Here is a 576,716-nt window from a genome sequence, read left to right as displayed (position 1 = left end):
GAGCTGATCTATAGCCACAACGGTACTGCGGGCCAAATTGTTACTTGCAATAGTGTTTTACTTTAAATAATACTTGTAACTACCAACATTGTTTATATGCCATTCCTATTGACATTTTTTACTACGTATTTCTATGGAAATTTAGAAATTACTGCAAGTACACTCAAGCACGCAAAGCATGGTAATGGAGCTATATTTTATAGAAGTTGTGTGTAGCGAAATTAGTTTTGAAGTTTGAACAAATTAAAGGTAGTTTGTTTAACATTGTGTAGAGTTTAACTTTGTTAGACAGTGGTATTTATTATGGAATTTATTACACTTTGTTGCTGTTTCTTTGATGGTCGTTTTTGGTTATCGATTTTAAAATCCAGCATTATTTCCAGCTCGATTTCCCAAAACTCTTCATTAATTTAATCTATCTCTATAACACTTTCATTACTATAATCTATGCAATATTACAACCAACTTTTCACTTGCTCCATCATACAGTACCACCATACAAGAAAAAACAAAAAAACATCGATAATTTTAAAGATCGAACGCGATACCATCTGGTGTGCGTACATTCCGAAATAATTCTAACTCTTGGCGCGTGCCTTATATCAGCTTTCATCTCTCAGTAATAACTACTCATTGTACTTAATACTCGTAAAAAAATTCGTATCTCCACATTACTGTTTTACCGTAATAGCTGGGAGCTGATTTCGGCGTCTATTTATTAGTTTTCGTTTTTTTTTTCTAACCATAGGTTTGACCATATGGAAAGATCTGCGTAGGAGGTTAATATCGGGCTTTTGTTTTAAGAGTTCTATCCTGTCTATTATGATAAAGAATTGGAGATTGTAGGATAAGGTTCGGTAAATTAATAATTGTACGATTGCCTGAAGATGTTCGATGTTTATGGTGATACATGGTGGTGAAGTGACGTCGTGTTTGTTGATATGTAAATCATTATATTCTTTCGATGTAAAATGAAGTATTGTATTTTTTATTAATATGTTATGTGGTAGAAAGAATACATATATATTTTAGCAATTTCTACTTTAATTTTCAAAAGTCAGCCACTTCGTATCTACTCATAAACAAAATCGTCGTCTAGCACCATCATCAAACCTGCCTTAATTATAATGTTCGAATTTTATATTAAAACTATTAATCATCAATTTTCCGTTACCATAAAACCAGCCACATCTCAATTCCGTCATAATTCAGTAAAGAATGAAGTCTGTAGTGATGTACCTTTGTCTAATTTGTGCCATCAAGCAGCTATACGAACATTTATAAATTACTGCCTCTAGCAAAACTCGGTGACCGGATAACGTACCTTTAATTTCCAATCAAACAAAAATGAACTTTAGATCAGTCAGTCAAGGTACAGATTTGGTTGTGATGTATCGCAGCATTTGCATTCTCAAAATCATTGACCAAAATTAAGGCAGTTTCCGATTAATAAGAGCTATAACAATTTCGCCTGGAGCTTACTGAGTCTTGGTCATTATTAGATACTTCCTCTCCGTATTTTACTATTTTTTTATCGCTACACTAGAACAGTATAATTGCATTAGCTGTTAAATGTTTTGACATCGTTAGACTGTTCAAAATTGCCGCGAATAATTTACTCGTGTGATTAACTGGACTTGTTTTTGCGAGGATTTTATGTATATGGCGTAATTATTGTTTTGGTATTGAATTTGTTGGTGATTATTTAACGCTTCGTTTTGGTTGCTTCATAGTTTTATCCAAATGTTTTATTAACGGTAGCTTTACAATTTTGCAGTTGTATATTTGCTTCTATACCTCCAACGTTGTCAACGTGATCTAAGCCCTTAATACCTTCCTCAAACCAAACCTGTTCTCCAACATTGTAAGAAACACCACCTCACGTACCAAGGCACATATTTCTCAAATTCATCATTACCGTCTCCATCCTCTATCATTGCCACAGCAAACATTTCATTACGATAACAGGCAACAGAAGCCACAGGACGATAATGACAGGATTCTTCGAATTTTTATTGTCAATATCGACTGTATTGCCTCCGATGAGAGCCGAGAGTCATATGGTCCTGAGCTACCTATCTTATAATTTAATGTTCCCGGCAAATTGCATACGATGATGAAATGAACCTCGGTGGCTGTCACGTAACGTCATAATGAATCCCTCCCAATAATTACACTCGGGTAATATCCTGTACAGGGACGAATCTGGTATTATGAATGGAGTTCTTTTACATCCGTATTGTCATAGTTGTTTTGTGGTTCATTCAACTCATTGTATATTTTATTATCCAAAGCTTTCTGCTGTAGTTTTTGAATAAACCCTTTATATTATGTTATTGCCACTAAGACCCTGTCATCTCTGAGTACGAGTGTTCCTAATTATTCTTAAATCACCATCTTTAGAAATTTTGTATCTTAAGATCTTTATAGCTTACAACTATGAGCTTACTTTACTGATAATAATACTTCTGGATCCCAGATTCCTCCCTGGGTACACAACAGAAACCTGTTCACTCATATTGCTACTCTCATTCATATAAGACTGATAACGTTCTCGGTTATTGAATAGATCCTATCTACAGGATCTGTTTGTGAAAGACTTTGTACTACTGTTGGCAATAAATTAATATCTTCTATTCTATATCTGGATCCATGGAAAAAGGGATTATTCATCACTACATTCATATTTTTCAAGCACTATACATAGATTCATTTTTAATACTGTAAAAACCCTCTTAGTTTATTGCAAAATTCCTTACATTATCTCTGGTAACTAATCAACCTCCGGAAGAATTAAATTTTTCCTCTTTCATCGATCAATCATTGTTTCATTAATGATAAACGCAAAGAATTTTATTGCTTCACAAAAGAGTAGCCAACATTTTTTAAAGCCAGCTACCAAGGACTATAAAATCAAAATATCCATACCGTACCAAAAAACAAAATAACATCGTGAGCAGAATTTCTGAAACTATTAACTTAGGCTGTAACATACTCATACATACAAATGGTCATATTATTCATACTATAAAACGAAAATTCGGTTGCATTATGGTAATGACGTAATAATGCGCTGACGATTTACTATACCCTTGTTCAATGGTAAATTGGGCAGGTAACCCATAAATTTGTAACCAAAATGCTTAAGGTTATGAAAAATTATGCTTTGGACGAGTAAGGATCCTCTTTATAGGTGATTGATTTTACTAAGTTAATAATATATTTGAGTGCTGTGTTGAAGCTAAGGATGAGGTCTTTGCACTTGAACATCAAACCAATAATGTGTTAGCAAAGAGTTAGGAACCTTCTGAAGGTAAGTTTAAAATAATAAAAATGGCAAGCAAAAGCATATAAAAATTCCATTGCATGAGAAATCATATCTAGACACACGGCAGTGTGTCCGCCAAGTTCGAGCAAAAAAAGCGACACACCGGCCGTGGGTTATATTACACGAACCATTTCGGGCCAAATTCGACCCCCCTGTAACTCAAAATCTATTTTATTTACGCATATCAAATTTCTAGTATCTGTTGAGACCTCCTCACTTAACTAAAATACAAAATTTCATTAATATACCTATTTTAGGTATTGAGATATTGACGTCAGAAAATCGCTATTTTTACTATACACTCACTGACTGACTGACTCACTCATCAAAAACCTAGACCACTTCCAATGGTCGTATTGACTTGAAATTTGGTATGGAGGTAGGTCTTTATGTCAAGGTAAAGGGAAAAATCTGAAAATGGCCAAGTGTGAGTCGGTTTCAAAATAATGAAGGTGTTTTATACCCGGTGTAAATTTATACCCCTAAGGAACTAAAACGAACTAAATTTATATATATTTATAGAATATATCTTCGAATGGTCGTACCGATCTGAAATTCGTTACAAAGGTTTGTATTTAGTCAAAGTAAAGTAAAAATCTGAAAACGGCCAAGTGTGAATCACTTTCGAAAATAACGAATGTGTAACTTTGATCCACGAACATAATATATGATAACATGTCATGTCAGTCAGTTGGTAAATTTAGTCCATTTAGTTAATCTAGTTCATTTCTTTGTAAGAAACATAGTGCATATTAAAAAATCTGAAAGATAGTATAAATGAGACATTTCTTTAACTAACTTCATCATAAGAAAAAAATAAAATAAACAACCTTACAAAAATAAATGAAATCCCACCCAAAACAAAAATGTGAAAGACTGCCAAGTTCGATAATATGGGAATGCTTCGCCTATAAAAGAAGTGAGATCTGAATAAGTACCAAGTTCCATACACATACCTCAGTTAAAAATAGTTACTTTTTAATGATGTTACTTGGCAAGTTTTAATAGAAAATTAAATACTTGATTCATGCGTTTAGTAGGTTTATAACAAGGTGTGTGAAAACTTGCCAAGTAACATCATAAAAAAGTAACTATTTTTAACTGAGGTATGTGTATGGAACTTGGTACTTATTCAGATCTCACTTCTTTTATAGGCGAAGCATTCCCATATTATCGAACTTGGCAGTCTTTCACATTTTTGTTTTGGGTGGGTTATAACTACTGCGATAAAAGAATGTCTTGAATTTCAGTTTACAATTCATAATGCCTAACTTCTTCGTCCCCGTCACCACTATCAACATAAAACACCAAACGAAAAACAAAACCTCATCTGACTAATTGGCGTTCAAATTAATAATGATTGAGACAAAAAATGTTCCGAGAACTACATTTGAATCCCCAATTAGACCATAAAGGCCTTATCATGGACCCATTAACCGACAACGAACGCGTAGGGAGGTTTATGAGTTTTACTACACAAAATCGTTGCCGACCATTTGAAACAATCCGAGGTGGATTTACAACCAATTAGCTCAGTAAATATAAATGGCCTGATTGTGTGGGCGATATTAGGAACGGGAAATTGACTGGATGTAATTTCTTCAATTGGGGTCCTACGTTATGGGGGTATTGTGCGAAGGACTGCATTATGTTGGTGCTCTGCCCTTGGTTGGGTTATTATTCATCGCGTATGTCTTTTAGTGGTAGGTATAATATAGCAGGAATACGCAATTCTTCGAAACAACTCTTAGAAAGAAGAAAATGGTCCTGGAAAGAATACTCCAGAAGGATCTTGGGCGTGTTGTAATCAGTAAGGAACCTTTCACTGTATCCACAGTGGGGAATCCGTATCCCCACCTATTATCAAAAAAATATAGACGTCTTTTAAAAAAAAAATGCGTTCTGGACAAACTTCCAGGCTTTGGAATTGTTTACTGATTTAGAGGCAGTATCTACAGGGTTCAAAAAGGCAAAGACAAAAGAAAAGTTATCTTTCTCTGTTTGCGTAGGTATACCATACAAGCAGGATTCTGTATCCATAATATTATGGTTCGCTAAATAAAATACTGAATAAATTCTGAGATGTTTGATCTGTTCAGAAAAAAGTTCTTCTAAGAACATTGAACCTTGAACATAATTAAATTAATCAAACAAAGTCATTTCTAAAAGCAAGTTTATTGGAAGCACAATGATTGATGGTTGACATACGGTAGCATTTTGACCCGATCTATTAAAATCGGAAAAAGCTTTTCTGTTTTATGTTCCAATAATTTTAATTACACTTAAGATAATACTGAGATAGACCGGCCTTTTAAGTTGAGCGACAAAGTAAATTTGATTTCTTATTTTATGGGATAAATGAATTTGATAGATGAGCTCATTAGTCACTGGTAACTTGATGCATTTTTGAGGTCCTTGACTCGAAATTATAATGAAAAAGTAATTTAACTTATTTTGGTATCAATATTGAAGAACTGCTCTGTAAAAATAAGATAAAGAAAAACCAATGGAAATATACTAGAGGTATCTACAGATTAAAAACAAACTGTATTAATGGCAATTAATTAGAGTATAATATTGTGTTAATTTAAATGATTTCAAGCTTTATTTAAACTTCTTAAAATATAGTCTAAATGACTCGACTTATTTCAGGAAATTTAGAATACAGCCTGAAAAAAGTAATTGTAATAGTTACACTCTTTCTAGATCAACAATATGACTTGCACATGCTTAACGATTTTAAAATGACCACTGCTTATTAAAAACAGTTACTTTTGACATTAGGCAACACCACACAAATACTTAACTTAGTCATTACCAAAATGTGTTTTAGTCTAAAAATTCATATGAAATTGGAATATGTTTTCCCACCTTTGTGTTACACTAATATCTCTCGCGACAAAGCATTTTGTTTCAAATTAAAAACACGAATAGAGCATTTCTTCCTTAATTATACATATGTATATGGCAATGCTGCGATTTAGTACTTTAGTTATGTAGCGGACACACTCATAAGCGATAGCGATTTTATATTTACGTACTTAAAACTGATGCGGCCATCGTCGCCAACATTGTTCAACTTTGTAATGACATTGTGATTGCTACAACTTGATTTAGGACGTTATGGATGCATTCATTCGTTTGTACTTAACTTCTATAATGGGCATAGGTCCTCCTCATTGATGGAAAAAACTTATTATTCCCTACTTTTTCTTCTCTACTTGAAAAACCCTGGCGTTCGTATTTCAGGAAGATTTTTCAATATTTGTATAGCCATATATTTATTTATTCTTACTGTACAAGCGTTATATTCAGTGCGAACCTATAATTTAATTTAAGATTTTTTAAATGATAAATCGTTTATTGTTAGTAGTATTATAAAATCGCTTATCTAACATCACTATGGTGAATAGTTTTAGTTCATTTCACGAATGATACTAAAACGCGTGCGTGATGCTGATGGTCCAAATAGACCAGATGTTGATGAATGTCGGCGACAATTATTGTTTTGGAAAAAAAACACTATTACTTTGTGCCACTATTTCGTTTGTTATTCGTGGGTTCCGTAAATTGGAAATTGATTTTGAAATTAGTTCAGTCTTTTGAAAAAAAAACCTTCTAGAACAATTCAGTTATAACGTACAGTCTTTTGAGGTCAATTTAAGAGGAACAATGGAGTTCTAAAAAGACCTCCTTCTTCAGAGTTGCACAACCACAGCTTTTTAATAAGTTACTACTAAGCACAACCGTGAAGTGGCAGTCGATTGACTAAATACATAGATAAATAAACGTATATGATTTCCGTGAGTGATATTTTATTTATACAGGACAATCGTTGAATGTCGTGAAATATGCTCAGTATTGCTCAGCCAATAATATTCCGTACAAAATCAGAAATTTACCACACAACTTACTCTAAAGGTACCCTTAAAACCTGTGGCTTGCATTGGTACCAGCTGTGATTACCATAATTTCATCTTTCCACGTGTCTGAGGTCCCCACAAAAACTGGTACTAATCACAGTACGCCGCGGTACAGCCGTACACTAAAGTGTTATTGAGTCTAATAGATTTTAATAATATGCTCCAGTTTTATCTTCGCAATTTGCAGAGTCTATTAATATGTTGTTGTACTAAAAAAGAATTGAGGAAAAGGTGTGGACATTATTATTCTAAATGACGTCAATGTCCGGTAATAGTTACCGAAAGCTTTATTGCTTGTACCAATAAAGTTAGCAAATAATTGATTGGTAGTTTATTGAGTCACTTAAATATGGACTGCCTATTATTACGTCCTTCTGTTGAACGCGTAGGATACATAAATAGGTAACTATTGCTTCATATTAATCGAGATATTACATGACGTTTCGGAATTGTTTTATAAGACAGCGAGACTATATGACTATTTGAAAAAAAGAAGGAAGGAATCATTTCCTGAGTGTCTTTTAATATATTAATGTAACTCATAAGTTAAGTTAATTATAATAATGCCACTTTCCCGTTTCGGTTCCTTTTGTACTTTGAATTGAAAACAAAATCAAACTTTTCTAAAAGATTTTTTTCTTCACTTTTGTCCTCGCCAGTACGTTACTGTAGTATTCTCCTCCTGGGGGCGAACGCGAGGGCTACTGTATGGAATAATAGCTTTTTTACTCCTTTACATTGTCTTCAATCGACTGTCATATTTTGTTACAAAATACACATATCGCCTGAAGATATTTTTCTAATGTTTAGCTCAGTAGTACTAAGTCATCATAATACATCTTTCATTTATAGTCTAATCACTTGTAAATAAGTAAAATATATAACTCTATAAGTAAAATATATAACTCTGTAAATATATTTTTGTTGTAAATAAAGGCGTATCACTTGTGGGTTTCAATTTATAAAATTGTAGGCAAGCCTCCGTGTTTCGGAAGGCATTTTAAATTAGTCAAGTCTGGCTGCGTTGAACAAATCTTTGGCGGTCGTCACTGGTAGTCAGAAGCCAGAAAGTCTGACTAACAGTCTTGCCAAGGGATGTCAGATTGCCCGGGTAACTGGGTTGAGGAGATCCGATAGCCAGTCGTTCCTTGTGCCAGTCGTTCCTACCACTAGCACTCGGCTTCATCTAGTTGAACTATAAGCCTACCCTAACATATATGGGAAAAGGCTAACAAAACAAAATACTTATTTTTACATTGTAAGCCTTATCTTCATTATCATTATCACAGAGAATCTAATCTCACTTTACACACGTCCGTATCATAAGTGTAAGCAATCTCAGGCCTGCTATTAAGTCAATGACTCGACTTAGTATCCACTTACTTACTTTAATACAGTCACATTAAGTCGGTAGTGTGAAAATGACCATGTAATACATGGTTATCAACATCAAAATATTGATTTCTTTACATATTTTTAAATATGCTGGCTAATGCTGGTGCGAAATGATCGCAAAGGTATTTTGTAATTCAAAAATTATTCGATCTTACGGCATATCGAATTACAGCACCTATAAAACAACATTTACTTTGACGTAATCAAATGTAAAAACATTGATATGCTATGCTATTACTATGCTATATATGCTATTGACTATTGCTATTGCCATTGATATGCTAGGAAAGTTCATCAGTTTTTTACTCAAGCCCTTATTCTACTGTTGAAGTTTGAAGTCAAAAATATCTTTAGTCTACGCAGCATATCCTCTACCATATTTCGCAGTCTGTCTTTCATATTTTCACAGTCGTCTCTTCTTTATTTACATCTGACTGAATATTTAATCTCATATTCTAACACCCTCAAAAATGACATTTCAAAATAACTCAAATTGGGTCAAAATTGACCAGTTCATCCTAACAACGTATAGAATGAGGATCCTCGCGTGCGCTGGTACGTCGCTTGCAGCGTCAGATAGCTACCAATAGCGAGTGCGCCCGGGGCGTGACATTAGCGCGCTTCATCCCGCTCCCAGTTATTACAATCACTGTGACAGTGTGACCATACATTGGTTTAATCTATCCCTTGGTTCTATTTTTGACAAATGAGGATGTTTTGTCAGTCCCTAGAGTTGAGCAGTTCGTCCTAACTACGTATAGAGTGAGTAGCCTCGCGTGCGCTGGCACGACGCCTGCAGCGTCAGATAGCTACCGATAGCGAGTGCGCCCGGGGCACGACATTAGCGCGCTTCATCCCGCTCCCAGTTATTACAATCACTGTGACAGTGTGACCAAACTTTGGTGTCATTTGATACTGGGATTGTACTTTGACATCCTTTCTAATTGTATTCTTGAGCCTGAATGGTTCAATTTTTGACAAATAAGAATGATGAGAATATGTTAGTCTTTAATAATTAAATTATTGATTGTTTATATTTTTTTATTTTCCTATTGCAGGTATATAATTATGTACCTGTAATGAATGATTTGAATAAGTTGAGTGTTACTTATGATAACGACGATTATAAATTGATAGAGTACTTGGACTGTCCCATCTCCCACAGAATCCTAGCCACCGCAAGGAGCGTACATTATGATTATACCGGGAACTGGCGATAAAAAAATGAATGTTGTTTCTTTGATTACTTCACAACTCAGGCGCAGGATGATATTGTTAATTCCATTCGATATGTTCGTTAATCGCGATCCCCGTTTTATTTTTAAAAGGTTTTTAAGCGTTATGCAGGTGCGTTTCGAAGAATTATAATTTATAGAATGTGGTTGTTTGTTTTTAGGTTCGAGTAATTTCCCATAGATATTTCTTTAAGTTGTCAGCTGAAAAAATATAAATCTTGAATTAAATGACAAATATAATAAAATAGAGAAGTTCAGTCGCTCCATGTAAAATACTACTCAGCTGCATCCTCTGAAGACTGGAAGCCGACTTCAAAAAAGTTTGGAAAAAATTATGATGAATTAATTATAAATCAGGGAATACCAAGTAAACTTCATTAACTAATGATAGTAATATATGTTTAGCTTCTAGCCGTACGTTATTAGAACTAATTACAAATTGTAGGTCGCACTCTTAATCCAGCTAGCCTGAAAATACTGTCAGTGAAGGCTGATTGCTTGCGATAGAAGGTATGGCAACTTTATGGCTTTTAAAAGAGCGTTGAAACTACATATTTCTTCTTGTAGAACTAAATTGGGATTTAGTCAGTCGTGAACTAACTTGTCCCGTCATAATGCAGTTTGGAAAAAATAAGTTAGCAAAATTGTTGAGTAAAGAACTGTTTTTGTTTTGGTCACCATTTTATAATATGTAATTTCTGGCTAATACTTGCTTAATAATACTCTTTCAGGAGACCTTTTATAATAGGTAATGACTTTCCACTAAAGGATTATGCCACACGGTAATTTCAAGTACCCCCAATACCCATAAATTCTGCTAGTGTGATAGAAATGTAGAATCATTATGTCATTCTTGAAGGTATTACGCAAAAACAGCATGTAACTAGCATATAAATAAATACAAATTATATAATGATACAAGTGATTCTCTATCTACATCCCCTTCTTGAATAGTACTTATTTTATTTACTATCACACACTTATACAGAAAAATTAGTTACTCAGTATCAAAAACGCTTACTTTGTAGGCAAAACAGTAATCTCATTGAGTTGGGTACAAAGTAATCAGGCGTCAGGTCTTTGGAAGTAGCTCCGCGGTTTGATACGAGCATATCTTCAATTATCGTGCCATACTTAAACACACCGCGAGCTTACTGGTTTTGTATAGATTATGTTCGTTGCAGAGGGGGCATTCCTTTATGACGCTATGCCTAGGCAGTAGCTGTTGTAGAATAAACTAAAGACTCTTTGAACCAATTTTTGACATCAGGAACATATTTTTTTTATAATAAATCTTTATGTATAAAGTTAAAAAATACATAGGTATAAAAGTTAATATATACATTCGTCCATTTCGTAAAGCACCGACTTTTTGGATGCAAAATGTAGTGTCCTATATTTGTAGTTAAGACACCACAAAAAAATGCCCCACATTATTAAAAAAACTGACTTTATTTAATTTAAGTAAGTAAGTAAATAGGTACAAAATCCCACCGCAGAACATGACCCATCTTCAAACCCAAACTTAATCTCCACCCAACTTTTTACGTGCACTCAACCGTCAGTGATCAACTGCCTACTAGATGTGATACTCGATTGGTGATCGGCGATCGCTAATCACCGCTACTCTGACGGCCTAAGAAGCCATTTCCTGTGTTACCGTCTAATTTAAAGATCTTTGATTTTATAAGCCGAGAGCTTGTATGGTTCACTTTGACGAATCGTATCTAGCATTTGGTTTTATTGAATCTAATTATTTTATTGTATTGTAAATGTTTGAGTGGCGTGTGTCAATTATTGGCTATAGAATGTTATAGCTGGCAGATTTTTTTCGTAGCATTCAAAGTTATTTTTGACTAAGATCAGGTATTTTACTTATGTTGCCATGTTGCATTGAAATCACACACACCAGAGCCTAAAATGGTCTTTCAAAATTCTTTTCAACTAAAATCTATACTTATTTAATAAAGAGGAACCATTTTTTTTCGGTTGTTTGTTTGTAGTCTAAAGGCTCCGAAAGGCAGGGATAAAAGAAGATGAAATTTAAATTTTAAATTAAATCAATTTCGCTTCTAAAAACTAGAAACGCCACGTGACTGATACCGTTTGAACCACACACATCAATAAATTATACATGTATAATTGCAGTTCCATACTCATATCGACAGGTTCAGCTGAGAGTATCCACACCCTGCAGACTAAACAGTCAACCGACAGTCAACCCGATGGTTTGCATTTTTTTTTAGGAAGAAAATATTGATTCCAATCAAAGTTTTCAGTCGCTCTGACACCGGCTAAATACCTGTTCTTTGTAATGTGCGTATTACCATTCATCTTCATGCTGATTTATGAGCCCAAACAAACTATCGGCCGACTAAAAATTTGCAGTGTGTACTATAAGACTTAGGCATCGTTCAGACCAAACGTATTGTCGGCCGCTGACTGTGAGCGCGCGTTACGCAGTTTATTGCTTTTCCATATATATTGAAATTGTCGTTCACACCGAACCGACTATACGCTGTTACGTCGTCTGTTGTAGCTGACTCTCAGTGGCCGATTATTTTACTACGCGACTATGCACGGCGGACGCGGATTGGCTACGCGGACGCAGTTGCCGAATAGCGCCGCTCCGCCGCGTACGCACCGCCGCGCCTCGGTACAGCACGTCGATAATTAGTGTCCCTTTTATATAAACTTAAACGTATTAAAGATAGTAACTCATCGAATGTTTTACTGTCATACGAAAATATTTCTTGAACTTATTTGGATAAAGTCTATATTCGAAATATAAAGTATGAAATTGACCAAGAAAACATCTCTTCAAATTTAAGGGATGTACCCACAATCTCTTCTTTTTATTATTTTCGTCTTCCTCTAGAGCTTCGCAAATGGCAACTATCTGAATGCGCATCGTTTAATTGAAATATCAGTAAAACGTCTGATTTGAAAAAATAAATTACGCTAGTTTTATCGTTTATAAAATACTAAGTGCAACTTCAAATACTGAGCCCTTTTATGTGTAGAATAGTCAGCCGCTCAGCGTACGCATCTAGTGTGAACCTACAAGAGCCTATTCTTTTGTTCACACATGTAGCGCATCGTACGCTATAGCCTATTGTCGGCTTGGTGAGTACGCGTACTGCAGATTGAGTCGACGTTCACACTGGGGCAGACAGTGAGTATACTCACAGTCAGCGGCGGACAATACGTTTGGTGTGAACAATCCCTTATTAGCAACATGTTGCAACCTGTTTTCTTCAATTAACTCTAACATGTAGTACGGGAAGAGCTTCCTGATACAACCTATATTTTTGTCTCACTTCTAGCGAGGAATGTGAAATATAGGTATGGCTATTGGTCTATTAGTAGTGTGTTTTTATGGAGTGTAGTAGGAAAGTGTTAAGAGAATTCTGCATTCTCTTATTCAGTAGTCAAACTCTTGGACTGTAAATTGATGACACTTGATCAATAAATACATTACGAGTTTATTATAAAACCATGTCATCTGCTTCCAAAAATATTGTTTATTTCCTCAAAGGATTTACTTATTGATACAAGAAGAGATTGGCAATTTTGATTCAAATTATCGTCCTGATAAAAAGACATAACCCAAAGATATAAATAACTAAAATAAAAACATTAGCACCTCGAATGTCGCGTATGAATGACGTAATTAATTCAAAATAAATACTACATTTTCACTCTAATTATACCAGTAAAGTTCATTCAACAAGTCAAATAAATATCACCAGCCACGATTAAAACGGCTCTTTAATAAAGATTAAAGGATCAATATAGAACTACTTAGAAGGATCCGTTAGTCCACTTGATTATGTATAACTTCATACTAATGAAAACCTAAACGATGATTCCTAAGCCACTAGACCACGGAGAACCAAATGACTAGCAGAGGTGCCATAACCGAGGGTTGCGGGATTGTTCGAAAGAATTACCGGGGCCCTGGTAAATAAAAGGCCTCCGAAGTAACATGATGAGTTTTAGTCAGTAAGTCTGACACTCCCTCACGCTGCTAACCCACAGCGGGAGGAGTCATTTGAAGATTGCCCATTAAAAAAGGTGCCATAACGGAAAATCGCTTAAGAAAGAAGAGCGCTAAAATGCGGGTGAGTGGGGGACAAGGAACGCTACTGTTTTCGCCCTTATACGCCTTCTTTGGATCCAACCATGTTTCACACAGTTCACTCCTAATTGATCGTCTTAGTCATGCCTATCATACGTATTTGACCTAGAAGAAAGCGCCTGACCTACCTGTATTATGGCAACTCCGCTCATCTTTCCTTACTGCGTGCACTAGACCCTTTAATAGAGCAATAAAAACAATATTTACTTCAATCGGTTTAACATTAGGAGCATAGAACTTGTTTAAGGAATGCGCCATTCCACCCACTTAATTTTTATCAACTGTATTAATTACAATATTATTTCGCTTAAGATAAAACCAATTGCTCCAATGAAGATAATTATGGAAAACATTGTTGCAAATTATTTTGAAGGAACGATTTTTAAACAATGTTGCTTCTTTTCAGTGTTGTAAATTACACTGATTTATTTATTACATTCCTTTTTAATGAAAATGATGATATAATGATTGTATAAATTGTTTAAATATCTGTAACTGTGTAACCAGAAATAGGCCTAATGCATAATGGTATGTGATATGCATTGAATGGACATGGAAAGACTAAAAGAAAGACAAAGTTTTAAATGAGACCCATTCATATTTTTCATATCAAACATAAACATCAATTTATCGATAGAGTTGCTCGTAACTAAATAAACCATTTTTGATTTTTTGAGTATTGTCCATTATATAGCAATATCACGTCATCCACGCACGTTCCACCTCCCATAAAATAAATATAAGGAGACGAACTGACCAAAGCTACCACTAAAATCATGCCATCAAACTCGATTTTTAATTAATATACAATCGACGCCGCGGGCAACAACTAGCATATAAGTAGACACACAACATTGGTGATCATTTTACATCGTACGAATACAGTGCCCTAATAAAGTCGACTTCTGATAATCACACAGAGACGCATCGGCTGACGCCAATAAAACGCTCAATCAATCAATCGCTGTCTGCGCATGCGATCATTAATGTTGCTAGTACTTCGCCTCTTAGATTAGGCTAGGAAGGCAGCGGTGAAAGTATTTTTTTAAGTAACCTGCTGAGACGAAGTAGGATGTGTCAGTCGAATTTCACTGAAACCAACCATTAGGTGCAATAAATATAGATAGACTTCACACAGGCGTAAACGACTCGTAAATCGTAGGACTAAAAGTCGTCCTTGCTTTTCACCTGAAACAGTTTAAAAAACAAGATACTTTTTTAAACTGCAACTGTTTTAAAATACATATGACCAGAGCTATGTTTTAAGGACTGTTACTATAGGTATCCCAGCTTCTCTAATATGAATGCCTTTACTACAAGTTTTTAAGATAACGCTAAATATACTTATTACCCGCTGCTTTCAAAGCCACATCGATACCAATACCGGCACCTACTCATTGTAATTACTACTCTAGTTACAAAAAGTTTACATATACCATCCGGCACGTTTTATTATAAAAATCTGAGCCTATCTAATGAAATCGATACTAACGCAATATCGAGCAAATGGCTACTCGGATCGTGAAGAAATTACTATAATCATCGGTATGATGCGACTCGATACAGCTACCGTCTACTCGGGAACAATTTTGAGTTTACTGGTCCCTGATTATATGGTTTTGTCACTTTATAATATGGTTTAGGTTGGTATTCGTTTGGGCTAGCTAGCTGTGGATGTTGTTAAAGAATGCTGAAAAGTGGTGTATACTTGTTGCTTTATTAAGTAATTTGATCAGTGTAAAAAATACTTGTCAACTGTACGATAACATAAAGATTTTCGTGGGTATATTAATTGTTTGCTCCTGTGAAGTATGCTTAGTTAATACAGTTACAGCCTTTTCTTTATCGTCCCACTACTGGGCGCAGGCCTCCTCTCACACGAAGAAGGATTGAGCATTAATCACCACGCTTACTCAACGAGACTTAGTGATTTCAGACTTTACAGTTCAGGTTTTCTCAAAATGTTTTCCTTCACTTTTTTATCAGCCATTGGTGTCTAAGATATACTTAGAAAGTACATACAAACTTAGAAAAGTTGCAGTGATGCTTGCCTAACCTGGAATCGAACCCGCGCACTCATACTTGAGAGGTTGGTTCTTTACCCACTAGGCCACCACGGCTTAGTGAATAAGAGTACTAATTTTTGTTTTATATTTTTTTTATTATTCTCTGATGTCCTACAATCTTTGTGAACAACTTTTAGTCGCTGTAGTTTATTTACATAAACAAGACCAGACAATACATATACCAGAAGAGTATTGCTACAACGCTGTAGAATTTTTGATGTAATTGAAGAAGCAATATCGAGACGTAAAAGCAATTTTAGATTTAGATCAAAAATCCATAAACTAGCTTGCGACGAAGTACAGCTCTACTCGTACGATACTTTAGTGATGGGAAACTACTTGGCTCTGTGGAACAGGAGCGATAAAATATCTGGTACTAAAATAAAAGAAGTGTTATTTATATCTGCTTTAAAGAATAGTATGCATAACACACGACTGAAAGTATTGACAGAGTAAACATTGTTAATTATCAAATCATGGATGACCAACGGATATAAGAGAAGGCAGATTATAACCAAAGATGTTACTAAATTAATTGCCGATGTCAGCAACAATTTCACGGTAAGCACATCACTCCATGATTGATATCATGAACCATAATTTACACAATTCTTCGATCACTGCAAATGTAAAGTGGCAAGTTTATCTTAAAATTGATTAGAGGGAAAGGCACTAATACAACTGAACCAACACAACATTTACCAGTATTAAAAATAACAGTGAAAAGTAGCTGTTACCCTGTTCTTTCGTAACACACTCCAAAAGAGATTCAATTACGATACAAGCGTTTTATTTTACTCTCGAAGACGGGAGCCGATCATTACAATAATAATTGTATCACGAACGATTAATTTATTAACGGCCGATCCCAATAATCTATCCGCTGTTTTACATACTAGAGATAGGAATTTGAAATTACATGTATAGGGCTAATGCATGGAGTAAGGAAATATGAGCGGAGATGTCATAATGGAGGTAGGCGCCTTCTTCTAGGTCAAATTCGTACAGTGGGCATGACCAAAACGATCATTTAGGAGTGAACTAACGAGGCGTTCGGTTTCTTTGAGACATCTGTCAACTATTTTTGGTATTTAAAAAAAATCGAGTCCAAAGAAGGCGCGTAAGGGCAAAAACAATAACGTTCCTCGACCCCGCTCACCCGCATTTTGTCATGCTACTTTCTTAGGTGCCGAAGATCTTGCCTCGGCAACGTATGGTCGCTGGACGCTGGATGCCATCGGGCCTGTCCTGAATGGATGGCTCGATCGGCGGCATGGGTGCCTTTCGATGCGTCTGGTACAGGTGCTGTCCGGACATGGCTGCTTCGGATCGTACCTGCATCGGATTGGGAGGGAGGCGACCCCACAGTGTCACCACTGCGAAGCCACGGAGGATACGGCAGAGCACACACTCCAGGTGTGCCCATCGTGGGCTGAACCCCGCCGCGCCCTGATGGCAGTGGTCGGGAACGATCTCTCGCTTCCCAGCATGATTGCTGCCATGCTGGGAGGTGAAGAGACATGGGAAGCGGTAGCCTCCTTCTGTGAAGACATCATGTCCCAGAAGGAAGCTGCGGAGCGCATGCGGGAGAACGATCCTCTCGCGGTGCCGCTCCGTAGACGAAGAAGGGGCAGAAGACGGCGAATACAACCTCCGTCCCCATCCGCCCTGGGGGGTGATCAGCGGGCGACAGGCGCGGGGGCGCCACCGCCTGCATCACAAGGATCAACCCCTGCGCTCCGGTCATTATAAGGATCCATCCCCACTAGGGGGAGGAATGAGGGGCCTGCCGTAAGGCGGGCAATCGCCGGTGGGGGACTGGATGCCATAGATTCCCAGACCCCCTCCACTCAGGCGAGGTCGGAGTGCCGCTGGGCCTTTTTAGTGGGTATACCGGGAACGTTTTTACCGGGGAGTCCCACATACCCCTCTCCCGTCCCCCGACGGGAAGGGGATGCGTAATAGCATTTTTAGCCCAGCGACAACAAAAAAAAAAAAAAAAAAAAAAAGTGATTTTCCGTTATGGCACCTCCGCTAGTCATTTTGTTCTCCATGGGCTAATGTTAAAATTCTATCTCTTGTAAGCAAATTAATCGATGGATAGAATATAGGGATCGGGTAACTTGAGTGTCCAACCCTATTCATACGTCTGATGGGTACTAGATTTATGAGTAGACTATATTGGTTGAGACCAAATTTGGCTCGTTTTAATAAGATTTTAACTACATTTTTGACGTGGATAGTTCGGGGGATTGATGAGCATGTTATGCTTGGTTTTGTTCTTGTAATTAAATTAAATGGAATTGGATTTAACTAGTTTTTACAACTTGTTTTTCCATTTTATACGCATTTTAGCTGCGACAAACAACCTGTGTAGCATAAGTTATGTTTTCATACATAATGCAACCAAATAGTTACATGATTGATAAAATAAACAATAAATTTTCCAAAATTAATATTAAAAAATCTTGGTTCATCAATTCTTTACATCTCATAATACACAGTAGTCATACCAGTCAGGTAGCCAAACATAGCTTACAAACTTACCAAATTACACCTGACTACTCAAATATTTTTTTACATCACAAATCAAGCACATATCACCTTGATAATGACTCGGCGATGCGTGTGCGTCGCTAATATGGCCCAAATATCGAGCCACGATAACTGTAGCGGGTTCTAAGCAAAAAAAAAGATGGCGGCACACGGTCCCACACGCTTGCAATCGAGTTTGAAAAAGAAATGTGTGTGTATGTGTTTTTGAGGAATATTTCATTTGAAAAGGAGACAATTAAAAATTAAAGCTGTTAAAATGACCAATGAGTACAGTTAGGAAAGCTCTTCAACATTCGTAGTACAAAAAAATTCAAAGACTTTATCATAAAAAAGTATGATTCCAGGTATCCATCTGCCTGGTCTCCTACATATTTTTCAGTAACTATAAAAATAACACACATAATTTAAATAAAACATTTACAAATTAAACTATATGAACAACAATGTAACAATAATTTCAATACGAACGCCAAAAAAAGTAAAATTGAAAACAATTCACCTATTCGATTATGCGAACAAAACCGGCTGGCACGGCTAGTTATTGTAAAAAGATTCCAAATTCTTTTGTAGTCTGCCGCCCAGGCAAACAGTAGCTACATTGAATACAATACAACACTTATTTATAGTCAAAACTGTCTTGGCCATAGCGTCGCGTTGAAACCTGTTGGGAGGACTGTACACTGGGTCTGTGGAGCTACTTTAAAGGGAAAGTGATCTTGAATAAATTCAGAAAAAAGTTTTGTAGCCCTTACATAAAATCTTTAGCTCCTACAAAATCAATCGGCTCTTCTATTGCTTAGGTAATGGCATTTATCACCTTTGTCGCTTATTGCAATTGTTAATACTTCTTGAGATTGGCACCGCATGTTTTCTTTTTTCACTCTTATCTATCTAATGTCATCCCACCACAAGTAACAATCTCACTAGCCATATTGAGTTTTACATAATCCAACCATCATTTCTTTCTTGGTCCCTTTCTTATACAGGCTACGAATCCAGGTACAAATATAATATTTGCCAACGCTAAAATCCCGTAAAGTCTAAAGTTAGAGCTAAGTTTAGCAGGCTTAATGATACTGACATAATCAAAATGATCAGTTCTAAAACTGTTATTCAAAGGGGTTTCCCAGAACATTATTCCAAAATCTTTAATACCCTTTACCCCAATGTGTTCGGTCCTCTTAATGTTTATATCATTCGCTCCTTTTGCGTTTAAAAAGATCAGAGAAATAGCTGCGCCCGATGGTTTTGCGGCAAAAAAGGGATCAGTATAACGGTCCTAAAGACCGCAAGGTCAGCTCCTAACGATTTTTGCATTTTTATTTTGAACCTCAGAGGCATCCGACGGTAATATAGCAATAAATAGTTAGCTTTTTTGGATTATTTTTGGGAGTTGCATTGGTGCAAGGTGTTTCTCTTCAGTTGAGACAGTAATTAATTTTGTTGGGCAATAAGAATGTTTACTGTAAAGGAGATGGCCAAATTTTCATAGTAAAAAAACCCAGAATCGACAGCAACGAAATGGGTACCAATGGGTTCATTATGATAGACCTTTGATGGTGCCAAAAAATCCAGTCTGTAATCCATGGGGTATAGGAGCTATATCATATTTTCACAAAAATAGGTTATGTTGAATTTATGTTGATTTTAAAGATTATTTGCATAAAGGACCATAAAAAACACTAACGTTATACATGCGAAGAGCAACATCACCATAGTTACTGAGTTTGCCTGATAATCAAAACGTCTTGAGTTTGAATTTTGACCCCCACCCATTGCACTATTGACATGAACCACTCCAGATACCTACGACTAAGTACCGGCCTTACCTACTTGAAGAGGTTTCCCTGTTATGTGTAAACTTCTGAACTGGCAAAGGTTAAGTAAAAAAAAAAAAAATTAAAGTAAAAAAAAAACGTTTCTTTTTTTAGCTTTTTAACCACTATTCACATTAGTGAAAAGTTCTCGTCAATGCGAATAATATAAGCCCAAACACGAGGTAGTTAATATTTTTTCCCTTGACCTCTCTTCTCCATCATCAGGTCAGCTCTAAACCATCACTCGTGTATAGTGCTATAATAACAGACATACGTACACCTGAGTGTAAAGTTTTTACCCTATGCGCAACTTTTAATGAACTGCAAACAGAAAAGTTAAGCTTTTTTATGTACTAAAATCTTCATCGAAAAAACCTTGTAAAAAGAGAACCCCATGGTTTTTAGATGATATGAAATACTTTTTGTAATCTACACATTATACTGAATCCAACCATACATACGAAGTTTCTGTCGACTCTGGGTTTTTTTTTGGCCATCTCCTTTTTTGTTTAAATTAATTGAGCTGTTTAATTTTGAACGATTTAATAAATTAAATAAATATCTGGAAGTTTATCGTAATTTTTGCTTTTTTCTCATATCTTATCAAGGTGGCCCCTACAGTCGCTATGTGAGTAAAAGGCTACGCTTGGTAAGCTAAAAGGCTACTTTGAAAAAACTTTACTTGTTGGCGTATGCATACAATGTTTGAAAGATAAAAAGAAAGAAAATAATTTTTATTGCACAACAATATTATACAGAAATAATAATAGAAGGGGAAAATATGCGTCTTAATATGCGTCTTAAATATGTGTTTCGTCTAGTTGTTTGGGTTATTGTTATACCAACACAATTTGTTAGAATGTTTATCAGTGACAATTTTAGTTATAATTTTGTGTTTACCTGTTATCAAGTACCATATAAGTACAAAATATACTACCGAAAATTCCATTACCAAATATGAACTTGACAGTACATACTTAAACCAAAGCACCAATCATACTAAACACCTACAAATACCAACGTATTATTATTTACCAATTTACTTTTCACTCCACTTACATCGCAACTGTAAACCACATACAATCACGAGCCTTCCATATAAAGATCAAGTGTTCATTCAATACCTCGTTGGCGCATGCGCGGTGATCTCGTGCGCATCGCCTCACAGCTTACGAAATTACTAGAGCCGTCAATCTAACGCTATCGCCTGTGACGTGTCTATCGCATGTTGATTTGATCTCTTTTTATAACTGGTGCCCTGGTACCGCTTCATTGATTTTGGTAAAGTGATTTCGAATCTTGTTTTTGGTCGATTTCGAAGACAGACATATTTCTTTGAGTTTTTGTCTAAAACTCCTCTTTGTTCCTTCTGCAGCCGACTATTAACCATACCCGCATTAACTCTTTCTTCCACTTTCTCGCTTTCACTCAGCAGGCTTCCGCCCTTAGGGGAGCCCTGTTGAGTTATTGTCTAAACCGCTATGTTCTTTCCACAGCCCTTTTTTAACCAGAGTCGTCGTAACTCATCCGAACAATCTTGCAGCCCCAGCAGCCATATAGGCCATTAGGGGGTATCGCAGAGTTTGCAGTCTGCCTTTGAGGAGCGCCCTTAATAAAACAATGATTAAGGTCTAACATACATGAGCAAGATTATCATTCATAACCTAGATTTTTGTTGACATTGAATATGATAAGTGCCAGGCAGGCAAAAAACCGAATATAAAAAATACACTGCCCTAACTATAACAAGCTTCAACGACAAGATCGTTGTTTTGCCCAAAAACATTATGGCCGAAAAAAGATTAAATCAAGATAAATCATCCATGCATAAAAACCCAGACCGTCCATTGTCAATCGATTATAATATTATTAGGATCAATGACCATATCATACCAGGCCAAAACTCTAGTCCTAGACGTATAATTTGTACCACACTTATACCCAAAAACAGTTAATATGAGCTTATAAAAAACTCGTTACCTTTATTAAGGGTAATAAACAAGGGTATGGTCCGGTACATAATGCCGTGGTCATTAGGGTAATGTCAGGATCACCGACACTGTGTCGCCTCGGATCCTCGTTTTATTAATGATTTGAAAACTGTAATTTTGTACGATATGGCAAAAAATGGTGCCATAAGTGACTTTAATGAGATGATCTATATTTATGAAAATATTGTTGTATTGGCCAATACAGGTACTAAATTTGATCCAGGTAAAGATATAGTGGTAAGGAAAGATACACCAAAATTGGATGTCTGTGGTCTCAAAAGACCAGGCAAAAATGACTGGCAAATAAAATATGTATTTAAAATTATAAAATACATAGGGAAAATGAACATGCACAAAAACTCATGTTTTGATGCAACACAGACCGACAATAAAATCATGAAAAAAAAACTATTATGCACCACGTGCCACCTAAACCCTTTGTGAAGAAACCTCCACGGCCGATTTAAAATCAATAATACACTCAAATAGTTCACTTTGACGAGCACAGTGAGAGATCGATCAGTGATCTATAGATCTTTTGTTGCATGGAATCGATCTCGATTTTTGATTACGTCGCAAATGAAACGGTCACAACTACACTATAGATGTGATTTTTTGTCGTTCTTGGGGTCACTGAGTTCCTGATTGGATTTTTTTGGATTCACAGACTTTTTGGAATTCAGAGATCCATCAAAGGATACCATTATGTTTTTAGGAATTGATTTCAGTATGTGTGAGTCTTTGTCCTGAGCTAATCGCATGAATCCATGGGACTGAATCCAGTTTCACAAACTAACAGTTTAAAATTGGAATTTATTGTCAAGGACCATTTGGTTTATACTTAGTCCAGTGTTGTTCTTCATGGTCTAGTGCAATGGTATCTGTGAAGTTGTTACACTTATAGACAACATTTTTCTTTACAGGTTTTGTAAATGGTCTTTCTAATCTTCTTGTATGACGTATTTTTTAGAATAAATTCATATGTAATATTAAGATATGGCTAGCTTGAGTGTCAATCAGCTCTAGATTCTGCCAACGTTTCAACATTCTCTACCGTCTTTATCGAAAATCTCAGTCACTAATATAGGCGCAAGAATCCGAAGTGATTCATTAAGTCCACGAACGAGATAAAGTTAACAATAATAAATAAGGTCCAACAATTAAAGTTGTCATAGAACATTTGTATGATAACTTACAATGGAGTGAGTAATGATCGACCTTGCAAGCGTGGTTTATCAAGATTTTGTGGTTCATGTCATGTGGTAGGTATCAGGGCTGCGGCTAAGTTAAGAATGTGTTGTATGACAGCATGATCTTTGGCTGATGAAACCACTGCAGCCTACCTTTTTAGAATTGTTTTGACTTTAAATGAAGCTTTTGGTGACTTTTGATACAGAAAAATCGTGTCAACTCCCGAATTATTATGACGTAAAATTACGTATTCTTAACGTAATTAGAATCACAGTACATTATTTAACAATAGCGTATAATATAATAAAGTATAAAAGTACGCCTACTACCTAAGATGTAGCGTCGAAGTAATCATTTAATCGAATGTCAAATAATTTTCAGTACCAAGATAACTTATGTGACAACCCTGCAGGACGATGAATCATGCGCACGCGCATAGATCGATGATAGTAGTGATAGATTATTATTTGTAACGTTGTGGCTATTTTAATTTAGTCTTAAAGCGTTCCCAGTATTGACAATTTCATAACAAATATTGAGTTCATCAAAGTTTTACTCCAATTGAAGGCATGGTATATTTATGGAAATTGGTGTGAGCTATTAGAATATTAAGACCCTGACTAGCCGCTCCAGACAGGAGAACTTTACTTAATACCTGCAAAGCCTACCTTGGAGCAACTTTCGGCCTTTTAAATATTTGCGGTTTTTAGATAGTACAGTTGGTAGGATTATTAATTTGTTTCATTGTCATCGGCTTTAATTGCAACGCTATAAATGGACGTCACAGTTACATTACTACACGTGCTGATATTAGGAGCTAAGACAGGTTGACTGACCAGGATACTCCCCATAACTGTGATTACAAACCGACCAGTTAGAACTTCATCGTAGATCCCTATAGATACGCTACCATCTGCAAATCATCATAGATGATCAAGTTATCGATATTAGATCGAAGTAATCTATAGATTAATATCTCCTTTCCATATGACAGCCTGAGGGGACAAGAGGCTATTGCGTGCTACTTTGTGGGTACCATGTGATCTATATTTAGATGCGGGCTACTACATCTTCATTTGGTAGGAAATGAATTGCATATGGCTGTGCTTGGTGCATGCGTTATGCTGCTACTTTATGTTATTGGTAGTTTTGCAAAGTAATGGTAATAGCTTTTTCTTTAAGTGTGAGGTTTAAGACATGTGTGCTAAAAACAATCCTGTCACTATCAAAGTCTTTATAATATTGAAGAAAATTTTAACATTCCTATCTGTCTGTCCATGAAAGGACTAAAATTTAACGATTGCAATTATTTTGAAACTGTTTAGCTTTCACTGCGAAAGGTGTGTTTTACTTCTTCCTTTCTGTGGATAATATTATACAATAGGCTAATCAAGTACAAGTAGGTAAGTTTTGTAGTTGTAAAGGAAAAGTCCATGTACTTATACAAAAAGAGGCAAATCTATCACGGTCGACCTAAAATTCTTCCATATTAAATTACTCAATACAAATATTTTTATGACCTTCACGCTAGCAAATGTTTCTCTATATGCATCCCTCGCGGCTAGAGGCGACAGATAGGTCCGCATAGCAATGTGTCCTGCCTCGCTCCTTATGATTACTGATCAGTGTGGCTCCGAGCCTCGTATATAGAGCTGATTAATACGTCAGAGTTGCACGGTTCATGGTGTGAGGAACTGTTGATCTTAGTTAGAAATTAAATATATCTCTAGAGCCCGGTCCTATCAGGCTACGAAAGATTAATTTCACTGGAAGGGAGTGACTCTATGGATAGAAAAGTTTTTGGTAGAATGAAACAGTTAACTCACAAACAACCTGCTAAAATTTTAGTTGTAGGTAGGTACAAGAGTCACGATATGAAGCATATTGTTGCTATATTTATAGTTACTTATCTACTAGGAATCTAATCCTTCATAATTTTGCTGTCGAAACTGCTTCAATTATAATAATATCACACACTGCAAAGACATCCCCAACGAAGACGTATTTATATTTTACTACGTCTCGTAGGACCAAAACAACTTCATCCAAAGAACCAATCCACAATACCTGTACCGAGCTATCCCCTTAGGGTGTCCCTACATTTTGTCTCAGATTAATATGTCCTACCTGTGCCGTAGTAACTACTGTGTGGGACTGCCCTATGAATAATGACTTTGCAGCATGGTGGGTATCTGCAATATTCTACATAGATACCTACACGGATACGTAGATATAAACTTTGCAAGTTGGTGGATAGGTAAGTACTTTATTGATGATGCGTTTCTTATCAATGTGTGAGTGTAGTGAGTGATTTGTAGTGAAATTGAAAATTATGATAATTGAACATTGATGCAAATAACAAAACAGTATGTAAGTGTAGTAGATTTTTCGAAATAAACACGAATTTACTACACTTTTTCAGTTTAAGAATTTTTTACTTCTGCATAGGTGTACTGAAAATTGTGCAACAAAAGTGTATTTGAAGAAGAGTAGGAAATATTGGACGGAATTCCTAGCGCCATCTAGTGGAAACCTCTACAGTTAATTGCACGCTCACTGCACGTAAGTTTCGACAAGGAACGATTTTCCAAAAGGTCTTCAAGAAACTTTTCACTTTTCAAAATCTTCAGTGTAAAAATACTACAACTAAACTTTTTGTGATTAAATAAATGTTTCCAGTTTCGATATCTCATTTTATTTTAGTTTTTTGGTACCTATTTCTATAATTATGATTGTAAATAAATAATGGAACATGATGGATACGAGCACACCACATAAAATATGTATATAGATTAACTCTTTTTTATTCCCTAACTAGCTTCTGCCAGCGGTTTCACCCGCATCCCGTGGGAACTACTTCCCGTACCGGGATAAAAAGTAGCCTATAGCCTTCCTCGATACCTAAATGGGCTATCTGACACTGAAAGAAATTTTCAAATCGGACCAGTAGTTCCTGAGATTAGCGCGTTCAAACAAACAAACAAACTCTTCAGCTTTATAATATTAGTATCGATGACTGGTGTACTCTCTCGTTTTGCCTCCTGTATTGAAGTTTTTAAAAGAATTTAGAGTTTTGATTTTGTCGCCATCTACTAGCACTGCCTTAAATTATTATGTTAAGTTATGACATGAACTGGAACTTAGCCAAGAGAGAAGTCAGGTTTCGTAGTACAACTAAATATTCCTAGATGGTGCTGTTATCAAAAGTGAATACGATGTGTTTTCTCCATATTCATACTTCAGTGTATTGAAACTAGATGGCGTTATTTTAAGTTGTACTGATTAAGCTATAAGGCGATTATCACACTGCCCCGCATGATGCAGCGTAGTGCGTGGATGCGTTTTTTTTCGTTGTATGGAAATATCTCCGTTTGTATGGAAAACACGCATAGTCCAACACACTGAAAATGCATCCACGCGCGTTCATGCGGGTCACGTACATACATGCGGAGAAACACGCACCCCCGCGCGTAGGTGCGGGGCGAGACGCAAGGTATGGCACACTGAATCCCGCAATGCCGCGCGTGATTTTGAATGGGCGTGACGTGTATATTTGAAAATGGAACTCGCTGTGCGTGAATTTACAAAACGCACCTACGCGCGTGAGTGCGTGAAAAACCCGCACGATGATGCAGATCTGCACTCCCGCAGGAACGCGCGTAGGTGCGTCGACACGCAAGATGCAGCGTGATGCGGGGCAGTGTGAAGATCACCTAAAAAATGTGAAGCTCGGTGATTCAGAGGCAGTAAGGTGATCTTCACACTGCCCCGCATCACGCTGCATCTTGCGTGTCGACGCACCTACGCGCGTTCCTGCGGGAGTGCAGATCTGCATCATCGTGCGGGTTTTTCACGCACTCACGCGCGTAGGTGCGTTTTGTAAAATCACGCACAGCGAGTTCCATTTTCAAATATACACGTCACGCCCATTCAAAATCACGCGCGGCATTGCGGGATTCAGTGTGCCATACCTTGCGTCTGGCCCCGCACCTACGCGCGGGGGTGCGTGTTTCTCCGCATGTATGTGCGTGATCCGCATGAACGCGCGTGGATGCATTTTCAGTGTGTTGGACTATGCGTGTTTTCCATACAAACGGAGATATTTCCATACAACGGAAAAAAACGCATCCACGCACTACGCTGCATCATGCGGGGCAGTGTGATAATCGCCTTAAGTATCAATGGCCGATTTTATTTTACTTTTATTGGCACTCATGTCCATTGAAATGTTCTTCAAGATATTTGAATAATATTAAAATTCCTTTTTAGTACTTATGTAGGTAGTTAACATTATACTTTGTTATAGGTAGGAAATTACTTAAGTAGGTACCTTATTGTGTTTCAGAGCAAATCATGGAAGTTGTAATAACTTAAGTGCTTTTAATTGTTAGTAATTACATAGGATGATTTGTAACAAATAGCAAGTTAATATTTTATCTTACATGATGTAAGATCATTAGATCTAGATAGTAGTAGGTAATTGATCCATGGCAGCCTTCATTTATCGACGTCTATTATAGCTCACGTGGTTACTATAGAGATTTATGATTTCTAGATTATCTCATGGAAGTAACTAGGTACTTATTGTTGAATAGCTATTCGTGTTTAGCATGTTTTGCGAATATTTGTTCTGATTAAGGTAGGATAATATTTCGATCTTATGCGATAGGTAGGGTAATATCCGATTCTATCGAGTAATTATGTACTTACACCTAATTCTCCCTATGATTCAATGTTTATCTGTTAGTGATATTTTATGTTGAAAACCGTATGAAAATCCGTTCCTTCTTATGTCAGACAACAAAATATGTATTTATTGTTACGGTAAATCGTTTGTGCCAATTTAGATATCGAGACTATTCTATGGAATTCTATGAAAACATACATTTTAGGGCCGATGTTCAGAACGGTAGATAGTAATCCCACCCAAAACAAAAATGTGAAAGGCTGCCAAGTTCGATAATATGGAAATCTTTCGCCTATAAAAGAAGTGAGATCTGAATAAGTACCAAGTTCCATACACATACCTCAGTTAAAAATAGTTACTTTTTAATGATGTTACTTGGCAAGTTTTCACACACCTTCTTATAAACCTACTAAACGCAATGAATCAAGTATTTAATTTTCTATTAAAACTTGCCAAGTAACATTATTAAAAAGTAACTATTTTTAACTGAGGTATGTGTATGGAACTTGGTACTTATTCAGATCTCACTTCTTTTATAGGCGAAAGATTTCCATATTATCGAACTTGGCAGCCTTTCACATTTTTGTTTTGGGTGGGATTTCATTTATTTTTGTAAGGTTGTTTATTTTTTTTTTTTTATGATTAAGTTATAGTTCGGCCATTCAGAGAATGCGTTCCTGACACGTCGCGATTGAACTGACGACGTAACTACATTCATTGATTATTGATATAATAATGTTGTTTTAATGCTCCTCAATTGTTAAAACGGTAAACAACCAGCAAAAATATTTTTATCGTAACTGCAACGCCATTGCAAAGTTACGTCGTCAGTTCAATCGCGACGTGTCAGGAACGCATTCTCTGAATGGCCGAACTATAGTTAAGGAAATGTCTCATTTATACTATCTTTCAGATTTTTGAATATGCACTATGCTTCTTACAAAGAAATGAACTAGATTAACTAAATGGACTAGATTTACCAACTGACTGACATGACATGTTATCATATAATATGTTCGTGGATCAAAGTTACACATTCGTTATTTTCGAAAGTGACTCACACTTGGCCGTTTTCAGATTTTTACTTTGACTAAATACAAACCTTTGTAACGAATTTCAGATCGGTACGACCATTCGAAGATATATTATATCTTCTTCTTTCTCCTGCCCTGTTCCCAAATATTACTTGGGGTCGGCGCAATATGTCATTTTCTTCCATTTTCCCCTGTCACTCGTCATACTGACACTCACTCCCTTCCTATTCATATCATCTTTCAGGCAATCCATCCATCTTTTCTTAGGTCTTCCTCTTCCTCTCCATCCATCTACATTCATACTTAGCACACACTTTGTTGCATGCGTATCATCCCTCCTCATTACATGTCCATACCACGACAATCTTCTACTTCTCATCTTTTCTGTAACTGGCGCTACTTTCAGACTTCCTCTAATGTAATCATTCCTCACTTTATCCATTCTTGTAACACCACACATCCATCTCAGCATTCTCATTTCTGTTACATGCACTCTCTTCTCGTCCGTCTTTTTCAATGCCCAACACTCCGATCCATACAGATATATTATATAAATATAGATAAATTTAGTTCGTTTTAGTTCCTTAGGGGTATAAATTTACACTGGGTATTTTACACCTTCATTATTTTGAAACCGACTCACACTTGGCCATTTACAGATTTTTCCCTTTACCTTGACATAAAGACCTACCTCCATGCCAAATTTCAAGTCAATACGACCATTGGAAGTGGTATAGGTTTTTGATGAGTGAGTCAGTGAATCAGTGAGTCAGTCAGTGAGTGTATAGTAAAAATAGCGATTTTCTGACGTCAATATCTCAAGACCTACAATAGGTATATTAATGAAATTTTGTATTTTAGATAAGTGAGGGGGTCTCAACAGATACTAGAAATTTGAAATGTGTAAATAAAATAGATTTTGAGTTATAGGGGGGTCGAATTTGGCCCGAAATGGTTCGTGTAATATAACCCACGGCCGGTGTGTCGCTTTTTTTGCTCGAACTTGGCGGACACACTGCCGTGTGTCTAGATACTTACGTAAAATGCTGCCTACAGAGATTATTTGCCTCAATCAGAAATCCTCTGATTCAGCATATGCAGCCACAATCGCTCCTGAATATTGAATCCATAATCCTAAGCCCCGCGATCGCAGGATTGGCAGTTAATAGTAATGTCCGTCAATATCTGACGTCTTCGACTAGCTTCGCATATCTCAAAATAGGTCAAAACGGTGAATCATGGAACTGGATTCCAAAATGTGGTAACGGTGCAATTCCGTCTAGTAGACATTGTCTAGGAACATACCTAACTGTAGATTTGTTAGAGAAAATATAAAGAATTTACAAGTTGTTAACGGGTTTGTTTTCAAAGATTTATGGCTTAGCATATAGCTTTTCATTTGTTCCTTAACCTAGAGCAGTTAACAACTTAACAATCAGCCTGATGCATAAGTAAAAAGCAATTATTATAATTAGTTTAACAGCCATAAAATACAACGACGCACAATTACAACATCAGAATGTTAAGTTCATTGCCACGAAGACGAACGCAACTACCTCTTAGATCACTCATAGTACCGTAGGCGACCCACTTCGACAGCCTCTTGCAACAAGCTTACAGTCTCAAACGACAGCTCACCGCGACCGAACGCAACATGTTTCTCGAAAGTTTCCTTTTAAACCTCGCGGTTATGGCGATTCTCATAATCGCCCTAACCCTCGACTACGTGACCAAGTTCTTCAGCTACTGGTACGTCCGCCATATACCCTACAAGTCGTCCATCCCATTCTTCGGAGGCGACTACCACAGAGTACTCGGAATTAGGAGCAGTACCGAAGATGTCAACATACTATACAACAAATACCCTAAAGACAAGTATGTCGGAAGACTCAAAAGCAGGATTCCTGACCTGATAGTGAAAGATCCCGACACACTAAAGAGGATGTTGTCAACAGATTTCGCACATTTCCATAGCCGAGGTCTCTGCTTGGACAAATCTCAGGATGTTTGTTTACGAGACAATTTGTTTTATGCCGACGGAGAAAAGTGGACCCTATTGCGTGAGGGTTACGAATCATTATTGAGTACCATGGACTGTTCGTTGGAGAGTTTGAGTGACTGTTTGCCGGGAACAAATGGTGATGCTAACGTTCAAGAGACGTTGGTAAAGGTATTGGACAAAGTCTTCGAGGATTTACTTCTCGGGAACGCCGGAGGGTCAGTTATAAAGGAGCTGAGATCAGCAATACAAAGGCGTTCATTGACGGAGAGATTTAAGAGTTATTTGAAGGACATTTTTCCTTCCTTGTATGTAATGTTTGGTTTGGTTACAATTTTTGGGGAGCCTTCAAACAAAACCAAGAATGAAATCGAACAATCGAAAGTGTTGTCTCAAATCAAGAATATGGTCAATGCTTTTCAATCTGGAGGTAAGGATAAAAAGAAGAAGCCTCACTCTGACGTGGAATTTGCTTATTCAGTAATAGCATCATTCATAACTGAGGGGTACATACCTTGCTTGACTGCATTAACTGCATTGATTTACGAATTGGCTTTGAATCCTGAAGTTCAAGAGAAATCAAGGAATTCCGTCTCCGTACACAATAGAGATGAGTATTTAGACGTGGCCATAAAAGAGGCATTGAGACTGCACCCTCCATATTCAATTATTGCGAGACAATGTACGAAGATGAATCATCCAGAAGGTGGTTTCCTAATTGATAGGAAGGTGACAATTAATGTTCCTGTAATGGCTTTGCATAGGGATGAAGAGAACTATGTCAATGCCAATGCATTCAATCCTGATAGATTTTTGGAAGACGAAGGAGCGTCTAAGCATTGTTATGCTTATTTGCCTTTTGGAGCTGGACCTAGAAAATGCATAGGTAAGCTGTATGACTTATTTCCTTAATTTTTTCCTAAAGTTTCTAAGTTTTTATGTTTGGATATCATAGCAGTAATGTGCATTGCAATTTGATTCTCACGATCTACGGCCTCTAGCTGCACTATAACGTACAGTTTACAAAAAAAAGCATCAAGAAAACGGTACCCCGTGTCACATTGGTTCAAATAAGCGTGCGTGTCAACTCGTGTAAAATGAAATTATAAGAAAATATTATAATATAATTTATAACTACAACAATAGTACAATTTTTATAACATTTTATATTATATGCTTGAATGCACCTTTTGTTTAAAGAGCATGAAATTACAAATATATTAACCGTATTGTAGAATAAATATTTCAATTCATGTTAACAGATTTATTTGCCAACGGTACCTAACAAAGCAATTAATGCTAGAATTCTCAGGTCTCAGTTTCTTAGAAAATACCTATGTGTTTATTTTAATTTCTAAGATACTTACAATAATACTAAGTGTCTTTTAGTAATTATAAGTTACGTTCTTGAGAATTCTTATATCTAAAACCATTTAGTTATCATTATATTTTCCTTTCGAACAATTTGATATTACAAGGCAACTACAAAATATTACTCAGTAATAAGATACCTGAATTTAATTTAACGAACTTCCGAAAATAATCAATAAACTTAACTTAGGTAGGTTCCATATAATTTGCTAACGATAGGTATAAAATTGATCTATGAAAACCCATCAATTGTACGACCGTGACTATAATAAACTAAAGCTGCTTACTTCACTTTATGACAAAGAAAAGTAAATTCTACTTATTTACAAGAATAACTTAGCAACCATATCTCTCTACAGTACCCGCACACAGCAAAGTTAGTCGGCCGATAGTTTGTTTGGGTTTATAAAACTGTATGAAAATGAATGGTAGTATAAACGCACATTACAAAGTTCGGGTATTTAGCCGACATCAGACCGACTGCAAACTTTGATAGGAATCAAGATTTTCTTTCAAATTAATAGTTTTAAAAAACTAAAAAACACGCTAGTCTTGTATTGGCACCAGAACTCAGAGCGTGTGCAAAATTTCATCCTAAAGACCGGGAAGTGGGTCAAATTAAGATTTTAAGATTCTCTTACGTACATAGTTAGTTACAAGTGAAGCTTCTTAAAAAAAATTGCCGACTATCGGGTCTACTGTCGGTCGTCTGTGTAGTACTTATGTAGTGCACGGGTACTCTTACCTAATTTCATAGCTATGGTATTTCTACGGTGTTATATGGCGTCTCTGTTCTATGAGTTTGAGCGTCGAAGCAATTAGTGTGTGTATTGTATGGTACATATATGAGTAGATATTTATTTAACATAGTAACGGTGAATAGTTTTGTGAAGTTATTCTGTTAATGTTTCTGTAGAATAGACCGGTTGTAAAAATGAAACGGTGAATGTTTGATAGATTGTTGGTAAAGAATTAAATAGCTGAATAGATAGAATATTCTACTTACTTTTTTTTAGACTTTCAGATTTATTTTTTAGGTGTAATCCTCAATATTGATTTGGACAATATACATTGGAATAGCTTGGTTTGATGCGTCTGTACACCGCTAGGACAAACGTTTTAGGAGGTAAAAATATGCGTGACTACAATAAGCGGTCTTATCGCCAAACAGCAATTTCTTACGAGTTTTGAATGAAGTGAATTTGTTTAGAAATAGACTACTACTTATTACCTACTCTAGAAATAGTTGGTACTCAATTTGCATTAAGTTATATTTGAAAGCGCTAATCTCAGTAATTGCTAGTCCGATTTGAAGTAAATAGTACTTTAGTGTGAGACAGCTTATTTATTTAGGAAGACTACTTTTCTGGGTATGGAAAATATTTTCTGTTAAATGTTTTTGCTGTTCCGCTGGCTAAAGTTTATGATGTTGGCAAAGTATGTTAACACACTCTCCAAGTTTAAAACAATGACAAATAAATTCACTTTTTACGGATGTACTTGTACATAAATGATCTTTAAATCAATTCTATGACACTTTAGAAGCAACTTGTAACTTTCCCGAAATCAGGGTTAAAGCTATGATAAACAAACTTTCTAAATTCATTGACAACTTCAAGTGTAGTTGAGAAGTTAGCGACCGCAATATCAACGTGCTATTTATCATAATAACGTATGTGACCTCGATAGGAATATAAACGGAGAAAGCCTACTGCAAAATGTGTTTCTAACTATCTTTTGCTATATCACTATAATCTTTATTCATGTTTGTTCTTTGCAAGACGCCAAGTTGACCTGTGTCAATATCTAAGTTCTGTTTTGTCAACTTCTGTGTTTCGGATGCCCCGGCTGTCATTGAACATCAACAACGACGTCAAAATATTTCTTCACCTACATTTATTAATTTATTATTATTATCACCTACATCAACAATCTCTTTAGCTTCATGATATTAAAAGTTTAAATATGCTAGTGAAAAAAGACGGAAAAGCTGGCCCCAGAATAGAATTTTAATATCGTTAACCTCATGTTTAATTTAACCCTAATATAATACAATTTTACCTTCTTTATCTCAATCTATAAAAATATAGACTTATACAAGCTGTTGATTTGCAGCAGTGCCAAATTCAAGAACGTAATTATGCTTATGATTCTCGACCAAAATCAACACAAACATTCCTAGATAATAATTAATTTTATTATTTACGGAAATGCGTCAGTCATATTTAAACTCGGCCCGTGTGTTATTGGCCTTAAAACTGCGCTGCTCACAAAAACACAAAGCATACGCAACGATCATTCATAAAACTGGGTTAATTCTGAAATACTATTAAATTGCAAGAACAAAAAACGCAGCACACATCAGCTTTACCTCTTCTTTCTATTTCACTCATACTAGATTCTTTCAATTGCTCATTTACGTATTTTACATACCTATGTCAACCTCCTTGAATTTGGCACGAATGTAAATCAACAGCTTGTATTAATTTGTTGATAAGTTTAACAGTAATTCTAATTTTATATTTGGCCTACATTTCTAATTTAGGAGAAATGTTATGAATAAACATGAGATATGTATTTTATCAGCCATTAGTAAAATAACTATATAGTTTAGATACTTTCCATTTTGACAAGCTATTTGTGCTAAGCATCTCAAGTTTTTTTAGGAACATGGAATTTTATACTGACAACTTTTCCCCTTTCAATCAAAACGGGTTCTCAAAAGTCTTTCCAAGTGGTATTCGGATACCCGGGAAAATCCTTGAGGAGGACAGATAGGGAGACTGGAACTTATAGGTACATGGCTGAAGGCATAGCTTACATCTATACTAATATTATAAAGAGGAAAACTTTGTTTGTTTGGTTGTAATGGATAAACTCAAAAACGACTGGACCGATTTAAAATATTCTTTCACCATTAGAAAGCTTTATTATTTGCGAATAACATAGGCTATATTTTATTCCGGTGCGGGCAGTAGCTCCCACGGGACACGGGTGAATCCGCGGGAAAACGGCTAGTATAATATAATACGACACCAAGATCTGCCTAGCCTTTTTCCAACTGTGTGGCTTTCAGTCTATCTCGATGCAGCTGAGTATCAGTGTTTTATATGGAGCGACTGCCTGTCTGACTTCTTCGACCCAGTTACCTAGGCAACTCGATACCTCACTCGACTCATCCAACTCTCTGGCTTTTGTATATTGATACACCACAAACACAACATTCAATATTCATATGAAATTCCATTTAGATTAGCTTAGAATTTTTACTGTTTAAAACACTCTTTTAACCGATTATTTTCTTTATTTCAGGAGAGCAGTTGGCATTGAAAATCATAAGAAATGTGAGCAAGGCGATACTGAATAAGTATGAGATTGAGCCTTGTGCCAAAACGCCATCACAGCTTACCATGGTCGATCTTAACTTCGGCAGAATTGTGGACAGAGATATTTGGCTCAGATTTAAAGTTAGAGCTTAATTTTATTAACTACTTAATTAGTATTTTATAAGGCTTGTATTTTGCGTGAAAACTGCTAAGGTTATAATTTTAAATGTACCGAATATGAGTTTTTTTGTACCTTAGTTCGGAGGTACAACATTAAGATCTACAATCAATTGTAAGATCTTTAGATTGATAATATTCAGTGATAGGAAAAAAGTATACAAATTAGGTTACCTACTATTAAATGTGGTGTTCAGAATAATTAGATTTTTAGTTTTTTATTTTATTTCTATCAAGCTCAACTAAGTTTAAGGTAATAGAGGTAAGATTGACTATTTATTAATAACAATTTATATGTATAGTTGTTTAAATTCTATCTTGAAAATACTTCAATTTGTGTGAGTGTGAAATATAAAATAAATAATTATTTTTTGAGTTTTATTTACCTCATTAGATTACTTTAAAAATGTCACCAACGAATGAAAGGTTACTCTATAGTATATTAGTCCTACTATTTTACAAAAGCCCTAGTTATCTAAAAGAAAATTGCTACACGAGTGAAAAACTATTCTTTTTTTCATTCACATTCTCAAAAATACCAAAAACAAAACACCAGCGCACAAAATATCAAACTGCGTACACATACATATATATGTATTTCTATGCGTGCAGCTTTCACACAACACGATTCAATTTTCATTTTTTTTTTATAATCGTTCAAGAGCGGCTTCTGAAAATCAATACGATTGACAATGACAAAGGGTGGTTCCTAAAAATGGACGGTCCAAAAGGGTGAAAGGGAAATATTTCCCGTAGCCCATCGGCAGCGGCTGATAATGGAGTCTGTCATAGAGAGGTGTGCTGTGACCATGAGTTAAGGACTACTGTAGATATTGTAAGTAGTTTGCCTAAAGGAATGTATATTAAAAATAATAAGTGTTTGCATTATTTTTGTATTTCATGCAAGCACACTTCTATGCTTTTTAAATACATGTAAAATCGTGTGCATTTACAACAAAAAAAAACATGAAAAAACAAGTAAAGTTCATTAATTCACACAAATGTTTTATTTTAAAAAATCCATAGTCTAGCATTTATTTTCGATAGATAGGTACATTAACTAACGGTATGGTTTTGCATCCAAAATAGAATACATATATCATTTATCACACCTCCGTATTTATATTATTTTTGCATTCATAAACAGTAAATTTTTAATACGGACCCACTATAGAAATAGAAACGTGTATTTTTGTCTGCTTTTAACATAAGACAGAGAAATTGATTGCTGGGTGAGACCTTACTTTCTCTTAAAATGAGGTAAGAAAAATGTTGGTCAAAATATTGGGCCTCTAATAAGACTTTGTTTGATAAATAACGGGAAAAGGTTTTTTCGTAATTTTAAACTCTATGCTTTTGTAGGTAAAGTTTTTATTCGGTAATCAAAAAAACTTACTTAGTACGAAGCTGACAAATGGACAGTCACATTTGCATGCCATGGATTAGTTTGTAATAAGGAATTACTAATCTTAAATGATAACATTATTTTTTATAGACCCTCTTAATGTTACAAAATCATTTATTTCATAGCTCTAAGTGTACTTCAAAGTTATCGCTATACAGGAAAACTTGATTAACTTATTCTTAACTTTATGACAATTGACACAATTCGATATGGTTTACAATTATACAATATTCGCTGGTACTACAATCAAAAACTACAATTTTTATCTGTACTACCCCTTATAATATTTTAAGGCCACAAGAGAATTGTATTTAACTTTTCTTTCATAACCTTCACAAACCATAATCATAAACAAAAATTAGAAAACCGGCTCTAAATATCTCATAAAAATCGGGCGTCAGGATTATCCTCAGTAGTCCCCTATTTTATGGGGAACGCATGCAAACACATTCTGATTTATAGCTATCGTATGGTATATGCCCCACTTCCTATAATATACCTTTAGGTAGTGGTATGGATTAATGTGGTGCCGAAATACCTTTCTTAGGATATAATATATGATAAGTGTGTATCGATATCAAAAATGTTTTGTGTGATTTGAAAACAATACGCTAAATGTACTATAGCTTATTTATGCATACAGAATTGTATTAGCAGCAATGTAGTTCTTTTGGTCTAATGCAGTGTTTCCCAAAGTGGGCGATAACGCCCCCTTGTGGGCGCTGCAGGTCTCAAGGGGGGCGGTAAGAGACCCAGAAAGAAAATAGGGGCGTTGTGTAGAGGCCTGGGGGGTGATTTGTGAACACTTGTGAACATCAACTAATATGAATTACAAGATTGCTCAGACTCGGTTCTATATTTCTCTCCACGTAGTTCATATATCTGTCCTATTTTACTGAATATAGAAAAAATAGAAATCATGCCAATGTCAATCGCTCCCTTTCGTAATTAAAGTAGACACAAACAAACAAATAAAAAGGCAACAGACACACTTTCGCATTTTGATAGTTATTAGTACTCGTAGATATCTATCATGTTTTAACAAGTTTTTGTTAAATAACCCGAATTGTGAATTCCTGTATCAGTCGGCTGGTTCAAGTTGTACGACCAGGATGGCACGGGCAGAAGAGACAAGTCACTGAGGGTGCCATTCTAATCTGCAAAACCTAGGTTCACTTCATTATTCAAATTTTAAACAAAACTACAACAGTGCATGCGCAAACAAGGCATGACGTCGAGGCGGCACTGGAGGGGTGCCAGTCCGGCTGTCACACCTCTCTTTCTCGTTTATTTATGTTTTTTCCCGGTTTACTTAAATTAATTCCTCAAAGTTATAAAAAAAAAAACAGTTTTTTCAACATTTCTGGTTTATTCTGCGCCCTTTGAGTCAGTCAAAAAATTTTGCGCTCGCTGCACTCGCGCCTTTTACTTAACAGTGACTATTTTCTAATTTCTTTAGGTATCATTGCGTCCCAAAAATCAAAAAATTTGCGCTCGCGGCTTCTTCTCTTTGCAGTGTTTTTTTTTCCACACTTGTTGAGGTACTTTTGTGCCCCAAAACTAAACAATTTGCGCGGTTTTTTTTAACTTGTTTTGGTACTTTACTCTTCCAAAACTCAAAAATTTCGCGCTCGCTGCGCTCGCGGCTTTCACTTGTGACTGGTTTTTATAAAACATGTTTGGGTTCTATTGTGTCCCAAAACTCAAAAATTACGGGCTCGCTTCGCTAGCGCTTCAAAAGTTTGCAGTGATCTGTCTCCGGTTTCTTTATGTTAAACCAGGCAAAAAGCACCATGAATGACCATATTGCACCATATTTTGTCGTTTTTTTGGGAGGTGCTCAATAGGTAGTCCGCCCCGGGTGCCACCCGAAGCTACGCGGCCACTGTAAGAGTCAACTTGAGACCTAAGCACCGCGGTATGTTACCTACCTGCGCTCAGGTTTCAAGTTGCGGGTTATAGTAAAAGTTTCGTTTAGAACTCTCCGTTAATAAACATAAATAGGGCACAATAATTAATTAATTTAATTTGAAGTTATAGTGGTTTTTAAATAGGTGAAAAAATGGGGGGCGCTAAAAAAATATTTATTCTCAAAGTGGGCAGTAGACAAAATAAGTTTGGGAACCACTGGTCTAATGGTTATAATACCCGCCGCTCAAATGCGAGTATGTGGGTTTTATTCAAGGTCAGTTCGTGTAGTTTTTTTTTTCACTTTTTAAGTGTATGTTTGATACCAATAACTGGTTAATAAGTGAAATGATGAAACCTGGACTTATTCTCTCTCTACTTTGAAGTCGCATTCACCACCAGTTTCACCATAAGACACATAAAAACTATCATTTCTCGACAAGCTGTCTATCTAAGACTGAAAATAATATTCAAATCAGTCTACTAGTTCCTAATCTTAGTAGGCTCAAACTAACAAACAGCTTCATAAATATACTCATAGACTAATATCATCACAGATACCTATAGACTGTAGTATGATGTGAAGAAACTAATAGGTACTACTGTGAATCATATCAGACATACAAAAAATACACAGACAAACCAACACAGACGCCCCTGAAAAATATAACTGAAAGATAAATTTCACTTTCAATCAAGTTTTCTACGACAACACTGAGAAATGATCTTGAAAACGGTCACAGTCTAAAATTGGCAATACAACGTTTTTGTATGCAATTTGTGGGTCGCTGATGTTACTACATCGGGACAAAAGAACACGTGAATAGTTAGACCAATCTTGGCCGCGAAGTTTTCATATTATTTTTGCCAATATTATTGTAAATGTTATTTGTACTATTCTAAATGTAGGCAATGATATAAATATGGTATTTTCAATCCGAATTGAGCAAGCGTGGTGTGTATGTATCAAAAAAATCATCCGCATTGTTGTCATCGTGCGGTGATCGTACTCAAAAGTGTGGCTGCATGGTTAGTGTAACTTTAAATTATATATGAAGCAATTTATTTGTTGTATAGGAAATTTCTTAACAGTAAGAAAAGTCTTCGAAGAAATTAGATGCGGTTTGGTGTGCGATTTTTATTATAGGCCATTCAGAGAATGCGTTCCTGACACGTCGCGATTGAACTGACGACGTAACTTTGCAATGGCGTTGCAGTTACGATAAAAATATTTTTGCTGGTTGTTTACCGTTTTAACAATTGAGGAGCATTAAAACAACATTATTATATCAATAATCAATGAATGTAGTTACGTCGTCAGTTCAATCGCGACGTGTCAGGAACGCATTCTCTGAATGGCCGAACTATATATATTATGAAAACACAAATTACATTTTAATAAAAACATGTTATAGGTGCTCTTAACCGATAAGCTTGCGAAATGCAAAGTATGTCGCAATTTCATCAATAGAATAGATATAAGAACCTTAAAGAAACGTTTCTAAACATTTAATCTATTAGATATAAACGTATTTCCTCAAGATATTTATTTAATTTATTACACTGTTGCGGTAACGGAACTTATGACAGACTGATTGCTTTTCTATCGGTTACTCATTCCTCTTTAGGCACTTGTATTCCAACAGCAGATTTAACACTAGAAAGACCGAAATTTTGAACTACCTACAAAGACCAAGTGGGGTCAAATGACTCATTCATGGGTTGTAATGTTTTATTCGTGTATTATGGTTTTAATTTTTATTGATTAACATCTATTAGAAAATAAAAGAACTTAATAGTAATTAAACATCCATTACGTGATATAAAAATGAAAATTTTAGGCACATTTTTGATGTTTTAGTTCCTTGTTTACATTACAAGAACCACACAAAAGCTTTTTACAACTAATGCAAGATTTGTTGGTTTTGTGTGCATTTTTGCACGTAACAAAGACGTGACACGGTTTTCTCTTTTTGCTACGTTCTTCTTCAGGGTCTGGGGTATGCTATTATCGGGCTGTTAAGTACCTATACGGCGTCATCAGGGAGTGGGTATCTCGGGCGATAAACTCCCTTGCCAAGTCAAGAATGACCTTTTTTCTTTGATTTTTGTACAAAATCCAAGAATTGATTGCTGCAAAATTCATAATATCATGAAACACTTGTAAGGGCCAACGAGCAGAAGGTGCTTTGACACTATATTTCTTGGTCATTTGATCAATAACGTCCAGGTACTCCAAATTTCGTCGCATTGTAAAACTTCACCGTGTTCGGCTTCTTTTTTGCTTCTTCTGGATCAACAAATACATAAGAGTGAGGTGAACTAAGAATCATAACTGATTTTGAAGGTTTTCCTTGATAAACTGTAAGTGCGCAGGTTTCAGAGTTGTGAATATGTTTCATATAAACTGAGGGTTGCATTTTTTTATAGTTGCTAGAATATCTCTTCGTGTTTTGTTTACCGTACCAACTATTGATGAACGTTTTTCAATTAGCTTTTTGATAAACTTACACTGGTAAAAAAAATATCAGTTGTTTTATTTGGACCACTATTCAAGTATGAGTCCATTAGTCGCAATACAACGCACTCACACTAAATATGGGAAACCATTACACAAGCACTTTGAATCAACATCAACGCAAATATTTCAATTTAACTACCCACAATACGAGTATATTCAACGAATTTACAAAGCACGCACGTAGTGGTGTCAAATGACCACTGTGGTCTTTCTAGGTAGATGATAATTTTTAATTCGTATTTATCTTGCTATCGGTATCGACACATCAGAATAATGTAAAGAATGACGAAATATTAAAAGTCATAAAACTACAGTGATTTCAATGCTTTGGTTTTGAAAATATGATTGATCAAAAACTTCATTGGGGTCATTTGACCACTCTGGTCTTTCTAGTGTTAAGGTACCTTTCGAAAATAGCTAACATACGTTAGTAGTAAATCTTTTATTTAGTTTATGGTGCACTAGTTGCTACCCGCAGTTCCGCGCAGGCCCAAGGTTTAAACTTATTACATCCAAAATGGCATCCCATTAAAAAGTAGCCAATGTCCATTCTCAATTTCCAGACTACTAGAATACCACGCATTGTAATCGGTTCAGCAGTTTTTATGTAGAACCGTGACAGACTTTTCATTTATAATAAAAGTAACAGTTTTTTTACCCTTTTAATAATGAATTGGGAGTCTAAAAACCTCTTCTATCTGAAAGCCGAGTCAAAGTTCTACTTACCTACCTATCTTAAACCAAGGGCTGTTATTTTCAAAATCCACGTAACCTTGACAACCAATCTCGTAAGCTTGCTATAAGCCTTTACGCCAAAAACAAGCATGATTAAAGGGTACTTCTCAAAATTAAAATCTTGACAGAACCCGTATACAGCGTCATGTCGCTTAAATTATTTACGTTTTATTTCCTTAAACAAATTATGTACACAAATGAGCAATCGTTGTGAAGAACGCTTGCTACATAGCGTGGTGCAAGTAATGAGCGAATCTTTTGTACCGTTGCAATCTTTATTTAAACTGTCATTGTGTTTTGATTACATTTAACGTGCATTTAACATTAATTTTAGAAATAGAATAGACTTTAATGCGCCCTAAGGGTCTTTTAAGTATGTAGTGTATGCAGGTACATGTGCATCATTGTATAGGTTATGTCATTATTATGACGCCTCGTGCGCATACGTCACTCGGTTATAAATACCGGATCGAGCGGTGGGGAGTCAGTCGTTGTCAGACTGTCGACCTGTGTGGTGGTGCGTTGGCGAGTCGATTAACATAATAAAATGAGCGTACAATACATTGGCGACGAGGATAAAACCGTGAGTGTTTGGACCAACAGTTACCTATTATCTAATTTTTATAATTTTGAACTACCTATTAGTTCTGTGATCCAGAAAAATATTTGATATACAAGGTTATACTAAATAATTTGTCCTATTCATGCCTATACCAAATTAATGTATGCTAAATAAGCTTTGACAACAAGTAACCTCTGACCGATGTTAATATTCAATCATATTAAAAAGAGCAAAAGGAAAGAAGGAAGGGAAGAGAGTAGAATGACAAAGTATACATAACTTTTATGTTCATGTATGTATCACCCGAATTGCAAACAAATTTTAACCTTTTTACGTAATTCTTTGTTTAAGTTTACCTTGTTACAATTCTAATGGAAGTAGCAATATTTATTGCAGGTGTTAATATTTATCAAATGAGTAATTTATAATACGAAATCATTACTTGGTGATCAGTTTACTCATTCTTAAACCTGCATCAAAATTTATTCAATAATAGGCATTTATTGGAAGCAATATAAAGTTGCTGGTTGTTGAATTGTCGTCAAGACGACTTTAGCAGTGGTGGGATTTCCTAGAGGATATAATACAATAACCTATTTGCCTTATAATCAATTGTGTTTAATAATTGTTGTGCTTGCATGCCAACAAGGCGGAATGTACACGGATCTTATTATGTTGTTTACAATCCTATTTTGTAAGTGCCTGCATTCTAAGCAAATAAAGACCTATTCTATTCCAAAAATCTGCTGGTCATTAAATTGACAGCTTGACGGTTAGCAGTAGTGTATATCTACTGGTCATTAGATTGACAGCTTGGCAGTTGGCAGTAGTGTGTATCTACTGGTCATTAAATTGGCAGCCTGATTGTTGGCAGTAGTCTATATCTACTGGTCATTGAATTGACAGCTTGATGGTTGGCAGTAGTGTGTATCTACTGGTCATTAAATTGACAACCTGATTGTTGGCAGTAGTCTATATCTACTGGTCATTGAATTGACAGCTTGATGGTTGGCAGTAGTGTGTATCTACTGGTCATTAAATTGACAGCCTGATTGTTGGCAGTAGTCTATATCTACTGGTCATTGAATTGACAGCTTGATGGTTGGCAGTAGTGTGTATCTACTGGTCATTAAATTGACAACCTGATTGTTGGCAGTAGTCTATATCTACTGGTCATTGAATTGACAGCTTGATGGTTGGCAGTAGTGTATATCTACTGGTCATTAAATTGACAGCCTGATTGTTGGCAGTAGTCTATATCTACTGGTCATTGAATTGACAGCTTGATGGTTGGCAGTAGTGTATATCTACTGGTCATTAAATTGACAGCTTGGCAGTTGGCAGTAGTCTATATCTACTGGTCATTAAATTGACAGCTTGACAGTTGGCAGTAGTCTATATCTACTGGTCATTCAATTGACTGTACACGCATAAATTATCTGGCGATAGTTGTCAACTACTGCAACAACTAAATAGTAAATCTTGATAATTTTTATATTTTCTGTGCCCGGTGATTTGGATCATAAAAAGCTTCCAAACTTAACTTCTCAGAGTCTAGTCAACAACTTATACCTGCTATATTGTTCTGGTACTTAACTAACTTAATTCAAGTGCTTGCAATATAGAGGATATTACAAGAACAAACTGGTGGGTTATATACTCAACGGTTCTACAAATGACAAACATGTGCTAGGTATCTAGTTAAACAAACAGCACATTGAGGGACCGTAGTAGGTTGGCCATGTATGTTGAAGAACTCGCCCAGCTATACTGGTATGTATTCACCTATGCACAACATCCAAGTCCATCAACACCTCTAGTGGGTTGCCTACCCATAATAGTGTTAATTATAACAGTTGCTCAGTCACCCCAGGTATAATTTCAATACTTTTACTTTATTTTGCTGTATTAAAGAGGTTGTTATACAACAGAGATATTCCAGAAGACACAGAACAGTAGAACAGCATACAAGCAGCAATACTAGCTGGAAAATATGGATCAAAATTTTGGTATTCAATAGATAGAATCTTTGGTAAACATGCTAGCTCACAATTGTAATTTCAGTACTTTAGGTTGATATAAAACTCTTAGATCAAAAGAATATGGAACTAAGCATTGGAGCAATCTGTGATTTATTTGACAATGCTACTTTATCTACCCAACTGCCTCGTTGGTCTAGCTGTCGCAAGCGCGGCTGCTGAGCACGAGGTCTCGGGTTCGATTCCCGGGTCGGGCCTGGAAGTTGGTGATTGATACACCCGTGCATCGGAAAGCACGTAAATGTCGGTCCTGCGCCTGATCTCTTTCCGGTCGTGTCGGATTGCCGTCCCATCGGGTTATGAGAGTGAAGGAACAGTGAGTGCACCTGTGTCTGCGCAAATGCTTGTGCACTATAATATGTCCTGTGCAGTTGGCTAATCCCCTTACGTGAGTACAGCCGCCGCCCGTAGCCGATAATCGGCTAGGAGGACATCATCATCATTTACCCAACTGGGCCGTCTCATCTGTGACAAAAAATCTTTTAAGGATGATACCTGGAAGGAGTTCCAATGTAGATACTTACTCTGGGAACTGTCTAATGATGATTAGCTCATGGATGATTGTTGCAATCAAGTTCTCAAAAGTTGATGATTGCGTGTGCTTTTAAAACCTTCAAGATTCAGGCTTGAATGAATTTTAATTGGTATCTTAGCCTCTTTTTTATTGATTTACATTGGTGTTTACAAATAGTTTAACAAAGTGGCCCTCATTATAATATTGTTATTTGCAAATTATGTTTTACAGTATTGCAGTACCAATAAGCAGTATAAGTACATTGAGAGTTGTGGAAGAATATGCTTCCATAGGGGCGAATAACATAACCATATATGAACATATATGAAATAGAATCCATTTATTGATCTCAAGTTAATAAATCATCACATTAATATATTCTTGAAGTGCACACCTACTTGTAATATAAAGTTGTGTAATTTCCTCAACCCATCCCATAAGATAAGATCCATATGGGTGGTGGGATGGATATCTATTAACAAAATAATGTCCTGTGTCCATAGCGTTAGGGTTAATAATAATTGATCTTAGAACACCAATCTTAGGTTACCGTAAGACAATTGGAATCGCACGAGAGGTAAAGAACTTTATCACTATTTACATTTATCGACATTTATTACTCTTTTGTGCTAATTAAACTACACAGTTGCGTCGACATTTGGTTAATAATAACTAAAATATTATTAAGTTCCTAAGTCCTACTGCAAAATATAATCTGAGTAAGTGTTCCTTAAAGTATAGGAAGTAAAATTGCCCTTAGTCACCAAATCGTTTAAAAATTTACTGGGGTGCTGTCCCTATAAAAGATAATAATATTTTTATATTCTGGTTGTCTAACTAAAACAACGTAGATAAAGTCAGCTGCAATAAAGGGTAAGCGCTTTTGAACGAAACAATAAACATACTTATGCAGCCAACTATACTTACATAAAAAAAAAAAAAAAAAAAAATATTACGTTACCTATACGTGGTCATGAAATTGGAAAAGCGTAAAATATTAAAAATGGAAGCAGCACAAAGCTGATCATCAAATTGATGAGGTCAAGTATGACATGAGAGCAGCATAGCTGCTCATGAAATTGAGATATAGAATTAGAATCCCACATTTATCTATGTGTAGACAGATGTTTTAGAAAGGTTAGCGGTTGTTTTGCAAAAGGAAAATTGCATCGACTAGAAAACTGTTTATGAGCTGCTGTCACCTTGTTGAAAGGAAGAAGAGCATGAGTTGAGGGTCAGGGACTCTTCTATTTTATGGTGATGCAGAATGTCACAGCTTCAAAATATATAGTGCAAAGTTAGTGACACCTGTTAAAGTGCGTTCGTTGCATAATATGGTTCTAATTAGTTAAAATCTGATTCGTAATGTTACTTTACACCTTCGTTATAATCAATATGTAACCATGACACTAAAAAGCCCACCATCAAAGCATAATAATTCTTTGACTACTTAAATTTTTGAAAACCACATTAGGAAAAGCAAACAAACATTACAGAACGCAATGTCCGGTGATAATAGTGTTCTTGGATGCCTAACCGAAATATAAGTATCCCTATCGCACTATTATATGCAGTAAGGTATTCATATGTTGGGTGTTGAATGCTAAGAAGCTTACAGTTTCTTGACTAGATATTGGACATACATTGATGTAGGGTATTTAAAGCCTATATCAGAATTTCAGCGAGTGTACTAGCAGAAACGTGCAAAGTACCAGCGCTGATCAATAGGGTTGAAGACCAGATTGTTTGTTACATTGCTGAGATAATGATAGGCTTTGATATTCCACTCTCAAATTAAAAACTACATATTACCAAAATTAGTTGAGTTAGCATTCTCTTGCTTACAAGGCACACAAAGTACTTAACTCGTACATAGAACTACAATTTAAACCATTAAATTGGTGACAAAATATGTGGTCGCCATTAAATTGGAGACAAAGTATGTGGTCACCATTAAATGGGTGACAAAGTATGGAGTCACCATTAAATTGGAGACAAAGTATGTGGTCACCATTAAATGGGTGACAAAGTATGGAGTCACCATTAAATTGGAGACAAAGTATGTGGTCACCATTAAATGGGTGACAAAGTATATGGTCATCATCAAATTGGAAACAGTCCATCTAGGTCACCATTCAATTGGGACGATCTTATGTGATTACTTTCCTCGTACGGCTCGTACGGTTTTGAATGAGTGAAAAGCATTGATGAGGTACCCTAATGCCGATCTTTTACCTTGGAACAATGCATTCTGTATCAGTTTTAAGTGAAGTCGAACCAAGCAAGATGAGTGCTCATTATCTGAAGGTACAGCAATATTTGAGACTTGCTTGATTTCACATGGACTGATTGGCGGGATGTCTGCCAAATGGACGGATCATCTCTAGTGTAGATATAATACAGGGCCGGAACAGCGGCTACAAAACCTGAAGTTAAACTTGCCGGCCTGATATCACTGCTACGAATTTGTCTTGTTGAGCCTGAAGCAGATGCTGGTATGTTACCGTCTGCAAAGGGACGGATTTTTATTTATGTTTATTTCACAAGGGAAGGGATGTAGTGTCCTGCAGTATCACCGATATCTGTCGTCTCCTTAAATGGAAAGGGAAATGAAATGGAAACGGAACAAAGTAAATCAGTTTGATGGCAGTGTGATCGGTGGACTGATCTGATAGCGTGGTTTTGTTGTGCTGCAGGTGTTTGATAGATCTTTAAGAAATTACCAAAATATTTATGAGTTTGATTGTTGGACTTTTTGAAACAAGGTTAAAATCAAAACAACAAGGGAGAGATGTAGTGTATGCAGGTACATGTGCATCATTGTATAGGTTATGTCATTATTATGACGCCTCGTGCGCATACGTCACTCGGTTATAAATACCGGATCGAGCGGTGGGGAGTCAGTCGTTGTCAGACTGTCGACCTGTGTGGTGGTGCGTTGGCGAGTCGATTAACATAATAAAATGAGCGTACAATACAAAGTATACTAAGTATTTCTGTTTTTTTTTCCAATACCAACTTAAACAATAACGTTTTTAATAAAAGGTAAATGAGAACGTGAAGAGAAACTGTGCCCCTTATATGAGCTCGGATGCTCACTGTAGTTTAACCTCGCTAGGTTTCGACTCTCATCTTTGTCCCCATAAGCATCAAGACTTCATACTGGTTCGCTTCATACAGGCTCTTATGTTGGTCTAAATAAAACATACATGCACCAGCTATATCCTTAAACCCAACACCCATCCACCTACAGCCATAAAATGGCGTCGATCATAAAAATATTTGATTAGCTTACTCGCTACACTCGCAATCCTGAGCCTGAAACATTTATCAGCCTCACGCCTGTCTGTTACATTATTTAGTGTAATGCAAACGTAATTTATGAAGTAGGTATGATGAGATGGAAGTAAGTGAAGAGTTTTAGTATGGGATTATTTTTGTGGAATGAAAGGCTTTTAGTTGTAACCTTTCTGCTACAACGTGGTTTACGAAACTCTGACGTAAGTGTATTTCTGGCATTCGGAAATGATCCATATCAATGACTGACTATCCAAAAATGCCCGTTCCAGCCCGTCCCAGCCATGGTGTTTCCGAAATCAAACTCTCTGAAGTTTTGTATGCATTTGAATAAACAATGAATTTGGAGTCTGATTTCAGACAGCCTCAGCCATTTTGCAAGTGATGAATTCATTAAAATAGAAAAATAGCTGCATAAAAATAGACCATTTTTATCCACTACATACAAACTAATCCGCAAAACAAAAACCGCACCAGACATCTACTTACACAACAACAGACGATACCACCCGCATCACAAACATGGCACCAAAAACAAAAGGTGCGAACGCACTGTCGAAATAAAACGAAAAAGTTTAAATAAAGCTTAGCACACAAGGGATGAGCGCCGTTGTGTACACGCGCGATATCCCCAATTCTCTACAGGTGGCACGTATTCTGTAAAGTGCACTTTGTTTCATTGATTACGGGTAAGCACGTATTTGTCAAACTGAAATTGGTATATCCTCATATTTGGGGTTAACTGGCAATGTTGGGAATAAATATTTTGTATTTATTATTGTGCTGTTACCAGGTAAATGCTTTTAACAGTTTTGTTAATACCTATGAGTAGATTTTCTATAGTTTTTTGTTCATTTGTTGGTATCCTAAATGCTCAGAAACTACCATACCGATTTGAAAAATTGTTTCACTGTTGGAAAGCTACACTCTTACCGAGTAACATAGGCTATATTTATTTCGGTACGGGCAGTTGCTGAAGCTTGAATAAAGAGGAAAAATGCAGACCAGTCTTATATTTTAAATCCACAAATAGCAAATCTGATGTTTCTGAGAAAGTAATTTTGCCTTAATGAATAATCACTTTCAATCTGTGTTTCGGATGGCACGTTAAACTGTAGGTCCCGGCTGTCATTGAACATCCTTGGCAGTCGTTACGGGTAGTCAGAAGCCAGTAAGTCTGACACCAGTCTAACCAAGGGGTATCGGGTTGCCCGGGTAACTGGGTTGAGGAGGTCAGATAGGCAGTCGCTTCTTGTAAAGCACTGGTACTCAGCTGAATCCGGTTAGACTGGAAGCCGACCCCAACATGATTGGGAAAAAGGCTCGGAGGATGATGAATAATCACTTTTAATCAGACATGTTACTTACTGCATTACCATGCAACTTATACCCTATTAACAACATCAACTACCAAGACCAAATATACCTTTATCTTCTAAGTTAGTTCCATTAACTTATACAATGCCCTCGAGGGCTAAGTTCGCCAAACTTAGATGGTGCTCTCCGCATACCCCGCGATTTATGATTGCAGCTTGATGGAGCATTTTTGAGACTTACTTCCATATTTTGCTTTGTCATTGTAAGCTAATACTTCCTTGAGAATTGAGATTGGATTGTGTAATCATGCTATCAAGACTTTATACTGGTATATGGCCACCAGATACTATAGCAGAACGTACAGTTTGTAAGACTTTTGTGTTCCAGAACCATCCATGCTTTCTGAGGCATGAAAAGGTTTTGATTAAAGCTAGCCATTCTCGCAGACGCCAATCAACGCAGGCCTAGCTTGTAGCTTCTTTGTTCTGATTGGCTGCAATTGTGGTACATTGGTGGTGCATTGGTGGATATACCATCTATACTCTTTAATATTGCTAAAAAAGTCTCATTTACCTACCCGCCAATTTGTCAAATTGTAACTTAACCTCAATCGTTCATGTAACAAATAATTTCGAACATTAAACTGAAAGTCCTAAATCCAATGACCCATTATATCTAAACGCGACTGTACAAATTATTGTAACAGGGCCATCATTTTGTGGTCGCCTATGACTGACCACGGTAGCCACAAAACAACTGCGCTTATTTTGTGGGAAGCTCTCGTGTTACGTTTATTATGTTATTCGTATTAGATATGAAAGTTCTATTTGGTGCTTTTGAATATTTTAGAGATCGTTAAGTATTTCAAAGGCCTAGGACTACTATGGTAAATAAAATAATTATTTATGTGCTATACTATCTTGCATTAAACAAAGCCAGTAACGAATATAGCGAGGTGAAACCATAAGCTGCAAGTATTAAATTAACGCCTTCGAAATTCTATAGGTGGCGATGTCTGGCTGATATGATGATGATAATGATTTTGACTTAAAAAATTAAGTGACTAACTGATCTATACCTACAGATTTTTATCTCTGGTAAGTTAGTTAAACCATACGTTTTTATTTATGAGGTATAAAAACAGTATACACACAAAATAAAATAAAAAGGCTAAACATATCGAAACGATTACCAAGTCAGTTCATTAAACAGTACATACAATAGAGACTGCGGAATGTGCATAAGACTTACAGTTTTATAACAAAAACGATTTGTATTCTAACTCCCCGGCTTCCTGTAATACAACTGGCTAGAAACGCGGAGAACTACCGTTGACGCCTAGTGTAGTTGATACTAAAAGTGAATATTTTTGGTGGACTCAGGTTTTTATTCATGTTGGTTCTTCATCGATGAATTTAAGGTAATTTTATCATAATCATAGAAATAGATTTGATTTAGAAAACTGAATGAATATTTATATGAAAAAGAAGAAACTTATAACTAACTAGCTGTTGCCCGCAACTTCGTCTGCGTGGGCAATATAGAATCGTCAAAATACTACTTATCCCGTAGGTGCATTCTTTCACGTGACAGTATAATTAGGATTAGCACTTAGCAGTCGCATAGATTCATTGATCAAGGTTGTGTTGTGGATGTGACCATTTATCTAAACAAAAGAAGTAAAGTTTGTGACGTTGTTCAGCCAATTTGGAAAATTATTACGTATATGGTGCGTAAGTAATTTTCACAGGAAACAGCTATAATCAAATAAATATATGTCTACATGCTTTGAGTCTGACAAAGCTGTCATTTGTACATTTTCTACAGCTGCTGCGACTAATCAGAAGCCAGAAAGTCTGTCAGTCTTACCATAGATATCGTCTTGTGTAGTTGACTGGATTAAAATTAGGTAGATAGGTAGTCGCTCCAAGCAAAATATTGGTACTCAAACAGATTCGGTGACTGGAAGCCAACACCAACATAGTTGGGGATTAGCTGGATGGATGATAAAATAAGTCATCATCATCAGCAGGCGCATAGGGTAGGATAGTTTCACTTACTCATGGTAAGGCTGACCACACATTAGGTGTGCGCGATCTTCGGGCGTGTGAGTAGCGTGGACGTCGCGAGCGCGCTGCGTGAACGTCGCGTTTTGCTGCCCTGCGGCATGTGTGAAGAGTGCAAGCGACGCGCTCGCGGCGAGCACGCGGCGCTCGAGTTGCGTTCTTACCCCTTCGCCTGCTATCCCCGCCGCCCGCTAAACGCCTTAGCAGTTAAACGTCAAGGAGAGCGGCGCGTGCGCGCCGCGAGCGCGCTGCAAATGCCGCAGGGCAGCAAAACGCGACGCTCACGCAACGCGCTCGCGACGCACGCGCGGCGCCCGCGCTACTCACACGCCCGAGGATCGCGCACGCCTAATGTGGGGGAGGCCTAAGCCGGGACTCCACCGAAATGTTTGCATTAGTTCACGAATAGGCAAAATGTACGTATCTGTGAGAGTCCACTTCATGTGTTCGTACTTGAAACCTGTAGTTTTGCCAAGATTTTCAGAATGTACGCTCGCAATTTGTCATTTCTTGGTGGAGCCAGCAAATCAAAAGAAACATAAGTGTTGTATACTGTGCGTCACTACCGCACACCGGGAAAATTTCGCTCTAGCGGAGGACGTTTATATACCATATTTTGTGTCACACGTAAACAGGACGACAGTAAGTATCCACCGAAACACTTTCAAAGATCTGATGAACGAACAAATCAGACCTGACTTAGTCACCTGGGGCCAATCAGAGCTCTATGAAGCGATAATACGCTTTGGCTCCTACTGTTGTTGTGGTTTCTGAAAATTTATTCACCTCATTCAACGATGAATGTAATTCTGATGGTACTATTAAGAACACTTGCTTAGCGCAGAAGCTGACGTTGGCAGGTCAACTCTTTTGACTTCTCGAATAGGATACCATTGGTTTTTGTGCAATGCACACCTGCAATGCATTCTGGATTAGGATAGGATATGCTATATGGATAGGATTTGCAACAGAGAACAATTCTGTCTTTGTGATTAAATGACATCAAACGTAGTTTTATATAAAAGGTGTTTTTTAGGGTTTTTAGACTTGGCTCGGGTCTTACTGAGACTGTTCGTAATCGTGAACAGTGTGAAGTTGAAAGTAAGCATGTCTCTGGTATGCGGCGCGTAATTTGTACGTTTTCAGACGCATAAAGCATTTTACGTGTGTATGGTATTAAATAGAGAGAGCTCCCATTTCTTAGGCGATTATCACACTGCCCCGCATGATGCAGCGTAGTGCGTGGATGCGTTTTTTTTCCGTTGTATGGAAATATCTCCGTTTGTATGGAAAACACGCATAGTCCAACACACTGAAAATGCATCCACGCGCGTTCATGCGGATCACGCACATACATGCGGAGAAACACGCACCCCCGCGCGTAGGTGCGGGGCGAGACGCAAGGTATGGCACACTGAATCCCGCAATGCCGCGCGTGATTTTGAATGGGCGTGACGTGTATATTTGAAAATGGAACTCGCTGTGCGTGAATTTACAAAACGCACCTACGCGCGTGAGTGCGTGAAAAACCCGAACGATGATGCAGATCTGCACTCCCGCAGGAACGCGCGTAGGTGCGTCGACACGCAAGATGCAGCGTGATGCGGGGCAGTGTGAAGATCACCTTATCTGCACTTTGTATCTGGGCTTATTTTTAAAGCTGCAGAATCCTACATTACCTTCCTCACGCTTAGCAGCGCTTGCAAGAGATAGATCCTCATTTCTTCTAGGATTAAGTTTACATATTTTGCACCAGAAAAAATAATTAAGGTCTACTTAATACTACTCACTCAAAGTAATTTGTTTTAAGGCCACCACATCAGTGGAAGATAAGCTAAGGCGATTATCACACTGCCCCGCATGATGCAGCGTAGTGCGTGGATGCGTTTTTTTCCGTTGTATGGAAATATCTCCGTTTGTATGGAAAACACGCATAGTCCAACACACTGAAAATGCATCCACGCGCGTTCATGCGGATCACGCACATACATGCGGAGAAACACGCACCCCCGCGCGTAGGTGCGGGGCGAGACGCAAGGTATGGCACACTGAATCCCGCAATGCCGCGCGTGATTTTGAATGGGCGTGACGTGTATATTTGAAAATGGAACTCGCTGTGCGTGAATTTACAAAACGCACCTACGCGCGTGAGTGCGTGAAAAACCCGCACGATGATGCAGATCTGCACTCCCGCAGGAACGCGCGTAGGTGCGTCGACACGCAAGATGCAGCGTGATGCGGGGCAGTGTGAAGATCACCTAAGGCGATTATCACACTGCCCCGCATGATGCAGCGTAGTGCGTGGATGCGTTTTTTTCCGTTGTATGGAAATATCTCCGTTTGTATGGAAAACACGCATAGTCCAACACACTGAAAATGCATCCACGCGCGTTCATGCGGATCACGCACATACATGCGGAGAAACACGCACCCCCGCGCGTAGGTGCGGGGCGAGACGCAAGGTATGGCACACTGAATCCCGCATTGCCGCGCGTGATTTTGAATGGGCGTGACATGTATATTTGAAAATGGAAGCCGCCGTGCGTGAATCTACTAAACGCACCTACGCGCGTGAGTGCGTGAAAAACCCGCACGATGATGCAGATCTGCACTCCCGCAGGAACGCGCGTAGGTGCGTCGACACGCAAGATGCAGCGTGATGCGGGGCAGTGTGAAGATCACCTAAACTATGTTTATGAAAAAATCCTGATATGAACTCCATCTGTAACTTTAAATGATAATTAATTGTTCCACTAAAGTCATCATTTTTGACATAATGTTCAAAAAATAATTTAGATGGCACCGTTTTAAATTTGGCTGAGAACTATTAATTTTCGTTTCATCAAGGTAATAATTATAGTTGGATTTTGATGTGGCACGGCAAACTGACAAACACTATTGAAATGTCTATCGAAAAATTACACTACGTGTTAAAATATGGTGAAATACGGAAAATACACAACTCCATCTGTTGAAATAATAGTCCTCTATAAAGAATGTATGGTAATATTGTCATTTACCACCTCGCTCCTTTGACAAATTTGATGTATTTTATTTACCACAGATTTAGCACAGATGGAGCTACTTTAACCTTGGCTAAACAAAATTTTCATATTTTTTTTTTCTTCCGAAGTTACTTATAAAGGTGTGATTTTCTGTGTAAAGATTAATAATAGGCCGATCAACTAATATAAGAACAACATTCAAATGTACAGTTTTGACAAATAGATTGCGTGTCGTAATATTTTACATCTTGAATTCACAAAATTAATCATATCTTTTGATAGAGTGAATCGATTTCGATGAAACAAAAACTAAGTAATACCCCAAGTTACGTAGAATTTTTGTATATAAGCATTGTCTGCATTTAATTCGTAGATTTTACGTGAATCCCGAACAAACAAACAGATAAACAGACAAACAGACAAACAGACAAACAGACAAAAATGACAAAAATGATGGAAATGGGTTCTGTTAGTTATCCTTTAACATGCTGGCTATTTTTTTTGTCAATTTCTTCAATGTACAAAAATTACTTTTCTACAGATTTATTATATGTATAGATAAATGGTGTTGAAAATTGTTCCTCATCATTGTCATTTGGTAATGTGACAGAAAAGGTAAAAATTTACATTGTGACATAATTACAGGTAAAATACTATGGAAAGTTGACATCACTCGACAATTTTATATTACCTATGTTTAACACAATGTGCTAGTAAGAACAACTCATAAAAAAAGTCAAAACCCACAAAAATTACATATACCTAGAACGAGAATGACTATTTAATTCTAGAGTTGAAGTTCATCTAAATTGACTACCTTAACGAAAATACTCGAAAAGTGTTTCGACAAATACACGTAGAAACAGCAATAGAAACAAATATCGGAAAAGTAGTTAACTAGTGATGCAGTTCTGGCCACTTAACTATATTGGTTTCAGACAACTGCTCTGTAACTTATACCAATTCCATTATAATGGAAACTTTATTATTCCTTGTTCAGATAACTTTTGTATGGCTCCCGAGAGAAAGATTTTGGTAGATAGATGTTTTGTGTAAATTAATTATGGGGTTACTTTTAATTGTCTAAGAAAATGAATCTATGGAAGAAAGGCTCCGAACCTACTGAACTGATTTGAAAAACAATTCTATTTTTGGAAAACTACGCACTTTTCGAGTAATAGGTTACATTTGGTCTCGGCGCCGGCTAGTATTCAACAAAGGCAAAGTTTGGTAAACATCAAACAAACACGATATTAATCAATAACCACATCAGACATACACATACACCATAAATGACGTACGCAGCACGGTAATAGATGCAGCGTTAAAATGACATACCGTTGCACAAAGTGAACTCACTCAAAGGATGCGCTCGAACGGTGCTTCATGTTACTGTGACGCCGTGAGTACTACAGATCAGGATTTGGCCTAAGATGGTACAAGGAGTAAGCTTTAGAGGTTAGTTTATTTTCGTTTTGACACATTTATGTAGGTACAGACCACGCGTATATTGCATTTATTGCTGGAGACCTTTGCTGTATAAATAACTAAAAGAGGGTCGTAATGACCTGCAAAAGCATTACAAACAGTACTATGCATATTTAGTTGTTAAACTAGATGTACTCCGACATGCCTACTACTACGTAGAGTTTTGGCGTCTAGGAATTGAAACTTCGATAATCAGATTATTTATTCACTTTGAAAAAACATTGCGGTCTATCGACTATCACAAGTATAGTTATGAATGAAGCATAATATGCGATTAGGTAAACTGTCGGTCGATATTTTTAGAGCCTTCATTGAGTTATGATACATGACGATTGATTTGATTTTTGCTATCCTTGTTGAGCCTGCTTTTTCAACACCTTATTATATTTTAATTGCCTCATTCTCTCTACCACCTATAACTTGCACAACCTGGCGTATAAATGGTTTCGCGAGCTGAGTGTAACATGACAGTCTTCAGCGTTTCACCGCTATATGTATTTGCGTATGTCACTACAAATTCACTGTTTCCGTGTAATCTAATAAGATTCATATGAATATTAATATGCGTATGCGTATTTTAGGTTTGTCATGTAAATAATGTGAAGACAGTTAGTTCTTCTTGGTGTGAAAAAGAAAGAATAAAACAAATGCTAAACGAAATTGAGTCTTTGAATTCTTTATTCGGATTTTGTGCTAAGATTTCAGTACACCGTAGTTACAACGTAGCTGAAGTTAGTACTACGTCACTAGAGTTAAGGTCTAACATTAACAGTTACTGCCAGTAAATGGCTGAACTTGGCGGCAGACTACGTTGTATTACTTTAAAGGTGTGGTATGAGTTGTAGCGGAACCAAACCAAACTAAAACAAGCCAAAATCCACGACCAGAATATAATATTTTTGGGTTCTTTTTCAAAGTATTTAAGTACAGAGATGGGCTTGATCCAAAGTAAAGTCAAGTTACTGTATAGTGTAAAAAAATATTGTCCCAAAAATGTAACCTTGGGGTTTACCAAAATTAAAAATGACAATTTTAAGTGGCTAAAGAATACTAATTGCTAATTCATAATAAAAGTCCGCATCACACATAGGTATGAGTATTTTAAATTAGGATACCTACAAAAATAAGAAATATTTATTTTGGCCCGCTGTAAATGGCACCTTACTCCAAATAAAGGAGGTCTAGATTAATCTAATATGTATTTAAACGTATTGTATTGTAATCTACGGCCTGTCTCCAATGTTATTCTAGCTTAGGCCGCTTACGGGGCCTCTGTCAATTTCGATCCAATCTATTTTCTTAGGACCTTGATAGCAGACATCAAGTTAGGATAAAGAGCTAATTATTGGATCTTCTTTTAGGGCTATTATATGTTAATTACTTTGAGAATATTGAGAAAAGATCAGAAATTATTGTAAGAAGCAAATGACTCTCGTCTCATTTTTAAAGCGACACACCGATATTTAAAAAATATAATTTCAAATGGACAACATCAATAAATTTCAATAGTAGAATTTTATCACTAATGTAAAGTCTAAATACAGAATCTAAACTTGGCAACAATTCTAATTTGATTATGGCTTTTCAGTATGCAGGATTCATTTCGCATACATAACATTGCCTAACTATACATTTATTCTGTCTCGCCTTTTCCCAACAATATTGGGGTCGGTTTCCAGTCTTACTGGATGCATCCGAATACCAATGTTTTACATGGAGCGACTGCCGATCTGATCTCTTTAACATAATTACTTGGGCCACATTACTTTTCTATATACAATCCTTTTTTCTAACCTGAAAAAGTAAATCTGTAATGTAATTAGGAAATTCTTCAAAACCCAGTTAAGCTTGCAGCCCGAGTTACAAAGTCATCTATTATCCTGGATTTGAAATTAGCCACATACGAATTCCCTTATTAATCCGAAGGGACAGGTGATCTTTTTGGCAAGATTGATTACGGTCAGCATGTTACGAACGACGTTGGGGTACCAGTTTAATTTCTATGCTAATCATCCTTTTATTTACAATTTAAGTCGCGTTAATTTTAAATTAATTTTCTAAGGGTGGTAGGACTGAAAACCTTTTGTTTTAAATTGGATGTTGGATGGGTTTTTTTTCGATGTTTTTTGAAAGGTGTATTCGCAATGCTCGTTTATCAGTAATGGGGTAACCATTACTCATAAACGAATAATATATGAGACATTGAAATTCAATATAATTTGAAAAGAAACAATAAAATACAAATATTATAACAACTTTATTAACACATTTTTGTGACGAAGCTTATACAATAATTTATAAAAAACTAACAAAAACTCGTAACAAAAATACAAAATAATATCACAGTCTATGTTCAGCGCCTTAGTGTTTACCATGGTGGAAGCCCCAGTCTTTGTGGTCTCCATGACCTCCCTTCTTGCCATGGTCGTGGTGATGATGATGATGTTCATCGTGTCCGTGATGGCCATGATGTCCCTTATCGTCATGACCGTGATGGTGCTTGTCATGGTGTCCGTGATGCCCGTGATGATGCTCATGGTGTCCATGTTCGTGGTGACCGCCCTTCTTGTGGTGTCCTCCCTTATCTTCATGGTGTCCATGGTGATGGCCATGCTTATGGTGCTTGCCTTCCTTGTGGTCGCCGTCATAGAAGTGATGGTCCTTGTGGAAGCTGTCCTTATGGTATTTCTTGTGGTAACCATCAACGTGTTCTCCCTTGTCGTGGTGTTCATGATGGCCGTGTTTGCCGCCCTTGTGGTGGTGTCCATGTTCATGGTGGTCGCCATGGTGGTCGTGCTCATCCCAGTGCTTCTTGTGATGACCGCCGTGTTCGTGATGGTGTTCTCCTTTGTGGTGATGTCCATGGTGACCATGATCGCCCTTATGGTGGTGGTGGTGTCCATGGTGTCCTTTGTGTCCCTTGTGTCCATGGTCATGGTGATGCTCGGCATGGTGGTGATGGCCGCCTCCTTCTTCATGGTGACTACTCTTCCCACCCTTCCCACTAGCTGCTGCCACAAGATCCTTCTCCTCACCTAACTCCCAGCAGTAAGCCGAAGCTAGGCACAGGAATGCTACTGCTACTAACAGTTTCATGTTTGTGGGTTGACTGTGCTAATCAACTATTGTGGAAGCTATTTATAGTTAACAATTTGTTTGGAAGATGAGGAAAGCGTTGGGTGAGCGCGCAATATTTCAGGGTCAAGAGTAAGCGGCATCCGCTCCGCGACTGTAATTTGACAATCTTCAGTCTTTCAGGCTTCCGATTCGATGAGTATGTTTCAGTAACTGTTTTTTTTTTTCATTCGGCAAAGCATTTTAGATCGATCGTAAAATAAGTTTTTTTTTTGCGAAACCGTATACTTCTTTTGTGGGTCTTGAAAATAAATGTACCTACTTGTCATCTATTTTCATGAGATTTATGTATAAACATTTGTAGCCAATTTCAAATGGATTAATTTGATACTCTCATGACGTCAGTGCAATATTTTGATTTGAACATCTGGAGAGCTCAATCCAGATGTTGGAAAACTTCCAAAACTAATATATATACTAGATAATGCATTTGTAAACATTGCTATATATCGTGGATTACATGTAGCTATGCCAGAATTTCCAAATTGGCAAAGGATAAGAGTAATTTTGACTGAGCTCGGACTCAAAAATTATCAGGATATTTTTATGGTAATTTTTTTTGAGCTATTTTCAATCTACAAGAAAAATCGTACAACAAAAAAAGAAGCTGCCAATTATAGGTCTAGGTGTCTAGGTACTATTCAGATTAATGAATGTTTTTTTAATGTTTGGTTTTGGAATAGCCTTAAGGAAAAGAACAAGTTTTGATTTAGTTTTTTTGGTAATAAAGTTTAGGTGTCAGTTATAACCTTTATTATTGGGGGAACCCTCATTCTAAGTGTCAATTGGTTAGGGCAACATTAAGAGATTGTTGGTGAAAACGGGCATAAGTAACGTATGAGACAAATAGTTCAGAATTATCCAATACCTGTGACATTGTAACTTTGTTACTCATTCAGGGTAATGAAAGCCAGCCATTTGATAATTCAATCGCAGCTCATAATTGACTTTCTTACAGTAGAAGTCAAGTGTAAAAGACCCTATAGCCTCTGATAACATGTAAATCTGTTACTTTTGCGTAAAATTTGTCTCCAGTAGGTTATTTTCGTTTGCCGTCCTAGTGGTCAATAGGGGACTAGGAATAGATAATCTGTTTACATAAATACTTGTGAATTATAACTGCTCCTGTGCATATGGCTGATTTTCTCAAAAAAACACCTAAGTGTCCAATTTAGAGCTTATGAAAGTTACCTGTTGTACACCATTATTTTTAGGGTTCCGTACCCAAAAGGTAAAAAGGGACCCTATTGTTTTCGCTCCTCTGTCCGTCCATCTGTCACCAAGCTGTATCTCATGAACCGTGATTGTTAGAGAGTTGAAATTTTCACCGATGATGTATTTATGTTGCCGCTATAACAACAAATGCTGAAAACTAGAATTAAATAAATATTTTGGGGGACTCCCATACAACAAATGTGATTTTATTGCTCATTTTTGGTAAATATATATATACATATATGTATATATAATATTAGTTTAGATGGTATGGAACCCTACGTGCGCGAGTCCGACTCGCACTTGGCTGGTTTTTTATAATCGGGCTCGGCGATTGTTCTTGGAGGAATGTATATGGAAAATCGCCTCATTCTTAGTTCCCATTTGTATGCTGAAGTATAATATAATTAATCTGCAACAACACTGCAGAGGCGATAGCATATAGCTCCTGAAATGGGAAATGGACAATGCCTGTTGTTCCCAAAATGATTATATGGAAACCAGCTGTCATGGTGAACACACATTCATGTCATGGTGGACATCTGGTTTGAAGGAATGAAGATCGTCATCCCCATCATCCATCGAGCTTTTTCCCAACTACATGTTGGCGTCGGCTTCCAGTCTAACCGGATTGAACGATGATACGATGAAGGAACGAAGATAATACTATCATAGAGTTTTTGTGCATGATGGCTAAAAAGATGCGAAACGACCATGGAAGCGATGAAAATTATGTTAAAAACACATGTGAACCTATCAGTGCAGTTGTTGATGTATGACACATAAGCATTCATCCCTACTAATATTATAAATGCGAAAGTAACTCTGTCTGTCTGTCTGTCACGCTTTCACGTCTAAACCACTGAACTGATTTTAATAGAATTTGGTACAGAGATAGAGTTGGCCTTGAGAAAGCACATAGGATAATTTTTATCCCGAACTTTTGAAGAATTCTCTTGGAAACGCGATATAACCGAACTTTACGCGGGTGAAGCCGCGGGCGGAAGCTAGTATTATATATTTGTTTAGTATCATTCACACCTTTTCATTCATTTAAACTTTTACATAAATAACCAATTGTTGTGTTGCTATTAAAACCACTATTGACTCCTACTTTCTTAACTTTTCTTTTATACTGTTGCCACTGTTATTCTTATTTTCTGTTATTATCCGTTTTTGTTTGTATTTTAGTTCAAGTTTAAGGTCATTTTGTTGCTACAAAGATGTTTGACAAGAAGGAATTGTGCAAGCAAAAGTTTTGCTTTCGGTTACACATAAGTTTTACGTGTTTAATCAATGTATATAAAGTTCAGTTATATTATGTCATCAAATTAATAAAAATCAGTATCAGTGGGAAAGTGCTTTGAATCGAGTTACTAATATCTCATTATTGTTTTCAAATTAATGAAGAACTTGCAAGGGTCAAAAAAACTAGTCAATAAAGATATAACAGTTTTAATCGCACATTTTTGTAACGAAGCTTATTCAATAATTTATAAAAAACTAACAAAAACCCGTAACAAAAATATAAAATAATATCACAGCATAATAATTTTGGCATCTCAATGTTTTCCATGGTGGAAGCCCCAATCCTTGTGGTCGTGGTGACCTCCCTTCTTGCCATGATCATGATGATGATGATGGTGTTCTTCATGACCGTGATGACCCTTGTGTCCCTTGTGGTCTTCATCGTGATGATGCTTGTCGTGATGCTTATGATGACCGTGATGATGCTCATGGTGTCCATGTTCGTGGTGACCTCCCTTCTTGTGGTGTCCTCCCTTATCTTCATGATGTCCGTGATGGTGACCATGCTTGTGATGCTTGCCTTCCTTGTGGTGGTCATCGTAGAAGTGATGGTCCTTGTGGAACTCGTCCTTGTGGTACTTCTTGTGGTAGCCGTCGGTCTTCTCTCCCTTGTCGTGATGCTTGTGGTGACCGTGTTTGCCGCCCTTGTGGTGGTGTCCATGCTCGTGGTGGTGACCGTGGTGGTCGTGCTCATCCCAGTGCTTCTTGTGGTGACCGCCATGTTCGTGGTGGTGTCCTTCCTTGTGGTGCTTTCCATGGTGTCCATGCTCGCCTTTGTGGTGGTGATGATGTCCTTTATGGCCCTTGTGTCCCTTGTGTCCATGCTCGTGATGGTGATCAGCATGATGTTCGTGACCGCCTCCTTCTTCATGGTGACTGCTCTTCCCACTGGCTGCTGCTACCAAATCCTTGTCCTCTTCAGCTAGCTCGCGGCAGTAAGCCGAAGCTAGGCACAGGAGTGCCACTGCTACTAACAGTTTCATGTTTGCTGGTTGACTGTGCTGTTCCGATGTTATTGTTGCTATTTATAGTTAGTTCTTAGTTTGGATGATGAGGAAAGCGTTGGGCAAGCGTCGCAACACTTCAGGGACAAGATCGAGACAGCCGGTGGAGCGTTACACCGATTGCTGGGACACTACAAATTACATTTCATTGTGATTTGATACAGTTGTGTACACTTTTTGCAATTGTGTTTTTGATTGGCTTTTAATTTACATACATTGGATGTTAAGTATTTTCTATTCATTTACCCTCTGTCTAAACATTTCGAAAACTGCAAGATTTAATACTGTTTACCTAATTTATTTTATTTATTTCGACTCAAGTGTCAGACGTGAGAGAAATCGATGAACCGTAAAGAAGACATTGTTGCTTTGAGTTTTTTTGTTTCGGCTACGCTTAGTTTAACCGTATCTTGTACCATAAGTCGGTATGATGCGCCTATTTAAACTGAATACCGTATCGTTTAGATTGGCTCAGCAACCATCAAGTGTAAGTAACTGTAATAGGCCTACAGTTTTGGAGCAATATCTACATAATATTACATGCATACAACAGTTATAATTTAGTAAGTAATAAGATTGAAGTGTCTAAGTAAAGCCGTTTGATAAGTTTCTAACTACATAGTTTGGTTCATTGTCCTTACTTGGACGAATAATTCAAGTATTAGAAAATAAAATTCCCTGCAAAACTCAGCAATATATAAAATCATATACATACGGCCAAAACAGCAATAAAATGCGAAAGAGCTATTCAATACTGACTGCACCGAATACCCCTATTGTAGTCAAAGGGGTTGTCAATAAAAATATTTCTACTTCGGTCCAGTTCAATTTTTCCGGTGCTGCATAAAAAGAACAATCTGCATTTCTCTGTCAAAATTTAATCAAAACAGCAATACGGATTGTCCGCAGTCGGTACCCGGTCACGGGCGTATTCTGGGAATCTCAACTGTAGGTAGTTGGTCCTTATAGAAATAAGTTAGTGGTTCATTTGGTACGCGTAAGCTTGATGTGTTAAAATTAGATAGGACAGATTGTTACTGATACAGTTATTTGTAAATAAAAAAAATGATTCTCGTTTTAGTAATTACTAGTTTCTGGGTACCAGCGGTTTCACCCGTGTCTTCTGGAAAATACTCCAGAATAAAAAATCTGTCTAATAATTTCTGAGATGAGAACGTTTGAGCAAGCAAACAAACCCTTCAGGTTAAAACATGGAATTGTAGTTGTGTAGAGGTCTTTTTCGTTTTATTTACCAGCATTCCGAATTAAAAAAAAATCATATCATGCTCTATAACATATTACATGAAATTTATAGCTACCGATTGAAAGGCCAGTAACCTCAATATAAAAAACGATAGAGTTAACACTTAGATTCGATTTCTGACGTCATTTGGGCGCAACCACGATAGTTGGTCCATTGACGTATGTTCTTTACAGTTATGATAAAAAAGTTGAAGAAATGTTTCATTGTGAAGGTCATTGACTGATTTATTTGGAGCCTTAGAATCGTGTGAACATTGTGTGAATTATAGTTTCTAACGTATTTAGAGTACCCTGTAGACAGTCAACCGAGAGTGGAGAGTGGACACGGTTGGCAATTTTTTTAATGAAAATATTGATTCCAATCAACGCTTTCGGTCGGTCTGATACCGGCTAAATACCTGGTGGTTGTAATGTGCGTACTACCATTCATCTCCATACTGATTTATGAGCCCAAACAAACTATCTGCCGACTAAAAGTTTGCAGTGTAGTTATGATTTGTTTAGAGTAGGACACTTTTTTAACCTAGAGCTGTGAGATCTGTTTCTTCAAATAGAATAGAATATCAATCGGTCATTTACTTTCTAACCTTGATCTAGTAAACTTAGACAGGTTGTCTTTTTGCTAAAATTCCGTCAGTTAAATTTTAAAGAGTTTCTTCCGCCGGATTTTGTATTTTCAAGGCCGCCTTGTTATTTTATTTGTAGTTTATGTTTGTAAGATCAATAGTGTGCAAAGTTAACTTGTGTCAAAGCATACAAATTATATCCGCTTCGTTGTTATGACATGTTAACGTTGAGCAATTTAGTATGGATAGGTAAAGGAGAAAATAAAACATTACCCAGTATTCATTCGCTTTATTTGAAAATTCAATTCAAAACTTATCACGTACCTATCTAAGTTTACGTATTTTTTTACGTAGTTAAATTTCAACTATCGTTACAGAATAAAATCACCAGGCTAATGTTATATTTACGAAAATAGAATTTGATTTAATATTTATTAAAATACATATTATTCCCTACAAAAACATCTTAACAATAGTTACTATCAGAATAAGGCCGTCGCTCAAAGAGGCTTCGTCCAACGACCCTTTTGGGGGCCGGGGACACAGCGCACCCTACCGGGCAAATATTTTTAGACTCTTAATACACTTTGTATTTCTAACTAGTACTACAGTTAGGTAGAGTGGCCCTTTATTTTCTTTAATGGAATATCCGATTAGTAGGGAAAGGATGAGTTTTGGACGTTCGAGTGTGTTCTCGAAAGGGGAATAGCTATTGTTATCGTGAATTTGTATTGGGTATACTGAATTAGTTCTTGCTAGAAGAGGGGTATTTATTTTGGTACTTGAAATGGATTTTAGTCTATTTAGTTAGTATAGAAGTTAGCAGACAGCTTTGTTAAAATACGGGTGTGTATCCCAATATTGTTATTAAAAAAGTTGATCTTAATCATACTTTTTTATTGAATGCCAAAAATACTACAAGAATGCTAAAAATGAAAAATGATTATTTGATCTAAAATAAAAAAAACTAACACATAGCATTATAATAATGAAAAAAATATTCTTCTGAAAATGCATTTACCAATCACTATTTTAACCGAACGTATGTATTTAAAAGGTGACATGTTGTGCTCAAATACACAACAAAAACTAACAAATACAAACTAAACAAATACTAGTACACTTAGTACATAAACTATTTATGTAGCAATAAGCGAGAGTTATGTTCACGATGTGAAACTATCACAGACTGAATTACTGAATTGATTAGTTTAGTAACCACAGAAATGGCTTTGATTTAATAACTTATCTATTGTCGAATGAAAATTATGTATTCCGTAATTCAGTTATATTTACAAAATAATTAAATAGTGCTTGCTAGTATTATTATCATATTTCATGAAATTCATCATTTAATGTGTTATGGCAATATGCTCTTAAATGTGCAAAGTATGGTTCCATATGAATTGGTGCTACATATAATGTGTAAAAATAAAAATTAAAACACTTTTCTCGGAAAAGAAGGAAAAATATTCTTGTATGCAGCTAGAACCTACTTTTTAAATCTGTCTTGTTGGTATATGGCCATTCGTTTAAGGAATTTGATGGTATGTATAACTCAGAAAACTATATTTTTTAGTTAACTCGCTTTGTAAAATATATTTTATTACGAACTCCTAATACAAAAGTCTCTAGTAAATCAATTTTTAAAACCCGAATCAAAATTCACAATTCGCACCCAACATTTTTATGATTCAAGAAAAAAACTGTAACTCGATATAGTTAAGTTTGATCGGCTATAAAAAGCCCGTAAAACTGTCTGTTTCGATATATTGAAATAATAAAACCGTTAGCTGTACTATAAAGGTATAATTTTGCGATTTTTCCTTAAACCGTTGATAGATTGCCTGATATATTAAATTTTGAATCTGGCAATCACGTTTATTGCTGTTTTTTTATTCAAAAAGATCTTCTTTAGGCCAATATAAATTTAAAACAATGGCTGATGAAGTTGCAGCTATTATAAAAGAAAAAATAAGTGCAGTAAAAACTCTTCAGTATTACTTGTTTATTTGTATGTTTAACATCCTTCGAATGCAGGTGAAACCGAGGGGAAAAACTTCTCTTCAATATTGAAGTACAAGTCTAGGAACACCAAAGCTTAAAATATCAAATTGTGTTACAAAAATGTATGACAGCCACGTACGACGTACAGTATGCCCAGGGATTTTCATTGCAGATATTCTTTAAAAAAATTCAAACATACTGTTGTATTCTGTCCGAACTTATGTGACTCGGTACAGAAATTGATGTACATATATTTGTAGTCACAGCGTAAAGACGTTCACTACTGGACAAAGGTCTTCCCTAAGCTGGAAGGATTTGTTCATAACCACTGCGCTGGCATACCTAAAGAACTATATTAATAAGAAAATGCGTTCAGTGAGTTTCATGGCCATTAAAAATAAAAAAGATTTTTTTTTTTTTTATTATTTATTATTTTTATTAATTTCATAATTAGTAATACCTGCAGAGTCAATCGTATTACACTGCATGATTTGACAGTAGTTTTAGTAGGTAGGCGCGACGAATGACTTTTTTGACACGACCACTTTCGAAAGATTGCTGGTTATCTAGAAAAAATGCTTTAAGTCAAAATTCTTCAATTCTTGTACCCCACATAAGAACTCTCGAGGATAACATTTTGTCGAACCCGTGTCGAGTTTAGAAATAAATTTAAAAGCGTGCAGTAACTTCAAGCCACGTTTGTTTGAACGAAACTCTGCTATGAAGGGGACGTGCCTTTTTTGATAAATTTTCAAAGTTCTATTTTACCTTTTAAAGTATTGGGAGTACTAAGTTTGGAGACAACAAAAGTATGTTAGGTTGCTTTTATTAAATTCTGTTCTTTTGATTTCACTTTTCAATTCATTTTAATCATGTTAATATTAGAAACTAAATGTTACTGAGCAACTAAAAAGTGTTATTAAATTAATTTAGAAGTTTTAATAATCTTAAAGACAATTTCAACAATACTAAATTAATTACAAAAGAACTCCAATTTCACACCATTTGATTTTATGTTTAAAATCGTTCTATTCTTAAACTGGCTGGCACCTCTATTGCAATGTCACCGAGGGTTGCAACACCCTCTATAGAAAAAAACGAGGTACAAAACTTCGTAAAAGTTTTACACCCCGTATAATTGATCTGGCCGGTCGTTCAACCTTCGGAGGGTCCACAAACAAAATGTTCGCGTAAAAAAATATAAGTTGATGCAAAAACTTGGGCTAACATTCTTGATAGAACCCCTTTTCTTCCACACCATAAAACTTTTATATAGGAGGTGTCGTCCCAATCGTGTAGTTTGCACAGCGATGATAAGAAAAGGGGGGTTTTTAAAATAGGCTACGTGTAAATATACGCTTCTTTCGTTCAGTTTGGAAGTTATTTTTTTGGCTATGTTTGCGGAAAATGAATAAAAAACAACATAGGTAAAGGAGATGGCCAAATTTTCATAGTAAAAAAACCCAGAATCGACAGCAACGAAATGGGTACCAATGAGTTCATTATGATAGACCTTTGATGGTGCCAAAAAATCCTGCCTGAAATCCATGGGGTATAGGAGCTATATCATATTGTCACAAAAATAGGTTATGTTGAATTTATGTTGATTATAAAGATTATTTACATAAAGGATCATAAAAAAACAAGATATACTAACATTATACATGCGAATAGTAATATCCCCTTAGTTACAGACAGAGTTTGCCTGGTGATTAAAAGGTCTTGAGTTTGACCCAATTGCACTATTCACATGAACCACTCCAGATACGATTAGGTACTTGAAGGGGTTTCCCTGTTATGTGTAAACTTCTGAACTGGCAAAGGTTAATTTAAAAAAAAAAACTTAAAAAGTAAAAAAAAAAAACTTTTTTTTGGTCTCTATTCGCATACGTGAAAAGTTCTCGTTAATGCGAATAATATGAGCTCAAACTTTTTCTGTACTAAAATCGAAATCTAAAAAAATTATCGAAAAAACCTTGTAAAAAGAGAACCCCATTGTTTTTAGATGATATGTAATACTTTTTGTAATCTACACATTACACTGAATCCAACCATACATACGAAGTTTCTGTCGACTCTGGGTTTTTTTTGGCCATCTCCTTTTATTACAATTAGTCGTTTAAATATTCTTCACCAAATCTCACATGTCTGCAATAACGTCAGAGAGTACATAATCTAATTGTTGACTTCATGTTTTTATAGACCCATTATAGGGCCTCTTCTTATACAAAAAATAGCTTTAGATTAGCGATTTCAGACTCCTTTCAAAATTTCCTTAAGATGTTTAGTTTATTCAGTCATAGGTAAGATAAGTACTTAGAGTACATATTTATTTATTTGGGAAAACAAACAGTAGTATATAAAGTACACCGACAGTAATAGTGTAGACCAAAGCTTAACAAATACACTACCCAGAACATTTTCCACAAATTACTACATAACACATAATTAAAAAAGGTATACACTAATATTTTGGAGAACTAAACTACTGGAATTTTTGTTTTAATTTTGTCTGAATATTCTCTACAAACAAGTGCTAATACATGTCATGAAACTAAAATCTCTATTTATTATTCTGTGACGACTTTGTCGTAAAAACTGTCTGTTCGTCCTCTTGTCAAGTTTACACGTGAATGTAAATTTTATGATCAGACTTTAGAGATATTTTCACTATAGATAAGTACCTACCAGAAGTTTCACTGTATGTGTTATTGACACTAAAAAAATATTATAAGGAAAACAAAATTGACGGCCAACAGCTGATTTAAACACCATTTCTATTAAACACGCACATTTAGATAAATATTTTAATTTTACATGAAGAGGCTATGTATCTGTTTTCCTTAACTTGTAACTGGTCATGATGGCCCGATGTTCTATATTCCAGTTTTTGAGAATATGTGTGAAATCGTATCATCGAGTAAACCAGCAGTGAAACTATACACAAATTAGGAAGAAAGCCAAGGTTTAACCAACCTTTGATTCTTTAGTAATCTTCTCAGATATTTTCGCTTTTCTTTGTAATTTTTATGGGTAATTATTACCTACATTGAGTGAGGTTTCTGCGCTAACCTTTATAATAATCTCGAAATAGCGAGAGCCACGTGTAAATGTATCCTGTTTCTAGTATTATTCTCAAACATTACATTTAAAGAGTTGTAAATATTTTTATTCTGGTATTTTTCAATGGACTTTTGGCAAGCTAACAGGTTGATTTCTTAAACAAAAAACTAGAAAATAAAAAAATAGTTACTTACCTGTCAACCTACGTAGGTGGTCCCGGTCATATTAAACTAAAATAAAAACGTGGGGCCCATTAACTATTGCTGTAGTACTTTCTTCTAGAGGTATAATAGGTGTGGATTGCATCGACTTACTATAATCGTAACTGGAGATTTTGACAATCAATAATCAGCCGTAGCAGCTTCACCGGCGAACGCCGAGCTCATGATCTACCAAAGTATAAAGATATGCTTTGCCATAGGTAGGATTTCACAGGGGCCCCACGTTTTTATTTTAGTTTAATATGACCGGGACCACCTACGTAGGTTGACAGGTAAGTAACTATTTATTTATTTTCTAGTTTTCAGTGCACATAAGATAAAACCGTTTAACTTAAAAGTTTTTTTACCGATTTTTTATTTTTTAGTTTTTAGTATTTAATGAAAATGCGTACCGAATATTCCTCATTCTATCTAATTCATTTAGTGTATCATTATTACACGGTCTCTTACCTGACAATTTATTACAATCTAATTCCTCAATACATAGCCCTTCCAGATACTTTTTTTTTAACAACCCCAAAAATCATCACATGACCTCTCCTGCTGTGGGTCAGCAGCGGTGAGGGAGTGTCAGACTCTTGACTAGAAACCGTTTTGTTCCGTCGTAGGCCTTTTATGTACCAGGGCCGCGATAACTCTTTCGAACAATCTCGCAGCCCAGGCAGGCCTTGGCCCTGTTGGGCCCCGCTGGAGTTACTGACAGTTTTCTACTTGTGAAGCCCTTTCATTTGATACCCGTATTGGTGGGATTGATAAAAAATTGTTATCAGCCATTTGGTAGCGGCGGCCATCTTAGATTTCAATTTTGCATAGTAAATTGTATTTTACTTGTTGAGACCTTTCATTTGATACCCATGTTGATGGGATTGATAAAACCTACGTTATCCGCCATTTTATAGCGGCCGCCATCTTGGATTTAATTTTTTATAGTATATTGTATTCTGTTTGTTGAGCCCTTTCATTTGATACCCATATTGATGGGATTGATAAAACCTACGTTATCCGCCATCTTAGATTTCAATTTTGCATAGTAAATTGTATTCTACTTGTTGAGACCTTTCATTTGATACCCATGTTGATGGGATTTATAAAACTTAAGTTATCCGCCATTTTGTAGAGGCCGCCATCTTGGATTTTAATTTTATATAGTACATTGTATTCTACTGGTTGAGAACTTTCATTTGATACCCATATTGATGGGATAGATAAAACCTACGTTATCCGCCATTTTGTAGCCGCCGCCATCTTGGATTTCATTTTTTATAGTAAATTGTATTCTACTTGTTGAGTCCTTTCATTTGATACCCATGTTGATGGGATTTATAAAACCTAAGTAATCCGCCATTTTGTAGAGGCCGCCATCTTGGATTTTAATTTTATATAGTACATTGTATTCTACTGGTTGAGAACTTTCATTTGATACCCATATTGATGGGATTGATAAAACCTACGTTATCCGCCATTTTGTAGCGGCCGCCATCTTGGATTTCAATTTTTTATAGTATATTGTATTCTGCTTGTTGAGCCCTTTCATTTGATACCCATATTGATGGGATTGATAAAATCTACGTTATCCGCCATTTTGTGCCGGCGGCCATATTGGATTTACAATGTTATTGATATTACTATATTGTATTGTCATCGGAATTAAAGGTGTATACAAAATTTCAGATTAATCGGTTGACAGGAAGAGGGTGAAATTTGAATTACTAAATTTGACCCAAGAATGAATAAATAAAACAAACGGGGTAAGCTAAATAAAACCGTTTAAAAATACAATTTCTTGTATGAATTATATGGTAAAAGACCGTCTTTTACTTGCACACCCATACAAAAAAAACTGTCAAAACAAAAACAAAAAAAAATAACACGAATATTAAATCAAGTTTCCTAAACAACAAAAAAGCTTTTAGCAAATATGTTTTTTTAATGAAAATGGCGCAACTCTTTGTGGTCAGAGAACATCACTTTATTAGGTTAGGTTGCGTAAATGAAAATAAAAGCAACCGGCTCGGGTTTCAGGACATCGTAGGAATAGCCTCTGAGAAACTCGCCAAGGATTTTATTAGTTTAAATAAGCTCAGGTTAGGGTGTGTGCAGATTTGAGGGTTTCAAACGATTGTTTGTAGTCCCAGCCTTATTTTGTTAAGCTTAGCTCTGACTTTATAGTGTGTGATGTTGTATTATATGTTCGCTATACAATTATGTAGTGGCTCCTGTGTTGCAGTGTAAGCATTAATTACAGGCTGGGTTTGTTACAGATAAACAAATCTACGGTTTTAAGTGTTACAGTCGGTTTTAAGTTTTTCTAATTGGTGTTGGTAGAATGTCAAAGAACAAAATATGTGAAAATAGGTTTTTGCCTGCTGACTCTTTTTTAGCAGGCCGAGCTGACGTCAGCGCCCCTATTTTATTATTTTTTTTATTCTGTTTATATTTACAAAACATTTCCTCTTAATAATGTCTCATATAACAAGCCTTAGCTTGACTGCAGTAACAGAACTCCATAGACACCCTTTAGCTGCTACAAAAGTATTAAAACCATTGTACTGTTATAGTTTGAAAACTGTCATTGCAACCAAATGCGTTATACGAGACACTTCTACTTTTAAGAGCCAATTTAAACTAAAATGAAATTAGTTTATAGTAAGAAAAATCTCTAGGGTGCGCTGAGGTAATTTCAGTTTGACAATGCTCTTTAATTTTTTCAGTATTTCAAATTACCAGATCTCTAATTATATGCTATGTTTTTCAAATACATTTACATCACAGTAAACACATCTACCTCTTCTCTACAGTCAATTATTCTTTGGTAAAAACTGCATACTACTAAACTTATAAGCCATTCAAAATATAAGTGCTACCCCATATACTATTACACAATATCAACACTTCAACAGACAACAAAATAAACAAAACAAACAAACGTCATCCAGTCTTATCTGTCAGCCACAAAACAAAGAGGCGAGAAGGGGAGGGGGGTATTTTTATTCGTCAAACATATTCTTCAGTAAACTTGACGTAATGGCCCATTTGCCAGTTAAAGTACCGGTGGATTTGACGTAACGGGGTTGCCGAGTGGCGTTTGTTTTTCACCTGTCGACGTGTTGGCATCCAATGCCAATACGTTTGGAGGTCTGGACTTTAGTGGCAGTTGGGAACAGGGTCGTAGAAGTTTGAAGATATTTTTGGGAGGTAAATATGGTAAGATAGACGTCTTGTATGGTGGGATGTGAAAAATATGAGTTTGGTGACTGATCGTAGTTGAAGATTTCGGTGTTAAGGGATAGCTTAGAAGCCAGAGAATATACCTGTATGGGCGGGCGGCGGGATTGTTAGAAAGAGTTACCGTTTCCCTGGTACATAAAGGGCTTAAGAAGGAACATGATAGGTTTTTGTACCCAGAGAATATTACATACCTACTTGAATTTTTGTTATTATGTAGGTACATAAAGTCGCGTGTCAAAATAATTAGGACCTCCAAACTAACAAATAAATCCTCCAAAATTCCTGAAACCAACAGCCAACTAGACGATACAGTTGTACGGTCGGTCCAAAAAATTCAAATTCCTCTGTCAAATCCATGTAAGTCTCTGCATAATATTTCAAGTGCTCAGGTGTCCAACGCGGGACCCTCGTCAAGACGATTACCTGGTATCTAATGGCTTTGCACTTTTATACACCGCTTTGTCATCTTGCACGTGTCTCTGAGGAAATAGAAACAAGATATTGATTTCAGTTTTTTGAGGGAATTTTGAAGGTGAAGTTTTTATTCTTGAGGAATTAGGAGATTTGTGTGATCATTTGTTGTTTTAATCAGTCTGCAAATGATAGCTAAGAATCCAGGATGAAATTTTAAAATGGCATTATATTGAAAACTTACTATATTCTTGACATTGACGAAGAGGATCAAAGTTAAATTGATTCCCAGTAAGCAGAGCAATCAAGCTTAATCTATCTTAACAAAAAATCTCAAGATAAGTACAGTCGCATCAATATTTTTTTTATAAATTCATTTCTAATTCATATTATGTTTAAGGCACATGATTTGAATTAGACAAAATGTCTTTCGGCTTTATTCATCTGTATAACAAGCATCACAGCGTCTACTAGGAAATTCATATGAAAGGTAAATCGATTAAGTGGTAATTTTGGTATTTTGGAATACACTGAAACACAATGATAAAAATATTTTTATTTAGACTAACTCTCCCAAAAAAAGTCGATGAAAAGTTTTCCACACCTTTCCACACATCTCCCGAAAAAACAGGATAATCTCCCATAACCAATGATTCTCCCCGACTACACGGAACCGTTGGCATGAAATTCGCAGTACACTTAAAACGGAGGCTCAAAGCTTTCGACACTGCAGTGTGTCGACGTACTTGAGTGCGCGCCTTGCTCTAATATAATATGTATCACGTGTCTTGCGTTTAGGCTTTAGAGTTAGCGGAATGGGTTTATGATTTATAAAGGAACTTAAGGCATGTATTTTGACAATAAAGTAGTGGTAGATTCTAAATCCTACTGCCACTGTTACTCGTATAAAACAAAGCAATATGAGGGATAACATTTGTTGATTTCTTAAAAGGAAATTCCATTAATAATTTGTTAATATTAACAGTGTAATGTAAAAAATATAAATACAATTATGATATTTGTGTACGGATCTTGCTAATAGAGCGTCGAATCATTCAATTGAGTAACTCTGTCTCTGTATGTCAAACCAAAACTACTGAACCGATTTAATTGGAATTTGATCAGATAGTCTAAAAACAATAATTCTGTCAAGTACCAGCAGCTAGTGTTAATCCTATTCTTAACGACGACAACTTAATTGTAACACAATACTTTTAAATCGCTGTTTCAGTGGCCCAACCCAAGCGTCTCCTCACCTAAGGTTTCGAGTTTCAGAATAATGTCAAAGTAAATTGCCATGAATTCTTAATAAGCGATACGGAATTAACACAACAAATGCATTAGTCTAGGGGTACCATACCAAACCATTGGTAGGAGAGGGTCATTTCCCAAAATGAAACCTTCGTCAGATTTATATCGATGATTTAGCATGAGGTTTGGTTCATTCATAATGTAGTGATCGATAGTTGGATCTGGGCAGCATTGGTATATCAATTTCTGGGAATGATTCTGTGTGAAATATGAATGAGTTAATTGTTAGTATACAGTAGAATGGAAAGAGAAATAATAAATTTATTTACGAGAACATGAGTGGCATAATAGATTTAGAATTTTGGTGAAGTGTTTAATTGAGGGAAGCCTGTAGTGGAATGCAATAAGCCAAAATGATTATAATGTGTGTAAATAAATGTTACGAAAAATAATAAAATCAGCTCCAAAGTTTCCAGAAAGCCATGTAAATTACCAGGAACTTATTCAAAGTCAGTTCATTGTCTATTTTATTACGATAAAATTAACAAAGCCAGTCCAACTAACAGAGCTATTACCCAATAATCGATAAAATTTAAATTTTATACGTGTTACACGAACACCGCACATACGCAAGCGGAACCTAACTAATTGAAAAGCATCATTTAATTGAATTATTTCTACTTCATTGGCCTCGCATAGTTTGCTTGTATTAAGTAATAAATGTTTTAGTAAATATTTATTAGCTACTACTTCATCAATACGATCCGATGTTTCTACATTATTATTAACGAACAACACTTAATTAGTACTACGGTCTGCATGATATTGTTTCAACGCGATTTCTGTCAAAAATTCATTATATAGCAACGAAATTGTTGGCCTGTGTTGGCGGGTTGGCGGCCATGATTTAGAATGTTGTAGCAATGAGTTGTTGTGTGTAGAGGGTAATTATTGCTATTCTGTATTATGCAGGAGTATTTATTTTATGAGCTGTGTTGTGATGGAGCCTTTGAATGAAATCTTCGGCCTTATTCATAGTAAGTTGTTTCTGCACGTAGCAGCTTTCATGCTCGTCTGCTCGGAGATTAATTTCAAAGAATGACAACTCGCAATGAAAATTGTCTAAGAAGCTCTTGTATAGAAAATATGTAGAATCTTACAAAGTTAGTACATACGCTACCAGCATTTCTGCTTACATCCTTAAGTTTAAACAGTATGAAGCTATAGACAGACGTACTTATCTCGTAAATAACTTGATTTTGACGTAGTTTTCCATTTGAAAGTTTCCTCTTAAGGTTTAAACTTTGTTTTCAGAGTGTTGAGTAGTAAACATAAAAGTGTCGCAAGTTAGAGGGCACTTCTTTGAAATGTTGTAAAAGATTAATGACTAAGATCTCGCAACTAGTTGTGGTACTTTTGAAACCACAAGTTTTGAGTTCGCTACAGTTCGCGTGATTCAATGTAATCTATGAGTCGATAAATATTTAGTTGTACGTTCTCACCTCTGCTTTGAGTATAAAAAAACAACGGAACTTAAGCTTTGGGCACAATTAAATATGCAGACTTGAAAATATTCAAGGAACTAATACATGAGTGTGATGATTAAAATACAATTTTCATTATGAAAGACACACCTTGTAGCTGGCAGATCCAAACTGAATTCCTCAGAAATTTCCTATGACATACGTATTTTAAGTTTGAACAGTGACACACTAAAAGCATACACAGGCACTACCAAAGGTGTAAAACCTACATTTTCACGTAACAGCCTAATTCACTTACACACAAGTATAACGTAACCAACCCTGTTGTTATTGCAAAATTAATTGGCGTATAATTGGCCCCGCCCGGCTGGGTTATGTCTGAAGGCGTCCTGCAATTGACTGCTGGTTAATTAGAGTCGAACGGCGGAACAAACGGTGCACCTAGCCGGAATAAATGGAACTAAGGTACCGAATGATTCTGGATAATCATGGTTGATGATTTTGGTGGTTTAGTGTCCAATTTTTTATATGTAAAGCAGATTATACTAAGCTGATAAAGAAGATAGTTCAGTAAATAATGTTGCTGGACACAACGATCATACTAATGTACTGTGACAATTGACGACCGCTAGAGGGCAAGGATTTGATGCACAGATTGTGTAAACCAAATATGGGGTGATTTTGATAAAAAATATGGAAGACTCGTTCAAGATAGTTGCGCCACAGTCTTAAAATTGATTTGGGCCTAATGTACACCCCTAGGAATTCCCTTGATACTGACCACTTTGACAAATAAATAGGATATTGAAGATGTCTTTATTTTATATTGCATCAATAGGTTGTTATTTGCCTACATAAAACGATTTAATGAATGATTCGAATAGTGCATCGGGGTGCAATACTCAAGGTCGAGATTGTGTCAAATGTCTTTAATAAATTATTCATTTGTCAACAATAAACATGTTTGTTTACAATTACTAATGTTGCATGATTAATTCGATTCATTTTTAATGAGGCGAAACAAGGACTTGGGGGAGTACAAACAGTAAACAAACAAAATACTAGAAACTTTAGTTATGATTTTATATTGTTCGACATCTTGAGAATTATCAGAGCCATCAGAGTTATTTTTGGTGTGTAGTGTTAATATTTTACTTACTTTAAATACTGGTTCGACAACATATATGTACCAACTTATAAAAAAATAATAAGTTACATAATTCAAAGAGCAATAAGAAGATTACCAGTAATTCAAGATAATTACAAATAAAAGGAGTTAAATCGGTATTTCAATAATACACAAGAAGAAATATTTTATGCTTACATTCAAATTATAAAAACTATAAGCGCCATTTTAATCCATAAAAATTTAGACAATATAACCAGTCTAAAATTAATTGAATACCTACCTACATATATTTATAGTCCCTGAATGTAATAGTCAACTAATTACCGTAAAACAATAACCTAATCAGCGTAATAGTTCAATTAGGACATTTCTCAATCATTTATAGCCCAGTGGAGCTGACTGGAGCTACATGGTCGAATGTACTTACATTGGTGCTAATTAAGACAGGCATTAGGCCTACTAGGTTAGGCTGCACTTAAGCTGATTACATTATCGGTGTGTTTAGTCATTTAGTGTTGGGTGACCTGATTTATTTGTAATAGAATTATATTTTTTTGTCCAGTAACGGCTGCTACTGAGTAATTATTCCACAAATTAAATCCATTTTTCTTATATAGGTACTTATTGAAATTTAAACAAATGTCTGAATTGAAAACATTCGCCTTGTCGGAAGTCGGTGAAAAAGTTACTTCTTGTCATAATTAAAACTTATGATATTACGCGCTAACGATTTATAATATTTTATATCACATGTGTGTGATTCATAGAAAATCGAAACCATCAGGCGCTTCACGGTTCAAATACAATAAAACTCATACAATTCCAATTTTCTTCACACAACATGAACCGCTTAGACGCTATACGCAAAACCCAAACGTACCTCGCACCATCCAGTTTAATGCACGAACACTTATTAGCAATCTGCCCACCCATAAAACAGAGCAAGCGTGAAGCTATCAGACATTACCGCGAACCCAATCTCCGAGAAAAAGGGTCTTGTTAGAGATGGTGGTTAACTGCGGAACCGGATCAGGTAAACGTATAGAATTAATCACACGGACGCCCTGTGATAGCGCTGTAGTCAGCGTTTGGCTGAGAAGCCTTGAAATAAGCGGGGAAGGGGAATAGTCAGGCTGAGCGGGCAGCGGAAGTCACCGCTCCCTGTTTGATAGATCCCTCATGTACAGACAGTATTTATTGTCAAATTGTAAAATTACTTTATTGACAGCAACTGGTTTTTATTAAAATAAAATTTCAAGTAATAAACTAAATCTTCCTCCAGACCAACAAATTTTTATTTGGTGTCTGTGCAGCAAGTGCTTTCCTTCCATAGTCATTTAACATTTATTATAAATGCGTAAAGAAACAAACATATTGTTATCTTTAATTTTTTATGATGAATCTGTGCTATGTTATACAATTACACCTTAGTAATTCTCCAGTTATTCAAATGTAGCCTATTGGAAAATAACAGGCAACAAAACCCATTTTGAGGCAAGGTTACCCCTACTTACAATCGCCGTCTTCATAGCCACACTACCACTCACTCGCTTCGGACCTTTTCTCAGTCAGAATAGATTCTCATTCAATTATCTAAATGAAATCCGGATAAAGCTTGTGATCTCGCGACGTTAACACAATTTGCGCCCGTCTAACGTCGGAGGAGAATTAAGAATCAAAGTTTTTGGACTAAGAAATCTAATAAATACAAGGTGTTGATTTGCATTTGTGCCATACTTCTGGAGGAGGACATAAAATACGTAAATAATCGATTGGAATTACAGTAGACGGGAAATATTTAATATGCACTGCTTTTTTTGTCATTGTAATGTCGTAGTATTTCAGAAATAATCCAATTTTATGAATGAAATTAATGAATAATCGTTGCGTATGCTTTGTGTTTGCGTTTGTGTGAGGGAGCAGCACGGTTTTGAGGCCAGTAACATACGCGCCAAGTTTGAAAACGGGTAGGTGACATTGACGAATTTCCGAAAAAAAATTAAAATAAAAAATTTTCGTACCAATTTTTTTGTTGATTTGGGTTGAGAATCATTAGTATAATTACGTCCTTGACTATGGCACGCATGCAAATCAACAGCTTGTATATTTAAGCTTGCCCTGTAGTTTCTTTTTTCTGGAAGTCCGGTAATAGTGTTCAATTGTTTTGGGATATGCATGTCTCTTTTTTTCTCGAATGGGAACCAAATGACCCATCCCGCAACGGGGTTCTGAGATAGGGAGTATCAGATTATTACTGAGTAAAACCTACCTATGTTCCTACTGGAGATCTTTAAAGGCAGCAATAACTATTTTGGTTAAAGCTGCAGCCAGATAGGCCTTCCGGGGTAGTGTTGTCACGACTTGCTGGAAACAGTCTTTGGTAAAATTAAGATTTTTAAGAGCAGCTTAGTAAAACCTAGCTAAAAACAAGCGCAAAAGTAAATCCACTATCCTAAAATTCTTCACCAAAATGAGGCACCAAAAATAAATTCAACCTTTGCTTACGTCACGTCGTGCCTTAGCGCTTTACGTCGCCGGATGTGGAGCACACACCGCCGGAAGTTCCCGGTACATACCGGATATGATGTACAAATTCCTGATATCCGCCACACCAACGGTGCTTATGTTTGTTTACAAGTTTTCCAAGTTAAACTTCAAAATAAGAACGCTTTTAGACTGAAGAATTCAATTATGGCTTTCAGGAATTATGTTTTTTTTTTTTGGTACACGAGTTTCGAATTTTGGGAGTGTAATTTAATTTCCCTAGATCAAAACTTATTTTGTAGATCACTTTACTTGGAAATGAGGTAATGAAAGTGGAAAAGAAAATATTAGACAAAAACATTTTTACTTAAAAAAATATTGTGTTTGTAATTTTCTTGTTGAGGAGGTCAGATAGGCAGTCGCTTCTTGTAAAGCACTGGTACTTAGCTGAATCCGGTTAGACTGGAAGCCGACCCCAACATGATTGGGAAAAAGGCTCGGAGGATGATGTGTTTGTAATTTTCTATCTTCAATGGACAACATTCTGAGAATTTTGGAAGCCTGGATGACTTGTGTATTTTCATTTCATGTTTCATTCTAAATGTGGTAATCATATGGTCAAAGACAACCAACGTTTCTCAACACATAACAACAAATGCACACTGGAGACTAAACAGTCGACCGACAGTTGACCCCGACGGTTGGCAATTTTATTTGTAAAGAAAACTATGATTTAGGTCTGATACCGGTGAAGTACCTAATCTTTGTATTGTGCGTCCTATCATTCATATCATACTGATTTCTGAGCCCAAATAAATTATCGGCCGACTAAAACACCGTACACGTTTCCAGTGTAGGTACGGGTATTTTTTGTAGACCAGTATTTTCCAAAAATATCTACATTTAACTGGGTACCTAAATGTACTAAATTCTCACCGTATTATACGACTTATCGACTGCAAGCAAGCAATACCTCCTATCTGACTCCGGGTGGATTTTAAAGGGGAACAATAAAACTTAATAAAATCCTTATTCCGAGGAAGGCATAATGAGATACTGAAAATCCAAGTTTTCTTTTACTAAGCATAGTATTGATTAATAAAGTTTTTTGTTTTTATTTTGAATCTAAAGGTCAATCTAAAGGTCAAAATCTAAAGGTAAATCTAAAGGTCAAAAATGTCAGATAGGAGGTATTGCTTGCTTGCAGTCGTTATACCGTATAAATAGTAATAAGTCCTTCCTGTTTATATCTACCACCACTTAATTTCACCCCTTCCAGCAAAAGGTAAAATGTTAAAATAGACGGACGAGCAATAATGAAATCCTTTGAGCGTTTCTAAGAGGATATAAATGTGAAAAAAGGAGAATTTAAGTGAACATCGTTAGGAAAGAACGTTAATTACCGGAACTTCCCTAGGATTAGAACATCGATGAGACTGAGAGGTTTCACATTAATAAAGCAATTTTAAAACCTTATACTTAAGGCTCTGTTAAGTGTGCTCAGTTTTAAAGGGTTTTAGGTATTCGGCCAAGGGGGTAATTTTAACCAAAAAAGGAGGAGGTTTCCAATTCCTCGGAATCTTTTATTTTTTTGATCCATTCGGTGTATTTTGAATTATATCAATCTGTTAAATTACCCGCTGACCATGTAATTATGCATATTTTGTGGCTCTCCCATAAAAAACGTGATTTTAGCGACATTTGTAAATTGTTTGCGTGTCCGGCTCATGCTTGACCACTTTTTTTACTCACAGATTTTGTTCTTGTATATCTTCTATGCTGGCATTTTTAATGTGGCAATTTAGTTTATCTTTTCCTTTTCAAAACAATGTTCATTAGTACGAAATAATAAAATTACAGAACATAAAAATATTCTCCGTTCTCTCGACCTCAACTAGGGCATGCAATTATTAAAGCATTTTACCTTTTTATAACAATTATATCTGAAATGAAAAGAAATACAAGAATGAGAAATACAAAAAATATCCAACTTAGCGTAAAATAAGGTTCTTTTAGTACTCTCTAATTCGTAAACCTTATTTGATGCTAAGTTGGATATTTTTAACCGATTTCCAAATGAAATTAGTGTTTTCCATACATCTTTTTTACTTTAAGAGGACTGAAGCGATTTGATCAATTCTTATTTGTTTGAAATACTTACTCTCCATATGCTCTAATTTTCAATTGGTTAGGATTTCGTGATGGTTTTATAAGACAGCTTTCAGACTAGCGGCTGTTTCAAAAGATGACATCTGACACAATAATTGCTGCGTGGAATGTGAAGCGAAACCTGAGCCTAAACGCAAATCCTCTGCCTAAATCCTTCAGTACAAAACCCACATTAAATCACCTACGTTAGTTTATTTCATTCGTAGGTATTGATAAGAATTTCCACTGACAAGCGAGTATTTCACGAGAAATATCTAGCATCACATATCTTGTGCTATAATTTGCATATGACAGATACCTCTGATAGATGGTTCAATACTAAATCACATACAGACACAGATATTTCATAGATCACTTGTAATATATTGCTCAGCTTCCATCTAAGTGTTAGTAAATCATTCAAATCTAGTTTCCATGGAAATTCTTAGTGAGAATTCATGGGAAAATTATGAAGGAGCAGTTTAAGTACTGCATAAAATACAGCTCAGTTTTAGTCACGTATTCTCTAACATCATTTAAAATCTTTTCTAACAATGAAGAAATAATGTAAAATAACCCGAAAGAAAAAATATACGTATGTGATATAATGGGGCTTTTTAATTCAAATAATGTCTTTTATTACCTCGTTAACACATAAAACACTTGCAGCCAGGAAAACAGACCCCATACCAACAAACCGTAAACAGATACACTGCGCGGCCGAAAAACTAACGCCACACAAATCCAACCTTTTCCAGCTAGTTTTTATACCGCACTGACCGCTCCCAGCATCATGAACTAAGCACCAAATACTCGTATAACAAAGTTAACGAACCACGAATGGATGCAGGAGAATAACCCGAAATGTTGGATTGCAACAATCGCGCAAAACGCAGTAAATTTTGTCAAAGTGAGCAAGTTGATGACATAAGCGAGTGGCGATTTTTTGATTGTTGGTTTTTTGTTTTTAGGTCGTTTATTTAGTGATTGTATGGAGAGATAAACTTCAATATATGATCGTTCGCTCCATTAGGAAATATTTTCAGTCAGTCTTATCAGTTGTGTCTGTTGCTTATTCAGTTACAGATATTTCTATTGCATCTGTAGTATATTTTTTCCTATAAATCATAATCTAATATAGTACCTAATAATTACTATTTCATTATTTTCCATGTAAGCGCGTCCTGTCAGTCCTGTAAGGCGTGTGGGTCCCTCAGGAGTTGACGACTGTCCCTTAGGACAAAGTCACTAAGTAGGTATCAGTATTATTTATGACTTTATTCGACGTAAATATAATCTCAAATTAGGTTCACAAAACTTAATTTTGTTCTCGCCTTATGGGAACAAATTGATAAAACTTCCACCCTTATATTACCTGCAACAACAAAACCACGAACAACACAATTACACAAAACTTTTTCAACGGACCTTCTCCTAACCCCTCATTCTTCTGTGTTTTCTCCGGCCATTAAAAGCGGTAAAATTAGTTTCCTGGACTGACTTCCCCAATTAATACTGTCACTTATAACTTGTTCCGTTTGTAATACGGCACCCACCCTGCCATTTGTACAAAGTTGTACGGTAGAACTTCGAACGAATTATTCATTGCTGTAGCGGATAGGACGACCATGGCTGTGCTGCGTTTAGACCACGGAGTAAGGAAAGATCAGTAGAGCTGCGATAACGCAGGTAGGTTAGGCACCTTCTTTTAGGTCAAATTCGTACGGTGAACATGACCAAAACAATCATTTGCGAGAGTTTTTAAGACATTTGTCAACGATTTTTGGTATTACAAAAAGTCGGGTCCAAATCAGGCGTATGAAGACAAAATAGTAACGTTACTCGTCGTCCGCTCACCACATTTTGGCGCGCTACTTTCTTAGGAGCGATTTTCCGTTATGGCACCTCCACTGGTCATTTTGTTCTCCGTGATTTAGACTGCCTTAATGATGAGCCTTTAAATGTTTATTGGTTACTAGTGTTTTAGTCTATAGGTTTTGATGTGTCTATACTATCGTAGTTTAAGGCTGAAAAGTTATTTTGTTTGTTCAGTTTTGGTTGAGGGCCATATGCATTTTTTTTGACTGCGCGTATGAGTGCCACAAGAATGCAGTATTCTCGAGAAATAGCATGTGTACCATATGATACACGACTATTAAAAATATTAACAAAATAACAAATAAATTATTAGGTAAAACTTTTTTTTGTTTAAGCACCTTTTTTTTTTGTCGTTAAAGTATAAAACGACAACATGAACCGCTTCAGATATAAAGAAAAACGGGGGATCCTTTCCATTAATTAGTTGAGCTCTAAAAATGATTTCCCAGAAAAACAAAGCAGTCCTAAGAGGCTTTCTCTTTACTCACTAATACCATTCTTCCAGATAGAATTTATAGTAGAACACAGAAGCTGAGATTCTACGAAATAACTAATGTATTTTAGACCTAATTGGCTCATTATAACAGGATAGGCTTGACATGACAGAGCTGAAAGCTGCCTAAAGCCACATCAAAATAAATCAAAGGGCTTTTGGAGAAACTGCTGTATGTAAACTGGGAGTTTTAGATAACAATATTTTGTAACAAACCATTGGCAGCCAGGAAAAGATATACTAAGGGAGACTGGTACAGAATAGGTACTAGGACTAGGACGAGGTAGCTACTAGGGCTTTTAAACAAGTAAAAGTACTGCTTAAAATTAAAATTCTATTGATATTATAATTATTTGTTTATTTATTTATTTATTTATTTATTTATTTATTTATTTATTTATTTATTTATTTATTTATTTATTTATTTATTTATTTATTTATTTATTTATTTATTTATTTATTTATTTATTTATTTATTTATTTATTTATTTATTTATATATTTATTTATAACTGTGTTTACACTGATTTTAATCAACATTTTAAACTTGCGACGATTTAAACAATGTATGTATTTTTAAACCCAGTTTTCAAAAAGAAAACTCATTAAGATTGCTTATAATATCTGTAGTTAAATTCCTACAAATATAAATATAAATAAATCTGATTCCTAGCCACCGACACAAACAACTACAACCACAGTTTTTGGTCCCTAAACCAGAGCTACCAACTTACCAACGCTTATCACCAATACGCTTAAGTTTCTCCATATCATACGAAATACCGCAGTTACTGTATACCGTACACGTATAATGTTCGAACACCAAGTTAGTCTAAGTACTTGTGTTTGAGCTTGCATGCATTCCTTATTCCTTCCATTTCCCTCTCCTAGTTCCAAAAACTGCCACTCACCAAGCGAGACGTGGCGCCACCGTCAATGCAAAAAACTTTCGCGCGAGTGCCAAAAAATACGACGCCGGCCGCCATAACGCGCCGCAAATTAAAATCAAAAACTGTGTCTAAACTTCTATAAACTTCGTAAACTAATCAAAAGCCCCTGCAGGGAGTTACTGGGCGCCCATCAAACCATAAATTACATGTGTACAAGTGATCTGTGCAGTAGCGTGAGTGGATCAATTTGCAGCAACCGGCGGAACTTTGTAAGTACCTACTGATTCCTATTTCCCATCGGTCCTGTGTGCAGCTTTCCATAAACCTCTCACAGAAAATCTCGTCCAGCCTTACAACCTGGATAGATCTGTAAAAAACCCTAATGGTCTAGGGCTTACGGTCAACGAAGCGCCGTTCAAGTCACACCATTTTTAGTGATCCTTCTGAGCCGCATAATATATCTAATTGTTGAGTGTGCTTGGTTCAAATCGTGTAACCTACGACTCAATTATTACGTTAAAGTATTTAGTTGTCCATTTTAAGTCATTGAATTCTAAACAATACAAAATGGATAGCAAAGAATCAAAACTCAAACTTCTCGTCACTCAACGTGAGTACGTATTTCGTGAGATTCAAATTTTATTCGATTTATCTCGTCAACTAACATCCGATAAGTCCAAGTTAGGCTCATTTAAGAGTAGGTATAGACGTATTGACGACTTGCGTCATGAATACATAAATTTCACGAACGAAATAAACTCGTTAAAACTAGCTTTGAATCCTCAAGACAGTATAAACATGAAAACGGTTGATGCCTTTGACGACATGTACTACGCAGTCAACGAAGTCGCAGAAATCTACCTACAGTGTGATAAAAGTGAAGCCGCATTGCCGTTCCGCGACGCCATCTCATCGGAGGCAAACGGAAACCGGAAACCATTTGCGCAACCACGTTTACCTAAAATCGAACTTATTAAATTTGACGGAAATATAGAATATTGGCAAACATTCTATGACACATTTGCATCTCTCGTGCACAATAACGAAAACATTTCTAATATCGAAAAGTTTCATTATTTACTTTCTTGCCTCACGGGTTCCGCGTTATCAATCGCCAAGGGCATTCCGGTCACATCAGACAATTATCAAATTGTTTTCGATGCGCTAATAGATCGGTATCAAAATAAGCGAATCTTAGCAGTAAATTATTTGGAAAAAATCTGTAGTCATCCTACATTAAAATCTAGTAATCTTAACGATTTACGTAAAATCACTAGTTTATTACAGGAATCCGTAAACGCTTTAAAATCCATTAAAATCGAAAACCTTGGTGAATTTATTTTGTTTTATTTATCTTCTCGCATATTAGACGCTGATACACGAAAGCGATTTGAAAGTCAAAACAAAAGTCAGATACCTACTTTTATCGAATTATTAACATTCCTACAAAGTTATCTAAAAATATTAGAAGCTAGTGAGCCTTATAAATGTAATTCGAGCAATAGTTTGCCACCGATGGCACGTAGAAATAACAATAATTTTACGAAGTCAAAGTTATCATCATTTCCCGCGCATTTTAACGATAACGCGGCATCGATGTCGTTCGATGAGTGCACAGGGCCGTACTCAGATGCAGGGCCGCACTCAGGCGCGAGTTCTAACTTTAATAATACATCAAATGTGAATCTTGAGTCAATTTTAAATCAATGTAATTTGAATACAGGGTCGAACTCTAATACAGGGTCGCATTTTATTGACAACAATTTAATGCAAAATAATAATTTAAATAATCCTGATGTTCATGCATACTCAGTATCAGATAAAAAATTCGGGTGTGTATGCTGTGGATATTTTCACCACACTATTTATAAGTGTCCGGTGTTTAATTCAAAAAATGTAAATGAACGTGAATCTTTAGCCAAATCAAAGCGCTTATGTTTCAATTGCTTAAAGCCCAATCATGCGGCTGATATGTGTCTGTCCAAAGCTTGCTGTACCAAATGCAACGCGCGTCATCACACGCTACTTCATCGCGACCAGGGCCCCACGTCAGCGTGTCCTGTGACTTCTTGTGCTACTCCAGCGGTTCCAGCTTCTTCTGCTGACCCAGTAGTTACTCTTAATTCTATGAATACAAGTTGCAACTTGCAGCAACATCGCTCATTAGTTTTATTAGGAACATGTGTGGTTAGGGCGTATGGTCCTTGTGGTGTTACACATCTTCGAGCACTTATTGATAGCGGTGCACAGAGTTGTTTCTTAACAACTGCCTGCGCACTTCGATTAGGTTTACCCTTACGTAGTTGTGATTATTCTGTTGTTGGAATAGGACAGAATCCAGTGCTTGAAGTCAAAGGTGAAACATCATTTACGATTCAACCATTACACTCAGATCAACCAACTTTTACGGTACGAGCTATTGTCATGGAAGCTCTCACCCATAAAATGCCTTCAGTAGAAATACCTTCTTTTGTCAAAGCTAACCTCAAGCACTTGGTTCTAGCTGACAGTGACTTTGATAAACCCGGTGACATTGATCTTTTGTTAGGCGCAGATATTTTCCATAGCATTTATAATGGTCAACGACTTGAAGTAGGCCCGGGTCTACCGGTAGCCCTACATAGTGTATTCGGCTGGGTTATCACGGGCAGGCTCGACGCTGAGTGTTCGCCTCCAGCTGAAACGTCTACACTTTTGGCTTCCACAGCTGCCTTAGACAATGTGGTCAAGCGATTCTGGGAGGTAGAAGAGCCGCCTAAGCAAACGATTGTCAACCCGGAAAATGAAAAATGTGAACAGATGTACACAGACCTCGTTCGACGCAACGTAGATGGATGATATGTAGTACCTATGCTACTCAAGGAAGAACATGAGCAGTTAGGAGACTCTCATCGCACGGCCTTATCCAGACTTCATAATTTGGAGAAACGGTTCCTTCATCACGAAGACCTGAAACATGATTATGGAGAATTCATGCAAGAGTATCAAGACTTACATCACATGCATCAAGTTGAACCTTCTGATACAGATTTTAGATATTTGATTCCGCATCACTGCGTCATCAGACCTGACAGCACGTCAACGAGACTGCGTGTAGTTTTTGACGCCAGCGCGAAGACATCTAGCGGCATGTCTCTTAACGATATTGTCTACACAGGTCCAAAACTTCAAAACGATATCGTTGATATTATTACAAAATTTCGTTTACACAAAGTAGTCTTCACAGCCGACGTTTCCAAAATGTATAGAAATATTGAACTTCGTCCTGAGGACCGCAAGTATCAACATATCCTGTGGCGTAGCTCAACTTGTGAAGAAGTCCGTGAATATGAACTTAAGACTGTGACCTACGGCGTGAGCAGTTCACCATTTTTAGCCATCCGTACGCTACACCAGCTAGCAAACGATCACGGTGCATCATGGCCGGAAGCTGCTTCCATTCTGCGTCATGACACGTTCATGGATGACGTCACCGCTGGCGCTCCTTCAGTTGAAGCTGCCTTAAATCTGAAAGACGGAATTATTAATTTGCTGAATTGTGGTAAATTCGAACTACGTAAATGGAGCAGTAACTCACCTGAGTTCCTTGCACAACTTCCTTCTGAACATTGTCAAGTTCCAAAATCATTTTGTGACGATCAAAACATACAAACTTTAAAAATATTAGGTCTGCAATGGGACCCGAATCTAGATCTTTTTACTTATTCTCAATCTGAATTCACTCCAAAATTTACAAAGCGTTCCATTCTTTCTAATGTTGCTCGCATTTATGACCCATTGGGTTGGTTAACTCCCATGGTGCTTAAAGCTAAATTGATTCTTCAAGCCTTGTGGAAACTTCAATTAAATTGGGACGATCCTGTGCCAGACAGTATTGCTCATCAATGGACTGAGTTTGTCTCTGAGCTCAGTTACCTCAAACAAGTACAAATTCCTCGTCATATTCTGCCCTCAGACGTAGTAGAATGCCAGCTCGTTGGTTTTTGTGATGGTTCATCCAAAGGTTACGGTTGTTGTATTTATTTAAGATCTGTCTGTAGAGGTAAAATTTCAGTTAAATTATTAATCGCGAAGTCGAGAGTAGCTCCCATAAAACCAGTTACGATTAATCGCCTCGAACTTCTTGGTGCAGTACTTCTAGCTCGGGTCTTGAAACACATGGCTGACTTGTTAAATCCACACCTGAAGCTCTCTCGAGTGATTGCCTTCACTGATAGTAGTACAGTTTTATCTTGGCTTAATACTGAACCTTATAAATTAAAGACCTTTGTTTCGCATCGTGTAGTTAAAATTACCGATCTCGTACAGATTCAAAATTGGTATCACGTATCGACCTCCGATAATCCAGCTGATCATAGCAGTCGTGGGTTGTCATGTTCACAGCTGATCGCTTCTGATACCTGGTGGTCAGGTCCATCTTGGATTTCTCTAGAGACTTCAGAATGGCCAGTTTCACAGGACGTATACGTGCCACCTGGAGGTGTGCCTGAGGTGAAGAGCTTGCCTGTGATAACTCATTCCGCGGACTTAGTGCCTTTATATGAGGGTCCGATTAAAAAATTATTAAGTCATTATTCTTCATTTTCACGTGTCCAAAGAGCATTAGCTTGGTTGTTGCGATTTAGTAAAGTCTTAAGAAAACTTACTTTCAATTGTAAAACTTTGACTGTGGAGGAATTAGAAAATTCATTATCCCTGCTTGTTCAACACGAGCAGACGGAATACTTTGCTAATGAGATAGAGTCAGTAAAATGTGCAAGGACTTGTTCACGTCCTATTCAAAAACTTAATCCCTTTCTCGATCACCGAGGACTCTTGCGAGTGGGGGGGCGTTTAGTAAATTCAAAACTTCCACTCTCTGAAATTTACCCTTTGTTGTTACCAAAAAATTCACGACTGTCTGCACTTATAGTTGACTATTTTCATAAACTTCATCTTCATTGTGGACCTAGAATGTTGCAGTCTATTATAAGTCGTAGATTCTGGATTTTGGGTATTCGCAATTTAATACGATCGCGACTTTCCAAGTGTGTAACGTGCTTCAAAGTAAATCCCACATCAGTTTCACCTATAATGGGAAATCTACCGGCACCCCGAGTACAACCTTCACGATGTTTTTCAAAGATAGGGATAGATTTCGCAGGACCCTTCATCGTGAAAGAGAGTAAAAGGCGTAAGGCGCCTGTTTACAAGGTGTACGTCTGCGTGATGGTATGTCTCGCAGTAAAAGCGATCCATCTTGAGCTAGTTACAGACTTGTCGACAAGTGCATTTATCGCAGCTCTGGACAGATTCGTATCACGCCGTGGTCTTTGTCAACTTATTATCTCTGATTGTGGTACAAATTTTGTCGGGGCCAAGCGCTACTTAAGCGAGGTTCACCAGTTTCTTTCCACTCAGGAGTCAGAACTTAATACTGAGTGTACAAAGCGTAATATCGTGTGGCAACATAATCCACCAACTGCTAGCCACTTTGGCGGTATTTTTGAAAGTGGTGTTAAGTCGATGAAGTACCACCTTAAACGAGTTGTTGGCTTACAAGTGCTAACGTTCGAAGAGATGTTGACTGTGCTGAATAAAGTAGAAGCCGTCCTTAACTCTCGGCCGTTATGCGCTTTGTCTAGCGATCCCACTGAGGTAGATGTCTTGACACCGGGTCATTTCATCACTGGTGGTCCTTTGGTATCATTACCGGAGATACCGCTTACAGATACGTATTTGCCGCCTAAAGAGCGATGGCAATTGTTGCAAAAAATGACACAGAGTTTTTGGAAAATTTGGCAAAGAGATTACCTTCATACACTGCAGCAGAGGTGCAAATGGTTCAAAGACCAAGTCAATGTGCAAGTAGGTGATATAGTTACGATCGTGGAACAAAATCTCCCACCGTTGGAGTGGCGTTTCGGTCGGGTTGTCGAGCTTCATCCAGGCTCTGATGGTGTAGTGCGTGTCGTCACGCTACGTACGGCCAAAGGACGACTTCGACGGCCTGTAGTCAAGATTTGCCCTTTGCCTACTTCTAACTAAACCTTAACCTTTCCATTGTAATTTATTAACCATAATTATTGTTAATGTAGCTTAAAATCAACTTACTCTTAACTTAAAATTATAAACTTAACTTACTAGGTAATTCAGCACGATTTGAACTCAAGCACACATAACACGCATCTTTTAGTCTTTTCGACTCTTATTTTGTGAAATCACTGGACTGATTTCAAGTGGGGGGGAATGTTTGAGCTTGCATGCATTCCTTATTCCTTCCATTTCCCTCTCCTAGTTCCAAAAACTGCCACTCACCAAGCGAGACGTGGCGCCACCGTCAATGCAAAAAACTTTCGCGCGAGTGCCAAAAAATACGACGCCGGCCGCCATAACGCGCCGCAAATTAAAATCAAAAACTGTGTCTAAACTTCTATAAACTTCTTAAACTAATCAAAAGCCCCTGCAGGGAGTTACTGGGCGCCCATCAAACCATAAATTACATGTGTACAAGTGATCTGTGCAGTAGCGTGAGTGGATCAATTTGCAGCAACCGGCGGAACTTTGTAAGTACCTACTGATTCCTATTTCCCATCGGTCCTGTGTGCAGCTTTCCATAAACCTCTCACAGAAAATCTCGTCCAGCCTTACAACCTGGATAGATCTGTAAAAAACCCTAATGGTCTAGGGCTTACGGTCAACGAAGCGCCGTTCAAGTCACACCAACTTGTATACTATGACGTTACTTTGAATTAGTTCGCTAAACTCGAACGTGCCACGTTTTGGTAAATTATCAAAAAAGTATCCATGTGATTGACCTATATTTTTGCAGCACCCATAATTTATGAATATGGTTCATCAAAGTCGTTTGCTCAATTTGAGTTGAAAATTAGAGCTCTTAGTGAAATAACAATCACTCATCTCCTCCTTTATTTTAATGGATTAATCACAGAAAATAATCATATTAAAGCCAAGTTGACCAGAAAAGTAAACGCTCAGAATTGCAATAATGTCTTCACTTTACGACATGAAACTTACAAGTCCACCAATAGAACACCAAATAAACTGCTATCAAACTTGATTCCAGAAAATCAAGGATAACACCAACTTATCACAACACACTACACAACTTTTGACTTACGAAATTCTGTCAGTCAAAACAAAAGAAGTAAATCCCATGTCACTTCAGTTTCTTCGCGAAGTAATATATCAAAAGTTTTTACGCATATTCTAGGATGCCTATTTTTGCTAGCATTATGATATTTACCCAGATGCTTACAAAAAATGGCTTGCTGCCGTCCGATATGATAAAAACGAGCAAGAAAGGAGAGGTTGTGGGGAATTAATAGCGACTAATAATGACTTTATCTGGTGGAGCGGTAAGATGACGCTTTTATTGTAACTATGATGCAGGTAAGTTACTGCAAAAAATAAAGTAGTAAATATAGATATAGGTGTTAAATAAATATGAAGGACTATACTTTTTAACTATTGATCTTACAGTTGCTTTCGTATTGCCAGATGATTCATGCTGATGCATAGAAATAGGTAATCTATAAGATTTTTGATTTCTTTTTCAGTTTAATTATGTGACTACTTAAAGATGAACTACTGCCTACCATTAGAATGTTTTGAAAATGTTTGCACATGGAAAACGTAGACTTGTTTATTTAACATTACTAAATGTGCGTTTTGCTCTCAAAATAACATTTAATCAAAATTTCTTAACTAAAAACCGTAATAATTAAAGCACACAGAAAGCGTCATTTTAGCGCTCCCACAATCAGATAGGTGGGTCACACGACAACGACAAATGTGGCGGTAAGTCACAGAGCCTCCCGAGATTTCTTATACACTGGTTATTACGAACATCGCCGCACCTTCCCCGCAAGGCTTCCTCTTACATTTTTATCTGCGATATTAAAGTAATTACTCAACCTGTACTATGTAGCTGCATAGCTGCTTTTAGCTATAAAATTTTACTGTAACGATTTTTATCGAAGAGATTATATCTCGTGGAAAATTTTAAGTTCCATGTAGTGGTTACGGAGTATTGAATTTTGAATTTGAATTGTGTTTGAAGTTCTGAGTCTCAGAATGCTGTCTTTGTGTCAATAGGTTAACTTTACCCAGCCTTTTTAGTATCTATTTTTTCAAGTAAAGAAATATTAATTATATCTAAAATTTTGAATATATCTATTTCATGCAATTCAAAGAACCACATAGGTACTAATACTTTAAATCGAGACTTTTAGAACTTGAGTTGCATAGCCAGTCGACGTTACATTGATAGTTACATCCACCAATAGAATGACGTCGTTCCATGACTTTAACGGACATTTCTTTCAAACCAACATCTCAAAACCGCACTTTCCATACCTATCGATTCTGGAAATCGATATTTCTAATTGAAAAGCTCGATGTAAGGAATAGCCTGGTCGTTATCTAAGGGCATCTATCTTGTTCGAAACGTTGGGAAGCGATTTTTCCCTATGCCTCCGACATGGAACAAATTATCATTCAATTTATATCAGTCGGTCCTTTATCGGTCCCATTCCAGACGTTAATAAGAAAATTTTCTGGTGAATGTTTGATGGAGCTTCTTGCTTTTATATTTTTGGGGTGAATTAAACAGCTATGCATAGGTATAGTTGTTTTTTTTCTTGCCTATGAAATGTTTTGTTTGAACAATGTGTTGGTGCTTGCATTGAACATGGCATATGGCCAATGCAGTATTTTTGTTACTTCTTCAATTAATGTACTGCACTGCACTGTACATTACCTACAATGTTATTACTTAATTTAATACCTAATAATTATGCACCTACACTGATAGCAATAAGTATTTTATATTTTTTGTTAACAAAATAAAATGCTGGCTAGCTATTGAAACAAAAATTCAATACTCTTAAAAATCATGTTAAGTTCGAACTAAAATAAGATACAAAATTCTCTCCCACTTACCAGACCTACCAACCAAAAAACTGGACTAACCTCGTCTCCACAAGATAATTGCATTAATTTACATTAAAACCTTCCGAAAATACCGAAGAACATTATTAAGTAACCATAATTCGTCACCAGCTGCGTACAAGTGCGGTTATCAAATAAATTCTCATTTGCTGCCAGCAAGATATTGAAAAATTCAGGCATCTGGTAGCGACCCTTAATTTTATGTTATCTGTTTAAGGGGTGGTTTTGTTGTTGCGACTAATTTATTTATCATTTTTGATTATAACAACAAGAATCTGACTGTTATCCACAATAACAAAAAATAATGAAAGGAGATGGCCAAATTTTCATAGTAAAAAAACCCAGAATCGACAGTAACGAAATGGGTACCAATGGGTTCATTATGATAGACCTTTGATGGTGCCAAAAAATCAAGCCTGAAATCCATGGGGTATAGGAGCTATATCATATTTTCACAAAAATAGGTTATGTTGAATTTATGTTGATTTTAAAGATTATTTACATATAGGACCATAAAAACAAGGTATAATAACATTATACATGCGAATAGTAATATCCCTATAGTTACAGAGTTTGCCTGGTAATTAAAAGGTCTTGAGTTTGACCCCCACCCATTGCACTATTCACATGAACCACACCAGATACGATTAAGTACCGACCTTACCTACTTGAAGAGGTTTCCCTGTTATGTGGAAACTTCTGAACTGGCAAAGGTTGATAAAAAAAAAAACTTAAAAGAAAAAAAAGGTTTCACTTTTTTTATTTTTAGTCACTGTATTGTACGCTCATTTTATTATGTTAATCGACTCGCCAACGCACCACCACACAGGTCGACAGTCTGACAACGACTGACTCCCCACCGCTCGATCCGGTATTTATAACCGAGTGACGTATGCGCACGAGGCGTCATAATAATGACATAACCTATACAATGATGCACATGTACCTGCATACACTACATCTCTCCCTTGTTGTTTTGATTTTAACCTTGTTTCAAAAAGTTCAACAATCAAACTCATAAATATTTTGGTAATTTCTTAAAGATCTATCAAACACCTGCAGCACAACAAAACCACGCTATCAGATCAGTCCACCGATCACACTGCCATCAAACTGATTTACTTTGTTCCGTTTCCATTTCATTTCCCTTTCCATTTAAGGAGACGACAGATATCGGTGATACTGCGGGACACTACATCCCTTCCCTTGTGAAATAAACATAAATAAAAATCCGTCCCTTTGCAGACGGTAACATACCAGCATCTGCTTCAGGCTCAACAAGACAAATTCGTAGCAGTGATATCAGGCCGGCAAGTTTAACTTCAGGTTTTGTAGCCGCTGTTCCGGCCCTGTATTATATCTACACTAGAGATGATCCGTCCATTTGGCAGACATCCCGCCAATCAGTCCATGTGAAATCAAGCAAATCTCAAATATTGCTGTACCTTCAGATAATGAGCACTCATCTTGCTTGGTTCGACTTCACTTAAAACTGATACAGAATGCATTGTTCCAAGGTAAAAGATCGGCATTAGGGTACCTCATCAATGCTTTTCACTCATTCAAAACCGTACGAGCCGTACGAGGAAAGTAATCACATAAGATCGTCCCAATTGAATGGTGACCTAGATGGACTGTTTCCAATTTGATGATGACCATATACTTTGTCACCCATTTAATGGTGACCACATACTTTGTCTCCAATTTAATGGTGACTCCATACTTTGTCACCCATTTAATGGTGACCACATACTTTGTCTCCAATTTAATGGTTTAAATTGTAGTTCTATGTACGAGTTAAGTACTTTGTGTGCCTTGTAAGCGAGAGAATGCTAACTCAACTAATTTTGGTAATATGTAGTTTTTAATTTGAGAGTGGAATATCAAAGCATTATCTCAGCAATGTAACAAACAATCTGGTCTTCAACCCTATTGATCAGCGCTGGTACTTTGCACGTTTCTGCTAGTACACTCGCTGAAATTCTGATATAGGCTTTAAATACCCTACATCAATGTATGTCCAATATCTAGTCAAGAAACTGTAAGCTTCTTAGCATTCAACACCCAACATATGAATACCATACTGCATATAATAGTGCGATAGGAATACTTATATTTCGGTTAGGCATCCAAGAACACTATTATCACCGGACATTGCGTTCTGTAATGTTTGTTTGCTTTTCCTAATGTGGTTTTCAAAAATTTAAGTAGTCAAAGAATTATTATGCTTTGATGGTAAGCTTTTTAGTGTCATGGTTACATATTGATTATAACGAAGGTGTAAAGTAACATTACGAATCAGATTTTAACTAATTAGAACCATATTATGCAACGAACGCACTTTAACAGGTGTCACTAACTTTGCACTATATATTTTGAAGCTGTGACATTCTGCATCACCATAAAATAGAAGAGTCCCTGACCCTCAACTCATGCTCTTCTTCCTTTCAACAAGGTGACAGCAGCTCACAAACAGTTTTCTAGTAGATGCAATTTTCCTTTTGCAAAACAACCGCTAACCTTTCTAAAACATTTGTCTACACATAGATAAATGTGGGATTCTAATTCTATATCTCAATTTCATGAGCAGCTATGCTGCTCTCATGTCATACTTGACCTCATCAATTTGATGATCAGCTTTGTGCTGCTTCCATTTTTAATATTTTACGCTTTTCCAATTTCATGACCGCGTATAGGTAACGTAATATTTTTTTTGTTTTTATGTAAGTATAGTTGGCTGCATAAGTATGTTTATAGTTTCGTTCAAAAGCGCTTACCCTTTATTGCAGCTGACTTTATCTACGTTGTTTTAGTTAGACAACCAGAATATAAAAATATTATTATCTTTTATAGGGACAGCACCCCAGTAAATTTTTAAACGATTTGGTGACTAAGGGCAATTTTACTTCCTATACTTTAAGGAACACTTACTCAGATTATATATTGCAGTAGGACTTAGGAACTTAATAATATTTTAGTTATTATTAACCAAATGTCGACGCAACTGTGTAGTTTAATTAGCACAAAAGAGTAATAAATGTCGATAAATGTAAATAGTGATAAAGTTCTTTACCTCTCGTGCGAGTCCAATTGTCTTACGGTAACCTAAGATTGGTGTTCTAAGATCAATTATTATTAACCCTAACGCTATGGACACAAGACATTATTTTGTTAATAGATATCCATCCCACCACCCATATGGATCTTATCTTATGGGATGGGTTGAGGAAATTACACAACTTTATATTACAAGTAGGTGTGCACTTCAAGAATATATTAATGTGATGATTTATTAACTTGAGATCAATAAATGGATTCTATTTCATATACGTTCATATATGGTTATGTTATTCGCCCCTATGGAAGCATATTCTTCCACAACTCTCAATGTACTTATACTGCTTATTGGTACTGCAATACTGTAAAACATAATTTGCAAATAACAATATTATAATGAGGGCCACTTTGTTAAACTATTTGTAAACACCAATGTAAATCAATAAAAAAGAGGCTAAGATACCAATTAAAATTCATTCAAGCCTGAATCTTGAAGGTTTTAAAAGCACACGCAATCATCAACTTTTGAGAACTTGATTGCAACAATCATCCATGAGCTAATCATCATTAGACAGTTCCCAGAGTAAGTATCTACATTGGAACTCCTTCCAGGTATCATCCTTAAAAGATTTTTTGTCACAGATGAGAAGGCCCAGTTGGGTAAATGATGATGATGTCCTCCTAGCCGATTATCGGCTACGGCGGCTGTACTCACGTAAGGGGATTAGCCAACTGCGCAGGACATATTATAGTGCACAAGCATTTGCGCAGACACAGGTGCACTCACTGTTCCTTCACTCTCATAACCCGATGGGACGGCAATCCGACACGACCGGAAAGAGATCAGGCGCAGGACCGACATTTACGTGCTTTCCGATGCACGGGTGTATCAATCACCAACTCATCAGCCGCGCTTGCGACAGCTAGACCAACGAGGCAGTTGGGTAGATAAAGTAGCATAGTCAAATAAATCACAGATTGCTCCAATGCTTAGTTCCATATTCTTTTGATCTAAGAGTTTTATATCAACCTAAAGTACTGAAATTACAATTGTGAGCTAGCATGTTTACCAAAGATTCTATCTATTGAATACCAAAATTTTGATCCACATTTTCCAGCTAGTATTGCTGCTTGTATGCTGTTCTACTGTTCTGTATCTTCTGGAATATCTCTGTTGTATAACAACCTCTTTAATACAGCAAAATAAAGTAAAAGTATTGAAATTATACCTAGGGTGACTGAGCAACTGTTATAATTAACACTATTATGGGTAGGCAACCCACTAGAGGTGTTGATGGACTTGGATGTTGTGCATAGGTGAATACATACCAGTATAGCTGGGCGAGTTCTTCAACATCCATGGCCAACCCACTACGGTCCCTCAATGTGCTGTTTGTTTAACTAGATACCTAGCACATGTTTGTCATTTGTAGAACCGTTGAGTATATAACCCACCAGTTTGTTCTTGTAATATCCTCTATATTGCAAGCACTTGAATTAAGTTAGTTAAGTACCAGAACAATATAGCAGGTATAAGTTGTTGACTAGACTCTGAGAAGTTAAGTTTGGAAGCTTTTTATGATCCAAATCACCGGGCACAGAAAATATAAAAATTATCAAGATTTACTATTTAGTTGTTGCAGTAGTTGACAACTATCGCCAGATAATTTATGCGTGTACAGTCAATTGAATGACCAGTAGACGTTCACTACCGTTAACTGTCAAGCTGTCACTTTAATGACCAGTAGATATAGACTACTGCCAACTGTCAAGCTGTCAATTTAATGACCAGTAGATATAGACTACTGCCAACTGTCAAGCTGTCAATTTAATGACCAGTAGATATAGACTACTGCCAACTGTCAAGCTGTCAATTTAATGACCAGTAGATATAGACTACTGCCAACTGCCAAGCTGTCAATTTAATGACCAGTAGATATACACTACTGCCAACCATCAAGCTGTCAATTTAATGACCAGTAGATATAGACTACTGCCAACTGCCAAGCTGTCAATTTAATGACCAGTAGATATACACTACTGCCAACCATCAAGCTGTCAATTCAATGCCCAGTAGATATAGACTACTGCCAACAATCAGGCTGTCAATTTAATGACCAGTAGATACACACTACTGCCAACCATCAAGCTGTCAATTCAATGACCAGTAGATATAGACTACTGCCAACAATCAGGCTGTCAATTTAATGACCAGTAGAAACACACTACTGCCAACTGCCAAGCTGTCAATCTAATGACCAGTAGATACACGCTACTGCCAACTGCCAAGCTGTCAATCTAATGACCAGTAGATATACACTACTGCTAACCGTCAAGCTGTCAATTTAATGACCAGCAGATTTTTGGAATAGAATAGGTCTTTATTTGCTTAGAATGCAGGCACTTACAAAATAGGATTGTAAACAACATAATAAGATCCGTGTACATTCCGCCTTGTTGGCATGCAAGCACAACAATTATTAAACACAATTGATTATAAGGCAAATAGGTTATTGTATTATATCCTCTAGGAAATCCCACCACTGCTAAAGTCGTCTTGACGACAATTCAACAACCAGCAACTTTATATTGCTTCCAATAAATGCCTATTATTGAATAAACTTTGATGCAGGTTTAAGAATGAGTAAACTGATCACCAAGTAATGATTTTGTATTATTAATTACTCATTTGATAAATATTAACACCTGCAATAAATATTGCTACTTCCATTAGAATTGTAACAAGGTAAACTTAAACAAAGAATTACGTAAAAAGGTTAAAATTTGTTTGCAATTCGGGTGATACATACATGAACATAAAAGTTATGTATACTTTGTCATTCTACTCTCTTCCCTTCCTTCTTTCCTTTTGCTCTTTTTAATATGATTGAATATTAACATCGGTCAGAGGTTACTTGTTGTCAAAGCTTATTTAGCATACATTAATTTGGTATAGGCATGAATAGGACAAATTATTTAGTATAACCTTGTATATCAAATATTTTTCTGGATCACAGAACTAATAGGTAGTTCAAAATTAAAAAAATAGATAATAGGTAACTGTTGGTCCAAACACTCACGGTTTTATCCTCGTCGCCAATGTATTGTACGCTCATTTTATTATGTTAATCGACTCGCCAACGCACCACCACACAGGTCGACAGTCTGACAACGACTGACTCCCCACCGCTCGATCCGGTATTTATAACCGAGTGACGTATGCGCACGAGGCGTCATAATAATGACATAACCTATACAATGATGCACATGTACCTGCATACACTACAGTCACTATTCGCATAAGTCAAAAGTTCTCGTCAATGCGAATAATATAAGCCCAAACACGAGGTAGTTGATATTTACCATTGCCGAGTTCCCTTGACCGTCTCTCTTCTCCATCATCAAGTCAGCTAAACCTTCACTCGTGTGCTAACTGACATACACCTGAGTGTAAAGTTTTTACCCTATGCACAAGTTCTAATGAACAGCAAACAGAAAAGTTAAGTTTTTTTATATACTAAAATCTTAATCGAAAAAACCTTGTAAAAAGAGAACCCCATGGTTTTTAGATGATATGAAATACTTTTTGTAATCTACAAATTATACTGAATCCAACCATACATACGAAGTTTCTGTCGACTCTGGGTTTTTTTTTGGCCATCTCCTTTGTGTTATTCTATGACCGTATCCATTTTTTCATGAATTTTCTTTCATAAATTTTCATATCCCAAGAGATAAAATTATAAAGCTATAACAGGATTTTTTTCTAATGGTAGATAAGTATTTCCGATTTCATTAAATTCTTAATATTGTAAAACAGAAAAAGTAATTATATAACATTCAATATGCATTTTAAAAAATGTCCTCTCTATACGTTGCTGCTTTCATACGAGCAAAATAGCACCTCAACATTTTTATCGAATAATTGTTTGCAGCTAGAGAAGCAGCAGTAGAACCGCACCTTAAAGCTATATCGTGATAAACTTTATTATTTTCATTAAGGGTAGGTGATTCAATTAAATTAGAGCTCAAAACGTTGCGCCACGCGTGCCTTATCATTAAAATTGCTAACTGAGGCACGTATACCTTTGTATTTTCAGTGCTAGGTCACTTTCCTTTAGAATTTAAGATTATCTACATAGTAAATTAACTTCTAATTGGTAATTTTGTGTATTGGGTTTGTTTACGGTTTTTATTTTATCAACGTAGAATTTTAAATAAGAATAGCAAAGTAGGTAACTATCTTTCTATCAGTATGGTATAATAATCTGTGTGACGTCATTTACATAAACGATTATAACTGAATGTACAGATTAATGGATCTCTAACGCCTACAGCAATTTATTATATCGCTACAAAAAAATACAAAAAACATTATGACAATGTTTCTGTTATGTAACAACAAGAAACATCCCAAACAACATTTAAATGTTTCATACATAAAAACATATTACATTCAAACCAAGGGGCACGGTTCTCAAGTAATACTTTTCATACTTTTTGTCCGAGATTTATGTTAAAAAGTTCGTCCATTTCTCATTTTTCCCCATACCCGTCTCTGACTGTGTGAACGATTATCATTCCCTTTTTTCTTAGCCAAAAAAAAAGTTTCTTTTGTCAGTTACATCCTACTGGTCCTTTTCAAAATAGGAACAATGAAAACGTTCTACATTTAGACGTTATGTTTATTTAAATTTGTGTTCTTATTTCAAATGCTTGAAATTTTTTGTAGGTTCTTAATTTGAATTTATTGTCTTTGTAGACAGGTTGTATTGTGGTCCTTACGAGTATCATTTTCTCCCCTCACTTTGGTGACACCGCGAAGGTTGCTGCCTCCGGAGTCTATAGAGAGGTAAAGCCATAGTATTCCTCTTAGGTAAAATAAGTTGACTTTGAAGAAGGCAGGTCAATAAAAGATAAAAACAACAATGATTTCATATTTTATTTCAACATCACTTCAAGTGTTAGTCATATAACGGCTGCCATCACAACCTACCCATACAAATATTTGTTCAAGTGTTCATAATTTTAAATAAATAATTCGACTAGGTTACTTTCGTTGTACGTATTCAAAGACTTGTAGTTACTTCATTATTCCTCAAATCTGGAACGTTAAGTGTAAAATGTCTATTACAGCTACATTCTATGGGACCTCCTAAATTACCTTTGGCAATACAAATATTTGGTGCTCGATATTTTTCATCTGTACTCTTTTTCTTACCTCTAGGTATTGAATGGGTTCCATATATTGATCTGATTCCTCCATAAGTGCTATTTTCTTGGTTCATAATGTCGTTTTTGTTATAAATATTATAGGTCCTTTGATATAGATCGTTTCTGAAGAGTTCATCTTGATATTTTTTGTCCATTTCTTTGTTATACATGATAGTTGAGTAGTTGTTTTGTTCGGAACTAGTATCGTTTTCAGTGCTTAGAGTTTCGTTGATATATCGTTGTGACATCCACACGTATCTCGCCATGGGTTCTTCGGGACCCCATAACCGGGATGGGCGGAATGCTGATGATATTTTCTGAAATAGGATGAAGCAATTTCTTTTTATTTATTGTCTTAAGCATTTACTCTTGAATACAAAGGGCCAGGAATGTCTTGTACTTGATTGTCTATAAGGCATTAACAAACATAAATATGATATGCATTATGCATGATTTTCATACTTTCAATATCATCTGTCTGGTCTTTTTCCAACTATATTGAAGTCGTCTTCCAGTCTTTCCGTACATAGCTAAGTACCAGTATTTTACGTGGAGCGACTGTCTATCTGACCTTCTCAACCCAGTTTACCTATCATAAAATATATTTGCTAAATCATTAACCATACTTACAGTAACTAAATTAAACTGCTCTTCCTTAGCCACAGCCACTGCTGCCAGCATGACCATTATCACCAATATGACTGCAAAGACTGCCAACAAAGGCCATAGGGTCAACCCATTGCCCCAGGACACCCGGAGTAGGGCCCGTAACCACCACCCTGATACTCCTATAAAGAGGACCGGGGTAAGCCACCAGGTGGCGATCCAGAAATATGGGAGTTTTACCCCGGTGAGGAATTCGATGTCCACTGTGAGGTACGACCAACCTGGAATATGTAAAGCATATGTGTTAGTTATTAGTTGCTGGGGAGTTTGTTCCACCACTTCTTCTTCCCAGCAAAAACACAAAGAAAGTGGTGAAGGGCTTGCGTTTTGGGGGCTGTCTTTTGTAAATTTGAACTTCAAAAAGTGCTGATTTTCAGCCTACTTGCCACTTCACGATTTTTAGTGGTGGGGTTTTGTACTATCCTGTATTACGGACGAAACAAATGATTAAAAAGTGGCTATGACAGTTAAAGTTCTGGAGATATCCCTTAGAAGGTAGTTATGTAACTTTTGTTTTTTTTTTTATTTGATTTTTTGATTAATTAATTGTGATACGGCATTGAATGCAGTGGGTTTAAGTAACTTTAGTTTAAAACTTTATTGATAGCTAGACTATTATTTTTAACACTTACCATAAATAAACACAAATCCAACCACCTCAACAGCAGAAGTGAACACCGCTAACATTGGTACTATCAGCTCATCTAGCATGGTGGCTACTTCCAACCCTCGAGCCAGTACAGCAACCGTGAGGGCTGTGCCTACTGCTGATGCTGCACAGGCGAAGATACGCCAGTTGTCTCCTGTCAATCGTTGGAGTCTGTCGTACACTGGGTATAGGAGTATCAGCTGGAATGAAAAATGGTCCTTCATTACGCGGCATTTGATGGTTCCAAAATTATCAAATGTGAACTCAAATTGTTTTGACTTAAGGTTCAAAGTTCATTGATTGGTTGAATTGAGATTTTAACGAGGTTTTTAATCAAACAATTACAAAATTTTGGCATAATTGGTGCAATTAAGTTTCGAAACCGTGTATTTTTTAAGGAATAAACGTTACATTGGTAATAAAAGTTTGTTTACTCTATAGTTTATTTTACTCTAAATATTTAAAACAACACCAACTCTTTTGTCTAGGTCAAAACACGCTTTCGCAATTTTTAATTACATTGTAACCAATTTACGTACTCGAGTAAAAGATAAAAAAAAAAATGAAAATTATAAATTAGAAATAATATTGTAAAGTTAAATATTCTTGTAAAGTACTTGCTTATTATGTAAAAGTTATGACCACGAGTTTGGATACTGTTGATATTAATAACTTAAGTCAAATTATAACTACCGCAGTCTTTGTATTGTGGGGTATATAACTTTTATCTATTCTAAAACATTACTTTTCTTAATACTTTTTAGGAAATCATCCAAGTTATTATTATTATGTTGGTTTTAAAATCATCAAAAACTTGAATTTATGTTTGTCAAGTAAAAAAACAAGCAGCAAAAGTAATATATTTTTTTAGTTTGAAATAAACTTAAATAAGTGTATCAAAGTGAACATAATACTTTCAAGCATTATTTTGAGCTCCAAAATAAATCTTTTAACTTTAATGGTATGAACTGATAGATTGTATCTATCGTCATTACACAAATATTATATCGACATTCTGAGTGTGTGTTTCTATAATTATGTATAATATACTATAATTATAATAGATTATGAATTAATTTGTAGTGTAGCTTATTGTTAATTAAAAGAAATACATACCACACTAATAATACCAGAAAAGAATACTACTCCAAATGCAAGCAAAGGCCACTCCTTATTCCTTCTCTCGGACACAGAAGATTGGTATATTAAGACTAGAATTGATATGAAACTGGTATCTTTTCTGCCATTACCGCCAATGGACTCCCAGAGTAACACCCACAGCCACCCAGAGAATATACTCGTCATTATAACCAGTGCTGAAGTCCTGAAATATATTGCATATCTGTTTTAATAGATTAATAATTTATATACATTTTTATATATTGCACCACCGGTTTCATCCGCATCCCGTATAGTCTTCAACCATAAATAGACCATATCATTATGATGAAATATTTTTCTTAAATTTTACTTAAAGCACATTCGAGTAATTCCTGGTAAAATTTTCGTTAGTATCATGTGTGCTTTTACATATTATGCAATCGCATATGGCTTTAACATATAGCCCCAAGAAAATATATTTAAGTCGTACCATACGTAAATCGGTGCCACGAACACTGAGCCATGGGAACCGTCAAATTGAAGCATTTTTAGTAAGTATAGCAATCATCAGGAAAAACAGTAATCATATCACAACTTACATAACTAACCCACATTCGCACTGCAGTAACAAATTCAAGTAAACAAATCTTACCACCGAACATCAGAATGTCTGTAAACTGATCCGCCTGAGCTAGTCAAGTAACCGCTAACAACTTGAGTGGACATTAACGCTTGTACCAGTGAACTGTGCCAAATATAAGGCTGATACAGTGAGGTCCATTGCACGCAAGACTCGAACATTGAATCAAGAACTGTGGTCTTGCCAAGAAATAAGGACAGGAGTATGGCGATGACTATTATGATTATTGCTATAATGGCCAGTGTTGATTTTAGTGTTTTGTAGAGGCGGTATAATCTGGAAAAGAAAAGTCATGTATTTTTTTAAATTTGAAAAAAAAATCGGATTGAAGGACCAAGAAGTTTAGTTCAATATTTCAACATCTTTGACATTGTTGTATAGTTAAAAAAAATGTATAGTAGTGTATTTTTTCTGTATTATAAATCGACCAGAGAGAAAAAAAATTGAATTCTACCATCCATCAAATACATTTTAGTTTTAGTTTTAAGTTCCAAAACTATTAATGTTTGTTAAAAGCATTTGATATCAAACAATCAATCGACAGGCGGAAAGTGTGTCCTATTTAATGAAAAACACTTTTATTTGACTGAATATTTTAGTTTTTAGATCATAGAGTTTTTACGTAAATATAGTACACGGATAGTGTTAATTGACCACTCACACATTTGTGTTTGTCACTGAAACATACTAACTATGTTTTAGTTTGTCAAGAATTAATTTACTCCAATTTAAAACAGTTTCTAGGCGCTTAAAATAAATATTAAATGAATTGTGTAATAGTGATTTATGAATAGCTTCCGCCCGCAGTTTTATCCACGTCCCGAGATAACTGATTAGCGTAGACGGATGGTGACAAAAATCTTATGATCTTTTCCCGGGTCTAAGCTACCTTCCCTGTAATTTTCAGCGTAAACGGTTCAGCCAATCTTGACTTATAAGAATTGTAACTAGCACGACTTCATATTATTATTATTACTAGCCGATAATGTCACACTGCTGGGTCTACACCCATGTAGGCTCCCCATGTCGCTGCCACACTTTCCGATCCTGTGACCGAGTCCACTAGTCTCGAAGATGGCCGCTGTATGCTTATATAGATACATAATTAATATATCTTTATGACTTTCATTCAGCTAGGTTCGCTGACAAAAATCATTTTTCTTTACAAACTTTTTACTTAAAGCTGAAAGATATTTCTCTAAACGGCCTATAACAGATGAAGAAGAAAATATGACTTGTAATAAGAGTATTATTACTTACAGAATGGGCACGAAGAACCATAGAAGAAATATTAAAATTGCCATTATGCCAAGATATTGAGGATATTCCGTGAAAGGCGCCAAAAATGTTGAACTGAAAGTTTTAATAATATCTGTTAGGATTATATTTAATATGATATTTAATATAATATGTGGTATTTCAGCAAGTTCTAGATCCTGTAATTCGGTAGTAGCTATTTAGGTTCTATGAAAAACTATTTCTAATAGTCCAAGAAAATGGCAAATTAAAACATTTTTTTGGCTTCTTAGGAACACTTTTCTTCCTAAAACTTAGCGATATTATTCTGAACAATTAAACCAGCAGTCAGAAAATTATTTTTCTGCTGAGTATTCAGTTTTTTCCTTGTTCTATAAAATTGTAGTACTTATTTCATTAATTCTACCAGTAGTAATATCCATTTAATTTGAACAGTGATGATTACACAAATTACAAAGCGGTTTTCAACAGCGAAAGTTAGTAGTATTATCAAAATAGTCTTTAAAAGATACTATATACTGGTTCGATTAAAAAAACCGGTTTTAAACTACAAAATTCGAAAATAAAATATATTTTGTAAGACAATGAAGCTCACACTGTTCACTATAAAATTGTAATTAAAGTTGAAAACAAGTACGAATAGGTAAGTTACTAGTTACACTATCTGTAACTTGTTATTTTATATATTACTAGCTGTATTACCGCGGATTCACCTGCGTCTCGTAGGAACGACTTCCCGTACCTGGATAATAAATCATCAATGTTACACGGAATTAGTCTAGCTTCCCAACATTGAAATAATTTTCCAAATCGGTTTTTTAGTTCCAGATTCTTTAGGGAACAAATAAACAAAAATGTTTCCTCTTGAATATATTGATATAGATAAATTGTATATTACTTACTTGAAACACTCGGTTGCATTCATTTTATTTTCATATCCGTACTGAAAGAGAAACAAAAATGAATTTAATAAAATATAAAATTGTATCATAATTGCTTTATCTGTCATGCTGCATTTTTAATCTTATTTTATTTTGCAAAAATATCGTATTTTTTTTCGTCAACATTGTATTGAATAACAAAATAAATTTACATTCATACTTGAAATCTCAATGGACCAATAAGTATTATCAACAAGATGAATATCTCTCAATATTTGAAATGCAATGCCCTTTCAGTAGCAGTCGTGTAAAACATTTGCACAAATGTCTAAATATTTAACTCAACTAACTGTTTACCTCAAAAACCTCTCAAACATAAGCCTATTTCCACATTTAGCTTTCCGCTTATTAAAATAGTCTTTTACAAAACATTTTACAGTACAAAGCGGCTTACCGGCGTTATATGCAGTTTAGTGCAATCTTTCAAAGGAAAAGACCCCTTGCCTATCCAAACGAGATAAGCAGACGACAACGCAACATACATCATGTAGTACACACAGCAAATGTATGACGTCATCACTTTTAAATGGCCGACACCTGGAAAAAACAAAAGGATTTATGAAGAGAATTAATTTTGATTTATTGTACGCGGTAGCTATTTGTTTGAGTTTCGCGTGATTTGTTACTAACATAGTTCAAATGGATAGTGGGCGATAAAAAATGTTTAAAAGGTTTTAAAATAAGATTCAATTTAAAAATCGGAGCTGATAACGTTCTCTTTTTTGGAAAGGCGGTTGAAAAATATTATCATCTGTGGAAAATTAATGAAATATTCGGAATTCAACCTAGGTATATTGGATAATTTCTTAATGATGACCTAAAAGTGCTGTGATAAGGTCCAACAATACACGATAATTATGTAAAATAAATGGTGCAAATCTACTCTTTTTTGGGAAATCTGTGAAAAAAATATAATTCATGGACACTTTATGAAACATTCGGAATATCAACCTATATTTGAAAATTCCACAATGATTACAAAAAGGTACGCTCTAGGGTGCGGACAAAAGGACCAGCAATATGACAAGTGCTAAGTTAATTACATAAAAAATACTGCATTTCATACGTCAACAGTGTAATCGGATTCAGAAGCGAACACAACGCGGTTCTTGTTTATCTATTTGTTGGCATAGCATGATACTTAGGTTTGCATACTTTATGTACTTTAGACTAGGTTGCCTATCTAAATATTCTAGTAGCTCGCGAATACAGAATAATATGATTAGATTATTCTTCTGTATATCACCTTTATCTTGTGATATTTTTGGGTAAGCAATAATGAAAATTGTTTTTTAATTCTAGTTATGATAATTCTAGCTTCTACCATAGGTTTCACCCGCTTCCTAAGGGAACTACATCTCGCATCCAAATAAAAAGCAGCTTTCATGTTATTCTATGTATAAACTATATCACTGTCAAGTTTCATCAAAATCCGTTCATTCATTTACGCGTTAAGAAAAAGCACATACACAGACGCAAAACATACATTTTCGTATCAATGGACCATAAAGTTTATCCACTCGTTTACAAATTATTAGCAAGACATTACCTCTTAAAATAGGCACAGCCCTCCAAACTCCTACAGAATCCTGTTGGCTTAACTGTCCCATAGCCAGCTGCAGCAATGTGGTCGGCAACCCAGCAACCAGCAGCCAGGATGAGTAGACCACCAGGTATGGAACTGCTCCATGTCTAAACGCCTCTTTCGGCAGTCGGACTGAGTTGAACAGCGTCAGAGATATTGCTATGGTGCATAGCTGTGTTTTTATGAAGTCGCATACTGATTTGAGGTTCTGTAAGGAGAAAATGAAGGATTTTTAATTTTGTAGTAAGAATACATTGCGATAATTTGATTTCATTGAGTGGGTTTATTTTGCTGAGATGCTTCTTAGCCTCGAGTTCAGTTTTTTTCAATCAACTGACAATTAGGAATTTTCACATTCAAACAAAGTAAACAGTCATTGTTAAGAAAACTGATGTTTATTTTGTCAGTTGAACTTGGGCTTTAGTAGTTTTAGTTGATCAGCTACGAAGATATTTTTAAGTAGATGAAGAATGCCTTTATTTTATTTAATTGTATATATTTTTCAACATAATAACTAGGTTGACCTGGTAACACTTCGTCGAAACAAATGCTAATAATTCCTTGATAAATAAAAATTATTACTATCTAAAGTTTTAGAACTACATAAAATTATGTATTTCTTATGTGTAAATATAATATTAATGTCAAGTTCTTTACATTGTGATAACAATTGAACTTCCTCAGTAGCGCTTGCTAATTAGAGCAAAACCAATCTCTTTGACATCTCTAGCAGGCATATCTTTCTAATTAGTCAAATGCCATTATAATGGGCGCTCAGGTACGTTGTACTTTTACAGGGTTCTTTTGCTTTTTGCTTCTTTGTGGTTTCAAAGAATATCCGTTTATTTTTTATATCTGTTTAATGTAGGGCAAAAAAAAGTCATGATACTTCAATATGTACGGTAGGGGCTAAGTTCTCTTTTAATTTTGATGTTTTATGCATATATTGATATAATACCTTAACTGTACGGTAAAAAATCCTATATGTTAGAGAAAATACGCATCATAGCGACTTCATTACATACTTTAGTGCAGTTTTTTCCAAATTACTTTGCCTGTCTGAAGTTGGGTATAGGTATATGTTTTGAGAACCTACTCACAGAGACATTAGTGTTTTGTTTATACATTTTACTCAGTATGAAGTCAGTAACCTATTTTGGACAGTGTGTCAACCGAATCGGTCAACATTTTATCAGCCTTCTAATTAACATTACTTAACGTTCTACGATCTGGCGTTTACTATAAAAAAGTGAGAAAACCTCCAGCAAAACAATTGCACAAACCCGGTTCTTCAGTCCACTGGTTCATCTGTCAGTTGGTCAGTAACATTGTAATGAGTCTCTCGTTTCGTCATAGTTCCGATGACAGGTGATCGATTACGTGATCGCATAGGCACGGGTTATGTAAGCGGTTTGGGTGACAAAAGATTACTGAATTTTGAATCGATGTTTGGTCTGGGAGTCTAGAATAAAAGGGTCAGATTTTGATTACTAGGTCGTAGATTGACATCAAAGGTACTAACAATATCTATCTATACTAATATTATAAAGAGGAAAACTAGTTGTAATGGATAAACTCAAAAACTACTGGACCGATTTTAAATATTCTTTCACCATTAGGAAGCTATATTATCTGCGAGTAACATAGGCTATATTTTATCCCGGTGCGGGCAGTAGCTCCCACGGGACGCGGGTGAAACCGCGGGAAAACGGCTAGTTTAATATATAAGGTATATTAGGTAAACCTTAATTGTATCACGTATGTATTGTGTTTAAAAATGGATTAATTTTCTAAACAACAAAATGTTAACAATGCATTTTTGGAGGTAAATGGTGCATTCTAGTAATAATAAACCGACTAAAGTGAAGAAATATTAAAAAAAAAATAAAGCAATTCTGCGCAATTTTATAAAAAACCTACGTTTCATATTTTAAATAAGTGCATAAGAATGTTTCGTGTAACTACATCCTGTCGTTTACCAACGGATTAAAAAAAACATACCTATTACTTTATTCACAATATATTTACATTAATTGAAAATAAAATAAAATAAACTTATATATATATATACAACTTAAAACTAATACAGTGCATCAAAAAATTGCTCCTCATCGCTGTCACTGGGTAATGTACCCAAAAGACTGGCAGCATTGCCACGTTGGATGGCAATGCTCAACCTCTGTCCGAAATAAAAGCCAGCCTTTGGGTCCCGGGAAGTGTCAACCAGGCGCTGGGAAATATCCCTGGCAAGAAGGTGCGCCCTCGGACCCCACGGCCCTAGAGTTTCAACCCCAAACGGCTCAAACATGTAATTGCCTATAAGGTTACTATATTTACTATTACTTATAAAACATTTTAGTTAAGTCGGTATTTTAGGATAGTTTCTGCTTCTTGTTAAAATTACGTAGGTAAATAAGTATCTTTAGTTTTATATCAACACAAATACAAGTAATTGCAGACTGCAGAATATAGAGCCCCATGTTGTTACAATAAAAGTGTTAAAATTTCAAGTAAAACTTCAGAAATCCATTTAATTATTGCCAAAAGTAGAATAAAAGACTGCTCATTTGTTGAAGTCGGGTTAGGCCAACCCATGGCTGAAATTATGTGACATTCATATTTTTTCCCTCTTTCATAAATGTAATCAAACCATGAAGATCAAAACTTATTCATAAAAATATCACAAACAAGTTAGGACTTGATCAAAAAAGTGCACACTGCGTTCGCATTCGCGGTCAAGAGTCATTGAACTTCAAGTCTTATATCATAACTATAAAGTACATAATTGCTCCTTATAATTAACTTTTCCGTTAACCACTGATTTATAGTACTTAGATACGTCGGATACCTTTCTATGTTTGAAAAACGGTGCAAATCGTCGGAACTATAGTAACGTAACAATTTATTTTGTTTTTGTTCGAAGTACTAAGTAGCAGTGATGGTTATTCTTTTGTTTTTCTTTTAATACCAACTTGGAATGTAAGTCTAGTGTTTTATAAGTGATTCGTGGTATGTTCGTGGTAAATTCTACTAGCTAACTAGCTTCTACCAGCAGTTCCATCGGTACCCAGTAAAAATTACTCCGCGTACCCGGATGAAAATTTGCCCAAAATATTCCTTTACTAAATGGGCTATCTAACACAGTTTTTTTTTTTAGGGCCAGTTGAATCAAAGTCAAAGGTTTTTATTTTATACTAGCTTCTGCCCGCGACTTCGTACGCGGATCCTGTCCCTTATGCCAGCGACTACGGGGTCAGCAAAATCAAAGATCTGAATAGTCTGATATTGCATTTTAAGGGCCCGTTGACTTGGAAACAACGGAATACGCATAACCATTAGAAACGCTACATATATTTATTTTTTGTACTTTAACGGCAAAAGCACAGCAGACTAAACAAAACGCTGAGAACTGAACCGCAATAGACGTGACCATAGGGATAAAAGTAGTGATTCTAATTAGTCCGCATTTAAGTTGTGAGTGGCAAAAATATTAGGTACACGTATTATTACGTAAAAAAACATTAAATATATGACAAAGTCGTGGTGACTTAGTGGAAGTCGTGGTGGTTTAGTGGGTAGAGAACCAATCTCTCAAGTATGAGCGTGTGTCTTTGATTCCAGGTCTGACAAGTACCTGCCAATGCAACTTTTCTAAGTTCGTATGTACTTTCTACGTATATTTTGGATACCAATGACCGTTATTTGGAGGGGATGTTAAACTGTAGGTTCCGGCTGTCATTGAACATTCTTGGCAGTCGTTATGGGTAGTCAGAAGCCAGTAAGTATTACCAAGGGGTGTTGGGTTGAGCGGGTAACCGGGTTGTGGAGGTCAGATAGGCAGTCACTCCTTGTAAAACACTGGTACTCAGTTGCATCGTGACTGGAAGTCGACCCTAACATAATTGGGACAAAGGCTCTGGAGATAATAACGACAATAATAATGAGATACAGGCACCGCAGGACATCTGAGGCTGATGACGGAGAGTAGCGACCCCGCGGGGCTATATATACTGAGTTCTCCAGGGAGAGTATACTGTCCCCCATCTCCGGCCGGTCGGAGTGAACCATGACGGGGGTAGGTCTCACGCCTCTGACTTGGCTTGGCCGTCCAGAGTGGAGTCGCTAGAGCAGGATTAGTAGCCCTGCTCGGAGGGTAGGTGCCTCGTGGTAAGCACAGGGAGCGCGTAATCAGCGTTTAAAGTCCACCGAGGTATCCTCACCCTACAGCCGCTCATGTACCTGTTGCCCTCTTGTTGCTATTCAGTGACTGGTTCCCGGGGGCCCAGTAAGTGAGGTGGCAAGTCTCCACCTGCCATTTTTACATGTACCTAATACATTGTCATCCACTAACATCCCATCACAATAGCCCAAGTACTTTTCCTCCATAGTTAGCAATAGTTTAGCACAGAACCGGGGATTGTCTTTTTTTAACGACGTCCACCGGGGATTGTCCTTGGGTTCATTTTTATAGTGTATAAAAGGATAATCGTCGGTTTTGTGTCACCATTTCATTAAAGTTGTCTCAAAAGGGCTTCAGCGTGATGGCTTCGGCCCCACGTTTGCCTCCCAAAAATTCGGAACTCTGTAGTCCCGAGGTCTGGAAGAGACATACAAAATAATAATGAGATATAACGCAACAAAGTCGGAGAGTGGGGGCTCGTGACGCCACGTCTAGGTATGTAAAATTTGTACTAAGCAGTGACTTAACACAAAATTCAAGTGTGTTGTATCTTCGTTATTATTTGTTTGTGAGAGAGAGAAAAGAAAAATACGTGTCCATTATTTTAGGGTTATCTAAAAGACGGACTAATTACTTTTTTTTGATTCGCCATACCTATTTCATAACATTCATTTCTATACATTTCAAGTGTAGTATTGCTCTTGAAGTTCCACATCAGGTGTTCCAGATCTTCGATGTTTATACGTCAATAGAGAGTGCTTATCAGATTGAACCACTTTTGCTAAAACGTCATATCTTCATATACTATAGTCTAGCTGGGCTCCTGGAGTTCCACATCAGGTGTTTTACATCTTCAATTTTTATAAGTCAACAGGGAGTGCTTATCAGATTGAACAATTTTTGCTAAAACGTCATACCTCTATATGCTATAGTCTAGCTGGGCCCCTGGAGTTCCACATCAGGTGTTTTAGATCTTCAATTTGTATAAGTCAATAGAAAGTGCTTATCAAATTGAACAACTTTTGCTAAAACATCATACCTGTATATGGTACAGAGAAGCTGGGCTCTTGGGGTTCCACATCAGGTGTTCCAGATCTTCAAATTTATTATCTCAGCTGAAAATGCTCATCACATGAAACAATTTTTGCCATGGCATCATTTTTGTATCTCTTATAGTTTTGTTGGTCTGTTGGAGTTCTGCATCAGGTCTTCAAGTTTCGAAGATAAATTATAGCCTATATGTTGACCAGGCTTAATACTGATACAACAAAGAAAAAAACATTGAAATCCGTTCAGTAGTTCGGAAGATTAGCGTGTACAAACAAACAGACATACAGACATACAGACATACAGACATACAGACATGCAGACATACAGACATACAGACAGAATTTTTTTTTTGGATTTGTGCTCCATTACTGTTTCTAAACCCCACCCAATTATTATTTTTTTAATATATTCAATGTACAGACACAGTTTTTTTACAGATTTATTATATGTATAGATAATAATAGCTTTCGCCCGCGGTTTCACCCGTTAAAATCTTTTCCCAAATCTAAGTTACCTCCCCTCTAATTTTCAGTCAAATCGGTCAAGCCGTTTTCATGTTATGTCGTGACAACGGAAAGCGGGTTTCATGTTTATATATATAGATATAATAATATAAGTTATAAGCACCTGTAATAGGTCATAGTTGCTTAAGATGGCGGTAAGAAACTCCATAGACACACTTCTTAGAATAGTAGGTTCATTCATGTAAGAATGCTATAAATATGCCATTTATTACAAATATGTAGATTGTTCCATTTGCTTTCAAGCTGACAACCAGCATTATTTATTGTTCTGTAATAACCACTGATTATTAATAATTATTATTGCTTATAGTAATTACAGCATCGTATTTATTTACATTAGAAGATAGACACGCCAACATGTGAGTACACGCTCATATTTCGTGATTTCTTAAATAATAAAAAATATCGGTTTACTTCTTTAATAGTCTATACTTCGAAACTAGTGTAAAAAGGGGGTTTTTTTTTCGTGTTCGTACGTAACCTAAAGGCTCCGAAACTACTGACTCAATTTTGAAAAGTCTTTCACTGATGGAAAGCTACACTGTTCCCGAGTTATATAGGTTATATTTTAACCGACTAAGGATAGAGATTTCACGCGGGTGAAACCGCGAGAAAACAGCTGGTGGAGAATAATGAAATAATAATGGCGTCAGTAAGGAGATCAGCCAGCTGCGCAGGACATATTATAGTGCACGAGCATTTGCGCAGACACAGGTGCACTCCCTATTCCTTCACTCTCATAACCCGATGGGACGGCAATCCGACACGACCGGAAAGAGATCAGGCGCAGGACCGACAATCAACATTTACGTGCTCTCCGATGCACGGGTAAATCAATCACCAAATTCCAGACTACGGGCTGCTTTGTGGAAGTTTTAAGAAAACCCACAAAGCGATTTCGGCCCGACCCGGGAATCGAACCCGAGACCTCGAGCACAGCAGCCGCGCTTGCGACTACTAGACCAACGAGGCAGTCAAGTCGAGGAATAATGAAATATAGTTATCGGCACGGATATTGAGCCCTGACCTTCACCCCACTCTTCCGCCGAGAACTCAATATCCGTGCCAATAACTATACCTATTATAAAGAAAAAAATGCATACAATTTTCATTATCACAATTACATATATGCAGATAACAGTAGACATATAAATGATCATTGTTGAATGTTATTACACTACTTGAGCTATGTGCTAGTACAACTGCTAAGTATGCCATTAAACCAAAACATTATTGTTAATACTAAGTCGTCTACTATAACAATATTTTCATACTGAATTACTATCATGATTATGATGTATACTTTGAGTTTATATGTAGTGTAAGTTAAAACATTAATTCATATGTGACTAATTTATTACTTGCGTATTTTCTTACATCTTTATATCGAGTGTGTCGTACCTAATGACATTAAATTAAATACGTTAATATACTGGTAAATACATGTCAATTAGCACAAAGAATATTAATAGCAGAATTAAATAAAAATATGAATAATTCATAGTAATAGCTACACGAGTCAATCGATCATAAGGTCAAGCAACACTTCGCACAGTCGGAGGATGGGTGATCTTGTCATACCGAGAGCCGTGTTTCAGAAGGTAGGTCTAACGCGTAGTCAGAAGCTAGAAACTGTCAACAAATTTTATCAAGGTATTTTCTAGGGTTTCCCCGATAACTGAGTTGAGGAGATCAGATAGGCAGTCGCCATATACTGGTACTCTTGCATACTGTTAGACTGAAAGCCGACCCCAACGCAGTTTGAAAAAGGATGATGAAAAATTAATCATATTAAATCGAAGGTAGGCAGACCTCCGTAAGTGGAACTTATTTCCTTCAGTAACTTCAGCGTAAATCATTATGCGTTTCCTACACAGAAGTCGTTCACACTTCGCGTTTTCATTGTTGTCATTCACAACTGAAGAATACAACACAAAAGTAAGAGGTATGTAAACAAAAATATCCGTTACTATGCTACTAAACAATACATTCTTTGAATTGACAATGTTTTAAGTTTTCATAATGTTTTCATATTCTCAGATAGTAGGCGCTTTGTATGATTGTCGGGTTTGAGAAGTTAAGTTTAATTATAAGTGTGAAATTGCTAGATTTTGCAGGTATATTGTACTAACCTATAGTGGCAATAATATTTAGACTATTTTTATGATGATGAAATATATTAATACTGTATGCTATTACTTAATACAAATTCTTATGAAACACAAAAATACGTGACTCGACAAAATTTTGGAGAACTTTCAATTTCTTTCTAGATACGTAGTTTAAGTCAAAGCGGATATTTATATTGACGCCAGTACATACATTTGGTATATACTTTGTGCATAGTACAATAAATGCAGTACATCATAGATTCTACATCGTACCTACATAGATTCTACATCCAATGATGATATTAATGAACTGCAGGTGCAGTAATTAGGTATAACATCATAGTTATAAAAATAATTATTACACAAGTTTTGCAATAACTTATCAACACTTGGAATAATGTATTCAAAAGTACCTACCGCGATTAGTAGGTAATACATACATTAACTTCTACTTTGCTATTTTATAGTCCAAGCCACGGAAGAAAAGTCGTGGTGGCCTAGTGGGCAAAGATCCAACCTCTCGATCATGAGGGCGCGGATTCGAATCCAGGTCAGGCAAGTACCAATGCAACTTTTCTAAGTTTGTATGTACTTTCTAAGTATATCTTAGACATCAATGGCTGATAAAAAAGGTGAAGGAAAACATCTTGAGGAAACCTGGACTATATGTAGGTATAGTCTGAAATCACCAACCCGCATTGAGCAAGCGTGTTGATTAATGCTCAATCCTTCTCCGTGTGAGAGGAGGCCTGTGCCCAGCAGTGGGACGATAAAAAAAAGGCTGTAACTGTAACTGTAACACGGAAGAAAAATAACGAGGTCCACATGGACATACTTTGGTCCCCAACATATCGGAAAATGAGAGGTTACCACTACTAACAGTAAACATAGGATACGGGTGAAACCACTGAAAAGAACTAGTAGGTAATAGTACCTACTAGTTCATGACATTACCACTATCGAAGATTCAAGAAAAACATAACTTTACCTTAACATCGACCACTAAGGTAATCAAACAACATATCCCAAGATAAATTATATCTATACATTATATCACATTAACAGTTATTTTCCTAACATTAATTACGTGCATTACTTAGTCATTTGGAATAGTTAGGAAATAAAAAGTAATGCTCTAATGGTTAGAGAGTGAAAAGACTGCGCACGCGATTCATTCGACAATCACTCATTAGTAAGTATAGACCGTCGATGATTTACTGCTTTCTGCTATAATGTTTTCACGCACATTTTCTTATGTAAGTTTATATAGTCGTCGACGTCAAAAATCATCAAATGACCCCTCTCGCTGTGGGCTAGCAGCGGTGAGGGAGTCTCAGACTCTTACTGACTAAAACCGTCGTGTTCCGTGGTAGGCCTTTTACGTACCAGGGCCGCGGTAACCTTTTCGAACAATCCCGCAGCTCCGGCAGGGCTTGGCCCTGCTGGGCCCCACTGGGTATACAGTAGTACTGACGTGACGTCATTGTAGTCCAGTTATTGGTGGTTTTGACCTTTGATTGAAGATAGTAGGCAATGGACACCGTTCGATATTGTTTAGACTTGATCGCGATTGAGTTGCGCTTACCACGATTGGACTGTCAATGGCTGATCGGTCGTGAGTCAGCCATGTCTTGGAAAGAATGTCAGGATGTTAGTTCTGACTGACAGGCGCAGTAACGGCTTATTCCAGGTAATCTGAGATCACTTTTTTATGGAATAAAATCACTACAGTGATCAGAGTGGAATAAAGCCACGGGATGGAAAATTAATCGCAGTTACTTTGCAAGCTAAAACCATATCATCTTTTGGTCTTATATCTACGTTTTCCATAATATTAGAAAGAAGTAATGATTGTGGGGCTTCAGTCGATATTCTTTGAATCCATCTAACCTTGAAATACCTACTGAAATTACTTCCCTTTAAATTCTACTTAAAAATTCTTTTGTGAGAGAAAGAATAATGTTTTATTAGTCTTCAAAATTGAGTGGGGTTTTAGTACCCTATTTTTTAGATTCTTTCCTTAACCTGCTAAAAGAAGTAGGTAGTACCACCGGGACGTGAAACCCCAAGACACAGCCAGTATATGATAAAGACGTAATTCATTATAAGCACGTAGGAAATAATCTCCAGAGCTTGCATTGCAATTGAAAAAACCGGCCAAGTGCGAGTCGGACTCGTGCACGAAGGGTTCCGTAAATTACAGTTAAATCAACCTATCTCAAAAACTATAAGAGATACTTTGATCAAACCAAAAATCGTTGAAAGAGTTAATTAGCATGCATCACCTCTATTTTTTTTAGAATTTTATACCCCGTAGTTATAAAAATAGAGGGGGGGGGACATACTTTTTACGACTTTGAGAGCTGATATCTCAAAAACCGTTCACTTTAAGAAAAATGTTTTTTAGAAAACTTTATATCATTTTAAAAGACCTTTCCATTGATACCCCACACGGGTATGTACATCGAAAAAAAAAATTTCATCCCTCAGTTACATGTATGGGGGGCCCCACGCCCAATTCTTTTTTTTACTATTTAGTGTCATATTTTTGTAGCGGTTCATACAACACATATTCCCATCAAATTTCATCACTGTAGTACTTATAGTTTCCGAGTAAATCGGCTGTGACAGACGGACAGACGGACAGACGGACAGACGGACATGACGAAACTATAAGGGTTCCGTTTTTGCCATTTTGGCTACGGAACCCTAAAAATGTGTATTTTGGAAACACAAAATTACCCTGGAGTGTTGTGTGTTATTTTTCATCCCGGAAATATACGAAACCCATGGGAACTTGAATAAAACATTGATGAAACTTTCTCATCCTACCGTTTACATAGAAAAATAAATTAATGACTTTGTTGAGTTGAAATGAGTTATTTTTATATAATGTATTTTAGAATAGTAAATTAATTAATTTTAATATTATGAAGTAACTGGTTATTATGTTAGGTTAGGTTAGGTTACGTGAATGAAGATCTTATAAATAGAATTATTTTATTTTTATTCTAACTTTCCTATAAAATCTAAGAAATTCCATGCCTTGAGGAGTAAGCAGTGCCTTTATAATAGATATTATACCTACTGCGATATAAATATATAGGATACTAGATTATTCTACTTATCATTGTTCTCATGAACTGTTTTTTTAATGGAACTGTACTTTATTTAATTAAAATACTTACATTATTATAGTTACAGACATATATTTATTTAACTGTAAATAAATGAATTATTTTGATGGAAATGAGTTATATGTAGGTATTGTAGAATTGTAAATGAATTATTTTTAATATTATTTACTAACTGGTTATTAATTAGCGATAAAAATAAAATCATGCGAACATTTACATTGTATGTACAGGTAGATTCGAGATGACCATGACTTTGATAAATTATGAAAGAAGTAAACAATAGGTGTCAATTCACACCGTATGCTGTAATTACTAGCTTAATGTCTGGCATTAAAAAAAAAAAAAAATAGAACTTAAACATCTTCTAGAATTTCGTATGACATAAGAAATAACATAGATTAAATTATCCTAACATGAATCTTATCCTATCCTGAATAAAATCCTACATCCTACTTATATTATAAATGTGAAAGTTTGTGAGAATGTATGGATGTATGTTTGTTATTCAATCACGCAAAAACGGCTGGACCGATTTGATTGAAATTTGGTATATAGATAGGTGATACTCTGGATTAACACATAGGCTACTTTTTATCAACACACCACGCGGGCGAAGCCGCTGGCGGAAGCTAGTATATTATAAATGTGAAAGTTTGTGAGAATGTATGGATGTATGTTTGTTATTCAATCACGCAAAAACGGCTGGACCGATTTGATTGAAATTTGGTATGTAGATAGGTGATACCCTGGATTAACACATAGGCTACTTTTTACCACTTTTGAATAATTTATAACACATCTAATTGAAAATTTAGCAATTTTCCACAAGTTTTTGTACTGAAATCTCATTAACCTAACCGCAAGGTCAAAATTAAGCAAGAAGCTACTTCGTACATCTAAAAAATAACTCATATAATGAATTTTTGATGGAGTTAGAATGAAAATGTAGGTAATCGTCTTAACTCACCTTGGCCGTGGTGGTAAGAAAATACGGACCTTGGGGAATCCGGAATTGCGAGAACAAAAACATGAGACATCCTTTACAAGATGCGTTAAGTATATTATTGTGTTTCTATTGTATTACGAGTTAAGTAAGTTATCTATATTACATACATAAGTGCCTATATACCGCTACAGAGTTCAAACCTCTGAAAAAGTATTTTTTTATTTTTTTTATTGCGTTTCTAGGTAGATTATACCGTAGAGTACATCGTATGCTTATCTTCTTCCTGATAATTTGTCTTTTTCACTAACGAGGTTTTCAGACTGAGGCATCGTGAGTAAGCCTCCATAACACAAGCTAATAATTAGCTTACCATAGGACTAAATGACCATGTATGAAAGATGTCCCTTTATTTATTTATATAGGTATAAATAGATGTTTTATCTCACGTAAGCGAGTGAGCCATACCTATCTACTTGTGTAAGTGCCCATGAACTTGCCTTTGTATGAATCAGTGTACTGAGCTCTTCTGAGTTTACCTACGTTCTATTCAGTTTTTGTCAATGAGCAGAGTTATTCAAAATTAAGGTTTATGTTTTTGCATCAGTTTTTATTGAAATATTTATCAAATGTACCAAAAATACTTACGAAGACGCAATGTAATTGTTTTAAGAAACAATATTTTTATGACAGTTTGTCTTTTGTTAGCAATTATCTCCCTGTACTTATCACAAGCGCCCCGAGAAAATCGCCTGTATTTATGCACAAGAGGTCAACAAGACATGGTATTGTCTAGAAGTGCTATTATAAAAAAAAGCGCATCAATCTTTGTTTTTGAGATTCAACAAAACAGAAAAACATGCAAATAAGGCCAGTTACACACATAGACTTCATTCAGTGAAGAAAAAAAGATCTACTTATATCAATAAAAATGTGTAAATGTGTGTTCAGCAGAATATGCTAACCAACTTATATTAGTTCTTATACTAATATGACTGTGTGAAGGGCATAATTATGTTACCTACTTGAATGAAAATCTTACAAATAGATTTATATTATTTTTATTCTAACTTTCCTATAGAATCTAAGGAATTCCATTCCTTGAGGAATAAGCAGTGCCTTTTTAATAGATATTAAACTACGTCATAGATAGATATGATACTAAATTATTATTTTTTTTCCTGTTCTCATCAACTCTTAAATGAATAGATTGTGGAAGTAGGATCGATATTCGCTTTTTTTTAATTTTTGCAGGTATGTTTCTCTTAATAAAAAGGTGGCCCCAAAAATTTGACAGAACATGCACTACATAAGATGTTACATAAAAAATAACTTTACGCAAATAAATCGCTATTAGGTAACACAAAATAAGTATGTACATTCTTGCAGGTTGCTGCATATCTAGGCAAAATGAGCAAACGGTGATAGATCGTTAAGCATGCTCTTAGTTATGTGTTTTATTGACATATGTACTTTTAAACATACTTCAAATGTTTTCACATTTTCAACTTAGAGGGTCAAAAATTTTCGAAAATTGAGTCACTAGAATTTAATTCAGAAACAGAGACCAATTAACTATGGCAATATTTACGAGGTAACGAGACAGTTAATTTACAATCTGCTATTGTAATATCGTGTCATAGTAGTTTTCAATGAATGGCTAAACGCTATAGACAGTTATAAATACAAAATTAACATCACTATATACAAACAGAATCGTATAATCGGCTTCTCTGCGCTACTACAAAGTCCTTGTCCTAGAAACGGTTTTCAAAGAAAAACGATCTACTCAATAATATTTTACACTTTTTTTGCAAACATTTTTTTTACAACTTCTCGTAAACCTGAGTCTTCAATTACAATTTACAAGTCACTTTGTAAACACCAAACAAGGTCAAATGTAAGTATGAAAAGAGATATTACCCAGCTAGATTTAGAAGTCCGTCCTATGCATGATTTGCCTCTTACACAATGGAAATCACCACACGGTCGGGTCACCACTGCCATATAAAAATTAATTTAATTATTAAATGAATTTAGAACACGATCGCGCGCATGCGCCTTGCACGTAACACTGAACTCAGTCGGAAGGTGCGCTCGAGTGATGCGCAATGGTATCGATAATATTTTTATAGTGACGAGGTGTTTTGTGAGTAACGTTTCCTTTTTATTGAGTTGTTAATTTTAATTTGTCACGGTTTGTTATGATTGTACAATATTAATAGTAAAAATTATTAGTGTTTTCTAAATGTGTACCAATACTTACTGTATTTTTACATAAATAGTATTAGTATTTTATTAATTATTTAAATTAAAAATTGAATGAAATATTTTAGAATAACATGCCTTTTTAAAGCATTTTATAAATTTACGATTTACTAAATGTTGTAGCAACAATAAAATTTTTACAAACTGACATTAAGTATTATTTACTAGAAAAATAAATAGTCCCCTAAACTATCGACAATTCCCATCACTGACCATGTCAGAGCATGCCACGGTACACCGCGCACAACACTACTCAGTTATGGAAATTAACTTCGGACTGGTAAAAATAAAAACACGCCGCAATTACCATCGATATGGTCACTGCACATCACTATATCTTGAAAGGGTCTTATATTGTTAAATTAGCAGTGTAAGAAACTTTCGGTTTACTTCCGTATAAGAAATTATTAAATAAAAATATTGATTAATTTATGCAGCTCGTTCAATATACACAAATTGAGTGAAAAATTAAGAAAACTAATTAATGATTTGAGTAAACTTTCACTAATGTGTAGTCTGTGCTTACTGTATTAATTACTTTACGAACACAGATAAGGTAGCCAGGTAGCCTATAAGCATCCTTCATTAAAGGGATATGTAAAGATATATTAAGTCCAATATTATAACATTTATAAGTTCATTTATTTAAAGAATACAATTTGTGGAATATCATATTTTTCACACACCTCCATTTAGGCACTGAAAATGGCTTTGTTTTGATAATAATAGTAATGCTTTTGACACAACATCAGACCCGCTAATTACTGAAATTAGTTCAGGAGTTCCTGATTAATTTGTGGGCCGCATAATTAGACCACCTAATTAAATCATGCATAAGTTCAATGATCTCAAAAATATCACGTAGAATATACATAAACTTTTTGGTGCTATGTACTTATAGATAATCCATTTTCCCGTGGTTTCACTCTCTTCCATTGGAAACTACTGCTTGCACTTGGATAAAATATAACCTATGTTACTCGGGTACAAACAAACTAACATTCTGTTTTCTTTATTTGTTTTATTTCTCATCTTAAAGTATAGATAAGTACAGATATGGCACTTGCTAGAGGATACCGAGTTCCAAAAGTGTGCGAATTCTAAGTAAACTGATAACGATTTTATATGACTACGTAAACAAAAAGTCGTGATAAAAATGTAAATTACACTACACTACCACAGGATGATGATCATACAAAACCTTTAACACTATCATCTTTAGTCATGCTCCTCTCTAATTATAAGAGTTACCGATGACCTCACGTCTCTGCATACATACAGTTATTTTATAGCAATTAAATATTTTTGAAGTAAAGATTGTAAATTTTTAACAAAGATTTTGTAATACCTAGATACAATACATGGGTATTACAATTTATGGGTGTGTTAAAACAGTTACCTGCAGCATCAAGGATGATAGAATTCTGGTACAATTTATATAAAAATAAACATTTTCGGAATTATTTGTTTCCAAGTTTGTCAATATCAAAATTAGTAGATGTAAAATTAATGTTATTTTAGCTTCTTATGCACGAATTTTGTATTATCCAACATGAACGTTAATTCTCCTGATTATTACGGAAGCATACTCTTAGTTTTTTATTGCCTTAAGAGTACTAATACACTGCCAACTTTCAGTCGGCCGATAGTTGGTTTGAGCTCATAAATCAGTATGAAGATGAATGGTAGTACGCACATTACAAAGATCAAGTATTTAGCCGGCATCAGACCGACTGAAAACTTTGATTGGAATCAAGCACAAATCACAGTTTTCAGTCGAACCAAGATTCGAGATTCAAATTCATAAGTCGCAAATTTTTTTTTTCAACCATAATCGGGTCAACTCAACGGGGACTGTTTAGTCTGCAGTGTGCATTCTTAGTCAAAACATCTTTGCCATTTTACGATAGTAGCCGTAGTTAAGAACATTAAGACGGGGCTATGGCTCAATTTCCTGTTGCATTATGACGGAAAACATAGATTTATTATAGGCATTTTAGCGTCATGGTCATTTGAGCCCGTTACTTAGAACAAGTTCCTATATAAAGCCTTGAAGTATAGATATATCAAAATAGACTTTTGGTATAAGTTTTTATATGACTTTGTTGAAAACAATGGCGGAAAATATAGTAAATTCCTTAATATTTTAAGGCATTTCTTATGATTCCATTACTGTATCATTGAAACAGTCGGTCCGTGGATAGGTGACCATCTTGTCATCACGAGTTCTTCCGTGTTTGAACTATAGAATCCTGTTGTCATTTGAACATCTTTGGCAGTCATTATAAGTTGTCAGAATTGGTTGAAGAGTTCAGGTAGGTAGTCGCTCCTTGTAAAACAGTGTTGTACTCAGATGCATTCGATAATACTGGCATTCGATAATCTGTAAAAAGTTTAAGCAGATGGTGATGACTGTATCATTCAAAATGATTCCTTAAATATAAAAAAGTTTTCATGAATAAACTCTTATGTCAGATATTATTTTTATTTTTGTAAAATAATTTACCTCAGCACATAAAAAAGGTCATTACATAAAATAATATAATAGTGACTAAAATTTTATTCACTGGTTTTTCTCATGTTTTTCGTTTTAAATTTAACTGTGGTTGACGTAGCGTTTTTTAATTTGTGGGAACATTGACCGCCGACAGACTCAAGAAATATTAGTTAATTCTGCGCAATTTAATTGATATAATGTCTGAATTTTAGACTTCATAATATCATCAAGCTGCAGGGAGAGCAGAATTATATTTTAGGTATTTTTTTTTATCACACTTACACCTTTAATTTGTGGATAAACCACATGAAAATCGGTTTAGCCAAACTGGAGATAATTGCGCACAAATGCTATCTTGTTTATAGTAGGTACTGTTCATATCTTGTATTGAAAATCAACTGTTGTCTTCACTATAACAAAGATGAGGCCTATGACCCACGATTACTCATATTATAGGCTCATCACGAACATTACTATTGTCATTATCTAAACTTGTCTTGTTAAAAACACAACTTTCACTGATGGTCTTCCGCAAGGCTTAGGGCGGTTTATGGTGTCTTACATAGTTATGATAGCAGATATCGTTTCCCTATGGGTTACACGTGTATTGCTTGATTGAAAGAGGCAATACATTTCATACTTTAAAACTATGATAGTTAAATGTCATTATTTATTATTTTAAGCTGGAATTTAGGCATCATGAACCATCAGTTCTCCTCTTGATATTTTGTTTTCACCCATACACGATGATACGCTTATACTTTATCATATTTTCAATGAATTTTTATTCATACCTATTTGAAGATGCTGGCAGCTTTTCCGTCAGCATAAGACTATTGTTGAACATAACCCTCGATAAAATAGATTAACACACGGTATAGAGTTTATCTCAAGTCCATACAAACGAAGTCGTAGGCTGAAGCTAATTTGCATTACATAATACTGTAGCTACAAGTGTATAAAGACATTGACATTGTCTAAAGACACTCATTAGTGAAGTAACAACAGGTTCTGTCTTGTCCTAGATTTGCTTGTTAATAATGTATTATTGTTTGAGACACGATATCTCTTAAGGGTTTATAATTAGGTTAGAACTATTAATTATGTTTACTTAGGATTAAATAGTGCTTAAGACGATTTTCTTTCAGTTGAAAATGGTTGTAAGTTTGGTGATCAATTTGATAATCATAGGTACAAACTCAGTAACTAGACTCGTTTTTCTCTCAGGTCAATATGCTAAATAATATGTAAGTACTGTCCTTTACCTGAATATGACATGCCTCTCATATTCTGCTGTATCTTGTTCGAAAAGTCTATACAAGTAAGCTGATAGTGTCATTTCCCAATCTTTATCTTAGATAGGATATACCTACCTCTAATATGTTAAGTCATCTCCTGACGGACCTTGAAAAACCCTTGCCTTCATAATAATTCTAGAGATTAACTAAGTGACAAAATATAGCCAGCACTTATCGATATAATTTACTATCCACACACAATGTTTTACAGTAGAACTAAAACATAATAGATGATTTGCTACTATGTTTTGAGTGTCTCATAATATTGTTGTCATATTATCATCGTTGTGTGATTAGTGGTGACAAGCGTGACTGAGTGAACGGTCACTCATTTACGGTAACTCTGTAGGAATCTTCTTCTGATTATATAAAACTTAGTCAACGTACAAATAACTAGATATAACTTTCGCATCACTTAGGCATTCTTTCATTTCATCATCTTTCATACCTCTTCAACATATATGTGAACGTTCTTTAAAGACAAGACCCTGCCGGTGTACGGCCCTGTGATGTACACAAACGTTTGTTCTGGTCAACTCGCTCTAGCAACAAATTGTCTGACCATTTCTAAAATAAATCAAAATGCAAGATTTTCATAGTAGAGTCATCTACTACGAAAATTTGCGCAAAAAAGTTGCCTATTGACTTACAGTAACGAGTACTCATTTTTATTTTGCTAATAATTTTGGTGGAATTTCACGATAAATATATTATATCTAAGATAATGTATCAATTGTTAATCCTGAATATATCATTATGAGTACTTTTTATTGCCTGTGAAGCACGTAAAGTATTTTTCCGTTTCCTTTAAAGTGGCTATTTGCTTATTGACAAACAATATAATTCCTTACATTATTTCCAAATCATTGTAGACACATTCACATTGTGTACAACATTTGTTCAAAACAAAGAAACAAACGCAATAAATATTTACTGGCAGGATTTTCAGAACGTAAACGCGCGCGTTTGCGTTTGAACATTTTTTTGAAGGCAAAGATAACACAATAGATTCGGCAAACAGTAACCGCGTGAGTCACAAATAAAATATAACGTGGTGTGTAATGCTATGTTAATCATCTGTGCAAATGTTTGCGTCGTAAAGTGTGTACTTACTGAAAAGATTTTGTTCCTACTTGTAACATGATTACTTTGATGTAAGATTGCGTAGTTATGATTTGATTATAAGGTATATCGGTAACATTTTAATTTGTTACCATATACTTTATTTACCTATGAGTATGGTGAAATGTGTAGAGATTTTTTGTAAGTGAGATTTCCACATAGAAAGGCATCTATGACGTATCTACTATTCCCTTTTTTATACTAGACTAATACAACTGTATTCCAAGATACGACATTATATACATAAATAAAGTTGTTATTAAACGGAAACATTTAAACTTAAGTAGACAAATTAACGCCTATTTAAAACAATAACTGAACCCAGACAATTTGTATTCGTAATGATTAATAGTTTTTTCTTACATTCTTTGTAATATTGAAAACAATAGCATTGTAAGCGATGTTTCTAATCGCAAATAAATTGGTGATGACGTGGGTACTTGAAAACGTCTTGTTTCCGCATAGTAGATAAAATAATTCGTTATCATTATCATCATTTATTTACATAGATTTACAAAAAAAAACATCCAACTCGATATCGTCCTCTTTTTTTTGGGAAGACGGTTAAAATGCCTGTTGGAAGCGGCCTGCGTCTTGTACTTTTGCATAATTTGGCAATTACTTATTGCTAATTGCCAAATACACCGTGACTTTTTAGTCGTCTTACAACGGCAGCCCACTTCATGTATCCAATGACTAGTAAACGTTCATATAACAAAAAAAGTAATAATCGTGTCTAGTGGTATTTTATGTCGGATAGATTGAGTGGACCACCTTTGTAAGACGACTAAAAAGTCACAGTGTATACTGAACAGATCAAGAATTGAAATTATTATTTTTATGACTCATTTATCAGTAACAGTAGAACCTTAGATTAAGTGTATTGCAAGGCTTATTACGAAGAATACTATGACATGAGGAACAGTGGAATGTTGAAGCCGTAAACTATCGCATCAGCGAGCTATCTGTATTATTCACTATTCTTATATCTCTGTAGAAATTATGTCAGTTGTAGAGTGAGCATGAATCGTAGGTAGCCAAGAATCAAAAATGATTCTTGGTTAAAAATAAATATCTTAAAGTATCTCATTTAATAACTTACACCTACTTTGTGGATCAGGCACCTATCGAGCTTTATCAGGTGTGCAAAAAATTTGTATATAAAAAAAGCAGCCCACAGTCACTTTTCCATAATACCTAATGTGTGATCCGCCTATGCTAGAAGTAATGCAATCAAATAGATAATGACGCGTGCAAGAATAAGGTTTGCAGCACCAGTTCAGTAGGGTGAGCGATGGACCGTTCAATTGTCTAGGAAGGTGGTGAGACAATTCACGCGTGGAGTATATGTATAATCTGACGAGCCTTTTTCCAACTACGTTGGGGCTGACTTCCAGTCTAGCTGAATGCAGTTGAGTAACAGTAATTTACAAGAAGCAACTGCCCATATAAAATCCTCAACCCAGTTACCCAGGCAACCCAATATCCCTTGGTAGGCCTGGTTGTTAGACTTTCTGGCTTCTGACTACCCGTAACGACTGCCAAAGATGTTCAATGTCAGCCGGGACCTAATGTTAATCGTGCTTTTCAAAACACGGAAGGACTCGTTATGATAAGATGGTCACCCATCCACGGACCGATCGCGTCAAGAGTTGCTTTTGCACGAGCAATCAATGAAACAATGCATTAATGAGGTTTGCATCACCAGTTTACAAGTGAATGGTGCATATCCCACATGTCACTTGTCTAGGAACAACAGAGACAATTCAGCCGTGAAGTATAAATGTGAATAGTTATCAGGGATTGAAGAAAGGTAAGCGGAGATGCCATAATGGAGGTAGGTCAGGTGTCTTCTTCTAGGTCAAATTGGTACGGAGGGAATAACCATAAAAAAGATCAGTTATGGTTGAATTAACGAGGCGTTCGGGTTCTTTGATACACCTGTCAACGACTTTGAGTATTACAAAAAATGGTCGGATCCAAAGAAGGCGTATAAGGGCGAAAACAGTAACGTTCCTCGTCCCCCGCTCACCCGCATTTTGGCGATATTCCTTTGTGGCACCTCCGCTAGTCAATTTGTTCTCCGTGAATAATTATTCATCCGCCTACACTTTTCCTAACGTCAGCTTCTAAGCTAGAAACGGATTAGTGTAAATATTTCATGTAAAGTCAGTCCTACTTTAACAACCTGTTGTTTCTCCAGCAGAAACCCTAAAATGAAACAAAATCACTTCTTTTGGGATAAATCGGATATATTTTGGCAAACTGTCCTAAGTTTCGCGTACAATATACGTGAAGTGTATGTGTGGCAAACAGTTAAATGTGTGTACGCAATACGAAAGTTAATGAAGATTATATCAATAATCAATAACAGTTATTTTGGGATATTAACTAAGAAATTAGGCTTATTAATAACTAGCTTCTGTCAGCAGTTTCTTTCACGATTCGTGTGAGCCTTCCTGAAACAATTAAGAATTTTTAAAATTAGACCAGTGTTATTAAGATCACCGCGTCCAAGCGGAAAAACCAACTCTACAGTTTAATAACTAATACTTATAATATTAATCTAGAGGACATTATCCTATACAGTTAATTATATCATAGGTACCATTTACTCTAAAACATTTAACAAACTCTCAAAGCGTGTCCACAATCAACAATTACAATATAAAATACATAACCTTCAACAAATGTACTTGGATAAGAACAAAAATGGTTCAATCAAGCTCTTTCCCTTGCATGACACTAAGTTATAATGCTAAAAGTCCAGTCTGAGCACTAAGCACAAAGAAATTTAAAGCTTAGTCTAAATTATTATCGAAGAGCGCGCGCACACTACTAACTTTTAGTCGGCCGATAGTAGATTTTTAGGGTTCTGGGTTTGGGTTCTGTACCCAAAGTGTAAAACGGGACCCTAAAACTAGAATAAAATAAATATTTCGGGGGGCCCCCATACAGCAAACGTGATTTTTTTGCTCATTTTCTAAATAATGGTACGGCCAGTTTTGCTCTTAAATCAGTATAAAGATAAATGGAAGTATACACGTAACAACGATTAGGTATTTGATCGGTATCAACCTAGTATAAACTTTACAAGAGCACACTGAAGACTATTTAGTCGGCCCTTGGTAGCAGAATAATATTTTGTTTTGAAATTCGTAATTCAATCAAAGTTTTTAGTCGGTCTGATTCCGAACAAATAACTGATCGCTATAACGTGTGTACTTCCATTGATTTTTTAAAACCCTTTTTTATTCAATTAAATAAATGCCTAATACAAACTTAAAATTACTTTCTTTGTCTTAAAATGTATAACTAGAATTAAAAGAATAAAAAAATCTTCTTCATACTGATTTATGAGCCCAAAGTTATCAGCAGCAGACTAAAAGTTTGGTGTCTGCGCGCGCTCTTAGAGGTAATATACACGCGATACCTATATTACTTTGCTATAATTTGCTGTATTTTAATGCTTTAATGGAATTAACTTCAAGTTGCACTGTAATTGGTGCAGTTTATTTTATTTATATTTTTGTAATTAAGTAAATTAGACTGTTGAGATGGAGAATAAGGGTAGGTAATAGTGATTAAAATTCAGAATACTTATGCTGTCCAGATACAAGGGTGTGTTGTTATGTGTAGAAAGAATTTAGTTCTAAGACAGAAAATAAGTTTTTGAAGATTACCTAGTACGAAAACAAAATACCTACTTTTAAAAGTGTTTACATTACTCAAGAGACAGCTCAAGACTATCAGAAATTTTTTGACTATTTGAAATCTAAATATGCAACTAATAGTTCCAACACGTAGTCATGTTTCCCTCAATCTATTCTCATTCAAGACATAAGAAAACCACCAAAAAAAATCCCACAATACAGGTACACAAATTACAATAATGTCATCAATCCTTGTGACCCCAATGACCCCGGTGACCTCGTCACGGTCGAGCACAAGTCGACCTCGGAATCTCCCGTGATACACCATGACCATTGAACCGACTTCCCCTTAGATATTAGACGTTTTTATAAGGTTATATACCCTTTTTGCTTGTTACTAATCTATTAGTTTGATAATTTGGCATCAAATTATTTTTGAAATTAAGTAGGTAGATTGATAACGGTATAAAAACAAAAACTGTTGGATTTGGCAATTTTACGACGGTTTTTGTGTTTGAAACAGTTTGTTTTTATGACTTATGTTGTAATATGAACTTGTTAATCGTCAATTATTTAGATAAACTAATTTAAAAATACAAGTATTATGATGTATTTCAAGTTAAAGTTCACGCTACAAAATCAAGTCACTTTAAAATTCTTCAGCACCCAAAATGGTAACAATGTGAACAACGACCCAAAACCTGTTTCGAATTTCAAAAAACTTTTACGAGCAATGCACCGCTTCTTAGCACCTCGCTGCAAAGCGTAGAAAGAAACGCTCATTACCAATTCCCGACATAAACCATAAATCCTTCATACGTCGATACACAAGAAACATAGCGAGCAGTTTAAAAAAATCACCCCAACTAACGTCCTGAGAAAGTAAAGCACACACCTGAATACAAATTTTATAACATTGATTCACGACAAGCTTCCAATCCAATCGGAAACTTTCCTTAGGGGGATAACCCTTGGATTTAATCCATTGGTAATACGAAAATTGATGTAAAAGCCTTAGCCGCACCGTTCCTGAACACGAGGTCCCACCATCCATACAAAGTGTACAGCACAGAAAGATTTTCAGATTTTCTTGGAGAATCACTGCTTCGACACGGCTCGTGCCAAAATGTGGCGTGTTACGAACCCAAAAAGGTTTCAATTCAATTGGTTTACGAGATTATTGGGAGCAATTCCGTTCAGAAAGAAGTATGGGACGTGACCGGAATGTTGAGAGTTGGGGCCAAACGTGGACGCTAGAGGGGTTCTATCGACAGTTTATTTACCTTTTTTATAAAAATCTACGGCTAGAGTGGCGTTTAATTATTCATAAAAAGTTTTTAGTTTCGGGGTCTTTAGTAAATTGCGTAAAATAATTATGTTTATTTGGGTACATTTAACGGCTTCTTTGAATGGCGGTAGTTAATCCTTATAAGTGTGGTCTAGAGCCCATGAGGCAATTTTATTTAGAAACCAAAGCAAAAAAACAAAATTAGCAAAATGAAAGTTTACAAGCTTTTCGAATTATATCTGAATACCAGAAACCACTTATTGCGATTCGTCTTTTATTATTGCGTCCTTGCTTTTCCATCTTTAAGTACCTACTAATATGAAAAATTGCACCTTTTGCAGTCTTATTTGATACTAACTTATTTTCGAACCGACTTCTCCATTTCAAGGATTAAAAAAAACAAGCGTCATAACCTTATTAACAACTCACCGCACAGGAAACACTATTTATGTAAAATGAATAAAGCTCTCCGAATTTTAGTTTCGACCGGACATCCGGTTTCCGGTTGTTCGACCAAAATGTCTGTTGCATCTCCGATTTATATTAAAATATCTATATTAAATTATGATGTGTGTAGCAATGTAGACAAGCGGAAACAATTGAAGACTGATATGTATTTAAATTATTTACTGACTTAAAAAAAAAAGGCTGTCAGTTTAATCTGTGTGTACATCTCACGTTACTTACTTATGAGGCCTAAGAGGAGGTTTTACAAAGTTTTTTTTGCATTGTTATTATCTTACAGGACTTTTTTTTCGCAAGTATATAAATAACTAGCTTCCGCCAGCGGCTTCACCCGCGTGGTGTGTTGATTAAAAGTAGCCTATGTGTTAATCCAGGGTATCAGCTATCTACATACCAAATTTCAATCAAATCGGTCTAGCCGTTTTTGCTTGATTGAATAACAAACATACATCCATACATTCTCACAAACTTTCACATTTATAATATAAGTAGGATATAAGTAGGATGATAGTTGCCGTCCATGTTTTTCCTAAAAAACTGATCAATTTTAAATTTAAAAATTAAAGTCATCTTGATATACCCAAATTCTCATACGTGTTACCTACTACGTAAATGAGAAAAATGTATGAAAAAAGCTCCCTATCCAAAAATTTCCCATGAGTGCAATTTTCAACGATTAGGTGGGAAGTAGCAACGTTCAACTTATCTACATAAATATTGTACGTGTGCATACACCCTTAGTTAAACGATAAACGTTATTTGCCTTACTACAAAAACTTTAACCCCTGTTTTACACTTGTCTAATAAAATTTTGGCTGCAAAATGAACCATATGTCAACGTCATAATTTGACATTTTTTTAGACAAGGCATAAACTGACGTTTAAAACTTTTTGTGGTAAGACGGTTAATAGCAGCGTTTTACCTGAAATAAAACGCATATTAAATACTTACCTTATTTGAAGCTTACTAGTTTGAGATAGGCACCTACGTGTTTTCCGCTTTTATCTCCGTCCTTTTCTACCCCATATCTTGCATCTCTCTCGCACACCGACCAGTTTCACTCCCCACCAGGCAGGAGGCGACGAGTGTTCTCGGCGGCCACAGTTCGTCATTGAGTCGAAAACACCAGGCAGAAATTAAAATGTAAGCTTCAAATAAGGTAAGTATTTAATATGCGTTTTATTTCAGGTAAAACGCTGCTATTAAATTCTTGACCGTTATTTGAAGCTTACTAGTTTGAGACGTGTTTGTTATCGCCTGGTGGAAGTGGACGCCAATGTGAGCAAAAGCACAATGAAATTGTGTATGTAAATAGGTACTTAGGTACACGAGTAATCACATGTAAGTATGTGTATTGCGTTCTGGAATACTAATGTAATCAAAGTTAACTGGTACTGGTACTCAGCTACATCCTGTTAGACTGGAAGCCGACCCCAACATAGTTGGGAAATGGGCTCGAAGGATGAGTAATAAAAATTAAAAGAGAGATGCAAGAACAAAAGCAAAATTGATTTCATTTTCTAATAGTAATTAACAAAAACATTGCGATACTTCTTAATAACAATAGTAACAAAAATATAGACATTAATCAGCTGGATTAATTAAATAATCGAGATAACTTGCTACTTCTATTTAGTGGGTATCTTTCCCTTCTGTAAAAATGGGCAAATGTATTGCCTGATCGCCAATTACCCTTTGCTAATATATCGTCCAAAAGTATATTGTCAACACAGATTTTGACGCTACCGCCGAGTGGAAGCTTCCTGGGGTTGTAGTTATTCCTGCCTCTTTTAACAATGTCTTAATCCACCCGCATCATCGTTCGGGTGCCTGCCTTTGGTTGGCCTCTAACGGATATAAATAAATTTAAGGAATTAGCCGATGTCCGTCTATCTTCTAACAAGGCTTTAGTCTTTCTGACCCAATACACTGGACTTAGATTTATATTTTCCTGATTATCCATCAAACAACAACCCGACTGCCTATGACTAGAACTGTCGGTCTTAGAGCCAAAGACTGGCCATAAGATTAAATTATCTTTGTTGTTTTTGAAATGTTCTGGGTCTATTGCAAGCAAGGAAAGATCATGGACTCGCCTTTCCGAAACAAGCTAGCAAAAGAAAGAGCAGCAGTGTGCCTGGAAGTTGCAAATGGATTATTCTCGTCTACGTTTACTGCACTTAAGTAGGTTACCAATTGGTCAATATTCCAGATGGACGGCTTCCCGGGGAACAGGTTTGCTCAGCGCTATTGATTTTAAATTGTGTCCGACTAGAACGTGTGAACCTAGCTCTCCAGTGGTTTCTGCATTGCATAGTGTAGCTATAACTGACTTGTGTAATAAAATAGTATTGTATGTTAGTTTATTTACTATGTGTAAGTCTGCTAAAAATTGGGTAAGTATAGGTCCAAATAGGGATTCAAGGATTCATAGGATCCAATTTCATACTTTTCGCCCCAATTTAACCATCGACTCCAAGCTGATTGATAAGTGTTGCGTGTGGATTGAAGAAGACTTCAGTCGGAGAGACTCCTTGTCCCTCCCCCCCCCCCCCCATTTCCCTGACCTTGGCAGGGGGTATCCCCGTTGCTGTGTCTATCGGTTTCTGCTCGAGGTTCATCAGTGTGTAGGGTACTGCTAATGATCGGGACTTCAAATCTGCTCGCCAAAATACCTGGTGCCACCGAAGGAACTACTATGAGATTAACTCCCGTTCCTGAATTGAGATGACTGAGGACCTACGGTATAAGGTAAGGTGGCGGTAATACCCATGCTAGCGGGTAAGTCAAAACTTGAGAAAAAGGCATCGTGGAACCCCGCTTTCGGGTCCTTCAGATCTAGGGGCACGTAGTACACAACTATGTGTCCCTGGGCTCGCTTCGAGGCAAGTAGGTCCACTGCTGATACAAGATGCCACTCCGGTGGAGGTTTGTGTCGGGAGAGATGGTCTGCCTGACTGTTGAATAGGGCTGGTATATGATTCACGACGTGATAGATTTGATACAGCTCAAGATAACTGAATACTCTGTACGTCAAGTTCGGTAGGCTCCTTGATCGGGTGCCACCTTGATTTCTTAGATATGACACCACAGTCCCATTTTTGCATTGAAAAATGGCTGTTGATCTCTTTAGCAACTTGCCGTGATTTTCCAGTTAATACTGCAAGCATCTCTTTCAGATCGCAGTGAAAGCCTTTTTCTCTCTCGTTCCATGAACCCATTACGGGAGTTCCGTTCAGTTGTGCCCCCATCCTACATCGGAGGCGTCCGTGGTTATAAGGTGACAGGGAAGTGGCGAATGAATATCCAAGGTTTGGTGGCAGCTGACCAGCCACCACTTTAGATCTGCTAAGGCATCTGCTGGTAGGTTCAACATTGCTATACTCCATTCACCGAGCCGTGAGCCCACAATGTAACCAAAGAATGACACTTTTTCAAAATGGTGGGTATAACCCGACCGATGACAAAAACGTCACATTTTTATGTAAAATGTTCTTAGTATCGTGGTCTTCAATTAAGTAGGGTTCTATGTATGACAGTCAAGACTTCTAGGTTCATTTTACATGTAAACGATTTACTACATATTTCATTAAAATTAAGAAAATAATTTACGGCCTTTATTATACATATTTGATTTCAAATAAGTTTGAAAAGATTGCATAAGTTCCACAGACATCGTTCTAAAATATCATTTCTAATGTTGTCAGTATATTACTTTCGTAGTTATTTTTATAAAATATGATCATTACTTCAATCGTGACTTATAAGAACCCTTTTTATGGTTTGTTCACCGTTTGGCTCACGGTTCCATGAATAGGGTAGGTATAGATTGCTGTTCAACACTGCATTGAGGAAAGTGAGGAGAGCCCGGTAATGCAGTCTGCCGTATGGAACAACGAAAACTTGCGAAGTTTAAAAGTCCTATCAAGCTATGCAGGTCTTCTAAGTTTGTCGTGCTGTTTGTCACGTAGTGCGTTTTGTCATTATCTTGTTGATAATGCTTGCGATTTATTCACTTGCCATCCAAAACGTGGTGCAAATGATCCCAAAGTAGGCAAATATATCTTGGTGAGCCACCAGAAAATCGAGATACACAATTATAAGTAACCCTTGAGTTTTCAAAGTTTGAGCCACCCAAATTGGTCACTGTGGCGAAGGTCTTGGGTGCCGTGCTTAAGCCAAATGGTAGGCACGTAATCTGAAGCAGTCTTCTTCTGTAGTCGAAGAACATGTCTGTGACCTCCGGCTACCGGAAGGTAGAAGTAAGCCTGGGCGAGATCCACTTGCACAGCCATTCGTCTTTCTGAAGAAACTCTAGCACCCGAAAAACATTTATTAAACTGAAGGGTTCCGTAATTATGAACTTGTTGAGAACCTTGAGATTGAGTATTGGACGGTTCTTTCCGTCGCCTTTTGGGCACAAGAAACATATTGGAAAGAAAGCTGGCAGAATTTGCAGCTATCAATAGAACTTTTTGTTTTATCATTTGGGATATGACGACATCCATCTCTTTGGACTCTCTGGTCAAATCTGGCATTATCTATCAAAGGTGGCTCTTGGCCAATGGTATGCGATACCCAGTTATTATTTTTGACAAGAAAGGCGGAGCTCCCATTTCTTTCCATTGGTCTTGATATAATGTTAGGCAACCCGCCTGGAAAGTCATAACTTACGTGCCTTGTTGGACGCATCAAAGTCCGCCTGCGGTCCTGGACGCTTTCTGTTTCCTCTGTTGGACATGGTTCCTATTGTAATTTACTCGTGATATCCCAAGGGAGCTTTTAGAGTTTTGCATCACACGCCATTCAGCGTGAGTGTGATTACCATTTCCCTTCGAGGGAAGGTTATAATGGCGACTCTTCGAAAGTCGATCCAAAAAGCCACCCTGCGAGGGTAGATTGCAATGATGGTACGACCCGCAACATGCATGATTGGTACCCTGCGAGGGTCCGTGATAATGAGCCGACCCCTGCGGGGGGTGGCTAGTATACTTACTGGTCCCTGCTTTGTAATCATGCTGCGACTCGCAAAATGCAAGATTGGTACCCTGCGCGGGTCCGTGATAATGAAACGACCCCTGTGGGGGGTGGCTAGTATACTTACTGGTCCCCACTTTGTAATGATGCTGCGTCTCGCAACATGCAAGATTGGTACCCTGCGCGGGTCCGTGAAAATGAGCCAACCCCTGTGGGGGGTGGCTAACATACTTACTGGCAGTCCTAGGCGGAGCGTACCAAGTCTTTCAAGGCCGAAAAGCATCACACGCCGAGATAATGAGCCGACCCCTACGGGGGGTGGCTAACAGACTTACTGGCAGTCCGAGGGGAGCGTACCAAGTCTTTCAAGGCCGAAAAGCATCACACGCCGAGATAATGAGCCGACCCCTACGGGGGGTGGCTAACAGACTTACTGGCAGTCCGAGGGGAGCGTACCAAGTCTTTCAAGGCCGAAAACCATCACACGCCGTGATAATGAGCCGACCCCCATGGGAGGTGGCTAACAGACTTACTGGTAGTCCGAGGGGAGCGTACCAAGTCTTTCAAGGCCGAAAAGCTTTCTTGACACCATCAGCCCTCTTCAAGTGCGGTAGTGATCAGTCCGAACTAAGGAGATGCTGGTTGGACCGCACCTCACACCATTCTTTTTTGTCAAACCGTTGAACGCCTTGCAGGATTGAACTAGGGCCACAGGTGCCTTAGGAACTTCGGGCTTGCTTTCTTTTCCATAGTCACGTGCACGGGCTGTGGTAGCTTTATTATTTACCGCATCTGTATTTGCTTTATAAGTCACTCATTCTGAAAACAAATTACTGAAAAAAAAGTACACGGAAGAAACTCGTGACAAAAAAGGGGTAGATGTACAAAATATTAACACTTGATTTCGCAAAATCGAATATCGAACGGTAAAACCGTTAACAAATTGTATAAAATATTATAAACTCACCTGTGTTCTGCGAGAGCACTGAGTTTATTTTTCAACGAAATACTACAGCGGTTGGTTAGACAACCTTCTCGGGCGGAAAACAAGACGCCAATGACGAACTGTGGCCGCCGAGAACACTCGTCGCCTCCTGCCTGGTGGGGAGTGAAACTGGTCGGTGTGCGAGAGAGATGCAAGATATGGGGTAGAAAAGGACGGAGATAAAAGCGGAAAACACGTAGGTGCCTATCTCAAACTAGTAAGCTTCAAATAACGGTCAAGAATTTAATGTCCCCTTTGTCTTATATTACGTCTTTATGAGGAAAAAGTCAAATCTATTATGATAATACTTTATGAAGCTTTTCAAAAAATAAGCTAGCGTTTTATTGTACCGGGATAAATGACAAGTCACTGAGGCCCAAGTTTACCTACAACAAAAACGTAAGTTTCTTGATCCACTGTTTTATATGAATTGATTATGAATAATTTTAAAGTAAACAATTGCTTAAGGATAAAGGGACTCTACTCGACGTCTATGCTGTCAGTGAAATTTTTTCTTATTTATTATAACTTATTTACTAAGCTAAACACTAGTCTTCATCAACAAACTCGTGCTAATCCCGTTAAACCAAACAGCCAACCTCACGAAAATGAAGTTCAAACCTGCAACCCACCTTCCTCCCAACCAAACCAAGGTAATTCGAAGAACGCCGGAGCAATTCCGATTTGATTTATCATTGTTCTTGGCCGATAAATCAGGGGTACAATAGGGCTCCAGGCGCTTGCTGAACGTGGAAAGTTCTATTAATTCTCCTTAGAACAATCCCGAAGTTACCCCACAATAGAGTTTAGGACAATACGTCTCAAACGTGAGATGCTATCATGTGATAGTACGCAGTTTCGGGATCAATAATTGTTAATAGGTTTGCAGTTGTTTGAATTTATTTATGGGGTCTTAAAAGCTTTTGTTGTATATTGTGGTTAACTTAAACTTGTGTTGATCTTTATTGAAAGTAATTTCAAAGTGCCTCTTGTTATTTCTCAAAAATGATTCTAGGTATGGTCTTTTCTATTACCCAACACTTTTATCCTAAGAGTTAATGTCGCAAAAGAGAACTTGACCCTTATGTTATTTTATTTACTTTGTTGAGTTTCCCAAAAAAATAAAAAATACGCATATACCTTTGTCCTTATTTTGATGTAGTACCACTTGTTTAGGAGCGGTTTGTATGTTATACTCGAACGGTACCCTTATAAACTGCAATATTATCAAACTATTACTAACCCAAAATTCGGTTTAAGAAACAAACTGACAGCAAAAAGGGACTTAACCCTTCAATAATCCTACCCAAACCATGGGGCTTCAACCTGTCATTACAGACTGAAACGTTAAAAAAACAATGCATTCTCACAATAAATCACCAAGACTCGGTCAATACTGAACATTGATTGATGTACTTGGCCATCCAATCTGCTAATAGCTTGAACCTCAATCAAATACAGACAAGGGATATTCTTCTACTCACGTTAACCCTTATAATGGAGTTTCAACTTTTTGAAGTTTGTTTTAGAATATTTTGTTTGGTTTGGGTATTGTTTTGGGTAGTAGTTTAATGGAAATTGGAAGCTACAGTTTAAAAAGAATCAAGTAGGGTTTTTGCTGGTAAACTATAATAATACATTTTCTAACAGCTGAACTGGAGACATTAACCGACAAAAATATCATGTCTGTTTCGCCTCAAAAATGGTGACGATTGACCTGAGCTAATAGAACAATTTGAAAGTAGCCCTATCTGTAAGTTTTTGACACAGCCCAGCCAAAACTTCTAATCTAAATTAATCTAGACCTTTTACAAGGACATAGGTTACTTTTTATCCGACTGCGCGACCTAAGGGTGCGTCCACATCTGGCGAATGTGCCGCGTGCCACAGATTTAGGCCAGTGGTACAGGATTGTGATCCTTCGCCTGTCGTGTCTGTGGTGTCCTTAGGATGCGTCCACATCTGGCGAATGTGCCGCGAATGCGCAGCACGCGAGCCGATTGCGACCTGCCCGCGAGCTGCGCGCGTGCATTTTTGTTCGTGCGCCGCTTCTGCGCCGCCCGCGCGCAGTTCGCGCGCGACCTAAGCGCCGTACGCCATCAGCGCGCAGGCGGCGCGCGACGTCTGACATCTTCGATAGTACTGAGCCAGTATACGGAACTGTAAGGGCGAGAACTGAGTGCGCGCAGATCGCGCGCCGCTCGCGCGCTCTATACGAGCCTTGCATGAGTTCGTTAAAGAGGCACACCAAACTATCGCAGTGACTGCACGCGCGCAGCTCGCAGACAGCTCGCAATCGGCTCGCGTGCTGCGCATTCGCGGCACATTCGCCAGATGTGGACGCATCCTAAGGACACCACAGACACGACAGGCGAAGGATCACAATCCTGTACCACTGGCCTAAATCTGTCATCACTACCACTATGATATATGACGTAACGAATACTTAATACTGATTGATAGCTCTCCACGCGAATGATGACGTAAGCAGTGACGTATGCACACACGCTATTGTCACATTATTATGTCTCACGCATTGTTGTGGCATGGCTTGTTCTAATTAGTTGCTATAATTATATGTACTGTACATTGTCGGTTGTTTCCGTTTACTCCAAACCCATTGTTTTCTGTTAGCATAGTGTTTATACATTTCTTCTACTGAGGTGCACAATTTTGTAGAACAAATTAAATTAATTAAAATGTACCTTCTTCCACATGGCAAAAGATTTTGGGTATCGTCAGCAAAATATTAAAATTACAACTCGATACTACGTCAGTACACCAAAAACAAACTTTGTTTTCGTTCGGAAATAAGTTTGATGATAATCGATGTATCGATGATTACAGCACATACGGTCGTTAAAGTAAGACCAAAAAGTGTAGCTTGTGATAATACGTTTATTTTATTCCTTCACCGTATGATTAAATGTTACTGTTACTCAAAATCTTTTGGGGAAGTATTTTATTATTTTTAAATTAAAGAATTGTTTTTAAAACTCTTGTATTAGCTTCACTTGTAACTATGTATGTAAAAAAAACTATGTGCCTTTGTGGTCTTCGATTAAGATGAAATTTTGCATACGTTCTGAGTTCTGGTGATAATGCTAAGAAACGTCATTACTAATCCAATCAATCAAAAAAAAAATTGTGCGTGCTAAAGGCGTGTACTTTTTTAAACTATCATTTTTTTCCCTTTGGTCCCATTGGGAAGGAATTTGTGGAGCAGGTGGGAACAAGCCCTGTACATTGTGGACAGATTTGCCAGTTATGTGTACTTGTATGTATGCATAATTGCAGGTGTCGGGAGGGTAATTAATTGTGGGATGTCTATTAATTATATATGTACGTATTTGGTTACATACCGTGTCATCGCTTGTGTGGAATTCGTGTCTTCGTTAAGACTGCGCTTAGATTGGTCAGCTGCATTTGGTCGTTAACATAGAATGACGATTTACATAACTATTATTTAAGAACTGCTGCATATTCACAAAGAGAATTCTTCTTCCTTTTATCAACTATTTATTTATTTACAAATTTTTATACACAGACATAATAAAGAAAGAAGACAGGAAAGAAAGAATTTACAAAGGTAATGCTTATTTGCATCTATGTTGGTGTGGGTTCTCTAATCGAATGCAGCTGAGGACCAATGTTTTACATGGAGCGATGGCCTATCTCACCCCCTCAACATACCTGGGCCACCCGATACATCGTGGTAAACCTAGTTGTCATACTTTTTGACCTCTAACTAACCCCTTAATAATTGCCAAAGACATGCATGCAATGCATACACGAAATGCGAAAAGCTAAAAAAACTAACAACATAATCCTATCACCAAAACTAAATTAAAACACGATAATAAAGAAGAATATTCACAACAAATCCTACTCCTTGTAAGTCAAATAAAGCAGGAAACTTAACACGAACTTAAGCCTACGGGCATACACTGTAAACTTAATAGTCGGCCAACTGCTGGCCCGGTGGTTGCAAAAAAAGTCATTCTAGAAAATTGAGAATTGAATCAAAGTTTTTAGTCGGTCTGTCACAGGACAAATACCTGATCGGTGTTACGTGTGTACTTCTAGTCATCTTCGTACTGATTTATGAGCCCAAAACAACTATCGGCCGTTGCAGCATCCATAATCACGGGCAGACTAAAGTGTTGGTCGTCATGATATTATAGTTACAAACAGCTACCCCACATTTTGTTGATAAAACCCGTAAATTATTACATTTAAATGTGTGTTTAAATATATTTTATTTAAATTCTAATATTTGTGTAAGTGTCAGAAATCAACAACTATTGGCCGACTAAAAGTTTGTAGTGTGTGCGTTAGAGCTAACGAATAACCATTATTTAAACATAGATCCGCGCTTTACTAAGCTCACAAGCCGACGATTTAATACAAAGGTTCACATGTTAAGACTGGCATTATGAGACAAAAAGCAGTACTGTATGAGTCTTATCTTAGGCGAACATTCGCACTTAACGTTTTGACACTTTGTACTGGAATAGTCACAAAAAGGTTAATTTCTTTGTTAGTATTTGTGTGGGAACTGGGATTGTGAGTGTTCTCGGGGTTTTTTTTTGTTTTATAAATTGTTTGTGTTATTAATTATTGTTTAGTTAATATTAAAATAGGCAGGTATATCACTGATATTAATTAAATAGAAAAATACACTAAGTAAGTATAATATTAAACTGTAGCATTTTCATATTCAAAATACTTTACTTGTATGTACGTTTAGACTGAAGAGTTTACTTCTTTGTTTGATGTCACTAATCTCAGGAACTACTGGATCTTTAAAAAAAAATGTTAAATAGCTCAGTTATCAAAGTAGGTTTCAAACTTTTTTATCCGGGTACAAAGAGTAACTCCCACGAGACACGTGTAAAACCTCCGGCAAAAGCGAGTAACCCCTAATTACTCGGGACTTATAATTGGTCACATTAAAGACATGGTAACACCTCAATTAGTCCCATAAGGGTATAGTTACCATCAATTATGCATGTCACTTCCATATTCCTTGATCTATGTCATCGTTTTTAGTCGAAGGGGTAAATTCACTAATTAATCTCAGCTTAAATACTCCACTTTATAACGCACGAACTTCTAAGTAGGGTGCCAAAGTTTCTAATTACTCCCTACGTGTAAAAGATAAATATTTCACGACTTGATGTATTAGAAATTTCGAGTTGTGTGTGAGTTTTATTGGTGAAACATGATGGATTTAAAGTTGACTTTGTGTATTCTTTGATAAGTATTTAATATTAAAGATGGCTGTAACACAGCTTATACCTACACAAAATTATATATCATCATCTCCCATCTCCCAAGTCTTTGCCCAACTATGTTGGGATTGGCTTCCAGTCTAACCGGATAGGGCTGAGTTCTAGTGTTTTACAAGGAGCGACTGCCTATCCTCAAACTAGTTACCCAGGCAACCCAATACTTCTTTGTTACACATAACGTTATATACCTATATGCTACTCTTTATCTAGGTATATTTAGCAGTTCTCTCGAGCTACTGATAAAACCGCAAGGATCAGGTTTGTAGCCCATAAATTCATTACTAAGACCTCAGGACATAGATTAGCCCGCAGACAGACGACAGCTTAACTCAAAGGCTTCAGGTGTTAATACGTCACTCAATGGATGCTGATTATGTCATAAGATTACTAATCTACCTTCCTGCTCTCCTGGTGCCGACAGCCAATATCCGATCTAAATCTGAGCTGGATTTAATGTGATACGAATTATTTTATTGACAAAGTATGTAAGTATAATTACGCCATAAATTTTTCATTATTATATATTAAATCCCATGCTCCTAGAGCTCCGGGATTGTCCGGGAAAGTTACCTCGGCCCTGGTGCATAAAAGGCTCCAAGCAATAAAGAACAGTGATAAGTCTGACATTAGGCACAGTAGGAGGGGTCATCTGACTATCTCCACATTGTGGTTTCCATGCAAAATTCATGTTATGAAAACAAAGAAAGATTTAATTTAATTAGCATAATCCTAATGACCAACCATGTTACTTTATCTCAAACGCCTGATAAAAATATCATACCTTGAATTTGCATAACAATATTGTCAAGGAAAAAGTGGTCAAGACTTACAAAATGATTAAATTACGTTCACAATTTTCCAACAAGCTAATCTCCAAACTAACCAGACATTGTAAACATTCACTTAACTAATACTTCGACTTCGATATTCCACCCCATTATTGCAACAAGCCCGATATAAGCCTCTTATTTATTGATTCTAAAACTACCCTCTAAAAAGGGGTGATATATAATGATGAGTAAGGGGAAATCATTGAGGGATTCAAGAGCTCTCGCATTTTCGGTATCCTCTCTAATTAATGGGAATCCTTAGAAATTATTTCGCTTGTTACTCTATTTTGTGCTGTTCGTGTATTATTCATGAATTGTGGAGACATTGTTGAGGCATCATTATGTAAATCAACTTTTGGATTTTTCGGCTTCGAAGCTGCATTACAGAAATTAATGACTGCCTGCTTAGCTAACAGAAAATTTGAGGAAGATCAGATCTAGTTAATGTAGAGGAGCTTTACCTAGTAATAAAGCAATGACGGTTCTCTTAACATACACAGCTTTACTGTTCTTAAGTTAGCTGCTAGTGACTTTCCTTAGTCAAAATGTATGAGAAAAACACTAAAGAAACTAAACACTTGATGCGTCAAATAGGTGACTTCAGAATTCTGGAAAAGTTATTTAGGTTTTATGACATTTTTATAATCACTCTGCATAAGATACACACAGGTAATAAGCGTGCAACGTCCTAATTTTAAGACCTACTCGTACAACCCATACCGCAACATACCTAATACCCCCGCAGACCCAACCAAGTTCGATCACCTCCCGCCCCCATTCAGGCACATTATTGCTAATTATAAATAAGCCCACAAAATTAATAACGTTTGCAAGAAGCACGTTGCCTATAGATAACTAGTATTAATAACCGAGGCGGTGAATTCATATAATTTCCACTCAGTGTTTGTTAGAAACCTTGTTAAGAGAGCACCACAAGGTAGACGGTGTAAATTTCACCAACTACCCTATGTTGTGGGGCCATGAGGCTCTGGAAATTGAAGATGGGATAATTATTTATGAAGATTTTGTTTACTTTTTGGCAAATTTTTTAATACATGTAGATATTAACTTGGATATTTTGGGATGAGAATTCAATAAGTTTTTATGTACTTTTTAACTGTATCTTAGACATCAAAGACTATGTTTCGGAGGGTACGTTTAACTGTAGGTCCCGACTGTTAAAAACATCTTTGGCAGTGATCACGGGTAGACAGAAGCCAGTTATTAAGTCTGACAACAAGTCTTGCCAAAGACAGAGGTTGATTAGGTTCAGGTGGTCAGGTAGGCATTCGCTCCTTGCAAAATACTGGTACTCAGCTGCCTCTGATTAGACTGGTAGGCAACCCTCAACATAGTTAAGAAAAGGCTCAGGAGCTGATGAAGATGATAATTCAATAGTGCAGTATAATATTATATTATTTCCCAAAGAATTAAACATTTTAAAATTTGTTAATATCATTATTTTCTTTATATCCAACCAAACCGCTACCTCTTCCCTCCCCGCTACTTTCATACCCCCAGTGTCCTTAAGCGCTGTCTAATAAATTAGCCTGACGCTATTGTGTGGGCTCACTTACTGGCAGACTTATTTACCTGAATGTTGTGCTAGCCAGAATTCAGACGACATCATTCCACTCGGCATCAGTCCAACAACTAGATAGGCTTCCATGTTCTGAGGAGTAAGACTGCGCTAAATATGTGAAGCTTCAGTAGCGAAATTGGTTGCGAGTGAGTCTGAATGAATGGGTGTTCGAATCATGTGTGTTGTTTAGTATAGTGTTTATGATTGAATAGATTTTTGGGACCTTTCGTTTATTACTGAAGTGGGTAAAATTTGTATTGGATTGCGGGATTATCTAAAGAAATCTGGGAAACTGATCTCATAAAGTGTTGTCTGCCACCGGGTTACTTCACACACTTAGATTATTGATCCACCCTATACATGGAGTATCGGCCACATCTGACACTGAAAAATGTTTCGGTACTGAACTGCCTCGTTGGTCTAGCTGTCGCAAGTGCGGCTGCTGAACCCGAGGTCTCGGGTTCGATTCCCGAGTCGGGCCGAAATCGCTTTGTGGGTTTTAGAAGACTTTCACAAAGCAGCCCGGAGCCTGGAAGGTGGTGATTGATTCACCCGTGCATCGGAGAGCACGTGGATGTCGGTCCTGCGCCTGATCTCTTTCCGGTCGTGTCGGATTGCCGTCCCATCGGGCTATGAGAGTGTAGGAATAGGGAGTGCACCTGTGTCTGCGCAAATGCTCGTGCACTATAATATGTCTTGCGTAGTTGGCTAATCTCCTTACATGAGAACAGCCGCCGTAGCCGATAATCGGCTAGGAGGACATCATCATCATCATCATGTGACTGTAAAAGAAAACAAACATGGGAACAAACTCATGAGTTTTATAGTTATCGTTGTCATCTGCCTAGCCTAATCTCAGGTATGTTGGGGTCTGCTAAAAATACTCGTAATATGTAGTCGCAACACATATGCCAATGAAGATTATGAGTCTACACTACCTGGAAAAATTACAAGCAGAAGCTGTAGGTACCACTGTCTGAATACATAGGTAATCTACTATAACTAATCTAGAAATTATGCCCTCACGTGGCAAACCTTATATAACTTAACCTCTTTTTCGTCAGTGGGTAAGTTTGAACTACACAGAGTTTAGGCATACATGAGTAAACTTTGGCCGCGTTTACAGAAAACTTTTGATATTAGCCCAAGTTTTAGCAGTTGGTGTATTAGCTAAATTTGGTGTTGGCCGTTGCTAAAATCTGGTCTCAGCTGTGTGCTAACTTTGTTTATAGAAACGTCAGCTAGTTTCTAAACTTTTTGCCTTGAAACACAATAATTTGGGATAAATTGATTAGAGTTCTACTTTTTTATTATTATTTACTTATAGCATTTTGCCGTATTTTACAATGGCGTTTTCTATCAGTCTTTGGGTAGTGGAGAAAGAGTTGTGGTAGGCATCATTATAGTTAGGTTAGTAGTAATTTTCTAAATACTGGAAGACCTTTTGTGAAAATTTAAGTCAAAATATGTAGGTACATAGGTATGAGTAATGATTGTTATATTAAGTTCGCTAAATGTGACAATGTACCAACGAAAACTAACTCAAAACTAAACAACGGCTAATACAAAACAATCAGCACATTACACTAACCACGTTAAGTGAGAGCTTTTCATAATTATGTACAAACAAGACGTTGAGAACTTCGTGTCATTTCGGCAAACTTCGGGCGCGCTCGGCAAAAAGCAATTTGGTATTTCCAGTCGCGTTTCGCAGATCTCATTGAACAACTACTTGGCCTTCTGTCATCTAATCGGTAGGTTTCGAACTTGAAATATCTAATTAAAATTTTGATTTCTGACATTGCTGATTTATTTACTTGCTTTGATCTAGAAGTTCTAGGATTTGTGTTGGTTTTCAGTCTGTAACTTTTCTTTTACTTTTGAATTCAGATAAAGTATTTGTCGACTCATCATCATCATCATCATCATCAGCCTATCGCAGTCCACTGCTGGACATAGGCCTCTCCAAGTGCACGCCACTGAGATCGATTTTCGGTTTTTGTCGACTCATAAGATGCTTAAATAATAATTATTTGACAAGTAATAAATACTGGATTTTATATCTTGTTGCAGCACTGAAATTACAATTTTTATTTCGCATTGCAATTAACCAAAGCGTCGCGAACAACTCAATTCATATCATATTCGCCCAAAGGAGAGAAAATTACACCAGAAAAACAAAAATAAACCAGTCAAAAGCCCGTACAGTTGCACAAATATGTAGATTAAGTTCACTCCGACAAAATAAAAACGGCAATTGCGAGAAGAAAATTTGCAGCGAGGGGGGTACGAGGGTACCGCTAGCAAATCCCCCATGTGACCACTCGACGGGATATAACCCGGGGAATATACCCAAAAATATACCAACGAATACTGGCTAGCGATACTCTTTATCCCGGGATTAAATTTTGCAGAGGACCGGGTTCTCGACGGCTAGATGGTCTCAACTGAACAGATAAAAACGGGCTTGGGGTGGCCCGTCGACTTTATTTGGACATTTTTTTCTTATTGAAGATTATGCTTGCAAAATTCGTACTTTGTTTGATTTATTTTGTGTGGCTGTGTAGAGCTGGGGTTTAAAGTATGGCAAAGTTTAAATTAAAGGCGAAAGAATGTCTGTTTTTTTAGAAGAAACTGCTGATTTGTAGGTTTATTTCTGACATTGAGACTTGTGAGAATGTAAGATTACCAACTATGTTGGGCTTAGCTTTCACTTTGAACAGATGCAGTTGAAAGAAAAAAAAGGAAAGCTAACTGCCAATCTGACCTTTTCCATTCAGATCCAGCCAGTTGTCAGACAGTTTGGCTTCTGAATAGAATATTATGTTCTAATCACAGTCGGGACATAACAATAAACGAAACCAACTATAGGACTATTATGTAGTGTAGAAATAACAGTACGCATCATCCTAAAATTGAGATAAAATATCCTAATCATCTCAAAGGACCAAAAACGGACAATATGTGGTCCTTATTTCCATATCAGACTTGTTATTAAAATTTACGCCAGAGAAAAGTTGCAAACAATCTCATTGTAACAAGTTTTGGCTCGGGCCCTGATATTGACATCAAAATATCCCTAAAAGAGGGTTGACAATGATTAGGGCGTGATAACATCTATAACAAAACCCAACCCTACTGGATTTAATAAGGTTTATTATCTAAATTATCTACGAATATGTTACACACGCACCTAGTTAGGATGGGGCGGGATTGACTTTTGCGAAAACGCGGATGAGAAGGTTGATGATATTTCTGTCATATGAAATAAGCTTTATATAGGAAATAGGTATACAAGGTGTTGATTTGCATTTGTGCCATAGTTCAGGAGGAGGATATACAATACGTAAATAATCGATTGGAATTACAGTAGATGGGAAATAAGTAATATGCACTGCTTTTTTTGTCATTGTAATGTCGTGGTATTTCAGAAGTAATCCAATTTTATGAATGAAATTTATGAGTGATCGTTGCGTATGCTTTGTGTTTGCGTTTGTGTGAGGGTTCAGCACGGTTTTAAGGCCAGTAACATACGCGCCAAGTTTAAATAAGGCTAGATGGCATTTACGGAATTCCGAAAAAAAATTAAAGAAAAAAAATTACGTATCATTTTTTTTATTGATTTGGGTCGAGAATCATTAGCATAATTAGCTCCTTGAATATGGCACGGATGCAAATCAACAGCTTGTATGTTGCTTCATGTTACAAAATTAAAAGTATTAACAAAATTAAAATCATATTTCTGACACAAAAATGAAAAATAAAATCAAAAACTACGAAATAACTTTTTCATTTGCTCCATTTTTATTATTGTCGCACATAAAATATAAACCAACTTTTTTGGATACAAACCCCAACAAACATATTTCAATAAATCAAAAAACTTCGCAAAACATTGACAATAAACAGAAATCACGCAAATATCGAACAATATGAAAACAAATATAACTTGACCTTACTGTCCAGTAAATTTAAACTTATTTTCATAGAAAAAGGGGTAGCCCAACATTTATTATGGCGATAAATTTTAAAGAACATTATTTACACAAAGCCCCGTAGACGTTAAAGACCATTTTCGAAGGCGCACCGAGCGAAAACGATTTGTGTTACAATGAATTTATGCTTTAGGTAGACCATAACGACCTCTGAGTTTCAAATGAACAAATGTTTCGATTTTACAAGACATATTGTTTTGTTTAAATTGGCCTGCTGTGTACGGAAGTTTTTGGGTATAATAAGTCGTACATATGTATATTATTTCCTGAACATATTGCATAAAGAGTAAAGTGATGTTTGCTACTATGACCTGAATGCAGATCTGCTCAATAAACTTGACCGGCTTCTCAACAATTGTATTCGATTCGTTTTTAATCTCCGCAAGTACGATCATGTGTCAGCCTATCGAGCGCAACTTAAATGGCTACCGATAAGACAACGACGTGTGATGAGGGCATTAACTACTCTTTTTTCTATACTATATACCCCGTCTTCACCTTCATACTTAACCTCCCACTTTCAGTATGTGTGTTCACAGCACAACAAAAATCTCCGCTCCTCTAATAATCGTCTTCTTCATTGCCCTGCTCACCGTTCAGATATTGTTCATTCTTCCTTCTTTGTGAAATCTTTTCTTCTCTGGAATGAGTTACCTCTTGAGATCAGGATGGTTAACAGTCGTTATACATTCAAAAAGAAATTACGCGACCACATCCACAGGAAATTGGCAGAGTCGCTACCGTAGATTATTATTATTTTTAATTTATTTTGTCTCTCTTGGCAATTGTATTATGTATGTATTAAGTATGTATGTATAGTATGTTTATGTATAATATATATTAGTATTTATTTTTTACCACTGCTATTTCTCCACCACCCAAAGGTAGACTGGTAGAAAACGCCTAAGGCGTTAAGTCCGCCCTTGTACAAAATGTGCAGAAATATTAAATAAATAAAATATTCGGGGAAATTCAAAATAGCAGGCACCTGCTCTGTAATTGTTAATTCAATGGGGAAAAAATACTTCAAATTTTACTGAAAAAAAAATGGTGTCGCATAATTTGTTGGTCTTAAACTAAGCTAGCTCCAAGCCAAACTCTTGATTACACAAAGCTTACCTTTGACCAAGTTAATAACAAAGAAACAAATCACAGTATTATTTCTACGACTTACTAAAAATAAGAGCTTAAGGACCAAAAATACATTCAACAATTTTTAAAATACATTGAAGAATTTTAAGAATACATTCAACAATTTTAAGTAAGTAGGTAAGACGTACTTCAGATGGAATTCCAACGTAAAATGTACTTACAATTGTTTTACGCTAAACATTCAATTCAAGGCATCTGAAGACCGATTATCCTCTAGACTGGGGACTTTATAAAATGACGGCGCACTCACGCCCTCTCGTCGCCACTCAATGGTTATTTACGGCAATTTCCATCTTCAAGGAAAATGTGGAATATTGCTTAACTTATTCCATTGTGAATGGGGTATTATAATTATAGACCGACATTAAGCAGAGTATTGAACAATGTAATTATCTGTCAAATTATGAATAACCGTTCTTTATAAGGGTATTTTTGTACGCTACCAAAGTATAAGGGTTTGCAAAAATATGAGTATCTCGAAGCTGATTTTAACCCCATTGACTGCCAAGAAACCCGTTATAAATATAAGTACTTTCAGCAGGAAATAGAAAAAAAACTTTGCTCACACATTTTCCAAAATTCTTCACATAATATCAGTAAGTTTTATATAAAAATACATAACCCATGCGTTAAGAAACTATACAAGAATAATTTTAGCTCTCTTCTAAGAATTTTATCGCGGTAAAATTTCTAGCTGTTCCTTTGTGATGTGAAACACTAAAATAACTGAGAATTTTGATATTTCTCCGTAATGTTTTTGTTTTAGCTAGAAATGTGTAATATGAAGACGAATATTACGGGAAAATGCATTTTGAAGTGGGTTTAGTAGCTAGATATTTATTTAGTCACAAAGTATACTTAATTCAGAAAATACTCCAGATATTGATAGATATTTTATTACAGAACCGTTTCATGTAAACACTGATACCTAGTTTGGTTAGACTGAAGCCCCTAGTAATAATGTGCTCAGCCAATCAAAATTATGATTTATTTGGCTACATCCAGACTTTGAAATCAAAATCTGGGACAACTAACCTCCAAAATTAGTTAATTCAGGTCGTTCCAAAGCAGATAAAAATCTACCTCATCATCTCTAAGAATCTTGTGATGATAAATCTTTGGCACAAAATGGTTGATTATATTTTTACGATACGAGGCATAAAGTAGTCACGTAGCCAAACTATACATATATAGTATCATAGCCCCATATAAATTAAAACATATTTTTTGTGTAGGTATTGTTAGCAACGGAACAGACAGTAGGCATACTATATGTTTATGAAATAAAAAATCGTTAAAAAAAACTTTTAAGTTAAACGGTTTTACTTTATGTGCACTGAAAACTAGAAAATAAAAAAAAACTGTTAAGTCCTTACCTATAAACCTACGTAGGTGGTCCCGGTCATATTTTTTATGTCCCGCAGGCCTGGGCCCATTACCTAACTATTGTTGTAGTACTTTCTTCTAGAGGTATAATAGGTGTGGATTGCATCGACTTACTATAATCGTAACTGGAGATTTTGACAATCAATAATCAGCCGTAGCGGCTTCACCAGCGCACGCCGAGCTCATGATCTACCAAAGTATAAAGATATGCTTTGCCATAGGTAGGATTTCAGAGGGCCCCACGTTTTTATTTTAGTCTAATATGACCGGGACCACCTACGTAGGTTTATAGTTAAGGACTTAACAGTTTTTTTTATTTTCTAGTTTTCAGTGCACATAAAGTAAAACCGTTTAACTTAAAAGTTTTTTTTACCGATTTTTTATTTTCTAGTTTTTAGTATTTAATGAAAATGGCTACCGAATATTCCTCATTCTATATATGGGTCAGCAGCGGTGAGGGAGTGCCAGTCTCTTACTGACTAAAAACCGTTGTGTTTCGTCGTAGGCCTTTTATGTACCAGGACCACGGTAACTCTTTCGAACAATCCCGCAGGCCTGGGCCCCGCTGGGGTTGCTGACAGTATTCTACTTGTGTAGCCCTTTCATTTGATACCCATATTGAGGGGGTTGTGGAAAAAATATGTAATCCGCCATTTTGTACCGGCGGCCATCTTGGATTTACAATGTTATTGATATTACTATATTGTATTGTCATCGGAATTAAAGGTGTGTACCAAATTTCAGATCAATCTGACAACAGGAAGGTACTTAAATTTGAATTACTAAATTTGACCCAAGAATAATAAATAAATAAAAAAAAAAAACAAACAGGGTGAGCTAAATAAAACCGTTTAATAAAAAGTTCCTAGTACATAGACTCTCAAAACCAGATTAAACTGTGAGCTTTAATTGAGTCTACCTCTAAAAATTCATTTCTAGGAATTTATTCATGCCTAAAAATATATTGGAACATAAAATATAAAATATTGATACTGCACGACTATTTACCTCGTCGAATTTGAACAGAACTATTTCATTTTTGCCAATTTTATTTTCGTTTTGGGTATGAATTTGGATAGAAATAGGTATCGGTCAGTGAACCAAGAAGCGCAAAAGGTGAATGCCTGAATGACATCCATCATGCATTTTTAGATCGATATTTTCAACACTTGTCCTGCATTTTTTCTTCCTGTCTGATTTTTGACAAGCAATTGACGGGAATATTTGGCAACGTTTGGTACATTTGAGAGGATTTATATAAAGTAACACTAGGGAAATCCTTGATGTACCTACCTGTATAAAATGTACTTTTGTCTTTAGTCCAATTTATCTGGAAATTAAGTAGATACCAATACCTGCTCAGCTATTTTAGAGAGTTAGAGTTAAAAAACAAACGCACATTCACATATAGAAATTAGTTTAGTAGGCCAATACTAAATATGCCTTCTACCCATATTTATGAACTCATAACGTGTTTGTGACACCTCTGTCTAATTTTTACGATCCCATATGATAATCATCTAACCGGAGGAGTGTGCCTACGTCACTCATTCGAAATTGAGTGTAATTTGGCCTCCCGCCAAAACGGCCCACTGTTACAAATCAGTAGGTACGTTGACAAAAATGTATCGCACATATATACTAGGCTTAAATCTAGCATCTAGACAGAAATAAAAACGGCGCTTATTATGTTTTTTCAGGTTGAAGAATATTGTCTGCTACTTTTTTTAAAGAGTTAATAAAATATTGTTCGTGAAAGTTTTGGTAGGAAAGCTTTGTGATTTAAATGCAAACCATGCAATATTATGCATGTATCAATATTGTTATCCTGTCGTGTTTCATCTTTCGAAAATCATAATAATCTGTTGCCATACATCAGGTTCAAAACTTACCATTAAGTACTTGAAACGAAATAAGATCCTAATAAGTCACCACTATTTCTTAACGTAAATTGCCAATTTTGGATTTGGCGTTCAGCTGAAACGTTGCAATTAAAATAAGGCACCAGTATATGACTGCAAAAAAATGGTGTAATATTATGATTTGATGATGATGATGTCCTCCTAGCCGATTATCGGCTACGGCGGCTATTCTCATGTAAGGAGATTAGCCAACTACGCAGGACATATTATAATGCACGAGCATTTGCGCAGACACAAGTGCACTCACTATTCCTTAACTCTCATAGTCCGATGGGACGGTAATCCGACACGACCGGAGAGAGATCAGGCGCAGGACCGACATTTACGTGCTCTCCGATGCACGGGTGTATCAATCACCAGCTTCCAGGCTCCGGGCTGCTTTGTGAAAGTCTTCTAAAACCCACAAAGCGATTTCGGCCCGACTCGGGAATCGAACCCGAGACCTCGTGCTCAGCAGCCGCACTTGCGACAGCTAGACCAACGAGGCAGTTCAAAATTATGATTTACCTAGTAAACAACAAACTTTTGGTTATTTTTGTTTTCATTCAAAAATAACGATAATCCCTTCATTTGCAAACACAGACAAATGACCTGTCAATGAACACAAAATGCGCTGTGATAGAAATAATTTCGTTTCCAAGCAAACCTTGCACGTACTTTACAATTCTAACTGAAGTATTTATCAATCGAGATTGCTGGCCATGTGCCAACAGGATGTTGTTTCTCCTGATCGCTGTGTCCCGTCTCCCGATCGTTTTTCAACCACCCTGTGTTTCCTCTAAAATAATGTGTTACGGAAAAAATATTGGAGGGCTTTTTTCTACGGCTTGTGTGTAGGAAGTGATTACTCGACAAATAGTAGGACATGACATTAGGATCAGGATTTTTTTCTGCCAAATATACTTATATGTTTATATTTTTAGGGCTCAATTCATATAAAATACTTCTTTCGCTATAGACGAGGCTGTAAGGAAAGCTTACCAAATGCACTCAAGTTCCATTTGTACTTTGTTTTCAATTCAAGTAGTAGCTTTCCAAACAACCGGCACCTCATGTTTAGTACCAACATTTGTTCAATAGTATGTGAAAATATGAACAGTTAAACAGTAAATCATGTTTAATAGTGTGATAACAAATATTATTGATATCAATGAGATAGAAGTCCAAATGCCAACCTGCTATCGAATCGTTCTAAACGTATCAACATCATCGTTTATTTCAAAAGGTTAGGTTTATAGAGCAGGTATTAAAATATGAAATAACATAAAATATAGCAAAGTTTTCCTGAAATCATAGCTTTTGTAGTGAATTACCCCTAACATGGCACAATTTATTTTCCTACCTACAAAGAAAAGAGTATTTCAAGCGTGACAATACCAAACTTTTCTTCTAAACTGTGACAGCAGACAACTTAAAATCTAAATGCATATATTTGCTGTCTTTTATGAAACCAAACATGAAGCTTAGAGTCATAGGTACAGTCACATGCAAGATCGTAAAATATTCCTAAAGTTATGCAAATGGCAAGTTCACAGATACTTTATGTCATAATTTCCATCTACAACGGGCTTCGTTCTGACGATGAATCAGTGTTTATATGTATGAGCTTACATTGTATGTGTCTATGCAAAGTTTATAGAGACTAGTGTAAATGGTTAATGTTGATTTTTCAATAGTAAGTAAATTATACATGCCACGTTATACAGATTTTGTTAAATACACAAAATAAAGTTACGAAAGTTATGTAATAAACGATTACTTATGAAGAATTGGCTCCTAGAACTAGTACCCTACCAGGCATGGGAGTATAACACCGCAAACTTTCGGATTTCGTGAAAGTTTCCAAAACCCACAGTGATTTTCGTCCGACTCAAGAATCGAACCCGGGACCACAACCAACTAAACACTTATTATATTTATAATTTTTTTTTTATATAAACGTTTAAGATGTACAATCGTTGTTTTATTTCCTTTCTTTACATAATACTGTACTGTGAATTTCCAATATCAAAAAAGCAAATAGAACAGCTTTATTTTCAGTTGATATTGAACGTTTATGCAAATAACTGTCCTATGTCGCAAACATTAAATATTGTCCCATATTACTCGTTTATGAGGACAAAGAATTCTATGTTTCAGTATTGTAATGTTTTAGGTAAATAGTGAAATACAGTGCGACAGGACTTATATTTAATTGATATAAAATACAAATGTATACTATTTTGTATTCATATACACAATGTTTTTGTCACTAACAGATAATTATAAGCTTTGAACTGAATTTGCAGAGGAAATGATAGTAACAGCGCTAGAATTTTAGCTAAAACATCTGATAGATAACTTTTTTTTTTAATTTCCAGGTGCGTGGAACAACATGTTGGTGTGAGGAATAAAAACTGGTGCTGCAGGATTGTTTGTAAGAGTTATCATGGCTCTGGTACACAAAGGGCTCCAAAAGGAACACAGGTGAGTTTCATTAACTCGATCCCGCTGAATAAGGTTAAGGGATAATGGGATAATAACAAACACTAACATTCGAAAAACATGCAACAGCTCCCATTTGCAACGATCATAATCACAGATTAAAATCAAGGTTATATTTTTTATTTCCAGCTCGAGATAGTTTCCGAGATGCCAGTTATAAAGTGACCATGCACCAACACACTCTTGGCAGTTAGCCAGAACTGCAGAACAAAATATTCAAGCAATATAGGCTAAATATGAATGAATTATTTTCAGAGTAATAGCCCGTAACGACATTAGCAAATGACCTAGTTTAAGGTGTATATTTAATTGAACATACGTGTTAATTAGTATGATTACAATGTGGAATCCTTGTTTTTCTAAACTAATAATAAAGAGGAAAACTTTGTATTTTTGTTTGATTGTTGGTAATGGATTTTAGGACTACTGGACTGATTTTTTAAATTCTTTCACTGTGGGAAAGCTTCACTTTTCCCGAGTAAGGTAGGCTATAGGTATTGTTTTATCCCGGTACAAGCAGCAGTTGAAAGCGAGAAGCTGAAAATCGATCTCAGTGGCGTGCACTTGTAGAGGCCTATGTCCAGCAGTGGACTGCGATAGGCTGATGATGATGATGAAGTAGTAGTTCCCGCTAAATGCGGGAAAATGGCTAGTTTTAAAATGTTTACGCTATGAAGAAGAATTTGAATATTATGTTAGAAGGAATCGTATAGCGTTAAATAAAAAAAATGGATCAAAACATCCTTTCCTATCGAATATCTACAATAGCCAAGGTGTTTGTCATCAACTCTATAGATTGCAATATTGGCTATGTTGTCGAATAGACCACAAGCCATTGCGGTGGCTTATAACCACACGTAGGGAGTCTTGATTGTCATTGTTTGCTTCACTAGTTGTGTCTCCTGACTTTACCTGCGTCTTGAGAGTTCTTATCTTGATTCTCTAGGTTTAAGTTTAAGTATATGGTAAATCATCAATATTTGCTGACCCTTTTTCTAAATTATGCTAATGTCGGCTTCCAGTCAAACAAGAAGCTGTGTATTATAACATGGATGGATATTTATGTTATTGATTTAGTTATTTATAAACTATACATCTTCCAGCCCTTGATATCTTAGAAGCAAACAGAAGACAAAATGACAGAGTTACTATTGCATATTATGCCTAAAATTAGGTAAGTATGGTCTCCATACTTACTACCTAGAAGTTCCCACAAAAGCATGTTACTAGGCTAATAAAATTGACTGGCAATAGAAGCATATGAATTTAAAAGCCGACATGCTACTTCGACGAATCCTTTCAATACTTTTTGACCTTTTACTTGTCGGAGCTTTCAACAAACGCTCTGCCGTACGTCGACTCAATCCAGGGAATTTCATATATTGCTGTGAACTTTGTACTACATTTGAAGTTAAAGTTTCTATGTTTTTCTTCTTTGAGTAATAAATGTGACTATACATCACATCATCAATCATCAGACAAATACCAATGCAACTTTTCTAAGTTTGTATGTACTTTCTAAGTATATCTTAGACACCACTGACTGTGTTTCGGATGGCACGTTAAACTGTAGGTCCCGGCTGTCATTGAACATCCTTGGAAGTCGTTACGGGTAGTCAGAAGCCAGTAAGTCTGACACCAGTCTAACCAAGGGGTATCGGGTTGCCCGGGTAACTGGGTTGAGGAGGTCAGATAGGCAGTCACTTCTTGTAAAGCACTGGTACTCAGTTGAATCCGGTTAGACTGGAAGCCGACCCCAACATGATTGGGAAAAAGGCTCGGAGGATGAATAAATGTGACTATAAAATAAAAATACAATCGGGATGCATGACATAATAACATTTTTTTCACGTAATAAGTCAAAAACGTAACATTAACAGAATTAATGCTTGTGATCATGTACAATATAATCCTCACAATGATGGCTTTCAAAACTAAATCACTGACGACGCTACTAGTGTTTTACAAGGAGCGACTACCTATTTGACCTCCTCAACCCTGTTACCCGGGCAACCCAATACCCCCTTGTCAGACTTTCTGCATTCCAACTACATATTTGTAACGACTGATAATTTTTTCTTCAAATAAAATCCACTAACAAACTCAATATTATATTACTACCTAACCATACCACATTCACATCTTCATTTTCTGTGTCATCGCATGCCCTACAAACATGTACGTCTTACTTATCGATGCTCATTGTTAGAAGCCCGTAGAATGCAACTAGCAGCTCTATTTATAGAATTATATCGATACTCGCTCGCACAACCCTTTGTTTCAAACGGACAGTCGTTCGATATTGTGATGTTGGGCTTGCCAACCTTCCGACAGGCAGGGTCCTTAGGTGTTGATGAGGGTAGACGTGTTAATAAAACAACAGAACTACATATTTAGGTATAGTCAAGGCAACCAATACCTACTAAGAAGTGCACCCCTTTATTGAATATACTACGCTATTTATACAAAGGAAAAGCTACGTGCTTATCTTAACTAATTACTATCTTATTAAATATCTTATTCTGTACGAGGCATTCCTATCGTCTACTTATCTTAACATTATCAATACTAACTAATCACTACGTGATCATAGACCACACCACATCACCCTTCCAAAGGAAAAAAAAAAATAAATGCATACTTTTTTTTTTTTTTTACCTTTTACAATATAACTTAGTCCTATTTTTATGCACTACTTTATCTACATTCGACTTATCCTTAATTACAACATTTGGTGATTCGTCCTTGACAACCACAAACGGTCCGTCATATACACAATCTAATTTGGTACCCGTTTCATTTTTAATTAACACCAAATCACCTTCTTTATAAGTTATTGGATTTATATTTCTATCATAACACTCTTTCCTCAATATTTTACTAGCTACTAAATTTTGTTTAGCATCAGCTTGAGCTCTTTGTAATCGATACTTAAATTCTAAAGGGTAATTATCAAAATTATACAATGGTTCAACACTTGCTCCTTGTAGATTACTTGGTAATCTGCATATCTTTCCGAAAACTAATTCATAAGGTGTATACTTGGTTACGGTATTAACTGTTGTATTATATGAAAAACACCAATACGGAATCCAAGAACTCCATGATGTTGTACTGTTATTTGTTTGTATTCTCAAATATGCACCTAAAGTTTTATGAACGTTTTCTAACGATCCTATACTTTCGTGATGATACGCTGTTGATGTTGTTTTCCTGATTCCCAAGATACTACATAATTCTACCATAACTTTTGAAATAAATTCAGAACCCCTATCTGTCGCAATGCCTTCTGGTATTCCATATCTTAAAATAAAATTTTCTGCTAAAACTCTTGCTACCTCATTTGCCGACTTGTTTTTTAATGGATAGGCTTCAACGAACTTAGTAAGTTCACACTGCAACGTCAATATGTACACATTCCCATATTCGTCCCTATCAAAAGGTCCTACTACATCTAAATAAATCTTTTCAAAAGCTGATGATGCTGTGGTTGTTATGGTCATTGGTTCCCTAATATTTTTCTGATACTTTTGTTTCTGACATTTATCACATTTCCGCACATACTCTCCGATATCTTTTTCTATAGATGGCCAATAATAATACTTTTTTATATTGTTCACCATCCTACGTATTCCAGCATGTCCACTCGTGGGTAAAATATGAAAATCATTCATAATGATCTTTCTTTCATCTATATCTTCCACTCTTCGTACACCCGTTACTACACAAACTTTAAAATCTCCACATATCGATTTACTATTCTCTTTAAAATATTTTGCCAGTTTTTCTATCATCTCTTTGTTATAACAATTTTTTAAAATAACTACTTCTTTTATTCCATTTTCCACACAAAATGTGACTATGTCTTTCGACAACTCGTCTCGCGATGATGCCGATAAAGATTCATAGTTTATATAAATACTCGAGTTTTCTGGCATATACATTAAATTACGCGACTTTGCAAATATCGTTTTATAATCATTCTTCTTGTTACGTAACAACTTTTCCCACTTATCTACACCTACCTGAAGTACTTCTATATCATTTCCTTGTCTTTTAAGAACTTCTACGATCCTAGGGTGATCAGTCCTATCAACCGCAGAGTCTGTCTTACGAATATCCGAGTTTTTTAACTGTTTGCACTGTGCTCTGGTCATTACAGATATAGTTTTTTCATGCATGCTCTTTAACTCTTCACTTGAAATAACTATTCTGGATAAAGCATCGGCTAATACATTTTCCTTTCCTTTCACATATTCGACCTCAAAGTCGTATTCTTCTAAACACAATCGAAATTTAGTCAACCTACTGGAAGGATCTGTCATGTTAAACAAATACAAAAGTGGTTTGTGATCAGTTTTTACAACGAACTTTCTCCCATATAAATATGGTCTAAAATACTTAACTGACCAAACTATAGCCAGCAATTCTTTCTCTATTATAGGATAGTTTAACTCACTCTTATTCAAAGATCTACTAGCATATGCAACAGGTTTTCCATTCCCATTGCACAAGACACTACCTATAGCAAAACCTGAACTGTCTGTCTGCAATATAAAAGTATTTTTATCAGAAAAATTTGGATAATCTAATACTGGAGGATTCATCAATGCTTGTTTTAATAATAAAAATGATTCCTCACATTGTTCGGTCCACTGAAACACCATATTCTTTTTACACAACTTAGTCATTGGAATAACTAATCTAGCAAAGTTAGGAATGAATTTCCTATAATAATTTGCAAATGCTACAAAACGCTTAACTTCCTCACTATTTGTTGGACGCGGATAATTTTTAATTACTATGACCTTCTCTGGGTCTGGTGAAATACCTTCTGCTGAAATTACGTGCCCTAAATAAAGTATTTGTTTTTTCAAAAATTCACACTTTGTTGGATTAAGTTTAAGATTTACTTCTCTTAGTCGAGAAAAAACTGACATAAGGTTCCGATTATGCTCTTCTAAATTCCTTCCGAACACTACAAGGTCATCCAAATATACTAGACATTTGTCATAATTCAATCCAGACATGGCTACAGTCATTAACCTGCTAAACGCACTTGGACTTATTTTTAATCCCATAGGTAACCTGCACATTTGATACTGACCTTTATCCGTAGTAAAAGCCGTATACTTCCGACTATCTTCATCTAAACTACACTGATAATACGATTGAGATAAATCACAATGACTAAAGTAAACAGCTCCTGACATCGAATCCAAGATTTCATTTATATTCGGTAATGGAAATTTATCGTCCTGAATTTTTTCATTCAACTGTCTGTAATCTATCACTACACGCCATTTTTTCTCACCACTACGATCCGCTTTTTTAGGAACTATCAATACAGGACTAGACCACTCACTAACTGATTCTTCAATAATACCATTCTCTAGCATCTCCTGTACCTGTCTATCAACTTCCTTTTTCTGCATATACGGTATCCTATACTGTTTCCTATAAACTGGAGTAACATTGTCTTTTAACCGTATCGACTGCTTATATACATTCGTGATAGCTAATTTATCTCCTGGAATATGGAAAATATCTGGATATTTCGCGCATATTTGCTCAACTGACAACCTCTCCTCGGACCTCAAATAGTCAAGTTTAAGTAAAGAAAATATTTTCTTTACACGCTCAACGTCCTTTTCAGGTTTTACAAAATTACAACAATCGAAATTACTTAATGGGAAAACTTCTACATTCGACATGCTACACATAACTTCCTCCGAGGTTGTATTTAAAATTCTAATGGGTATCATCCCATTCCTAGGCCTAGCCATCACACTAGCTAAAAAAACTCCTTTGCGTAATTCTTTCCTAATCACTACACAATCTTCTGCTCTATTAACAGGAAAATACCTTACTACTTCACAACGCGGAGGTATAGTTAATAAGAAATCATAGGTCCTTAGCGGCATCGAAACTAACTGTCTAGCATGATTTTTAAGAGTCAATCTGTTCGTCGAAAAATCTATAATACCTCCATACTTCTGCAAGAAATCCTGTCCCAATATGCCAACTGACTTACAAGGCAAATTATCAAATATATAAAACTTATGCACGAATGAACACTGTCTGTGTTCTAACTTTAAATGTACATAACCTATAGCTCGTAAACTACCTCCTACACCATTAATCACTAACTCATCCTTAACTATCTTACAGTTCAAAGCGTTATCCCTTAAAAAAATATTTTTTACGGCTGATATCGACGCACCCGTATCTATTAACCATTCACTATGTATACTATTTATCACTAAATTAACCCAGTTAATACTATCGTAAGCTAAAATATGCTTAGACTCGAAAAAACTGCGTTTCATTCAACTGTCCACCTTCGCTACTTCGTGACATTGACAATGAATCATTATCGCTCCGCACGTGCGAAAAGTATGCTACACGCCTTCTACCTTGCTGAGTCTGCCGTCCTCGATAAGCATTATTGCTGCGACCGCGCATTCCACCGTTATGCCCCATGTTGACATTTTTGCGCGTACTCTGCGTGTACGATTTTTTTACAGAATGTCTCCTAACACTATCTCCACGACCTCTATTGAATGTAGAAAAACTACTCCTTGAGGGCCAGCGTTGGTACGTCATGACTTGTGACGATGAAGCACAATTCTCGTCCTCTGCTACCCTAATAGCATCTTTTAAGGATGTTAAATTCCGTGCCGTAATGATCGTACCAAGACGTTGATTACGAAGACCGTCTGCAAACTTCCTAATTGCATATTTTTCGTTAAATGGTTGTAATATTTTATAAGCTTCCGAATCTTCTCCCGCCTGAGAAATAGTCAAATCAGTCATCAGCCTTTCTATTTCTGCTCCAAAGTCTGCAATTGATTTATTATCTTGCCTAGTGCGTGTTAACTTAGCTTGTATTGCAACGTCAGATTTTACCGTAAGAAGATGTTTCTTCATATCTGCCAAAAGACTGTCTACCGACGCGTAAGTAGGTGACAACCGAATCCTAGCACCCTGGGTAAGCCGTGTAGTTAGCACAAACTTAATCAAAAGAACACTATCGGTCCCTTCTAACATAGAACTATATAATCCTATAGCATCAATTAAATCTTGAGTAACTTGTTCATCTCCATTCATTTTCGGTAGTAAGCTAACCGCCGTTTTCAACGAAAACTTTTCTGCCGCCATTTTCTGTTCGTTACTGACCTCGCTCTCAAACTTAATAGTATTTTTGTACAAACTTTCTATGTTACTCACTAATTGCACTAATTCCTCTGAACATTTTTCTTTGCTCGTTCCTTCAATTATACATATAAATTTACTATAAAGGGCTTTTGCTTCACTTATCTTTTTATCAAAGTTTTGTCCCTGTCGCCTACTGGGACCTAATTTAACAATAGCTTCTCTTAATAATTTTAACTGTAAAAATAACGTTGTTAACTCTACTTCCATTTGAACAAAAACTTATTGTCTCTAATTCACAATAAACCACAACATTGTCACAACACTTAGTACATATTTAAACACTTACTTCAGATCTTCCTGTCGCTCCGTATGCTCCTTAGGCCGTCTGCACTACTCTTTGCATCTCCCTTTGTCGTATTTTCTCTTCAATCCAGTTCTGGTGACATCTTCTATATAACCAGAATACCACGCCAATGATCATAAGCGCAAAACAAGTGGCTATAAAAAACAGCACCGTGTTGGTCGTTGCTAATTGTTCCTTCGCCACCGTCGCGACATTTGATCCTCCTGCTGCCGTCTGGGCTACTATTACTTCTTCTTTGGACGTCGTGCTTCCCATGGCGTTTCGATATTGTCCAACCGCTCTCGCAGGGTCTCGCAGGGTCTGCTCGAATCACAAGATCCGCTCGAATGGCAGGGTCCGTTCGAATGGCAGGGTCCGTTCGAATGGCAGGGTCCGTTCGAATGGCAGGGTCCGTTCGAATGGCAGGGTCCGTTCGAATGGCAGGGTCGCCATGTGATGTTGGGCTTGCCAACCTTCCGACAGGCAGGGTCCTTAGGTGTTGATGAGGGTAGACGTGTTAATAAAACAACAGAACTACATATTTAGGTATAGTCAAGGCAACCAATACCTACTAAGAAGTGCACCCCTTTATTGAATATACTACGCTATTTATACAAAGGAAAAGCTACGTGCTTATCTTAACTAATTACTATCTTATTAAATATCTTATTCTGTACGAGGCATTCCTATCGTCTACTTATCTTAACATTATCAATACTAACTAATCACTACGTGATCATAGACCACACCACAATATGACCATTGTATTGAAGGTTGCTTTAAATGAAGAAATGGGAACTAATATTCATAATGAGCTTTCGTTTTTAATTTGAATCGGTATTGTTTGTGACAACTAAAGTCTGGATGTTCTCCAATTTGCTCGTTGTTAGAATTAATTGAATTTACACTGTTGTTTGCTGGTGCATTTTTCTTGCAGTGTTCTGATTTTAAATGCAGATTGTTTTTGTGAGAGAGTGCCAATTCGTAGTAATTAAAAAAAAACATCACTACTCGGACTTGCCTCCATTTCTGAGTGTAACAAAATATGTTTGTATTTTACATCCAGGGAACACATTAACTTAGACATGAATAAAATACAAAAAAAATACGGTTCAAAGAGACCCTAATTGCGAGTCCTGCACTTAAGCTCCACCATTTACTTGACAAAGATTTATGATTAATCGACGAAAAAAAACAAGTCTGTCGCACCTAATACCAAATGATTTATAGTAAAACTTTTAACATAGACTGTCATATTAATGATTTTTCCTCCCCTCACGAAACTTACAGCAATTATATCGAAACTAGTCGGGTCGATAAGACATGTAAAAGTAAATTCCGAGCCAACGTCCACTGCCGTATCAATTATTTAAGGCCGTCTATCGATTTGGTCATTTGCTTTTAGCTACCTTTGTAAAGCTAGGGGTACACCGACGGAACATAATTATGTAGAAGAGTTTTGCTTTGTTTGCGGGGGACGAAAAATTGGAGTGTGCACCCGGCTTAAAAATGTCTTCCTCAATTTTTGGCGTGTGTTAAAAGATTATTTTGGGTGTGCAAACGTGGTGTTGTTTTTGTTTTTTGAGATTGTTTTGCTCGACGAGACAGACAGATATGTCATCCATTACGTTGGTGCAAGCTCACCCTCAAAGCCGTATGTGCTTAAGTCCTTTGTAATAGACTAAAGAGGCACAATTCTTTATATGGATCTGGGTGTGATGTAGACTTCACCCATTCCTAGATCGATTACAAGCAATCTTGGATCGATACATAAAAAAATTGGTTTTCGAAATTGGTATAAATTTTGGTATTCTATTTTTTTTTAATGTGTGTTTTGTTTTAGGTATGTCCGTAATTTTCTATCACAATCAGGTACATACAATTTTTCTAAGCATATTTGAAAAATGTAGTATTTTATTGTCATTTAGAAAAAATGAACTGCTTATTGTTAACCCAATATTGAGTAATAATGCCTCTATTGTGTTTTTTATTGTTGTAGAGATAATGTGCTCTTCGCGTGTCTGTATGTCCCTTTATTTTCAAAAGGAGCTTTTGAAATTGACCCTTTTTGATGTATGTCACATTATTTTTTATTGTCCAAGTTTTGTAAATAAAAAAATAATGGTCATGTTAAAAGGTTGTAAAACTATGATTAAATATGTATAAATTGACTTTGGGTATTCGTATATTTTCCTAAAAATATTGTAGATACTCTAAATCTTTTGACTTATAAATTAAAATATTTACATAAAAAGTTTTTTAATAATTGATAGTAATAAAAAACTTTTTCCAAGAATAAATATTTACGTGTAAATAAATAAAACAAAAGGTTTCTAATTTACAAAATAGCATAAAAAACAAACTATATTACAAAATAAAGCCAAACGTTTATTAATCAAAGAATTACTTCACACAAAAAAAACAACAAATCTTAATAACCTAATTCAATAAATCTGATAATATAAAAAAAAAAAACATCAAATCTATTCACACAAACGCCGACATTCGCGTCACAGCCAAACCAAAATAGCATCATCATTTCTAAAATCAAAAATCCGACGCCGTCCATACATTAGTCGCATCGATGCGCTATGAAAATAAATTGTTTATATCTATATGTACAAGAAAATACGGTCAGTCAGTTGTCAGTTACTTGCGGGAAAGAGGGCCGGACGCCCGGTGCTCATAAAATAAAATTGTTTTTCCCGCGTACGCGACGCAACACGTGGTAGGGTTCGGTAACAATTCGGCTGATTAGCAAAAGTTTTCAACGGGTTTCGTACTAATTACGTGGTGTGTTATAGTGCAAATTGTGTTTGTGTGTGTAGGGTATATGTTTATCTGAATCAAGAGGTGAGTGCGGAGTATTATGCTAATTTTTATTATTGTTTTGTGTAGCTTTCACTGTATTATGTAGTTCTATTGACGTTATGTGTAGTTTTTAGAGCGATATTTGTTCTAATTCCTTCATTATTTATGCTTATTGCGTTGTTATATTAAAATGTGAGTAGTAGATTTGTCAGTGATGTAATATAAAAAGTGGATCAACATTTTTGATAGTTCAGAAGTTAGACTCGAGTTCTAGTTAAATAGTTATCTAAGTTAGTAAGTTTTGATAGGGAATCGTGTAAGTTCAGAATGTTTTTATGCGAAAGGTGATATGACTTTGATATGACTTTTTTATGAAATGGTTATGTAGGTATATATGAGTATTTAGATAGTTGGCTGGTCAATTTTACCCGGTTAATTTAACTTTTTATTATTAGTGTTTTTTCATGTCATAAAACATTAATTAATTAATTAATAAGTGACCCTCTATTGACCTTTAAAACTTAAAACAGCGTATCTAATGCATACTTATATAGTTATAAAGGAGGATACACACTACACTCATGAATAATAAATTATAATTATTTTGACCTACTTATAACAACAATAAAATTTAAAGCACTGTCTCATGATATAGTTTTGATTCCGAAATCCATGCTGGAAGATAGTGAATAAGTTTAAGCTGGTTGCCTAAAGAAGCGCCATCTGTGGATGGGTAAAACCAGGGGAAACAGTTAGTAAAACATTGGGTGAAAACAGGTATGACGGTGTTTATATACAATTATCTGTTATTATCATAATAACATCAAAAACAGAATCATGGATGACCTTTCCTGAATATAGGAATAAAATTATGCATAACAACATAACCTTTAATAGAAACAAAATTTGAAGGTTGGTTATCAATATTTCACGAAAATCGACCCAAAATTATCAAGGTTAACTTCCTACCATGGATCTGTTATTTAGTGGTTACAACAGATGTTAAATTTCTGAACTACTTTCAGTATTACATACCCACTTGTCGAGGATTGCTTTAAGTTACTTATTGTCCAGATGCACGAAGTAGCTCTCACGGATCGTAGGTAAACCGCTAATCGTCGTCTTAGAATGAAAACCTCGGAAATGCATTTTTTCTCAATATTTTTTTATTGCATTTCTTGGAAGATAATCGTAAAAAATATCGAATACTAATCCTTATCCTGAAAATTTACCTCTTGCACTAACGAGGTTTTCACTCTTTATTGCATTTCTTGGAAGATAATCGTAAAAAATATCTAATACTAATCCTTATCCTGAAAATTTATCTCTTGCATTTACGAGGTTTTCACTCTAAGGCATCGTAATGGAGCTTCCATTTACGTAGAATCAGGCACCCACAGATCGATAATTTCAGTTTGATTTTAAAGTTACACATCAACCCTTATGATAACAACTTCTTCCATAGATTTCTAATCATATAACTTTACCGTTCTGAAGTCAACTGTTAGATGTCTCGCGCATGCGCAACGGCTTATAGTTTGGCTACAAGGCTGTAACTTGTAGCCTGCTTCAAAACAGTAAAGTTACTTTTCAACCACTCTACTATATCAACAGACCTCATGAAAACTGTTATTAAGCCTCCTTTAAAATATTCATATACCAAAGACAATAAATACATACTTCATAGACACAGTTGCGTCGTCACGTGTATATTTTCCCGCGCAAGCCTGCAAGTGAGTCCAAAGTGGCCCATTATGGCGGCGTTACATTAAAACTATTGACTATTCATAATACTAATTTTCCTTCCAGCCATTTGTTCTCACTTAAATAGTAGTTTATGGGTGGGTAATTATTATGTGGTAGTTGGTTTAAGTCTTCTTCAAGTTGGTCGTGAAAGCATTTGGAAAATGTAAACATAATGGTATATCAAATATCTTCGAAAGAAAATGTAATAACATATTTTCATGGTGACAGTTTGTACCTCAAGTCAGGTAGGTCAGATAGGCCGTCGCTTCTTGTAAAGTACTGGTACTCAGCTGAATCCGGTTAGACTGGAAGCCGACCCCAACATGATTGGGAAAAAGGCTCGGAGGATGATGATGAGTTTGTACCTCAAACTGCAATTCAATAGATTCATATATTTTTTGTATATAAATACATACCATTACCGGAATAAAATTTGTGCTGTAGGGTAAGAGACTATTGTAAGCACTCGACTGGATGCTTCTATGGAGTGTCTTACCGGTTCTTCTTCTCTTCGTATATTTCAGAGTCAGTGTTTTGCATTTAAAATCTGTGAAATAGGGTTGATGATTTTATTATTCTCTACCTATCTAGAAATTCTGGAAGTATTTTTCTTAATTAGTATGCATCGTAAAAAGTAACAAATCTATTTTAATAATTATAACTCACTATATCAATCTTTAGGCCCATGTCTTCTGTTGACTTTGGCAGAAAAGCTCACCTAATCTAATGAATGAAAACTGAGTCATTCATTTAATAAGTCAAATTTAAATAATTAGTCGGTGACTAAACTATTTGTCATAATGATTCGAATATTATTTCGTAAATCTATAATCGATAGAGTCAGTCCGTGGATCATGAAGAGTTCTTCCTTGTTTTGTAAGGCACATTAAACTTATTTGTCTCGGCCCATTCCTGACGCTGGTAAATGTTTAGCAGTCGTTACCAGAAAGTACACCGGGTATCGGTGGTTCAGGGTAGATTCTGAGCTAGGGACTTAGATTCCCATTCTATCTTACTTGTATCAAAAATAATTATGAGTCTGTCTGGTCTGGATGACCGAGATCCACCAGACATAATTATGTGGTGTGCAGGATATAATTATGTGGTACATAAGCATACGCGCAAACGCAGTGCACTCCCTTTTCCCACATGCCGTTGGAACGGCAATCCGATATGACAGGAGAATTTTCCGTCGATTTTGAATCAAGTAGAATCAATAGTTAACAGTATGAATATGCTTATGCAAAAAACCAATATGCAAGCTCCATTAGCAAGTCCAACCGACCTGCAGGTTATCGTCGCCCGTCACATAGGTCAACGCATTTCTGTCGTGGCCGTCTATCTTTATCTTTATTCCTTGATCGCTGGTTATGTTATATCATACGAAACATTTGTTTATAACATATTGATAAGTATGTAAGTGGTGATATTGATGAAGTTGATATTGAGTATGTATTTGTTCTTGTGAGTGTCCGTGCAAACAAAAAAATATGTCTGGTGTTTATTGTCAGTCATAATATTTCAACTACACGTCGAATTAATATGCAGCTGCACTTAACAATTTTTTTTTTGGTTAAATACACATATCATAGAAACTCCCGATTTGAAAAATTCTTAACATTTACTTTTTATTCAGGTGCGCGAAATAGCTTGAGGTAAAGCTAGTTTTGCCTAATTATACGTTGATATAAAAAAATAAAATGTTGTACCAGATATCCAACGCTCGTATTCGTTAGATTAACAGATGTATCGTCACTTCCCCAGACAGTCTTAATGCACCGAGCATAAATTCTACACTAATAAATTAGACGTAGAGCACATTAAAAAAGTGAGTTTGAAAAAGTAGTCAACGAAATAAATGCAGAAATCTCAGATCACAAACATTTTTTTTTTCTTAGAAAATTATTTTAATCTTAAAATAGGTTGCGGTCACATTGAAAACAATGCAATTTGAAAAACACCTGCTTCTATAATTTTCTTTGAAAAATTGTGTTTTTTTCATCATCTCAAGTCTTAAAGAGATAATTTCGTAACAAAAACTGGAATTAGTTGAGATGCATTTTAATTAAAACGATTCAGTAAGTGACCGAATTGTTGGCTGTGTACCAAATTCTTAATCCTGTGGGTTTCAAAACATTGTTGAAGGCATAAATATGAATACTGAATGTATAGTGCGAAGAGACATTTAACTTGTTTAGCAAAAGTTCAATGTATCTTTCACATCATTATTGTTTTTTTGTAATAGCCCTTTAGGTATAAGGTACTTTTGTATGGTCTACATAAAGCCGTTTTTCTAAAAACATGTGATACTTTTTAAAATTTCACTTTTATGCTGTAGGTGAACTTGGGCTTTATTATTGTAAAAACATCATTAGCCTATTCTACTCTAAACTGCGCCTTAACACAGCTTCAGTTAAAAAATCTATTACACACTTTCTTTAAATAAATGAAAGAATGTGCATAAATAATTTACCCTTAAGAATTTTCTCTCAGAAACTTTCAAGGATGAGTAATACTCTCCACGTGGCTAAGGTCATTGAACCTCGGTCTGCTAATTACAATAACTCACTTAATGGCAATGAAATAGTTCAATCCAATCCCAACTTTGTGTCTTCTTGGAATTTTCCACAAATTAAAAGCTGGCCTGAATTCTGTAAGTTTCACGAACTTCAGCTGGTATTCCGCCAAGCAAATCAAGTTTTCTGTGAAGACCGGCGAACAAATTTTTTTTTTGATACATATACATTTAAGACTTTGTGAGTGCCTTCCTTACGATGAGTCCCACAAACTTTTCAAATGCGCAAATTTTGGTGCCGCTGCGTTTTTTAATGCTTGACTCCTGGAATTGTCGATAGGACGTCACTATGACTCTTTGTACATACAAGTTTCATTTTTTGAGATTCGTTTAATAAAGTTAACTAGAAAATGGTGGTCACCTTGTCCGATAAAGATCGTGCTGCGTTTGGAGTGTCCACCATCCTGAAAATGTCGGTATGACGTCACTACGACTCTTCGTACATAAAAGTTTCATTTTTTGAGATTTGTTTAATAAAGTTAACTAGAAAATTGTGGTAAGCTTGTCCGACAAAGATTATGCTGCATATGGAGAGTCCACCGTCCGGAAAATATAGATATATTTTAAGATTTGGTATAAAGTACTGACAATTGGTGGGAAGTATGTTAATAGTAAATGTTGCATTTAGAAAGTCGTTTCGAATGATATATGTATCATTACTACAGGAGGGATTTATTAACTTGAAAACACCTAAGTATCGATAAAATAATCTTATAAAAGCTCTAGCTTCTGAAATACTAACAATTCGCCGAAGTTTTTTTAATGTGAAATGTTGCATTTAAAAACGTCTTTTGAATTATGTATAACTCATTACTAGAGATGGGATTTATTTAATTGAAAACTTCTATCAATAATTATAATTTTAAATAAGCTCTAGCTTCTAAACTACTAACAATTTGTCGGAAGTATGTTAACACGAAATGTTTCATTTGGAAAGGTTTTTCAAATAATATATAATTTGTTACTAAAGTAGTAATGGATTAGCTTGACAGAACCTATCGATAATATAATCTTAGAAAAGCTCTAGCTTTTAAAGTACTAACAATTTGTCGGAGTTATGCTTATACAAGCTTGCGCTTAAAAGGATCTTTTGATTGAAATATGGCTCATAACTTTAAGTGAGATGTTATTCCTTAACACAATGTAAAGTATCAATAATATGCCTTAGGTCAGTTATATTTTCCAAAATACTAAGAATCGGTAAGTGGTATGTTAAGACGGAATATAGCGCTTAAAAAGATCTTTCGATTGTCATACGGTTCATACCTTGAGGTGGGACATTATTCCCTAAAATAGTAAAATCTATCGATAATACGCCTTATTTGGGCTATATCTTCTAAAATACTAAGAATTGATAGGTGAAAAAAAAGTCTTAAATGTATATGTATCAAAAAAAAAATTTGTTCGCCGGCCTGGGGACTAATATTAATTCAAGAAGGTAGGCAATATTCATACCAGCATTTTTTCTCAAAGGAATAGAATGATATTTTTTGAATGTTGCGTCTTAAATATTCATTTCTTTTATTAGTCATTCAGATAACAATCATTACGGGATTTCCTTCTCTTTCAACTGCAGACTTATTTTATCTCACACATGCCAAAATTAATTATGTTTCTTCTGTGTGATACAAGAATAGGACAAAATAAAAATTGACAGCTGCCTGTCAAGGTTATTGACCTCTAGTAATTATGCTTAGTACACCAGAAACATCATCTTACCTTTGCAAAATTAGCTCCGTAGGGTAGGCAGTGTCTTAAGTAAAATTTTTGTTCACTTGCTGGTCAATAAGACATGAATACATACAATTTAGATTTCAGATAATGAAATATAAATGATAAATAATTTATTATACCAATCACATCAATCAACAGCTTCGCGACAGTACACTATTTCAATATACAATTTAATCCAATCTACCCAGAACATTTAAGACCACATTAAATTAAAAGCAAAAAGAGGAAACACAACCGAGACTCCGAAATCCAATGTGTTTACTTCAACAAAGAAAGTCAAAACAATAAAACTGTTTCTTAACTACTACACAATTACACTATATTGCAGATTTACCAAGCAAACGGTGCACAGAAGAAAATAAAATGCGTACGTAGGTAGCGACCTCGAAAGTGTAATTATTTCGGGCGTGCAACGTTCCCGGTGCACGATAGTTCTGTCACCAGCCGTGCGGTTATAAAATCTTATATAAAGAATAACTTATTTTTGATACACGTGGATATATTAGACTTTGTAGTTATTACACATAACCGCAGTATAATACAGTTAACAGCTTTATCGTTTTTTTTAATCATGTATTTTGATTCTTATTTACTACTTCATCTTATTTTATTACCTTACGAGCCCCAGTGGAAAGTTTCTAAAATCCACCTGACAACGCCTGTAACAACAACTACTAGTAACAGTCGAAGACTGTATCTATGCCTGTCCACCTATCGCACGGTAGTGGAACACCACCTTAATTCCATGACTCCAGGCAGCTTGGTCAAAGTTTCTGAAATCAATTGATTGATTGCTGTCTGACGCGGGAATCGAACCCGAGACCCCGTGCACAGCAATCATACTTGCGATCGCTAATCTAACATCATCCTCCGAGCCTTTTTCCCAACTATGTTGGGGTCGGCTTCCAGTCTAACCGGATTTAGCTGAGTACCAGTGCTTTACAAGAAGCGACTGCCTACCTGACCTCCTCAACCCAGTTACCCGGGCAACCCGATCGCTAATCTAACGCAACAGTTTTTTTACTATAAGTCTTCCCCAAAATATCTCAAAGATTTGTAAACCTATTTAGTAGATAAACAACCCCACATTACAGACCCATCCAATTTTCACCCAACCTCGATTACAGAAAACCTTTCCATCTGTGAACACTGCTATCACTAATCCGGTTATCTAGAACTGGTTCATGAGTTTAACGCCTAGTTTAGCTCGACTACAGTAAAGCCTAACGACCCGTTACACAATACGTATATGTATGAGTCACTTGTGTACTAGAGTCGTGTTTTGTTACTGAATTTGTGAGACGAGATGTTTTGGGTTTGTTTTTTGGCGATAAAGATAAATAATTGGCTGACTATTTTTCTTAAATACATAGGCAATTTGTCATTGATTAAGTTAGACGCATCAAGTTATTTAGCCGGTATCAGACTGACTGAAAACATTGATTGAAGGACATGACTATGGTGACTAGCTACCATCGTTCTCCAGGTTACTTGACCCTGTGACAGTTGAACGTCGGTCTGCACATAATTGAGAAACATGGTAAATATTTTTACCTTTATCATCATCTCTATGCTACTGTCATCATCTCCCGAGCCTTTTTCCCCAATTATGTTCCGGTTGGCTTCCAGTCTACCCGGATGCGGCTGAGTACCACTGTTTTACAAGGAGCGACTGCCTATTTAGCCTCCTCAACCGAAAAAGTAGATAAATAACATATACGTTTTTCTTTAGTTTTGGATTTAATTTTGAATATTACGTAAGAAAGTTCCTTATAAAATGAATGAATTAAAGTTTGTTTACAAACAATGTCTAGCATTGTTTTATCAATGCAGGAAGGAGCTCGACTCCATATGATTTGCTGGACATATTAACGACTGATGTTATTTATGTATCAATATTACTTACTATGTAATAAATCGGTTCCGTGGTATCTGGGAATTTAATACACCTACATAAACAGTGTTCCCTGTTGGCAATAGGTCAGTGTAGCTTTTGTTATCTGGTGCCGCACACTTGTGTACTTGTATGTTTAGCTATTTTCGATTCAGCCAAAAACAAAACATATATAATAAAGTAGGTAGGTATAAGGTGCATAATTATGGCATAATGATTATTTATAAAAATAATAATAACAGCTCTTTTACCATTAATTAATTGATTAATAATCTTTAGTATAAATTAAAAATTCCTGAAGACTTCTTCAGCATTTTTTCTTTCGGGAATTTTCTTCTGGAATTTATTAATCAATTAACGTTTCCTTACTTAAAAATAAATTAATCCAATCCCAAAAGATAAGCAATTACTCAAAATATATATTAATAGCATCACCTGAGAGGGATTCGAACCAAGTTTTTGCTTTCCCAAATTTGTTCGCCCTAAGCCCAGTATCTTTCGATCCAAATAAATTAATCCCAAGACAGTGACAACAAGAAACTTCAAAACACAGAATCCTCCATTTACCCTTCCTACGAAAATGGAGGCAGCAAAAACAATGGCACGAAATACAGGTCTGTTTTTGTTTTATCGATCCCAAAATACAGTGGGAGCCCAAAAAACCGACCCAGCTGTTGTTCTAATAAATCGTAATAAATGTAAGAGGTGTGCACATAAATCTTGGAGCCGGTATATAAGTGAAACAATTCACAAATGCACCGTGTTACGAGTGAAATTTTGGTAAGTATATATTTTGGATCGACTCCAAAACAATTAGTGCAGTTTGTGCTGTGCCTCCAGGGTTAGTGAAGTCTCTGATTTAGTTGTTCCGTACAAATTTATGTGGGTGGATGGTGAAAGATTTATTTGTGAGAAATGCAGGTTTCGAGAAACAACAAACACAAGAAAATGTCAAAGTCTTTTTGAAGTTGGGCACGTGGTTTTCAACTTTTCAAAATCCTGATTACTGTTAGATTTGAAGAAAAAGAAATCATTTTGAAACAAGACGTGAAATACGTCATATTTTTGTGTTCTTTTTCTGGCATTAAAAATTGATTAATAAATTACCTATTCTTGTTACAGAATATTTTTACCCATATTTCTTGCACCCAAGTTTAAAAATAAACGAGGCATTAAAAAACAGTTTTAGTACTTGACAGCCCTAAGTACCCGCCAACGGCTTGGCGAATTGAGGGAAACGCCTCCAAATGCATTTAGTGCAGTCTAGTTGAGCATTTTAACACTTGATTTAACTACAGGCTTATAATTGTTTTGGACGGAATAAACATGGTCATGCATATTGAGCAGATGGGAAGGTAACGTGGACGTTTAACACTGGATATGGATGTGTCGGAAAAATATTTAAAAGACAAAAATGTAAAAATAGATAGTTAGATGTCCGTCCGTCATGTTACAAAATTATTATTGTAAAATCAATTCCGAGAAATCAAACTTTATCACCTATTCCTCATTCATGAAACACAGTCTTATTTCTTATTCTTATAAACTCTAATAAAAAAACTAGAAAACGTATGATAAGTAAAATGAGTTTCAAATAAGACTTTATCCCCGAACCACTAAAACTAAATATAAACCAAACAGCACTTCACTTACTATTTTTCCTACCCAATGTGACAACAAGTAGGTGTAAATATCATTTCTATTACCATGTTGTAACCCAAAATGTGCTGCACTAAGAGTGTGTTCACTTAATAGGTCTTTGGAGACATATTGGAGCTCACGGTCTATTGTACACTTACCGACTATTGCCTTCTGAATAAACAAAAACAACCATTACGGGTTGGGTTCCGCAAAATCGAGGAAGAACGAAAAATAATCCAAGATTTTCTGGCTTTGTTAATATTTTTTGTACCTACTAGTCATTTTTTTTCTGCATCATTTAATAAATGCAACCTGATAATTAAACAAAAAGATATGAGATTCGTTTTTAATTATTTTTTTTTGCAACTCATTTTAATTATAAGAGTTCTCGTCAAATACCTTTGCTTCTTCGAAGTTGACTACTATAAGTTCACAATAATCAAAATGTACGAACAAAATACTCCCGTATGTTTTGTGCAAATTGATAGTTGTTAGTGCTACAAAATATAGATTTCATATAATAACAGATACATAAAGATTTCTTACATTCTGTTGTCTACGTTTGCGTCACAGTGAAGTAGATTTTTTGTCTCAATTAAATATAACCCAAGGCATCCAGGAATAATCTAGCGTTCTATTTGTGAAAGCGTTTGTATAAATAGAAAAGCAACATTAGACTTTATTGTTATTGACAAAGAAGTTATTTCACCTTGATTATCTATAAAAAAAATTAAGTAATTATATAAATGTTGTATTGACAGGAGTCATAGGTATTATGTAAAATCTAAATTCTATCTTATATTTTTAATTATAACAAATACGTACAAACTATGTTATGATGACGTCCGTGGTAGGTGTGGCCCTCTGTAAAAATAAACACTACAAAAATATCTAATGATTAATCTTTTGTTCAAATAAAAATATGTCTTCAACAGCATCATTAAACCTGTCATCGAGCACATTATTGTCGTTGATTTCATCTTACATAAGCAAATTTCTATCATAGTGAGCATTCCTCGAATCGCTGCCAACTAAAAATATGTTATAATCTTAAAAAAATATCATTTGGCAGTTTTATGAGCGGTGTACATTCTCATTAGAAGCGTTATGTTAGTTAATGATACAGAATATGACATACATACATACTGATATGAGTATATGAATGGGCCTGCACCCATTTAGTTGGCAACCAGCCGATTCATATTTGGTGTCGAGTATTTCCGATTGTGTATGGTTGAAGAAGTTTTGTTTTTAATTTAATAATAGTAACTCGCGGATTTAAATGGAAATATAGACAGAAAATTTATAAGAAAACAGCAATACTTATTTATTCTTGTTATCGTATGCACTGCAGGTTTGCAAATCTGATGACATATTTTTTTGATCTCCCTGATGATCTAGGCGTCTAGGTTCATTCTTCTTGTCAAGGCTGTTGGTCAAAGTCCTAATATCAGAGAATTTTTTTTACAACAACTTTCAGGCTGTTGATTCATGACAGATTTTTAAAACTCAGAACGACATGTATACAGAAATTGAGACCCCATGCAAAGGCACAGCTGGAGCAATTAAGGCTTCAATACAATATTATAGATTTACTATTTATAAAAATCCTAGAAATATTTACACCTGTAAATAAAATCAATAATGTCATCAAATAATTCAATATGCAACTCTCTGACATCGTATTAGCATCAATTTATTCGCTAAGAGTGTTCGCACACTGCCATTAAACAGTCGGCTGACAATTGGCCCGATGATTGGCATTTTTTTTAAGAAAATCTTGATTCCAATGAAAGATTTCTGTCAGTCTGATACCGCCAATCTGACAGTTATTATGTGAGCACTAAGATCCTGCTATTGCACGTGCAACTGCCTCGTTGGTTGAACTGTCGCAAGCTCGGCGACTGAGCGCGAGGTCGTGTTGGTTTACCGTCCCATCGGGCTATGAGAGTGAAGGAATAGTGAGTACACCTGTTTCTTTCTGCGCATATGCTTGTGCACTATAACATATCCTGCGCTGCTGGCTGATCTACTTATATCAGAACAGCCGCAGTAGCCAGTAAGGACATCACTACCATTTATTTGTGTACTTATGAAGCGTCAGATTAAACTATCGGCCGACTAAAAAGTTTCTAGTGTGCTCGTAATATAAGCATAAATGTTCAAATGCATTGATTTTCAGTGCGTTGACCAGATTATATATATAATATCATTGGCGTTGACCTGATACTATTTCGGCCTGCGATATTAATTACTCTGTTGTATTCATTGTGAATGGTATGTACTTGTAGCAATGTATCATTAAGTTTAGAGTTAATTAGTACGTGTAACTAGATTTTGATGTATCGATTTTGTTGTTTGTTTCTGAGAATTTTGTGTTGGCTATTTTGTAGGCTGTCATAATCGGTGTTAAGTGTACTGGTGTACGTAGTAACTATTATAGTAATCTGTGGTACGGGGTTGAAATGTTTCATTTCTAATATTATTTTGGTGACAGTTTTTGAGTGAATTTGTGAAGTAGTTATGCTTGTGTCAGATTGTTGATACTTGATACATTTTGGCGAAGTTTTTAAGGCCATCTCTTTTGCTGGAAAAAGCCTAAAGACAAGGGGTGATCTTTTGTCAAATTTTAAGCTCCTTAAATTGTCGTATATTTTTTACATTAGGTACCTATTTAACATAAAAAAATTCAAGAGAAATGATCCAGTATTGGCATATATGTAGGCTGTTGAAAATTATCACTCCACATAATTTATCCCCCTTATTTAGGATCGTTGACACCACACAAAACATATTGTTACATAGACTGGTAATGTGTAGTGTAGAACTTTATGTACGCCCATTCATAACTATTCTAAAGCTCTTTGTTCTCAATGATTCATTGACACGTACTTTATATAGTGAATGGGCTCGTCTTATTAAAACATTAATCAGTTGCCTGTTATGTTTTGGCGTGAATAGTGAACGTTGGTAATGCTGTAGTGAGTACTGGTTGTGTTATAATTTTGGTATTGATTTTCATTAAAATAGTAAAGCAGAACTATTTTTTTTTTTCAATAAATGATTTGTTTCAAAATATGAATGATGTTTTTCCTCGTCTCAACTGTTCCACTGCTCTCCAAAATCCTGCCCATTTCGATCCTTTGTGTACAGCAGTAAAATATTTTTGGAGTTTTTAGGGTACAAACCACAGAGAAAGGAAAGACGGTATTGTGCTCTCCATGGTACAAAGAAACGAAAAGTTTTCTCTTGACTATATTAGTACCTAGTACCTACCTATAGAAAGTGTTCTAATTTTAATGATTTATTCTCGTCAGTTATTGCAGTGCATGCTTGGCAGCCAATCATAATGCTGCACAGTAATTCATGTGGCCAGTGACATGCGGCGCTGTGGGACATGTTTAGGATGCGTTTAAACTAGTTAATGCCTATGCTGATCTGATTGGTAAATTCGAAAAAAGAACGAAACTGTTGTATGAAAATGATTTGATAGGATAAAAATTAAATGATGGATCTTGTTTTTTATTTGTTTTGTCTAGACGCAGCTTTAGTTATAAGAATAATTTAAATCTGATACGTTCTGTTTGATTGGTCTCTTCCTTTTTTAATAAATTACGTTTTCTAATGAAAATAATTAGTTAAAGAGACACCGTCTTACCACAAAAACTTTTTAACGTCAGTTTAGACTTGTCTAAAAAAATGTCAAATCATGACGTTGACATATGGTTCATTTTGCAACCACATTTTTTTTAGACAAGTCTTAGTGTAAAACAGGCGTTTAAGTTTTTGTAGTAAGGCCAACAGTGTTTGTTTATTTGTCATGCTTTGGCGGTGAAAGAAATTTAGATAAATAGTACGGAGCAGACTGGTGGATATGTCGTGGTGGCCTAGTGGGTAAAGGACCAACCTCTCAAGTATGAGGGCGCGGATTCGATCCCAGGTCAGGCAAGTACCAATGCAACTTTTCTAAGTTTGTATGTACTTTCTAAGTATATCTTAGACACCATTGACTGTGTTTCGGATGGCACGTTAAACTGTAGGTCCCGGCTGTCATTGAACATCCTTGGCAGTCGTTACGGGTAGTCAGCAGCCAGTAATTCTGACACTAGTCTAACCAAGGGGTATCGGGTTGCCCGGGTAACTGGGTTGAGGAGGTCAGATAGGCAGTCGCTTCTTGTAAAGCACTGGTACTCAGCTGAATCCGGTTAGACTGGAAGCCGACCCCAGCATGATTGGGAAAAAGGTTCGGAGGATGATGAGTACGGAGCAGACTGGACCGGGGAGGGGACTAAATGGTAGGTGCGTTTAGCAGTTTGACGACGGGAAACTGACGCGGTTATAGGTACGGCAAGAATCAAAGGTGTCTTATTTTGTGTTAGCTAAATAATAATGTGTCTTAAACTTGAACTAAACTTTGGTGCGTATTCAACAAAAATCAACAAAATGCCTATCCAATATCCATTTAAAAAATACCTTCTACTATTTACTACTTCTTTCTACATAACAGTAATACATAGAAGCCAATAACAAATTACCATAGGTATCGTAGACAAGTGTGTCGGTCGATACGAACCGGTCAATAGTTGATGAGGTCGACAGTTACTTGGATACGGCGGTACAATACGCGTATTGACCCGGCTATTACTGGAATGACGTTTTTATTGGGTACGATACGATATCGGGTCGGTATCGTGTCGGAGGAGGTACGTTGGCTTCAAATTGTACCATGTATGTGTTGGATATTTCGGTAATTAAACGAAGTTACATTGAAATATAAACGGATATTTTATTTTTATAAATATACACAAGCGTACAATAAAAGATCATAGTGAAAAAAAAGGGACGAGTGACAGCTACCACAGATAAACTAGATACAGATAACAGATAACATTAGGTTGCGTTTACACATCTTCAACACTGGCCCTTAAACGCAAGCTGTTCAACTCTAACCTTTACATAACACAAAAATAAACAAGAAAATATGCATAACATTCCTAACGAATTTAACAGTCAACATAAATAAACACACAAACATTTAGGTTACACTATAAACACTAAACCATTCATGTAATAAAATTAAGTTACACAGTTAACAATAAATTCGTGAATTTACAATGCAAATTTTTATTAAGTGGCTTTGTCAATACATCGGCTAACATATTATTTGTTGACATATACTTAACTTCTACAATACCATCATTAACAATTTCTTTTATAAAATGGTGACGTATGTCAATATATTTTGTCCTAGAATGAAACATAAAATTCTTACAAAGTTTTATTGCAGATTGATTATCATTAAGAACAGTTATTTTAGCCATGACACCAAGCATCTCAAATAAAAACTTTCTAATGAACAGAGCTTCTTTACATGTGTCAGACAAAGCCATGTATTCTGCTTCAGTGCTTGATAAAGCAACAGTACGCTGCTTTTTACTTTCCCAAGAGATGATGGACTTACCCAATAGAAAGACATAGCCTGTATATGATCTACGGTCGATGTTATTAGACGCCCAGTCTGCATCCGCATAAGCTGTAATATCCATCCCACCTTTACAGAAAACAAGAGATAAATTAATTGTACCTTTTAAGTATCTTAAGACTCTCTTCGCAGCTTTCCAGTGAACCTCTCCAAAACAATTATTAAATTGGCTGAGGTAGCTTACCGCATGGCTGATGTCCGGTCTAGTACAGACTGCTATGTACATAAGCGAACCAACCAGTTCCCTGTAGTTGTAAGTATCATCCTTCTGCGTCTCCTGGGGTAACTTCAGGCCGGTCTACATTGGAGTACCTGCAGGCTTGCAATCCTCCATTCGAAATCTCTTCAACAATTTTTGAATATAGTTAGACTGATCAAGAGAGAATCCACTATCTTTTCTTGACAGTTTCATACCTAAAATATGTTGAGCTGGCCCTAAATCTGTAATTTCGAATTCTTGTCTCAAACTTTCTTTAATTTTATCTTTCCCTTGAAAGTTTGGAGAAGTAAATATAATCAGATCGTCGACATAGAGTGCAATGAAAATCATTGATTGGTTTTCTGACTTATGGTAAACACATGGTTCTGAAGTAAGACGAATAAAGTTCAACTTATCACACAAAACCTTATTAATTTTATCATTCCAAGATTTTGAAGCTTGTTTAAGTCCATAAATAGCTTTGTTGAGCTTGTATACCATGTCTTCACACCCCTTAACTTCAAAACCCTGTGGTTGTTCCATGAAAACGGTTTCTTTTAGATCACCATTCAAAAATGCAGTTTTAACATCCATATGTTCAATGGTCATGTTATACTCGGCAGCTAAAGCAATGAGTAATCTAAGTGAGGAGTACCTCACTACAGGTGAAAACGTTTCCTGGTAATCAACACCATATTTTTGAGTGAAACCTCTAGCAACTAAACGAGCTTTATGTCTCAACAACTCACCATTTACTCCATACTTTTTCTTGAAGATCCACTTACACTTCACGGGCTTCTGCTCCTGCTGTCGTTTCACCAGAGTCCAGCATTAATTTTTAATAAATGATTCATACTCAACACTCATAGCCTTACGCCAGCACTCTGACTCTGGACCATTAAGAGCTTCCGCTACAGTCCGAGGCTCGTCAGGATCACTGCAGGCCATAAAAGCTACAAAATTGCTTTGCAAAGGAGATTCTGGAGCATCGTCATAGGAGCAGTCTTCAGAATACTCTGCCTCAGCTAAAGAATCATCTCCTGGAAGGTAAGTTGAATCCAAGGGATCATCTATATCATTATCACTCTCAGAACTATCTATTGTGATTATACTTAAACGCTGTTGATCATTCTGTGATAATACAGTGTCATCAGAATTATCAGCGTTCACAGCAGATGATTCTGATGGTGGAACCCCATTCTGATCTGAACTTAGATCAAGAAACAATAGTTGATCACTACTATCATTATGTGACCTATCTGACACATAAAACTGATCTTCTAAGAAAATTACATCACGAGAATGAATTAAGTTCCCAGGATTATTTGGGTCTATGAGTCTATACCCCTTAGATTCCTCACTATACCCCACAAATATGTATGGTTTACTCTTAGAATCAAGTTTCTTTCTATTTTTAATCATAACATAAGCAATACAACCAAAGATCCTTAAATTGCTAAGATTTACCTTTTGCTCGCTCCATTTTTCTTCCGGCGTAGTGCCAGGAACTGCTTTTGTTGGACTTCGGTTCTTTAAATAGACAGCCGTGTTAGCAGCTTCAGCCCAGTATTTATATCCCAGTCCAGCATCGCGCAGCATGCACCTTACCTTCTCCATGATTGTTCTATTGGAGCGTTCAGCAACACCATTTTGCTGCGGGCAATTAGGCACAGTCTTCTGATGCTTGACACCATGTGCCTTCAAGTAATCCTGAAATTCAGTACTCATGTATTCTCCACCTCTATCACTTCTTAGTATTTTTAACTTCTTTCCAGTCTCATTTTCTACAAGAGCTTTAAATTGTTTAAAATACTTAAAAGTTTCATCTTTAGACTTCAAGAAATAAATGAAATGTTTTCTTGTGTAATCATCTATACAACTCAAGAAATACTTGGCACCACTAAATGATGGAGTCTGTATAGGACCACACAGGTCTGTATGCACTAAACCTAACACCTCAGTAGCTGTAGTATAGGACTTCTTTGGGAACGGCAATCTAGCTTGCTTCCCTTCAATGCAGGGTACACACTGTTTATAATCAGAAACATTATAATTAATACCAGTGGCCATACCTGATTTCAGAAGATGCATACTCCTCGAATTCAGATGTCCTAGACGCCGGTGCCATACCTCCTGGGATGTGCAGTCCGCTACTGCCGCAAGTGACAAGGACTGTTGCTCCATACAGCTATTGTCTGACACAGTGTCGAGTTGATAGACACCATTTACTTGTGTACCAGTGGCTAAAACTTCATCATTATCATAAATTGTACAAGAATGACTATCAAAAGTAACAATATAGCCCTTATTGGTCATAGCACTCACTGATAAGAGATTTGTACTTAAATTAGGTACATAATAGGCATCGCTTATAGTCTTAGTACACCCCTTAAGATTAACTTTCACTTGTCCTACACCTGCAGTCGACAACTTATCCCCATTTGCTATGCTTACGTCCACAGTTGTATTTGGATTAACATCTAACAAAAGCTTATCGTTGTTGCACATATGATTTGTGGCTCCCGAGTCGATATACCAAACATCACTATGAACTTTCACTGAAAGCGCAGCGATCAAAGACTTCTCGTTCGATTTAGCCTTTGACTTGTTTTTGTCTCGACTCTGAGTTTTCTCCTTTTCAGTCGCAGCTTGTTTATCAGGACAATCTCTTGAAAAATGACCCAACCGCTTACACTTGAAACATTTCGGCTGCTTCCGACTGACTAATGCTGTCGCGCTATCCTGCTTGCCTTTCCGTCTACGAGTTTCCTCTAGCAGCTTGCCTGACGTGTGCTCCGTAGTCAACTCAGTACCAGCATTTTCAATTGCCATAATCAACGGGTCAAAGTCTTCAGTAAGACCGCTCAGCATTATCACAGCAACAAATTCGTCGTCCAGGGGGTACTCCATTTCACTCAACTGATGTGAAAATTCCTTAATTTTATTTAGGTAGTTTTCCATTGAGCTGCAATCACTCAACTTAGTGTTGAATAAACTTCTCAGCAGGCCAAGTCTCCTGGACAGTCCACGACCTTCGTACGCCTTCTTCAGATTATTCCATGCTTCGTATGCACTTCTCGCTGATCGAATGTTAGGAATAACATCGGAGTGCACTGAAAGTGCAATTCGTGCCAGCGCCTTTTCTTCCTTCTTTTTGTCGGCACTTTCGGCTTCGGATTTCAATTCTTTTTCGACGAATTCCCAAAGTTCTTCATGTACTAGCAACATCCGCATAGTAAACTTCCACGTAGAATAATTTTCCAACCCTTTGAGTTTTTCTATGGTATTCACGTTTGTGGACGCCATTGCAAAGTACGATAGTTGCAGAACAAAAGCCGGCCGGTTTTCTTCGAAGTCAGCAAATACAGCAATCCAACCGAAATATCAGCGTATATCAACAACATTAACCACGCTCTGCTACCATGTTGGATATTTCGGTAATTAAACGAAGTTACATTGAAATATAAACGGATATTTTATTTTTATAAATATACACAAGCGTACAATAAAAGATCATAGTGAAAAAAAAGGGACGAGTGACAGCTACCACAGATAAACTAGATACAGATAACAGATAACATTAGGTTGCGTTTACACATCTTCAACAGTATGATATCTACAAAATGGGTACCTATAAATATTTGGTCGGTAAATTATTATGACGGCTTGTTGTACCTTTAAACAGATGAACCAATTTTGATGTGTTTTTTTTAGATTGAAAGCTTTTGGTAGTTGTTTTTGATCCCCTCCATGATTCCTGAAGCCTATCGGTACAATACTGAAACATCTGTCACTTTTAAGTGCGCTGCTCAGACATCATTTTGTCACCGTTATACTTACGGAATGGCTGTTAAGGAGTTTTAAGTAAGACTTAAAACGAACGACGATTACGGGTTATTTTTTTGAAAAAAAATAAAAAAGGCTAATGATGATGATAATGACGTTATATACGCTGTTTGGATAAGGCATATAACTTAGTCTTTCATAACACTCGAAATTATCGAATCACTACTAAAATAAACCATTATTGTAATAAAACACTCGAAAATGTAAACAATGAAAATAGCGAAAACCAAAATACAACAACAACAAAATACTTACCATAATATATTTCGTGTGAAAAATCCAAGAATAAAATAATTCCTTTTACAAAAAATATGTAGTAAATGGATAACTGATTGAATTATATTTCAATGTTGATCCTCTCAGCTGATGATTTCTATGAAATTCAATAGAATAGGGATTGGCGTTCCATTTAATGTTTTTCTAAATATAAACTGATAAGTTACCAGAGCACGCACTTTTTAATACATACGATCACGACACGACTACGATCCGATAAGCACATTAGTGTATAGGATTTTCAAAATACTAATTCTTACTAATATTATAAAATGATGTCTATCTGTTCGTCACAATTTCATACCGAAGCTGCAAAACCGACTAAAATTACATTTGGTGTACGGAATACACGGATAGTAACGGTAGACAAATAGAATAGGCTATATTTATTCCTCGTACAAGAATAAGTTCTCCCGGATTGCCGAGACACCGCGGGAAACAGATAGTACCTCTATTAGGAATCATCGCTAATTGAACCAGTGGCACCAAAAAAATTATAATCTCTCTTTTTCTTCTTATTAATATCTAAAAGGAATGGATACTAAAAAAAAATCACAAACCTTTAACTACATAAGAAAATTTCATCCTAAAGACGGTACCTATAAGCCTGTCTATACTGCCTGCACATTAAAATTTGAAGCGGTTGTGAATTATGACAGGCCTGTATGAGTTACACTGGCCTAGCATGTCGATGTCGGCTGCATTACAATCTCTTCAATAATTCACTCAGTAGGCAGCCGAGCCTTGCGACTGGTCTAAAATTAGATGCTTTTTTCAGTTATTTATGTTTATGCCTGGCATTTTAATCCAATTTTTAAAAACTGGAATAGCCACGAGAAATAACATATTTTAAATAATAAAAAAAACGCAGCAAATATTTTTATGACAGAATGATTTCGGAAGGATAGTAAAAAATAATAATAATGCTTCTCAATTCTAGAAAAAAATAGTTAATTATTTTGTTGTTAACATTTTTAATCACTGGAATGCTTTACAAACGCATTACATTTGTTTTGGCAAATCAAATGAAAAATGTATTTGTTCAAAACATAAAGCGAAACCATTTACCACTCTCTTAATTTTAACTCCAATTTAAAATCCCCGTTCCTGGAAATTCATCAACAAACAATATTTAATGGACTAGAAAATCACCAAAGGGATTCGCTAAAAGCCAACGTTTTTTCCTATTTATAAAATGAGTACGTTTAAACGTTTCAAAGTAAAGAAATTACATTACATACACAATCAGTTTTGTTAGAGTGATTGCCCTTAAGTATACTGTCTCGATATTATTTATTCATGAACAATTTGCGATGCAATCAGGTCAGGTAGAAGGGTAGGCGCACTCAAATAGCGAAGCTAAATTACGCTTTTAAACGCTGCTTTATTTTTAAAGAACCGAATCATTATGTAACTGACAGTTTTAAAAATAATTACCTTCTTGAAATGTGATAGATAAATATATATACTAGATTTCAACATACAATGAAAATAACACGGCCAGAGTAAGGTAAATGCGACTCAATGATAAAAGGGTAATAAGGCATAGATATGTTAAGAGATCTCTGTACCAAAATTGGAGTAAAAAAATAGACTAAATAATAAGTATCGCATAGCTCATCTGTTACTGCTAACGGTACCCAAATCTTTCACAATGTCGAAACACGATTTGACTTTGACAAAATACGATTATAAACTTCATGGTTCGTTTTAGCATTTTTATAAAGATGGGTAGGTTCGATTTGCATTCCGTGCGCTGAAAAAATTCGCCTCTTTTTTATTTAGTCCCAATCATAGAGAACAAAATGACTAACAGAGATGTCATAACGCAAAATCTTACCAAAATGTTACCAGTTCCGCCCTTGCACACATTTTATGGAACCCACCCATTATTTTCTAAATAAAATCACCAATCAATTAAGACCAATCTTTGGTAGATTGGTTTTGGTTTGATAAGGAACCCTGAAGTTTCGTTAGTTCTAGTAACTAATCACACCTACATATGTTACTTGACCTACAAGAATTAGGTGCAAGAAAGCACCTGACCTACCTTAATTGTGGCATCTCCATTATCTTTCCTTGCTCCATGGTCACAATATTCGCGTACTGCTGAAAATCTGTTCAGAGGATTAGCTTCAGTATTGAAAACATGAATGTATTTTTTTCTTTTTTGGTTGAATATTTAGTGGTATTTTCTGAGGTTTGCATGCAAAAGAATTTTACAGTTTTGGGGAATAGATATAAGGTTAAAGAATACAGATTTTTGTTATTAGAAAACCTTTCCATCCAAATAATATTTTATTTATAGCAACGGACGTGGATCCAAATAATTTGGGACCAAAATTAATAAAATTGATAACTGTAACAAAATTATAACAGTAGTGTAAATAAAACCAAGTTGTGGTCAAGTTTTGTATCTGAAGTTAGAAAATAAAATACATAGCGACTACGCGACCAAAAAGTTCCAATCTAGATTTCTGAAATTATACAAAACCTTTTTGGATCAAAACGCGTACTGGCCACAAACGATAAAACATCAAAAATCAGTAAAACACTTTGACTTTTTTCTTGTCATTATTTTTTTCTCAGTTGTGAGACAAATGGCCGAGCAATGTGACTAAAATTTTAGTTATTACATATTTTGTGTTGTGTGTTTTTTTTATATATTTTATGTAGTCTTTTTTTGATTTCGATTTTTATCTTTGATTTTGTACGAAATTTTTAGTGTTTGACACGTCGCGTTGTATTCTTATCGAATTTACCGTGACTCACGACCCTATCAAGCGGTCGAATTTGCCATCTTTACAACGAATTTTTGATTTAAGAGGTAAGCAGAAACACTTTTTTTGGACCTTGTAGAATAGATGATTTTTGAGGAGTACTTAGTCGTAGTGACAGCTATTCAGAAATGGTTGCCAGCATGTTGACGTCGCGTACATTTACTGCCCGTTGGTCTAGCAGCCTATGTGACCGGTAGACGTGCCGTGCCCGGGGTCTCCGGTTCGGGTCCCAAAGTGAAAGCGCTACTTATATACCGATACACTGATGAATGTCAAAAATTATTTATTATGAGTTACGTAGTTGTTAGTATTATGAGTAATACAATTTATTAGATAAACATTGCATGACAGTATAAGAGCTCTTGTAAACGGCACGTTTATTTGGCGATACGGCGCTTTTGCCTTGCTTAGATATATTTTCACGGTAAAAACGCGCCATGTCCAAGAGACCTTGTTCTATTATGTCATCATGTTATAGACGGTCCCTTGTTAATATAGTTTACCTATATTTAGCACATAAATCAATCTTAACATAGGTTGAGTTTGAAACTTCCCTTGTCTTTGTGGGTGTCAAACTGATTAAGAGTAGTCTAAAATAACGAAATCAAAGGAATAATTAATGATCAGTGATATCTTAGTAAGGAACTAAGTTCCCTTATGTATTCACAATTTATGTGTTTTATATAAAATAGGTTATCTCAACCTATGCGTGACATACGGACATTTTGTTTGATCAACATCTTATTAAAAAAAAAACTAAGTATAAAAAACTCTGGTTGACTGTGCGACCCATGCATTAAGAAATATTTCGATGCTAGGCGGACGGCTTTTAGCTGTACTTGATGAATTGAAAATTGCGCTGCTGTGAATCTAATTTTCTATCGTACGAATGACACAACTAATTATCCTTTAATTTTTGATCAATCTGTAATATTTCTACTCTCCGAGTCGTAAAAATATTGTTCTATTACAAAAATGTTCGTGTGTCGCACCATATAAGTTTCATTGGGGATTTTAATCGGCTTACCGCTTCGGCGTAGCAGAATTCACTCGAAAAAGCTTCCTATTTGAGTATTATTACTAACTCTCATTTTAAAATATTTTTAAAGGTAAACCCATTAATGAGGTATTTTGGGAAAATCATCATCCTCCGAGCCTTTTTCCCAAACTATGTTGGGGTCGGCTTCCAGTAGTGTTAAAGCTTATTTTGGGAAAATAAGCTTTACTTAATAATTTTAGGTATTTTATTGGTTGAGATCGAAAATATTTTCGTTACTGTCCGATTCCCTGCGGTTTCACTCACGTCCAGTGAGAACTACTGCCAAAGAACTACTGAAAAGAGGTAGTGTAGTTTTTCAATAGTGAAAGAATTTTTCAAATCGGTTCAGTAGTTTCGGAGCTTTTAGAGGACATGCAAAAAAAAAATAAACAAAAAAATGTTTCCTTTTTATTTTTCATATTAGAACGGACTACAAAATATAATTAAATAAGAAATCAAATAATAGTTTCCAAGCAAAATACATAATACGACGACGCTTTGAAATTCATAGTTTTAGTAATTAAAGTTTCAGTTACAGATCTAATTAAAACAAAATTAATATTACTAGTTATTAAAGGCACTTAAATAGTTAGACAATAGGGGACTATTCTAGAAAGTCAGATTAGACTCTGAAACACAATAACAGTTTTAAGCATGAATTTATAACTTTAAAATCTCTTTGTGATGATAATTGTAAAGATTATCTCTCATTATTTCGTTTAATTTATTGTCTCTACGCGTTCATTAAAATTGGAACTTTACTTTTAGAGGTAGCATTAATATTTAAAAGTTTATGTCTACAGTAACGAATTTCCATAATTTGTATAGCAGTACTTTACGTTCTTCTAACATGAATGACTTTGCAATACAATTTTAATGTAGCACACGTAATTTACAATAAATAACAACAATACTTATCTAAATTGTGTGTGTCAAAAGTATGCATAAATTGGTTTGAAATCAACAATGTGTATTTTTAATAATTATTTTCTAATAACACTCAAAAAAGATTTCCATCAAACCACTTAAATCCCAACAACTCAAAAAGCGAACTAAGTTTTCCACATTATTATTTTACTAAGTACGTCACTACACCTCCCACAACTTGCGATGAATCAACAACGCACTTATCATTCAGTCGGTACTCCAGCAACAATTACTAGGATTGTTGCACATACAGACAGACGGGGAAACTAGTCTTTTGAAAATAATATCAAAACTTTTACTTTTTACCAAGAATTAGTCGAATTAGCTAGTCAAATATTCCAGTTACTAAAAACCTATTAAAATAAATATAGTCCTCAAACCAATTCTTTAAGCACCCGTTTTTTTACAAAAGAGTGTCTAAAGAGGTCAACTTTATTATTTATTTGTTTGTCTGAATCGTATAGGCTCCGCAACCACCAATTAAAATGATCTCCATCAAATTACTTACACAAATACTCAAAAAGTGAACTAAAATTTTCCACATTTTTACCTCCCACAACTTGCGACAACTCGCGACGAATCAACAACGCACTTATCATTCTGTCGGTACTCAACGATAATTACTACGATTGTTGCACAGACAGACGGACGGGGAAACTTGTGAGCGTCTGAGGGGATGGATAGACAAAATGATGCTTAAGTATTCGATGTAGGGGGTAGCGTGTTTTATGTTTTTTCTATGTTTTGGCTTTGTTTTGGAGGGGTTTTGATTTATTTTTGACTGTTTAGAAAGTATCTGTAGCTTGTTTAACTTAAAGTCCTGTAGGGAAATAGGCTTATTAAATTTTAACACCTTTTCACGTCAAATTACGTTGGAAAGCAAAAATGGCCCCTTTCAGTAAGATTGTGAGAGATCCAACATATGGGTTAAGAATTTTAAAAGAACAAGACTTTTCAGTCCCCAATAGAGTATAATAAATTGAGAACCTACTTCTATTCTCAAGTAGGTTTAAAACAAGCTCAAATAATACCTAAATTCATTCACAAAACTAGGTTTCTAGTACACAGTCTTTCAAAAGATGAAAGTCACTTACAAACAGCAAAAGCTAAGCTGTGGACACACTGTCAATCACAGACAATAATTTTCGACGTTACGTCGACGCCAGTCAACATTATGTTGACGAAACTGGACATTGACAATACGTAACCCGGCGTTCACTGTCCTGGACACTTGACGCACGTTGATTACGATGTGGGTGACAGATGTGTGTGGTTTCGAGGAAGCTTTGGGTGACAAGCGAATTGTTTGCTCAGAATTTTGCTAAGTTAGGACTTGAATCAGTGGCTATCTGAAATTTTAATAAATCTTAGCCTTTTGAAGTACTTTTAATTATATCAAAAGATGAAAAAGTACAGGACTTCTTATAAGCTTTTCTCAATAAGTCTTTTATACCTTTGATTGGTTGATATTTTAACCTCTACATGGTTTCCATAATTTAATGATAAGCGTAAGGCTTCTTTGATCGGCTTTTGAATGCTTGTTTAATTACCTACACACGACCTTTACTGTTGTTTCAAATGTCAGGCTTTATAGACTCAGATTTTATGCGTCAATAAATTCAAACTAAGCCACTATACCGGTTCATATCAAAACAATAACAAAACAAAGGCGTGTAGGCACATAAACTGTCAGTCTGTACCAAAACTTTCAATACATAAACACCTATTCTTGTTAACATAGCCATAATAAACAATAGGATATCTTACACCCATCAATGGACCACAAATCAGGGGTACAAACACAGTTTAAATATATTCTCTTGTAAACAGTTGCTATGCTATGTACTCTAAATTCGTAACAATGACACTCACACACGCACATGTACTTACTCGATGCACGACACTCTGTAGATGCTCGTCGATGCATCTACGTGTGGGAGTGACTTTTTACCTGTCATTTAACATCCTTGGCAGTCGTTACGGGTAATAATAAGCCAGTAAGTCTGACACCAGTCTAACCAAAGGGTACCGAGTTGCCCGGATAACTGGATTGAGGAGGTCAGATTGGCAGTCACTTCTTGTAAAAGACTGGTACCCAGCTGCGTCTGATTAGACTTAAAGCCGACCACAATATAGTTGGGAAAAGGCTGAGATGATGATGAGTAAGGTACCTTCACAACTGCACATATTTAATCTGTGCTACAATGAACAAAAAGGGGTCCCAAATTGTGAACAATAACTGATCCCGTTGAACATTTCACAATGACGTACGTTGGGCGGCGGTGGTTTTAATTTCACGTCGGCAATTGTGCTCTAACGAGGCAGATGAACTAGAAGCGCTGACAGTCGCGAGCGCCAATTCTGGCAGTGTGACGGATTGGGTGATAAGCGGAGCGGTGTGGAAGCAGCGGGTTGTCAAAAATAATAAAGAGAAACGGGTCTTTCTTTATCGTTCTGGGTAAACGCTATTCTTGCATATTTTCATTCATAACATTTTAAAGTCACCAGATTGTATTGCTTAGGAAGTGTCTAGTTCATAGCGCCGTCTCATTCTGGGTAAAAAAGTGGGGAGAAATAATGTATTGTTCTTAATTCCTTCTAGCCAAAATAATTTTACCTACGCTTTTTAATGCTGAACTTTTTTTAGCAAAAGTTCTAGGTAGGTAATTTTTGATAGCTATTTTGTCTTCAGATAATAACTTTGTACTTTATTACGTAGTTTGCCAAAATATGATTCGTCCAGCATTTACTAAAAAAGGCACCCAGTTCCGCGTCACTAAAAACGCACCCCAAAAAGAGTGAAATGTGCGGTTCGTAGCGTATCAGCCAAACTCAACTTTTCTCGTTAGCACGGGGGTGAAACCGCCTTAGTCTTGCGTTTTATTCATTATTTGATCTCCACTGAGCATCTGTCATCAGTTTTCGTTCTTGCTACAGTATGACGGCTGATGATAATTATAAATGCTTTAAGGGACATAGAGAACAAAATGACTAGTGGAGGTGCTATAACGGAAAATCTCCTAAGAAAGTACCACACCAATATGGGAGTGAACGGGGGACGAGGAACGTTACTGCTTTCGCCCTTATGCGCCTTCTTTGGACCCGATATTTTTTTGTAATACCAAAAATCGTTGACGGATGTCTCAAAGAACCCGAAAACCTCGTTAGTTCACTTGTAGGTAACTGATCGTCTTGGCCATGTCCACCGTACGAATTAGACCGAGAAGAAGGCGCCTGACCTACCTGCATTATGCCATCTCCGTTCGTCTTTCCTTACTCTGTTTTCTAGGGACATGTATTTGACACGACGCTGTGACAAGTGACATGGTGTTAAATTAAAATTTTGTCGCGTCATTATACGTGCGTTGGTTGTAATTAAATGTTTTGGGTGTTATGCATGCTATGCCTAACGGGTGCTTGACAACAATTACGTTTTTGAAGTGATAGATTGTATTTGTGCAATTCCGACTGTAAATTGTTATTTATTTATTTGGGTTGGTGTAGTTAGTTCCTTTGAAGGTAGGAAATCAGTATTGCTAGATTTTTCAATTGTTATATTTTCTTATGTTTCAGGTCTTATAAAGTCGGCAAGCTGGCGCACATAAGTGAGTATAATTTTGCTAAATATTACATAGATCTGAGTTATGTTAATTTCAGATATTATACAAAGAACCATTCAGAAAATATTTTAAGTTAATCGCTTCTTCGCCTCGACTTTGATATTCGCAGTTATTTACATTAACCTCAATTACATACACAAAGTAAACATCAACTTTAAGATATTTTAATTTCTCTCCCTTGTAAAACCTAAGTTATTACAGTAAACACGTAACAAAAACATTTTCGAAAACATTACCATACACTTATAACCTTCGTGCCGATCGAATGCCTCCGGAGAAAGTTTTAATTCATTCGAATAAAAATTTCTAAGTCGAACCGAAAACTTTGTTTTGGGCCACGTCTCGAGGTAATTTATAAAACGTAATACCTACCCGAGATATTAAAGTCGAATAGTATTTTGCATAAAGTTGTGAAAAAGGGGAACCACCTGTGTATAAGTAGCTGTTATGGGCCGCCCAAGGAAATCAAACCTGTGCTTTTAAGTTTGAACCAATGTAGCTCAAAGTTTTGTTTAGAATCTGCAGAATAAAAATAAAAAAATAGTAGGCTGGTAAAATGTAAAATATGTTTCTGGTAATTTTCCATGTATTTTTAAGTGGTCATAATTTATAAACACGTACTACAAGTTGCACAAATAAACTGCAAAAATATTGAAGTACCTACTAGCACTCTAGTGAATAATTCACATAACAATGCCTACGTTCTTGAAAACAGTTTGAGCACCTCAGACTCAACGATACTGTGGCGAATGAAAAAAGTTGAAACGCACCCCCACCAAGAAATTCTCGCGACATTCTATAAAAAAACACGCGGATTTCGTTATTCTAAGCCTCTTATATTCTTAACGCGAACGTGCCGCGGAAATGCCGAAATATACCAACCTTTTTTACTGGCTTGACGAAATGTAATTTTGCCTCTAACTTTTCACTTAGGTGGCAAACTCAGCAGATGGGAATGTAAGTTTAGTTATTTTAAAAACTTTTTTGGAGTACATCCAAATATACCTTCGTGTATAACCAACCAAGATGGTTGTGTAAAACCAGGGTTGAAATCTTAACCCTCTTTTAGTCTGTATGGTATATCATAATAATGCTTACAACCCCAGCTTTCCAGATATTTATGATGGGTTATGCAATATTGCTTTAAAATGTTAATATTTTTTTAATAAAAGCTCGCCTAGCTGTTTATACGTTTTAATAAAGTTTCGTTTTAAAATACTGGCTTCATTGCGCTATGCATTAAGGCGTGTGAGATTTAAAGTGAGAAAGACTTTACTTTTTATGCCTTTATCTAATGACTTGTTCTGTTGAGTTTAGTGTTTAAAAAAGGCTTAAAAATTGCATACTGCATAGATTGCAGTTAAAAAAGCCAGCAAGAAAATTAAATAACCAAATGCTCAAAATAGAATACTACTGAGGAAAAATCAATTAACTATTTCCTTTTGAATACACGGTCGAAACTTAGTTTAAATAATTACTTGAACGCTTGAAATGGTCAAAAAGAAACTATTAAACGATTCCCACGGAACTTGGGCGAACGTTTCAGACGTCGGTTTTCAGGAATTCATAATTAAATTTCAGTAGCAAGTGAAAATTTTGTGATTTCATTACTGGGGACGATGAATTCATTATTCAGCTCTGGGGTCGGTCAAATCTGAGACGGAAAGGGTAATACTAAAACGTACCTACATAGTCATGTAGGTGACAGCTCAAACTTTGTCACAGTAAATAAGCTCGTATTAAATGTTGTCATTCAGCAAAATATCTTAGCATGTACTAGTATGCATGTAGAACTTACATGTGTATGTATGTGGCCCTGCAGTAGAACAATACTTTTGATACATAAGCCCAATTTTGTTCACATCCCAAAACAAACTTTGGTCATATTAAGTACAATAGACAGCATACTCTACCATACACAAAAGTAGAAGAAGTATGTAAACAGCAATCAATAGCTCTGAAGTTTTTGTGTTAGCACGCATACTTAAAAGTTTTCTTGCTCGTATTATTTGTACTACATACGTAACGCAAGAACTGACTAAAAGTTTTCGTAGGCCTTTAACGATTTCAATATCAGATTAACTTCATGTAACATTTTAGCGATAATTTTTGATACCGTTGCTGGTCTCCAACTAAGCATCATGTCATTTCAACTGCCTTTATAATAAATTATAGTTTTTATATAAGTTACTGAGGAAAAAATATTGCCAATCAAATTAAAATTCACCTTGTAGATACAACCAAGGCAGTTTTAAAAGAATCTTTAATCCCCTGAGATCTTCCCTTCTTTTTATAGTACAAAACGTATCGAAATTATAGATTTCCAGTTATTTCCAATTACGTAAATAATCTCTCATCATAAGAAGCTGAAGATTCACGATATGCGCTCAGTTTTTTGCCCACTTCAAGGAATTAACTGAGCAAATTCACGCGTACAGTCAACAAAAAAGTCGTAAAGTACAGCCACGTCTATAAATGCCAGATGAAATTCTGCACCTTTATTTATTTGCGGGAAACATTTGCCAGACTTTACCAGCTTTACCACGAGTGCTCGAGTATTATCCAACAAATTGTATTAAGCTCGATGTTTCGAGGTTTTATTTTATCGCCATTTTTGGTAACTGGCTTAAGACTTTTTGAGCCAACTAATTACTTTTTTTCTAATTTTATTTTGAATTGCTTGAAATAAATAGAAGTTAGTAATGAAAATATTTGATGTTCGCAACGAATGCTGGTGAAATAAAAACAGCGCAGACTAATTAGTTCAACAACAGCAAAAAACTAAAACTTATTTTTTATTTAACAAAAGTCTAATCAAAACTACCGAAGCACAAGCCAAGCTACAAGGAAAGCCAAGCTTGAGATCATCATAGCAAACAAAAAACGATCAGACAACACAAAGTCGATCCGTGTGGTTCTTAGTACGGCAAGCAGAGGTCGCAATAAAATTGCAACTTGCAATCGCAATCTCCAGGGATTGCCGAGAACAATCAATCCCAAGCTGGAACGTAATTTACTTTTGCCGCCTTGTAAATAAGAATCAAACATGGACGGAACATTTGAGCTTAGAGCCCCGGGGCACGAGCGAAATGAGCGACTCTGAAAAAGAACGCGAGTTATTTTACATTTACAATCAAGTGTTGAAAGGATGTTTTTGTTTAATGCTTTAGTGAGATACTTTATGAATAAAAGTAACGTAATAATAGATAATTTTAGCTCTTGTAAATAAGTATCAAACATGGACGGAACATTTGACCTTAGAGCCCCGGGGCGCGAGCGAAATGAGCGACTCCGAAAAAGAACGCGAGTTATTTTGAATTTACAATCAAGTGTTGAAAGGATGTTTTTGTTCAATGTTTTAGAATGATTTTCTACGAAGAAAATTATGTACCTAATAATTAATAGTTTCACTCTTTTGGTTCATTTTATTTAATTGTATTACGTGTTGGTTACGCATATTAGTCCAAAATCTAGATCTATTTTGACAGTACGCTTTTTTAATTTTATTCTATCCTATTTACAAAAACTACGCTCCACTACGCAGCCCTTTAAATTAACTTTTGTTTTGTTATATTCTCAAAATAAATACAACGTTTCCCTCCTTTTGCTTGTTTCGCAAATCCGAAATAAAAAGTAAAAACAGTTGGAAGAGAAAAAAATAACAAATAAAAATAAAATTGTAGTAGTGACGTATTTTTGCCGTGTTAAACAAAACATTGCATTGTTTCTCTCAAAGTTGACTCTGGGGTAAACATAGCGTGTTTGGGTCAAGTTTTCTTTTGCTAGGCTTGGGTGTCTTTTGTTGAACACTGCTTCACGTTTTCAAAAGTTTTGTCGTCCGTTTTAGAAAGTTTATTTCTGTACAACCTACGGAGGATTTGTCACGTTTTTTTTCTGTTTTTTAGATGGGGATACAATATTGTAGGTACTTAATTTTTCTTATTGTGAAATAATTTAGAACATATTTTTGTATATACAATTTTGATTGTGATTGACAAGACCATTTCACAAATAGGCATGATGACAAATTTTTAAATTCCTTTGTATGATGTAGGTATACGTCTATTTTATACGGAAAATCATTAATTTTTAAAAAATGCGAAGTTTTTTTGTCAAATAATTGCATTTTTCTCTGTCCACTTTGAATCCGGCGCGAAAACGCTTGTCAGTGTCATGCCGTCACTTGTGACGTCACGCCTTGGGTTGACAAGATGCAAGTAAACAACGCTCGTTCAATAATTAAGTTTTTTTGTATTATTAAATATGAATTCGAAAGTGTATAAGTGGTGTGGGGTCCCCCAGTGTAAGAACACATCCATAACAACTCATTTTAAGTTATTTGTGTACGTTTCTCTGGTTTCTCACATTAAAAAATACGAAAAAAGTGGCTTAAACTTGCAAGGCGAGATTCAAAACCAATATTGCCCAGTATTTTTTACCCACACCATTATTTTTGTGAAGATCACTTTGATGTAAGTTTTTACATAGTTTTCTAGATTCTAGTATAATATAGGTTTTGTACGAGGTCTAAATGGTAAAAAACCGGCCAAGTGCGACTCGGACTTAACCACGAAGGGTTCCGTACCATAAAAAAAATTACGTTTGTTGTATGGGAGCCACCCAAATTATTTATTTGATTCAAATTTTCAGTATTTGTTAACAACAAATATAACGGCAACAGAAATATATCATCTGTGAAAAATCCAACATGGACGCACGGACGGACGGACGGATGGACCGACGGATGGACGGACGGACAGAGGAGCGAAAACAATAGGGTCCCGTTTTACCTTTTGGGTACGGAACCCTAAAAAGGTGCACAACTGTCTGTTACTTTTAGTTTACACATAGACATAATACATCTTTTTTGCATCCTAAAGATATCTTTATTTGATGCCAAAAACTCTCCTAGCATATATCGATTCTAGGCAAATTAGCGTTGTTTGCCTAATCAATCCTTGCTTCATGATTCGTGTTATTTTATATTCGATTTTAATAACATTTACATTCAAATAGTACTCGTTATAAACAATTAATTAATGAAAACACAGAGATTCGCAGAGGAAGTTTACAATACGAAATGTGACGTTTGTGCGAGTTTTTAATGCGTCGACCAAAAGGTGACGTCACGCGCTCTGATTGGTGTTCAAGATATCATGGCGGATTGCCTTATTTCGTAGTTTTATTTTATAAAAATAAATATTAATCACATTATTAAAAAAGAAAACAATGCGCGTTTTATATTCCAAGCTTCAACTTTAATTTAATAAGTATAATATTTTAATGATTTTTAATTACTGTCATCATGCCTATTACCTCAAATGACTTATTCATTCAATATAGTCTGACGAATTTTTAAACCCAGACTACACAGTAGAAGTCTTCGCGTTTATTTTTCAAAAATAAATTAACCCCGCTGCAGTACTCGACTGTACTATAAACAAGCGGCTGCTTCATTACTTACCTCGAAGCACGGAGTAAGGAAAGGTGAGCGGAGATGCCGTAATGCAGGTAGGTCAGACACCTTCTTCTAGGTCAAATTCCTTCTGTAGGACATGACCAGTGATCAGTTACGAGTGAACTAAATAAGCGTTCGTATTCTTTGAGACATTTTGTCAACGAATTTTGGTATTACAGGGCGTATAAGGGCGAAGAAAGTAACGTTCCTCGTCCCCCGCTCACCCGCATTTTGGCGCGCTACTTTCTCAGGCGATTTTACAATACCACCGCTGGTCATTTGGTTCTCCATGCCTCGAAGCCTTAGGAAGTACAGTCGGGCGCAACGGGGTGAAGCCATACTGGGTAGAGCGCCGTAATGGCTAATAGTCGTTGCGGGTCGGTCAATGCTTTTGCAAAATTGTTTTTATACGTCGGTATTGCGGTGAGTTTTCGTTGCGTTTCTTCTACGTTGTGGATGTTGTTGAGATTGTAAGATGAAGGGGAAGTTGGAGTTAGTTGCTGTGTGAAGGCAAAATTTTGTTTGTGAAATATTACTCCTAGGAGGCCATCCAGCTACAGACACTGCCTAATTTTGGGTATAGACATTTGGGACAGCATTGTGATATTGTAATTCTACGATTTAACTTTTTTCAACCGACTTCTCACAAAGGTTCTAAATTCGGATGTTGTTTTTTCTTAATGAACCGATCAGTTCATTTAAATATTCAGACTAGATCTTTACTAATCCATTATTTACTGAATACAATATCAACCTCAGAGCACATACTTGTATACCTACTAAGTACTTTCCTTTCCAATCACCAATAGCCATCAATATAATGCCATCAAATACTCGCCTTAGCACTAAAGGTTCACTATTAATAGATCCCTCGCTATACGATAATAGTGAACGGCTATTGCTTCAGCCTGTCATTCCATTGCAACTCGGAATTCCTTAGTTATATAGGTACAGGTCAATGGTAAGGGCTGGGATACACAAGAGAAGAGAATCACGAAAAAATATATTTAAGTATAAATTGAATTTTATTTCATGCATTCCTCTGAAATAAAATTTACTAAAGTTCTTTAATTACCTAAATAGTTACAATGTGTTACAATTACCTACCTTTACCTTTAAACTCTATCTACATCATTATCTGAGCACTTGTATAATGCTTCGACTGTTAGCTGGAAATTTTAAAATCCGATACCAGTTAAAGCATTCACCTTCAAGTCCTTTTTACTATTTTTGGAAAGCTTATTTCTTTGCGTGGTAAAATGCATTTTTCACAATTTAATTTTCAATGAAAGGAAAAATATCCATAAGAATATTTTATTGCGGTTTCTGAGAATCATCTGCGTACAATTTTTTGTTAACCAAAAATAAAAAAAATACTGAATATTACAGTTTGCATACGTTACAATCACAAATCGTATGTGCACGGAATAATTTCGCGAATCCGCCGCACGTGTATCCTAAGCCTAACATTTACGGCACCAAAGTACATTTGCAATAATCGTAATAATACTGTAGGTTACCTAGCTATAGATAGTTTGTTTATTTGTGTACTTACCGCTTATTGAGAACAGTCAATTGATAGACAAGCAATTGAATCACAATTCGAGCGAAGTTTGTTGACAATATTATTAAATTATTAGGTACTGGGATAGGAAATTGCTTTCATAAGATGATTAGAATAGAAATGCTGAAATATTGAGTTTTACATACATAATGCTTTAATCGTTGGAAAAAGGATCTATTTACCCAGCGTTTAGAGCTTGAGTTGGTACTGGTCAAGATGATTTCAAATAAGATGCAGTTCAAACTGTGACAAAACATATAATATCCTTTTAAAGAACAAGCACAAATAAATAGGTAAAGTATAGGATTTTTATGCGAATGGACTCACTGGTTCGCTGTCAATTAAACAGTAATCACCAAACAACAAATTAACCCTTTGTATTTCCTTGTTTTATATTCATTTCGAATTTCCCTCCATCAAATAATGACAAAAGGGATATTGCATCGACGGAATAACACCTAATATCTCTGTACAAACAAATGGTGCACCCCAAAGTTCAGAGCACATAACCACCCGGATCCGCCACACAAGGAAATAACTAAACACACACAAAGTAAAAAGAACAGAAACATAATACCCATCAACATTCTGCCTTTTGGACTGCCAATTAATGGTCAGGCGACGACGCAACCTTTCGTATCATTCAATCATTTTCAATCAAATCGTTCCATAAATGCATGCAACAAAATTCACAAACATAAACATAAAGTTGATGGAAACATAAATATGAGTAAGCGTAGTGCTCTCGACTATGGGCGCAGGGGAAGGCCCTATACAGAAAAATATCCGGTTTATTTCTTTCTGTATGCGCTGGCAACAGAAACTGCGTCTCCAGTGGGTTCGCTGATCTAAACCCAAAAATGATGTGGGGAAACTTTTTGGAGCGTTGGCCACCCCAAACGCGACGTCAAAGTGACGGCTCGTATGATTGATTGCGTCATTTTTTGTCTCACTCGAGCAGTTTATTGAAATTGATGGCTTTCTCACCAAGAGCACACCATAGACATTCGATCGGCAATCGTTCCAATTTTGAGTGTTATTGTTTTTTTTTTACTTTTTTTTTGTTTAAACAATTTTTGTAAGTATGTAATTGAGTGTTTTCTTTTATTGTGCATCTTGAAAGTGTGAAGCTGGTTTTCACACTTGAATTTGCTTTTATTGAATTTAGAAATACTTTACTACAATTTGATGGATTCTTATAACAATCTCCTTATATTACCTGTCTTCTGAAGACTCCCAAACTATGTATCAGGATGCAGCTAGAGTTGTTCATAATACAACACTTATTTTTTCCCATTTTTACCAGAAAATTCATTTGGAAATGCGCAGTCATAATGAGCAATAATATATAAAATACGATACAAATTAATAGGTACATGACACATATCTTCCATTAAAATGTAATAAAGAATCTGCAGGCTTCAGTCGGATGCCATTACATATTGGATCCCAATTATTCAGAGTTCGGATCAATACGTACAATTATTTATTGACGACTGTTGCATCTTTGAACGTTAACAAGCAGGGAAATAATCATTGAGTGGGTATAATACATGTAGTATTAAAAAAATAGCAATGTGTGTAAATAATTTATATTTATTTGGAAGCTTATAATGCTATTTTTCATGATACTAAGCTAAATCTTATCACTACATTATTTATCGAGAAATGCAAACTTTTAATAGTCAGATGATGACTTTGAAATCATTGCATTTTTTGTTTGTGAGCTCAACTTTACTGATCAAGTGACGTATTTAAATTTATTAAACGAAAAAACATAATTCTCCTTTGTATTTCAATCGTTACATAAAAATACTATAGCCAAATTATAAACCAAAAAACCATAACTCGACAACCATTTAATTTTCAACCACATCTTTTACAAATTCAACGGACAGCATCGCAATCGTAACATAAACAATTTTTTTTTATTTCTATAATAAAACGGACCTCCAGCTAAGACTAGCTATATAATTAGTCTGATAAATAAACACTAATTAAAACTGTAAATAAAATATCGCCTCTTGTTTATCTTGATACGCTGTTTGCAATGTAATTTTTACTTTGGAAACTGAAAAGGAGGATTTTTAAGGACAGTTTAAATTAAAAGATTAATTAAAAATTTATATCGGGTGTGTCATATCTAATCACATTAAATCCTATTTCTTTGAATTGTAAAAAAAAAATAACCTGATCCAGTAATTGGTTTGGCCACAGGAGTAATTTTTCGTTTTCATAATATACAACAGCATGTGTAAAGCAGTGATAAAGTTAGGAGTATCGAATGTGTTGACCAGTTAACAGCTGTTAGTTTTCAATCGACAGTTTCCGTTGTTTGTAACGACTGACTCTTATATGGTGTTCTAGTTCCCGCATATTTTATTATATTTACTTTGTTTGAATTTTTATTTTTTTATTTCTGCGTATTTTGTTCCTTGTGCTAATCGACATATGACCAGTATATTAACGTATTTAATTTAATGTGAACGACACACTTTGTATACTTCTATTTCTGAGAAAAAAAAACCCTCCCGAAAATCGAATACCATTTTTTTTTGTCATGAATCGTGAAAAATACAAAACAATGTAACATGGGGTCACGCTAGATTTTTGGAACGTAATTCACTTGATACTATTCAATTTGTCGGTATATTTTTGAATCAATTTGCCGGTTGAGTTGCCATGTTTGGTTCATAGAGTGACTTGTTCGTGCGTATAGGTTTTTAGGGTACCGTAGTCGAAGGGTGATAAAGGGACCTTGTTATTAATCGTCTGTCTCTCCGCTTTTGTCTTTTGGCTAGGTATGTTAGTTCACGAGCAGAACCTGGAAAAGGTTTTTTAGAGCGGTTATTAGTAATAGTAATATATTATTAGTAATAGTTCAGTGTTGAGGGAAGCCAATGTAGGTGGCATTGAAGCATACCTCATGAGGAGACAGCTTCGTTGGTGCGGGCTTGTAATGCGCATGCCGGATACTAGAGTAGCCAAGCGCATCCTCTACTCCGAGTTAACGGAGCGCAAACGTGGAAACGTGGCGGACAGCTGCTGCGATACAAGGATGTGCTGAAGCGCCAATTGAACCGTCTCAGTGGGAGAATCTGGCATCCAACCGCAGAGACTGGAGAAGCCGCGTTAAAGCCAAAGTCTTTGACTTTGAAGCACGCCGGCTTTCTGAGTTGGATGCCAAACGAGATGAGTTGAAAGCTCGACCACCTGTAGCTATCAACTACAACGTTGTGGCTGGTACCTTGACATGTCCGCAGTGTGCGCGGACTTTCACGCACAAAATTGGATACTCCAGCCACATGAGAGCACACGCACGCCATTAGGGTCGAAGTGGTCGCCGTTGCCGAAATCGGCGTGGAAGATTATTATTAGTAATGTTGATTATTATAGTTACATTACTAAGCTGGTCGGTCCATCTCTCCATTTAACTAAACTAAATCTGCCTGTGTCTGAAGTGGGTTCACGTCAATAGCGCTTTGGGAGAGGATAGAACTTACGAATTCTCAGCTGTGAGACTGAAATTTTTGCCATTGAGCTATTGCCGCATTCCAATTTGAAATCTGTATACCAGATTCCTAAAAAATTTGAAAGTTCCGAATTGGATTCTTATAGGGGTCCATCGGTTTAAACATTATTATATCTTATGTTAATACGGAACCTTTTGTATTCGAGAGCGACTCTCACTTGACGCGTTTTTTTATATATCAAGTTTAGGGGTCTACGTTGCCTAAAGTCATTTAGATTTGGCCTTTTTAAGTTGAAGAGGGTAGTTTCGCTAATATTTTTGTGGCTTGAAGGGTATTTAATCGAGTGTGCGATCTGGTGCTGAAGGTTTCATAATCGATCGTTTGAAATATTTTTCTTGGAGGTTTTGTCTTGTACTTAAATAGTAGTACTTAGTAGTGTAATATTTTGGTTTATACATGTTATTCTACTACGGCACAGCCTAAAAGTAGTCGAAATAACATATTGGGCAAATCTTTATTTAATTTTCTTATTCAAATATTTTTTTCAAGATTGTAACATTATTCATGTGAATGCAAAGAGAATAATAAGAATAAAAAAAATCTTTAAGTAATTTACTGCACGCCACACGTTTTTACTATCAAAGATTAGATTTCAATATCAATCAAGATTATTTGCTGCAGATAGTAGTTTTCTAGCCAATACCATATTGACTATTGACAAGGCACCCTCGCCCAACCCTCACGTAACATCAGAGGGTTGGTACAAATCAATACGCCTTTGGAAATTTTAAACTGCCGTTACAGAACAGGGACGTTACGCATCGGATCAATACTGGATGGATGAAGTGGCGACAGGTAACTAGCGCTATTTGTGACCCGCGGATGCCCCTCAAACTGAAGGGCAAAATTTACAAATCCGTCATTAGACCTGTCGTCCTGTATGGATCGGAGTGTTGGGCATTGAAAAAGACGGACGAGAAGAGAGTGCATGTAACAGAAATGAGAATGCTGAGATGGATGTGTGGTGTTACAAGAATGGATAAAGTGAGGAATGATTACATTAGAGGAAGTCTGAAAGTAGCGCCAGTTACAGAAAAGATGAGAAGTAGAAGATTGTCGTGGTATGGACATGTAATGAGGAGGGATGATACGCATGCAACAAAGTGTGTGCTAAGTATGAATGTAGATGGATGGAGAGGAAGAGGAAGACCTAATAAAAGATGGATGGATTGCCTGAAAGATGATATGAATAGGAAGGGAGTGAGTGTCAGTATGACGAGTGACAGGGGAAAATGGAAGAAAATGACATATTGCGCCGACCCCAAGTAATATTTGGGAACAGGGCAGGAGAAAGAAGAAGATGGCACAACATAATAGATAGGGTGTACGCGTCGGTATTAACCGGTTCCGAACTGGTTTGAACTGCTTTAAACTTGATTAGTGAAGACATTTTGATGTTACACTCGTTTGTATCGTCAAGATGGCGATAAGATACAAGCTGTTTGCAAAGGGGTGAAAAGATTGAGTGTATGGCTTATCTTTTCGCTATTTCGCTTTAGGGGTTTTTAATAAAATGATAAGCAGAATAAATGGTTTGTCAATGGTGTTTGAAAGTCATTGAAACGGGAAGGGGTGATTTTTCTTTAGGTTGTTATAGTAAGGGTTGCATTATAGAATCCTACCGTAACAAAATACAGAAATTGTCTTCATGTTTAATTTTCTCAAAATAAGGTACATAAGACTACTATTTCTTGTGTATATAAAATTACAAAATTGTATTAAGGAAATTCCATAAAACAAACAAAGCTTATTGAAATCCTTAATCAACAATAATTTTTCACAACCCGAGTAGTTAACAATTAATAATGAGTAATGTATTATGGTGGACAAATTAATAATCATCCTTTGGAGGGTTTCACAATGCTATGGGTCAGATTCTTTTGCTATAAGTAGCGTTAGCATATTCAACGAATCTCACAGATTATGGTTATTGGAATTATTTTTCTATTGATTATAGTTCGGCCATTCAGAGAATGCGTTCCTGACACGTCGCGATTGAACTGACGACGTAACTTTGCAATGGCGTTGCAGTTACGATAAAAATATTTTTGCTGGTTGTTTACCGTTTTAACAATTGAGGAGCATTAAAACAACATTATTATATCAATAATCAATGAATGTAGTTACGTCGTCAGTTCAATCGCGACGTGTCAGGAACGCATTCTCTGAATGGCCGAACTATAATTTAATATTCACAATTAAATAATTTAGACTCTCAATTGTGATCAGTAAATACATTTTAATGTTTTACATAAGATCATTTTTTCAATATTTGGTAAAAAAAAATGATTATTTGTTAAACATGTGTTGATGTGCCATTAGATTGTCTACTAATAAATTTTCATATAACGCTCTATATACAAGGTGTTGATTTGCATTTGTGCCATACTTCAGGAGGAGGATATAATATACGCAAATAATTGATTGGAATTACAGTAGACGGGAAATAGCTAACGTGCACTGCTTTTTTTGTCATTTTAATGTCTTAGTATTTCAGAAGTAACGCAATTTTATGAATGAAAAGTATGAATGATTGTTGCTTATGCTTTGTGTTTGCGTTTGTTTGAGGGCGCAGCAAGGTTTTAAGGCCAGTAACACACGCGCCAAGTTTAAAATACGGCTAGATGAAATTGAATGAATTCCGAAAAAAAAAAAAAAAAATTACGTACCAATTTTTTTGTTGATTTGGGTCGAGAATCAGTAGCATAATTACGTCCTTGAATGTGGCACGGATGCAAAACAACAGCGTGTATAAGACATAATTAAGATTTAATAACATTCTTGATCCTAACAACTTAGACTGAGTATCCAATAAAAAGAGTGGTCAAGTTTGCAACAAATAAAATTTCGGCGACAGTCGTAAAAAGAGACATAATTCGTCGAAATCCGTCTTTACTGCGCGCTACGATGACATAATAAATTTCAAAAGTTCGATAATAATTTCTTGAAATTGCTTATATCAAAAGCCTCTGCGTCTTTTGAAAGGACAATGCTATTCTTTGTATGGAAGTTGGGCTCAAGAGTTGCCCACAGTAACTGCATAGTGTATTATGTTCCCTAGGCTTATAATAGGTCCCAGACCGAAATATTTCGAAATCTATCCCGGGAGTCCTGAGAAAAACTGGTTTGACTCATAATCAATATTACGAAAAACATCCTTACGAACTCTTAACTATTCCACTTTTATTACCTTAATTGAAATGCATTATAATATTAATCGACAAATACGAGGTCGAGGTATTGAACGAGAATTTTTTTTACCGACTTCAAAAAATGGAGGAGTTTCTCAGTTCGTTTGTATTCTTTTTACGTAAGTACGTGCATATTAACTCCGTCGTTTACCAACCGATTTAAACAATCATTTTATTGTTTGAAAGGATTTACTTTCCAAATAGTTCCTTTGTTATTCGGTCCAGGGTCTGGTGATAGAAACCTTAAAACAATAGGGAACTCTCGGAAATTGTAAGCACATATCGAATAAAAACTTGTCATTCGGGTATATGTCTCCGACACCACAAAACTGTGGAGGTTAAGACCTGACCTGCCGATGGAGACGACAGTGAGACGAGGGAACTCCTCAACGGTAACTATTTACTACCTCGTGTTCGAGCTTATTTTATTCGTCCTGATAAGATTTTTCCATTGCCATTACGGATATTAATTGCATGACGCTACACGAACTTAGGACTGATTGTAGTAGATAGAGACTGAAAAGCAAGAGAAACAACAATTACCTTTAAACGTCTATTTCTGTTATTTTATCCTGTTAACAGTGAAACCACTAACTATCTGAATGTTATTTCAAGAAAAGAAGGTTGTTAGGTTTGTGGCTGCTTAAAATGGCTAGCTAACAATGGCTGGCTAACATGAGAACCAGTTTTTCTCGGGACCTCTCTGACCGATTTCAAAAATATTTGGATTCCGTCTTAAGAGTGAAGTAAAGAACCTATTCTAACCATTCCCACTACTGGGCAAATGGCTTGGGCTTTATAAAGTGACTGTTCAAGTTTAACGTTATAACCGGTTTTTCTCGGGACCTCTGGGACCGATTTCCAAAATATTTGGATTTCGTATTAACAGTGCAGTAAAGAACCTATTTCGACCACTTTCACTACTGGGCAAATGGCTCAGGCTTTGTTAAGTGACTATCTATGGAGAACATTTGAACCGGTTTTTCTCGGGACCTCTGGGACCGATTTCAAAAATATTTGGATTCCGTGTTAAGAGTGAAGTAAGGAACCTATTTTAACTATTTCCACTACTGGGCAAACGGCTTGGGCTTTGTAAAGTGACTGTTCAAGTTGAACATTAGAACCGGTTTTTCTCGGGACCTCTTGGACCGATTTCCAAAATATTTAGATTTCGTGTTAACAGTGCAGTAAAGAACCTATTTCGACCACTTTTACTACTGGGCAAATGGCTCACGCTTTGTTAAGTGACTATCTATGGAGAACATTTGAACCGGTTTTTCTCGGGACCTCTGGGACCGATTTCAAAAATATTTGGATTTCATGTTCAGAGTGCACTATGGAACCAGCTGGAACTACTCCCACTGCTGGGCAAACTTTGAGCCCAGACCCTGGCATTGTCCTTTGCATTTTATTTTTTTATAGCAGAACTGTTTTATTGTGGGAACATTCGAGCATAATATAAACTAGAATAATTTTACTTTAAGCCAAATATTTATTTATTTTATTTACAAAAAAGTTTAGTAAAGAAAACTAATTTTAGTTACGTCTAAATATGTATCATTTAGTTAAGTTATTTTGGGATTAAAATTAAAATAAAAAAAATAAAGGACGTCTAAATATATCTTAATTTTATTTGCCAACTGTCCTCACAGTACGGAAACATGAATAGACCATCCCTATAGAACTGAATTCTATACGTTCATACGATATTGGAATTCTATGACAAAGGATTGGTCAACCTTTTTAGGGATACCTATACCCTAATATCTATGACTGAGTATCCATAAAACTATTGTGTAACAAATGATAAGGCCGGAGTGGATTTTGTATGAGTAAAAAATATTGATAGGCCGGTTCATTTCTTTGCGGAATAAAAGGTTTTATTCTTTAAGGCTAACCATGTTTTTCGGGGTATCTACTGTCATATAATTGGGTCAGGAAACTTTCTATACCGGTCTCCTACAATGAGAAAAAGTATTACTTACACTAGTACTTTTATAAGTTGAAAATACAATTTTCACAAAATCATAAAACATAAACCCCCAAAACTTCCCCCATTAAATTGCCAAGACGTACACAAATTCTCACCTCTAGCACGATACGATAATACCTGTCAGCCGGCACGTCAAGCCATTTCATGTAACGTCACCAGGATTGCAGGGCTTACTCACGACACAACCAATTAGAAGATATTTATTAGGGCTTAGAGCTGCCCTCGAATACTAATTACGTCGAGCGATGGTTTTCAATTCGCGTGAATTATTGCCAATTTAACGGGCCAATCGAATTTTCGCTGTTGTGTTGTGTTCTAAAGTTTGTTTTTGAATTGTTTTGTTTGAGAGTGGTAGATTAATTAATTTTGATATTTTCTTTGTTTTGTGATAAATATAGAAGTGGTTTAAATGTCTATTAATATAACCGAGAACACTCTTCTATATCTATTAACCAACTGTGTACCAACAATGAGTAACTTATTATGCAATTCTGCTGAAACGTTGGGTAAATAAAAATATATCGTCCCTATAAAGGTAATATAAAGCGTTCAAGTCCCGATTTTTTATAAATACATGCACAAATTGCGAAGGTTTAAAACGTTATAGTTCGGCCATTCAGAGAATGCGTTCCTGACACGTCGCGATTGAACTGACGACGTAACTACATTCATTGATTATTGATATAATAATGTTGTTTTAATGCTCCTCAATTGTTAAAACGGTAAACAACCAGCAAAAATATTTTTATCGTAACTGCAACGCCATTGCAAAGTTACGTCGTCAGTTCAATCGCGACGTGTCAGGAACGCATTCTCTGAATGGCCGAACTATAGTATCTTATAATTTCCTCAGTTACCTATGATTTAGTACCATATACTAATAAATATGTAAAACAATTTAAAACATATTATACGTATTTAAAGAACGAAAAAAACTTTCTTGATAAAAAATTAACCGTTAATGTTTCGATCACATTTACTTTATACGAACATATATCATTATAACATTAAATTATTTATTGTCATATATAACATTAAATCTCTACTTGACATACGTTATTATATACGCGTAACAGATTCTGCGATCCAATGCAATCCATGGGCTTTATATGGAAACGCTTACAAATTGTTTTCCCATATTCACAATATGAATTATGTTTGTTTCAGACGAAATGTACTTGATGCCAGGAACCCAATTAGGTATTCATTAATGTTTACTTTCTATGTTTTTGTTGTGTAGTGTTAGTGTTTTTATCATTAAAGTGGTGTGATTGATGAAAATTTTCGGAAATTAATTCTAAAGGTGTTTTTATGAAATGCCTTGTAGTTTAATGCCCATTTTCACCAACAATCTCTTAATCTAAGTGCAACTTAGAATAAGGGCTCTCCCAATTTTGACATAAATGACTATGGATAAGGGATAACTAAACTTTGGTGAAAACGAAATTCTTATTAAGTGTTCCGTAAATGCTCTTAGGGGATCCCTTAATTTAGGTATTTGTTGGTGAAAATGGGCATGAGAATTTGGTATCTACTTAAATTAAATTCTTTGGAAGTATTTTTTTTGATTGACGTTGTTTCTTTTATTAGAAAAGTCTAAAGTTGAATGTACCTTTCAATAGTTTTTCTTAAATTGAACTACTTAAGATCATAATATTCGTAAAGTTGTTTGTCATTGGTAGGTACATTGTTCCGTAGTGTGAAGAGAAATATTTTAACTTTTTATAGAATTTATTGTTATTTTTTTGTACTAGTACTTAATCTACCGACTAAATTAATGTGTCTACAAATATTCTAGATTTTCACAAATTTCACGATTGTCGCCATAAACATTTTATGCTTCAACCTTTCAAGCTTCATAAACACGACGATCAAATATTCTGCCATTTTATGAAACCAAATACTAAGAAAATGATTTGGTTCAAAATTTTATGATGTCAATATGAAATCTACTAGCATAAAGGCGAAAGCTGATTCAAAATAGAGTAAAATCATTTTTGTGAAGTTTGTTAAATAACTCGTGTTCCTCACCGTACTAAAGACTAAAAGGTTTCTGTGGACTTTTTTTATCGTTTGTGGACAATATTATGTGATTCCAAGGAGTATTTCTCAGTAATCACTTGCTAAATGTGCTATGAAGTTTATTTTGCTCATGTTAAGGTTCAATACACAGAAAAAAATGCGTTCAACTTCTTAGGACTTCATCATCAACATATTAGCCGATTGCCACCCACTGCTGAACGTAGACCTCCCTCGAGGAACGCCTAAAGACTTACTGAGATATATAATTTCAATCGAATCCACGGCCTTACATAATTTGTAACCAACAAAAAATTGTCTTTTTACCACCAAGTCAAGAATTACCAAATAAATTACAAAAGAAATGACGTACCATCTTAGGCGAGCAGTACATTCCACAGTCAGGTCACGACGCTCCACAGCAATGATTACAGTTCCCGTCGTCTTTATGCTAATGTAACTGTTGGAAATTCACTTTTGCGTTGATTTTTTCTTAGCAGTCGGTCTGTTTTGAGGGTGTGAATTGCGTGGTGGGGAAATATGGATTAAGCTGATGATTCACGATTTTTTAAATATATATTATGTTTTTTTTTCTATATAGTACCTGTTTTTCAATTCTACTCTATGTGAGAGGAGGCCTGTGTCCAGCAGTTGGAATATGAAAAGCCTGATGATGATGACAGTATCTTTATCTACGACTTCTATCAAGTGAGCTGCAGGTTTGATTACCTAATAAGACCTAGTGTGAAAGTTTTGAAAACTCACTAGAGTCACTGACGGTTTTTAATGTGAAATTGTAACAGCACTATTTCTTCACAATAATTGTTGTTAGTTTTCTCCACTTTAACGTGCATTTCTATTTCTTGATACCTGATGATACATGATTTTTTTTACAACAAAGCTTACTCGCCACCGCTTTTTCGAAGGTTCGTGATTGTGGTGGCAGAATTTAAAAATTTGGGGACTCACAGTGGGGTGTGTATTGAATACAGATAGGGAACTTACACTTTCTTTTAGACATTTGAGGGTATAAATGTTCAGTGTTCAGTTTGGGGTAGTAAACTGGGAAAAAGGGAAGTTTAATCTTGTTTATGAGCGAACATTATGCGTTCTAATTTAATTTTTAGTTCTGCAACGCTTTTCAATCTGAAGTTTTTGTTTTGTTTTGGGTTTGTATAAATTAACCTGTAATGCAATTTATGAAGATTGATTTGTACTCATATTTTCACTAGCTATAACCTACGGTTTTACCCGTGTCCTAATTCCCGCAGCTGGATAAAATATGATTATGACATAAATAAAGTGGCTTTGTATTAGTAGAAATTTTTACTTCGGTTCCGTAGATCTAGAGTTTATTTACCCCTAAAAATGTCACAAGCAAAAAAAAAAAAAAACTTTTTTCTAACTTTATAAAATATGGTTCGAAGATATATAAACCAGCAATTATTAGCTAGCTCTTATCAAACGTAGCAGAAGCGAGGTACCATCAAGTTCTCCCCCGAAACACGAATGATTGACACTTCTGTCAGACACATTATTCCGCTCATCAAGTCGAGATGTAGGTATTTACCTGTCGTTATTTTCCGAGACTTTGCTGCATTGTATGTGGGGTTTTCCCTTCTTCTTTTTGCGGCAAAAAATATTTTGTACGAAGAGTAACTTATCTTTTCTGTGTGTACAATGTTTGAAAAAGTTGCTGAAAGTAAATTATTGATAGAAGCACACTTTCCTAATTACCTAGTGACCTGGATGATTAACTTACCAAGACGCTATTGTAGTTTTCGCAAATTCGACGGTCTCTACTTGGAGTTTTAACTACTAGGTACTATCAGATACTGCCTCTGGATAGTATTCGGAAACATCGGCTTCACGTGGTCCTTCAGGCAAAAAAGAAACCTCCGAGTTAGCAAGAATGTCAGCAAAAGGTTACAAATAGGATCAGTTACCCCCCTTCTACTCTTAAACCAAAGACACAACTCTAAATCTCAATCATAACTTTTCACAGCTAAATCTCATCACACACTAACATCAACATATCTTCTCGAAAAATCCACCAAAATTCCAGCTAAGCACCTTAAATAACACAAAGGCTGTACGTAAAATAATGCAGTCGACATAAAAAGATTAACAGCTCTCCCGTATTGTGTTCTAGACAGGGGATCAAGAAATATAGCTGGGATGGAAACCCTTAGGTATAGTGCGGAACTAACCTAGCGTTAGGTAGATATATTTTTGCACTTAAATTATTTGTGGAATTTCGGTGATTGTGGTCGTTTGTGCGAGAGATCGTCTAATCAATAAGAAATTCACACAATTACGTAAATGTGTAATATTAGTGTTTTCATAGACCCTGTTTTGTTATGTCTAATTTTTTCGTCATTAATCGTAATTTATGGAAAACTTTTAAAAACAAAATGTTTTTTTTCTTATACGTTGCCACACAAAAACAAACATTTTCTAAGAGCCGAAAAACTGTCGCACCGTTTACATATTATTATTCCCTATCCAAAACACGCTCATCTTTCACCTTTATTACGATTTATGAATCTATTCCGACACCCCAATAAAAATCATTTTCTCGTAATCTCGGCCCGCCTTCGCTCCCAAACAAATAATCTTCATATGTCCTAATGTCACTATAATACGTTGTAGGGGAACCCATTTGGTCCCATAATAAACATGCTTTAGGCCGCGAACAGACGAGAGTGATGCAAATGGCTTTGTTTTCGTGAATACTCGATAGGTTTGCAAAAATATAGCGCTGTCAATTGGGATGTTTATTTAAAGATTCAGTGGATTTGGTGGCTGTACGTGTCTTAATTTAGGCTAACATTTAAAATGAGAAAGGTGAATTAATTGCTGTCAAAACGTATCTATGCCATAATAAGAAATGATATCATGAAGCTCCCTTATGAAATATAGTGCAAAATAAGTCGTACTTTCAAATCATATACCTATTGGTTTTAGAAAATGTACAAAAATAATTCTAAAATCTTACTTCTTAATACAATAAGCATCAGTTCCTCCCTACCCTATTTATTTTGCATCACCGCTGTCATTGTCTACCCGTGATCTCTAAAACGTTCGCCACGTTGGAGCCTACAAATTATTTTGTTCGCAAATTATCCCCTAAATTGTCAATTGGCAATTTTTCGAGTTGACGCGAACGTCGTTACAAAAGTTATCCGTGCCACGCTGCTTTGCAATTTATAAAAGGGGCACATTTCACTTGAAAGGAAATTTCTTTGGAAGCGGTGTGAAAAAATACAATTTTACCAAGAAAATGTACGAGTATTTGGAAAGTTTTCCATGCCACGGATACAAGGCTGCCGAAATTTTACCAGTACGGAGAGTACGTAGATATATAAGTCGAGTTTGTAAAGTCATTTATGTTAAGAAATAATGTATGATGAGAAAATGACCGATTTATTTGTCAATACAATACAATAAATATGTAATTGATTACTCGTCTTTTTGTAATGTCGAATGAAAAAGCGTAACAACTTCACTCCAAATATAATACATTGATTGAAATGGCTGACTTACGTTTCGATAATAAAAATAAAAGCCTTTGTTAAATATGAAATAGAATGTGCGTCGTGTATACAAGCTGTTGATTTGCATCCGTGCCATAGTCAAGGACGTAAATATGCTAATGATTCTCGACCCAAATCAACGAAAAAATGGGTAGGTAATTTTTTCATGTTTTTTTCTTATTTACGTATATCCGTCAGTGTAACCCAGCCGTACTTTAATTCGGCGCGTGTGTTACTCGCCTTACTACCGCGCTGCGCACTCACACAAACGCAAACGATACATGCACAAAGCATACGCAACGATCGTTCAATAAAAATCGTAGATCATCCAGCCTACCCAAATTCACCCAATCACAGTGCGAGTACTCCCACACACTCGCCTCGCCGCTCCCCGCGTGCCCTTGAAGCCGGAACAAACAAGCGCCGACGGCAAAGCAAGCAGTGTGTTTGATGTCGCCGCCGCTGCTGCGTACGTGCGCTTTGAATTCCGCGACGTGTAGGTACAAAGTGCGAGATGACGGAAAACTACACGAACACGAGTTGGTGGCGATGGTCCGCCTGTATGCCATCAGTGACAACAGTGTACCAACAGCCATCCATCCTCCGAGCCTTTTCCCAATCATGCTGGGGTCGGCTTCCAGTCTAACCGGATTCAGCTGAGTACCAGTGCTTTACAAGAAGCGACTGCCTATCTGACCTCCTCAACCCAGTTCCCCGGGCAACCCGATACCCCTTGGTTAGACTGGTGTCAGACTTACTGGCTTCTGACTACCCGTTACGACTGCCAAGGATGTGCAATGAGAGCCGTACATACCTATGTTCCGGGAAATGTTTACCGACCGGGAACCCTCATCACGGAGGGTCATGCTGGTCATGTGACAGACTTATGTGCTAGGACCGTTAACTTAGTGCTTTCGACACATTAAAAACGAATGTGATAGTGTTATGTTAGCTGAAGGACAACCAGCTACCTACTTCGTCGTGCTCGATTGTGCCAAGAGTGTGAAGGTGACAGCTTTGAACAGTACCTCCGGGTAACTAAACTAGGTAATTTATTTATTTGTACATTTTGTAAATACGTAGTCAGCTTAATCAATTTTATTAGTGTAAATAAGTTGATTTCTTAACCACGCCAATAATACCTACGAGCCGAAAGAATCACCTCGTGCCTACACTTAACTAACACATCTTTCACCAATTTAATCGAAAAGTAAAAACAAAATTACTACGAAATCTTTACGCTGAATGTTAAAGCAAACCGAAAATGTTATCAATCAGCTGTTAACAGGTCAGTGAACTTTCCTTTAGCGCACTAGTATTACGTCATTAATCAGATTTCCGTGTTCCAAGGTCCTAAGACCGTTAAGAAGGAAGCAAAATTTCTAATTATTAACCAATTTAATTCAAAAATAAAAACTAAATCACTGCGAAAACTTTATGCTGAAAGATAAAGCAAAACGAACATTTTATCAATCAGCTGTGAACATGTTAGTGAACTTTCTTTCGCGCACTAGTATTGCTTATTACTGTAGTTAATAAGATATCTGTGTTAAATTTATGCTCAAAAATTAGTACCTAAGTAAAGTAAAACGAAGTTAATGACAATAATGAAGGTGATTTTCGAAACTTTAGGTAAAATGATTGCTATCGCGTATCACTCGGTCTCGCTCGCTCGCGCGCTCGCGCTGTCATGTCGTAGATAAGACACTCACACATCGACACTCACGCACACACGTAGACATTAGTTTTCTCTGTCTACGCACACATAGCTGCCATCACGCACACACTGTGGCCGCGGGGGAATTCTGTTATGATTTGTGTTTAACCGTGGGCTAAATTCTGAAATACCATGAAATTACAACATCAAAAAAAGCAGCGCATATTAGCTTTTTCCCACCTACCGTAATTCAAATCGATTATTTACGTATTTAATTTTAACCTCCTTGACTATGGCACGAATGCAAATCAACAGCTTGTAGAAGTGGCTTTTGTAACATTTTATTATTTGACCGTTTTGGCAGATATGATTTTTGGCGAATAAGTGGCTTTGATAAGTAAGTAGCACTTATCGCATTTGGTATAAAGAACACTAAAGTTATAAGACGCTAGCATCAGCCCGCACGAGGGAACTACTTCCCGCATATAGAAAAAAAAGCTTATATGTAATTCTCAGAAAAAGAGCCACATTACTGTCAAGCTTCTTCAAAATTCAACTAGTAGTTTTTATTGTGTGAAAGAGTTTCCAACACAACTAACCTACACTCTTACTAGCTTTTAAAATTTTAATTTTTTCTTATCCTTTCCCCTTATACTAAATTGTCCAAGATAATGTTATCCAAGAAAACTAAATTAAACTTTAATTTACTAACTCAGTCAAACAAATCGTATCTAATCATCTATTCAAAAAACAAATATTTAACAGTATTTCTTCAAACGCAGCCAAATTAAATAAAGTTTTTCGTAAATAACGTTACATAGTTTATAATCAATTTATTCAGTAAACAAATTAAATCTACAATAGATGATTAAACAAACAAATGAGATCTATAAAACTACCAGAACGATAATGAGTTTTCGACTGTAAACGATTTTGCATAGCTGCTGAATATTGCCCATTAACGGGCTCAGTCGATACCTAAATAGATTGGGAGCTAATATTTTATATTTAAACAAGAAACTAGCAGTAAACTAAAATTCGTTGTGTACTAGTGGGTAAAGAACCAACCTCTCATGTATGAGTGAGTGTTCGATTCCAGTTCAGGCAAGTACCAATGCAACTTTTTTATTTTGGACACCAATGACCGTGTTTCGGAGGGCACGGTAAACTGTAGGTCCCGGCTGTCATTTAACAGCTTGGGCAGTTTTACGGACAGTCAGAAGCCACTAAGTCTGACAACCAGTCTTACCTAGAGGTTGCCCCAGTAACTGGGTTGAGGAGGTCAGATAGGCAGTCGCTCCTTGTAAAACTCTGGTACTCAGCAGCATCCGGTAAGACTGGAAGCTGACTCCAACATATAGTTGGGAAAAGGCAGGTGATGATTTTATATTTAAACAAGAAACTAAGACAAATAGACTAAAAGATTTATTAAAGAAGCCTGTTCTCTTGAACGCTTAAGTAATAACTTCATGTCAGAATGAAGAGAAAATAAATTTCGCGAACGTCATTATTCATCGACAGTGTATATTATGGATGAAATTGATGGGGCCATTAAGTCGAAATTTAAAGGAACGTTTGAATAATTTGCCTGGAAATGCTTAGAATCTTTTGTGTGAGTGACAAATGAATTATTGTTTATTTATAATGTTTAATAGCATTTATGATTGTTTCAAAAGCTGATCATTGATTGAATTTCATATGTAAATCAAACTTTAAATTAGTAAAAAATGTACTGAAATATCAGTGCTTCAAATTTCCAGACCCAAATAAGCTAGAATCTAGGTTTTATCGAAAGTACTTATATTATAGTTATTATCTATTAATAATAGCTTAATCTTCAATAAAATTAAGTGTTCTTTGCCTCGAAGTAAATCCTAGGCTTAATCTCTGAGTCTCGAGGTAAAAAATCCTTTTTATTACCTGAAATGTTATTAGGGTCAATGTCGTATTATCTAGGTCTCACAGGGTATGATAGATTATATCATTTTTATGTAAGGGTGCCGTAACGGATTATTGTATGAAAAATATATCGAAATTGTTATGAATCTAATGTATTTTCATAGTCGTTTGGACGAATATTTCAGTGAGGTATAATAACTCGCAAAATATTCTAATAAGAGCTTTTCTTGTATTTTCCTATAGGTCAACCGTCAACTGCATCTAATGAATTTTGTAACTATCAACCATAGCAATTAAGTTTGGTTTTTATCATCAATTAATTGTAGATTCCATTCTTGAAAATCTAAGTCACTTTTAAGATTATTAGTTCCACCTATACTCCATTTAAAATAACATTAGAAATTTAAGTAAACCTTTTTTACTGTTTGTTCAACCGATTTTGACTTCTATTCCGTAGACAAAAGAACGGAATTGAAAACAAAATAGTGGTTACAATACCAAGTATTTACTGCAGCCGCCATTAATCATACTACAAACGCAATAGAAGTCAAAATCGGTTGAACAAACAGTAAAAAAGGTTTACTTAAATTTCTAATGTTATTTTAAACGGAGTATAATTCTTGATTTTTTTTTTCCATAAAAAGAAGAATACATTAACACATTCAAAATGAAAAGATACCTCCAAAACATGATCCTAAAAAGTTAACTCAAACAATAAACTGCATTACTTTCACGAAATAAAAATGTGCCTTTTTAAAAGCTTTTCTCTCATAAACAGGGCATACATTCGCCCTATAAATAAAACACTTTTTCAGGCAGAAGTTTCAGTAGGCCATTTCCCATGGGTCCCTCGAATGAGAGAAACGTCTGTAGCCACGGAGTGAGGAAAGATGAGTGGAGATGACATAATGCAGGTAGGTCAGGCGCCTTCTTCTAGGTCAAATTCGTACAGTAGGCATGACCAAAGCGATTAGTTACGACGCTTTTGAGTTCTTTGAGACGTCTGTTAACGATTTTTGGTTTTACAAAAAACGGTCGGGTCCAAAGAAGGTGTGTAAGGGCGAAAACAGTAAAGTTCCTTAGTCCCCGCTCACCCACATTTTGGCGCGCTACTTTCTTAGGCGATTTTCCGTTATGGCACCTCCGCTAGTCATTTTGTTCTCCATGGCTGTAGCCCATTTAGCTACGAAAGTATGTTGCGAGTACCTCCTTCCCTAAGGACTGAGTTAGAAGTAACTGTCGCCAGAAATTGGGGATTGTCATAAAATTGGCAGGTCGGTGGTCTGTGGTTTTCTATTTGAGTTAGATTTTTATTTGTTTGTGATTTTTTGGTGAATTGGTTGGTTTACACTGGTTTTTAGATGTTATGTTGAAGATAAGTCTTTAATAATATTAGAAATATGAAAATAGGTGACTCTAGGTATATGTCAGTTCTGCTTTGAAGCCATAATTAACTTGTGAAACGATTTGAATGGATTTTTTTTCAAATTATCTAAAGCCTGAGAAGAAGAACATAGGTAACTTTTTATCCGGGGGCCGAAAGAAGTGCCCCCAGGGCACAGGTGAATCCATAGGGAACAGCTAGAAGTAATTTTTTGTGTCTTGTATGATATTGAAAAACATAATTTTGGAGCACTAGATTTTATCCATACTCGTTAATTTAATAAAAATCTTGAAAGAAAATATAAAATTTTGTTTACACCAAAAAAACATTAAATTATTACCCAATTTCTCAACACCAAACAACAATACCTACGTATCCACGTGCCACGGTTTATATGTCAAGCAGAACCAACAACTTAACGTGTTCTCCTCTACACAGAGGGCACCACTTACCAACTTATAATAACAAAATACCTGTATACTTACTTAGAAGGAACTTTTCCACTAACTTGGTTATTGGCTTAACTTTGTTTACATAAAGTGTAAGTTAAGCTGGCTTTAACAACAACAAGAAAAATCTGTGTCGTTCCTTATTTGTAAAAGTTTTGTAAACAACTAATTATATTGGGACTTTTTTGGCGTTGAGTTTACCTGTTTTTTTATGGATTTTAAGCCTGTGTAACTGGATTTATCTAAGCTTATCCAAACTTGTAATTTTAATGGATAAAAACAATTTTAGTGAAAAATAACAAAAAATATGAACAGCAGTACAGAAGGGTACAGTAATTACGTAAAAATCCAAAATAATTATTATAATCTTTTACAGAATACAGTATATGTAAGGAAATGGTTCTTATCACACTGAAATAAAGTATCGCCCTGTATAAACTCGCCCTCTACTATTGCCAAGTCCAATCGAAACAAAATTACAAAATACCATTACCTTAAAAAATACTCAAACATAAACAAAAGACGCTCTTATATTTTTGCCTGTACCCATCACTTTCACTCTTGTGATCCCACGAGACATTTATCAAAAGCATTTCGCGCCTGCCAGAAATTTCTTAAACACTTCACAATATAACGAAACAGAGTCAAAACGGTCGCTTGTCAACGGGACCATTACTCATAGAAATAAGCAATCATCTGGAGCACCCCTTTTTAATTATGCAAAATCTGTGCCATTCATTAACCCCCCCCCCTGTTTCTTTCCCACCCCCCTCCATTATCTCTGAGGAATGGACAAAATTATTTACTGGGAAATTATGAAAAATATCTAAGACGGATTGCGCAATCTGTTTCAATTTTTGAAGAGTGGTGGCGGTTTGGCATTTGTTGCGGTGGCATTGCGGATTTTTGGCCAGGTGACGGTTGGGGAAAAAATTTTGATGATGTTTTTGGTTTGAAGAAAATTATAATTATGTAGGCTTCGAATATAATTACCTACCTATCTGTCGCATAAACGATAATGCTACACAAATTACTACATCAAGGGCTATTTAATCTGCATATGGGGGAGTGCTGGAAAAAGCACCTTCATAACTTTGGAAAGAGCACAAGAGCTCTAATTAAGGTAGCCTTAAAACTACCGTTTAAATTTCCTACAGACACATTATATGAAAAGTTCCGTGTACTAAGGGTTCGACAGCTATATATACTCATGGCAACTCTTGCCACTCACGCCGTCATCAAAAAACGCGCCGACTACCAGGACTTACCTAGAAAACGGATCTTTAGAATACCTTTACCAAATGCCAACTCTGAATTAGCCAGACGTTGCACCCAATACTCAAATCCTAGCACGTACAACAAGGTCAACAGAATTTGTGACCTTAGAGACTGTACTCACAATATGTGTAAAAAGAAGATAACTGCAGCCCTACTAAAACTGTCTTACATCGAAACCGAAGCTCTGCTATAGTACCTACAAAGCCACCAACACCATCAACATACCTACAAAGTCACCCACACCATCAACACTATCACTCTCACACTGACACTACACACCACACACTCTCTCACCTCACACATACACTCATTCACACGTGCCCTCACATACACACAAAACTAGCATAAAAGCCCGATTAAATCACCTTGTTTTAATATCATTTTCTTTATACTATGTACCTCAATTTAAGTTCCAACATCCTTAGCTCATAATTTCCTTTACTATTTCATCTCCAAAGATTTGGTACCTATGTAACTTTATAATATAAGCAATATTAAAGCACTCAGAGCCACAAGATACAAGCTGTGCTTAGTTTGTGGCTCAACGGTAACTACCACAATGTAAAGTTGCTTTTTTGACAATAAACATTATTTTATTTTATTTATTTATTTTTTTATCTTCTCTACATAAACATAATTTATTAGCAGAACCTAATATAATAACTCCCACTACTTTGGACTATTATGGCTATTGCCTAAGAATGTCTAAAATGAGGTATTTCCCCCAAGTGACTAACAAATCTTCGCGAAAACCAGCTATATTAAATATCTCCAGCGATAACGTAACTGGGTAAAATATACCAGCATAGGAATGGTACCACTTATTTATATTTATTCAAGGAAATAAGTCCTACTGACGAAGTGTTTTCGCTCATGAGTATGTTAACAAAGATTACATGAATAAGAAATTCGGAATCACTTATCGCAGTTTTATGAACTTACGTAACTTACGTAATTTAATCAAAATCATTGATTTGTATTATTCATTTACAGGGCAACCTATGACAACCAAACCCAAAACCTTCTTTAATTTTTCAGATGTTGATAAACTTTTCCATGAGTCACCCCCAAGTCTCGATCTTTGACTTGGCGTATCCAACCTCAGCCGTCAGTCTTTTGTAGAAATCAGAAAGAAATAAATAAAAATCTGTCTATCACAAAAAACCAAACACGAATATGAAATAAGCCTCTAAAAGATCACAAAATTAACTTCACACCAACAAAATAGTCTATCACGACCCGATTATCAATTCAACCCGTTATCTAGTGGGATGTCAATATTCATTTAGTGGTTCGGCCACAGTGTGCGCGTGATTTGTACCTCCCCCCTCCCCGCCGAAGGGAGGGCACGTGGTTCGAATACGGAATCGCGACGAAATTCGACGAGGGCCACCAATTGATGTCGAAAATCGTTTGCGATATTAATAATTCGCTATCCGTCTCCGTAGATTTCCCTTTGATTTATATGGTGATGGGTGTGCGTTTGTTTTGTTGACGAAAAATGGTGAAATGGCCTGTTCAGGAAATACTTTAGATATTCCTGTTTTTTTTTTTTTAATGTAATCCATTGTATCGACGGTAGACAGTGAAGAGTTTGATTTTCCAGTTTTTTTTTTATGATACTATTCTGTCGGCGGCTTTATTGTCTAGTAATATTTTTCATAGATATCAAATATTCAAAAACGAAAACATAATATTTTTATATTTTATGCTTGTAAACATAAAACAAATATGCGTGCACATTATTTCTATCTTTTATTTTATTCCTTAGAAGTTGTAGGTTTAAGCTATTTTCCAGGAATCCAATAGAAGTGTATGATAAATTCCTTTTTTCTTTCCAGATTTTTCTCAGTACATGGGCGACATGGATATACAAGACTACAAGGCAATGGCCGGTGGAACTGACAGGTGAGTCGTTTTAATTTATTATTAGTTAAGGTATTCTATTTAGTAAATAAAATATTAATTCAATTCGGGAGTTGTTAACACTATACTATAAACAAATGTTGCCATTTAGCAACATTATAAGACTTCTAACCCGATGATTTATTTATTTTAGAACAAAACAAGTACGATTTTTTTTCCTTTGATTAAGTTTAAAATGCATTCACAAAGTTGCTTTAACAAAAACATAATCTTAAATAGAAAAATTAAGTTTCTTATGAAATATTATACACCCTTTCAAAGGTGTTCAAATAAGCCTATTAAAATGCAACACTTGTCAAAAATCAAATTTATTTTCAACCTTATTTCCATATTACACTCCACTGAAATTTATTTTCACAGCATCCATTAATGAAAAAAAAAATATTCATAACCTTTTCTAACACCAATAGAAAAAAGATGCACTTTTAAAAAATATTTTTCAAACAAAAGTATGTAACAAAGAACCTGTCGACAATAACACTTCAATCAAAATGAGAGGTTGTGAAAAAAATATTAAAAAAAAATCTCTTTGACATACGCTTGCAAGGTCTCAAGGACCCTCCAATCGGTTTCTATTCATTCACGGGAGTCATCTATCTTGTTTCTTTTTTTCTCTTTTTTTGTGTATCCCTAGCCGGGCGTTCGTCAAAGTGCAATATCATCAAATCACTGGGAAATAAGTTTTCATGATTTTGAAGGGTGCAGGGGGTGAGGGGATGAAATATTACAACGAGAAAGGTTCGTTTCGGAAAGGACGAGTTGGTCATGCTTGTGATGTAGATATAGATAAGCATATTGGGAGCTATCGACAGCTTCTGTTTTACGATAATTATGTAAAGAAGACATGGCAAGTTCCGAAATGATCCTCCACCTTTTTGAGAAGGCGGGTTAAAAAGTGCAAAAAGCTTTAGCATTTCATATTTTCTTTATTAGCACTCCATAATATACACAGATGGTACATTTTACAAGATAGACAAAGTATGTACCAGGTAGGGCACAGGTGCAGGTAGCTAATTTCTTAAATTAAATATTATTGTATACAATGAAAGTGTTCAAAAGAATAGAAGAAAAGTTATTTATTCATTTTAAATTATCACACAGCACCTAATATGCGGACAAAATATGAGCAACCAGAAATAGCTTTCTTACCACATTGCGCTTGATTTTTCATATTTTAAAATCCAAAAACTGGACAAAAATGATTATTTACATGCAATAGTGCATCTTACAAATAAATATTATAGCTTCCACTACAGCACATACGTATCGCTTTTAGTGGCGTCTTGTGTCGAGTCACTCAGGGCGTATTTCATGCTACGTCGACTCACGAAATGATATTGTCGGGAATATGATTCGTGTAACAAATGTATTATGTGCTTCGACCTTTGAGAAGCCGGTTCGGTTCCCGTTTGATGCAACCTGTTTATTTATTCAGTGGGTACTGTAAACTGTTTGTTTGTGGAATCGTTGAGTGAATTTTCGGTTTGAGAGGCAGAATAGTTTGATTTTGAGATATTACGCAAATAAAAGGTAGGCGGTCTGTATTTTGATGATGGATGTTCCTGATAACCGGGCTTTCCCACAAAAAAAAAGTCTTTGGCACAAAATTAATTCAATATAGATTTAGAACATTTCATGTTTTATGTTAGCCTTAAAGTTCTCAAAAGGTAACAACATTTTAAAGCCATAAACACAGTACGTTATTGAGATACTTCCAAAATTTATATGACATCGTAATGCAACTGACAGTCGTAATACTTTTATCAAAACATAAACACGATCCCACATAATGTGTTACTTATAGAAATACTGAAGCCATTCCAAGACGTTATAAAAGTTTTAGTGAACGTAGCTACTCGTAGCCGCGTAGCTGACGGCCGCCATTAGGGCTACGCCGTAGCACGTAGTTGTAGCCTTCTCTAAACATAAAGTAGACAGACACTGAGTGAAGATTTTAACCGTTAACTTTGGTCGTAGTGATTTTTTTACGTGGACATTTTATAGGACCTTTAATATCAAGGTTGAGAACTCCAAACAGTTATTTCAAGTCATCTGAGAATAAAATCAAAAGTCATTTATTCAAACTCGGCTGCCAAACAGCACTTTTCAACTGTCAAAAAAAAAAACAGACCCCAAAACGCCTACCCTTCACCACTTCCTATGTGTTTTTGCTGGAAAGAAGTAGTGGCGCAACAAACTCTCTAGCAGCACGTCTGTCAGTTCGGGGCTGCGGGATTGTTCGAAAGAGCGCCCTGGTACATAACAGGCCTACGGCCTACATTACGGCCTAAGAAACATGGTGGTTTTTAGTCACTAAGAGTCTGATGGCTCACCGCTGCTAACCCACAGACGTGACCGTAAGGAGATATTTGATAATTTCAAACCAGACAAAAGGGTAGAAAACTCAACAGTAATTTCAAGTTAATCTGAAAATATCATCATTAATAAATAGCCTTTGTATTGTCCCACTCCTAGGCACAGGCCTCCTCTCACACATAGAAGGATTGAGCGTTCACCACCATGCTTGCTCACTATGGAGTTCCTGATGGACGCCTTCGTGTGTAAACGTGCGGCCAGTGTGACGCATCTGCCCCTCAGCTCTAATATTATACAAGTATATTGTTGATGGGGTTGTTAAGTTATGACCGTTAAGCGATTTCAACCGCAATTCCAAAAATAGCAAATGCAAAAAAAAATATTACTCCAATGTTCTGTAAAGGTATTTTTTTCACGTATCAAAGCATTTTTATCCAAGTTTTTTATAAATTAGTTTGTTAATATATTTACATTTTAACATAAAAAGATAGAATATTAACTTAACCTAATAAAGTGTACCTAAACATTGGTCCTCATCGCTCTCTACCGGTAGTGTTTCCAATAAACTGGCAGCATTGTCATTTAGTTTTGCAACGCATTGCAAGCTGTACGCTTTTTTCCTTTTACTTGAACCTCTTTGAACTCCAAATATCTTCAGTTGCATCTGGTAACAGAAAACAACCTTAATAAAGACTCCAAAGGCCTAATCTTTTTCAAGTTGATATTGTGTGATGATTAATACTTTAAAAGCTTGAAGTTTCTTTAAAATATTGTACCCTAAGTTCCAATCCGATTATGAATTAGGTAGCTTAGTAACTTATGACAAAATATTTTGTATTCATACGCGTTATTCTGTAACTTGCACCAGATATTAATACTCCGCTCCAATGTAGGTAACTTCATGCGTAAGATCATTGTTCGTTGGCCTATTAATCAGAAAGCCGCTTCTACAATATTTTGTATAAATAGCTATTTGATCTATGTACTAAATATTGCTTTCTTTGACGACGCCTAATATACTAGCATATAGCGCAAATAATGTGGTTACTGAACTATTGAGCTTTTGTTATAAACGAAGTTAATAATGGAAATATTTGCTGTCGTTAGGAAAATTCTGAGTAAACTTATGTTGGAGTATTAATACAGCTATATTAATGTCACTCCAATTCTATGGTGTATTCGAGGAAAATATGAGAAGTGGGTGTATATTAATTAGACTAAGATATTTTGACATTAATTTGATAGAAAATAACAATAACTACTACACAACTAAACTGTACTTTGCTTTTTGTGAGACTCGAGTATAGAAATATATACGTTTAGTAATTTTGATTTTCTTTTCAATCAACAAAAACAAGATTCTAAATTTACACAAACAGACAGCTACAAAAACATCAACAGCGGACTTCAAAAAGCCAGACGGCTAGACTTGAATATTATAAGATTGCGAAAGTCGAGTACCAGGCGCCCATCAATAACAGAAACTATCTTTAGCCAAGCCAAGGATGCACTGGATCGATAACCAATCAGGTGCTCTCCACGGCCGCTAGAATTACCTGCCCCTGATTAGGTGTTCGCGATCTCTGTAACTACACCAGACGGTCAATAAACCGGTTCCCCCCTTCTCTTAATATTTTCCCCCTTGATAACTGCTTAGGTGTTAAGTTTTATGGCTTTCTGTGTAGTGTTTTGACGGGGTGTCCGATTTTAAGATTGTTGTTATTTTCTATTCTGTAGTTATTTGTTGTGATTGTACGAATGTTACTTTTGTTTTCAAACTATCACATAACCAATAAAATACAATCAATGTTTCTTAAGTCACTACGTGCTATACACGAGTATCATCATCATGCAGATTATTATACACATGTATTCCTGTTTCCGCTTTTCTTTAGCGTCTTTTGGCCGTTGTTTTGCGTGTGTGTGTGTGTATAACGCACGCACATACACACAACCGTCACCCGCTTTCTTGAAATAAAGCATCTGCAACTTAAAACCGTGATAGATTTTATAAAACATAAAAATGTTAAACTAATAATAAAATCAACCCTATAAATCAGTTGGTATATTAAATTAGGCCCTACTATTTATCTATTTATTATTCAGTTGGGTAGAACACGAGAGTGACAGTCTCTCCACTTGTGTTACGAACTCGTTGAGGGTACTCCGTGGCCGTCTGACGCGACTGACGTAAGGTGACGTAAGGTCTAGCTTTAAATCTTCATAACTAAAATGCAGTGTAGAGAGGGGTGAAATGGCCCTTAACTTTGTCTCGAGAATTGGATAAGTTAATTTAGTGTAAGTACTCATAAAAATATTTTGTGAAAAAATGTTATAAACGTGAAAGTAATTCTGTCTTGTCGTCTGTCAGGCTTGGAAGCCAAAAATAGTACACTAATTATTTAAAATATGATATTCGATAAACAATGCAGTACAGTATTCTTGAGAATGAAAGTGGATTTAGGCTACTTTTTACCACGTTGCGCAAAGGTCGAAACCGCGGGGAATAGCTAGTAATATTTCTATTTATTCTGAAAATAAAACTCTTAGCAGACACAAAAGGGGACGAAAACTCTTTATGCATTGATCTGAATAAGAACTCACAAACTCAGCCAGACAGACATACAATAAATTTTTTGCTTCGCCAGTAAATCAACGAGAAAATAATGCGATCCTACGAAACTAAAGTGGATACAAAAAGTTGTCAGAAACTGCGTCCCCAATATAAACAGACGCTGAACATCGGAGACTATTGTTATTCGTTATCTTGACGTTTCAATTGAAACTTTCCTTGAATGTTACTTGGAGACTATGGTTTTATTTGTAGAGGACGAAACTGTCTTGGTCGCACGAGGTTTTAATAAAACATGAGACGGAGATCATTAGTTGGACGGCTTATGGTAATGGCTGGAAATATTAGCTGGGAAATTGGAAATGGCAGCGGTCAGTTCTGATATTATATTGGGAGTCTATGCAGTTTTTTTGGGTATAGACTGGGGGTCCCCCTTGCATATGAAAAAAGACAATTGCATTTTTCATACTTTGGTTATCTTATCACATACTATTAGAGGCTACATGTATGAATACAGTTTAGGTAAATTGAACACCGCTTTCAGTCATTTTGTCTTTTACATAATATATGTATCTTCTCAAGTTAAATGAATATTCCATAATTTGCAAGGGCTAAATTTTTTATCAATTTGAATTATCAACATAACAAAATAAGAGCCTTCTACCTATAGGTTACCTAGCCATGATACCATAGCTAAGTAACCAATAAATTAGTTCATGCACTTTAATCTGCGTTTTCACCAATGATGAGATCCACTGACAACTGAGATGTCCCTTTTTGCCGACGATAGCTCAATAGTAATTGCAAAAAATAACCTGAACTCATATCAAAATGACATTAATTCATCCATCTCGTCTGTAATAACCTGGCTAAAAAATAATAATTTAAAAATAAATTTATCTAAGACTTACGTAATACATTTTAGTCAACGCAAAGAAACTTCACATATGAACATAAGTTATAACAATCCGATAATACAAGAGGTAGATAATACTAGATTTCTCGGGCTAATAATAGATAAAAAACTCAATTGGAAAGCACACATTGAGAAGATTTGCAAAAAAGTAAGTCAATCATCCTACGCACTATATAAACTAGCACCTACAGTAAATACAGAAACCCTAATAATTGCTTATCACGGTTTGGTTGCGTCTGTTCTACGATATGGCATTATTTTCTGGGGGAATTCGGTAGACAAAGAGTTTGCTTTTAAGATACAAAAGCGTTGTATCCGTGCTATGTTTGGTCTACAAGTCACAGATAGCTGCAAACCACTCTTTATAAAACATAATATACTAACATTACCATCTTTGTATATTTTAGAAATTTGTGTTTTCGTCAAAAAGAATCCGCAACTGTTTCCTCTTCAGTCAAGTATATCTCAACGCAATAGGCGTAATAATAATAGACTATGCTTGCACAGCGCCAAAACTACCCTCATGTGGAGAAGTTTGTTCTGTATGGCTCCCAAAATTTATAATAAAGTACCAGATAGATATAAGTTATTAAATATTAACCTATTTAAAAAAAGACTAAAAAAACTTTTATGTAAAAGAGCATACTATAGTATAGGTGACTTCTTAAAAGATAATATTTAATATACTAAGTTTTGTAGTAATATTTGTAGTTTGTATTGTAAAGCAAGTATTTGTAGATTTTAAGTTCAATAAATGTTTGTAAATTTGTTATAGATTCTAGATTTTAAGTTTAATATATGTAAATTTGTACGCCTGACATGGCAAAACATATTGAAACCATAAATACTATTGTAACACCTTTGTAACATATGTTTTAAACAAATAAATTTATCTTTATCTTTATCTTTATAAACAAATAAATTTATCTTTATCTTTATCTTATCTTTATCCACTGGGATCTGGGATCTGGAGGGCCTTATTCAAATACACCATTATCTCACTACACCCATAACTCTACCAAACCACATACACGTAATTTATCTACCTTTTAGTAGAACCGTGTCACAAACTAATCTAGTATGAAACCATCGGCCGAAGACTTAGGCCGTCAATGTTATCTATTATTAAAATCGTGGCTTAAGCCCGGTAGGGACAGTTTTCAATTAACTATGGTACGTGGGCCGATGTACCGACAATGTGTTAGGTAAATAGTGCTTTTTGTCTATGGAATTGGGTTATGGTGTCACGCTGTTTATCGGGGTTGAAGGTTGATTGGGATGTTATCTGTGTTTTATGGAAGGTTCTGGAAGATTTTGTTTGGTAATTAGATGTTTTGTTTATCCTATCCTTGTATGGTCGATGAACTATTTAAAGACATAATTTGTACCTTATGCTTAATTCGAAAGGTATTTTTCTCGATTTTAGTAATAATATTGACCAAAGTTTGAATGTTGATAAAATATGTAACAACCTTAACGCAACTGTATAAAAAATCAGATATCACTAATAAAAATATTTTCCATTAAAAATATTGTCAAGAAGAAAGCGTATGGTTCACTCAATAAAAAATCATTAAATCTCAAAAACATTTTCAAATTGTCCCGCTAAAATTCCTAACTTGACTGCAATATTAAGAATTGATTCTAATGATGGAAAAAGAACCCCAAATTCATTTGAAGAGAAAGGTTTTGCAACCATATTCATATTTCGAAATATTGTTCTTACTTTCGTACGGAGCCCATAAAGTGATTTGTACAATAGCGGTCAAAAGGCTAAAACGGGAGCTGTGTTGGGCCCATTTTCCTTCTACGTAATATTCTTATCATGGGGGTAGGTTAAATATGTGATTTTGGGCATGTGTGTGTAACTTCTTTGTTACAAGTACCTACTATGAGCGTGTGAGTGTGTGTGTGTGGTTTTGTTTTACCTTGATTGTATGCTTATTAACCCGTTGTATGTCGGAGCGCAGATATACGAGGGACACAATTGATTTTCTATTGTTTTATAATTAGCGGCATACAAGAGGTCAAGAATTTTGAGAGCGAATTGAAATACATTGAGTAGGTAAATCGTATCTACCAAATATACAAAATTTGACAATTAGTATTAATATGACTTACGGCCAGTTTCTTCATCAAAAGTTAAAGTAATGTCTAAAGTAAAAGTAACGGTCAAATTCGTTTTTTCAAGGCTAAAGTGACAGCAAAATTCATAGAAAAATTTAATTTAACCGTTACTTTTACTTTAGACATTACTTTGACTTTTACATTACTTTGACTTTTACTTTGGCTTTAACTTTTGATGAAGAAACTGGCTGTTAGCATCTAATTTGTAAAACTTCAAACGTGCAACGAACTATAATTTTGAAATAGTAACTAAAATAACCCTTCAATGTAGGCGTGGTTTAAAAATAACTGCCCTTTTACATTGACACCATAATTACTAGTTGCAGCGTAGGGTTGTTCAAAGGTAATATTATGTCGAAATTTTAATTAAACGGGAATACGTGCGCTATCGATTCAATTCTGATGTCGATTATAGGGTTGTCACTATTTCTAATGTGTTTTACATTTTGTATAGGTTAATTATATCCATCGTCTATGTTCATATAATTTTATTCATTATTAATTTGTTTTTTATTATTATATTCGAATTTTTATTTTTATCTCACTGAAATAGCTTCCACCCTGCGGTTTCTCCCACGTTCTTAGATATAAGCTCATTTAGTTTTTTAGAGAGAGTAGAAACACACGACCGATGTTTTCATTCAAATAGACTTAGGAAAACTGTGTCTACTTAGATAAAACTTTCTTGGAAATTCACGGAACCTACCTACAATTCACGGATGTTTTTATCCGTGCGGGTGTACAGTCAACTTCAGGTCAGTGGTAACAGTTTTATAGTAAAATCGTACTTATTACTATTGAGTTAAGGTGCATGACAGTTACCACTGATGTGCAGTCTACCGTACCTACCTAAACCATAATTAAATGTAACTTGAAGCTGGCAACCCTATCGGAGTTTTGACGTTGACAGCTTGTAATACATTAATTAAAATACTGTCGACCACGCTTCGATTTTTTAGTTTTCTATAATAAATACTGGCTTCAATAATAACAGTTTCCTTCACTCTTGGTACATTTGATTCCGTATTTTAACTGAACTACTATTTCATAGCATAGGTTATTATTATATTAATTCTGAAAATGATTAATAATGTATTATTATTTTGTGGTAATAATGTCCAGGTTTTGATTTGTTAATTTAGAACGGTGTATTTTGAATTTGATAAATGGTAATATTGTGTCGTATTTGTAGGTCCCGGCTGTCATTGAACATCCTTGGCAGTCGTTACGGGTAGTCAGAAGCCAGTAAGTCTGACACCAGTCTAACCAAGGGGTATCGGGTTGCCCGGGTAACTGGGTTGAGGAGGTCAGATAGGCAGTCGCTTCTTGTAAAGCACTGGTACTCAGCTGAATCCGGTTAGACTGGAAGCCGACCCCAACATGATTGGGAAAAAGGCTCGGAGGATGATGATTGTGTCGTATTTGATACATTGGTTTGGCTGATTTAAATTAGCATGGTGGAATTAGGTAGTTTAATTCTGTCTTTTGACAAATAAAATGATCGATATTACAGTAACAGTTGTACACTGAATAAGACCACAGGAAATAGAGAGTCTTCTCTAAGATCTTGTCTTTATCTTGTCGTTATTTAGATTTATATTTAATATAATTAAGCTGAAGAATTTGTTTGTGATTGAAACCACTCGTCCAGGAACTACTACCTCGATTTGATACAAATCCGCCAATGTTACAAAGCCCCCATTCTTCGAAACAGCTAAGGCCAAGGCTATTTTTATTTGGCTACGTGAAGTTCCCTCAGCAAAATGCATATGCATATGAAAAAAGACAATTGCATTTTTCATACTTTGGTTATCTTATCACATACTATTAGAGGCTACATGTATGAATACAGTTTAGGTAAACTGAACACCGCTTTCAGTCATTTTGTCTTTTACATGATATATGTATCTTCTCAAGTTAAATGAATATTCCATAACTTGCAAGGGCTAAATTTTTTATCAATTTGAATTATCAACATAACAAAATAAGAGCCTTCTACCTATAGGTTACCTAGCCATGATATCATAGCTAAGTAACCAATAAATTAGTTCATGCACTTTAATCTGCGTTTTCACCAATGATGAGATCCAGTGGAATCTGGGATCTAGAGGGCCTTATTCAAATACACCATTATCTCACTACACCCATAACTCTACCAAACCACATACACGTAATTTATCTACCTTTTAGTAGAACCGTGTCACAAACTAATCTAGTATGAAGCCATCGGCCGAAGACTTAGGGCGTCAATGTTATCTATTATTAAAATCGTGGCATAAACCCTGTAGGGACAGTTTTCAATTAACTATGGTACGTGGGCCGATGTACCGACAATGTGTTAGGTAAATAGTGCTTTTTGTCTATGGAATTGGGTTATGGTGTCACGCTGTTTATCGGGGTTGAAGGTTGATTGGGATGTTATCTGTGTTTTATGGAAGGTTCTGGAAGATTTTGTTTGGTAATTAGATGTTTTGTTTATCCTATCCTTGTATGGTCGATGAACTATTTAAAGACATAATTTGTACCTTATGCTTAATTCGAAAGGTATTTTTCTCGATTTTAGTAATAATATTGACCAAAGTTTGAATGTTGATAAAATATGTAACAACCTTAACGCAACTGTATAAAAAATCAGATATCACTAATAAAAATATTTTCCATTAAAAATATTGTCAAGAAGAAAGCGTATGGTTCACTCAATAAAAAATCATTAAATCTCAAAAACATTTTCAAATTGTCCCGCTAAAATTCCTAACTTGACTGCAATATTAAGAATTGATTCTAATGATGGAAAAAGAACCCCAAATTCATTTGAAGAGAAAGGTTTTGCAACCATATTCATATTTCGAAATATTGTTCTTACTTTCGTACGGAGCCCATAAAGTGATTTGTACAATAGCGGTCAAAAGGTTAAAACGGGAGCTGTGTTGGGCCCATTTTCCTTCTACGTAATATTCTTATCATGGGGGTAGGTTAAATATGTGATTTTGGGCATGTGTGTGTAACTTCTTTGTTACAAGTACCTACTATGAGCGTGTGAGTGTGTGTGTGTGGTTATGTTTTACCTTGATTGTATGCTTATTAACCCGTTGTATGTTGGAGCGCAGATATACGAGGGACACAATTGATTTTCTATTGTTTTATAATCAGCGGCATACAAGAGGTCAAGAATTTTGAGAGCGAATTGAAATACATTGAGTAGGTAAATCGTATCACTAAATCTAGTAAGTGATATTACAGTAATGCGTTTTAAATTAAACAAGCTATGTTTACTACTCTAATGTAACACACAGGCTTCAGCGTGCAATGTAACATGCAATTAGTTTGACTTATCCCGACTGTTTATGATAAATACAAAGCTGGGAAAGTTTTCACCGTTGTATGTACCCCTCGGTCAGTCCATTGTTTCGTGTAGAATTACAACGCTAAGTACATAGTGAGTGCATAACGTGTTGTAGTGGTATTCGTGTTGTGTTAAGTGAAATTATACAAACACAATACACAAATAAATTTAATTTACAATTTATAACGTACAAACTCTAAGTTGTGGGATCCCGCTGTCATTTGAACAATTTGAGCGCCGTTTAGGGGTCGTCAGAAGTCAGAATCTCTAATAATCAGTCGTACCAAAGGAGGCTGAAGAAGTCAGATAGATATTCTAGGAATCTACTTCTTACACCTAGATAGAAATAAGATGCGACCTTAAGCTGTTAAAAAAATTCTAGAACTACATTCATAAATAATGTACACACATGTATTTTGTAATGATTAAAACCCAATCAATTTCATTACCTCCCATCTACTACTTTAATAATTTTCACGGACGCGGTGACGCAACCAGATCTCGCCTTTAAAATAAAAGTACAGAAAAAAAAACACTACCACAACGACAGAACCTATGAACACACTCAAAGAGACCGAGACAATATTACACGGTAATCTTGTTAACATTGTTTGAATAAACTAAAGAGAGAAAAAACAACTAGAATTGCGTTCTGCATTCTTTCGTATTAATGAATAGCAACCCGACTGCATAGTTTTTAATATCTGTAATGAAAGCTGCAAATATGATGAGAGGTGCGCGCTCCCAGCGTGGCGGTGAGGAAATCGGGTGAGGACTTAGTGAGGGGTGAAAGAGGGATTTAGAATTGGCTGGTTCGACGTGTTTATTGGTTCATTGAGAGTAACAGTAGACTACATTGAGATAAAAAAATTGTTTAGATCCTAGACATTGAATAATTGTAGGTGTCACCATTATTTACATGGATTCTTAATAATAAAAAATGTTATGTAAGTATTTTTTTTTTGTCAACTTGCGTCATTCCATAAATATATGCCAATTTGAAATTCATCCATATTGAATTTCTGACCACCCAAATTGTAATTGATATCAGTATCTATGTTTCTTAATTTCTAAATTCTTAATTCCGGTAATCGCTCTCGCGCCCTCTCCGCTCCTCACAATCGCAGCCCGCCACATTTCATTCCCTTTGCGATACGAAACTGCGACGTCGGTGCATTAGTAAATTACTCACGTACGTAAAGTCCGTACTTTTCAAAACTTGGAATTTGTCGCTAGATCGTCCAACACTCTGGTAATTTGTTTAATTAACATTCGGCTGCTAGATTAGACTGTTGTTTTGCAAATTTTGTTGGGTATATTTTTGTCTGTGTCGCCCCACGTTGGCTTGTGTTTTGTACTTTTTGACTTTTTGGGCCTGGGGTGACGGGATCGGTCTGGCGAGAAGTTATGTTTGAATGTAATTAAATATGCCGTGTCGGCATGCCAGAAGATAATTTGAATTGACTACATGACCTGTTAGAGGTTACCTAGATTTAATTGTTTTTTAAGTACTTACAATTACGTTATGTGTTTGTCAAATTACTACACTGCATCTGGAAAAGACCAATACACACGTAATTCAAAAGTATGCAATCGTAAGTATTGTTTTCATTTAACCTAAAACTCCGAAAGATTTTCATTACATTACACACAAATGCATCGTCACGCGAACAGTTGAACTCTAAAAAAGTTAACGTAGTGCAATAAAGTACCGAGTTAATATATCACTTTAGTAACAGGTGGGCTAAATAAATAACCCGCCCGCCCTGTTGACTCTTGCAATTTGCGAGACTTGATAAGCTACTGAGATACAACTACTCTACTATTTATTTTTAGATCAAATGGAAGAGATTTTGTTTTGATGTTATTTATTTTTATTTGTGAGAGTTTTTCGTTGATCTTCGATTGTTGGTGTTAGAAGGAACTGGGTGTCTTTGATAGATGCTATGTTTTTTTTAATAATTTTTAATACTAAGCGATATTTTTTTAGTATTAAGTATTTTGCAATGCTTAGAAAAAACACTAGGTATGTAGCTAAAAGCAATTCGTAGAAATGTCTCTATATAAGTTAAACCTAACAGCCAGCCCATTACTGAGAACAGAAATAAAACTCCCAGAGCAAAGCAACAAAAACGTATCAACATACTATTGTTTTACTGACAGAAAAAACATTAGCGTGTTAAAATAAGCAGCACTGGTAAAAGACATTTACATTACCTATGGCAATACTTTACCTTAACGACAGCCACCGGGAACGTAAACCTACGGGTAGACTCGCGGTGCGGCCTAAAGTAATGGAATAAAAACATAAAGAGCATTAGAGTGAGCCGTGCGAAGGACGCAAGATAATACAGTGGGTACCCGACCTTATCGACCGTGGTAAGCGCCCAAGCGATGTTTGATAGGGTAAAAAACCTCGGTTGAAATATTACAACCCTTTTTTTGTTTCAGCTTGAGGTACAAACGAAGTTAACTGACAAGATTTTATTCGCGTTTTTTAAGGGTATTCTGTGAGTGATTTAGTGGTGCCTTGAATGGGGATGTGTTTGTAAGTGTTCGCTTTTGTAATTTGGTTTGGTGCTTAATCATCATTAACCATTATCATTTGGGTCCTAGCATGGCTCAATGCATTGGCCCTATTTTTTGTACCCATGGATTCGAAAAAGATAAAATATTCCGTGTTAATGACACCAAATTATCGTGTCAGTTGACATCAGCAATTCTTCTATCGAAATTGAATTGATTAATAGTAGACTACAATCTCCTTATAGATGGTCAATCCTATAGTCGATATTAGTCCCCCTGCACATTTCTTGCATTCAAAAGCATAATCTTCACCCGTTCCCATATTACACCATTGATGAGGGGCGCCCCATTTCGAAGATTAGTGCCAGACAAAAGTATTCCCATCCAACCGGGTTGGTTTTTCAACTTATTTGGGTTTTCAACTCGGTTGGTTTTTTTTTAATCAGCTGACGTTGGAAAATGCCCAGTGGCCAGTTATTGGAAAGTTTTAATCACAAGTTTGGCGTGTGTGTTTTGGAATTAAATCGATACTTTATTCTGGACGTGTTAAAATATTTGGCTGGGTATAATTTGATTGCGTTGCTGGATTATTTTAACGTAATTTTATATTAAAAGTAATGTAATCTTTTCATATAACTACATATCCATTTAGCATTCTGTAATTAAAAAAAAATCTTTGACACTACTAACTACGTTAAATGCAGCTTAACTTATGTGCATAACTTCTACCCGCATTAGCGATGTCATTAGCGATGCAAGATGTCGTGCACTTATTTCTACGATTACCCTACCTTTTTTTCTTTTTACGAGTCTAATAATACTGTTAAGAAGTGATGTTATTTGACTTATTGTACAATCCACTACGCAAATCGGCCTCATGTATTTATAAATTATAATATTGTATTTTCTCTGTAAGTGATTGTGTAAATCTTTTGAGAAAATAAATGTCTAAAACCGTATAAGAAAGTATTGCATACGGAAAATCTTCATACTTGTAAGAGTGACTACTTCATCGATACTTATTTAATTTTCTTCATCCATGTTGCCCCGCTTTCACTGCACCACAAAGCCTAAAATACTTCTCTATTAAACAATGGGAAAGACTGATCACCACTGCCGTGAGCCATTTGTAACTGTCCTGAAGATATTGAGTTTTCAATAACATAAATAGGTGCATTAGCCGTTGTGTCCGTCTTGGGGACACCTGGGGTACGACTTAATGATTGGCGACTGTTTCAACTTGTTGCGAGTACATTGCGTAGTGAGTATGAAGGTGAAGTTGGTAGTAAGCTTGTGAATGATCGATGGTTAAGTGTGTTTGAGATGTGGTTTTGTAATTCTGAAGTGTTTTGGGTATTAGGTGGATATTTATTGTTATTTTTGACAAACTTCAAACAAAAGGAGGATGTTCCCGTTTCAGTTCCATATACTTAAGCAATTTGGTAATTAGTCTATAAATAATTACCACATTCTTACGTACCAACGAAAATTTAGGTAGTGAAACTGTCTTGTCCAATTCCACAATCGTAACAAAATTCACAAAAAAGCAAAACCAAAAATCTTTCTCCACTCACACAACATAAACCTTAGAAATCATAAACCGTATAACACGAACGCTGCATCCCTTATTCCCGTCACGAACTCAGCACTCAAGGGGCGATGTACATCAAGCTTGTCGCAATCACCGTAATGTCTCATTACTCGTCGGCTTCTATATTGAAATATGATAGGGTCCCAGCTGTGTATCCCCCCGCACTAATTCAGCTGTTTAATCGACCGGCTACCAGCTAGTCTCTGGGGTTGGACACGTGAAATGTGATCGAGTGGATCGAGATTTTTTTGCTGTTGATCGGTTGCTATTGTATTGCCTTTATCAGCACATTGCTGTCGATTAAAACGGTTACAGCGAAGACATAGTTTATGCTGTTTGGCTGATGTGTACCTTTATTAATAAAGAAATTAATTCAGCCGTTTAATCGACCGGCTACCAGCTAGTCTCTGGGGTTGGACACGTGAAATGTGATCGAGTGGATCGAGATTTTTTTGCAGTTGATCGGTTGATGTTGGGTTGTCTTTGGAAGCATACGGCTGTCGATTGAAAGTGTTACAGCTAAGACATACTTAGTTTATGCTATTTAACTGATATTCTTTACCTTTACCAATAGTGGAAATGAAATGTGACCGAGTGAATCGGGATTTTTTTGCTTTCATCACTTGTGTATTGATCGGTTGATATTATGTACACATTTATACACATGGTTTATGCTGTATGACTGATGTATTGCTTTTATGAATAGTGTAACTCAGTTTTTTTATACTTGTAACAAACGAAATAGTCACCAAATGAGGTTATCTCAGCTACACGCATGGCTTTATACTGTTTGATTGACTTGTCGCCTTTATTTAACAGTGAAAATCTATCTTTGGAAAAAAACAATTATGTTTTCCAAGTAAACCATTTTCTGTAGTTGCTATTAGAGATACTTAATTACCAATATAGTCACTCAAATAAATCAAGTCTTTTTATCCCAACATGACCTAATTCAGTATCAAAGAAAGTAATTTCATGCTCTTATAAAAGTCCTCCGTCACATAATTCAATATCGTAATCATATTAACTTTATGTATCTATTGCAAAATTCATAAGACACGTCGCCAAACTTTGATTCGAAGTCTAATAGAAGCACCGGATCTTTGTCAAAACAGACCTCAATCAGGCCTTGAACGTATAAATTTTGATTACAACCTCCGTCGCTGGAATACCAAATTGCCCGAATACGGGATCAAAGTGTTTCACGTTACATCGAGTGTTTTTCAACGAAAAAAGGTGTGTACATTATCAATATTCCATCAATTTAGCAATAATAAGTTTTGTAAAAGGGATTTTGGATTTTTTTGGGCAGGAAATAGATTTAACGGTGTTTTTTTTTTGGTTTTTATTTTGCCTTCGTGTAACACATTTTTTAATTCAAAAATACATAAAGGCAGCTTGTCTGTTACTCAAAACATACGTTATAATACCTATCGATTTGCAAAGACGCTTACAAAATTTTGCAACGATTTTTTAATCATAAATTCTAGATAATCTCGTCTGCATACTAAAAGCTTCTATGCTCAAGTTTTTTCATTTTCTTAATCTCAGACAATTCTAAATGTCAGACCTGTCAAGTCTGACAGAAAACTAACCCTTATAAAAATCCCATCAAACGCTGAATCATGATTGTAATGTAGTAAAACTCTCTGGAGATACCACCGACTGACATATTTCTCAAGCAACGTGCTCCATATGATGTGTTGCGTTGGAAAAAATATGACTTTTCTTTATTATTTTTTGATGTTATCCTCATGAGTAGCATTTGGGTGTTACGTAATTTTTATATTACCCTGTTTTCCCTGATGAACGACCGGTACAAGCCTACCGATGCGATGTATTCGAATATTTTTTTTATTATGATCAGAGATATTTTTCGTGTCATGTTTTGTGTGTTAGCCGGTGGGTATTGAAATATCTAAGTCAGCTTTTTTGGCTGGTTTATTACTGCGTGTTGCTTTCAAGTCTAATTTAGGGTGTTATGATGATAGCTTCTGTTTTTCTTTATTTGTCCAGAAATAATATTGTTCTTAGTCGCTTTGGAATATTTTATAGCTTTACTATTGAGCTTTTTTAAAAAAATCATAAATACCTTCAGTATTTTTCAGTTTACAGACATTGTTAGGTAACAACGGTCGATGAAAAAAATGTTTTCGACACGAACTAAACCAACACAACTGAAGCTCGAAAAACTCGAAAACTAATACTTTTCCCCAACAATATTTCACGTGAAACTTAAAACTAAATCTGTTCGTTTTAACGATCTGCACGTCGAGCGAGGGTAGTCGCGTCTTCTCCACAAAATTTACATAAATCAATTTCAATACAAACACCTCTTAGTGAACTCTGTCCGCGGTCTTCATAGAAGTGTGGTCCCACTTCTCTGGGAGAAATATGGGTTTGAATGTTATGCTTAGGAATTTTTGGAGGTGACTGCGACTGACCGTTTTTAGAGTGTGATGCGTTTTAAATTGACTAGCTTTTAGTCACACATATCTTTTCTGAGGCTCGGTGTTTTGCCATAAAATTTATTAGTTTTGGTGTGAAAGCTACCTAACCACCTACCACCAGACGTACTTTATTTACAGGATTAATTTCGCATTCCTAGCTAACTAACTGTTGTCTGTCAATCTGTGTGTCTCTAGTGCTTTCACGCCAAATCTGACTAATTTTAACAGAACAGATTTAAATGGTAGGTACACAGACAGCCTAAAAAGCTTGAAATAGGGGTCCTATTTTCTTTTTCAAGACATGTTAGAATCGCTATTTTCCCTTCCACGTCGCTGTCACAGTCGCCGCCCCTCAGTCCGTGACTTGGATGGCGAGCGTCCCGCGGTTACTGGGCGACAGTTGGAACGCAGTTATACTGATCAAATTGAGTCAGTTGCTCCTGAAGTAACGTCGATGTGGGCGACGCGATTTATATCAAAGATGTTCACATTCTTCTTGTTTAGGTACTGCTAGAGAGGATATATGGTGGATTTTTATAACCTTACGTTAAATTACGAGTTTTGAATTAATTACAAATTTTCAATTTTGACATTAGCTTCATTTAAATTAGCGGGGTCCAGCAGGGCCAAGACCTACCGGGGCTGCGAGATTGTTCGAAAGTTACCGCGGCCCTGGTACATAAAAGGCCTATGACGAAACACGACGGTTTTTAGTCAGTAAGAGTGTAATACTCCCTCATCGCTGCTAACCCACAGCAAGAGGGATTTCATTTGATGATTTTTGACGTCGTTAAAAAAAAGCTCCATTCATTCATATCAACGGCGGATAGGATATAGAAATTTATTTTTAGATGTGACGGATTTGGAGATTGTTTTAAGTATGTAGGAACATTTTTGAAGCGGAATCTTTGTGCAATGATGTCGAAGGGCATAATTTTTTTATAGGTCACCCGTCTGTTATATTTCCTGCAATGTTCACGTAACGTTCACGAATTATGTCAAAGGATGAAAAATACTATTACACTACATAATATCATATACTTATAGTAAGTTCAACTCAGTCTTGCGCGCGGCCTTATGTGTGGGTAACCCTTGTACATACACAGTGACTTTGTGTGCGTGACAAGAGGTACAGTCGGGTACAAATACAGTTATTTAGGGGTTACGGCTGTTTAAAGAAAAACAGTTATTACGTAATTTAATGTTTATTTATTTATAATGATTCTGAATTGCTACTTGAAAAATCAAATGATGAATTTTCGGATTCGCTACTCTCACCGAGGTAAATTATAAATTTTGACTCCATGTCAAAATGTCTATAGTATTTTTCTTTTTTCTTTTGTACATGTCGACAAGTATTACCCAACATCCCTTCATCAATATGACTTAAACGTTCATTTATGAGTTTCATTATTTCCGTCTTATTTTGGTCGACATTATGCGAAGCAATATTATTTTTTAAAATTCCCCACACATTTTGTTTACATTATTATACTAGATTAACGTCTTTTTACATTCTTAGTCCACACTTTTATTTATTGTCCGCGTACCCCGAGATCTAGAAAATATGTAAGGAGTATTTAATTCATCTTAGATATTTCACCTCATTTATTTCTTAGATACTGTCAACGTCAATTTGAAAAAACTTATGAGAAAATAATGAAAAACTGTAAAATGTAATAATAAAAAGCTTTGAATGTTGTTTCATTTTTTGAAACGCTACCTGACTCCTTAAACATTTTCTCCGTGAAGAACTAGACATTTTCGTAAACGACTGTACCCATAACAAAAAGCGATAAGAACACGTCATGCTCGGACGACGTCACTGTCACACGAATGAAAGTTGTATATTTACAAGCCGACGCACACATAGGGCCGCGCGCAAATCTGAGTTGAACTATCTATATCAATCTATTAGATTTATTAGATTTTAGGCAGATTGAGCTTGAGCATATGTCAGATAGAGAACTAAAAGTATTTTCATCGAAGTTTTAAGTGGAAAAAAAGGATCTAGTTCAAACTATCCTGTAAAAACATTCGTTTGAAAATGTATTTGGGTCTACTCAGTGCTCTGGCAGATATTTTGCATATAAATGATACTGTGTCAGTAACACACCAAAACAGTTGATCATTCATTCACAGCAGATATTTCTGACTCCGTTTTATAAAAAGTTTTATCCAACGCAGTCAGCCAAATATTTTGGAAATTGTTTTAAGTACCTTTCAAAAGGGTATATTGTAGCTCAAAGTTGAAGTTCTTTTTTCTTGAACATGATAATATAAACTTTTATTTATTAAAAAACTTAAATACGCACCATATTTGCAAACTTCTAAATATTATCCAGTTTTTTTTTTTTGTAAGCTTTGACGAATCATTAAACATTATGTAACATTAATATTGAATCAGTCGACTTGCTAAACATAGGTTTCTATCATTAATTTTTAAAAGACTAACTAAAACTAAAACAAATGAGGCACAATAATTATAGGCATCTTGCTTGTCTCACAATAAAATTTCTTCCTAAGCTCCTAACGGATGCATTTGACTCATCTAGAACATTTTTCTTACATTTAGCAACAAAGGAGACAGCAGACTTGTCAGAAACAGGTGACCTGACTACCGTATTCATAATTTGAATAAAACTCCGTCTCATAAAAAACATTTCACTTTGATTTATTTGTCGCTGAAGAATATTCATCCCTTTATGTATTTCGAGTTTCTTGACGCTTGATATTTTCAACAATAAGGATCATTAATCTGAAGACATCTTGGGAAGCCTGAAAAAAACTTTTTCAGTCTCTTTTATAGGAGGAAGTATGAATAGGTATAAGGTATGCAAAGTGTTTTTTAAGTTTGACTTGTGAAATCAAGCCTGTAGGCTTGGATTTGATGTCAGCAGAATCCACTGTACCTACATGAACCACGTTTTTGTATTATAATGGTTCTTATCAAACCCTTTATCTAAAATTAATACCTACAAAAGCTTGCAGGCAAATAAGCACTATCGATATCCTTCTATTGTTTAAGTTATTTATCATATTAATTATTTCAATCAATCCAATATAAATTAAACTGAATCTACAAGTAGTTAATAAAGATATTGGTTCTATATTTTCCAATTATGTCATTATTCGCTGAATCTGTATTATTTATTTCTTAGTTGTTTTATTATAAAATTCGAATTAAGTATTCCGAATTTTGGTCAAAAGAGATGGTAAAATTAATGGGATGTTGACCCAAAGAAGATTTGAACTATATTAAGATAATAAATTCTACTATAAATATTCATCAGGAATCCTGTCCTAGCGTGACATTTTTGCCAAAAGCTATTTCCTTAACCTTATTTTTGGCACAGTTCACCTGAAAATATTACTTCAAAATATTTTTAGATACAACGCCAAAGCAAGACCCTTTAAAACACTTACGGTGTCCGTAAAAAACGAGATTTACGTTTTGCATAAAAAATCTTATCTCTACTTTTTCAGTGGAGTGTTTTAACATTATTTTCTTGAAGCCTCAGTATATATTTTACGGGAACTTGTTGCTGGTAAAGTGCCGCGTTTGCGGGACCCTGGGAACGAGTAAAGCCCAAAGCATCGTCTCGCGGATGACCTTACTAAAACAGAGTTTACACTATGATTCGATATTTTCCTCGATACAAAATATGTGGGTCAAAAATCAATGTAAAATTACAGCGCATAATTGTATTGTCAATTATTTTGTCATGGCATTTATAAACAAATTTTTCAATCGTCGTATCAAACGAAGTGTTAAACTAGTCTTATTAGAAAATTCCACTACCACCCAGTATAATTCAATAACAAAACTTACATGTTCTAATATCAGACAGACCAATTCGCAACTCACTAACTAAGACGTTAATCCGACCCATGTAAAAACCTAGATTTATACCTATTTCAACGTCAAAATCAGGCCACAATTTAGCCCGTCCATCCCGCAGATGGGCAAAAGTGATAAACAAAAACTTACTGGGGTATCCAATCAAAAAGTTTTGCCAAATAAATTTTGGTTTCGCATGAAGTTTAATGGGCAAAAGCCTATTGTTCTATTTATGTATTGCCTGCCAAGACTAAAGGGATTCGTTATTTAGCCCACCCTAAGGGACGGAACAAAACATTCAGGTTGGAGTGAACGGTGAATTTACCTGGGTTTTCTTACGTAGCTATATTGTAAATAACGTCGCGGACAAAAGCGTTACATAGCTCAAGGTGAATACACAAAGAAAATTACTCGGATTAAATAAAAAAGCCACTCATAATAACAATTATAACACTCAAAAACTAATTATTGATAAAAGCCCAATTTTAATTAGCGCAAATCTAATAAAATATCCAACGATTAATTCAATTAACCAAAGCCACGTTATCAATTTCAATTACTTACTCTAATTTCATTTGGTGACAATTTATTCTTTGTCTCTTTCAGTTATCTTAAAATAAAGGGAGACAGTTATCTTACATCTTTGGAGTAAACAAACAAGAATAGAAATGTCGACAGATTTCAATTTCGATAATAGCACCCAAGAAGTTGGACATTCATCAAGATGGAATTCTTATTAATTATGTTAAAGTTACATCTTTCATTCGTAATTAGTATTGTTTAATTGGATTAATTCCATCTCAGAAATATTTATAATTAAAGCAAAGTTAATTAATCAGACTATTTTCACAATAGACATGGTGAATGAGAAAAGTAATTTGTCCGTCTTTTAGATAACCTTAAAATAATGGATACGTATTTTTCTTTTCTCTCACAAACAACTTGTTTTACTTCACTTTAAAGTAAAATTTTTACACAAACTTGACGTCCCTAACACTCGTCCCCCACTTCAACACTTATAATATAAAGTGATTCTTTAATATTTTGTAACCCTATCGCGCCTATTACTATTTTTTTTTCATATTATTTAATTCTCAGAATAGTTTTGTCTACGATAGTACGCCTTTTAACCCGTCGGTTGTGGCCTCGTACCGATTTACATACATGCACGTACATTTTCGAGACCCGATCAAGTTCGTTATCTAACATATGTGAACCCGCAGAGGTTCATAACTAGGTCGATATGGCAATTTATTGATAACGAGATTTTCTTTTGGTTTAGTGGATCTTGCGTGAAATGAAGCGGATCTTATGTACTCATGTTTTATGATTTAAGAGAATGGTATATGTGGGTTTGTTATACGAAATATTTTGCTACTAGCTGACCCGCGAACTTCGTATCGTTTAAACCTTCCCTGAACCTCCACCATAATAAGCCAAATCGGTGGATTTTTAGTCAGACTAACGAACAGCAATTAATTTTTATATATAAGATTTAGAGTATTATTACATTTTTAAGCACTTGAATAGATTTATTTCTCGTCACTTGCACGTCTCGATCATCATCAAAAACAAAAAATCCAAACAGTTATTTCGATCAGTATTTTCTGTCATTGAAACGATTTTCAAATTAAATAAGTTCTCCGAACAATAGCCCAAATCATTCGGTTCCACCCAGACAGACTACATACTAGATACAGTCTGCAAAAAGAATAATCAATCAGTCCCAGCATCATTCTGATTGAAAAAGTAGGAGGACCATGCCAAAGGCCCAATGCTAATATTTACGCTGAGGGAATCTAGGCAAAGATTACTCTTGATTGATTAAACCAGCAACAAGTTGAAAAGGGTTCTTTATAAAAGTCCTATATTTCAGTCTGGAAAATTATCTACGTTTGAGAAGTTAATTTTTGAAATGTTTAACGAGTTTTTTGTTTGATTTTTGATCGAGCCTACAGAAATTAATGGATTGGTTTTGTTAATTTTTTTTTAGAACTACTTTGAGATCTGCTCACCTACCTATGACTGTCATGCGATACAAAATATACCTTTTGACCTTTATCATTATAAAAAATGAGTTTCATTAAAAAAACTGTAAAACATTCACCATTTTAGGAAGAGAGGTAAAAAAGGTTTGGATTCGTCTGTGTTTCAATCGTAAAAGCTCAAACTAGTAAAAGTACAAATGGGAATACCCCTCGTTTTTCAATTAAGATGTTGCATTTTGAACGTACACAAAACAAATCAATCAAAGACATTCATTTCTGCACGCCTGGGATTTTAATTCACACTAAAATTTATGACCCCTGCAAGTTCACTTTTTATTAAATACTAGCTTCTGCCAGCGGTTTCACCCGCATCCCGTGGGAACTACTTCCCGTACCGGGATAAAAAAGTAGCCTATAGCCTTCCTTGATAAATGGGCTATCTAACACTGAAAGAAATTTTCAAATCGGATCAGTAGTTCCTGAGATTAGCGCGTTCAAACAAACAAACAAACTCTTCAGCTTTATAATATTAGTATAGATTGTCTTAAGAGTACTTGCTAATCAAAAATATATTGCTCTTAACAGTAAATTATATTTTGTTTATTCTAAAAATACATATATAAAAAACACAAACCAATAAATCTCCCCAACACAAAACCCAGCAATATTTTCCAGCAGAGATCAGAAACGATTAAACGCAGAAACTCAAAACAACACGTCGCGTACAATCGAGCACAGAATAGTTGTAGATAGCAAACTATCAGGGCACAGCTGAGCGTATATTACCTTCTGTCATAGCGCGTTATTTACGACTGTGCTCGACTGTATCGCACAGCTTCCTTTGTGACGGTCGCACAATGAAAGACACGTGCTCCTGAAATGAGATGTGACATTAGTCTAGTGTTTTAGATTAGTTTTTATATACTCTATCTGGTTTTTATTAGGATCATTTTAAGGTACAAACATAGCTAAACATTTATTTATACAAAGCAGAACTTGATCAGCTAAAAAAATTGCATTGTTACTTGGTTGGCTGAAAAACTTTTCCGTACTTAACCTCCGTTAATATTTGTTACAACAGTTTTCGTAGCAATTGTACCGGACTGCATAATTTACTTTCTTTGACATTTTCAAGACAAAAAAGACAAAAAACACAAAAACAGGCAACTATTCTAAAACCTCTGTCCTTTTACATAGCTAGATTCTCCAGTATACATAAAACTTAGAAACGTACGAACAGACAGCTAAGACATTTTTAATATGAACAGAAATTCACTCATCCATACAAGTTGAAGTTATTGAAATCGAGTACGATATTTACGTATAAATTCTTCAATGGCTCTTTGACTAGCAATAGCACTTTGAGTTCCGCTCATCTCTTTGTCGATATGTGTCGTTTTGAAGTACTGAACCGTTGGGCTGGTTTCACAGGGAAATGAAAGATGAGCAGAGATGCAATAAGGCAGGTAGGTCAGGCGTCTCCTTTTAGGTCAAGTAACGTATGGTAGGCGTGAGCAGTAACGCGAACTATCGAGGCGTTTGGATTCCTGGTCAAATCAAGACAAATCTGTTAAAGGTTGGTCTTTATTGGTTGGTGGGTTTGCTACGTTCCTGGTTCCCTGAACACCCGCATTTTGGCGCGCTACTTTCTTAGGAGATTTTGCGTTATGACAGCTCCACTAGTCATTTTATTCTCGGTGGCTGGTCTAGACAGATCAAGCGTGGAAATACACGACGTTCGTACCTAGAAGTTTACAGGAAAGTGGTCACAGTTTTACTAGTGTTCGTGCTGTGTAGAGTTATTTATTGTTTTGTCTGTTTTAGATCTAGTTTGTTGGGTTAAAACAGTGTATCTTACCTGTCTAAATCGAAAGTAAGTAAGAAGAAAAAAAGAAGTGTTATAGCCTATATGCGTAAAAAACGAAGCATAAACATACTGAAATAACATAACTGAAGAGACACATACTGTTACTTCAAATCTATCTTCTTCTTTTTAAGGTTTATCCCGTCTTGTGTCTATCTTCTTCTATTATTTCAAGTCTATGTATGTATGGCAAAATGCACTATCTAAACTTTACTACGTCTATGGCAATCCGCTAAATGACTGAGAGACAGTCTCAGTGTTTCGATCTGCAACGTAAAGTGAAACTGCTCAAAAACACCCTTCAAACACATGAATCTTTTGACACCTTTGATTCTAAGCTTATGACACGTTCCGAATAGATTGTTTCTTATGTCACCCCACATGCGTCTTAAGTAGCTGAAACGGTTCATACTTGAGGAAACAGTCAATTTAAACATTCAAAAACTGAGTATACCTATTATTACCTTCTTTTTACTATAATTTTGTTTAAGAAATAAAGTCTATAAAACAATTTTACGATTGTTAAATTAAGCATACTGAATTGTCATTGAAACTTTTCTTTTGGATTTACTTACCTATTTGAATTCGACTCAAAAGTTTTTGCAATTATTTGTTCTGAAGTAATTGCTCTATAAGTCGGCTTAAATATACCTAATATTTATCTTTCAATATTTAGAAGAGACGACAGTTACTTCAATATTGACTACACATTTTCCTCCTTATTATCAAACACAAAACACATTTACAAGGAATAAGACCCAAGTTCACCGACAGCACAAGCTTCTGATTTTCTTAAAACAACTGCACCTTAATTTGAAAATTGAACATGAAAATTTATTATAAACAGTTGTTGTTTTCAGAAAACTGACCTTTATTATAGTCGATGAACTTGGGCCTAAAAAGGAATAACCAGACCATACATTTTCATAATTTATACATGAATTAACTTTACTCTGTGTTTCTTGGTAAGGTAAAAACGACAACGCCGCCTCTACACTTTTCAACTCTACACCTATCGGCCATTTTCCGCTCTCACAAAGGTGGCGAGACGCATCGAACAATTAGGTCGCCGTGTAACCAGTATAGAACGCAGGAACGGCTAGCCATTCATGTGATCGTAACATAGCTTTGACGGCTTAGCATGAAGTAGGTGACGATGCAACTCGATCGCGATGTACCACTTCAAATAAATACGGAGGTATGTGAGAGCGTTCCACTGGATACATCAAAGGGATCGGAACATCGGAACAGCTATTGTGGAATAGGTATTTTGTGCCGAGTGGTGATAGTGTGTAGTGATGTACTCTTATCGAGTGGTGCTAGATAGGTGATTCGATTGTATCGTTCAAATTGGAACGAGTATTTGAAAATGCGCGCAATAGGTGATGAGAACTTTGGACACTTTGATTGGTAGCAAAGATTTATCAACATCTGAAAGACTGAAAATTTACACCATAGTTCGAGAAAGTTGGCCAAAAGTCGTAGTCAAAATTATCAGCTGTCCCAAAACGTATTTGAATGTAAATCAGCAATAACTGAGCAAAAGTTTGAACAGATTTGAACTCCTGACCTTATTCGCGATGCAACGTCAGAGCAATAATTAAATTAGCATCATAAGCCTCCCCCCTTCCCCTCCAAGATTTAGTTCTGAGAATTTGAATAATTTTCTCATGAGCTCTTTCTCTTCTATCAGAAACAACAAGGACGAACGAAATTAAGATTGTGACACCTCTAATTGTTTCCCTGTTGGGTTTGTTGTTATTTTGACTTGGTTTTTTGCAACGCGGTTTCTGCTACCTGTTTATACTGCCCTTATATACTACCCTTATATACCACTCTTATGTGCTACCCATATGTACTAATCTTATGTACTGCCTATATGTGCTGCTACCCTTATGTTCTAATCTCATGTACTAATCTTATGTACTACCCATATATACTACCCTTATGTACCTACTACCCATATGTGCTACCCATATGTGCTACCCATATGTACTACCCATATGTACTACCCTTATATACCACTCTTATGTACTACCCATATGTGCTACCCATATGTACTACCCTTATGTACTACCCTTATGTACCACTCTTATGTACTACCCTTATTTACTACTCTTATGTACTACCCTTATTTACCACTCTTATGTACTACCCTTATGTACTACCCTTATTTACCACTCTTATTTACTACCCTTATTTACCACTCTTATGTACTACCCCTATTTACCATTATGTACTACCCTTATGTACTACTCTTATGTACTACCCTTATTTACCACTCTTATGTACTACCCCTATTTACCATTATGTACCACTCTTATATACTACCCTTATGTACTACCCTTATGTACCACTCTTATGTACTACCCTTATGTACTACCCTTATTTACCACTCTTATGTACTAATCTTATGTACTACCCTTATTTACTACTCTTATGTACTACCCTTATGTACTACCCTTATTTACCACTCTTATGTACTAATCTTATGTACTACCCTTATTTACTACTCTTATGTACTACCCTTATTTACAACTCTTATGTACTACCCTTATGTACTACCCTTATTTACCACTCTTATGTACTACCCTTATTTACCTACCACTCTTATGTACTACCCTTATTTACCACTCTTATGTACTTATCTTATGTACTACCCTTATTTACCACTCTTATGTACTACCCTTATATACCACTCTTATGTACTGCCTATATGCGCTGCTACCCTTGTGTGCTAATCTCATGACTGACTCTCATGACATACTACCCTTATATACCACTCTTATGTACTACCCTTATATACTACTCTTGTGGACTCCCTTATTTACTCCGTTATGTATACTACTTCTATGTGTGCCTTTGCGATGCGCGCTATACCTAGTTCCAACTGGATACTGGATATAGCGCTGGATTTAACCACATATTACCAGTTACAACTGGCTGTAGCCGGCCAAAGATGTAGTCGCACTTCGGGCTTTAGATCAAAACATATTCATTATCAATTTCGGTGTTACTTTTAAAGCATTTCCATTCCATTTTTTTAAATAAATACAGATATAACGTGAACTTGAGGTTCTCGTATAAATGTGCCGGCCGCGTCCGTATCTGTCTTGAATAATTTAAGCTCAGACTACCCGCAATTTGAGCATATTATAAGCGGAGAGACTAAAATTAGGCAAGGTTGCCATGTTGATGAAAAATATTTCTTTATGTATGTAATTGTTTTTTCTTTGTTTCGGTAGCGTTGACCTTAAACAATTACCGTCTTACCACAAAAACTTTTTAACGTCAGTTTAAGACTTGTCTAAAAAAATGTCAAATTATGACGTTGACATATGGTTCATTTTGCAGTCAAAATTTTTTTAGACAAGTGTAAAACAGGGGTTAAAGTTTTTGTAGTAAGGCCATTAATATTCTGGCATCTGATTGAATTCTTAACACAGAGTAGGTACATAATTTAACGAAAAAGAAATACCATTGCACCATTTAACTATAACGATAATAGGTACACACTATTCCATACCATGAACAGCCATATACTTGCCACCCTTCAGTCAAATCGGCGATTAGTAAACTGAAAATTACAAACTTGGTCACAAACTTTCACAACATAATTTTCCGAAAACTCTGCCTCGTTGGTCTAGTGGTCGCAAGCGCGGCTGCTGTGCTCGAGGTCTCGGGTTCGATTCCCGGGTCGGGCCGAAATCGCTTTGTGGGTTTTCTTAAGCTTTCACAAAGCAGCCCGTAGTCTGGAAGTTGGTGATTGATTCACCCGTGCATCGGAGAGCACGTAAATGTCGGTCCTGCGCCTGATCTCTTTCCGGTCGTGTCGGATTGCCGTCCCATCGGGTTATGAGAGCGAAGGAATAGGGAGTGCACCTGTGTCTGCGCAAATGCTCGTGCACTATAATATGTCCTGCGCAGCTGGCTGATCTCCTTAAATGAGATCAGCCGCCGTGGCCGAAATCGGCCGTGGACGCCATTGATTGATTTCCGAAAAAAAAATGTTAAAGATTTCCTATACAATTTACTAACCTACAATTTACAATACTAACCTCTTTTGTTTCTACTTCTACTCAAACCATACCAACTTAAATAGAAAAAAAACCTATGTTCAAAACACAAGTGTACGTTTAGTTGTTTGTACAGAATTATGTCCACGGCAACGTATTTTATTATAGATCGTGTAGCATCAATCATTTATGTCAATATCAATAAGTTGCTAAAGCACAGAGTGTTTATTTGTTAACTAGTGACTAGTCCTGGCTTTTGCGTGGAAAATTTTTCAATAGTCGCTCAAAACATCATTGACTGAAAAATAGCCTAGAACAAATCTCTATGCAAAATTTTGAATTTCAAAACTCATTTCAAAAATTCTAAAAAATAAATGTAAAAAAATATTGGTAGGTTAAATTTGAACAGAAGAAATATTCAACCTAAACACAAGCAAAGTCAAGGTCAAAACATGTGCAATACCCAAGGGCCTCCTAAGCAGCTTTATTTAGCCTTTGTAGGTTCAAAAGGGATGGAAATGCTCTACCAAGTAAGCTTACTGAAAAAATATGTTTTTGGCGACCTGAGGGATCGGCCCTACTTTGTAAATGGTCAGTTTTGAAATACATTTTATCAAGAGAGATTTGTTTTGTTCCTAACTGTACTTTGTCAATAGGTATTAGTCTTTTACGAGTCCTATTTTGTTCTTGTGTTTTGGGCTCGATAAAATATTCAGGCTGAAATGTGTCTCTAGTTGGAAAGGATTTTGTCATTGTAACATAGGTGGTCAAAACAAAATGTAATGTAGGTCGTGAAAACGAGTTTCATTCGATTTTTACTCAATGTAATTCATAAAAGTTCATTGTCGTACTAGCGGTTTAATTTGTTTTCGGGAATTAGTTGCATGTTTCGAATTTTCTCAAGAAACAGATCGAGTAATAGGGAAGGCGTTTGTCCAGCAATGGACGTCTTTCGGCTGAAACGACGACGACGACAGATCGAAACTATCTTTCTATTTTTTGACAATTTCGACTACATGATGACATAAGGCCGTCTACACATTTGCGTACAATGACAGCGGCGCGTCCGCGGCTCGCCTGTAATCGATCGCGCGTCATCAATCACCCGTGTCGCGTCGCACTGTTGCCAGAGAGAGCGGTTTTGTGCGTTTTATTAGCCGCTGTCCATCGGCTATGAATATTAGTCATCGTGTGTAGATGGCCGAGTGGGTGGTGATTATGTGGTGGTCATTTAAGTGTTATTGATTGAAGTATAGCTGGTTGGATGGACACATTTTTTTTTTTCAATGTGTTAGGTACTGTAAAAAGTGAATATTCTGTTTTAACATTTATTGTGTCGTAGTCGTGTCTAATTTTTAATTAATTTGTGGAATAATTTCTTGTAACCTATTTATCATTGTTATCAGTCTTTTTATCGTCCCACTACTGGGCACAGGCCTCTTACAAAGAAAAGGATTGAGCGTTAATCGCTTGCTTAATGCGGGTTGGAGATGTCAGACTTTACAGTTCAGGTTTCCTCGCGACGTTTTCCTTCAACTTTAGTCACCCATTGATGTCCAATACATATACAGGAACTGGGTTATACGACATAATATTTCTACTTGTTTTCCAAATTACGTTTAACAGCTTAAATGTAAATTTCACAAGAAAACGTCAAACAGAATTAGGTATCTCATTAATATTTAACCCTTTCAAAGCTTATGGATGGGTACAGAGTACCTATACCTCATACAATATAATAGACAAGTCTAGTATTATAGTACGCTATCTAGTATTATAGTATTTCACGGCGTGTTTTGCTCTCGGCGTTGATGCGGAAATAGAACCGGCTATTATAAGCGCAGACGTTTCTAGAACATTTGTTTGCAACTTGCACATAATTTTGATGTAACTGTGTGGGCAAATTATGCCGCTAATGTATTTGCATGAAATATGAAAGTGAAAGAAACAATTTATGATATTTTAAGGCGCTTATGTAGTTCAGATATTATAAATATTTAACGATACAGACCTACAAAGTATAGCTTACACATGCAGACAATTAATTAAGGGGACTAGAAAATAATTATGGGAACTTAACACGTGGTGTCGTAGACGTTACTCACGCCACATTCACTAACTAAAATTACAATTAAAGGTTTAGAAGCTTTACATTTGACTGTCATTGTAATCTAAATTATAATTGTATATTCTGCCCTATTCAAAAATGTTGGTTACCTACTTAAATATTTTATTATGTAATAAAAAAGTACAGAAAAACTAAATCCGATTTCATCCTAATATAATAAGTACGGAGGTGTCAGCGGGGGGGTTAATTAAAACGCTCGCGTTGCACGGTTGACACGCGACGCGGTATGTCGTCCTGTTGCTTAGCAACCGAAAGCTTTGAACTGCACGCTACTCACACACTCCACATTGAGGAATTTTGGCTATTTTTGCACAGTTTAATGAACCGTTTTTGAGTTTATATTCGGAGGGGTGAAATTAGTTGATCAAATGAGGGGCGTGAATTAACTGTATATCGAGACGAATGTGATAAAATTGGCGGGACTGATTCTGTTTGAGCGTACATCAAACGGTTTGGTAACTGAGTTTGTTTCATGGTAAATTACCGTAGTAGATTCGTGACGATTCAAATGAGACATCTAATATGGTTAGTCAGCTTGTATACTACAGAAATATTACAATACTATTGTACTCTTTTCCACGGTTCTATCCACGTCTCGAAGGAACAACCTCCCCCAGCCGGATAAAAAGTATCTTGTATCTTTGTTAGGTTCAGTGGTTTTGGCGTGAAAGACGAACAAATAGATGGAGTTACTTTCGTATTTATAATATTAGAAAAAATAACCATTGGTGTCTTTAAAAAGTCCTTTGCACCTCGTACCACCATCATTCCCAATACTGTAACTATGACACGACCTAATTTGATACACGAGAGCAACATCTTAACAAAACACATTGTGTCGACGGCCGTCGCTCGCAATTCATACATTATGCATTGACGGGTGGCTACCGTTTCCACGGCACCTGGGATCGGTGACACCTGCAAACGAGCAATGTACGTTGAAATGCGAGAAATTCCCATCGGCGATTCGATAAAGTGGGCGTTTGTTAACAGGGTCAGGAGTGCTGCGTAGATGGTAGAATGGTTGTGGTTTGTCAATTTTCACTTATAATGTACTTTTAATAATATTGGTTTATAAGTAAATTTTCTAGTGCTTTGATAACATTTCAAAATTTTAAAAAATATAGATGTTTTACTCAGTTTTGATAACACGTGAAACTTAGCTTTTTCTTTCGATTCTCACCCACGAACACTACAGAAACAACACGCTCTCTATTAAAAGGACCATGAGTCAAATTGGGCTCATTGTCCAACAGAGTTATAGCATATGCCGTTGTGAAGGTTTTTGTTTGTACTAAAATTGTTACTATGGGCACTACCTTCAATTCCATGGCAAAAAAAAAGATATGCACCTAAATAAGTTTACATATTACGTAGGTATACATTCTGGTTAACAGAAACGAAATGGGTCGAGATGCCATCGCTCAGTATTACTGCTCGTGTCTAACAGGTAGACGCTCAGTAGGAAGTTGTGCTCATATCATTTCAATAATATGGTATCTAGGGTTAGGCAGGCACTCACAATTTAATCCACCGGCAGGATATTTAGACGACATTATTATTGATATTGATTGAAATGTTAACAAAAATAATTTTAACTGATGGCAGCTGTTTTATTTTCTATGTATACATTAAACCTGGAATTAAAACTAGTAAAAGGTGTTCAATAACAAAACCTACACTGCCATAACATATTTATAGCAAAATAACCCCATGGATTCTTCGCAAAAATGAGTTTAAATCTTTATATTTAGTGCTTTAGAAGTATATTCAAAGTGGTCTCATCTCTGTTGGTGGGTGAGCCCAGGCTTCATACATTTTTGCCCATGGTCCTTTAGCATACCACAGTCTTGAGAGTCATATCTTATTAAATAAGAAGTCTGAATGGCCGTAACATTATCGTTTTTTTTAATAATAGGCATTCAAAATATTATAATCTATTCCTCGGTAACGTGCATCAAGCGTTAAAGTACTAATTACTTAGACTGTCGTTTATAGTTTAAGGATCTACAAAAAAACCTGAATAACCTTCGAAGACAGGTTTCACTAACGTATTTGATAAATCTCACCTTACACTTGCAGTTTTTCTTTTCAACAGTCTCGCTATATACTGATAGGATCTTAATCAGTTTACAAAGTAAACCGCTTTACGTAATCGAGTCTTACCATCTTGAATTTATTTAATCGCCCGTGTGTACGAGGCTTTACTCGTTAGAAGTAGCTTGTGTATTTTGTACTTAAAATTTACTTTGTTATTTTATAAGGTGACTTGTTTTTTTATAGTAGTTTAGAATGTTTCTAGTCTGGAAAATGTCATTGCTCGATATTACCCCCATTGAAATACACCCAAAAAGTTATTGATAGATCATTTGCTGCCAAAGAGTCATAATATCCATCAATCAATAAATGAACATTTTGTCCAAAAATACCTTTTTCGCGTTATATTCGGTGTTAATTAAAGTACCTGCATTCAATCATATTCTCGTAAATATCCACATTTTGTATGGCCCGCCGAGTTTTATGCAACAATATTATAATTAATTGCCCAGTACCATGACTGATGTGCCGTGGACGCGAAATTAAAACATATTTAATTCGTATTGACACTGGCCGTCGGCAGAAATGTACGCTTTGTAATTAATAAAGTTACAATTTAAATATTAATTATGGAATGCCAGTCACAGATCGGCTTGGCAAAAGATTGTAAGAGATATCGTTTTAAACTATATTTTTTGGAGTCATAGTTAATTATAAATCAAGTAATTGGAGCTTGTTTTACTGAAATAAGTAATCATATGAAAATAATTTAATATTATTTAAGCGCACTTTAAATAATTTCAAACTTTGGTTTCCCCGCGTGTAGTCCATACGTTTGCAATCTTAGCAAACAGTGGAACAAACAATCAAATGCCTCCTCTCGCTGTTGGTTAGCAGCATAAGAGAGTGTCAGACTCTTACTGACTAAAACCCATCATGTTCCTGCTCAGGCCTTTTACATTATGTACCAAGGCCGCCGTAACTCCTTCGAACAATCCCACAGCCCTTGTGTTTGTAACCTAATAGCAACATAGTACTCAATCTATAGAAATAAGTACTGAATCGATAACAAAAGCATGTGACATCGTTAATCAATTAACTCGTTAGAATTTAATAAATAAAATAACATCGATTTGTGCTCTCGATACTAATGTTATTAGGTAATTACGGGTCGCGACGGCTGGCGTTCATTACGGCACAGATTTCAGCATTTTATACTTGATTAACATTTCCCGTGACCCGGTTAAAATCAGGTAGCCATGTTAATGAGATAGGCATGTATGTACATACGATGTTAAACTTTTCATAAATTGAAATTGGTACGGCAACATGGTGATGTGATGGTATATTGGGACATATCTATAAGTGAGGGTGGTCTAAAGACAGAATCTCATTCCTAGTTGTAGAAGAAAGTGAGACAAATAATTTTGTTTGTGTAAAACATAATAGTTTTATATAAATATGTGTACATTTGTTTATGTTCAAAGTAAAAATTATATGTTATAGTGACACTAGACATAAACCAAAAAATCATTATTCAATTAATATATTTTAATCCTGAATAAAAAAAATGCGACGATAAAAAAGTATTCCGAAATTGTATTTTTTTTTAATAACCAAAAAAATGGCGTGTACACATTACATCATAATAGCCATGGTAATCCCGGATTATTATTTAATACATTGAACATAAAATGTTAACAGCCTGATGTAAATTAAAAGCATCGAAATAAAATATCGGAAAAATCAAAAAGGCATTCCTCATTCAAGGACTTTCTCATAGCGAAAATGCACCAATCAGAATGCTTATGTATCTGAATTAACGAATCTTTATAGGTGATTATTATTCAATTCAATGAAATAATGTTCATTTTCAGTCGCACAAATTATAATCATTTCCTGTTTTCAATAGTATTAAAACGTATCAGTTTTAGGAATTATGGATTTAATGGTCTAATTATTATTCATTTATTTCAATGCTTTCAATATCAATTTCATTTGACTATCAATTATATCGACACTTCATTAATAATACGATTTGCGTTTGTATAATTATTTGTAAGTTATAAAACACTAATATCAATTACATATGAGAACATCAACACACAGGTAAAATTTTAAGCAAATTCTAGAACAAATCTAATTACCATAAATCGCCTCATAATAAACTGAAAGCCCAACACAAACAAAGGCGATAATCGTGTTAAACCACCGTCTCCCTTTAACCCCCTTAAAACAAAACACTCCCTAATTCGCGCTAAAACAATTATCACGGCGAAATTATTTCGTCACAAATCAATTGACGAAGAAGATCACGGCACACGGAGATTTGTTTAACACGGAGCGGGGAAGCAGGGGAAACAAAGAAAGGCTCGCAAAGGGCGGGCGGGGGCGAAGCTTTAGGCGGCCGGCAGTACTTGCCGAGCAATCGGCAAAAACGGACGCGTCACAACGTCCCGCGCTCCCCGACGCACGCTCGCGATAACAAGTGTTTGTGTTTATCAAATCATCAAATAAAACCTTTTCGAATAAAGAATACATAATAGTGACGTCATTGTTGCGATGTTTTGTTCCCCAATCACGTGGTTGGTTGTGTTAAACGCCAAAGCGGCCGGCTCGTACGTTACATTGAACGGTGAGGAAGCTCTTTTTTAAATTATTTATAATTGCTTTATTATTACGTTGTTATTACCAGGATATTATGTAAAGCAACCCCAATTTGTGTCGTAAATTAATTTTCGAAAACGCCCGGTCGAGGTTTATAGGAACGCTCGAATATGGCTTACATCGGCTTGATATTACGATTTCTGTAGTGAAACTCATGAAAATGTACTAGGAATATGTGATCCTGGAAAGATTTTCACTGATAATTGTAGGAAAATTTCGATGTTGTTAATGTTTTGGTTTGGTCACATTGTAAACATACAGTTTTGTAATGATTTGTGCCCGCTTTTCACTTCAATAATCATCTACGTGGTTGTATTTTGTTGTTTTCTTATATTATCTAACTGATAATGACAACAAATCGCTGAATTTTCATAAAAATCTCGAAGGAAGACTATCATCGGAAAATTGATTCAACTTCAGCTTTACAGAAATTATACAGTGCTGTTTACAATGCCAATTTCATAATAATATTATCTTATTTTTGGTAATAATTTCGGTGTTTTTGCCTTAGTCAAATAAGTTTTAATTCGAAATAGAATTTTAATACTAATTTTGTGGTTTGCAGCAGATTTTCGAAATTAAAGTCCAGTTGTGAAAGAATTACAAGGGTTTCGAAAAAACGTTATGTTATGCTTAATCTCTATAGGTAAATTCCAAAAAAAATCAGAACAAGATTCTTTTTAATAATATGTAAAACTTATCTCACATGTAACATATTAATCTAATTCAGAAATCACATTGTACCTTTAGAAATAAATGATCCCAATTATTTACTTCCTAGCATAATTTTCTTTTATTGAGAAAGTCGTCACTGAAAAAATTTTTCGAAAGTTGCAATATACACTTATTTACGCTCTGAAACAGCAACTAGCAGTAGTAGAAAATTGAATAAAATAACCTTTTGATGATTTTATTACCAAATATTTTTTTCCAAAGAAGAGTAAAAAAATTTACTTGAAACAATTATTTAGTCATTGCTGGTTACAAGTAAACATCACACATGATACAACATAATTAAAAAACTCTAAACCTTACATGATACAAAATAAATATTATTTGCAACCGACAAACAGATTTTCAACTCAAAATTAACATGTAATCCAAACACATAATATTTGCACTCATATTAAATTTGATTGACCCCTTATATTTGTTTTCATACAAAATCGTAAATTGCCAGGATACTGCAAACATGATGTTCGGCACGTTTGCTTAGTTAAATACTGAAATATGGTTTCTATCAAATGGCAGTGGTATTGATTAAAATACCTTTCAAAAGGCACTGGTGCCTGCAGGTGAATGAAAGAGATATTCGTGTGACAGTTCTAAAATATTCATGCTATATTCCCACTGGATTTTGTGCTTTGTTTGATAGAAGTTTTAGAAATAAATGTTGAATAATAAGTAAACTACTATGTGTGACTGCCTCGTTGGTCTAGTGGTCGCAAGCGCGACTGCTGTGCCAGAGGTCTCGGGTTCGATTCCCGGGTCGCGCCGAAATCGCTTTGTGGATTTTCTTAAACTTTCACAAAACAGCCCATGGTCTGGAAGTTGGTGATTGATTCACCCGTGCATCGGAGAGCAGGTAAATGTCGGTCCTGCGCCTTATCTCTCTCCGGTCGTGTCGGATTGCCGTCCCATCGGGTTATGAGAGTAAAGGAATAGGGAGTGCATCTGTGTCTGCGCAAATGCTCGTGCACTATAATATGTCCTGCGCAGCTGGCTGATCTCCTTAGATGAGAACAGCCGCCGTGGCCGAAATCGGCCGTGGACACAATTATTATTATAAACTACTATGTGGAGACTGATGGCTGATTCACAGCCTACCTAGAAGCCTATTTACTGTGACAAACTTATTTCTACTTGATTTGAAAGAATGTTTTCTCAATAACATTTCTGAGATTCAACTCAATTCTAAGATGCCGCAAAATGGGATATTAGAATTCAGATTTTCTGGAAAAAAAATAAAACCGAGTTTTTTTTTTATATTTTCAATAGCTATAAATAGAAAACTGCCCATCTCTTCTGGGAATGAAGCCTAGATGTTACGTTTAATAAGGGACGAAAGGCAACATTAATAAAGTCCAAACATTTATTTTGATTAGTTCAGTCACAGGTTTAATAATCTAAGCCCACGCAGATTCACGACGCCTACTTCAGTGAGTAATCAAAAAGAAAATGTAGGTAGTTGCTTATAATAGAAACCTACTTTTGATATATAAAAGCTACTCAATAATTGGGCAATTAAAATTTGTCCTAATTATTGTGGTATTTTAAGATTAATAGTACCTCTCTTAAACTTCTATTCTTCAACGTTTAAAGTCGCTACAGGTAGTCAGAAGCCAAACAGTCAGTCTTATCAAGGGGTATCGGGTTGCCACGGTAACTGAGATAAGAGGTCATATAGGCAGTTAGTTCATGTAAAATACTGATACTTAACTGCATTCACTAGGACTAGAAAGCGACCCCAACATAGTTAGGAAAATGCTAGGCAAATGATGATGATGCTTAATTGCCTACTATTGCTACATGTAAATAATAAGAATCAAATCACCAAGTAGCTTATGAATATTTAATATTCATAAAATATCATAAAATATAAATAATACCTACATATTTTTACAAAGAAGTTAATCTACCTTGACAATACATAACTTACTTCAGGTACATGCATCCAATCAAAAGCCCAGGAGAAGGAAGCTGTACTCCTTTCGCCTACAGTCATATCTGAGATAAATATCTTTATGTCATCAGTATCCATCGTTAAAATGTATTATTCTCGTTTTCTCCGTACCGCTACCAACGTTGTCTTTATATCAAATGCGTTTTATCCAGTTTGTAATGGCTTACAGAGGAAGTAAGTTTTTTGTAAAATTATGTTTTGGGAAATAAAACTGTATTCTTAATAATTTAAAGCAATTTAAAAATGTCATAGCAATTCGCGTCTGAAATACTTTTCCTCATATTTTTAATAAAAATACAATTTTCATTTTCTCCGTATATTATTTCCCTAGTCGTAATTAAGAATCAATTTGCTTTCTCTTTAAATGTATGTTAGAAGTCAATGTACTAATAAAAATAAACGTTTGAATATAAAATATTTTTCCCTAAAGCCAAGTGATATTTTCCCAGTCACATCAGAAGCCAAACCCAAAGACAGACCAATTCCTTTCATCTAAACGTTCAACAAATCGTTTTAAATGTCCCATTTTATTCTCAATAGCATTTATCCCCAAAGAAGAGTTTTTTTCCCCACAATCTGCTAATCGCTCACACTGTGCCAATCGCACAGTGGTACATTTTCTCAAACATCAAAGCATTTAAATTGTACGTCAAATTCGCCAAGAATTTTGCCACCGTTTAATTGAAAATGAATGCTAAAAATATTTTTTTTCCGCCTTCTCTTTATTTCTCAGGAATTTAATTTGGCTTTTTAGTTAATGTTTCTTGGAATTGCTAGTAATGTTGAGCGAAATATTTTGGTTTTATTGGTAGCGAGAAGTTTGGTTGTAAAGTAAATATTGCGTTAAATATTGGTGAGCAGTAAATAATGATTTTCTGGAAAGTGAGAATTGGCTTCACGTTTCCTAGAAAGATCATTATTGTAAAGTAAATAATCACTTGAGTTCGTGTATTTTAATGTTCATCCAAGTGAAAAGTCAATTTTACAAAACTCAGTGAAAGTACTATTGTGTTCAATAAAATTATTGTTATTTTCTGCGGAGTTTTCAACAAGTTGACAAGTTTTCGTCTCCTCATTTAAAGCTCTGTTCAATTCAATTAAAAACCTAAGTCGATATCACAGATTGAATTCAGTTACAAAAAAAAGTTTGGTGCTAATCTGCTGCTTTTCACAGTTCCCGACGAGTACTACAGAGAGAACTATGTACTTCGCATACCATCCCATACCGATAAATTTATAGGTTATGATACTCACAAGTAGATCGGTTCATTAGATTCACATACTACACAAACTTTACCTCTGCATCATATGAATTTGTTGGTATATCCTGAATTAACCAAACATTACTTAATTTACAAAACACAAAACAATTTTTAATCACCAGTATACATTACGTAGATAACCATTAGCGGCGTATCGAGCCACGTTCAAAACATTTTACGTCAGTTCTTTGTTTTTAACAATCATTGCGACACGGCACGAACCGGGTAGCTAACAAAGAAAATTGTCAAGTGTGAGTGCTGTTTTTAATAGTGGGTTCGGAAACGACAAATATAAAACATACAAAAAAACGTTTCGTATTGTTCGCTGATTAAGACTGATAAAGATAATATTTATTTTGTGAAAACACGAGTATATTACTCGGTTTCTTCTAGATTTTTCGTAATTAACATCTACTTGCTTTTCCATAAAGCTACAAAATCTACACAATGAACTTCACGTTACAATATTTATTGGTGTGATACCATGTTTTATTCTTTGTGCCTTTATGCAGATGAATCAATCAATTTGTATCAGTTTAGATCTCTTCAGTTAAGCAGAGGTCTAAACTTTAAGTTGTACAATTCCTGAACACTGGTCACTATTAACTGAAACTGTAATTGCGCTATCCTATTAGCAAATTAGTGTTTTGGTGTAGTCGTGTAGTGAAGACAATCTTCTCACACAATTAGTATCAAAGTTTAAGGACTTGATCTTCTTTAAATGAGAAGTACTGCCACAGAACACAAGGTTTTTACTTTCTTGAAATTACAAGAAAAAAATAATCAACTAGAAAAAATATTTTTCTAAACGCAGGTGAATTTTTGCATCTCGTCTTAAAAACTAGTTAGAAAACTCGGTACACGTACCTCCTATTTCCAGACAGGTAGTCGATAATCTAGCTCGAGATTTATGACCCAGCAGCAACCCTTTAAGCGTCCAGTTTCAAGACTGGACGTCGGATGGTTAGTCTTACGTTGTACAATCAAGGAGTGCTTGAGACAAGGAGTCTGGTGTAGCGTACATACGATATATGGTATGGTGATGAATTCCGGCTGTCAATTGAACATTTTTGTCACAATCGTTGGAGGAGCTATACATCTGTCAACCGATCTTACCAAGATGTATCGGGTGGCCCAAGTAACTGGTATTAGTAGGTCGAAAGGAACTCACAACCCATTTGACTATGAACATAATGTAAGTATGTTTTCTTACAATTTAAGCACCTTTTTTCTTTTACCAAGTTTTCTTTTTCTTGAGACTTTCTCACCTTAGGCGACCATGACACTTGATAACTTACGCTCTTACATAGCCTCAGTAACTGAAGCTAACCTACACATAACTTGAAGCACAGAACACATCACTTGGCCGTCTCAAGTTAGACAATATCCTTTAGAGCGAGTGCAGTTATACTAAGCGGAACTTGGTTAAACGTGTGAATTTGCTTGAGTTTGTCGTACTGTAACCGTCTTGGCCAGTAATGAAACTAACTGGCTGTCGCGTGAATAGTCGGTTTATTAGGGGAACTGGATTTTATTAGTTTTGTTTGAAGACGTTGTCGTGATTGGCGTCTCAAACACAATGTTCAGTAATGAATACCAGCTAGTTCTTTAAGCGTTTTTCCGATTACTGTCTTGGATGCCAGTTATTAAGAAACTGTGAAAGTCCTAAATTATAAAGTCTACTGTGCTCCTTATTAAATTAAAAGGTGGGGTTAGAATCAATGTTCACTTGTTTGATTTAAATATTATACCTGTTGAGTTTATATTTTTGGTATTGTAGGCTTTTTCTCGACATAATTAAACGACAAGATTAGCAAAGGTTATATTATTCTGTTATATTATCTCAATGTTTGAGTTTTGTTTTAGTTATCTGTCTGTTTTAAGAGCACGTAATTTGTATAATTACCAGAATTATGATCGTACCGCTTTGAAGATTAGAAATTAATGTTAATGCTTCAAACTTGACGTAAATTAAGTTTTCAACTGCAACAATTTTATGTTTAACATTTTATCTAAGCTGCTTTTTTCGGGGGCTTTAATTACCTACTTGAATTTTATTTTCAGGATAAGAATAGGTACTTTACTTTTTGGAAATATTACATAAAAAATCACTTGGCTACTGATTTGTGTCTTTTATTAATCCTATCTATATTATCTCAGCATTTACTTTCACCATCCTCGACATAAACTCTCCACGCTATTCTATAATTAAAAAATATTACAAAATAAACATCCCACAATTTAAAATTATTGCACACTATTTCCACAGACGGAACCCTCGCCCAAGGAATCCTGCAACCATTTTATCATAACTCGCGAAGTAATTACAAAAATAACTTGAATATTCCGCATAGCTGTGTCGCTATTTATTTTCGATAACATTGCGTCTACGGTCTACAGTCTACAGTCTACAGTCGACAGTTTTAATAATGTACGTACGCCCGTCCAATTAGGCCGGGCCCGATGTGCGGATATTATGTGAATTGCGTTTTTTGCGGTGCGGATATTTTATTAGTTTCAGCGTCGAAATTTTGAATGCGAATTGCTTTTGATGTTGCGTGCGCGAATAGGAACGTGGGTTTTGGCTTTGATGATTAAGGTTTTGTTTTGTTTTTTCGAGTTGATAAAGTCGTGTCATTTTGGGTTATGAGAGTTTTTTGATAAAATTATTTCTAATAATGATTACTCTTCAAACTATGACAAAATTATTTCCAACCGCTTTTTTCCTATATAGATATTTAGTTATAATCTACGCTTCTACTCGCTTTCCGAGGGAACTACTTCCCAGGTAGAAGTAGATTTCATTTAAATCAGTTTATTAATGTTGGCGTGACGACAGACTAACAGACAGATACAAGTCACATTCATATAAGTACGAATAGAGAAATGGAGAAACAATACTCAACGCGTATACTATTAAAACCCTTTGATACTTATCGAAATAACAGAGTAACGTCAAATTAAAGCAATTTACCTTCAATTATAAAAAGAAATACACCTTCTTACCCCTATGTCGCTCGGTCACGCGGCTGGCCGAGGCGTCGCGACGCGGATATATTACCGCGAAATAATAACACGTCTGGGCTCGCCCTTATGCACAACCGCCGGCCGTTATAAGCAAAAGTTATAAGCGATTATTTTGTTTAATTTGGTTATAATATAAAAATCTGATCTAAATATCTACAACGATAAACTTAAAACTAAAAAACACGCTATTAAGACGCATATTTTTTTTTATTAATTGGATTTGTAATGAATTTCCTTAGCTAGACATGTATTATGAGCAGAACTCAGAGTGTGTGCAAAATTTCATCGTAATCGGAGACAGGGAAGTGGGTCAAATTAAGATTTAAAGTTTTTTTTACATTACAAGTGAAGCTTTTTACATCATAAGCGTGTTAAAAGAAATACACCTTCTTACCCCTGTGTCGCTCGGTCACGCGGCTAGTCGAGGCGTCACAGCACGGATATATTACCGCGAAATAATAACACGTCTGTGCGCGCCCTTATGAGCACACCACCGGTCGTTATAAGGAAATTCAGTGGCGGTTAGTGCGTAATTTATTTTAGTGTTTCTGGTAATAAGCGGTTGTTGTGTTTAATTTCGTTTTTAATTGAATGGTTTTGGAGGATAGTTGCTTTTGAATTGGTTTGACTCTTCAATGCTACAAGGAGGAACAGATACTGAATGTTTGATTCTTTTAACTTTTATTTTTTAAAGCAGCATATTTTTGGCTATAAAATACTCTTATTTATTTACTGTATTATACAGTTTTTTTAACGTCTCTTTAAATTAGAGTCGTTCTAGCATTAGATTCCTTCAATTACCAGTTATATCATCAACATAATTGAACAAAACAATCTATTAAAAATAAAACCTTTATTAGTGTCGAATTGCTTTACAAAAAACTTCCTAATTCATAAAAAAATCGAATGTACCAACATAATCTTGGGCCATCAATTTAACACAGAATTAATGCCTGCTAGAGGGTATAGTTCCCACATTAATATTGAATATTCGCCGTGCAGTCTATTATTCATAGCTCTATGAGAATACCAGCATTTGTTCTATAGAAGAAGGTCATTTTTATTCATCGATCATTGCGAGGTTAAACCAGTTAGAAGTAAAACGTATTTTTATTGATTTTCTTTTTTTCTTTAGAGGTATTTTTGCTTTATTCTGTCCGATACAATTTGTGGAAGTAGTAATGGTATTTTTTTTTGTCGCACGATATAATGAAATAATGATGAAGTGATCATTTTGTAACATAATATCATCATCTCCTAGCCTTCCCAACTATGTTGAGGACGGCTTCCAGTCTAACCGGATGCATCTGAGTACCAGTGTTTTACAACGACTGCCTATCTGAACTCCTCAACCTAGTTACACGAGCAACCCATTACCCGTTGGTAAGATTGGTTGTCAGACTTATTGGCTTCTGACTACCCTACTACTACTAATTAGTAATATGAAATGAGACAATTTTATTATATAACTTAGTTTAGATCCCTACATATCTTAAAATTAAACATCTTTTAAAACACTACACACAACCAACTAACCACTTTACCTACAGTACCTCAACATAGCTATACGTTTGTTTCACCGCAGTGTATCTCGGAAACTCATTACTATTGATCACAATAGAATCACGGCGGATCTCGGGACAACTTGGGTTGTATGAATAAATTAAACGCCTAGCCCCGAAATGTAAGGTCACTACCGACTCCGCTAATGGCTTAGTTTTCGTAATTATTTTGTTTCGAGGAAGTATTGTGGTTGTTTATTTGGTTTTGATTGGTTTGAATTTTGTTATTATTTTTGTGTGTTAAAGCTTTTATTTATACTAAAGAGGAAAACTTTGTTTGTTTGTTTGTTTGGTTTTAATGGATAAACTCAAAAACTACTGGACCGATTTTAAATATTATTTCACCATTAGAAAGCTATATTATCTGCGAGTAACATAGGCTATATTTTATCCCGGTGCGGGCAGTAGCTCTCACAGGATGCGGGTGAACCCGCGGGAAAGCAGCTAGTGTATGATATTTTCATTGCTTTCCTTGACATTGTGACAAATATACACAGAGTGTATCATATCTCATCACATTAAATTAAATACGTTAATATACTGGTTAATATACTATGTCAATTAGCACAAAGAAAAAAATAAGATACGTAAAAATAAAAAAATTAATAATTTTTCAAACAAAGTAAATAGAATGAAAATGTTCGAGAATCGGAACACCATATAAGAGTCAGTCATTCGCCGTAAAATATCATAAAGTAAATGTGATAGGATCTAATGTGATTAGGTATACGACAAATCCGATACGATTTCACCTGAAAAAACATTTTTCAAAAAAGATCTGCTTAATACAAAAATAATACACAAAAACTTACTATAAAACTAATTTGATTTATAACAGGCCTTTATTAAGATATAATTACCAACACATTCTTGAAACATAAATCTCGATACGTGTAAAAGTGCTACGCCCCCTACGCCGTAGTGCGTGCTACGCCGTAGCAGAGTCCAGCGGGGAGCCCAAATTAAAAAAGTTTAACCGTCCGATATGTACGTAACATGTAGGCAAATTAAAAAAAAAGAAGTTTGGCTTTAAATCGCAAGCTTCATTAGGTCTGGCAACTTTTCAATGGCTCGGTAGAGTTTTATTGAATTTTCATGTTTTTTTTTTATTGACATTCTGGTATGAGAAATTTTTGGAAATAATTAAATTCGTAGGTCATGATACTAACCATGTCGGTCTGCTGAGCTGATAGTCCCGGGTTCGATTCCCGGTACAGTCAACATTTATGTGATGAGCATGCTTGTTGGCTTCTATAAGTATGATATAAATATATGTGAAGTATATTTATCTGTTATGTGCGAATATAAGCACCCATAACACAAGCCTCTAAATAGCTTATCATGGGGCTAACCGACTATGATTGAACGTGTCGCGATATTCATTTATATCAAACAGTAACAACATTCAAACGTCTCGTACTGCATTCGAAATTAAAATCAAATCGATTAACCAATCGAATTGAAATCGATTCAACAGCGAGTCACGCCAACTTCAAAGCGATAATCTTGCAATCTATCATTACAAATGACATTGCAATGCTGACACACATATTTATGTTGCAGTGTTGATCTGTAGATAGGGTTTGTACATGAAATTATTATTTTAACATTTTTCTTTTGTAGAGAAATAAATAAATACTTATGTCTATAGTACACTGATATATGTACATTGTACATAGCTGCTATATATAACATTAACCCAGCAAAAGGTATTAAAAAAATACAATATCAGCAGTTTCATATTTATACGATTAGTTTATGTTATATGTCGATATTATTACATAAAGGAAAAATCGTAAACAATTCTCTTTTCAATCTTATGCGTAGTCGTGCCAGCTAACTATAAAGTTTACCTACCGAATTATTCTGTTGCTGAATCGGCGATTTGACAATCGCCAATACGACCATTTCACGGCTAGTTATGTTTTGGTTATCATTATTATAGCCAAATGGTGCAACTCACCCTTAGTACATCTATCATGGATCTTATTTAAATAACCACCGTATTGAATAAATACATTATCGATGATAAATTGTAATTGAAAGCCCTATAAAACATCTTGTGCGTCGAAACTTGGCATGAAACGTCATACCAATAGCATGAGTTTGTCTATGATGTTACGACGCTATGTCGACAATCTGATGATTGATGTACCCTCGTATTTATCTAGATTTATTCCGTTTGTCAGTTTATTTGACGGTGTAAGGACGATTTGTGACAGTTGCTATGCGTTTAGAATTATTGGGTGCAGTAACAAATTAGTATCACTAAACAGTCAGTGGGACACTCAAATAAATAATGTATGACGCAGCAAAAGTTTTACAACATTTTCAATTGAACTGACTTGTGTCAGAACATATTTTGAGTAAAACAGCGAGAGCAGCTATGCTCACATAAATTGCAATAAAAAAAATACAAGCAAACCTTGATTCTATTACTAGACCTAGTTTTTGAGCCATTTTATCGCTGACATCTAATTTAAAATTCTGTTTTATGAACTGTTCGTAAAACACGACTTGTCGACACAAATTCTCCATTCAAAGTAATAACATGAACGATTGAAAGCCACAACTATTCGCCCTACACTCAAGCGGCTATAATACACGACTATTTCGAAATTATGCAAAATACTGCAAATTATATTCAAATGTGGCCCGCTTGGCCGTAAAACACTGATCAATCGGTGATACGGAACACGAGAACACGTGTTTTTGTCGCTTTATTAGTTTCATAGATAATTGTTTCAGGATTATCAGTGCGTTGTTTGGAATTCACTGATTTACTATCAGTAAATTCGATGCGAAACTTTGAGGAAGCATACATTTTATGACGGTTTATTTATTACATAACTTACTTTGACGTAATATAAATAAATCAGGATAACCGCAATATTTTTTTCTTAATTTATTATTCTATCGATTTATTAAACAAAGGCTATCAATACATAAAATAATATGATTTCTAATTAAAACTTAACAAAAAAAAAATACAATCACAACGATACTCGCAAATTGGTCTCCTAAATCACCGAACTACAATCTCTGCCCACCCACAGACAGACGAAAAAACATCGAAAACGATACGTGCTTCACCCATGGCAATTAAAGGGGATAAGCGCCAATAAAAGTGCTCGCTTTAGTTATAAATTGATCAAATTGCGGGATCCCGGCCAATGTATGGCTTGGGGAGACTTTTTGGGCCTTTAATAAAACAACCGCACATCTGCGCCAGAGGATTTAAAATGCAAAACATAACGACATAAAAATCAAATGCTGTTGCTACGAAAATTTTAAACAGATGAACACAATGTCTGTTGACAAAAACTTAAAAAAGTATGTAAGAACTGAATATTAATTTGGCTATCATAAACTTAAACCTACATGTTGACCTTTAGTCCAGAAACCATAGTCATTAATTAATTTCGACTCTGATTCTTAAATCGCACCCTTAGAATGAAAGTGACCGAATCCAAAAAATGCAATTTGTGGGAAATGAGCAAAATCGTCATCAAAAAATTATATTACTTAATACATCTTAATATATCTCTTCCGTTTTTAATGGCTTACTATTGATTTTTACCAGATTTGTGGATTAGCCTTTTGAGATCACAATGACAATGCAAATTTATGTTTATAGTATTTTTTTATATATATTTTAACATAAAATATAAAGTAGTTTCAAATTAAGTCACTTTATTTCAAAATTATGTTTTCCATTCTATGTTTTTTTAAGAATTAAGTCTGTTTATGACACATATTGGTAATAATTCCGTAGACACAATAAATAATAAGACACTGTCATACTGAAAGTTATTTGGACATAGGGTATTAAATTAAAATGCAATGTTATAAAAATCTGAATGTATTTATTTATTTCAGTCTTAATAACATTTATTCAAGTAACTGATTCGTTATCAGTAATTGAGAAAACAAAATCTACGGGACCTTTGCTTGTGTTTGTGAATAAAATAACAGAATGTATCCAAATGAGCAGGCAATGTCTATTAACCTCCTGCTTCTATTGTGGAGCCTTGTGTTGGCTATAAGTAGAACAGAGGATCAAATTCCTACTTAAGTCTACACAAAATAACAAATCACTTCTGCAATGAAACCTTTAGTGGCAGAAAAGTGATAAATATATCTTTTAAACAGTTCCGTTAAAAAGTCTACAATTAGCGTCTTTATGCAGTTCTAACGCGTACATCAGCGGCAATAGAAACTTTTTAGCAGCTTTAACCTTTAACATAATTGTTTGAACTCTCTTTTAAAGACGTAGGCTGCAAATGGGTTGTAGAATGATCTCTTGTAAAACCCAGAGTGACATTTGGTTCAGTTTCTGCTGCCTTTAGTGATATTTACAGCTATGAGCAGCTATGAGCAGCTACGGAAGCAATAATAGAACTTAAAGATACTTTCGGAACCCCTAAAGCACTACTGTACAGCTAACAGTTGCCAAATAGGCTGCTATTTCCACTAGTGTGCTAGTTGAGATGGTTCTACTAGTTGGTTAGACCACTGCGTAGTGACAGACGCGGCGTGGAACACTGTTAGAGACGCTAGTGTGCTCTATGACGTGTCTTGGTCGGACCATTTACCTCTAATTATAAAGTGTGATCTTAAGTTATTAAGGCCAAAAGTTGCACCTGCACTTCCTAAATGTAACAAAGTAACATGGGGTGACAGAGCTTTGCAGCAGACTGAGTTATATAGCAATTATTGTAATGATCTCTTGAAAAATGTAGACTTTCCCTTAGAATTTACTGAATGTAGTAAAACTAGATGTAGAATTAAGGAACATTTTCCATAGTTTTGACTGCAGTAATGGTATAAATAAGTATAACTCTGTAACTTATTGTAAATGGTGTGCATACCTGTAAGTGACATATTCACACAGTAAATAATTACGTAAGAAATTTTGTAACTATACTTGTTTTTGTGTATATGTTGTTGGTTTGCCTTAATAAATAAAATAAAATAAAAATAAATAAAACATGAAACTATTTTAGACAATATTTATGCGGAAATTGTGCGTATACTCTATGAAGGTGCAATCGCAAGTAACTGTAAGAACGGATTACAGCGCAAAAAGAGTTACATAACGGGCTGGAATAAGCATGTGAAGGACGCACACAGACAGGTTCGGATTTTCAAACCTGGACGTTGTTTGGTAGACCGAAAAATGGTGATTTATATGAAAAAATGGTGGAAAGTAGAAAGGTTTTTAAAAGTAAATTGAAATGGTGCCAAAATAATAAGGACCAAATAAAAATGGACATCATTGCAAGTCATCATGACGCAAAGAATTTTGGTAGTTTTTGGAAAGCCACGAACAAGTTGAATCAAAGGTCGGGTCTGCCTGTGAGTATTGATGGCCTTAGTGATCCTGGTGATATCGCCAACCTATTTAGTAGAACCTTTAGGGTTGGGTCTCCCCTGGGTACGTCGTCTGGTGGGCTTGAGGTGGTGGGGGGGTCTGAAGACATGCCTATTAGGTTTACGGCCAGGGAGGTAGCTACTGTCATACGCAACTTAAAGAGAGGCAAGTCGCTGGGTCATGACAGCCTAAGTATAGAGCATTTGCTGCATGCTGGTAAGCACTTACCGCGAGTGCTAGCAATGTTTTTTAGCTTGTGCCTGAGTCACTCGTATCTTCCAGCGGATTTACTTAAAACTATTGTTGTGCCTATTGTTAAGAATAAAACTGGAGATGCGAGTGAAAAGAGCAACTACAGGCCTATATCCCTGGCTACCATCATTGCAAAGGTGTTGGACAGTCTGATTGACCAGCAGCTGGATAAGTACTTAATACTTAACGATGCCCAGTTTGGTTTTAAGCCAATCTTATCCACGGAAACAGCTATACTATGCCTCAAACAGACTGTTCAATACTATACAAGTAGGAAAACACCTGTATATGCATGTTTTCTGGACCTCTCCAAGGCTTTCGACCTCGTATCTTACGACTGCCTATGGAGAAAATTGTGGTGAAAATGGAGAAAATATCAAGAACTTCCCAAGCGATATCATTAGGATGCTAAAGTATTGGTATAAAAACCAATACAATTATGTTAAGTGGGCGGGTGTCCTGTCGGATGCATACGGGTTGGAGTGCGGTAAAACGGTGTAGGAAAAAAGCCACATCAGGTTAATAAAATCTTATCATAACGTGTTGGAAAAGTTTAAGGTGAGCATCGATCAATAAATTGTAGAAATTCACAGATCTGAATACACTGATGTGTGGCTCTGTGTACCTAAATATCTTAACATACCACACAACTTTAATATTATAGGGGCATATTCTAAAAAAGTTACAACTTAAACTTTTTAATTTTAGTAATAAACAGGTTCAATATTAAGAATAACAAAAATAATGAATATGCCTTTAGTCATAGACAGACCTATTATTATAAGTGTCGTTTGTCTTTTATAATTATTTTTTACTAAATAGACCTAATCCTTAAAAGGTCACTGAATACTACCTACATATTTTGTTTTATAAAGACGTATTAATCAAAATGTCACTTTATGGCAAAAAATATTGTGTAACTTACCGTAGCAGTATTCGCAATAAACGGACACTTTTTGAGATTCGCCGATGTTTTACATGTTCACTCGCAAGCGCATCTGACGTAATACTAGTTCTGGCTCTTTCACACAATATGCGTAAACGAATAGCGGAACGAGTGAAAGAGACCGAAATAAGCGTAGTCTCTGTTATAGTTAGAAATAGGTCTCTTTTTATTTACAGGGTTATAGATTATGCTTTTTAAGGTCAGTTTATTGTAAAAACGAGTATTACAGGAATTTTGAATTAAGTCACTTTCATTCTAAGGGTGCGAAATGTTTTCCTGCAAGATGTTTACTAACGTATATAACAATGTTTTCCAAAATGCCTTGTGTACCTTTTACAGCTTCTATTCATAATAACTATACTTCGGCCGTTCAGAGAATGCGTTCCTGACACCTATCAGTTAGTCACGACTAGTGATGGGCACAACATAACACTGAGTTCGTTACCGTTCCTTCAAAATGAACCGCCGCATTATTTTAAGATTATTTTCGTTTTAAATTGGCGGAATCATTTGTTTTATATTTTAGTTATTTAAGTGGAAACCAAAAAAAGGTAATATTCATATAATAAAATTGTTTTATTTATTCTTTGTTACAAGTACATTGAATTGAATGTGCGAACAGAATATTAATCAGACTCCGATTTGCTTGAGGAGGTGGTGTCTTCATCATCATCTTCGCCTACATGTATAATTATATTATTATCAATAACAGAATCAATCCTGATATCTCGGTCTAACAAAAGCCGGGTAATCAAATAAAAACAGATCGAAAACACTTGAAAAACGTGGTCTATGCGCACGAAACGACAACGGACGACTGTTTTAGCGTCACAAAATGGCGGCCCATAACGCCATTTGGGGTTACCATTTTTAATCTAAGTATAAAAATGCGGTTTGGTCATAGTTTTATTTTTATATTTCATAAACGTTATAATTAAGTCTTATAGTCCATTATTTTCCAATTCTTAAAAAGAAAATCAAAACGTATTATTTTATATTATAACTGTATAAGAACAGATTACGATACTTGCCTGTTATTTTTAGCACAGCACTACAAAATATAAACCGCTGACATAACCTTGTAATAGCGCAGTATAGATTTAGAAAAATATTGTTTACCAAGTTATTTGACACTCAGTTTGGCACAAAATTATAACATTCATTGATTATTGATATAATAATGTTGTTTTAATGCTCCTCAATTGTTAAAACGGTAAACAACCAGCAAAAATATTTTTATCGTAACTGCAACGCCATTGCAAAGTTACGTCGTCAGTTCAATCGCGACGTGTCAGGAACGCATTCTCTGAATGGCCGAACTATACAACGTGCATTCTTAACCAGTACAAAATCTGTAGTCTTGATCCCCTACATTAACTCAAAATCCAAAGAAAGGAACTGCCATTATGTTCCTTTAAAACAATCTATGTATTTATTTTCGCTCAAACTCCACTCTAAGGAGTTCTATCGTCTGGAGCACTACACGAGCTGCCGCTGTCTATCCGTTGGTCACTTTATCCTCTGCACCACGATCCTGATTTAGCATCAAAAGGGGGTGTAGGATGTTCTAGGGTTGCCAGGAATGGATACTTTGGTTATATGCTATAAGGAAAGTGGTGTGGTCTCTATTTGGCAGTCCTTTTGGGTTTGCAGTTTTTCGGAGTCCAATTATTTTATTCCATTCTATTATTCTTTATTGCACTCATAAATGCTTCAATACGCACGCAGTACAGAGAGGTTATTATATAAAGGCGAGCTCAACCCAGAGTTGGGTTCACTAACAACAAACCTAAGAGCGATTTTAATATTTTTTTTTAAATTTCTATTGTGCGCTATTTCTTGTGAGTTATTTTATTGATTTTCGACAATAATGGCAAATACACTAAATAATCTAGGTTTTATATCATATAAACCTAGCAACCCTAACAGTGATGCTTCTAAAAGTGCATCGGTACCCCACCACCCTTCACGGCCCATTAGATGCGTCCGCGGGAAATCGTCATTTGCATAAGCGGCTTGGCTCTCTGCACATAGTAATTGGGATCACATGAACGCGACCAATTCAGTTAGACACTTGTCCTCTCCCTGACACCTACAATATTTGGGATTACGCAGGGCCAGCGCTTAGGGATCGGGGCTCCCGATAATTCGGACTGTCCGGCGTACGTTTAAGTTGGCCTGTCCCAATGTTTGTTCAACACTTACGCGCTGCTCTTAGAGCTTTTAATCGAAGTGCGAAATTTGAATGTGATTTAAATTCGCCGGTACTTGTTACAAAATGAGGGGGGGTTAAATGACTGCTCAGAGCTGCCGTTTCGTGAATGTTACTCGAAATTTGCATTAACTTTGCAGCGGGTGCGCCGTGTATTGTTTCTTGACGTCGACATCTGGTTAAGCTAGGTTTGCGAATAAAATAGTAATAAATACGAGAATGATAAACAAAGGGGTCTTTGGAGCGTGCTTGTTGAGTGTTTGAGTATGAAGGTAAATACTTAACGGAGAACTTTCGTTTGTTTTCTAGTTACACTTTGTTTTGTAAGTCAAACAATGCAAGTTATCCATTTTGAGATACAAAAGGTTTGCAATATAATTTAATGAAGATTTTCTTGGACAAATCCTTAAGTTGATCTTTCAAATATTTTTGTGTAATCAGAATAAACAAAACGGCAATGTACAGAGCACTTCATCCTTAACATAATGAGCTTATTCCACACAGTTTGACGGCACAAGGAGGCACACACACTTCACGAAAATTGATTAAATTAATTCCAGAAACGCACCGACACAGACAAATGGCTGGCTCAACGAGAGGCACAGATTAAAAATCGCCATTTTACATCTAATTTATAAACGCGAAAGAGGGCGGTTGTGAGCGTGTTGGGTGCGTTTTATGACCACCAGAGGGCGCTAATGACCTCAAATAATTGGTGCTTTAAATGTAAATGACTACACACGCCAACCTCTCTGGCTTTATTAAATTTCGCGATTGCTCGGAAAGTGTGTATGGCTTGTAATCGCCGTTTGACAAGTAATAGGGCATCTGGTTTGATGGCTGCGATTGTGTTAAGGTTGCGTTTTAACGAGATTGGTTATTTACGTACGTAGAATGCAACAGTTTTTGTTGAAAGTGGATAATACATAGGCATGCAGACAAACTGGTACCCGTTACAACACCATAATAATTATGAATTTACAAAATTATTATTAGTATTATAGTACAAGCTTTTATTAAACTATGACAATATTAGATTTCAAAGCCACAACTGCAATACAAGCCAACCATCAAAACATGAAACAAAATATCTAAAATTCAATTAATAGCAGTTTTGCAACTCTAACCCTTTAATCCAACGAATTTATTGCCAACAGTATAATATTCATTAAAATGACTGTTATGCTAACTGCAGTAGGAGGCTACATTGATGAATGGCCTAGCTCATTAGTCGACTGAGTATTTAACTGGAAATAGTTGTAGTTATTTTAGTTTAATCGCTGTAAATGAGGGTAGATTATCGTGAACTAGCTTTTTGAAAGCCGATTGGCTTTGATCGCCTCGATGGTGTTTTGTTTTAATTGGCTTTTTGGTAGAGTGCTATCCTTGTTTTAGTAGTCGCCAGTCGGTGCATGAATCAAATTGTAATCATTTAATTCCCCAAATAAATCACAGAGTTCTAGCAACTAGCATCTTGGACTATACCCTCTAGCCCCGGGAATATTATTTTTTTATGTTATCTGAAGTAACTCTGACTGTCTGTTATGCTTTCACGTCTAAACTACTGAACTGATTTTAATTAAATTTGGTACAGAGATAGAGTTGACCTTGAGAAAGAACATAGGATAGTTTTAATCCCGGACTTTTGAAGAATTCTCTTGGAAACGTGATATAACCGAACTCTACGCGGACGAAGCCGCGGGCGGAAGCTAGTATAAAATATATCAAAAATAAGGTGAGTAGATAAATGAAATGTCGATTATTTGTCAACCTAAAACTAATTTTATATAGGTAAATAAGTATTACTAGTAGTGCAGTCAGAACACTAATAATATTTGAATGCAATTATTGTCTGACTGTTTAGCTTTTTGGCTCCAAATGCTTGTTCAAAGATGTAAACTTCTATTGTTGGTATGAATATAATATTATAATATTACGAATACTTAGTTCTTAGTTATAATGCTTAGTATTTTAATCTTATTATGCACTCGTCTGAAATTAGTGCGGTATCTGAATATGCTTTAAAATTTACGTATACTTGGACTAATTTAAGGAGTTTATTCTGGAAATAATTAAATGCAGCGACAGCAATGTATAAATAAGTATTATTTAATTTCATTTAAACTGTCGGTGTAAAAAATACTAATGCTCAGTTTTGGAATGACTTATGCTTGCTACAGCATGACGCATTATTAAATTCATTCTCGCAATTATTTAATGGTAGAGAGTAGGGGACGGCTGAAATCTTAAGTGCTAAGGACATTACGATCTGGTAATTAAAAATAATGACCAATAATAAACTTGAAACATTAGCCAAAAATGGCCAATAAAATACAATAGATTGTACTATAAATTAACCGAATCCATTAGAGGCGGGATTTATTTTTTAATTTAGACTTGTCAAAGGGCAAAGATTGTGGGCCGAAATTCTTCCTTTGTTTGTTTCTAATCTGCTTACAAGCGATTTCTGGGGGCTAATTAAGTTGAATGAACACAAAAGGGTAATACCTGAACACACAAAGTTCCTGCCACCGTTTGATTGAAGTGTTCAGTTTTGTTACCCCCTTTACTCTGTTCGTTACCCTTGTCAGTTGAAGGGTAAATAAGCGATGATTTTACTTATTGTTGTAAACTTAAGATGACATTATTAGTGTGAGATAAGTATTGAGGAGTCGTTGTTCTTTTAAGTGATCATAAAGGTAAAGTTCCATTGGTGCGCGACAATGTGACTCACATAAATAGTAGAACATTTCTAAAACTGCAACTTTTGTGCACAAACACATGTTGCCTGTAGATTCGCGTCAACAATACGTGGGCGCACGTTTTTTGTTTGCGAATAATGTGCGTGGACAAGTTTGGTGGAGTCTCACCATTACAATTTCACGCCTAATTTTAACAGAGTTAGTTTACTAGTAGATTTACATTTATTTAGTTAGGTTCTGGAGCAGTAGTAAAGTAGATAAACATGTCGATTTTAAGTGATAAAACTATGAGATTTGACTTATAATTATTCATTGGTTCATTCTTAAAAATAATGTTGTATGTATAGTGCTATAGCGCACTAATAAATAATATAGTAAAAAAGCTTAAAATGCTCGATGATAATTTAAAAAATAATGAAAAAGCTAGTTCCGTAAGATTCCTGTAATCCTAATTTCTGCGAATTCTAACAAAAAAAGCTTTGAATAAAAATTTGCTAATTCGTAGAAATAAATCTCCCAGGTCTGAACAGGTTTAGGTTGGATCAAAACCGCTCGCTATCGTTTTAAGTAAACAAAATTATAAGGAAAACTATAAATACTCCCTTTATTTGGAAGTGAAAAAAGTTCCGTTCCTGGAAGTCAAATTAATATTTTTGCTTGGCTGGAGAGACGTTAAACAATTTAATGTTTGCTGATAGAGAAATAACACGACGTAGTATTTAATAGTTAAAAAAGTACTATTTATATAAACGTAAAGAGGAAAGATTTGATTGTTTATATGTTTGTATCGAAAAGGCCCCAGATCTGCTGAAAGGACTTTAATAATTCTTTCACTGTAAGGAACCTAAGACTATTTCCATTGAACATAGACTATGCTTTATCCAGGTAAGTAAAGAGGTTTTTCCGGGACTCGGGGACGGGGGGACAACCAATTAATATACTACCTACTAACTATCAACCTCTTCCAGGAAACAATATTACGATAAATACGATTACGATACGCTTAAACGTATTATACAGGACGATGTTTCCTATACAGGGAGGTTTATATACAGAATGGTGCCTATACAGAGGGGTATCGATCTGCAATATGATTTATTACAATCAGCACTAAACGCTCGAGCAGACATAATCCTGAACGTATAATTGCACACACTCGACTGGATATTCATAGGTGATTAGTATAATCACTGTGCTATTACGTATCGGAGATAGGAATGTACGCTATTGTGGATGGTGTATTGAAATCATGCTGTATCGGTCCCTTTGTCTAATATCAGAAGTATTTATTTTATTTATTTTCTTTGCTTAATCGGTCCCCTTAATATCATTAGTATATTTAATTTCAGTGCATGTAGATGTTACTAGAAAATAAATAATGACTGATATTTTTAACGATTGATTGAACTATTTTTTATTATTCTCTCGTCGTGGACAATTTTTTTTTTTTGTTTGCTAAAGCGTTACTACATATTGTAAAAAAAATGATTAAAAATTATATATGAAAACTCACTTGTAGTCTCGGATATATCATAATTAATATAATTAAAGGTCTCTGCACACAGCGGGCGCGGCGCGACGGGGCGCGGCGTGGCGGGGCGGCGACGCGGCGCTGGCGCGACGGGATCGGTCACACTGCGGGCGCGATCACGTCCCGCCCCGCCTGTATTCGTGTGCGTTGTATACGTGACTTGTATTCCCGCTCGTCGCGACGGTAACTGTCGCGCCACGCCGCCGTCGTGCGGCTCTGTGTGACGTCGTCCGTAATATCTAGTACATTACAACTGCTCAGCGTTGCGTCGCCATCCCGTCCCGTCGCGTCCCGCCCGCTGTGTGCAGCGACCATAACTAAATCATGATGCCCTATAAATATACCTCAAAAATTCCAAATATTGCCACAAATAATTAAATGTTCTCAGTATATCTGATATTGAGCGAAATTCAACGCTTGAAGCAGCCCTACCTGTCTTACTTGAACCAGTATTACGTACGCACTTCACTATTAAGTTACATACAATATCTGCGAAATTGGTTAGGGCTGTAACAGCAACTTGATACACTATATAATATTGAATATATTTACGGGAAACTGTGTATTTTGAGGGCATATTATTTGAATAGAAGATAATGTATTGAATTAGTGCTTGCTTGTTTGCTGTGGTTTTATACTTGAGAGAGGGGTTAATTTATTTATATATTGATTTGAATTGATTGCCTTCTATAATTTTTCAGATATTGTTATTGTTGTACCAGCGACATAAATTATAGTTCGGCCATTCAGAGAATGCGTTCCTGACACGTCGCGATTGAACTGACGACGTAATAACATTCATTGATTATTGATATAATAATGTTGTTTTAATGCTCCTCAATTGTTAAAACGGTAAACAACCAGCAAAAATATTTTTATCGTAACTGCAACGCCATTGCAAAGTTACGTCGTCAGTTCAATCGCGACGTGTCAGGAACGCATTCTCTGAATGGCCGAACTATACCATTTTTTATTATGTCTCTAAACATATAATTCCAAAGAAAAATGACGAAATCATCTAATTTAGGTACAATAGGCATAATATATGCCGCTTGCCATTTCACCCGGGCCCAACGCATCCCCGCGTGACGTAGCACTTCACCCGACCGTAAAAAAGCGAAATCAATTATACCCAAATGGCAAGCGAACCAACTAATATAACAAGACCCACCCCGCTTTCCCTATTGTTATAAAAATCCAACAATGAATGCCCATGTCACCCACGTCACGGGTCAACTTACAATGGACGGCCGACGGACCTTTCGAAAGAACACAATATGTTGTCTGGTCCCTTTCAAATTGATTCCTAATTAGTGTGATACGCAAATAATTTGTTGCGACATTGAAAAATCTTTTGTTAAATTTCTTTTCGGGTTTGTAACTTTGTACGGATAACGAGGGATCAGAATTTACAAAGTATTTGTCTCTCGTGTTCAGTGAACAATGAGTAAGGTTAGGCCTTTTATTTGTATTAGCTTTATGCTTTTTAAGATACGTGATGTATTCGCAATCATTTCTGCTTTATTAGTGTTCTTCTTTAATAGCTGAAGAATGCTGTTACCAAAATGCTACTTCACCAAAATCACTTTCTCATAATCATCATCATCATCATCAGCCTATCGCAGTCCACTGCTGGACATAGGCCTCTCCAAGTGCACGCCACTGAGATCGATTTTCGGCTTCTCGCATCCAGCTCCTGCCAGCCATCTTGCGTCTTGTCTTGTTTTTCATAATGCTATGCATAATTTATTTACCTTGGAAGCAGTTGAGGAACTCTTAAGGCGCGTTCCCGTGCAAAACGCAGCGGCAGTCGTTTTTTGTGCAGTTTTTCGGAGTCAACTTCTCTTTATCCAATAGCAATACCTTCTAATAAAAAATACATTAAATTTCTACATAATCTTGACTCCAAAATGGTAGTTTTCTTTTTTTTCTAAGTATCGTAATGTTTAATTAGAGGGTCACAACGAAACCACAGAAATGAGAAAGAATCACTAATAAGATGCATCTCTTCGTAAAGTAACATTTATTTTTATTTGCTACCTAAACTAATAGATAGGTAATTTAATAACGAACATTATGGTAGTTTTATTTTTTTCAAAACACGAACATTTGATTTTATAAACATTTTAAACCAAAATATGAGCGTTCTCGCTACGTATTTCTTGCGCCGAGTTTGTATGGCGCAGAGGCTCAAGGTCATTTGCTCAGGGTACCGTCTTAAGAAAAAAAAAGTGAAGTTCTGTTAAGAATTCTTGAATCGCCAATCCACTTTCAAAAAGCGTGGTTATCTATATTCATATCTTTTTAATTTGAGAAGATCTTTGTTCACATACTGTTGTTTCAGTACTCAATTTTCGGAAACCGTTGCAAAATATAATATTTATTTTTGTATGATGCGTGTCCAATGCAAGATTTATTCGTGGAATCGCATTTGTGGTGAAACATTTCTACTAACGTGCACTCATGACGCTTTGTAAACGTTTTCACAAACAGTATAAACGCCCCGAAACTCTTCTCCGAAGAACTGTTATGTAGCTATTTACAAACTGAAGCAAATATTAACTGAAGAGAATGTGGATGCTTGTGTAATACAATATACCTAGAAATTGGTAAAAATGCAGTTTTAATCTCCGATCATTGTCTCAAGTGTATTATAGAGAGTATATATTTGTGATCATACAAAGAAGGAGGGGTGAATTTTTCTGTACATGTTGTGTCAATTCTTATATTCGTATTGTTAGGGTTTGTAAACTATCATACAGATGTTAAATAGGCCGTCTTCCTTAGCCATCAAATAAGTTCTAATTTTAGATCACCAATGAAACCAATGAAGCTCTAAATGAAACCAACTTACCTCCGACTTTCAGCCAACAACACGCCGCTTATCTGTCGTTTCACCAAATGAAATTTCGAAGCCAAACTCAATCGGCTCACGGCTACCCGAAACTGTTCCGAAACGACCCACACACTAGACTGTGTACTTTTTCTCGGCCTCATGTGCACAAACAGTGTTTAGTTACCGGAGGGTGTATTTTATCTTGTTGTGCTTGTTTTGTAGCTGTAGTGAGGGCGTAAGGGGGGTTTGTGCGGGGCGGGGGAGGCACCTGTTGCCCTTGCTTCAATGTAGGAAGGCCTAATCCTGGCTCAGATGAAATAAATACAACATTGGCTCAACAGAAACGGTCTCGAGATGTCTTTTGATGGTATTCAGTAAAGCCGTGTGAGCGCACCATATTTTGGTACTTTAAAGGAATTGCTATTTTTATTTGGCGTCTGCTTTTCGGTGTCGTGTTGAATTTTTGATGCAACAAGTGGTATTGTTGTGCTGGAAGTGTTAACTAAGTGTTTTGGTTTTAGTTTCATTGGTTTGCTGTTCGATTTTTCTTTCAATTTTATTAATAACTCAATGGTATCTCTTGCTCAAGCTGCTCTATTTAACGACATCAGTCAAACTTTTTGATGCTTTCTTTCGACCAACTGTGATACTAATTATGTTTTTGTTTTGTTTACAGGTAATGAGTGTTTTACTGCCTTATTAATTCAATAAGAGTTTGAGATCGGCCATTTTTACGATGATCAAGTAAGAGCTTACCATCTACTAAACTTATTTCCTATTTAGCTTACTAAGTTGTTACTAGACTCTAAAATAAAAACGAAGCCCAGCAAATCTGTCTGACAAGTCAATTAAATACCCACATTTACTCATATCTATAACGCATATTTAGTCTGGCAACACTCGCGCTCCGTGAAAGCGTGTTTATTTTTAGAATTGCAACTATTTCCAAACGGGCTGGCAACATATTTCTATTTCCGATGCTAGACATTGACATGAATATGTTTTCAGCAAACCGGATTATTTTGACGCGGCCAAGTATTTGATGCTCGACGTAAACACAGTTTATTGCGGTTTTCTTGATATGTCTATTAGTAATATATTGCGAATCGGGTCAATGTTTATGTGATTTATTATATGTTCATAACGAAGTACTTTTAACTAATTAAATTACTTCTTCTGCTCGATATACTCCTTCAATTATTGTCACTCACATAGTAGTGCCATATCGGTATGCACAACTTTCATAATATCAAGATTATGAAAAAAAATTACATGAATTAAGGACCAGTCTTTTCATGGAAAAGACGGTCTTTTTAAATAATTATTTATGTAATTTAAAACTCTCCCATTCCTTCCTCCTATCCTTCTCTGTATAAGAGGAGGCTGTTGCCCGGCAGTGGGAAGATAAAAAAATATATGATGATATATCAGATCAAAACTGATCTCACATAGACAGCATTATAATACAACAGAATATCAATGTCTCCAAATTATTCTCTTTACACCATTGTATTAGAACAATAACTAACATCTTCACATAAATTATTTTTATGACTTCCCATTTCTTGACAACCTTTTTCCTGAAAACAGAAAACGTGACATTTGGCCTAATAAACTCGTGCGCTCGTGAAATCGCGCCGTAACTCATAAAGCGGAATAGCATTTAGTTCACGCAGGAAATAATAAAAAAATATCTCCGTCCAACTGTGCAGATGTTTGAATTAATGTGTGAAAGGATTTTATTATGGGCGTTAAAATTTTGATTATTTTTAATGTCTCTTGTTTTTATAATAGCTGGCTTTTCATTGGTCATTTCATCACGAGTTGACACCTGGACCTATATCGTGTGTGTTCAGTTGTATTTTGTTTGTGTAAGGAAAACTAGTAGTACATATTTGAGAATGCTCATAATTGTGTAAAATTAAAATACATTTAAAGTGAAAACTATGTGTAATTTTATAAGCTAAGAAAGTTGAAAAAGAAAGCCTTAATTTTTCCATCAAGTGCAAGATAAATAAATCACGTTTTGCAAGAAAAAAAGAGCTTAGACACAAAAGCATGTTGCGATATTTTTAAAATCCTACACATTTACGGTGGCCATATAAATCATAGTACTTTTGAAATAATAACCTGACAGAACAGGAAAAGATAAAAAAATAACATATCTTTCTAAAAGTTTTTTGGCAAGAAAACTGACTGGGAGAGCGCGAGCTTCTCAAAATATAAATGGATGGATTTTTAAGATGTTTCAAGTTTCATTTTTACTGTACTTTTAAGATAAAATATGGCTCAAACTAGGTTTGTGTTCTTTTCTATTGTTGAACATTCAATAAAATTGTGTTTTATTGTCAATTCACTTTTATTATGTCTGACATAAATTATAATTCTTGTCTTTTTTATTTTGATCTCATGAATAAAATAGAGAAATAGATTAGACATGACTTGGAGATATTGCCTAAGATATGCACACCAAAAAAAGGGTGTACTTCAAAAGAATAACTTAGGAAAAAAAATATGACTTGAAACGTGTAACTGTCTTCAACCCATATGAAGTTCCATTCAAATTTTCCAATAAATAAACGTAGGTACATCTTCAACTCACGTCAGTTCGCTTCAGAGTCGGAACGGAAATATTGTCGGTTGCGGCCTCTCGCGGCGGATGCTGTATGGGCGCCGGAGAGCCGTATCCGGCCCGTCCTCGGGCCGTCCTCGTTACGTCGGCTTTGTATGATGGCCGACACGGCACGCCGACGTCATAGGCCCGAATGAACCATTGTCAACGATATTACACTCTGCTCTCTGTGATTTATTCTGAATGTTTTGAATGAATAGTGAAAGTTTTAGAATGGAATGTGGGCGGGGTCATTGTGATTTGTTCGGGTTATATCAGGGTGGGGGTTTGAGCAGATAATGGGACATTGTGTCCGTGTCGAGTCATAAAAGTAGAAATATTTGTATGCAAAATTATTTAGTATGCACACTTGGTATTGTAGACAATTCAAACATGTATTTTACCAGCCAAAAATTCAAAGAAACCTATCCTCGTCATGGTGCTTAACTTACCTAGGCCAGTGCGTAGGAGGAGAGGGCATTAAAATATTTTCGTAAGAAATATATAGTTGTTTACAAACACAAGGTATCACAACTAACCAAACTGTAATGTTGACTGTACACTTTAAAAACAAAAACAAACAAACCGAAACTTTCCAAATAGACTTAATTTATTCGTTCTCATCCGTTAAAAGTCCGAGACTAATTGTTTAGCCCTATAGTTATTACTCCAATGTCACTTAATTAATTTCTTGGCTCGAAGAGAATTTGCAGTAGACAGCTGGAGTTTCATTTCATTGCTTGAAATACAGTTGGCGTCGTTTTGTTTTCGTTTTCAAGCTTGGGAAAGGCATTTGTGGTCGGAAAAGGATTGGGTTAAGGTTGAAACTGGTGTTCTGTTTTAAGTGGATTTTACTTTTTTTTGTTTACAATAGATATTCTTTTTAACAGTTTTAACTGCCTAAATCTGTGAGGTGCTGTGTTTAAATCAAAGTATAATAAAGGTAACTTATGAATTTACATATAGAATATGTGACTCATATTGTTGTAATATTTTGACGACTCTTAATAGTACCTGGATAGGCTACGTGAAAAAATCTTAACTTGTAAGTAGGTCCAATATTTGTCTTCATTAATATTGACTCCCTTAAAAAAACTTTATCATCCAAACCTATTTGTGTACCAACATCAAAATTTCAAAACAATAAATGTTATTGTTGAAACGTTAACCTTTACAAATGTACTGGACGTTATGAAATGTAATCAAAAGTTTGTTCAAATATATTGTTTGATTAAAACTGTCACCCATTTTGTTTTTTATTATTATTTACTGCTTTTATTGTCTCGTGTTACAAGAATTTAAGCTTTAATTCACAATCCATTTGAATTTCTATTGAATTGAATTTTATAGCATTTTGTGACGCGTCGCATCTTGCGCTATTCAAAATTTGAAGAAATAAATAAATGTTCAAACGATGGACATAATATCATCTTAATATTTATAATATTTCGACCATTTATTTGTAATAAAAGAATCGCAGGCGGGGACCAACAGAGGCTTATTTATAGTCATTTCGGTTGTGCACCATTTAGCAGAATTTTCGTTGGTGGCGGTCAAGGTGGTCCCCGCCTGCGATGCTTTCCATCAATATTTATAAATTAAATATTATTGTGGGGCTTGTTTTACTCTTTTTTTAGTGTGCAGTCGGGTATTTTGTTTTTTTAATAATAATTCTTTTATTTATAACTTTTTAGCTGTTTTTATTTAACGAAAATGTTGTAGATGTAGAAGACTATGTATATGTAAGTACCATTTTAAATTATTTCGACGACATTTGGCTTTAGATTACGAGTGATGTTACTCCGCAACATAAATTTACCGCCAATCTGGACTGTTGGTAGTGAAGAAGAAAAAGAATTAGGTGAGTCATTACTGCTGAAGACCGTCAACGACGTGTGCCCTTATGCGTGTGCCCGCATTCGGGCTGTATACTCGAGCATATCCCCCTCCGCACCGCGCCGCGCGCCGCATGCCAGGCCACGCCCTATCTTTTTGCTTGCTAACGCATGAGTTGCTTTGCGTTGACGCAGAATTAACATGTTCCCGTGGGAATTTTGAGAAAAAACGTATCCTATATTAATTATTACTCCCGTGATTGAAATGAATCTAATGATACCGCATACATATTTTTTTAAAGGGAAATTTAGAAAAAATATCCCGTGGGACTTTTAGGATAAAATGTATCCTATGACACTCCCGTAATCAAGACAAATCTAACGATACCTCATACATCAAAATCCATCAAGCCGTTTAGGCTACAGGAGGTCACAAAGGAACAGACATACATACATACTTACATACACTCGAAAAACATTACCCTCCTTCTTTGGCAGTCGGGTAAAAAATATGCATCACACTTAAAAAAAATATATATAAAAACCAAAAATGTATTAACATTATTTTGCTATTAATGCAGCAAATATACTTCATATCAAATCACTTTCTGCTTATAATAGAAGTTAAATCATGTCCTCAAAACCAGCGAGGCCTCCCGAACCTTGCGTGGGTCGTTCCCATTTTCATGAAACGCTTCATCTACTCCTATAATACCCAGTTTTCATGATGCATGCACATTTTGCGGTCACAGCTAGTGATTTATATCTGTCGTAGTACTTAATTTTGTCTCCCCTAGAGGTCCCTGTAACGTAGGGTCGCGATTGAGCAAAATCGGGATATTTTGGCTGTGGTTTCAATTTTTGGTTCGATTGAAAGGTTCTTGTGTTTTATATGCCTATTTTATTGTACCTATATCTAAAGATAGGTACAAGTCAGTACCTAACTTACCTCATATATTTTTTTTAGGGATTTATTAATACACTGAAGTTCTGATTTCATTACGGAGATAACAGCAAAAATATTTGTCATTTAAAAATAAACTGTGGTAGCCGTTACCCACCCTTTTTCATATTATTTTCATATTTTTCAGCACGTTGCAATAGGTACATATCGAGTACTGATTCCTTTTTCCTTTCCATCCACAACTTTATTTAATAAAAAATGTACAAATGTACATTGAATCCATATTTCATTGTTAGGTACATACCATTGTTTTTGATCACTACGGTTGGTACACGGTAAGGCTTTGTCGATACCAAATAAATATCTGTAATTGGCTCAGCAACCGGCGCAAATGAAAATGGAAATATGAATTGTACGAGTTTTTGAGTATTTTTTAGCTTTAACTGCTTCGGGGTAGGTGTATATTTTTTGTAACTTTTTTCGGTATTTTTATTTAGTCTTTTGACTGATTGTTTCATTGGTTGTAAGTACGTAAGTTACAGGTACGTTTTAGCGAATCATATTGTGTCAATTTTTGATTACATTAGAGTCACTTTTTCGTAAAATTAAAATGTTTTCTTTTTAAACTCTTTCCCAATTCTTTTTCAAGCTATAAATAAAATCGTTCTTTTTTCAATCTATGACCCGACACGTCCTCGTGTCTCGCCAATGTTCCGCATCTAACATTTTTGATTCTATTGCTGTATCTTTTTTCTTTTTTCCCGAGCATCGACGCCGGTAACCCGGGCCAGTCAATTCGTTCTGCGATACGCATCTGCAACGAATTTGTGTGTTCCACGGCCTATCGTGGCCTTTTTTTTATTATTTTTGAATTTGAAATAAAAGAAAAAACCTTAGCGCATGTGGCAAAAATATTCATGGAGTTTTCGTTGCTTCGTGCTGTTAGGTATTTTGTAGCTTCCATTTTCGAGTACTTTTGTACCGATTCAAATGTATCGAGTGATGTAATAACTAGTATTTTCGATGCTTCAGTCAAACAATGTACTCGCAAAAAAGTATTTCACAATTATTTTTATTGGCGGTTGCGTTCAATTCCGCTTTCATCAATTAACCAAACAACTGCATATTTTTTTTTGTTATTTTTTATGTATTTACTCGGCGTGTGGTTACCGTTTGCTATTCAATTTCAATTAATCAATTACTCCGCACAGTCAACACGGACCCATATCCATCACTGCTCGTATCAAACTTCGGAAAAATATTGTAATCCAAACATATATTTTCGCAAATTCCCCGCGTTATGTACGCACGTGTCATAAATTATACATTGCTCTCGAATCACTAAGGTAAACAGTGGAAACCCTTCGAGGATTCGCCACTTTTATCGTTTTTCACGAGGCATACATCTTAGTCTAAACCACTTAATGTAGGCAGGTCGTCTATTACACGTATAATTTACAAGACGAAAGTAATAAAACTTAACGCGTCTGTTACTGACGATGTTTGTCGAAATCCTTAAACAAGACCAGTTTATTTGATCCCTCAGTTGTTTGACTCTTGCGAATTTTGCTGACAGTTTTCCTAGTGTTTTGGGACGGGAAGCAGGTCTTGTTGACTGGTCTGTGGTAGTCTGCATGTGATGGTGTAAACACATTAGTTGAAACAGCTCGAGATGCGGTTTCTTTGGATGAGGCACGACACCTGTAGGAGATCAGCTTGATTTTGTTTCCTTGTGACTTTAATTAAAGACGTTAAAAAATTGTGTTTGCTTTGGAATGTTCCTTGAGTGCGCGAATCAAAGTTTTTATGGAAGTTGACATTAAACTTGTAAATTAGCTGTCTGCCATAAAAGCTGTGTTAATATTTCGGCATTTCAATTAGTAAGGGTATAACTTTTCACACAATAAACTCTTGAAAAATCATTTTTTGAAACATAATACTCTTGTCCCTGACACATAAAAATATATCACAATTTGCAGAGTAATTTAAAACAAAATGGCAATATGGCGCCGTATCAAATCTATACGGCTAACGATTTCACCCCTGTCGATATGACGGGGGTCCAAAAATAATTGTTTCCGGTATTCCTGATGCGCGGGTATTGAGCGAGTTTTGATTTAAAAGCCCAGGGTTAGGGGGTTTTAGGAGTATACTAACGGCTACATAAATCTAAAGGGTTTGAAGTATCGCATTTATTGTGGCACGTGTCATGGAGTGGAAAGTGGGTAGTTAGTATTTTTATATGAATTATGGATTATTAGACTAATCCTCGTCAGCTAATTCCCACTTTATAGTGCCACCCATAGCCAATTTAGGTATGACTATGCTGTATTTTGGATTTTAATTGGGATAAGGGCAGGAGGATGATGATACTGACTATGCTGTATTTTTTTAAAGATTTATTTTGCATTTTTTTCTTCGTGCCTCATTGACTAGCGAAGGTTGGCAGACAGCTCATATAAAAACAAAATAAAAAGAGATTTTACAATGTGTGTCAAACAAAAAAAATTACTCAACCTTCTCGATAATTATTAAAATTGAAAATTGGATTGTGTATTAACTGCGTTCCATGTAAATTGAACACAGTATATGCAACAATTACAGATAATTGTGTTCTACAATGTTTCGTTATTTCGATTCTCTGTAAATATAATGATACGTTTACGCAGAATTTTTAATGAAGACCTTTGTTATTGGTATCGTGTTTCGGTTGGTGAAACCTTTTGTTGGTAATGAGAATATGATACCTACGTATTGTACCATTTCGACAATAACGATAAAAGGAATATCATTGGTAATGTAAAGCACTGGAAACATTATTTATCGTTTTTATTGGATTGCAATTATTTTTTAATTGCTGCTAATTATGATAATATATTTATACGCTACCATTATAAACATACAAAACTACTACAACTTCATTTATAGGTAGTAAAGTATTTATAAATAATTCTGAACAATTCAATTCGTATTAAACGCAAACTTTGTCAATAAAATTGTAACAAAAAACAAGTCACTCCATTGATTTTCTGATTCGGCCATTTACCAGTCATTCGCATTTTTTATGCACAACATAATTCTTCGAAATGAGCCAAGTACCGTCCATAACTTGAGACGCAAACAACAAAGCGTGTCAGTCTAATAAAAGTAAAATTATGCAAATCGACCACCCTCCCTGCTGCACGGTGGTAGTTTTATTGTAATCATTTACGGAGGGACGAATCTCTTTATGCGTCACCACGCTCGCCCTGGCCCTTAGGGCAAGAATTTTTGACATTTCGCTTTATTTATAATAATAATAATAATGTTCACTTTTCAACCCCCATGAGAAGGGAGGTGTCGGGTGTCGCATATTTTTTTCTCGTAATTGGAAGATAGAATAATAATGTATTAAAAAAAGTTATCATGAGCAGTGGGTGAAATTTTGTTTAATTAATATTTTTTGGTACGGACTTAGCTTGTACACTACCGTGCTTCCAGATTTTGGTGAAGGTAATAATAGAAATCAAAATCAAAATCAAAACTAATTACAGTAATATAGATTTTAACATATGAGTAAATAAAAAAAAAAAAAAAATATTTGCCTCTTGTAAAAAAGGCAGTCTTGTCATATCCGACATATATTGTGAAACAAGCACTTTATTACGCCACATTCATTGGCTTGAATACGTCTCAATTGCGTACGTAATTTTGTCTATAAATTGCCTACAGAATGTGAGGTAATTTCACTCTTGTTATTGAAGTACATGCGAGACGAAATTAAAATAATATGCATCTTTAATAAGCCTTGTTAGTTCATGCTCATTTGTATCCGAGCATATAAATATCTCTGTGTCTAGTTTTGTTAACATAATGAATATTTTAGTCCTCTTATTTGACCAGAATAGGTAGTCTAGATTAAGGGACGATTTTTCAATTATTATCACATACCTTCTGAGGAATAAATATGGCGATTTGACATATTTTTCATATAAAAGTTATCTGGCGATATGAATGAAGTAAACAATATTTTAAAGATATATTAACCTAAACCCTGTTCATAAAATAAAGCACACAAGTACAACACAAGTGTTGATGTAGGGTGACAATCAATTTAGTTCCACGCGGTGCAGTCTATTGTTTAAAGTTAAATTGCTTTCGTGTCTTCAACTCTCGACGTCATAACCGCAACGGACGAAAACAATACTCGGATATATAAATTTAACGTCACAATGTTAGAAATATCGCACCGATACCCAGTATTTTAATTATCGATAAAAAATAACGTGTGGCTACTTCACTATTTACGAGTGCAGTTCTGTGTTTCATGTCGAGGAATTTATCATTCTAACAATTTGTTTTGATAAAATATCGTCGGTTAGTTTTGACTATTTTTGCAATAACTGTGTGGTCGGAAAAATGCATTTTTTTACCGGAAACGAATGTAATGTTCGGGCTGTTGATTACAGATGCTAACGGTGACGATGTTTTTTTTTCAATGGGAAAATACCGTTTCATTCACGCATTCAACTCTTGTACCTACAGTGAAAATGTTTCCTCGAAATAATTTTAAAAAATGTTACAAAAAAGCCTGTAGCTTAAGAGATCTTAACAAGCATACCTGCAGTTCCCAATATGCAGATAAAATTTGTATTCCCCATATTTTTGCTTCGAACAACTTCATCTCGCAGCGACAAAGTTAAATTTCCCATCCATATTTCAGGCACAATGTCAGGAGCAGCGCTCTTATTACTCAAACAATAGGGTTCAAAATTGCTTTTGTCAGGGTTGTCACGTCACGTCACTGTCCGGGTAAGTTTTGAATGGTCGCCGCTGTGTATGTGACGAGGTGTCGTGAGTAGTGACGGCCCTATTATTGCATGGTAACAGTTTGATTTGGGCTTTCGTGTGAAGTTGTGGTTGTAGCCCGCAGTTCCTACTGGACCGAGGGGGTTCCGTGGGCATAAATGACGAGAGAGGATAAGGATTTCGGAATTTTTAAAACGTTACTCTTGCACGTTAAAGTTGAATTTTAAGTTAGGTTCAGTTTAGTTTCCTGAAACTTGCCTAAATAACAAGCTAATCAACAATAGGAGGTGGTCTAACCGTTGTAAAAAATCTCGAAAAAAATATAAAGCTTCAAGACTGGAAAAATTGAATGTCAATTATCCCAAATCAAATTCCAACGTTAAATCTCCCGTAATAAACAAAATCATAGACGAATGATTAAACACGAACGTTACACAGAAAAAAAAAAGAAAAATACCACCTACCATTTGGACTGTGTAAGCTGATAAAATTCGCGCACGGCACAGTTTTCAAAGCAAAAACGGGCGACATTGCTGGCTGATTACCTTCATTTTCTTGGGGCACGCATATACCCCGGGGGGTTAGGTACCCCCTCTATCCCGCACAATTTATTTCACCTCATCAAAACGTCAACACGTTGACGTGTATTTTAGGGATTTTAATCGGGTGGTCCCGCGCCCCGGGCGACTTTGCCCCTCTATGTAAATTGCTCGGCCCGTTTGCACGAGTAATTGTTTTCGTTGAGAATTGACACGTACCACGTTTTAGTTTTGACGCATCTAACTAGGTGTTAGTAAAGCTACGTTAGTTAGGAACTACTGGCATTCGCTGGACTTGTTTTGGGTGGGACACAAAAATAGGTTGTGGTTGAAAATGTTCCCTTTACGATAATTTACACTTCTCTCATTGACTTGTGCCTTATTGACTTAGCCTTACCAAAATATGTACTTCAAACTATTTTTTGTAATAATAAAATTGCAAATTCTGACTATTAAAAAAGTGTTATTGAACTCTTTACTTTTAAATAAAAAATGCTGTTTTAACATTCAAACGCTATTAAAGCTGCGTTCATTTCAAATGCAGTCGTAAATCTCTTTCAAAGAGCAATAACACACAGGTGGTTAAAAACTAATAACCATTCCGTTGCCCCGTAACCCTCAACCGCTGGTTGCCACTTCATTAATCACGAGTTATGCAAATCATGGTCACGTTAAGCTAACCCTTAAAACGCCTCAACACTTGTACTTACTACCGAACATGTATTTAAGTGTGAATTTCATTTGAGTGGTCTTAACTACTCAGTAATTCAGTTTAACCCATTTATCGCATAGAAATTTAGACCAATTAGCAAGAAGCATACCTAATCATATTTAGACTTCTTCTTCTTCTTTCTACACTTTGTCAGCCCGATATGCCGCCACAGCAAGAGCCTTACTTGGACTGTAGTTCAAGGATACCTATGAAACAAATTACATACTCAATGGTAAGAAGCGTTTAATTCAACTAAATAGCTTCTAATTTTCTTATTACACTAGACTTTTACGCCAGGGTCCATAATCAGTTACCTACATTGTCTTTTCAAACGGTTTCTAAATCACACTGCTTTCCAGTCAGTTATTTCTAGTTTCTGACATCAGATTTCAGGCGTTTGTAGGTTAGTGACACTCTAGGCTTAGGTATTTAGGTCAGAAAGTGGGTTGTTCATCCTGCGTCAGTCGTAATCTCACCCTTCAGTAACTGGACTATTACCTGTGCAAGCAGTATTTACTCCAGTACAAAATAGGCGGTATTTTGTGTTTTTTTAAGATATTTTTAGGGATCAGTTTATTTCAGGTAGTCTAGAACCTGAAAAAGAAATAAGCTACTTTTTTATCCGGGTTCAATAGGAAGTTCTTTTGACACGCGTAAACAGAGAGTAATGATGCAGTCCAACTCAACAGTCAGCGACATTTTAAAGATTGAAATCCTTGTTTTATATTCAGACAATTTCTCAGAAATGTTTTTCTCATATTTCTTGTGATTCACCTCTTAACTCCGTTTGAAATCTTTTCCTAAAACAATGCTTCCACTTCAATTTAATTCATTCAAAGGGGGTTGTCATAAACTTTGAATCGTAGCGACACGACTTAAGATAGCGCAGAAATCACCGCTCATTACGCAAGATAAACGGGTTTTTAATAAAAATATTATCCTTTTTGATGTAAAAAAGCGAAATGCGAACGATATTTGATGAAGGATCTGTTTCTCAAAGCCATGTGACGTCCGTACGTGACTTGAGAGCGTATGTTTTCGGTTGCTTTTGACTAGTCTCGTAAAAGATCCGATCTTTATATTTGGTAGTTTGTATGTTACTCTGGTTTGTTTGTAAATATTTGGAAGACGAAATTCAGAAATAAAAAATATGAACATTATATTACAAAAAGATTAAACAAGGTAGGTAGGTACGTGTATTGTTCAATCTTCGAAAGAGTTTTAATCCTAGGAGGAAAAATAAAATTTATTATATAGGCCACATTGTGCGTTCCGCCTGATGCAGAGGAATACGCAAAAGGGAAATGAAACCCATTTTATTTATACGCGTAAATAATGCAGATACCCACTCTCTGCCCAAAACAATGTATTATTTATTCACAAGAAGAATCCACTAACACCGTCCTACTTTCCGATACCTTTCTCCAAAAACGATACGGCTAGATATAATTATCTTTGTGGCTGTAGTACATTAATTATTCACTATGTTTAGTGGTTATATTAACGTGTATGTAACGAGCAATGGATGAGGCCAGTACGAAATGGTCTTTTCCCAAAGGTGTTCCATACCAAGTAGGTACAAGTAGTGTGGGTTCAGGATATTGCTGTTCTCTGAATATGCAAATCAATGTAGATAATTGGTGGAAAGTTTCGGATTGGCGCGGTGCAATTTCAAGTTTTAGATTATTGCCCAAGTTTTAGAAGTTGCGGTTTTGAACTTGTAGCAATTTGAATTACAATGAAGTTGGATGACATGTACCTATTGGGTATGTACAAGTTTACCTATTTAGATGGGTGACATAAGTTGAGGACTAGTTTAAACTGCTAAAATAAAGATGTACAAGTTTACCTATTTAGATGGGTGACATAAGTTGAGGACTAGTTTAAACTGCTAAAATAAAGATGATGAAGGCATAATCTTTTGAGCTATAACATCGTAATATTTCAAGTAAATCCTTTATATAACACCTATGATTATCCAAGAAACCCTGGTCATTCTAATAGATTACAGTTTACTGGCGGTTCCTGGACTATATTAGTTGCGGTTCCAGTTTAAACTAGAGAGGATTCCGCCCCACTGGCTTACTACATAGCCGCTTTCCAAGTAAATACACTGTTTTACCCAGAAACAGACATCGCCCAGTGCGATCGTTTGAGCGTTGTGGTAAAACTGATTTTGACTTTATCTCTGAGTGTTATTGGTGAATAACTGAAATGTTTAGATTTTTGTATATTATTGATTCAGGAAAATAAGCAAAATTGATACACACGAGTAGGCCTTAAAAACAAAATTTTTGTGTCTCGTCTGTTCTTATATCTGGTCAAAGAGTTGCCTATAACCGTTTTTCCCACTATTATTTAGTTAAATTACATGTTATCTAAGTAGTATCAGTGTAAATAATCGTTGGTGAACCAAAATAAATAAATAAATAAAACAGATAGAATATTTTTGCAAAAATGTAATTTTGAAAATGCAACAATTAAATTCACTCTGGTGAATGAACTCAACACAATTGAAAAGTTACTAAAACACTCCCAAAATAAAAGTTTGAACTTAATCACTAACACGGAACGTCAACCGGTAAAGCGAAGGAAAACTATCCTCATTTCAACATTTAACTAGATTAATCTATTCAACACTAATGACTTAATGGCGTTCTTCTAAAGATAACACAGTTAAGATCCTTGTTGCTACAGCAATTATGGCAAAGTCTGTCCTCACTCATTTTCGAGTTGGACAACTTAAAATGTTGATTGTGAAACTTTTTTTTTTTTGGTGGGAGTTTTAATGACGATGTTTTTGGGTGTTAGGCGAGAGTTATGTTCGTTTCTGAGCTTGTTGACTGTATTTTTGTATCGTATCGATTATATTAATGATTTTGAGAATCTAAATCTAAATGAAATAAAATGCAGATACAACAAAACATTTGCATCTTGATACAAAATAAATATCTAAACTTTGAACCATCATCCATGTGTGGCCTTTATAATTTTTGCATCACTCTTAGTAACGAGTGCAGGTCATTACAAATAGAAAGGCATGCCTTAAGCAAACCGTAGGTACAAAACAAATAAAAACACACCACAGAACATCAAACGAACATGACGAGTCGCACAATCATAAAGGTGCACAGAAAAAGAGTATTTATTTACATCTGATGTTAGTACTCACAAGACTAAGTGCACACATACTTTATAACTGTATGTACATAAGGTCGGTTTTTGCGTGCGCGATTTTTCTTGTTTAGAAAACGGGCAAGCACGAGCCTGCAACAATATTTTGAGTTTTGCAGCTGTTATTGTTGGTGAGAAACTTTGTTTAAAGTTTGTTTGATAGCACGTGATGGAAAGGTAAACAAGAAATTTTGGGAAGGTTAGTTTCTAGTGTTCGGCATGTAAACAAATTAATATAATAATGTGAAGAAAAAAAACATCTGCATTGAGAACCTCCTTCTTTGTGGGAAGTCGGAAAACTGGAAAGTTTCAACTCAGAAAGTAGCTGAGTAACCGAAATAAAATTATTTACTGACCTTTTGAACTATCAAACCGTTCTGGAAAACATTACTTCTCAGTACTGTATAAACGATAGCACGAAAAACAAAATCATTTTTCCAAAAATCCTGTACATTCAATTTAACAATACACATATTTAACATTTCTTTAGTAACTTTTTCACGGAACCCAAAACAGTAGTTTGTACGTTCTTTGATCTCAGTCGCCATAGAAGGTCCAAGTAATGCTCCGAATGAATTGCTTCAACCAACGAGAAAGAGCAATACGTACAAGTCTTCATTTTATACCCATTTTGTTCAAATACCAATAACTTTTATGTACTAGCGTAAAATATTTGGACAAGTTGTGAAAGTTTTTGAGCATTTTCTTCTGAAAGTCGCTCGTCAAAATGTTGATGGCTCAGTTTTACAACTTAGATTATATATCCTTGTTATAAAAGTCATTGAAAATCAGTGTAAGGATTTGAAAGCACAGAGAGTAGACCTGAAAAAAATCCCATAAATATATACGTCAAAGTCTGTCCTTTTCATTTACAGAACAACATTATCAGCTTTACTACAAAAACTTAAACATCTGTTGAACACTTGTCTAAAACAAATGTGGCTGCAAAACTGACCTTATTTCAACGTCCTGATCTGACATTTTTTTAGACAAGTGTTCAACAGACGTTTTTGTGGTACGACGGTACACACTTAAATATCCTGAAACATTTGACAATCACTTACAAACCCCGTCATTACTAGAAGACGGTTGAGTCAAACAGCCTGTGTGGGACACTCAGAAGTCGCGGCGCGGCGTATAGTACTGTATAGCACCGTATAGTACCGTATAGCTACATATAATGAGTGTAGAGCAATCATCACAATGAATGGGGGGCGAGACGAGAAGCATCGCAGTATGAATGCCGCTCCTTCGCCGGCTCGCTGACTGAAGGGGTGACTATGGGTTTTTTTCTTAACGGGACATGTTTATGGGTTTTGGAGATATTTTACTTGGTCTGATGGGGATGTGTTATGGGTGGATGTTATTTTTTTGTACTTTTGAATCTGACAATGGATTGTAAGGGAAAGGATAGACAAAAAAAATGCTATGTATTAAACTGACTAGCTTAATTTTATTCGAAATCGTGAATTTATTTTGAATTATGTTATTACTCAAAAATATTTCGTAATCCTCTGAAATTGGAGTAAGCTTTGATGTAATCGTAACCCTTTATATTGTGTTTATTACTTTATTTCTGGCTTTTATGACTGCCATAAATCATTCGATTTAAATACTTCGCCATTCCTAGTAATGAAAATCTTGATAAAACGACCTTTTTAAAAAGTAATTACAAGAGCCTGATCATAAAACGCGATCCTCAATTACCATATTAAAAGTTTCACATGAAATATGGCGTGTTGCCACCTGGAATTTTACAAAAATTTTCTGTAAAGGAATATGGTGTATAAACACTTTCTTATGAGGAAAATTATTAATACATACTGACATATGAACTCCTTAATACCTGTAAAAACAATTTCACTTAAGTTGTTTGAAAGAAACTGAATTTTAAGGACATTGTTCGGGTTTCCTTACAAAATTATACAAACTGTATAAAAATATCATTAAATTAATGGTATTTAAAGCTCAACTTAAAATTATCCGACCCATAAAGTACAGCGTGGTCACCCTACATTAGGACTTCTCTTTAATTTGTCTCGCACTCAACAGACTCTGAAAAGATATGACCTCAACGACTGTAAGAATGCTCTGTTTTCAAGTACCTATGTGCGCTTCAAGAGTTGTGGAATTCAAACCTACGTAAATAGGAACGGGCTTTTTGCTACAGAAAATATGTGAGGAAGGTTATTTTTAGATTGTGATGGAATTATGCTATATTTGTACTAACTGTTTTTTAAATCCGACTTTGGATGAAAAGATTATTATTGATAACTTTTAATACATAATGTGTAAATTAAGCTGTACTCAGGATATTTGACTTTTTTCACATGTAGAGTAATAAGAACGTTAACACGCTATAAGATATACAAGCTGTTGATTTGCATCCGTGCCATATTCAAGGAGGTAATTATGCTAATGATTGACGACCCAAATCAACAAAAAAATTGGTACGTAATTTTTTTTCTTTAATTTTTTTCGGAATTCCGTAAATGTCATCTAGCCTTATTTAAACTTGGCGCGTATGTTACTGGCATTAAAACCGTGTTGCACCCTCACACAAACGCAAACACAAAGCATACGCAACGATCACTCATAAATTTCATTCATAAAATTGGATTACTTTGGAAATACCACGACATTACAATGACAAAAAAAGTAGTGCATATTAGTTATTTCCCATCTACTGTAATTCCAATCGATTATTTACGTATTGTATGTCCTCCTCCTGAACTATGGCACAAATGCAAATCAACACCTTGTATGTAACTTAAAACATTTCAATTACCAAATACAGAAACCATTAGACATACATTCTGCCCCTATAACCTATTTCACACATAAAGACAGAATAACCCAGTTATTTACTTACTACCCGTGTTGACCCAGCGCCTTTCTTTCATGCCCTGTCTCAAAGAATTGACTGAAAGGAACGTAACATTTTAATCTACCATCGATCAGATAAGCCAAATGCAAAGGGGAAGAAACTAATGAAAAAAGAAGAGAAAAACAAAATACCCGTGCGTGTCCATAATAATTTTACACCTATGCCCGTGATTTTTATTTTGTAGGAACTTTTTACACAAGGAAAAAACATTCCCTAGAGTAATTTACCTAATTAGGGCAACAAACAGAAGGAATTTAATGGGACCCGGTACTCAAAGGACGCTTCTCTAAATTATTTACATTTCTCTAGAGGGCCCATCTTTAACATCCTGACCAGAATATGGAGTGTCCAGTCTGTTTCGCGTTTTATTCTTTATGAATTATTATTTTTACAAAGGTCGGACGTTTGTAAGCCGATGGTTTCCGTTGAATAGGACTGTGGTGTTTCTTTTTTTTTGTTCATTAATTCATGTCATAATGTTGTTTTGTGGCTTTTTCGGGTGGTCGAACATTTGTTACATTGTTCGCGAGAGAACGGATATGAATGGAAATGTACGTGTAATATTTTTATGCGAACCTTGAGAAGGCACGGTGGTGGTGGTTATTGTTACTTTTATTTACGTGTATTTGATTAAATTAAATGTAAATAGTTTAGTGTTTGTATTCTTTGATTGCTATGGTTAATGCTGTTCTATATAACATAGGTACTTATTCCATTTTTATTTCAATTTGAAGTCTTATAATTGTTTGGTATTATCTTGATTTTGTTTATTTATTTATTTAATATCGATCTTGTTTTTGTTCAATAAGAATCCTTGCGAGGTCGAATCGTACTGAGTTCAACAACCAGGTGAAAAACCATTTACCTACTGAAATAAAGAGATAAAGATATAACTTTAGCTCCTCACTATTTTACTTACAAAAACCGCAACATCTTAAAAGCAAAAATCCTCACACCAAACATAAACAAACTCCAACAAACTTGCATTTCTGCTCTCAAAAGCATCTCTATATAGTACTAAAATATTCGTCAGCTGACTAAAATACTAACATAATCTAGTCTAGGCTTTAGCCAGCGTCTTGTGTTATCTAGCATGGTTTCAGAGATTACAGCCAAGTCTCCGAGCTTGATCTTGTGAGGGCTTAATATGACAATGTCAGCTTTGTTGTTCCATTTTGTTGTTGCTCGTGTGAAGGTGGCTTTATGTTGTATGGTTTGGGCAGTTTTTTGAGTCATAAGGTCTATTGTCATGATAGTTTCATGGTCCTAAATAAGGACACTTGCATATTTATTCGGCAGTTCTAAACTCTTGGGTAGTAAAATGTAAACCAGAAAATATTTAACAAACGATTAAATAGTACTTCTAAAAAAAACATATAGCGTAATATTTTAAAACTTTGGTGCAGCTTTTGCATAAGAGAACTAGACTACACTATTTATACATAAGCATATAAATAAAAATAAAGTCACAATCAAAGCGGGAACGAATTCATTTTTGCAGAATGACACATAATTTTTCATTCATTGCTCCATCAACTTTGAATTTGCATAAAATATTGCTGTATTACACAAATAATAAAATGCCAATAAAAATAAATTGAACTGCGACTAATTTTATTTATTTAGCTTTTCCAATTCAAATTGTTTCGTTTGCCAGCGATTATTATCGCAGATTGTATTTTTGTACTCGTGGAATTGGAAATTTTCTGATAAAATAAACAGTTTCATTCCCTATCTCTCTATTCTGTGTAATTCTCTGCAAAGTCGTCGGATAAAATAATTTCTTTGCATCTATTTAGATAATAACAAAAATTTTTTTGGTACCTAATACAATAAAATAACTTTCACAATATTTTTTCTTCACTATGTAGCTTCAATAGTTCGAACATTCCTTCTTTTAAAACTCACTGTATTGTTGCTGCAAATTGCATACAGTTTTCACAAAAACTACCATACTATACCTATAAATAATATTTGCACCTAAACTCACATTTGTATAATCTTATCGAGCATTCACAGTTCTATACACTGCACGTCCGTTATATCTACCCATCTTTTTCCATCGAATCGAACGGTTAAAAATGAAGCTCGTTTTCCAAGTTTACCGTCTACCTAGACGGGGGTTAGCAAAGATGTCTTAGTATTCAGCCAGTGGTCGGTCCAGTCAAATGTCTAGTTTTAAATACGCCCTCCGCCGACATTCGTCTCATACATACGAAATAAGTGTTGCTGCCTCGACCCACTTGGTTCTCTACATCTGCCCGTGTTAGGATACGATGAAATTTTTATGCCCAGTTCAACTGTACGGATTTCGGTTGTAAGCTGTTTTTGGTGTAATTTTATTTTGTTTTATTGTGTTTAGAGAGATATTACTGTTTTGTTTTCTGTTTTAGTATTTTTTTTTTCATTATAAATATTGCGAAGCCTGTTAAAGGTCACTTTAAATCCCATTTACTTTTAAAACTCCTGCGGTCAATTTAAAATGCAATTAATATTGTAATCATGAAACACATTATGATTGTTTTCTTGAGTACATTCAGTGTATTTCATGTGTGCTGCAGACTATGCAATCTGGCTGACAAACGAATGACCACAAATCAAAACAAGCCCATCTTAACAAAGCAACAGCCACAGAATCACTCGTAAACATCACAGCTGCAAACAACAGTAACTACGGAAATTTTCCAAAGAACTCGCCACTACAATCCAATTCCAAATATTCGTTTTTCCAAAAACCCGTTGCGCCACTTCAAAGAACTGATGCACTCAGCCTTCCTACCATCAGCATGGAAAATGCTTTTCCTCTACCCTTATAAATGTTTTATCAGCCTTTTTGTGTTCCCCTAATTCTGTCCGGATGTGTATTCTGGTCAGCGCCTTTCTAAATATTGCTCAGATGGTCCGTGTTTCATTTTTGAACTCGGCCTTGGGTTGTATTGTTCTAAAAGAGATGAATGTTCTAAAATTGTGGGTCATTTTATTTGGCCCGAAGTGTTTTAGAATAGTTTTGGTAGAATCTGAAACTTTAATCTGGATAGTATTAATAGTTTCATGGTCATTTGCTTTGAAATTCTACCGATTTATTTATATGTTACTTATTTCGCACCTGTGTAAGTAATGGAAGCATGCCACATTTATTACATACTAGCCGTTTTCCCGCGGTTTTTCACCCGCGTCCCGTGGGAGCTACTGCCCGCACCGGGATAAAATATAGCCTATGTTACTTGCAGATAATATAGCTTTCTAATGGTGAAAGAATATTTAAAATCGGTCCAGTCGTTTTTGAGTTTATCCATTACAACCAAACAAACAAAGTTTTCCTCTTTATAATATTAGTATACATAGAAAAATTTAAAACCAGAACTGTCTATGTCTTTTTCACTCCTGACAAAAACACTGACACAAAGCAATGAACTTTCCATAATAAAAAAATCCAACAAATGTTTGGTAAACTCTCAATATCTCTATTTGAACGTTAGCTCGATATAAAAAACTCCACGTCAACACTAGAGCAACTATTTCTTTGGCTCAAAGCATTACGGAGTGTCTCGTTAGTCTGACTTCAAATAGTCCGGCTTTGCCTGACCACTCTATACGCTTTTCAGCTATTATACCGAAGCTGATTGCTCTACTAGGAACCTGAGAAATTAACGCCTTTTTCTATACGTAGTTGGTTTTGATTTTTAGATTTAAAACTACTTTTTGCTTCGGGTTTAATTTTTCTAATTAATAATGAGTGATTTGGTGCTACCCTATGTTTTTAAGAATCAACTAGCATTTGTTATGTTAACATATGCTAACATAACAAATGCTAGTTGATTCTTAAAAACATAGGATAGCACCATTAAGGATAAGCACCATTTCTCTATTACAACAACCAGTAGTGAAATGCCTCAATTTGATGCCTGGTTATGATATTGTAATGAAGTGGTGTAATCGACCTTTACTTTGAGAAAATTATTGGACCATAATAAAGCAACGAGACACTAGTTTTTCTATTAATTTTTAGTAAATTTATTTCGTTTCGTAAAAGACTCGGTTTAGTTTGGTATTTCACAATGATGGAGACCACGGAAAGATTATTTAACCTAAACTCCTTTGGGTTTCTCCCTACACGTCTGGAAGCCAGACTCCAAACACTTATGAAACTGTCAGTCTAAAAGCAATACGTTTGGCAGAGGAACTGCTGATGTCAGTATGACATCTTCAAATCTTATGCAGTTGCCAAATCCTTAACAGATTCACTCCAGTCTCTAGGATTAAATTCAATTTCGAATTATCATACAGACGTTTTATTTTGAAAGCTGTCATTTGAACTTCTTTGGCAGTCATTACGGGTAGTCAGAAGCCAGTAAGTCTGACAACCAGTCTTACATAGGAGTGTTCAGTTTTCCGGGTAATTAGATTGAGGAGGTCAGATAGGCAGTCACTTTCTATAAAACATTGGTACTCAGCTGCATCAGGTTAGACTGGAAACCGACCCCAACATAGTTGAAGAAAGGCTGGACAGACGATGTTAGAAAGTTCCATGAATGTATTTCTTATATAGTATGCGGTACCTAAACAGTTGTTTAGCATCAGGAGTTTACTTCGGCACGAAAGGCGTCTCACGACACGTCCATTACTTTTGATAGGCTATCATCCATATAGACAGCGTTAAACACTACGTTAAGTCTTTTAATAATAGTTTTAACAGTCTATAGACTTCAAATGACTCTTCATTTCAATTTAACACCTTCCAAATCACCAAACATAAATCCTGAATAAAAAATTTCAATTGAAAAAACGCCCCATTCAAATTCACCTGTCCCAACAAATGTTCCCTCATTACTTCAGTCACTTTCACGATCATTAATCTAAACAAATGCACCCATTACAATTTATAACACCGCCCGATGCTATCGGGGGCTATAGTTCGGCCATTCAGAGAATGCGTTCCTGACACGTCGCGATTGAACTGACGACGTAACTTTGCAATGGCGTTGCAGTTACGATAAAAATATTTTTGCTGGTTGTTTACCGTTTTAACAATTGAGGAGCATTAAAACAACATTATTATATCAATAATCAATGAATGTAGTTACGTCGTCAGTTCAATCGCGACGTGTCAGGAACGCATTCTCTGAATGGCCGAACTATAGTAACAAACAAAACTCGATTTATTACTTCCGTACCCCCTTGAAGGGGGGGTCTCCTTTCACCCCCTGCGTCGACTGCATGAATATCAATTATAATGCAGGCCTGAAAACTTTCCAGACGATTATATCTTGGTATAAGTCAAAATACTCACATGGTTTTCGCGGTTGGTGAATTTCTTTGAATTGTTAGCGCAGTTTCTAGTTTTTATTATTGATTTTGACTTTAACTTCTTAAAGAAATCAAAATTGAAACATTATGAGATGACCATATTATTTCGTTGGATTGTGACGGAAAGTTCTTTATCTGATCTCGTTTAGATTTGATTCTATATTTTCATTGTGAATTCCTCGTTATCTATAACATTATAAATGCGTTTCGTGTGTTTGTGTGAGACAAGCTGCATATGTATGTGTGTGTGTGTGTGTTTGTGACTATGTGTGTATGTCGAATTTCAAACATTCAATAATTCAAGAAGTGCATAGTGTGTGACCAATCGATATATGAGTACCTAACTCTTTTTTTATGCTTTTTTGATTTTTGACGAGTGTCAAAATAGCACACTTTTACTCAATCTCTTTGCAAGAAAGCAGTACCAGCACTGAATAATATAAACACAAGTAATTAAATTAAATTGTCAACATTAATTAGTGGCAGTCGATCGTGGTGCACCAATAATAGACTAATTACTCTTTGAACGTCTGCCAGCTAGTATTTGTATAGGGAACACTGTAACATTATAGTGTTACTAATTATATATAGACTATTGATTAGTGCATGCTAATATGGCGGTCTATTCTTTTGTTTGTATGTGTTGGAGCTGTTGCTGTGAGTGTGTTATAAGCTAAGTATATGGGTTTCTAGCCCTTATTAATTTATCAGTGCTAAAGTAAGTCTAACAAAAAAATTATGTGTGCTATTAAATATGAGACCTTATAAGAATGTTGCATTAATGAGATGTGGAAGGGATTAAACTACGATAATTTTTAATAACGTCCATTAGATATGACTATACTATGGATGAAATGTATTTTTGCCAGTCAGATAATACAATGTAAAAACAAACCCAAGTGTATTCAACCCTCACTAAATTATCTCAACTACTATGAGTCAGCTAAAACCTTTTTCATCCCTTTCCACTCTGAATCTTTTCCTTTCAAGATTAATAGATGGTCTGCCATAGATATGCAAATATATATTGGAGTTATCTCCAATCCTAGACTTAATTTTCAATATTAACTTTCTTAGCTCAATCGCATATTCATTAGAAGAGCGGTCTTTTCTCCGAGTTATCAATTTACTCGGTGTCGATTACAATCGGTATTCAATCGAGTACCGAGTTAAATCGATTCTCGAGTCGTTCGATTTAATTGAGCGTTGAATGAGAACTTTTTGAAGTTTGTCACTTTTGTCTTTTTGATTGTTTCGGCTGAATGTGAAATTGTTCATTGAGCTCGGAATAATTAGTTGTGAGCATGAATTAATTAACTTACTTTGACTGTAACAAAGTATTTTTTGAGTAGAATAATTAAGAGGTACACAAAACTTAATTAAAGTTAATCTCGAGTTTCTTTTAATTTTATTTTTAGAAGTTTCATTGTACTGTTTCTTCTTTTGATTCAATTTTCGATGCTTTGGAAAAATTTATAAAAATAAATAAATAATAAAACCACTCTGTAATATAGACTCTTAACTTGAACCACACGCCTTACATGTGTATTAGTTGGCACTTTCCTTTATGTTCACTAAGACTTTTAACAGCACATATTTTTAGCTCTTTTTTTGGGCACCTTAGTACTCAATGTGATTAACGGCAAAATCTCCAGACCTCTACATATTTAAGCGAAGTTTTCGCCCAAGATTACCTAAGTGTATTTAGGTTATACCCTAAATGTACTTGAAAGGGGCCTTTATCACTTATTTAGGTGATGTTTTTGAAGGTCTTACGCTTAGGCAGGTGCCAGACCTCTAATTCAGATGACACGTGTATCTACAAGTAATTTGGGAAAATTAATGTTTGAACAGAATTAATGTTGTTAAATATTTGGTGAAATAATGTTTGAAGGTTCGTTTAGTGTAACATTCAATTGGATTTGGTGGGAACAATGTGTTTTGTTAAGTTTTTTTAACATTTTTAAACATGTTTTCTGTCTAATTTTTATTATGAAATAAGATAGGTACGACTGGTAAAAAGAAAAAGAAATTCGGAATTGATTATTTTATTATTAAATATTTATTATTATAAACCAAGCCTCATTCAAACATCTTAATAGTAGATCGTTCATACCCATTTTAAGGGTCGTAAATCACTGTCAATCTAATATTTCTGAAATAATATATTGTATTTAGAGAATCAACAAGATGCCTTAGCATTCTGATTTCAGCAGAACAATAATTAGTTCTAAATGGAGACGGCATAGTTGTAACATTATATCTATTAACACAAGCAAATACCGATACGTTCCGTTCCACGTTATTAGATTACCACCAATGAACGTAATTGTCAAACGTTGAGCTACAGTTGCGTGGAGTGGCGCGATAGTGGCGCAACTTAATTTGATTACCCTTTATGTAAACTGAGGTAGTTATTGATGGAAGATGTTTGATTTTGTGTTTAATTGATTATAATATTGTTAGATAAATAGTTTCATATACTAAGAAGACGGTTTTTGAAATAACGCTAGAAATTCGCAAAATGAGTGTGGTCAAATGGTATTTCTATAAAACTCTGTCCATATACACTTCATTATAACGAGGAAAATTCCCCAAAAAAACCAACAGCAATCAATCTACACATGTATCAACAAAAACCGATTATTCCAACACACAAGCCATATTGTTGTCCAAAACGAATGCAAACTCATTAATATGTCCGTCACCACAACTTGATCTATTAGGTCTTTATTAATTCAGAAATACACTGCGGTATCCTTCTTCGGAAGTGAGAGAGCCCAACACTGTGTTATGCGAAGTTAAACGCTCGATTTGCATAGAAATTATATCGTCCGCGCTTGTTCATAGGAAAATTTCCTAATTAAAACGCCTTTGGTACAGGGATTTTGTTCCAATTAAAAGTTTGTTCGCAGCACTCTGGCGGCGGGCGCAGTATTGATAAATCTAGCGTGCTGTGCGGACTCAATCATTGGCTTGACGATCAGTTTGTTTGATCAGTCAGAACATAAAAAGAAAATACACTAGATTTGTCCATGAGTCTGTCCGCGTCCCGGCGGAACTATTTCCTGCATCTGTAATAAAATAATATATCAGAAGACACTCACAAGCTCGATTCAAGCTTTTTAGTAACATTTGCTTATTTGTGGATCAAAAATATTGCAAAATTGAATCAATAGATCCCAAAGATTATCACCTCTTACAACGTCACAACATAAAAACACTAATATTTATTTTTTTAAAGCAAGATTGTGCAATACAATATGTGTGTATGTATAGATAACACTACAAAATCAAAAACAGTTTTAATGCTTTAAAAATATTCATTACGTCAGCAAGTGGATTTGTAGCCATATCTAAGCTAGACTCTACGCTGCTGTTAATATTAAAAAAAAAATCTTGATTTAAGCTCACCTAGTTCTCAACACCAAATTGGATTAAAATTGTAACAGTGTAATAAATCAATTACTTATCTTAAATTTCATCAGTCTTGACAGAATACTTCAGCAATAAAGTTACCAAAATATATTACCCAACGCACAAAAGAGTATAAGGCACGTTAACTCTTTTCAACGCTTTAACAAAGAGGTCATTCTGAAAGAAATTTCTAAACAAAAATGACAGAGCAAACTTGTTAAATTGTAATTTTTTCGTCCCCTTACACATTCTTTGAACTTACCTCGAAATTCGACGGGGCCTTGGAGACACCCTTTTGTACAATAAATTCATTTTGAATGTCAACCCTGGATATACAAAAATCACAGTTTAGCTGCGACCCTACTAGATTGTAGTTACCTTTCTAGTTTTTCGATTTGGAATTCTTATGATTGTGTTTTTATATCGAATCGAATACGAGACCTCACGAAATAGTGGCTCAAACTTTTTTTTCTGTTTATATTTCTGCAAGGTTTCATAAGTTGAATTATTTATTAGATACCTATTTATACTGGAAGACGACGCAAATATAATTAGGAAAAGGGCTTGGGAAAAGATGATGACCTTGTTTTAAAGGTCCAAGCCTTTTCTAAACTACGGATGCAGCTGAGTACCAGTGTTTTACCAGGAGCGACTGCCAATCTGACCTCCTCAACCCAGTTATTCGGGCAACCCAATACTTCCTGGTAAGACTGGTGTCAGACTGACTGACTTCTGACTACCCGTAATATAATTAATAATAATCTCTGCGAACTAAAGGTAAAGCTGCACAAAGTTCCACCACATTTCTCTAAGCTACCCCGCAAGTAATATATCTACACAATAAATTCATTTGTGCGTCAACCTTCACCAATCTCTATTAGAGGGACATGATAGCCACTTGGCCGCTCTGGGTCTATGTGTCAAGGTATATGACAAATTATTATGGTAGTAACGTGTTTTCATGCAGTGAAAGCGAGAGTCTAAGGATGCGTTCAAACCAAACTGACTGTCAGCCGCCGAGCGTCAGCGTCTATGCATATTACGAATAACGTGTATTTGGTTAGATATGACAGAAAAAGTGAATATGTATTGAAATAATATGAACTGCGTAACGTTCGCTCACCTTCGGCGGCTGACAGTCAGTTTGGTTTGAACGCAGTCATAGGATGCCCGACCACGTCCTATAATAATCGGTGGCCGAGTAGAAAGCTGATTATGGGACGATATCCCCTTTCGAAGATAGAATTTTAAGTAAGATTATTAATAGAAAAAATAACAATAATAGAAGAATTACCGCAGATGAATAGAACCTCTTTCTATTGTAATGAGCGCAATAAAAATACACCTACATTCATTTCGCGAAACCTACTTAGGTACACCTAATGCCCTTGGTACAACAGAATAAGCAATAAAACTGATTACTTTTTAAATAAATTATCAGAATGCCAGCAAAGAAAGGCCTTAATAAAGAACACAATGCGTGTCACGGTTTAATGAAAAATAATAGTTATTGTGTAACCAGCAGGGTCGTTTTTTCACTAAAGTTTTTTTCAAGGTCGACTCCTGTGATAAGGGTAATGAAAATTGATATTGTTGTTAGGTTTTGATAGCTATCAGAAAAGGTGGTGCGCATGTTTTTGGGATGAGCAGAGATTGAGGTAGTAATAAAGATGGCCAGTTTGAAATGAAAGTTATTAGACTCACATATTTATGTACTTAAGAAAATGTTTTCATATGCGAGGCTACATTTTTACAATATTTTTGAGATGATTTATTACATGGAGTACCCATTCCTTTTGCAATTTGATCATAAATCCAGTCTCATATGCTACTAAGAAAATCACGTCACTTTGAATCGACCAATAATACCGCATATCTCACTACCTACCTTTGTTTTACTTTTGCAATTGGGTATGAAACAGAAATCTATACTAATATTATAAAGCTGAAGAGTTTGTTTGTTTGTTTGAACGCGCTAATCTCAGGAACTACTGGTCCGATTTGAACAATTCTTTCGGTGTTAGATAGCCCATTTATCGAGGAAGGCTACAGGCTACTTTTTATCCGGGCTCGTGCAGAGGTTCCCACGGGATGCGGATGAAACCGCTGGCAGAAGCTAGTGATGTCATAAAAATATCTAGCGCAAATATAACTCCCACACGTTAACATATGGCAAAATGACTTCTTTATTACACAAACAATTAGATTCATGTTTATGAACGGAACTAAAATAGACAAGGCCATATTGACTTTATGTAATTTTATTCCTCATATTACGGATATTACTGAGACAGCCTAGTTGTACTTGGCTTAGAACTAGGGATCAGTCAAACTTATGAATATTGAGAGCAATAAATAATAGGGTATTTTTACACACATATGCAAACATGACATACGCAGACCAAGATAATAAAGCTTCTAAAAAATTTAAAGTACATCTATATAGGTAAACTAAAACTATGCCCATCTAGTCCTAAAAACGAATAATCTTCATTACTCAAAATAAAATCATAAGCACCTAAACTACACCGTTGATATGGTTCCCCATAAATTGCAATACACTGCTTGCGGTTCAACCGCGTGTGCTAGACGATAGTTCGCATCTGCTCACCCCCTCACATTACAACGGTATCATGACAGCCAGTCTGAGTAAACACTATAAATTATGCAAATTATATATTTTATTACCTACAACACACATCCCCCCGATTGTTCGCACTTTACTCGTACTACTACAGAATCGTGTTAAGTTTTGACGGGCTTGGTTTTAGTTGAGGCTGGTAAGTCAGCGGTTTTTGTAGATATTATTGGCCTTAGAAATCGGATTTTTTGGTTAAGGCTGTAGTTGATTAACAGCCAGTTTCTTCATCAAAAGTTAAAGCCAAAATAAAAGTCAAAGTAATGACTAAAGTTAAAGTAACGGTTAAATTCAATTTTTCTATGAATTTTGCTGTCACTTTAGCCTTGAAAAAACGAATTTGACCGTTACTTTAACTTTAGACATTACTTTAACTTTAACTTTTGATGAAAAAACTGGCCGTAAATACTCTTTCGTTATAATTTTCATCGAGACTTTTTATTCCTTGTGTTTCAGTTAGTACATCCAATTTTAGCAATTTCTTTATCTTGTGTTACAAAAAGAATATTAGAATATACTCTCGCAACATTTTTTTTTCAACTCGATCACAAGACACATGCCAAGTTTACCTAAATTCTACAATAAAAAAATAATTTCTTATAAATGTAACAGTTAAATGCTTTCCATTGTTTGTAAACTACAAATAAATAATAATTTTGGTCGTATTCAAGTCTTTTGAAATATAAAACACGTAGTTGAAAATAAGTGAATTATAAAGAAAGACAAAAAACAAGGAGAATACTCATTGTCACCTTTCAACGCTTTTTCATTTAATTTTGTTTTTGTGTTTAATTCAACACTGCTACAAACCATTGTGTGAAAAGCACTGTAATTTTATACAAATTAATGTGGAAACAACGTTTTCAAGTAACAGACGAAATATTAAATACACTTTGTGAAACCTAATATTTTTCTCCCACGTATACGAATACCTAGCTGAAACGGTTTCAGCTCCGTCCTAATAACGTAAAATTTATATCCCAAAATATTTTAATATCGCTTCCATTGTAGCCAGCCATTTCAGGCACACTTAAAATGCAAACCTTAGTGTATTGAGTTAGGTACAAACCGAAGCTAAAATAAAAATAAATGTATTATAAACTCCTTGAAATAAATTTACGATAACAACAGTATTTGCATATTTTAATGTATCGCTGTAGTGTACTCCATTCCGATGCGATCTTGAGGTTATGCTTTCGATTCAACAATTCCCCTACTAAGACTTGTTAGCTCAAGTACTTTGCAGAATATTCATAGACTAGAGCTCCTTTTAAAAGGGAGCGTTGAGTGGTTCGGTTAAGATCTGCGTCGATATCGGGAATTAATTGAATAAAACGCAGTGTTGGATGAGAGAAGGCAAGGCATCAAGAAGGAGCCCTCATGAATATGGATTCATGTTAAAGTGTTCCTCTCTCTGTAAAAAGTTGAAGTTATTAAGTCGATGGCCATTAAATCTGAGGTCAAAGTACGTACAATTGCTGAATGGGGGCCCAAGAGATTTATCGGTTCCCTAATTGATAATTTATTACACTGAGTCGAATGAATTTGAAATGAAAATGTAGACCTTTCAATACTTTGCCGGCGATAAATGAACAGAAAAATGTTGGCGTTTCAGTTAATTGAAAGTTAAGGAGACGTTTTGATACAAATGTCGGTGCTTAATACGATGGATTTCACTAAAGTTCGAGTTAATCATTTTGTGGTAGCATTTGTATCTTATCAACTGTGAGGCTTTATGCCAAAGTAAAGGCTCAATACGGATTTTAGAACAGGGTATAGCGTTGAATCAACTTTTGGCTGTTTGCCAGACGTTATCGAATTTATGTAAAAGATAGAAATTGAGGTGAGAAATGTAAGCACGTGTTTTCATTACATCCGAATGAAATAGTTAAGATGTCAGATCAGAAACACTTTTGTTTTGTTTTGTATTACACCGTAAGCAAATATTAAATGTCGTAATTGACCTTATCCTACTAATATTATAAACGCGAAAGTTTGTATGTATGGATGTATGGATGTTTGTTACTCTTTCACGCAAAAACTACTGAATGGATTTTAATGAAACTTTACAATAATATAGCTTATACATCAGAATAACACATAGGCTACAATTTGTAAACATATTGTTCGAAATACTAAACCTGCGCAGACGAAGTCGCGGGCACCAGCTAGTAATGTTATAAATTGATAAATTTTTGACTTCCTTTCGGGTTTAGTGGCTCCACATCGAAAGGCGAATATAAGGCAAAGCCCCTATTCTTAAATCTCAAGCTTCGTGTTCATATCAGGGGCTTATTAAAACTCACAACTTTCTGAATTTTATTAATTACTTGGAAATACTTGGAATACCGTTATTATAAATTGCTTCTAAAGTTTAAATGCAAGGTATTTCGTTTCATTTATGTAATATTCACTTTGGGAGTTTTGTGTTGATTATTCATATTAATATCGCGAAGGAAAACAAAGAGTTATTCCATTGTTCTTGTAATTTGTATAATAATGGCTCGCGTTTAAGACGTTACTGAGAATTCCGGGATTGGGATCAAGAGGTACTTTGGAAGTAGCTGAAAGATAATAAGAACCTTATTAATGATGAAATCGACGTGTCCCATAGTATTAATAGGAAGTAAGAAGTTCACTGGCTTATACTAAGCTTGATATGAATTAAGACTCCTTGAGTTGTTCGTAACACCAATAATGTCAATATCGACAGAATTGGTAAAAGAAACAATTGATTAGTAGTTAGGAAAATATGATGCACCTCAACAACTACTTAAAAGAAAAAGAAAACCGTGATGCAAAATTCGTTGACCACAAATAGTGAACCGGGGAAAAATGGACCTATACCACAACACACGATGGGTAATTGGCCCGGAATAAATTTCTATGACAAAGTGTTTGGGTTAATTACTAAAGGTCCGACGAAAATGGAGCACTGCTTTGTAATCCCAGTGGCGATGACAAATTTGCAAAATTGTTTCGGTTTTGTTTCGGGTTCCGAGATTCAGACCTCACTAATGAGAGTTGGTTTGCCGCGGTGACCGACTATGGTTTTTACCTGTTTTTTGGGACACATAAGGTTGAATTTGATGGTATTTTGTTTTCTAATGATTATGCTTTAAAAGGGTTTTTAGAAATATGCTCGTGGATGTGGTCTTAGGCAGCGTTTGTGGTTGAGCGTTATTTAGAAAATAAGTGGGGAAATGGGTACTGTTTAATTGTATTAATAAAAATTTATAACAGGTAGTAGTATAATAATTTTATTTCAATTTTTTTAAACTAGATATTTTTCTATTAGTATCTGGAGTAGGTTTAAAATGACTCTTCATCTTGAGTGGTAAGATCTAAGCTAATCCGAAGAGAGAAATGTCGTCATAAGACGTGACTTTTCTCTCGACTGCCGTCGACTATGAGAAATTCTTCACTTAGCTGCCCGGAGATAGTAGAATAGCTGGGAATATGATAACAGATATAAATGGCTACCACTATCAAACAGTTAGTTTTAACCACTATTGGAAAAAGAGGTAATTATTTTTGTTGCTTTTATTGCACTTTATTATAATTTTTAGGATTGAAGCATATTCCATTTTAATTTTTCTCTGAATTAAAATCCCATTGAAACATTGAATTAGCCTACCTGTAACTTCAAAACACAATTCGATTTCCTTTTTAACTTTAATATTTAACTTTTCAACTATCTAATATAATGAAATTCACCGACACTAAAAATACACAGACTCAATTACCCCCACACTCCTCTACTTGAAGCTACTTAAACTATCCAGCTCACTAGTTCCAGCTTAAATAAATATCGACCTACAAAAGCAAATATCTACTTTGAAATAAGAGTAGGAACATTGAGAACAAAATGACTAGCGGAGGTGCCATAACGGAAAATCTCCTAAGAAAGTAGCGCGCCAAAATGCGGGTGTGCGAGGAACGAGGAACGTTACTGTCTCCGCCCTTATGCGCCTTGCTTGGACCCGACCATGTTGTAACTCCAAAAATCATTGACAGATGTTTCAAAGAACCCGGACGCCTCGTTAGTTCAATCGTAACTGATTGTTTTGGTCATGCCCACCGTACCCATTTGACCTAGAAGAAGGCGCGTGAGCTACCTGCATTATGTCATCTCCGTTCATCTTTCCTTACTCCGTGTGTAGGAACTTGTCTAGCTTTAGTAACCTTTTTAGTACTAATTTCCTCCGGTTTGAGACTAGAGGAATTTATCAACTTTTCTTCGTGAGTTGAGGCGGAACTAATTAAGGTTTTCTGTTTTACATTGTATTCTATAGCTGTGTGAATTTCGTTTGTATGTTTTAATTTTCTTTTTCTTTGTTGTTATTTTTGATGTTCTATATTAATGTATTTGGCACTTGCGTTTTCTACGTCTGTTATGGATGTCTGAGATATCGTGTATCAGTTTTGTCCATATCTAAAGCTGGGTACTCACTTAGCAGTGTAGCACGTAACGTATCAGATACGGTATCAAGTGAGTACGTAGGCACGAGCCCGCTGCGAGCCGCTCGTGCGGAGCGCTGTAAGCTCGCAGTGACCCGCCGAGTGGCGGTTTTACTGCGAACACAAAGGCGGCTCGCAGGGTGCTCGTGGACGGCGTCACGACCGCTTGTGTAGTGAGTACGTACGCGCGAGCTTGACCTCAGTTGAACACTATTGAAATGTCCACTTATCGCTTGAGACTTCATATCCATTACTAAACTGTTATTACGATTTAGATTAGGGCTGTTAGGGCTTTTATATTTATCTAAAATATTATAAATGAATATGAAAGCAGCTCTAGCCACCATTTGATACATGTTGTCGGCGTGACGTCGTTGCGAGCACAGCGGATCCGGCAGCTCGTAACTAGATACGTGGAGGTCCGTGGACAAGCCGTACTTGCAGGTTGATACCGTATCTGATACATCACTGCTAAGTGAGTACCCAGCTTAAGGAGATGATATCATAGGTCTCCAATCCTATATAAATTTAAATACTCATAAAATCATCGGATTATTCCAATCACCATCAATTTATATTTACAATATATCAACATTTTTGCTAAAAGAAAAATGTTTTTCTATAAAATAATATATTATTTTTTTATAATCTTTATTAGCCCACTTAAATTATCGCTGATTTAATGGCCCCACAAAACTTATAGCACGTACAGTTTGTCACTCGGATTTATGTCGCGTCCTATCCTAGTCACGTGACACGCCAGTCAATACTAATTAGACAAGGTTTTAGTTCCACGCCGGTTTTATAGCCCCGAGAATTATACCAACGTAATAAGTTTTGACCTCTCGTTTTATGGTCGGCAATTTTGATGTTAATCTTACTTTTGATCTGGTTACAAAAAGTTGGTAGTTTTTATTAGTTTTTTTATGTGTTTTGAATAATACTTGGTTGCGTTTGTTATCTTTATGGTGATGGAATTTTGGCTCCGGATAGAAAGTACTTGACGTCATTTTGGACTGATAACTGGAGTTGAATTAAGTTACTGAGTGTCAGAGGCTTATGCTATAACTGTTATAATATCAATTTTGTGACAAAAAGAGCAGGTCTTTTAACGTTTCGTAAGAACCTTGTGAAATAAAACCTTTAACTTTGAGATTTCACATAAGGAAAAGTTCAGTTTCAGATATCGAGAGACGCCATAAAATAAAAAACTAGGCTCGCTTTGTCCATACAACAAAAAAAACACAACGATCTCGCTAACAATCGAAATAATGAGCTTTCAACAAAATTCCACGAACTAAAAATAATAATTTAATTAAAATTCCAAAACGCAGTGTAGTCTGCCAGCAATAACAATTAAACGCAAAGCCAGACTGCAACCGGCTAACTGAATAAATTAAAGTATTCGCCGGACTGGCCTGTAAACTCTGTGTTTTACAACTATATAGGAATTCTTATAAGTACCTAGTTTTCTGTCTGGACTACAGATGAAAGAAGTGTGTTTTAATATTCGGACTATAAAATTAGAAATGATTTTTACTTGAATGGCTAGAAGCTATTCTTATGATTTTTTTGAACTGACAATATGAAATAAACATTAGGTATCCAATTTTTTGTTGGTTTATTTTGGGCTTATATAACTTCTTGACACCAATGACTTCAATAGTTGTAAACTAGGAATGCGCGCCAATTAAATGCAACCGCACCAGACAAAGGGCAAAAACAAAACCATTTTCACCATGAACCGTCAAAACAAAGATCTCCAAGAACTCCAACAATCAAAGAATACCACATTCCTTTCACATCCAGAGGTCCATGGAAATTTCAAACACAATACCCTGAAGAAAGGAACCCGCCACTTACGAAGCTCTAGGGCAAGGAAAGATTAATTTGTACCTCCGCCGGGAAAAAGAAAAATAATGACGGGGATACGAAGAGCCTGTCATGTTTGTAATGTACACGGAATTCCCGGTTATTAAGCGTAAGAGAAAATATAAAAGGACAACGTATTATTTGGTGCAGGGACGTATTTAAAGGTACTAAAATGGTTTAGTTGACATGTGAAGTTTGGATGAATTTTTAACTGTCTAATTGTTTGATATTGATTAATTACCTCTAATGTTAATTGATATTAAACTTATTAAACTATCTAGTCTTTTATCATATAAAGAAAATATAAACAGAAGTAATACCGACTTTTTTTATCTGAGGGCACGGCAGTGCCCCAGCCAAGACTCGAGCAAAGCGGGCACGGCCGTACCATCTTTTCTCGGAGCGTTTCGCGGCTATTTCAGCCCCCTGTATCTTCCATGTGAACAAAGCTAGGAGTTTAGGTTTTCGATGACCAAGAGTAAGTATTAGAACAAGCTCAGTCTCAAAATTACAAGACATTTGAATAAATAGTTTACGAGTTATGAGCGATCAAAGTTACACCATTTTGTCACTGACTCACTGACCGATCATCAAAAGTCTAAGGTACTTCTAGCAAACTTAGAACCTTCAAATTTGGCACCAAGATAGGTTATTATACTTCGGCCGTTCAGAGAATGCGTTCCTGACACCTATCAGTTAGTCACGACTAGTGATGGGCACAACATAACTCTGAGTTCGTTACCGTTCCTTCAAAATGAACCGCCGCATTATTTTAAGATTATTTTCGTTTTAAATTGGCGGAATCATTTGTTTTATATTTTAGTTATTTAAGTGGAAACCAAAAAAAGGTAATATTCATATAATAAAATTGTTTTATTTATTCTTTGTTACAAGTACATTGAATTGAATGTGCGAACAGAATATTAATCAGACTCCGATTTGCTTGAGGAGGTGGTGTCTTCATCATCATCTTCGCCTACATGTATAATTATATTATTATCAATAACAGAATCAATCCTGATATCTCGGTCTAACAAAAGCCGGGTAATCAAATAAAAACAGATCGAAAACACTTGAAAAACGTGGTCTATGCGCACGAAACGACAACGGACGACTGTTTTAGCGTCACAAAATGGCGGCCCATAACGCCATTTGGGGTTACCATTTTTAATCTAAGTATAAAAATGCGGTTTGGTCATAGTTTTATTTTTATTTTTCATAAAAGTTATAATTAAGTCTTATAGTCCATTATTTTCCAATTCTTAAAAAGAAAATCAAAACGTATTATTTTATATTATAACTGTATAAGAACAGATTACGATACTTGCCTGTTATTTTTAGCACAGCACTACAAAATATAAACCGCTGACATAACCTTGTAATAGCGCAGTATAGATTTAGAAAAATATTGTTTACCAAGTTATTTGACATTCAGTTTGGCACAAAATTATAACATTCATTGATTATTGATATAATAATGTTGTTTTAATGCTCCTCAATTGTTAAAACGGTAAACAACCAGCAAAAATATTTTTATCGTAACTGCAACGCCATTGCAAAGTTACGTCGTCAGTTCAATCGCGACGTGTCAGGAACGCATTCTCTGAATGGCCGAACTATAGCTACATATAAAGGGAAAATTATAAAAACCTTAAAACTTAATAAAAAAATAGGAAACAAATTTATATTTGCGGTTTTTCAAGAACATTGTGTATGAATTTTGACTGCATTGATAACTTTGTTATTTATTTATGTACAAAATGTTACTATTTGTTTTATTGTTACGTAGTGTGGTATATTGTTATTATGTATTAAATATACATACATATGAATAAAAAAGCTAGGTTAAAATGAAATGAATAATGATAAAATCTTTCATATTAATGCAGTGCGATGAATACTCCATGCTCGCTCGATAGATGGCGTTGTCCTGGTCTAAATCGCGCTATGGTTTCGTAACATAGCTTAGTATAAGTAGTACTTAAAAAAAAATTAATAATTTCATGTGATTACGCCATCTACCTCTGAAATAAATCTCTTTTATTCTTAAAGATATTCGATTCAAAAATTCGTCAATTTCGAAATTTTTTACTTTATTAAAAAAAAATGTTGTTTACGTGCTACTTTAGAGGTGTACATATTTAGTTTGTTATATATTTAGTTAGTTGCATGTAAGTTAATTTAATTTGTTATATACTTAGAGAAGAAAGATACCTACAAAAAATAAATTAGATCCCACCAAAAACATTAAATGTAAAAAAAGCCAATCCTCTACGCAATTCCTCCACCGTAAAAAGTTTTGAGATCGCATAGAAGCCAAGTCCTGTTCAACTTTATTTGTAATAGGGCTGATTTTTCAATCGCCAGATAACTGTTATCTGAGGAATAGGTTTGACGTTTTGACAGCTTTTGTATAGAAAATATGTCAAACCGCCATATTTATTCTTCAGATAGAAGTTAACTCATGATTGAAAAATCAGCCCTTAATAAATCAATATTTTGTGACTATATCAGTAGTTTTGTTCACATTACAATAATATTGTCTTGGCCATGAAAGTCGCTCCTCGTAATAATGTGTAAATACCATTGGATTGATAAATTCTATATGGACATGATTTTACGATTGGACTGATTATGGACTGATTGGAATTTGAGATCACCATGGACTAAACATGCGCCATAGTACATGTGCAGTTCATTGATGTTGGATGATTACTGACTGTCGGTCATTTAGTAACAATTGAATAAACGAAAAGTATTTAATTCTGTGATATTAAACTTCATGTTTGACTTTCACCTCTCCAAGATATGCTGTATTATATTTGTAGTTTATTGTGCTCATGGCCAAGTCAATATTATTGTAAAGTGAACGAAACTATTGATAGAGTCACAAAATATTGATTTATTATTACAAATAAAGTTGAACAGGACTTGGCTTCTATGCGATCTCAAAACTTTTTACGGTGGAGGAATTGCGTAGAGGATTGGCTTTTTTTACATTTAATGTTTTTGGTGGGATTTATTGTTTAAAAAAATAATGTCCTTATGACAGTTCAATGCTTCACATATTTAATCGATACGATTTTAACCCTCTTCTACTTTTAGTGACAATATTGCTGCTAACTGTTATAAATAAACTTATATTGAAGGAAATTACTATGCTTTATTGTCATGTTCAGTTTCTTTCCCATATGGATGGACCCAAATCCAGCCCTGCCCAAATGTTCATAATATCCATTAATGACGAAATATTATTAGATTTGTCACCAAACTTATCCATTACGACACACGTAATGAGATATGTCGCAACTATTCCCACAGAAATCAATTAAGTGATCCCTTTGACATGTTAAATACCGCCACATACCGTTATTAATAATACTTATTGCTTTTTATTTTTGTTTGTTCTTTTACCTATATATTTCTATTTTCAGCTATATGAAATACTTGGTTTTCACTGCGGTTTCGCCCACGTTCAAAGGAAACTACCCGCAACCACAGAATAACTAGTCTATCACCTTTGTCAGACTAGACCTAGACTGTCAGTGTAACCATTCATTCAAGTTCAGTACTTTTAGAGTAATAGACAGACAGGCAGAGTTACAATCGTCGAATATCTAAGAGAGAGTTAGTAGGTATCCGAGATTTCTCTATGTTGTAACGTATACCTGTTGAAGCAATTACAATATTAATCGTTATCGCAATATCATTTAATATTCCTGGAATTGTAACCATTACTGTTAAGCCTACAAACTATATACTCCATGTACGCTGTAAACTGATTCTTCGAAGCTACATAGCAGAGCCAGTAAATATACTAAGCCTGAACAGTGAACACAAGTTGCAAACCCAGCCAAGTTTCATAATCGCGTAGAATTCGTCACGTGCCTCGACCCCAAGTTAATAACGGCCAAGTGTCGCCCCCCGGCGTCGCCTATTCTGATATAATTGTGGAACAAAGGGGTCGCCAGATGTAGAGGTTTGTCACGAAACTTTATCTGTTAGGCTTTGTCAATGCTTCCAAGATTGTGGTGTTGAAGTATTTGCTGTGCAATTATCGTGAATGTCAGTTTGAGACTTGATTTTGAGTTACAAATGAGTTATAGGTCCTGAACCAGTTAATGATTGTGATTATAAAACTAAAAATAATTAAGTGGTTTGAAGCGTATAAGATACGTTATTATTATGTTATTTAAAAGATGGTGATACAACACGTCTTTCATTATTTATCAATTCAAAAGCAAATAAGATCAAAGTCAAATATGTTTATTTCCAATAACAAATATTAGAAGAATTTGTTGAGATTATGTAATAAATATGGTCCTATATATTCTGCTTCGAAAATGGTGACCATGTTTTGTTTTGGACCTTTGGAAAAGAAAATACAATACTTCCCAATAATCCTGTATTCTTTTAACGACATCACCTCTTGATAGACCACTAGTCTCCAAAAAATAATTGAACAAAAAACCTCGCTAGATATCACACGCGGGTGATTTAAGAAGTGCCTACATCATAGGGCTCTCGCGACCGCATCCGCGCTCAAACGACTCCGTCTTCCTACTTGAGTGACTAGTTTCCTCAAGTGTAGGGCTCTTAGCATCGGACTCTTGAGTCTCTGACATAACAACCGTCTTGTTGTATATTATATACCTTGGTGTGGTAGAATTTCTATGTTATATGATGTTATGTTCATGATATTTACTGAGTCCCTTTTGCCCATTTATTTTGGTGTCTAAGAATTGTGAACAAATTGAGTGTTCGATGTGACAATTCCAATCTATTATTTGAAAATTCGATAGCATTTTACTCTGGTTTTATAACTATATCAAGCTCGAACACATATATCATAAATCTTTACTAATCGAAATAACTTAAAATTCTATCCCTCATCCCCCAAAAGTGATTTAGCACTTTACAAATCGATTAAGAAACCTCGAAAACGTGCTAGTCTGAAATAATATTCTAAGTTCTGACCTTCAGCAAAATGGAAAGTACTAGGACAATAGTAGGTCACAGGAGATTTACGATATTCACTGATCTTAGTAAGTGTCCTCTTGTGACACTATGCTCGCCTGGTAATTTTATCCGTTACGTCGAAAAGATTTCGCAAGATTTACTGTTGTGATATGTCTTCACTGATTTTAGGGATAGACCGTTATCAGACTTTTTTTGGTGTTCTGAATGTGTCACAACAAATTGAGTGAAATTTTTCACATGTTTTCTTGTATTACGACAGGAAAAGACTGATTTATTTTGTAAGTTTCATACACAACGCCTTTGGTCATCATTTTTATTAAACCTTTTGCTACAATAAAGTTGACGTAATGCACTTTCCATTTATCTGCGTGGGGACATTAAAAAACTCTGGGGCACGCACGTGAATGTTACTGCCCTATAATTTGTCAATTAAAACACTGATTCCGCCAACAGCCGGGAATGCTTCTCATTTCACTGCTGAACGCACAAGGGGTACGAACCCAAGCGTGCTTACAAAACCCAACGCAACAACGGGTTCTTTTTTCGAAAATAAACCCTCCAATACAGTGCACAAATCAACCGGCACTTTCGATTAGTACAATACGCGAGGGCGATATGTTTCAACGGGGTTTTGGATCGATATGTGCAGCCGGATCAACCGTGTTGATTGGCTTCGGACTATCACCAGTCGCGACTAGTGTAAACCGGTTGTGCGCTCCCGGCTCACATTGCTCGATTTGATTTCCGTTTGAAAAAAAATTGCCAGCGGATTTTTGAGGTGTTAGTTTGAATGTATGCGGGTATTGGTGTTGAGTGGTCATGCAATCCTAAAGATAGCATCGGAACTTGATCAAAGGACCAATCTTTGGAACTCAATATTGCAAGCATTCAATCGAAATGATTGGACTGGCCAAACAGAAACTGCAGTTTCAACACATTCTAAATTCAAAACACGCGTCCTAAAATATTCTGCGCTTAACAGCTGTACCCAAATTACAAAGTACTCTGTAATATAGTCTCTCATAAATCTGTCATATAAACTCCACCTTTAATGAGCTGGTATTAAAACACAAACTTGTAATAGGAACTCGGCGTCTGCCATTATAATTAACCTAAGAGAATCGAGCGGCGTTCACAGCCGATCTTCAGAACAGTAGGAACACCTTAGTCTCGCGAGCCGGATTACACCGCTTTAAAATTCCCTAGACACTTCACACGAGCTTACCCTTCATAGGTGGATAATGGGCTAGGTTTCCGATAAAAGCGGAAAATCTTTGTGAGTCTAGCTTCGATAGTTATACCTACGTAGGTTGACAGAGACCGCGTACTGTAGACTGCACCGTGTTAGGGTGCTGGTATTTTGTGAAAAGATTAAAAGTACAGTATTTAGATAGATAGATATATTCTTTATTATGCACACCAATTAAAAATCAACAAGAACAAACAAAAATTTTGAAGTTGGTGACACAATGGGCGGTCTTATCGCTAAAAGCGATTTCTTACAGACAACCTTTGGATGGATTGTGACAAGTGTGAATGTATTTAAAACTAATAAATAATTTTTGTTATTTCGATATTTGGAAAATATTTCCTGAATTTGTATATTAAGGTAATTTTATATTGAAGTTATATTGTAAAGGTTGTATTGTATCTACCACTTACTTATCCTTCTTGTTGGGTATACTACATATTACAAACTTTACATAATTTCAAAATCTGTTATATTTTTAGAATCAATCTTTAGGCATATAGTTTTCCCAGTCAAAGACGTTACATCGATCTTTTCCCTTATGACGTATCTCGCTCCTCGCTCACACTAAGACCAAAGCCTTACCCTCCCCTTTCTCAGCTTACCCGGGGGCCTATTTGAGCGTATTCGAGCTCGCTAGCTAATTGAGTCGAGACTCCTCCTGATTGTAGACTCAGAACAAAACTACACTTATTTTTACTGTAAAGTACATTTAATAAAATGTGGCGAAGAAGATTTGATATCGATATTTTTAAAAGTACTATTTGGAAAGTATTTCAAATAATATGGTTAGAAATCCAAAGTGGTGAAAGAAATTATACACTAGAAAAAAGTAAAAACTACCTGAACAGGGAATTGAATACAGTACCCCTTGTTCAGCGGAGATTTTTCAAACACAAGACAGAAGAAAGAGACGGTAATATTTTATTTTCCGACGTAATAAGATTAACATAATATTACGGCCTGCTTGCTATTTTTCATGAATCTTTTATTCTTGCTTGTCGTCTCCTAACTGATTTATGAAAAGATTCACTTTGCATCTTTCTTCATTGTATTATTTTCTTAACATAAAGAAACCCACATTGGTATGCGCTCGACTGGTCTTTCTGGTACAGGAATTCACAAAAACCCTTTGACTGTTAAACCCATATTAGATTCAAAGAAAGTCCGATAATATATTATGTTGGACGGTTAAATAATAGAAAATAAAATCTATGTATAAGTGCTCGTATTACGTCACGTGTCGCGTTGACGAAGGGACGGACGGATGGATTGAGGAAGGACCAGATATGTAGTAGAAATTTGTACAGAAGGACCAAGATCCAATCGAGTTTAAAATATTGTTTGATTTTAAACTCCAATAGTGCAATTAAAAATAAAAATAAAAGACGTCTGAATTATGTTTGAAAAGGTCAGTAAAACTTTAACACCGTGTCAAACGTCTGTTTAACTTTTTTTGTTATTAAATCATTATTGACCACAGAGTATCTTCGACAAACGATAGTGGCGGTGATCATATGGGTGGTTGTTACTGCCGCAAGCACTTCTTTTAAAGCAAAAATAGTAATAACACGACAATAGTTATAAACATTATGATCCAAAAAACAGTTACTTAACAGTACTTAACACCGATCTCCTACAAACACATGTGCTGATGCAGACACGAGATACGCATTACCAGATTCGATTACAATATGATAATATAATCGACTACCGCCGACCGACAGCTTACAGCATGCAATCTGGCATGTACCCTATTAGTTCTAGAATATTCTACAGTTATACATGCTGAGGGCATGCATATTGTGCATGGTATCTTCTACGTGATGATAAGATTTGGCGGTGAGATTCAAAATATACTAACGCGCTAAGATTTTCAAATAATTGAAGTCACGTCAAGTCCATAATTAAGTAATCTTAATATTGCAAAATATTTCGATTTCTAAAAATTAAAACTAACAGTAAAGATGACCATTAAAACGGATGCAGTGATCTTCAAAGGTTTTAACGTGATTTTAACATGGAGTCTTTAAGCTATATAAAACTGCAGGAGACAAATGATGACTATGTTTTTCCCTTCTTGAAATAAAAAATAAATAAAAATAATAAAAAAAGAATGACTTTGAAGATTTGTTTTTCTAATAACAAATAATCTCACCCTTTGATAACACAGCAACGGAAGCGACTGCCTTAGAATTGCTTTAGGCGTGCGCCCTTGTCCACTCGCAGAGAATATTTCAATGCACCCCTGACTTGGCCCGATCCGGTCATCTACTCACAGTTTATTATTTTCCTTATCTATGTGGCTGAAACCAGGGGTGCCAAGGACATCCCCTGTTTGTTTCAATAGCAATGTAACCTAATATCTTGATGTTTCTAAGGTTAAAAAAAGTTTGTAATAAAATAGGGTTTTTTATGGTGAAATAAAATCTAAAAAAAGTAACGATTTGCAAAAGTCTGCCAGCAGAATTTGGATATGTTTTTTAATCAAGATCATGGCTTCTAGACATTTTGTTACAGGGCAGGCGTTAAAAAAGGCTATGAATCACTGTAAGAAAAGTTAATAAACAACACTTAACATAACTTTATCTTTGAACTGTCATATTTTCCTAAGCAATTGTGTGGCAGTAAGACTTCTCATTTTTCTCAGCCATGTAACCGAGGGTCCAGCATCAAATGCCGATGAACACATTCGGGGTCCGTTTATTGAGCGACGTGTAGGGTCGCGGGTTCGATTCTCGTTTCAATTTGTTGGAACCGTTTTATGTTGGGTCCCCTGTCCGAGGCGCAGATTGATATAATTAAATTAGTTTTCTTTTGCTTTTTGGATGCAATGTTATTATTTGTGCTTTCAATTTATTAACAAAACTAATTACCTGAATGATATAAATAAAGGAATCAATTTTGCTATTTAATCTCTTCACTCTAATAATGGTTACATCAGTGAATCTACTATGTTGAGCTAGAATCAAATTAGTTTCAACAGTTTGTAGTGTTGATATACAATGTTTATATTTACTACCTGGCAACTTTTATTCAAACTAGCCAATAAAGCGGAGTCTAGATACAACTGTAATCAGCTCTCAAAGACAAGTTCTCGGCAAACAAAGAAGCTAACATTAAGCTGAGTACACACCGCCGCTAATCCTCTCCGGTTGTAAGTTGTAATGCGCCCGACCGCGTCGAAAAGTTGAGCTACACCCGCCCTCTTGATATTAAACCCGTTTAGTGCGGTTTATACTGGCTTTATTATATTAGCGCGTCGACGCTTCGCTGTGAATTCGGCGGTTTAATTAGAAACGTTGCGATATGAACGGTTGGAGGTGAGAGTGAGCGCAGTGTGTACTCGGCATTAAGTCTGGATCTGTTTAATGTACTGACGGATTATTTGCGATATTCGGATTATTAGAGTCGATAGTTTGTGATTTTTGGGTCAGAAGTTAGTTTGTTCGAGAGCGAAGCCGATAGTAATGTATTGTTGGTAATTTTAAAGGATAGGTCGTTGAACTCTTCTTGTTTCTAATGAGTTTTTGTTGCTATTGTTGTTTTTAGTAGCTTAATAAAAACTTATAAAGACAGGCCAGGTATAGATGTTTTGTTTCACGAAAGCGGTGAGTCATACGTGTGTGTGTAGATGTACCATGAGCATTGTCTTTGTATGACTCGACGGCTCTACCAATACTGAGAGCCCCCGTAGCTTACGTTACATCTATGGGTACAACAACATTGTCAATCTGCAATTCAAATAACAATATGACACACCATAAATTGACATATTTTCATACAAAACCGGACCTATATAAAAATAAGCGTATTTTGTCCCGCAAAACAAAAAAAAGACCCTTGCAAATCTGGTTCCGTAGAAAAAGTTTTGTGCCAATGGTTTTCACAGTACCCCGTCTGGAATATTTATTTTATCTGCCAAAGTCGGGAACAGGTGAGGCGTTTCACATGAAAACCTTTTAATATGATTTATAAGTTTTAACGAAAAGGTTTCTGGCTACTTAGTGCCTTGAAAGCTTTCAATGTTTCTGCTGAATACTGTTTGAAAAGTACTTGGGAGTTTTTTGTTCAGTGTTGAAATCTGTTGAATTAATATACATGGTGATTGTTGAATTTATGGTTTTGACTTTCTTGATTTAGTTAAGATTTGCTTAAGAAAAAAGTCGTCTGATTTTTTGTTTATTTTTAATATCATATTTTTTATGAAAGTGAAATCTATCTTGTTGTCATCATCATTATCCTTCTGCCCTTATCGTTTTATTACCATAAATTCTGCTATATAATTCTAAAAACAGCTTTCTTTATTTGATTTTATTAAATGGAACGTACTTACTTCCTTCCAAGCAACTTATTTATTTCATTCCATACCAGGCCAAGTAGTAAAGAGGCTTGAACACACACGAATCGCCCCATTCTAAGGCCGGACCCACATTCCCACATAATAATATATTTTTACTAATGTTTTTACGTTCTCACACTTAACGACTTTGTTTTGCTTGTTCCAGGTACATAAAAATCTTCAATTCGCTCAGCGGTGTTCGATTTTATTGTCCTACAAATTAGGGTAACGTTTTAGTGTAGCGATTAATGTAGTCATAAAACTTATTGGTGTGGATTATGCTTATATTAAGGAGGGGTTTCTATTATATCTTATAAGGTTATGTTCTTGCTTTTCTAGTGATGATAGACAAATAACATAAAATGGTAAATAATACTAAAGAGTCGGATAGTGTGAACATGTATGACAGGTCAATGACAAAGTTACGAAATTATGGAAGCGTGACATTTCTGTGAGAAAATACTCATAGTAATGGACCAATATGCTACAGAACTTTATAATTTCTGTTCACTTTTTTCATAGTACTTGACTTTGACATTTTAATTTAACTCAAATTATTTTTCCTTACATTAAGCTTTCATGGTTAACCTTCATCTGGATTAATAGGAAGTAGCACATTCATGAAACATACCTACTCTCGTTAACCAGAATTACTGCTCGCGTACTTACTATTTATTTTCTTACTATTACTATTTCTTTTCCTGAACCACTTACGAAACACATAACACACGGCACTAAACATGTCACAACAAAAACCGACTCCACATTAGTGACGCTCGATTCAAAATCGGATAAATATCCGCAACGAAAATATCCGCCAGTACAAATTACACTCGAGTGCGATACAAACTGTTGAGATGTTTTCTCGGATGCTCGTACATTATCTCGTTGTAGGCAATCGTCTCTAATGCGGGTACATTACGGCAACTAATGTAAATGTGTTTGTGAGTCATTATTGCACGCTGGCCGTTTTACAGAGGGGCCGTTTTATAGACAAACTGGACACTTCTTTCGTATAAGGGGGAACAAGGGTGATTTCCTGAATGGAGGTGGAATTATTTGGAAAAACAAGGTGTAAGAACAACACTTTATTTACATCCACCATTTCACTTTGGCAATGGTAATGTGGTCGAAGTTTGTAATTATTAAAATAAAATTAAAGGTTTTAATAATGTGATGCTTACAAGCCTAACTCATCTTCATCTTCCTTTTTCCAACTGTGTTGAGGTTGACTTCCAGTCTAATATGTAGAATGCAGCTAAGAACAGAGAGCGATGCCTATCTTACCTCCACAACCGAGTTTCTCAAGCAACCTTATACCCCTTAGTAAGACTCTCGTCCTCAAAGTTTCTGGCTTCTGACTGAATACACACTAACTGATTATTTCATATATAATCAGCCCTGCAATACCTACAGCTAATAAAACTCCATCCAACCTTAGATTAAACATAGCTGCGATTCCGGGTATCGTATCCGAAATATCCGAAACCTACGTGACCGCATATCCGCGTAACCGCAACGGTTGTACCTAACATAGCGTGCACTTGGCTTTAATTAACTAAATACTTAAGCTGGCCGAGGTCAATATACAGCTAAATACTTAAGTAGATACGTTTACAACAAATTTCTCTAGAGATTGCAAAATTACAGCAAAGTATACCTTTTGTCTGCATCTTGTAGTTTTTACGGTAGATGTCTGACAGGTAGTTGATTTATGTAAAATACTGATACTGGATAATGTTTTGATTTTAGATTATCAGCCTACCTGAAATACTGTAATGTAATATTATTAGCAATTTATAAATTGTAAGAAAATTTTGTTTTTGTTTCATCCAACACTTACAATATAAGGTCACCTAGAAAATACTTACAATCTATTACTACTATTTCAATGCGAAACTAGTGTTTTTAAATAAAGAAAGGTCTAACAAAATACAAGATTTAGCAATCAAACAATTTTCCAAATTCTGTAATTGCACTTAATTCAGCAACTTCTAAAACTAATTATAAGATTAAAATTCAATTCCATTTATAAATTGTGTCTAGAAAACTTTAACTAATTCTTAATTTTGTACAGTAAGCTTCAATTTGTCTAGAAGTGAAAAAACACTTAGTACCTAAAATGCCTGTGGGGCGTTTGACTTTGATTTTTATTGAATGTTTTTAATTCTGTGAATTCAGATAGGCCATTTGTTCTTAAATCACGCAAAAAATACTTATCTATACTAATATTTAATAAAGAAGAAATATATTTTTGTTTGTTTACTTGTTCTCTGAAAGCTCCGAAACTTCTAAACTGATTTGAAAATTCTTTCACGTTGGGAAGCTGCAGTCTTCCTGACTAGCATATGGTATATATTATTTAACTTTAATCCCGAAAAACGGCGTGTACTTAGTATATTTTTTTAAATAGAAAGAAGTAAATGCTTTCATACACCAGACAAGAAACTTGTTTATGCAATTAAAAAATGCAGTATTTTTCTTGTGTAATAGTGTTAACGCCAGGTTTCATTATTGTCTCGTTTATGTAACCACACGTACACCGCTTTCTTCAGTTTTCTTTTAATTAGTAACACTATTTTCTTTTGCATAGTACAAGAAACTCACGTAACATAGGTACCGCAAATAGAAAAATATTGACCTTCTCTACTATTTAACGACGCTCTGTTTTTAATTAAAAAAAAAAGTATTGTTTTTGACGAATTAAAAAAAGCGACCACACTTTGATGTTACCAATTAAACAGTCATAATTAGCATGAAAACGCCTTTTACAGTCATTAATTTTATAGATTCTTCTAAGTAGGTAAAACTTCAGAAAATCTTCCACAATTTAATCAGGTAACAGCTTACACTATACCATATCCTACTCATCCCCGGCCCCACATCAGACTCTTCAGAACTGCAGTTAACGAGAAAACTGCCACAACTTAGAACACATAAAAACTAAATTCGCCCACCTCCGCCGAGCTGTAGTTATTTTTTCAAAGTTTCCACCTCTGAGATTTTTCATTTCTTTTTTTTATTCTATCAACTTGAAACTTCATTCTGTTAGACTTTGCTTGGACACTAAAACAGCACTTGTTTATTCTTAAGTTAGAAATAAGTTAGTCTTTGCCGAAAAGTGTGAGTTCAACCCTTTTGGTGTATTCTAGTGAAGTAGCCATTAAATATTCAGATTGAATTTAATATTTATATTTGAAGTGCTTTTAGGGTTATTTTCGTCGTTAAGCTGTGTGAAGTTTATTGTGCTTATATTCAACCTTTTTATTTATAGAATATACAAATGAATAGAGTAATTAATGCCACATTTGGTGAATACAAATAAAATGTATGCTAATAAGAGTTGAGCCACATACAATGCACTAAATAAGTTATAGTTATTATGAGAACGGTGGAAAAAACAAAATCAAAATTGATGATTTTACTTTTTCATAAAATATTTACGTAGATGTTTGTATTTGGTGAGCACGGTGAAGTTTATTTAAAATGTTGAGTACATATGACCAGAAAGGAAACTTCTCTTCTGAGTGAGCACTCTGCTTTTATTCAGCTTATATAAACTTGGCTCTTAAATATAACGAATAAGTTGTCCAACTTGCCACGAGTTTACAATTTTCTTTGTCGAATTCTGCCGTGTAGGACCTGCCAGAAAGATTGTTCATTTTCTAACAAATTGTGGAATATTTATGTGAATCGTTTTAGAAGTCCTGCTTTTCAATTATACGAGATGGTATGTACAGACTACACCGGGAAAAGAACATAAAAGTCTCGCTATTGCGCATGTGTGTGTGTTTGACACGTTTCGAACTTTTGTACGCAGCTTCCCAATTGTTTAGACAAAAGAATATACTTGAACTGTGTACATAATCTGTTTTCAACTACATAGTTTCGACTTGTTCAATGTGGTGTATAATTTATTAAAATTGAACACTACACCTATAGTGTGTATTTATTACCCGAAGAATATTAGTAGTAATTCTTGAAGTAGTAAAAATACATAAGTGAATCACACACATACCCAAACACCCTAAGAATTTATTCTCCAACATTAAGCAGATCTCGATTGAAATACCTGGTCTGTGAAGAAGCGTGTTTTATACCCAACAATATTTGGCGCGTGAGAAATATTGACGATGTCGAAAGAATATGGGATGCAAACAAAATGCCGTCACGTAGTTGGTTTGGTCATATTGTAAGCGGGTATTATGACAAGAGGTAGCGGTTTATGATAGATTTGTGGTTTACTAAATTAATATGAATAAAAAAAAAATATTTTGGTTTGCGATAATTTTGCGCTAAAATAGCAGGACCGGTAGATGGTGGTAATAAAGTTATGAAAAGAGGCTACTTTAAACGATATTGCACTTGGAATACCTGTGGAATGTTGCCTGTATGTGGAAGCGGCAAAATTGTGGCTAAAACCTAGTGTAACTATTTTATGTTTTTCCTCAGTAGTCACGATGGTACAAATACAAACACCAACAATCTAAACTAAGTAAAAACTCCCTACTTCTTCCTAAAATACGACACCAACTGCCGTACTTAAGTCGACGTCTAATTCATTACTATGTCAAAGATTAACGCGAGACACCTAAAATAGTTATCGCGACAACAAATTCCGATGCGTAAGCCCTTAATCCGGCAACCTTCCACAAACTATCTCGCTAAGCTATAAACATAATGCGGAGATATATAGCACACCATCGGGAGCTCTATTCACTCTCTCATTGTGCCTACTGAAGGGTTTTTCCGTAATTTTTCCTCCTTCAACAATGACCCGAAGATTTTTGCCTTCCTTGTGGGTGCATTTACGTTAGTTGTACCTCAGGACCTCTAGGGACCTTGGAGTTCAACATCCTTCTCTGACCGAGGTTCCCTGTTGTGGCATAAAACTGTCTATCGGTAGAACGATTCGTGCTTTGGTAAAAATTGTGGTTACTCTGGGGGATGTGATTTGTTAGTGCGGGTTAAGTTTGTTTGTCGATTTATAGTATCAGATTAATTTAAGTTTACTAACTAAAAAGTTCTATGAAACCATGCTTTTAATACAAGAACTTAAAACGTTAATACGTGCAAATTCAAACAAACAGACCTGACTTCATGTCTTTATTTTACATCCAAGTTAAACCACATTAAATTACAATAACAACGTAACAAAGATTTATTTAAATCGCTTACACTTTAACCTAACCTTACCGTCGACGTAACTCGCTCGAAATAAATGCGGTCATACTTTACGCACCGCTTTTAAGGTGCAAAGAAATGGGGGGCTGGGGGGGTGAAGGAAGAAATCTAGTCGCACGAAAGATCTCCCCACCACCGGTTACATTTGAATGTGGTGTATTAGTGAACGGTTAGATTTATAGCTGCCGTAACGACAACCGTCCTACGATTTATGTTAGGGCGCTGTGTACGCAGCGAGTGCGGGCTTGGAATGTAGAAGCGTGGAAGAGTAACCTCATTAGTATGTGCATATTAGTGGCTGTTTATCGATGTCCTCTTGTTGCCTGCCGTGCTGTTGTACAAGGGTATTTCCCCCGGTTTTCCTGTTTACGAGTTTTATTTAGTTGCTGCCCCTGTCTAGTCGGGCTCTCCCTAACCTCTTGGACCGTTTGTTTTGTATTTATTCAATTTACTGCACAAGTTTTTGCTTTTATCGGTTGCATCATTAATTTATTGTGTATCGGAAGCTTCTTTGTATGTTTTGTTCGTAAACAACACATTTTTTTTTAATGCAGGTTAATCCGGACTTTTTGAATAATACGAATGTATTTGAATACAATGGTAACATTAGGTTTTTGCTTCGTTTTGTGTTTTAATCGTCAAAATCATGAATATCTGAATTACTGTTGTCGTAAATTGAAGCTCAATTGTAAGCACCATACTCATACTATTTCTCTTCTTCGTTACCTCTAGTAACGTAATTTACTTATCCTGAACACTACAGTCTAAGTAGATCACAGTGTACTCAGGTACTACGGTACATCAAGATTCATGTTTTACGAACCCTAAGGTACCTTCTATTGCTGCGGTCTTAAAAGCCGTACCCGGTACATTTAATGTCAACCAGTGATTTATTTAACTGGATTATATTTTTTATTCAGTCCCTTAGAAGTGCTTGTTCGAGTCTTGTGGGGATTATTTATAGGACTATTTATTTGTTTTTTTGGTGGTTTATTGAGTGGTGATTTTTGATGAAATGTTTCGTTGTGTCATTGCCATTTAACTCTCCATGTAATTATTTTCCTATAACTAGCTTGTACTTAACTAATTCCTTTTATATTACAAAAATGAAGATAGAATTACTTTTATATTTGTACATATTGAAAAACTTGTGGCACATTCAATAAAATAATTAATTTTCAGATATAAACAGCAAAAAATAAGGTTTTCCTGTTATTTATATGTTGTAATTAATTGCATATAACGCAAGCGGTAACGGGTTGCGGTTTGGGCTTAATTGAATTAAATTATTACATTAACTTTACATAACATACTTATGGTTTTCACTTATTAAAGCAATATTTAACGCTGTGGGAAGCAAAAATCAAATGAATATGCGGTACACTTACCTATATGTATAAGATAACATTACCTTATATAATAATTGTTGAATCTCCTTCAATTACTTACTAAATTCAGTAACATGTGCTACTAATATATTTAAAATTATTGTTTACTCATCAACTCAAATAATTTCATCAGCTTATTGTTGAATATCCTCACATACATTTTAAATAGAACAGAAACTCTGTTGGCCTTACTACAAAAACTTTAACAACTGTTTTACACTTGTCTAAAAAAAATGTGTCTCCAAAATGAACCTTATGTCAACGTCATAATTTGACATTTTTTTAGACAAGTCTTAAACTGACGTTAAAAAGTTTTTGTGGTAAGACGGTAAATGTTTCTCTTTCACACAAAAGTATTTGGCGCAGCTATCCTATTGGCCAAGAAAGTACATAGACTATTTTTTATATTATTCTTTGAAATATCACATGTTACAAAACAGATTTGAAACCCATAATATTAATTCTCCAAATCTCAACAACTATCTTAGTATCTTACTTGTGTACTAAAAGCACTTCCTTACATATATTTTCCCTCCTAACTAATTTTATTTATTTTATTTATTCCTTTATTTCAGGCAACTAGGGCCCATAAAAATACAAATACACATATATCGTACATTACAATACTTATAAACTAATACATAAAAAAAAAACACCATATCAATATATAAATACAATACTATATCTATAAAAACTTAAACATACTATAAATACATAACAAATTAATATTCTTAAAACTAATGCGATGCTATTCCCACAATTCCTAAAACATACCGTTTAGTGGGTGTTAATGTAGGCTATCATAAATGCAGGCAGTCGCGTCGCTACTATCTAATAACTTCAAATGAAATAAGAGGCCTGGGTTAGCGACGCGGTGTTAGGCTGGGGTCAGATGGGACGAGTTCAAAGTGTTCTGGGCTAGTATGAAAAGTTCAATAGTGCCATGATTATACATAGTTTTTGGAAAGAAAACGAGTCTTACCAGTGGTTCCCCCTAATTCAGTATTTTTGTCGGGAAAGCACGACAGGTAGACACTCTCGCATTAACATTTGAGTAAAAATATGTTTTGTCTTAGGATGTGTATAACAGGATTCCTCGCAATGAATGAATTACTACTTACTATACAGAGATTTACAGTTGTTTTATCTTTTTTGGAGTAGGTAATATAATCTAAACATAGGTACCTACTCTACCAAAATAGTATAATTCATTTGTTTTATTTTTAACTAGCTTCTGCCAGCGGTTTCACCCGCATCCCGTGGTAACCTCTGCACGAACCCAGATAAAAAGTAAGCCTATAGCCTTCCTCGATAAATGGGCTATCTAACACTGAAAGAATTTTTCAAATCGGACCAGTAGTTCCTGAGATTAGCGCGTTCAAACAAACAAACTCTTCAGGTTTATAATATTAGTATAGATTCTCTTACCATGTATCAAATCTAAGACACCAACACTTTACCACCATCCCTCACCACTCCCAATTTCACCTCAACCAACTCCACTACCAGAGTCTACGATTACACCCTTGTGAACATACCCTAACTATCCGCGCTCGCCCGCCGCCGGACGAAATTTATTAACGCGTCACCGACGTAAATCGCCGCCCTAACACGATTCAATCGCGGCTATCATGCATACTCGTGTGTCGGGTACTTTATTTTTGTTACTTTAAAATTTTAAGACTTGTGAAGTAGTCTGAAGTAAAGTTCTGAAAAGCGAAAATTTTGATGTTAAGTTTAAGAAAATAAATACAGTTAAAAATTTCTGCAGAATCGGTAGTATAAAGTGTTAATATAACACCTAAAAATTAAAATACCTTGACACGAATATTTTGCTTTTTCCTTATGAACTGTAAATCAATAGCCAGGCCATTATGGACATAACTCTTCAGAGAAAATACCTTAATTCTAAACACACGAAACTTCATTAACTATTTACGACCTACCTAATATCAACATACAGTCTAATAATGCCATCTACTAGAACAGATATATTAGCACTAAGTCAAGCCTAGAACTGCAGCCTACTAAACATGTTGAGCTAGCCAGTTCAGTTGAACACATGTAATTACTAACACGCTCGCTATTTGGCTGGCCGCCAGAACTTATTGGTATCGCATTTCTGACCAATACCATTAGCAAATGCTATCGTTTTGTTAATGACCGATAGTAATCGTTGTATTTCCTCCATCATTGGGTTCTGTACGGCACACGTTGTGGCACGATACCGCAGTGTTGAGTAGGTAAATGGGGTCTAGAACAGGTAAGGTGGTGAAACATTTAAGTGTTTTTGATTATGTAGTAGTTTTACGTAAGAATTCTGTCTTTTGATTTTTATTACATTGCCACTATGAACCTTATTTTTCGTGTCTTTATATAGAGAAGAAAAGATTGATAAATTATTTTGATAAACAAAAATCACGGAGGTTTTACTTACCTGTATCAATAATAAGGTTTCATTTAATTAAAACCTACATCTTCAGTTTGAATAGAAATCCATTTTATTTACGAACACTTTCCTCAAGGTATCGATATTAAATCGATACCTATCGCAGTGTAAACTGCGCTCGGATAGTCTTGTCATCGAGTCCACTTTGACTCCGTCTCACCTTACTTAAGTCAAAAAGAGCGCCAAGTATCGGAAAGTTATTAAAACAAGTAACAGGTGCTTCAAAGAAAAACTTGTGAAAAGGGATATCTGCGTTTAATACAATATTCCGTTTCAAGCCTCCCTTACCCCCTGTTCCCTAGTTCGCCTCGCCCGAGGCTATCGGAATAAACTCATCAGCAACGAATCCGAGATCTCTTCGCCTAACTTAGATACAGTAATTTGCATAACATGAAAGTTTCAACAATAAATATAGATACGATTTTATTTTTAAATTACTTTTTATTTGTCTTTGAAAGGCAACTGTTTGTATAAAATGGTGATTTGTAAAGCGATATCTGCTCGGATCTAGTAATTTAATTTAAATTTGCTGTACATTTTAGAGCCTAAATAGTAAAAAAGTTTAATGAATTTCGCTTGAAAGTTTAATAAATAGAACGACTATTGGTTACAGAGTTTCATAAAACGTCAGATAGATCTTATTCCAACAGAGTACTTGGATACGTAGCTAATATTTTTATTTATTCACAATATATTTACATTAATTGAAAATAAAATAAAATAAACTTATATATATACAACTTAAAACTAATACAGTGCATCAAAAAATTGCTCCTCATCGCTGTCACTGGGTAATGTACCCAAAAGACTGGCAGCATTGCCACGTTGGATGGCAATGCTCAACCTCTGTGCGAAATAAAAGCCAGCCTTTGGGTCCCGGGAAGTGTCAACCAGGCGCTGGGAAATATCCCTGGCAAGAAGGTGCGCCCTCGGACCCCATGGCCCTAGAGTTTCAACCCCAAACGGCTCAAACATGTAATTGCCTATAAGGTTACTATATTTGCGCCGCTTGAGGTTCTCTGCTTGTGCAGCGGCGGAGCCAGCACAACATGTTAGCTAGCTAATTATGTTTCGGAATACCAATTCGTCTCCAAATTGGCCTATCATCAAAAATGAGGAAAACTTCGCAAAAGAATTGCTCATAAAATAAACATTATTCATCGGACGATAAAAACACAAAATTCGGCCACAACACTACGTAACACCGGCTCACCCAAATTGTAATGAACTCCAAAAGTAAGAGTTTGATAATTAAATTTATACTCGCTGGCTGTGAGACGAGTCCTTTGTTTCATTAGACAATTTGTTTCCACAAATTTTGTAACGAAAGCGCCTTGTGACGAGAGACAGGCCGAGTGTCCTTGAAACTTTCACATTATTGAGGTAGAATTTGAAAATGAAGGAATATAAAATGAGAATATCTTGTTTTGATGGCTATACTTTACGTGGATTTCCACAGGGGTCTGTCTTAGGGCCAATTATGTTTTGGTGGTAGTAACTGGCGTAATTAATTCGTTCTCGGAACTATTCTTTGAACAAATGGGTATATTGCACACTGTAACTTGAACTCAGTTCTAAAATATTTTTCAAGCAAATTATTCTAAAATATTTTTCAAGCATGTCTTAAAGTAAAATCCAAACTCTTATAGACGAAAACGATTAAACCTATTTTAAAATCCAACTACCCCAAATTTTTGACGACACTTGTAAATAAAACGCTCAAATACTTGAAACAATAGGTTTCAACCACAATAAGAACAAAGAACTTGAATATTCCATACATTTAATATGATTTTATCGCGAGGACAGCCGTAATGTCACCTTCGTTTGTACTTGATACAAAAATATACACGAAAATAACGTGTGACGATATCCAAATGGAAAGGCTTAAACTAAATATATTGAAATTAGGCGCTTAGGTGTAAACGAGATTGTCTGAGTCGCTATTATTTTGTGGATATTAATGCTATGTAGATTGAATCTTGGATTATGAGCTAACACCGTTTATTGCTCCGTGTAACTGTCAATCATAATGTGGAACAGTTGTATATACATATGTAATATCTAAAGTTTTGTGGCAACGTTCAAATCATTATATTTTGCTAAGTTGCCTCCATAAATGTCATTATTTTTACAAGGCATAATGTGTCTACATCATAACATGGTCATGTTTGACTAGATGACTAGGATTGCAAAATATAGAAAATTATATTTTTTATATTTATTTATTTATTTATTTACCTACTTACAATTATTATTTCTTTAACTATATCTTAACTACACAGTACAAAATAACTACTAATCCTTACATACTACACAGTAAGTGGCCCTTGTGAACTCGCTCAGTGTACAGTTAAATATGTCGATGTGCTCAGCCACCGTGTTGAGAGTGCGCAGCGCGCGAGTGAGCGGTGCGCGCTGCAGCAAGTTAGTGCGCGCGCGCGGCACCACCAGCAGCCGCGGCCTGCGCCGCCGCCCCATGTACTCGTCCGGTACACAAAAACCTATCTCTGTTAGAAGACCCGATTTTTTTATGTCACCTCTCAGAACTCTTAACAGGTAAGTCGCCAAAGCCACTTCACGTCTGACTTCCAATTTGTAGTTACCTACCATACCGAGGCAGAATAAGGTGGGGTACAGTAATGGATATCCCGGATATATCTTATACATTTTCATATACATAAAACGTATATATTTGTTATGTATACGCTCAATCATTTTTTTATACTTTATTTCACTTGGACTCCAGATGGCCGCATTGTATTCCAGATGACTCTTCACAAGAGCCTCGTACAAAGCCCTTAATGCACTGATGTTCGTGAAGTCATTTGCCTGACGCAGCATAAATCCCAGATTCCTGTACGCCTTCTTACAAATATTCACCACGTGTTTGCGAAACTGTAAGTCGCTGGTGAAGTGGATGCCTAGGTCCTTCACCTCCGTGACACGCTGCAGCAGCTCCCCGTTCATGGTGTACTGGTGGTGTTGTTGGTTTCGTGCGCGGGTAAACGAAAGTACCGCGCACTTTGAGACATTGAAGTGCAGCTTATTGCTGTGACTCCATTCAGTGACACTATCCAAGTCGCGCTGCAGCATGTCACGATCCGCAGTACCTTTAATCACTGCTGACAGCTTAAGGTCATCAGCAAACAGTCAAGATGTTGACCTGACTACCGACGCTATATCATTTACCATGATAATAAATAATAAGGGTCCTAGATTACTACCCTGACTGACTCCCGATCTTGTGTAGTAGGGCTCCGAGAAGTGTCCGCCACAGTCGACATACTGACGCCTATCTCGAAGATACTGGCGAAGAACTTTACAGTATGTAATGTGCAGCCCATACCCGCCAGCTTCGACAAGAGTATGTCGTGGTCGACTGTGTCGAACGCCTTCTTGAAGTCAAGGTAAGCTACGTCAACCTGAAGCCCGGCGTCGACAGCTGGAACCAACTGCGTCATCAGGTGAAGTAAGTTTCCCGCTGTACTGCGTCCAGGACGGAAGCCATGCTGCGCATCAGACAAATGAGCCCCGATCTGTGCATAAAGGATATTGTGAACAGCCATCTCGAACACTTTGGCCGGTGCGCTGAGCACCGCAATAGGTCTGAAGTCACTGACATCTGTGCCACCTCGACCTTTAGGTATAGGTACGACCCTAGTCAATTTCCAACGAGTCGGAAAGTGTGCTACCGATAAGCAAATATTGAATATGTGCAGCAAAGGTCCCGTTAATACTATGCGGCAGTCCCTTAAAATGAAAGGCGGTATCCCATCAGGGCCCACTGAACGCTTAGGCGGCACACAGGTGAGCGCACGGCGGACGGCCGCGCGCTCGAGGCAGGCGAGGTGCGCGTGCGCGCTGCTCGGCGCCGCCTCCCTGCACGCCGCCTCCGCGCTCAGCGTGCCCGCCGCCTCGCTGTACACAGAGTGAAAGAATCGTGCATACTCCTCAGCAGATTCATCTCCAGACAGAACACGTCCCTCTTTTACCAATTTGTACTGACTAAAAGTATCTTTGTTTGACCTTATGTAATTCCAGAATGACTTAGGGTCAGTAGCGAGATTGTTTTGTACTCGATCTTTATACCTAAGGTGACAACTCGCTGTTTATATGGACTGTATCACGGAATCACGAAGTTCAAAATGCCGAAGTACTGAAGCCGTAAAGTACACAAGATCGATGCACGTGACTTAGAATGTACGCTACATCGAAGTACTGAATTGCGAATGTTCATGATACCGATGTACGGAATATCGAAAGTTTGTTATAGCGAAGTACGTGATTGCGATTGTTCTGAATCCCGATGTACGGAATATCGAAAGTTTGTGACACCGAAGTACCTAATATCGAAGGGTTTAAAATCACGGTATCTGCGGTAATTGGTAATATCAACCGGAAATGCTTTAAATATCGTATTTTGATCAATTTCCAGTAAAAAATGCATTGCTTTAATGTATAGTAAGTTCAACTCAGTCTTGCGCGCGGCCTTATGTGTGGGTAACCCTTGTACATATACAGTGACTTTGTGTGCGTGACAAGAGGTACAGTCGGGTACAAAAACAGTTATTTAGGGGTTACGGCTGTTTAAAGAAAACAGTTATTACGTAATTTAATGTTTATTTATTTATAATGATTCTGAATCGCTCCTTGAAAAATCAAATGATGAATTTTGCATTTTTAGTCCACACTTTTATTTATTGTCCTCGTACCCCGAGCTAGAAAATATGTAAGTATATGTAATGTAAGTATTTAATTCATCTTAGATATTTCACCTCATTTATTTCTTAGGTACTGTCAATGTCAATTTGAAAAAACGTATGAGAAAATAATGAAAAACTGTAAAATGTAATAATAAAAAGCTTTGAATGTTGTTTCATTTTTTGAAACGCTACCTGACTCCTTAAACATTTTCTCCGTGAAGAACTAGACATTTTTGTAAACGACTGTACCCATAAGAAAAAGCGATAAGAACACGTCATGCTCGGACGACGTCACTGTCACACGAACGAAAGTTGTATAGTTACAAGCCGACGCACACATAGGGCCGCGCGCAAATCTGAGTTGAACTATCTATACTTGTGTTAAATCTACGAGATCTTATGTTGTTATTCCACGACTTTGTTTTCGATTTCTGTCGTGGTTCACATTTATTCATCATTATTTGCCGAGCCTTTCCCAACAACCACCCACCCACCTAACATTGTATTGAGGTCTGCATTATATTGAGCCTAGCCTTTCCCCAACAACAATGTTGGGGTCGGTCTACGAGATCTTATGTTGTCGCTCCTTGTAAAACATTGATGCTCCCCTGGCCCCAATACAATGCTGAAAACAAAAAGTGTATATAATATATAATGCAGACCTCAATACAATGTTAGGTGGGTGGGTGGTTGTTGGGAAAGGCTCGGCAAATAATGATGAATAAATGTGAACCACGACAAAAATCGAAAACAAAGTCGTGGAATAACAACATAAGATCTCGTAGATTTAACACAAGTACATTAAAGCAATGCATTTTTTACTGGAAATTGATCAAAATACGATATTTAAAGCATTTCCGGTTGATATTACCAATTACCGCAGATACCGTGATTTTAAACCCTTCGATATTAGGTACTTCGGTGTCACAAACTTTCGATATTCCGTACATCGGGATTCAGAACAATCGCAATCACGTACTTCGCTATAACAAACTTTCGATATTCCGTACATCGGTATCATGAACATTCGCAATTTAGTACTTCGATGTAGCGTACATTCTAAGTCACGTGCATCGATCTTGTGTACTTTATGGCTTCAGTACTTCGGCATTTTGAACTTCGTGATTCCGTGATACAGTCGTTTATATGAGCATTTATACTGTCCGGTTAGGTTAAATACCACAATATTTTTAGAATAATACGTAATTATTGCCCCTTTTCCGATTTTATTTGTAGGGGCTCAGAATGTAAGTCATTTATGCTTCTTTACCTGACACCATACTACAATTAACAATATTAGCCGCCATATCGTGTTTCCTATATATATTTTTTCTTTCATAATAACTTTTGTCAGGCCACTTTCTCGAATTAAATTTGTACTACATTTTCACCCTACTACTGAATCCTTTATAACTTTCATAGCGTGGTACCGTCAATCAATCGCGAAATACACGCAACTTTCCAAGGTCGATTGTATTATCGAGCGATGTGAAAAAACCGGATAATACTCGTAAAATGCCAAAAGTATAACGTGGAATCAAGAAAACATACATAATTTTTGTCCTCAATGCGGCACAAGGAGTTTTTAAACGTTGTAGGTGTATTTCGTGCAGATGTCTTCATGAGTACTTTTATTTTAGTTGTGACATTTCTTTAGAGGTATCAAAAGGTACTCATGATTTGCCGTAACAATCTCTCCAAAAGAACTCAAGTTCGAAATCCAGACCAGTCTGAATATCTCAAGATTCTTTCACGCATTCATTCAATCGTAATCAAGAGCCCTCCGTTCACATAAACAAAAGTCTGGAACGACGATAAGAAACAAGATTAGGTCTAGGTACTCTTAGCAGTCAAACACAAGGGTCCATATTTTTTTCGTGTCCACTGGACCGGAATAGCCCAGGAGCACGGAGAATGATGACTAGTGGAGATACCATAACTGAATATCTCCTAAGAAAGTATCATGCCAATTGAGTGTGCGGGGGACGAGGAACATTACTATCTTCGCCCTTATACGCCTTTCTTGGACCCGATACCAAAACCCGTTGACGGATGTTTTAAAGAACTTGAACGTTAGTTTACTCGTAACTGATCTTTTAGATAATGATCACCGTACGTATTTGACCTAGGTGATGGCGCCTGACTTACCTGCATTTTGGCATCTCCACTCATCTACCCTTACTCCGTGCCCAGGAGTCGGCTATTACTTAACGATGAGAATAGCCGCGATTTATCTACTGAGCTTTCATTGTAGGTGATGAATAAATGCTCAGCGCGTTATCGCTCATGTTTTCGCTCTTGTGGGCCGAAGGTGAAGGTCAAAGACTCTAGCCAAAACCTAAAGTACCTACTTGGAGTTTGACTAGTTTTTAAGACCTTTTTTGTCATAATTTTTGTATGTGATGGTTGGTAACTGTTCAATGATGAGTCAATCTTTTTATGAGAACAATGACATAGTTACACAATAAGATACCTTCTAACCGTATCTCCTTCACAGAACGCTATATAAATAACTTCTGAAAGCCTACAAGGTCAATGAACCGCAAATACTACGTATTTCATAATTATATCTGCCCTTATTGTACTTGTATTGTCTTCCCAAAAGTGATATACATCACAAACAAAAGTATCCAGCACAAAGGACCCTCAATAGGTAAGATCTCTTTCAAATTTCATTTATTTCGTTTTGATTCCACTACATTGCGGCTCGTGCCCTGAGGCAAACCGGCGTACGCTCTGTTCAAGGAGAAATGGACTTCTAACAGAACAAAAGAATCGATATAGATAGACTGCCGGTAAATGAAATAGTAGATAGGCCCCTTTGTGGAGGATCTCAGGAAAAATAGCACTGGTTCGGGATCCGAAATAATACGCGGAGAAAATACTAAGTCTTCAAGATGGAACTTATTTTTTATCTGTTCATACAATAGGTAATTTTCTAAATGACGAACATTAGTCTAGAGTTTTTTGTGATATAAGTATTTCGTGTCCTAAGGTTTTTAGTTAATATCTTGCTAAATGAATGCTTTTTCTTCCTTCCATTTTGTTTGAATAATATAAGCTTTGTTTGTTTGATTTATTTGGACCTTTGTGAAAAATATTGTATAATAAACTTCAGAGCTTAGCCAAAAATATACATTCTGTTGACATTGTAGCTCACTATTTATTCTTCCAAAAAGCCTTTGTTTTTACATAAATACAAAATTATTATTGTCATGACCAGCACCCCCACAAATTCCAACCAGCTTAAAGCGGCTACCGCACCTATTCAAAACTGGACATCAATAACTGAATAACCAACAGTATCACAATAGTCTGTAACACATTTTGACGACTGATAAACAATGACAGTGCGGACCTCACAAATCCACTCTTAGCCACAAGATTAATGTTCGTGACACTTGTACGCCAGTAATTCTGCCGACCTACATATGATATGCATGAAATGAGTAGTGGAAACGATCCCAGGTACGGCGGACGATTTTGTTTCCGGATTTAGGGCGGTTGCATGGTTACGACGGTTGAGCGTTTTGGGGTGACGGTAATGTAGTCAGATTGGGTGTAACTGTGAGATCGTATTTTTTTTGGTATGTGAGGACATCGGCAGAAGCAAACTGTTAAAGTTCTGTGGTTGAGATGACTATCTTTCATTATATCACGAAAGCTGTAGTCAGTAACAACCATGTTCGTCCGACAAATTAATTATCCTGTACTCCGCAATAAACCACCCACCCTACGGTACAGCAACCACTTTGAGCAAGAACCATCACATCACATCAAAATCGAGTCGCACGAAAAAATCGCAGCTCCTCACTCAGCCTAAACAATATAACGTCAGTTGCGGATTTAGCAACGTCACGGTGACAAAGGAAAATGCGCTTCGAGTTATGACCCTCTCGGCTCCCTTTTGTTTGGCTAATGTCCTCATTCCTCCTTTTTTTTATTTTTCCCTCATCCTGCCATTTTTATGCCCTTTTTTACGGGAAACAGGAGCAGGTGTCGAGTCCTGTGACGGCCACACTTTGTTTACGGCTTGAGTGTGTCCGTCTCAATTTTGCTTGAATTTTTTTGAATCGCTTGTGTTTCGAAATATATTTTTTTTACGTTTGTGTCGTTCCTTTCATAAATGCTCGCAGTTGGTGCCACTTAGTGTGTAGTGTCTAGAATTTGATTAAGTGGTGGAGTTCCTTTGTTGTCTTTCGAAGTTGGAAAATATGATTATGTATCATCAATCTTGTTTGAGAGGCAGTTAAAAACCACGAGTCAGAAACAAAAATTACTCGCTGTCCTTCCAGAGGGATGAGAATTTTACGAGTAATTACAATTACTCGTAATTAATCCTCAAGCATGCACCTGTTTTAAAGTACCAACGTAATCCCAGAATAATTTAATCGATTATAATCCCATTTCATTGTAATTCGACGATGATGCCATAACAATATGGTGGGGCACGTATAATCATTAATCTATTGTCCCATGGTGGCGCACAATGGGAAAACAATGGCGGTCTGCCCTAGGGGAGCCCATCGATATTCAATCAGGATAGTGAACGACCGAACAGTTACGTGACGGTAGTAGAAGCAATTCTTTTTACTATAAAATGCCTTCACATTTTACGATTTGATCGGCATCGTTTTTCAGACTAAAATGTAGAGTGGAATGGACGATTGAAAGGTCAGGGATTTGGATGAAACTAACGTTCTATATTTCAAATGGATGGCCGCTTTTTTCAGCGCATTTTTTTTTTCTGACGAATTTTGCTAACTACTGTAAATAAATAAAAAATTAAAGCAAAAATAAAACTAGAAATAAAATTAACTCAAAATTGGACTGAACAAATCTCTCAGCGGTTTACACATAAACATTTAAGACAAAGCACCTTTCAGACGAGACGAGAGCTCGTCATTGTACATTGTACAGTACAGATTGACCACGGTACAGGGACTCGTGGGAAATCTGAACCACTCCGTCTTGTAACCACCTAATAAGCGCTGCAATGCACTTTTGTTGTGAACCGATTGGATTCTAGGTATAGATGTAGAAACTGGATCTTTTTGTAGATGCTGTGATTCTGTATGTAGTATATATTCCATCTACTATGTTGATAAGTAACGAAATAAGGAATTAACGTATGCTGATTTGATATAATGGCAGGGATGGCGAACAAGAGTAAGCCGACAAAAATTTGGTCTTATAAAAGTACAGTTTTCTGACTGCCAAAAATCTCAAATTGTGGCTTTTAAGTATTATGGTAGTTATGACCTTTACCAAAAATTCTGAAGTGTCTCTAACTTATTCTAAAAAAGTCACTACTACCCCTGATTTGTTGACGACACTAAACTAAACGAAACACTAGCTTTGTAAAACACGCCAAATCAAATTTCGTACAACACTGACCGATCTTGAAAGCAACAAACTTCATTCGTAATATTTAAAACATTCTCGACGTTTATAACGGGAAACAAAAATTTTCATAAAATAACACACACAGCAGTGAAGCTGGCCCCGAGGGTAGTTTGTACCAATAAATAATAATAAGGGAATGTTGCGAGAACGGAATTTAATTATTTCCAACAAGTTGGCGTTGCGAAGTTGCCGGATTGGACCAAAATATATTTCAAAATGTCTACTTAAAACTGTAATTTGGGTAATTATATTGAGTGGGTATTGGTTGAATAAGCTGAAAACTCTACGTTTTGAATAAAACCAATTAAACTCTACATGCAGGATATAATATAGGTGGCGATAAAGTCGACAATGTACTTAAAACAAGACTCAAAGAAATACCAGCTAACGATTTCATAACTGTAGAAAGAAATTCCGAACATTTTGCACCGCAGTTTTAACTGTAGCAAGAAAGTATTGTATTCAAACGTATGCAAGTTTCGGATTTCGTTTGACGATAAATCGGATTGCAAATGTTCGCCATCCATAACCTATTTCAACAGATTTACTGAGCAGTTTTCTTCGATAAACGATAATATTATAGTCTAGAAAGACTAAAATGGAAGATATGATTGGGAACAGAAATGCATCCTTATTGGAACAAGTCCAAAAGTATTACAATTGGAAGCCAAATTGCTGATTGCAATGAGCCTTTTTGTTCTTAAAAGTATGCAGATAGATCATTGTCTTTTCTTTTTAGAGGAGCACACTTAGAATTCTGGAGTATGCCAATTTCATTTAAGCAGCAAAGTCTGTTTTAAAGTATTACAGATTTTATAACACTCATAAACTAATAGCATAATAATTCTAATGAAAGATTTTATCAAAGTCATTAAGTTTTATTTTCTCAATTTTATAGCTAAATGCCGCAGTATTTGAGCCTTCATCATCTCGCAAATGGTCTTATTTCAGTCCAGCCAGGCTTTCATAATAAAGTTCCCCAAACCGGTATTAACGGCACTTGCCACTTGAAACCAATAATAAAGCTAAACGGCCCTTGCGACTTCCATCCGAATTCTATAGAAATCGGCCTTACACTTTTTATATTGCCAAAGGAACTTTTTTATATTATCCCCATCTTCATTCCCTACTTAAAGTCTTAGTGGAGTAGTAAAATAACTTCTGTAAGAAGGGTACCAAGTTTTGACATAATTTTGGCTGAGTTTCCAACTTTTGGGCCTGTACGAAGGGTGTTGGATTTTTATGAAGAGAGAACTGAGAATCGATAGATCATAATAAATTTCCAGGAGTGGCCCGCATTTTGAGGTCGCGGCTTATTTATCCACGTGCAAAAAGTATTATAAATAATGATCAAAGTTCTTATTTTTTGTTTCGCGAGTTTGGCAAGCGCCGCCCGTCCGTTTTTTGGGAAGTACAAAGTTTGGGGGTCTTAAGTCTTACTTTGGCCGTGTTCGGAATATATTACAAGCTTGCATTAAAACTTAGTTGGCAAAAAATGAAGATTTCATAACGGCTCTTATGCATAAGTACGTTATCCTCGTCAATTCAAAGTCTTGGTAACTGAATTTTTAGACTTCATTATTTTTTCCAGCAACCATCAAGTAGCTGATCAATCCTGTAAGGCCGAAACAAATTGTTGCATTTACTTGCCTGGCATCACAGAAAGGGAATCATGTTTTTCCTTGGATACAATGACAGCGTTCAATCCCATTCAAGTAATCTACCTTATTCTACCTATAAATTCAACAAAACACCATCTTCGTTCATCCCAAGGAGACACGCAACAAACGCGGTGTCCTGCGTGAGCGACGAACGCGACGCGACGCGACGCAACACGACGCGACGTAATGCGACGCGATGCTATACGCGACAGATGTCCTACGTGATTTTGGTCATTACTTCTCAAATCATGGAGAAGTTGTGTTACAATTTTGCTTGAAAGTTCATATTTAAAGTACAGACAGCAACAATCTTCCAACTTGTTTGTACTAATAAACGATTTCTTTAATATTTATGTTTTTTTTGTCCCACAACAATCAACGCTTCTGAATAGTTCGCGGTGTCGCGTCTGGTCGCCCTCAAAACAAGTACGCGTTACGTCGCGTCTCGCCGCAGACTGTCACATAGGCCGCATGTAGGGAATTCCTTTGAGTTGATCGCGTTCGTCGCGTTCGCAGCGTCGCGTCGCGTCGCGTTCGTCGCTCACGCAGGACACCGCGAAACACAACAGCGGCATAGCATTCCATATTTTCATACGAAGCGTATTCGTACGATCATCGCTCATTTTAAATTTTGCCAGTTTATTTCTGTTATTTTCACACAGAGAACCATATATACTTTTATGTTTTGACATAAAACATAAGTAGTAGTAATACGCGGGGCGGGTAAGTGCAGGATATTTTTCTACTGGTAGGTACATTCTTTGCTTGTGGCCCCGTATAGGGTTGTCGCTTTTTATTAAGCGTTAGTGAAAATGTGGAACTGACTTTAAAGATTGCTTTTGGTCGGAATTGGATTCGTATGCGGCCTTGTTCAGTTTTGTTTGTAATTTTAATATAGTTCCACTGGATATAGCAGTAATAATAGGGGTATGATTACAATTTGGAATAAAGGCTTTTGCGCGAAGATAGCTTTGTAGTTTGGGTTTGTGATCTTGTGCATTAAAGAGGTATTGTTCAGGTCTTTTTGGTGGTCAAATGCCTCTAATTTATGAAGTATGGAACGTTTACTTTTTGATAAAGAACCTTCATTTTAATATTCGATGTATTTATCAAATTCTGTAACTCTTTTCTTGCGTAGTTATTTCTCGTTATTCCTCAACCTTCACAATTGTGTCCTTCCGAAAGATTGACGATTCAATCCGACGACGGGTTTTGACAGATTGTTATAATCTCGAATGTGACAACCCTACAGGGGAATATTATAATATAACCCTTTCCTTGAGACGGTGTACTTGTGGCGTTAATCAAAAAAGGCTATATTCTCCTTGACGACCGTCATAGAGGGGGATTTATTTACTTGAGTTTCTATGTACTTTCACGTCACCCTTTCTATTTATGTCATGGTCCATAGAATTGAGAGAATATACGCTCGATAAATGACAGGAATTAATTAATACAAGTTGGTGACGATATTTCATACTTAATTAGATACAGTACTTATACAGTTTAGAACAAATAAGTGGCACAACAAACAACTGTTGAAGCAACATTTTATTCTGTTATCAAAAAGGCAAGAAATTAATATCTAACACATATAAATCACTAACACATAGATGTAACCTTTTTACTATCTATTTTTACAGCCTAAAAGCCGAACACAAGTATCCATATGACTGAGCGCGGTAACCACGCTCCGTCGGGACGCACAATCGATTCCTGATCGCAGAAATAACAATATAATTCAACTGCTCGCTCGACTATCTGCTCAACCCCACCTGGTGCTCCCTCCTAGGGGGGGGACTATCGGGCTATCCCGCGAGATTCCGGGAAATAAAAATAACGGGATGTATGAGTAGGCTTCTTTAATATTTTGTTAATGGATATATTATATTTTTAGCAAAATTGTAGATAACTTATGGAAATATAAGTAAAAAAAAATCAGTAAAATTGGAAAGCACATAAATAGTTTGAGTTTGAAATCTGTTCAAGCGTTTCTAGTTTAAGAATCTTCAAACGAAGTTTCAAATTTTAATACTACCCAGTAGAATACGAAACCTGTAAAACAAGAAAAATAAACTCTAAAATTTATTACTGTTTGAAAAATCAATTGAAATCAAACACAGAAGCAGGTACAAATTTAACTGAAAATTTCAATAAAGTGTCGTTTTTATAGATTCTCGTAAAAATCTCGACGAAAATCTATATTGTGTTCCTGCTTTTCTCCTGCGGGATATATTTTTATTTTAAGTCGCGGAACCCTAAAATTTGTGCAAGGGGGAAAATAGTAAAAGTTGGCGGTGGCCCATAACTCAACGTGGAGGAGACGTTACTCCGATACGGATGCACGGCCGATAAATCGGACGAATCGGCAGCATTTTTAATCGGATACTTCAAATAAATATGACTGAGAATTGTTTGTGAAATTATATGTTTATCAACTTCTTGCTTGTTTAATTTCCAACAATAGTGATCAAACGGGCAAGCTATAAATAAAAAAGGAAAAACCCTTTTGGACTAAGAACTCTTGTTCAAGGCACGTTTTTCATAGTGGCCCATGCAACACCGCGCCATGCCTGCATAGGTATAGTAAAGCTACGGTAAAGTTAGGTACTTTATCGTAGCTTTACTATATATAGTAATACGGTAAAGTACCTACAGTAAAACGTTTGTGAGCAAGAGGCCTAAGACCCCCCCTAATTTACGTCTATAATATTAGTACGACCTTCAGCGTGAAACCAAATCAACTAGCATTAAAATCACACATATTTACGTTACACTTCGCAACGCGACGCACTCACAGGCCGTGAACAATCAAATCAAATGAAAATTAAATCGTGTACGGCACGAACACGGAGACTTAACATTAATTATTCATTAATCCTACACCGTACAGAATTGATGATAGCAAAACATGGCGACGGCTGTCTCGTATTGACGGATTGTATTTATAGCGATTATTACTGTGTTCGCGTGGCGTAACCTCAGTATGTCTGTGAAACGAATAATGTAATTTATTTGTGTAGTGTGGTGGAATCATTGCATTTTTCATAGGCAGCGCACAGGCTATATCTCGGCACCCATTTCACGATTAGTGTTAAGACTCTAGATAAATATAGACGAACATCGCTATGATTGCTCAGTAAAAGATTTTATGATTAACGAACTGTACCCCGCAGTTTCACCCACGTTTCGCAGGAATTAATTCACGCACACGAATTAAAAGTTCCCTGTGTCCTTTCTCACTTTTCATTTATAAGTATTAATTATGGTAGGAACTTAAACTTGGAAAAACTTATGTAGCATCTAAGCAAGATGCTCATAAGCGTACTACGCAGGCCTGAATAGGACTGTATTTAATAAAAACGCTTCAGCAAGATTGTAAAAAATATTGTAATATGTCAGACTATCTTGACGGAGAAAAATTAATAAAATAAAAATAAAACACACACACAAAAAGGTAGGAAGGTATAAAGGTTTTAGTCCGCCACACTTACAATAAACAATGAAACAATAGACACAGCAACTTGAACCACCCCAATATTACTCCCACCTGTGTCCATAATATTTCGTAACAAAAAATCCATAAACATTAACTGAGTTTCCCCTCTGTATTATACCGTTTTCTATGATTTACTGCGCGAAGGGCTCATCAATCCTGCGTTTACCTTATACATACCTACCAATCTGTATTGATGTTACCTATTAAAAAGCAATCATGCTCTGCTTGTGGAATAATTACCTGTCTGTATTTGTCTGGGAAATAATTGTGGATAGATCTGACTAACTTTATCCATATTCATATTCATATCATTTATTGCGTTCCACAAGTTTCACATGGTGTTACAAAATAAGCTTACAGCTACGTACATTTGTGGACCCTGTTAGGGCACAGCAACATTTGGCATTTAATGCCAGTACATTTAAAATACTTAAAACTTATCCTTACTTTTGTCCTTGTCTAAAAATTACTGTAAGACCAATAAGTAATTATGGGTAAATCTGACTAAACTTTTCTTTATTTGTGCCTGTCTAAAATGCTTTAAGACCAACTGGTGTCATTCATCTAGGATACCTTCTTACTTTGGCAAAGGTTTTGTGAGATATTCATAAATTCTTATGGGAAACATTGTCGTGTCTATGGTAGTGAAATCTCGACTTCTTCAATACTGTTATATACTAAAGTTCGGCCATTCAGAGAATGCGTTCCTGACACGTCGCGATTGAACTGACGACGTAACTACATTCATTGATTATTGATATAATAATGTTGTTTTAATGCTCCTCAATTGTTAAAACGGTAAACAACCAGCAAAAATATTTTTATCGTAACTGCAACGCCATTGCAAAGTTACGTCGTCAGTTCAATCGCGACGTGTCAGGAACGCATTCTCTGAATGGCCGAACTATAATCCAGGGATAATTTTCATTTAAATATATAATTAATAGTTCAGTAATTTTATAATTTGAATTCAGAGAGACGATTTTGACACATGTCCGATATTAAGTCGATTAACTGTACACCCGTCTGAAAAAAATTACATGATATATGAATATATTTTCTAATGAAATTTTTCTTTTTGTTTCAGGTGGATTTCTAATGAAATATTAATCGTCCCATGCGATAAGTATGCACCATCATATTTTTTATTATTTAATGTAACTTAAACATTTAAAAGTATTTTTAGTTACACAAACATTGGAATATCGAAAAGTAATTGGTGAATATTTAGTAAAAGTAAATACATTGTAGTACGTTATTTAATTCAAATGAAATAATTTATACGAAAAGTATAAGTAAGTTTAAACAACTTAACAATTTCCCGGAATCCACGTACTGAAACGCTGTTGAGTTATTGAAAAATATTACTCTATACTTAAAATATATCATGAGCTGTGAGATTTATTTTTCTTTACCAATTATTTCTACCAACATTATTTACACTGCTGGATATCTACCATTATAGTTCGGCCATTCAGAGAATGCGTTCCTGACACGTCGCGATTGAACTGACGACGTAACTTTGCAATGGCGTTGCAGTTACGATAAAAATATTTTTGCTGGTTGTTTACCGTTTTAACAATTGAGGAGCATTAAAACAACATTATTATATCAATAATCAATGAATGTTATAATTTTGTGCCAAACTGAGTGTCAAATAACTTGGTAAACAATATTTTTCTAAATCTATACTGCGCTATTACAAGGTTATGTCAGCGGTTTATATTTTGTAGTGCTGTGCTAAAAATAACAGGCAAGTATCGTAATCTGTTCTTATACAGTTATAATATAAAATAATACGTTTTGATTTTCTTTTTAAGAATTGGAAAATAATGGACTATAAGACTTAATTATAACGTTTATGAAATATAAAAATAAAACTATGACCAAACCGCATTTTTATACTTAGATTAAAAATGGTAACCCCAAATGGCGTTATGGGCCGCCATTTTGTGACGCTAAAACAGTCGTCCGTTGTCGTTTCGTGCGCATAGACCACGTTTTTCAAGTGTTTTCGATCTGTTTTTATTTGATTACCCGGCTTTTGTTAGACCGAGATATCAGGATTGATTCTGTTATTGATAATAATATAATTATACATGTAGGCGAAGATGATGATGAAGACACCACCTCCTCAAGCAAATCGGAGTCTGATTAATATTCTGTTCGCACATTCAATTCAATGTACTTGTAACAAAGAATAAATAAAACAATTTTATTATATGAATATTACCTTTTTTTGGTTTCCACTTAAATAACTAAAATATAAAACAAATGATTCCGCCAATTTAAAACGAAAATAATCTTAAAATAATGCGGCGGTTCATTTTGAAGGAACGGTAACGAACTCAGTGTTATGTTGTGCCCATCACTAGTCGTGACTAACTGATAGGTGTCAGGAACGCATTCTCTGAACGGCCGAAGTATAGTTTACTTCACTATACTTACACAAATTAAAAATGTTAACAAGATCAAAATCGCAACATTAAAATTCACTCTTACCTACTAAAAATAAGGTCCAATTTACAAAAACACCTTTCCATAAAATTAAAAGTGCCACATATTACACCAGCTAATGGGCGCTCATTATGGGCAAATTAGTTTTATGACCGCTGTAAGCACTATACAGATAATATTATGAGCGGTTCGTAATACTCGCGGTGGCCATTTTAAGTTGGCATGTACAGGCTAAATGCTCTGATACAGCTAATGATTAAAGTGGTGATACAAATGCGTGCCAGAACTGCAGTTGGCAATATTAGACGATACGCTTGAAATTATGCCCGTGATTTTCGCGTCAACAAGGATTTTGCTGTGTGATATGCGTGATTAGGATAATAGAATACTAGTTGTTATTCCGTTTGTTTATTAGTTTTTGTTTAAATGTCCAAAAAAGGCTAAATTACTGGCTATTTAGTGCTTAAAACTGGTCCGTAAATAAGGTAACATAGGCTGCACATTGTACACATGGTAGTGTAAGAAATAAATAAATGTCCATTACTGTCGTGCCATTCAAGACTAGGTATAGTACAAATATAGGAGTGTAAGTTAAAATGTAAGGATTTTTCCATTAGCCTTGCGCAAATTAACTGCCCGATACTCCGACATACAATGTTTGCAGACCAAAAATAGTGGACCTAATAAAACGTATATTTTTAGATAGCTCTGACTGGCACCCTCCTATTCTGACCGCAAGAGTGGCTCGTGACTCAACACCCTCCCAATTATATCAGGAAGGGTGTACTCCCATAGTTGATTATATTTTTGGGGACAGCTGTGGTGCGCTGATAAAATATTTTTTGGTATCTTGACTGGAACCCCACAAGCAGAAAACTCATTTTGTACACTCTTTTCAATGAGATAGAAAATTAAGAAAAATTGCTTAAGTTGTTAACTATTCTTTATCAATTGACTAAAAAGTTGTACTGATACAAAATGAGTTTACAAACTAACTTACACTCGATACTAACTTATCCACCGAACCCGTGTAGCTTAAAATTGTATTTTAATGTTATTCAAAATCATCCTAATTTAAATATCCCATCAACACTTTCAAAGTGACACTGACAACCATAGTTCCCATACATCGTGCATGTTAACCTTCTACCGCTCGCGCTCCCCACAGGCGCCCACCCAATCCACTGGTGTTACATTACGCTAGGGTCCGAAAACCAACAAATTATTCCCCGCGGGCCCCCCCAACGTGATTACAGTAATTCGTTCGAGCAGTTTACTGGGCACGGGATTAGCAGGCGTAGGGTTACCTTGATTTTAATCTGGAGAAGTACGTGTTTGGGTGTCGATTGTTTTATTTTTTTGGGTTTTTAGAGATCTTTCTTATCGGTGTCTTTTAGGATTTAGTATTAATTTTATTGTCTTTGAATATTTTATACGAGAACCAGTTTTTTAGGAAAAACTGGAATTCGCGCACGTATAGATGTAAAAACGGTGGGTTGATGATGAAAAACGTGAGGCCAGCTTTATAGAAATAAAATGTAAGGACCAAACTTCGTTGTTTAAAGCAAAGCTTTGACGCTATAACAACGATCTTACCTTTAAAATCATTTCTCATTACAAAAATTACAACGTTCGCTCACAACACTGATACACTTTACGGCGCCGTCCGATCTTGATACTTCAATTCAATTAACTTTTACACCCAAACAAGCACTCTAAACCGCTACTTTGTTTATTACATTGTATTTTATAATCACATCGTAAAAAATCCCTCTCATTGCGCCAGCTTTAATCTTTGTCTTTAGAGAATTAACATTGAAATATCTTGTTAAAATAGCCGTGAAATATTAATAAGATTATACGCCATCTTGGTCACTGAGTTCAGAACGTTTTGGAGGCCGGAAAATTGAGACTTAATAATGTTAATATCGATTAATTTATTTGGAGCTATTTAATAATGAAAAGAACTATACAAAACTTTTGGAAATACAATTTTATGAAAAAGTAATAATTTTATTCACGATACCATATTAATGGTATGTACAGTCAACTTCAGGTCAGTGGTACTAACAGTTTTATAGGAAAATCGTACTTATTTTATTACTTGATCAAAGTGATTCAATTTATAAAAGCTTATTATTAAGTCATACACATAAACAGCAAGCTTTCTTTTCTCAACATAAATTATTGTGACATTAAAAATGCTTTCTTTAGAATTTAATTTCTAAAAGCTAATGTTAACCCGTTCCTTTACAAGTTGCATAACATAACAGTCTCATAAAACTTAAGTACAAACTTTATTTAATACAGTCATTTTATTAGCTCATGCACTTTAGCGAATGACGTACTTACCATAGTTAATTTTTCCTCCCATTTTCCAAGTAGGAAATTTCTTTAATATCACCTATTACGGGGCTTATGAAAATCTTGGAGAAGCCTCAAAAATGCTGCGAGAGGGGTAATGATAGGGAGTTTAGGGAGTCTAGTGGTAGGAAGGCGGAATATCCTTCGTGTGTAGCTGACTTTATTAAAGGGGTACTTCAGACGTTGTCGCGTGTCGCTGCGTTTAGTGGGATGAAAAAATGAGGTGTTTATGAGGAAGAAGATTAATAGAGATAACATACTCGTATAACGAGTTATCGACGCAAATGAAATCAATATATTTGATTGTAATAGCTGGCAGGAATAAAAAATCAGGGAGCAAATGCTATGGCTGACAAATAAGCTTTAACGTTTGTATATGCAAATGAAGTTAGTTTATTTTAATCTTAACTTATAGCATCTTAAAATTTTTAAATTATTCTCCAAAACATAGAATTCTGTTTGTACGCGTAAATAAAAATCGTAGCGTCAAAAATTCGCGTGTGTGAAACACCTTACTCGAGCTTCGTGAAATTTCATCTGGCATCGTCGGCTGTATTATTAAAGAGCAAACTAGAGCGTAGCATCGGCCTGTGTAATATTAGAGCGTATTGTCGCCGTCTCTGCCTTTCTCATATTTCTTACATCATTAAGTAAACGCGTATTGTCGTTTTGTTGCTGCGACAACGACGATGTTGCGAGTCTTTTATAATGTTCTTTTTTTGTATGTTTTAATAAGTTAAGGGGAATTTCAGGTTGTTAGTCTTTGTGTAGGATTGAGACTATTCTTCGTATATTCGATAGCATGCTAATTTAAGCGTGTTTCATTGCAAGATAGCTCAGCTTATTTATATGAAGAGTACTTGTACTAAAATCTCCTGAGGATGTGTTTGTTAACCTTTTATCCCTATTTAAGCAATTTCTTTAGAATGCGGATCAAACCACAAGGAAAGCTTAGTCAAATCCAACTTACACCAAAATCTAACCCAAACAGACATCAAAGTAAACAAAAGAGCCTCGTTACCCCAATCTAAACTATTGCATCACTTATTCAACCGACTAACATAAAACCATTCACTCATTCACTCACTCACTCGCTCCTATTCGATTCATTCGTTTCCCTTTTGCCCCCAAACCACATACGTCTTAGATTGACGCGTTTAAATTACTCGTTTCAACCCTTACCTTGCCACCCTTGTCGATACCTGAGCCTTTGAGTACGGGGGCTTATAAGACCATTGTCACGGTTTTCTTTTTTTTTCTTTACCTTCCTTTGTTTCTAAGGGGGGAAAAACATTTGAATGTTGGAAGCTTTAATAAAATGAGATTGGTTTAAAAGGTAATGTATAAAAAATTTCGCGTAAAATTAAAGTTATTTTAAGACTGCTTAATTGATATCCAACCTTACATAATGAAGCAACTTTTTGCTATAAGCTGTAGGTGTGTAAAGTAAATTAAACTTTCACCTCCTTTATTTATGATCTAAAATCCAATCGCAACTTTATATCACAGAAATAAATTGCAAAGTAACCCAAAACTAACATCATTAAATCACTCGAGTACATAAAGCGGGCCATTCACGCCGTGAAATGTGCCCGAAAAACCACAAAATGTATCTTGCATAGGTGAATTTAAATTGTTACCTTTTCTAGCCCAAAGTTCCCTTATTATTGTACAAAATATGATACAGAAGGTTCACGGACTTTACTTGTTTATTGACCATCCATTAACCAACTTCATTTATTTATTTAGTATAAATAAAGTTTAATTGGATGTCAACAATTTAATTGGATGTCAACAATTTAATTGGATGTCAACAATTTAATTGGATGTCAACAATTTAATTAGATGTCAACAATTTAATTGGATGTCAACAATTTAGTTTCATTCACTTAACTATTACAATCTTCTTACGCAATTGATGAAAACACATATATTTTAACCATTTTTAATACCAGGTTAGGTATGTTATTTGAGCCACAAAAGCCTATCAAATTACTATGTATTTTGCACTGTATACTGTACAGCTATGTAAAAATAGTCTCTCAAAATGGTCCTTCTGACGTAGTTTTTCAATATTTCCCTTACACAATACCTGGCGTATCTGAGCAAGAACGCCTATGGGTGAGTCATGGGCGTCCCGAAACAATATTTCTAAATAAAACACTTCCTTGAGGGACGCGAATAGTCCTGCTGTGCGTGCCACAAAAGATAAGCGTTGAGACTGTTAAAAATACTATTTTCTTTTTGGTTGATTTTTCAAAGGGAATGCAGAAAATGGGCTTTGAAAAAGGGATAATCGAAACATCATTTTTTAAAAGAAATTGTTTTTGATAACTAAAACTGTCTTGTCATTGCTTATAAATATCTTTTTGGAATACACATTTACGCAGGTAGTCGTAAAATTGGTTTTGGCGGAGACCAATTATCGAACCGCAGCACAGACTCCAAATTAACACAAAACATGTTTTAACGACTACCTCTTATAACTTAAAGCGAGCGAATAAAAACGCTCCACAGCTCACCGTATCGGCCGCATTATATTTAAGTGGGTAGTTTGTGAGAAAAACAGCGTATTGTTGTCGGAATTGAAAATAAACTCGCACCGACCCCCCCACCTCGGGGATGTGTAGCTCTCCCCTGTATAATATTCGGATTGATCGTGTGATGTGTGTGAATTACAGAAGGATAATAAACAATGTACAATATGAAGAATGAAAAAAAGCAAATAAAAATAGTAAAAATAAATTATTAAAAATATAACATTGCTACTTTTTATATTTGTCGATTTATACCTGTTTAACTAAAACACGTCTAAAGAAAAAGGAATCTCTATAACTTTGACGCAAATTGTAGCCGTAAATTGAATCTTTACATTTTATATTGCCTTATACTCCACCCTCTATGGATGATGATCATCCATAGACTGTCCTCATACTAATTAGATTAGAGGTCGGTGCAGCATGTCTTTTTCCCCCATACACTTCTATCTGACATCATCTTATAAGATACATTCTTTCCATTTGTCAGTCACACAATCTATCCATCCTTTCTTTTCCCTACTCATTACATATTTGTCAGTCACACAATCTATCCATCCTTTCTTTTCCCTACTCATTACACATTTGTCAGTCACACAATCTATCCATCCTTTCTTTTCCCTACTCATTACACATTTGTCAGTCACACAATCTATCCATCCTTTCTTTTCCCTACTCATTACATATTTGTCAGTCACACTATCTATCCATCCTTTCTTTTCCCTACTCATTACATATTTGTCAGTCACACAGTCTATCCATCCTTTCTTTTCCCTACTCATTACATATTTGTCAGTCACACAATCTATCCATCCTTTCTTTTCCCTACTCATTACACATTTGTCAGTCACACAATCTATCCATCCTTTCTTTTCCCTACTCATTACATATTTGGTTGACTTTCTGTATTTATTTACTCAGTAGCAGTACCGTTATTTTGCACCACGCCGGTGTGTTTTACTCGCGTCTCGTATATCCCAATTATTTTCGTCCATTGTTTACTATTATTGGGCGCCTGATTGCGTTCAAGGGTAGGGGACCTTTGCTGTATTATTCTTAGTAATATTTTATAGTAGGGTCACGTTAATTTGTAGTAGATTTTGGGAATAACATGCTTTTAGTTTTTCTAAGAATTAGTACAAAAAAACACTTAATCTGTTAGTGCGTGATCTGAAGATAGTATCATCTTAATGTTGTAAAAACGACCAAATAACACCGCATTATGACCTTCTGATTATAATACACTCTTCACAAAGAAAGTACCAATAAATCAAAATAACGAACCCACTGATCGACTCCTCAAACCATATTTATCCTCTCGAATGATTTGCGCGGCGCTTATTTAAAATAATCGAATCGATACGGCACGAGCAATCGATAACAATCGAATCAATTCGATGCGATACTGTGTACGTACCGAATGAAATCGCTCTCATTACCTTCGGCGCCAGTTCGTACGTAAGAGGGTTACCATGTTTGAGGGTGAGCTTCGGACATTCATTTGATTTTAGTATTAGTGAAATCAATTTGTAGGGAGAGGTGTGATGTGAGTGGTACGTGGAATATTCCGTTTTACATAAAGGGAAAATTAAAACAATATAATAGGGCAGAAAAGTAGCTTACATAACAGGGCAGAAATTAGCTCACATAAAACCCAAGTTCTGTGTGAAAATAATGGTAACAGAAATAAAACAATGTAAAAAATGCCACTTAATGTGTTTAATATAAAAATTCCTCTTTCGCTGGACAAAATCAAGAAAATATCAACATATACAGAACAAAAATAAGCAATTTTTATTAAACACTACATAATTTATCAGAATCCTCTCTTCCTCGAACTTGATTACATTCCCTTCCACTCCCACTTGTTCATAATTGAATACAGTCGGCCACTTATAAGATTTCTTCCATTTAAATCCGGCAGCGTATCCACCCTACGCTATCGATGGTGGCGGAGTGGCTTCTCACTCAATCTGTCAATTAACGTACGTTACTTGGACTGTAACATGTTTCGCTTTTATACGCCTTCGCAGCACAGCTACATGTAAAAGGTAAACTTTGTATGATGGCCACAGACTTAGATAGATTTGGAGAATAGAGATTCTGTTTTCACTGCCATTTTAATTTTAGGTAGTGTCACGATAATCGTAGCTATGGACTATTTCTTATAATTTTCAATGATTGGGAAATGTGATTGTGAATAGTGAAACTTGAATTTTTTTTTCTATTAAAGTAATGCTTCTTAGTTGTTAAATCTCACGTAAGACATATTTTTAATACAGGTGTGCAGAACCTACAACATATTGTATTTTTCTGTTAAACCAACTTTGATTTTAAATGGACAGACTTTAAGTTGTATGTAACCTTTCTATTTTTTTTTTAGTCTGTGGTTTGTCTACAATAACCACGAGTATTGTGGCTGCTGTTAAGTATGTGTGCACTTCGTTTGGCAATTCTAGTAGACCTTCAGTGTGGTCACAAAACAAACACCATGTATAGGTTTGACAGATCTACTTATAGACGGCCGTTTTGTATTTTACTATCGCCACATCAAATAATTCCTGATCTGAATTCGAGTAGTATTTTAAAGAGTGCTTTTTTCCACATCAATTTAACCAAGTTCCGAAAATCATTTTGATGTTCTGGACTATCTGTGTATCACAATTCATTTTACTCGTTTCAGTAGTCTTGGCTTGAAAACGCAACTTCAGAGATAATTTGAGTGTCAATGTAAGTTTCATCCGTGTAGGTAGTCAATTTCCAGGACTCAATGATGGAACAAGTTCATTTTTTTTTACCATTTTATTGATTCTGTACGATCGTTAGTGGAATAGTTAGTCATACCAAAAAGGGTTTCCGCGAATTTCGAAAATCTGTACGACGTGTGAGAATTTCAAACTAAAATTTTAGTTTTTCGGTATCGACAAAAAATTTCGCATAGTCGTAAACTGTTGGATTTCACACAAACTACTGCTAGGCTTTGTGCATACAAAGTTGCGGAAAAAACACGATAGTTTTAGATAGATTGACGAGAATAAGATTGGTATTCGCCTGCTACCTAACTTTTTTAATTGTGATAAAATTATTTGTCGCTTCGCTGACCAATTAAACAAATCTGCATATCACTTTACTGACTTTTTCTATCGGGTATTGTATAAAAAATATATCATTCAAAATAAAGTGATATAATTAAATATGCAGTTGACAGCAATGTTTAAGAGAAAATAATTTTTTGTACTGATTTACAGAAATGTCTTCCAAAAAACGTTTAGCTTCGTGATTCCTCGGCATTTCTCGCAACACTTCGGGTCCTGAGTGCTGATTCCGAGTTTTGTAAGTTTACGCGCTCGATACGTAATTATAACCTGGCTGAAGTAAAGAGTCGTATACTATATGACATGATTAGAATATAGTATGTTCATTCATTTTTCCGGATAATAACGCATACTATTTCGCAAGTGAGCGCGTTTATAATACTACCAAGTGCCGATGACAGCCTTTATGAAGTAAAAATGTCAAAAATGAATACTACTTAATTATGTTGTATTATAATTTACGCATCGAGAAAGTTAACTTGCAAAACTCGCACTAGGCACTCTGTACTCGCCCGGAGACGTGAAATCACCGCGCGTAACTTTCCCAACTCGCTTGGGAATATTTGTACAACTGCTGTACTGTGTTTGGTATTTAAATATTTGCCCACTTAACTTATGTGAGGTTTAATATGTTAATGTAAAAATTATGTGTGGATTAGTTGTTAATTGATTATAATTAGGAGATTTTTAACAGCTCGACTTAACTATCATCATCATCATCATCATCCTCCGAGCCTTTTCCCAACTATGTTGGGGTCGGCTTCCAGTCTAACCGGATGTAGCTGAGTACCGACTTAATTATCAATCAACTTAATTAATCCTATTTAGTGAAATACAGATATTACCTCATTTTATCATTACTCATAGTACAGATATTACCAGTAACAGTCATCATCATCATTATCACCATTGTTTACATAATTATGCCTAATTATTATTTACATAATTTGATGTTATTGCCAAAAATTACAGGTATGTGCTCTAGATAAAAAAAGTAATTGAACATTCTATTTATACCTATTTCAATTTCTATAATAACACCTGTTCCCAAAGTAAATGAAGTCTACTTCCTTGCCTCCAAGACACAGTCAGTACAGCCTCCACATGAAATCGTTTTCGGTTCTAAATTAAACTTCAGCAGTAATGTGTTTGATCAAGAGATTTACTTAGTTTGCTATCGCTACAACACAACAAATACGGTGTTTATAGGATCTAATTGAGATCCCATCCCCTTCATCCCTTCCCCTTTGTATGCTCTAGGATAGGTTTCATTAAGACGCTTATTGTTTAAATTATAATTAATTTATGTTTGTTTGTGTTGGTAATTTGCGTTTGTATTTGCGGTTTCTTAGCTTTGTTTATGAGGAATCTATTAGAAACAGGACGTATTATTTCGATTCTTAAAAGATTCCAATTGTAAAGTATAACGAAAATTGGACATAGTTTGTGACCTGCTACACGTCTACGGCGTAGCTGTACCTGCTACGGCATATTAGTTGGCGCTACAAACTCTTACTGTGCTACGCCGTAGTCAGTGTCTACGAACTCTACTAAAAAAACTCCAGTATTTACGATAATTTGTTTTTGAATAAATACTTTGAGGATCCAAAATAACACCGTTACACTTGAAAGCACCAACCTTTCTTTGTAATGTAACAAAATTACAAATTCTGTAGCCTACGAACATTTTTCTGAAAAACACACCCAGAAACCATTTACTGGAACGACAAAACAATCTTATTTAACAGTCAAGGAATGGTATTCTGAATAAAAAGTGACGTTTGGCCTCACCTCCCTTAAATTACGCACGAGACAAGAATTTTGATGGCACGCCGAATTTCCACCCGGAATAAAATTAATGCAGGGGACTGAAAAAAAGAAAAAAAACCATGGAGAACAAAATGACTAGCGGAGATGCCATAACGCAAAATCTCCTAAGAAAGTAGCGCGCCAAAATGTTGGTGTGCGGGGACGAGGAACGTTACTGTTTCCGCCCATACACACCTTCTTTGGACCCAGACCATTTTTAAAATACCAAAAATCGTTGACAATTATCTTAAAGTACCCAAACCCCTCGTTAGTTCACTCGTAACTGATAGTTTTGGTCATTCCTACCGTAAGTATTTGACCTAAAAGAAGGCACCTGACCTACCTGCATTATGGCATCTCCGCTCATCTTTTCTTTCACCGTGAATAAAAAAACTCATTAGAAAATAGTAGGTACATCGGCTACTGGCCGATTGTGAATGCAATGATTTTGTTTTTAGGGAACTAAAACTGTTATGGGGGATACGAGAGATACATTTTAATTTTGGGTTTTGTCTCTTGGACCTTAAAAACAATTTTACGTGATCGAAGTTCTGTTTAAGATTTTTTTTTTGGACCTCGGTTCCTCGGTGTGACTTCTTGTCAAATAGGATTATTAGCCAAAGCGTTTGCTTTATGCTTATGTAGCCAACAATACTTCATCAGGAGCTATGTTTTCAAACACGCATTATTAAGGAAAAAGAGATATTGATGCTACACTCATTTAACTTATACCACATTAACAATTTTAGAATGCATAAATAATCTGAATGTTAAGTATGTAAATACACGTACAATATTAGTCAGTAACAAACAAGTTTAACTATTTCACGACTTTTAGCCTTGGAGAAATAAAAACATTTTGTCGTCGAGATCACTGTTTAATCTACTCTCGTAGACTTTCGTTATTAAGGTTTCTAAGAAATCTAGTTTAATCACAGCTGATAAAATATTACTTATGTGTGTCTGTGTAGTATTTATAGACGCTACGACTGTACTATGGCGTAGCAAAGTGTAGGGATTCTAATTAGTTAGTTTGCTACGCCGTAGACAGCGTCTACGGAATCTTATAAAAAAAAATCTTAATTGAATAATGATGACTTTTAAGGTACATAAATATAATGTATCGACGCCTTAGAGTGAAAACCTCGTAAGTGCAAGAGATAACTTTTCAGGATAAGGATTGGTATTCGATATTTTTTACGATTATCTTCCAAGAAATGCAATAAAAAAATATTGAGAAAAAATGCATTTTTCAGGATAAGGATTAGTATTCCATATTTTTTACGATTATCTTCCAAGAAATGCAATAAAAAAATATTGAGACAAAATGCATTTCCGAGGTTTTCATTCTAAGACGACGGTATATACTATTATATATTTTCAAAATATGTGAGAATTTGTACTTACCTCCGAAGGATATTCACGAGTATGTGTTTTTTGTCTATGTATTGATAATTATTATTGAATAGAGGAAGCCTGAGAGTAGCGCTAGTGACAGAAAAAATTGGAATGGTCAGCGTTTGTCGTGGTATGGGCATGTGATGAGACGGTGTGAAACGCATGCTACAAACAGTGTGCTAAGTATGAATGTGGAAGGATGGAGAGGCAGAGGTAGACCGAGGAAAAGATGGATTGATTGCCTGAAAGAGGACATGAAACCGTAGGGAGTGGATGTAAGTATGATATGTGACAGAAAGGAATGGAAGAAAAATACATATTGTGCCGTACAACCCCAAATGACTTCGGAACAGGGCAGAAAGTTAATGATGATGATTGAATTCAGTAAAACTTAGTCCAATGACAGTAATATTATGAAAATATTGACTACAAAAAATATCTATACCACCCATGATCATGCATACACGCAACACATATATCCCATACAAGCTCAGTTGATAATTAATTCGCTTAGCTTTCGCGCGAAGCAACGCGATAGAGAGAGGGGGCGACGGGTGGGGCGGTCCATTTGTACCATCAATTTATTATTCGTTTAGCGTCGGCCTGATTTATGTTGTTTCGCGCTTGACCTATTAATCCCCGGCTAGTTGCCATTGTAGATTGTTTTCCAGACAAAAATTAATTGGTGTACTAATTAATATGTCTTTTTGAGGTGTTTAGAGCGAGTGATTGATTGGGGCTTGGTACTTTAGGTTGACTGATTGATTCGTTTTTTTTTAATTGATTTGTTTTTCTTTTTATGTGCTTGTTTCTTTTGTAAGATACTTGTAAAGTAAAATGTCTTTATGAAACCGATAATTAAAGCTGACATTTCGTAATGACTGAACTTTTAAAAGCCAATTTTACCTTGTCAATTAACCTATCATCATCGATCGCCTAATTCCCCATCAAGGGTGGGCGTCTACTGAAAGCTACTTCCCCCCCGTAAAACGGTAACCGTCCGATAATTATTCATTTATTGTAACCCGGACCGTTATTTACGACAGGCCGTTTAACGGTTGGCCGCCTCTACGAGCCGACCACTACGGTGCTACAGTGCTACGCCGCTACGCCGTAGTCATTGAGTACGGTAATAAACTGAATTGAGATTAATTTTTTTTCGGTACTGACCTTTACGAATTGAACGATCAAAGTTTTTATGTTTATGGAGTAAAATTTAATTTATTGAGGACTTAGAAGTTATGGTTATGAGTAGATATTGATGTAGGTATGTTTTGCTCTATTTTGGATTCATGATTTATTTTTTATAATACTGCCAGGTAAGTATTAGGTACGTATTTTTTTTTCCCCTATAATATATCGAAATACCAGATGCTGAATAAAAAATGCTTTCATTGAATACATACACTGTCAGCAAAATTATAATTATCCATTTTTATGCCCTTAAAAATACGCTTTAAAAAATTTCGTACCCATCGTACAATACAACGTTTTCGCTGCAAGTGAAACCGCACGGTGCTTAATTTAAGCGATTGGTGGCGCTATCAAGCGGCCACAGACGAGTGCACTCCCCGGTACTGGTTCACTTGCGAAACTGCGCAAAGAATTTTATGCCTTATCACCTTTGGTGTAGGAGTGTTTTTTGATTGGCGAATTTTTGGGTATCTGGTTCACTTGCCTGTGCGCTGCCTCGTCGATGCTGCTCAAAGAATTTTATATCTTATCGCCTTTTATATAGAAGTCTGTTTTTTATGTAGAATAGAAAGTTTATTTATTCAAGTAACATGACTCATAATGTTAGTAAAAAACTTAATTTTATGTTAGTAAAAAAAAAACAATTATCTACCTATGTGCTATTCCGTAAGAAATAGCGCAACAGCGATTTAATGTATCACTAGGGCCTATAAGTTTGACTATCACAAAATTGTATCGAAGTAACAAATTATACTCAATATTCCAATAGAAAAAACACAGGTAAAACACAGCATATTTAAATTTTTCACCTAACCTAACCAATTAAAACGAATTTCCAATGAAGAAATCAATATTTTTAACATTCATAGTTTTTACATCGAATGTGATCATAAATCATAGTTGAAGGAATTTTACAATACATGTATAAATGTAAAATCTAATGTCGAAAACTATCTATTGTACATCACTATAAATGTTGCCAACATTTCATTTAAATACGAATTCCGATAAATGTTATTCACAGCTCTCACACAGGTGCACACATATTGAACTAATTCAAACATGTGTGTGTGTGTGTGTATTTCAAATACACGTATTGTTACACGCCAGACATAATGGCGTAACTTTGAAATTTGAACTTTGGCAAAGTAACGAAGTAGGTACTTAAAAAAGTTTTGGCTGTTTTGTTTTTGTGTGATATTGGGCCAGAAAACTTTTGGAAACTGTGAGAAGTTTTTTCTCAGCATTATGTGAAAATGTTTGGTATTCTCTTATTTTATATTGAGGTACCTACTGAGTAAAAATTAACTTTATTATTTTATGGGAATATCTTGAAAACGTTTGCTTTATTTTATTTCAATTTAGTTGTTCCCAAAACTCAATACTTAACTAATGCTAATCATAACATTAAAACCCATTCAAAATTTTCACTAACACACCTATCAAATTACCGCCACAGCTTACACGAGCAACACGTTACATCTATGTGTGCGTTAACACATCTATGTGTGCGTCACGTATCAATGGGTTGAGTTCATTCGTATCGAGCTAGGCCGCGTTGCGAACTAAGCCTAATTTCGGACCCCCACGTTTGAATGGCCTTACAATTGTTCCGTGTATAGGCCTGTGCTAGATGTTGGTATTGTGTTATGTGTTTGTTAATAGATTATTGTAAGTAGGTGCTTCAGCTTGGTGTGAATTGTCAAAACGATTAGTTTGAATTCATCAGCGAACATTGTAACAGCGAATATTATCAAGCGCGTAAAATAAAATAAGCTATATCAAATAGGTCCTGCCCATTGATAGTTATGTTTTGATATAATTTAACTATAAATTAATTGCATGCATGCTGGATATTTAAACTCACTAAATTGTATACTTGATCTAGTCATATTTTACTTTAGTAAACTCGACAAGGCTAACATTCACCTCAATATACTCGACAGGTTGCCTCTCTATAAAGACCAATTTATGTGAACAAAAGACCAATCAAATATAAATAAAAAATTGTCATTCAAACCAAGTTTATACCAAAAATAAAACCCAAGCAGTTTTATTCTGATTGCTGAAGATAGTATCTGTATTTAAATTTATGTCCGCCGGTCGTGAATATATTTTCGGAGCTTAAAACGATGAACTTGATAATGTAGGTTAGTAGGCTGTACTGAATTTTATAAATAGAAGGGATTTTACATGAAATGTAGAGCCCTGCCTCACTAAGACGCCATGGCGACGTCGCCAGCGGCGCAAGCCTGGCTACTTTTGGCATCCAAAGGTCGCCAATTCGAGTGGCCATGGCGTCTCGGCAGTCAATTGTTTACGTTGTCGCTGAAGAAATCGCACGCTGACTGGCGACTACACTGGCGACTGAGTGAGGGAGGTGCACTTTACCGCGTACATTATAGTGGCAACCGTAGCAACGTCGCCAAGCTGCCAGAGTGGCCAGAAGCCACGTAGCGAAATGTAGCTCGTGGCCACGCTTCCAATTTGGCGATGTTGACATACCGTCGCCAAGTGAGTTAGGTTCCATACATTTCAATATTAACTGCTTGGATACGTAGCCGGCGACGTCGCCATGGCGTCTTAGTGAGGCAAGGCTCTTAATGTTACATAAGTTAGTGACCTGTTCCATAGTTAGAGGTTATAGTATATAATGTGCTTTAATATTACCTGCCAGGACTTGAATGGAGGGTAGTATTGCGTTTATAGATTACAATAGTAAATATAATTTATTGATTATTTGTCATATTTTTTTTATAAAAAAAAATACGAATAAATTTGACTTAATTGATTAGTTTAAAACCATCCAGCAGAGTTGCGCGTTGCCACTCTTGCAGAACAGATAGAAAGAGATAGCAGTTGTTTCCATTGACGAAGCGACAATACGCGCGTAATTTGTGAACCACGTTATGCAGAGTACAGCCAATGTTAATTTAACTTGTTTACTGTCTCAAATTGAATTGACGGTTCCGGGGAACGAAATTTCTTCACTATTGTAATCAATAAACGCAATACTACCCCCCATTCAAGTCCTGGCAGGTAATAATAAAGCACCTTATATATGAGATTCTGTATCTTATGTATGCATGCAATTCACGACAGAAGATATCAGGCGAATATGAAACAACACTGGCATTTGGACTGATATATGTGATTAAAGCAGCTCGTTTGAAGAATATATTGTAAGTCATGCTATATACACAAATACGATTTCATTGCAATATAAACACACACTTAAAAAATCAGAATAGGAAAAAGTTGCAGCAAATCTACAAAAGTAAACGAGTTTAATTTTCTGAATCCCAATTTTGAAACTTCTCAAAATTAAACATTAGAAATATCTTCTTTACCGTAATTTTTCAGCGCGTATCTTTGACCACGAGTCAACGCGAATCCGTCACAATAAATCTCCTGACACATTTAACGTTGATGCGTGAAACGACACGCAGAAATAACCGCGTGTTTGCCCAGAGAGATTTATAGGCCGTGAAATAATGCCCGCGCTGATTTTAGCACAATGCGCGTAATTCATAATAGTGACATGTGTTCAGGAATGCGGGGAACTTATGCATTGAGTAGGTACTAAAAATGTTATAGAAAACACACATGAAGTCACTATGAGGCGAAATAAAGTAACGGCGTTCATGGCCGATTTCGGTCACGGTGGCTTCTCATATAAGGAGATCAGCCAGTTGCGCAGAACATATTATAGTGCACAAGCATTTGCGCAGACACAAGTGCACTCCCTATTCCTACACTCTCATAGTACGACGAGACGGTTAAATGTACTGCAATGGGCAGCATATAATTATTGCCTTCCAAATAAAGCTATTATGCCCCACTTTTGAAACTCAAGTGTGAACGTGATATATCCCTACTATCTTTATTCTACCACCCACGTGTATTAACACAATAAATCACCCAATAAATTCTCTACCCCAAACTAAATAACGTCTTTCTTACACGCTAATAATATCTCTGCCCCCATTAAGTGGAAAAATCGTAAAGATATTAATCTAACTAACACAAAAATCTTAACAAGTCTATAAATAATCCTGGGTTTGATACAGGACGCACCTTAACCATAAAATGGCGTTAAAGCTGTCACAATATATCACTAGGGCCGGTAAGGGCCGGTACACAACGCACGACTGCGTAAAAACGCGTAAATTAACACGCGAGGTAAATTACGCGCCGAACTTTGAACATGTTTTTACATGTTGTTTACGGTCGAGGTATTCGGATTTGTAATGGAATGTTTTAATTTTTATGCGCTTTTTTGAGATTTAATTTGTTTTTGTTGAAGAATAATAAGGGAGGATTTTGTTGAAGAATAATAAGTAAGTGATAACAATATGTTTGGAAGAATCAATATAATGTAGATCTCAATTTCGTTTGATAGGTATTCAAAACGTTATTTAAAATCTTGAATTATTATTGTTGCCATAGTAAATTATGTATACATTTTTTCTTTTGACTTATTGACTCACATCTATCAATACCAGCCTAAAAGACATCGATTCACATACATTATTATTACCATTGAATTCAAATCCCGTCATTCTGTACTGACCTTAAGTTTTCCTTGACGTTTCGGCGACCACTTGACATACGCTATTATACGTCAACCCACAAATAATAGGCCATTGTACATAACAAAATGTAAATTCAAAACGCTTTTCTTTTTCATATCTTTACCTTTATTTATTGTCGGTGATTGTAAGAAAGGTCTTTTTACTTCTGACTTGAAAAGGTCGGTAGAATTTAAATGGTTGAATTCTTCCCCGAACTATTGTCGTAGCTTTTTGTTAAGTTAATGTTTTAGGTTTTGGTTTTGCCTTTTTGTAAGAGGTTACCTGAGGAAAATTTTAAGAACTACCCACAGAGGTTTTTGTTATAGGTATATGTGGAAGTTATTTATTTATTAGGTACAGTATTCCATTTGTATTGACAGTTGCCAACAATAAATACACTTAAGTACACAGTTTTTAATAATCCTTAATATTTTATCCTTCATATCCTTACCTTCTGTTGTATCTAATTACCTGACCAAGTGTATTTAACTGTTTTTATCTAAATACATAACTCAATTGAACCATTATTTTTACATTTCTTAAATTCAGTGGGTCTTTTCATTTAAAAAGGTTTTCTAAAATTTTCACCATAATTCACATTTCAATGATAACACATACGTTACACAGATAAAATTAAATTCATACCAGCAGAGGTGAGTGCATAATAAATTGTTAAGCTCGATTTCCTAGAGCAGCCGAAATTTACGACGCCGTGCAAAATATGTTCATAGGTCTCTACGAAGCATATTTCAGTATTTCGTGAAGCCAGTCCAAAGTTGCACATAAATCTGAAACTAACTTCACGGTACATAAACATTTTTATAGACACACTATATTTTCATAACACTATATTTATTATGCTTGTATACCTCTAGAATGTCGTAAATTAAAGTTTTTTTATATAGTTGATACCTTTTCGCGTAAAAATATGTCAGACAAAATTCGTTGCATGTATTTTAAATTCGAATGTCCACTTGTCTTTTTACTACTAGCTTCGATACTTCTACTATACGTCATATAATATGCGTAAGTAACTGTCTGTCAGTCAGTCCGTTGCGCTTTAACACCAAAACCACTGAACCAATTAAAATAAGTTAGATGGCAATGTCTCAGATCTGATAAAGAATGATAGTACTTTTCAGAACGTATGCTATCAAAATTCAAAATCAATGTAGATAAAGTCGCAAGCAGAAGCTAGTGTAAACATAAATAAATCAAAAGCTTTATTTTATACGAAATAATTTATAATGTTGCGTGTACATGAAGCACTGTGAAATTAATTAAAATAATGACAGTTTCATGAAAAGGACTATCTGCGTGTGACATTATACTACAAACAACGCGAACAATACTGAACAATATGAACACGCTGGCATTTAATGCTTTTTCATTTTCCAATACTATTGAATTTTCATATTTTATTTGTCATATTTAACTCTTTACCATACCCTTGTTTCAACTGTAACTACTCAATATGAGATTCTCAGTTACAAACCGCGCATGGCAAAATGAAACAATCCAGTCTAGAAAGTATGGTATAACTAGTTATTTGGGACCATACAAGATAATGATATTTTACCAATCTGACATAATTTACCTAATACCTGTCCTGTTCTTTTAGGTTCTAACGATGGTTATCCAAATATTATTCTGACATTAGCACGGTCTTACATCTTCATGAAAACAAAGTGCAGCAAAAAAAAAGTCTTGACACTTTCTTTGTCCGCAAATGAAACATATCTTCTTCCGTCGATTAAAATGACTAACTATCGTTTCCTATTCACCGTACTAGCCGGACAAAAACTAATTCACTACCACCACATATCCGGGTACAGTCGGATACAAACGATGTAAGTACATACACGGTCATAAATCATAATGTTTGCGGTTGAAGAAACCAAATGTAAATACATACACGGCAAGATATGATTCGTCGCGGACAAGGAGACGTGCGTTTGTAGAATCATTTGTTTTAGAGAGTACAGGCGTGGATAGTTGTGTTTTGTTTTAAAGGGAGTTATGTAGTCTTGTGAGGGGATGAGTACGTGAAATGTTGTGAATGTTTGTGCTGTATTTTACGTTGTTTACACATATTTTTCATGATTTTGTGGTTGTTTTTAAATGACTTCCCAAAAAGGAGGAGTATCTATGTATATTCGTCTGGATCATTTTTTTGGTAAATAAACCCGAGGCTCTCAAATTTAACCAATACTATGGCTTCATAAATGACAAAATGATAAAAACGCCAGCCATTCAAAAATTCTTCCTACTGGATAAGTATAGTTCATATACATATAGTTCACGTTACACAAAGAACTGCTATTTTCTATACAAAATTACAAGAATAATTAAAATCAAAATCAATTAAAATACATTAACACTTTTGCTCTCGCCTACATCTGGTTGTGTAACTATGCACCACCTCAGTTCCGTAATATTGCCATAACAAATGACCTGTCGTTAGTTTAACTGCTATATTAATCGTTGTTTTGTCTACTCTCGCCGACGAAACCGGCGATTTATGTGTAGTTACGATAGTTAACCAAATCGATTTGTCAGTAGTTTTTATATAAAATGCTGGTAGTACATATTTGTGTGTTTTTTTAGAGCTACAACAACTGTTTTGCAGTTAGTTTCGTATCGAATCGGTATCGTATTTTGTTGTTTCATTCGTTTGTTTTGTGTTTTTGGAATTAACCGATTACATTTTTACGGTATTGACTGTGTAGTGTCAAAATCAAGGTCTTTGACATATATTCCTATGTATATCTGCAATACCAATAGCAACGTCATCTTGTTTGGCAAAGTAACTAATCTACTGAAGATATTTGATACAGAATATTAGTTGAAAATACTCTCTGTAGTCTCAATGGTAGCACCAATAAACCCAATTCTGTAACAAGTTCCAACAATGAAGAACCTTCTTAACAGTTTGAAGTCAATCCAAAACTAAGACAATGAACCCTCAAGAAAAAACGTAAACGGTTCCCAACCGTAGCTTCGTTTCCATTTAAGACTATAATCACTTAAAAAAAAAAAACTAAAGCAAACTTGTCAATTGTGGAGCAAAGAGTTTGTGCTGCACGCCGTGAACTTTTCAAGTGGGTAGTTTAAAAAAAGAAGCAAGTTCTTTCAGGTTCTTTAGTTCCATGGAGAACATAATGACTAGCGGAGGTGCCATAACGGAAAATCTCCTAAGAAAGTAGCGCACCAAAATGGTAGTGTGCGGGGGACGAGGAACGTTACTATTTTCGCTCTTATACCTGTCTTTGGACTCGATATTTCCGACTTTTTTTTTGAATACAAAAATCGTTGACGTTTTCACACGTTACTGATCGTTTTGATCATACCCATCGCACTAATTTGACCTAGAAGAAGGCGTTCTGCATTATGGCATCTCCGCTCATCTTTCCTTACTCCGTGTTTAGCTCTATCTTGGCTATAAGAAGTCGTTTTCACAAAGCGCTCATTGGCTTGTGGCAGTGTTAATTGGCTTCGTTTTAAATGGTGATGGTGTTATTCTTTTTTTGAAATTCTGCAGTACTTTTGTCTTGTGCCAGTTTTTTAATGGGGATTATTTTTAAAGGGTCTCTTTGCTGCCAATTGCAGATGTGGATTTTCTTTTTTGTTTTGTTCTTTTTATGAATGTAAAGAAGTACGGCATTTGTGGTTGCCTATAGTATAGTCATATAGTTTTATATATAGTCACCAATGAGGTGGATTTTTGTCATGTTTGTTCGTTCGTCGAAGTTCTTTACTTTCCATATAAAGATAAAACATGTACTTTGCGAAATAATAATAAAAATATTATCATTTCAATCCTTCTGAATAGAAATGAAAAAAATATGTTTTCACAGAAAATCTCGCAAACTTAAATGTAATTATGCAAAAGAAATCCTCTGGGTCAAATTGAAATTAAAAAAGATAATCCGTCTTTTAATAAATCTTGTAAAAGTTTCACTCATAGAAAACCTTTTAAAAGAATCTCTGTTCGAAGCTACAAGGATTAAACCTGTAATTAAACTTACGTCGAATAAATCAAAGTATTTAACTCAAAGATGTTTTTTTAATGAGTTTAAAAAGTAGGTATTATAAATTAGAAAGTACTAAGACTTAAACGTTTGTGTTACGAGACTATAGACTAGTGCTTTGCAAATAGTACAAAACTGTATTTGAATATAATTTTATTTTACATAACTAATTGTAAACGAAAAACAAGTTTCTGACATATCACAGTGTTGCAAGAATTCTCTTACATACAGTAAATAGACCTGTTACTACACATTTTTAATATTTACCTAAAAAGTTGCACAGTCGTCTACTGATTGCGACGTATTCGTTTTGGTATTCTTTCCATCTTAGGAACTGTGGAATGGAGTTTTCTCATAAACTAAGAACCAATGACACTAAACACTTTAAACAACCTTCGACATGATCAATAAAGTACCCCAGCTTCTAAAATGGCGACAAAACCCCACCAAATCCATTAAAATTGCCGCTCTCATTTTCCGTCAGCACAACGCTCACAGCGCTCAGTGGTGACGGTGGTACGCTTTGAACTCACGCCTCGTGCCTCGTGCCTCATGCCTCATGCCTCGTGCCTCTGCCTCATGTCAGTGGGCAGCCTGTCGCGTTTGTCGCGTCGCGTGTAAATCACGCAGAGTACTGACGCGGACTTATTCTGACGCGTGGATTAAATGCCTTCAGCCTAGCGACGAGTAGGCAACATTTTGCAGCGATGTTTTATATTTTGTGCTTTTCATCGAATTTACAGTTTGGCAGCCTTTTTATTGTAAAGTGACGTTTTTTGGAGGTTATTTTGTTAAAAGTTGAAAGTTCAGTTTACTTCATGTCAGAGATCATCAGATCGATCAGAAGCATGATAATTGTATTTTAAACCTATGTATTTCTTTTATTTATCAGACTTCTCTTATGTCTAGTTTCTGAACAACTTTAACGGAAGTTTATTGGTGATGTATTTGTTAATCTAGCCCTACAAATAAAAAAGATAACCTCAAAGGGACCGAGAGTCCGGCCATTAGTCCTATAAAATTGATGTACCAGGAAGACAACAATATTGTTAAATAAAACATTTCCGCGCCCTAATCTAATCTCTTAAACACAACAACAACCAATTACAGTAGGAACAAGATAAAAACAAACAAACAAACAAACACAATAACAATGACAAATGCAATCTGCCGCGTTTATGGAGCAAGTTACGAACAAAACGGTCACTTGCAAGGAGTACCAATACTGTTAGGCTCAACTCAGACGATAAAAACTTGTGACAATCTGATTAGCCTTATAAAAGGACATTCGAGAAAGGATTTTTATCGCAAAACGAACGTTTTGTTAGGAGAAGTTAGTTAATTGCGTTTGCGAAAACGATAAAATCCTCCTAGATTTACTATTACTCACTTTGATTCCGAAAGAAGTTTCCAGGTCCAAGGCTTTTAGCAAGATATTTCGGGACGATCATTCATTTTCGTCTAGAAATGTAATAAAAATGTTAGTATGAAAGAGATTTTATTACTAGTATTATGCTTAGTCATTTTTCATGAGATGTTTTTTGTCATTGAAACCCCGCGGTATTGTAATAACTTTTGATATGATCTGACGTAAAATTCGTTTCTTTATGCTCGGGTAGAAGACGCTATTTATCTATTATTCATCTGTAGATATGAGTGCCGAATATTAGTTATTGACTAGCCATTTAATTTAGTAACGTAGCATATCTAGTCTATTCACCTACTGGTACAGAATTCACGAAAAATCGGCTTATTTCATCTTGAATGCCATAAACAACTTTGCCTGCCTCCATTAATAACAGTTTCACCCGTCAACAACTTTCCGCACCTACATAAAAGAAGTTTACATTAGCACAATACTGCCAAGTTTCACCAAAATCCATTCAGCCGTTTGCGCTTGTAGAAGCACCATACACACATACGCTCACTTTCTCCATTGCAATATTAGTATGATACATACATTTACATTTACATATACATTTTTCGCAAACACTCCACGAACGCTTTTGACACAAAACCCCTTTCCCGCGAGTAAACATATAAAAACTAAAGTACTGAATACATTAACACAATAAAGTGTCGATTCGGCACGATACAGAAGTTCCTTCACTCGTCCCTTTGTCTTGTAATCCCTTAACATAACAAATTGTTAGAAACAAAAAGTCTTTGAATGTTACAAGTTTAGAGTCGGTGTCGATAACATCAGATCTTTCAAACTTAGCTTGTAGGCTACAGATAGAAGAGAAAGTTTTACTGTTTATTTTGGGTTAGCTTTTTTCATGATGGTAATGTATATACCTATACTTGTAAAACAGTATTTTGGAAGAAACATAGGACAAAGAAAAAATATCAAAAGTTAAATAAAAATAAGTTAAGAAATCTACAAGACCTTGTTGATATGGCTACCACTTCTCGCCTGAGGTTTTGGTGCGCTGGACATAATTAAGGTCTAACAAAAAGTTCCCAACTTTACCTGTAGGTCAATCTTAACCCAAATCTCTTTTAAAGTTTTCCATAAAAGAGTGACAAACCATCCATTCTTCGAAACATTTAGCAGCCGCCTTTTAACACAAAACAAATGAAGGTTCTTACTATTTACAACCTTTTATACTTCTAACCCTCCGGCTGGCACTCATTCGATACAACTCCCAGATCCCAGTTTGCAGCTACGTTGATACAAATCCCAGTCCCAGTTTTGTAGATGTACGAATACCTACCACAGTTGGTAAGACTAACTTTAACCATAACCATTATCACTGTCCCGCCCTTTGCAACATCGGGTGGTACAAGTTATAAACGAGTGGGATTTATTTTTATTGTATTAGAAATAGTAGGAAATGACGTTGTGGTTTTCTGCGAGTTTTATTCGAAAATTGATTGAAAATGATATAAAATTGAAGTTATGATTTGGGATAGCTAGTTAACAAGTAATTATTTTGTCCTAAATTATTACATAAAGGATACCGGCGCTGTCGCTCCCGCATAGGCCTTGTTAGTCATCAGCGCAAGTCCCAAAACCAAGCAACATGACATGAATGCAGCTTAAATCATATTTTATAGATGTAAAAGGCCACTGATGAAAATGATTACATAAACCGCCTTAAACCATATTCCTTCATACAATTTCCCATCACGCAGGTACAGATTCAGAAGACCAAATGTTTAAGTCTACATATATTACTGTAATCAAATAAAAAGTTTGAAGTAAAAACAAGTAGGTACTAAAATATAATAATCTTGCTTCATTAGGTATATAAGAATTTTTCTAACAAGCGAGCCTTCCAATATTAAGCACCACTCCCACCAACTTCGAACATCCCAAAACGATTCACTATGCCTAATTTTTCTCCGAAGCATAAAGAATTTACTCAAGAACACTCAAACTCATTCTTCCACGTCCAGAACATATTGTCACATAATAAAAACGAAGTTGGCACATTGAACACACCCAGCCGAGGGCGACTTCGACCAAGTTTATGACTTGGACCAAACTTTCGAAGTCATTTCTTCGGGCGAAGATTTTTGTACAACGTCCCACGCCATTTATTGCTTAAAATAAGTAATTTGTGAGGACGAATCTGCATAATGTCGGTAGTAGAAGTTGTTTTCTTTTTTCGAAGTTTAATGTTAACTGTCGGTTTGGGAATTAAGGTTTATTGCTTTGTGTGATGTAGGGTTGTACTTTAGGTATTTGTGAAATTTATTAGTGGATTATGATTTATTGGAAGGGGTTGTAACCATCAAAGCAAGTTTTAGGTGATGGTTAGCTTTTCACTATCCAAAAATGTTATATAGTTCTATTTTACAACAGTCGAGTGAGCCATATGGTAATGGCAAAATTTTAAGCATAGTTTGTTCTACATAGTAGCCAAAAAAAGAAGATACAACAATAACAACTACAAATCGGACCGATCATTATAATAAATACAAATAACTTCCTAAAGAAAATCTGAAACTGGACAATTTTAATTCATCACTTGAACGGTCCGCCTGAGTCGTGAGTGCGATAAGTCCTTAAATTAAAAATCGTCGAGTGCGCACTCCGCCCTTAATAAAGTTGACCTTTTATTTGAAAGAAGAGGGTCCAATGATTTTAATTTATGCCGGTTTTGGATTGTCGGGAATGGCCGAAAAGATTACAGTTGACAGACGTTTATTTTTGAAAGGAATTACTTGTAAAAAGTATCGCCTTGGATTTTCGCTTATGAGCACGTCGCTCTGCTCGATTTTTTAAGCTTTGTTATTTTAATTTGGAAGACATTTTTTTCCATTTCTATGTTGTATTTTTTTCTGCAGTCTTGTATAAGTTGGATTATGAACAATATTTTCATGAAGAGAATTTCAGATTTCAAAAGGTCAAAGACATAATTTTGTCGGAATTTAAAAACACGTTTTTATTGTTACCAGAAAAACAAATTAACTCCAAAATAAATATCTATTACTTCCACACCCTTTATTGGCATTTTCTACCATTATTACGTACATATATAAACAGACACGTTTTCTGTCTGTCTCATTTTTTATCCCCGTTCCCTTATCGATGTAATAAAGTGATAAAATAGATGTATGGCAGGAATCTCCATTTTCATGGGTGTCGAAGGGAATAATGTATTATGGTGTTATCGGGCCATGGCTGAGGGAAATGCATTGTTATGGAAGAATTTAAAGGCTTGAAAAGTGATAGCAAACGTCTTCAGGAAATCGATGTTGATAAGTACTGCGAACCTTTGGTTTGTGCTCTTTAATTAACTGCTCTAAAACTAAAACTTAAAAAAATAGAACCTGAAAAGTTACGATTTTTTTACTTTTTATCCTTTGGTTTAAATGTATTCATATTTTGATATTGTAGATTCTGTAATTGCCTACAAATTAGGCTGCAAAATATCGTAAATTTAGCCAAGTCAAGGCTAAATTGAATGCAAGCCCTTTTTTAAATATCAATTCTCTTGCATTTCACTACGAAACTTCCATTATAATTGACTCAAGCAACAAAAGAATTCCTTCTCTAACTAAACGACAGCGAAATGCAATAAAGGCAGAAACAAGGTATAACTATCGAAATAACTGTTCTTAACTTAATAGACGCGTAACAAGACAAACAAATCAGCCCGGGACCGCTTGTAGGTATCTCTCAACTTTGCCCGGGGTAGCGCGGGACTCGTTAATCCCTAACCCGTAGTCCGGTCTAGTGATGGGATGATGTTTGGGATAGTTGTCGATATAGTTTTGCTTTTGAATTTCATAAATCATGATAAAGATAAAAATTTCAAACTTTGGATGTAGTAAAATGATCATAGTACCTACATAAGTAGGTAAATATATGTAGCAGCATCGTGCATAGTTGGGTAAATGATGGCTGCTTAAATGATAATGTTTTTACACACAGAAGATAAGTTTATGTTCAGATATGAACTTAAACTTTTTAAGGTGATATGTGCTGTCATAACATCAATTTTATCTAGGTATAGATGGACTTTTAGAATAATATAATTTGCCATTTACGTAACAATTGCAAACTCAAAAGTGCTCGACACAATTAACCCAATCAACAAACTCACACAATCCACAAATTCAACTAAACACCAATTCATTAACAAACACTTCGGTACTGAACTCACTATTCGATTACGAACAATCGATTGTGATCCGTCTCGAGTCCCGGCGCGTCACTACTCTACCCCGGGACAGCAAACAATACGAGCGGCAATTAATACAGCCATTATACTAACGAGCACCCCACTATCCGGGATCGGACGATTAGACAACGGGAAAACCTTGAGAGGTTGAGGCGCTGGTACTTTATAGTGCCTTGTGTTTGTTGAATGATGTAGTTTACTTACCTTTTAGGTTCCGTACAATACGTTTAGCTCCAAAAGTGACTATGAATGCAGTAGTTTTGAGAAGTGATAAAGAAGGTTACTTTTAAAGAATTTTGAATAATTTTAAGAAATATTAACATATCGTTGGTAGTCCACTGTTATTAGTGTGTATAAAAATAAGTATACGTGCGAAAAAATAGGGACAGTCAGCTTCAAAAGTCGCTGAACAAATCAAATTTTTTACTGACTGTACCTACCTAGACAAAAAGCAAATCTTTTTATTTACTTTCTCGACGTGGCACGCTAAAATTGAAATGGAATATTTTTGCCACATCAAAAATTTTACGCAAAAGTCAACTCTCATAAAAAGAAACCGTTTAATTCCTTCCTCATTCAATTCGCTAACTCACAAAAGATAAATAGCCAGGTTCATTTTTTAAAAGTCGAAGATCAGCAAAGAGTATCCAAATCTGAGAACAAATGAGGCAAGTTGTAAAGTAAAATACCTACGCTTTGAGCGAACGAGCCCGAGCCAAGCCTTTGGCTCGTAATTAACGCTACTATAATTAAAATACCATCCGTTCGAGTCTGAAAAAAGACGTCTAATCTTTGGCATATCTGTCTGAATGCCTTGCGAAGAATGTGTTAATATTTTTTTAATTTTACGCAGAGGAAACGCTGGGTTGTGAATGTTATAATGGTGTCTCGATGGCCTTATTGGCGATGCTAGTGCTTTTTTGGAAAGATATGTACGTAAGAAGATCATTGAAAGTTTTTACACTACGTGAAAATGATGACACCCTCAAAATTTTTAATCCTTACTGGTTTGCTAATACACTTAAATATTAGACAGATCTATTATCTTCATAAGTTACCGTTAGTAAAAGGGTTGCTCGCCAAAACTATTAACAGCACCATTTTGTAACCAGCCATTATATATACCCCCATGTAAAAGTTAAACATTACCACCTCAAAACAAAATAACGATTTACATAAACGGGTCCCCCTCAAACTTCAAAAGATGCTCATTAGTGTTTCATACATTTTTCTGACGTACAACATCTCAATCACGCTGTTACTCTGACTTCCTCGAATTGATTTTTCTCTCGCCGTCACTTCCAAGGCTTCCCTACATTTATTAGTTGAAAATCAACAGGAGATGCCAATTAATTGTAATAAGCTTTTCGTCTTTGGAACGCGTATAATCACGCTCGCGCATTAAGGGGTGTGCTCGTGAAATAGGGTGCCCTTCCCCCAAGGATCACGAAGGAGCGATTATAAAAAAACCACCCCTTAAGTTCGCGTTGGAGAGACTTATTAGAGAAGTGCTTAATAGTAGGTAAATATTGGTGTATACGGGATGAAAGTTGTAACGGTCACGCATAATATGATACATTATTTGAAAACTTTTTGATAAAAGTTGTTTCTTTTTTTATTGTGGCAAGCAGTTTTTCGAACTGCAGCAGCCTACCATCAAATAAATTATTTTTATTAGAGTCATGTAGATTCTTAACTAATTAAATTAACTCGGTCCCAATTATTTAGTCATTAACTGAGATAAATTAATAGAAGTTATGATTATTAATAATAATGCTTTTAAATGGGCTTGTCTTGCAATCTTCGATAAACACATCGCTAACTCGACAGTCGCAACCAGCCATTTTCTGCATCCCGTGTTTTTCCACAAGCAAGGTCTGAAGGGATTTAATGAAATTTAATTTTGCTGAGATTTTTCCTTTTCCTCGCCAATAAACTTTACGACCGGAAATTTACGGGTAAGCAAATGTTTAGAAATCGTACTTTTGAATAATTTTCTTATAATGACGTCATTTTTAATTACTCTTTTCAGTTTTTACTCTGTTTTATGCGTCTAATACTAATAATGCAGAGTTAAAATTAAGAAGCATTTTAATGAATAAAATATTTTTAAGGAAAAGTATTAAAATTAGTAAAAGATTTAAAGGAAAAGGCATATTGAAAGCTTTTTATAAATGAAGAATTGTTTATGATTCCTTAGCTATAACTTTGACGTCAAATTACAGTTACACAGGCCAAGAATACACCAAAGGTTCTAAGCATAAATCACTCAAATTACTAAAAGGAAGTGCTGCCGTGGTGCTGCACTATATTAGACTTAACAAGCTGATCTATTTTAAAACCTTTAGGATAGTTTTAGTCACGCTGACCATTGGTACTAGCAGTAGTTTGTCTGAAGATCTTCTTAGAATTTAATATATTCAATCTTACTATCTGGCACGACTGTAAATCCGTCCTTAACTTGAAAATTAATCCTTTTTTGTTCGTTATGCTTTGGATTAATGGAGATTAAATAGACATGGAGATTGTGGCATCCTAGCCACACACTTCTTTTTAACCAAGCACAGAAGTATTTACCTCAAGACGCGGACAAAGTCCCGTGCAAAATGTAGTCTGAAATACTTAAATATGTACAGTCGGAAATAAGAGTACAAAGTTCAAATCCTAATCATCACTTTTACCCCAAAATCACCATACATTATCCCACAATACACAAATACAAAATTTCAAACCATGGCATATACCGTGGCGGTTCTCCCAAGGGACAATGCAATCCACGGTTAATCCCACACAGAAACAACACCACAATACTTGTAATTAATACCGCTATTTAACTAACGACCGTCAATGTAGTTGTTACCATACGTTTATGTGCTGTTTGTTTTGTAAGTGACATGGTTATAAGGCATTTTTATTAGGTTACGAACTGTTTTCCACAGTTTTTGCGCCCTAAAGTAGTTAGATGTTAGAAAGTCTGAATCATCTGCGTATATAATCTATATCTGTGTTGTTATATAATCTGTATGCATTTCAAATGTTCACCTTAATTGGTACAGGTAATACGTGGTACTTTGATTAGCTGTAGCAGTTCATAGACCGGGTCTCATTGAAAGATCCAGGAAGCCATAATATAAGGGCAGAAATAAAAATCTCCTTCCTTCTTGTTAGTTCATGCTCACCGTGGGCAGAGAAAAAATACGTACTCACTACATAATATAGCCCATACAACTTACAGCACCATTTACGTAAGCCAACACCCACACATACACACACGTACATTTATCTTCAGATTGCCACAGTCAACCAACGTCACACTGGAGAAACGATGACGTAATTGATTGGAAGTCGACCGACCCTCGGGCTGCGCAGTCGAAAATTGATAAAGTTTTCAATGAAAACTCACTCCGTGGAGCACAACTTTATATTGGCGGACTGATACATCATTTTAATTTAATTTCTGACTAAATTATGTACCGTAAGTTGGTCAGCGCGTTTTCTATTATGGTCTCTCGAAAGTGATCGAAGTTGGGTCGTTATTTTGTTAAAATGATTGGGTTTTAAGTTAGGTGTCTAGTACTATGTGTATTAACAGATTTTGTTTATGAACCGATCAGTATAGTTTAGAACACTTCAAAACTAAATTGAATGAATAAATCCTATGCCTTCTAGTTACACTAAAGTTTTCAAGGACTGTGAATAACAACACTAGTGACGCCATAAAAGTCCCGGGTACCTACAGAGAAATCCCGTGATATGTGGTAAAGCTGACAAATTCTTACTATACAATTTTTCGTTAGCATTTTTCTTATTATTTTTATGCTACAACTGTACCTACCCCGTTCCACAAGGGTTTCGATTAATTTACTATCTTCGCAACTTAGTCTTAGTTTCATAATGACTTTACCTTAGTTTTCGTTACCAGAAGTTGTAATTGGAAAAGTAGTTGTTACTAACTGATATAGGTATTGCGGATGTAATTACGTGTTTGATACATTGCTTGAAGATAAATTACGGAATACTATGTAATTATAATGTCGCAAAGCAATAAAACGATCAATGTAACTCGAAACTACTTGTGTATTCAAAAATCCCAATCCCGCGAACTGTATTGGCAAGTTCAACACTATTACACGTGGACTTTTCCCGGACATTTTCGACCGGCCCAGCTATGGGAATAAAAGTTAAACAAATGGACGGCGTACCGGCAAGTTTTAATAAGATTCTTGCGAGGTTTAGTACAGAAACTGTTCGTTGTGGCCGCTCGTGTGTAGCTCGCCTCGAATTGTGATACGTTTTTCTCTCGTTTTTATTATATTTCTCTTTCATAGCTTTTAATAACGCGTTTTAAAGTTCCGCAATAATGTTCGTTGTAACAAAAACGTGGAAAATATTTAGCTTAAAGAGCGTTTATGAGCTGAAATAGGTTACGAGTTCCAAAAGTGTTTGCTGAATCGCTTAAATTTTGAGTGACATGTTTTTCAAACGGGCCAACATTTGAATAAAGTTTTCACATGATTTTGAGAATCATGTTTTATTTATACACTTTTTACTATCGTAGTTATTTGTTACAATAGATTGCCGAAAATATAGATTGAACTATTATGACAGAACATTTATTATTACCTTTAATTACTAGCTCACGTCCCTCGCGTATCATTCCCGGGCCATTGGCGACTTTTTGCGAGCCAGGTCGCGTCAGCAAATCCTTCAGGAGACCACTCACTTAATCCCGGGGCGGGTTTACGAGGGTTGGGGGCAAGGGAGATGGAACTAAGAAACTTTTCCTGCCACTTTGTACCCCGATTAGTGTTGCAAGGTGTTCTGATTTTTCCCGTGATAGTCCGGGATTTTGATATTTTTTTTTTGGGTTTGGCTATAGTTATGATTACTTCTATTGAATGTTATTACTTTAATTTGCTGTTAATGACTGTAATTCATTAAAGCCGCTGTTTTATATCAGACTAGGTGCATTTTATTTATTTTGGAAATGGTACATGCCTAATGAGTAAACAAAGAAATTAAACTTTTTAACCAACATCAGGTCGCTTTAAAATTTGACTCGCTGTCATTGCAAATTGACGTTATAGCAAATAAAGTACCATGTTAAAAATCCCGGGATTTTCACGTAGTTTTCGACGTCACTATCCCGCGACCTGTGAACAATGTCCGATGAGGTGACGTTTTTATAAGATCCCGGCGGATATCTGCTCTTTATTTTTTCCGACACTTTCTCACTGATTGTGTCGGAAACTTACGAGGTAGGAATTATTATGATTCTAGTTTTATGTACTTGTGAACCATTTGGCGGGTCTTTGTTAGTGTTACATTAAGTGATTTTTGTATTTTTTGTTTATGAAAGACTGTAGTTTTAAACGATTTTACTTTGAAGCATCGCTTTAACGTAAATTATTTGTACATTTTAGTAGGTAGCAGGTAAATAGAGATTAAAGCTGAATTAAAATTTATTGAGGCAACTAGGCTTATTAGTAGATCGGATTTTGTAATAAAATTCCAATTACAGTTACAGAAATACACTATTAAACTTTCTATTACAAGCTTTGTAGTAAATGTAGATAGATAGTACTTTCACCAATTAATAAAAAGATTCCTAAAAATGATTTTGTAGTAATTGAAACTGAGCTTTATCCTAATACTATCAAGACCTAAATTCCTTAAGCAGCAATATCCTAGAGGTAAATAAAAAGATTAGCTCTTCACCCAGTTCAACAGTTAATATCATTAAGTAAAGGTCTAGTCTAGAAATTAAGAAGGTACTTATTTTAGGCAAAAATAACAGTTTATTCTAGTAAAAAAGCTAACTTTTCCGACGTTTTATGGCCTCCTTGTATTAAATTCTTTTTTTGTACAGCGCTTTATAATTAATAGAAGTTCTTAGAAAGTTCAATATACAAACTTTTTTATTCTGTTGTTCTTTACGAGTTTTAGTTTGCTTCTTGAGATTTTTTACGGGTAATTAAAAAGAATGGAAAATTATTTATAGGCCTGAGAAGCCATTAAAATGTTAGCGGTTGTTAAGTTCTTTTTTATATTGGCTAAGTTAAGTATTAATAGAGAGAAATGGGGCTTTCGGTGGCTGAAGACTTTTTGTGGGCTAATGTTATGAAGGTCAACGAGTTGGCGAGTTTGAAAGTATTTTTTTCGGTGAATCTGTTTGAGTAATTCGTTGAAATAAATAGCGAGTTTTACTGATTGAAAGTTTCTTTCTAAGACTATAAATTGTAAATTATTTTCTCCCAACGAATATTAAGTAGATTCTCCTGACGAATATGAGAGCAAAATGTCATTACATGCCTGTCATAATCCTCTTCGTTCTGCCTTCTATTTCAGGACTCTAGTAACTAGCAATAAACCAGCCGACTAAACGCTAACGAGTTAACAAAACTGTTCCCCATTCAACCGTAACAAACCCTATAAAACTAACCGAGTAATACAAGATAGAAATGCAATACAGAACAAGACCAAATGAACTGCATTTAATGCAAATCCGTATGCGTCCTAACGAGCTGGTCAGGCTAAACAGAGTTTAACTTTAAACGATATTATAACGACACATTGTGTAACAGTACCATTTTCTAAATCGCTCTGAATGCACCTCTTATACGGCGGGATGTAATATGAGGAAATATACGAGCGTAGTTTGCGGTCGTCGCCGCGGCGTTCGGCAGAAGTTTTGAAATAATTTTGCGTTTATTGTAAGCAGGTATGTGTAAAGTTTGTGCAGTTGGGCCTTGAATGCGAAGTTTTGAAGTTGGGTTGTCGCCGTGGAAGCTATGCAGTTTAATGGTTGTTGATGTGAGATTATTTTCTTTTAGTGTAAACTTGGGGGAATTCTTTTGAAAAAGTTTACAAATTGAAACACCTTTTTATCTATTATGTACTCAAGAAAATCTTTGAATATTCAATGACAATATATTTTAGCACTGAGTATACAATTTTACAGTTACAAGAGAGATAGGTAAACAAATAACCCAGCAGAATCCTAAAAGCGATCGCACACTGTAAAACGTAGACACGCTAATCCGCATTAAAATACGTACCCGTATATCTGTGACCACTATCGAACTAACAGCCCACTATATCGGGTTTATTTCCTCTCTAAATCCCGTCCATACATAGCGGCGTGCCCGCACATAATTCTCGCCCGTACATTTTCATAGGCAGCCGTCCAAGCCACAGAGGAGACGGCAGGTGTTCTAGCATAAATTGTTTTTACGGTCCAATGTAAATATTAGATAATTAAGTGTAAACCGAGCCGGTCGCCTCGCCTTCCCGTACTGTTTGACTTGGGATTCCGACTTAAAAACCTAGGACGGTTTTAATGTTGGAACCTTTTAGCCTATTTACTTTATGGGATTTTTGTGACTGTCGTCGGTGTTCGTGACTTTTAAGTTATGTTCTAAAGATTTTAGGTTGTTTTCAAGTTGATATTTTTGAATGATTTTGGTTACTGTGCGTACGTGATACAGAGTTACTGAAAATCTTTACCAAATTGCCATCGCAAAACGTCACATATTTCTAAGTAACTCATAATATGTAAAGGCTCGACTTCTTAGTACTCAAAATATCAAATTCTTGCCCTACAGCAATAAACTGAAATCAGATCCAAACTCCAAGAATTTCGCATGCAATAAATCTTTGACATACTCTGTTATGAATCTAAGATTTCATCACACACACACACTTGCAAACAATATTTCCAAGAAACAGGCTGTTTCTGAGCAAAATGTACTCATTAAATAACGGAGTTGTTTATAAATAATTTGATATTTACATTTTGCCTTTTAAGATTCATATTTCCTGAAGATATCACAAAGTTATTTGGTTTCAAAGACTTGAATCAACGAGGTACTATTTATCAATCTTAAAAGTTTATTCAATTCGTGAAAGCTTGTGATTTTATCTGTAACTGTGTTTGTTTAAGAATTTCATGACCTTCAGAAAATACTCAATGAATACCTGACTTCTACGTTGTAATTCGTAGAATAAGTTTTTTTTTTACCAGAGCTTGGAGAGATAACATCTACCAAAAAAACTTCGCTTATCACATACCTAATGCATATTTTTATCATACTAAACCAATGAGTACAATGAGATTTTTCTCACACGCCCTTCTTGTAAGAAGAGACTGAAAAGCTTTGATTAAGTCTGTCAGGCACCATACATCAAAATTCCCAGGATCACATCCCACTTTGGCAACATCATCAATAGAATTTATTTCGCTAACAACGAAGGATCTTTCAACGCGTGTAGGCGTACGCTTTCAGTTCGAAAAACATACAAATTACCATAAACTTCAGCGTTTCTGAATATCTCACTAATAGGTACCAATTGTGGAGAACAAAATGACTAGCGGAGGTGCCATAATGGAAAATCACCTAAGAAAGTAGCGCGCCAAAATGCGGGGGACGTGGAATGTTACCTACTGTTTTCGCCCTTATACACCTTCTTTGGACCGACCTTTATATAATACCAAAAATCTTTGATAGATGTCTTTGTTCATTTGTAAATTGATCGTTTTTTGGTTATGCCCAACGTACTAATTTGACCTAGAAGAAGGCGCCTGACCTATTTGCATTATGGTATCTCCATCACTCATCTTTCCATACTCCTTGGTACCAATTATTTTCTCACGCCATCATATCCTCGGTTCAGGAATCTTGGCAATTTGTATCCTATAATTGGGTGTTGGTTAATCAATGCGTGAAATAATTTGCGCTTTAGCTTCGAAGGGTGGAGGGGGTAGGCATAAAGATGGCGGATCTAAAGATATTTTTGATATTCATAAAGGTAGAAAATAGTTGTGGTCTATTTATGTATTTATTTTATTTATTTGAATCAGGCATCAAAGCCCGTAGAAAATAGTATACATAAATAGGTCTAGGTAATTCCAGGAGAAATGGTGATGTCCTAAAAGCATTTTATATATGTTGTGTAATTAGAGCCGTATTATCAAATACAATTGGGAAGATTTTTTTTTATTGAACATAAATTATAAGGTTTAAAAAGTTGAATATACCAAATCAACCCGAAATATGTCGTCAAAAATTGCCAAACTAAAATATTCAACATAATTTAAAGCAGGGAGATATCACAATTTACGGTGCAATAAATTAACGTACACGTACGGCACCGGCGAATCATCGGACGAGATAATAATTTTGTAAAACGTCCGTTTTACCGCTACGTTATTAACATTTAATATGTTTATACAGACAGTAACGTTATTTAGTTGACATTGATTGATGATAAGTAATCGATATTAATTTTTAATCTAATAATTCAACACATCTGTGGAGATCTAAGGGGGAGGCCTATGTTCAGCAGTGGACGTCCTATGGCTGAGATGATGATGATGATGATGAATTCAACACTCAGCTTTAGAATATAGTAAAAGCTCTACAGTTCAATTGATATAGGTTTAATCATACTATTTACTTCTTCTTCTTCTTCTTTCGTGTCGATGACATGTCATATATTGAGACTACACTATGTCAGCCCAATATGCCGCCACAGCGAGAGCACGGCCGGATGCGCTCATTAAGTCCTCCCGCGAACAAGTTTCAGTTTCAGTTCATACTATTTACTTAATAATACCAATTAAATAATAATCTTAATTACATGATTAGATGGGAATTAATGTTTATTAGTATGACGAGTGGCAGTGAGGAATAGAAGCTGAAAACATTTTACGCTGACGACAAATAAAATTGGGGACAGGGCAGGAAGGACAAAGAGACATAATGTTCACATAATTCAGTAAATCTGAATCTTATAAACTGGCTTCACATAAACAAGCTTCTACATTTTACTCTCCATGAAATTTAGCATAAAAAATAAAACAAATTATACTATAAAAAGCTGCAGAACTAAACGCAGAGATTCGTCGCCGCATTCTCGACAGATTCAATCAAGCCCTCGGCTGTTCTATATTAACATTATATGCGTGTACGACGGTGGCAGGAAAACATTGCCAATAGGAAATTACGTTTCCTACCGCCACGGTGCCACTCGATAGAAGTGACAGAAGTCCTAGATTCAACGCCTGCGCAGGTAAAAAGATGGCTCGATTTGATTTGTTGTAAATTGATTGATAAGTTGAAAAGAGTGCTTCTGAAAGCGACTTTTGAGAAACGGCTTCGCGAATCACTTCGCTCCTTCCTGTTAGAATAACTTTCGTCTTTTATAATCCAACTACCTAAGAATGATTTTCTTTCCATGTTGACAATATAAAGATTGAAAATCCTACTTCAAAATTCTTAATAACTTCCTTGTCCCATGATTCATACGTGATACACTCCAATAGTTTGAGTATTGTGTCTGCATCGTGGACAGTAAAGTGGTTAATCTTTCGGTCAAGTACAATGCACAGATCAGAGAACTGCATACCTTATAATGTCACATGACCAGCTTCGTTCTTACTTCATCCTTCAAAGAGAGCCTTCTGCAACTACCATCGTCTATGTATAGGTACACTTCTGTACCTCTAAAGCGCGTGTACCCGCGAGGCCGACGGGATCCCCTAATTCACTGAGTAATTGGCGAGGCGACGAGCTGACTCGCGTCTCCGTATCTACAGGTGTCTTGAGGAACCCTAATAATGTTAAAATGGGATTGTTAGTTAAATATTTGTTGCTTAGTTTCGTTTCAATGATATGCTGTTGTCATTATAATTGTGACTTTTTAGAGGGTTAAAACGAATATATATAGTAGGTACATTAATATATGTATATTGAATTATTGATACTATAAATAAAGCTTAAGAGTTACCTAGGCGATAGTGTTTGTTTTGAAAATTACTGTTCTTCATAGTTAGATTACTGCTGGTTATTATGTTAATTTGTCCGATAGATACTTCTGTAGATACAATATAGTAAAATTATAAATACTTACCAAAATCCCCCTGGTTACTTAAGGTTTTTAATACCCAGGGTGAGATTGTTAATGTCACTTATTAAAAGAAAAGGCAGTTTTATGCCCATTTTAATATACCAGTGTTGGGGAGTTAACTAACTCTTTGATGTCGGTAAAGTTAATTAAAATTGTAGTAAAAGTACATAGGGACTTATTTAGGGGAGCACGGTGAAAATTAAAAAATGCATTCTTTAGAGCTTTTTCTTTTTTATTGTTCGGATTCTTTACCAAATTGTCTGTCTTTAATTCTAATGAAGGAACACCTTTAGTTTACAAAATTGTTATTATGTTAACTTGTTTTTATTAGCTGTCTCCTAAGTTTGATATATCGTTTGCCTAAAGCACCTATGTTTCATGCTACAATCGGCTTTTGCGGTACTCAAAACCTTCTTGACTTTCAATAGTTTCAATATTGCAAAAGCTTGCAGTATTGTTTAAAGGTAATTAGTAATATGATCAGATACGCAATTGCTCCATGTAAAACACTGATACTCAGATTTAGGCTGCGTTTCCACCAGAGATGTGCGAGGATGCATAGCGAGGGATGTGTTTGTAAAGAACCAATAGGATCGCTTCATTTACCTTGCCTCGGTCAGCACAGCTCTGGTGGAAACGGCTCAGCGGAGCTAGATTTTTGCGCATACAAAACAAGCGCGGGATGTGTACGAGGGAAGTGTGCGAGGAATGTGTGTTGAGAAAGATGTGTTGCGAGGTTTGCGCATACTGTACCAGCCAGTCCATAGACGGAGTTTGTTGGAAGTAGAAGTGCGCAAAATAGATAATAATATGGATAATTGGAAAAAGAAAATACTTTTATATTTAACAATTTGTGATGAAGAAATGGAAGCAGAAGATACGGAGTTTATTAGTTCTATAATTTTGAGCAATACAAGAACACACAGGTTTTGGATACGTAACCATATTAAATATCATCGATTACATGGAGAATTCTTTACCTTTTTTCATACGGCTGATGATGAAATATTCGAAAATTCTTATCGAGTATCTAGAAGTAACTTTTATGAGTTACACAATTTGATTGAGAACATTATCAAGAAAGAAGACACTCACTACAGAGAATGCATCAGCACCAAGGAAAAATTGGCGGTATGTTTAAAGTAAGTAAAATAGTTTGAATCAATTTTGTCTTTATTAAACATATTAATTGAAAAGTAATCATAATCTGCAAAATAAGTAGACAACAAGTTCCTCTTTTTCATGGCAAATTAGGCTCTGTTCCTACTTTGTTTGAAGTATTTGGCGTTTGTAGGTCTGAATGTTGTGTTCCCGGAGATGCTGGTTGTACAGCTTCCAGTTGGAAAGATGAATCCATCTGGCCCACTGTTTTATTTGTATTTCTACCAGAGCTTGAAGAATAACCAAGTTGTTCAGGATCCAGCTGAGGCGGCAAATCCATCTGGCCTGCTATATTACTACCTACTGCTATACTGCTATCAGAGCTTGAAGAATAACCAATATTTTGATTATACCACGACAGCACGTAAGATTCTTCGGCTTCGCTAATCATATTAAAAAGTTTCCTTTTTAAAGGAACTTGCATGTAATCTGGTAATTTTTTAAATGTTTTCGCCATTGAAAGAAAAAAATGATCAGTATCATCGCAGTCCGTTGGTTTTAAAAGTTCTCTTAATTCTTGCCTTTCTTTTCGAAAATCTTCTTGATTTTTCATATGTTTTTGTATTAAAATTGATAATTCATCGCCTTTTTTCTTCTTTGATGATGACGGGGTGACCGAATCTGTTGAAATGCCTGAAGTTGAGGCTATTTCGTAAAGATTGTTGGGATTGTCAGCTTGATTTGGTGTATGTTCAGTGCTCTGCGAAGAGTCATCTTGGTTTAATGAATATTGAGTGCTTTGCGAAGAGTCATTTTCATTATTTGGTGACGAAATATCCTCTTTATAACTTGACTCTCTATCTCTGTTGGCCATGTACGGTAAAAGAAATTCCATCAATTTTTGGTATTTCCATTCACGTGTTTTGGTTGTAGCCTGTCCGCTTTTTTTAGATTTCTGCCTCTTTAGCGCGTCCCGATGGCTATCCCGTAGTTGTTTCCAACGATACTTAGCGCTTTTCACTGAAATAATAGAAAATTATGATTAGGAATATAACATTTTTATACCAAGCATGTTGTCTTACAGATCGCAAAAAATCAGTAACAGGTAAAGAGTACTTTTTTATTTGTTAATTATTTTTCTTACTATTATTATAAACATTCCTTTTTTTGCAGGTATTTATCCACGGGCTCGTCGTTCACACGATTGGCAGAAAATTTTAGGATTGGAGTAGCAAGTGTGTCGAGAATTGTGGCAGAAGTTTGTAATGCTCTTTGGCTTGTTTTACAACCTCTTGTTATTCCAAAACCTACCAAAGACGACTGGAAGCGAATAGCAAAGGATTTTCAAGAGCTATGGCAGTTTAAAAATTGTTTGGGGGCTCTAGACGGTAAACATGTTTATATAATGTGTCCTGCAAACACTGGGTCCTCTTTTTTTAATTACAAACAAAGATTTTCTATAGTGCTTATGTGCTTAGCTGACGCTAGGAGAAAGATTATAATGGTTGATGTGGGATCCATGGGAAGATTTAGTGATGCTGGAATATTTGATGATAGTGTTTTTGGAAAATATTTGAAAGAAAAAAGATTGAATCTTCCAGAACCTGAACCATTATATGAAGGAGGTGAACCAGTACCATTTGTATTCATTGGAGATGAGGCTTTTCCTTTGATGGAAAATTTCATGCGCCCATATCCGCGGGACCAGTTAGACCAACAGAAACGTATATTTAACTATAGACTTTCGAGGGCACGTCGCATTGTAGAAGCTACATTCGGTGTATTGGCACGAAAGTGGTATGTGTATCGTAAAGACTTTGAATGCAGAGTGGAAACGGTTGACAAAATCGTAAAAGCCACATGTGTAATGCATAATTTTTTAATTGAAAGACAAAGTAATTATTTGGATTGCATTGATAACACAAATACAAGTACTCTTGTATCGGTTCCTAGCATTTCCGTCGTCGTGTCAAGTGATAGTTATGATGTAAGAGAGAAATACTGCTCTTATTTCAATAATCAAGGAAAAGTGTCATGGCAAGATACTCGTATTTCGTCACGAATTCATCGCACACAATAAATACCCAAATATTGTAACTTGTATTTTAATATACCTGATTTTAATACATGATTATTACTTACCATCTTTATATTGTATTTCTTTGACTATTTCCTCCCACGCAGCGTCCTTAGTTTCATTACATTTGTAAAATGACAAAGAAGTGTTCCACAAACACGGAAACTTTTGAACGGCATCAATTAATTTTTCGTCCATTATGCCACGCAACCGTACGACATGCGTACGACTACAAGCGCTTACGACAGCAAAGTGAGACGTGAGCGCAGCGCGGTGAGCGGCAGGCAGGCGTTCGCGTTACTCCGCTCCCACTACACCGCACCCCCGTCGACACATTTCACAGCTTCGCAACGCATCCTCGCGCCACACATTAATGCGCATTTTCACAGCTCCGCTACACATCCTCGTAGGCACATTATCATCGCACAGCTTTGGTGGAAACACCCACACATTTTCACAGCACAGCTAGACATCCTCGCACGACACATTTCCATCGCACATCTCTGGTGGAAACGCAGCCTTAATCAGGGAGACTGGAAATCAACCGCATCATTATTTGGAAATGACTATGTAGATGTGATTGATATACATATGTTCCAAGAATTTCAATCCACTTTGAAAATCGAGCAACATAGTAATTACGATGTTATTACATACGTCAATCAATAAATTCCTAGAGAAACCTCTTAAATACCAACTGAGATCCATATTCAATCATAAATTAATACAGGTACTAGAAGATCCTATAACTGGGTTTCTTGACGAACTAATAGAAAATCGGATTTGTCGGAAATTCCGAGTGGGGATCAAGTTATTTGATTTATTAATCGTTTACCGGACAAGTCCGAGCCAAGGGTGGAGTGCCCTTGTCTTAATCCATTATAGTGTAGGCTCTCGAAATAGACTTATCTTAGTAGGCACGTTACTATTCTATTTTTGTTTCTCAGTACCTAACTGAGAGATTCTGGTAACAAAAATTACTTAGAGAGAATTGTTTTTTTCTGTAGATTCAGGTTAGTTGAAGCACCTATATTTAAGACCTTGTAAGTGACAGTCGAGTGGTTAAATGGATCATAAGGATCAGCAACGTCTAGCGTGGTCGGTCTGTGAATAGATGACCAACTTGTCTCCGTATTTTGAAAGGCATGCTAACTTTTCTGGACCCTGCTGTCACTTGAACATCTTTGGCAGTCGTTTTAAATCCAAAGCATTAGAAAGTATCTCGGTATAGTAGTGACATTCAATAATTCACCTAAAACAATCCCTAAATCACACATTTGAACAGTACTCTCGTCACAAATCCGCCTATATTCCTGTCGTCGTTAATTCTCCTACATATTTTATTCCTGACTGATATTCAGCGCGTGTCTCGGGCTAGGCGTCGCGACGTCCGCTGGGGGCGTCACCCCCCACCGCCTAACATTTTTGTCGCAGATATTATTGAAATCAAAATAGCTCATGCCGAGACCCCCATAAATTTTACGTACATACCGCAGCGAACGATCTGGTCGGGCCCAATTTTAGCTTTGTAACTGACAATTTTTATTGTTTCGCCTGTATTTTGCGAACCATGCTTGACTATGACAGTGGAAATATATTTTTGTTTGTACAAAGTCAATTTGTTTATACAACTACCTACTGCATACCGTCAAACTATTCGGTACAGCCAAACAAACAAAGCCCAGACCCCTTAATGAATTAAAATCGTCTGCTAAAATAATAATTTCCTGTGTTTACTTTGAAAAGCATCCAGGGCACGAAACAGTATGACTCTTGGAGGGTGAAAGAGTTGGAAAGTTGGGGCGGATGTAAATTAATGAAATTCTACCACTACAGAGTTGACGGTCGGTTTACAAAGCCCGGTGTCCGTGCAAGGAGTTTTGGGAACTAAGAGACGAGGTGTAATGGATCGTGGCAGGTTTTATTTTTGAGAACTGTTTGATTGTCTATAGGTATAGTACAGCACAGTTTCCGTGACCAATATTTGGGTATTATAAAGCTCTATAACTACTCTTTTTATGTGGTCAAAAAATATTTAAGACAAATCAACAAAATAATGCGAGGATGTCACTATTTCTTATATAGCTGCCTTCTTTTCCAAAATACACACATTTAGTGGCGAAAGTTAATACCTATTTATAGATCGATATTAAAGGCTTTTGTACTTAGCAGCTGAATATTCGTTCGTGGGTGTATTGGCTCAATAGATTCAGGCCAAGGTTGAGACATGTTACAGGATCGCGCCCACTCGGTTGCGGGGTGGAGTTTATATTAAATCTTATAAACGTGGAACTCCTTTGTACAAACACGGATATCAAAGTTCAAGATACGCCACTGTCGCAGCTTTTATCTCGACAAATGTAACTAGCGCCGCCTTTCCAGTAAACTACTATCCTAACTTGATTTTCGATATCTAAACTAGCGCATCCTGATTATCTTAACTCCGTGTTCCGCTCGGCTGCCTTGCTCCACTTGCTACCAACTTCGTACCACTATAACTTGTACAAAACTGACCCACTGCAGATGCTCGACACAGCTTTAATACACAAATAATTACTGGAGACAAGTTTGAAGACTCGAGTGCCACTGCGCAAACTTTTTAAAAATTTAAATACCAGCCAGTTGCGGAGTTCTCTTTTCGAGTTGCCAGCCAAAAGTGAGGCTTGACAGTTTATTTTTTTAAATCGTGCTTTGAATAAAGAACGTTTTAATTACAATTTTAGTGTCTGGCTGGTAATTTGTTTATTCGAACTTGCGGTTCATAAATGGAAGATGATATATTTACGAGTGTGCTTGGCTTGAAGTTGGAAAGTGTTGCAAGTTGTAAAATATGAGTTGATCTGACGTGACTACTTTGCTGAACGTAAAGTTTTGAAGTAGTGCCAGTGTAAAAATGGTTGACTTGCGTAGTTTATTGCTTCGCGTTTGCGTTTATTGCTAGTGATTATTAACAAAAATTGCCTCGTATATTTTAGTTCAAGTTTTAATGCTGTTTTAGATAAATTGTTTTAAGAACTAAAACTGCTTTGCATCAAAAGCCTTTCTTCATTATTGGTCTTGAAAGAGACTCATCAAATCTGAAAATAAGAAATTAATCTCTTAGATAATTGATGTGTTAAATTTTGCTATCACCTAAAGTTATAGTTAGCGCATGTCATTTACTGGCATTACTGATATCAAACGGAAACTCCACAAACACTTCGTAGATTGATAGATACCCAAAAACAGAACCGCCACCTACATTCTTCTACACCCAAACTAAAACCTACCTTTAAAAATTCTTTTCATATTTCTTCTAATTTATGTCCCCATAACAGCAAGGGGTGGCCACCGTAACCGCGGGGCTAATATTTCGCCCCGCTGCCTACGGTTCTGCCCAGCCCCTTCGTGACGTCGTCGATTTAGCGTGCTCAATAAAAAAAAACCCCAATTTACGTTCACGTAATAGGCACTGCGGATAATTCGCTACGGTCCCGTATTGAATGTTTCATAATAGAATGCTAAGCTTTATGGGGTACTGTAACGAAAAATTGTCTTTGAAGGACCTTTACTGTTCTTTTTAATTTTTTTTTACTTTATTGAGGGTTTTTTTTTATTTATTAATGATTTTAATACTACAATCTGTTATATTCGTTAACTTAGAAAGATTAAAAAAACTTGACTGTTATTGTACTTTTGAAAGAAGCTGCATGATTATACTTACGTGGTTGGACACTGTGTATTTGGCACAAACACAAACAGCCAAGTAGCAGGCTCAATTTGCCTATTATTATTCAATAATATAAAATTCAATCATAAGTGCAATGATATTATCTAAATATAATTTCATTTATTCAATAAATCTCACTTCACCGAGTTAATCAATTAACTGTATAACCACTAATTAGCAGAAACCAATTCGGAACATCAAAAACTAGCAACACACAAGTTTCTAACACACTGAAACATTCTCTAATGACCCGTAAAACGCAACAATTAATTAGTTACTAATGACTATGCAACGGTCGTTTGATGAAATCATAATTAAAGGTCATGGCACATATGAACGGCACAGCTGTAGCTGCAAGCTCGCTGTCACTCTGCCGTTGCCTTTTTTATGTTAAGAAATGTTTTGTATAAAACTAGCCGTTCCACGCGCTTTCACCCGTGTTTTGCGGGAACTACTGCCCGATCTCGGATAAAACTTAGGCCATGCTCAGCGTGATAGTGTAGCTTCGTAACTGTGAAAGAATTTTTCAGATCAGTTCAGTAGTTCAGGAGCCTATTTGATTCAAACAAACAAACCATTATATTATCCTTTCCTTTTTATATAATAGTATAGGTACGACTTAAAGATCAAATTCAATGGACAAGCTAATCGCTAGGTTGAAGCTGCGATGTGCCATGCCGTCCATGTGTGTCATCACCTTAATGGTTATGCAACGGTCGTTTGATGAAATCATAATGAATACAGTTGCCTTAATTTAATCATTCGGCAATATTTGCTATTCCGTATTATCTGTTAGTTTTATTAATATTTACTGTTTTGGGATCGAGGGTAATCGATTGTTGATTTTGGTAAGCTGTTTGTGATGCGAGGCGAATTGTATCGTTTACGGCCTTTACACGTATTTTCTCTCTTTTATAATTTCTCATCTAATGGGTTTTTAAATTTCAATGCATGGACTGTATAAATCAATCCTGAAGAGTATTTTTACAGCTTCATGCAGTATCAGAATATGACACCATATGAAACCGATTAGACTGGAAGCCTATCTCAGCATAGTTTGGAGTAGGCTAGACAGTTGATGAGTCAGCCGATACAACTTAATATACGTAGCCTGCCAACGTGCATTTATAAACTCATTAGAAAATAAAGTATCTACAGGTATATATTTTTACACACATTTTCGTTTATATTTCCCTATTATTTTGAACTAAAAAAGGTAGCAAAGCTGTATAAGTTCCAAGTCTCCGTTGATCGCTTCCACAGGATTAATATCTCCCCAGACTTCGATAAGTATGTAGAATAGGTTCTGAGCAAAACTTTACAGCAAATATGTACCGTGATAGAGAAAAATGTCAAGGGATTTTCGTCCTACTGTTTTGCCGATCGATATTCTAAACTTGTTTTGTATGCTTTTCGAAGGAGCCAGGTACTAAAGATATCGTGGCTTTTTTGGTTTTGAATATTTAAGTTTATTTCAGGGGTTGTAATTTTTCATATTTTTAGAAAGGCAAAAAGCAGCCAACAGTGTCGTGTATGGACATTCTACCAATTTGTTTCCCTGGTTTGATATGTATCAGCTAAAGTTCAGGAGTCAACAACTGAATATAAAAACAACCAAAATACAACAATAAAATTCTCACGCACTTAACTCTACCAACAAAAATATCAAAATTAAGTCTGAAACACACCTCATTTCACAAATTCAAACATTTCGTAAACAAGTAAAACTAATGACTACCAATCTTATTCATACCACGAGAATTCGTCACAAATACAAGGCTTCGTCACAAATTCGAGAATTTGTCACAAACAAATACACATACCACTTAGAGCCACAATTTGGCGTCCCCATCAGACACTATTACGATTGTTTCGCAAAAACTCTGAACCAACAAGCCGTCCTCGACATCTTTCGCGGAATTAAAGGCGTAATGAATACGGAAAGGACAACAGAAATTATGATACAGAAGGATCACTATTAAACTATTCTGAAAAATTACCGAGTTGATGATAAAACACGCTACTTAAATTATTTTATAAACAATACTCAAATGTATTTTTGTACTAACTTGTTAATTGAATTTCAAGCTAAACAAATTAATATAAAATTAAGTTTGATTCAAGAATCTTTTCATTAGCTCTCATTATTTCTTTACCAGGATTGTATATGTCACTTTAGACCACGTAGTACTTCTGCAACTAAACAATCGCGCAACATAAACAAATAAATATTTGGCACGGAAACAAAAACATGAAGATTTTGGCTCACCACCCTCTGTGGAAAGTATTAAGAGTGGAATTATGATAATGGAATTAATATTAGGGTCCGGAGCGGAACAAATCTAAAGCCGGCCGCGTTATGCGAATGTTACCGACAAAAATGGCACATTAATGTCTCGGATAAATCCCAAGGGCTTGTATTAGAGCGTTTGGATACTTTTTTTATTAATGGTAAAATGATTTCGTTTGGTTTTTCGCCTTTTCTCCCGATGGGTGTTTGTTCTTTAAGCTGATTCGATATTGGATGTCGGAGTTACATTTGTTATTCTTGCGATGAGTTTCTTGGCCTTGGTTATTCTGTTAGCGACGAACGCGTTTAAAAATTCATGTTTTTCTTTCAACTTTTCAGCAACTCTTCGAAGATTTACCAAAAGATGTACATATTTTTAGATTTGTCACGAAGCTATAAATACAGGAATTCTAAAGCCATTCCTAAAAACACAAAAGCCTAAAGCCAATAAATCGTATCTAAAAACAATCGTCCCAGAAATACCCGTTTACGAACATCGCAGCTTAAACGCTAATAAAAATAAACATAAAAAATCATTTTACTGTTGTATTTATAAGCTGTTATTGTGCTGTGACTGTGCTCGTGAAAGTACCAATAAAGTGTGCTTTGGATGTTTACGTAACTGATTTCAGTATGGGATCGTCTTTGTTGGCGGAAAACCTTCGCCTTGTAGTCTAAATGTATCGATGTTTTTCAGGGTTATGGGGTGATAACTATTATGTTGGTTTTGTGTATGGGAAACTTGTTCATGGATATAAAAACGCAAATATGTATGGGTGTTTTTGGATAGCATTTTTTTTATGTTAGTTCAATACGAAATAAACTTTGTTATTATTTTCATTTATGAAAATATGAATTGCCCTCAAAGAAGTACAGAATTCAAGAGAACTTTTCCTTTCACATACATGAGCTTAAAAACCCGTCTTTGTCGCACACAAAATACTGTATCTTCTCACACAATATATGAATCTAACACTTCTATTGAATGTCATTTCCAGTTCTGACATGCCCATCATTTTTTTTTCCCCACCACGCTTGCAAAAACGAAATACGCCCGTTTACAAATTGGCCGCAACTTCCGCACCGTACAATCCCGATCATAATACCAAAGCCCAGTAATTAAGCCTAATTTAGACAGATGGACAACGTTTTACCCAAATTGGATCTCACACACACCAATTTGTGTTTCAGTTAATTTTATTTGGGTGACTCTGGCCCGGGTACCCGGGTTTTTTCCCGCAAACTCGGACGTGTGATCATGCCCTCACGCCCGGCGACTCGTAATGGCTTGATTATGCCTTTATATGGCGTTCGATAAGTTTATACTGATTGCGTTTTCTTTAGGTTTGGTGGGGACTAGAGTAGAATCACAGATTATATAATAGTTACTACGTAACAGATAAATCACTCCATACAAAAAAGTCCATACCTACTGTTATAAGTACCTACAAGTTCCCCAACTACCTACAAATTCCTAGCTGCGTTATAAAATGAACCTTAAAAGCTCGAGCGCTTGATTGTTATTCCAATGCGATAGCGCACAGTTCAGTGACCGCAACCGTGTCGTGGCCGTGCTTAGGGTTGCTTCTTACAATTTATTAATATTTAAGTAGGAAAACAAAGTTGCGCAAATATTTAAGTTGTATATATATATATAAGTTTTTTTTTTCAATTAATGTAAATATTTTGTTAATAACATTAAACTCTTTAAAAGTTGCGCTTATTTTAAGATAGCCTTTTTTAAAACCGAGTTTTGAAATAAAAAGGAATAATAGATAAACCAACATAACTCAAAATAATCCATCAGTCTGTGAGGTAGCTTAAAAAAACCTAATAAAAACCAACAGCATAATATATAATATATAGAAATATATAGAAATAAAAATAATAATATTGGAGCGCGCGCGGCGCGTGTGACTGTTGAAAGCCCTGGGGCCCGATTCTCCTAATTTTACTTAAGCGTCATACGATTCACGTTCGACTCGATTCGACCGATATCCAATCCCGACTCGATTACGATTGAAGCGTATGTGGCATTCCGCTATTTTTTCATTGAAATAAACGTTTTTATCCTTTTCTGTCATTCAATAATGAATAATTTTGTCTGCAAATGATTAACGATTGCAAAATGATTGTACAGCAAACTACCGTATAGACCAAAATCACCAAAATAGCAGACCAATCGCACACCAATCAAATGTCAATCGAATACGATTGGTCTTTTATTAGTAGCAGAATGCCCGATATGGTTAAAACTGCTATTATGATCATATTGCGATTCGATTTCTATTCGATTAACTTAGGAGAATCGGGCCCCTGAACCGCGTGGGGCTACCGGTAACCCAGCGAGCGGTAGGCATTTATCGCGCGCAAGTACGTCGAGTGACAGAGGCCTGGTAGAATGGCAAAACTCCTTGCACTGACAAGATGAAAATTCGGTAGAAAATTATTTTCTTACCTATACAAAATAGTTTCTGATAGCGGTATCACCCGTCGTGTGAGCTACTCCACTCATCGACATAAAAAGTACCCTATATATTATAATACTAGTTGAAGATTTTTTTATCTGCCCTGTTGTTCCTGAGTTTAGCATGTTCAAGCAAACAAACATCAGCTTTATCATTTTTCAGCAGAAAGTAGGATTTATTAATAACACAATAACCAATATTTTATCTTATTTCTACTTAACTTCTATACCAAAATAAACGCAATAATATCATAACTCGTAGTTATTGAAGACAATACAACACTACGTCGCTAATGTTCTGATAGCCCAGTAACCAAGTGAACAGCGACCCTAATAGTTAATTAGTTGACACAGTGTAGGTGGTATAGTGTCTCAATTCAGTCGACTCGAGAGCCCGAGGGACTCGTTCAATTGACAAGCCAGTGCAGACCCTAGTGTTTTGTGGGTCAACAATATGCTATACTGATCTTTGTTGGTACTTTTTATGAGGAAGGAAGCTTGTTTGCTTGGTTTTCGTTGATAGTTAGAAATTCAGTCATGACAATTGTATAATAGTTAATGAATAAATAGGTGGTCCTCTCGATTATTTTCATTTTAATTACACCTTTTATGTATCCGAGTATGTACTTGCAAACAGTACATGAATCATACATTATTTAGACTACAATTAAGGAGATTGTAAATCACAAAGAAAACTTGTTCCCTATCATTGATACAAAACTTTAACTCAAACCAAAACATAAGAAAACAATAAGCTTAATCCAAATGCTTAGCTGATGGCATTTTTATTTATCCTAGCAAAAAAATAATAAGAAAAGATTTGTCTGGAACCGCCTGCGGTCACATATTTCATTACTTGCGCGGATGTGTTTCTCTTTGCTCCGAGTTTTCGTTCAGGCGTTTGTAAATCTGACACCTTAGAAGCCATATTTTTTTCAGTAATCCACGAGATATTGTTTGATACAAAATCTGTGTTATTAAGTGCGATTATATTGTATTAGGCCTATTGTAAACGTTTATTTATTGTTTACTTGTATACTGGAAAATTTTATAGGTATTAGGTTTTCCGAGTAGGTGCTTTTTGAAAAGGAAAAATCCGGAAAATCCACTAGCTTCTTTATACTTTATTCTCATATCATATCTCTGTGTAACTTTAATCAATGAAAACCCACCTGATTTGTAAGAACAAAACATCGCAACAACTACATTACAAATTCTTTTTCAAATCCAACAGCCAAGTGAATCAAAACTAAAGTGAAACGTGTACAAAACAACAAAACCAGTGCAAAACAAAAACAAAAACCAAAAAACATTGAAAAACAAGTAATGAAAAAATGCCGAAAACATGTATAACTCGGACAGGACGCTGACCCATATCGAGTAGAAGTGCAAACATTAACGTTGCGCGTGAGTGTGTGTGAGACTGTCAGGTGGAGATGAGGCGGGGGGCGTCGGTGCCCCCGCGCCTCTTATCAGGAGATAAGGCGCCGTGGCCCCCAAGCAGCACCGCCTCGACAAACGTGGTGGACTCATCACTGTGACCAGGTCGCTTGGATTTAAGCGGCCGCCGCCCGCAATGTTGCATACACTGAACGCACTCGCCGGCAAAATATCCCCGGGCGGCGGCCTAGACTCAAATGCGAATCGACATACGCAGCCGAACAAGAACCACAAGACGTCACCATCGTCGCCCTACACCAAACCGAAGTAAGTCTTAGTTTTAAGTTCTCTATTTCGAACAGTGTATTTTTCAAATTCTTCCAATCATGATGACTTTTCTAGGATGTGTCAGTTCTCTAGTGTCTCTACAGGGTTACAATTATCGTTGATATAACTATCACATAAAATGATCTAATTTTCATCACCAATAGTTTTGCAAAACAGACTGTAGCTGTCTCGTTCCATTTCAATGATAGTGATAAAGGCAGGTTAATTTCGCCAGGAAGCAAAATAAGACAAGTATCTTCTTGCCTTAATTGTTTATTACAATATAACGCCTTCAGTATTACAGTATCGTAATGTGTTGATATCAGTAGTAATATTCCTTCAGTACACTATAAGACAATACACTTCAGAGATAAGGTTAGTATGTCGGCTTCTGCATCAATATGTTCGTCCGATCCTTCATAGTTTGGTTCTAAGCCTTTCTTATCTTCAGTTATTACTATTTTAAGTGATATAGTTACGTCTCGTACTCTCTACTTAATATCTGCTGTATTGCAATGGCTGCCAGGTAATTTATTATACTTTACCTTATTCACCTATCTATTTACCGGTACATGCTTTCTTTCATTCCTTTCCACCATCAATTTGAAGTAACTGTAGTTTCTACTAAGATTCATATCAAAATTTTCATATGTTTCAAGTCATGTTGCAATTTCATATTCAAATTCGACTTGAAATATGAATCTTACATACAAATTGCGAGCCAAAATCTAATAGTATGTATAGTGTTAAAACGTTATGGTCACCAAAAAGTAGATAAGTATAGAGAAGAAATATATGAGAAAGTGACACACAATGTTAAAGTTTTAAATCACAATATTATAAAAGCACGTGGTTTTGATAATGAGGAAAGGTTGCCTGATGTAAAAATAATGCAACCTATTTACTGTATATTATAGTTCGGCCGCTCAGAGAATGCGTTTCTGACACATCGCGATTGAACTGACGACGTAACTTTGTAATGGCGTTGCAGTACGATAAAAATATTTTTGCTGGTTGTTTATCGTTTTAACAATTGTTGAGCATTAAAACAACATTATTATATCAATAATAATCAATGAATGTTGTAATTTTGTGCCAAATTGAGTGTCAAATAACTTGGTAAACAATATTTTTCTAAATCTATACTGCGCTATTACAAGGTTATGTCAGCGCTTTATATTTGTAGTGCTGTGCTAAAAATAACAGGCAAGTATCGTAATCTGTTCTGGTTGATGGTTCTTATACAGTTATACTTATAATATAAAATAATACGTTTTGTTTTTCTTTTTAAGAATTTGAAAATAATGGACTATAGGATAACTTTTATGAAATATAAAAATAAAACTATGATCAAACTGAACGCGCGAAACAAAGTAGCATTTTTATATTTAGGTTGAAAATGGTAACCCCAAATGGCATCATGGGCCGTCATTTTGTGACGCTAAATAGTCATTTGTTGTCGTTTCGTGCGCTAAGACTAAGTGCCCTGCCTCATTAGGACGCCAATGGCGACGTCGCCGGCTACGTATCCAAGCAGTTAGTATTGAAATGTATGGAACCTAACTCACTTGGCGACGGTTTGGTAACGTCGCCAAATTGGAGGCGTGGCCACGAGCTACAGTTCCCTATGTGGCTTCTGGCTACCGTGGCAACTTGGCGACGTGGCCACAGTAGCCACTATAATGTACACGGTAAAGCGCACCTCCCTCACACAGTCGCCAATGTGGTCGCCAGTCAGCTTGCAATTTCTTGAGCGACGACGTAAACAATTGACTGTCGAGACGCCATGGCCACTCGACTTGGCGACATTTGGATGCCAGAAGTAGCCAGACCTGTGCCGCTGGCGACGTCGCCATGGCGTCCCAGTGAGGTAGAGCTCTAAAAACCTGATTTTGGAAGATTTTGACCGAGATATCAGGATTGATTCTGTTATTGATAATACCTAATATACACGTAGGCGAAGATGATGATGAAGACACCACCTCCTCAAGCGAATCGGAGTCTGATTAACATTCTGTACGCACATTCAATTCAATGTACCTACTTACTTTATTGCATAGAAATACAGATTGTAACTTTGTAACAAAGAATAAAAAAAACGATTTTATTATATGAATATTACCTTTTTTTGGTTTCCACTTAAATAACTAAAATATAAATTTTAAATGATTCCGCCAATTTAAAACGAAAATAATCTTAAAATAATGCGGCGGTTTATTTTGGGGGAACGGTAACAAACTCAGTGTTATGTTGTGCCCATCACTAGTCCTGACTAAGTGATAGGTGTCAGGAACGCATTCTCTGAACGGCCGAACTATACCTGTATACTGACGTAAATTATTTGATATTGTAGGTAGAACCACTTACCATAAATATTTAATACAATAAACCAAAGAGGTAATATATTTTATGAAAGATCGTAATCAGCTGCATTACAATAACCTTCTGCCATAACCTATTCCATTAGTTTTTTACTTAAGAGTCTACGTCCAATTCGCACTAAGGAATCATCCCCATTTGTCAGCGTGGTGACTGCCTAACATATTCTTTCGGAAAATACATTCACAGGGCAAAATTATTTGGCATACATTTGACAGTAACTGTCCATTGTTTTTGTTTGTTCCATGGCATTTAAACTGGTCTTCTTGGAGGCAGGGTTTTCGGAAACTGTTTACAGCTTGACTATCCTTAGGATCAGACTTTTCTCAAATCATGGCATGAAATTCTTATATATGATACGATGTTCAAATTCTGACTTTCGGCTACTTTGAAAAAAAAACTTGGTGATGAGAACGGTCAGTATTTTAATAATAGTTTCATTTTTTTTTAATAGCAATTTAGTTCTTGAAATAAATTTTAATGCTTAGGTACTACTATTATTATTGCTTGCAAGCCGTCCTTGTTTCTTTTGTAAATCTTCCAATTACCGTTCTAAATGTGGTACATTACCAATAAGTTTGTATCTCATTTATATTGCTTACCTCGCAGGAAAGTTTTGATTTCGCCAAGTATTACAAACTTTGCTCTTGAGTTAGATTTTGGCAAGCATTCAGACAGTTTTGATGAATCGATGGATCTTTGGATACACACAAAGTTTTATTACTATTTTAGTGGTTTGCGAAACTTCAGTGGCATTTATGCGATAATTATTAATACAGTGATGAAAGCGTTTAATTTGTAGGTACTAAAGGAGGATGTAGTTTATCCCTACGAACCTATACTGTAAGAAGAAGGTCTCCTAATCAATTGACTTTACAAAATTGGTATCAACGCAATAAGTAAAATTGCAGTTAGCTAAAATTCCAAGTGGGATACCAACTATTCATCATCATTCTTATCCTAATTTTTTATTTGGGGTCTGCGCAGTATGTTTTCTTCTATCTCTTCTGTCTGCCATCATCTCACGACTATCCCAGTTAATACAGTGCATGCAATATCGTTAATGTATTATTTTTTCATAGCCTGCTTGTTTGTGTAGTTCATAATATTGTACCTTTTTCTATCGCCACGTGCTTGTGATTCTGTCCTTCTGTTTTCGTTACTCATATGAGTCAGACGGATCATTGTTTACAATTATTACTAATTCTTTGTAAAATTTTGTCTTATCCGTTACTGTTTCAACAGCTTGCAACTTGTTGGTTTGTGATCCATTACAATTACACATTTGGATCCTGAAGCTAAATTGCCTCTATTGCTTTACATTGTCTGTCTGTATGGACGAACATCTTTTCTTTGAGATGATGGTTGTTATGCAATAATTCTAGCAGATAAATACTTCTTGCTCCCTAACAAGTATGTAAAGGTACAAGTTTGTCTGCCGGTATTTCATGGCCTAAATTAACTACCTACAAACATACTTCACAAAATATAGGCCACATGCTGTTGCAACTGATTACAGCAGATAATAATCCTAAGTAAAGTACCTTAGATACAAACAAGTTAATCAGGTGTATCTCATTAGTTGCGTCAAGTAGGCTTATTCATTATACATTGCATCTAAGATATTATCTATATCACTGTGTACATAAAGAAGCTTTAAGGAGAACGCACATTTAACCACCAAAAATATCCGTTCGATATTTCGTATACAGTATTATAGCTCGTTTGGTTCAGTGTGTTTGACTCTGATAAATGTGTGTCCCACCTTTATACACCCATCATGTTTATGAAAATCTGTTTACTCAACTAAGCCTATTGACGTCATCAATGACGTCAGAATCCTAAACTTTTCGTCCAAAACTGTAATCTATAAGTTATGTAAACACAGTGACATCACTTTTGTTCAGAAATAGATGGTCTCCTTTGGGCGACCTTTTTCCTTTGGCAAATTGACTGGGCTTAGCCTAAGTGAGCATCTAGTAATATCCGTTTGGGTTACCCGTTTTTGGGCTTAGTGTTATTATGTTATTTCTAGACTTGTGAGGTCGGGTTTTCTTTTGTGAAGATATCGTGAGTTTTAGGTTTCATTGGGAACCACTTAAGCCTTTGTCTGTGGGTTTTGAGAATTGCTAGACTATTCTTATAGATTGCTTTGTGTGGTCAACTAGAGAACTTCTCTAAGGGTATAAACATGCTCTAGATTTTTGTCAAAAAAAAACCGTTTCATGCATACCTTTTTAGGCTGTTTAGCTAGCAATTGTTGTTTGACCATCTTTTTTGTAGTTCTTTCGGTTCGATAAGTTCACAAATATTGTGACAGCAAAGCTTTTGTATTTTACAGTTTTTGTTATCAGTGAAACCTGTTTTCAGATTAAGCTATTTGGAAAATGGCCTGCTTCATAGTACCTTCTACAGATGTTAAAATAGTAGTTTGCTTATATTGTGGAACAAGTAAGTAGGATTTCCCAATGCTAAATTCTGATGTATTTGAACATGGAATCGTAGCTGGTAACTTTTCACAGTCCAGAGAAAATAGGAAGAGAAGTTCTCAACAATTTGTCATCGAAAGCAATTTTATCGGAAATCTGAACAGTCGCCTATAACATATTACGTTATCATTCTTCAATGATATTTTGTGATAGCCAACGTACACACACATATACAAACAAATAACACATGCACATGTGTTGTGTATGTACACGATGTTATCTGAGCATTTGTTTAAAGGGCTGCTCAGTAGTTAGACATATACCTTAGACGGTTTAGAGTACCTTAGACATATAACTTGGCCATTTATCTACGCATAAATATCAGGTCTATCTTATACATATAGAGATGTTATGAGTTTCTATTTAATCTTTGTCAAGCTGCTTTTCAACTCCATGCGTTTGTCACGTGGTTACTGTTACAGCCTTTTTATCGTCCCACTGCTGGGCTGCGGCCTCCTCTCACACGGAGAAGGATTGAGCATTAGTCACCACGCTTGCTCAATGTCACGTGGCAATTGTCATTTTTTTTAATGGTTAGACCGGTCCGAATAAATGTTTTGATACGGATATTTTGTAGCCTTGAAACGGTTATAATTTACTCAAATACCCCTAAAGGTCATTGTCCTTCTGTCATTATCTCAATTTTATTTGGGGTTGGCACAACATGTTTTCTTCTATGCTCTTCCATCTGTCATAAACTCACAAAATAACGTCGACAACCACCAACATATTCACAAAACTTGTATCATCAAGACAAATCTCACAGATTAAGTTAAACGTGCTCACTCGTCACCCATACGCCATGGGGTGTGTATCCCATGGCTCACGTTCGCGGCATTACAATAACTTTGGTCACATATTGTATACCATGGTGATATGTTGGGGTGACAACTGTCAGTGTGTTTTGTATATCAATCACGTTATTGCCTTGGGCTAGGTGTGACGAATTGTGAAAGGTTGAAAACTAAAGTTGGATAAGTCAGGCTGAAGATTGGTTTGTGCATTTAGCTGCATCGGCAGCATTTTGTTAAATAAATTGTATATCTTGTAGGAACTGTAGCACCGCTGCTGAATCTGAGTGCGTTTGATATGTCTCAATTGAAAATCTGAGGAAAAAGGGCAGCGATACCATGGCAGCGAGATGTGAAAGCGCGCTGTGGATATTATGATAATGGTTAATTATGATGATCTTAGAAGGGATATAGAATGACGAGTTTTTGCAGAATAAAGATTGCTAAAATAGTGTTATATCTATGCGTTATTTCATACGCTCAATATAATCATTTTCCTATAATTTCACTTTGATCAATATTTAACAACAAATACGTTTTATGTGAGCCCCCCCAAAAAATACCACCTTTAGTCATTAAAAATCGATAGAACCATACACATTATCACAGTTTACTAATATTAAACACCAAAACACTTTGATAAAACGTATGTATTTTTGCTGTAACAATAAGTGGTAGGGGAGGCAGATGATAAAACATATTGATACAATATATATAACCCTCATTCTGCAGGTAATACCCCCGTATTATCGCACCGATCGATAGATTACGGTTAGATAACGTACGTTAGTCTGACGGGATAATGATATCATGACAGGGTTAAATGCCCCGGGAGAGAGTTAAATGCATTTGATGTAAAAAGGCAGCTGGGGGTTAAGTTTGTTTTTCTAATAAGTACGAGGTTTAATATAGTCGGTCGTTTAGAACTACGTAGTGTATTTCGATAAAAATATGGTTTCCATAAATTGTAACGAGTACTCACATATTTACTTTGTAGGTAAATACTACTTGGTTACGCACTTACTATTCCCCGTGTTTCGAGAAATCTATGTCCCGCACTTACACAAAAAGTAGCCTACCGCCTTTCGCAAATACTAGACTATCAGTTTACCAAATTTCTTTTAAATCGTTTCAGTAATTTCGGTTGTGAAAGCGCGATAAACAGATATCCACGCGATTTACTTTCGCATACATAATATTACTAAGAATTCATACTAAACAACGTAGGTAGCATAATGACAACTAGTTACTACTATCAAAAGAATTGCAGGTATTCGGAGTTCAAATATTTCTTCGAACATAAAAATATCAGTCATCATAGGGTATCCGAACAAAATATCATCGGCCAGTACCTCGCATTGTAACCAAACGTCATAACGTTAGTTCGCTCCGAGTGGCTGGTTGATCGACTGCGATAAGTGATAAGGTGGTGTAATCGAGCGATGTTCGGCCTTATCAGAGATAACGGCGCCGACAAGTGCCTAGCACACACGCGAGAAGTGTATTATGGATACTCTAGAATGGCTCGGTATAGGTATATAACCTTTTTTTATTTAAAACTATTTTTAATTTGCGTTCCATTTCTAATTTGCCTCTAGCTGTCACTAACAGGAGTACGTTTCGTTCTTGCTTTGAAATGTTGTGTGAAGCGAAAATACGTAAAAAGGTTGATGATGCCTTGTTTATGTTATAACCTCATTTCAAGGCATTACGTTGATAATAATGTGCGCTCATTAGTTATCATGCTGATGAAGCAATCTGGTTACAGGTTGCACTCTAATGGCGTTTGGTATTATAACCTATAAAAAATATTAATTATACAGGCGTTCTATTTTACTAGTCATATTTATTTAGCAATGATAACAATGTTTGCATTTCCTAGGTTTATATTAATGTTATATTATGTGAATATTGAATTCAAATGTATTTAGAGGTGTAAGATTAGTTAAAGAAATTACAATGACTACCTATGACTTATAGCTTGTAATTTTACAACTCCACTGTACTGTTACAATTTTAGATCATAGTTAAAATAATTATTAGTCACCATACTAATGTTTTTAATGTTATGGCTAGTATTTACTTATGTAGAATATTTTTTATGTGGACTCTGAATATTTCCAATATTGTTCTTAAAGAGATTCTTGCCTTACGCTAGAAGAATTTACAAAGCAACTCGACATTAACATTTTGATATTCCAAAGTATCAGATACTGAATATTTTGTTTATTTTTCGTCCTAACTCCATCTCTATATTTTGAACTACGTTTGCTAAAAGCTTTTTTGAAAACCTTTTAGAATGTCAATTATATCAACAAATTTTGTTTGATGCGAAATTGATGTTTATTTTGAATTTTCAAAGTATTATATAAGTATCTAGAATATATATATAGTTATTAGATGTAGATAGATAGACGTCATTGGTTATTTATATATTTTTATCAAAAAGTATTAATTAGTTTTAACTGTTCATCGATTTAATGTCGATCGATAGGATATTGTAGATGTAACTAACTTACTAGCTTCTGCCAGCGGTTTCACCCGCTGAAACTACTTTACTGTACCTTTTTTTTTTTTTTTTTATCGACGTAAAATCATCAAATGACCCCTCCCGCTGTGGGTTAGCAGCGGTGAGGGAGTGTCAGACTCTTACTGACTAAAATCGTCGTGTTCCGTCATAGGCCTTTTATGTACCAGGGCCGCGGTATCTCTTTCGAACAACCCGCAGCCCCGGCAGGCCTTGGCCCTGCTGGGCCCCGCTGGGGTTGCTGACGTCTCTTTGAGGAGCGCGTGGAACAACGCGCGCCGTCGACACGGGTCTGTCGTCTAGGAAGACAGAGGGACGATGAGCCACCCGAACTCACCGCCCACAGACCCACGCCTACGGTGGCCGGGAGTCATCTCGCGACACCCGGCGCCCATGGTGTCTACCTGGTCCAGCGCGGCGGCCGGGATGAGAGGTGCGAACTCTCTGGCGTTCCGCCTCCTCCTTCTCGAGCATGACCGCTTCGCAGAAGGAGGCGACGGCATCCCATTCCCTCTCGCCCCGGACCATGGCCTGAACCAGGGCCGGACGCGAGAGGTCGCCGCCGCCCAAAGCCTCGACGAGGACCCGGCGGTGCCCTTCCCATGCGGGGCACACCTGGACTGTGTGGTCCACCGTGTCCTCGGGGCACTTTACTGTACCTTGATAATAATTGTCGTTCACTATGCACCAGCTATTTTACTCTGAAAGATTTTTCATATCGGACCAGCAGTTCCTGAGGTTACCGCGTTCAAGCGAACAAACACAAAAAATTTCTTATAGCGGTTATGTATGCAGCATAATATATTTTATTGCAAATCCCTTGTGAGAATAGAACGAGCATAATCAGAACTACCACTAAGATTTCCCCCTCAAATCTTTTGCCCAGCTCAACACCAACAGGACAGTATTCCTACAAACATTAATACCTAATATCTAAACAGTTGTTTCCCGTTGTTGCAGTGGGATGAACATGAACATCAACAATAACAACAGCACCAGCATAAACAACAACAACAACGATGAGAAGCCTGAAATGCCTGACCCTGACTATATCAAGGTAAATTCAATTCTATTGTTTTAGCAATAAAGTATAGTATGAGGTGATCGGAGACCAAAATCTGAATCTGACTATAACAAGGTAAATTAGATTCTATTGCTATATTAATAAGGATCATTATCACGTATACTTATAAGTTCAATAAAGTCATATCAAAATAAAAGTTTAAAGGTTTTTTATAACCTTTATGTATAAGTATAAGTGTGAGGTTTTTCTGGTTGGTATGAAGATTTCCACAGTTATGTTCTCTTCTATCGAGTTAGTTTTGACACCTAACTAACGTTCCCCATTGAGAGTAAACTCAGATCGAACTTCAAAAAGCTTGAGAAGCCACGAACTGCTTGGTAATCAAGGCTTATGTCTTGTCTTTTTCCTCTTACTTTTTAATTCAGAGGTCGAATTAATAATCCGACAAATAAATTAAAAACGCAAATAATTAAAAAGGAAAATATTAGATGGACAGCCAATTAATTAATGTTTCCTTAAAGCTAATAAAAAAGAAAGCTTAATCAAAACAAAAGGGCTCTTGTAAATAAAATCCCTTTTTTATTTTGTTATTTTGAAAATAATTTAATCTTCAAAATGAATCTGAAGTTTTCGTGTATACTTCACGTCAATGACCTCTTTAAGTAACCCACAAAACTTGGCCGGGTTATGACAACCGTAATCGTTCATGGGAACGCGAATGATGCATTAAGATGATTGGAATATTTTGATTTTGTAATTTCTGGGTTTATTTAAATTAAATTTTGTAGCAAGTAATAGCTAACATGAAAGGACCATGGGCAAAAATGTATGAAGCCTGGGCTCACCCACCAACAGAGATGAGACCACTTTGAATATACTTGTAAAGCACTAAATATAAAGATTTAAACTCATTTTTGCGAAGAATCCATTGGGTTATTTTGCTATAAATATTTTTCTCCGACCATAAATAAACTAATATTCTGCAAAAAGTAGTGCTGTTATGGCATTGTAGGTTTTGTTGTTGAACACCTATAACTAGTTTTAATTCCAGGTTTAATGTATACATAAAAAATAAAACAACTGCTAACAGTTAAAATTATTTTTGTTAACATTTCAATCAATACCAATAATAATGTCGTCTAAATATCCTGCCGGTGGATTAAATTGTGTGTGCCTTAGTTTCGTTATATAGATACCGAGGACAGTCCGTGGACGATTTTTTCTTTGTGCTAGAGATGGAGTCTCCTGATGTCTCCTCTGGATGTTCCTGAGTTTATACGCCACCGACTTCTATGCCGATGCACCTAAGAATAGTACTTTTTTTGCTTTTCAGTGTTTTTGGGAGTCGGTTTTATTTTTTTGTAAAAAGTTTTTTATTTTTGGCTTTTCAGTGACAAGCATAGTTGTCACTATCCGCATTTGTGGAAAGTTCTCATCAATACGAATACTATAAGCCCAAACACGAGGTAGTTTACATATTCAGTTGTCGAGTTCCCTCGACCTTCTCCGGTCTCCATCATCAGGCCAGCTCCAAACCTTCACTGTTGCATAGTGTTATCAAACGTACACCTCATTGTCAAGTTGTTAACCTATGCACGCCTACAATTTTCGACAGTTGCCCTCGATTTCTCAGGGTTTCCATCATCAGACCCTGACCTGGTGATGAAGGTGGTCCCATAATCCTAGCATAATCAAATCCTGCGAATTAGGTTTTATGTCATGAACAACCAAGCGCACTACGAATCCTAACAATTCTTTTTCTACAAAACCTGTTAAGGTGCATATCTTTTTTTTGCCATGGAATTGAAGGTAGTGCCCATAGTAAAAATTTTAGTACAAACAAAAACCTTCACAACGGCATATGCTATAACTCTGTTGGACAATGAGCCCAATTTGACTCATGGTCCTTTATACTACAAGGTTAAAATAAAATAAATCAAATATGAAAACTTTATACATAACGCAGTTTTGTTGACAGATATAACAGTTAAGTTAGATAAATCATTATCTGTTCTATTAAGCCATGTATTCACTGAGAAACAATTGTTTATAAACACTGTTTCAGAAACAAAATCTACGTGTTTCTGAAACAAATAATTTTGTTTCAGAAACATATAATTTTGTTTCTGTAAACACTACGTGTTTATCGAATCAGTTGCGCAACATATGGATACAAGTGTGGACGCGTGTTTCATTTGTTTATAAACGCCAAATAAATGTCTTCATAGCAAGTAATTTCTCTTTTCTTTTTCTTTTTACTAGAATATGCAAATAAATGTAGGCACCACACAACAACACTACTTCCTCGGGCGACATATTGTAAACATCTGACGGTGTGGACGGCAGTTTCCGGAACATTGTTGCTGTAAACATTTACGTGATGTTTCAGAAACTGTGTATCTGAAACATTGTTTCCCAGTGAATACTTTATGTTACCTAGGTATTTGATTCCATGGTACAATCGAACCCGCAGCTTTCTTCTTCAAAACTTGCCTTTAAAGGCCTTTTATTAGTACCTATTGCAGAAACCTTCACAACCCTCCTTAGAAAGTGTTCTATTATCCCTTTTTATTCCACCAATAAATTTTCCAACAACCTACAAGAAAATTAACAATGCCATCACAAAACCGTCAAACGCAAGGTGCACTTCCAAGTCATTCACGAACAGAACACAAAACGCACTTCGCAGTCGCGTTTAATTCATTCCGCCCCAAAGAAAATGAAGTTTGAAATTTGCAAATGAAGTGATGGCACTACGTAATTAAAAATGTTCCGCGTGGACGGCTCCGGTAGGTGGTGGGAACGCCCCTTTACCAATTATGTCCCCGTGATTGCTTTTATGCCCAGGGTTTGCCAAGCATGACTTATTAATTGTCCCCATTAATTTGGAATTTATGTTGTTATTGCTGTTGTAATTGCCTGATGAGTGCTGGGCGCTTTTTGTGGCCTTATCAAGCTCTTGATTGGTTGTCTATTGAGGTTGGTTTTAGACTTCAGTAATAGCACTTGTTGAACGGTGTGACAGGATATAGAGGTTGAATGATTTTGTTATGTATACTACGCTATACATATAAAAGCGATGTAGTAGTTGAGTATTCCAATGTGTTTTAAAATTTCTATTGTTGATTTGATTCGATTTATATTGTTGAGTTCGGTAAGGACCCAGTATAATAACACACCGAACTTAATAATTATAGTGTTTGGAATTTTAAACAAAAATATGCAAGAAACTCTAAAAACATTTTTTTCATTGTAATTCAGTTTGATGTTCAAAAAATAAAACCAATTAATAACACGCTATTTAAACAATTTCCAGATGTTCGTAGGGCAGGTGCCCCGCAGCATGGACGAGAACGACCTGCGTCAGATGTTCGAGGAGTTTGGCAGGGTGCACCAGATCAACGTGCTGCGGGATAAGATCACTGGAGCCAGCAAAGGTTTGTTCTAAATGTGCTTTTAGTATATTATTTATTTATTTTTGATGTCGTTTATTTTGAAGTAGGTTCTGCGAAACAATCGTTTCTTTTTAGGGAGTCTTTAACCAAAGGGAAATCAGTCCTAAATCGTCTTTGGTCACATTACTACTTATTACTTGTATGGCCGTCGATATACTAGTAGGTATAGCCGCTGGTCTATTTTGTATCGGTGACATTTGCTTCACATTGCTTCAATCCGCTTGCTTTATGTAACTGTTATAGTAGTAGGGGAGGCCTAGAAGGGATTTTGGGATTTACTCAAGCGCGGCAGATTAGTATATAGGGAGGTACCTATTACCCCATTTAACACCTCCACCAAGTATAAGCCCTGTATATGCAGCCGCGCGTCTAGAATAAAGGATCAGATTAGTAAAAAAAAATATATCATCTGACATTCTCCAGCGCGTCAGATTAAGATAGGGTAAGTTAGTTATATGCTAAAAAGTGTATATTCCACTAATCTGACAATTTGCGATTGACGATAAGAAGTAGGAAGGTTACAAACTTGTAAAAAAAAAACGTCATCTTGACTTTCTTGAGCGCGGCTAATTTTTTTTTATTTTGAAGGGAATAATTCAACGTTCACGAAAAATATATAATCTGACGATTCCCGTAAGCCGAAGTAAGGAAAATTAATCGATAAAGTTTAAAGCGTGCAGCTACGTGATGCCGGTATTCTCCTCCCAGGTTTCTATTCCTCTCTCTCTTTTTTCAATTCAATTCATTTGCAATAAGTGTTGGTACATTTTGGGTCTTAAATAATCTACACTAATATTATAAAGCTGAAGAGTTTTTTCGTTTGAACTCGCTAATCTCAGGAAGTCACACATAGTATGCAGATATACTGTTTTTAACGAAGACGATTCATTTTATTGGATACTTTCGTTAAATACGTGTGCCTTCCAGTTGCATTGTTTGTCTATCGTGATACCGAGAAATGCCATTTCGTATACTTCTTGTAATTTATGTCCTCTATAATTACTCTTTATAGTCTTCTTTTTATACAGTCGCGGTGGCCTAGTCATCCGGTTAGACTGGAAGCCGACCCCAACATAGTTGGGAAAAAGGCTAGGCAGATGATGTTGAGCCTTATTTTTTATCTATATGTATTAAATTGAATAAAATTAGTTTTTGTAAGATTTTAGACTGATTGACGACTGTTGGGGCATGACGACTTCACCCGCGTTTACCTTACTTGCTGTGCAGACATTGGTGTCCAAGATAAACTTAGACAGTAAATATAAACTTAGAAAAGTTGCATTGGTACTTGCCTAACCTGGAATCGAATCCACATACTTGAGAGGTTGGTTCTTTACCAACTAGGCCACCAAGAATTAGATAATTATTATAACAAAATTAAAAAACAACGACATTGGTGTTAATTTTTCAAAGAAAATTAGGTTACAGTATTGATTATTATTAGTTTTAAAAACTTTCCATTGTCAGATTAAGCGAGTCTCTCCAGATAATCGTCAGATTATAAGATGATTACGTTAAGGGTACATAAATGAACCATATATATCTTAATCTGACGCGCTCGAGTATTTCAAAATGGCGATTTTTTTTTGCAATTTCAAATAATGGCCACGAATTTAGGTCACGTCTAAATCGTCAGATTATTGCATAAGAGACTTCGTTTTGGTTCACTTAACACCCCTTTTGAAAATCTGTCGCGCTCGATAAAATTATTTTTTTTCCCATTTTTAACCCTTACCTACGACCACCCCCACCATGGAAACAGTCAGATTAATATACGTATGTTTTCAAAATGACGTACGACGTGCATGCTATTAATATCTGACGCGCTCGAGTATGTCCATGCAACTGTTTTTTTTTACATTTTTGAAAGTTTATAGCCGCTCCACCCACCGATGAAAGTGTGTGTATGTCAGGACATTTTTTTCTTCTTATCATCTAAGCTTCGCAATCTAATAGGTTTCATTGACGCTCGAGTCACTCCCGGTTTAGCACCCTTGCCTCCCCTACTATAGTAAGTTCAACTCAGTCGTGCGCGCGGCCCTATGTGTGGGTAACCCTTGTACATATACAGTGACTTTGTGTGCGTGACAAGAGGTACAGTCGGGTACAAATACAGTTATTTAGGGGTTGTATACGGCTGTTTAAAGTACAGTTATTACGTAATTTCGTTTATTTATTTATAATGATTCTGTATCGCTACTTGAAAAATCAAATGATGAATTTTCGGATTCGCTACTTTCACCAATGTTAATTATAAATTCTGACTCCATGTCAAAATGTCTATAGTATTCTTCTTTTTTCTTTTGTACATGTCGACAAGTATTACCCAACATCCCTTCATCAATTTGATTTTAACGTTCATTTATGAGTTTCATTATTTCCGTCTTATTTTGGTCGACATTATGCGAAGCAATATATTTTTTTAAAATTCCCCACACATTTTGTTTCCATTATTATACTAAATTATAGGTCTTTTACATTCTTAGTCCACACATTCATTTATTGTCCGCGTACCCCGAGCTAGAAAATATGTAAGGAGTATTTAATTCATCTTAGATATTTCACTTCATTTATTTCTTAGATACTGTCAATGTCAATTTGAAAAGCCGTATGAGAAAATAATGATAAACTGTAAAATGTAATAATAAAAAGCTTTGAATGTTGTTTCATTTTTTTGAAACGCTACCTGACTCCTTAAAACATTTTCTCCGTGAAGAACTAGACATTTTCGTAAACGACTGTACCCATAACAAAAAGCGATGAGAACACGTCATGCTCGGACGACGTCACTGTCACACGAATGAAAGTTGTATATTTACAAGCCGACGCACACATAGGGCCGCGCGCAAATCTGAGTTGAACTATCTATAACAGAATGGATATAAGCACTGGTAGTTCGGCGCCAGCTGTCGGATTTCTTTCTGCATACGGCCTAAACGAATAATTATATCGAACACGACTGTTGCGTGCGGCCGAAGATCGTTCAGTTCCGTTTCAATAGGTACAGTTGCTATTGACGGGTATTTGTCTTTAAACGGACGCATCGCTAGCCTATATCAAAATTTCAACAGTTAATTATTGTAAACAAACTTGTCTTCTTCCTGCCGTTTTTCCAATTAATTTGGGGTCTGTAACATGACAAAAATGTCACTATCAAACAGCAATAATGTTCCTCCTCCCGTCGCAGAACTCGCGATCTCTACAAAATTTACAAAACAAAATGTAAAATTCCAACCTATTGCAATGGTAATAATGCTTGACAATATAATTTGGAATTCCAAACGCGGACACAATAATATTCAGCGTCCTCTCGTTTACAAAATATTATTTAAATCATTCGTTATTTCATGAGCGAGCAAAGATGTTGATAACAACTGTTTTATAGCCTGATATTTTGGTATTTACAAAATTATACCTTATTTCTACCTTCCCAAGATACAAAATAGAATTATGTAAATACTCGGAAGAACCAGTATCAAAAAGCGTTTTGTTTTTCAGGAATGTATGATTTTAAAACTTATAGACGTGTCTCCTAATTTGTTCAGAGTCATGACAAGTAAAAAAAAAATTGCTCATGTGGTCGAAAAAATCTATATTTCTTAAAATTATGAGTTTAGTCCAGATAATTTAACTGAAAACCGTAGATAGGCACTTTATACTCAATTTTATCGCAATTTATAGAAATTTTAACTGGCCATTAGAAATTGTGCAGCAAAGGAAGGAAAGTTTAATCTAACAATCTTTATTCAATATCGATGGAGTTATGTTTTACATTAAAAGCTGTTCCTCGAAGTTCAAATGTTAGTAGATATAACTGTGGACTGAAATAATCAATTAATTTTGCTCTCTCCATACCCTGAAGGCAATTGGAGTTAACGTTATCTATTAAATAATACTGCAGTATTTTTGTTCGAATTTAAAATTTTACAAAGAAAGAAAAACATATGTGTGTCTAGTTCGAGTAGTGCACTTATGCTTAGTTTAAATCCACTTATAGATGGCGCTGTGTGTATGCGTGAAGTTTTTCTTATTAATAATAAGAATGAATAAACCTGGAAATTATTGTATAAGATGTTAACCTATACATTATCCAGCGATTTGAATATGAAAACTGGCATCGAAATTATCAACTATTTTGAATTGTAAACTTTTGTCTGAAATTGTCTGTATTTTAAATCGTAAACTTTCCTTTTGTACTTTCTTAATTATGAAACTTAACAACTGTCGATCTTCATTATGTAAATTGAGATTGGTCGACACTTTGCTGAATTTTAGCAAAACAAAAGTTTCAGGCTTGAGGAATGATATTCTTGAATGTCAGCTATGTAAATACATTTGATTAAAACCTATTTATAATACTTCAACATCCCTCAGTTTTTTAAAATAGCGTGAAAACCAAAAATAGGTTTCTTTTTCAACCCCTTTCATATGGCATCTTGAGTTGCAATGCAATAAGCTCATTTGTAGTAGAAAATAAGATTTATTTGACATCTAAGCCCCAAGTAAAAAGGCTTATGAATAAAATGTTCAATCCACAGCGCAATTGAAAATCCCGAATTTAAATGATAGAAAATCAATCTCTGAAGTTCATCCTAAGCTTATATTAATCCTGAAAAAGTTATATGACCCCACACATATCACATTTATTCAAACAATATAAAATCACATTATTTACATACGTTAAGTGCCTTTCATCCCTCCAAATGTGAAGCAAATAAAAACAATGAATGATGAAAAATATTCGCTCACCAATATGTGTTTTAATCACGGAGTAAGGAAAGATGTGTGATGAATGCAGGTAGGTCAGGCGCCTTCTTCTAGGTCAAATTCGTACAATGGGCATGACCAAAATGATCAGTTACGAGTAAACTGACGAGGCGTTTTCATTCTTTATGACATCTGTCAACGATTTTTTGTTACAATAAATGGTCGGGTCCAAAGAAGGCGTGTTAGGGCGAAGAAAGTAAAGTTCCTCGTCGCCCACACACCAGCATTTTAGCGCGCTACTTTCTTAGGCGATTTTCCGTTAAGGCACCTCCGCTAGTCACTTTGTTATTTTGTACTCCATGATTTTAATCGTGTTGTCCTGTTTTCACGTATCATTGTTTTGCGAGACAACAATAGGGTCAGGTTCCGTGCACGTTATAATACATGTTGACATTTTTGTTTGTCCTATTATTAAAGTCTTTTGTGTGGAAAACCCCCCTTTTTCAGTAGTACTTACCTCCTTTTGTCAGTACGTTGGACAAGGTTTGCATTGAAACAACGTCGGTTGTTAAAAAATGCTGTTTTTTTATTGTTTTTCTATGTTTCTTCTCTTGTCGACGTTGTCACGTAATTAATGTTTCATTGTACATTGTTTTCAGTTGTGAATTCTTTTTGGCGTTTTATATTTTGCTTCGAAGTTAATTTGTACGATATTTTTTAAAGAAAAGCTCGCAATAAAGATATTACCTCTATGTAAGGTAACTGTTCATAGCCCTGTCAAAGGTTATGAAACTTGGTTTAACTGAGGCTTATTAAAGTCTAATAAAATTACCTTTCCCGGTATTTTCTTTTATATGCATAACCGAACGCATTGTGTACATTTCACGAGGTTTTCCAATTTCCACATGTATGCCTTTCGAAAGCACATTTAATTATTTGAATCAGTAAAAACCGTTGTTTACAACATCAAACTCTCGAACCTTCCAATTATAGCACACTTCTCTTTCGCAGCGATTTTGAGTACATACAGAACAATAACGGTTTTTGCTCTTAATATGTAAATAGTGTTCGTGTCACAATTAACTGGTTATAACCAGAACTCGTTACTGAAGGCACGCTAACCTCGTGTTAGACTGTAAATGGCCTGTCGATCACAATGCAGCGGAATTGTGCAGCAAATATATGTTCTCGTTACGTGTAGGTGAAGTACGTAGCTCGTATTTGAATTTTTAATGGTTCTTTTTATATATTACTAGCTACGGCGGTTTCACATGCATCATGTGGGAACTTCTGCGTAAATCCAGATATTTAAAAAGTAGCCCACATAGCCTTTTTCGATAAATGGGATAACTAACACTGAAATAATTGTTCAAATTGGACCAGTAGTTCCTGAGATTCTGAGCCTTCAAGCTAACAAACAAAAAAACTCTTCAACCTTATAATATTGGTAGAGATTTTCGTAGGTTTTTAGGGAATTTACGTAGAAGATGATATGAATGATACAATTTAAAAGTTTTGCTTTTATCAGGTTTTTACAGTATGTTATTTACGAACACGCTTGACAAAGAGTTAACGTTAGGAATAATGAACTTGTGATATAAGTCTAAGCTGAAAATACGAGCTTTATTATCGTCTAGTATTAATTTAAAAGGCTCGCTTAGCGTATTAACAAAGGTCAGCGCCCTTAGCCGAATGATCTCTGTGAAAATCCTACTCCAGTTTCATTATTTTTCAGTAAACTACATTATATTAAATCAACAAATAAAATGTATAAATGTGCTGTGAATACATATACTCGTTGTAAAAATTGTACAATAATCTAGATTTTGTTTGTAAAGCTTGCGATGAGTGATTTCTGTCCGTTTTTAGAAGCTTTAATGATAAAAATTGTGTATGTTTCACGCCTTACTTTATACAAATAAATTACTGTACCTTATACAGTTACATAAGTTAAGTTTATTGGCGACCACGACGTGTAAAGACACAAAAAAAAACAGTGATTAGATTTTTCATAATTTAATGTCTTTTTCACAAAAAATAATTTTCACAACAGCTATTGAGATATTCACAAAAACCGTCAATTAGGTTTTTTTATTAATCAATATTATAAGAAAAATAAAAGTGTTTTAAAAGTTACTGGTAACTAATTAAAACTAACTTTTTCATGCAAAGAGTTTTGACAGTTTAATTTCTGAATAAAAACTATCATAATTAAAAATAACGATGAAAAAATTATTTGGTTAGCTATGCATAGTTTGTATGAAGTAAGTCGTGTCGTAGGCAACCCCCTGTATGTGATGTGTATGTCATGTTATGTACGTGTGCGCTTCTGTTACAGGGTGCTGTTTTGTGACGTTTTTCACTCGCAAAGCGGCGTTGAAAGCCCAAGACGCTTTGCACAATATCAAAACATTGAGCGGGGTAAGTGCGTTTTATATGTTCTTTTTTTACCTTAATTTATATGTTCGACTGTTGCGGCTTTGCGCATAATTTTTTTTCGCCTATGTTTTTTTCGCATATTAGATTATTTATATACTTCGTTAAAACAAAAATGATAATCTGGTCGTATCTAAAAAATTTGTCCGGGTTGCCCGAGTACTGGATTGAGAAGATCAGATAGGCAGTGACTCCTTGTAAAACATTGGTACTCAACATAGTTGGGAGCCAACATAGTTGGGAGAAGGCTAGGCAAATGATAATGATGATAACTAAATAAAATTATACGCTCAGCCTGTACCTAAATGGGAAATGATATGGTAAACGAAAAATATACATTTTATGATACAATTGAAGCTGCTATATTATTGTCATATAATTCAAAATGTAATCGTATTACCACAATGATTTCCCATTCGAAAATTTTCTGTTATCCAATTAAATGTTGCGTGCAAATATTAATACCTTTAAATGCGGATTTAAACGAACTATAAACTTAAATAACTTATTGTGTAAGTATGAATTTATACTGTGCAAACGTTTTGCAATTTAAGTAAAACATGATTTTTAAGTACCCATTAAAACGCTCGATATTTTTCTTTTTACATTTAACACACTATAATGATTTTTTTAACAAGCATATTTTCAAATATTCTGTCTCTAACAATCAATCTAACATTAAGTTTTCCACCATATTCATCGTCTACAAACACAGTCCCATTCCTCAGACAGGACAGTCGCCCATCTGTCGCCGGCGCTCAGCCAACAAACAGATCAAGATAACACTCAATAAGAATTAATAACATCATCAATAGAACCTGTTGCTAACAGAAAAGTTCCATAACAATCTTTGTTACACCCGGGAAGGGATGAACAAACACACAATTCGATACTCGCGATTGTTATCGAGCACAATGGAATTACAGACTTTCATCCTGTCTACTCTTACCCCCCTCTTTTTTGTAGGGTTGCAACTATGTGAATGGTACTTTAATGTTCGAGTATTTTTAGACTTATTCACTTGTAAAGTCTATATTTATAGTGATGTAACTATATTATAATTTAGACTTGACGTTTTCCCGCGATTCCACCCGCCTTCCGTGAGAACTACTACCCGTACTGGGATAAAATATAGCTTATGTTACTCGCAAATAATGTAGCTTTGTAACAGTGCAAGAATTTTTCGAATAGGTTCACTTGACTCAAAGCTTATAAAAAAATGGTCTTCATTATATTAGTATGTGTGATAATTCATATAACTAAATTAACATAATACCCCCTACAAATAAGGAACTAAAGTGTCGGTAAGTACCGTCCCAAACTCATATCCTCAGTTGAAAAAATATCCCGCTAATCCGAAACGGAATGGAAGAAAAATAGAACAGTGGGATACGTCTGTTTAGACAGCCCTATGGCCGTGTCGTCTTCATCTCAGTGATAATTCGATTCCATTATATTATCGAGAGAGGTTTTTTCTCTCTCGATTGATTCTCGAATCGCTCGCGTTTTGATCGGAACGCCAGGTGAGGGCTGCCAACTTGAGATAGGAGGAACGAAAATATTTGTATAGTATTTTGTTTCTTTGTTATTTCGTCGGGAGGGTGTTGTTTTGTCATTTTGAAACCCCTGTTGCGTTGGGTGTGTACTGTTTTAGTTTTATTATTGTAAGGCTTTAAGGTGTATAGCAATTTTCCATCTTGGTTGTAACGGGAAGTTCCCTTAGTAAAACGAAACTGGTACACGAATTAAATTACAAAAAAAATCTATCAAAATATAAATTGCTCTTTTATATCAATAGGGTGCTCAAATCTACGATTTTATTTCTCCAATAACACAAAGAACTACGTAGAAAAAAATCCTAAAGTTTATCGAGCAACAAACAAAAAACTTTCTTTCTTCAGAATACTCTCACAAAACAAGTCCGCCACCAAGTCAATCGTATTCACAGCGCAGTTTATCCGCAACTCCCAACTAAATAAGAAGTAAGAGTCGCAACAACAAAATTACAACTGCCTCCCAACTGAGCGGAAGTGACGAAACTTGGCTAAAACTATCCGCAGTACGACCTTAAATAAATAATAGTCGGGAGTACCAACTTTACACAGCCGAATAATTTATTGCCCCTCACTATCTGAGGTACGAAATCGTAAATTATTATTGTAATCTGACTGTACCTGCGTTTAATCTTGCTGTTATCAATACTTTGGTCGTGATTATATTGGAAGGTTTCAGATGAATAGTTGGAGCAGTAAATCTAGTGTTTATGTGGTTTGTTACACGGTAGTAAAAGCGTAGTTAGCGGCCAATAAAATGGTAGTAGCGAACTTTGATGTAACCAATTTGTGGACTACACATAAAGCTGAGTTAGAGGAACCTTTGAAAGACATAAAACTGGATGTATGAACACTTTTGTGTTTCGGAGAAAAATATTTTTCAGTGACAGGGGAATTCACTGCGATCAAATACCTACAGTACACCAAAAATGTTCTTTTGAACTTCAAAAAAAATCTTTTATATGTATAGGCACTTACATAATATTCTTATATCGTAACAACCTCTAATATACCTACAAAGTACGTACATCATATATGGTTTTCCCCCACCCTTGCCCTAAGTTTCGTATCAGCAATGTCTTGGGCAACATTTTTGGCATAGTCGGTCTGAGACCGCCAGATGTGGCCGACACAACGGTCAGAAAAGGTACGGCATTCGAAGAATTTCTGATATTAATTTCGCATCGGAAAATGGGATAGTTATGTTCATTATAATCGCTATTGTGGTCAAGGAAATGTTAGGGTGATATTATAGACAAAATGTGTTGTATGCCGTAAGAGCATATTACAATTTATAAAATGTCATCCTCCGAGCCTTTTTCCCAAACTATGTTGGGGTCGGCTTCCAGTCTAACCGGATTCAGCTGAGTACCAGTGCTTTACAAGAAGCGACCGCCTATCTGACCTCCTCAACCCAGTTACCCGGGCAACCCAATACCCCTTGGTTAGACTGGCCCTTGGTTAGACTTGGTTACAATTTATAACATGTATAGACTCAAATATCATAGACACACAAAAAAGGAATATATTTGTCCAATAGGTACAGAAATGTTTCTGGAAAAAACCTACATAGGTAAGTAAAGAATAACTTTTACATTACTACTAATAAATTAGGCAGCAATTTATGCTGTGTAATGAACCAGATTTTTTGTACAATCAAGCCAGCTATACCTACCTATTTATTGCTTATTCGTATTTTCCTTGATTTTCGTTCATGATAAAGCGATATCACAGCGCCCCGCGCTGACCTACAAATAACCTTTTACTTAACAAATCAATCAACCGCAGAACACATGTACAGAACACAAGTAAGTATCAGAAGGTCCAATTAGACTTAATTTAAAAGTTATGTGTGATGGTCCAAAATTTGATACCTCTCTTTAGCCATCGAATACATATTTACCCTTAACTGCAAGATAAAAAAACGCTACCTTTTTCTCGATTTGTTTAATTTTTTGGGTGCAAAAATGTTCGAACTTTGGCAGTCTACGACATAAGGCATTTCAAAGATAGTTCTAAAGAATTTGTTACAATTGAGCATTCTGATAATTTCTTTTCTCAACCACCGTATACTCACAATACCTACCGGACGTGTTTGACCGGGCCGGACACGGACCGAACTTTGATCGATAGCCCGGATTTATGATCCGGTTTCCCCCGTCTTAAGTAATTGACCGGCTCCATTAGTGTAGGAGCTGCCTTTCAGGGTTCCGCACAAACATAGTTTATGTTTTGATGTTTAGTTTATCGTGTGTTCTGGGTTTTATTAATTTCGGCTTTGTTGTGGTATTTAAAGAGGGGTATAGGGTAGTAGATTGTTGAGGTCGGTTTATATTCGGTTGGATGGGTACTTGAAATAGATCCCTATATACCTGCACATACTCCATATAATGTGGATGTATCTACACAATAAGGGTGGAACTATTCTTGCAGAAAAACGAATAAAAAAAACTGGACACAACATTCGCTCTCTTCAGGATAATTATTCACCTACAACGGTGAAAACATAGTAACTCTTTTTGACTTTCATCAGCTGAATGTATTGAGATCCAACTTAGCGATCTATGGGGTACGTGTATTTCCAACATGTATACATATAAATACATACATAGATACCTCCGTATTTATACATAGCTCCGCATCGATAATGCACCGGTCAGCTTCCATTCAGTGTAACGTAGCATGTGGGTCCTAGCGCACATGATTAGCCAACGGCTCAAAGGTTGCTTTGAACGTATTGACGTACAAAGCTGTACCTATAGGCAACAGGACCATGATATTTTCAGTGTACCTACATGCATGAAAGCTACAGAGAAAACTTTGACTTGCAAAGAGAATGTTTGTTTGTGTGTAGGAAACTGTTAGCGTTAAGTGAAATAAAATTTCTTGTGAATTTTGAGTAAAAGTTTTAGAGACTGAATCGGAAAACCAAACTTCTGATAGATCGTCACCATTTGGCAAAAGCACATAGGTACAACGGGAAAATAATTGAAACTGACTGGAATCGATCACAATACTTGTCCCGACTAGAGAAGTGATTTCAAAAATGTTGCTTCTATTATCATGAATTCTGCTACTCTCTAATGCTGACCAACAAAATAAACTGCTAACTTTCATAATTTTTTTGGGACCAATTTGTATAAATTGTATTTATGGTCAATTTAGCTGCACTATCGCAAGTCCCTACAGACTAGAGTATTTAAAGAACAAAATACTCCCTGATATTGTCCCCCTAAATCTTTGCAGCGCTGCAGCAGTGACATGAAAGCGATTAAGCGCTAGAATTGTTTCTAATGACCGGTCAGGGACCATGCTTCCCGAGACGTCGAAGATAGAGTGGTTTAGTTAAGCGATGTTTTAACATTTTGGACCACTTCCAAGGTGTATCATGATTATATGTATTTGGGATAAACGAATGTTATTGTATTGAGCTGTTTATAATAAAGATGAATGTGAACGTATTGAAAGCAACAGGAATATCATTTTATAATTCAAATATGGTATTCGGGAAGACGAAAATGTATTGATTTGTTTTTGATATATATAAACCAAGACCTGGAATGCCTTGCAAATGATAGCCTTCTTCGTAAGCTTCGTAAGCTTGCACTGCATTCCAAGCATAGAGTAAGATAACCAATCTAAAATTTCATCCCACCAGACCCCAGAATGTTCAAATCACATCACGTCCAACACTTAAATACCACGTGAACCAAACACGGCTTACCCGCATCGTCGACGCCACACAAGAACCACTTCGCGGTCCTAAGGTCCTGGTAATTACATAAGTAATCGCATAGGTGTAGTGTAACTCAATAAGGCGATTAGTACTCGCCTCACGTGGCCACAGGACGGTCATAGTGATGCCGATTAAGCAATTTGCCGTTAGTCGATCCCGGGATCGAATGACGCCCTGTTACTCGAAGACTCGAATAGTAACGATTGCTTCCCTGAAATGCTATTAGATTTGGAGATTGTAAGCGGAGATGTTAAGAGGGTTGAGTGTGCCTTTCGTGTGGAAACAAACGGTGTTATTGGGTTGGTTAAAGTGGATGTTACGTGAATAGTAACTAGTGTAGTTTGAGATTTCGATCGCATCAGTCTTATTAATATAACACAGCCTGTATGTAGAAAAAAAGGTCTAATATCCTAACTGATTAAAACCACGATCGAAATAAACCACCCTGTATATTACATTATAGCAGTAACAGGAAACAAAAGGCCTAATACAGTCGAAGCGAAAGCAACATCGTAACAACGGAAATTTAATCAGGAGAAAAATAAGCGAGGCGGAGGAAATATAAAATATCTAATTTTCTCCCAAAGAAATCCGATGTAGAAGCACCATTGTATATACGTTTATAACACCAGAACCAATTATCTGTGATATCCAATTTCTTAAATTAATTTATCCCGAAGAGATCGTTGGGCCGACGATAATTGTCAGAACTTGAGCAAGTGTCAAAGAGATCGCGTTGGGCGGTGTTAAATTTTACGAGTTTGCTCTTCGCACGGAGGATTCAGATATCTTTGAGTCTTACAATAATATTGTCAACGACAAAGAAAAAGTCGCCGGGATTATATTGGATACCTTGCGTTTTATTGTTAGAGACTGGAATGGTGAAAGCGAAGATATATCTTCTTACAAAGAATTCGTTAGCATTTCTCGCTTTCACATATATATTTTTTCTCCTAAGATTTCAGAAAGAGAATTTCTGAAGAACCTTCAAATAGGCTAAAGCTAGACGTAAAAAAGAATAATGTAGGTCACTCAGAAAATATGTCATGATCACTGCTTGGTACTGAGTTTTCGTCCATCCTGTCCCTCGTTTGTGAGTCCAGCCAAGACATCACTCAGCATTCTTTCATCCATTTTTACGAAGAATTCAATCTATAGGGCATAGGGTATTAACATTTTCTGAATCTACCCCACTTGAGCGAGACAATTCAAATATAACCGTGCCAGCAATAATGATGTCGTCGTGTCGACAAAATAATTGTCGAAAAAATGTTGAGAGTGAGGGCTGAGTCTGCTTAGAAAAGAACTTTATTTTATTGAAAGAGATGAACAAGGCTTGCGATAAAAATGTGTCACAGTTTCAATAAAACAATCATTCTTTTCAGAAATTAATGAAATTCGAACCCCAGGAAATTACATCCGTGCTCACCCCACAAAAAGAACGGCATTAAGACACCAAACAAATAAAATCTAAACTTCACACCAAGTCCACGCAATTACGTTGGGGAAAAAAACTTCCTAATCACAAATCCGATTGATGGCTCACGAAACTTTTTTAATTTAGTTCCGAGAAACAGGTGCGTACGAATTACTGACTCCATTGTCGAACGATATGAGCAATTTTGTTGGAGTCAGCGAGAGATTAGCACGGGGCCCTTAATCCAAGTATCGGGTCGACGGGGCTCCGTCATATTTCATAATACCCCCCTACCCGGTTAGGGTGAGCACTCATTGGACCGAGAGCAGCGGATATTGCGGCATGAAATGGACAGCTCATTAAGAGAGGTAATGAGGGCGTAGGCATACGTTTGGATAATTTGGCATTGCATGCAGCTGTGGAAATTAATCGTTTCAAATTCCCAAAAAAATTTGCATCATACAGTTCTGACTTTGAACCATAACCACTCTCAATGGGTATATTATTTTATCAAAATAAGCTTTCTATCATCACTTCACGCTTCAAAGAGCAGGTACTGTAACATAATACCCCATAAATACAGCCCGCATTTTCACTTAGATTACTTAATTCTTGCTTTCACACAATCAGCATACATTCCGGTATCGTCGAAGCATTTTGGAAATATAATAAAGGGCTCGCTTATCTCTTCACATTACAACGGGCTCGTTGCCCGTGTGTGAAACGCGTAACATAATAATATAATATTAATATCATGAAAATCTGTTTCAGCGTTATTGCGTATAAGGTTTGAGAGTTAATTGTTTTCTTGTGTGTTTTGTGTCTATTGGCTGTATTCGGTTCTTTGTTTTTATTAAACTTTGTAGAAGAGGTAGTGATTCTGCAATATTGTTCAAGTACATCGAGGTTGGCCTTATTTAGAGGAAATTAAATTTTCAAAATCTATTCAAATGGTGTGTCCTTAGCAGGTTGTCTTTTAATAAAACACTACGATATAACAATTGAGAATTTTCAATTGTTTGTGAAATCCTGGAAAGCCTTCGTTTAGGCAATCTTTCATTATAATCTGTAGTGTTAGAGGGTACTTATAACAACACCACACAGGTGAAATTCATTACCTTCCCTTCGCGACCTCAACTAGGAAAAAGGTCCGCTACCTTCCAATTACAGTCAGTGTAACCTATACCTTAGACCGACCTTCTCCCGACTGTCTTTCACGATAATATCTGTAGGGCGGGCCCGGGTGACCTCACTAGGGTCTTGTGTGCCCGTCCGAGTCTTGATATGTTTATTAAGGACCCCAAGTTGATTATGTTTATATAATATCCAGTATAAATATAGTACCGTTACTTTATGTTGGATACAACTTTATTTTGGTCACATTTTGGGTTTCTTTTTGGAATTTTGTTGGTATCTTTATTGGAATCCGGAAAATCGTATTTTGTTATTAGTGAAGGGTTTTGCTGTATGACTTTTAGAGGTTACATAATGTGGTAACCTTGTTTTTTTTTACGAAATTATGATGTCACTCCACCCCAAGTCAAATATAAAATCATTTGCACGAACAAAAACAGAATAAACCTTCACACACAACTAACACCAAAGCAACGCATGAAAAGCCCTCAAAAAATAAAACTGTCAACCTCCTTTCGACGGCACTTGACGGCATTGAAACGAGTCCTTAACGCTTTGAACCCCACCTCAAAAGTTCCGTTTTCGACTCACAAAAAACCCCTCTCATTTACATCTTGAACCGAGAATGCTGTATTATAAAGAATGTGGAGCAATTCTCACCCTTCATACAATACTTATAAAATGTATACCTAGAGCACAGAATAGAGATGTACAGTTGTCGAAGTACCTACTAACGTTCTTAAAAAAGTCACTCACACACGCATGTGCATAGTCGAACTTTTACCGGCGCTACCGGTGCTGTCAGTACTGAATGTCGTGCATCGAGCACGTGCTTATGTGCGTGACATTGTTACAAACGTTAGAACGTATAGTCTGTTTTTTAATCTCGTAGACTAAACTGACATTACGAGTGTGGTCAGTTCATTGCAAATTCTTAAATAGTGATGTGGCACGACCGATACTTAGCGTTAATAAAATCAAGTATCGTTTTTTTACAATAAGTCATCCTGAAATAATGGGCTTATTCTTGATGATTACGCATGGCGTTGCGTGGTCAGATATACCTGGCAGTTTGTAGCACGTCGTGCAGCCGTGTGTACGTACGTGAATTGTAAATATAAAACTTTGAATGAATATTAAATTCGTCTATTATAGATAAAAAGTTACGATTCAACAAACCGGTGCCGTAAGTACAACACTGCACAAAAAAAGCTAGCAACATTATTTGTAAGTTTGACATTTTGCAAGTGTCAATTTAGTCTACGAGATTAAAAAACAGACTATAGCTTCACGACTGTTTACAAGATAATATATTTAAACTGTGCCTAGAGTGTGCACCCCTAGCGAGATTCACTCTCGGATTTATTAAAATAATCGCACCGTACATATGTATTGGTTACCCGGCCAAGTGGGCTCAAAATGATGCATGGCCGGATAAGACAATGTAGCGGAAAGGTGGACCCAGCTACCCGGGTCGACCTTTCAATTTCCTTGATTGTGACCGGATCGGTGCGGGTCTGGTTTTATTTCTTTATCTGTAATGATTTCTTGATGTACCCATGCGGGTATGAAGTGGTTTCGGAGACTATATTTGTCTCATAAGATTGTCCCTCGTAAGATGGTTTCATTAACTTTAGTAAGTCTGTTTTTGGCTTCGGTTATTCTTCTTTGTGGTATAAAACAGTATTCTGATGCAGTAGATACGTAGTTTTCAGTATATTTTAAACAAAAAGAGCTGCTGCTTTTTACATACATATGCGAAGTTTTTGTAGCAACGAGCGTCTACAATTTTCTTACTACAGTATTGCATTTTCAAAAGCTTTCTCCCGTAATAAAAGTTGGAAGTAAGAACAATATCTGACTGCCAAAATTTTTGGAGTGTGAGATTAAATTTTTGCATTACTTCTCTTTATATTTTAAAGTAAGAACATTCAGCCACCCAAACCTCTACTATGTATTTACTTGCTAAAATTACTCAATGATTACATTATTTATCTTCTAGTTGCAATTAACCTTAGAGGAGGCAGCAATTAGGACTTTTGAGGAACGTAACTTTTTTGTTAAATGACAGTAAAGCATCAGTTTCAATATTTCACTACGTAAACACCTAGTAGTCTCCACTATTTTATCAAAGCCCATAACAACAGCAAGCCATGTATTACCACTCAACCTTCAAATAAATACAGACTACCACAGGTTATACAAATTATTGAGCCCAAAAAAACACACAAAGCAAACACATTTGGTTATTGATGACGCACTCTAATATCGTGACAATACCCAAAAGAGATATGATTGATGGCAACACCAAATACACAAACTATGGGGAATGGTGTTAATAAATAACCTACAGGCTGTTTCATGGTGAATTCGGAACACAGTTGATGGATTTTGAATTGTATTTGACTTGTTTCTGACGCAAAACTGTTGTTACAGTTGAAAGGGTATATATAGATATCCATGATATCCATATATTTGAAGACACTTGAGACAGTTTTTTTATGAGAAATAATCAAATTATTTTTTGCATATGGCGTGTCAGACTTTTACTGACTAAAGAACATCATGTTCCTTCTTAAGCCATTTAGTACCAAGGCCGCGGTAACTCTTTCGAAAAATCTTGCAGCCCCACTTGAGACAGTCTAGCTTGTATATGCAATTACCTCAATATTAATAAAAATGTATAATTCAATAATGTTGACCATCAAAAGAAATAAATAAACTGATGAATGGAATTTAATACATATCAAATCAAATGGATGTATGTATTTTGAAACGCTTACGCCGACTTACTGAAATAACTGTATCTGATATTCATTGACTCTATAAATAATCAAAACCCAATTCGATGTTGTTATTTTCTAATTTAGTATTCGGTCTTTTTTGGGTCATTGTTTATTCCATGTTTATTGGGAGGACTTATAAATAAATGAAATGTAATTTTCTCTGAAATTATGATGACATTTTTCATGAGTTTTCTTATTTATTTTTCTAGACGAAAATGCATTATGTGGCCACAATATACTTTTGAAACTTAAGTAATAATTTTGACAACAATCGTCCAAGATTTGACATGTTCTCTCCCTACAATTCCATGTCCCAGATTGGACATTAACCGCTTCACAGTTTAGCACACAGACGTCATTTACGGACACCCCCCTGTGTGCTCTGACAGTCATCAGCAGAACGCATAGATCCGTTAGATATCCGCCTGGCTGGCTGCAGCATGACAAACCCTTTGCCCCAAGCAGAGTAATTGCGACCCACACCTATACATACAGCCTCTAGGTACCTACAACCCACAAGGCAATGTCAACCAAACACAGTCAAGACTATTTGCACCCAATGAAGGATAAATAGCGACCTCTCTAAGCCCTAGTAGCCATAGGCCAGCAATATATTACGACATGTCAGTAATGTATCTTCGGAACCGATAGAGAATCCAATACATAGGAATTATCAATAATGCTGTGCTAGGGCCACATATATTACAAATTTACCGGTAGCATTAAGTCAGTTTAGGAGAATAATTCTGTTGAAATCTTCATTCGAAATTGAATCTTATGACTGTAGTGTTACAGCTCAATTTGCAGTGTTTATTAATTGGATATTTTTGCCACTCGAAAATACCCAACGTGTGGCCGCCACATTCCCTAGCCGGTGTATGATTGATGGCCAGCCTAGTGGGCCGGATAAGACAATGTACCGGAAGGAATGACCGGACCGGTTCGGACGATGCACCGCTCCGGCACCGAATTATACCGCCACATTGGAAACTTCATACGGTTTATGGTATGAAATAATGAAGAGGGTGAAGCGAGTGCTTTATGCTTGGGGTCGGAGGTGAAAATGTGGAATTTCAGAATAGAATGGGATTATTTTGAAGCGGTTTGAAAATAATTATGACTGAAATAAGTATTTTTAAGAAATCAGAAAAAACATCTGAATAAGCCATTAAAACATTTTAAGGATCCATTGAGCACCTCCTAATAAAAAACAAAATATGTATTAATTATTATAATGCACGCACTAGCATTATTTAACCAACATAATGTTCGGTTCGTTGCTACATTGATTTTTTTAATTAAGCTCCAATCCTAAGTGGGTTTGCCTAATCGAGTTAGAATTAATTCACAATATTGCTGAGTATACAAAAACGGATAATTACATTTTTTCATTAAAGCCGTGGCTGAATTTAAGATAGGAATTAATGCTCGGGTCAGATGTATTGGCAATGTGGGTGGATTTCGTAATTACGTAAAAGGATATCTAGAAGCAGAGGATTATATTTTTAATTTGCTTGGAATCCTTGTAACTGAAAATCCTTTACGGAATTTTTATATCGCTTCGGGAGATGACTAGAATTCCTTTAAGTAGTTTTGTTTTCTTATACATCTGTATTCCTTAGTAAGTTGTTCTTATTCCCAATATGGTTCTGAACGTGCAGTGAGAATCTGGATAAGATTGTCCAAATAAATCTTTATTTTTAAGTGATAATGCTCCAATGAATTACTAACAATGTTTTTTATCTTGATTACGTTCCTACTCCTGAATTAAAGTCGTCCTAAATCCGATCTTATAGGCTAGTTTTCAGAAAATCTATCATGATAGACTATTCCCTATAATGATCCGTAGCGGCTCTCACAGCCTTGTAGTTACCGTGTAGTATTGCACTGGAATGCATGTCGGTTTGCGTTGAAACTGTAGTGACGGAGGCCGTCTTGTGTGGCGTGTGTGATTGTATGTGATGCGAATTTGATACACTATCTCTAAAAAGACCTGATATTTCATCCAGAAGAGGTTATTCCAGTTTTTATTAGTAGGATTGTCCTTCAAGAATTTGAAGGGGATTAAACTTAGGACTCATCATAATTACAAACAAAATCATTAAAAAAATCTGCACAATGCCAGCTGGTAACAGGCCCCAAACCATGCAACTTTTATAAGGATCGCATACAAAACATAATTTGATCTTTTCAGAAACAGAAAAAAAACTATAAAAGACGGAACTTTTTACTCTTTAAATGAAAAGGCCAGACGAAACAAAACACACTCGTATTCTTCACAACCTGCCTGCCTTCCTCCACTCATGTGATTTGAACCAAAAAATCATAACAAGAAGAAAACCCACATTTGTTTGAAAACCTTGTTAAAAATGGAAACTGATGCATGCAGTTCGAAAAGGTCACGACAAACTATTGTCTACTTTCCTCGTCCGCCATTTTGTTTTTATTTCAACCGTGATGAAGACGTTTTAAAATAATGAGTTTTAACTTTTAACTCACCTGCTACAAAGCAAGTTCTTTCATAATCTTTTTGAGACATCCTTTACTATTTGGTAGTAGTAGGATAAAGTATTTTTTCTAGCTAGTCTGACTTTACTCTGAAAGAAACTTTTGTTCGAATGCACTTCAGCTTTGAAGAATAGTTTGATGCATTACTTTACGTTTAGAACAAAATTTTGAACTTGTGTAATGACAAACATTTATCCGGATTTCTAATGGATTACATTACGACTAGCAGGAGTCAGTCAGGGTGCTTCACCTCATCTAAAGCTATGTATATGTTACCGGCCGAACCCGATTTTAGGACAAACCAGTTTTGCCTAGGCTCAACTAGTTCTTCCTATAGGCGTTAGGATTAACTAGTAGAGCCTAGTCCAAACTAATTTGTCCTAAGCCCGATAGGACGGACCAGTTTAGGCTAGGCAAAACTAGTTGATCCTGATATAAGTACGCACACTCTAGGATAAACTGGTATAGCCTAGTCAAAACATATACATATCTAAAAGTGTAAATAAATAGATGAACTAAATAAACTACTCCGTGTTTAGAAAAATAATCATCTTTATTAAACTATAATGATTCGTCGTTATGGATAAATTGATAATACGAACAATCATACTACATATATGTAGCAAACTAACAAATAATAGGTAAGTATTTTTTTAAATCAACTAAATACGTTATTAGGCGCGAGGCGCTCGGGGCGTGTACGTTATGCACGGCTAGCAACTAGACGCTAAATGCGTTTAAAACCACGCGACAAATGACGAACGGGGAGCGAGCGGCGTGGGACGTTCGGAGCATTCCCGCATGAACATGTTGTTTAGACTAGGCCATACCAGTTTATCCTAGAGTGTGCGTATTGATATCAGGATCAACTAGTTTTGCCTAGCCTAAACTGGTCCGTCCTATCGGGCTTAGGACAAATTAGTTTGGACTAGGCTATACTAGTTAATCCTAACGCCTATAGGAAGAACTAGTTGAGCCTAGGCAAAACTGGTTTGTCCTAAAATCGGGTTCGGCCGGTAACATATATACTTTTCAGGCATATTGTCTTTCACAATAATCAAATAGCCCCAACAATGCCCAACAAGAACAACAGAACAACCAAACTCTTCATATAATAATCCTTGCATACATCTACATCAAAATGCACATCTCCATTCTCACCCGGAGATTATACAACGTTAACTAGCTCATCTTTCTCCAAGGTATCCTCTAGTAAGGCGAAATGAGCATTCAAAATGTTCCAGCCAAAGTTTTCCTGGAATATCCTATAAGTGTGACTTGTACCCTAAATCAAATGCCACTTACGAAACTTCTGTGTAATGGGGAACGTGGCGGAATAGAGCTCCAAGAAGTTTTATATGAAGCGGATTCGTAGAAACGAATAAGGAATTTTGAATGAAAATTTTCTGATATTATAGTTTAATTTTAAACCGGTATAAATTAGCTTCTGTAGTTTTTGATGTCAGTTGAAAGAATCTCAGAGGGTATGCAGACGAAATGCCCTTGGTGACATTTATTTTGTTGCTATAACAAACAAAATTAAATTCTCGTTAAAATCAACGCAAAATACAAAGGCCAGTCAGACTTCAACTGCATCCCAGTTTGTAAATTACAAGTTAAAATAGAACACAAACTCATACAGAAAATTGAAATATAAAGTAAGAACAATGCCAACCTCAATTTAAATCTGAAACTGTGCCACATCCAGTATATTTACTCCCCCACAAAGTTTATGACGCAGTCTCTATTCTAATGAGTTAAGTCTTCACAACTAGTTGATATTACGCTGCGAGGGAACTTCGCGAAAGGAACTTCTCTTGAATACTAGCCATTATTATCCTAACACGGGTTGAGGTAACCTCCTCTAACCAGCTACCCAAGACCCCTGTATATTGCAGTAGCTCTTGAATTTCTACACGGTTTCTTAGAAAACGAAACGGCAGGGGAGGTCTTGAGAGTTAGACGTGATGTTATAATAGAGAAATGTCTGTGTAACGCTACCATTGCATTCGCTTCACGTATCGGCGAATTGAAATCGTGGTATATCGGTTTGCAACGAGTTTTCGTACAATAGTAATAGATACCGAGATGGTTCTATGGAATTATATGTATCGATAAGCGAATATGGAGGAGTTACGGGTTTGCTCGAGACGTCTCGATTCGATATAGAAAATGTTGGGAGTAACGAGTAATCATAAATTCTAGAAAGATCAGAATAAAACTTAAGCACATTTCTGTTCCCAAAGTATTCTATATCATCCTCCTCCGAGCCTTTCCCAATCCTGTTGGGGTCGGCTTCCAGTCTAACCGGATTCAGCTGAGTACCAGTGCTTTACAAGAAGCGACTGCCTATCTGACCTCCTCAACCCAGTTACCCGGGCAACCCGATACCCCTTGGTTAGACTGGTGTCAGACTTACTGGCTTCTGACTACCCGTAACGACTGCCAAGGATGTTTAATGACAGCCGGGACCTACAGTTTAACGTGCCATCCGAAACACAGTCAATGGTGTCTAAGATATACTTAGAAAGTACATACAAACTTAGAAAAGTTGCATTGGTACTTGCCTGACCTGGGATCGAACCCGCGCCCTCATACTTGAGAGGTTGGTCTTTTACCCACTAGGCCACCACGACTTTTACAAAGTATTCTATATCTTGGTGAATATTTATGTAGGTTTGGATGTGCTTCATAAGGATGAAGGAGGATGGATGTACTTATAAATTTATTATTTGTGGTATGGAAATTAAGTTTTTTTTTTCTTATTTGAAAGAATTATCAAGTACAAGGTATGTTCACAATTCTGTAGTTCTAGTATTGCCCCCGCTGATGACAATTGAGGGTTTTATCCACTCGACAGGATCATCTGAAAAACTATGGTGTCCAATGATACCCAACATTCCAATTAAAGATATATCCATCAGAGAAAAACAGTCGTAAACTTATACTCCCTCATACGTAATTTGCACCTCATTTCTGTCGTACATTATCAACTTTTCGCTTTGTGAAATTCTTTTGACGTTTTCATCAATTGACGACTCCCACGTTCCGGGGTCTTTTGACACTCGACGACTTATATTCCACGTAAAAATTATCCGTCCATAACACGAAGTATGGAAATATGAGCGGAGATGCCATATACAGGTTCTTCTACACTCTAGACCTATGACTATGACCAAAACGATCTGTTACGAGTGAACTAACGAGGCGTTCGGGTCCTTTGGGACATCTGTCAATAATTTTTGGTATGACAAAAAATGGCCGGGACCAAAGAAGGCGTGTAAGGGCGGAGACAGTAAAGTTCTTCGTCCCCCGCACTCCAGCATTTTGGCGCGCTACTTTCTTAGACGATTTTCTGTTATGGCACCTCCGCTAGTCATTTTGTTCTCCGTGGTCCTTAATAACAAGTTGAGAGTAATTTTTCTCTGTATATACTTGTATGTAAGGTGAGCTCTCGACTATATTCAAGTTAAGTCAAGCATATAGGCTGAATACATCCCTCTAGAATGTTTTTCTTTTCAAGTTTGCCGTGTAGGCTGAATTATAGATATGCTGGCTTGGTAATATTCTTGTAGGCGTCCCTGATTCGGGTCTAAATGGAATATAATAGGCTTGTTTAAGCTAAATATAGCATGTTATGTCTGAATAGGCCCATATTTCTCGACCTACAAACTAGAATTTAAGCACAATGTCACGTCTGTATGCTATGAATTTTCTATAAGGCGCTTCACACTAATTTGTGTTACAAACCAGTAATCATCATCTTTTGAAAAAAAAACCTACCAAGTGCGAGTCGGACTAACGCATGAAGGGTACATAGGTATCCATAAAACGACCAAATAAAATCCGTTTGTCGTATGGGAGCTCCCTAAAATTTTATCTTACTCTTATTTTCAGTGTTGTTACAGCTGCAACAGAAACACTTGATCTGTGAAAATTTAAACCATCTCTTTATTACGGTTAATGAGATACAGACAGACTTGTGACCGACCATCGGGACAGTAGTCCCGTTTTACCCTTTGGGTACGGCGACCCTAAAAATAAGTCTAAAGAATATTAGTTCAATAAGAGTAACACAACTACAACATACATCAAAACCAATACTAGACCTATAAGACAGTGGGTAAAATTTGCATAGCAAGCGCACCGATCGTGCACCAAACGTCTTGTTTTAGGCTCAGCATCGCCGGTTACAATACAACCGAGCTCATATTGCACTTCTAGTTCGCCGAAGCTTTACAAACATTGCAGACGCTACCAACCGTGTTCGCCTTTTGTACTGACCGTACGTCAGACGGTACGGTGGGGAATTTTTAGAATACGGATGGTGTAGGCTCGTTGTAGGCGAGGTAGTTTTTTTTGTGTTTGTTGAGGGTTATTGTAAGGACGTGTTCTATTCGTTTGTCGTTAGTAAGAGGTGTTTTGAAAAATATTTGTGTATTTATTGTTTTGAATTCGTAGTAAATAAGGTATAAATTTGCAGAAAATGTTTAAAAAACTTTGTATTTAGGATAGGAAAATATGCCTTCACTAACACTTAACTTCTCTAATACATTTAAACCTACAGGAAATGATACACTTTTACCCTATTGCAATAATGATCATAGTAACTGTACAATACGTAATTAATGTCAAGCACACCATTGGTATATAGCTTAAAAAAAAAACACAATAAAGTATTTATTGCAAACAACTATCGCGCTACTCTCTGCCCGCTTTACATAACAACAATACAGCAACCGGGTATGCAAACAGCCTTACCCCGTAGAAAGCCAAACAGTGCTGTCGTCTGGCCAGCAATATCTTCAGCGGTCTCGATCATGGATATTAGAGAGCGAACTTACAAAGCTCTGAAGGTATCCGCGCGATTTCTCTTCAATGGAGATGTTTTCAATAAAATCTGCTTCGTGTGCAGCCAGCTTAGTTTCGTTTAGTTAATTTGTGTTGTGTTGTATTGGGATTTTAATTTGTTTTGGTATGTTTTTGTAGTGATATTTGTTTAGAATAGTTCATTATTATAATGCTTCGTTTGGTTCTTCTGTGTGCGACGATATGTCTGTTAATGAAAAATATATCGACGATGAAAAGTAAATCATACTTTTTCGATAATTTATTTGATGAAGAGTAATTGAAAATTATTACAGTTATTAGGTACTTATGAATAAGAAGCCCTTAAGCAACTTTACTTAAGTTTAGAGAACATATTTTTTAAATATTTTTTTCCTCGTATTTATTTGCCTACATTACATTTACTGAGCTTTGTATTACTCAGACACGTAGGTGCTTACATCATTTTCCAAAAATTTTACCTCATTACCAAGCCAAAAATAATTATAGACACTGTCCCAAATGTGAATTCATCTGTACGTACACTTTTAACATTAAAAAAAGATGCACGATCCGGGTTTACCCGGGTCACCTCGTCCGGTTTATAATCACTTATCCGCAAGTTAAGCGTGTGATATTTCACGTGGAAATAATCACTGAGAAAAACTCGGCCGATCCCTTGTTTATTTTTGACGGGTACCGAAGTTTTTTGATGGAGACACTGCCCCCGAAAGTTGGAGGGTCGGAAAAAACCGGGCCGAACTAATGGACCATGCGACTGGGATGAACTTTAAAAAGTTTGTTGTGTCGCGTCTGTAAAACTTGCTGTTCATTAGACGATTTTTGGTCGTGTGTTTGTTGTTATTGTTAGTCGTAAACAAGTATAAATGGGGCGTATAGAGAATCGCTAGGCTAGGGAATTAAAAAATATATATATTTTAGTCAAGGCGTATCGTCTAGAATGAGTAAAGACTATAACAAAAATAATGATGGTGTGTTTTGTTTCTATAATTAGATTAAGTAATAAACGCAATGTCATTAAACCGTAAAACGCAGGTTTTTCGTAAAGATAAGATTAATAAAGGCCTGTGTGAGTTTACCTGCTACGAAAAGCCTATTTTAAATTCCAGTCAGATGAGAACTACGTGACAATGACATTCGTTATTTTCTTTTTGTCTCGTAATGAATGTTGAAATTTAATTTGCAGCGAATTTTCAACGAAATCGAGATGCTTTTTATTCGATTTTTATAATTTAAGTAAACAATACCTTTAATAAAAGGTACGTACCTTTCATTCTCTCCACGTTTCGTAATTGACCTCGTTTTTAGCTTTACAAAAGTTCGCTACCCCGACGACTTTACGACTTTGTCGTGAAAAACATAAAGTGCAACGAAAAGCACCGTGAATGACCCGCTTTATTATATAGCTTGAGCGCCGCTTTCTGCCAGAATATCGAATAAAAATAACAATTTGAACTATATTTTCAGCGAAATTTGATGCTCCTTTATCGTTTTAAAACGATTTTCGACCTGATTTTTCCCAAGTTTTGAAGTGAAACGGCGGCAGAATGAAATGTTACTGTACAAAATATAAAATTGCTGAGTTGGTATAGCGTTTCCTGTTCCCGAAAGATTTTACTCGATTATTTTAGTATCTACTTACTAGCTGACCCCGCGAACTTCGTATCTTTTAAACCCTCCCCTGGACCTCTACCAACATTTTAAAACCAAAATCAGCTCAATCGGCCCAGCCGTTCTCGAGTTTTAATCAGACTAACGAACAACAATTCATTTTTATTTATATAGATAGATAGATTCATTATTTCATTCGATTTCAGTCACAGATCTGTAACACTTCTGCTGACTTATTCATCGTAACTCCTTAATGTGCAAACTTATAGACTTATTAGGAAACTTCTATTTTATTAGTACATTGCATGGCCTATCAATCGAACTAAGAAACTCATACACAGCACAAACACTAACGACCACTAGTCTATTACCATAATTTATTACTACAATTGCAAAGTGCAGTTGATTTAGCACCCGAGTGCTCGTTGAAAGTTCACGTATCAATTAAACTGTCAATTCGTACATGAATCTTCTGCTTGTCATCGAGTGTTGCTGCCATTGTGTCTAAGATCTGAGACATGGTGATACCGATATTTGATTTATTGGGCTTTGGAATATAATTTCTTGTAACTATTCATATATAGTAAAAAGGTATTGTACCTTTATACATATGTAGTATCGAACTTTAACCACAAATGCTCAATGTATCTACCTACATAGCCACAAGCCACTCTAATACAACATTATTTACTCTTTATCCCAAAAATCTTGCTAAGCCCCTTCTAAATCTTGTTAACCCTTCAGTCTAGTCCCGATTATTAAACATTTTAAACTTTTATCATAAGTATTTTAGATCACGCCATGAAAAAAGCCCCTTACCATACAGAGATGGGCGATTTCTTGATTTTTTTAACTACATCAATTTGGTTTGTCTACTATTAGAAAAATACAATACAATATCTCAAAAACTGTCCTCGAGAAGTATTTTTTTGTTGTTAAGCTGCAATTCTCTATGATTATGTATCGTCAATCACTGTTACTTAATCAGAGCTCCTTTACAGCTTACCCCATCTTACTTAATACAAAATTATAACGCAACCTCACCCACCGCCCGGAACTTTAAGTATCCAATATCTTCGTAATTAATAACTTATCGTCATAGTTCAAAGCATCTAAAATTTCAAAGACAATAACTTAGGTTCGCACTTCGCCTTAATACTGTAAACTATAAGCTTTAAGCTGGATATCAAGTTAAGCCAAGTTAGAGCCTTATAAAGTGGTGTAATAACTTGGAAACTGCAGGTAAGGATGGACAGTCTCTGGGGACCTAAATATGATATGTTGTTGCATAGTTTCCTTTGTGAGCATGCCTTAGGAAGAAAGTTCTTCAAAAGTTTTTCATATTAGGGAGTAGCAACTCTTAGACGTTAGTTGCAATTGGTAGTAAATTAAATTAAAACTTTTTAGAAATTACTCTGCAGTTCTTTATTGTAGTGAAATGGTTTTTGATTTTTAACCTCAGGGTTTGTGATATGAGCGTTTTCCTCCTCATATTACTACGATATTTAGCTTGTTATGTAACATTTGTGTCAATATTATTAGCAGTCTACATATCTATTAGTACCTACTACACATCAGAATTTTCCAATTGATTATCTACTAACAAAAATATAACCTAACAATCACTTAACATCCATACCCTCCAAAGTTAGCTCTTTACTTCTAGCAAACTACGAACAAACACAAATCAATTATTTATTTCATCAATACAATTTGTGGGTACCTCACCTGAAGCCTGGCCTGTAACAAACGCGCCAATTCCAAATGAAAACTTTCCGCCAGGGGAAATTACTAACCTAACTCATAATGCCAAGTTTGTGTGTTGTGTTGTAACTGGGCGCTGCAGAAGGTTTATTTGGGGGAAAGTTGGTAAATAGGTGACTGAAGTACTGATTAAAGTGAAGTGTGAAGTATATTTTGAAAAGAATTTTGCATCGAAAATAAACTTAAGTATTTTGGGGGTGAAAGAAAGTTGTATTTTTGAGTGCACGTTTTCCTCCTTTTTCATAAGCATTCATAGGTATATTTTTTATTATGACAGACGAAAGAAATTTATTTTACGAGAATATTAGCGAAATGAGTAACAGGGATTATTAAGGAAACAATTAAGGATATACATATATACCCTTAATAGTTTAGTGTCCCTGATACGAGGGAAACATAAAGAAATTATATACAGAAGTTACAGAATACTGAAAGAAGGACTTAAATGGCCTTACTACAAAAACTTTAACCAATGTTTTGCACTTGTCTAAAAAAAATGTGGCTCCAAAATGAACCATATGTCAACGTCATAATTTGACATTTTTTTAGACAAGTCTTAAACTGACGTTAAAAAGTTTTTGTGGTAAGACGGTATTTTTGTTTTATATAGTGACACTTCTGTCTATAACTTGTACGTGTTTCCCTACGTATCAGGGACACGAAACAATTTACTAGACTAGAAAACAAGGCCAGGCCGGCCCTTGCAAGGGAGAGAATGGGAAATTCGGGTGAAGTACAGACATTTGTGCCCCTAACTTTGATTGGTTGTTTTCTGTAAGTATGCAAAACTGTGACACGAGTACGTGTGTAAACAAGTTTCTTAGAGTTATTGTTAGGGTATTTTTTGTAAATCTGAATCCTACCATTAACTTCTGGTTTTTTCGTAGGTAACTTAGAAAAAAATATTATTTTGGAAAAAAATCAACAATTCCATTAAATTAATTAGTTTCAAACACAGTGTTTATAACATGAAAACCATTAATATTTTTTGGAAACTACAAATATAATTGTTACACTCTTAGATATTTCTGTGCGGTCTACGTGCAGGGCTTGTGAGACTTAATAATATGTACGTACCTACACCTTTGTAACCTATGAACACATATTAAAGAGCTTTGACTATTGATATTGATATTATTGATTCAACTATGAATTTGTGTGAACTTTTCTGCCATCAGGTACCTGTAGAATTTTCTAACTTCACAAAAACTACTAGATTAGGTGCTAGTTTCAATAAAAAGCCTATAAAAAGTTCAATCACCATGATTGCAATCTGACGTCTCCCCGCCACACTGCAGACTAGTTTATTTTCCTGACTGCACTCGTTTCCGCCCTGAACATCAGACATTCAGCTAAATATAGATGTTCTGTAGTACTGTTGCACTATGCTGTTTGTAGGTAAGTGCATTCCTATCTCCGGTTGTGAATTATGGTTTACCTAGTTCGAAGTATCGATTAGTAATTTTGATGTGCTTTGAAAATTAAATTGGACTTTTTTTAGTTAGGAGATGTATAATTATTGCCGGCCTGTGTCAATTTGTGTTTGTGTTTAACTGTTTTTTATTAGGTCTACCAACAATGTTTTGATGTAACAAAGCATGCAATAACAGTAATTAAAAATAATCTATTACAATACAAACATTACCTAAAGGTAAACACCGCATACTAAAGAGAATAATAGATAATCTTAAAACTAAACTAAAATAAATGGAGACTTAAAAATAACAAACTTTAGGTACAACTGTAAAACAAACTGTAGTGTATCTTAATTGTATTAGTGTGTTTGAATATAGTGATTTTAGAACTACAAAATACTTACAAACTGTAAGATCTCAGTAAAACCAGGGAACTTATCAACAATAAATCTTTATTATTCACAAACACTTTAACATTTTATCAACTAATCAAACTTCCTAAGTATTAAGAAAACAGATATACGAAATACAAAAATTACAGTAGGCAAGTATATTTACCGAACACAGCTCCGGTCGACCAGTGTCGACCGCTCCCGAAACAAAAGTGGGTGCCCGATCTGCCATCTTGACACCCGTGCTATCAGTGTTGCCAGTGCAACAAAAATCACTTAAAGAACGAATGAATGAACAATACCGTCGCCAGGGTTGCCAGTGCAATAACTTCATTAAATTAAAACGTTTTGACATCAAAATCAAACCTGAACCTTACACTCGACCATCCTGACGACGTGCATGTCCCCATGTACGTATTTGGTGAAACCTTACACTCGGCAAAATCGGACACCCTCACAATCAAAATGTTTATTAATTGAAGAAAAAAAATAAAAAAAAATAATGTTGAATTAATTTGTAAATCAACAACATAAAATATAAGGCAAAACATTTAACACTATCAAACAGGTTGATCATCACATTAACAAAATTCCTTTATTAACTTACAGTTTCCATAAACTAATCATATAAATAATTTACAACAATTTTTATCAGCTTATTAAATCCAAACTTATCCAAACAATTCAAAACCAAACTTATTCGATCGGCTTTTAAACAAAACTTATTGGCCCAGTTACCAAATTATTAATCAAAACTTATTGGATCAAAACTTATTGGATCAAAACTTATTGGATCAAAACTTAATGGATCAAAACTTATTGGATCAAAACTTAATGGATCAAAACATTTCCAAGTCAGGACGCAAACTAAATTGATTGCCAAAACTTATTGTCCTTGACTGGATCAAAACTTATTGGGTCAAAACTTATTGATCAAAACATTTTCAAGTCAGGACGCAAACCAAATTGATTGCCAAAACTTATTGTCCTCGACCTGAAACAACACAAAGAAAATATGTATATAACCGTGAAATTATATGTCTATATTTTATAAATTAAATAAACTCATCATATTAACTATAGCATCAGCCTAAATTAGTAACAAACTAAAGGTAAGTTTAGCCATCGCTCTCATCATTAGAACTGTTTCCAATATCCCTATCATTGTCATTGTCAACCTCTAAAGAATCTACATGTATCCATGGTCGCATCCTATCTGCCGCAACAGTGGTTTTCTTTTTATTTTTCATTCCCTCGAATCCTGGGATTGGAGCTACTCTGTACCTATCATTACCTATCACTTTAACTACTCTAAAAGGGCCTTCGTATGAAGGCATAAGTTTCGTACTTTTACCATTGTTCTGAAATGCAACTTTTGTTATTTTAACTAAATCTCCGGTTTTGTAATTACGAGCAGGTGTTCTGCCCTGATCATAATATCGTTTCTGCGCCTCTTGTCTTTTATCAATTCTATTTTAACTTCACTACGAATAGATTGTAAAGAAAGGTCCTGACTAGTATCTACTATGATCTCGTCCAGAGCAGCGTTAAATTCACTATTCATAGCCGTACCGAACATAACTTCAGCTGGTGACCTACCTATCGTCTTTTGCACCGTATTGTTTAAGCCCCATTGAATCCTACCTTGTGCGTTATCCCAATCCTTTTCGTCAGAATTAATATTTTGCGCTGTCAAAGAATCCAGAACAGTTCTGTTATAGCGTTCGACCTGTCCGTTGGATCTAGGGCAGGCCACTGCATTCAGTATGTGTTTCACCCCGCGGTCAAAACAGAACCTCTTAAATGCATGAGAAGTGAAACAAGATACACTTATTAGTCTATTAGGTGCTCTAAAAGTATCAAAAATTTCTTGCAACACCCTAATCACGTTTAGTGTATTAGTATTTCGGACTGGTTTAATAAACAAAAACTTTGTGAACGAATCTACGACTGTGAGTATGTGAGTGTTACCTCTTTTGGACTTAACAAAGGGCCCAAGATGGTCGATGTGCAAGGTATGAAACGGTCTTTCGACCTTCTCAATAGGATGCAATAATCCTTCTCGCGTGTTCGTGGACTTTTTGGCGTACGCACATTCTATACACGATGCTACATATTTCTTTATGAATCGTTTCATTTTTCCGAACCAATACTGTTTTTTTATCCTCTCTAAGGTTTTCTCGAAACCGACATGACCTATATCGTCGTGATTTCTTTTGCACAACTGCCATCTTGCGCCCTTGGGCACCACCCACCTCACACATTCCTTGTCGTTCCCCATATATCTAAAGAGCTTATTATCCCTAAGAACATAATTATCTTTAATGTATTCTAATCCACGTGAGTCTAAATCACTCGCGAGAATATCACGAATCCTACATAGTTCTGGGTCTCCTAGTTGCAGCGTGAGTAGCCAGTCTTCGTCAGTTATGGTCATAATAGAGAGATGTTGTTCGGAATCTTGAGAGTCGGTATCAACGACAGGATTCCTCGACAAAGCATCAACATGACTCATTTTTGAGCCGGCCCTATACTCTACAGAACAATCGTACTCTTGCAGTGCTAGCCACCATCGTGCAATCCTGGGAATCAAATCGCGCTTGGCAAAAGTGGAACGTAATGCACTACAATCGGTAACTATCTTAAACTCTTTGCCGAGAAGATATACTCGGAACTTTTTTAGGGAGCAGACCACAGCCAGGGTCTCCAACTCATAGGAGTGAAAGTTTCTTTCCTCTGGCGTAGTCTGACGACTATAGTACGCTACCGGATGTAAACTCTCACTCCCCTGGGCGCGCTGCAGTAGAATGCCACCAATACCTAATCTGCTAGCGTCCGTGTGGAGTTCAGTCTCCGCGGAATGACTATATAAGCCTAATACCGGTCGCTCTACGAGCCTTGCCTTAAGGCCCTTGAATGCTTCCTCTTGAGCATCTGTCCATTCCCAAGCCACGTTCTTTTTGAGTAGCTTAGTGATTGGCTGGGCAATCTGAGCAAAACCTTGGATGAATTTTCTAAAGTAGCTAACGAGCCCTAAGAATTGCCTCGCGCCATGAACGTTATCTGGACGGGGGAAATCAACTACGCTTTGGATTTTCGTGCCACCCGGTCGCATACCCTTTGAACTTATTTCAAAACCTAAGTAATTTATTGTATCTTGTAAAAATCTACATTTGGACAAATTTAGTTTTAGATTCGCTCGCTGTAACAACGCAAGGACTTCCTCTAATCGTTCAAGACATTCGGTTGGGGTTTTCCCGTAAATCAGTACGTCGTCTATATAGACCGTGGCTTTGCTGAATCGAAGTGAACCTAAGACGTGATTCATCATCCGCTGAAAAACGGCTGGAGCATTTGCCAGGCCAAACGGCATACGATTGAACTCGTATTGACCGTCCGGTGTGACAAAAGCAGTCAGATGCTTACTACTCTCGTTAATGGGTACCTGATAGTATCCAGAAATCAGATCCAGCGTGATGAACCACGCCTGTCCAGACAACCGGGCTATCTCATCCTCAATTATGGGTATGGGGTATCTCTCTTTTACAGTAATCGAGTTAAGTAGTCTATAATCTACACATAATCTCACGCCACCCTCCTTTTTGCGCACAAGAATGATAGGGCTAGCATAGTCGGATACAGATTCCCGTATAATTCCTGCTTGTAACATTTCATCAATGATAGTTCTAACTCTTTCGCGTTCATAATGAGATAAACGGTAGGGTCTATAAACAACAGGACGTTGACTATTCAATTCTATTTTCATTTCGGCAGCATTTGTACAACCTAAGTCTGTCAAGTTGTTAGCAAAGCACATCTCGTACTTTCGCAACAGCTCCATAAGTTTCGATTTATCTCCGCTAGATACACTACTACCAATAACTACCTTACTCTCATCTATCTGCGTGGATACCCCTAATTCGGTTTGCTGATCCGAGATTTCGGCATTTTTCAGAAAATTTACAATATTTATACGCTCAGCTCGAGAAAAAATGAATCTATCTTGCAGCCAGCTTGGTGGCGAGCACGGAATGACAGTTACGTATAGAGAACCTTGCCGCACTTCATAAACGCCACCACATACTAAAAACTGTTCATTTGGTTTCCCGACAAATTTGGTATTTAACACTACGCTACCCGTGTATAACGACTCTACCTCAGCCTTTATGCTTGCAGGACCATAGATCTGACTATGACCTTTTACCTTCACTCTTTCTAATTGTTCAGCATGATCGTCTGTCAAGTCTGGTAATTCAACATTTACATGTATAAACTGTAGCTTATTTGCATCCTTATACACTACTATATGAGGCTGTTCAGAATAAGTTTGGCCAATAAGCATTGACTTTTCTAGTAAATAGTCATCTACGACTCTACATGAAACAACAGCAGACACCCCATCAATAACTAATGTAAGTTTAACAGAGCCTAGAGATTGTACGATGCCGTTACCAAACCCTTTCATTGTTGTTGAAATTTGATCGTGATCAAGTCCTAGTTTCGAAAAGTCTGATTGCTTTATTAGGCTGACTTCACTGCCAAGGTCAACGAATGCCTCCAGGCTCAAGCCATTTACGAGAACTGGTTTTATAAATTTACTGTTCGTACATGAACTAGAAATGCGCATGGTTTTTGCCACCGGGTCGACCTTCGTTGACCCTGTATTTGTTCTTTGTCTACAATTATCACGAGTATGTCCCACTTTACTACAGTAATCACATTTAGTCAATGGTTTGGGACACCTAGAGTACGGATGTCCCTTTTCCTTACAATTGTAGCAATACAGATTGGGGTTAGGTTTAGAAGTTGTCCTGTTTTGTTTATCGTTAGTCATGTCAGTGTTCCTATCTCTAAACGATTGCGATTGTGTGCAAAATTCTTTGTTATTACTTAATAAAAATTTTAAAAGCTGATCGGGGTTCTCACAACGTAACGCTAGGGCACTCGACCTAATTGTCCTGTCGTAGATTCCGTGAATGATACAATCAACGGCTCGCCTACCGGTAATTTCACATTGATTTAGTAGTGCTAATTTTTCATAGTAATATATTTCAATAGACTCATTTGACCTACTTCTTCTCTTCAACATTTCTTCTAACAATTGACCGTAATTTTGCTCACATGGAAACGCATCCCTTAATTTAAGCTGCCACTCTGACCACGTAAATAATATTGAATTGAGGCTTTCATACCAAGTTTTGGCTAGACCAGTAAGTTTTTGCATTGAAAAGTGAATTATAGTTTTATCATCCCACCCGTAAACCTTTGCACATTCATTAACCTTTTTGAGCCACATGTCTATACGTTGGTTTTTTTCGGATGGGTTAAATTCAGGTATAATATTCTTATGATCTAAACTTCTACCACTTGTGTCTGAACGTTGAATAGGCAAAACATCTTTAATTGACTGAATTATTTTGACCAAATCTTTAGAAGAGAAAGTAGGGCTACATGACCTTTTGGTATGACGATCCGGGCTCGGTGAACCTCGACGCTTGTTGCTGCGCTCGTCCGGCAACCGGCTGCCTCGCGCGCCACTCGTTCGTCGTCGTTGTTCCCTGTCGCGCTCCTTCTGTAGATCTTGCTCCAGGCGATGAAGCCGCGCCTGTTCACGCTTCAACGACTCCTCGCGTTGCTGCAGGCCTCGACTGTAACTGCGGCTGCGGCTTCTTCGATGTTCACTGAACTGACTACGCCCGTGGTGTGACCCATCTCGCTGAGGGGTCTCCAAGTGACGATAAGGAGTTACGTGATCTCCATCCATGATGAGGCACTCGAAACATAAAGATAATGATTAGAACCGGCAGATTAAAACATAAATGTCACGTTATCTCGAAAACCAAGCGTCCTACAGCAAAATGGATAAAATTTTGGGCCCCCTTTGTAACCCCCTAGGCCATAATTCCCAATAGAATGTATAATGTAAAGAATATATATATATTTTTTTTTTTTGTGGGTATACTGTATATAAGTTTAAAATATTTCAAAGTAACTTGAGCACGTGGTATAACCTAAAAATATGCCAGTCACATTTTCACAAATCTAAAACAAGTAAAATGGACTTATAATTATGATGGACGGCTCATGATCCCACTTCTGAGATGTAAGATCTCAGTAAAACCAGGGAACTTATCAACAATAAATCTTTATTATTCACAAACACTTTAACATTTTATCAACTTATCAAACTTCCTAAGTATTAAGAAAACAGATATACGAAATACAAAAATTACAGTAGGCAAGTATATTTACCGAACACAGCTCCGGTCGACCAGTGTCGACCGCTCCCGAAACAAAAGTGGGTGCCCGATCTGCCATCTTGACACCCGTGCTATCAGTGTTGCCAGTGCAACAAAAATCACTTAAAGAACGAATGAATGAACAATACCGTCGCCAGGGTTGCCAGTGCAATAACTTCATTAAATTAAAACGTTTTGACATCAAAATCAAACCTGAACCTTACAAAACTTAGGTACATTCTGGAGTTCTGTAGTAATCTTAGGATAATAATCTATTAGGTACAATGCAATGCAAACATTACTTACAGGTACCTCCACTATCCCTATCCATTGAAAAATATAGGTCTATAAAAGCTAAGCACGTTACTCACATACTGCAATTTTCAGTTATTCACATCCGAAAATAAATGTGTTTTAACTAAACCTCATTACAAATTATATTCTCATCAAAATCTGCTCCCTTTACCCTCCAATTAAGACGCCAACTACTACTATTATCTACACATCACTAAAAATTATGAAGCATCCCTTTACACTTGATAGTCGGTAAAGCCACTAACGGACCGTTTTAATATGTTCACGACCGACGTGCGGTAGTAAAATACTTAAGGTTCGCATGGATCACGGGCTTACCTTAACCTTATGTGGTGAAGCTGGGGTTGTAGTGGTGAAGCGAGGCTATGCGATGGCAAATTTACGATTCGTTAAAGTTTTATACATATGATGTATGAAAATTTGCTTATTTTTGCACTAATTACACAAAAATCTTCGAGCTTCGAGGTAATAGAGATAATCTAAAAAAAAATCTTCAAAATTCTTTTAATGCAAGTCCAGGTTTTTATTTTCTTCAGGAATAGGTACTGGAAAAATCCACAGGGATTTAATACACCAACAAAAAAAAATATGTTATAATTTTATTGTGTCGGTTTCTAAAACCTGCCCATTCTTATCCGCTTTAAAATTGAATTCAAAGCTATAACAACTTTTTTAGCAGCCAATCCGCAATTCTATCGCTACTGCTTCCCTCAACGCTAATAATAATCGCTTAGCTCTTCCTACAGCTGAATCCTTAGAGCTTTGTAACCCGAGCAAATACAGAAAACTTGAACGATAATCGTAAACTCGAAGGGAATTCAACGGAACGCTTATTGGAACAGAAATTTACAAAGCCAGTTAGTTTCGATCACTGTTGCAAAAGTTTTCGGTTTTACCAGACGTAGGACGTAGCGGTTTTCCCAGATAAGATATGGGTATGGGAATACCTGGTTTGTGTAATTAGTTGCTTAAAAATGTTGCTGAGAAAGTGTTGGGTAATTTGACAGGCGTAAATTAGAAAGAACTTATAGAGTGCCTCTTATATCCCACTGCAAGGGATACGCCCCTTCTACTCGTAATTTAGAGAAGGAATAAGCGTTAGGCAGCATGCTAAATTTTATGTGATGGAGTCTCTGTTAAGATAAAGAGTATTTGGTTATATATTATTTATACCACTTTAATGTCTCTCGACTAGGGATTAAACGTCACGTTTATTTGACCTTGAGACAGAAGTTGTTAGGGATTACGTTTTTGACACAATTTTCTACTACGACTATCAAACAACATAATTCATAATTATATCAAAACAAAGGCCTAGTAACAAGATTAAGCAAGTGTTCGGCATTGTTAGCCTAGCTAGCCGCAAGCCCGACTATTAAAACTTCATCTACATTAAAAACGACTTTTTTTATAAAAGTTCAGCTTCAACATAGGTTCGCCTAAAAGCGCTGTCCAAATTGACCCAAATTGTTTTTAAATATCTCTTTTTGAGCCACGAACGATATTATGCTACATTCCGTAATTAAAATAAATTGTTTTTTGCGTGCGTGGTTGAATTTTTATTTTTATTTGAATAACTAAGTTAAGCGGTCAAAAGAAACGGGTAATGGGTTATTTATGTGACCTTTACAGCCTTTACTTACTATTCGTGTAACAAGCTGGTAACAGTTTCATTTCTTTTGGTCCAAATGACGAACGTTACTGAATTTGGGATAGATATTTTTTCGGATTAATCATATCAATATTGCGTTCCTCTTAACATAGGCATCTTGAAAAGTACACATCCATCCACTGCCCGCCACTTTCTTTACATCGTTGGCTCACCGTGCAGGAGGACATATATCCTATACAAACTTTGCCTAAACGTGGTCTCCACCATTTTTTCGGTTTAAACAGATCTTTTCGCACATAAGGACACTGTCTCGCAGACTATCCCATTGCAGCTCCAAACAATCCCTTGCAATCAATACTTCGAATATTCACAAAAAGTCTCCCTATCCCCCAATATTTGGGGACATTGTCTGGTGTTCACAATGGTGAGGGTCCCGTAACGAGACGGCAACTTGAAAAAGTCTGCAACAACGCAATCGTGACTCTGGGAGACAAAGCAGCACTCATTGTAATTGCCATACCGTCGTTATTAGAGACTGAACCGGCAATGAGAGCCTGGCGTGTTTTAGGGGCCCGTGTGGATTTAGAAATGGATTTGCGTTTGAAGTATCCATGGTAAGGGAGGTATAGGAAAGAGCATTTTTTATAGATTAGCAAGATAAATAATGCGTGGTTGGTGATTGATGAGTATGGAAAAAAAATTCCAGTAAATTATATATTTTTTTTTTATAGTATAGAATAAATGTCATGTTAATGAAAATATAGGTACCTGGTGCTGAAATAGAAAATGTTTTAATTTTATCGTTATATTCTGTGTAAACTTTCAAAAATAATTGAAATCTGACAGAATCATAAGCCCCCATTTCGATTCGGACCCACCTTACACTTTTTATAGCCGAAAATCCCCCGAACCGTGTAATAAGCCTAAAAGGGGAGGGGTCTTTTGATTCGACCAGTGCCTTTTAAATGTGGGTACTACCTTTGTGGGGACTTGCGATTTTGGGGTCCACTTTGACCCATCGCAGTGACGTCCACAAAGGTATTAAGTGGCGTCTTTGTTTTGTGGCCTTTTTTCTTTCCTTCCATTTCCCCCCCTCCATCTGTCAGTCTTTGATGTAAGAAAATGACCGCTTCCGGATTATCGGGCAGTGTTTGAGAAAGATTTTCTGCGTGAATAGAAACGTTATTACTTTTGTTGGGTTGATTTACTTGTGAACCTTTTTTTGTTGTTCCCTTTTATGATAGGTCAGGGAGATTACTTTTGATATTGAATAAATAAAATATTTATTAATAGTTGTTCTGTTATTGAAATGTTTTATTTTTGTATTTCCCAACTATCGAGCTGTCAATATCCCTCTATTGGGAGTTTGTTTGAAGTACAAACAGTTACATATTAACATTCATCCGTATAAACAATCTTACACAACTCTATAATCCCACCCAGAAAGCAAACAAAGAAGAACAGACTCACATAAAACACTTACAACATGACACTTCTCATTTGCGGAAAACCAAACACAAACAAAATATTTTCCAATCATAAAATATTCCATTCACAAAACGTCTAAATTCACACGGAATTTGAGCCTCATGAAGTGTTTGATTTAATTTATATACAAGTCATAAATCGGCAGTTAACTCCCAAATCCCTGTGTAAATGAAGCAGAACTCATAATATTCATACAAAACTATCATAATAAAAATGTGTTGAATACAGTTTTATTGGCCACAAATATTTTCAATTTGGTGCTCCGTGCCAAACGTAATTTGAATAGTCGTGCATTTCAGCTGTAGATTTTTTCTTGTTTAATTTGTTAACATCGAATTATTCCGCTGTATCTCTACAAAGCACAAGTTCATTCGGAAAATAGTTAAATAAAAACAAAAAAATATCTACTTACTATAATTACCTTTACCAATTCAAGTGCCTTTGGGCAATTCACGTATCAATGTTTTCCGCTGTAAAATAAGTATTTTATAGTCGTATTATGTCTGGTCTGAACGTTATATTATTTCAAAAATGTACCCGTATCTTAATTTAAATATTTCCCGTGAAAATGACAAACTGCAACACAACATTCTACATTTCTCGAGCGCGGAAGCAATAGATTTAAATACATTCATTGATAAAACGCGTGGGACGTTTGAAAACATTCACGTTCGCAGCTACCGTGTGATTAATATACAAATCATGCATATTACGTATAAAAACATACACATTCTCTTTCAGCGTATTCATTTTAATTGATAAATTGGCCACGATTTATGTTACAAAAACACATTAGAGACAGACGGAATGGGACGGCGTTGTCTCTGGGCGCGACGTTCGTCAACTCACCTCAAACCGCATGTCTCCTTGCTGTCGTGAAATCTTCAAGCTTATTTACCTTAGTGGGTTAGCATATATACGTTTGTACATATTTTCGTAAACAAATTTAATTTTGAACAACGGAGATCTTGTGTTCTCAATAATCAATTTTATAACAATGTGCATACAGCAAAGAGCGTTTACCAACACCCAGTCAATGACTAGTTCAAATTGGACAATAGGATTGGTGCCGCAATTTAGATTTTGCTAGATTCTATCATCGTTTCAATTACCACAGAGAGCAGTTTAACAGATCAGCACCCTTTGAAAGGAGAGAAAAATAAATATAAAGTCCGCGGAAAGTACCACAATTTCTTAATGACTCCCAAAAATCAACGTGCGAAACAGAGTTAGCTGTGAAAAACTATAAATTAATTTAGCCCATGTAACGAGGCATCTTGGCGGGCTGTCACAGCTCATTTATTTTTAAACAGCGTCCGATGCGAGGCGGATTACTGGCGAGTTACCGGCGCGCTCCCTACTGACGCCTGACGGGATATAGGGATGCCGCGAAAAGAAAGTGCACACGATTTATGGTTCGGGGTTTTTTTTGGTTAGATGGGATGTTATACATAAAGGGGTAAAATAGGCATCCATATAGAACCGTTAATTGGGCACTATTTAGAAGAAGCAGTTTCAATATTCGAGTGATTTGTAATCGGTTTAGTTAATATATTTTTTTCTTGCTGAATTTGAGATCCTAGCCCACTTAACTACTATCCCAGACTCCCAGAACTATATTAGGTTTATGGTACAAGCAGCGAATGTGAAACCAACTTTGTAATAAACATCTTTTGGCAAATGAAACGATACAATTTGGACACCCAACATACGTTCACATCATAATCATTTACCCACAGCAAGACGGATGCCTAACGAATACCTAAAGAATTTCATGTACACGAATTTTCATCTTCAATAAATCGGCTATACAAGAACATAGGAATTTTCTTTAGTATGTCAATCGTCTTGTCACACCTCATTTATTTTTAATCACTGTCCGCTGTGCGAATTACTATCGACATTCAGTACAGTGACGGCTGACGAGCTCTAGGGCTGCCAATCAATTTGCAACTTTAAAATAATGTGTTTTAAGATGAAAATAGTATATAATACTGGTGAGATATGCCTCTTTATTTGTTAAGTAAATAGATGAGTATCATTTTCTTAGTCCTCCAGTTTTGTCAAACGTTGGAGAAATTGACAGATTATTTGGCACCTTTTTAAAACCACATTGTCTAAATATTTAAGGAAATAAAATATTATTCTAAAAATAAGGACTTACCTTTTTTAAATTGGATACAAATAAAACTATCAATATGCCGTTTAATCGTAGGCAGTAAGAGGTTGTTAAACCTATGGCGGGCGTCTCAAAGAATTTATCTGTCGCAGTACAATAAAAGTTTTCAATTTGTAACTACAAATTGACTGTAAAACTTGACTGACTTTTACGGACTGCGAAATAGCAGACGGCTTAAGTTTATTTCAATGTCAATAAAAACCCCTTTTATTGTTGTTGCAAAGTTTTTTGTTTTATTTTTCGTGTTCAAATGGCTAAACGGCACTGATTTTAAAAGAAATGAATTCCAGAAGTTTTATTTTCTTTTAAACTACGTAGCTTCATTAGGGGTGATACTCTTGCTTCAGTTGACAAACGTTGACATCTAGAATAGTGCTTTACTCATAGGAGTTATTTTAATAGCAGCGTACATCTTCATAACACTACAGCGTGTCTAGTTTAAATCAAATGACTCAACTAATTAAATGGGAGAGGACGTACGAGCATCAGCTGTGACTCTTGCGCATTGTTAAGAGCGACACTCAGTGCAATATCTTAGAGAATATAGGAATGCTACATTTCTTCGTAAATAAGTCATTACCTTAATAATGTTCTAGGGTTTAAATCCAAAAACAGTAGGTATAGGATGATTCAGGTCAAATATTAAAAAAAAAATGGGCTGTAGGTTTGTCTTTTAAAAAGAACATTATTTTTTGAAATTACAATTTTTTTTTATAGTGACCATCCATCTCGATTGTAAAAGAAACTGGCTACACATAATATAGCCCAGGGCCTGAGAAAGGACGTAGGTTACATTTAGTTTAATACTAATAATAAGTACGGGAATTAGGAACCGCTGGGAACAGCAAGTAGGTAAATATGTGGCACTAAAGTTTGATCTCGCTGACTCAATTTGCACGATGCAAATTACAAGACTACATGTCTGGCCCCGATCTGCAGAAATTGATTAATTGATTAAAATGCGTGTAGGCGATAAGAGTTTCCTTATTAACAGCGGTTAGTCAATCTCTCTGGTTGTTATGAACATTCTTGGACATTCTCGAACATTCTGACCAGTGACTACCATAGTACCCACTGAGGGTGGGTTGTACCATGTCCAAATTGCCAATTTGAACAATTGGTGGCAAGAGTACCAGTGTTGTAATTTCAGGGCTGGTTTTGGTTTAGTTAATCATTAGATATGTGCAACCCACCTTGGGTTGGGTTGGGGGCTTCTGCGATCGGTCAAACAAAGACCTACATTTTTAACAAAAATCTTGATCGAAGAAAAAATCTTGATCGAGATTTGAGTCAGCCCTATAAGCAGATGGCTCTCGCGTCTATCGGGAATTTATATTGAATGGAAGCAAATGGCAATAAACCTGCGATGGGTCTACGAGAACTGTGACCTATACCTTAAATCTAGGACGATTCCAGTGTCAATAGTTATTTTGTAATTGCTTTTCGTGAACTTTGGTCCATTGTACGCATATTGGAAAAGTTTGATAGGACTATTTTATTGGATTAATGTTGCTTTCATAGATTTGTTGAGGTGAAATTTTAGTATTGTTCAGATATTCATTGCCCCTTTCTCTATCTATATTTATACAGTAATTTTATTATAATGCTTTCTTCCCACCACCCAAAGGTAGACCGTATGAGAACGCCCAGGACTGTAAGTTCGCCATTGTGCATTATATGCAAGAAGCATTACATAAATAAATATTTGCTTCTCTCTCACATAAGTGATCCTTTCTATTTGCTAAACTGTCACTTGGTGCGACTGTCCCCTAGTTTCCAATTGTATCCTATTCCAGATTCAAGAAACACGTGGATATTTAGCCTAACTTGCCCTCAATCGCCACTAAACCTTTCAAAAGCTGTATAGAGCGCGTGTTGAGCTAAAAATTGATGCTTTCGAGTTATTTTAATATTCATGTTGCTGTCACACTAGTAGTTTTTGTTCCTTTTCGTTGGCAATGCGGCCTGCCTTCTGGGCACGTCCGACCGAGCGATGCTATGCTTTTTGTATACATAAGCCTTTTTTGTGCGAATACAAACGACAAAAAGTAGGCGAGAGCTTTTATTTCTACGTCTGTACCTACGTATTTTATTCGGGTATTTCATTTTGTACTCAATTCTGAAAATCATAAAAAGAATTTTAAAATTTCAAGGAATATTGGGAATCGGATCCGCTTAAGTATTTTTTTTTTATACTTCGGCCGTTCAGAGAATGCGTTCCTGACACCTATCAGTTAGTCACGACTAGTGATGGGCACAACATAACACTGAGTTCGTTACCGTTCCTTCAAAATGAACCGCCGCATTATTTTAAGATTATTTTCGTTTTAAATTGGCGGAATCATTTGTTTTATATTTTAGTTATTTAAGTGGAAACCAAAAAAAGGTAATATTCATATAATAAAATTGTTTTATTTATTCTTTGTTACAAGTACATTGAATTGAATGTGCGAACAGAATATTAATCAGACTCCGATTTGCTTGAGGAGGTGGTGTCTTCATCATCATCTTCGCCTACATGTATAATTATATTATTATCAATAACAGAATCAATCCTGATATCTCGGTCTAACAAAAGCCGGGTAATCAAATAAAAACAGATCGAAAACACTTGAAAAACGTGGTCTATGCGCACGAAACGACAACGGACGACTGTTTTAGCGTCACAAAATGGCGGCCCATAACGCCATTTGGGGTTACCATTTTTAATCTAAGTATAAAAATGCGGTTTGGTCATAGTTTTATTTTTATATTTCATAAACGTTATAATTAAGTCTTATAGTCCATTATTTTCCAATTCTTAAAAAGAAAATCAAAACGTATTATTTTATATTATAACTGTATAAGAACAGATTACGATACTTGCCTGTTATTTTTAGCACAGCACTACAAAATATAAACCGCTGACATAACCTTGTAATAGCGCAGTATAGATTTAGAAAAATATTGTTTACCAAGTTATTTGACACTCAGTTTGGCACAAAATTATAACATTCATTGATTATTGATATAATAATGTTGTTTTAATGCTCCTCAATTGTTAAAACGGTAAACAACCAGCAAAAATATTTTTATCGTAACTGCAACGCCATTGCAAAGTTACGTCGTCAGTTCAATCGCGACGTGTCAGGAACGCATTCTCTGAATGGCCGAACTATAATATCGAATCCTTTGAAAGTTCAGAGAATGACGAATACGAGTAAATACATTTTATTTCGATTTATTATGAAAATGTGCAGTACTTAGTACACATCAGGTTGCGATCAATAATATGTTTTTCCTAGAATTATGTCGGGAGTATTTATTTTATATAAGATACACACACATAGGTACACAGGTACCTTTAATTACACTTCACTGGTATTATCCTATGTAAGATAGTTCAATATTCTAGGTAAATTATACATGTTATGTCTTGATTGATGTTCGCTAAAAGGTAATTAGATAAGGGTCGATGTCAGAGCGCCCTCGGCCATCTAAGTTGATACAACATAATTATATACCCATTAATTGTACTAAATGGGATCTTAGGGCAAAATTAATGACTTTATTTAGGTCATAAGCTCTTAAGTCATTAATTAAGGGTAGAGATTAGAAAAATTTGTGATGGCAAATAAGACATTTCGTTTTGTTTAAAACTTTCCTCCATATTTTATACTAGCCGTTTTCCCGTGGTTACACCAGCTCCCCATGGGAACTTCTGTCCATACCCTTATTAAATACAGCCTATGGTACTCGGGAGGACTGTAGCTTTCCAACAGTGTAATAGTTTTTCAAATCGATCGGGTAGTTTTGGAGCCTTTAGAGTACAAACAAACAAAACAATATTTCCTCTTTATTATAGTTCGGCCATTCAGAGAATGCGTTCCTGACACGTCGCGATTGAACTGACGACGTAACTACATTCATTGATTATTGATATAATAATGTTGTTTTAATGCTCCTCAATTGTTAAAACGGTAAACAACCAGCAAAAATATTTTTATCGTAACTGCAACGCCATTGCAAAGTTACGTCGTCAGTTCAATCGCGACGTGTCAGGAACGCATTCTCTGAATGGCCGAACTATAATATGATATATCTATAGATTCCTTTCTTCTTGTTTTTAAAAAACACCCTTTTTAGTGTAACATTCAATCATTCAAGGCAAATCGTTGGCTTAATTATTCTTTTCATAAAGTAGACAAAAGTAAAACTTTCACAGATTAGTAACCAATAACACTGGCTACATTTAAATCTGTCTAGTTTCACGGTTCATTACACGCTACTTCGATCTGATCGATGAGTCGTTTGACGCGTCGATTGGCGCGCGCGCATCGGAACGTGTTACATTGCCATTACGTGGTTAGTGAGAATATTTGAATTAGGAATTGTTTTTGCGATTGATAGAGGTAATGGCCAGTATTCCTTAACTTAATCTTCGCAATATGAATGAATGTATTGAATATTATATGAGCATTAGATGCGCTAATGTCATATAGGATGGTGCCTAGAATGCAATGAAGTTGACGAAATCTAAACCATTTTTACTATGAAGAATCTAAAGTTAGGTGTGAATAAAAACTTTTTTCAAACAAGCTTTAAAAAAATATCGACATGTTATTTTGCCGGCTCTATTCCATCAATCTTTAGTCTTTGATTCAAGCAACAAGCTTTAACATTTTGACTGAGTAATTGATTGACTCCCCATTCATTCTTAATTCTAAAGAGTAATTGAAATTAATGATTTCAGATACTTTTATGTACGTTTGAAAAAATGTGTTCTTATTAAACGAATGGAAAGTTTGAGTGGTGTAGGTGCCAATTCTCGGTTCATTACTCAATAACAAGAGTGCGATGCATGTCGCTGTATAAATAGACTGATCGCTGATTGATGGCACTTGGTTGGTTTTCTTTCGGCGCCTCTGGGCGGGGCTATTACGATGTGTATGTGTGTCTGTATGTGTGTATGTGTGTTTACTATGGCTGCGTTGTTTTCAGTAACATATAAGCAAAAACAACTGTTTACTTCAATAATGTACCTACTTGAAACCTTCTCCTAAGACTGACAAATTAAATCAGGTCGTAAACAGTACTGAATTTGTCTCAAATACATACTAGCACTATATTTGCTTTCAGGGTTTATAGGCTGTGTCTATTTGTAAAATAAGACTTCCGATTTCTTGATAACCACATAAATAAAGATTGATCGTAGCCCCATCAAATCACTTGCATTGATCGATACTAAATCACGAGTCAAAATAAACGATTCGTTTTATTTTTGTACCGCATCCGTCGAGCGCCTGTCTATAGGTTACCATCCGTAGAGTTCAACGTGCAAACGTTTGGTAAAGGTTGCTGTACTAGATACATTTCTTTGGGTGATAAGGTCTACCTGGGAATGTGCGAAAGAGTTACCGCGACCCTGGTAAAATCGTTTATTATAACTAGCCTAGGTAGTAATAAACGATTTTAACTTTGACTTTGCTGGAGCCCTTGGTATACCAGGGTTACGGATACGGGTACGGTAAGGGAGTACGAATTTAACCAAGAAAAATATTGACTTGAAAAAGTGCTGGCTAGTTGATAAGCATTTTTTCAAGTCAATATTTTTCCTGGGGAAATTCGTACCCCCTTTCACTACTTCCTCGTATTAAAAGCTGGAAAGAAGAAGCGATGTTGTGATGCACAAGCACACTTCCCACAGCTGTCTATTGCAATTTAATTAGGTTTTGTATTACTTACGGTGCATCCAAGTTATCTATTTGATATCTCATTCATGCACAACAGTGTAGTGTGCTTAATTTTTTGGACTCCTTGGGAAGTCTTATAGCAACCAACTTCGGATAAGTAAAGCTTCTCGAACTGTGTGAAAAAATTCACAAGGAATCAAGTAGCTCAAAATCGCAAAGTTATTTGATACAAACTGTAATTTCTAGTTACCAAACACAACAGTCCACTTGCATCGACACCCACGCATACAGCATAACACATGTACTTACTCACACAGATGCAATTGTAACAACAATAGAGTGACAGAACAACGCGTCGTGATGTGCGCTCGACCAATGTTTACGAATAATTAAAATAGTTCGGGATTGTTTGCACACCTAACATATAAATAATTTGTTTGTGTGCATTGTATGGGGTGTACAGAAGGCTCACTGCTTCTTAGTCATTAAAAAGTTAATCGCTGCTCAATTAGGGACATGATTTCTTTAATGCATGTTAAGAGAAGAAATGTCTGCTTATATTCTTTAGTTGTTCTCTCTTTCTTCTCTGTTTGGTAGTTGTTGTGCTCAGATGTCAGTTCAATAAATTCATTTTTCGAGTTATTCTCAATTATTGAGCAACTACCTTACGAATTTTATGTTAGTTTTTTGGGCTGCATTCATTATCTGAGCCAGTCATACCAAATGGTATCGGCTAGCACGGGTAGGTTAAGAAGGTCAATTGCAATCGTTCTATATTAAACACTGCATATGTTTAGACTGGAAGCCGACCCCAAAATAGTTAGGAAAGGGCTTGGCAGATCATGATTAACTATCGTGATCATTGCAATATTTTCAGTACCTTTTTTTATTCAATTTTTCCAGTAGGTAGTGACTTTTACAGAAGATAAAAAAATACTGGAAAGAGAAATGATTTTGATCGAGTTTAGTAGTCTGGGTAAAGTGGACTTTCTGCAACTATATTTATTGTTAACAGTGTGCAAAGCCGAATTAATGTCGTCGGCCAATATGCTGTTAATCATTCTAACGGGGTTAACATTGTTTGTGCTCTATCGCCGATGCATTGACACCCAACAATTCCATATGATTTTATATGTTTATGTTTAAAATTGTGGAAGATGACAGTTTTTGCTGTAGGAGATATGATTTCAGTATTATGGGAGATTCATTAATTTGACGATGGTTTTAAACGAAACATTCTTTGTCACACCTATCAAAATCTTTCATAGAGATTAACGAAAGTTGACATGTTGCAAATATAAAATGCTTAGGTAAATAAAGGGTACGCACGCACCTTTGAGTCCTTTAAGTCCTTCCATTACTTCGTTGATTAATTTAACTTTCTGAATACTAATGTTTTGTTTCTCTTGTCCAACAGATGCACCACCCTATTCAGATGAAGCCGGCTGACAGTGAAAACAGAAATGGTAAGTCATTTTGAACCTTAACGATAGGAGCATACAGTTTAATTTCATTTGCAGGTTAAATTAATCATTTTTCAAAACGTTCAAAATATTTTGCAAAATAATAATAACAGACTTCCGAAAAAAATCTGAAAAGTTGACTCAAATTTTTAAATAATTTTACTCACAATACCAACCTCAACTCTCAAAGTAAATTAAAAAGTGTGCTAAAAAAGAAGTCTGCAAAATATTATATTACCAGTGTAAACCTTAACTATAATATTTTATAATAGAACGTTAGGAAACGACCTTCGAGCTAAGATAATAGATTGTGCATCCATCCTATGTTTATGATAGATTAGGTGTTTAGACAAGGTCACTTCGAAGTCAGACATAAAACAAACATACAAACCTATACGGACAAACAATCCCACTAGAATCGTGCATTGTGCAGTTTTCCGGTTCATCAATTAATAACTTAGATACAAAAAAAAATACGCTTCTTATCTATTATTTTTTAAGTTGACTTAACTAAACCAACTTACGGTGAGTTGCAAACTGTAACGATAACCCAACCATTTTCGGCGATTTGACCAATGGGTGACAATTTCATGGTCATCGTTATAGTTTAATGGTGCAACTCATCCTTAGCTAACTGAATTATAATTTTAATTCATTTATTTTAAAGAGTTAACTTGGAAGACATATTATGTAATATCATCGTCGTTCTGTTCTTATCCCAATTTGATTTGGAGTCCGCGCAGCATTTTTTCTTTTTCCATAATCTTCTATCTGCCGTCATCTCAAGTAACATTCTTTATAACTAGAGACATGTTTATTATTAGAAAAAAATGTTTTACAGCTACCTTGGTAACAAAAAAAAACGAAGTGTTAACAATCCTAGACCTTCTATAACCGTCAAGTACATAGTGTTGACTTTGGTGTTTCGCTAAACATCGATAAGGCTAGTCTCAAGGACTGCATACGGAACGTATGACAAATTGATTCAACAGTTGCACACCTACTTGCGTTAGGGCTGGGTCACACTGCACGATGATACGAAAGTTATCTTGTAATATTTTGAAAACATATTTGTTTATTTTGTTTACTAACATTTGGGGAATGAGGATCAAGATACTCGTTATTTTTTTTATATAAAATTCTAAACCCTTTCTATATACTCCTTTGATACTTAATACTCTTGAGTCTTGACAATATTTAAAAGAACAATATTATTATTTTACAACATAATATGAAGCTCATACCTTCTAGTAGATATTTTATTTTTTCTTAAATCTTTTTATTTATTTAAAAAAACAACAAACACAGCACGATTTGTTCGAAACTTAAAACATGATTGCTCAACTAAACATACGACAATATGTCAACATACATTTCACTGGAAGACAAACGCACTATAGAGTTACACTTGATATGTGTGAAAGAGACACGAGACGTGCGTGCTCTGTCACCGCTTATCCTCGTCACGTGATGTTACCACAGATTATACAGGAGATTGCTTTACCCGCAACGGTAAACTTGACAGCTTTTGGTAATAGTTTAGTAAAAGATGTTCAGTAAGCGTGGTACATAATTATCTTTAGGTATCTGCAAACTGGTAAATAGCTGATAAAAGTGAAAAAAAATACTTTGACACGATAGCTAAAGTACCAGATTTTTTGTTAACCCGCTCTTTTTAGCCGCGCCATGTAATTTCATAAGTATTTAAAAAAAAATACACAATATTTAAAAATAAAACATTTCCTATCAGGTCGAACCCAAATAAAATTAACAAGATATTACAAAATTATACTTTAAAAATAACATTAAAAACTTAGAAAAAAACTTTTTCATTTTTTTTATAATCTACCGATGGCGATAATGTATCTTCGCCTTAACAATTTTACTGCACAGCAACATGTGAGTTCGATACATTGTGATATTACTTGCCTACATATTTATGCGTATTGCCTATCAATGTATATGATTGTATGTTTATGTGTATAGCATTCTGTTTGACATTACTGACTGACTTGCGCATAAACAAATCGCAGATCGGTCTTTTATTAGGCACTGCGATACCTTTTATTCAATATTTCATTGTTTCTAGGACATTGTGGTGATTTATTGTATTGTGGTGACAAAATTGACATCATCCTCCGAGCCTTTTCCCAACTATGTTGGGGTCGGCTTCCAGTCTAACCGGATTCAGCTGAGTACCAGTGCTTTACAAGAAGCGACTGCCTATCTGACCTCCTCAACCCAGTTACCCAGGCAACCCGATACCCCTTGATTAGACTGGTGTCAGACTTACTGGCTTCTGACTACCCGTAACGACTGTCAAGGATGTTCAATGACAGCCGGGACCTACAGTTTAACGTGCCATCCGAAACACAGTCATTTGGTGTCTAAGCTATACTTAGAAAGTACATACAAACTTAGAAAACTTGCATTGGTACTTGCCTGACTTGGAATCGAACCCGCGCCCTCATACTCGAGAGGTTGGTTCTTTGCCCACTAGGCCACCACGACTTTTTCAACAAAATTGACAAAATTGACGATAAAAAAAACCTGTAGACTCATACACATCATCCTCCGAGCCTTTTCCCAATCATGTTGGGGTCGGCTTCCAGTCTAACCGGATTCAGCTGAGTACCAGTGCTTTACAAGAAGCGACTGCCTATCTGACCTCCTCAACCCAGTTACCCGGGCAACCCGATACCCCTGGCTAGACTGGTGTCAGACTTACTGGCTTCTGACTACCCGTAACGACTGCCAAGGATGTTCAATGACAGCCGGGACCTACAGTTTAACGTGCCATCCGAAACACAGCCAATGATGTTTAAGATATACTTAGAAAGTACATACAAACTTAGAAAAGTTGCATTGGTACTAGCCTGACCTGGGATCGAACCCGCGCCCTCATACTTGAGAGGTTGGTCCTTTACCCACTAGGCCACCACGACTGTAGAATCATACACATATGTGAAATTTCTAGTTATCCAGATTTTATGCCTATATTGACTATTTGAAAATTATCATCATTGAGAAAGCTCATCATCATCTCCCGAGCCTTTTTACCAACTATGTTGGGGGCGGCTTCCAGTCTAACCGGATGGAGTTGAGAAGGTACCTGTGCTTTAAAAGTAGCGACTGTCCTATCATGAGAAAGCCCAACTTTGCAAAAACTATAAAAATATGACAGTCATACACTCTCATAAATTATAAAGGTCAAATTGTAATATTCCACTAATAAAATCCACTCGGTATGGACAGCAACAAAATGTTTACAGCTTCATAAAAAACTTCACACATAAATCTTAAGTCCAACAATAAATATCAAATGAAACGCGAGTAAAACGAAATGAAGCGGCTAGTATGAGAACAATAGTTTGTAGTTTCTATTTATATAATCGTATCTACGAATAGATATGCGTGCTTATCGTCATCATCTGCCTAGCGTTTCCCCAACTATGTTGGGGTCGCCTTCCAGTCTAACCGCCAGTTGAGTGTTTTACAAGGAGCGACAGCCTATCTGACCTCTTCAACCCAGTTACCCGGGCAACCCAATCCAGTAGGGCAAACCTGGTTTTCACACTTTCTGGCTTCTGACTACCCATAACGACTGCCAAAGAAATTCAAATGAGAGCCGGAACCCACCAGTTTATCGTGCCTTCCGAAACTCTGAAGATCTCGTTATGGCAAGATGGTCACCCATCCACGGACTGAACGCGCTAAGCGTTGCTTAACTTTATGATCGATCCATACGGCTTTGACTTTGCCACGAGCTCTCGCATAGATTTGCGTGCTATACTTTAGTCGTGCGATCAAGAGGCGTGCGCGCATCGATGCAGTTTCTCAAACAAATTGAGTAAATAAGGAAAAACTGAGTACAGCCTTGAATATTACTTACTTAGGTACTTATTGCGGTGCTAGGTTATTGTTTTATAGTCGAATGAGTGGCTTCATATTAATTTATTTAATAGAGTTCATTATTTTATTAAATTATTATTCATTTTTAAGTTATGCCTGTTATAACTTATAAAGAAATAGAAGTATAACCACCAGAAATAGAGACCACGATAATTATGTTTACTGCTATTTATAGACAAAACTATTCTATTTACAGACAATAGATAAAAACAAGTATTACAAAATCTTACATTTTTGTTATCAAATTAGACAGTGCTGTGGTTTTAAAACCCAAATGATGATTCAGATTTTATTGAACATACACTCTACCCTTTTCCTAACTATGAGTCAGCAAGCCTAATCTATACGAACATAAACCTCTTTAGTCATATCTATGGGCACTTTAAAATACGGAACACGTATTTAGCATTTCTTAAAGTAATGCGTGACAGTTTTTAAAGTCCCCACCTTCTTCTGTAACGGTAAAGGAAAATATCATCAGGAAACTTGGACATCAAAAGGCTGGATAAGCCAACCCGCCTTGAGCAAACGCGGTGATAAATAGCCATGCGTTTCTGTACAAATAAACAATTATAAGAATAATTGTTTCAAACTAATTCTAATAAGAAGAGTCTGTCTCCTAGAGAAGTACCGCCAGATATTACTAGCACTCTGCCCAATGCTTGGTTACGGTTGCATCTCTCCATCTATCGGTGAAAAGCCCATCTAAGTTGGGTCTCCTTCGGTTCATCTTTGGGTTTCCATCACCAAGGCAATAGGATATTCGTGTGTCATCTGTAAATAATCTCGCATATGTCTTTTTTTTTTTGTCGTAATCCCCTCCACTTAGGGTACATTTCCATGGGTCGACACCAATCGCAGTCGCGCGTCTCTGCTACCTCACACCTCGGGAACAAAACCAAACATTCTCATACTCTGAGTATCGTGGCGTCTACCGAACCTTTAATCGCGTGTGATTTGTTTTTCGGGCCCATTATGTAATCAGCTGATCGGGTGTGTTTATAGTAAAACTATAAACACGTATTTCTTCTTTGTTTTGTTCTATTTTTAGTTAGGACTTTGTATTTGTTTTTTGTGTGAGCTGTATAAATATAGAATTTGTATAACTGCTAATGGAGTTCTTTAGTTAATTGCTGTGGTTGAACCGGTTTAGTTTAATAGATGTCAGAATAGCTGCATAGTTGTCTATATTTCATCTACATAGTATGTGAAAGAAAAACTCTTCCTCCTGTATAGACGTAGTTAGGCACTTTAGGACGTGAAAATAGGTTCATGGAAAACGCTGGTGTGTTTGTTGCCTTATATTTAGGCGCCTATTGTGCAATAGCTTGCAATCTATTTACCTACAATATGTGTTGACCACCTGACAAAATAAACTTGACTCATATATAGCGTTTGAGCTGCATATAATTTGTAACCGCTCATAATACGTATTGATTTATAAAATTATTTTGAAATTATGGCTATTGTTGTAAGTATATTAATTTTATTATAATAGTAATGTTTGGTATATTAGTATTTCAATTGGTTTTTCTTTGTATGAAAATGATTTGTGTAATGTATACGTAGATACCTAATATCGTTAACGAATCGCTTAATTTGAATACTGATTCACTAATGGATTACATTATTGCATTTATGTACATTTCTGTCTTTGAACTGTATAACACCAAGGGCATTGACATCAATTTTCAGTGTTAACACTGTTGTCCCAATAAATCGCGCGATTATTATTCGCGTAGGTGTCTTTACGACTCTACAATGTTAACTTGGAACACAATAGATGCGATGCAATTGAAATCCGTATGACGCGCCAGGACGGAGCTCATTAGCCACCGAGGGACGAGGGGGGGGTGGGGGTCTAGGTGACACAACACCACGAGGAATGAGTGATCGTCCGTCAGAGCCGGCGCCCGCGCACCTCCGATAGTGTTCGCGTTTAGTTGTGTGTCGGCCGCGGTTGAATGCAGACGTGAGCGCGGCATGTGATGTGAATGTGTTGTGTAGTGCTAAGGATGCGCGGCGAGGCGGGCGGCGCACGCGGCAAGGCGGGGGCTCGGACCAGCGGCACCAACTATCCGCCCATCAGCGCCGCCTACTGGCTACCGCCGTCGAACCCAACCCCCTACCACGTACCAGGTTCGGTTCTAACCCCCCATTCATTACGTACACGTGCATTGTAGTGTTGTTAGCCTGTTGTCGGCCAAGTCATATGCCTTTATGCTCCGATGGATCATCCTTGACACAAAGTGTATGAATGACTGACGCTGCTATCTTAACCACTGAAGTTTTTGTACGTCGTCTGCAATTTTTTTCCTCTTTTGAAACGGAAAGCGTGTCTGGCATTGACCGATATGCCGCCTGAAAAACAATACGTCTCCGCTGACGTAAGATATTATAACTCCGTGGAAATTAAGTGACATTTGTATTTTTTTAATTTTCTTTATTTTCGTCTCGTTCCGAGAAAATTGGAATGGACGGTTAATAATTAGTTTTGTTTAACATTTGAAACTCTTTTCTTGTTGTAATTTAATTTTAATTAAAATTAATGTTTTCGAAAATTGTAATGACTTCTCGTTATCGAGTTTCTGGTTTTCGTTTAGTGTTTAGTTAAATATTTGAGTTGAGCGCTTGAAATATTTGAAATTGATTGGGAATTCCGCAAAACGTAATCGGCTTGTTAATTACCTCTAGTGGGAAACTATAACAATACCTGTGTCGCAACACTATTTACGATATTGGCGCGAACTGAAGAACAATGTTTTAGTAAAGTTTTGCACAAATTCTTGGAATACTGTTCGTTTGTTGGAATACTAATCGAACGTCTCAAGGCCTGTCTTCGGAATTAATCTTGAGATATTATCGAAATAAAACAAAGCATTTTACGGTTTACTACACTTCTTACTTTTAATGTTTTACATAACTTATTAGAGTTAAACAATAACTTAGCAATATTGTAGACTTTCCTTGTCTCTAATGTATGTCAGTCGTGCCTTTGAGCGTTCTTGTAGATTGTAATATAATGCAATGGAATATTCATGCATTCGATGTTACACCTGTTATAGAACATTTACATTATGTAAGAGATCAGATTTATGACTGTAATAAAATCAGTGATGAGATTTTCCAACCTGGGAATCGAACCTGGGGAATACACGCATACACTTCAACTTTAAGGTACTACTAGAGCTTTCTAATTTCGTGCACCTAATAAAGCATCTCTTTCTATGTATCGATCTATTATCTTTTATATACCTACAGCACTCAGTGATGCAATCCGTCAAATAAAATACGCAATAATACTTTCAAATAAATGACTATTAGTCAAGTACATAGGATAAAATTAAATAGGTATTTCATTAGAATTCAAAGACTCTAGGAATCTAATTAAGATCTTATTAAAGACTTTGATATGTCTGTAGACAGTAATGATGAATAATACTGTTTATTTAATATACATTATTATAGGTAATATACGTTATTATAATACCTACAGGAGTAACTTCTGTTGTACTTAAATAGTTATTTTATCTAAAGGAAAATTCAGCTCCATCCTTAACTAAATGTTTGGCATATACGGTAAAAGCTAGCCTAGAAACGAACTTGAAATATAAACCACTCTACTATTTTTTATTCCTTATTTTTTGACTAAATTGCCTAATGGCGAAGTACTTGTCAAGACAAATAGGTTTAAAAAAAACCTGCAAAGTCTGCGACTCGTTAGTGATCACTAATTTCAGCTACATAGGTATTCGTACATCATAAATGACATTAATCGTAAGAAGTCACTCAGTAAGCAAAGTAAGCTCTTAACAAAAAATCGTCTTTAATCCAAAAATTGCTACTATACTAATATCGTCTATGTAGTTGAATCTCGTAACATTAGTCTAATCTAAACGCAACACAAATCACACATTAACACTATTGTTAACCAAAGCTCGGCCGCTGAAATAAACATGTTTTGTTTCCTTTTGCATTATCCTCTTAGGAACATCAGTTGAGCGACGGCCATTAATTACTCGCTGTCAAATGTAACGGTTATATTTAACTCTAATGTTGCCAACTGGTTCAAAACTTTTCCCCTTAAAATAATTGTCAAATCCTACATTTTCACCATCGCCATGTATTCAAAAGTGTATTTTTCTTAATTTAGTTGATACTCGTAACTTTTTCCATAAATATAGAGGTAGTCATTTTAACCGATAAAGATGGGAACATTAAACGCCCCAAAACAGCCTTATAGGGTGGTTTGACACAGTTATAAGGTGGTTTTAGAGCGCCTTCTGTACCCTAAAGTCGGGGATAGACTATCCCAGTTGGCATCACTATTGAACTCTCAGTCTAGAAGTGTGGGTGATTGAGATGCAGTTGATAGATCTATGAGCCGTATCAACGATGACAGAGAGCGTAGTGCATGAAATGTCATTAACATGTATTTTGATCACGTCTAGACTGCAGTGTAATCTTTGTATATCTATGGATAATTCTAGGAATCTTGGAGGATGAAATTAGGACAGACTGTGATTAATATAGGCGAATAAGTCTATAATGCTCACCTGCAGGTAAAATTGGATGTAGGTATGGGATTGGATTGTTTCCTCCCTATGTTTTCCTTCTAATGATAAGAGAAAAGGTGAAGGTTACAAACAATTGCGGAGTAGAATTGCTTGTCATAGTGTGATTAGCGTTTGAATGGTCACATAGACCGTAGACATACACAGACCATAGGAAAGTTACATAGTTCATCAATGATCGAATTTCAAAGTAAAGAAATATAAGTAGTATAGTAAAATCTCTCAAAATTGGACATTGAAAATCAATCTATAGAATTTAGAACGCATTACTCACCCGAAACAATAGTCTAACAACTACTCAATTTATACATTCCTAGACACACTATCATCAATACTAAACAGACCTTCGAATTTATAATTGGATTCAAACAATTCACAAAGTCTGGAAAACCAAAATTCAATTATAGTTCGGCCATTCAGAGAATGCGTTCCTGACACGTCGCGATTGAACTGACGACGTAACTTTGCAATGGCGTTGCAGTTACGATAAAAATATTTTTGCTGGTTGTTTACCGTTTTAACAATTGAGGAGCATTAAAACAACATTATTATATCAATAATCAATGAATGTAGTTACGTCGTCAGTTCAATCGCGACGTGTCAGGAACGCATTCTCTGAATGGCCGAACTATACTTATTCTGATCAGAAATGCTTCGTTGATTGAACAGGTCAAACGTAATACGATGAGTTTGGTCGTGTTTTATTGAATTCTTTCGTCAAATCGCTTCGCGGGTGAATGAGTGAGTGAGTGATTGAACGACGAATGAGTGAATATTGAGGATTAGGTTTTCATTGTTGAACGCATGAAATGTTCTTTTTGGTGGCAGGGGAGGGCAAAATTGTTAAGGTAGAAAAATTGACAAGCTCAATCAACATTGGATTACAGCTTCTTTTGATCAACTCGATAGTAAGTATTCTCTAAGGAGATATCAATCAGCTTTCCCTGCTTTCGATAAAAAATCTAGATTCAAAGTGTATATGAGTATGAATAAATTACTAGCTTCCTCTAGTCGTATCACACCCGTATCGTGGGAACTAATCCACCGGATTTAAAGGAGTTTATAACTGCATCAATAAATGACCTATCTATACAAAGACTAACCCATACAATGTCACAAAAATAATTAGGTAGGTACCTTTAAACCTTAACGCTGCTGAATATCCTTTCTTTATTCCCTAGAAGTTCAGCGGGATGATTTCCCAAAAGCAAAAATAAAACCTCATTCCCAACGAAAATGTTTTCTCCTGGCAAACTCCGAACAACAGTTGAATATCGATAATTAATTTGAATTGCTAATTGATCTTTCAACTGTGACGTCACTTGCATTATTTGGCATGCAGTCTTCGCTCGTTCCGAATCGACGGCGATCCGTAATCAATGAATTCGATTACACAATCGTTACATTACATGTACTTACCTACTGAAATACATTACATGTACTTATCTACTGAAATACGTAGGTGCTTTTCAATACTGTGTACGTTACAATAATGTTAGTACATGATATAGCTTCGTAATATGAGTAGCCAAGAATTGTTTTGTCGTCATCATCAACTTCCTAACCTTTGACAAGCAATATTGCGGTGAATTTCATATTTCTGTTAATTCCAATTTAATTTTCAAGTTTTCTGCTATCTCACGATAGCAATTGCAAATGGACTGTTGGGTACCAACTGCTTTCAAGCAGCACAAAGTTCCATATCAAGTAATCTAGTCATATTCTCTTAGCTAGTAATCTTGCAAGTTTTTCGAAGACTGTTACTCAATACATTCTAATCTCAGCAGAAGAGTACCTTTGTTTGAACGCTTAATTTCAGTGTTCGATAGCCCATTTGTTGCGAAACGCTATAGGCTACATTTTATTTGGTTGCGCAGGGAAATTCCCATAGAAGGCAGGTAAAACCGCTGGCCTAAACTAGACCAAGTCAAAGAAGGAAGTACATTGCCCTATATTGAAACAATGAAACCCTTGTTACTACAACATATCAATCACAATGACATCTTGCTCACCAAAAGATGAGCATCAGCCGTCAACAGCACACTTCCAAAACAATGACGGGTGCATCAACATTGGATAAATAAACTTTGTATGACAATCGCATTCCATTGCTGCATGTTTGTATGAAAGCCGTCTGTCGCACTAAATAAAAAATAAACAATGGACAGCGAAAGAATCTTTGCGACTGTGTAAACATTGTGACTTGTAATGATTGAAGCATTTTATTGATAGTAGGTTAGTCATGCTAGTGTGTCAATATGATACTAATTTTCAACACTAATAATGTAGAATCATTTTTTGTTTGTACCTTAAAGGTTCCGAAACTATTAAACAGATTTAAATAAAATTGTTTACAATATCCGACTAATAGTTTCAGTAAATGATATTATAATCGGAACTTCAATATAAAACGAATAAAATATTTAATTAATGACTTCCCATGTAGCGGTTGATACAAAATGTTGATGTTATATATAATATATAATATTTTATATATAATATTATAATATGTAATATAATATTATAATATATAATATGTTATATATAATACATTATATACGTTAATTAACGTAGTCATTATTTCGGACCGCATTGAAAGTAATGTAGGCTTGGGTATGTAACACCGGTAATTCGCTAATTGAGTAATGGACGTAACTGCTAATTAATTAAAAATGTATTATTCTGTTTTATAATAGGTATTTTAAATAAATGTATTTACTTTTTATTGGAAATTAAATTAATTTAATGAATTTAATAGTTGAACCTTTTATAAATACCTACTGTTGCGAATGGTTCTCTCTAGTGACCCTGACCTACGACACAAATCGTAGGTCATGGATTTCGATACGAAACAGTCTTTGAAATTATTATCTCTTTTGATTAAATATTCATAAAATGCATGAATAATTTAAGATGACATATACCCTTGCCAAGAAAGCTAAGACAAAATATTTATGATTTTAAGACATTTGTTAACGTTCTCCGTACGACAAATCTGTCAATTTACATTGCGAATTTTAGGATCCAACTTCAGTGGAATATAGGACAACCATTTTATTATAAGATATGTATGTATTGAAAAATTATAGAGGGTTTTATAAGCTAGATAATCCTCACATACAGGTGATGAAAAATTGCAGCAATTGCAAGCTTTTTCACAACACAAAACTTCACTGTAGTTCTAAGCAACTAAAGAACACGCCAAAAAACATATGGTCTTACCACAAAAACTTTTAAACGTCAGTTTAAGACTTGTCTAAAAAAATGTCAAATTATGACGTTGACATATGGTTCATTTTGCAGCCAAATTTTTTTTAGACAAGTGTAAAACAGGGGTTAAAGTTTTTGTAGTAAGGCCTATAATGTCCTAACCAATTTGTACGCAACTCCCAAACGTGAACTATACAAGGGAACAGAGGCAGTTTCCATTGTTAGGCGATAAATTAGAAATCTCGCCGAGCTCTGGAATCGTTACAATTAGTCCTCGCTTCTAGTTTAGCAGTCATGGCACAGATTAAAGAGAATAGATGCATCACAGAGCGCTGCCGATTAAATACGACTGGTTAGGGCTGGCTGTTAGAGAGAATTTTTGACAGGTTTTATTAAATTAATTTTGAGTACCGGGTGTTATTTGTGGCAATCTAGTTTACCTAATTTTATAGTCTACGTTCAGCCATACATTCATAATTATTAAAAACAAAGCTTAAAAATATTAAAAAATACTTTGACGTCTTCAGTTTATCCGATAATTTATAATCATCGTTTGTTAATCTGCTTTCATGTATGTGAGATTATTAATTTTGGCTCAAAGATAATTATTTTTTTGCCAAAAATTGCTCTTAAGGTTCGAGTAACGCTCGTATACTTTGACACTTTTTCTTTCACTTTTATCTTAAATACTCTAATTGCAAAAACTAAAATAATACCAATATAATAATACTTCGTTGTTTATTCGTATGTTGAAGGGTTTTTCATTCAGTACTCATTTGTTTTGTTAGCCATTACCCGTTAACTGCCTATAAACGGCTCATGAACATAGCTTTCAGTGAATGGCGTCATAACCGCATTTTAAGTACTTTACTAGGTCATTAGTCATTAATGTTTTTATAGTGATTGTGGTGTAATAATATACCTACATGGCATAAGTACAATATATCGTGTAATGATATCGTCGTATAACAAGCTGTACCGTTATAGGTATCTATTTGAAAAACTTATTATAATTTTATTGGCTTATGTACTTTAATTTTTATATTGAATAAATTGATAATAAAAAGTATCGACTCTGAGCATTGACAACCCTAATCCCAAACATTCCGCCGGCTAACGCGACACATCGCACCAATTCGACGTTTTACCGTGGTTAAGCTGTTACGTTTACACGGCTCGCTTAGTACGCACGATACACTCGCGTGTCGCTTCACAGCCGTCAATGTATGCGAAACTTAAACATGTTGTACTAACACGAAGAATCGATAGCAAAACGATGTTGGCATTCGGAATTATTACCCGAAGCTTTACAACGAATTCGGGGATTAACGTGCGAAAAATGCAATTTTTGTTGAATGCTAAACGATTTGGGTTTTAATCACCTTTTTTAATGGAGTGGTGAAGTCCAACTGTACGAGTTACGGGAATGTTAAACTGTTGGTGATGGTGAACTATGTGATATAACTTCGCGATTTTTATTACTTTACAATTTACTCTATACAATTTTGGATAAAATTCTTTTGAACAGAAAAAAATAAATTTTTTGCATCCAAAATTTTCCAACTTTTTAACTAAATCTAAAACTACATATTTTTCAAGTACAAGAACAATCTAGAGAATCTGCATGTTTTTATCTGAATTGTATAACTGCATACCAATCATAACACTCATGATGTTATTTATAAATTAAAAGCTACCTATTCTTAAGTTCATCATTCTTCTTAAATTCAATGACTCCAAAAGTGACTAATGGATTTATTTCCGACTTTACATCAACGCGGTCAAGGTTGACATTTATTTCTCAGTGGCATCGTATTGCACTTCACTAGAAGTTAAGGAACTTAATTTGTTATTGATACTTTCTTTCATCACTATAAAGTGAATAATTAAGATACACATCTTAAACTTTTCAACAACGGTCTTACTCACATGTAGGTTTCTAAAGTGCTCTACAAACGCTTACATTAGCTATAGATTGTTCATAAGAGTAAGCGTCTTAGAATACATTAATTAATTGAATTGAATATTGGGTAGGTTTTAGTTGGTAATAAGGGGTCAGGAGTCGACCCCTCCATGTAAGAGGATAGACTCAATGATGATTCCCAACTCCCAAAAACCCCAATACTTCCAAGAGGTCATAATGGTGAATAATTTTATTTTAATATTTTCCCATAGTCACTTATCAACAGTCATCTATAGGGTGGTCTATACGACACGAAAACTTAACGCGTTAGTCACAAGCCATGTTTGAACAATGGATCCATGTCGCAACGTTTGTTTTAGTGCTTGTGTGTGTGTGTGTGTGTGAACATTATCAGTACCTGCATGTGCATACACTTGACGGTTAAATTATTATACCTTATTGTACTTACCGCTTGTAGACTCACGTTGGTAGTTTTTGTGTATGACGGTTTTTTTGGTGGTGTCCTAGAATTGCAATTTTGAGTCATGCAAAACGAGGTAATATAGAATGCAGCAGGAGAATCTTTGAATAGATATCCAACTGGCCATAGAAAAAATAAGATAACTACTCTTCATAAAACCTAGACTTTAAAATTGTCCTCAAAACTGCTAAAACGCAAATTGCAGGCACATACAATGAGGACAAAAGTCATCCAAATGTAATAACAATATTACGACCATTACGTCAATCAGTAACTTCGCACACCTTAAAATAGAATCACATAACACTTATATCAAGTGTCTTGGAGCGTCATCAAAAAAAAACAGTATGCAAACAGAATGCCATAACAGAGTGGCCATTGTAATCGTAACTTACAGTAGACGACACGTTAGCGTAACGACAGACGACACTTGAACAAACATGGAGTAGCTTTCTGATAATGTTGGGTGAGCTGCGCATAATTAATTTGAAAAAAATGTGGTGAAGGAAACCAGAATTGAAGTGAGTGATTTTGGGTTTGAATTAAGAGATTTGCTGCAAAACTAACGGGTTCTTTTTCATTTTCTTCCTGCCATGTTCCCAAGTTATTTCGGGTCAGAGCAATATGTTTTCCGCTTTCTTTCCTCTCTGTCAGATGTCATACTAACACTCACACATATCCTTCTTTATTATGACCCCTTTCAGGCAGGCAATCCATCTTTTCTTTGGCCCACCTCTGCCTATCCATCCATCCACATTTATACTTATCATAACTCACTCTCTGTAGGAAGCATTACAAGCCCCGGCTAAACCCTAAAATTTTAACTATCGCCTATAAAACTCGTTTAAGCTAGTAATCCGTTAAACGTCATGCTCATAACGAGGCGTACGCAACACTTGTTCAAACATGCGCATGCGTCGCCCGTCTGATAACGATCACTAGATTACCGACATTACTGAGAAACAAGGCGATGTGTGAACAACGGGACTACGGAGGCTCCGTGACAGTTTTTTAGATGACTTTCTAGTGAAATTATAAATAGGCTTTAGAAAAAAATATTATTTTGGAAGAAAGTTGATGTGTAATCTAGGTATATATGAATATTATTTTTGGTCGCAGAGATCGTTTATCATCTTTGGATAATCTAATTTATTAATTCCAAAAGGTTTATTTAACAACTATATACCAAAACAAGAATTTAGGTAGGTACATAGAAAGACATGCGTGGCAAATGATTCACTTCTCAACTTACACGTGACTAAAGAGCTCACAACAGTGATTGTTACTAAGAAATTAAAGCGCTTAATTAATTTATTTACAAAGCAAAGTTACACGACGATATAAATTAGCATTCACAGTACACAGCGACACAGGTGTCCTACCAGAATCGCAATTCAGAAACTTCACCGAATCCGGTCGCGTCAACCGTTCACTTCCCGTAACCGGAACAGTATCAAAAACTTGAAACGCCGCGGATACGACATACGATGTACGTGAGGACTGATTTGTGGTACACCGAACGCAAGCCGAATAAACGCCGAAGGTTCACGAAGTTGGTTGCAAATTATGGTGATATGATTTAATTGCGAAAGTTCACGGATCTGACTGTCGGATTTATACAAAGCTTTCAACAAACTTATAGTGTCGTTTTTGGGTATCAAGCAGAATCCTTAATGCAATAAATCGGTTTTAGTTCTTTGGATAGAACCCTAAATCGCCCATCATGCTTTTAAATAAGTTAACTTGATCACATACTTTCTTTAAAGTGACAGTATGACAATATCACTAAGAATACCCCAAGGAACTATCCTAGACCACACACAAAAAAATAATTCAGAAAACTGTAATTCGAACAAACTCCGTTCTGAATTAACACGCCACAACATGTATCACTGGCTTAATTGTACGAAATCCACTTGAAACCGTGATCTACGCCGTGACGTGTGTATTTCTAAACTTACTATAGTTCGGCTATTCAGAGAATGCGTTCCTGACACGTCGCGATTGAACTGACGACGTAACTTTGCAATGGCGTTGCAGTTACGATAAAAATATTTTTGCTGGTTGTTTACCGTTTTAACAATTGAGGAGCATTAAAACAACATTATTATATCAATAATCAATGAATGTTATTACGTCGTCAGTTCAATCGCGACGTGTCAGGAACGCATTCTCTGAATGGCCGAACTATAACGACCTTCTAAGCGTGGTCGGTTCAAACAGCCAAGTTTTAATTGAGTTGCAAAACAAAAGACGGGACGGATGCCACTGTCCTGCTCCCCCCTAACACCCCCTCTTGTAGTAAATGCGGATGTCTGTGACTTGGAGCTAGAGATTTACGATCCTAGAAACGTTGCCTGGATGCCTGTATGCAAGTGATATGTGTCTAATAAAAACTATGGGAAAGCGGAAGATAATTTTAATGTGCCCGAGGAATATATTAGTGTTAGGAAGTCTGTTGGCGGGTTGCTCTTTTTTGCTGACAGTGCAGTGAAAAATAAATAAGGCCTTGTTTGTAAAGTCTTAGAAACTCAAATGTGTGGTAAAGGGGTTGTTTTAATACAATTGGGGACGAGGTAGGTAATCTAGTCTAAATTGCACTATTGGATAGGCAATTTCTGTTAATAAATATTCATTACAGCAGTTTAGATTATGAACATGATGTCATTCCCACGATTGGGCTTTCAGGATTGTAAGTGTTATTACCTCTTATGATAACGGACCGCAATCGACCTTCAGAAAGGGCAGGTTATCAGTTTAAACTACAAGGACCGTAGAACTATGAGTGTCGTTATTGAACATTTGATATGATTACTATTGTAGAATATAACATAGACATCATGATGTCTCAACAAAGTGTGGTTTCAATAATAACCGAAAAACTAAACTATGTTGCTGCATTGTGCAATTTCACACACAACGCGAGTTGTATAATATTTCTTCTCACGACATAATAACCTCTAAACGAGACGTACAAAAATAAAATCTTCGGAAATAGTAACAGCGTGTATTTTTTCGCTTGCAAATAAAACACGAATCGACACAGTTTCCTGGAAATAGCCCGCATGCATGCATCGTCACATACATGCATAAGCTTGCATGACTCAAACCCCTTTGCTACTTACAACTATATAGAATTTGACGTTTAGTATGAAATATTAGACTTTTATTTCTATGGCCATGCATATCGTGGCGTTTGACGGCTTGTAAACGCCAAGAAAATTATATGCGGCAACATTTTCTTAGAAAAATGCCTCATTGTATACCTGCTGTTTTTGCTTTGGCCATGATTCAATACACATTATCATCTATAGCAGGCATATTACCGGTTTTTAAACAAAATTTTTGTTCAAATAAGCTCTCGATATTCCGAGATTTTAAATTAGTATTCTCTTGGCAGACTTCATTAGAGAATACGGACTCACATGGACTGTTAATAGTCATTACCTAATAATCCAATGGTTCGTTTGCATTGATTGTGTGTCAACATGTACCTTTCGACCTTTCTATACATTGTAAGCAAACGTTGTGGACCAACCATTATTTGTATTTTAAGCTTGGTTTTGCACTGATGGACGAAATCTTGTCGGAATTCTGTTACTTCATTTATTTTTGCTATTATTTTAAGTGCATTGGACTGACTGAGCAGGAAAAGCAATTGAAAGTTAAAACTCCTCCCAAAAATTCAAAACTCTTTAGACCAAGACTCCAAAAAAAGAAACAAAATTGTTGCCAGCATTTTTTTCTTTCGCAACCATTTGGGCTTGACTGTAGCTGGCAGGGGTGCCTAGATCCCGGTACAAGGAACGATCTACAGATCATTATCAGCTGTGCTTCCGTTCCGACAGTTTACCTAAGAGCAAGAAGCGTGTACTTGGGTACGGGGCTAGGGAGAGATGAGAGCGGAGCGAAGCTATGTGTATAGTAAAGAATATAATGTAGAAAATATTGTTAGCCATATTTTATTTAAAAATAAGGTTTTCCGAATTGCTGTTACAGTAAAACTGGGAACAATAAAACCCTATGACGCAATAGATGATCTCTCAAACGTATGTTAAGTACATGGAACATGTCATAGTCATAGTATTTTATTGGCACAAGTCACAAACATTTTGAATATCGATGTCAGATCACCAAAAACACAAGGAATAGCCAGTACTCAGATATAGGCAGGTATCATAAGAGCAGTTAGCATATCAATATTAAATAAACCTTGTATTCCTTACATTTAATAGTTGACGATTCTTCAAAAATATACTTTAATACTCTTTCACCTCTTCTTAGCTATCTCAAACATCCTCAGCTCCCGGTAAGACCGTATCCCTACACTCAGCGCTGTGCCTTATCAGCCCACCTCTGTTGGCAAAGGCAACATGGCCTCCTCGCCAAGTAATTTAATATCGCCCGATATCATAGAACTTGAGTGTTTTGTAAACATTCCAGTGGTTACCGAGTGGGTCTCATCGACTGGATTGAATTCCTTTTGTATGTTTGATTAGATTATGTCTATTGTAATTTTGTTTTGTTATTATGTTCACTTAATTTTGTAGTGGGTTAATTTGAGTCAATGTCATCGGTTTGACAGATTTTACTTGAAGATGAACTAATTAACTATAACTCTCCTTCCCTTAACCTCATCTGATGTTCTCTTCAATACTTAAATTCTCTGTGTGACGTCAACTTACAAGTGACATTCTTTCCAGCCATATCGTCTTTCACACGTCGGTTGTCCCTTTCCTCCATCTATATTTACCAACTGCACTGTAAGCATAAATCGGAGTTAATGCAATTTGGAATGCAAACAATATTTCCCTTTTAAATTCCCATCAGTCTCGCCAAAATGACAAATGAAACCCAAAAAATTTCACCAACAATAATAATAAATGGAAAATCAGAGAATTCGCCAAATAATGTTATTGTGGTGTCCACACAAAACCGGACATGTAACCACTAAACACTACGGAGCATACAAAATAGCTTTTAAATTACGTCAGTGGTGCCACTGCAAACCGCGGAAAATATTTTAAAACAAGCTTACTTTATTGGGGTTGCCTGTGCTAAAAAAGCAACACCCATTTAGTCATGTGAACCTGAGCCACAATATGAGTCAAATTATGAGCAAAATTGTGCCTAAAATAAGTAACAATAACAGTGTATTCGTTGACCAATGCGAAGCTTTTTGTGCCTTTTGCAGGAAGATTCGTATAATTTCCTCTTAGATTGCAGCTATCAGTTCTAAATATGACATTTGCGGTTGCCATATTTTTATTTAAAACAAGATAATAAATGGCATAGAGGGAAATTGTATTGCGGTCCAAGTTTAAAATAGAACTTCAACAGTTTGGATTCCTTTTATTGACTCCTCGGAAAGGACATTCCGCAAAAGCCTGCAGAATGAAGTTAGATTCATCAGAATAGGACAAAGCTTGCATACGTATCCAGTATTCTACATAATATATAGTAAGGCTGTTAGAACGAAATGGATATACTTATATTATTCCAGTATTAGGTATATAGCTCATTTATCGAAGAAGGCTACATTTTATCCAGAAGCGCGAAGGAGTTCCAACCAAACGTGATTCCGATGCTGCTGTAACGATCGTCCTTGCAACAGACGCCACTAAATTCTCATACACATACGAGTTTCAGTAACAATCCGAAAGGGAACCGTCGAAACTATTTGTCGTTGAATCTGCATACTTACCGTTTACGGAAGAGTTTGCAATTGATGGCCCGTGCCGCGGGCGACTTCGACTTTGATAAGACATTGTTTGGCTACGCAAGCGGCGTTCGATCGTTCGGTATTTATTCGATTTTGGCATGCATTTTTATTTAGCACGGAACTGTATTGTACGGAATGAAATAGTAGTAGGAAGGTTACGTAAATATGAGTGTTCTTCGCTTTAAATTGTATGCTGCATACGTTGTTATAGTTTGAATGGTGTATGGAGTAACGTTTAGAGCGGAAAATTTACGAAAAAATTACCCATATGTAGATCTGATTCTAAAGCCACATAGTCCAGTTTCAAACTTACTTGCCTACATACAAATAAGCACCATCCTTCTATAGTTACATTGCCACCGGCGTTTTTACAAATATTTACGACTCCGATACAATACCTAGGGGTATTTTTGGGGCGAAGTGTACCATACCTCGGGCAATATGGACACAACCAAAGTCAGGTGATGCGTGATAGCTTGACGGTGTTCCCTACGTTTGTCAGAGCCCCGAAATTGCCGTTTAATAAAATATTTTAGTGTTTATTCGAATTCGTTTTGGTCCGTTTCGCCCCACACAAATGTTGGTTTAATTTTTTCTGGTGACGTTGCTTTTTCCGTGGTACATTTCCAGTATTTGTATGTGAAACGGTGCAGTGTTTGCGTAGGCAATTTCGCGAAAGTCAAACATTTTAAATGTAGTTCAGTTTTTTTGTCACTTATATAATTACTTTATTGGTGCAATCGTTTGACAATATTCGTGTTGGTGAATCACAAGACCACAAAGGCAATTTCAATGCTAGTTAGAAACAATTTAAAATTCTTATCTATTGAATTGTAATGTGGTCGCGTCAAACCGACCTGTACCTAATAAACGGCTGGCCCGTTTTAGATGTGATAATTGCTTAGCGCTAACACCAAAAGACCGCGGTATCGAACAAGTGCTAATAAATACGACACGTATGTATCCTGTGTGTCTTGTACATTATGTGTTTATCCATGTTTGAGTACGTAATAATACGGAGTTGTCTATGTCATGTATATTGTACCTACAGGCTACATGTTAGGAGTTGACGTAGGATGTTACCTGCTTATTAGGCGTAGATAAACTGTAGGCAGGCTGTGAGGGTTGCTTGAAGGATGGATTGTCCAAAAGAGCGACAATGACACAGATAGCTTGCTTTGGGGATTCTTTGAAAATAAGTAGTTAAATAACTTCAACTTCCTAGCTGTCATTAAACATGCCTTCCGAAACACGAAGATACTCTTCATTAAAACATGGTCACCCATCTTCTAACTGACCTCTTACTTACTACCTATTTAGCCACGAGCTCCTTTCGTAGCTAACTATGATAGATAGATCTTCAACAGTCTGTTACTAGGCCGCAGTTAGTTCAAGGACAGTTAAGACTTTAACAAAGCATAGATCTCGAGAACTCCGGATTGCTTTTCTTTAGACTATAATATACAAAGGTAAATATCTTCTAGTAGGTATATAACGAGGCAGCGATATTTCGTCAAGCCTAGTAGAAGCCAACACAGCAAGACTATGCTATTTTATACGAACACATAAAGTTAATACGTAAACGTTATATGTATGTGTATGTATAAGTTATTTTATTATGTAAACACAGAAGATCCTCCTTGGCACGGTTGCTTTGTCCTAGCTTTATATTAAAAGGACAAATATTCTACAAGTCACGCTCAGTTGGCAAATATTGTCCGTCTTCTTGAATGTTCTGACAAATTGTGGGGTTTGACCAGTTTCCCTTTAGTATTTTGAAGCTCCCTTTATATCTTACTACGTAATGCCTGCAATTTCACCCTTGGAATAGTAACTTTAAGCAGCATTACTGTAACTTTTTTATTACTTATATGTATACCATAGCTGTGTCCTGGGGTTTTATCCACATCTCGAAGTCCCATCTTCTCCTGTCTACCATCTATGTCGGCGATAAATTTCATCCAAATCCGTTGAGTCATTTTTGTGTGTAGGTAGTACAGTGTTACAAATCACGTTCGCATTTATTATACTCCTAAGGATTCTTCGGCTAATCTCAACTTTTCACCAACACGATTAAAAAAATAAACACTATTTCCTAAAGCTGATAGGTATAGGATTTAACCACAGTTACGTGTCGCGTTGTCTTTCAATTTAAGTTGACCCACATGCAGGCGACGGTTGCAGACAATCGATTATCCAGCAGTTGCATCTATGCACGCGATCGTTCGATTCTCAATTGTATACCGATTAACGATTATCGATATCTAGTTGTTTAGAATTTATTTTGTTGTAGCTGTTTTATCGCGTAACAAAGAGTATGAATGTTTAAGGATGGAGAGGCAGAGGTAGACCGGGGAAAAGATGGATTGATTGCCTGAAAGAGGACATGAAGCAGAAGGGAGTGGTTGTTAGCATGACGTCTGACAGAGAGGAATGGGAAATGGGAATAACAATACCTTGGGTGGCTGTAGTAATGAGATTTAATATATTCAGATACTCGTGCTTCCCACGCAAGACGCAGCCATAGTTGTCCATCCATTCATAAAAGACAACGTTTCGCAATACACTAAATATGCATGAATATAACATTGAGTCATGCAAGATAAATTTACTATTATTTTAATACTAGCTTTTGCCAGTGGCTTCACCCTCATCCCGTGGGGTCTTATGCACGAACCCGGATAATATATAAAATAAATAATGTCGGGACACCTTTTCACACACGGTTGGTTAGCCCCATGGTAAGTTATTAATTAACTTGTGTTATGGGTGCTAACACAACTGATAAAGTACATATAGCTACATATATACATATTTATAAATACATATTGTAACACCCAGACCACGACCAACAAGCATGCTCATCACACAAAATGTCGATCGAACCGGGAATCGAACCCGGGACCTCAGATTCGGCAGTCCGGCTTGGTGACCTTTGCGCCACAGAGGTCGTCAAAAGAATAAAAAGTAGCCTATAGCATTTCTCGATAGATGGGTTATCTGATACTGAAAGGATTTTTCAAATCGGACCATTAGTTCCTGAGATTAGCGCTGCTCGATAAATTGGTTAACTCTTCAAAGATTGTTTTGAAATCGGAGCAGTAGTTCCCGAGATTAACGCGTTCAAGCAAACAAACTCTTCAGCTTTATAATATTAGTATAGATTTTCTCGAGAAAATCTTCGAGCGTTTGACATTTTCGGGTCATTTGCTAAGCCCGACCGAGACTCCAAGTGTCTATGAGTTAGACGTCATCGTACATCAATTCTTTCAGTTGAGCTATTAATTTACCGAAGCGTAACGATAATAAAATTTATTGCTTTATAAATAGAACACAAAATCGCTTGTAGCGGCTTAGCAGGTGGTTTCGGTCGCGGCTTTTATGTGAATAGGAATACATAAATGAAAATATTTTTTATATAAATAGTACGAATTTTAGTACACTTCTGAATGGTATTTCACGATTAGCTTAAAGTCGTAAAATTGAAGATAGACTAGTAGAAATAAAAAGTTGTTATTAGAATTTGTTGTTTGCAAAGTATTCCTTTAGGTCAAACAGTGTTTGAGAACTACAATTTAAGAAATTCTATTATTTCAACTGACAATAATATTGACTTTAGCTATTGTATTTAGGTAGGTACAGGATTCCGTACTTAAATATTTGGAGATTATACAGCCAACTAAAACCTCATTTGCAATAAAAAAATAGGTAAGTATTTGAATTTCGAACACTACAGCACTAACAGCACCGTCTGCTTGCAAAACGCACCTGTATTTCAGTCCTATACCTACCTGTAATTCTAAATTGCACCTAATTATCAAACACGACAGTTCATAATTGTTTAACATTAAGTCGTTGACATTTAAATGTACGAGTAGACGATTCCACTACAATAGCGTAGTCGATTTAGATTAGTTACAACTAAATGGTACTCTTTGTCGTGAGCGCGGATATTTTAAGAACCGATTAGTCTGAAACGGCTAATCTTAAGCTAATACTGAGGTAAGGAGTAAGAATTATTGTGGTTATTTATGAGTTGGCTTGTATTTCTTGAAGTTGTATTTGCCACACACAACTCTCAGCGTTTTAAGTCGCCTGTACGTACAATTACTCTTTTTTGATGGTACAAAGTCGTAATATTTTAATAAATAACATAGGTATGTGTACCTAGAATGATCTTTCCAGTTTCACTCTTTCATATAACATTTCTATTTTTGAGATAAAATTACCCGACTGTTGAAAACCGGGCCCCGTAAAAGTCTAAACCAATTTCCCAAAAAATATTGCCTAAAACAGCATTAAAAGTTACCATACACATTTTAGCCTTTGATTATATATATGTCTAGATGGAGTGTCACCATACAATCCCAACAAAGAAGCAGAGACAAAATTGTTATGCATGTGTGCGTGTAGGTGTCATTTTACACTGCGCGTTGACGTAAATAATGATACCAGCTTCTACGATTCTCCCATAAATAATGAAAAAAAAATAGACTAATTAAATAAGTTTGTATACATAGTGTTATTCGGTTTAACTGTAACTTTATAGAAAATTGAACCTTGTTTGGCACTGCTCCTTTTGTAAGTCTTCGGCGCCCTATCTTGTCGACAGTACTCATGTCCTTGCTGCGGAAGTGATCGGAACACACTACGGTATTTTTTGTTGGTGTCCACATCCCATCTCCGCGGCTTTTTTTAATGCGGTCTATCCACTGACTCTTAACAATAGGATTACTTGGAATTCTTGAAAAAAAATGATGTTACGTTGATGACCATAATTTACTAATCAAATAATAGTAGATAATATTTTGGAGAATCAGAAAATGTCTATCCGAGCAATAAAAATAGAAATTATACCTACCTATTATTTTTTTGCGCAATGCTTAAAAAATATCCTTTATACATAACATAAGCACGTGAAGTTGGGAAAATGAAAAACAGAAACTGGCAACACTGATACAATATGGCGTGATTTATAGTAAACATAATTACAAAAAACAAATATTTATTTTCTGGGTCAGTTACCGATGATAGGTGATGTTATTGGCACTTTTTAGCCTTCCTTTATAATTCCGGCAGACTTTAATTGCACATATCGTCATTTTATCTCTGTTATTTGTATTTTAGTTAGCGCGCGTAATACGTTTTGACAGTTAAGCGGCACGATCTGTTCTGATTGACAGGAAAGCTCCTGTCGATGAGCAGTTCATCGACATTTTTTTCCACGCTTGCGCGCACTCGACGCTACATCTAGACATATATATAATCAAAGATTTTAGCATATAATTCCAAACCAATGTGACGTAAGTGTATGGAGACGAGGCAGAAAAATAGCAAATCGATTGTCAAGCAACACGCCGCTGATAGCCAGGGCCCCGATTCTCCTAAGTTAATAATGTCAAAATCGAATAGAAATCGAATCGCAATATGATCGTAATAGCAGTTTTAACCATATCGGGCATTCTGCTACTAATAAAAGACCAATCGTATTCGATTGACATTTGATTGGTGTGCGATTGGTCTGCTATTTTGATGATTTTGGTCTATACGGTAGTTTGCTGTACAATCATTTTGCAATCGTAAATCATTTGCAGACAAAATGATTCATTATTGAATGACAGAAAAGGATAAAAAGGCTTATTTCAAAGAAAAAATAGCGGAATGCCACATACGCTTCAATCGTAATCGAGTCAGGATTGGATCTCAGTCGAATCGAGTCGAACGTCAATCGAAGGTCGCTTAAGTAAAATTAGGAGAATCGGGCCCCTGGTGGCACGGCACTGCAGTTGTGATGGTTGAGAGCTTTATGCAATAGGCATTGAGGACGTGAAGCTGAAATTATATAAGAGCTTCGTAAAATAGTGCTTAGAAACAGAGAGTTGCAAATGATTGGTTGGTAGCCCTGCTGTAGCCTGTAGAAGACTTTTTGTAGGACAGATAATAGGGTAAATTTTTCGGACTAGAATTTTTTAACCAATGTGCGTTGCACTATTTTTCTCAGCAGGCAGGCAGCTATATGGGTAGCACCGTACTTGAGTAACCATCACTAAAATAAAAAGTCAATGCAATAATAGCGCTTTTACACTAGTGGATATTGTCGCGCGTATGTACCTTCTTTCGGTTTTTAATACGTAGCAATTGCAATGTTCGGCTACGCTTATGCATTATAATTCGTTCGGCACAACTTTGTCAGTGGCGTCACATGCCTAGGGTCGTTAATATTATAAATAAGCAGACAATATCAAGCAAAACCATATTCATGGTCACACAAACAATATACCAACGTTTGTCCTTACCAGCAACTGCGCGTGTGGTCTCCAGTCATTACAACGATAAGTGAACCGCGATAAAATATATTATTATTACATTACATTGATTAGTCACACCTAGATAAATCTACGTGTATTTGCATTGAGCTGTGACATAATAGTATTTTGTTTACATATTTTATATGCCAACTCTGTACTGTTGTTGGATTTCCTAGTAACAAGAATGGGTGTGGAAGGACTCTATTGCTAATACTTATCTTCAAATGTTATTGAAGTGATTTTGTATTAGCTTTATAACGTAACAGGTGAGTTTAACCGCGTCCTGTAAGAAGTATTCCGTGCACATGAATAAAAATTAGCCTTCCTAAATAAAATAGCTATTCAATACTAAAAAAATGATTCCTTTCAATAGTCTGTAAACTTAGTAAAGCACATTTTTGAACATTCATAGGATAATAAAAATCTTCATGTGTTTTTATAAAATTACCGAGCGGAAAATATGTCCAAATTACCAACATATTACCAGAATATATCTAATTTATTACTAGGTAATGTACGCTTTTTGACTACGGTAATTTTATGCTAGAATTTATTTCGAACGTACAGTCGCCGACAGAAGTGAGCAAAGGCAAAATTTAATTAAGAATTTTTATTTTGCATGTACACGGTTTTAATATACGCATAATTTACGTGTAATATTCCACGTTGAAAAACGTTTTTGTGTTGCTAGAATAGTACGAAATTATTTAGTTAAATATTCTTACAATGCTGTTATTATTTTTAATGGCTTCTGTTAAATCGGTTTTCAAGTTATTTTGAAAGTGACCTTACAAGTGGTATTACCGTAGTTAGTATGCTAATTTCGCCATTAACTTTCTAAAGCGAAATCATTATTGCTTTAAGTGTACTAATAACACTAAACGACCCTACGAGTGTTTAATATTTAAGTACAAGACGTTAACAACAGACAATCTTGTCTATGTTTTCTGTCATGGCCGTGTTATATTGTGGTTATCCATCTTAATAAAAGCTTAAGTATTTTATGATATTATAAAGACGTGCTGACCATAATCCATTAGAACTTGACATTTATCAAAGTTTTAGTAATAAAATCTTTAGAGTTTTCTGACTGCATTACATTTGATGTACCTAAGTTTGTTTAAGTACATAATTCATCGTATAAGTTTACTAATAAGAGTTGATTACGTCATAAAAGTTTCAAGAAAGACCACGTCACTTTAACGTCAATGTTTTCAATATAAATATTACGTCATCAAAAAACTGCACATATGATTGAGGAAAACTGTACACGAATAAAACTCAGTAAAATAAACGAAGTTCACAGTAACTTGAAAACAAATAAATAAATAAAAAATTGAACAAAAATATTATTCGCTTTTGTTCTTGTCTGTACTTGAAGCAACAAACATTACAATCGACTCACGCGCACCTCGTTCGCGTGGCTCTGCTAATCGCAACGGAAGGCTATGGTGAACACCGTATTTAGTTGTCGACTGTCAAGTAACGGGGCTTGCATATGGGTGTCACTTTTACATAGATACTGCATTTATGTAGGACAACCCTTGCCCGCATAGTTTTTATATAGTGATGACAAGATATTTTGCAAGTATCAGTTCCTTATGTTCATAAGGACTAAAATTAAAAATTAAAAGAGCATTAGAATTTAGATATTCTGCAAATAGTTACTAAGAACTTCTCTATCATTTTTTTTTTTAGATGAGATGTCATCAAATGACCCCTCTCGCTATGGGTGCAGCAGTGTCAGACTTTTACTGGCTCAAAACCCACCTTTGTCTAGTCTAGAGCCCGAACAGAACTCTGTCTAATCAAGAGGATAGAAATCAGTTGTTGCTATATGTATTTCTCTTGTTGTAATATTATTCAAATAACCTTCTTTAAAATACCCAATATTCTCAAGTCGTACATTTCATTAGTGCCGCGATAATAGTTACTATGTAAGTTCGTGATCCTCGTGGCTGTAGAAATATGAAAATGAAATAATATTCAGCACGACATGGTGTCTATTCAATAAGTTAGTTCATAAAATACAACAACATCAGACGTTATTAATTGGGATTTAGGACCTAAAAATATGTATGTAATTTTTGTTAGTGGTATAATATTGAACCTTATGATTATGAAAACAACCGTGTTTTGGAAAGCAATTTAAATTGGTAGGTCCCGGCTGTCATTTGAACTTCTTTGGCAGTCCTTACTGTTAGGGTGCGTCCACATCTGGCGAATGCGCCGCGAATGCGCAGCACGCGAGCCGATCGCGAGCTGTCCGCGAGCTGCGCGCGTGCATTTTTGTTCGTGCGCCGCTTCTGCGCCGCCCGCGCGCATCTCGCGCGCGACCTAAGCGCCGCACGCGAGCGGCGCGCAGGCGGCGCGCGACGTCTGCCATCTTCGATAGTACTGAGCCAATATACGGAACTGTAAGGGCGAGAACTGATTGCGCGCAGATCGCGCGCCGCTCGCGCGCTCTATACGAGCCTTGCGTGAGTTGCGCTAAAGAGGCGCACCGAACTATTGCAGTGACTGCACGCGCGCAGCTCGCGGACAGCTCGCGATCGGCTCGCGTGCTGCGCATTCGCGGCGCATTCGCCAGATGTGGACGCACCCTTAGTCAGAAGCCAGTCAAGCCAGTCTTACCAAGTGGTATTGTACCTATAGTCCGGGTAACTGGGTAGACTTAACAAGGGCATTACACAATTATTACAAAATTTTTTGCAAGTCTCCGTTCTGCATCTCATATCAGCAAACAAGGAAAATAATAACCACGGCTGCCATTTTAAACATAATGACATCTTTACCCACATTATAATAAATAATATTTGACATGCGTGATGCTAACACGATTAGTGATTGACAGCGCACATGAAGTGAGAACGCTCGTAGACTCGTGCGCAGGCCATTTACAAGGCTTCGCTAATCGCAACGGAAGGCCTGTGTTTGCGTACTAAGATATTATGAATAGTTAACTATAGTGAGGTAATTGAATGTTGAATTTTAATGATGTAGGTAAATAGATATTTGTTAGATTTATTCTCTAATTATGGTAATAAGGTTTTCAATTAATAGAAAATTTTATTTCTATTAATCGAAGACGTTATCAGCATAATTTATTTAGTTATTTATTTAGGATTGCCAACAGCATGAACACAATTACATGAGTTGAATCATTTCATATAAATCAGGTTCAGTGTGTGTCACAATTTTATGACATTAAATGATTCTTCATTTTATGAACTTATTTCATAAATAGCTCATCATCATCTCGTATTAAAGACAGAAACCTATAAAGAAATAAAAAAGACACCTAACTAACTATTCTCTTCTAACATCATACGACAATCTACACAAGGAGTACCTACCTATGTGCACATAAGTTAAAATTCAAGGTCAAAAAATTACCGTTAATCACTCTTCCGACAATTAGCAAGATACATAGATTACAATGCAACAAGCTTATTTACAAGCAATGAGGTAACAAAACAAACAAACGCAAATCAAAGGTCATCGGCGCGCGCGCAAGTGAAATCTACGAAAAATTGTTATTATGATTAGCGACAATCTTGCTAGGAACGACTTTCATTGCTCGTTTTCTTTGTAAAGTTAGATTCTGCAGACAGTTTAAATGATCGATGGATGTAAGAAGTGAATTTTGTTTGCATAGTTTCATAATGTAACCTTGTAGTACCGTCTCTTTAGCCTTCTGCATAAATAAGGTTGAGGATAAAGACAATATAGTGTTGCAACAGCTAAAAATGATGGATTAATTGTTGTACGTAGTTTCTGTTGCTACCGTTGCAATAGTTGCTTCTGTTGCTATGCTTGTAACTTTTTAAGTGGCAACATTGACATTGTTTGCTATGGAATGGAATGTGTTAATTTATTAGGTTTGAATTAATTTGACGTGTTCAAGTGACATTATTGAAGAAGTGGCTAAGCAAGAGTTGTTCCATGTTTTTGTGTTAAGAAATGTTCGAGGAAAGAGGCTGTTTGGTACCACTAATTTCATAAAGTAGGTACGAAGTCTACAAAACCTTATTTTAATTTTTAAATCTGCAGAAAACAAGAGAACACGCAGTTATTTCATGATTAAATCATAAAACGTAAGTGTGTAAAATATGTATTGGATTATTTTACAGTTCACTGGATGAGACTGTGGGGTAACCACGATTTACTCACCTGTGTTGAACGAAACTATTATTTTTTATAATTTTCGGATCGTCATTTTTAAGATACTTTTAATGGCTCGTCTATGTAATGATCTTAGTTTATTGCAAAATCCAATGTATGTAGTCTTTATCAAATCGGGACAATGTGAACCAGTGAGAAGAGAATAATTCAAGCAATAATTTACGGTTGCCATTTCAAATGTAAACTAGATCGTCTGCCAAAATCCATTCATATTCACTCAACCATTTCACTTCAATAGCAAACATTCAAAGCGCACATATTTTCCTTTCGCAGACAGAAAAAGTAATAAAACAAAACAAATTGTTTCCGAAAAAAAAATTGAATATCCTTTTACCGCTATATCATTCAAATATTTAGCGTAACGTCTATAAATCATGCTCGATACAAAAATACGGGCGAAAATACTACTAAATAAATACGACGACGAAAAACGCAAAGCGTAGCGTTATTCATTCGCGTGCCGTAGGTATCTAAATTGTCCCGCTGATTTCCTGGAATATCGTCACCCTACACGCACCGCGTAATGCACGAGGGTGTAATAATTTACTATTAACGCACACATACTAAATTTACGCACACAGGTGTAGCTCTTGGCTTAATATCGGCAATAACAGCAACTTTTCACCTCCCCCCACCCTGCGCACTGTAATTTCCCCAGTCCCGAATTATAAGCTCATGAATCATGGCCATCGGGGCATGGAGCATGCAAATACAGAAGACTTATTTTGTACAGGCCACCGTAATGAAAATACAACCTATAGAACACTTTATTCAAAGAATCGATGTATCAGGTATCCATTCTCAAAATAAGGAATTCCAATTCAAGATAAAAAAAATATTAAACAAGCAAAAAAGTTATATCACAGCTTTTCTTGCTTAATAAAACACAGTAAACACTCCGTATAAAATATAGCTATAAAATTAATACCCATTGTATTTTGCTTGAATTGTCATATTAATTAAATCTCTACAGTAAAATTCGCATTCAAATCTGGCTGAGCGTCACTCTCCATCATATTTTAAACTTGACCATAGCCACTGTTTTTGCGCACAATTCTTTATCGCGCAACGTCAGGACCGAGCCTTCTGTGCGCACCGAATTTATGGTCACCGTATCTCTTTTCTCTGTGTGCGTCAAAAATTCGAAAAGTACATTTTACAATGTCAGTTTTGAATCGACACTGGTATAGTGTTCGATAACTCTGTATAAAATTTGTTGCGTGTCGCTTGCGTTTTCGAACGATGGCCACGCTTTCATTTTACTATGGCGGCCATATTTTTTTTTCTTCTTTGTATCGAAAATAATAGTAGCTTTAATTGTCCTGCAAAGGTTCTTTTTTTTACATGATCTTGATTTTTTACGAATGATAGAAAATATGATCAGCTTAGAATAGATATAGAAGTCTAATTTATTGTCTTTAGCTTCAAGTATTATGGGTATGTTCGATTATTATTTACAGTGAAAGTTCGGTAAAAAACCCGTGACATAGTATACAATTTATAGCTTACTAAACATGTCAAAATCAATGCTTAAATTATTTATTTTATGATGTTTGTACAGTATCTCAATGAAGTGGAAGTTCCCACGTCTGCGCGGTAACAATTGACTTAGAAATTGTCCCACGTATAAATTGTTCAGTTTTATGTAATAGTTCCAAGGCATAGGTGTTGAATTTACTAAACTACAAGTAAAACAAAATATTTAAGGTTAAGGAGATCGTTAATATACAATTGACATACATATAGTACATAAGATAGGTATTCACTCTAATTTTATCTACTCGAATGATGATGACAAGGGCTCGCAAATATTCAAGCAAGCAAACAAATTATTTAGCATAATCGTTTGTAACCTTTTCCTATTACATAAACATATTGATTAACATCCGAGGAAAAAAACAAACACGAAAATGGTTTAACCCTAAACAAAACCTAGCCTCAATTTTTCCCACTAACCGTATACATATTTCCTTAACAAAATATCTAAAACATATTTTGTAAGCAGGACCACTAAAAGATTCCCAAATCATTTCCACAAGACCAATAATATCTTTAGTATTCTAAAAGCGAAGTCAACCATTCTGTGCTAGTACGAGACATAACTATGAAATGAACTATTGTCGTTCAGCCGTTCGTCTGACAGTAAACCGAGTGGTTAGTGACAGTTTGCACGTCATACGTTGATTGTTTTATTAGTGGTGCAAAGCTGTGTGTGCTGAGAAAAGCGGTAATGGATCCGTGCGTGATTGAAATTGTATTTGGGCGTAGTGAGGTGGCTTTTGGTTCGATGTAAGTGTGACGTTTTGATTCCCTGAAGCTTTTCTTTAGGGCGGAAAGGTTCGTATTTTCGTTATGTTTAAAGTTATTGATTAAGTAACGTTATTTCTCCCAGTTAAACGAAGCAATTTTTTTTGTTTCATCGAAATACTTATAAAATTGTAAGTCAATGTTTTTATGCTACTATATAGCTTATTCTCAATAGGCATGTAATACCATTTTTTTATATTCGCGTGGATAAGTATCAAAAACCAAATTGCTCTCAATCTGTCTCATTCAAAATGGAAGATATAATTCAGTATTGTAATCTCATCTTATTTCTTAGCCGATTTATTATATTATCAAAATGATATCTTCATGAATATCTTTTTGTCATTTTTTTATATTAGGATAACGTCTTACATTTCATATTTCATCCTGAAATTAATTCCCCAAGGTTTTGGGATCTAGATTTTCGTAATTTAATTTGATTTCGTGTAATAGAAAGTCTATGTATTTTGACTGGCATAATTTTTGACGTTACTGGCAGGCAAATAGCTAGCCTAAAAATTTGTTAAGTAACTTGATATTAAGTTTTTATGTGGTTAATCCACATAAATACTACAGGAAATATAAAAAAAACTCCCATTTTTGTGAGTACCAAAGTCAAAGTAACAAAGTAGCTTTTCACTAAATCTTACTAGGTATATCTTTTTCATAGAAATATTAGACTAAGAACTAGTCATAACGTCAAAGGTTCGCTAAGTAAATAAAAAAATTGCAGAGACTAGAAACAAAATCTGCCATATTTTTTTCTTTTCTCACCTGCCATACCTATTTTTCTCTGTTCTCAGTAAGCATACCTTCGTAACACCTGGTATAGTGTATATTCCTACTCAATCAGCAGTAAAACAGTTCTATGATTTCTTCCTGACAAACAAATAAAAGTAAATAACATTACTAAATCCTTACTCTCGCAATGATCCTTCAGATACACAGCTCCTCCAAAGTTAGCACGACTGAAGTTTTTCTAACAAACACTTACATGACATGACTTGTGTGTTCGACTGTACTTGAAGTGTGTTCGTCGTTGTTAGCGTAACTGCAGCATGTTCAAGATGTAGGTATAATACAGAAGATCATAACTGGTGAACAATTTCGTATGGCTTAAAAAAGACTAGTAATATAAGACAAGTAAAAAAAAATTGAATTCCTTGGTCATTTATTATTTTGGTCAATTTTTAATGACAGTTCCATAATTAGTCGATTTTAAATGTCATTTACATGCCTCTTTTAGGTAAAAAATATCATATCTATAGTACTTGACCCGCAGGTAGGATATAATTGAAACTTCACAGTAAAAGTTTTCCAACGATAAATTATCATCTTAACGTACACAGTGGAAACGCGCCCCCCATACGCACAGATGTAATCCGTCACACACTCACTACATACGCTGTCGACGGATCAAATTATACTAATTTATTCATACAGCTGACCTGAACCTTAAAACTATTAACATAAAGGCCAATATAGCCTGAACGAGAAGCTCACGGTGTGAAGCAAACATTTTTCATTAAGACATTTCCACACTATTAATATATCGTTGTTTGTCTACGTTTTCACGTTTGTTTTTTTATGCACAGAAAAGTGTGTTAGAAGGTTAGGTGTTTTCATATTTAAATGCTCAAGTAAATATTGTGACTTTTCAAACGTTTCAGAGTCATAAAACTTTGAAAATTAATCATAGTTGTTAAACAAAATATTTTTGTACGTCAAGAAAAAAAGCAATAATTTTCAACTCGAAGTTGAGAACTAAACGATTTATTGTTCCAATCTGCGAAGCACAGATTAATAACTAAAGGATTTATCGTCCAACTTCGTAGCTGGCAACACTGCAGAAACCGTGCTGTCAACTGCACGACAACGCATGCAGCATGGCAACACAATATCGTCGTGTAATGTGCCTGACATTGGATCTTAAACGGAATACTGCTTGGAATATTAACTGTAGACTGGTCTTGTGTATTTGAAGATACTCTTATTAGGGTGACCATTTTGTTAGGGTTTACTCGGACCATCAACTCAAATACTATCCGAACATTTTCACTCTCTAAAGAACCGTGACGTTAGGTACAGACTTTAAGAAAAAAATTGTTTTGTATTGTGAAAAATGTGGTTACCCTACGCCAGTGGCTTCGAAATCCTAGTACTTTGGAATAGAATAAAAAAGGCTTTACATTCGTGTTTAGCTCAGTGTAGGATCATCCTATTTTGTATCTGTAACGTATTGAGTGGCAAAGAACGAGCGATGTGAACATTCTAACAATGTTGCTCAAAAAAGTACTGGATTAGTAGCTTGTTTTTGTTAAGTTCTTACTTTGTTGCTTTCTGATCTAATCTTGATTTCAGGGTAGAGGCTAATGGACGGAAAACTAGAGATCAATGTTCTTTCTTTTGATTTGTAAAGAGTTCTACAGATTATATAGTCAGTCTGGAACTAAATGGTTAGTTCTGTTAGAATCGCATTCTTTCTCATACTTTTTTTTCTTTCTCGATAACATAACACAGTCATTCTTATCTGGTTTTCAATCTCTCAAATGACATTACTATTAGGAGGTCCGAAACTGTACCCAGCTCCTATAGTAGTAATTAGTAATAAATAAATTGACATAACTTATATGCCTGGTGGAGTTGACAACCATTCTTTTTGGAAAGTCAGTTAAAAAAAAATACAATATCGAAGAGAACAATACGCTTAAATCAGCAAACACTCGGGAGATATTCGTCGGAACCAAATGAATATTATCGCGCAGTTGCCAAAGGAGGCGAGGCGGTTGATTGATACGGCGCATTCGGACCGGCCTGCCGGTGTTTATATTATTATCAATCTCGGAACGGACCCGGACGCCGGACATCGGAGCCTGGACGTCACCGGACGCCGGATGATCGGACGTTGCGAATACTTGACGACGTTCGATGGGGACAGCGAAAATGTATCCGATTGTCTTTTTTTACTGTTTTTTTTTTTTGATGATAATTATTATTGATAATGTTTTTGAATAAGGAACGTGTGTCTCTGGGAGTTTTGTTTTTTCTTCTGTTTATTTTAGTGGGTTTTTTGGGACTGATGTGGTAAACACTAATTAGCTTTCAAATAGCTAGTTTAGAATGACATTGATGAGTTGAAAACGTTTGTAACAAAATATGGCTGTTAAATTAGTTGAGGTTACAAATTCATTACAAGAAAAACTAAACTAAAATTTTCAGGAAATTGCTGTTAAAAATATATATATTGGTTTCGGAAAAGCTAAAACACGTGTTTCCCTCATAAAGAACACCTAAAATAAATCACTTAAACGATTCGCGCCTACAACGCTGCCGTGCAGATTGACACGCCATCGTCCTACATTAGTTCTGCAGCCACGGCATTCGGGAACCGAACACTACTCTGTTAAAAGACAACACTATTTATATTACAACCAATGTTACAAGACCCCTGACACCTGGTCCAAATACCGACATCGCGACATCGCTTCACACACCACAGCTCAACTTATACCGGACGAGTTTTATTTCGAGCTGCTAATGACTGATGCGTCACTTTTGCTTTTTTTTCTAAGTATTTAAAGACAATAGACTGGACTTGTGTGCCTAATGTAGTGTCCTGTCCATTACTGTTCTATGGAGAAATATCAAAGGTTTGTTCTGAATACATGAGGCGCAGTCGTTATAATAATTTATTATGGCCGAGTCGTATGTTTGTTTCGCTAGGAAGGCGGGTGGATAGTGTTTATGTACTGACAATTATTTGCGCATTTAATATACGAGTGTACATTAAGTTCGCTTTGTGATGTTTCCAGTTAGTTTCATGAGATACGGAGCCAATACATTTGTTTCAGCTATCAGAGGTTTCAGCAATCACCTACTTACGTCAGTTTATCCAAATTATTACAATTACCTACTTACACTACAACATAATTTTCACATAACGTAAGTAGATAAATGTTGTTTACCCTATTGCACCAAAAATAGGGTTTTGTAGTTTTTTTTTCCAGCTATTTAACTGAAATCTCTCATGATTTTTACAAGTAACGGTTTTAATTTTCCTACATTTCGTTTTATTTACATTAGTGGTGTTATCGAAATATTTAGTTATTCAATACGTGTACTGTGTAAATGTTGAGCCCAAACCAGATGTATGAAGTTATCTAAATCGTAGAATTCTGTTCATTGTACATTTCGCGTTCAGTAACTCTGATCTATTATTTATGTAAAAGCTTTAGAAGTAGGTAATGATAATTTGGATTTTCTTACAGCCAGTTTCTTCATCAAAAGTTAAAGCCAAAGTAAAAGTCAAAGTAATGTCTAAAGTAAAAGTAACGGTCAAATTCAATTTTTCTATTAGTTTTGCTGTCACTTTAGCCTTGAAAAAACGTATTTGACCGTTACTTTTACTTTAGACATTACTTTAACTTTAACTTTTGATGAAGAAACTGGCCGTTAGAAGGTATTAGAGAACTTGATTATTGATGAAATGCAATTAAACTCAGCTATTCATACCCATTCTGCAATTAAGTGTATCATTCTCTCAGATTATACCAATACCGCAAGATAAACAAATGCAAACGCAACTCAAGATAACAATAATCGATTTTCAATTTCTAATCGATTTTACTGTCTCGATACGGCTATAAAATCGATGGATGATTTTATTCGATACCTACGTATGCGTGTACCTACGTACCTATGTATCACAACAATGCGTGTCGTGGCTGTCGGATGCCTGTCGTTGGTAAGATGTCTCGTCAGTCAGACGTGTCGCTTCAAGCGATTTGAAGCGCTTTTGGCAGCGCTGCAGATATTTCAGCGATCCCACTATGGAGTTGCATCACTGTTAAGCTGGGATTACAATAGGAGATAGATTTATAAAAGATTTATGTCCTTTTGCAACTCTTCTGAATATCAAATCGACGATATTATAGGCTGAAAGTGGTCGAAAAGTGGTATTTCCTTACTTTCTTGCCTTTGTAATTATACTACACTCTTATGCACTGTTAATACACTCTTATACAAAAACGGCCACCTACGAGAATCTTGGTTTTATTTAACTCTTAACTCAACCTTTCTGTTTGTTACACGAAAACAACTGAACCCATTTAATTGATATTTGGTACACATACAGTCTAGCGCCTAAGATGACATGGCTACTTTTTACTCGATTGCGAAGTGATTCTCCTAGGACGTAGATTAAATAGCCAGTAAGTTATAATTCAAACAAATAATATGTCTACCCGTGTAACCGCAGCTTTAAAATGCGTCGATGCGATTCTATTTAATTTTGATTGTTGTTTTTAACAGCCGTTGTTTTTAAGTTAAGTTGTTTTTAAATACATACATCAGTAATTATACTTGTGGTGAAAAAAACTATTTATGATTTTTAAAATAATAGTTCCTATCAGCTCATCTTAGTCTTTCTTAACTCCAAAAAATGAACGAAAAGAAAGTTGGAGAAAAGGTTTAGAAAAAAATATAGGTACGAACCTTTTCGATTTTGGGAAGTCGGTTAAAAATTGTTTACAAAACTATACAGTAACCACCTCCTTATATTAAAAGGTTTCTTCATTATTTACAGTATTTTAAGGTACAGATGAGTTTATTTATAACCACGTAAGCGGGTCTATGTACTGGCACACAACCATAATTAAATGTTGTTGTTGATGTGTGCGTATTGTAGTAGTACATAGTTAATTTATTGTGTTGAGTTGCTTAGACTTATTTTATTTATTACGCATTGTTGATTGATTTAGAATATCTAGATGTGTTTAAACAAGGTCTCGTATAAAATTAAGAACAGTACATTTGATGGAGACCTTAGAAACCCCTTATCTTCCTTATGGCTGCTTTTGTCAATTTCTTTATATAGAGCCACGGCGTCCTTCAGGTTTCATGAGCGACAGCGACGAAAATTGTATAAAAATAAGCTTATGTATTATCATCTGCCTAGCCTTTTCCGAACTGTATTGGGGTCGGCTTTCCATTCAACCGGATGCATCCGAATACCAATGTCAATGTCAGAAGATCAGATGTCTCCTGAACCCGAAGCCACCGAAACCCTTTGGTTAAGACTGATTGTCAGCCTTTCTGGCTTATAAATGGGTCACTTTAGATTATTAAAAATGTTAGCCTATAGTTACCAGAACACTAGGTTTAGTTGTTTATAAATAAATCTTGGTTGTATATCGTAAACGCACTCACTACACATGCTTTATAAAGAAAATCAAAAGATAATGAGCGTTTGATCTATCTGTCTGAAGTATGTTTACGTTTTACGATTAAATTCATTCACGGCTGGTTTTACACTTATTTAGTTTTTTTTTCCTGTTAGTTTTCAAAGTTCAATTAAGAGTCACAACACACATAATAGCGCATAACTATTTAGTTCGAAAAACTTGAGTTAACCCCCTATAGATCTAGGTGCGCGATAATATCTACTTTAGAAAGAGACAAACCAATCGGAATCGTAACGGAACAATAAATGTTTATACGTGTGTTCTAACGTTTACGATCAGTTTACGAGTTTATGTGTGCTACGACCTTTAAACTCAAAGGTACTTTGAAGTACTTACGTCAGAAATTATTTGCGGTTTTTCTTTGAATCATAATAATGTCGCAACTGCATATTATGACGTCAATGATTTATAATTATTTAGTTTTAGTATTGACAGTAAGTCAATAATGGATTGCTTGGGTTTGATGGGGATTGAGAAGATCAGTTAGGCAGTCGCTCATTGTAAAACTCAGGTAGACTTAGATGGTTAGACTGGAAGCCTGAAAAAGACAAGGCAGATGATTGACAGTCCACAACAGTCTTGAAATCTTTTATCAAAGGTATATGGTTTATTGTTTTGTCTATAACCTAAATCGAGTCACTTTCTATCAAGCGAGGTCACGGTCAAGAGCGTTGCAAATATAAATGACTAAAATAAACATTGTTGCAACAATGGCAGTGAACTAATTACTTATAGCTTCTTGTTTTTTTAGTCAGAATATCAAATTACATCAATTCATTGTTGTAAATGTGATCTAATTAAATTAAGAAGAATCACATAAACAGACATACATATAAATGCACCAAAATAAAGCGTTCATTACATAAATCGCGTCCGTTTAGTAAAGAAACTCGTGTTAGTCCGTTATTAAGAACCTCCGTCTTTTCGGGTAGTTGGTTAAACATAAAATAACCCAATTGGCTGATTTTTTAAAAAAGTTGGTAGCCTAAGACCAGAAGACAGTCATGATATCCTTTCATGCCCTTCCTGGGACCGAAGAAGTAGTTCCCTCAGAAATACATAAATATCCCCAAAAATGATAGCATGAAGTTAAAAAAAAACCTATTTTTATTTTTTTTAAACCCGTCGCGGTTGTCATGGCCCCACGCCGTGGCACTACAAGTCAATTATTGCGCATCGCGTCACAGACCCGCCGACTTAATAGAAACTTCCCGCTGTACTCGCCGATTAACCTCGAGGTGAGCGACGCTTGAATTTCAGCTGAAAACTAGCCTTTTTTGAATTACGGTCCGCTAGAGTATAGGGAATAAATGTAGGTTGAGATTATCTGTTTGGGTAGTGGGTTAGAGAATTTGTGTGTTCGGAGAGAGGATTAGGTATTTTTGTATTATAAACATAATGTAGGTAAAACCTCATGAAGAAATTAATTTACTTATCTGTGGGACAAAAGTAAAGTCTAAAATCATATTAATTGGCAATTATGTCTTAACTGGGTCACTGTTGTTGTGGAATTATCTAGAATCCAAAATATATTGTTAGGGATATAATAGGTAGATAGCTCTCACTCACTGAACTTTCAGTATGCGTACCGACATATATTTTAAGTACGAGTATAATTTTAAGAAACAGGTCTTCCAACAGTGCCACTTACAATACACCATACATTTTCCTTCAAGACAACAGCAAACAATTCCACAGAAATCAAACTCCCGCGCTTTAGAATCGACAATATTCTAATGTCACATTATTAGCCAGTTATTTCTGCCGGCTGACGGTAGTTTATTTTGAACTCTCAAGCCCAGTTTACCTTATGATGGACGATCGTACCGACCACAGTATATATCTGTCATTCATATTGCACTGTCCGTCTGGTTAAATCGGCGAACTCTACTGACACAATTTTGCTGATCGGCAATTTTAACAATATAAAAGACTCGATTGTTGTTAGTGTCAGTTGGAATCGATTTGACGGGATCTATTCGAATACTGGTGGAGCTCTCGTTGTAGTACACAAGAGGGATTTTTATAAGGATATGGGAGGAAGGGGAATATATCGAGCGTAATAGATTAATGTTGATGGTCACGGTTAAGCTGTGAGATGAAATACGATACATAGGATAGTTTGAAACATTCATAGTTCTGTCCAATTTGATTATCATCATTATCAGCATAGGTATGGCCGTCTACTGCTGAGCGTAGACCCACATCTATCCATTGCCCCGGCATCTTCTTAAAATCGTTGGTCCATCGATATTTACAAACTCAGAATATGACCCAATGATGATTATATCAATTTAAAAAGAAATCTAAACTATAGTCACAATTACTAATAGGTTCTAATATGTCCACCACACATACATCATCAGCCATTACGCACAACATGGTTTAACCTGGCCCATTAGTTTCCATTTCAACCAGCCAGTACCATGTCACAATGTCCCCCCAACTCCCGCCAAATAAATCAGATTGAATCAAAATGAACGCGAGTGTACCTTTGTAAATCATTCCGGATAGTAATTAGAAAGCTGGAATTAATTCGCGTGACGTCAGGGCAGAATCTTGATAAGTGGACTTTGATGTCAGGTACTGGATATTAATCTGAACCTAGTTTGCAGTTTGGATGGTTTTGTACGCGGTTTTAGGTTTTGAGGTTAACAAGGATGAGGGATGATAAGGATTGTAGATAGTATCCTTAAAGGTCGATCATTATTTAATTTAAAAAGTATTTCGGTTGTAAAGGTCTCTGAAATTGCAAACTTTGCTGTGATTGTATATTTTAACTGAAATCAATACAGTTTATTGATACTAGATCGAGTATTTTAGCAAATAAACTACAACGTACCGTAGTAAATTTTCCTCCAAAATCACAAAAATCGTCACAATGTCGTTTTAGGTCACTGCATCAGTATAAAAGCTATCAGAATCGGATTTCAATGGAGATAACAAAAAATAGTTATATTAGAAATGGTCTAAGTACCTCCCGTTGTGATTGTCAGAAACTTTAGGTTTTAGAATAATCTTAAATCATGACGCTTGGGAATACAACCTTTTTTGTGGTCAACAAAACTAGAACCTCTTTTAAGCCATTTCAAAAAGCACATGTTTTATTTTTAAACATCTTTAAATTCGTAAAGGGTCAATGAATATAAACGAACAACAATTTATTCACGAATAATTTCAAGTCACAACTGAAACCCCAAAAGTCAAATCCATGAAAACTGACGAAGCACCAACTCATTGGATCAAAGCATTCTAATTTCAAACTGCATTTAGTGTGTATTGTACGAGGCAGCTAAAACTAAATTATGTCGTTATCCAAAACGGATTTCAGTCTGGCCAACATTAAATTTGTGGTCTAAATTCAATCGGACTGTACCGAGCATTGACAGGTGAGGGCCCGCCCTAACTTTGGCGGCCATTTTGAATAAGTCATCTCATAATGCGAATGGTATGAAATAAACATTTTCCACAGTTTAGCGGGGAGATGTTGAAATATAGATTTTGCATAAACAAGCAGCTTCAATGGTAATTTTTGATATTGTTGGTGTTAGAAAGCTTTTCGTTATTTTTAACCAGTCTCTACTAGATCAAAATATGTAGGATGCAGATACAATGGTCTAATTTCCATGATAAATCCTAGAAAATACATGATATAAGTTATCAATAAAACAAATAATAAACATCAATCAGGGTTCCTTCATAGGAGAACAATAGAATTTCCCAGTGATCCAAACAGTGTGATTGCAACTCAAACCACGTGCTGACATCGGTGATCTCTCGGAATTAGAAATACTTAGTTCTTAAAAACTATTGTTAAAACATGTGATTTCGATTTTAAACATTTTTGTAGCGTAGGTAAACAGTAAATCGGTATGTATATTGAAAGAGAATATAGTTAGAAAGGAAGTTGATGCTGAGTAGACTGTTGATAGAGATAATAATATATGTTAGAAAAGCATAAGGAATGGCAAATTCAGTGATGCAAATGTAAGTCATGCTTTTAAGGAACATTTCGACACAATAATAAACTATTTTACTCATATAATAGGTATTTTTGTTGCGCCGACCCCAAATTACTTGGGAACAGGGCAGGAAGATGATAATGATGATGAATAGGTTTTTTTAAACAGATAGAAAAATCTAAATTTAGAGCAACGACAAAAAATCTCAACACTATACAACTTACATTATAAAAACAACATTTACAAGAATAATATAAAACGGCAGCCTCACAAAGGTCTGAATTCAGATAACATCTTAAGGAAAAGAATAATTAAACAGTATCTCTGTAACCGTTACTTTATTGAATGATAAGAAACTGCTTTTAAAACGTTTTTTTTTTCTCTCTTTTTTTCATAGAAACATTTATTTCTTTTGCGACCACATTATATTATTAAAATTTATCTATAATTGTTCATTTTCAATGTAACTAATTGAATTATTTTCTTTTTTACAGGTAAGTTCTACCAGTCAACTTCACATTTGCGCTACTAAGAAACTGTTAAGGTAATTTTAGGGAATCCTTTCAAGTGCCTACGTAAGTGATTCGTCGAAGTCACAACTTTAAATGGAATATTAAAATATGTTGTAGGATTTATTACTTCTAATATAGAAATCTGAAGACGTGATTGATTTTTATAAAAAAGATTTGATTATATAGAAGCCGGATAAGTGAAGCTAAATAGAAGCTTGCAGAAACGATTAATTGCGTTGATCTTGTAGGGCGTCTAGAAGTTTAGTAATCGCCTTATATTCTAGAGAATATACATAGATCGCTTATTAGACCGGTACTAGGAACTTGCATGATGCTTGCAAAAACCCACACGTTGGTGTAAAAATGTGTTTCGTCCACGATTTTTTTGTTATCTTCTAAAAAAGTGGAGTGTCTTCAAAACTTTTAGGAAGTGTTACCTCAAATAGGTTTTACCTTTCCGTTGCTCGACACGGATTCCCAACTCAGGTGCGGGTTATTGATCCTATGCGTTCGTTTTAATATTCAATGCGCGAACGCAACGACGACGATGCGCGTCCGTTGGTTGCCCCGGCGCAGCCTGCTTCGAGTGAGAGTTTTGATTTTAGAACAATGCCAGACGAAAAGGTTTTTGTTTTTTCTTTTTTTTAAGTACGTGCCTTGGTTTTCGAAATTTGAATTTTAAAACTGAGTTCTTATGTGGTCTTAAAATTATATTTTAAAGTGCCTAAATGTGATTTTTTTGAATAATTAATTGATAAGCTATTTTTAATGATGTCCATTGAAATAAGCATAAAAAATTACAAATTAAATAGAAACCTGTCATTAATTCTCTTGTCCTTACAGCGCTTAAAACTATACAGCTGTGCTTTTAACATTAGCCGAAGAGCCTCAAAGATTTGCTCAGAATACATTAGAAGCTTTCTCTTCAGACACAGAGAAAATTTCACTTACTTAGGTATCTTGTGTTATATTGATCTTCAGACACTTGTTATCGTAAGATCAACGTTTTAATGAATTTTAAACCTTGGTCCTTTTTTTCAATTTGGGTTACACAGGATGCGCGTTATATTCAATAGAAAACGGCACAGAGGAATGGCTAGTTTGAATGATGGAGGTTTAAAAAAAACTAAATTAAATCACATGTACAATCATCCTAAAAGAAGGCCATTAAACTGTATAGATGGCCATTAGGCTGTTCATTCTTATTTGAATTAGAAATAAATAAAAATAAACCAAAGAAAATACCAACCAGATAAAGAAGTACCTATGACAAATGAGCCTCCCGTAACAGCGCAGTTTCAGTACGAAGCCAGTATTGTGGGTCGACAGCAAACCTATTTTGCATTTGATCACGTTGATCGAGTTAAAGTGTACCTACCGATTAAGCCGTCTTCCCATGTTCCAAACATTCCGAGTGTGAATTAGAATCCTATTCGCTTGTACCTACCTTTATTATGTGCTTCTGTATGTATTTTGAATAGTATGTAATTTATTTAATTAATTGGTCTGAAATAACTCTGGATTTGAATCCGTTGATGAATTTGTTCGATTGGTTTTGAGATGTCTTTGAAAGGAATTAATTGTAAAGGTATAAATTATTGTCTTATTGGTTTAATTGCTGATATTCTGATGACTGATTTAGACGAAAAAATACGGATCACTAAAAACTGTAATTCTTTTAGCTAGGAACTTTCTTCTCCAATAACAGAATGCTTTTATTTAAGAACTTTTATCAAGAAATTAGCATGACCAAACGTGCATATTCGAGATAGTCTATAATCAATGCGCGTTTTGTAAACGACCACATGGACACAAGGAATTGTTAATAAGTCTGAATTCGATTGTATATTTTAATATTTTGAGTTTGGAAAAAAATAACAGCAATTCTCTCTTCAGTTTTCTGAATATTTTACACTTAGGTAGTTTGGTATAAACCGTACGCCCAAAAACAAAGTCTAAAAAAATCATTAAACGAAAAAGTATCGACAGTACTTTTCCAAAATAGATATCACACACACACACACACACACGCTTAAAACAATATGTAAATGTACCTATTACAAAAAAAAAACAAAGGAAATAGTGACAAAGTTCGTTGACATCGGCTATGCTACTCGTATCGTATTCTTGTATAATCTTCGGAAGCGTTTTTTTTATTGTCTTTGACGTTTGCCCTGACAGCCATTAGTTTAGAAAAAAGTTTAAGGTTCTATATTAATGGGTGTCGTAAGGGTCGTTGCAAGATTTTAAAATATGATACTTAAAGGTGTTTCGATTTGACAAACTTTTTTTTATCCACGACGCACATTTTTTTTATTTCGATGTCGAATTTGTTTATGTTGATTTGACATGATCCATTTTGTTTAACAAAAGACATATTGATTCTGTATGCCTAATTTCGACGATAAGACGAGAACTGGATTTTCGATATGTAGAATTCGGTACAACAGTACCAATATTTGAACCTGCTAAGTTTCAAAATAACCTCTTGTTATAAAATATGTAATTCATTGTATCGAATAATTCACACAAAAAATAACTAACAAATCTTTCATCCAACCGCAACAATAATCAAAAAATAGAGATGCACCAAACAGTTCCACTAACACAATTGAGATATCGTAACTTTTGGCTCTCGATTCTTTTCAGCGTAACTAGACGCCTGACAATATGACGGCCGATAAATAATCCGCCAACTGGCACGCTTGCAGCTCTAATTTATATCGACTAGTTGTCAATCCGACACCTCTAACTGGGCCCAATTAATGTAATCACGGCTAATATTATCGATATATCTGTTACTGATGATTTGTTGGGCGTTTAGTGAGTTTACTTGAACTATTGATTTAGCAGTCAGTGAATACCTGTCGGTTGTTTGTATGTTGATATTTGCATAGGTGTGCATGGCGATTAACAAAATCACGCATTTTATCTTTAATTTAGGTCTGTACTTTAAATTTGTACTGTTTTTTTTTTAGGTCTTATTTTCTTCTAAAGCGATGTAAATAAAAGATAAGATAAGATAAGATAAGATAAGATTCCTTTATTTATAAACATGAGTAAACATACATTAGCATGCAAGATCTTATAATATTAGGGTAGGTAACAGTCATGTTTGGCCTTTTAGGCATATAAATTTAGTAATTATACAATGGTAATGTCAGGTACAAGCAGTCAATTTTACTAGAAATGTGTGAGTAGTCATAATATGTCAGCTAAAGAATACAGTCAATAAAAATATAGATGAGTGGTTAGTTACAAATTGTCAGTTAGAAAATTATTAATGTCGTAGTAACACTTATCCGCTAATAAATCTCGCAATTTTATTTTAAACAGTTTAATATTTAAATCTTTATATGCCTGAGGTATTTTATTGTAAATAATTGGTGCCATACAGAAAATGCTTTTTCTCATTAAACTAGTTTTTGATGTGTGAAGGCGAAGTCTGTCTTTATCTCGTCTGTTACGCACTACGGTATCAGATAATCGTGGAAACAGCTCAGGATTTAATTTAACAAAAATGGCGGTTTCAAGAATATATAGACATGGTAACGTAAGTATTTTAAATCTTTTAAAGAAAGGCATACAGCTATCTGTTGTTTTTAAATTAAACATTGCTCGAATGCATCGCTTTTGTGCTTTAAATGCTACGTCCTTGTGTGATGAGTTTCCCCAAAACATAATTCCGTAGCGTAGTAGCGATGCCACTATCCCATGATAGGCAGTTATTAATGCATCTGAGTTGAGCACTGGGGATAGTCTGTATAATGCGTATGCGGAAGAACTTAATCTTTTACAGAGTTTCTCAATATGTGTCTGCCAGTTTAGCTTTGAGTCTATTATGATTCCTAAGAACTTTGTTGATGCAGACTCACAAATTACTGTATTATCGTATACAACATTAATGTCAGGTGTAACTTTGGTCCGTTGTTGAAAATGAATAATATTAGTCTTGTTTAAATTAATGTTTAGGTTGTTGCGATCTAGCCATGATATTATTGATGTCAAAGTTTTATTAATGTCATAATTATAAATGTCTTTATTATTGCATGATATAGTAACAGTACTATCGTCGGCAAAGAGAGTAATTGGGTGGTCAACTGTTCTAGGTAGGTCATTTATGTACAGAATGAATAGTAAGGGCCCGAGAACGCTGCCTTGGGGGACACCAAAGAGAGGCGTCCGTTCCTTTGAGAGGTACTTTTCTTCTGATTTTTTGTCAAAATTTATTTTTGTAACTTCTGTGTACTGTTTTCTATTGCTGAGATATGATTTAATTAGATCAGAGATGTTGCCTCTAATACCGTAGGCCTCCAGTTTCCGTATTAAAACTTTATGATCAACACAGTCAAATGCCTGTGTCATGTCGCAGAAGATAGAGCAGACTGGGACTCGTGCATCCACATTATTTGTTACCCTATGCAGAAACTCATATATAGCCTGATTAATTGACCTTTTTTCCCTGAAACCCTTCTGTTCGTCGTTCAATATACATTTCTTCTCAATATATGCATATAGCTCTTGATATATATATTTCTCGAAAATTTTTGAGAACACGGGGATAAGCGATATTGGTCTGTAGTTATTAATTTCTTCCTTACAGTTTTTTTTATACAATGGTTTTATTATTGAAGTTTTTAAAGCATCAGGAAAAATACCTGCACAAATACATAAATTTATAATAAAACTAAGAGGCGCACTGATATATTCTGACACATATTTTATGACCCTTGTAGCAATTCCGTCGTAGCCTACGCTGTTTGTATTTTTTAAGGATTTTATAATTTTATTTATATCTGTTTCTGTGCAGGGTGCAACAAATATTGAGTCTCTACGGCTAGAGATAAGCTCTGTAGGATTAGATCCAGACCCTGGAATGGGTTGAATTTTATCTACAAAGTAATCATTAAAAGTATTGGCTATATCTTGAGGGTGACTAATAATTGTACCGTCTACTTTAATATTGTTGATAGGTTCTTTGGGGAGATTTGGTTTTGTGCTATTGATGATGTTCCATGTTGTTTTTGGTTTATTAGTGGACATTTTTATGTTATAATTATTTTGTGCTTTTCTTGTTAGTTTTATGATTTTTTTAAGTCGTTTCGAGTAATTTAGAAGTCTAGTCTTGTTTGTCAAATTGGGTTGTGACCTGTAGCGCCATAACATATCACGTTTTTTTTTACTGCATAATTTTATGCCTTTTGAAATCCAATTGGATGTTTTAATAACTTTAACAGTTACTAATTTGAAAGGAAAACAGAGGTCATAGAAAAGTTTAAACGTTTCAATAAAATTATCATATGCAGCATTCGGATCATTAATTTCATATAAGTCAGAAAAAGTTAATTCTTTAATGGTATTCTTAAATTTAGTCATGTTATCTTTATTGTAATCTCGTCTTTTTACACGCCAGTATTTTAAAATATTTAATTTATCTACAGGACATTTTAACACTTGTGCTGTATGGTCAGACAAGGCAAATTCAAAAACTTTTCCTTCACACTTAACTTTATAATTATGTGCAAAATTGTCAATACATGTTTGAGATTGAATTCTGGTTGGCACCTTTAACGTCAATTTTAAATCGAAACTTAATAATAAACATTCAAAATCTAATGTAACGTTGTTATTTTTAAGAACATCAATGTTATAATCTCCTGCCATTACAATTTTTTTTGATGTTTTTTTACATAAATTGTGAAATATTCTTTGTAATGTTTCGTAGAATGTATTTAGATTATTAAACTTTGGGACTCTGTACATACATACAATAATAATATTATGCTGTACTAGCTCCACACCACAACATTCAACTACTCCCGTCACTGAAAGTTCTGCTATTTGAGGTAAGTCTTTCCACTCATGGCCACGTCTAACCAGAATGCAAACTCCGCCTCGTTTACTTTTTGAAAGAATCATAATTGTTGAAACGTAGCAACATTCTACTTGCTTATTTTTCCAAAACTTCACAAAAAAATCGCTCAAACTTTTCCCATAACGCCCCCTTACCGCTTAAGGTTACAGCCCACAAACCACTAATCAGTAACATCAATAAAACAAATACTTCTGGTTGAACTTAACGCACCCTCACTAATCCTTCACCCATCCTTCTCCCAAAGTTTCCATCTTCAGACAACAATACAAACGAAATTAAATGGAGTGATGGCAAACTAACCTAAGACTTTGATCTTAATTATTGTCGTGCTTCACTTAATTGTGAAATCCCTGGTCCTTGAGGATCGAAAGTATGTCAGTCGCTCAAATACTTGGTCTTTCCTGAAAGTTGCAAATGGTAGCTGAGAGTTGTGTCGACTTGATCCTCTAATGTCGGATCAAGCGGAAGGACACTAACTCAATATTTAGGTGACTTGTAAAGAAATGCACCTGTATGTAATGTAATACCGATAGTTTTGATTATTGTAGCCTATTATAGCATTATTTACTTTGCTTAATGTAAGAAATACTCCAATTAATTTCATCGCGCATATTGTAAAGTTTAACCCCGTTAAACATCACCCGTTTTACATGCCTAAATTAACCTGTATGTTATGTTACATGCTTTGGTTTTGATTATTGTAGCCTTTTAAAGCATCTTGTTTACTTAACTAATGTAAAAAAAGCTGTCATCAAACTCATTGAGCATACTGCTAAACATTTTCCATTTTACAGGGTAACTAATGGCACGAAATCAATACCTGCACACCATCCCACTTCCCTAAATTGTCAATAATTAACCAATAAAACAAATAGTTGAACCGATTTGTCTTGTTACCAAACCAATTTCTCACTGGCAACTTTGCGCGCTCCAACTTTCGCGCGTAAACGATACAGACTTACAAATGGCGGAGATTTTGGTCCCGCGGTTCGCCGCGACGCGCGCCGTATTCACGGCCACGACTTGTCAATCCTCACTCATAGGGCTGTCACACGGCAAAATTAATCACGGGATACAACGCCAAGTTATATTGGACGTCAATACGTAAGTTTCCCCACCCTACTGTGGAGGGGATGCAAGTGTAGCTTGACGTGACGTGTTATAAATTATTGTTACAGCCAAGAGGTTGATTAATTTTCCTCTTGACGTTGCGTTTGATGAAAATGCTGCGGTATCGGGTTTGAGGTCAAACGGTGTTGGTTAAAGAATTATAAATAATGTTTTTGTAATGGTTGGATGATTAAGTTAGAATGGAAATGTCATGAGCAATTAGATGTGATGTGTTGTTTTGAAGATAACGTTTCTAGGCAACCGCTATCACTAAAGCTACAATAAAAAAACAATTGATAGTATGGTTACCGCGATATTAAAAGCTATTAGTACATTGCGTGTAGCGTGTTTACATTCCTAATGGCATAATTTTATCATAATGCGAATTGCTGTTTTCTTCCATTACTGTAAGTGCACTATTAACTACTGGTATGATTTTTTTCTGGAAAATATGCATTATGCCAGACGTAATTAAAAGAAGGTTGTAGTGGCAACCCTAAACATGGCCGCTGCGGTATTAACGCAAAGTACGCGGCAAACAATTAATTGAGTATTGATTGTAACGAGAATCTTTGCCAAACATTCTACAACACTCTATTAAGTACTAGTTTATTAGCAACTTAATTTAAATCCTTCTCATTATTTTGGGATATAACGTCTATTTCACTAAACCTTTGAACGTGTTAATTATTTGTCGAAATATGAGCTGTGTTATTTACCCAAAGAATTTCAAAGTTGCTTTATTTTTGAGATACACGGATAACGTAGTGTAGGGCTATTATTTCTTGTGTATGTGCAAGTTCGAATAAATATATGAAATACACAAAAGGTAGTACATTTTTTTACAGAAAGTCCACAGTTTAGCCTAAACAAACGTTCTTCATAATATAAATAAGCATTCGTCACAAAGACATTTTATTAATCCTAAATTCAAGTAAAAAGTGAACTTTCGCAACTTTGCATTTATTTAACAAAAACTATTTATTTCAAGAACGAACAAAAACCTATTTAGTTCGGTAGTTCTTCTAATATTTTCGTGAGTTCCTTGACACCGATGTCCAATCAACGAACTGCTTCCATTACAAGCTAATTTACAATTTAATTACTCAACATTTAGTTACAGTGCATTTACTCATTATTTTTTTAGGGTTGTTCTATTTATTTTTAAATATACAAATTACTTTAAGAATATAATAATGGTCAAATACGACTGCGAATAAGACTTTTGAGCATTAAATTAATATCAACTATTTTGGTCCCTCCATTTTAACTATTTAGTGTTTTTGATGTCATTCCTTAACTAACAAAATCTTCTTTTTTTTGCGCTCAGGTTTCAATCTTATCTACCACAAGAAACATTTTAACCAATCTAATGTCAAAGTTCTATTATAATTTAATATAAAATGTACATTTTTACCTGCTTTCCTGTATAAATTGTATTCACAATAAATAATATAGTTCTACACATATACCTAAATTATTTGTCGCCCGTATATTGCGAGGCGTTGTATTTCAAGAATGTTAGCACCTATGCGACACTGCTGTCGCTAAATGGTAGCCATTGTTCCACTTACAGATATGTTGCTGTCAGTTGCGAAAATTAGACATTTGATAAATTAATATAAACGTGAAAAAAATTATATCGAAATGTAAAAAAAAACAATTGGTCGAACTGAGTAAGCCACTTCATTTTTGGAAGTCGATTAGGTACTTTAAACAGTGATAAAAAAAACTTCAAAAGTAGTGTTATCAATATATTAAAAAGGAATCTTTTAAAACTCCAGTCAACAAGCACGTCAATAAAATTAACAAAAAAGAAGCCTACAATTAAATCCACATCGCTCCCGTGTCCGTAACCAATAAAAACTTTAGCCCCCAAAAAAAATATAACCCCGGCCATTTACATAATTCGCCGATTTCACAAAACAGCTGCGACTTTTATATCAATCCTGTACACATTTGCGGTTTCAAATGTTTTGTGTGTGTATGTGTTATGTGTTGTTACACGTCATGGTGTGCGTGTGTGAGTGTGTTTAACTAATGCGGTGTAGCACACAGGAAATGTTCGCGTTGACAGGTAAAATGTCTGTCTATGTGTGTGTGAGGTGTACATTTAAGAATGCTGTTTATGTGTGCGTTTTAGGGTTGATAAGTTTTTTTTGTTGGTGACTGTTTTGATAGATGTTTAAACGGAAAATGTGTCTGATATCCTCAATGTATTTTTGATAATAATATTTACATGTTTGGTTTATCCTCAATGGCGTAGTTCATATTTTAATAGGTACATCATTAGTATTTGAATATTCTGACATGTGACAAACAATGTTTAAAAAATATGTTTTAAGTGAAATATTTGAAGTGACAACCCTAATTAAATGTCACATGTCTCAAGTGAGCGACAACAAATACAATTAGAGCGAATGTACTAAATGTATTTTCTTTCACGAGCAAGACATTTGCAAACATACTGACTGCTTACTATCAGAAAAGTATTAATCGTCAGTCACCTGATATATTCGTAAATTAGACTTTAACTGGTACTTTATCTACATATACATAGATATATATTTTAAGTGGAGAAGTTTGGTTGCTTAGATGCGCTAATCTCAGGAACTAGCTACTGGTTTGATTTGAGGTTTCATTTTGTTAAGTAGCCTATTTTTCGAAGGAGGCTCTAGGTTTCTTTTTGTCTTAAACTACTTGCAGATGATGAGGGCTGATATGAGATAAAAATTTACTCCATCAAAAATTCATCTAAATACGTCGTTAAGCCAAACAAATCGTATTTTAGTGTTACATATAAGTCTGATTAACATCCTATTTCTGTAACAAAGTACTAACACACAAATTAAACTTTTAGACTGTCTGTACATCAGAAACATGCGCCGACAATCACAATAACATCAAACGTTATCTACTCGTCTGGGAATTTAATTGAAAACTAAAGTTTGACACTGATATGAATCTCGTAATGTAATACATGTAATATAGCCGTTCTGTTGCCACCCCTGGTCGCGTCACATATATGTGACAACAATGCATCTGTTATGCCGACTTCGCGCCTTGAGCCGTTGATATGTCCTGGACATGGAGTAGGTAATGGATGGAGGAGTATGTAGGTTTTTGTGCATGTTATTCTACTGTCCGACTTTCATTTTCCACTAACAAACTTGAAAATGTTAGTATCTAAATCACTAACAGTACCATTGCCTACGTTACGAAAGGTATAAATAAACCTATGCATTCATTAAAGTCTAGACGAGTGTTTCATCTGTTCTTAGTACTGAATCTACTATCGTCTTCTCATGAGATAGATAAGTAGTGAAAAATGTGTTTAAACTCTTACGATTCTTGTTCTGCACTGACGAGAGCAAGAACTCTTATTTTAAAGACAAGGTAATGTAAACGTTTCTCACATTAATACTCCATTCATTAACGAATCTGTGGTCCTCCAAGAAATGCGTGTTGGTGTGTATGTCACGTTCTTCATTGTTTTGCGTCCGATTGTCTATGGGCCCGCCGAGGGTTCGCTGGGGTACTATCACGTTACAATTTCTGTGACATACTTGGAACTTAGACTGCTGTAGTGTTTGATAAGGAACAGGAACTAGTGTTATAGTATGTATCTAGGGACTTTGCTGGGAAAACAGATGATAAAGGGCTATAAAATTATTAAAATATTTAGCTAAAATATTCTTTAACTTTTTGATACGTGTGTTAGAAATATGAAATGAAATGATGGTGGCTACTTGTGATATGATTTTATTTTCGATGCTAACTTTTTTTTTATATTTTCCAATTTTATTCTTTATCTCTAATATATAAGTATAGGTATTTCTACTCCATTTGGTAATTCATCTATTCCTCAATCTTAACAACCTCTCTGACCATTTGTCATATGTGATACACATCATTTTTTAACTGTTGTGTCTGTTTCGTTGTTAAGATCAGGAATCTATAGGCTCTAGAAACAGTCCACATCGTCACAATGTATCCGTTTCACCAGTAATGGATTCCAAACGTGACAGCCGCTACAACCGATCGGCTCACAAGGAGCTCACGTTTCGTATTTATCATTAAACGTGTTCCTTTCCTTAATAAGTTTTCCTTCGCCTTTTATGGCTCGGTAATGAATTTTAGTATAGCATGTTGCGTACTTAGAAATCGTCACGTTACTTTGATTGGTAAGGCCGTCTTGAGTATTTAAATACTTATCGTAGAGTATCCTTCGTTTGCCCATACTTGCCTATCATTGTCGATCATGAGTGGTGTCCGATGTACCTATACTCTTGCGTCCTCTGGAACAACTATGTAATCCTTGTTAGGATCTGTCCGTAAAGATATATTTTTACGATGTCATAAGATACTTTAAACCGTTTAGGCTTTGTAGTGAAGGTGTTGGCTTGATATCAGATAATGATGATGAGCTATTCTTTGGTACCAATAAAGCTTTGGTAAGGACGATGAGGACTAATGTTTGTGGATGTCATGTCTGACAAAACTTAATTTAAATCCTATAGATGTAGATACTTTCTCAAGCAGTATTTCTCGTCGTATGATGATATGTACCTAGTCAAACAGATTTTTGATGCAAAAATCCAGTATCTATTCTTTATATTTTTTTAAAAGGATTCTATCTTACAGATAATCCAATGTTAACAAAGGTACGACCCGAAGAAGAGAACAATCAAAGGTATTATCAATGAAGGAGACCCGCATTTCTCGGCGTATCTCGATACCGGCCACGTCGCCTATCTCCAACATAAATATATTTACAATGAAACCTGAGAAATATTCAAAGGGTTAGATTGTAATCCTTACACTTTGATGCTCTAATTTTACCTAAGGGATTTTTAGACCACCAACAGTTCTCACCAATTAACTTGGCACTCATTAGCCATTTGACGCTTCACGGATAGTAATGTTTTGTCAAAATATTTTTTGTTTATTGTGAAGTTAATTATAGTAGCCACTTTCGAACAAGCTAAGCTTCTCACCGATGTCCATCTGTATGAATGAATGCGCAAGGAGTCAAATGACAAACTTCAGAAATGCAAAGTTAACTAACGCGAACTTAAGACAATATCTTCTACATATAGCCTTCAGACAAGGATTGACCCAATTCAAAAGCATCAACAACGACATATTTCGGTTGCTATGTCATGTATATGTAATGCATGTTTGCTTATATTTCTCATAACGATGCCTCGGAGCAATCTCAAGCTCACGTTACCGAAGTTTGTAAACTATTCGTACCAAAACAAAAACAGGCACAGTTATTAATAATACTGCAACAACGCTATCCGCAAACAATAACATTTTGGACGGAACAATAATGTGGATAAAGCACTAGACTCAAGTATGAGTGTGTGGATTCAATTCCAGGTGAGGCATATACTAATGCGGGTGAGGCAATTTGTTCTAAGAATAAGGAATAACTTGGATCACAATGACTGAGTAAAGGTAAAGGAAGCCTGAACTTTGATGTCTAAAATCAAAATACGCCATTCATGCACGACGTGTCCACCTATCTACAAACTGACAGCCACAACAATAGCTTAACCCGAGCCATTCGTCAAAGCAGCAGGCATGTCAACCACGAGCCCCCGAAATTCCATTAATTTTCGCACAAAACGTAATAAAACGGTTACTAAAATGCACTCAACACGGACTACTACACGCTGCGGTTATTGAAACGCGTGCGTTTACAAAATTTTTCACGCATATTAAACGCGCGTCACGCGTTTTATGTTTTTGTCACGGTTGTTATGCGAATGTGAAGCAATTATTATATTTCATTCTGGTGCTACCAAATTTTATCATCTGTTTTAACGTGAATTGTTTCTCGTCACACGGAAATTGCATTGCTTTTAAATTTTAAAAAATTGCGTCTGTGTTTTTTTTTTTTTTTGTTAATAAAAATATATTAAACGTTATTCAAATTGAATCCTGTTTTACTGCGACATGGACAAAAAGGTGTGTCGCGATTTGCACACAATACGCACTTCTCTAAATGTAAACACATCTCGCAACAATACTTGTCTGTGGTTATATTTTCTACATAATATCACCGATGATCGCTGTTAACCATGAGAAAATTCACTTTCGTCTTGAAAATAAAAGCAACAGCTAGCGTGTGTGAGTGAACGTTTAATCAAACGCCATGAGGCTCGAGCCGACTTAATATAAACGAGAAAACTAAAACAAAATGAATTAATTTGTGTGCGCCAGTGTTGAATCCCTGTACACCGTTTTAATTAAAGGGATGTGCCCCATGGTGGCTCTCAGGAGTTTGTCAGCAAAAATAACAATTGAAAACGCACGGCCACGGTAAAAGTTCAAACTTGTGTATTCAGGATAGTTTCTAAATTAAAAATTCCTGTAGTATAAAATTTTCTGCGGAAACGCGAAGTTTTAATGGCATAATCGTCTTGTGTTTTACAGCTGAATTTGAGGATGCTGTTTGTATTTTGTTAAATATTTTTAGGGAAACTGTGGTTGCATTTTACATTAGTTATGATTTATATTTTAAATGCTAGTTAATTATTTAAGCTGTTTCCAAATGTAACTTTTAATTGTAGTCGTATTTAAAGACTGCTATAAACAATAAAACCTAATAGTATATAAGCATGTCAATACAACTCAAAAGTTGCAAATCAGTATCACTTGAATCAAATCCTCTCGCAAAGCTTAATAACCAACCGATCCATGCTTCTGTAAATAACAAACAAAATTTGCGAATTCCCATTTACCCTCTTAGAATACACTTCGGACTTCATTCGAGAATACCTTTTAGCCAATTTAATTCACACTTGACGCTAGAGCAATGCAAACAATAAAGATTGTCCAATCATTGTTGACACTTCACGGCGACGCCACTTGGGTAGACAAATGACAGTCACTGTATTAAGAACTTTAGTTCCACTGTTTGGTCGGAGGTCAATTGATTCTGGACGCTTTGGGAAAGCTGTGTAGCTTTATAAGTAAAGTAAATTGACAGTGATTTTGTGAAACGGTTCTTTTGTTTATTTATTTGGACATCGATTTAAATTTTTTTAGCATGAGCGATGAGCGGGGTTTCGTATGATGTTAAAAATGATGCTTCCTACTACAGCTTAGCTATGGTAGGAAAAACTTGGTAGGTTTTCAGGATTCAGTCATATTGCTAATTTCATTTACAACACATACATATACAAATTAAGTGCCAATTAATTCAACATATGTATTTTCCTTTACTTAGCTATTTAACTGTAAAGATGACGTTTCTCTCAGCTACTAATTAACACTTCACATATATGTATAGAATCCATACATCATACATCACATACATCCCCTTTGCCGTTCCCCTTTTAATACTAATCCTGCGAAACTCATCGCAAGTGCATCCCCAACTTGCATTACACGTAGGTACCTGTCATCTATAACACCTATTGTGCACATTCGCTCCAGTCTACTCGACGCGCCGACGACAACTCGATCCCCAATTAAGCCTCACTCGATACCTGGAATTATCGGATGCGAATCGATTCGACAGACTCGGTTCGCATCGTTGGCTATACCAAATATTGACACTTCATATTGAGCCGGCGGGCGGTGCGGACGACCTGGTACCTGTATTCAAATGTCGAATAAAATAATGGAACGAATAAAGGTTTTGTCAGTTGGTCTGATCATTATGCGAAAAAAATGTCATAATAAATTTTGTACAACCAGCCTTTTGACTTATCCAGTCAAAAAGCTGGTTGTACAAAATTTATTATTTCTAAAGAATATTCCCCACAATATATAGATAACTGTCGTTGACAACAGCTGAATCACGAAATAAAATTACGCATAAACTAATCAAATCCCAACTTCAGATACATCACAGTTTAATCTCATTATCTACAAAGTTTCCACTGTATATTACACGCTTCCTACACCATAGTTGAATAACGTCGTATGTCGTGTAGAGTTACGACGTTTTACCCAATCACGGCTGATATATAATTCGATTTGCTCATTTGACTGTAGTCTGGGACATCACTCCTATCAAACGGTGGGAACGTATGTAACCTATTTACGCAATCTCTCTATACACAGACAATGTATACTAATATCGTTACGATGAAGAGTTTGTTTGTTTGGTTGAATTGTAGGATATACCCGTTAAACATATATCTGTAGACTATCTATTTACGAAGAAACGAAGGACCTAATGTTCCGGGGCTACGGAATTCGAAAGAGTTACAGCGGCCCTGGTACATAAAAGGCCTAATCTATTTACGAAGAAACGAAGGACCTAATGTTCCGGGGCTACGGAATTCGAAAGAGTTACAGCGGCCCTGGTACATAAAAGGCCTACGACGGAACATGATGGATTTTTAGTCAGTAAAAGTCTGACACTCCCTCACCGCTGCTAACCCGTAGCGGGAGGGGTCATTTGATGATTTTTTCCATCGTTAAAAAAAATGCCTTAATGCTCTTTATCCGTAAGCGCGAACATCTTCAGGATACAGGAAGCGCTAGATACAGGTGAAAACGCGGGATGTAGGCAAAACCGCGGGATCCACCTAGTGAGAAATAAGAGCAAGTGTGTCATACAGTCAAGTGAAATGGAAAGCGTTGACACAATCGCACTTTATATCTGTGTGTTGTTTAATTTTCTCATGCGTTGTTTGTGTTTGTGACACACGGATGAGCAAGATGACGAGCAAATGTTTGGTTCATTTCATGTTTTTATGACACAGTTTGATGAGTGTTTTTGTGCTAATGATGAAACTTCAATATCATCTTAAAAAATCAGTTACTGATCATACCATTTTATGATGAAAGAGTAATAGAAAACGCTTTACAGAAACTGTTAGATTTTTTTTATTATCCACTTTCGTTTTTAAACGGTTATTTGTCAACCCAAAAAACATGCTCAATATGGCCATGAGGAAACTCCAATTAATATTTACGTAGGTACGCCAAGTTACGTCATCTGAAATACCGTACGTATTTCTTCCCGCCAGTTCCGTTCGCTCCACAGTGGTGACGTTATCTTGAATCTGCGAAATTCCAACCGAACGGACACAATGACGGCCCCATTGTGGAACAGCCGTCATATCTCGCGATGAAGTGACGTCATTGATTCAAATGATGCAAACAAATTGATAACGGTTTGGCGCGCGAATAACTTTGTGTCTTGAGATGTTACGTTTTTTGTTTGTGATGGGAAGTGATAAGTTTTTTTCTTGTTTGGACTATGGTATATTGGTGTAGTCCAGTTGTATAAAACTAGATCAGTGTAGTATAATTTGCGGTTCTGATAAATCTGATATCGTGTAGTCGAAGGTATTCTGGAATTACCTTTCTAATGATGTCGACTGAAACCAGATATTAAATTAAAGCAGGTCTGTCCCTCACGGTTCATCTGTTAAACCCGTCACAAAAGAATCCCACAATTTTATTTTAATCAAACAGAACCTAATCCACCCGGCGGCAATCAAACAAATTGTCAGACGAGAGAATAAAAAAAAAATATAAAATTATATTACATTTCCATGTCGCCATACCGGTTGACGAGGCTCGCATATTCCTCCGTTCTGAATATAATCCTCCCCAAACGTTTCTCGCGAGTAATATCGCTATTTATTGTATTATTCCCATTTCTTCTCGCATCAAAGAACAACAAAAGGAACAACATAATATACTGAACAGGTACGACGTTTCAATTTGCGATGAAATTGCTCCATCGACGGCGTACATCGGTATTGGCGAAGCACTCCTCCGCCCCGCACACTGATATTTATACGAATTGCTTATAAAATAAAATGCTATATTTTTTTCGCGGGCTAAGCACCTTTATTGGGTATCGTTTGCCCGTTTTTATTCTCGTAAGATGACAAATTGTATCGGAATTGTCGTTTTTTTTTTTTTATTAATACGCGAATAATGAGGACGCGTAATTTGTTCTGGAATATTGCTCGAACTTCTTCATGTAGGTTGTTATAAGGAAAATGCGGTATTTTCCCAGAAACGTTTTCAATTATAATAATTCCGATCATTTCTATAATAATTTGGAATCATAGAGAAGCTGGTGACGTTTTTGTAACAAACATTTTTTTAAGCCAACACTGCATTGAACGTTATGCTTAAATATTACCCTAATTTATTGCGAAATAATTTAATAACTTTGTCGGAATCCTTAAGCCGCTACAGCTGCGCGGGTAATTTCATCAGCCCCCAGTCATATATTTCGGTAAACACGTATTTTATTACTCGAAAATTTTAATCCCATATTTGCGCACGTACGTTCAGTTTCAAATAAATATCGTGTATAAAATCGTGTAATAATGGGAGCATATTTTGAGTTAAATTAATATTTTTCGTGCGATGTCATGAGTGGGAATATAATACTTAAATCGAATTTAATGTTGTTCCAATTGAATATCATGCTTAAATTCACAAGCACTCAAATATCTAAGACAAGACAAATCCTTTCGAAACTCAATATCCTTATCTCTTCTGCTCACCGTACATTCTCCGAGCGGAGAATATTGTAATAATGAACAAACAATATTTCGATTGCTCTCGCCCCCACTATTTTTGACGCTCCCCACCCCTTTCGACCCACGAAGGTGGTTCCGAATTCAAATTTATTCAATTCGAGGAACGATCGGCGTGGAAATGAAACGTCTCGCGATGGTGTGATAGAACACTTCCTACTCTATTAGCATTTGATGCCAACACGTCATTCTTTATAGTTGGGCGAGCAAGGAGGATCTATTTGTGTTTTTTTTTTTTTTCAATCTTTATTCTCTTCCCCCTTTTTGCGTGAAATGGATTGGATGCGCAATTTCTTTTTGCTTGCGTTGTGTTTGGTGTAGTCGCGTGATTGCTTGGTTATAGGACTTTTTATTTCTGCTATAAATGCAATATATATATATTTTGATTACATTATGTAAGTATAATTAATAATTAGTATAATTTTAACGCAGTAGCCAATGGCATAAAAATAATAGACAAAAGTTCTCTTTGCCTCCTGGGGTCACCAGTGCTGGAAGAGTCATTTTCGGATTTTATTGAGAACAAAATTCAAAATTTCAATGATATTTCGGAAAGGTTATTCAAAATTAATATACATTCAGCCATCACCATCCTACGATACTGCTGCTTTGGCCCCAAATTAACCTACATCTTGCGTGCTTCTCATTTATGGAAGCACATCAACCTTTTGGATCAAATTGATAAAATAATTCGACATAAACTTTCATCAATTTTAAATGTGGCCTTGGACGACAGAGCTTGGTCTCAAGCTACACTTCCCATCCGTATGGGAGGGCTTGGCGTCCGCAAAATTTCCAGTATTAGTTTACCGGCATTTATTTCCTCCGTCCATGGCACTGACAAATTGATCAGGAAAATACTACCTATTACACTGATCAATTTTGAGGTGCCATGCCTGGCGGAGGCTATTAATGCTTGGAAAGTCACATGCCCGAATACCGATCTACCCGCCAACCCATCCTCCCAGAGACAGTGGGATGAGCCGCTCTGCAGAGTAATACGGAAAAATCTCATTGATACGTCAATTACTTCTGCGGAGCGAGCACGCCTACTGGCTGTGGGTGAATGGGAGTTAGGTCCACCAGACGGCATGTCGCTATTTCCTTGGAAGATGGGTAGGACTTTAGTGTGGGACGCGACCTACGTCGACACTCTTGCGCCATCCCATCTTCCTAGAACTGCGTGTTGTGTTGGCTCCGCCGCTTCAAAAGCAGAGGACCTCAAACGGCGCAAATATAGTAGCCTTATCGGGAATTACATGTTTGAGCCGTTTGGGGTTGAAACTCTCGGGCCGTGGGATCCGAGTGCTCACGCGCTTGCGAAGGAAATTTCTAAGCGCCTTGTTGACACTTCTCGTGACCCAAGGGCTGGCTTTTATTTTGCACAGAGGTTGAGCATTGCCATCCAACGTGGCAATGCTGCCAGCCTTCTGGGTACATTACCCAGTGACAGCGATGAGGAGCAATTTTTTGATGCAATGTATTAGTTTTAAGTTGTATATATAAGTTTATTTTTAATTTTTAAAATTAATGTAAATATTATAAAGTAAAGAATTGAGAAATAACACGCGTAACTTAAAGTGTATACATTGGTTCTTTTCGTTCATATTAATTGGCTGACAGTACAGCTGTAATAGATACCTATTACTCGCGCCATATTTCCGATTTCCGATATGTGGAAATACAGAACCAACCAAAAAATACCATTCATTTTTTCCACAGTAAACAAAACTGGAACATCGCTGTCATAACATCAATATGTACGCAGTAAGCTCCAATTGTCATCATCGCACGATATTTTGAGCGCGAAGTCGCACAAAGTCGCACGAAAATCGTATCTTCGCACACATGAATGACCAATGACAAAGTGATGTTCAGAATCCCCCCCTTTTTTTTACTCAATCAGTTTTCTCTGAACATTTTTAAGTGTGTTTATTCTTCCCTTTTTTTACCAGCAAATTTTCACTCGTTTGATGATTTTGTTGTAGGTTAAAGATGAATCAAAGGAAATAGTTTTTTGTTTGTGCTTCAGTTATCTTTATGTTCTACTGGAATTAGTGAAGATTTAGCAAAATGTATGTTCTTTATATTGATCCGCTAATTGCTAAGTCTATTTGGGGAATGAGCCCTTACTTAGTCTATATCTTGTGTAATTAAGGGTAGTTGATGTTTCAAAGACACTTAGTTGAGAAAGGCGCTGCTTTGTAGTTAAACATGCTTTTCAGTTTATTTAGATTTTAATCTAGACTTGCCTTATACTTGTAAATAATGGAAATTATTTGTTACATATTACAACATAACACTTTGTCTGAAAATATAAAGCCGGCTTATACCCGAAATTGTTTTTACATAACACGCGCGACGTAAGTCATAATCTCTAAATTTTCAGGCGGGACGACGCGAAATTGGGGCAATATAATTTAAAACTAATCATACAACGTTCCACGCCACCCCTCCTTAGTTTCTAACGCGGAGCAAGCAGGGTTGAAAAGCTAGCGTATATAATGAAATCTCCTCAAATAAGTACTGCGAGCAAAATAAATGCGACTGGAAGACACGCTGAGGTGAACAATACGACTTTATACGTCGAAATCGCGGTGTTTGCCCCGTAATTTCGAAAGCCTTAGTGAGCGTAAAGTGAAGTATTCCGAGAATAGGGATGTTCTCAACTACGAATGTACTCCGGTAGTCTGTAAAAGGATCCCGCGGTGAAGTTCGTAGACAGAAAAAGTCGTGTCCCCGTTATGTAATGCAGATTTTTTTTGCTGACAATGTTTGTATGCAGTTTGTTTGGTCTCGTTTATTTTGTGCGAGCTTCTTTTCCTGTGAATCGCCAGCAATGCAACAAACGAAAAGTTTTCATGACAAAAAATATACGTAACATAAATAAGGCACTAAAATACATTTTTCGTAGCATTGGAACCAATTTGAAAAGTGTTCCAATTTTGAAAGTATCTAGAACCCGACCATTGACTAATAATGCTACTTTTTACCAAGGTATACCAAGAAGTTTTCCTAGTATTTACCCCACGTATGCAACAGCTGTTTTACTTGAAATAGACAATAAAAAGCTTTAACAGCCACTACAATTGTTTGCCAGAGGAAGTCGTACAAATTAAACAAACGATATAATGTCTGCCGGGGCGCGTAACGAGTTTTGACAAATTTTCTAACTAGCTACATAATAAAGTGAAAATTAGCCCGGCGTCGCAATTGCCAGATGCGAAAACTATTTTACTTGGGTAAGTTGAAGGAAAATCTTTGAGTTTTAACTGTTTCTGGCAGAAATTGGATGGAATGGGGATGGTTTCTAAGTGTTTTTGTTTCGATATGGCTTCTTCTATTTCTTAATTATTGTTACACTTGAGTGTATTGAAATTCTGAACAGTTTTTGTATGTGTGCTTTTAGAAGCACATTACACAGACAAGCGTAAAATACAGATTGGTCTGTCCCTAACTTCACGTGAATGACTATTAGTTTTTTCTTTGTTACATGCTGTTTCAGTACTTACTAGATTTCGTGTCAACTTACTATACAAACACTCTTTAGATAGTTTTATATTTACGAGCTCGTAAACACTAACCTATGATAGTTTCACATTTAGCGAGTTCTTGAGGTCGACTGTGTTTGTCTGTAAAGTCAATGGACATTAAAATACAATGCTTACGAATATTTAATAAATAGTTGTCAAGTTAGTCTTTGGTGACGAAAGGGGAACCTTTGTCATTAGTGACACCCCAAAACCAGTCTTATTTTAGAATGAAATATATATGCTTTTTATCCGGGTGCATGTAGAAGTTCCTTCAGGAAGCAGACTAAACCGCAGGTGTAAGCTAGTAAATTATTTTCCCAAATAAATAAGAAAAGTAATGCTTATTTCTAAGAGCTGTGAAGAACTTTCTTCAATTTCAAAAACGACAAAGTCTCGAGACTTTTAATTCAGCTCATCAAGGCAAGTGCAAAAGGTAATTGTTTTAAATGGGTACCGTACATAAATTAAAACGCAAAACAAGCTAACTAAAGCCACCCAATGTTGGTACAGTCGCGTGCAAACTTATGTACCCAACATTTAGCTTAAGCTAGTGGATTTTAAAGTGGCTTTTAAAAAAGATTGCATACGATCCACCGCTTTTATGTTCACTTACCTTATAAGTTCTATATTAATAGGTAGGTAAATACATGTTGTACAATGTGCATGATTTTTCGTTGTAAAAAAATATTGACGGGTTTTTTTTTACAAAATAATCCTTTATTTACCCCGTGTATCTAATGACTCGCTGACGTCTGACGTCTTTCGTAATGTATGAAATCATTCTGAAGAAACTACTACCACTCGGATAAAATGTAGTCTGACCTTACTTAGACCCTAGACTGTTTCACATTGACAGTCAAATTTCGACAGACAGAATACCTATACTTTCACAAGTAAGTAAGAGTGATGCATAAAATTGCAAGCGAGTGTATCCGCAGCGTTGCAAACACTACTATTAATTTGTATACCTACGTCTCGCAAGTAGGAACGGAAACCACAAATTTAATGAATCTTAAAACAGTACAAACTTTTGCGATTCACTTCACGAAACTGTTGAGATTCGGGAAGTGACGTAAATAATTAGCCGAGGTTTTACTCGGAACTTTTGTTTACACGAAATTTCGGTTCGTTTTCAAAGTGTAACTAACCTAATTTGATTATCTGTTAACTTTTGGCGAAAACTTTGTCTTTTACAGTGTCTTTTTTGATAATTTTGCTAATTGTTTTTTTTTGTAATTTTGACAATGAAGACTACTTTTGTCGTTCATTTAGAAAACATTATTGTATTTAAGTGACCACTGCAAGGTTTTTCTTAATGTCCCTGTTTTCGTGAAAAACATGACATTGAATAAGTCGACTAGCAATAATGAAAACCGAAACGGAAAGTGCTAAAAAAATAATTCCACACATTAATATTTCACCTTGGCTTATTCTCACAATGACATAAGCACATAAAGTAGAGGATCTTTGTCAAAAGATAATATACACGCGGACACTGCTAGTGATGTACCAACGCATACAAATATCCGAAACCGCGGATAGTTTTTCACAAAGCATCGATAGGTATGTTCTATAATAGTAAAGTTTAAACGGATCGGATCTGATTTCCATTGTTTGTTGCAAATATCGCGTTCATTTGACTAAATCATTACACATGATTGATTTTGTTTTGATGTCTGACTAAATTAAATTGATGTGGAAGTTTAAAAATCTGCTTTCATCTGATTAACTGCGATTCGGATTTAAATTGGAAATTTGGATTTAATCGGATGTGAGGATAATGTGCGCTTTTGTTTACAAATTGCTACACATATTTCAATTTGTATTTTGTTACGTAATTTTTACGTAGTAGGTTAATTTATTATGTGAAATGAACATTATTTCTATGAATTGCCCATTAAATCCGGCCACAAATGCTGTCGACATTTGTGCTTGTGAATATTTCACTTAGCATTTTTATCCGAAAACTATCGACACCGTGAAAAGACGTTGTGTCCCATCACTGGCCCATAACTCGCACTTAACGACTCGGTACGTGGCAACAGGCATACGCACTTTGAAGGGCGTGAGTTACGAGCTTAGCAAGGATAATAGTGGGTAAAGTAGCCTGATAGCTTGGCCACGGAATGTTGGGTGCCCTGGGTTGGCATGGCGTTCGTGAGTTGGTGGCCAGAGTGGCCAGATTTTCAATGTCGTCAAAGCTGATGACCGATAAAGTAGGTATGGCTAGACTTTCAATGGTGTCAAAGCCAAATACTTTTAGACTTTTGAATAGACCTACCTACAAGAGATTCTCTTGTGTACGCCTAGAGCTAGGTACACGTTTTCATTGCAAGGTTGAATTCACAAATTATTTATTTAGGACAAATATTTTTCTATATTCCTTACAAATTAGATACTGTATAGCAGGTTACAGCATGTTTTATAAATACACAACAATATTTCTGAAACTAATAATATTGAGAACCCAATTAATATTCAATCTATATTAATAAAACATAACATGTCTTTAAAATATTAATTACCTGTAGACAATGAATTGTCTAACTAGGACTGAAGGACAAAAACGATAGACGTTCGTACCTGTTCTTTATTTACTATTGTATGACCATAGAGACATAGATGGCAGATCATCGGATGTGGAAGATATGTCATTACAATTACCCGGGGTTGCCCGGGTAACTGGGTTGAGGGGGTCAGATAGGGCAGTCGCTCCTTATAAAGCGCTGGTTCTCAGCTACATACGGTTAGACTGGAAGCCGACCCCAACATAGTTGGGAAAAAGGAGGATGATGTCATTACAATTACGTATTTGGATAATAAACTTGTAATTTGATACTGTAGAATTCGTAATTGAAATTATCTATAATCTAAGAACAATTGTGTCTTTTTACCGATGGAACGAGTAAAAACTTACCTGAAAACTAATGACCGAGTATTGCAGGTTCCTTGCAGTAAATACAAGAGATGGGGGGGCGCTCCCCCCTCCGGCCAAGAGGTTATGTAAATTGTTTAACGAAGGATGCTGTTGCCGGCTCAATGGCGCACTTAAAACATTAACATTTTATAGCCTTATTTGCTCTAAGTACACAATTACTTGTGCATTTAACTAGATTACACTCTGCTTTGAGATTCACTGAGAATTATTTTAATTAGTTTGAGACTGTTGTTTTACTGGATAGTTTCGATTGTGTATGGTTTTTGTTTTTCTTTAGATTTTCCGATAGAGAACTATAGTGTGTGACGCAAATTTAAACGTTTAAAATATACTCTGGTACCTATTAAATTAAATATTACTGATAACTTGTGCGATTTCTGCTGGGGAGAAATTACCCAATATGTTTACTCTATTGTTACGTTCGGGAAAGTACTCGTAGTTTTTGTACAATTCACTAAGTATTATTTGATCGCAAATGTGTGACGCAAATTTAAACGTTTAAAATTTACTCTGGTACCTATTAAATTAAATATTACTGATAACTTGTGCGATTTCTGCTGGGGAGAAATTCCCCAATATGTTTACTCTATTGTTACGTTCGGGAAAGTACTCGTAGTTTTTGTACAATTCACTAAGTATTATTTGATCGCAAAATAACAGATTACTTGTTGTTACTTTTGATTATGTAGATACTGTTACAAAACCTATATGTTTAATTTCCCTCACTGAATTGAATAATAAAACACACATGGTATTTTCACATAAATGTAGGTATTTCACACAAAACATTTCCGAAATGAATCGAACATTTTAATACCCGCGACGAATTCACACCGGCTGTCGTAAAATAATTCCCGAGCACGGAGGAGAGCAAGTTAGTGGAGATGCCATAAGGAAGGCTTTCTTGTAAGTCAAGCAAGATACGGTAGGCGTGATCAGTTACTAGAACGAATGAGGCGTTTGAGGCCCTTATCAAATCAAAACTGTTTGATTGGAGAATTTATTTTCAAAATAATGGGCGGATAAATAATTTCAAAATAGAGAGCATATAAGAGCGGAGCCAGTAACATTCCTAGTTTGCTTATCTCTTCTTTGGTTTTTACTCGCATTTTGGTGCGCTACTTTCTTAGGAGATTTTGCGTCTGACATCTCCGCTAGGCATTTTGTTCTCCATGTTCCCATGTATATTAATATTATACGCAAACACACATTGAATAGGGTGGAAAGCGGCAGGTATTAACAGAAACATGCAAGGGTATTAACTGAGTTTCCTCGTTCCTAGTACGAAAATAAAAATTAGAGGAAATTATTTATGGTAAATAGTGTTTAGGTTGTTATGGTGTTTAGTGTGTTACATGCCCAATATTAAGGGCTAATTATTATTTATGTACGTCGTCTCAAGTCCAGCTAAAATTCCAATCAATACCAATTAATATGTGTTAGAGTAAGCAGATATGTAACAGTTTGGTCCAAAGTATGTAGGTAATTTAATCTCCCAAACGCACTTTCATACTTTAATAAACAATGAGACAGCATCAATCTCTAAAAAGTAAACCTAAAACAACACAAGTAAATAATAGCTTTAACAGTTAAAAAGTATTGTAAAAGCTCTTATTTCCTCAAAATTTTGTTTCTCCTCGCCATCAAAATCGGCTCACCAACAAAATCGACTCGCCATCAAAAATGTATGGAACGGCGCATTGCATTATCGCCGACGATTGCGCGATTCCCAGTTTCGTTTTCTCGCACAATTTTCATGCTAATCTTGGTACGAGCGCGCTGATTTCGCTGCCATGAAATATTTGTAACCTCTAGGGCGGGTCTTTACTGTGTGTTAAGATGTATAGAGACATTTCTCGCTTAGCTTAAGCTTGTTAAAGGTTGGTTTTCAATGGAATGTAAAACCTTGTAAGATCTGAAGTATGTGTTATGCTCTGCTATTTAATAATTAGTGCATAAGCTTTAGGTATTTTATTTAATCAAAAGAGAGAATTTTTCGACGATATCACATTGCTTTTGGATAGAATATCCATAATTTTAACTTATTGCGAAGTGAAACTTTATAAAACGAAAGTAAACACAAAAATATATGAAGCACCTCTCGAGCACGGTCCAGTTACCTCGTTCATCCCTCGCTCATTTCTCACTACGAACTGAACAGTCTCGGTGCCTTTTCAATTTCGCCTCTCGCCTGCCTCACTGGGGGATTGAGAGGCCCCCAAATGTTGGATTTTACGCGTAATACTCCCCCACGCCGTGCATTGTGTATCGCAACTCCTTTGACGTCGGAAATTTTACGTCTGTCTGTGCAAACGTTAACGTGTTTGCAGTTTTTTAATCGCGGTTCTTTGCGACCCCCCATTTTTTTGCGAGATTTTTTCCCTCATACTGGCTGTATGTGATTCTGAGTTTGAATTTAGACTAGTTTGAACTGGTTTTGAAACGATTAGCCATTTTGATTTTCTGTTCCAGTTCTTTGACAAAGGCTTCAGTTGTCCGGGTATCGTGACCGTGTTTTGTTTGCTTAGGGTAGTAAGGGAAGGTAGGATAAGCCCTGTAGTCCCGCGGGTGTCGTTAGAAGTAGTAAGTAATGGATTATGTCAGGTATAGACAGGGCCTCTCCGGTGTCCGATCACTGATCCACTTGGTAAGCTCGGCTTATGGTTTTATCTTTACTTAATCGTTTATTGCAAACGTTTATGGCAGAAATTGAGTTTCAGCTTGAGATATATATGAGTACGGACTAATTCCCTTTTGAATCGTTTTTTAATAAGCAGATTTGTATGAATTACAGCCGCAACGCGTTATGCAACAATAAAACTTCAACCAGTTGTCAGCCAACTCAAAGATTGAACGGCATCAAAAATTCGTATGCACCGAAACGGAAAATGCTTTATGACCAACGCCGTTCGGGGTTGAACATCGTAAATTTCCCAGTTAACCCCGCGACCGCTGCGCTGGGGGGCTCGGAGTACATATTTTAGGATCACGCCAGGATTTCTAGCGATACCCCCTTCGTGTACGACAATGCACTTCGATATTGTGCGATGCAAATACGAACGTGATACGCGTCCGACGAGAGAGATTTTCTTTTCATTGCTCTTTTTGGTTTGATCTGGTATGAAAATAGCGCGTGTATATAAAGCTGCGGCCTTTTTACAAGCGAGAGCGTTAGAACACTTAGCCAGGCTATTTCACCATCGTCGCTCGCTCCCATTCATTCACAAAAGCTGGCCCTAAGGTATCGTTTGAATGCGCGAAGGAAACATGTTTCCTCCGTTACGCAAACATATCGTTTGGTAATGGTCTCCGTGATAATAGCACAACATTATTTAGCACTTAATGTGTGTCGTCATTGAATAGGCAATTTTTAACAGATTAAGGTTAAACGTTCCACTAATGTGTGTACCTACGAGTACTTGGCTATTTTTGTGGATTCCATCAAGTTTGTTTGATTTTTCCAAAACTAGAGTGTCTGGTTCGTCTAGTATATTTACATAGAACTTAACATTGGGGAAGATTTAAGTTCTATTTGAACATTAGTAAAGCCTTTCCAAAATACTGAAGTTTAAAAGATATTTTAATGCCAGCGACATTTTGTCTGAGCTTATAAAATGACCTTTTTACCTATCTGAACCTTACCAAAATACAGAAGAATCATCTTCTCTTGTTTTCATCTGATCCTAAACCTAATTTACTCACCACAGTAACTATTTAATTACATCACCAATTTATTCCCTTTCTCTTTGTCCAACAGAACGCAAGCTATTCGTGGGCATGTTGAACAAGAAGCTGTCGGAGAACGACGTGAGGGCCTTATTTGCTGGCCATGGAGCCATCGAGGAGTGCACCGTGCTGCGGGACGCGCAGGGCCAGAGCAAGGGCTGTGCCTTTGTCACCTTCGTGTCCAAGCAGGCTGCCATTGCTGCCATTAAGGTAATTTGAGGAGTTAGGACTTTTAGGAAGATTTTAGATGCCTATCATAAGCAGAAAGATCAAGAAGGCATAAAAATGGTCAGCCAGACAGACATCTCTTGCCTTGGAGAGCATGTAAAAGATTCATATGTCATGGTCTAGAGCCAAGTTGCTCAATCTCATCGGCTTTTGAATGTTTTGAATAGATTCTTCGCCATTCACTCTTCCGTTTCCTTCGAGATTCTTCAAAGCATAAACAATTTAGGGTCTTACGTTTGTCGGTTATAAAATAAACAACAAACATTCCTCAAGAATGTATGTCATACCTCACAGTATGACGAATAGACACAAACATACAACAATAAAATGTTGCAGTATTGCATTGCACATACACCGAAATGACATCATCATTATCCTCACACTCTCCAAAAATGGTGTTCATATATGTAAAATGTACGAAATTAATGAAGGAAGAGCCTTCATCGTTAATTTACAGCATGATACCAATCAGCGTTGATCTTTTATGCCATCTGCAAAAGTACTCTACGCAACCTGGCTTTCATTAAGTCTTTTTAATTGGGAAAAGTAGATTAAAATTCATGTAGATTACTCTGTAATCAGCACCGGAGCAAATTAAAATATTTACAGTAATAAAATGTGTGAATATAAAATGAAAACTCTTTTAGTTCTTGTACAATCGGATCTTGTTATTATCTATTAATAACCAAAGGATTCACAAAGTCAATACGAGCAGTTTTTTTCTAACATATCTTTAAAAATTAACGACATGTACTCAAATAGCTACGTTTTTATCTTACAGGCGTTACACCACAGTCAAACAATGGAAGGTTGTTCAGCACCGCTGGTCGTGAAATTCGCTGACACGCAAAAAGAGAAGGAGCAGAAGAAATTGCAAGCCATGCAGGCGAGCTTATGGGGTCTTACGGCCCCCATAGCCCCGGCGACGTACCTCGCGTCAGAGGCCGCGCTGTCGCCGGCGACGCAATTGCAACTGCTGCAGCAACTCCAAGCAGTCGGGTTGCAGCAACAACTGTTGCAAGGACAGGGGTCCACGCTGTTGCAAGGTTAGCTTCCATCTTGTAGAACTTTCCAGATTTTTCTAGAATACTTTTTTAACTCTTTAAAGCATTGTAAATGCTTGTTTGTAGAAGCTTTTTCTATTTTCTATATCCTTACCCTTTTTTGGTTTTGTAAACTACGTTTTTTATTTTTCTATGATGGACTAAATACGTAGGTATTGAGGAAACACCTTGAAGTCTGTAATGAAGCATTATTCGCATCATAACACAAGTTTACTTGTAGCTTCAAACGTTCGAACTAAAATAGTTGTTTTTACGTCATAATAAATCATTTGACCTGTATATAACATTGTAAACGTACGGTTTGACTACAAGATTCTCACGTTTTTGCGAGAAGATAAATCCAAATGATTCATTATGTATTCTGTGACATAAGAAAATGCATCCGAACAAAAATGTTTAACATCAGTTATTTAAAGAGTAAACAAGACTACGTTCGGTCTGTTTTCAGCTTATCAGGCCATGACGCGAAGTTTTAATGATTCATTTAACTAAATAAACATTGTTTAATTAGTGGTACCTACCTACACTCGTTTTTTTATATTGTGCTTCCTTCCAACCTAATTTTACCTCATAGTTAACAATTGACGGATAGCCAGGCTTTGGTAAATTGGGCTAAAATGTGTTAATGACATTTTAACAGTAGTATTTAAAACATTTACTCAAAAAATAAATTTTGACGACTTCGTATATTCAATAATGGCTTAATAGGTACACTTTTATTTTACATGAACCATCAAAACACTAGTTTACACGGTTTTTATACCCCAGATGAAAGTTGTTAAATTTTATCTATCTATCTATAGGTACTCTAGGAAAAATATTTAAAAAAATCTATCACGTCCACATTTGGAATTATACTTAATTTAAAAAACACGAGAAAACGGACCATAAACAACTAAAAATTATTAATTTTGGACTTCTTTTTGTAGGTTTCGGAATCGGTTTCTTTTAACATAGACCAGCAGTAGTCTCCCAATATATTTTCGTCCTAATAGCCTTGATGACGATCTTCAAAAGCCTTTAAATTCTGGTGAAAATGCTCTCCTTGTTCGTCGCTCATGCTTCCTAAGTTTTCCGGAAAAAAATCCAAGTGGGAATGTATAAAATGAATCTTTTGACATATTAAAACCCATCTTATGATAATTTTGTAATAAATCACTCACTATCTCTTTATTGTTTTCACTTTTATTATTGCTCAAAAAGTCTCTAACAACAGTTTTGAATGAATTCCAAGCAACTCTTTCAGTCGTAGATAAAAGAGTATCAACATTAAAATCACTTATGATTTTGCGTACTTGTGGGACGCCAAACACCCCCTCTTTAAGTGACATATGCATATACAATACCCGACTTAGTTTTCCCTATTAAAACCCGAAGTCTTATTAACACAAAAGTAACAGTCATTTTCGTGATTAGTTGGTTCCCTGCACAACATTGGTGTACCAAATGACAGGTGTACGTTTTCGCCGGATGTCCATCACAGTAAAGTGATTCTACAGCTCTCACAAAACACATAGTGAGCCCAGTTTTTTCTTTATTGGCCACAGGAAATCCGAAATAATGAAGATATGCAATTTTCAACGATTCTGTCATATGTCTTTTCTTCTTTATAAATATAAATTGTCCACAAACATAACAAAATCGATCACAACTTTGTTTACACTGTCTACGCGACATTTTTTTTTTAATTAAACAAAAAATATCTCCTAAACTAAACAAGTAATGCAACACCAAAGATCGAGAGTTAAGAATGATTCCTAAAAACAAATATTTGGGGGTAGAAAAAAAATGTGACGTGATAGAATTTTTATGTTGTTACTTTTAGAATGTATATAGGTGACAGAGAGTACTGGTATGGATTTTGTGAGGGGTATATGAAAAAAATTAAAACCTTGTAAACTAGTGAAATTAACGTAGGTCCAGATATTGGTCACCAAAATGGAAATAGTTTTGAACAGTCCCATCTAATCTTCCTTTCCCAATTTTATGTTAATCCCGTTTTATTTTTATTTACGCCATCCTTTTTTTTTGTTGTCAAATAGGTGTTAACTATCAGGATATCGGTTTCAATGGTGCAGGCCTGAGTGGGAGTACCGTGGGCGGCGTGGGGTCTTTAGGTGGGGGTGCAGCGGACCAGCTAGGGGGTCTTTTAGCCCCCGTGTCGGTGCAGAACTTGGCTGCGCTTGCGGCTATGACGCAACCGCCCGTAGTGACGCAGGCGGCGCCGATCCAGCAAGCCACCGCGCCGCAACAAGCAGCCCCGCCCTTGTGTAAGTTGTAATTTCTTTTTTATTTGCATAGAGTGCCAGTTTCTTTTTCTTTTCGTTTTTTTTTAATTTGTAGTAGATTTTTTACTTTTTAAGTTTTGATTAGAGTTAAGTGATGGAAATCGTCAGGTAATTTTGTAATGTCTTCCTTAATCGATCTGTAAATCTTCTAGAATACTTATTAAAGTGGGAGAATATGAATTGTCATTTGAAACCTCAGTTAGGAGTTATCGGATTTTAAACTCTTTACACTCCCAGCTAATTGCACCCTGTCCAAATCTTTAACTGGAACTTTGAAGTTAAAAGAAGCAAGAACATGTTACGATCTTTTTGTTCGCAAACTTTCCTCTTTCAGGTTTCGTTTCGACTTAAGTAAAAAAAAAGTTAATTAACGATGAACATTTTTCACACTTCAGGTCTTCTCGGGAAGACTAACATCACAGGTAAAAATGCAATGAAATAAAACGAAATGTGTGTTTTTTTGACATGGAATGACAATTTTTTAGCCTCGAAGATTGATGTGATAAATGAGTTAGTCACTGATAGATAATTGCCTACTGAAAAGAGTTTTTTGCAAACACTTTTTAAGATACTAGATGTTGAAATGATTCATTATGCACATGCATTCCATTTTCTAAAACAGTTTGTACTGTTGAAACATGCAACCATGTTCCTCTACAAACAATGATGTATAAATTCAAATCGAAAACAATACAGCACTGTCATAGACAAGTTTTTTATACTCTACACAGAATCGTTGTCATTTACATAAATTATACTTTGAACGGTCTTCAAATGTATAGAATATTGTTTTACTATAGAAATAACTTCTATATTGTAATGGACAGACTGTTTACTTGACAGCCAAGGTTGTAGACTTTGTTTCAACTAGAATGGAATATGTGCATCGTTTATCACATGAATCTAGTTATCGCCTGGTATGATTTCTATGTTGGCATATTGGTAGAATGTTCTACCGTTGCTTGCTTTGCATAGGTTATGTTTAATATGGTTCGGTAGGCATACATACTCCTTCGTGTCGATTTATTTTTTAAATCTCCCATAGAGGATTTTTTGCTGCGTTGCAATTTTTAATCTTTTTTGTAATTTTTAATCAAAATTGCCGTATTTATGACTACATTTTGATCTGATTGCGATTGGAATAATGTTTGTGAATTTTACTAATCAAAACTGTGTTTTTACCGCATTATGTAGTCATGAAATACAGGCAAATTAGGTTTATTTGTAGCGGAATGGTTGCAAAATATATCGTTATATTCTGCCTTTGACATTTATGGTTACCTAATATTTGATGCATTATTTTTCATTCGAAATATCGTAGATAGTTGTTTGTCAACGTGAGCCATGTTTAATACTTTGTAAATAGTATCTAGTAATTAACAGCGTCGAAAAACTCTCAATGTAAAATTAACACAGTTTGATTGTTTCTGCATGAAGGTACTAAAAAGAGTATTTAATTTTTATGAGATTTTCGTGAGTGTTATGTTGTAATAATATCGTTTTTCTTTTTGTATTTTTTACTCTGTGTGTTATGAATACTAATATTGTATGACACTGTCTATGGCATGCAGTGTTTGTATGTAGTTTGATTTTTTCATGTTCTTTTTAACTTTTACGTATTTAGTGTTCTTTAATTGGCAACACTGAAATGTAGGCTGTGTACTTATAACCCCACCTAATTAAAATTTCGGCAACAACTTAAGGGTCATTGCGTTTCAAAAGCAGTTCAACATAACAGATTTACGAAGTTACGAACTAGTTATGTTTTTGACGTTTTATACGTAAGCCTTTGCAGGTTAATACGGAGAATAAATTTAACTCTAACATTACCGTTTACTGTAAGTAGCTACGGTTCAGCCATTAAACTAACGTGAACACTTGACTCGAGTAATTTAACGACGATTTACATTTTACAAGACATTGAGTAAGCTTGTTCGAAACGTTGGTAACTCCTTAACATTATTTCTGTACGATATTTCGTGATTTTCTTTCTACAAGTTGGTATAATTTGGGTTATAGGTCACAACTTTTTTGTAGTTTTTTCGTCTTCTTTTTTTAAAGTTGGCTTTAGAAAAAGTTATGTAAAATTAGAAATTGGGTTAAAACGTGTCAATCTCCAAATAGAAATAAGTGTGTCGAGTAACATGATACCTACAGATGTCATTAATCATGAGGAAAACTTAACTAATGGTCATGGCAACAAAATACTGACACTTTCCTGTAGGTAAATACAAATAAAATTAACCGTCAAAATATTACTTCATTAAAATAAATTAAAACATCAACGGAGAAGATATCCATGACACAAAAAAGGGTTACCCACATATGGAATTTGAGATTCGAACAAGCGCTCATTTCAAATTCTAAAGCTTTCCATTCAAGACTAATGGCTCCCATTCACTAGTTTTATTTTTAATCGATTAACAATTAAATTGTGCTTTTCAGGGTCCACAGCCGAGCCTCTCGGTTCAGCATACGCTGCTCAATTCGGCACAGCTTTCGCTGCAGCACCGCTAGGATCCGTACTAGGCTCAGCAGCCGCCGCAGCCGCTGGAAAGCAGGTTGAAGGTACGGGTAATCTTTATTTTGCTGGTAAGTGTATAGTAAGCCAGCAACTTTCAGGTGGCAGTAGGCCATTTTTTTGAGTTTTTTTTTTTTGTAAAAGTCTATTTGATTTACTGCCAGTCCAAATTCCAAATCATATTTTTTTGATACTATGGTTATATGGGAGAAGTCTGTGTCCAGCAGTAGATATAAATATTGGGATTCAAATAAAAAGCCCTCAAATGGCATATCAACGCCAAACGCTAGGCAGTGACGGCTAAAATTAAAAGGAGAGACCTTGGGACCCAGCAATACCTTATTGGACACGAAACCGTGATGGTGATGAGAAAACTTCACAAAACGGAATACTTGAAATCACAGAAGCCCCTGATGCAAAGCATAGAGGAAACGGAAAAAGTATCCATTGCCGATGGTCTTCTAACTTCCATCAATTCCGACCTACCTACCTATATAGGTTTTTGGACACGCGCCAAACTTTGGCTAATCGCCAATTTCCTGTTCGAACCGTTAAAATCGAAATATTGAATTGTTTTTATCTTTGTTATCGGTTGATAGCGAAGCTATTAGTTTAATCAAATGTTAAAAAAGACTTACAGCTGTAGAGTTCCATTTTCGATAGTGGTACTATTTAATTGGGATTTTTGGTCACAACTTCTAAATTAAGTGATCGTTTTACGGCTTTTTGAAAAGATATTACGAAACGCCATTAGTTCAAGGAAAAATACGGTGACCTATTCTGAGCAACAACCGAACAGCTTTTATAATGGGAAATGTATCAAATTGCCTACACAAATTCTTGGACAACATAAAGCGAAAAGCTATATATTTCAATTCAAAATATTTCCTAACTGGATTCCCTTATTAAATGAGTACCCATTCTGGATAAAAAAAAACTGGGATTCTGAACCCCTTTTCAATGATCCCTTGTCGTATATGTAGCAACTAAGCTTCTAACTACGTTGAACTCCACAGGTCCTGAAGGCGGGAACCTGTTCATTTACCACCTGCCTCAGGAGTTCACCGACACGGACTTGGCGTCCACTTTCCTGCCGTTCGGCCACGTGATATCGGCCAAAGTGTTCATAGACAAACAGACGAACCTGTCAAAGTGCTTCGGTTTTGTCTCGTACGACAATGCGGCGTCCGCGCAGGCCGCCATTCAGGCCATGAACGGTTTCCAAATAGGTACAAAGAGACTCAAAGTTCAATTGAAACGTTCTAAAGAACTATCGAGACCGTACTAAATATTCCAGAACTCGTTCCTAGTGAATTTACAAAAAAAAAGAGTAAAAAACTTTTGCAAAGAGGTTGTAAAATTCCGAACGTTTGTTGTGATGTATCCGGTGCACTTGAGCTGACATAGTTTGGTAAGGTACGTTCGTAACGGTCGAGTCCACGTGCACAGTTGTTAACTAAATAAGAATAACGTTAAGGTTTGTGTCAAAGGATTTATCGTTTCCAAAGTATTCCCCAAATTGTTTATTATTATTATTATATTTTTTCTTAACATTTAAGTTTTAGTCACATTAAGCATAAGTTGAAGGATCGATACATTTCGCAGACGCCAAAGAGCTGGTAATTGTTTGATGTATGTCATATCTGCAGCGATATAACTGGCGAGCAAATTGTTTATTCATATTATGAAGATGTATTTTCATCATCCAAAGTTTCGGTGGGTACCGAAGTGCCCAGCACCGATAAGTATTTGCTTATACACCGTTAAGTTCATTAGAACAATTATAATTATTATTTGTTACAATTATTTTTTTCTTTTATTTTTATGTTACCAACTTGATAGTTAATTGTAAAATAATATAATTATTGTGGCCATTGTCAGTTTTGCAGTCAACTTTTTCGTTTAAAATTTTAAGTGTTTAGATTAACGAAGTGATCTCAAAGTGATCAGTGTATTTATTGTTTACAAATACTTGTTGTCAAATAGTGTACTTAACATGTGAGGACTGATCCGTATCCACGGCTTGTCCGATATCTACCTACATGCGAAGATATTTCAAATATTTTCCGTATGAAACACGTCAATTAAGAACGCAACTATTCAGTGGAAAATTGACATTAACAGCGCGACTATCGTCCAACTAACCCTATTGTTAAGCTTATTTATCGCGTTATGAAATCAAATTTTATATTTAAGTTATATTAATGCAGTGTCGAGGAAATAAAGACACTATTTATCAGTAAGGATCTACGAACATCTCCGTTTAAATGTTACAAACTTTAATGTTACCATGCGTAAATTTTGAGATCGAATTCCGTTACTTCGCCTGAATTTCGAACAGTGAATTCAATTTTTACAATCGAACTTTCTAGGAGAAAAGTTATGAAATATTTGAAATATCTTCGTGTTAATTACTTAACTACTATTGTGCTTGTTTTGTGTAATTAATGTAATACTTTAACACAGTCAACAACATTTATACGATTTTAACACATCGAACACTGGCCCTTTAGTCAAAAATTTTTGTTAGTATAAGTATTTAATTATAGAAATATTTTCGTATGTAAGTTTTGGTATTTCATTCATCTTCTTAAAAATATGTTTCTATATAAAATATTGTTCGTCACTATTTACCTAATAATCACTGGCACATTTTGATTGTTTCATAATTTTGTAATATTTACGCGCCATCATGTAACGGGAAAATACCGCACTATCTGAATGCAAATAAGATTAAAAGTGAGAAGCAACTCTCAGGGAATCAATAATAAGCTAACACTATTATTAAGTTAATAATATCAATGTCATTATCTACTAATATACGTCAAACTGTGGGATATCGCAATAACAGGAAAAAATAACTATTTTCAGGATCATTTGTAACCATCGGTATTTTTCCGTGACACTGGCTGTAAATATAAAAGTTTACCTTCTAATTAGCTATTAAATTAAGTATTAATTACATTTATTTCTTGAATACGACCACTTTTAATATTATAAAAACGCTCAATAGGTGACAAAATAGGGGAGCTTTATTTACCGTTTGGGGGGATAACTGAATAGTTTATTTAATTATTTTTTTTCGTTTGCGAAAATGTTTAAGGTTACAAATATCAATTGTTTTTAATTATTTTTGTTAATAACTTGTGCCAATGCGTTTGTTTCGAAAAGAGCTACGACCAATCTTAAGTCTAAAAATTGTGGATTTCTTTAGATGTAATTAGTGATGTACAAAGTCAGTCTTGCATCAAGACGGAGTTATCGAAGCGCGAGACAAGACGAAAATAATATTATCCATTTATTTGTTCATCGTAGGACTGTCGTAAAGTTGGTCCACAATTATTCTTACTTTGCGCATCACTAATCATGATTTTTGTTTCTTCTAAAAGAACTGATGTAGAGAGAGCATCATTATTATAATAACTTAATTAAATTTAGTTGAGTATTACTACTATATTTAAAAAAAAAGTTTATCAAGATGGGTCTATATTATTTAGTTTAATTTTAGTCAACGTTTGATGTCTAATGAAAGACAATATCTAGACTGAATAAGTTTCCTTCTTAGATGTTACAGCGATACAATTTTTGTCTTGTGATTCCTTTAGTAAGTTCATTAGTCGACACTGTAAACATCTTTTTTCTTCGTCTTGCAAATATTATTTTCTTGTTGTTAAGGTAAATAAATTATTATAAAGGCATGTACGTATTGTTAAAAAAGTGGACATTGGGAATATTGATATAGAGTAAATGGAGTTACGATCCTGGACACGACCACTCGTTTAGCCTCTTAAACGTCGTCGATATTATTGCTCGGGCTGCAATGTAGTGTTGCCATTTATTTTTCGTGGCTTCTCTGTGTTGAGACATTTGTATTCTGTACATAGTCTTGAAATACGTTAAAATAAACGCATAGCTTTTGCAGTTTGCAGCCCCAACAGTAACATTGGCGTACCCAACGTGTGATCTAGATAGACGTCAAAAATATTGTGAATAGAATTTTTTACCTACAATTTTCTAGGTGTTTGACGGGGAACCTTATTGTTGCTATTGCCTAAGTTTTATACCACCAAATGATTGGAAAAGCGTATGAAGACAAAGGCATTTTTGTTTAAGAGAAAGGTATTTTTGGTGACCGTCTGGTTACCGTCCGCTTGCTTCTATCGATATTTGAACCGGGACGCCACTGTGAGTATTATCGATAAAAAATATCTTCTTATCTTGGAAGCTCACCAATTTGCAAGGGCGTCGATCTATTTATACACGGTTGGTTCGAATATCGATATACGTTGTCGATATAGGTTACGATGTCGCCAGGAGCCTGCAATGTTACCGATGAAATGCCATAAGCTTATTTTTCAAGGTCAATGTTTTTCCTAAGCATTTTATTATAAATGTCGCCTTTGATGCTAACAAAATTTATTTACCTATTACCTAAACTCGTAGGTATCCAATGTAAAAATCTGATTATGTCAAAACAATTATGTTTTATTTTTATGAATTTCTTGCTGAGAACATCATGAAAATATCCTCACAAATAAAAAAAAACTAGATGTCATTTTTTGTGACGTAAGTTTTTCTAAAAAATGTAGAGGATTGAACTATCACTGATGTGTCTCTTATTTTGAAAATGAGTGATTTATTTATACCCAGATTCTTACAATTTTGATCATGAACTGTAAGATGAAATGTAAACCTTTCCCTACGTTGACGTAGCCGACTTTAGATGACTTCTCGACTAGACTTTTGTCATTGGATTAGACTAACCATGTTAAAAAACTAATAACAATTTTGATTGTTAACTTGACTCAAAATTTCGAACAGTTATTTAATCGAGAAGATATTTTTAATATCGATGTTATATTAAAAACTACAAAAAACTCACAGAATCTGGGTGCGTTATGCAATTTATAAATTTTTGAATTGTATACTTTGAAAGGCAAAGAATAGCTTGATAGTTTATATCGAGTCACGGTATGATTAAAAGCATATCCAAAAATTGAGGCAAGAAAATATAAAATTTATTTTTACATTCTCGCGGCACCACACTAGTTATAAAATTGGTATGGAAAATTATAAAAGAACTGTTTTATACAAACACCCGTTTTGTTGATATGAATGTAAATAAATGTCAAGTTAAAAATATGTGTTTAATTTTTGGTGGCAACCCTTTTACCCCTTACTACCTACTGTACAAAGCTGTGCTTCTACCACTGAAATACGTGACCATTTATAGAACACAAAATTAGGCCACGTCCTATAAAATCAGTGACCAATATTTTGAAGGAGAAGATACAATACAACAATAGAAAACAATAGAGCAACGCGTAGGAACATCTTACAAAAAGTAGGTCAGAAAATCCTAGTAGAAACTCCGTACAAAAATCCAGTTTTTTGGCACCCTATGAAAAAATGGGTGTCAAATAGCAGGATGTAATGATCTTCCAGTAGGATCTTGGACCAGATATAAAACTACCAAATAAATTAATAAATAAACAATTTATTCACCAATCACAACGAAAACTAGTCATTCCCGAACTTTTGGGCCACCTTTTCCTTATACAACTTGATATCTTCGTCTTTTTTATCTGTAGTAGCTTCTTGCGTTTCTAGTACCGTTTTAACAGATTTGATCAACCCTGTATTGTCTGCTAGAGGTAGAATATCACATATGAGGGGTGATTCGACCCCTAAGATGTAGTGGCAGGTTCTAGGTTCTAGTAAATAGAGGGAAACTTGAGCTGGGCTGGAGGAATTTTCTAGACATTTGAGCTTCACTTCGGTTTGCCTAGGCTTGCCTGTCTTGTCGCATACGTCTCCGTTTGAGTAGAAATGAGAGACTGATGTGCGGTATTCTGAAAGCAAAAAGTTATTTTAAGCCAGAGCCGTTGTATATTGTTTGTTCGTTTTTCTTTAGCTTTGTCACAATCCGTTTCGCAAAAGTCTACTTTTTTTTGTTTTCAAAAACTAAAATTCACATTCAAAACCTTATTCCATTTATATTAACCAAGATTTTACTTTTTCCTATAGTCGAAAATATAATAACCAATCTTACAAAGACGTATCAGGTTAAGGAGGTCACATAAAGACTGGTACTCCGCTGCATTCATTTAGACTTGAAACAGACGCCAACATACTTGTGAGAACGCCAAGTAGACGAAGAATACAAGAAGTCAAAATTATATTATTTTATTGCCATAGAGCTACATACCAACAGGTTTAGGAGCCTTCCCCTTGTTCTCCTTGATCCAGTCCAAATGGGCGCGTTCGTCGAACTTGCCCAGCAGTAGTGTAGTTTTCTCTCCAGTGCGATCTACGTGGTACTGAACTACATGCTTGCCGTAACAGAACTCGTATTTCCACCAGCCTGTGCCCTGGAATTGTGAAAAAAAAATTGTTTCAGTTTCAGTTTGAGATATTTAAGGGGCACGTAAAGTCTGGGTAATTGGGGATATAATACGTGACTTTCATATGCCTAATGACGGTCTATAGAGAATCCGAGATTGACAGGTTGATAAAATTAACAAATGTAATGGGAAATGTGAAAACAATTCAGTCATATAATGCCTAATATACAAAAAAAAACACAGAGAGTTTCTTATATATTTCTATATCTATTTGTGTTTTTATAAGCACCAAAAAAAAAGTTATCCCTGGGGTTAGCTCAACCATTAGAGAGGTCGTTTTGTCCTCTTCGTGTAGAGTAATTGTAAATACCGTAATCAAACAATGGTAATTTCTCGCTAGCGGACGCTCGTACCCTGCTACAGTATGCGGATAAAATCTCTGGCACAAACTAGTTACCAAAACCACTTACTCCATTAAGACAATTCTCTCCATTAAGAAAAGCCCTCACTGGTGAATCATCAGTAATGACCGGCGCCGGTTTATCAGCCAACTGAGGCTTACTATCTTCCACCAAGTCTTCATCTTCATTCAACGGGTGCAGCTCGAATTTAAGGTGAGTTTCACCATCCTAGAAATGGTAGCCGTATGTAAATAGGTTTTACTTAGTTGTGGCATAGCAGATTGGTCTATGGTCTGTCTATGCCTTTTATGACCCCTTTAAGCTTAAGAAGTGCTTGTTTTTGACTGATAAAGACGACAAAATATGGAGACTTATAATTTGATAGATTTTAACTGATAGTGATCGTTTTTACTGTGTATTTGATATAAAGTTTTTTTTAATTTCTTTAATTCAAACCTGGTCAATGTCACAATATTTGCACAAATGGATCGTGCGAAAATGGACCTAAAATCATCTGCTAACTAGACCATGATTGAATGAACACTGTTGTTACAATACCTAACAACATTGCTTATTACAATTTATCACATCAGCCCAAGTAGATCAAATGAATGAATGCATGGCCATACTTACCCATCTGAAAAATAAACGACGCTCACAAGCAAAAGTGCACAAGCAAAAGAAAAACAATTAAAAATAATTACCTTATCAATTTTCTCAACTTTCAACACAGCTAGTACGTCCTTAGGATCGTTATCCTGAATAACGCCAACAAAAATGTTAAATAAGCATCTAACTTTAACTACACTACTTAATATGGACGAAGCCAGGGTATGAGCATATGTGTTGATTACGTTTTCATCAATTCTACATCAAAATCTGAGATATCAAGGAAAATCGGAAAAATGTTACTACAGGTAAAGGTCATTCCAATTTTAAAAATGAAATTCAATCACTAGGTACCCAATTTAATTTTAACACATGGGTACTTTTTACCCATTATTAAACAGTAATAAATAAATAAAGACCCCCGACAAAAATTTGTAGTTAAATGTTGTTTGGTATGTCTGGCTACGCCCATTCTACAAAATAAATGTGCTAAAACGCGCAAACTCGAAATATAAAGCTTGTAACACACTATGAATATTTTAATTCTAAGGGTGATATGTGTATTAAATGACGGATCACACTCACTCAGGTGATAGTGGAAACAAACACATTAAAAAAAAACTAATTATTTAAAGCCTACTGGGATTAATAGCTTTCTAAGACTTACTAAAAAAATGGAACCTAATATTAGTCGCTAAATAATCATGTAGGAGGCAGTGTTTAGAGGCCTAATCCTCTGAATATTTAAACTAAAAATTAACAAACCAAATAAAAAATATTTCTACTGCTCAAAAAATTACCTACCTATAAACAAATCTTTTTAAAGCTAAAAAAAAACTACAAAACCAGAAAAAGGAAAAATAACTTACATTGCTCATCATTCGAATAGTCTGATGATGGAACCTGAGACTGTCAACCTCCATTTTCAATAGACTCCTTGGTTTCTTAGGAGCATCGTCAACTGGCAAACAGTCTATGATATTCTCGCTGACATCTTTAGGCCTGAATTGAGGATGTTCACAGAGTAATGGAGAAAGTATGATGATCTCATACTCGCAAGTTGATGTCTCTTTAAAGGAGTAAACTTCGTGCTTTCCATGAGTATAGCAAACGTAAAGAACTCTGGTCAGACGAGGCTTGCCGCTCAAGTCACAGACTGTGCCTGGAATTTTTTAAACATTTATCTAGAATCACAATTCTTCAATTTCCCAATTCCTACTCAAACTCAAAAACGTTCATTCAAATTAGGCTGATAAATTAGTACTTTTCGAATGCAAAAACAAAAGACAGCCCCAAAACGCCCACCCACTGTTCACCACTTCTTCTTTTGGAGACCACGTAATGTCGATCCTGCGATCGATCTCCTTTCCTTATTAGTGACGGGTTTCCGTTCCATCGGGCTATGAGAGTAAAAGAATAGTGAGTGTACCTGTTTGCGCAAATGCTTGTGCACTATAATATGTCCTGCGCAGCTGGCTGATCTACATACGTGGCCGAAAACGCCATTGTGATTAAATAAATATATTACTTTGTGATAATTTTTATGCATTTTGTTACATTTCCATAACAATGACAACATAACTACAAACTTACCATCATCTAGAACCATTTCCACCGAGGGCAGCTTAGCGCCATCAACTTTGGTCATCCTATAGGGCTCCTTAGTCTCCTGAGCAGCCTTCACATCAGCCTCTAACTTAGCATGCTTTTCTGAACTCCAGTGACCCAGGTAGAACTCTTGGGTTTTCACTTGTTTGCCTGCGAATGTTAAATACAAAATAAATTAATGAATAATAAAGAGGGTTGGTTCAAAAACAATCAAGTAGAATTAAAATAATGCACCACATTTACACATATAGTTTCACAATATGTATTAACATTGTTAACACAATATATATAAAAATGCTTGCTGGAAGAGTTTGTATAGATGGATCATAAAGTTAACCAACACTCCGGGGGTTGGTCCATGTCTCACAGAATAGTATTAGGAACTTCCAAATATAATGAAAAGAATTTTATATTTTACTTGTCATTAATGCTTATAAAGAAATACAAAATTAATTTAAAGTTACCTTTATATAAAGTGACCGTTGCACCAGGTTGATTGGTTTTCACAACTGATTTTAAATACAATTACAAAAGTAAGAAACTGTTCTCTTTTACATACAATATTTAGAAAATTATCAGCAATGATCAAACATGAAAATTGGATTTACCCTCCACTCTAAATAATTTAAAATAAAGCTGCTGGGTAGTAATACTTGCGTATCATGTTCCTTAACTGTTTCAGACAGTACTCATCACAGCTTAAAGGCTAAACTAATTCCACATAAAATTTGGGACTATACATGAGTTACTGTGGGATATCTCATAGCCTAAAATACAATTTTTATCAAAAGCAAACTTAAAAGAAAAGCTGGTAGGTATTTCTCATGCTATTAAACAAAGCGAGTTAAAACTACCTTCTCTCTCCTCATGATACTGTCGAATATATCTTCCATGACACACTTCGTAACTCCAGTAACTCTCAAGCCTATATGAACATATCTTCTGAGAGAACAGGGGCTTTAGCAGACTCAGTGGAGACGGACCATCGTAATCCTCAATGTTCGTTGACTCTTTAGCACGTAGCTCTGGTATACGGCATTCATACTTCTCTTTGTTAGCTGTAGTCACTTTAAGGATCTCCTTTTTTGGTAGCTATAGGGAAAATTTTGATTTAATTGTAATGTGTTTTATGGTTGTAACAATTTGCGTGAATTCAAAAGAAATATTGTAGAATATTTGTAAATTGGTAGGTAGTCTACATTTTAACAGGATCAGACTTTAAGGAAAAGCCATTGAAGTTGATACAGAATAGTATTCTTGACCAGAAGAGCCCTACATCCATATCCAAGATAAGTAGTGGAGTTTAGAGACTCGGTGGAAGGAGTTGGTGTTAGAAATAATTCAACATCTATTACCTCAAGTTTACTAACTTCTCCATCGACTAGATGTTGGATATCCTGGCTGCCGGGCCAGTTAATTCCAAATAATATGGTATCATCAAAACCTTTGAAATCATGCTCTATACTTGAGGCTACTTTCACGAGACACAAACACAGCACCCAAATATCCTTCATTTTACACGTTTACAAGTTCATAATAAACGTAAACCTAAAATTAATCACTATTTGGATTATAATTACAACACTGCAAACAAATTAAAACACGACTAATTTGATATGCTATAAAAACGCTTCAATTGGGTGAGTTATAATCTGGCCACATAATTTGGTAGGATAATATCCTACATGAGCTGGTTAGCTGTCATTTGTCAAAGACTTGAGTCGCGTTCAGGAACAGAATAATATTTTATTTTTCGTTGCCTAACAAAACTGCATTCATTACTGCACAGTGGTTTTAGGTTTTACCCACTTTGTGGTTTTGCCAGCTCATTAAATAACATCCTACACATAAGAGATTTTTGCTTCTAACCAAATTATTGAAAAATCTTAGATACCTATTGACAAAATATATGCAATTGTCTATGAATTAAAAAGTTGTAATTAATTCCACTTTGTCATTGTCATTCCGCCTGTCAGATTCTTGAAATTTTGTAAAAATGGCGTTCAGCTTTCCAGCCTTTTCTTACATTATAGCGTTAATAGTTGACGCATTCCTTATATTTTTCTCAATATTCCATGTTATTGCGTTTGACGAACTCAAAACTGACTATAAAAACCCAATAGACCAGTGTAATAGTCTAAACCCGGTGCGTATTTATACCTGTGCAATCAAAGTTCATGAGAGTTCAATTGAGTATCTAACCTAAATCTTATTTTCAGTTGGTGTTACCGGAGTACTTGCTGCATTTATTAATAAACGTCCTGTTTTTATTGTCAGGAGAATGGTTTTCACTGCTAATAAACATTCCATTGATCTTGTATCATCTGCACAGGTAAATATTACAAACATATTTAGGTTATGTTATGATAATTTTGAGGACAGTGTAAGGACAAGGTCGGTTTAACAATGTAATGACACCTTGAAACAGTGTTTGCGGTGAATACTGACTAGAAAACCGGCCAAGTGCGAGTCGGACTCGTGCACGAAGGGTTCCGTAAATTACAGTTAAATCAACCTATCTCAAAAACTATAAGAGATACTTTGATCAAACCAAAAATCGTTGAAAGAGTTAATTAGCATGCATCACCTCTATTTTTTTTAGAATTTTATACCCCGTAGTTATAAAAATAGAGGGGGGGGGACATACTTTTTACGACTTTGAGAGCTGATATCTCAAAAACCGTTCACTTTAAGAAAAATGTTTTTTAGAAAACTTTATATCATTTTAAAAGACCTTTCCATTGATACCCCACACGGGTATGTACATCGAAAAAAAAAATTTCATCCCTCAGTTACATGTATGGGGGGCCCCACCCCCAATTCTTTTTTTTACTATTTAGTGTCATATTTTTGTAGCGGTTCATACAACACATATTCCCATCAAATTTCATCACTGTAGTACTTATAGTTTCCGAGTAAATCGGCTGTGACAGACGGACAGACGGACATGACGAAACTATAAGGGTTCCGTTTTTGCCATTTTGGCTACGGAACCCTAAAAACGCAATATGCGCAAAACAAATACAGTGCACTTAAAAAGTGTACTGTTCCAATTCATTGGATAAGAATCACAGTCTGCCTTGTTTATCTTTGTTCAAGCCAATTTCCTTATTGTATACGGGTGTTTAAAATGATAAGGTTCACAGGAAAACACCATGTATTTAAGAATTCCAAAGGCTAACATCTCTAATTATGATAATTAACTACAGAGGTTGAATGAAATCATAGAGATACTAATTAGCAAAATGAATTGTCATTACATGGTCTTATCTAGATTTTCGTTACCTACCTACAAACATTATACAGATATAATTTTATGAGACTTCAAGTTTTTCAAAAAGTTTCTGATTTTATGATGTACTTCAGTGTTTATCTCTGTCAAAACTATAAAGATAAGCAAGAAGGTGAATATGTGAGATAAACTGATTTACTGAACAACTCGAGAGAGTGATCCAAAATGTAGGTTAATTTAATCTAGTCAGGTGAACTACTGACCTGTTTATACTCTTTGTGTAAACAAGCCATACAAATATGCAGCTTGTAGAGAAAAGAATACTCCTAGAATCAAAAGCAACTAAATGAATACAAGAGAATTATTAGTGGCTCATAAAGTCCCTCTGTTAAGCAAAGGCCTCCCCATCACACTTCTACACTTCCAGATCCTTTTACCAAGCCCACGAATCTCAATGTTAGGTGTATAAGTCATCACACCATCTCTTAGAGGCCCTCACCTTTCAACTATAGACCCAACCAATTCAGGCTATAGACTGACCAAAAAGTTTCATTGGATTCATACATACCTTCATAAGTAAACTTTATGCCAGCAAACAGGCTAACTGCCCACAAATGCTTTAGTCTACAGTTTGCAGGTCTGTTGTACTAAGTATTGTAATACAATTAACTAAGTAAATCATAATAATTATTTTCAGATACTACACAAGGCCTGTCATGTCGGGTCCAGGGCTGTATGACCCAACGAGCATCATGAATGCTGATGTTCTAACGGTCTGCCAGAGAGAAGGCTGGATCAAGCTCGCATTTTACTTGTTATCATTCTTTTTGTACCTATATGGGTAAGAATTATTTTGAATTATTTTATTTATTGGTGAAGAAATGTTTTGCATTATAGTTATGCTAAATTGTCTGGTATAGTATTGGGCAATGTGTTAACTGATAGTGAAAATGTTCACAAGTTTTAGTGTCCAGATGTAAATAATATAATTAATCATAGCCTGACCTTCTATTTTGGAAATACTTGTACTATCCATTGTTATGTTATTGCACTCAAGATAATTAAATACTTATGTGCTAAAGCTTCATATCTCAACCACAAAAGAAGTGTATATCTATGTACCAAACACATATATCTATTAAGCACTAGTAATAAACTCAAATAAACATTTGATAAGAACTGTGTATAGTGACGAGATTGTGATACTGTCATATTTAATGTTCACAATAATTGTAAAAATAGGTTGAATCAAACAATCCAGAGCTATGAGGTTCAATATAAAACCTACTGTCTAATAATTAAAAAAAAATATGAGTAATTTCTTTGAAAAGGCACTCTGGATTATAGTCATCCCTTTCACATTTTACTAGTAAAATAGACCACATAATTCTATTGATTGTGAAGACAGTTAACAGAAATGGCAAATACATTATAACATGTCCAATTCAAAATAATGATACTTAATAATATGACTTCATTCCATGCCCAAAGTTAGCCATTACCTTGCAAGACTTAAACCATAATTTGACCTTCATCTTCACAAAAGAGAATTGGTCATCTTAACACGTGAAAAGGATTTATTTCAGAAAACTGCGCACACTAATTTCAAACAATAGAATCTTTAAAAAATAATTTATACTTATGTAAATTATTTCGACATGGATAGATGGACGTTTAAAATTCTTGAAAAACAACTAATTTTAATTATTGAAAGCAATGAACTGTAATGAATTACATATGCTAATTTGTGTGTTTTTGTTACTTGAAACTAATCAGTATTTTAGTTTTTTTTTTTTGTCCCTCAGGCATTTATATGTGCTGCTAAGATCAGCTATACCATTTTGAAAAATTGCAAGTCGTCCTTACATTTTGGAAAGATTTAAATTTCGAGTTTTGACAACTTCAGAACTAAGAATAAAAGAAGCTGGAAAAATGTAGGTTGCAATTTTAAAGCTTTATTATTTCGTAAAAAGTTGTATCCAACAGCACGAAAACAAATTGCTTATGTTATTTATCAGAATTATCTAACTAAGCTGAAACTATTACAATAAAAACGAAAGAAATCAAATACACAACATAATTTGGATAGGCGTGCGGCACGCACATACTCGTAGTGGGTGTGGAAAATGATCTCATTCTAAAGACTATGATAGGCAAATTCGAAAGCAAAAACCTGACAGTTCGCCTAGCACGAAGCACGAACCGCTATCGAAAAAATCTATATTAACGTATCCATTTTTTTTATGAAACCAAGTCAATTGTAAACGTTATTTATTTTTTGGATGCCAAAAATATATTTTTTTGCTAACGCCACAATTACATTAGATCCAGCTCCACCGTACATTCAAATTGTTCTGCATTGCTCCCTTTTCCTTCCCTTTCTCCAACTCTAATACTATTATTTATCAATAAAATTACTTATCTAACATTAATCCGGTGTTAATTTGTTCCAGAATGATCGTGGTGCTGATCGCAGCATGAGACATCGCGTACGTTTAGTTACTCGTTTCAATAAGTCATAATTAATTTATTGTTAGCCCGCGGTTGTATCGTGTGTCCGATGAACAAGGAATGTTGTATAGTTGAAACTTCGCAGTATTTTGATAATTAAAAATGATTGCAGTATGTTTTTGTTTAATTTTAAAGCCTAATTAAAGTTTCGCTTTTACAAAAGTAGGGTCAGTTCGCCTGTTCGCGTCCATCGCCCAGTTCGCGTCCATTTTGCCGATCTCCTTTTAAAAAACTTCGAAAACAAGATAATTAACACACCAATCAAACGAAAGATCATTACCGCTAATACGTTAATGTATAAGAGGCACACACAGATAGACAAAAGTTCTGGGCGTCCAACCAATCCTTTTAGAAAAAATAATTAGTCTAGGCTCTTCAACAAGAAAGCGCAAACACGCTGAATTTTAGATAAAAATTAGTGTGCAGCGGCGTGTTTGATGGTAAGTTTTATATTGTTTTGTGTGAATTTTAGGATAGATAGCTATTTCTACAGTTTAATGGTGAATAAAGGTATAATGTTTTTTTATGAATTTGGTAATGTTTTTTATATTTAACGAATAAAATAAGGTGGACGCGAATTACTACATCGTATTTTACAAAACTTCCACTTTGCGTCCACAACAGACGCGAACTAAAACTATCCTCTATAATAATAAATCAAATTGCGTCCACTGTTTTCGTTAAATACTTGCTTATAAAAAATAATTAAAACATAGGTACTGTTTAATATATTAAGATTAAACAGTACATTTTTTTATTTCTTTATCATTTTAAAATAAAAATAATTCTTCTCAACATTGGTTTAAGTAACTTAAAATAAGATTAAAACAGTACATTTTTTTATTAAGATATATACGTGGTTATAATTTAATTTTAACTATAATTTAATTATATATATAATTTAAATATTTAATTATAATTTCATTAAATTAAAAAACGCCTAATTCTGAGGTTTACCTATTTAAATAGAAAACGAAAGATATTTCTAATACAACTGAAAGTTAATCTTAAAATAGAGTATATAATGAATACATTACACAAATTTGTCATAGAAATGAGTGCTGGGGCATTTTTATTATCGCCATCAAACTTGCCAACTGCACTAAATGGACGCGAACAGGCGAAATGACCCTAATAGACACGGCGACAAAGGGAAAAAAATATGAAAATATGTATATGTTCTGTATGTCCGCGTTGTATCTGGACCTGTGTATCAAATTTCAAAAACAAAATCTGTGGATAGTAGCGGTTGGTAGAGAGCAACGGCCGTGTGAATCCGCGAGGCAAAACTAGCCTTTATAGGTCCACAGAAACAAAGCATAGATAGACTACGCCGATGCCTGTTATCTGGATGCCACAGAGGAGCTTTTAAATAAACTTGAACGCTTGCAAAATCTTTGTATTCGTTTTGTCTTCAATCTTAAAAAGTATGATCATGTTTCACAATTTCGCAAGGATCTCAAGTGGCTCCCTATTCGTCTTCGCAGGAACACGCGCATTTTGTGTCTTCTATTTAATATCCTCTTCAATCCCAAATCTCCTTCATACCTGAGGGAACGTTTCTCCTTTCTCCGCTCACCTGATGCGTCCTGCAGTACTCATCTCAAATCCCTACTTAAAATCCCTTCCCACTCCACTGATTTCTATTCCTACTCCTTCACCGTGCACGCTGTACGGCTGTGGAATAAGTTGCTGCCTGAGCTGAGGAGCTGCCAGACTGTTGTTTTATTTAAACGTAAGTTGGAGGAACACTATCTTTCCTTACCATCATAGATGCTTATAGTATTTATTGTATTTATATATTTTTATACATATATATATATTGATATATATTTTATATACCTATATATATTTAGGTTAAGTTAGTGATTATTGTATTTTAGTTATAGCTTCTTTTCTTTCTACGCACTCTATCTGCAACTCTCTTTTCTAACTCTCTCATAACGGGCCAGCTGGAAGAGATTTCTTATGAAATAAGCTGTGCCTTTGTACTATCTGTTCTATTTTTCTTCTTGTCTGTATTCTGTGTTATCGTAATATATTACGCCGAAAGAGTAATCGATTACAGAAAAATTATGTACCTAAATAAGGATAGCAGACTAGAGACTTATCAGGGCATTCACAAGCCTTTATTGCAATAACTACTAATGTTATCTACAAAATTACCTTCTGATTTTAGATATTAATTTGCTAACAATCCATATGTCATTATTTATGCAATTCATTACAGAATTATTTTAGGAAGTGAGTAGTACAAAAACAGGGTGGACTTATCTTCAGAACAGCTTAGAATGTTTTAATGACCTCTATTACGTTTCCTTTGACTGATAAACCTTATCTTGATACTAAAGGAATCAATATCTACAAATAAATTTGAAAAGGGGTGGGTCGACTAAGTTATTCCTCTTCGATAAATTTTCTAACGGTTTTCACTTCCATTGTTAATTTCTTCCATGAAGCACGCGGAGAGAGAAGAATTTTGTCCAATGACCTACTCTAACCTGTCTGTTAGATCCTCGTCATTATTTATTACCGTCTAGCTTGCATATACTCTGTCGGTCGTTGTCGTAGGTCATTGTACGCAATTATTCGTACTCCGCGCGCGTAGTAGGAGAGCACACGGACGCAACACCTTTTTTAATCTGAAAATGGGAACTCAACCGGATTGTGACAAATGACGTAATTTTTTTTTAATAAACTAGAAAAGTAAACATTTATTATATAATTGCATTTTTTCAAATCGGCCCAAAGTCGTTATTGAGCTTAGAGCGTTCAAAGTTCAAACCACAGATCCAAACATGTAGCCAGCTAATTCAAACAACCAAACTTTTCAGCCTTATAATTTTTGTAGCTTATTTGAAGAAAGTCCCCATTACAATTGTTGGGTATTCGTATTTGACTTGAAAAACTTTTAAAAAATACTCTGAGAGATATATTTAAAAGCAATAAACATTGTCATAGGTCCTTGGAATCAAAGAGTTGCATGTACGAGACTAACAGAGTTCAATGCCCTATGATAACGTTATACTCTAGAGACGACCTACATTTATAACGTAGTATTCTATGTTATGTATTTAATTAAATGCACACACTGGAACAATTGCATATCAATTAATTCAGAAATTAGAAGTTAGGAGATGACCTATAATAGTACTAAACGGAATGTTCATAATTTTCAAATTTTCATAATCACTAAATAGGTAGGTACCTATCCTGTACAAAATCTACAAGCTTATTGACTCAAAAGCTTACTTAGATATCGATTTATCAATTGACAGAATTAACGATTTATCTTCGAGTGACTTTGAGTGCAATACGATTCCGGTAGTAGATTAAATACTGGATTTTTTCTTTTTGAACTCTTTAGGTAGGTAACAACTTTTACAGCAGGTGAGTGACCATCAATGTCATGATGATGGATCTTTTGTTTGATTGATTTCATAATGAACTTTATATACCTAAGTGGAACGTAATACGATTAACATTGTGCACGTACGTGTACGTGTGATAATGTTTTTGTTTTAAATTTTATCGGAAAATAAAAATATTATCTCGTTTACCTAAATCTTAGAAAAAAAAAACAAAACCGGTCTACTGAGTCGGTCTATAACCAGTACTTTGCTATCACTTCGAGGCGTCGGAGCACCGGCAGTATCCTTCGACAGTCGGAGTCAAATAGAAGTCCCGCGAAATGCATTTGCTCGGAATATTATTTGCGATTTTCGCGGTCCAACATGTGCAATCCGCGAATATTTTGGGCATCTTCCCGCACGTCGGCAAGAGTCATTTTATCGCGTTCGAACCACTGCTGAAAGACTTAGCGAGGAGAGGGCATCAGGTGACCGTTGTTTCGTTCTTCCCGCAAAAAGACCCTCCAGCAAACTATACAGATGTGAGCCTTCGGGAAATAGCTCAAGTACGCAATAGAAGCGGTCAACTTACAATTATTTGAAAGATCGAATAAATTCATAAACAGTTTGGGTTTGAAAATGTTTCTGCGGCAAATATTCTCTTTTCGTCCTCTCAGTGACTTGGCTCTCAATGTATGTTCGGGACTGGTCAAATTCCGACCTTTAGCAGAAGTAATGCAGAAGCATTATGATGTCGTTTTAATAGAAAACTTTAACAGCGACTGCGCGTTAGGTCTACTGCATATTTACAAGATCAAGGCGCCTGTGATTTCTTTGCTATCGTGTCCAATGATGCATTGGTCTGCCAGTCGCATCGGCTTGACGGACAACCCGTCATTTGTGCCGACGATAACATCACAGACTAGCTCAATAGGTTCATTCCTTGAAAGGCTGGAGAACTCAGCAATGTACATGTATTTTAAGCTGTGGTACAGATACGCTGTGCAGGTGAAAGAACGAGCTATCATTGAGAAGAGATTTCAAAGAAAGATTCCTGATTTAGACGTGCTTGCGAGGAATATAAGCATGATGCTGGTGAATACTCATCACAGTTTGAATGGCGTTCGACCTCTTCTGCCAGGAGTTGTTGAAGTTGGCGGAATGCATTTGAAGGATAAGAGAAGCAAGACTATACCTCATGTAAGTTTCTTTTTTTCTTTATTTTTATTTAGCTTTATAGCGTCTTCTATGATTGCAGCCAACTTTGCCACATATTTTTTAGTAGGGCTGTCAACTTATGTAAAGATAAACTCATTACATTATAGTTCGGCCATTCAGAGAATGCGTTCCTGACACGTCGCGATTGAACTGACGACGTAACTACATTCATTGATTATTGATATAATAATGTTGTTTTAATGCTCCTCAATTGTTAAAACGGTAAACAACCAGCAAAAATATTTTTATCGTAACTGCAACGCCATTGCAAAGTTACGTCGTCAGTTCAATCGCGACGTGTCAGGAACGCATTCTCTGAATGGCCGAACTATAATTGGCATATTGATAAATGTATGAACATTACAGAGATTGCGTCTGATCAGGTAAGTGCCAACTTTATTGCCATAAAATTAAAAATAATTTTTGAAAATTACTGAACAAGAGCATACAACTTGACATTATTTACTTGATCGGAAGAAAATAAACAAAAATGAATTCTACGAAGGATGATATAAGGCATATATATATTTTTTTTTATTTCGTCCTCTTCGTGATTCTATTCTTATTCTTGATTGTTGACATATTATACTTCGGCCGTTCAGAGAATGCGTTCCTGACACCTATCAGTTAGTCACGACTAGTGATGGGCACAACATAACACTGAGTTCGTTACCGTTCCTTCAAAATGAACCGCCGCATTATTTTAAGATTATTTTCGTTTTAAATTGGCGGAATCATTTGTTTTATATTTTAGTTATTTAAGTGGAAACCAAAAAAAGGTAATATTCATATAATAAAATTGTTTTATTTATTCTTTGTTACAAGTACATTGAATTGAATGTGCGAACAGAATATTAATCAGACTCCGATTTGCTTGAGGAGGTGGTGTCTTCATCATCATCTTCGCCTACATGTATAATTATATTATTATCAATAACAGAATCAATCCTGATATCTCGGTCTAACAAAAGCCGGGTAATCAAATAAAAACAGATCGAAAACACTTGAAAAACGTGGTCTATGCGCACGAAACGACAACGGACGACTGTTTTAGCGTCACAAAATGGCGGCCCATAACGCCATTTGGGGTTACCATTTTTAATCTAAGTATAAAAATGCGGTTTGGTCATAGTTTTATTTTTATTTTTCATAAAAGTTATAATTAAGTCTTATAGTCCATTATTTTCCAATTCTTAAAAAGAAAATCAAAACGTATTATTTTATATTATAACTGTATAAGAACAGATTACGATACTTGACTGTTATTTTTAGCACAGCACTACAAAATATAAACCGCTGACATAACCTTGTAATAGCGCAGTATAGATTTAGAAAAATATTGTTTACCAAGTTATTTGACACTCAGTTTGGCACAAAATTATAACATTCATTGATTATTGATATAATAATGTTGTTTTAATGCTCCTCAATTGTTAAAACGGTAAACAACCAGCAAAAATATTTTTATCGTAACTGCAACGCCATTGCAAAGTTACGTCGTCAGTTCAATCGCGACGTGTCAGGAACGCATTCTCTGAATGGCCGAACTATAATTAAAGATTGCGTAATATGTAGGTACAAGATTTTTGCTTGTCAACAGCTTAAATATAGATTTCGGGTTTTTTTATGAGCAAGTGATTTAAATAACTATTAGGCAGTAAAGTTTAGCTAACTGTATACATATTTCCAGTTATAAATAGCCACCTAGTATAGTCACTAACGATTTTTATTCGATCTTTCTAGAAAACACCACGTATTGTGTGGTATTTTTATTTAGATCAAATAAATTAGCAATAAAAGACCGAAAAATTTCACAATATTTGTTTGAGAATTATTTACGTTAGGTAGAAAAATAGACGTTAAAGTATATGTTTGCGAACGAGAATACAAAGTTAAGCCTGACTAACTATTCTTTCGCAACCAGCCACGATAAAAATTAAAAGCAGACTTAAGACCGTAAGACGTTTTTGTGAAAATTGGGGAAAAATTTGTTTCTATGTAAGTACGATTGAACGAAAGTAACTACTACTTATTGCTTTATCGATTAAATACCTAATACATGGTTTCTTAGGTAGTAATAATCGATAGCAACAAAGTAGGTAGAAACGTAGTATTCTGTAATCTATGATAGTACGTATGCACTAACGGCCTTTGCCAATACCTATTCTATCTATCTTTGGTTTTGCTTAGAATATTGACATTAGCCCCACACAAGTAGTACCAAACTTCGATCTCTAGTGAGAATAACAGATAGAATGTTGGGATAGCAGATATGATTGATGGTCATGATTGATGGTCATGGTTGTATCTGTTAAAATGTCGGTCTAGGTCAGACCGGGACCGTTATAATCTTAGTAGGTAGATGGGTAATGGCGGAAAGTTAAAGCGTAACGGACATTTTGTCCATTATTATTTAACTCATTTTCGTTATCATTAATTTTCAAAATATCCCTTACGTTGTATATATGTTCTAGATAGGTGCTAATTCGTATAATAGTCACATAACTTAGGCATAAATTCTACAAGCTGTTGATTTGCATTCGTGCCATATTCAAGGACGTAATTATGCTAATGATTCTCGACCCAAATCAACAAAAAAATTGGTACGTAATTTTATTTTTTCGGAATTCCCTCAATGTCATCTAGCCGTATTTAAACTTCGCGCGTGTGTTACTGGCCTTAAAACCGTGCTGCGCCCTCACACAAACGCAAACACAAAGCATACGCAACGATTATTCATAAATTTCATTCATAAAATTGGATTACTTTTGAAATACTAAGACATTACAATGACAAAAAAAGCAGTGCATATTAGCTATTTCCCGTCTACTGTAATTCCAATCGATTATTAACGTATTGTATGTCCTCCTCCTGAAGTATGGCACAAATGCAAATCAACACCTTGTATATTAGTGAAATTATATCAGACGGATATACGCCGTATTACACAGCAATCATTTTCAAAATAATCTTTGACCCAAGTATGGTAACGTCATTATTAAAAAATAAACTATTTTAATTAGGAACGATTAAATTAATGGCAGCGTTTTAAAAAAAAAATGGATAGTTACTTCTGTCATTGTTTTATCTGTTTTTCAAATGTCATTGATTCGTATAAGTAGGTACATACCTACTATTTATTTAGTCTACCTATTTATTTGGGTAATTACTAGTTATAAAGATTACGTTATTATCAATGTAGGTAATTAAATAAGCAATTACGAGTGATAATTTCGTCTGGCAGTACGAATCCGTCTAGAAAGTTCCATATGAATAAGTGCATAGATAAAAGATATTTATTATCTGTAATCCGATTATTACTACCAATTTGGTAGTTATCTGTAAAACGCGCGTGCCTTAGTAACAGCCGACCATAGGTCGTGGACAAAGTTAAGCAGAGATTAGCGCGGTCATCCCGTGCATGGGTGACCATCAATGTCAGATGGAAATGTCCTAAGTGGTTTCTTAAGCATGTTGATAGATTCAATCGAGAGCCAGTGGCTTTCAGACCTTCAACACAGTTAAGTAAAACTCCGAAAGCCCGGACTCTCGGTCTATGAGCTGGTCAAAAAATTATTATATTACTATTTATTATTTTATTATTGTACTTCGCTATTATTTTGGAAATCCTTTAACGTCAACATCAGAGCAGCTGGAAGCTGACCTGTCCCCGTGGGTCTGTGGGCGGTGAGTTCGGGTGGCTCATCGTCCCTCTGTCTACTTAGACGACAGACCCGTGTCGACGGCGCGCGTTGTTCCACGCGCTCCTCAAAGAGATGTCAGCAACCCCAGCGGGGCCCAGCAGGGCCAAGGCCTGCCGGGGCTGCTGGTTGTTCGAAAGAGATACCGCGGCCCTGGTACATAAAAGGCCTATGACGGAACACGACGGTTTTTAGTCAGTAAGAGTCTGACACTCCCTCACCGCTGCTAACCCACAGCGGGAGGGGTCATTTGATGATTTTTGACGTCGGAAAAAAAAAAAAAAAAAAAAGCTGACCTGTCCCGGTTGACAGCTTCATTCACGAGTATACCATTTAGCAATCAATTTTTACATATTACTTATGTAATACCCACCTAATTTAAATTAAGATGAAACCAGCCCAAACTATATAGCTATGGGTTGCTTTGTATATTTTTATACATATAAACGATCACCAACACATACATAATTAGTGAGTCCGATTGCATAACAAATAAATAAATAATAACGTAGAAATTAGCACGGGGCATGTCTTTCATGACACGTGTAGAATATACGCAGTTATTTTAAAGAGGATAATAGTTTACATTTTAGAATTTAAATAGGTTGGCGGGTACTACTGTCGATCGCACATGCCGTGACTGCAAGAAAACTACTGATATCTTATAGCCCAAGATCTTATTTAAGGCGACGAATTGGTCAACAATAATTCCATTACCGGCACGCGCACCTAAGGCGCCAAAAGGGGTCGGAGCGTCTGAGCGGGGCGAGGATAACAATACGCGCGCTAGCTTATAACTAAAAGTCGTAAGCGACAAAATGGTTTTGTAATTTTATTATTTAGAAATGATAATTTGATAAAAATTCCTTCCACAATTTTAAAGAGTATGTATAATGCTCAACTACTAAAAAAGTTAAGAGGCTTAAATCGGTCCCGTTTGCCCATAACATGTGAATCTCTTTTTAAAAAGAGGTATGTTTCTCTGTTAGAAAAGTTACCTAATCATGTTTTGAAGTCTAACAAAATAAGGTTTATGTCATGAACTTTCAGGTAACCAAGTTGTATTCTGATCCGTTTTGTATTTACTGAGAAAAATTGAGATCCTTGGCGCCAAAAAATCCAATTCGTCCTCTTAAGGGAAGGTAGATGCACATGCAAAGTTCCAGCCTTTATAAAATAACGTAGGTCTGGCCGTCGCTCGCTCTCGATCTATAAGGGCGACTGCTACCGCTTCGATCCATAACCGTTTCATGTAAATACATTCAAACCAGTAGCGCAGCTTTGGTCAATTTAATGCAGTGTGCGATCAGCAGTTGCAGTCGCAACTTTGCATTCAAAACGTAACTTTAGTACCTACGTACAGGTTGTCTTATTTTCTAAGATAGAAAATGTTCTGATGTCCCCTCCCGCTACACCTACAGCAGTGAATGTCAAACTTTTGTTACATATTAACTACTAGCTTCTGCCAGCGGTTTCACCCGCATCCCGTGGAAACCTCTGAACGAACCCGGATAAAAAGTAGCCTATAGCCTTCCTCGATAAATGGGCTATCTAACACTGAAAGAATTTTTCAAATCGGACCAGTAGTTCCTGAGATTAGCGCGTTCAAACAAACAAACAAACTCTTCAGCTTTATAATATTAGTTTAGATCAATGGTTCTTAACCGGTGGTCCGCGGACCACTGGTGGTCCCTGGAGGCATTCCAAGTGGTCCGCGAAGCTTTGCTTCGCGACGTTGCTATACGTTATTTAACTTTATTTTTATCGACTTATCTATGCGCGCGGGGGTTTTCGCAACATTTTACGTAATTTTGTTTTTGAGTCTTAAAAAATAATTAAAATTTCGCGCTCGCTTCGCTCGCGTATTCAGAAACTATAAGCCCTTATTTTTGTGTTGTCAACAAACAAAAAGTTAAATACGTTTGGGCTAAATTTTACGTAATATTTGGTTTAAGTCCGATAAAATTTTCGCGCTCGCTTCGCTCGCGCATTTGGAACTACATAGGCGTATGTTAGTCTTTCTTTGCATTTGCTTACCTACAACTGCCGACATGCGTTTAGCTTTGAGTAGTACTGAACCAAAAATTCAGAAATTAGTAAAGAGAATGCAGTCACAAAAATCTCATTAAATTAAAATCTGTAACTTTTAGTTTTTTGCTAAATAATAAAGAAATGAGTGCTAATTATAAAGTATGCTTGTATTCTTTATCAAAGAACTCTCAATTTAGTGGTTGTGGTCCCCGGCAAGACAAACTTTAGTTAAAATGGTCCCTCATGTCAAAAAGGTTAAGAACCACTGATTTAGATTAATAAACTGTTGGTGACTACAAAAAGATTGGTGAGAACTACACATAACTATGTACCTATGCTACATACAACTATGTGCATATTGTGTACTAACAGTATTTATTTGTACGATAACAAAATCCATTTTGATATCTGCATACAGACATGATATTCGCTACATTAGATAACGATATTTGTATTCCCCGATTTATTACAAAGTGCATTCTAAAAACGGTCCCTTTTAAAATTGTAGTTCATTGACCTCAAGATACAAAAAATACAGTTTTAAATGCGTTGTAAAACAGTTATTTTTGTTTAATGTAAAAGTGAGAGTAATTTACTAGTTACAAAAAAATAACATAGTTGTAAAGAGGTATCTTTACTAACCTACCGTATCGTTTTTTGTTGTTGCTAAAAAAATTGGCGCGGTCAATGACACCGACGGCCATTGATATGAATGAGATTTACGAGTTTCACTATAAAGATTATAATCGAATCTGCACACAGAAAGTCAACCGCAGAATTTAATAAACATAATTTAATTTTGGAATCGGAAAATATTTTTTAAAACTGTTTTTACCGTGAAAACTTAACAGTCAAACACATTTACATCTATTTACCATAGGTACTCCAATTATACGTTCAAAAGTCTACTGATGGTTCTCAAAGATATCGTATTAGGATAAGTCCTGTAAAGATGGTTCCAGGTGTTTTCAATAATCTATACTTATAATAAATCTGTAGAGAGGTCAATTCTGTACATTAAATATATTTCCAAAATATCTATCAGGGGGTCATTAGTGATCGATACTGATG

At 35.7% G+C, this 576,716-nt stretch overlaps 10 protein-coding genes and 1 long non-coding RNA gene across 21 annotated transcripts; 5 read left to right on the top strand and 6 right to left on the bottom strand.

The window, feature by feature from the left end:
• The first annotated feature begins 30,927 nt into the window (after positions 1–30,927).
• On the top strand, positions 30,928–36,604 carry LOC124630117 (cytochrome P450 6B1-like). The gene is made up of 2 exons (XM_047163849.1): positions 30,928–32,249; positions 36,047–36,604. The coding sequence occupies exons 1-2, from the start codon at positions 31,019–31,021 to the stop codon at positions 36,211–36,213; spliced, it is 1,398 nt and encodes a 465-aa protein (XP_047019805.1). The 5' UTR covers positions 30,928–31,018; the 3' UTR covers positions 36,214–36,604.
• Positions 36,605–59,332: 22,728 nt separating this feature from the next.
• Positions 59,333–60,201, bottom strand: LOC124629939 (histidine-rich glycoprotein-like). The gene has a single exon (XM_047163619.1). It carries the CDS (start codon positions 60,188–60,190, stop codon positions 59,456–59,458), a length of 735 nt encoding a protein of 244 aa, XP_047019575.1. The 5' UTR covers positions 60,191–60,201; the 3' UTR covers positions 59,333–59,455.
• Positions 60,202–62,991: 2,790 nt separating this feature from the next.
• On the bottom strand, positions 62,992–63,744 carry LOC124630019 (histidine-rich glycoprotein-like). Its single transcript, XM_047163723.1, has one exon. The coding sequence runs from the start codon at positions 63,733–63,735 to the stop codon at positions 63,007–63,009; it is 729 nt and encodes a 242-aa protein (XP_047019679.1). The 5' UTR covers positions 63,736–63,744; the 3' UTR covers positions 62,992–63,006.
• Positions 63,745–103,208: 39,464 nt separating this feature from the next.
• On the bottom strand, positions 103,209–124,348 carry LOC124630072 (sodium- and chloride-dependent neutral and basic amino acid transporter B(0+)-like). Of its 2 annotated transcripts, XM_047163793.1 has the most exons (11): positions 124,202–124,348; positions 110,298–110,541; positions 109,143–109,285; positions 108,710–108,750; positions 107,811–107,903; positions 106,563–106,826; positions 105,926–106,133; positions 104,793–105,009; positions 104,125–104,381; positions 103,502–103,811; positions 103,209–103,384 (listed from the first exon to the last, which is right to left on the bottom strand). In XM_047163793.1, the coding sequence occupies exons 1-11, from the start codon at positions 124,283–124,285 to the stop codon at positions 103,350–103,352; spliced, it is 1,896 nt and encodes a 631-aa protein (XP_047019749.1). In that variant the 5' UTR covers positions 124,286–124,348; the 3' UTR covers positions 103,209–103,349. The 2 variants fall into 2 exon arrangements, with proteins under 2 accessions (XP_047019749.1, XP_047019748.1); XM_047163792.1 differs by having other exon boundaries at positions 103,209–103,811.
• A 59,797-nt stretch (positions 124,349–184,145) lies between these two features.
• LOC124629848 lies at positions 184,146–185,138 on the bottom strand. The gene is made up of 2 exons (XR_006984347.1): positions 185,046–185,138; positions 184,146–184,930 (listed from the first exon to the last, which is right to left on the bottom strand). It is a non-coding gene; the product is annotated as an uncharacterized LOC124629848 (long non-coding RNA).
• A 78,449-nt stretch (positions 185,139–263,587) lies between these two features.
• On the top strand, positions 263,588–555,780 carry LOC124629504 (CUGBP Elav-like family member 1). 6 transcript variants are annotated; one of them, XM_047162894.1, is made up of 13 exons: positions 263,588–263,785; positions 359,301–359,339; positions 411,095–411,567; positions 420,714–420,810; positions 424,094–424,214; positions 431,278–431,360; positions 473,462–473,510; positions 544,571–544,749; positions 545,549–545,813; positions 547,874–548,101; positions 548,515–548,541; positions 550,565–550,711; positions 551,657–555,780. In XM_047162894.1, exons 3-13 carry the CDS (start codon positions 411,437–411,439, stop codon positions 551,926–551,928), a joined length of 1,599 nt encoding a protein of 532 aa, XP_047018850.1. In that variant the 5' UTR covers positions 263,588–263,785; positions 359,301–359,339; positions 411,095–411,436; the 3' UTR covers positions 551,929–555,780. The 6 variants fall into 6 exon arrangements, with proteins under 6 accessions (XP_047018850.1, XP_047018852.1, XP_047018851.1 ...); XM_047162896.1 differs by lacking the exon at positions 548,515–548,541 and having other exon boundaries at positions 263,594–263,785; XM_047162895.1 differs by lacking the exons at positions 263,588–263,785; positions 359,301–359,339 and having other exon boundaries at positions 411,106–411,567; positions 550,565–550,687.
• On the top strand, positions 398,925–401,467 carry LOC124629505. Of its 3 annotated transcripts, XM_047162901.1 has the most exons (3): positions 398,925–399,358; positions 400,491–400,705; positions 400,919–401,467. In XM_047162901.1, the coding sequence occupies exons 1-3, from the start codon at positions 398,925–398,927 to the stop codon at positions 401,395–401,397; spliced, it is 1,128 nt and encodes a 375-aa protein (XP_047018857.1). In that variant the 3' UTR covers positions 401,398–401,467. The 3 variants fall into 3 exon arrangements, with proteins under 3 accessions (XP_047018857.1, XP_047018856.1, XP_047018858.1); XM_047162900.1 differs by having other exon boundaries at positions 400,491–401,467; XM_047162902.1 differs by lacking the exon at positions 398,925–399,358 and adding an exon at positions 400,287–400,422 and having other exon boundaries at positions 400,491–401,467.
• Positions 399,369–401,592, bottom strand: LOC124629507. The gene is made up of 2 exons (XM_047162903.1): positions 401,460–401,592; positions 399,369–400,337 (listed from the first exon to the last, which is right to left on the bottom strand). Exons 1-2 carry the CDS (start codon positions 401,590–401,592, stop codon positions 399,457–399,459), a joined length of 1,014 nt encoding a protein of 337 aa, XP_047018859.1. The 3' UTR covers positions 399,369–399,456.
• A 337-nt stretch (positions 555,781–556,117) lies between the features above and the next one.
• Positions 556,118–561,229, bottom strand: LOC124629503 (endoplasmic reticulum lectin 1). 3 transcript variants are annotated; one of them, XM_047162890.1, is made up of 9 exons: positions 560,958–561,229; positions 560,457–560,694; positions 560,067–560,111; positions 559,588–559,752; positions 558,864–559,156; positions 558,090–558,143; positions 557,455–557,613; positions 556,849–557,011; positions 556,118–556,492 (listed from the first exon to the last, which is right to left on the bottom strand). In XM_047162890.1, the coding sequence occupies exons 1-9, from the start codon at positions 561,114–561,116 to the stop codon at positions 556,161–556,163; spliced, it is 1,608 nt and encodes a 535-aa protein (XP_047018846.1). In that variant the 5' UTR covers positions 561,117–561,229; the 3' UTR covers positions 556,118–556,160. The 3 variants fall into 3 exon arrangements, with proteins under 3 accessions (XP_047018846.1, XP_047018849.1, XP_047018847.1); XM_047162893.1 differs by lacking the exon at positions 558,090–558,143; XM_047162891.1 differs by lacking the exon at positions 560,067–560,111 and having other exon boundaries at positions 560,958–561,228.
• Positions 561,230–561,446: 217 nt separating this feature from the next.
• Positions 561,447–565,459, top strand: LOC124629508 (protein cornichon). Its single transcript, XM_047162904.1, has 4 exons — positions 561,447–561,748; positions 561,822–561,934; positions 563,532–563,675; positions 565,288–565,459. The coding sequence occupies exons 1-4, from the start codon at positions 561,599–561,601 to the stop codon at positions 565,313–565,315; spliced, it is 435 nt and encodes a 144-aa protein (XP_047018860.1). The 5' UTR covers positions 561,447–561,598; the 3' UTR covers positions 565,316–565,459.
• Positions 565,460–569,334: 3,875 nt separating this feature from the next.
• LOC124629635 (UDP-glucosyltransferase 2-like) lies at positions 569,335–570,300 on the top strand. Its single transcript, XM_047163127.1, has 2 exons — positions 569,335–569,895; positions 570,280–570,300. The coding sequence occupies exons 1-2, from the start codon at positions 569,335–569,337 to the stop codon at positions 570,298–570,300; spliced, it is 582 nt and encodes a 193-aa protein (XP_047019083.1).
• Positions 570,301–576,716: the final 6,416 nt, after the last annotated feature.

Source organism: Helicoverpa zea, chromosome 4 (assembly GCF_022581195.2).
Source record: "Helicoverpa zea isolate HzStark_Cry1AcR chromosome 4, ilHelZeax1.1, whole genome shotgun sequence".
Classification (NCBI taxonomy): domain Eukaryota; kingdom Metazoa; phylum Arthropoda; class Insecta; order Lepidoptera; family Noctuidae; genus Helicoverpa; species Helicoverpa zea.
This window is presented reverse-complemented; position numbering and strand designations above follow the sequence as displayed.

Excerpts from the sequence above, each read along its gene's own strand:
- LOC124630117 (XM_047163849.1), top strand. The coding sequence starts at position 31,019 with ATGTTTCTCGAAAGTTTCCTTTTAAACCTCGCGGTTATGGCGATTCTC. Across the intron at positions 32,250-36,046 it reads TGGACCTAGAAAATGCATAG|GAGAGCAGTTGGCATTGAAA; the intron begins GTAAGCTGTATG and ends TCTTTATTTCAG.
- LOC124629939 (XM_047163619.1), bottom strand. The coding sequence starts at position 60,190 with ATGAAACTGTTAGTAGCAGTAGCATTCCTGTGCCTAGCTTCGGCTTAC.
- LOC124630019 (XM_047163723.1), bottom strand. The coding sequence starts at position 63,735 with ATGAAACTGTTAGTAGCAGTGGCACTCCTGTGCCTAGCTTCGGCTTAC.
- LOC124630072 (XM_047163792.1), bottom strand. The coding sequence starts at position 124,285 with ATGGCAGTGGTGACCCGACCGTGTGGTGATTTCCATTGTGTAAGAGGC. Across the intron at positions 107,904-108,709 it reads AATGCAACCGAGTGTTTCAA|TTCAACATTTTTGGCGCCTT; the intron begins GTAAGTAATATA and ends TAAAACTTTCAG. Across the intron at positions 105,010-105,925 it reads TTTCTGGTATTATTAGTGTG|CTGATACTCCTATACCCAGT; the intron begins GTATGTATTTCT and ends TTTTCATTCCAG.
- LOC124629505 (XM_047162900.1), top strand. The coding sequence starts at position 398,925 with ATGTGTGTTGAGAAAGATGTGTTGCGAGGTTTGCGCATACTGTACCAG. Across the intron at positions 399,359-400,490 it reads AAATTGGCGGTATGTTTAAA|GTATTTATCCACGGGCTCGT; the intron begins GTAAGTAAAATA and ends CTTTTTTTGCAG.
- LOC124629507 (XM_047162903.1), bottom strand. The coding sequence starts at position 401,592 with ATGGACGAAAAATTAATTGATGCCGTTCAAAAGTTTCCGTGTTTGTGG. Across the intron at positions 400,338-401,459 it reads AGAAATACAATATAAAGATG|TGAAAAGCGCTAAGTATCGT; the intron begins GTAAGTAATAAT and ends CTATTATTTCAG.
- LOC124629504 (XM_047162894.1), top strand. The coding sequence starts at position 411,437 with ATGTTGCATACACTGAACGCACTCGCCGGCAAAATATCCCCGGGCGGC. Across the intron at positions 420,811-424,093 it reads CTGACCCTGACTATATCAAG|ATGTTCGTAGGGCAGGTGCC; the intron begins GTAAATTCAATT and ends AACAATTTCCAG. Across the intron at positions 544,750-545,548 it reads CTGCCATTGCTGCCATTAAG|GCGTTACACCACAGTCAAAC; the intron begins GTAATTTGAGGA and ends TTTATCTTACAG.
- LOC124629503 (XM_047162890.1), bottom strand. The coding sequence starts at position 561,116 with ATGAAGGATATTTGGGTGCTGTGTTTGTGTCTCGTGAAAGTAGCCTCA. Across the intron at positions 558,144-558,863 it reads CTATTCGAATGATGAGCAAT|GATAACGATCCTAAGGACGT; the intron begins GTAAGTTATTTT and ends GGCGTTATTCAG. Across the intron at positions 556,493-556,848 it reads GAAGGCTCCTAAACCTGTTG|AATACCGCACATCAGTCTCT; the intron begins GTATGTAGCTCT and ends TTTTGCTTTCAG.
- LOC124629508 (XM_047162904.1), top strand. The coding sequence starts at position 561,599 with ATGGCGTTCAGCTTTCCAGCCTTTTCTTACATTATAGCGTTAATAGTT. Across the intron at positions 561,749-561,821 it reads AGTGTAATAGTCTAAACCCG|TTGGTGTTACCGGAGTACTT; the intron begins GTGCGTATTTAT and ends TCTTATTTTCAG. Across the intron at positions 561,935-563,531 it reads ATCTTGTATCATCTGCACAG|ATACTACACAAGGCCTGTCA; the intron begins GTAAATATTACA and ends AATTATTTTCAG.
- LOC124629635 (XM_047163127.1), top strand. The coding sequence starts at position 569,335 with ATGTTTCTGCGGCAAATATTCTCTTTTCGTCCTCTCAGTGACTTGGCT. Across the intron at positions 569,896-570,279 it reads GAAGCAAGACTATACCTCAT|AGATTGCGTCTGATCAGGTA; the intron begins GTAAGTTTCTTT and ends TGAACATTACAG.